Raw genomic sequence first — 576,716 nt, 5'->3', positions numbered from 1 at the left:
TGGAATGCCTACTTGAGAATGGAGAAAAATGTGTATGAATGTGAATTTTCTTACTGAGAAACTTAATGACCCAGAGAAGAAGTGATTCACTCAATAAATCAAATAAGGCTGTATTTTCCATAGTTATCACCTGTTATTTCACTCTTCTGGAGGAAAAAGATTAATCTGGTCCTAAGGGGGCTGATATGGATGGAAAGGAAGGATGGAGAGTGTGCAGAACAGCACTGGAGCTAACACTGCATTTATATTGTTCCCATGAAAAAGTAAACAGGAAGAAACCCTGGTCAATAGACTAAAAAAAAAAAAAAAAGATTCTCTGTATCTACTAAAATTATAACTGAATTTTGATGGAGCTAAGTGGTTAATACATTCACTATAAATTCTTAAGTCTCTTTTTTTCATTGTTTTTATGAGCAGATTTTAAATTTTTGTAACAGATATTAACGGTTTAAATAACCAAGTTTTCTGAAATAATTATTATTTGCAGAGTTCATGAGTAGCTAGGTAAGTATTGACTGCTGGAGGTTGGGATTTTGTGGTAAATCAGATAAGTCCCACAGCAGTAAAGCCCTTCCAGCACAAACACTTTTGTGTGTGGATTTTACTTTCCTCTTGCAAATGCTGGTGCACAGTGCTTTGAAATTCACTTTGCACAAATGTGCATGGCAATAAGTTAGTCACTCAAATGCTCATGGAAATCAAACACCCCAAAGGATCTGAGCACAGCCTCAAAGAAGTGCTTTAATAAAATCAGCTGAATATTCAGAGAGACTGTTTTCCCTGAGAAAATAGCTATGCCTTGGACAGAACCTTAATACTGACAATTTTGATAAGCACCTCTGGAACTCTAAAGTGATGTCTTTGCCTGGGGGCAGTCATGAATTCAATCATAGCCAGCTTTTGGAGAGATTTTAGTCCAAATAAAAAAAGGTGATGGAGAATGGCATGGTTTACACAAGGTACAAATATCTCAGATTCTCAGAGCCTGAGTGAACACAATTGCAAAGCCCTTGGAGTCCCTGAGAGCAGGAGCAGAGGCACAGCTGCACAGGGGTCAGGCCAGGAGTTTTCCTTTGGTTCTGATCATATCCTTTGGCATAAAAACCACTTGTGAAGCACTGCTGCTTTGCATTTAGCATGGGGAAATGTGGATTAGCTAAATTTGTGCTGCTGTTCCTGTGCTCACGCCCCTGCTCCAGCTGTGCTCTGCAATCCCTGCATCTCATCACCACAGACACCTCCCAGAAAGTCTCCCTCAAGACTTTTTCCCTAAGAGGAAAAGAGCTCATCACTAAAGAATACATGTTTTATTCCTGATTCCTCTGCTATTTCTTTATATTGAAGGCTTTAAAAAAAGATAAAAATCAGTTTTTGAAAGATTTCCTATACAATTATGAGTTTTGTGATGGTGAAATCTCAGAGTTAGACCTGCAAAAGACATTGGTCCTTGACCAGTCCACGATCCCAAACCTAATTTAGTTTTCAGCAATCAGAGTTTCCACTAAATAACATTCTGTAATGTGACCAAATTGCAGCTAGCAGTGACAAAACCATGAGATTTGCCAGGATTACTCTGGGTGCAAAAAATAATCCTTAAGCTATGCAATGACAGAACATGGAGAGCTATTATTTACCCCACAACGATGCAGTAGATTTTATTTTTTTCTTCATAGATGTCCAGCATTTACAAAATGGTTTATTTGAAACCCAGAAGTAAAGAAAGAATCCAGATAACTTGTAGATGCATATTTGGTCTTTAAATATAAGCACAGCATTGCATTGTGGTTTAGTGGGATTTCCAATTGCAGCTGAAGGTGCCTTTCAAATCCCTGTATAATTAGTAAGTTTGAATTTAGATAAACATGCATTAAAATTTGGAAGTACCATCAACAACTTTCTATTTAAGGTCCAGATATTAAATTAGGGTCTTTTCACTGAAAGTAACCATAAGAGATTTTAATTCTGCTGGTATAATATTTTATTGGGGTCTACTTTGTCATTCAGCATCTAGAAACTTCTTCCAAAACACTGCCATGTTTTCTGGATAGAGCTGAAAGGAATGATAGAAATCTGGAAGTTTTTATTTATATATTTCCTCTGTCACCTTCCATTTGTCCCAGGCAGTTGTGTGGGAATGTGAGGACAAAGCTGTGACCCCTCTCTGCTGAACTTGGCAATTATTTTCTCTGCTTCTGTGAGTTTTTATATAGAAAGCTTGTGGGGAACTCCTGTTGTTCAGCCCATGTGCTGCTGCTCTTTAACATTGCTCTGAAACAGCACTTGCCCAGATCAGTGAAAACAGGGTTAAAATTTAATCAAAGACATTGTGGGTACAATTTGTTCGAAAAACTTCCCAGGTGACGCTCAGGATCATGTCCTTTCACAGGAAAACTCCTCTCCGACGTTTGTTATGCAAACTCATGCTTAACATTGTCAGGAGTGACCAACCAATTTGTTCTGGTACAGAAGGTTTTGCCATTATTTTAATTCATCTGTTGCCGTCTCAACTAAGACCAAATTAATCCCCTTATTAAACAGCAGTTGTGGGGCTGTTGGTGTTTATAGACTGCAATTCATAACTGTGAGTTCATCTGGACTGGATGATCATTTTAAGTCCCTTTCAAATGAAACAGTCTCTTCTGTTCTACATGAATGGAGCACTGTAGATTTCTGTCCTGAGTCATGAAAACACATTCTTGATGTAATTAAACTGCTTTAAAACATGATAAAAAGTCAGTGACTGAAAATTGTACTTGCAATTCAGAGCATTACGTGAGAAATGGGCTTTGAAATAGTGCATCTCAGAAAAAAATGGCAAATGTGTAAATAATCTTTGAACCAGCTCTGGTGGCTCTTTAATTTCATTTCTTAGCACCTTACCCATTTAGATTTGATGGGTTTATTTTGTTTTTTTTTTTTTTTTTTTTTTTTTTTTTTTTCTGAGGTGTGTTAGTCAATATGGTAACTCCTGCAATATTCTTTTTAAACTGTGCTTCTGAGGGTTCTGCCAAGACATATTATGAATTCAATTTAGATTGTCTGGGATTTGTGATTTTTTTTTTTCTTTTAATGTCAGCTATTGAAGTGCCAATAAGGCCTGACAAATGATGTGGGCTAATACACATTTATGGCTAGAAATGGTTTTACTGCTGAGCTATTAATACAGATATCAAAGACAGAGATGAAACAAGAGTAGGTACAATCTGTTTATCAGACAGAGACTAGTCATGGAGGCAGAAACAGTTATGGCTTTGGAAAGACCTTTGGAGGAGCCTTGGACCTTTCCTTTGGAGGAAAGACTACAAAGAACAGGACATAGAAAATATAAGAGTAAGCTTAGCAAAGAAACAGCAGAGATGAGCTGATCTTACCTGGATTTTACACTAAATGCATGTTTATGAATTAGTAGACTTTTATTCTTTAATTCCTACTGAATTCTTTAATTCCTGGCTGAAACTGTCCTAAATTCTCTTAAAAGAGCTAAGCTTTAGAGATCAGCCATGTGCTCAAATCTGCAAAGAGATATAACTGCTCCTAGAAATAAAGTGTTCATCAAGTGTCCTGTAAAATGGTTTTGTGCATTTTCTGTAGTGTTTGGATAGTAAATTTAGACTGTTTCTCTGAGGTGAAATAGTAATTTTTCCTCACCTGTGCTGTGGAAACAAGGAGTGCCATAATTCCGTAGAGTAGATAGAAAAGTTTTGAAGCAATTGTGATCACGAGTCTGTTTCAGCACTTGAAATCTGGTGGAATGGCAGTTAAATGCAGAGCAGAGAGCCCTTCATGCCTGTAAGAAAATGAAAGTATCATGGTGTCATTCTCATTGCATGCTGCATTTACCAGCTGCTCTCCGCTGGTAGAGCTGCAGTAAGGTCACCTTGATTTGTGAGGTTCTGGTGGCTCTTTTGGCTGAATTCTGATATCACAGCAAAGGGTATTTGCCCACGGAGTCCTACCAGTGCAGCTGACCCAGAGCACAGAAAAATTAAGGTCCAAATTCACAAAAATACAATGACCTTCTCCTGAAAGACTTCAGGGTGCTCTGTGCTGAGGTAAAGGCAAATGAGATTATTAGAATGATGTACTCTATAAATAGCTGTAAAGAGACTGCCTGTACCTAACAAATGTAACATTTCAATGTGGTTATATTCCACAGCTAGTTACTAAATTCCCTCATGCAAAATACAAATTAATAAATGGGTCTAAATATCACACTGCACACGTCAGCAGAATTGCTCATGTGCCCTTTAAGCATACTTTGTTTGGAGGTAAAAAACTGACTGTGAAAATTTTAGTCATCACAATTTATAGGTTTAGAATAATACTGGGAGAGCTTTCTTGTCTTTTTGGTTATTATTGCTGAACAAAACTGCTATATATTGGATTTTTTTTCCTAAAATTTAAAGGACAGAAAGGAGCCGAAATGTTAAGACTGATAATAAGAAATTTCTTGTCACTGTCAAAAGCATCAGTATGATTTTAATTATGCATACAAGATGATGATTAAATATAAGAATTGTTATGTATTCAGAGGAAAAATGCAGAAAAATATCATGTCACTTCTTTATGTCACCTGACAGTATTTTCCTTAACTATACAATAATGACTTTCTTATGAGTGTTTTTGGAAAGCAATGCCTCCAGATGACAAAGGTGTCTGTTGAGACAACTAATCTGCTAATAATATAAAGTATCTATCACACACTTATGCCAGAACTGCATGGAGTTGAAATATACAGTTGAGATATTTGAATGATTAGAGAGCTTTCTACAATTAAACAGAAATTCTATTTTTTTATATATATTCTCAGCAGAGGTAAATGACTGTTAATTATAAACTATATTTGTTTCATTTGACATAAGCTGAGAACCATTATCATTTTCAGAAAAGGAACTTTGCCACTCCTTCCCAAATTATCACATTTTAAACCATTATTTCCTTAGAACTGCTTAGGCCCAGTGCATTATTCTTGTTGCCAGCATAACCTTTAAGCCCCTAATTCCCAAATTCATTGGATTATAGCCCATTATCTGTCATCAACAGCTCTCAAACTATCATGGATTCTTATCATGAAACTTTTAATTGAAAATATTCCAACAGGGATAGGATTTGGAGGCCACCTGTGGGATACCCAGTAAGGTGTTGAAAAGGTAATTTGGTAACTCCAGTCGTAAACTAAGAATCTCACAAATAAGAAGCTATTTGGCTAACAATGGGTTTGCTTGTAGCTTTGGGGTATTTCTGAAGTGATATGCTAAACTGACTCTCTAAAGCAATTAAATTCACTTCTGAAAAATATTAAGACTCACTCTCCAGCTGTCACAGAATAACCAGAAGGAAACGAGTACCATGGGAAAACTAAACTCCTGCCTCTCCTGGGCTTCTCTTCAATTATACTTTGGTATGTCACAGGCAAGACACTTATTGACATTTATCAAGTTTTATGCAAATTGATCTGTTTGGGAGTTGTGGAGTTTTTTTTAATAACACTTTGAAAAAGTTCCAATTTATTCATGCAGTTGGATTCCCAGCTCTACCACGTACATCTTGTGCCTCAAATATTTTCTTGGTTTGTGGGTGAATCTGTCAAGCTGCCGTGTGACAGACAACATTTGGTTGAGTTCTTTGTTCTAAATTTGCATCTAAATTCTTGTGTGAAGGAGAGATTAGGCAAGGTGACAGTGTCTGCAGGGAGGGGACATGTCCTGGGGAAGCAGGAGCGTGGTCTGGGGAGCTGTGCCAGGCAGGAGAGAGGGACAGGGTCACTCCCAGGGGATCTGAGGCTAAACTCTGCAGGGAACAGATTTCCAGGCCATGACAGCCTCTGAACAACCTTCCTCGATCAACAGGCATTATTAAGATTTTTGCCACTCTTCAGACAGGTGCACAATAGGCTGGAACTCACCTGGAGGCAGGGATTTATCTTGGCACTTGTTTTTAAGTTGTTTTTCTTTTTTTGCCTGGGGTTGCTTAGCTATTTTGGATGTTCTCTACAAAAAAAAAACCCAAATATTTTAAATTATTTTGTGATGCAGCCTAATTTTTGACTTAAGTGTCTTTTAGTCTTTTTAAGGACAATAGCAAGGCAAAGCTACTCTAGAAGAATGAGTAATTTAGAGTTAATTTTCTGTGAGTTTTTTCTCCTGAACAAATATCTGTCGACACAATTGATAATAAAGGAAAACTGATTAAAAACTGATTTAAGAATTTGTGCTATAACAGTTTCTTAAGTCATTAATATAGAAAAACATGTAAGGCTGAAAATTTTCAGTAATGTCTATTTTTTACACACATTCAGGAGTTTGGTTGGTTTGTCAGGTTTCTTTAACAACTGCAGCTTTCACAGTACTTCATTGAAACGTGTAGTGGTGCTCCTGTTTTGATTCTCTTTGCCTGGATCAATAGAAATTATCAAGTTTCAAAATTTCCAATCAGTGATACCCACACAGAAGTTTAGTTGATCTAGAATACCAGTTTTACTTCTCGTGAAATTGGGCTCAAAAGCTCAGATTTAGTAAGTATCCACTTTACCTACCTGTTTGTTTGATGCTTCTTCTTCTCATGATGCTAAATTATTTCCCTTCAGTTTCCCCTTGCCAGCAGGTACTGTCATACAAGAGGAGCATATTTACAGGAGAATAATAGGTTTTTTGTAAAGATTTTATATACAGGTTATATGTAGATACACGTCTCACAATGAGCTGCTTTTATATGAGATGATATAAACACATTTTAATGCCACTTTTTTTGTCATCTCAGAGGTTGTTAGCTTGGTCATGCTCTGCTCTTTACATAATTCTTTTTTGCCTTTGGTCAAGAGAAAGATGCTCCATCAGAGTTCCCTGTTACACCTGCTTTGCTCCTCCTAATTTGTTTTGCAGTGTTGTGTTTGCAGCTAAACCTGGTGTGAAGAATGAGGAGCTCAGGAAGCTCATTATGCTTCATTTGATTTGAAAATTAAATTTTGCAATTTGAGACTTGTAAACACTTTTGAGAAGCATTGCTTCTTGTAATGGAAAACAGCACATTCCTACAGTGTTGTTAGGAAATAAATTTGTATCATGAATCTTTAATAAGTCATTCGATATGTTGCGCCCTTGGGCTATTGATATACCAGGAATTGTACCTGTATTCTGGGAAAAAAAAATGCGCAATTTGGAAATCTTTTTTCCTTTCCAAGACATGTAACAATCTGAATCTTATTAAGTTGGTAATAAGCCCCAGCTATTTCAGCCTTTTCTTCTTGCACTAAAGCTCCTCAAAGACAGAATGCTTTTTGTCATGTCTGCTTCCCAGCACTAAATCTTGGCACGTTTGTTTCAGCAGAGCTGAAAAGAGAGCACAATTCTATTAAGTGTCACACTTCCCAGTACATAGTGCATATATTTTCAGTGTCCTTTAGGGTTTTTTTGGGTGAGTCAGTTATTGAATCAGACTTTCAGGAGACCAGACAGTGGAGAGGCTCCTGCCCACACACCTTCCAGCTACACATAAAGTATTTATTAGAGGAAGGTTGAGAAGAGAAGAGCAGGTTCTTTTTCCAGAGGTCTAATGTAGAACATAATATGTTATCTGTGGATAACAAGACAATTTGTGCATAACAATACTTGTGCAGAGCATCATGAAAAGACGCCTCTTTCTTTGGAAAAAACCCTGTATTTTATGTGTGTTGACATGCAGCCCCATTCAAGAATGTTTTTAACAATTGGAATCAATAGATATGAGAAAGTCTAATTGTTTCAATACTATACATATATATATATATATATATATATAAAATGAGAGCTGTTATTTTTCCAGAAGGTTTTAGAACTTTTAGACTTGGAAATTAGATGATTAAATTTCAGAAAATGCTTACCTGGAGTTAGAAAATAAACATCTCATGTTTAAATAGCCTCTGGCTAATTTTTCAGAAACCCAGATTCTTTTTCTTACATTTCATTTCACCAAACTATTTCTGACTTTAATTTTTTTTTTTTCAATTAAAAATAGAGATTGCTGCAATATTCTCCTCTGGTCTTTCCTGAGATTAAAATTCCTCAGGTAGAAATTACTCTTAGAATAACCTCAGTATTTTTATTTATTCCATGGACATTTTTCTTCTCAGAAAGAAGCATGAAAACAGATGATATCCTTCCTCTTTACAAGGGCTTCTTAAACTCATAAAAACTCAGAATTTCCTCCCAGCCAAGCAGTACTTAACTCTGGCTTTCCTAGTACAGATTTCTCTTGACCTCTCATCCCCCCCCATCGCTTTCCTCCACGTATGTCTGAGAACACAATGTCTAAAATCTGATTTTAACAGAAATTCTCTGCATGCTGTGTAAATAGTGATCACTTCACATCTCTTGCAACTACAAACTCCTGTTTGTAGATCCCAGGGTGATATTTGCCTTCACCAATGTTGTGACATTGACTCATGCTTTGCCCAGACTCAAACACTGCCTGGACTTTTTTCTGAGGAACTTCCATCTGATCTTTGATCCTTTCTTGTGTATTTGCAAAACTGATTTTCCCTGCTCCGGTAGTTCCTTCATACACTGGAATTTGCTTTTAGAAATGTGTGTGTAGGTGCATGTAAGATTACAAAATTATGGATGTGGAATTAATGCATATTAGCAGTAGCTCTTGATTAAGACTAGTCACAAATATTGCTGGGGAGTTTGTGAGTTTTTGTGTCTTGCCCTTAGCTCAGTTAAATGTCTGAAATGCTCCCAGAAGTCAGACTCTGAAGTTGCAATGTCAGGCTGAATTAAGTAATTAAGGGCAGAAGCAGACCCAAGGCTCCTGCACAAGGAACTTAATTTTGGCTTTAAGCTCCGTGCAAGAAATTGTTGGGTTTTGGTTGGTGTGGGAGGCAGACTGAGTTGGGTCAGCCTGGAGAAGAGAGGGCTCCATGGAGACCTTAGACCCCCTTCCAGGACCTAAAGGGTCTACAAGAGAGATGGAGAGGGACTTTGGGCGAGGATGAACTGAGAGAAGGCAGGCTTAATTAGAGATTGGGAAGGAATTCCTGGCTGGGAGGGTGGGCAGCCCTGGCACAGGGTGCCCAGAGCAGCTGTGGCTGCCCCTGGATGGATCCCTGGCAGTGCCCAAGGCCAGGCTGGATAGGGCTTGGAGCAGCCTGGGATGGTGGGAAGTGTCCCTACCCATGGCAGGGGGTGGGAACAAGGTGATCTTCAAAGTCCTTCAACCCAAACAGTTCAACAATTCAAAGTTTCGGTTTAATTTTGCAACAGGTTCAGTTCACATTAAAAAAAAAAAACAAAAAACACTACTCCATGTGTGCAATCCGGTTTTTGGGTGACCGAGTGAGCAGGGAGCACACACAAGGCACGAGCTGCAAGGAGAGGAGCCCGGGTGGGGAAGATGGGTTGGGCAATGCCAAAGGCTCCGCACAGGAGCTCTGTCTTTGCTAATAAGCTGAAACCTTCCCCTGGCAGCGAATGCTGGTGTTGAGTCACGTTAACTCACGCAGCTATTCACGATGTAAATGGGGGGTTCCCATGGCAACCTGCTGCAGAAAACAGCCATCCTTGCAAGCCCACCAGGCCTGCCTGGTGCTGGAGCCCGTGGTGCTCAGGGTCTGCTCTGGTCCCATGGGGCTGGTGGGACACGTGGGAGGGGACGACAGTGCCCAGACACCCTGCTCTGGGTGCAGCCCCTGAGCATCTCTTCTCTGGGAGGTGGAACCCACAGCCTGCTCTCCCTCTGCATGGAAAACTCCACCCACACGTTTACTTTTTGGAGGATTGTTTTCTTTTGCATTGCAGTTAAGGCACATGATAATTTGTGACAATTAACTGTGACCTTTGGTGTTTTGTAATAAGATAACTCTTAATAGTTGTTATTTTTTTTCAAGTGGGGAACAAACTATTTTGTGATTACATTAATTTCTCCATTGTATTCCTTGCACATGTTTTGTATTGTTAGCCTATCAGTATTTTTTTTTTTTTTTTTAATTTCCCTTTGTCTTTGATGGCAATAACGTAAATCAGTTTTCCTTACTTAGTTTCACTAGTAATTTAATTTTTGGCATTTTTGAGGCAGGCTGAGCAGACTGCATTCATAGTAGAGTATCACAGAAAAGGCTCTGGAATGGTAAAAACCAGAGCAATGTTGTTAAAGCACAAATGCTACATCATTCACACCTTGCTGCTTAGGAGGAGCAGTGTTTATAGAAAGGCTTAATGCTTAGAGCTAGAGTAGCACCAAATAGAAAATACAGCAGGCACCCAAAGCACCTGATGAATTGGTACAGGGCTTACCTTCACGATTCTCATTTTTCTTTCCAGCCTTTGCTCTGGAGACAGAGCGTTCCTGTGGTTTTCACTGAATTTGCTGTACAACCTGGGGCTTGTTTCATTTTCCACCCAGCTGCGAAGTTTTCTTGTTAACTCCGTACAGGTAAACCTGACCTGGTCTGCAGAGTCAATCCTGTGCCTTTCCTGAAATGTGCTCAGCTCTTCAAACCCTCACTGGCCACCCCGGCAGGTTTGAAGTTGTTTCAACAATCCCTTTAAGCATTTTGGTAAAACAGGCCTAGAAAAGCCTTCCTCTGCTGGGGCTGGTTCTTTGAATTTGTCAAGTCTATTTTAGAGTGGATGTATTCTTTGCTTTCTTCTCTGCCCCTCCTCTCCCTCTCCCACAAGAAGGCTGCTTCAGCATCTCACCCCTTTGGGAGTTATAAACCAGTTTCTTGTTTGTAGCCTAAATTTCTTCTTTGCTGTAACGCTGATGTGACAACACTCTCAGAAGCTTTAGCAGCTTTTTTTTTTTTTCCTCTCCCCAGTGGTTGCTATCACTAAAGCATTTGTAAATTACAGTTGTTCAGTCAATAAATTAACTTTATTGTGTATTTAAGCTTATGCTTAAAGTAATTCTAGAGTCCAGAATGCCAACAAATTTTGCCTTGATTTCTCAGCAAAAAATGAGGTTGAGTCCGGAAGCTCTGGTGAAATAAGAGTGTGCTTGGAGCCTCGTGTTTAGGCACATTCTCCTGAGACAGGAGGAGATAAACTGCTTGTTAGAGATCCTGAATAAAACACCACCATTTCTTTCCATCCCTCCTTCTCCACCCCAGAACTATTTACAGCCTTTAGAAAAAATTCAAGACTCCAAACAGAGTCAAGGCAGAGGACTAAATCATGTAAGAAAAATCTCAAGAAGCTGCCTATGGAAAACTGTGACTCCTATGATTAGACACAATAAATGTGACCATCAGGGCTCTCAGTATTGATACAAAATTACAGTTTCTTATTCAGCATTTAATTATCCTTCAAAAGCAAAGCAGTCTCACTGAACAAAAGTTGAGAACATGATTTGAGAGAAAACTCAAAACACATTAACAAAACTTACTATTTTTCTGTTGAATCATGCAAAAAGTTTAATCATTTAATTCTTAATAACATGCTGAATCCTAAAATTCGTAGATCTAAGAAAAATAAATTTTACTTTGCAAATGTCTTCAGCAACTTTAAGAAAACAACCTTATGATTCTAGTCTTAAAAGACCCTGAAAAGTATTTTAGACCCTAAAGTTCAGTGCAGCCTTTAGTAGAAAGTGCCTTGCCTTAGCTGCCATTGCATGCAGTGTTTTTTGAATTTGGGTAGAGGATTGGAATATTGTGATGTGCAGCATGAAGCTGAATGTGGTTAAAGGCTGAATGAGTGACAAATGCCTCTGGAAATGTTTAGAGAGAGCCAACTCTTTCACAAGGACACTTGAAAGAAAACAGCTTTGAAAAGAAAAAAGACAAACTTTAGAACATTCACTTTTTATTGAAAGAAAATGGAGTATGTTTTAAACAGAAAAATTCTTGTTTAGTAAAAGGATCAAATCTTCAAAGAGATGTATTTCTTTATCAGCAAGGCAAGTTCTTATAGATTCATCTAAAACAAGGAAATTTTGTCTGGAAAATGGTCAATCTTTTTCAATCCCTTAAATTCAAAACTCGCCAGATTTCCCTCCATTTTCTATGAGACTTAGTAGATGTTGGACACTGTTAACATTAAAAGCAAAAGGATGAGTTTTTCAGTTCAGGAATCCATTCTTCCTCTGCAGATAAGAAAAGGTTTAGAAGGAATATTTCTCTAGAGCCCCGAAAATATTAAATTCTGAAATATTCAGCTGTATGTACACCAGTTTTCTGAAAGGCTGCATTCTGTAAACAAGCCTATTTTTAAATGAAGCTCAGGCATGTTAGACACAGCTCTGCCAGCTTTAGGTAGGAATCATTCAAATGATGATGGTCACAACTCAATTGCTCTTTTGGCACAGCAGGGAAGGAGCAGGGAGGTGGAGGCTGCGCCTTTGTGGGATTCCCTTCGTGAAGGACAGCAGAGAGATGAAAGCACACTGATGTATTTGCATTAAAAATACATTTACCAAACCATGGGAAAGGAGCAGGTAAAGAATATCTAAGTGCTTTCCCAGCCTGATATTCATATTTCCAACTGAAATCTCCAGCATCTGATTAAATAGCACCACTGATTCCATTAAATACGTGTGTGGAATGAACACACATTTTTAACGCTAGGTTTAAGAAGGAATTTTAATTAGAAAAAAAGCTCACTTTTGAATAGCACAGAAAATTTTATTTTTCTTTCTTTTGTTCTCACGTTTAATTGGACATGGTTTCTATGAAAGTTATTAGCTGTTATGATGTGTGCAAATTTGGAAAAGGAAAATGCATCTTCCCATGAGTAAAGATAACCTATCTAAAAGCATGAGGCTTATTGTAACTTGTGAATGCTCTTCATGAGAAAGAACCCCTTTATAAAGAGTTTATTTATGATATTATTAATAAATTTTACTTACTACTGCTTTTTCACAATAATAAAAATAGCACTGTAATATTACTTATTTACATCAAATGTCACATCACTCAAAGCTGACATTTTCATATGCTACTCATAAATCTGAATTTGCTTTATAATAACAAAAGAAGCATCTGAGGGTGGTTTTTTCCTTACTGAAAAATGTATATAAAATATGTTTCAAACTGTGTGCAACAAACTTTTCCCAGAACTTGAACAGTGCAGTTTAAATGACTGGATTGTTTGAAAATGGGAGTAGGTTTTTGCCAGTTGGTCACTGGGATTTGTCAGTTTTGCCACTGGAATTTGCAGTTAAGTATTGAAGAGAGCATAAGGAGTGAAGCAGGGAGGCAGAGGAGTGTTCAGCGAGGAAAACTAAAAGGGAAAAAACAAAATAGACACAGAAGGCAAATGTTGAAATATATATTCCACCTTTAATTGTATTAACAGCAAGGTTTTGACAGCAATCTTTTAATTTTCCCCCATTAAAAAGTAATGGAATTTATTCTGTACCCTGCTCTATTAGTTATTCATGGGGGTGACTTTAATATGGCTTTAGAAATCAGAAACCTCAGTTCAATATGGAACTCACAGAGCACACTCTGCATCCACCTTGAGTGAAATCCTGACCCAGTGAAATCAATGGCAAAATTCCCATTGACTTCAAAGGGGGTTGGATTTCACACCCAATCTCCTCTTCCTTTTTTCTGCAGCCTCTCTGCTTTTGCTAAATGGGATTGCTTTTCCCAGATGGACCTCTTAATGCTATGCACAATGATCATTTCCACTTTCTTTAATAAAATGCTGCAAGTCTTCTAAGGAAAATTCTGTCTTTTCTTCTTTCTTTCTTTTTAGTACAGTCCTGACGTCCTCCATACTAAGGCCTGACTGCCATCCCCTGATCTCTTAGCAGTGTTTTGTCTCTTTGTATTTTACTCACAATTTAAGAGGGGATGGTTTTCAGAAGTTAAAAATCATTTGGCTCTATATCACAAGAGCACAAGTATTTTATGAGGACTCTGTTCCACAGTGAATATTTATATTTACCCACAATTAATCACACAAACAGCTAAACTGCAATGTGGTTATAATTTCCACCTTCCTCATAACCTCAGTTCTGCTAGGTTTTAATCACATCATCTCCTTAATACTTCTTTAAGAAATTAGAATATTTTATGTTTATACATTTGAAGCAGCTGACCACTTGTGTTATTTTTGGCATTCCACTTGTGTTCTGTTTGGCATTCCATTTAAAAGCTGAACTCCCCATTCCTGATTAAGTTTTTTTCTGTGAAAACCACCACCATATTTGCAGGTAGAACAGACAGAAGGCTCTATTTGCTGTGTTTCTAATGTTTTATCTGACTGTTACACCTCGTCCCTAAATATTGTAAATATCTTTAAGAATTAAGCCTTTCCTTAAAACTAACTACTAAATAAGGCTAAGCCATTTATTAGAAATGTTGGACCAAAGTACAGACATTCTCTTTGCAGTGGTTGCTGAGTGATTATAGCTTTTATCTTCTGTAAATATGATAAAACCTTTTTATAACTTGTTTACATGATGAACTATACTTGTGATTATATATTAATTATAGAGAAAAGAAGCATAGACTAAGCCCTCCAAATGTCTGGAAGTTTTTCTGTGTCCTCTAACACAAGAGATTTCCATGGGTTTGAATTGCTCGCTCCTGCTTGCTCATCCAAGGCTGGTAAATCTAAAACTTTCCCTTTTGAACTGAGCTTTTTTGGCCTCTGAAATGCACATACTAAATAGCTCAAGAGAATATGTGGATAACTCAGCAATTTGAATGCATTTATGGACGACTGATTTTGCCTATAATAGGAGGAGGTGTTGAACCCTGTTATGGGAAACTTGCTGACTGCTCTATGGACACGAAGCTCTGAATCAGCTGCTGACAAGAGTCCCAAATTCATCTCCCTGAAACGCTGCCCTCTGTTAAACCTCCTTGAGAAAAACCAATCTTTTATACCTCTGATAGCAGCAACTTGTTTTCTTTTGGATCTGCTTGGCCCCAAGTCATAGACACACCTAGAACAATGCCTGGAGGTTGGGTAAGGCTTTCTGACAGCATCAGCCTTGTTTTTTCATTTAAAAAATTCTCTTAATTAAACAAAAAAATGCAGATCCCCCGCTAAGTGAAGTACTGTGTACTCCTTCAGCACGACTTTCACCTTTTTTCTTGTTTTTAGATTTAAAATTTACTCAGTTTAAGGGATAGTAGCTATATACCTGCCATAATTGGTCAATAATTGTGATACCACTGTAATAATTTGCTAAGTAATGAGTGGAGCACTTTAAAAGTTGAAAGTAATTGAAAGAATTCATCCATTTCTGCACGTCTGGAAATATCTGCTCCTGTACAATGGGAATTGTTTTGGTGGTAGGAAGAAGTTTTGTGGAACTGCTCAGAATTACTGCAGAACTGCAGCCAATAATAACAGCAGAGAAGGAGTCTAAAATATTCTATTTTAAATATATTATGGTTATAATTTAGAGCAAACTAAAGAGAAATTATGCTCTTGAATATTTACCAGATTTATCTTTGTATGTTTGGTTTGTTGAGGGGTTCTTTAGATAGTTTAAACTATTATCCCAAAACCACAAGTAACTGTGTTAGAAATATAAGATTTTTAAATACCTTCACAATAAATTCCATCAAAGGTTGCTTTCTAATATAATTATGTATGCAGTTTTATTGTTCTGTATTCACTGGTGTCTCTCTTTAAAGTTAAATTATATGGTTTTAGCTATAAGAAGTCACACCAGGAAAAAGTCTTAGGCAAGAACAAAAATGTACAGATTTACAATCTCACAAGGAACTCCCCTAAAGTGTATCTGGCACAATGATGAAAGGTAATGCTTTTGTAGTTCATAAAATTTCAGTATTACACAATAAAAGATCCTAAAATTAGATACAAGAGTTTCTAGGAACTCAGACTAGCTAGGTTTAACTAGAATGCAATTTATTTCTATTATGTGTGGAGGGAAATGTTAAAGAACTTGACCTTCCACTATGTAGCATGAAAGCATTTACAACTCCATTAAACTGAGGATATATGTTTCAAATAGTCTGTGTCTTCCTCTGAGACATTTAATTTTGCCAGCATTTACTTTAGTTGGAAATAAACTGAATTCTATCAGTAAACTGGAAACACAAGTTAATGTGTTAGGATTATGGAACAGCATGTTTTCTGATTTTTGAGAAGGATTGCAGTTAGAAAGTACCATGATAAAAACTGTCCTTATTTACAGATATGTGCTTTCATTTTGAAAATTCATGTTTTTATTTTTGAAGATTTATTACTAATAAATAGAAGTTGGTCACTATTTTATCAGCTTATCAGTGTTCTGAGGTTTGTTTTTTGTTTTTTTTTTCTTTTGTAATAGATGAAATCTGCCATTATGAAGCATTTACCCTTTTAATTTGTTATTAGCTTTTAAGTAGTAAATAAAAAAAGTGCAATTTACATTTATGGCACTGTAAGAATATTGGAGTAAATGAATGAAAAATGCAAGTTCCATGGTAATTTTTTTCTTCTTTTCCTGCAAACATAGTAAAGTATAGGGACAAATAAAGAATTAAACTGTATAATCAAATTCAGTTTAGTTTCAGATACTGGTGCACTGCTGTTAGGTGAGAAAATAGTTTTCCAAAGGACAGGATGGTACAATTTCAAATCAAAGTGCTGTCAGTCACATTTGCTTATGATCTGGTAGGAAAATGGCAGCTGCCACAATATCTGCCAGAAACTCTTTGATGTTTCGAAGGAAATTCTTTTGCCATTAAAAGTTGTATTGATTTCTCAAGCTCACATTAACGTTGCAATTTAAAGTCTGTCATGGTGAGGGAATTATGCACAAACCCAACAATGGCTGGGAGGATTAGCAGAGCCAAGTGGAGAGGAGGAGCCCTTTAATGTGCTCGTGGCCAAGCTCGACAGAGCCCAAGAGCATTTCCCTCTTGGCCACGTCTCTAATCCTCTTCCAGGGCTGACTCCAGTGAAACCCAAGGAGCTCCAAGTCCCTGCCCACAGGGAAGGCATTTTCCATTCCATTGTCTCCACCAGAAAAGAGAGATGAAGAGGAAGTGAGGAATCAGGAGAACAAGGAGGGCAAATTATTTCAAAGGTCAAACAAGAAGAGAATGTCAAGGAACCTCCTGTGAAGCTTTTTGAAGTTAATCAGAGGGTTGGTTTGATATCTGCCAGCACTTCCACTGACATTTAGATGGGCCTTTGGCTTATGTCAAGTGAGTAAGCTCTGGTTTGTTTTATAGCTTTCCATATGTTTGTGTTCTTAACACATTGGGAAGTGTCATTAATGACTCTCTTTGTCTTTCAGCAGTCAGTCAAACCATGTTTTTTTAAAAAAAGGGTTAAAAAGTGACTTCTCACGTACTTAAATGCAGAATCTACATTAGGTTAGATAGCTTAAAAATCTTTGGAAAGATAGTAATGTTTATCCATACCTGGAGTTCAGATTTCTAATGAGCAGTCACATAAGTTACAAAGTAAATTTTAATTTGAAAACATTTGCTTAATACTCTCTTCAATCTGAAAATAAGGTTACTGTGTGGAGAAACTGAGACCCAGTGTGTCAAAATACCAACACTGAATGACTGAGACCCATGAGGTAAGGGCAGCATTTCATGTATTTTAATGAGTTCTTTAGGTCTGAATCTGGAACCTGCTAGGAAAGCTTTAAATTTAGATGATGGATAAATCCTTGTCATGCGGGCAAAAAGGAAGTCAGAGCTCTCAAGCAGAAAACACTGGAGTAAAGCGTGTACTCCATCAGAAAAGCCTGTTTTCCTGACCACCTTTCATTTTCTTATTTTAAAATATCACATCCTCCCTCTGTTTCCAGAAATCTTGGATTTCTCAAAAGACGCACATTTTCTTCTGTTCTATTAGTCTGGTGGTTTTTCATCTTCACCTTCCAAGAGGTGATTTTTAATATCCCAGAAGTATTGTTTCAGGAAAGAAAAAAGAAGAAAAGGCATTCAGAGTTGACCTGGTGAAGGTAACACCTTATTCCTGCTTAAGCTGACCTTTAGGTATTTCTTAGTGTGCTTAGATTTTTGCAATGCTATTTTAGTAAAACCGTTGATGTTTGTTCTTTTTAATTGAGTTTAATTGCCACATAAGTTTCTCAGTTCACGGAGGAAACTGCTCCCATTTATCCATTTCTATTACTCTCTGTGGCCAATTAACACCCGGACTCTGGGGCTGCAGTTAAGCAAGGACATTCTCCAGGGTCATCCCACACATCACAGGGTCTTCTGCCCAAATACAACTTCTGCAAAATCACACATCAACGCTGTTAAGCAAAAGCTAATTATCAATTGTGAGCAATGAGCTGCCTACAGCACGCTGCATGCTGGAGTAGTCATTTAACAAAAGGAAATTATGCAGATTTCCAGTGCTTATGAAAATATGATTTTACCAATGCTGTATGCTCTGAGATCCCCAAGATCTGAGGCTGATGCAAATATGTGAGTGAAAAATGAAGACATTTTCTGAGTGGTTCCTGTAAAGCTCATAGGGCATACATTTCAGTTGATAAAATGATGATTCAACAATGCAGTTACAAATTAGGAGAAAGTTAAACGATTTGCATTTGTGGTTTTTTCCTGTTTTTTCCTTTTCTTTTTTTTTTTTTTTTTTATTTTTGTCAAGGGAGGGCCAATGTTCTTTATTCTATTCTTTGCTCCTCCACTCTGGCTTCTTCTCAGCAACGTTTCCTAAGTGTAAGACAAAACAACATTTAAATCAAGCTTTCTAAGTGGATGATTCTGCAGATTCCTTTGAACTAAGCTTCATATAGCTTTATGCCTCTAATTTTGGAGATCATTTCTCCTGTAAAGAAGTGTTTGTTCAAGCTATGTGCTGTTTCCCATTTACAACATGAAAACTGCCACAAAAACATCAGTGGCTAAATCACAAATTTTCTCATGGGTCCTCTGTGATGAAATCATTAAAACTCCTTCCATCTGTAAAGTCTTTATGCTGACAACATCTGGATGCAAGTACAGAGATACTATTCTTTTGTCCCCTTCAAAGGTCTAACAACAGAGGCTTGCTTTAAACAAAAATTAAATTTACAGCATGAAGCAATTCATTTTCAGCACTGTCCTGAAGGATAGATTTGTCACAGAGCAGACACATGTACTTTTATTAGTTAAAGTGATGTGTATTTGTTGTGGAAGATACTGAAAGTCTCCAAGGTTGAAATTTTTCTTTGTATATCCAGTTAAGTGAAGGAAGGATTTGGTTTTCTCTATTGCAAGTTTCCAGCCTTGAAGAAAGAGCAGAACTATTGCAAATGAGGATAGAACTCACCTTCCTGTTAAAACTCAATCCTATGTAAATCTCATAAGCTAATTTTGAAAAAGTTATATTACTTGATAGTGCAATTACAAATAGCTTCCTAAAAATGGCTTGAAGGAAATTGTAGTTTTTTAATCATTTGAACACAGAAGGAAGTCTGCTGTAGTCACCTGGGGCACCAGGAGAAAAATATCTGCTACAAAGTTTTCTCTTTCTTTTTGGTGTCAGATATCTAATTGTCTATCTAAATTGCAATAAGGACCTCAAAGGGTAGGTTACACTTATTTCCAGTTAATAACATTTGAAGATAAGAGAACATTTTCCCCTCAGTGCTCCACAAAAACAAAACTCAGACTAAAATTGTTCTTTTAAAATTAATGCGGTTAAATGAGATTCTGCAAAGGGTAAAGCTGAGTATTTATGATAATAAATGCAAAAAGAAATCACTTGTCTGTGATTTAATTGGTTCATGAGCCAGTTTCCTCCAAACCATTTGTTACACAGTTATTTTAGCCCTGTGTCCTAAGGAAAGGCTGTTGGTGTGGAGGCATCCTCTGCCTGCTCTCCCCTGCTCCCTTTGGTAAATATTGACTTTTTTGCCAATTTCAACCCCATTTGACAAAGGCACAGAAGTCTCAAAGACAATTAAGTTCCTAGAAGTGTCATGACAAGTGCTGTCCAGGGGATGGGGAAGAGCTCAGGTTAATGCTCTGCTGAGGAACCCCACCTGGCAGGTTCTGGTTCATCCCCTCGTGCCCCTTGCAGAAGAACTGGTGCACAAGCACTGCAGAGGTGCTGCAAATAAAACCAGAGCCCCTGGGGTGGAGATCCAAACAGAAGGGTCGTAGGAAATATGAATGATTAAAGATGGGCAATAACCGGTCTGCTGTGGGCATGGAGAGTGATTTCAGTTGTGTGAGGTCAGGGGGAAAATAGAATCTTTAAAAAGAGCTACCTTAATTCTACCAGTGACTGGAGGTTTGTTAACAATTGGCAGAAAATTGGAGTTGGTGGGTGTAAGAAAATAAAAAAAAACTTGTTATTTTCGGAAGGCAGGACTTAGTAGCAGATTGGATGTAATTTCACAGTGATGATGATAAAACTTCATATCTGAGAAGAAAAATACCAGGAGGCAAAAAGTCTTCAAATATTTGTTTGGATTTAACAGGTTATTTCACCAATTTGTATCCTTACTATTTTCATTTAAGAAAAATATATTTTTTTAACATTCACTTTTTAACCTATTACATTAAAGCAGAAACCCCTTCCCTGTATGAATTGCCAACAATTTCACCAAAGTCTTTATAGTTGGAAGAAACCTCAACATTTTAATGAGAGTGCTATTTGTGACAAAATTAACTTGCAATATGATTAATAAGTTACAAATGTAGAAATTCAAATTAATTGCATCAAAATGAATAAGTTGATAATCCAGGTATATATTTCACTTTTACCAGAAGCAGTGGAATAAATGTTTCTCAGATCAATGAGTATGGAATGGGTGATTACAAGTAAGGGAATGGTAAGTGAAGAATTATTTTAATTCTAGAAAGTCTAATTTAAAAGCAATGGATTTTTAAAAATTCCTCTCAGGTAAAAAAAAAAGTGTAAGGTATTATAGAATGTTATAATTTTGGTCTTTTACATGGCTCCTTTGGTATTCAATTATAGACACCATATGTTTCTTGACTGTTTTTTCTCCCAGGAAGAGAAGTATGGTAGTGATATATATTCATATATATTCATGAAGCAGGCACGTAAAACTACACAAAGTTACAGAGTCCACTGAAACAAACAAGACTTTTCTTAAAATATAAATACCTTCTGCAAAGTATTCACCAAAATGTGTTCATGGAAGATAATTTTTTTTAAGATGCATTTTGAAGGCATATATAAAATATAAAATACCTAAGAAGCCTTACAAGCAGTTGTTCTCTATATTTTTTCCTTTTTTTTTTTGTATTTTAGATATTTATTAGAATTCATAGTTTGGCCTCACCCTGGCAGAATATGAATTAAGCCGCAGCTTACTTATCTGCAATAGGTTTTGCAGATTAATGCAGTCTTGCCTTGTGTTTCCTGTATTCCTTCCTTTCAACTTGTCAGTATTCAGTGCAGGAAGTATAACAGAAAGTTGTGTTTGAAGTTAAAAACAAAGAAAAACAAAACAAAAAAAAAAAAAAGCAAGCCTCTGGCAACTATAAAGAACTAACTGGGATCAAGATTAAAGATAGAAGTGGCAAAAAAAATGCATAAAACTATTGGAAACCTGTAGGCATTGTGAAAGAAAGAACATGAAATGTTTATATAGATAAGGGAGCCCTAATGAAAGAACAGAAATTTGAGCACTACTGAATTTTATCATGCCATTGCCTGGAATAAGAAATGTGGATCAAAAGCCCTGACAGCCCCTCAGAAGCTGGGGAGCCCCAGAGAGCTGTCTCCTGTATTAATCAGCAAACAATACCCTGCAAAGAGGCAAAAAGGAGCAGTGTCACAGCAGCTGGGCCAGATCTGGCAGACTGGATGGAAGTCTTGGAGTGTCCTTGTAGGGATTCAGCTTGGGAAAAGCAGGCAAACTCAGGAAAAATCCTTCAGTGCATAAAAACATAAAAGTATTTGACACTGCAGGCTTGTTGAGCAGAAATTCACTGTGTGTTCTTTAAACAGGCAAGGGAGGTAGCAGCAAAGCAGTGATTGTTTGATGTAAATCAATAACATTGATCCCAATAAAAGCCATATTATGAGGATGTAAACTTATGAGAGGCCGTGAGGTTTCATCTTCAACACTTGCATTGTCTCTTTGGAATAAGAATTCCTTCACATTGTGGGGAAGTCTGTCTGCCACTGGACAAAATGATGGATTTTTAGGAGCTTTGTAAAATTCTAGCACGTGGTGTTTGGATTCAAGAATCTATCAGAAATTGCCCTAAGAACACACTAGAATGCATGTGGCTGTTGTGGAGGGCCAAGACCTACAGTTTAACAATTTCTACAAAAACAAAGGTGGCTGAAAGGCAACTCAGTAATTGAAAATGTAGAAACTGAGTCATTTAACATCAGTTATATTTGTAGCTGAAGAAACATTTCTATTCTAGAGTAATAATGAGACATAGGAATACGTGGGTGTCTGTGAACCCAACAGTAAGGACAAAAATTTGTCTGGGTCACCAAATGGAAAAATACATGGTTTCTTGTATCCAGGATATTAAGAAAAAAACATTATTCTCCAGCTATTTTTTTTGGTATTGCATTACATAAAAGTCTCACAAGTACAGAATTTCTACTCTGGTGTGTTACAGTCTATTTGTTACAGAAAAGTAGATCTACCACCTAGCATATTATTCTGGATTTTGGCAAGATATCCATAAAAATATTTTTCATGTTCAAGGGAAAACATTTAAATGCATATTATGCTTTCAAAACAATTATTAGAATGGCACACATCCTCCCAATGTTTAAATTCTACGTTTCTTTTATAACCTTTTTTTAATGAACTCCAACTAAAAGAGCAGCAGTCCTTACAAGAATTCTTGCTTTAGAATGCTACATTTGCTTTCCTTTGTCTGCATTCTGGACAGACTACTAAAGACATTTTTTTTCCTTAATAAGTCAAATTGAGCTCCTCTAGACTTTGAATTGAAAGAGAAAATATGCTGAAGTGTAATCTTAGCAGTATCCACGGAAACCAGTTGCTTCACTGGAGAATATTCTGTATTCCACTCAATAGCTTTGTGCACTAGAAAAGAAAACTGGTTTGGACTGACTCATTATCCTCAGGAAAGCAAAAACTCCAAGGTTATCGTAAAGGTGTTTGTCATTAAAAACAGTTCAGCCTAATAGTCCCTTCTGTTTACTCTGGATTTCTAATCAGGGTCCTCTGGCCCATCTAGGCTGAACATTTTTACTCTGGGTCTAAACCTACTTCAATCCCAAGGAACTCACTTTGCTGCTGTTTTATGGGTGGGTGTTGTTCAAGGCTCTGATTGTCCCAAAGAATTCACATTTCTGCAGAGCCTCAGTGTTTATTCCTCTTCTGTACGTGGGACAGCAAAGGAAGTGAAAACTGTTCTCCATAAATTGCTTCCCACTCTGAAACACTCAAATGGCTTTTCCAAAACTGGTATTATTGTCCTCCTTTTGCTGTCTGTGTGAGGAAGGACTTGCAGACTATAATGGAGACTTTCTAAAAGTGTGAAATGTGTTGGTGTCATGAGAATGGGAAAGAAGCCGTGTCTGAGGATCCTGAAAGCTCCAGCAGGATTTGCCTGCTGGAGAGGAGAACAGTCTGTGCCCCAGCAGTGTGAGAGAAATGCCTGAGCTGCTGGAGGGGCTGCAAACAATGGCACAGATAAAACTGGCAATCTTAGAATAGGCACAGAAAAAATTCACTGTCAAATTCCTTCCGAATTTTTGGAATTCTCCAGATTTGCCTCACTCTTCCTGATGTCTTTGTGAAATTAAAAGCAAGAAGAAAGCATGCATGCAACTGGGATGATTTTATTTAATGGTGTCTTTTTAGGTCTTTGTGAAAGAGGCAGAAATGAAGAAAAGCATTTAAAATACTGGATAGTTTATAATATTATAAAAATGCCAGCACAGAACACGTAGGAGGACATCAACAGAAATATTATCCTGGCTACTCTGTCAGGAGCATCATCCTCTTCTGGAACCAGATGGAGGTTCTGGCATAAATGGCAAGTGGGTTTCAGGGTTTTGTGTGGGATGAGGTAAAATCAAAAATGAGGAGCTGAGAGATCAAGGTTAATTTTTGGGTGTTTTTAACAAAAGGAAAAAAGTAACAGGAAAAATAATCCAGTGTCATTCCTGCTGCTGAGGCACCACCTGATTCGTATGACCTGATTCAGATTAATGGTGAGTAAAAATGGATGGAATTCAATCCTGTGCTGTTTCATACCTCCAAAATATCGTACTGCTATCAACTTAAAACCTCATCTGTGCATAGTTACGACAGCAAAGTGCATTTCTGTGATTTCACTCCTCAGAATGCCACTGGAATGGAGCCACAGAACCACAGAATGATGAGGTTGGAAGAGACCTCTAAGACCATCAAGTCCAACCTGTGCCCTGACACCTCAACCAGACTGTAGCACCAAGTGCCATGTCCAGTCTTTTTTTACACACATCCAGAGATGGTGATTCCACCACCCCCCTGGGAAGACAATTCCAGTGCTTTATTATTCTTTTGGTGAAGATTTTTTTCCTAATATCCAACTTGAACCTTCCCATGTTTGCAGAGCCTTGCAGTGCCTTGCTGCTCTGCCTTCCTGCTGCAGCCTCTGTGGGCAGCTCTCAGGGGAGCCCAGGACATTTCCAAGTGGGCAGGAGTTCAGCAAGACCAGATTGTACTGTGAAATGGGATTCCACAACTCCTTGACCTAGTCTGTTAGTGAATGTGAGCAAAACTCTTCAGATGCATTTTTAGAGGCTGAATAGGGAATATGCTTGACTAGAGAAATCTTTTTGTTTCCAGAACTTTGACAATGTGAGGTTATACAACTCCCCCCATACTGAGCATCCTTCAAAAAACAGTCACTTTAAAAACCAGAAATATTGACTAAATCTCAATTTCTGTTAAAATAAGTTTTTGCTGCCATCTATAATAAGGACTTATTCAGTATTTTCTAACAGTACTCAGGATATTCTTACAGCACAATTTAGTGCTTAGAGAATTGAAAATTAAAAAAAAAATATATATAACCAAAAAGGATTTCAATTTTTTTAATAGAACAGTCTCATTTTATTAATTGGTTGTATTTTTCAAAAAGGAAATAATTTTGGCATGATTTTCTTTTGATACTTGGTCTACATTCAGTTTCAACAGATCAATGCCTCTATTTCAGGCCACTATTAATGCTCCTACTCTGATGTAGTTTAACTTCCTAAGGTTTCTGATGTGGCCTCATGTGATGTCTATAAAGGATTCCTTTTGAACATTTTTGTGTCCATTCATTTCAAAGAGAAACAGCAGTAGCATTTATTCCATCAATTAGAGGTTAATATTGACTCAAATCAAGAAAGGTGTTTTTTAAAAAATACATCTAACATTTGACTTTTTTTTAAATCGTGTTAGAATTTGCACAACATTCTTCAAGTTGTCATTCCAGTGGCTTTTGTCTTCTCTTTTATTATTAACGAAATACTTTTGATTAATGCTTCTGTGATTTTTATACTGAAACAAAATATTGTTTGATCAGTGTATGAATTAACAAAAAAGGGATATTTCTTATAAGAAATGTACAAAGCACTTAAACTCTCAGTCTATTTCTGTATAGCAATCCAACAATTTAGCCAGAATTCAAAGCTTTGTGTGTCCTGATTGGTGTCTGCAATCAAGTAACTCAATCTATTGACCATGTTAGTCATTATATTCAGTATTTGGGTGCTGAATTCCATTGTCTGGGGCATTCTTACCACTTAGGAAAGTTTTGCCCAGCTAAATAAAGCCTTATAAAAAGCGCAAACCACAGATTCTTTGGGGGGTTTGTGGCAGGATTTGGAGAAAGGAAAGGTTTCACCCCAGAGAACGGTGAGTTTGCACAAAGCAGCACCATGGGTTTTCTATAAAACCTGAAATGCAGTTTGAATGTTAAAAAAAATGTTATTTCAGCACTTTTTCCAATTAGGCAGTGGTTTAATGCCAGCCAAACAGGTATTTCTCTGAGTGTGTGGTAGAAATGTGGTTGTTACAGTCCCATCCTACAGAATGGGACACCTGCAATCACCCAGCTCTTGCTCTGAGGTCTGTGACAACACTTGCTCCTCGTGCCTTTCTTGTCGTGGCATTGAGCCAGCTCGGTATTGGCAAGAGACAGAAACACAAAAGGAATCCATGCAATGCTGCAAAGGGGTGAGTTATGCTTTATTACCTTGCTCCTGACTCCAGGAGTGATGTGTTCTCTCCTTGCAGAGGGCATGTGGAGTTGCAGAAACAAAAAGAATTGTGTATTGGTTGAGGAAAAGCAGCAATAAGAGCTCTGTTGGTTCAGATCCCTGCAGAGCTCAGCTGCAGGTGCTGCTGCTTGCTGGATCAGCCAGCACTGGGTCTCCAGAAAAAGAGCTCAAAATTCACATCAAATTTAAGAATAACTGCAAAGTACTGGAGTGTCGCTATTGGACACGAAATGAGCGCACAGAAGCTTGGTAAGTTCAAAAGAGAAAAAGACCCAGTTTTATTCAAACATCTGGTATTTATAGAATTCTAAAGGTGACCGTGGATTGGAGGATGGAATTACCACCTCTCCAACCACACTGGTCCAAAGATCAATCAATCATTTCTCTTCACCTACAGAGAAATATGTAAACTATTCTATTTATAGATGAAATTGTGTGGGAAATCTGACTCTCAAATATGTAAACATCATCAGAAGGCTAAAGAAGTTTTATAAGAACTTTAAAACGTTGAAAAGAACTATAAAAGAAAACTTAACACTTTTAAAAATCAGGGCAACATTGGAGCTGCTGCACTTGGGGGAGCTCCATGTGCTCAACTCACTCATTTCTAACAATGCATCTTGGACCACTGATGGTTGTGGTCAGACCAGTACAATCTAGAGACACTTTTAGATTTTAAGAACTGGAACAAGAGCTGGTTCCAAGTCTGAATTTAGTTTCTGCAGGGTGTTGTCATGGAAATGCCTTGCTGTGGGCTTGTTTTATAAAATCTGTGCAGCTGATGTGGGGAAACAGTTCCAAGAGCAAGGCTGGAAGCAGCATTCAGACTCTGCGCCTGGGTTTGTGGCCAGGGGGAAGGACAAACACAAGAGGAAACCTGCAGCGACTCTTCTGCTCTCGTGGCCTGTGCTGTCAGTGGACAGATCCCCCAAAAACTGCTCTGGGATGGGATGTGACCTCCTGAGAAATCCTCTTCAGCTGCAGATGCTTCTTCAGCACAGTGGCTTTGGAAAGTGGAGTGCTGGAGTGCCTCTGCAGCTTTTTGCACAGACTGACTTTCATTCCTTTCATTCCCACTGTTCCAGCACGCTACCTGAATGTACCAGTTGATCTGTGACTGTGCAGTGCTGAAGAGCATTTTGTTCTCCAAATTAATAAACTTGGTCTTTAAAAAAAAAAAAAAAAAAAAAAAAAAAAAAAAAAGGAAAAAAAAGCTTAAAATATTTCTGAAACAGACATTAGTGCTGGTAGAAAGAAAATAGTTCCTACTTTTTGCCTGACATTCATTTAATGTGTATTGATTTCAGTGTATTTTTTTTTCTGTTGAGGTATCCCAGATAGTTTTACCTCAGTCTTTTCCTTTGGGATCATGACAGAGGCTTAGCAAAAGCACTGAACTCCCTAAATCTTGGCAATACATATTCTTAGGGCTGCAAGTACAAAGTAATATCCTTCATATGATAGTTTAGGAAAGCAGAAGTTTTTATTACTTCATTTAGCTGAGGTCCATAAAAGAGTATATCTTGCCATAAAACAGGACATGTCATCCTCAAACACTCAGGAAGACGAACTTAACCTTGCAACCTCCAGCCAAAAAGGGTTTGGGGTTTTATTTTGTCTTCTTTTTGGGAGAGTTTAGGTATTTTCTTGAGAAAAATGAGTTTCTCCTCATTGCCACTTGGTTTGTTCAAGGCAAGCTTCTGTCTGATGGTCAGTTGTCTCTGTTGCATTCTTTGCAAGCCTAATGTTTATTTATTTATTTTATTTAGTAATTTATCTGAAAGAACTTGCACAGGTTCAAGTTAATACAAATGCTTTCGATATCAAGGTGAATGGGCACTTAAATGCAGTTTTTAAAAGCTAAACTATCTTTCATGTCACTTAAATTGCCTCACTCAAAGGCAATTTGGGAAAGAGAAACATGCCTTTCCTTGTGCTGCCTTACTTCTGTATTCAGAAATGTTCAGTTTAACTTCAAGTTTCGTTGATGACTTTATGCATGAATGTCTAAGTTACCATTAAAGTTCTGAATTCCCACTCCCAAGGAAGAATTTTTGAACACAATGAAGGACGTGTACTTAAATTATACCCTGAAATATTGAATGAGCCTGAGAGTGAAGCTAAATTTATTTTTTAATGCCATTTCTGCAGACGCACTCTGTTTATCATGAGTCATTTTCTGGTAAGCCCTAAAGTAGGGGTATTATACTTTAATATCATTTTCCGTAACATTAAATTTGCAATGGAGAAAGGCACTAGGTCTGATTCATCATTTCATTTCACTGTTCAGATTTCTTTGACTTCAACAGCATAAATTGGTGTTGGATAAAGGGCAATCTGGTTTCCCTTCTCTTACAATTTTTCTGATTAGCTTTCTATTTTTCATTGCAGATTTTCCTGTGTTCTAATCTGAGTGAAATCATCAATGAACCAGTTTAAAATATTGAGGTTTTTTTTCCATTAAAAAAAAATGCCCCAAGTAATCTGGATTCAATGGGAATTGAATAACTAAAACTGAGGAGCTGCTCCTACAGCTTTAGAAAATATCTTCAAGAAATATGATTTAGTTATAACTTAATTGTGATTCAAGAATCAATAAATGCTTAGATGAGTGAGAGAGAGCTCAAAGAGACACAAGCACAAACAATAAAACCACATTTACTTACTGTTGTCCAATTATTTTCTCAGAGTGCTGGCTATGTTTCCCTTACTGGACTTTGATCTGATTTCTTTGGTGCCTGTGCTTTAATGGAAATGGGGCTTTCCAGATTATCATTTTTAAGCATATTTTGGGTAATTTTTCTAGTGGCCACCCTCTCTATGGATGAAGTTGCCACTATTCAGTGAGAAATGTCAACATTTCAGCCTATCCAAATGCTAACCCTTTTCCTCTCCTATTTGTAATTCATCTCTTCAGCAATAGCTGGTGGCTAAAAAAGTATATAAAGTTACTATTTAGTATACTAAATGTTTGTACTAAATAGCATACTAATACTCTAATTATTTATTAAAATACCATTTTAGATTGCATAAAAAAATGGAGAAGACTGACCCAATCAAACAAAATCCCAACACCCCAATAAATATTTGCTCTCTTGTTATCCCTTGACTCTGGATGGAAATATGTCCAAATTTTTATTCTTCAAGCTTATTTTGATCAACAAGAGCCCTGCTAGACTTGTAGCTCCTCATTTTTGTTGCTTGGTTTCCAGAGTGGAATCCAAACCCAGCTGAGCTTCTGTCAATGCAGGGAAAGATTTCCAAACTCAGAGCAGGAGTTTCTATGTAGAAAACAGGGAGCTGCCTTATCCCAAGGCTGCACTCTCAAATCTTGCCCTTGGGAAACTTAAACACGGTGGATTGAATGTTTTCCCCACTCCGAAGTTCTCCCTGACAACAAAGTGTGGTGTGTAGGGTCATTCCAATTCTTTCCCCTTCGGAGAGGGATGGAAGATTTGGAGAGTATCAAAGAAGGTGAAAAGAACCCCAAAAACCCAGAAGCTGCAGGAGAACCCTCAGTAAGGATTTTATACTTGAGATTTATTTCAGTTCCCTGGTAGGAACAACGGTGCTCTGGCTGAGTGACTTTAATGAGTGGAGAGGCTGCTGCCTCCCAGTCCATCCCACAGCCCCTGGAGTGAGCAGCAGTAACGGGGCAGGAGGCACATCAGGCTGGAGATGGTTATTAAATCTGCACCTCGTCCTGGAGCTGGAGCTCATAAATTATGCACAAGCTCCCCAGCTCATCACAGCTCAATCCTCAAAAAAATAATATGACCAGAGGGTCACGGTAATTCCTGTCTCCCTGTAACTGAGAATCCAAATTATTCTCTGAGTGGAGCATGAACAAAGACTGGTAGAAGTTCAGCTTGAATTCTTATAAGAGCAGTTTCTCACTAGGAATAAGGGCTTTTAAAAACACCGTATTTTTACCTATCGATACCGAAAAAAACATGAATAACAGAAATTAAATGCAGTTGTAAGAATGCAGCTAAAACCCAAAAGTGTTTACAGAAAGAAAAAAAGAACAACTTTTTGGTATCATTCTTGGTCCAGTGACATGAGGAGCAATTCCCACTGTTCTCAGCCATCCTTTCCACCAAAGCAGTGAGAGCTGAGAGCAGCATGAAGAGAGAAGTTCCTGCTGTTATCTGTCATATTTATTCTATCTGGTGCATTTCCATGGAACACCACAATTTCCTGTGGGCTGTCCCAGCTGCAGCACTGTGAAAAACCTGAAAACTGACACTCTAAATGCTGTTTAGGGAGGGACAAGCAGGCTGAAGGAGGGTGGCATTTGCAGTGGAGGAAGATCTGGCAGGGAACTGTGAAAGTGGAAATATTTCCTGTATTGGTAACCAGCAGCATCAGAGAAGATGGTGCAGACCCAGCTCAAGGGCCTTCAAGGCTTTGTGCTGTTTCCTTGTGCTTTGCTGGGTACATTTGAGTGATAGTATCAGATATTTTTCTAAATTTATGGGGTTTTTACAGTTTCTTGTTATTTTTGGCTAAGTACTCTGTTTGAGCTTCTGGGACCTTTTTAAATTTTTTTTTTTAAATTAACATTTTTCGTCACAGACAAAAAATTTCTGCACATGGGTGTGTTCAGATCAGTTAATCGAAGCTGTTCTGTGTACAGATTTTTCTTATGAAGTAATAATGGATTCATTTAGTTGCATACAATAAATAGGAGGTCTTTAAGATACAAAACTGATGGATGCATATTTTTAGTGGTCTGGCAAAGATTCTAAACCAGCTTTGACGCTAGAACAGAAAGAGTCTTAGTGCTTGAGATTACTCATGGATAACTCTCTTCTTCCTTGGAGAAAATGTACATATTTTATAGGTATATTTTAAACTCTAAAAGTGGAATATTCTGAATTCCATATATAAAAATTCTTTACAATAGTAGCCACCATCATTTCTTTGTAAAGATCACAGGTTTTCTGCGTACACACTCTACCAAAGTCTTTTTTAAGCCTTTAAAGGCAGAAACTATTTTTATTTAGAGAGACAACCTAATGGAGCCAGACTGCTTTTCATATGTGGAATGGAATTTTTGGAATTCCAAATTCCAAAAATTTGGAATTATTTGCACTTTGGAAGCAGAAGTGTTTGTTGTAGGACAATATCTGCATCTCACAGCCACCTTTTCTATCAGCTTATGCATCCCACACTGTATTTTTTCCCCTTTCCTCTCATAATAGAAATTTAAGCAGTAATTTTTTTTTTTTTTCTTTTTTTTAAATTGGGAGCAGCCGAAGCCATAAATTGTGCCTGATGAATAGACCACTAATAGAGGTAATATACTGGGGAAAACTAATGCACCAAGGTCAAATGATGTGGATGAAGACGCAAAGAAAAACCAGTATAGATGGAACATAAGGATTCCTCAATCCTATTCCTCCTCTTTGTCTGATGGCTTAAGGATCTCTCTGTCTCATCCATTTGATGCAAGAGCAGGCTGCATTTTTGTGCTGTGGATCTGATCGTGCTGTTTATTATGGGAGCTGTGTTCCAGGGCTGTTGACTGACTGCCCTGGATGGGATGCAGCTCTCCAGGAGCTGTTTGGGCAGGACAGGGCTTCGTGCCAAGCAGTCCCTCAGCAAGCAGAGGAAGCCCTCCCTGGATGCCCGTGCACGATTCCTCAGGCACTGGAACAACACAGAGGCTTGAGAGTCGATTGGGAGCCCAAATATCCATCCTGAGCATGGAATAATGAAATGTATGGCATGGCTGAAATCACCCAGCAGGGCAAATAGTCAAATCCTTACCCCGAGCACAGCCTGGGTATAATTTCCTGAGGTTTGCTCATGGCCCAGCAATGACTTTGTGAGAGGAGCAAAGTGCTGAATTCGATGAATCTTAAGTACCTTAATTTCAATGCAACCTTTGTGTATTTTTTTAATTACTGAATTCAGCCCAGTAATCAATCCTATGATACAGCATGTGTGCCTACCATTTAAAAAGTGAACCAAAGAAGGGGAAAAAAATCAGTATCTTGTGCTTTACTGTCAGAATTGTCCATATTTCTACATATAATCTAAAACCTATGGGTAAAGTAGGCATTTGAGTCGCCACAACTAATTATGTAATATTTTTAATTCATGACTGTTTATTGGAGGAACCTTAAACTGCATTTTTTCTTCTCATTTCAGTAAGTGCTCCATCAGACTCCACCTGAAAACTTGCCTTGGGTTTTCAATGAAACTTCCACATATCACCTGGAGGTGAGCAAACACAAACTCTCTACCCAGTTTCATAGATCCAACATGTGCTCACTAGTTGCTATTTAAGCTAATCCTGCTGTGCTGATGAATTAACAAACCATAGGATTTATGGTTATCCTAATTTCTTCCTCTTAGAAATGTAATTTCCTGCCAATGAATCCATGCTGGTACACCCACTGTTTTTTTTTTTTTTTTTCCCAAGAAGAGGATCACAGCTCTTAACTTTTTAATTAATGACCATGTTTTTCAACAGTCAGGATTTGCATCTGCTTCTTCATTACTTTCATCTATGCAATTTTTATTGAAAATACCTATCCAATCAACAGATTAATACTTCTGATATTCTTGCAGTCATGGAATCTCACTTATTTGAGTGTAGACAATACGACAGTACATTCAGCACTGAACAACAGAATATAAGAACTGATGGTTTTTCCCTCCAGTCACCTTGACTGAGCTTTAAAAATAAAATAAGTGTATTGAGCAAAAATTTTACTAAAGCAGTTTGAGTGTCCATAAGTGATTTTGGACATATTTTTAATTTCCTTTTCTGCCTACAGAGTAATTATGTGGAGATTAATTTTTGTTGCAGTAAAAAATTAGATCTTAAACATTATCTCTTTTAAAATGCCTTTCTAAGTGGGCGGGGAATAGTCTCATGTGTTTGGCTTTCAATTATAATTTACAAGTTTAGGTGATTATGGATAGATTCCTTTCAAGCATGTACTTCCACTGACTTTAAATAACATTTTTCTTTCAAAACCACCCCATTTAATCTATTGATGCAATTTCCTTGTACCTGTGCTCGGCAAAGAAAAACAAACTGACTAAATTTGGCTAAACAGCAGTGAGACTCGTACTAAAATTTAATTCTTGCAATTTTTAGCATGCAGAACACCTGGTTTTGTCCAAAACTTGAGGAAGTAAAGCAGGAGGGACTGAAACACCTCCATAAGTCCTGCAAATGCTCATGGCTGCTTGGCATGCTGCAAGCAGGATGCTCCTGGCAGGGATCCTCAGCAGGTGCTGAACATCTGCACCTTTCAGAAAGTTCCTTGGAGCTGTGGGTGCCCAGAGACAGCTGGAGAATGGAGCTGTGAATCTCTCAGTTTGCACCTATATTTCCCCAGATCTGGAGGTGTTGTGCTTAAAGGGATATTAGAAAAGAAACAAGAGAGACATGAGAATCATGCAAAGTTTTCACTGTTCAGATTTGGGGTCTTAAGTGTGACTATCCTTATGTGATACATGAGGGACTGAACACTGACAGTTTGGTCACCTGCTGATAACATCTTTATGTTTGGATATTTGGGGCTTTTTAATAAACATTTTCAGTGAATTGGCCAGGGAAGTTGATAGCTAAAATATCTCGAAAACTGATTTTTTAAAAAAATTAGTAAATGGGCTCTGATGCAGGATCAGCTAGCAATGATCTTATACCCCAAAATGCTGGAAGTCTGGTTGTATTTCCAGCAGCTTTATGTTTAGTCTGATTTATAAACTTTGTTTTTGAATGGCCATTGTCATGAGGAGAGGTCTTTTCACTCAGAGCTCTTTCCTGATGAGAACATTAAAGAGAAGAGTGAAAATTCTTTTTAGAAGTAACTGTGGTTTTTGAATGTCCATTGTCATGAGGAGAGGTCTTTTCACTCAGAGTTCTTTCCTGATGAGAACATTAAAGAGATGAGTGAAAATTCTTTTTAGAATTAACTGTGGTGCTCCTTAAAAACAAACTTGTTTTTTTTAAAAAGTCTGCAGATGAACAGCATTTCTCCCTTCATTTTATCAGAATACATTCACCTGTTCAATAGCAAATAGAATGTAACAATCTGCTGTATTCAGCTCACAAAGCCCACTCATCAATATCTCCACCGGAAACATAATCTGAAAAGTAATTCACTTATTGGCACATTTAGCACTCCCTGTTTATGCATCACTCTGCCAAGGCTGATTGGAATCAGCCCAGCCAAAGAGTCAAATTTCCTAATTCTAGCAAGCCCCATGCCCAGCTGCCCTGTGCTCAGCAGAGTGCCCTGGCTGAGCCCACGGCCAGGGGATCAATGCAATTATCAGCCCCTGACACATGGCGAGCAGCTTGGAGTGCTCTCACATGAGCTAAATTGAACGGGACACAAATCACTGACTTGTGTCAAGGCAAGCGGGGACAGCACCTGAAATACAGCGAATTTCACCAGGGGCTGACAGGCTCTGAGTGAGGAAAGCAGAGCAGTGTGGGGTTGATGCTGCTCTCCACAAAAACCACCCAGCCCCTGCACAGCAGTGCTTGCTCTGCTGCCCAGGGCACAGTGCAGGGTGATGTGCTTCCTCTGGGTTTTCTTTATTTAGGCAAGTGTTTGCTTACTCGCTTTCATATTGCTTCCAGAGGGTAAATGCCCTTAATTCTGTTTAGTCAGTTTGGTAAAATGGAATTGGGAGTGCTATAACAGCTGCTGGCAATCCATATGGAAAAATAGCAAGGGTTTCAATAGTCCAAATGCTTCCTACACTCTTGCCAGCCTCAGCAATGAAGATAACAGCTTAAAAAGATGGGAAATGCCATTTTCGCTTTTCATTTTAATCCAAACATGGACTGTCATTTTATGAAAAAAAAAAAAAAAAAGTGATAGTGACTTAATTTAATTTGAATACTGGAAATTCAGTACAGCTTGTTAAGTCCACATTTGTAGGTGAAAAGGAAGTGTGGTTCCGTGTGTTTAGGTACATAAAGAGGGACTTGCACCATCTAACTCCAGGAGCTTTGGTCTCTAAACCAGAAATTAATCTTCTTAAGCCTCCAATGAAATTCGTGACAAGAGAGAGAGGAATTTCTCCAGAGGGCACTTCAGAGTAAGAATTTAGCTTAGATGCTTTGCATTGGACCCTCCAGAGAAAACCCAGATTCTCCTTTTAGGCATAAAGTTTGTGAGCAGCTTTCTAACTTGGGCACTTTAGTCAGGGGAATGAAATCCTGTATCTTAATCAAGACAAATATTTTCTTCCTAAAGAATCATTTCTCTGTAAAATACAATTTTTCTGTCTCAAAATAATTCATGGGTATCAGTAATATTTAAAAAAAAGTAATTCTGCAGCTAGAATGACTGTTGGGAACTACAATGTGCTGGCGAGTGGTGGTTGTGCTTTTTATAATTCATATATCTTAATGTTATTTCATTTTCACTATACTTGCAGAAAATATGGATTGAATAGTCTATGAATGTGCAAAAGTTAAATATTTGCAAGAAAGAAATGCAACGATGATAAACAGAGATATGATTTTTCATTAAATGCCTTTGTCACCTTGTTTTAGCAAATATTTGAAACAGTTTTGCGAGCTGCCCTGAGTGATATGGGTTTGTTCAGGTCCAGAGCTGCTGAATTTCATAAGATGTATTATTTAATTTTTGTTAGTTTTCATGTCAATAGGTATTTTAATATAATCCTGCAAGCCATTTGGTTTGACTGACATGCTTTTAATGTAAATTACAGTTTGTTTTGAGATACACTGAAATGGGAGTTGGGAGATGCAGAGCATAGAGGGGAAGATCTTGACAGAAGGTTCAAATAAGTTTGGTTCATGTTTTGAGTAGTTGGAATCAGTGTACTGGGAAGGAGAGAAACTCTGAGTAAAAATCAGAGGTTCATTTCTTATCTTCCAGCCTACCAAGGCCCTCTGACTGCTATCTGCCAGTCCAGTCTTTCAGGAAAAATGGAAAACAACAACAAAAAGCAGCTGCCTGAGGACTCACTTCACCTCTTTTTGATTTTTCTCCCCTTTGCTTCCCTTGTAGTTGTCAAAACCACATTGTTCTTTCCATTATCCCAGGCCTGGGCAGTCTCTTTCCATAGGCCATTTCCTTCTAAATGCCTTTTGGCTTTTACTCAAGTCTCCATCCATCTCTCAAAAGCTTTACAGAGAACAGCTCTGTCAAAAAGCCTGCAGAAACCAGGCAGCTCTCAGGCCTTTCACATACTGACAGCACAAGCAAAAAGTTGGAGAAATGTGAAAAAAGAAAAAAAAAATGGAATTAAATTATTTTTAAGGTCCGTTCTAACCCAAACCATCCTTGGAGTCTATGAAATAAACTTGTGTGAGTGCACAAGGTTCTCACAGACTTGTGGAACTGGGTATTCAGGACAAAATAGCAAATACTCAACAGAAATTTTTATCCAGTCTGTCCTCCAGCTGACAGCAGAAAGATGCCTTAAAACCCCTTTTTTGTTTCCATTTTTTGCTGTGTTTCAAAGGCCTAGGGAAGAAAGCTCCCTCAAACCCTGCAGCCTCCAAGCTAAGCTCTAACTGGACTGGGGGATGCACTCCCCCAGTGCTCCTCTTAAAGGTTAACAGTAATGGCTTTGTTTTAGAAATATTAGATCAGGATTGTAACATTCCTCATTCTTCAGAGCAGAGGAGGTTTTTTTCTGGGTTTAAGCTGCTCTACACAGTTTTACCAGTAAAAAGAAGGGTTAAAATTAGTTTGGATATTGCAGTGTTGCACAGCAGTCACTGGAGCACAATTAACTCTCAGCCCTCTAATCTTTCTACAGCAGATTTTTCTTGCCTCTTTATATATAAGATGTTGTTACCTAAGCATGACTGTATGATTAATTCATTTCAAGGCTTACATCATATTTAAATGGCTTCCAAAGTAACGAGGCAACCGAAGTATCAAGTAGCATCAAATTCATATTCAATATTTATGGGTTGTATCAGATAATTATTATTAAGAGACTTTGTGTTCAAATTCAAATGCTTCCAAAAGTGACTTTAATAAAGCTTATACCACATTAAGTATTGGAAGGATGGGAAATGTATTTGGATAAAATCCAAACAAGAATTAGAAAATACTGATATTCTGATTTATAAAGATCTGAATTTCAGAGTACTTTTACATGTGGGAATCCCACACTAGATATTCCATATAATTACTTCCTCACTGCATGTTTTCTACTCTCTTCCCGAGAAAAAGAAATTGCAAGGCTTGTGCAAAGAATCTCTTTTAAACTGAGTAAAGGAGAAGAGAGACGTGTACAAGCTTAATATTGTCAAGCACAATTTATCTTCCTTTATTTTGGGGTTGATCATTATGGATGAAGATGTCTTCATGTCTGGCACAAAGTTCTGCAGTGAAATATCAACTAAATTATGATGCCTGCATTAGAGACGTTCGAGTCTATTTATAAGTATGCACTGCCTGGGGATTTTTTTCAGCTCGGTGGAGGAGTTTGTCTGTGCCATGCAGAACATGGCAAACCTGGCTAGTAAGTGGCTTGTATATAATTAAACCTTGGATTTATAGAGAGGTCACTGCGCCATAAAGCTCATGGTAACCACACGGCAAAACAACGAAGGTTGAATTCTGCCCTTAATTTTATTTTGTAGCCTCCCCAAAGCCACTCGTGTCTTAAACAGCAGAAAGTTGCTAAGACTTTAAGTACCTGACTTCGGAGTTGTGCAGAGGTATTGTGAGGACAGCGAGAGGAAAAACAATTGGTCCAGGGAGCATTCAGATAAAGCCAGGTCTTATCACTGTACGGAGAAAAACAATTTAACAGCTGTGAGCTTCTCTCCCCTCCAGGATCTGCCTGCTCACTCCAGTCCTGCCCCAGCTGCTGCTCTGCCATCCATTTATTCTCTCCAGCGCCACTTTAAACCCAGGTGAGCGTGGACCAGGAAGCAGCATGTGCTGAGAACACCAACCTCTGCTAGAAAGCGTAGCTGAAAAAGATGTATTAAAGAGAGAAGAGGGAAGGGAGTTCAGGAGCTCAGAGTGCTGGAATGCTCTCGCAGCCCTCCGTTCCCCTCAGATCTTACACAGATGGCAACAGGAAGCAGATAAATGTACAGCTCCTCTCCCAGTGATTTTTCTTTTTAAGAGACTGGTTCACCACTGGCAAAATATCCTTTATTTCCCCCTTAGTATTTTTTTATCTTTAGTCTTATTTATTTTTGCAGCATACTGGCTTGTCACTTATACGAGAGGCATTTGTTTTTCCCATAAAAATCACTCTTTCCAATATGTTAAATCTCTGCTACTTTATTAAGTAAGCTATTTTTAAAGAATTAAATTAAAAACTAAAGTGAAGAGTTATTTGCAGACCCATACTTAAGCGAGTAGCTGCAGCAGGATGAAGCAAATCCATGGATGCTATGAAGCAAGTCCTGCAGCTATGAAGCCATGTGGGGTATCCCATCATTTCACCCAGATGGAAGAGCCTCACTCTGCCCCCAGACTGGGCAAAGTTGTATTGATTTTGTGCCTGCCAAGCCACTGAGGGCTGCTGTGTCTTAATCAACAAAAGGAGCAGGAATCCTGATTTTTTAAAGCTGTTGGAATATTTGCTCCAATATGCATAAAGATATACAATGCTTACAATATTGTAAATGATATAGATTGGAAATAATGAAATTTAACATGTTTTATCCCCTATGTTGCTCTCTAAATAGAGCTCCAGTGTTCAAGGCAGTCACCTGGATGAAAAAGGACACAAGAGAGCAGCAATAAAACAGGAGAAGGAATATAAAACCAGGAAACAGGTAATAAACACAAGTTACTATTTAAAAGGTTCTAAGCAGTTACTAAGGGGAAGAAAAAAATATGATAGCAATATCAATAGTGAGTAAGAAATAGAGTAAGTAAAAAGGAAGGTTTTTCAAAATAAAGAGTGTTTGGGTTAAAAATAGCTCTGTAAGACCAGCGTAAGAAAGAAAAGTCATCCCAGTATTTGAAATCAAGAAGCTCTTTCCAGCCCTGGAGAAATAAAACTGTTGTCAGCTCTAAGTAGGGAGGATGGGGAAGTTACATTTACCAAAAGCACAATCTGTAATCCTCTAGTCTAGGGCACAGGAGTTCTGGAGGCAGAGAAGAGCTGACTGTGTGTCCTGAGTCACAATTAACACCAACATTTAAAAGAAAATAAGGATTGCACAAAAAATCGAGGTTATAAAATTAGTATTAGCTTAGTATTAGCTAAGGTAAAACCCATGACTTGGGAGCTATAGATCAACTGGATTGATATTTGATTCTAAGCAAAATAAAAGAACAATTGAGTTTGGACTTTGAGACAGCTGATTATTACAATGCTGACTCTTATATTCCACGTCTGGTTTTGTGCAGTTTGTAAAGACAAACTTTCTGTATGGTTCCATTATGACAAACTTGCAGGCCTGGTCAGGACAGGCAGCATTTTGGTGTCTGGATTTCTCCACCTTCTTTCTGCCTCTCATTAAAAGGTGTTTTGCAGATTCAGTTTAGAAGTGACTCCCTCATAGCAAACAGTTTGAAGCTTCTAATGGGTGGAAAAGAGAGCCCTGGGATATTACTGAGTACAATAAAAGTGACCCCCAATGTCTGGGAAGAATGATGTCTGGACCCCAATGATTTCAGAAGGCTAATTAATTATTATACTATATTATACTATAAATATATTACACTGACAAGAACTATCACCAAAACCTGATTTTTAACTCACTAAAAACCTGATTTTTAACTCACTGATTTTAACTCACTAAAAACCTGTGGCTCTCTCTTGAGAGTCTTAACACACACATGGATCCAACTGGTCCATGAATCCAAACAGGCATCACCAGAATCCAGCCAAGCAATCACCTTGGGTAAACAATCTCCAGACCACATTCCACACGGCACAAACAGGGAGAGATAAGAATTGTTTTGATTCTCTTTTCTCTCACAGCTTCTCTCAGGAGAAATCCTGAGAAAGCAAAGTCTCTCTCTCTTCAGAGGACATGTGCATGCCACAGCTGAGTGGTTGATATTTGCTGGAGACAGAGAGAGAATATGCAAAGTTTGCAAATGGTGCAATATTTCTGTGTTAGGGACTGATGGGAATGGTGAGAAATGAACAGGGGTGGCTCAGCTGATGGCCTGGGAGAAGAGCTCAACAGCAGACACCCAAGGGAGCCTTTCCTGTGCCAGCCCATCCTTCCTCAGGGGAGAGCTCACAACTCCATTAATCTTCCTCCTTCCTTCACTACATCTGGTCTGGAGAATGACCTGGGGCACTTAATTAAATGCTCACAACTGAATGCTGGTGTGCATTTCAGTGATGTGCATTTCAGAATGAAGGCCACACACTGTGCTAGGGAAGCTGGAGCTCTTGTGCAGAAATGCAATGAATTAAGAAGGGGTTTCATCCTTATTATGAATACATATCAACACTTTAAATTCACTTCAGGGTTAACTGGAAAAACAGAATGAACAATGTAAAAAACAAAAACTTCCTGTAATCAATGCTGTGCTGGATATCAGTGGTCTGCTGGGCTTTTTTCTTCTGTCCTGTTGGAGCTTTTCAGAGGGTTTTCTGAGACTTCAAATTCTTTGAATGATGGAAGTTGCTGTTTGTTAGAGGGCAGTGAAATGACACAGAGAATCACAGAAATATTTGTTCCTGTTTGGTGCCAAGGCTGCAGAACTTGTCTGGAAGTGATCTGTAGTCAGTGAAGGTGCTCCCCTGAGAGCAATCCAGCCTCTACATTTCAAGAAGGAATTAATTATCTCCTGGTAATTAGTGGCACAATAAATTGATATTTTAGAATTAGACTCCCCTTTCTGGTGGCTAAAATTAGGTGAATTGGATGTTACCTGCTGTGGTATAAAATCTTAATAGTGAGGTTTTTTCTATTTGAAATACAATATAACATTTGGATACAGACAGGTGACACACAGGTGTTTTTTTTTGTTTGTTTGTTTGGTTTTTTTTTGTTTGGTTTTTTTTTTTTAATTTAGACTCTCTGCTGTGCTTTTCAGGGATTGCAGAGTTACCACAGCTGTATCATTATATTAGAAATTGCCACATAATTTGGGCCACACAGAGAACATAACCATTAACTGTAGTTATTAAATGGGAGAATGACAATGGGTTTGTTGAGCAGCATTACTCATAAATGCTCCCTTTGTTATCTGGTATCATCCACTGTATTTTTCTCTCAGAATGAATAACAGCTAAGATCAAAACAATTATGCCAAATGTTGAAAGTAATTGTGCAATATCTATACTCAGACACAAGATTTATGATAGATAATAAGAACATGGTCAAAATACAATTACACATACAATTTGTTTTGTTGTACATGGTTTTGTGTGACAAAAAATGCTTTAATTCAAGTTTTCTTTTTTTGTTTTGTTTTCTTGACTTTTTAAAATGTCCACTACTTTGAGGAAAAGCTAAATTAAATTGGATTTATGAATTGCAGTCCACCTTTTAGTGGGAATTATTCCATTCTCATAATAAGTGTAGCATGAAGGCTGATGTTTCTGCTGCGATAGTTTGGAAGATCTAACTCAGGTTTGGCTAATTATTTTCCTTTTTTGTTGCCTTATTTTAAGATATTCATACTGTGGAATCAATCTATCATCAACAGGAAATTTTCCTGCCACAACTGTGGTCTTGTGGGATGGGGTGAGACATTGTAGCAGAGGGAGAATCCTAATTTATGAAGAGTTAAAATTAAAGACTTGGATAATTATTTCCTGTCTTGTCATTATGTATGGAACAATCAGCAAATGAACACTTTAAAATACCATGATTGCCAATTAACTGATGTTAGCACAATTTCTATTTCTAACTAACCTGTACAACTGGATTTCTCATTAAAACCCGGAGAATTTTTGGTTTTTTTTTTTTTTTTTTTTTGGTTTGTTTGTAGTTTTATGTGATCTGATCTGAGGATGCATGCAGAAATCTCTGTTACAGAAGGGATTAAGGGATCTTTTATGATCATAACTTGCTTCCTGTCACTGCTGTTATTTCTGTGAGCTCTTGGGGTCTGATGTAAACCTCTGTGTGAGAAGCATTTAACTCCATCATCACATTATAGGGCAAGTCTCTATGCCTTCCAAAGCATGAGAATTTGGCTGCACCCGCCTAACACTGTTTATTAACCTCTGTTCTGAATTTTTGTGCTGACCCCTCCCTGCCTCATCCTCACAGGGTGGATGAGGATAAACTGGGAGTGTGCAGCTCTGCTTTCCTGCCCAGCAGAAGCGCAGGTTGAGGATGCACCTGAGCTCTCCCGTTCCTTGTCAGCACTCTGCTGCTACCAGAGTTAAAATATCCGCACTCCAATACAAAGAATGAACTTCCTGTTCAAAAAGTAAAAGGAACTGCTGGGAAGGAAGAAGGAACTCTGGGTGTCAGAGGTGCCTTGACGGTGCCAAGCTTCAGTGGAGGATGAGCTGCCTCTATTTTTCCATGCTGAGATGCTCCCAATGCTGTCTGCTCAGACTGACAGGTCTGAAAATGAATGATTTTTCCTCAGTCATGATGGATACCTTTCCCAGACATATTGTAGCATAATGGACAAATAACTTCTCTTAAAGACTTGTCATATAATTTGAAGGGGGAAAAAATTGTGCCTGAGACAGACTTTTCTATCTATATCCTCTGGGAATAATGAGACCTTAGAGCAGAGTCTAAGGCTAAGAGTTGGTTCAAAATACTATGATGTGATGTGCCCTTATCTTCTTTCACAGATAAGACAGGCAGACTGTTTCTTGCACAGAAAATCAAAGAGCAGGCTGTAAAATCACAGGAAATAAAACTCGACAACTGAAATCTTTCCTTTCCTTTGAAAAATATTTCTTCCAGATATTCTCTTTTATTTTCCTCTCCTATTCCTTCGTGACCCCCACTTACCTAAACTGCGGTGACCACAGCTGAATCCTAAATAACTCATCCGAGTGTGGAAAATAGAAACCCCCACATTTAATTTTCAAGTATTTGTTGTTGCTGTTAAGCTGTAACCTTGTGCCTGTGTGAAGCACAGTGGACATGCTGGGACCCTGACAGCAGGCTGGGGGCTGGAAATGAGGGCAGAGACCTCTGAGAGTGTTCCAGGCTGAGGAGAGACCAACTCCAGAGCATCAGGAGGGACAGAGAAAACATGGAGATGAAGGGGCAGTTGCTTTTAGCCGTGCAGATTTGCCAGTTATCCAGCCTAAAACAAATATTTGAGTGGCTTTAGCTAATGCTTCAGGTTTAGATACCATATGTCTGTCCAACACAACCCCTGAGAAACCATTTTCCCCCTGTTTGGTTGGTGTGCCAGTGGGTATTTGGCCAATCCTGAAAGATGTTCAAAAAGCTGTACCAGGCACATCTAAAAGTTCACCCCCAAGTAACCCTTTGAGTCTAGTAGATTCATATAGCAGTGGGTTCCTCACCTTCTCAAGGCATCTTCCTAACCTCAAGAATTAGAGATCCTTGGCTCTATGTACATGACCTGTTGTGTCAAATTTAATTATACAGGGGAAAATCAATCTTTGGTTAAAGATGTTACTCCCTATCACAGTGTATTCAAAAATTAGACCTCGTGGTTCAACCATACTTCTTTAGTTCAGTCTGCATTTGATATTGCCTTTCAATTACCTCAACTACACCCTGATGGCTTTTGAGATGTGTCCACCTTAGCCCAGAGAACATCACCATGTGGTGAAGGAGCAGCACCTTCAGCCAGCTGCTGATTTGATCAACACAGGAGCCCAGGTGGCTGCTGGAGAACTCTGTGTTGGCGTCAAAACCCTTTTTCCTTCCTAAGGGCCATAAAGTCACTGAGGGCACTCAGGAGAGGAGCTGGCTGATGCCTCTCAGGGTTCCAAACTCGACAGGAGTTCGTGGTGGGCTCCAGGAGCTGTTCTGTGTCCCAGAACAGAACAGGATCTTTCCTGGATCTACAGGAAAGGATCGTTCCCATGTGCTGACAGCCCTGCTGTGGGAGGAGGTCGGGGACTCCTCCTGGGAGATGACTGGGATGTGTCCAAAATGCCACAGCCCTTAATTTGGTGTTTTCCACATTTGCTTTTCCGCATTTCCATATTTGCTTAGCAAACAGTTTAGAGAAGGCTGAAGGATAGACATGGAGAAGGAGTGACACATGAGAAAACATCTGAAAAAGACTGGCACCCCTCAAACACCATTAAGTACATCAAATGTGAGTCACAACAAATGCTGCAATCCATTTTAAATCTGCATGGCAATACACACAGGGAGCATTATACTCCAAAGCATGGGGTCACTCTCTGGGCCCATGGTGCCTGTGCATGACAATCTGCCTCTCTGCCTTACAAATTGCCTGGACCTGATTAATTGCTTTTTGTTCATTAACAAGAGAGTCCTGGTTATTTCCAAGTCTCTCAAGGTTTCACATGTATTACTTATTGCTGCAGCCTCCTCTTTTTGAAGGTGTGGAAAGACTGACCTGTGGAGGGTGAAACAGAGGTGTCTGCAGTGCAGTGAAATGTCCAGGCTGACTTCACTTTTTGTCCAGATTGACACAGACATCTGAGCAGAGTTTTTATTTGGCAAGTACATTGGCTTATCCATACGAAAAAGTCAACTAAAATTCCAGAAACGTGTTTCAAAATTTGAAAAGAAACAGGCATAGAGGCCTTTTTTTCTTAAAAAAACCCTGTTATTTTGGAATAACATCTTATCTAAAGCTGGTTAAAACTAAATAGCAGGTTTTAAGGTTAAAGTATATAGCTAAAAACAAAGGTTCATTTGACTCAAAACAACATCTGTTGTTTGTTCGAAGCAAACTAGAAATTGATTGACCCAGAATTGATTAAAAAGCCAGAAACTAATAACATTTTTGTCACAGATCTAGTGAAGTACATCTTAACATTATAAACTGAAATATCTGAGCTCTATGTGAAATCATATTACAAAATCCCTATTGCCATTTATGAGGAAAATTACTGTTTGCAGCCCCTAACCACTTCATATATGTCATTTCTCTGGAGATAATATGATTTTTATTTACTGGAAAAGTGTCTCTGATGAACAGACTGTAATTAATTAAACACATTAGTCTGTTTTGTTTAAAGTATAACTCAGACTTACAGGATGGATCTGTTTCTAATAGAGAAGATGTGAGTGGTCCTTGGCCAGACTACTGTGAAACACAGCAAAACAAAACAGAGAAATCGAAGTAAAACAAAAATTAAGCAAACCAAGAAACAAAGAGATTGGAAAAAAAAACAATAAATTCATGGCTTTTTCTTCCCTCGCTCACTGTTTAGTCAAAATATTCTTTATTTCAAAGAGTTTCTTGCCTGATAGGAAAAAGAAGAATTGTAAGTGGATTATACCCATCATCCTCCAGCCCAGGACCGTGGCTCCCCATGATGTGCAAATCTCTGATACCTGAATTTTCCTGGAGTGTTTCCTACAGTTCACTGGGATGCAAACAGGGCAAGGCCAGAAGTTTCAGGTTTTGCTGCCTAATTCAAGCCCTTAATTTAAAGGCTATTTGAAGAAACTTTCAAGTAAAATAAAATAATAAAGAAATAAATAAAACTTAGCGCTGAGAGTCTTTAGCAAGGGATTCACTGGGAATTAAAGAAACTGAATTTCAGCTCTTACTGTTGCTACTTGAATGACAGTGGAATTAGAGTCCCCAAATTAAATCATTGACCACGACCCTCATTAAAATCAATATTTATGGAAATGAATGCATTCTGGGATCTGAGAAACTGAAGCATTTCTCTGAGCACAGAAAAGCTATGCCTATTTCTATGGCATATACATCAGTGTTTTCATAGCCCCACTGAGGCAAAGCACCTCAATTATACCTCCACTCTCTTACAATGAACTCTTTGTAAATCGCTGAAAAAAACATTTAAATTTTCTTCTTTTTTTTTTTTTTTTTTTTTTCCTAGAAATGGAAAAACCATTCTTACAAATGTAAATGTGAGTACAGCTCTTAAATAAATCTGTTTATGCCACCAATTTTTCTGAGCTTCTATGGCTAAAATGACTTAAGAGAAATGCAAACCAGCTCTGATGGAGGACAAAGAAGCCAACTGACCGTGGTTGCTCTGGTAACAAATTGCCTTTCTCCATGAGTGTGTGCAGGAATGCATGAATATGAGAGGGATATCTCTGTATAGCTCTCAGCATATTTGTCCACATCCATTTACTTGTGCGTCCTTCCCTCTCCCAGATCACTCCACATCCTTCATTACCCGTGGATCTATGTGGGTTTTCTCCCCTTTTAATTTCATTAATCATCCTTGTAAATGGAATGCTTCCCTTGAGTGACATTTTTTTTTTTTTAATGTTAAAATTATATTATATTTGATTTGAAAAGCAACCTAATTAAGGTAGGCTTCCTGTAAGCTATTTAAGTCTCATCTCCCCGTGGAATTGTGGAACATTTAGAAAAATAATGAATTACATCTTATATAATCTTTATTGCTGCTTTTTAGGATGAATAATATATTCAGTTTGGGTTGAAATAACATATCCCTAAGGTACAAGCTGTTTCCACAAATTAGATTGGTCCCTCACATACAAGATTATTAAGCATGAAGAAGAAAGTTATTGGGTTCCCTGTGCCCCCTAGGAATAGTATTTTTCCCATCACATCTGAGCTTTAAATGTAGCCCAATTCAAGACAAATCTGGCAAATAGTTAAAAGAATGGTGCAATTGCTTGGACTTACCTGTTAACCTCTTTATTTAAAATTCTCCTCCTTTATATTTTGAAGACATGATTGATGTGTGCAGCTCAAAGGGGAACACAAAGAACAGGAATACTGCTGTGATTCCCTGTTTCTCTGGGCTCTGGATGTAGTTTTAGTTCTCTTTCTAACTTTACCCATCTTTTAGTTGATTAAAAAATCTCAGTGTGATTTACTCTGATTGTCAAGGAAGGTTTGAGTTATTATTTCCAGACCAAAATGGGATTATACTGCAGTATGAAGTGGAGAGAAACATGTTCAACACAGAGTTGCCATTAAATAATTTATAAGTTGGATAGTTCCTCTGGAAAAGACTTGAATAATGAGTTATGTGATGAATCATGGAAAATGATTTGCAAAGGATGGAACAAAAGGCTTTTTAAAAAATCCTTGCTTAAGATAGTCTCATGGTTCTCACTTGTTCTCTCTATAATTACATTAAATAATCATTTGTTTCTTTTTCCTGAAGGTGGAGGTATATATTTATTCCAAACCACTTTAATAGGTTGAGAAATATAAATACTACAGCTCAGAGCTAAAAAAGCCCCCTCTAATTAATTTTAAAACCACAGCTCTATTCTTGTTTATACTAAGTAACCTAGTAAAATGAAAAGTAGATCGTGCAGTATTTCCTGTCATACCTGTCTATTCTGTTAAAGCATTTTAGTTGAAGTAGTGAAAAGATTATACAGTAATTTTTCAAGTGTGTTGATAACTATATTTAAAAGTCCTACTGAACTGGAACCTTAAAATTAGCTAAATTTGAAACTAAAATCAATATGAAAGTAATCCTTTTTCAACCATTTTTTTTTTTTTTTTTTTTTTTAGAATTCTCTGCCTTTTTTACTATTAAATATATCTTTAGCTTAGTTTCCCAAAGTTATATTAGCCTGCACTCTGCTACTACCTGAACTAAATTCCATCCATCCAATCTGTTCCATGCTAAAAGTAGTTTGTCCCACTCTGGTTTCAACTGGCGTCAAATAAATGGATGTGGAAGATTTCTAGATTATACAAAACCTGAGGCAGAGGCTGGCTAGGACTTTAAAACCTATTTTTATCCAGCCTTGTATCTAGATTAAAAGATATGCCTGGTACGAGCTGGGAAGATCAAGCATATGTGAGATCTTACATTGTTGTTGCCACCTCAGCCAGGAAAAAGAGATTTTAAGTGAGGTAAAGCTACAATTATAATCTCATTAGAATTTTTTGCTTCTTTCCAGATCAATAGTAATAGACACATAAACCTTGACATTTTTTCTCTTCTTTTTCACCTGGAACAAGCTGTGAGAGGAGGTATGAACTTGCTAAACTTTCTTCCAGTAAAAGTTATTCTGATGGATAGAGAGGTAAGAATGGAGGGGGAGGCTGTGGCTCTGCTGAATTCTCCTTTATCTGCAGAACTTCCCACAAAGGTGAAGGCAGAGGAAGGTCAAGCTCCCAGAGCTGCCTGGAGAAAGGCATGGACTTCACTGGCCACTGCTCTGGAGAAGAAAACCTACAGAGTGCCAGCTCTTCAACTGAAATACTACAGGAATGGAAAGGACAGGTTAAAAAAGAAGTAGGAATATGGTTTTGTGGAAAAGAATTTTACATTATCTGGTACATGGATGCTGTGACCTGTATACCAAGGAGCTGTGTTCTTGATGGATAAAAACATCTTAACCCTGTGGCCAGACCCTGCATATTTACCCATTTAATGCAACAATATATTCAACTCTGTTTGTAGCATGGGTGCACACATCAGTATAGAACAACAGGATGATTTATATCTCCCTTCCTTCTGTGCTTGAACATGGATTTGCTTTTGGTTTGGATTTGGTGAGGTGTTTTTTATTTTCCATTTTATTTTATTTTATTTTATTTTATTTTATTTTATTTTATTTTATTTTATTTTATTTTATTTTATTTTATTTTATTTTATTTTATTTTATTTTAATTTTTTAGGAGAAAAGGTGACAGCTTTTTACCAAAACCAAGGGGCTGTTTGAAGAAACACTCAAGGTGTGAAGCAGTGAATCACTCCCAGGAAATTGTTGCTATCCAACCCAGCCACAGACGCAGCTGATTCCAGATATTTAAGGAAGGAGGGCATTGAGGTTGCTGGTGTGGCATGAGCTTGTTTGTTGTGATTTATGTTGTTCCCTCTGGCCCCAGGATCCAAGAAAACCTCTCCTGGAACAGTAGAGTTGCAGTGTCATGAAACCAAGTGTTTCTGCTTGAAGGATGCTCTGAAATGTTTATAACAAGGCTGTTGTGAACTCTAATATATTTATTTATTGTTATGTTTCCAGCCTCTTGTTTGTTTGGTTTTTTTTCATCTTCTGGAAATGTGTGGGCTTTGCTAACAGAAACGTGTCCTTTGAGAGGTGTGTCCCAAAGCCTCTCCTCCATTCCTGTGTGTCTGGGGCTCTTTGGTAGAGCCCTGCAATGCCACTGCTCCTGAAGCTGCTCCCCTCCAGAGGAGGGGCTCTGCTGTGTGGGGTAACTGGGAGAGCTCAGCGTCCAGAGCTGGCATCCTGAATGGGCTCCTGAGCTCTTGGTGTTTTCAGGTTACTATGCATGAGTTTACCTCTCTGTCTGACTGGATTGCCTCTGACAAGAAGGCTCTTGGCATAATATTTCTGGTTTATTTGAATTTCCATGAGTTGGATTTTGCTTCAAGGCAGACTCTTTACAAAGTCATTTTGCTTGGAATTTTCCTAGCTTAGATTATGGGCGGGGAGTTAGGCAAGGTGTCTTTTTACTCCTTGTCGTGGCTCAAAAACTTTGTTTCTTATTTTATTCCTTATTCTTATTTCTTATTTAATTCCTTGAATTTGTAATTCTTTTCCTTTTCCAAACAATTTGTCTGTGGCAGGTCCCTATTTTTCTTTATCACAGCTGTGAATTCAACTTCTCTACTGCCGTGTCTTTGTACTTTGAAACTGCCAGTGGTGTCACCAAAGGTCTGGGAAGGTGGCACTTGCAAAGACAACACCTTGGGTACTGTTTAAGAAACACTATTGTGTGTTGAAATAAACACCATTTATTTGTCAAAGAATACTTAGAAAAGAGAAGGACTGAGGAAATGGAGAACATACAGAGAGAGATGATAAAAATGAATATGTTGGTTCTTGAATGCAAAATCTTTTGAAAATACAGAAAGCAGAATGAGATCCAGAATGGTGATTCTGCACAGCAACTCAGTCTGATTCCTCTGCCAGGGTTCTGGCTGACATTTAAATCAAATCATTTACAGAATCAGATTTGGTCATCATTCAGGAAATGCCAGTAGGAGCATATGACACTTGGGAGAATTGAGCAGGCCAAAGGGTTACCTGCAGTAGTGTTTATTCAAGAAGATGTTCTATGTTATTCTATATTCTATTAAAGCTTTCTGAAGTTTCTCTCTTTCTTTGTGTAATTGAATTAATCCAATGTTGCTGGTACTTCACTTGTGGTCTCCTTTGAAGAGCTGTTAATGGTTTTGCTTTTTAATAGAAGCCTTAAATAGCCAGAGAAACTTGAATTTCATCTTGTGTCTGAAATAGTATATGAATTTTTTCCCAGAAAATCCTATTTCTACTGAGGCCAGTGGAACCTTTCCATGGGCTTAATGGCATTACATTTTTCACCTTTAATCTGTGCAGGTGACAAATAGACCACGGCTTAAACATCATATGACATTCTTCCAAAGTCATCAGAAAGCCTCTGAAACATCATAACCACAATTTCATGCTCTCCATTGTATATTTGCCTTCTAGGAACATGGATTAACACTCACAAAGACTCAGCAGCAGAAGAAATTATCTCTGCCTGTAATGAACATTTGTGATCTGACCCCCTTTCTGCACTGCATTTGTAGAATTTCCCAGGTCCAGTTGCACTGCTCATGTCACAGAGCCAAGACTTGTTTTTCCTTTTGTTAGGAAGCTCCACAAATCAGTATTCTGGTGGTGGGGGGGCGGGGGGAAATATAATTCAGAAATATTTTTCAGTTAATAATATTTTCTTTACCTTAAAGAACACCTCCCTCAAGCTGCTGGCAATGCTTCTGGAGATGCAGCCCAGGCTGGGGTTTGCTTTCTGGATTATTCAGAACAGTTAAGGTAGCACAGTAACTCCTCAGATAGCATCCCCAACCTTTTCCAGTTCCAGCACCCAGGTAATGTTTCCTGGCTTTCCCACCAGCCACGCTGTGTGTTGCTGCTGCACAGAGTATTTTGCATGAAATATAACCTGTGAAGCTCCTCAATAACAATATCTCACCAGGATGAGTAAATGCCAAGGGCTGCTTTTTATTGCAGTCAGTGGGATGCCTGGGCTGATAGGTTGCTTTTCTTCCCTTCTGATGATGTCCATGACTCCAGTAACTTTATATTTTAATGACAGTGCCTAGTGCTTTTCTTTTAGTCAGTAAACACACTGAACAAATTGCACAGAGCAACAAGGGATATATTGGTTAAAAAGTGGAAACACCTCCAGAAATGGCTCAGAATTAAATGACAAAATATTCATCTCTGTGTCTGAACCACTTCAGTGCATTGTTTGTGTGAAAAGATGCATTGCTATTGATAATCTTTTCTGCTTATTTGAGCGTTTTAAATTGAAAAGTGGGCGATGATGTTGAGATCAGTTTGTAAAACCAAACCTCGTGCTGGATGTGCACACCAGGAAAATCTGGCTGCTCTGCAAGGCCCTTTGTGTTGTTTTTGTTATCAAGCAGTGGAACACCGCAAAGCTAACACAGGGGGAGCAATCCTAACCCATAAATAATTGTCTTTGTTATTACAAGGATGGCCACTGGATCAACAGTTGTGCAATAATCTCCTCATTTGGCAATAAACAGCCTCATTTATCATTAGCTTAACAGTTTCAAATAGACTAAATGGAAATATGCAAATTGATGTTATAGCTAAATAAAGAAAGTTTGGCAAAAATCAGTTTGATGCTGGGTGTTCATGTGATGTCTACAACTGTCACATGAGTTATCACTCTGATATGCAGTAATATAACCATAGAAATGATTTCTCTGAGATTTATAGCAAACCTAATCTGTGTTCCTCTTGTAATTCATGGAGAGGAACAATCACATTTGCTCTGCCTGAGAAGAGGGAAAATTTGCATCTGCATTGACTCTGCCTTTTAGAGTTTATTACTCCCTTTCCTGTAGTCTTTGTGTCTGTAATACTAAGCTGCAGGAGGATAACGTTTAGCAAAAAGAAAAAAAAAAAAAAAAAAAAAAAAAAAAAAAAAAAAAAAAAAAAAAAATTGAAATAGCTGTGCTATGTGTTTTCTTTGGAGGGTGTTTCTAGATGAAAGAACATTAGGAAAGGACACACAGGCTTGAAATTTAATGACTATACTTAACTATATTGGAAATAAATATAGATTCCAACCCCAAATCTGTGTAATGCCTATAGTTCCTACATGGCACATTATACAAAGACATAAAAGGCAGTCTGTACTCTTCTTTTATTTTAGAAGCAAATTGTACCATAGAAATTGTATAACAAGCTGCCTAGATGAATGTTCCAGGCTCTCTTTGAGCCTGTAAATAAATGGTGTGTTCCTAGAAGATATGCAAAGCGTGCTGTCACTTTTCCTTACAGAATGTTCTGGGTGGTGCAGGGAAATTTGTTCCTACCAGAATGCTTGAACGCCTGAGACAGAATCAGGGCTTGAAATCTGGTTTGCTCTCTGAGGTTATTTCAAATGCTATCACCTGTAGTCCTCTCATGCTTGAGGTGGAGCTTATGTCTGAAATTTAAATCAAGCTGTGCTTAATGTATGTTCAGATTCTATTTATTTGGTTTCTTCTCCACTTGGTAAAACTCTTGCAAGACCTTGAAGATTTTCTGTCCCCTTGCAGAGAGACAATAATGTACCTTTCTGTCACTTTTAGAGACAGATCAATTGTTAATAAAGTGTTGGATAATTTTAAAGTAGTGGAGGACCAATTTTAGTTTTATTTGCAGATAACTCTAAGTTTGCTATGCTATTAGAAAAGTTTGGTCTGAAATGTGTAACTTCACAGGATCCTGTAATGAAGCTGTTGTTCTTAATTTTTTTTTTTTTTTTTTACTTCTTGTTGAAAAGATGATTGTCGTATTTTATGAGGGCTTTTCTTTATTGTAACTATACTTACTAAACATTGAGATGTAAGAGAAGGAGATTTAAAATTATTTATTTTGTTTAAAGTGGTAAAAAAAGAATAAACTAGTGCTTCTTACACTTAAAATTGAGATATGGCCCCATCACCTCTATGGGAGACAAGACCAGGGACCATCTGTCAGGGCAGATTTTTTCTCTAAGATGCCATACATGAGTTATGGAGAAATAATACCCAAATAGATATTTTATTGATCACTTTGATGCCCAACCTGTCTCTGGGTGGCTGCTGAAATTCCATGCTTGCAGACTCTCCTGTAGACTGTGCTAACTTGAAGATTTAGCTGGTGGGTTTTCGTTTAGAGCAGGTATGACACTGCTTTATCCTTAGCTGGCCATTTATGTGCTGATCATATTTTCAGTTTTATGGCATAGCTGACTGCTCTGTAGCTGCTGGGATATGCCCACAAAACCCAAGCAACACAAAGAACAGTGGTTATTCAATAACATCTATCAGAATCCTCCTGCAAATTGTTCCCACAGCAAAAATTCAACAGCTAAACTTCTCACTAAGGCCACAAAGAGCCAGGTCTAGCCTGGCAGTGGATATTTTTGCTGTGAAGTTCACCTATTCGTCATTACTGTGTTATTTTCATTATTCATTAATGCCAGCCTTGTGCCATTTCCAGAAATCCAGTTTCATAGCCACAACCCTCAGATGGGAACTTCACCCTCAGCCTGCCCCAGTGGAGCTGCAGGAAAGCAGAAGTGGAAGAGCCCACCAGGCTCCAGTGCTAGAGGGGTCAGAGTGGGGCTCTCAGTCACACACACACAGGTTTACATAACACCAAGACATCTTAGAGAGCTTCTAGACACAATTCTGTCTTCTTTTTCAGCTTGCCTTTTGGCTATTTTTTTTGTATTTATGCAAGGGAGACTGAAAATGAATTGTTCTTTTAGTCAGAGCATGCATTTGGAATGTGTCATTCTGCAGGGTGTAAATATCTATAGCTGGAGAGGTACCAACTTCTTAGCAAGTCTTTTACAATGTATGTGAGCACTGAAATCGTGTGAGGTGGTTATAATTAGTCTTTACTGAAAATTGTTGGTGATATTTAATGGGCAAATAGCATTAAAGTGTTGAGAGAAAAGATTTGAAACAGAAACAAATTCCAGCTAGAAAAGAACGATAGAGCTGCAAGGAGCCATTTTTTTCTAAAATCCCTCTAGACATTTATGGAGTCACATTCAGCATCATCAAACTCCCAGCAGCCACAGAAAGAGAGGAAATAATTTATGATGTCCTGGTCACCTGTATGACCTCATGTCACACTGCCATTCCTCCTCACCCACGTGAAGCATTTCAGAGTTGACATCAAAACTGATTTTTTCCACAGGGGTCCAGATTTCACAGCCACTGCTGTCCCAAGGCCAGTTAATCTTTTGGAAATGATCCCTCCTGGAGTACATTAAAATATCCTGAGTGTGAGAGAAACCTGAACTATCTTTGTGTTGCCTGTTCCTGACAGGTTTTCTCTGCAGGGGTCCCAATTTCCAGGATGATCTATCCCTGTGCAGAGCATGGGCTGCCTCCCAGTGCAGGATGTGAGTTCAGGCACACAAATCCTTTCTGCCTCCACTATAGGTGATGTCTTGGTGCCCTTTCAGGAAGGATGCTGAAACCACTGCAAGAAAGGAGCCAGTTGCCTGTTTTATCTGACCTTAATGCTACAAGGACACCTGCTTTGTTCCAGGCTTTTAGAAAGATGAAATACTCAAATACCTGGAAACGCCAATATTTATATTTTTTACTGCAGTTCCTTCTTCTGCTCACCGTATTCAGTTGGTCAATGGCTGTACTTGGTGAACAGGGGCAGACATAAAAAGGGCAAGGTGGCATATCAAAAAAGAGCAGATTCCCTTGGCTTTCTTATGAAAAAAACCCCAAACAAACAAAGGAACAGATACCCTCCCCCCACCCCCCCCACCCCCCAACTACCACAGCATAATTGTGATGGAAAATTATTAAGATAATTTCATTATCTTCATTCATTACATCCCAAAAGTAAGGCAGTGGGAACAGCAAAATCCAAACAGCTTAAAATGAAAATCAGAATGTTATTGCAAATCATGAGACTGTGAAGAGAAAAAATTACTACAGAGGCAATAAACTCTGTTATTGTTTGTGCTGTAAGAGCTGCCTCTAATTTCTTGGGCTAACAAACAATCCCATCTAATTACAGAAACATTCTTCTTGATTAGGGTTGGCTGGTCCTTGCTTGCATCTCGCTGCATTTCATGAAGAGAGGAGCTGGGAGTTCTTGGTTGTGTGACGGTCTTGGACAACTGGTGCTGCCAATTTGCATTTCAAACCCCACAAATCTGAAATGCAGTTCAGCAACCTCTACTTGTACCCTTGCAGGGCCTCAGATATCTTCCTGCACGCCTGTGGGGAAAGTCTTGCAAGGCAAAAAGGATGAAGGACAATTGTGTTTCCCATGAAAATATAACCAAAAGCATCTTCTCTTTAGCTGAAAATCACTCAGAGAGGAAGTCTCAAAACAAGGGTTAGATTAGCATGGAAGGAATGAAGAGCTGTCTCTTTGTTGCATTAAAAATATCTTTTTTTCCCTCACATAAAATAACTGCATTAACAGTTGTTGAGATCTAAACTGTGCTGTTGTGTTAACTTAAACATTATATACCTCATGCTAATGTGATAGTTCATTGAGGAAAAATAGGAAATATATAATGATAAAAGAGTCTTTTGTGACTTATCTTGATTTTCTTTTCCTCATCTAGACGAGTTTTGCCATTAATTAAACCCCAAAGTCTCAGGATTCAGTCATACAAAATGCTTCAGAAATTATCTTGTTCATTCAATAAACATTTTCCTTCTTGCAAGGAATTTCAAACCTGATCTAAGTCCGGACATGTTTAAAGAGTAAGGAATTTTCAAATGATCGGTGATGTTGTTTTGCACAGAAAGGCAGAGATTTTCCTAAAGCTAGCCCTGTTTGAGGGCGACCTGTTAGAAACTTTCCAGCTAGAAGGATTTTTTTCCTTTGTATGAATGTACCATCATCCTTGGATGAAATAAACTCTGATCTTGCTCGAGTTACTCGTTCTGCCTGCCGTGGTAAGAGCAATCACCTCATGGAAAAGCACAGCATTAATATCTGGGTTATTTACCTCCATTTTCAGTTCAGCTCACAAATTCTAGAACAGCTTTAGGTGGGTAACTGTGTCAGTTCCAGATAAAACTGGGCATGTCTCCTCTCCTTGGAAATATTGTGAAAACTGTGCTTTTGGGTTCTGAGTCAAGATGATGGATAATGCTTTTTTTGTTCCTGTTAGAAACATAGCTGATAAAAAAGAATGGGTAAAAGTCCCTCATGCTGCTGAAATACTCCCTTTTGCAGCACACTGGTCTTCTGCTAGACTCAGATTTTATAGTTGCCAATAAGTTTTATTCAATGTGAATACGTGTACCTGCTGTTAGATTTGTATGAAGAGATGCACACGTGCCGTGTTTATTTTTATAAATTGTATTTTTACTTATGCAGGTTGTGTAGTTATACCAGTTTGGAGTCTAATATTTTCTGTGTGCCTCGATGAAATTACATCTTGTTACATGATTATGTTTAAAGTCAGTTTTGTAGTCAGTCTAAGCACTTTCTTCCTACTTTTATAGTAAAGGAAATACTGAAGGGATGTTCTTTAATAAATAACCATCAGTACTTGACTTTGCCAGAGTCTTTCCCCAAGAACAGAACAAATCCCTTAACTGGGGTATCCCTGTACAGGATCCTGGAATCATTAAGGTTGAGAAAAACTTCCAAGATAATTGAATCCAACCATAGTTGGACCATATTTAAACTTCCCAGATTTAGACCAACTTCCAAAACTTCATTCACAGTCACTGGGAAGATGTTTATATATAAAAAAAACCCCTAAACCACAGACACTAAAGCCCCTCAGAAGCACAGAAATTTCCACAATAAGCATGATCCAACATGTGTTTTTAGGAGAAGCCAAATCTTTTGTAATGTAGCTGGTGCAGGTTTCCCTCTGGAAACATTCACCCTCTATGAGAATCTCAGGAGCCTGCACTTCCAAATTTGACATTTTCCAGGTACCATTAAGGTTACAAGTGCCTTTTTCCACGTAATTTTATTTCTTCTTGATGATGTGATCACTTCTGTAGTTTCCTGTTTGTGACAAGCAACAAATATTTACTGCAGAGGGGGATTTTGAGGCTGTGTATGGAAAATTTTGAAGTTTTGGAGCCAGTAAGAATGCCCAGCTTGGAGGGAAGTTTTCCTCTCTTTCTATCAATAGAAGGCAACTCTAAGTGCTGATGAACAGGGGAAATATATAAAATGTAACAAGATAATGATGAGGAAAGGAGTGTGATGAGTAAAACAGACCAAACTAGTAAAAAAATGTGGGTTTGGATATTTTAAGGTATTGGTTTTTCAATAAAAAGTGAAGGATGAGAGACATTCTCCATTCCTGGGTGTGGGGCAGGACAGAATTGAACAGAATCTGTAGCAGGATGGGTGGATTTCAGGTAATGTTCCAGAAATGAAAATCTCCCTGTAGAAGGGAAAACAAGGGCTGGCATGCAGAGAGATTTCATAAAATACAGCCTTGAATAAGTGGGGTTTCTGTCAGATTTGCAGATTTGCTGTAAGTGCCTGTGCCAGGCAGGAAGCTGCTGGTGTGTGGGGATCAGGAGGGAAGTTCTGCTGGGCAGGGAGAGCTCTGTGTAAAACACTCTGAGCTGGGGCTGTGACTGGATTGTCAAACAGGCAAAGCACAGGAAAATCAGTCTGGAGCAGGGAAAGCAGCTCATCAGGACAGCTCCATTTAAAAATGAAAATGGTTGCAGACAAAGCAGCGAGGAGAATGGAATCCAAGGAGAGAGTCAGCTGGAAGCCCATGGGGAAATGTGGCAGAATAATGAACAATGAAAAAGAGAATAAGGAAAGGGGGAAGAAAAATCACAGGAAGACAAAAAGCTTAAGAAAAGAGAGACAATGCAGATACTGAAGACATCATACAGACTGTGGCAAGATACCAGGACAGCCTGTGTCCTGAAAAGCAGCTATCATCTACAGCTGGAAACTGAGGAAAAAAGGGGTTTCAATCTTTATATAATTATACATTAGAATGCTAGTTATGAGAGAGTAGAGTAGAGAATTTTACCCCATTTGTTAGGTAAAAAATAATGCAGTCTGAGTCAAGTTCTTTCTCCCAGTTTGATTATCTTTCCTGAAAACAGATAGAAAATAAATTATTCCTAATATGAATAGACTCAGTGCTGTACTAGATTAACTTACAAGAATCCTCTTGATTCCACAGTATGGGTATTGAGAAGGGATTTTTTTTTTCTTTTCTTGCACTTGGCTCAGAATGCAAAAATCTTAAAATTTAAACACCTTGGTGAATACATTTGGAAAGTTCCTGTGGGAGCTGCCTTTATTCTTTTTTTTTTCCTTTTTCTCCCAAATTAATCAATTAAAAAAAAAAAAAAAAGAAATAAGCACCTAGATAAAGTTCCTTTATCTACCCTGTAGTTATTTGGTGGTTTGGTTTTTTTTGGTTGTTTTGTTTTGTTTTGTTTTGTTCTCAGAGTTTCCTCCTTGGAAAGGCTATGGGGAGTTTATTTTACATAATTTTTATGAGTAACTCAGTCTGCAAAATATATGTAAAGAGCCATCAGCAGGCTGTCATTTTGCATCTGGAGCAAAGCCCCTCATAGTCCCTGAAGTATAAGAGTCCAAATTCATCCTGCTGCAGTTTCATTGGACTGAGGGTTGACGCATTAAACAACTGCACAGAATCTGCCTGAGTCATTTGTTGTGATATTCCTGCAAAAAATATTCAGGATCTTTGCTGGAGGCAGGGATACAGCACCAAAAACTTGGTGCCTGGGAGAGAAAAAGAGAATCAGCTGCTTGAAGTTAGATCTCACTAAAACCCTTGGTTTTGGCCCCCTCCTCTTTCCAAATGCCCAGTGAAACACTCCTCAGATGTTCAGCATACAGAATCAGGGGCGTGATGTCCCGGATTTCTTCTGGAATTTGCTCCAGTTTCTCCTGAGTGGGAGCAGGGTGAGCTGACAGCAGTGATACCACAAAAAGGGAGCATATAGGGATTCATATATCGCTATATGAATCCCAAAAATTGAGCGGTGACGTCACGAAAATTGGTCAATGATATCACAAAAATTGAGCAGTGACATCACCAAAATGGGGCAGTGACGTCACAAAAACTGAGCAGTGACATCACCAAATTTGGGCAGTGATGTCACAAAAATCGAGCAGTGATGTCTCAAAAATTGAGCAGTGATGTCACAAAAACGGGGCAGTGATGTCACAAAAGTGGGGCAGTGATGTCACAAAAGTGGGGCAGTGATGTCACAAAAACGGGGCAGTGATGTCACAAAAACGGGGCAGTGATGTCACAGAAGCAGGGCAGTGAGCCCTGAACAGGTCAATGAACTGCAGGGGATGTTTGGAGCGTTGCAGCTTCCAGGGGAGAAGTGTTGCTGCCTCGGAACCCTGGCAAATCAGCCTCTGCATTTTGAGCAGGTCAGTGCCTGCCATGAGTGCAGCAGGGATTTACAGCCTTCAGATTTTCTCAGAGTTTTTATCCTGCCCCTCTGAAGATCACAAGGCACACCCAGAGGTGCATTGTATCCACAATGAACAGACCACGTATTAACTTGGTGCTTTTATATCCAGTCTTGAACAGAGGGAAAAATGGTGCTTGAGGTCACGGGGATTTCAGTGAGGTGGAATGCCAGTGTCTAGAGAAAGGGAAATATTTTGTTCCCTCAGTCATTAAAAAAAAAAAAAAAAAACCAACCCACTAAAGAAAATGCCTGCGGGCTAAAGTATAATCTTTTCTGTTCAGTTTCAAATGAGAGAAAAATGGGAAATAGCAGGTAACAAAGTGAAAGTTAGACTCTAAACAGTGCACCAAGTTCTTATTTTAATTATAGGTCTATGTTCTCATGAAAGCTGTAGCAAAGGGAGACAGCACAGAGATCTCAGAGCTGTACAGATGGGGTTTGTCATTATCTGTGCCATGGCTGGGTTGTGAGGTCCCTACTACAAAGAGACTTTCACAATGTTTTATTTAAAATGACACATCACAGAATCTTAGAATGCTTTGGAAGGGACTTTAATGATCATTTACTTTCAATCCTCTTTCCTGCTCAAGTTCTTGTCTTACTAATTTGAGTGTTTCAACAATTGGTGATTGTCACCAGATTTTATGCAGGAGAGGAGCTCGGGGAGCAGCAGGAGAGAAGACTGGGTAAAACTGGCTAAAAATGCCTTGACTTCTTCTTAGGCACCACTTGCTAAGTAGCCTTCTTTCTAAAAACACATCATGTTTTGTTTCTTTACTTTTATTTTTCTTTACTTCAGTCTTACATAAGCTTACAAATTCACTCACAAGTGGAAGATAATGGTAATATAATATATATATACACTAATCTGAGAGATCTCTTTAGCTGCACAGCAGCAACTGTTTGGCAAGTTATCAGGGTTAGATCTCTGAAAAGAGAAACAGGAAGATTTTAGCATCTTTGCAAAGATTCCAAACACTGAGGATTTCTTTCTAAACAAGCATAGCAGTGCCAAACTACTATTAAAACATGCATATTTTCATATTAAAACATATTAATATATTAAAACATATATTTTCTAATAGTCAGTCTTTATTTTTTTTTTTTTTTTAATTTTCAGTGATTGTTCCTGGTCCCATTTCATTCTGGTTTTTCATTCTCCTCTAAGTTGCTACTTCCCTTGTTTTCAGCTTGCTCCTCTTGCTTTTGCAGAATCTCTTCCTGAATATTTTCAGTATACATCTGGCTTGAACAGACACTAGAAATGAAAATGTTCATTTTATCCCAGGACAGATATTATTCTCTGTTCATTTGACTTACCACCCCCGGAAGTTTTAAAGCGTTTTGACAATTATTTTAATTCGTCTCTTTAAAAAAAAAAAAAAAAAAAAAAAAAAAAAAAAAAAAAAAAGAAGAAACATTATCTCGCTGTGATTGACAGTGGAAACTTTGCAGTTCATTTCCTAACTGCAGCTAATTAGTCAGTCATTACAGTGTGCTTCAGTTAGATGGCAGAACTCAGTGCTGTTTTCAGAGCTTCCCAGTCATGAGGACAGGACAACAATGCCTCATTTGCCAAGGAATGCGAAATGAAAGCTTTCACTTTGGCATGGTATGTAAAAAAACCCTGGACCTTTACAATCAGCTCCATGTTTTAATGCCGGATCACCCCTGAAACTGCTCTCAAGCTGTGCTTTGACCACAGCAGGGAAGCGTTTGATTAACTACCAACAAGAAAGAATGCGCTGAACAATGAGACATCAAAGGCAGCAGCTTCCCGACAGCAGTTATTGAGCAGTGATTAATGAGTGACACAAATGAAGAATGTATCACCTCCAGTATATTTAAGAAGGCTAATAAGTATCATGAGGTGAAGTTCAAAAGAGTCATTAATTGGTAAAAATGAAGAGCAGCAACTTTAAAATACGTTGAAAATTTCACATTTGCTCTGGTTTAAAGATCAGCCATATAGGGTGACATAGCTAATATTCACATTGTAACTTCCTTTTTTAATGGAAAGATCTTCTTAGATTAGTTTAATTGTGGGGGAAGATTTATGTGGATTTCAATAAGCATTGCAATTTGAAACTCTTTCATGCTATAATAATAAACAGTCCGTATTTAATGCTCTTAGTTTTCATGGTAGCTAATTGCTGCTGAATTTTCAATGGCAATACTGAAGAACACAAGGAAGAGCAGAAATATTACAAACATCAGTGATCTGAAATAAGATGAGAGGCAAGTGAGCATTATTAGCAATTCAGAAATGTTTTTATGCCTTCGGTTTACATCACTTAAAGCTAATGGCTCAAGTAACACATTTCATTGCAATCAGGTGCAATGTTCAGACCAGAGCTGGTCTTTTAGTTTGCTTATACTTCTCTCAAGCACTCAGAATCCCACTCAGACTGCTTGAAGTGTGATGATGGCTTTGTGATGAGGTCAGAAACTCAAAACTGTGGGAGAAGTTTGTTTACTAAGAGAAGAGAGGGCTCCAAGGAGACCTTGGAGCATCATCTGGAGCATTAAGGGGCTCCAAGAGAGCTGGAGAGGGAATTGGGACAGAGGTGTGGAGAGATAGCAGAAGGGGCTGGCAGCAGATGGGTTAGATGGGATATTGGGAAGAAATCCTTCCCTGTGAGGGTGGCAGGGTGCCCAGAGAAGCTGTGGCTGCCCCTGGATCCCTGGAAGTGTCCAAGGCCAGGCTGGACAGAGCTTGGAGCAATTTGGGCTAGTGAAGGATGTCCCTGCCCATGGCAGGGGGTTGGGATAAAATAATCTTTAAGGTCACTTCTAACCCGGGCCACTCTCTGATTCAGTGCTCTGCCATAAATAAAAATGTGCTCTCCACGTGGCTTCCCCCTTGATTGCCAATTGTGCCTTCTCCATCCAGCTGGAGGGAGCCCAGGCCAGAGCCAGATTGCCTCACCCACCAGCGAGCTCCTGGTGGAGCTCACTGCTCTGAGCTGGGTACACAAGTTTCCTTTCCCAGGGAGGAAGAGCTGCTCACACACTGGGATCAAAGGCTGTGGAACCCACCCAAGCAATAACAAGAGGCACAGAGGTTCCACTGTGCCCTCAGCAGTTCCTTGGAGCTGAACAAGTCGCCCAGGCACAGCTGGAGTGAAGCACTGCTCTCACAAAAGGAGGCCCTGGAAACCCTCTGCTCCCCTTTGCAGCAGAACAAAAATGAGGGCAGTCCCTGGGATTAGAAGAGATCAGATCCAGCTCCCTCCTCTGCCTACAGGGATTGTTAAATCTCTCAGAAGAGTCCTAATTAGTGTGCTATGAGGTATTCTATGGAAGAATGCTCTTGGTTGCTCCTGATGTTATTGCACTTGGCATTAAATAATTAAATCTTTGCTGGAGAAAGGATGTAAGGGAAAGGCAGGGGGATGGGGGTAGAGAGGGAGAGAGAATGCACCAACGTGACTTTTAAACAACATGTGTGAGAAATTCAGACTTGTATTCTCCTTCCTATAAATACAACCCCACTTCACACCTCACACTCATTTAAGGAAGGAACATGTATCTCCCTATCTCAATAGCCTTCAATCTACTAGTCAATTAAATTTTCTTTTAATTCAATGTTAGGAGATCTTGGGGAGACTCAGAGGCTCTGTTGGGGCACATGCTGGTAGCACTTCTCTCCTGCAGGGAGGGTCAGACCCCTTCACTGAGCAGAAATGCATTTGTGTCCCTGAGCAGTTGGGCTTGGAGATAAATCCTTTCAGCAAGGTTGCTGAGGAGAGCAAGGCGTGGAGGAGGCGCAGATTTATGGGTGTGATCTTGGTGCCTCTGAAGTGAAAGTTTAGCCTGTGATAAGGCAGATGGATGGCTGCAGTGTTTAATTTGGTCAGGAAGCTGTGCCACAAGTTTGTGTGAGAGCCCCTCAGTCTCTGCTGAGAGGTCACTGTGCTGCTTTGTTATTTTGGGACATGGCATCAGATGGAAAAGGGCTGCTCTGTTTAATGTCAGTTCTGGTGGTGACTGAGTAGCCCATACAGTTCTACTGACACAGCTGCTAAAACCCTTAAATTGTACAGTTCAGGGGCAGGGGAGAGGCTCTGCTGTGAGGGAGATTTTTTGTGATTTTTAAAGCTGGGTAGAAATATATTTGTGTGTGTTTGTCTACATATGCACATACTAAAAAGGTGTGCTTGGGAAATTATTTCTGTGGTGACATTTTTTTAATTGTATCTGTGGTCTTTGCAGCTGATAGCCTAAGTATATAAGGTTTTCAGGAACTGCATATTGAGGCAGTGATGACCATGTTCATTAATTGTTATTTCTGGGCTTTTTGTAATGCTTTAATAAGACAAAATTATACCTGAAGTTAATAATTTTCTGTGTGAGACTTGAATATATAATCTAGTAATGGGAAGTTCTCTTGTATCATTCCAAGATAGCAAACTCCTACGTTTATCAAAAGTTCTGGGGCTAGAAAAGAGAGATCTCTTCTTGAGACTTCCAGCATTGCCTCAGTCAGGCTAAAAGCCATGTTTCACTGCTTTTAAACCTAGAAAAAGGCAATTATAATTAGTAATGTTTGCTAAAGGCTTTCAAAGGCTGTCACAGTCTGAGGATGCTTCAGGGGTCAGGGAGGGCAAGGTCAGAGTTTCCAGCATTATGATCCCATTAGTGCAGAGCACTTAAATTAATCTGTGCTGTGTTAAGACTGAGTTAACCCCAGAGCTCAGAAACGGAGCTAAGAGTGCAACAGGCAGAACTTAAGAGCTGCTGCATCCTCGGGGAATGCCTCCCTGGAATCAGGGCTTTGAAGAGAACTCGCTGTAAGCACTTCTGTTTGTGCTGTTCATGGCTAGATATCCAAAAAACCAAATATGTTCTCTCCTACTAAACGACCTGGCTTGGGTCTCTCTGGAAATCAAAGTCCCTGAATCTTGCTGGACTTGCAAAGATTTATGTTTGAACATAATAATGCTCTTGATTTGGTGTACACTCTTCAACCCTGATTACCCAAAGAAGGATTAATTTCAGTAACGATGGAAATGATATCTTGATATAATTGTATTTTTTTTTTATTCCTCTGACTCAAAGGCACATTGTAAGTGCAAAATAGAAATTTAGTATTTTGATACAAAGTGACTACTGCAAAGGAAAGTTATTAAACTTCCATTTATCTGAATTCTGGCAAAACCTTTGGTGCCTTGTGGTGATATTCTTTGTCTGCAGCTGTGCTGTAGAGACCAGATGGCAAAGTTTTACACTTTTGCATGCTCTTTAACTGAGATGCTGCATGAAATTAGGCTACAGTTACATTATGAAGAGTAGGAAGCTTCCAAACTTGAAGAAAAAATTAGTTTAAATGCTCTGTCTCTAGAGGGTTATGATGAACCTTTCCAGTCTCAGTACTGCAAACTGTCTTTACTTTGAGACATTTGTAGTGTGGCAAAAAGGGTTTGTTTAGATGCAGTTGGCATTTGTCACTCTGTGGTCACTGCAGGATTGACTGCCTTTGGGATTTGCAGGTTGTGACTCTTGAGAAGGCTTGCACCCCATGCTCACCAGAATGTTCCTCCCCCTCTGCTTCTTTCTGATTATTCATTGTCCTTTTTAATTGAACAGCAGGATCTTTACGTCATCCATCATTCTTATCTCTTACATCATACCTTGATCAGTGACAGTAAAAAATAGGGGAAAAGACCTTACAAGGGAATTTAGTAAACAAAGTCAAGATCAAAAATATTTCCTCCTTACTGTTTACTCCACAAATTAAACCACTGAGCTCAGTTAATAAGCCAGCCAGATATGTGAAGCTCTGTTGCACCGAGTTGTGTTATGATCAGGAGATGATGAGGCTACAGCAGATTTTCGATGCCTGGCAGTGGCTGGGTGAGCCGTGGGATGCTGCGTCAATCCCTGGCCCTGCTCTCTGCTCCCTTCCTGTGTGTGGGGCTCTGTGGGCAGCAGGCTGGGGGGGAAATGATGCCTCAGATTTTAACTTTTCTATTTTTCAGATTCTCTGCTGCTTTACTGTTTGGGTCTGGGCTCCATATTATGGGATGGTGAGCTCTCTGCACAGAGCAGGGAGACAAAACAATTCCTGCTCCAGCTGGGCACCAAGGACAAATGATCCAAATCTCAGGCCCAGGAGCACAAACAGCGTGGGCTGGAGAGAGAAAAACAAGCAGGATGGGAGTGCATGGGCTAAAGCTGGAATGGGACAATCAACTGCAAGGTGCAAATGGAGTAGAGCTGATCCCAGTGAGAGCCCCCGGGAGCGCTCGTGCATTTTGGGACCATTTTGGTTCATCTTGGGTGCAGCCCTGGCTGGGCTCTGGTGCTGCCCAAGGTGGATCCATGGAGAAGATCCTTTAATAAATCCCTGATTTATTCTTTAGCTCTGTCCAGCCTCTGCTCTAGGTCAGCCTGCTCAAGGCATCAGGCTGGAGGTGTAAATCTGCCAAACTCTGTCTCAGCCCTCTTGGCTCTGCGGTTTTGGACTCTGCCGTGATCTAAGCACCTTCTCCTCTCAAGGATCTCCAAACTTCTTTCTGCTTATTTCAAGAGTTTATTACTCTTTGACTGATTTTCTTTCTATTACTTTTTTCTATTGCTACTTATTTCTGGAAGCTCTTTCAAAAGTGTAGGGATTTCACCTCAGTTAAAAGAGGCTGGGGCTTGCACAAAGGTGTCTGTCTCTTCTCACCTAAATATGATTTATAATCTAGGTATATAAACATAAGGGCACCACATGAAGGTGAAATTAAGCTTAATATTGTATGAAAATTATCACTTTGTCTTCATTTTATCCATTTATCCTACATAAGGAGTTTCATGACAACTTTTGAGACAGACAATTCTCAATGAAAGCTCTAGGTGTTTGCTGGAGAAATAATGAGACATAAATCACTTCTCTTCCTTCTGCAACCATTTCTTTGCAGCTGAAAGTTCAAGAATCTGCTTTTCCTACTTGTGTGACAAGTTGCACCAGCTGAAGCTGGGATTTGTTGACAAAATCTGTAAGGAAACAGATTTTGCTCAGGACAAAAGACATCAACTATTGAATCTTGTTTCCCATCCCATTGTGTTTCTGAGCTCTGTGGTTCTGTCACAGCGCAGGATTTCTGGTTTTGGCAAAAGAAGCACATTCTTCATTTTATTGCTGGCTATAATTCCCTCTGTTATCAGTACAGGACATCATTTTCTTGTCTGTTCTGCTGCTCTCTGGTGCTTCCACATCCACATTTCTATTCACACTTCATCCACATCCATCTTCGTACTTCTGTCACGAACCTTTCAGAGGGCATTTCAGCAATGAGCAAATTAAATTGCATTAACATATTAGCATTGTTAAATGCATTATATACCAGCCCTGAGATACCACCAGAGTTATAGAAATTGCCCTCCAGGACACAGTAGCAACAAACTGAGCTGGATATGTACCTCTCCCTAACCAGACTGGGGTAGTTTTGCTTCTCCTTTCCTTCTGCTGTTGCCATTTTCCCTTTGAACATTAAAATCCCAGCTGTATTTTTTTTTTTTTTTTGTTTTTCATATCTTTGTGATGAGGACTTTTGGAGTGCATGGACACTTTTGGAAAAATGCATTTATCTAAGTGGTATTTAAAAGGTAGTGCATGAGTTCAGCCTCCTTCATTGCTACTTCATTTACCCATGACATTCCCAAGCTTGCTGCAGTATCTGTGAGGAAGGAAGCAAACTTAATTGCAAAGTCAATGTTAAATGAATTAATAAGTCATGCACACTTTGCACAAGTATCTTCTTCCATGAACTTGAATTGTCACGTTAACTCAGTTTTCTCCTAAAGGGCTTTGAGAGTGATAATCTTATTTTCTCATCTAGTTTCACATGTAACAGAAATGAGGAACTACTGGCCTTGAGCATAAAATCCTTCAAATGCATAATGGTATTTTAGGAGTCTCAAAATATAGTGGGCTCGATGTTTTCTTTTAAAAAATACACTCGAAATGAATACCTGAAAAATATGCTGCATAATGAAATGAGATATGAAGTGATTGCCTTGAGAATAACTTACAAAGATGATTTTTGCCTTTCAACTCCTGCTCTATACTGAGTATTTCTCTCACATATTAGTTTCCAAGTGGATTTCATTCCCAGTAAATAATGAGTCTTTGAAATAGCTAGAAGTCAAGGAACTTCTTCTCCCAGGAATAAAGAGCACTTTTTTACTCAATCCCCTCCACCCTGCAGCCTTATTCTGGGGGCAAGCTGCAGCTCCAGTGGATAACCCACTCGAATTTGAATGGGCAATCAGTCGTGAGCCTGTCTGAATGCCCAAGGGGGAGGATATGCTCCTTCCTTAGAGGAAGAAGAGACAACCAAATAGAAAACAAATCCCAGTTTTTCATTTTGCATGGCTGTGATAATAACAGAAGTGGAGTGTCTGGTTCTGCTGGCTGGGTGCTCGGTCAGGGGCACAGCCACAGCCACAGAAATTTGTGCAGCACACTCAGGGGTGTCTCCTGCTGCTCTCCTCACCCCTGGGGAGGCACTTGGGGTGATGTCAGGGCTCAGGAGGAGCAGATGTGAACGTTTCCTGAGGAGGTCTGGGAGTGAGAGGGCCCTGATGGCTGTGCAAATAGCACTGTGAGTGCAAAGGGGTGCACAGGTAGGGAGGGAGGAGTTGTCCTGCCACACAGGTTTCTCTTCCAGCAGTGTTTGTCTGTCTCAGTGCAATTTATTGCTATTGTGACACCCTGGAAACTCAGAAAAGTCATTGTGTAAGGGCAACAAATCCAGTCTGAGCATCAGCTCTGCTGGAAACAAAGCTGGCTCTCATCAGGAAATGTGTGAGCTGATATTTTCATTCTGAGAGAGATTAAAACACTGGGTAGAGTGTCCACAAGGATGTTTGATAGCACAGTACAGAAATAAATGTGTGTTCAAAATCCAGATCAGATCTTATGGCCTTGGGTGTGTCTAAATTTGTATTTGTGGCTGGAAGGAGATGGTGATCACAAGATCAGTGAGACTTTCCATGCACTGTACACAGCAAATTCTTCACAACACCTTTTTCTCATGTTACATGCTGAATAAGCCGCTACAGGAAAAAAATTCTAAAAGTATTTGTAGATTCTCTATCAGCAATAACTGGGAAAAAAACCCAAAAACCAAACAAATAAAAAAACAAGCAAAAAAAAAAAAAAAAAAAAACAGCAAAGCTGATTTTAGGGGTTTTTTAAATGTGCTGTGAGAACACTGAAAAGTAAGCTTGGATTTTGTCTCGTGGAGGGAGTCTCCTGTTTCTGCCCTTCTGGCCAGCAAGCTGAAATGCTGGGTTGAAAGAGATTCCTTTCCTGGTGGTTTCCTCTGGGTGTAACAAGCAGGATGGTTGTGCAGCTCTCTTTTGTGGTGAGGAACACATCTCTGTGTTAATGGTGGAGGAAAATGATTCTCCAAGTTTCCGTGGGTCAGCCTTAGCTTTCCTTTTTTTAATTTATTTTGACATTTATATAATAATGCTGTTTATGTGCAGAATACTTACCAAGGCCAAAGACTTGCCTATAAAGACCCAGGATCCCTTTTCAGATATGGATATTTTAGATGCTATGCTATTCAATCTAACTGGGATTCTGTTGCTTTAAAATAAATAAATAATTGAGTCTACTGCCCTTGTATCTGTCTCTTCCAGCCTTTTCCTGGTAATAAAGAGCACTATAAATGATAGCTGAATCTGGAAATTAGACAAGACTTCCCTTTTTTTTTTTTTTTTTTTTTTTTTTTTTTTTTTTTTTTTGGTTTTTTTTTTTTTTTTTTTTTTTTACTGTAATACATTTTGTCTGTTTACTGGCTTGAGGTCACTTCCCCCTGTGAGACTTATCTTTTTAATGGCAGTCATTTTTAACATGCACAATTTTTCTGTAAGCATGACATTCACTATCTCTATAATAACAATCATTTGGCTTATGATTTAAACCATTACAGCACTGTACCATGCTGTGAGACTCAAATGCTGCCTTCACTTTTACATTGTTTATTTTCCTATCAGCATGTTGACAGTTCATAACTCTTGGCTACTTCCACACTGACTGCAATTTCTGTAAAGCTTTAGTGGAAATAAAGAACTGCATCAGACAATTGTTTTTTTTGATTACTTGCCCAAGCATGCTGTAAACTTGATATCAAGGTGCTGAACTGGACAGTCACTCTATAACATGGCACAAATTTGCTGGGAAATAGGAACAGCATCACTCTTTAAAATGTAAGTGAAGTGCAATAGACAAAGATCAATTAAAGCATTTTTACAATCTAAAGTCAAGCTGGGATGTATTAAGTACTAAATTAATAGACAGATTTATTACCTGGCTAATTTTGTTTCCTTGCTCCACCCTTCTTCTCTCCCTCATTTGAGGGGCACTCCTTTTCTTGGAAGTTTAGTCATGATGGTCTGTGCGAGTGAAGAAAATTTGTTTTACAGGTGACGGTTTTGTTTGAATTAGTAGAATTTGTTTTGATTATCTAAAGGGTCTATAGAGATCTTTTCCCCCTGCAGTCATTTCACACATTTTTTCTGCTTTTCAGTTTTCTGAAGGAATCTCTGTGGCCAGCCCAGCCAGCAGGAGCAGGAGAGGGCATTGCTGGTAAACCTCATCTGAGGGCAAACAGGCTCTGGAAACTTAGCACAAGGTTCTAAGTTCAATATGAACAAATGACTGGGGTTTCGTTTTTAAAGTGGTTTTCATCTCAGATACACAGAGTTTTTTACAGTTGTTTCCCAAGTTGTGCCTCTGCCACAAGATTCTCAGAAACATTTTGAGTCCTGTCGTCTTTCAAAGAAAATATTTAAAGAACTTTTCACGTGGAAAGGAATTGTTTTTGCAAAGTATCCAACCTGAGGTGTACATACATTTAACTTGGTCAATGTTCTTTGATGCAGACAGTTTCTGATCTGCACATTTTTATCTTAATGAGCCTTCCCTTTAAAATAAACAGTAATATTCTGGTCTTCTATACAGTGTAGGTCCTGGTATTGACCAAAAATATACAGTAAAGCCAAAAAATTTCAATGCACTCATTTTATTGTGCTCTTATTTCTTTTCTCGATTAGAGTTTGTTTCTTTTGTAGCAACAGTTTTGTTATTAAAATGAAAAATGGAACGAGAGAGAACTTTGTGTCTTAAAGATGATTGAAGCTGCCTGTCATAGGCAGTGCAGAGGCAGAATTTGGTTTGTGCAAAGATAAATTTGTTTAATAAAATCCCATTTTCCAGGCTTTAATACTAATGAGCTGGAGAGCTTCTAGTAAGATACTCCTAATGACTTATGAGCATGTTTCACTGCACGTGTTGTTACCTGGCTGTTACCTGTACGGTGTCACCTGGGTGTGCAATTAAACTTCAGATTGGCCTCGCTTATGTTAAAGCTTCAGGAATTTTGTGATTATTCCCTTTCCAAGAAGACATTTGCAGTGTGTCTAGTTGTAGATAAAAAAGCTTGACCTTGTGTTTTGAGCATTTAGTTTAGAGGCTTGCCATCTGGAGAAGTTAGAGATATTTCAAAATGGTTTTTAATAAATCTGATGTCAGAAAAGGCAAAATTTCAGAGCGAGTGACTGCAGTTATAGTCCAGTTTTTACATATGGCAAGTATTTCATAAGGAACACACACACAGATATTTTTTGGAGAGGATTGCAGGGGCAGCATGTGGGGATTTCATTTGAGTCAACTTTTTTAGGTATTCTTTTTTTTTTTTTTTGTGAAATGACCTCTTGAGGACACAGTGCCTGCAGATGAAAATGTTGGTTTATCCCCAATTTCTTATCTTCCTTGTAAGTGTTTAGTGAATTCATACAACATAAATCGATGATGTGTTTGGAGCAATATTTTATGCCATTTTACACTCTCCATCATGTTGGTGTGGAAACAGCCTACTTCCCATTTTTCTTGAATTCTAGCATCTGAATTCACATTCTTGTAAAAGTAAACTGATAGGAGGAGGGTGGGGCAGAACTTAATTTTGAAATATTCTTCTTCCACTTGAGATTTGCCTCCATTTTTCATCTTGAAATTCAAATTGTTGGGCAGAGAATAATTTGTGTTAATGCAGCTGTTACTCAGTTTGAGAGATCTCTCACGGGAAGAAAGTGCTCTGAGCTGGGGAACAAAGGGTGGCAAATGTCATTCTGCACATCAAGTTTTCCAACACTACCCCTGAAGCAGACAGTACATTAACCTAAAAAAAAAAAAAAAAAAGAAGAAAAAAATAAAAAAAAAAGCATTTGAACCAGTACAGTGTCAATATGTTATAAATGTCTCCTAAACCTCTTGTCATTTAGGATAAGGACATCAATAATAGTCATTGTCAACCTTCATTAAACTCAGATCATGCATTTTTTTGTCCCTCAGGATGTTTTTCATTGATATTTTCCCCGGAAAGAGAAAAGACCCTACATCAAGTTAGTGTATAAAGCTTGATTCCTTTCCTCAGGGCTCTTAGTATAAGAGAAACAAATTATTTTAATTACTCTTTTTCTGTTTTGATTTCTTTTATTATTTGTTTGTTCAGTTGGTTTTTCTTCTGAGTTCCTCTCGGGTGCTTAACCTGTTCCTACATGCAGAAGGTCCCTTGCTTATTAATCCACACAAAAAAAGTCCAAGAAGAAGGGAATCTTCCACTTGCAAACACATAAAAAAGGGATATGTTGAGATATCCCTTTTCTCTGGGGATTTGTCTCAATGTTGTTGCTGATATTCTTTAGTTCACACGTGTCTGGAGTTTGGCTTTTATGTCCTTGTTAGCTCTTGCAGGTGGAGTTACCAGCACCACCTGAGTTTTTTGGGATTCTTTTGGAAAAGGCAACAAGAAAGATAAAAATTCCTGGCTACAGTTTGAATTTGAGGTCTTTGCCAACAGAGGAGGTCGGTGGCAGGTGGTTTTGAGCATGGATGTTGGTATTCAGAAATCAGTATCTAAAACCTATTTGTCTTTTTCTAAAGAAGAGAAGGAAATTGTTTTCTATATAATGACCTATTTTATCAGACCTTGCTAGAGACTTTGCTAGAAGTAGATAAATATTCTCACTGGGGAAAAAAGTAACAAAAAACCCAAGAAAAACAAAACCAAAACAAACAAAAGCCTCATCAGAAAAACCCTTTGATCCTATTTTTGTGTGCCAGGCAAATAATTTGGTGAGTAGAAAGATGCCTCTGCTTAATTCAGGAGCTGGGGTACACAAAATAGTCCTGTAAAAATATGGGGTACACAAAATAGTCCTGCAAATTAATTAAGATGGAGTTTCCCATCTTAATTAATTTCTTTGCTTGTTTCTGGGTTTTTATGGTTTTGGATTTCAGAGTTTTGGGGTTTTTTTTTTTGATGAATTTTGACCAACCAATCCCACTCGAAGTTTCATTAGCGCAGTGTTTGCAGAGCTGGGGAAATTTCTTTCTCTGGTGCCACTTTTAAGAGACTCTTCAGGTGGCGAATGTACTCATCATCCTTCTTTTGTCAGTGCAACGGGACTTCATTAGAGTGTGCAAGCACTTGAAAGGGCAGAGCCTGCTGAGGGAGAGACCCGTGCAGCTTGCGAGGGAAGCTGTCCTGGAGTGTCATTATCAGCTGTCAATGCAATCCTACCTCAGGCCATTCCCACAACATCTCTAATTCTGTTCCCCTCTGACCCCTTTCGTGCTGGAAAATGGTAGAATTGTGCAGTTATGTCTTTGAAAAGTGGTGGAGAGGCTGGCACAATGGATTCCTTATAATATCGTGGAGCATATCGAGCCAGACCCACGGGGATTTTCAAAGGGGTGGAATTACGCTGATCATCCTACGGGGCAGTTCAGTCTTATCTTCAATCTTGCAAATAAAACGTGGGCGTGCTTTCTTTGTCATTAAAACCACTCCATAAAACGATGCATGGAATGATTGTGAAAGTGCTGGCCTGGAAATACACTGTATTTTTCAAAACAGCTGAAATGCAGTGATTCTCTGTGAGCCTTTCTAACACCAGGGCACCCTCTGACCCAAATCTTCCAAAGGGACTGAGCTTTGTGAAACAACTTAAGGCTCTCTGGTATCACAACAGTGTAACACTCTAAGAGTTTCTTGTGTGTGTGAGGAGATTGCAGAGACAATATCGCTCTCCAATACAAATAACAGAAAGCTGATGTTTTTCTCCTAGAGTGGACTGGAATTGCTGGATGTGACACAGCCCTTCCCCATCCCCAGCATGGACACGACCTCCCTGAGTTACCTGAGCCATGTTTTGGTGGCAATGCAGCCACTCTGGCACCTGGGCACACCTAGAAGCTGCTGCAGGGAAGGGATGGAGCCAGAGGTGCCTGGGAGGAGGGAGGGCACTGCAGGATCCTGCTGAGTGTAACTTTAGGGATGACAGACAAGCCCGTGAACCTTGAATTTATATGCAGGTAAGCATTTCTCTTCCTCACCTCACTTTCATACCTTGCTAAATCCAGATTTAGGGCTTGATTTTTTTTCTTATGGCATACTTGTGAGGACATGTCATTTAGAACATCTTGAATCTATTCACTTCTTTTTGCTCTGCCTACGCCAATTTAAAGCTGTAGTTACTGGGAGAAAGCACAGGGATCTGGAAGCAAAATTATGTTCACCTCTTGGCTTTCTGTTGTAAGCATAATATTCAGAGTGTTTTTTGCCATATTAATGTGTAGCTCATAATTGTTAATATTGCCAGTGATTTACTGATGAGCCTCTTAACTTTAAGCAATGCTGTGACTCAATCCCTTTCCCTGTAGCATTAAGAACTAATTTGACATTTGCTACAGGCAAAGCTGCAAGATGACTCAGATTGTCAAATGTCCTTTGTCCTCACAAATGCAAAATCCTCCAGCCAAGTTTCAAATGCAATTCCATTTTATTCTAATTTATTGTTCATTTCTCTTCTTGACACAGCAACTCCCTAACGAGTCCCTACATCATTACTTAAATGCTTGCTCACAAAGGACTCTTGTCAATCACTGGCACAGGACATCAGGCAGAAAGGATTTCTGATCAAACACACTCTGAGAGATCTGCCACAACAATGGGGAAAAGCTGAATCAAACTGGGGGAAGGGGAGGGCTAAACAAGACTTGATTTGTATCAAGCAGATGGGATTATTTTAAATGGGCCTAAGACTCTGAAAATCGAGTGGAATGAATTCGTTTCTCCGCAATTCTTAGAATGCATATTTTTTTAAGCATTGATTATAAGGCAAGTGGTGGATAAAATACTAATACCAATGAGCAAAAATGAACCATCAGACCATTCAGGCCTTCCTGGGCCTGCAAAGAGCCTTGGACTCAGCCTGAAAATTACTAAAGATAAAATGAGGGGTGATTCCTCTGAGGGTGAATCACTCCTGGGCCATCTTTAGTAAAAGTAATGAGAGCATTTTAAATACTCATTTTTTTCCTCATGCATCCTTTTGAGTCATGAACTTGATTTTATTTGTTTTAAAATACCCACAAGAAGAGAACATCTGTGGTTCAGTTTTACAAAGATTATGTTTGCTTTTAATTTATTCTAAAATATAATTGTTCTTTACACAATGTATCAAAGCCTCCATCAGTTCAAGAGGTAAATGGCACAAAGGAATTGATCAATTTTAAATTCAAAATACTAAAATAGATTTTTCATGTTGTGTACCTCAATGAAAGTAATTAGATTTTTTTTTTCCCTAATCTGAGAGGAATTTAACAACAGTGTATAGCCTTGAACTTCCCCTGATCTCTACACTGTAGCTGCATACAAATCAAGAACACACTTCACTTACAAGAGTTTATGTCCTTGTCAGCTCAGAATTCTGGTCACTCAGGGCTGTCACACTGCAGGTGAGCTTTGCACATCTCCCTGGATTTCTTCATCAGCCCTGGTGGGGCAGGGAATGGGAGTGGCAGGAAAACAGCCGTGGTTGTGGTTCTCTGCCAGCCCTTCTTCTCCCCAAATCTTTAAAACAATGACATCTTTCTCACAAATGGGAAACGTTGCACTCCCTGAGGAGCCCCTGGAATGCTGAGGGTGTCTCAGGGGGCTGGGCAGCAGGAGCAGCTGCTGGGTTTCAGCTGAACAGGATTCTCACTCCGGGCACTGAGTCAGGAGACCAAAAGGAAGAACAATGGATGGTGATTTAACACAGCAATAACTCCCATGCATAGAGACAATGAAATATGGACAGTGTTATTTTGCCACTAACTTTAATGTGCCTCGCTCTGAAATCACCTTTTAAGTTATTTCAGTATAATTCCTTGTGCTGTGTTTTAATAAGAAAACCAAAAACCACCATCACAGCCACTGTCTGAAGCTGCAATATTGCCATGGCCCATCATTTGGCTTTATGCATAAATTCATAGTTATATTGGTGATGATTATATCATCATCATCATCATCCTCCTATTCTGAGGTGAAGAGACTTCACAAAGTGAATTCTTACTGAGCTTGAAGAGAGCTGTGGCCTCAAGTCCTGGACTCAGTGACAACATCTGGATTACCCTTCTTTCTACAGTATGACAACTGAAGTTGTTTAACCCAGGGGCCCGAGGGCTGCTCCATGTTGACACAGAAGCAGAGTCACAAAAAGATCTAAACCCTTCCAGTAACTGCAGAATAAAAGACCTGGCAAAAGGGTTAACTGTGTTAAGAAACATGACTCTGAGAAAATGGCCAGACTGAAATGCAGCTGTTACCATCAAACACCACATGTGCTGCTTGTAGAATAAATGGGTTTACTTAGCACATATTCCTCACCTCTTTGGAACTAAGAAAAAACAGCAAATCTGTTAAAACCCAACTCTTCTCCTGTCTTGTTTCCAGGTGCTATTAAAAAAAAAATAAAAAAAAACAACAAAACACATTCCCTAAACTGATTGACTTTCGTCAAGAGCTCCCTCAATGTCACAGAAATAGATTTCATTGGTGTTGACAGCCCGGCTTGATGCTAAACTTGTATTGAAACCCTATCAACAGGAAAAAGGCTGCTGAGTTGAACATAATGGTCATATTAGGGTTTTTTGCAGCGCCTGTCTCTGTGGTGGATGTGATTTCCTCTATTTTGACCCCAAGAAGCTTTTACAGCAGCTCATTTAAAGTTCATGTCTCCAAAAGGAAAACAGTGGAAACACAAAAAGTGAAATGATCAACAGCACTTTTATTTCGAGTAGCCCTCCCACCGGCCGTGAGCTCTGCGGGGAGCAGAGATGGGAAATCAGAGTTGCCCTTAAAACAGAGGAAATGTCTTTTCTAACATAATATACATGAAACTCCCCAGAAACTCTCCCTCTCTGTAAACGACTCAGGGATAGGAGGTGCAGACTCTAACGATGCGGAGAGTGCTTCTAAATGCCTGCCCTCCTCAAGCTTCCCCTGCTGCTGTTGTCTGTCGTTGTGCACTGAGCATTTCGTGGCCTCCTGAGGGGCTGTGAATAATGCATCCATCAGCAACTTTCACATCCTCTGAGACCATTCCCATTTTCTAAAGCAGCTTGGTTCAGGGCTGTAATTGAAGCCATGCACCGAACTGGTATTTTTATATTGGCCACTCTGAAAGTCTGATCCCAGCTCTTCCATGTGCTGTCATCTTCTTTTTCTACCCAGTCTTTAAAAAAAAAAAAAAAAAAAAAAAAAAAGCCCTGGGAAACAGTCCAACATCTCAGCTGAAGCCATGACCATTCCCTACCCTGGTGCTCTCCTGTTTGTGGTCAATCAGCAATCTCTAATCCATGCAAACCTGGGGAAGGAAATGAGCTGTCTGCCTCATGCACTTGGAGAATTTCCTGGACAAAACTGAAGCATGGCTGCTGTCGCCCTGATTTTTAAAGATTATTTAAAGCCTCTGAGTTTACGTTCTTGTAGCAAACTTTCTCACACAACTTTCTGCAGATAACTTACTGCTTTTGCATTCCTTCATAGAAGAGGATAAATTTGATGGGCTGATGGTTTGTCCAGTGTCATTGGAGAGGTGGCACTTTCACCCTCCAATCCACTGTCAGCTTTGGAAAGCTATGAATGTTGGAGTCAGAAATAAACTGCCCCTTTTTTCCCTTCACAAGAGCAGAGGCGTGCGTCGTGTTCTCTTGTGTCCTACAGTGACAGGCTACAGCCCTTTCTTCTGTTCTCTTTTCCCCAAAGTCTGGTCAAGGGTAAGTTCCCAGGCAATAAATCTCTCTTTGCACAGCCTCTCTGTGCTTCTGTTTCCCTTGGTGGTGGCATCCCCTCAGTGTGGGGTAAGGACAGGTATCCTAGAACATCCTGGGTTGGAAGGGATCCACAAGGATCATCAAAGTCCAACTCCTGGACAGAAAGTCCAAGAGTTGCCCATTGAATACAATTCCATGGTCAGAAAGGAACACTGGAAACACAAGTGTTTCACAGTTCCACCTTTGACTCCCACTCCCCTTAAACAATCCTGGTCTGGAAAGGGAAGGACAAACCCAAAATTCTGCAAAACTGTGGCAACGTGGAAAAGTTCACAATTTATTGGTGTCAGCTGGGTAATGTTTATTCCTGGAGTTTGCTCTCATTTTTGCCAGAGAAGCAGAACTAAGTTACACATTTGTCCTCAGCTATGACTTTTTGAAAGTGTGGCTCAGGCGTGGTAGGAAACTTGTGTTTAATATTCCACTTTGGTGATGATGTGTGCAAATCTGTTCCCCTAACACCTTCCTAGATTTTTTTTTTACACTCTTTTTTCCTCCCAGTTTGTGCAGATGTAATCTTGTCAAGTGGGATGTGGTTCAAATAGTGTGGAGAAATACAGTTAATTGTTGAGAAATACTTTTTAAATGCTTTAATTTGTTACAAATAAGTTGAATTATAAACAGCAAAATTAAGCTTGGTGCTAATTTCTCTTGTGTTCCTCCCAGTTGGCAAAAATAGAAAATGGCTAGTCAGCTTTCCCATTGTTTACATAGTTTTGAGTTTTTAATTAACATAATCTGCTTATTGCAATGTAGCTGTTAATTGCAGCCAGTTGAAGGAGAGGGGTACAAATTGCTGTTTATGTAGTAGAAGAAGGAGCCAAATAATTAGGGAAACTGTTTCCCATATAGGAAATGACAATATTTTCTTTCTTTACACGGAAACATAAATAAATCTGTGACCAACTGTTTAGACACCATTTAAAAAGCACTGTAGCACGGCGAAGAACTTCAATACATTCAAATTGGTTCATTTCTCCATCAACTTGCCTGAACACATTTTTCTTTTTAATGAAAATGAAGCTCCTGTTAAAAAGAACTCTGTGCTCAGTTTTGGGGATTTGGGCAGGGGGGTCTGTGAATTCTCTCTGGTCAGCCCCAAGACTGCTCTGCAACACCAGCTCTGGACTTTAAATACCTGAGACTAGCTTGAGTTTTTATGAGTGTCAGGGTCTGTGAGTGTTCCAAGACTATTTTAGTGTCTTCATTATTGGCATTTAAAATTATGACTGTTTAGGCACTGAGTATTTCTATTTATTTTCCTCAAAAATGATGGGGTTTTAGCAAGGAAGAAAATAAATCAATGGTTTTGGCAAATATTCATATGATATGCGTGTCTCTAAGCATGCTTAATTACTGTATGTGACTCTGCAGGGGAATCTTAGGCAAAGAACCATTAATTTTGACTTTTTCTGCAAACCTAAGCAACAGAACCAAACCTAATTACAGAGCTGAGTTTTGTCCCAGCCATATAATCCACTGTGCGAGTTTTACTCTTCTCCACACTTGCACTGCAGCCAGATATGGCAAAGGTTATTAAGTATTCTAATCTCATAAAATAAAAAGGAACAAAAAAGGGATGCTGTTAAGATGACTTGGTTCTCTTTAAACACAGCAAGCTTTGCTTTATGCTAGAATGAACAATGATTAAGAAGGTTCGACTGCATTATTAGAAATCTTTAATTGCAAAATGAGGAGCAGCTATGTATTTTGTGAAATGTAATCGAAATCACTCGCAGGAGCAAATTAAATATATTCATGAGCAAAAGTTCCAAATATTTTATCTGTTGACCTTTGCCACGCACTGTAAAATTAGTGCTGTTGCATAACTTTAAAAACAACAGTGCTGCAATGTGAGGACCCACTTAAATCTGATGTAGTTTGGAATTTTGGATGCCACCCTTGACTGACAATGCTGACAGCTGAGTGGAGGCATCCTTGTGGCTCAAAGATTGCCCTTATGACCACAATAACACTAATTTCTGATATTAATAGCAGGGACAATGGTTATTGATCTGTTCCAAATTACACACTTCTTTTCTAGGCTTGGCACCTGAGTCAGGGAAATGGGTGATGCATTGATGGCAGGATAAAATGGCTCCTTGGAAGTAAAATTTATATTTTGAACCTTCCAAATCATTGTTGCCATGATAATTCATTTTACTTTGTGACAGAACACTGGGGTCTGCAGTGAGATTTAACTCAGGCTGATGCTACTGCAGAATGTCCTGATGAATTGTGTGCAGTAGTTCAGCAGAGGATAATAGATCCTGAAAAAAAAAAAAAAAAAACAATCTAAAATGACCACTAATGCTGTTTTTCAGGAGAAACAGCTCTCTTATTTACAGGATGTGAAGAGGGGTGATGGAGAGTTTTTAGACAGAAAGTGAAACAACTCTTGAAGCATCCTAATGCCCTCAGAATCCCACCTTGCCCCCCTCTGCCTGGTTCTTTATGATTCCAATCTCTTTTGAGTGAAAATGCTACAATGAAATATATTATCCCTTTTATTGTAAGGAGAGAGATAGAACACTTACTGAGCAATTTAAGAGGTGCAAGTGAACCTAATCACTCCTGAAATCAAAAGAAGTAAAGAGAAGATTCTTTTTCCCCTTCTTTTGCCTGGTAATGAATGTGAATACTGAGTTTTGGACTCCTTTCACCATTCTGTCTCAACAAATGAGCACAGGCAGGGAATAGATCTTCACATTGCTGCACTGCTCCCAGCTCAGAGCTGCCACTCCTTCATCCTCTGCTCCATTTCTCTGGGGTGTCACCAACTTTTTAAGTGGGATTGCAAGAGTGGTTATCAATTGGTGCACTCCTCAGAATGGTTCTTCTGTAACTATGCTGATGGAAAAGTAAACGTGAGGAGAATTGTGCTTTATGCGGGTCAATATTCCTGACATGCAACAGAATTCCTTCAGTTTTGTCTCATTTTTTTCATAAGTGGGTCGTTCAGCCTTTTGCACAACAAATTCTTGGGATCACGACTGCTCTTCTGCCCCCGGGGTAATTTGTAGCTTAAGTATCAGCTGGCTAGAGAGAGGGGAATTTAAGCAGGTCAAAACTGCTCCTAAATCAACATGCTTGAATGCCTTATTTAAGTGAAGATAAGGAACACACGGGATTTTTGCTGAAACCTGAACCAGGCATGGACTTTGTCAGCCCTGTTGGTGCTGGAACCCTCCTGGCTGGTACTCACGGGCAGAAGATTTTAACAAAGATTGTGAAAAGCTACAAATATCTTCTTCAGCTGGAGCTTGTTCCTGTGCAAGGCTTTTTGTTTCCAGTGGCTGCGTGGTGAGTGAGTGACAGCCACCAGCAGCCCCCTCACAGGTGACAGGAGGTGACGAGGGGCTGCATCACTCTGCTCAGTTTGTTGTGGAAACTGCTATAAACCACAGCACCGACAGTTTGGAGCAGATTAAGCACTTTTATAGAAAACTATGAGACCTTTTGGCAGCTTGCAGGTGAGAAGGAAGCTATCTGCATGTGCACAATACACTCTATTTGATTAATTCAAATTGCTAAGGAATCAGCATAGGGTTTTTTTATATCCCGAATCAAGGGAGTGATTGAGATTCTGTTAATAAGATTTTCTCAAAAACTCGAGGGATAAAGGAAATTGTTGCTTGATGCAGTGGCATCTTTTCAATTCAGTTGGATTCTGATGATGAATAGGAGCATCCAGAAACACTTCTTTTGTTTTATTTTCACTTTTAGCATGTCTTGGTAATAAACAAGCCCTGTGAATAAATATACCTGCTAAAACAGTGAAAAGGGCCCCGTGGCACTGAGAATGTTCCTCCCCTTGCAGTGCAGCAGCTGGAAAATTATGATCCAGCCACAGTGACACAGTTCCCCCCCATGGAGCACTTTTGCAGCAAGACATGTTAAAAGCAGGAATAAGATAAAATGTTATTTTAGGGCCATTGATCTTGTGTTACCTAAAAGGAGTGAATACAGGTGGCAGAGCTGACAGAGTGCTGAGCTACCCCAGCCCATGCAAAGCTCAGTACAGAACAGTGGAAAACAGCCTCATCAGATCTTTGCCCAAATTATGTGAGGGAGGGAGAGCAGCTGACCATAAGAACTTTTTAGGACTATAAAAACTGTCAGGTTCCCTAAAAAAGCAAAGTTTGGATGACAACTGTGAGACCATTTTCTATGAAAATAGGAATTTCTCTTAAAATTTCAAGAATTGCTTTCAAGCATCAAGTGTCCCTGCCAGGTAATATCATGGAGTTTTATTACCTGGTTTAAAGTCCCAGTAGAGAGGTTCTGGAACAGAAATGCTCACACACAATTATCTATGGGGACTCCAGCAGTGCTGCTCATCCCAGTCTTGTGACAGACCTGCCTGGATGACACAAACCCTAAGCACATCTGCAGGGCCACTCTGTTTCTATACTACTCAGTGCTAATAATAATAATAACAATAACAATGGATTCTTTCCCTCTGCAGTCTGTGTCAATCATTCTTTTTTCCCTTTACCCTTTGTTTTTGAAGTCCTTCCTGCCACGGGTGTTTTTCTGCAGAGGCACAGCAAGTCAGTCCAACTCATCCCTCACCACCAAATCAGGGGTAAGTCCGTTAGAATCAGCAGTCCTTCTGTTTTGAATAAAGTTTTTAAATATTTAGTCTGAAGCTTGAGCACAGCACTTGTGCCACATTCAGTGCTGACAGTCAGACTGAGAAGTAGAGCAATCCACTGACGGAAATAATTTGGAAGTAAACAGACAAATTCTGTCTGGTTGGATTTCTTTTGTTTTCCTCCCCATGAATCATTCAGGAACCGACTGAACATTCTCTGAACACACCTTACTTTCTCTCAGACAGGCAAGATTCTCTTTCTGCCTCCTGCTCAGATGCCTTGGTGCCATTTGGAGTGATTTTGATGAAAAAGTGGAAACTCTTGGCTCACTCAGCTCTCCTCCCCTCTCCTCTACAGCTGAGCTTGCAAAGGGGATTCTCTGTGGCTGCCAGTGATTTTGAGTTGCTTATCAAGAGACTGGTCTAATCTAATCTAAAAGCTCTCCAGTGACAGGGAGTTTATATCACCGCTGTCTGGGAAGAACTGGTGCTCAAAACCCATATTTGGTTGTTTTATTTACATCTGCCTGGCAGCTCTCTGAAGGAAGCATGTTTGGATGGAATTTTTCAGCCATTTTCAGGTCCAAAATGAGACTTCAGACAAAGGAAAATGCAATTTTTGGGGTGATGAACATGTCATGAGGAAATGAGCTTTCTTTACTTGTTCCTGTCCCTAGTATTAAATCTCAGATAGAAAATGAAGAAGGTTCCAACCAAAGACTGATCTGAGGTGAAACCCAGTGTGAGACCTCAAAATATTCAGAATAAATCAAGCTTGTCCATGGCCATGGGGTAGGAATATCTGTACAACTTTCAGCTTGAGTAAAAGATGACTTTTATATTAACTCCAGCAATCCAAGTTTTCCATTTATGATTTCCATGTGTTTTTCAGATGCTGTGATTGTGGTTAGTTTTAAGGGTTGAGTTTTCTTTCTCTTTCCATAATAATCCATGCTTTCTGGTCAATGAGATTAAGCAAATTGACACTAAATAAAAAACTAATTAAATAATGTGATTATAAATTGTTTATCCTCAAGGAATAGATTATAAAAAAGTGGAAATAAATGGTGTCAAGATGCAGTCTGAATAATAATAATAATAATAATAATAATAATAATAATAATAATAATAATAAATTCTTGCAGATTTTGGCTGCCAGTAGCCAGCTACCAGCTGAGTCAAGATTCACCCTCATCTCCTGCCCATTGCCTTTGAGCAGCAGTTATGGATTAAGTCTGACAGAGTGAAAATAAATGGGAAAGTGTAGCTGAAGCCAAGCATTTATCAATCCTGGTTGTACTCTTTGCAAGGCAAGCCTGATACAATTTAATAAGATAACAAAAAGCTTAACCGTGTCTTCAGGATGTCAAAATATGGATTTATGCCCTGTATCCATGCTACTGCTCTTAACTTGATGAATTTTAAGCTGTTTCAGGTTTTGGGTTTAGCATCCATAAGTCAATAGGTGCAATGGGAATTATTTTTAGGTACTAAGGTGAGTACCTGTGTATGCATATGGCAGGGGTAGTCAAAGCTGCCAGGGATCATAAAATGGGGGGAAGAACCAGAGAAGGCATTGGCATAACAGTTCTGCTCCCTCATTATAGATCATGCTGTGCTTTACATTCTCCAAAAGCTTTGTTTCGAGCAGTTTAGGGATCAAACCTGTGAGTGCAGGAAGAGAGACCCACAATAAACTGAAAGAACATTTCCTTACCTTTTCTTGTTGTCCTTTTGGAACTGGACATGCAATCATGGCCCCTCTTTTCTCTGCTCCTCATTGCATTTAAAATGAGCAAGCAGGATGCCATCATCAGCAAGGTTATTTTTTTATCCCTCATTTAATATCTTCACTGGTTACCAAACCTTTGACTCCAGTGACATTCCACTGTGTGGGTTTGGTGACTTTTTGTTCAAGAACCCTGAGAATTTTCACAGCACAGAACATATGGGCCTGTCTGCTGCCTGCAGCATTTCTCTCCAATGAGAGAAAATTAAACAATTGCAGGTGGGTTTTGTGCCTGTGTGTAATAAATACTATCAAGATATCAATCACTGGTTAAGGTAACCTTTTGGACTACACAGAAAGAATCCCTGTAGTCTCTCAATGACTATTTATCATTCTTTTTGAGAGTGATTTTGATCCAAATCGATTCTTTTCTTGTGCTGCTCTATTTTTATGCCCTAGTCCATCTTTAATATACACCATGGCACTATCTGTTCTTGAGCGTGCAAGGACTTTGATGAATGTACTCCAGCCACCACTGTTTTTTCATACCAGCTATCCATTGATTCTCATAATATCAACTTTCACCACTGGCACCATTTGTTAGGATTCCTCTGGTTCGTTTTAAAGGCTGTCTGTGTGGTGCACAAACAATTCAGTTCTTTCTCAGCAGTTCTTTTTGGGGCTCTCTGTGGCTTCTTTGATCAATCCCATCTGCCCTGCTCAGGAGGGACGTGCCCCAGTTACTCCAGCCCTTCGGTGAGGTAGGGCAGGACTGGCCCCACAGCTCTGCCAGGTCAGCCCTTGATACTGAGCACAGAGAGGTGCAGGAAGCAGGTGACATTCCTGAGCCCAATTTCCAGAGCAGGAGGGGATGTTTGACACAGAGAAGCCGGTCAGTTCTCTTTGTCAGAGAGGAAAGGGATGGGTTTGCCTTGATCTATTTTGGAGACGATCAAAGAACAGATTAAAGGGCCCCAGAGCTCTGCTCAGCCATGCTGCATCTGTGTGCTGGATAACAATGCTGCCAGGCCTCCTCCTCCCCTCCTCCTGCCTCCACCTCCACCCAAACCAGCTCCTTTCTTTCCTTGGGATGCTTCCCCACATCCACATGTTTTCATAACCCTCCACCTAAGAGCTAATGGAATTTATCTGCTAGCAAGTGGGTTTAGGCGGGGGGTTAAATGAAATAGAATTTCCACCACGTGCCAGGGCTGCTTTTTTAGGCTGGGGGTTACATGAAATAGGTGCAGAATTTCCACCACGTGCCAGGGCTGCTTACCTGCTCCACATCCACTCCCAGGGAAGGAAGGAGCCCAAGGAATTCTCAGTGCAGCAAAACCAGCTGTGATTGTGCAGCACAGCTTTTCCTGTGGAGGATAAACTACTGCATCTTATGCAGCAATGAGCATTTTCCTGTTTGGAGAGCATCTGGGAAAATACCTTGGAAGCTGCATTAGAAGGAATAGCCTTAAAGTGAGGTGGCCCACAGCAGCCATAGCTTTAAATTGTTTAAGAATGAGGCAGCTGAGCAGGTGGAACATGCAGGAACTGCACTTTCCACTCAGTTCCTCTGTTCTTTGGTTGATTTACAGCCTTCTTGGCTTGCTAGCCCCTGATTAAAATTGTTAGAGTATGATTTTCCAGTGCTGTTTTGGGTAATAAATTGTCTGTTATAAACCAACTTTTTTCACCACCAGCCATTGTGGTGAGTGCTCCTCTGGAGTTTGATGTATGAGGCACCAGGCTGTATTTCAAAAATCTATTTTAATCCACTGAAATGAAAATTTTAGTATTGTTAAATGCAATTTTTACTAACTTAGAGAAATATTACTAATTATTAAGGAGTTAGGTCAAGTCTTTCCACTTTAGTAAAAGTGCCAATAGATCTTAGTGGTGTGAGAGCTGATAATCATCTTTTCTTTATTATATTTATGCAGATTCTAGATGCATTTGTCATTTAATCAAAATATCTGTTTTTGAAAACAAGAAAAGGAATGTCATAATATATTAATTCAGTTGCATTGTAGTGAGAAAAAGAATTAAAACTGATGAGATCTACAAATTTTTAAGTTTAGCGCTCTTTCCCTTTGCATTCATTGTTCAATGGGTTAAAAATGCTTTTCTCCAAAGCAGGAGCTGATCTTGTTTTCACTCTTGGTGAAGAGATGTCTCCAAAAGAAGCTTGTAAAAGTTGTAAGGAGAGCAAAGCTGACCAAAGGTCGAGGACAGTAAGTAGTGAAAAATGGCATTTCTGCAGAAGAAAAGAGAAACCTGGGCAAACCAAGATGCTGGACCTGCTCAGGACAGTTTGGTTCTGAATAACAAGCATTAATTACATTAATTAAGTCTTTTTTTTTTTTTTCTTTTTTTCTGAATGGAGCTCTTTATGGATGACATCCTTAGAAGGAAGCAAACAAAAACATGTTCTATGAACAGGATTTTCCTTCCTCTTTTCAAGCTCATTAAAGGAGCCAAATCCTTCCAATTCAGTTTGGACTGACCTTGATGTGCTTCATTTTTAGTTTAAAAAAGCCCTAACTTTGGTTCACAGGGACTGTGGGCTAAACATTAAGGTGAGCATGAAGAGAGTCCAGTTTTAAAGAATAATGAGCTAATTACATCCAGTTCTGTCTCCAATTATTGCTTTAAACCCATTTTTCTCAACGGCGTGCAGTGCTTTCTATCCTGCCTGAAATTCTTTTTTTCTTTCTGCACAAGGGTAGAAAAGGCAAAAGCGGCTGAGGTCACCTGATCCCTTAATGAAAAATGGATATGGTCAAAGTTCCACCCTGCTGCTGGAAATGTGACAAAACCTTTTGGCAGGGAACAGGAAGGCAGGGAGCAGGCAGGCCCAGGGGACAGGCACGAGCTGCTGGGGCTCTGGTGACACGTGGGCACTTGTAGGACACGTAGGGACCACATCCTCTTGTTACCTGCAGGAAATGGAGCTTGCACCGAGCTCTCAGGTCACAGCTCAGAAAGCTGCAAGCACCTCAGAGAGCCAAGAAAGGCCCTGGAAGGAGAAGAGGGTTTGATGGAGGGTGCTGCAATGCCACTCCAGCGCTGTGGGTTCTGTCCTGTCCAGGCAGAGAGGGGGTGAATGCAGAGACCCGAGGAATTCAGAGGAATTCACAACATTGCAGCCGGGGAATGAGGAGCTGGAATGAGGAGCTGGAGCTGCAGAGGGTGGAGCAAGGAGCATTGTGAGGGGATCAAATGTGCCACGGGATAATTACCTGAGCAGCTCTCAGGTGAACAGAAAGCACTGTTCCCTTCTTGGGAAGTCAGATAATTTAAAGGACACCCGTGAGAAAAGCCCTGGTAACAAGAGGCTGCCACTTGGACTTTTGTTGTTTGAACAATATTAAGGCTGAGCTAGCACCTCATCATTTCACTGAGCAGTGGCCTATTGTAAGTCACAGATTACAGCTCAGAGAAGAAAAGAAATACAAATAGTAGGATTTATAGAAAGCAAATAGTCATTTTGTCTATTAAGGGAGAGTCAAACCCAGTGCAAGGGAAGGGTGAAATCAATATGCTGTAACTCATAAATGTAAAGGCACTATAGAAGAAATATGAGATGATTTGAAGGTGAACTCACTACAATAATCACTTTATTTTTAACACAGTAAGTAGTCTAGTGGTTTCAGTAGCAAAGATGAGAAGTTTATAAAATGTAATAAAACTCTCTTTTTCTTGGGTCACATCACAATTTTTTTTGGAAAGAAACACTGTCGGCTGTGTATCAGATCCTTCACTGTTCTGGATTTCTCTTCCTGTGTGTCTTCCAGGGAGAACCAGAATATTAATACAGCCTTCTTCATTTGATTAATCATTAAAAGAATAACTCTGATTTCTTTTGTTCCCTTCACAGGAACAAATTTAGATTTGAACCTTCATTCTCATGATTAACAATTTCAAAGGCATGGTCTGTCTGATTATTTAATTTTTTACCCTGAAATGCAGACTCAACAACAACATTATGCACACTGAGGAACTTCAGATTTACTTCAGTCTGGTCCCTGGGATTAAATTCCCATTTACAGCTGGTGGTCCATCATGTGAAGTAAAGCACAATAAGTGGGGAAAATATGTAGGGTTCTTAAGATTAAAGTACTTAAAATAATAATGATTTTGAGACAAGGTAATCCAAGTATTGAAATAAAGATCTTGAGATCTTAAGCTACTCATATTCATTGAATTTCATGCTTATTCTTTATTTCAGGTTATCTGCTGTTTATTCCTTTGTGAAACTGACAGGTCTGAATAATCTGCTTTTAAAGGTAACATTCTAAATTATGATATCATATGTATATTTGTTTTAAGCTATTGCAAAATATACTTAAAAAACTGTAGCTTCTTTGTCTTGCCTTTGAATGCCTTTCATTTCTTGGTCACAAAGAGGGAGTGAGAAGCAGGTAAGAAAAATGTGTTTATTTCTCCCTGAAGAAGACTGAAGGGAAAACCCTGAAATGGCCTTGTGTGTAGAAAGGACCTTTAGACTGTGAAGAGCAGCACAAGACAAAGAATGAATCTCTTGGTCCCTAAGTGCAGTGAAAAGCTGAACAAGCTGAGAGCAGAAACTAATCCATGGTGGCACTTGATGTATCAGCAGTTCATGTGAAATGACGAGTTGGAGGAAAGGCCACGAAGGCATGTGAGAGGTCACCTGGGAAGTGACAGAAATGGGAGGAAAAAATAAAAATAAGGAGAAAGAAAAAAAAAAAAAAAAAAAAAAAAGGAAAGATACAAAGAGAGGAACAGAGAAATGTTCCTTGCAGGAATGTTTCAGATGTCTGTCTGTCTGCGAACCAAGTCTGGACTTGTGAAATCTGCAGAAAGACGTTGCAGATGTGAGAAGAAGGGCAAAGCTGGTGGGTGAACACAGAGCTGGGAGGCCCCAGCCTCTGCTCTCCAGGTGAGAGACCTCAGCAAGGACAATCCTCCTGGAGGCACCTCGCTCATGGTCCTCTCTTGGACAGTAACAAGCTGAACATTCCTCCGGGAGAGAAGCAGAATCCCAGAGACAGAATATTCTGATTTGGAAGGGACCCGCAAGGGTCACCCCGCCCAGGGGGAGGGAAGGGATGGCAAAAGTGACCACAGAAATGCCTTGTGGAGATGCTGGGACATCTGGGGACAGGAGGGGCTGGCTAAGAGCTCCCAGCTAAGCCAGGCTGCTGGTGGATAGCTTTTGCCACCTTCAGCTGCTCACAAGAAAGACTGCAGCTTGAATAGAAAGTCAATAGCTCTTTGTCCCTTATCCCTTTACCAGATCATCTCAGAGGAAAGTGCTGCTCTGTAATTCCGTGAAGAATTGCCCAGGAAAATCAAGGAATGCTAAAATTAGCAAAGGTAATGTTTCTGAAAGCTAATGGAGGGAGGAAAAACAATCCCAAGAGCAAGGCAGAGCTTTTCACACGCACTGTAAAGCAAAGGGACAGAGATGCACATTTCCCATCCTTGTAGGTCACTCCTCAGTGCTCCATCCTGATATGAAGAGATCCCTCAATAGTTAACTCAGCCAAGGGAGATTTCAGATCAATCCTCCTCACTCCAGCCATGCCTCCCTCCAAATCAATAGTGGCTGATGAATACTCTGTCAAGCCCACGGCACAGCCACAATGGAAATCCTGCTCTTTTCCAAAGTGCCTTTGCAAGCCCCTTGGATAAGGGGTGCTGCTCTGCTGAATCTCAGCAGTGAAGCTGAATTCCTGATGATGCTGCCGTTCTGCAGAGGCAGCACTGCACTGCTAACCTGCACCTTTCTGCCCGTGGAGGCTTTAGTGAGAGCTTTTCTCTTTCACTGCAGAATGAATTCAAACACACGAGCTATGTAGCTCTCATCTTTAATAAAGTCTGGGTTTTTTTTTTATTTAGACTCTGCTTGCACAACAGCTCCTAAGTTGTTTTTTCAAAATAATGCTCTGATAATTGGATATTTTCTCTAAATGCAAAGTTCTGTAAGCAGTGCAAGCTATCTGAATTCAAACTGAGTTTTTCTGCAAAAACTAGGAAAAATTTAAAAGTTGGAAAGATCAGATGGTTCACATTCATAAATCAAATCCCTTAATTGCACTGAAGTACTAAAAGAAGAAACACTTTTGTTAACTCGAAAGTTAGGATACACTTTTTTGGGAATTTAACCCTTTTTGATGTACACATTCCCAGTAAATCTGTGCCTGATTCTAATCTACAGTAGCATTGTCCATAATTAAAAATATTTTACAAGATGCTCTTTCAAAAATCCCCAGTAATTAATAATAAATATCTCTTTTGAACCACACGTGAATCTACAATAATTAATACAACTGAAGTTACAAGCACAGCACTCCAGCCTAGGCAAACAGACTTGGCAGTTCTAAGTACAGATTTATATCTGGAAGGATGCATTCTCCTTGAAGATGTTTGTGCAACCTACTTATCAGAAAAAAAAGAGATTTCCTGGAGATTTCCTTTAATTAGCTGGAACAAGTCATTAGTAAAGCAAGCAACTAAAACCATAAGCATATAAGCTAGCATGGTTTATTAAAAAGCAATAATTAAAAATATATCCTAAAATTCAAGAAAGGTGTGACCAGGTTCAGTAAGAGCTCTTTCTGTGGACAACAATGAGAGTGTAGGAAGAGAAAATTTAGCAGTCTGCCTGGAAAGATAATGAGAGGAGAGGAACTACATGATCCATGCTAATGTGGTGTATGTCCCTCCCCTTCCCAGTTCCTGAAAGCCTCCATTTATTCCTGTGGCAATTAGGAGTCATCATCACTGTCAATTATATTTTTGCACTGAGTGACTGCAAGGTCACTTCCAAAAAATTCTGAATCACATAAACCCGAAGTGTGGAATGCAGTGATTTTCCTGTGAGTGTTCTCTGGAGCAGCCACAGCCCCTACCCATGATGAAAATTGTGTGTCTCTTACCCATAATGAGAATTGGGTGTCCCTTCCCCAAATGACAATAGGGTGTCCCTTCCTTTACCCATAATGAGAATTGTGTGTCCCTTCTCTTACTTACAATGAGAATTGGGTGTCTCTTCCCCACAATGAGAATTGGGTGTCTCTTACCCATAATGAGAATTGGGTGTCCCTTCCTTTATCTATAATAAGAATTTTGTGTCCCTTCCCTTCCCCACAATGAGAATTGGGTGTCTCTTCCCCATAATGAGAATTGTGTGTCCCTTTCCCTTCCACACAATGAGAATTGGGTGTCTCTTACCCATAATGAGAATTGGGTGTCCCTTCCTTTATCTATAATAACAATTTTGTGTCCCTTCCCTTCCCCACAACGAGAATTGTGTGTCCCTTTCCCTTCCCCACAATGAGAATTCGGTGTCTCTTCCCCATAATGAGAATTGGGTGTCCCTTCCTTTATCTATAATGAGAATTTTGTGTCCCTTCCCTTCCCCACAATGAGAATTGGGTGTCTCTTCCCCACAACGAGAATTGTGTGTCCCTTCCCTTCCCCACAACGAGAATTGTGTGTCCCTTCCCTTCCCCACAATGAGAATTGGGTGTCTCTTCCCCATAATGAGAATTGGGTGTCCCTTCTTTTATCTATAATGAGAATTTTGTGTCCATTCTCTTCCCCATAATGAGAATTGTGTGTCCCTTCCCTTCCCCACAATGAGAATTGGGTGTCCCTTCCTTTACCCATAATGAGAATTTTGTGTTCCTTCCCTTCCCCACAACGAGAATTGGGTGTCTCTTCCCCACAATGAGAATTGGGTGTCTCTTACCCATAATGAGAATTGGGTGTCCCTTCCTTTACCCACAATGAGAATCGTGTGTCCCTTCCCTTGCCCATAATGAGAATTTGTGCCTCATTCCTCTCTCCCCAGGCTGAAAGGCACCCCTGCAGTTCTGCGCTGTGCATATTGACTCAAATGAAGCTTTGTGTAATAAGATTTAAATTGTAATGACTCATTATGTCAACCCTTTTTTCTGCTGTTATTTTACACAGTAAGTGTGCAGCGAGTGCAGGGTCCTACTGCAGAAAATCCCAGCAAGCTGGCAGTGGGTAAGTACTAAAAAAAACACTGTAGAAACTTCTCCCAAAACCTCAGCATGACCAGAGGTCCAAAAGGATGATTTGTCTGAGTGGCCTTTTTACAGCCATTTTCACCTGTTCCAGATTTTCTCCTGAATCCATCATATTTACATCCAGATCCTCACTGACTTTTAGTGGGACCAGATTGTCTTTATATGAGCCTGAGGTGGATGGCTTCAAAGTATTATTTTTCAAGATTGTTTAAACATTCAGCCATGCACACTCACACAGAGAGCTGTTTTCTAATAATCCTTTTATCAGCCTCAAGCTGAAACAACTTTCTTTCTTGCAAGGATCTGTTATTGAGAGTTTCTTATTAGTAACTAGATGCTGACATTGATTTCATTAAAAAATAAGCACAGACCCCAAGAGCTTTTGATTTATTTTTTTTAATTGCATAACATGTAGAGTATAAACACAAACTGCTTTGCTCAGAACTGTACCTCTTTAATTGCCTGAATTAAAAGGATTTCTGGATCAGCAGTTTCTCTCATTTTTGGTACATATTGGTGGCATGTTACCAAGGTACCTCTGAAACTGCTAAATCTGGCTGGGGCCAGAAGTGATGTGGAAAAATTATTTTTGTGTGCTCTGTAAAGAGTGTTCAAAACCACTGTTTTACAGTACCAGAGTAATGGCTATTCTGTGCAAGATCAGCTGTAGATAAATATCTTTTCTTCTTTCAGTGAAGTAAAGCAATAACTGTGTCTTGAGATACCATTTTGTGTCCAGTGACTCTAATAGACAAATTTTGTTGATTTGCACCAAAAGGTGAACTGATTCTAAGCCCAGAGTGTGGCTCTTTTGTCAGCTTTATAAAGACAAATGTTAACAAAACTCTCCAAACACACCAAACACTCTTCTCTGTATGATTCCACACCAGTCTCCAGAGAACAATTCTCTGGCTGGTTTCTAAATTCTGGTGCTCCCTGTTTAAATATCCACAGAAAGTACAAGCAGGCTTCTCTCCTACCCATTTCTCATCTGGGAATTTAATAGCAGCAGTTAAGTGACTTAATACTATAAGAAAGTAGGTTGGGGAAGTGGGAGGAGGATGAAAAATTGACAAAGGAATGGGAAAGAGAGCTGAAGCTTAAAAGCTTCTTGTAGGACATCACTGTAGCTCTTCTGACTCTTTATTTGCACTCTTGCTTCTCTTAAGAATCCAAATATTTACAAGGCTGTAATTGAAAGCCAGAGAAGTGGTAAATATCACTAATACCTGGTGTCCTTCTCCCTGTTCTCCCCTAATGCCTATTTCCTAGGAAATTCTGTCAGTGAACAAACCCACATCAGTGGCTCCTTATTTCCCCAGCTCCTCCTTGGATGTACCTTTCTCATCCTCACAGAAAGCTTTTGTATTTCAGGATTGATTGGCTTATCTTTTTATTGGCTAGCAGCTCTTCCTGCTCTCGTTAGCACATGAAAGTCTAATTGTGCTGGGCAGCTCTGTCCTGGCAAGCAACTTTGAAATCATATGTGAAATGGAACTAGACATCATTAATTCTATTTTTTAGGTAAGTTCTTCTCATGTGAATGATGTGTTTTGCTCCTTGCCTAAAAGGACTCTGTATTTTTTTTAATATACTGTGATATCAATTAAGGTATATAAAAAGTATTCTTACAACTAATTAGAAATCAGTGAGAAAATCCATGTGAAATTTATAGACATTAATATGGAAGAAACAAGCAATCAATTTATGTTCAATCCAATGAGTCAGTATGCAACTTTTTTTCCTCTATTTATTTTTATATCAGTGTCTCAATTCAGGAGCAGGTAGGGAATATATCCATATGTTTTATTTCTTTTGTAAAATTAGCTTAAAGGAAAAGAAGAAAACCACCAAAACATAGGATTGAAGACTTGCCATTTTTTTTTTTCCTGAGAGGATCATAAATTATTTAAAGTTTCTTCATCTTCAGAATGCCCAGATGAATGCTCTGAGATATTCAAAGACTAGAACCTAAAAAATTATACAGGTGATTCAATAATTCTTGGCAACAACTAAAATAAAAATCATGTTTTATTTTTTATATTTTAAGTATGAGGGATTTATTTTTCTCTCTTAATTTTCCTCTGTATGAACAAATAATTTAAGACATATCAGTGTTGAATATAACCATAGCTGAAATACAAATGTATGGGATCATTCCATTTTTAGTTTCCTTAGAAATAGCTTTTTTTTCTTTTTCCACTTGGTCCTTTATACTTGAAAAAGCAATATTCCTCATGTGAACACTGCTAATTAAGTCAGGCATTCATATTTTTTTCTATTACTACTTTTCTTGGTGCTTATTTAGGAACTTTGTTTGCAAAGTTGAATACTCAAGGTTCCTTTTCAACACTTGTATTGATTTTCTTTTGTCTTTCAACAAACAGGCAGCAATCTGTACTTAACATGGAAAAAATAACAAGCAGGCAGTGCTCAAATAGCAAAATCAACATTTTTATTTGTCTTGTAATGAATAGTGTGAGCAAGCCAAGACCCCAACAGAAAAGCAGAGGCCTTTATTTCTCGAGTAGCAATGATATCATCAATAGGTGGGGGAAGAGGGTCCTTAAAAATAAGAAATAAATTCAAATGGAAGCACTTTAGGATTTTCAGTATGCATTAACTACTTGAGTTCAGGTAGCTGTCCCAAAATTGGCTGCAGACATGTTAATCCAGCAGGGTGAGGAGAATTAATCTCGATTCTAAATGACCATTGTCCCTTCAGGGCAGAGCGTGGAGCTGTGAATGTGCACCCCAGCCCTGGGTGTGCCCTGGCAGGGGCACAGGTGGCATTTCACCCATCACACAGAGTTTTGTGTGTCCCCCGGGGGCACAGGTGGCATTTCACCCATCACACAGAGTTTTGTGTGTCCCCCGGGGGTACAGATGTCATTTCACCCATCACCCAGAGTTTTGTGTGTCCCCTGGGGGTACAGGTGGCATTTCACCCATCACCCAGAGTTTTGTGTGTCCCCCGGGGGCACAGGTGGCATTTCACCCATCACACAGAGTTTTGTGTGTCCCCCGGGGGCACAGGTGGCATTTCACCCATCACACAGAGTTTTGTGTGTCCCCAGGGGCACAGGTGATGTTTCACCCATCGCACAGAGTTGTGTGTCCCCCAGAGGTACAGATGGCATTTCACCATCTGTGAAATGCCCAGAGCTGTGTGTGCCCCCCAGGGGCACAGATGGTATTTCACCCATCACACAGAAGTTTTTGTGTTCCCCAAGGGCACAGATGGCTTTTCACCCATCACACAGAGGTGTGTGTGTGCCCCCCAGGGGTACAGATGGCATTTCACCCATCACACAGAATTTTTTGTGTCCCCCAGGGGCACAGATGGCATTTCACCTATCACCCAGAGCTGTGTGTGTGTGCCCCCAGGGGTACAGATGACATTTTACCCATCACCCAGGGTTTTGTGTGTGCCCTTGGGGAGTTCAGGGGGTCTCAGACCCTCCTGCAAAGTCCTGTGAACTGAGTCCAGAGCTGCTGGTGTGTGGGGATGGACAGGAAGGTACCAGAAGAGAGGGTGAGGAGATGATGGGAGAGAGTTTTTTAGCCTGGAGAGGAGGAAGCTCAGGCCTGACCTTGTCACTGTCCACAGCTCCCAGGCTCTGATTCCAGGCAACAAGTGACAGCAGGGGAGGACATGGCCTCAGTCTGAGCCAGGGGAGGTTCAGGCTGAACATTTAGGGAATTTCTTCACAGAAAGGGCTGTCAAACATTGGGAAAAGCTGTCTGGGCAGGTGGTGAAGTCATCACCCCTGGAGGTGTTTGAGGAAAGCCTGGACGTGGCATTTAGTGCCAAAGTCTGGGTGACAACGTGGTGTTGGGTCAAAGATTGGGCCTGATGACCTCAGAGGTCTTTTCCCACCTAATTGATTCTGTCAAAGCCTTCCAAGGTGTGATGAGCTCTGGGGACTGCCTGGCTGAACCTGCAAAAATGGGTAAAGCACCACGTCTGCTGAATCTGTCCGAAGGCAGCAGCGCTCAGCAGCATTAAAAATGGAGCACAGCCAAGGAGGTGGTGCTGCTTTATTCAAACACAGGGACCAGTACCCCACACACCCCTGAGCCTCTGCCACACTCACCCAGAAGCTGCTGGTGTCACTGTGGCTGTCCACGTGGCTGGAGAGAGCTTTTGGGGGAGTGCGTGGATGTGTAGTTATCTGTAATTAATAAGAAAGACTGTATTGTATTAGCAATGCCAGCTTAATAAATAATAAAGCCTCGTAAATATTAGTTGTGATCTGTGTCTCCCCCACCTTCATCCTCTCCCAGGGAAAAGGGTATTTACAGTACTTCAGCAGGTTTTTCTCCTTGGGAAAGATGAAGGATGAGCCCCTCAATGGGTTCTGCAGAAAATCCCCCTCTCACTGGGGGAACTTCATTTCCTGACCATGCCCATCCATTATCTCCCACCAGCAATAAACACCTAGGATTTGGTTTTAGTAAGAGCTTTATGAGCCTTCCCTTCATGTTAAGACTAAAAGGGTCATTCTTTTGTGTTTATACAGTGAAAAGGATTCGGATTTTGTTTAGTTTTTTGGGTTTTTTTTCCTTTTAAATCTTAGCCTGACTCGGAAGGAAGGCTGGATCATCACTGGATATAATGCATTACCATTAACTTCATGAAGCAATTTCTCTTTTATAATTTTGCTAGTCCAGGCATTCTAGCTTTTAGTTTAATTGAGTTTGTTGATAAATCTCTCATGACATGCTTTCTATATATGTTCTTCCTATAAAAAATTTATTTCTATGGAATAAAATTCATTCCATGAATAGGATCAGAACAAGGTTTGTATTGTTTAATCACGTATTCAATTGGTTTCTAACAAGAAGTAGCAATGACTTAGATTGGCCCTCTGTTCATTTATGACTTTCACATTAGCATTTACAAAACAGGCAATGAGAAAAAAAACATATGTTAAAATCACAGAGTCCAACGAATGTTTTCATTAAATATTACCAACTACATTCCCTGTTGAAATGGAATATTCTTATTCAATCAATGAGTCCAGTAAATAAACACACAATTGCCTGCGGTGACTTTTGCATCAGATTTTCAGTTCCCACACGTGTCCCCAAGAAGGAAAGAGCAGGGCATTGTGTTGGGGATGTGTTGAGTTTCATCAGGTGTCTCTACACACACACATCACTTTGATGTGAGCAGATGTGGCAGAGGGTAACACACTACCCTGTGCTGCTGCACTGTCAGTCCCTGCACCAGGAAGATGGGAAAATGCAGGAAAAAAACAGAGTAACAGCTAATTGTCTGCCAGGGAGTCAAATAAATGGAGTTCACATGCTCCTTCATGGCAAGAAAAAAAAAAAAAAAAATCAACCTTCTCACTATCATGAGAATAATAATTATTTGCCATTCTTTTTGTTTTGGCAGCAAGCAATTATCACCTTCTACAGGACTGAGGCAGACAGAGACTCCAGCATACAGTAGAAAGGAAATAGAGACTACAGGTGTTAACTGCGTTTAAAATGTTTTATTCCTACATACACTTTTATGGATTTCAAAAGTGGGATCAATTTTCCCTTCCTGAATTCTGATTAAGATTTATTTATTTATTTATTTATTTATTTTCAAATGAGAATGCTACTGGCTTCCTTTGGTATATTTCTTGATAATATGACTGCTTTGGTTATTGCAGTGGTACCTTTCATGTCTCTGACCACAATATAAGATGTTTCATTTACTTAAAGCTTTCTTGATGTTATCGAACTGAGAAAATTTACTTCAGTAGCCCTAGAAGCAATTCCAGGAATAAGACTTGATCCTCCACTCAATTATCTGTCCACATTCCATCAAACATCTGCAGCCAGGCTAAACAAAATGTAAGGACAGCCAGGCCTTAGAGCAGCCAGGAAATGTTATCTTGGATTTGACTTTTTTCCTCCTAATATAACAAGAATTAATGCCAGCAAGTCTCTTGGCTGTATGGAAGCCAGGCTCACCTCCATGATTGCCAAGCTGTTTTACAAACTCAATTATCAGTCATTTTAATTTCACTATATTTCACCAAAAATGCAGAGGAGGACTCACATCTCAGCAGAGGATGCAATCCCGGTGTGGTCATGCAGAACAGCTTTGTCCTTAAAAGTTATTAGAGCCAGTCAGTGGGAGAAGGGAAATAAAATTAGGCTGTCTTAATTCAAAGCTCTATTTTATTTTCATTGTCGTTTGGCTTTTTGTAATCGTCAGCCTTATCAAACCATCACACTTGGATTATCTCTTTCACTTGATTTTGCAAACATGGAAGAGTTTACCTTTGGAAGTTTTTAACTAGTGAGTTCCTCAAGTTTTTCATGTAGATTTTTCCACCTTTTTTTGACATCAAATAATTTGGAAAAAGATATAGAAATTTAGAAAAAAAAAATTACAGATTTACCATAATTTTAATGTTATAAATAAGGTAGCATAAAATATTAAAATTTGAATGAAAGAAGACATTATAAAAGTGGTGCTCGATATTTATGCCAATTTCTAAGACATTTTTAGCATAGCCTGAAACCAGAATGGCAGATTATCTTCTGGCAGGAGCAGCTCAGCCAGGTGTGCCCAGGTGTACCTGTGAGCACAGAAATGCACCTGTGAGTACAGAAATGTACCTGTGAGCATAGAAATGTACCTGTGAGCACAGAAATGTACCTGTGAGTACAGAAATGCAGCTGTGAGCACAGAAATGCACCTGGAGCACAGAAATGCAGCTGTGAGCATAGAAATGCACCTGGAGCACAGAAATGCACCTGTGAGCACAGAAATGCACCTGTGAGTACAGAAATGTACCTCTGAGTACAGAAATGCACCTGTGAGCACAGAAATGTACCTGGAGCACAGAAATGCACCTGGAGCACAGAAATGCACATGTGAGCATAGAAATGCACCTGTGAGCACAGAAATGTACCTATGAGCACAGAAATGTACCTGGAGCACAGAAATGCACATGTGAGCATAGAAATGCACCTGTGAGCACAGAAATGCACCTGTGAGCACAGAAATGTACCTGTGAGCACAGAAATGTACCTGTGAGCATAGAAATGCACCTGTGAGCACAGAAATGTACCTGAAGCACAGAAATGTACCTGTGAGCACAGAAATGCAGCTGTGAGCACAGAAATGCACCTGAAGCACAGAAATGCACCTGTGAGTACAGAAATGTACCTGTGAGCACAGAAATGTACCTGGAGCACAGAAATGCACCTGTGAGCACAGAAATGTACCTGGAGCACAGAAATGCACCTGTGAGCACAGAAATGCACCTGGAGCACAGAAATGCACCTGTGAGCACAGAAATGCAGCTGTGGGCACAGAAATGTACCTGTGAGCACAGAAATGCACCTGGAGCACAGAAATGTACCTGTGAGCACAGAAATGCACCTGGAGCACAGAAATGCATGTGGCAGCACGAGAGGCAGGGCAGAGGCATGCCTGGATAAGTGGAAATGCAGTGAATAACCTGATTAAAGTGCATCAGATCCTTCCAGCAAATGACACAGGTCCGTGTCAGTTACAGGAAAAATCCCTCTGTGCCTTTCATGAAGCTCTCCCACTGAGAATTCAAGGACAAAATGAAGAGGGGTGGTTGGTTGGGGTGGTTTTTGCCTTCAGGCATGAAGAAAATCCAGGCTGCCTGAGAGTTCTGCCCGTGGTTTGGTGCATGATCAACTCCAACAGCCCAATCCCTCTTTGGGGGGCATAATAACCTAAAATAAAAGCCCACATTAAGCAAAAGGGTTCACACATTTGTTGGTTTAGTGAAGATATGGAGGGGGTGTGGGGGAAAGAAAAGCAGGCAGGATGATCTAAGCAACATGAACAAATCTAGTACAAGGAAAAATAATGTGAGAGGATTTAAAAGAGGAAAAATTTAAAAGAGGAAAAAAATTAAAAGAGGAAAAAAATCACTGAAATGAAACAGCTCTTGATGTTTCTTCATCAATACAGAAATCTGTGTGGTTATTCAGAAATATTATTAAGGAAAAAGTGACCCTAATAATGCTATTTCTTCCTAGCAGAAGGAATTTGTGACATGCTTTGTTCCATTCTCCCCAAACATAAATCCCCTTTCTGGATAAAAAGAGCAAAACTTGTAACATTGCAATAGCTCTGGGATTTTCTTTTTTTTTTTAATGTTTTTAAACATAAGAGTCCATCCATGGGAGCTTCTTTTCCCTTTTTTTCAGCAGCTTTACAATGGCTTGATTTTGTTTCTGAAGAGGAACTTATCCAGGCCTCGAGACAAAGATGCTCAAAGCCATGTTTTTGATCATTTAAACATCAATACCACTGGCTACACAGAAACTATTCCGAATCCTTTCACAGGCTTGGCAGGAAGCAAAGATAAATATTTTTCACAGCAGTGCTATCCATTAAGACTCTTGCCTCCCAAAGGCAAACTCATGTTTTGGACTTGTCCTGTCCCAAAGAGATGTGGCTCCTGTCAGCCTCAAAAAGAAGCCAGGAATGTCTCCTGTGATCTCAGCTATGTGAGTGTGGATTGATATTCTCAATGTAAAAATGGGATGAAGCTTCATGGGGGGAGGGAATACCTCATTTTTTTCTCCCTACATGTAAGGTCCTGGTCTTGCTTGCTTGTTCCAGCCCTTTACCCATGGTAAACTATTAGTCAGTCTGGGACAAAGTTATTAACTGACCCTATTTAATGTCTGGGTGAGTAACAGGCAAGTCTGTGAAGGTGCAAGGCCAATTCCAATCAGAAATGTTCCAGGGACTCCTTCTTTAAGTGAAATATCTCTGCATTTAATGAACAAACCCAAGAACTTCAGCAAGTATGGTAGGTAACAGTCCTCTAAAGAGAGAATTTTCCTTGCTCCTTGATTTCACCTAACAAAGACAGACAAACCAGAACAGGAACATTCCATGCAGTGTTTGTTTCTCTTGTGTAAGTGGTTTGAATTCCTCCATTTCTAAAATCAGGAGAAAATGGAAAATCAGCAGAAAAATGGAGCAAGCTCTGCAAATTTATTATCCAGTGTTTCCTGCTTGTCCAGGGAATGTTGCTGGACACCCACCATTGTTTCCTCCCTTAATTTAATAACAGTCATGGCACCTCCAGGGGCACCAGGTAGCAGAAGCTTAATGAAAGCTCCTCTGAAGAATTTCAGTCCCATATTGTCTCCTGACACATCCAAACAGCCTTAAAACCCAACTGGAGCTCGTCCTGGTCTTTCGAGTTAAAAAGCAAGTAGCTATTGGTATTTATTAATAAGTAAATAAATACTTAAAAAAATTATCTCGTCTACATGTATATGCATATATATTATGCAAATACTACCATTTAAAAAATACATTAACACATTAAGTGCCCAAAGTGTCACTGTAGTACCAGGAGCATTAGATTTAATTAGGTAGCAAAAATAGAAACTGGAGTCTGGTTAATAACTTCTAAAGCTGATCATAATTGGCTTATTAGTTGGAGATCAAGCAAAAAAATACATTTCAGACATCAGTTTAAGTGAAGACTGAATAAATTATTCAAAATATCTTTGAGAATCAAATAATTAGACAAATAATATGTAAAATCAATAAAGTGTGACAATCAACAAATGACAAATGGATGAACAATGGAACAATATTATTCTTCTACTTCTACTTAGCTACTGAGAGTTCCTGTGTGTCCATCAGATTAATTGTTTATTCCAGTTATTACTTTCATTCAAATGTATGAGAAAGCAAAGCATTGATTTACTGCTGTCACGGGGTACTTAGTGCAGCAGTTTAAACAAAGCATGGCTCTCTCCATATATAATTCATGTTTATTAGAAATGTAAAGGAGAAGGAAAATGCTACAGGAGCTTGTGTATGCTCAGCCATCTAAATTTCTGTTGCTTTCTGAATGTAATAAATACAATGTTTACCTGCAGAAATAACCAAAGAGAAATTTCCTGCACCGAATAGGTAATTTCCAGAGGGAGAGACAATGTTATTAAAGGCATTCTCGAAACACTGATTGCTTCATTTGGTATTTAAAAACTGTCTGGATTTGCTGCTTTCTTCTTAATATGATTTACACATTTGCCTCCCGAATCTTCAAATGGATCTAAAATGTGTCCTGGGTTATTTTTTTGCTGGGATAGCACTGGTGTGGAGAATGCTGATTTTTGCAGTCTCCCCCTCTCAGAACCCTGCTCCTCCCTTACTGAGCTGTTGAAATTCCAAGAGTGCTCGGACATAAAAAGGGTGTTCAGGCCCTGTCACTCTCACAGCCCCGGCTGCAAGGCTGAGTTATATTTTGGTTTTAGGCTGGTAATATATCAGTGCTTATGTCAGATCCTCTTTAGAATTTTGGACTTGTGGTTTGCTCCGTTTCACTAGCTGGTGGTTTTTTTTTTTTTTTTCCATTCACACCACAATATAGCAGTGAGCTCTCTCCTTCCAGCAGTCTGTGATGCCTTCACTGGGTGCTCCACGCCACTCTCTTAGCCTAATAAAAAGTAGAAAATCACTTGGGTTTGTTCTTCAATTACTTATTCACCATGCAACTCTGAAAAGTGAAGTTCTAGGTATGTGATTCTAATTAGAATACTATTCCAGTTACTAACTTGGAATCAGAATCCTGCTGTGCAGGATTCTAATATGAAATATACCCAAAGAAAGCAACAGAGGACAATGCAGAGTCCCTTTTTTTTAGCGACTTCAGCAAAATAATAGACCCAGGACTCCAAGCTAGTCAGACATTGAATATCAGAGTGAAGGAGAGCGGGAAAGTCCCTTGAAGGCATAATAATGATAGTGCTTGTTAAGGTCACCATTTTCATTTCAAACTACAGCAACAGCCATTTAAAAAATAACTTTACAACCAAGAACTTGGAAATAACACAGTTCTGCAGTGTATTTACAGATGTCTGCAGAAAGAAAATCAACTCCTAAAGTAAATAATTTCAACTACCTAAAACACAAAACTTCATTTAGGCCATAGAGAATAACTGACCAGAAATCCCAAATATTTTGGATAACAGAAAGGATCAATCATCATCCATCCACCATTGTATATAGGATGTGTGCTTTCAAAGAAATTGTTGCTGTGTTAATTCTTGTCTGTTTCTCTGCCTGCAAGGTCTTGAAAAAAATAATAAATCTGATCTTGAAATAAATAAGGTTTGAACTTCTCTTATGCTTTATTATAATTTTTAGCAGCTTAGGCTTGGTAAGACTCTTAGCATTTTAAATCTTAAAATACTGTCTTTAAGTAAGCATGTCTTTGCTGACCTGTCACCTTTAAGTTATTTGCAGGGAACTTTGATTAAGTAGCATTAACTAAGTCTACTCCTTAAATGATTTGAAAAATGTAACTTTAAATAGGTCATTAAAAAAAAAAAAAGAAAAGAACTTTCGAGCCACTTTCCCTGAGTCTCTCCCCTATGGATTGTCTTAATAGGTAAAGCACTGTCTGCATTTGCTGGAGGTTGCAGCCTTTACTGACAACAAAGTCAGTGTGTTCAGCAGACAGATTCCTACAGAGACCTCGGGCCTTTCATGTGGGACCTCTGTCTCCTGGAAATGATATTGTATTTTACACAAAAAAAGCACCTTCCTCACTCCAGCTGTTACAACCCCTGAAAAATGTTGAGTTCCGCAGAACACACAACTCTGCAATCCTGTTTAATCAGTGGCTGAGGCAGCCCTCCCCAGCTGTGGATTGTGCTGGAAGGTTTTACATTACTTTTATCATTCTTGCTTGCCTCTAAGAACATCCTGTTACATGAAAAGATTGTTTGTGAATCATGGAAAATATTTATTTTTTCTGTATGACCAACCTGAAGCTCCATTTCTGTGTTTTCCCCTTGTGGCTGGGGTGAATAGCTAGTTCTAATAATTACAGTGATAATATTTTTCAAGAGTTTGTGTTTCCCAAAACTCTGTGACAATTTGCAAACACAGAGCATATTCCTTACACCCACCACGTAAAATAAATTTGCAAACTTGGCCTGGTCAGCCTGTAAAGGACATCAGTGCATCTGCTTTGAATGCTCTTTTCCAGCATGGTAGGACAAGCTTAGGAGCAGAGTAGCATCTTTGTGCTTTCACATTCTCATTTTTAACAGTGGAATGGATAAAAAAATCTCTCACACCTTTTTTTTTTTTTTTTTTTTTTTTTTTTTCTCAAGTTACTTTCCATAGTCAGTCACCACTGGCAGACTACAGTCGCTGCTAAGGTGAGCAGATATTCATGGAGGCTTTTAAAACAGTGCCTGAAATCAGGTCCCTGCTCTGTCAATCTGGTGACCTGGAACTGAAAGACTTTTGTGACATTTTTAAGTCCCTCAGTCCCAGGATCTCCTGAGAAACCCCTGGTAGCAAGGGAAGTCTGGGTGAAATGCAGTTTCATTAGCAAATACATTTCTGTTACCTTTGAGAACTGCATATCCAGCTGAAATTCAGTTTACAGGGCTGGTATATCACAGGCACTCTGTTAGGTCATGCATTGGGAAGTAACCTACAGCAACAACAAAGCCACTGGACATATTTACCTACCAATAAAACACCCTTCCCCCTGGAATACTTTCAGCTGACCTTTCTGGTCTCGTTAGCTGGAAAAGGGGATGTTACTGAGATTGTTTTAGATGCAATCATTGCTTGAACATGACATTTGGGACTCGTGTGAAGGTGAGACACAGCAAGGCACCTTTTTCCCCATCAGTGAGCAGTGCCTCACATTTCTTCCCATGCTCCTCATCCTCAGCTGTTCCCAAACACATCTTGTACCCAAGAACCTCTCCAGAGGTTGCAGCACATTTTCAGGCTGTGGGAATTTTGAGCTGTTAAGACGACTAGCACAGCACTAATAAAATCTAAACACTTATAGTCAAATCTTATTCCTGATGCTGCTAAATGGGAACTTACAGCTTAACATAATAGGCAATTTAGCATACAAATGTGCCCCATAAAAGCAAGGATGTTGGCAGTGCAAAACTATAAATGTTAACCTTTGGGCAAGCTGTTACAAATGTGCTACAGGCTCTTGCAATTTTAATGAACTTGTTTGCACACATGAGGTTTATGTTGTACTAAACACTGTGACACACACACCGAGGAACACCTTCCAAAATTCAGATGTGTGGGAGCTCAGCATGTCCCACTCATCTGCCATCAGAGGTTTACAGCAGCAGGAAAGGAAAATGGCCTTTTTGCCCTCAGAAGTGTGATGGAGAAACAATGCATAACTCTCCTGACAGTGCTAGAGAATATAGGAAATATTTTATAAGTACAAGTGTTTGCAGTCAAGACTTACATTCTGGACAAGCACAAATGCTAATGAATGTGATTTTCCTGAGTCGTGGTTTCATTATTTTTCAGTAAGTTCCTGGAAAGGCACACGTTGTTGAAAATGTGAGAAATCCATAGCAATTTCAGCCCTAAACCAAGGCTAATAGTTATCTTATGAACTAGTAGGCACCTGTGACCTTTCCTTGTAAGCAATTTGGGTTTGATGAATCAATGTCTAAGCATCCTCACAATCAAATAATCCTGCAGAGCAACCAAATTAAGTTGCTCCATTTCAGGGAAGCACTTGGGAAAAAAAGGACACATTTTCAAGCAGCTTTGCTAGTCCTGAACATTGACAATGCAGCCTTGGTGGTGGGCCTGTTTTCAGTCCAAGTCTCTCACGTTTTTTGGCATTGGAAGGCCACTTCATTCCAAAAGAGAATTATTCAGAGATGCTCTTTCAAGCAAAATGTGTGAAAGATGAATCATTAAAAATAAAAAAGAGATGATGTCTCAGTCTTATCTGACTCCACTGCCAAATTTTCTTCACCTTTCACCCTATGACTGCTGCAGCAAAATATGGAGATTTCAGTTTGCATTCACAGAGTTTAACAACGTCTACTGGAACATTCATAGCCAAGAACCTTCTCACTTCCTTCAAGTAAAGAAAAAAAGAACTCAAAGAAATCTCTTTTTAATTGGCTGTGAAGTTCTTTTAGCTTGGTTAATAGCCTTGACTGCCAACAAAGCATGGAACTGGATTGTAAAGAGAATTCATACAGAGACCAGAAAGTACTTACCAGGAATTTCTCACCTCACTAACAACTCATTTGCTCCCCTATTGTTAATAGAAGTATCTGTATACACAGGTACAATCTGAGACTCCTTAGGATGTAAGGCAAGAAGAAAATGCAGATTTTCATAGCAACTTGCATTATTATAAAACCTAAAAAAATTATACCTATACATTCAATGGAAAGTTAAAACATGAAAGAGAGTAAAAGACGGAGTTGAAAATAAAGGGAGATTTCATTTTCAAACATACAGGCAGTGAAAAAAATTTCTCTAATGTTATCCTTCCATATGCAGTGTAGTGTACTAAATTGGGATCCAAAATATCAAAATATTCCACTTCATTGTTACTTACATACAAGCTCAGAACCAGAGTTTCATGTACAGTGTAATCTGAAAATCAGAGGTTCATTAATTAAAAAAATTAATCTTCACTCATAGAAAACTATTTCATACTAGAGTGATTAAATTGAATTAATGGAATTAATATTATTGTACCCTACTATGTAAGAATAGCACTTAACACACTCAGGTCTAAAAGACCACGTTAGGTTGGATTAGAAGAACAGGACTTTACCTGCATGGTTGGTTGCTTTTGCTGCTCTGTATTATGTCATCCTACATGCTGTAAAATATGTCCTCGACATTAATTTTCTGTAGAAAACAACCAGGAAAACTATTTGCATAACTGTAAAAACAAAACCCCTTCGAGTCATTAGTATTGAAAAATATTCTTGTGCATTTAAGCTTGGCCTGAGAAATGTACAGTTCAGTGCTTTCCAGGTCCAATTCCTGAGCTCAACTTAATCAAGTCTAATGGTGCAAAGGTGATTATCTGTCTTCTGCTAAGTTCAAGAATGTAATAGAACTGGTTACATTAGGAAGACAATTTATTATCTGTACAATGGCAGAAAAAGGTAAAGAAAAGGTAATTTATGGGGGAGCTTTCTGTGCTTAATGTATTAGTTGCAGCAGAGGTTAAAACTTTCATCTTCTTATACCTAAACTTGGAGAAATGAGAAATACGAGACAGAACACGTGTGATAACATAGAAATTACACTTCTTTATTTATTCAGCAGATGGAGATTCGTTCTTTTGGTGTTATTCCAGTAATATTTTGCTTTATGGTACGAAGAGTTACCCTGAAGTACAGGAGGAAATTCCTTGGGGTTGCATTTTCTTTTTCAGGTTGTTGCCTTTTATGATCCCTTGGGAAAAACTGCTCAGCGGGATTGTGGCTCCACTTATGGCAAACGACAGAATCAGGACAGGGATGTATTTCAACTGCTCTTATTAGTCTGGGGGAAGAGAGTCAGGGCCAGTAGGATTTGGGGATAACAGGGAGCACACAGACCTGGGATGAATGGCACAAGAAGCACGACTTCTTCAAGCCTTACTGCCTCTACCTTTTCTGAGAACGATCAGTAAGTCAAACAAAACAAACAAGAGGGGTATTTTTCAGACAGGCGTTTTCTGAAAATATCCCAGTGCTAACAAGAAAAGCACACTTTTCCCTTTGCTGGTTTAGGGAGGCCAGCACTTCCTTGCCATATTGCACCTGCCTCACACGTCAGGGAAGGGTGAAGCTGAAATGCAGCAGCCCATCCTTGCCTCGCATTATAAAGTAAAATTTATGGGTTTGTCTCTTTTCTCCCCATGTGCCAAAGTGCATTCCTGTCTTTGGCCCTGTAGTGGTTTTGGTTTGCTAATTTGAGATTTTATTGATTTTGAGATTTCTTGGTTAATGTACTAATGAGTGTGGAGGGTTTAGTGCTGGTTAATTACTAGTTTGTTGTGAAGGTAGGATTAGGAGAAAGGTAAAGTAGGCTGAAAACTTTAAAAGGGTATAAAGAAAAAATTATTAACAGCAACTAAAAGAAAGAGTAATAAGAACAAAACCTTCAGAATACTACTTCTCTCTCTACAACCTCTTATTTTTCACTGATAATGTAAAGAAACAAAATCTAAATGCTCAGTTAGTTTACTACTTATAGAATTGTCTTTTTTTTTTTAGTTTACTTAGGGAGAGAAGTCTTTTTTGTTAATGTTATGGAAACTTATTTACAAGGAAAAAATAGTTCTCTTGTGAATAGTATTCTTCTGCCTGGCCTGACCCCAGCCACTCTCACCCTTCTGAAATTCATGAAAATTATGAGGAGTCCCAGGGAGATTGAGGATGATTCTAGACTGAGCTTGATTGATCTGTCACTCAGGTTTTTAAATTCATTACATTTGCTTGTTTATCTACACAGACATTTTCTCAATTTTGTTTCCTAATTTAGCAGAAAAAAATTGGTAAATTCTTAAAAATGCAAGGTGCTTGTCAACGGTGAGAATTCTCCACATTCACCCCAAACATCTCCATTCCAAATGTAGCTATTTTTGTTTGCTATTAAAGCAGATTGTGTGTTTGGACACCCAAATCCAGCAGCTCTTTGACAATATGATTTTTCTATTCCATTAGAATATTATCTCTTTTGTGTCAAAACGCATCAATGACAAAATTAAGAGAAAAAAATAAATCAGTGCTCAGTAAAAATGTGTGATTTCATATTGAAGTGCAGGAAAAAAGTCCATGGAGTGGACTATGCTTTAAATGACATTAAACTTGTGATGCCATTTCCTGAATATTACACAACATTCAGCAACACAGCCACTTCTGCAGTGGAAAATGAAGTTTCCACAGCATCCAGCACCTCACTCCACTCAAGATGCATCACCTTTCAAGCCAGAAACGTCACCTGATCGAATTAGGTCCATTAAGAATTGAATCTCATGCATGGTTTATTAAATCACTTGATGAAATCAACTTGTGATTACAGAATAATGCACTGACATCCTTGCCTGGATTGCTTGCATCTTTCAGGAAGCCTGACTGTGGGTGGTTTCCTTACTGGAACTTTGGAATTAAGAATCTGTGGTTCTCAATGGTACTGACATAGCTGTGTAAGATTGGATTCACCTACATATATTCAGGAATACTGGTTTAAAAAAAAAGAAATTATTTTGCCCTGCATACCTGTTTTACTGCCAAACATCCCTCAGTGACTCTTTTTCTAACATAACTCCATTTTTTTTGCCCCCAAAGTTCTGATAATCACTTGCAGAGCTTCCCTATCTACAGTTTGGCACCATTCAATCAAACACATTCATTTTGCTCATGCAAAAACCTCGGTGAGATTGGGCTTATCAGAAAAAGGCTTTCTGAATGTGCTTGGCTTCACTTTTATGGTCCCATTTCAAGACTCGTGTCTGTGTCCAGATATCCCAGAGCAGTGATAAATAGAGCCAGGGGTTGTTTATTACAAACATTTGCTATCTGGAATGTGCTGCCATCTCATTACAACCTGTTTCAGCTTCTGCATGGACAGGTCTCTTATTTACACTCGACTTTATTCATGGAGGGAACACTGATATTTGAGGCAGGAGAAAGCAGAGTGAAAGGACTCCATTTGTAATACTGTTCAAATAATCCCTTTTCACTACTTTTAACATCAGAAATTGATATCTCGGTATCAAAAATTTTAATAATTCTTATTTGAAGATCCTCAGGTAAAGATGTTAATGGTGAAAGTCTGGAACTAAGATAAAAATTCATGATAGGCTGTGTCATCTGAGCTTCTGGGAGCTGTCAGCCTACCAGCACATGCAGACAGTGAGAAGTATGGATTGCTTTTGATTCAGACTCCCAAAGCAAATTTGAGGGCACTACAATACCATAAGGACTGCTGGACTCAGAAATTTTGGATTAAAAGGCATAATGTATCTGTTATTCTGCCCTGTTCTCCATAATATCATTTGTGATATAAATGAACATGACAATTTTTACCTATATAGATCTATAGAGCCTCAGTGGAATACTCCCAGGAAGATAATCAGGACATTTCTGTAAGCAACTCTTATTTTAGCTGTGCTCTCAGTGAGCTCTGTGAAGAACTAATTTTACTATCATATATAAAAAGCAATGAAACGATACTTAATTTCTGGGATTCCTTAAATAGATAAAGAAATTACTCTAAAAATAAAGTAAGAGCAAAATTCAGACCTGAAGTGCACCAGCTTGGTTCTCTGCTGCATTTGTAAAAGCACAGCCAGCAGCTCAGGAGAAGGAATTATTCTCTTTTACCTGGCATTTATTGGACCACACTTTGCCTGGTTTTGGACACTTAGTACCTTGCCAAACTTTTTTTTTTTGAGGGATCACTAGTGAGTTTTTCACAGGGAAGACGAAGCCAGATATTTCTAAGAGATTCCCAACAAGGCTCATGGCAATGGGCATAAGTTGGAGCAGAAGAAAGGTGTTATTAAAGCTAAGCAGATGTTTCTTCATGCTGAAGGTGGTCAAATATTGGAGCAAGGGCCCAGAGAGGCTGTGAAATCTCCATTCCTGGAGACCTTCATTGCTCAAAGGCAGAAAATGCTGAGCAACCTCACCAAAGTAAGCCTAGTTTTTAAGGGGGTAGAAAAGATGTTCAAAGGTCCTTTCTAACCTGCAACAGTCATCGTTCCTGTGGCCCTAGGATTGTGCATCTGCAGATAATTTGGTTGCTTTTATCCCCAGCCTCTCTATTGTCACCGGTTACAGATTTTCCCAGTGTTGTTGGTTTGGGTTTTTTTCAAGGGGCTGTGGTGCTGACTTTTCTAAGAAAACCACCCTTAGCATCTGGTTTTCAAAACAAGAATCTAAAGACAGAAACATTCTTCACAAGACACCAGCTGACTGATATTATTCCATGTTACAGATTTCCAAGGAGGGTAATTCATGGCAAACATAACATTTTGCCCATACTTCTTATGAGCCATTTCTTCAAGATCCAAATAAATGCTGTCAGAACACGGAATAAACTGTTCTTCCAGAATGTGAGAAGTGCAATCTGTTCACATTACACTATCCTACTCTCCAAGGAGGAGAAAGGATTTGCTTCAGTAAAAAAGACACTCTGTTATACAGCTTTTTCTTTTCTAGTCTCATATCTTATGTTTCAATGGGTAAACTCTGCAAGTCAGATTTATACTCAAGTCTAAAGTTATGTTTTGTTGCAGTAAAATCAGAGGAAGCAATGACAGATTGATCTATGGAAGAACAGGTGGGAACTGAGCAGACCTTATTAATCTTTTTCTCTACTTGGTGGTACTCAAGGGCCTTTAATACACAGAGAGAACTTTATCTGTGCCATGTGAAGTTAACCTTGAATAGGACTTGGATTTCTAGGAGTCAAATTACATTTTTTTCTGAGTTAGTAACTTGCACTTTTTCGATAAGTCTGAGATTTTGGTAGCATCCTTTTGTCCTCTGTGTTCTCTGCCCAGCTGGGCATTTTTAATAATTTAGTGTGGATTCCCTTCTGGGACAGCTCTTCCCATGTTTTACATCTTCCACTTCCCATGGTGGAACAGAGGCCTCTGGAACTAAACTTTCAGGCACCTCATTGCACTCTCTAAGGTATTTTAGCAATTTTATAGTGCATGACAAAGAACTTCATCTTCCTGTTGAAGCAACTTTGTTTCCATTTAAGGCATAAAAATTAATTGGGCTGAATATAGGCTACTTTAAGCATGTCACTGAAATCTTATGGCTAAAAAAATGGAGGGTGCTGTGTTCCTCCAGCATTTTGAACAACTGCTCTGTGGGTTTCTGTGGAAGGTTTGGAGTAAAGTACAAACAGAGACTGGTGTTCCTCTGCTGGATCTCTTCAGCTGCCCATCCAAGAGACCTGAGTATGAAGCTAAACTGAAAATGGGGTCAGAAACTACAAAATTCCCATTACAGGTATGGTATAACCACCAACCATCTTTATGCATCACTCTGTCCAGGAGAGGAAATGCTCCTCCAGAGGTAGCACTAGTTTGTTTGTATACCACATCTGCTTTTCTAATTGCATGAAAATGCTCAAGAGCAGAACAGAAATTGAAGACCTGTGAAGTCACTGATTGTTGTTGTTGTCTTTTCGACAGAGTTTTGAAAAAAAAAAAAAAAAAAACCACACCTACTGCCTTTAATGCCATTAAAAGAATTTAACAGGTTAATGCAATAAAATTTAATCATATTGATTTGAGTGTGTCTGTGGCTGTTGCATTTACATGATGAAAGTGCTGTAAGGCTCATTATCTTAAACAAACTCCTAATTTTCTACTCATGGTTGCTGAAAGTGTTGTTCCAGAATCAGCAGCACCAAAATGAGCATTTCAGTCACTCCTGCATGGTTACAGGGCTTCAGGTTCAAAGCTCTGATCTTCGTGCCGTGGCTGCAAAGGAATCACATTTTTGTATTCATAAATTTTGGATTCACAAAATCCCTGCAGATAATATCAGGCCACAGGTTTTGTCCTGTGCTTTGCAGGGTGTCAGGGCTGAGACAGGTCAGGCTCTGCCCAAGCTTTTCATGAACTGCCCAGAGGTTTGATTTTAATTTTGTTTCGCTGCAACAGCACCCAGATTTCTTAACTGTGGTGTCTAAAACACATCAGGGATTTCTGTGTTCTCTGTGGAAACAGTTCAGCCCAGCTCCAGGTCTGCCTTTCTCTAGCTGAACATCTGAATACACATTTTATTTCCTAACTACAGAAATGAGGATGGGATTTTTAAACCAACCAACTGGAGAAGGAGTGGGTTATCCTGAACTCTTTTTATTTTTTTGGCAAGACAAGGAGAAATGTTCCAATAAAAAAATACAAACCTGATTCTCCTGTGCATGCAAGCCTATCAAAGCAGAAGTCTGACTTTTAATAGATGAGAAAGCAGATTTCCTGCTCTCAGGTTCCATTGGTGCAGCTCCCACACCGGGGTGCTGCACTGTAACAATTGTGGTCAATCACTCAGCTGTGTGAAATTGTCCTGAATATCTGACAAAACAAACTCAGCATCTCCAGCCACCTCTAAGAGCTCAGGAATGGCTCTGTGCTCTGCACCCCTGCTGCAGCCCAGGAGTCTCTCCCAATATTGTGTCTTTGCAAGGTGAGGGGCACTGATTTGTTTTTCCAGCTGCCCTCACCCATGAATGGCCCTTCCCCTGAGACCTGAGTGCTGGTGAATATTAGTGGAGCTGGTGTCATTTCGTTTGTTGTGTCAGAAGGTGGACACATTATTATCTTTGGTGACAGTGGCCAAGTTAAATTTAGTCCATGCAACGTTTTTCAACCTCTCTGGGAGGACTGTTAGCCTAAACAAAAATGTGTCTTTTTTAAAAAGAAAATTGCAATTTTAGCTCGGTCACTTCTTATTTTTATGCTGAATTATTTCCTTTTAAAATTAATGCCATTAAGCAACTATTGCACACATAAGACACACAAATACCACAGGAGACAAAGTTACTTGCTGATAAAAAGAAAAAAGAAAAAGGAAATGGGTGTGTTCATCTGTCAATCAATAAAATAAACAGATATCATAAAACTTAAAGAGAATAATCTTTTTTTACTGTTGTCTGAACTGCACTTGATTTTGTTCTTCACAGTTAAACAATCATATAACAATCGATTGTATAAAATTACTAGAACCATGGCAGGCAAAAGCAGTCTCAAGACCCCAACAATTTAATTTCAGACAGCAGCCAAATATCCTTATGCTGTTATCAAAATCATTAATATGCTGCATGAACACACGAACAACAAAAATTCCTCATTTATTCTCCTTGCATATCAGCAGGATTAATGTCAAATACTCTCCAGCTTCCTGAAGAAAAGGTTTCTTGTTTTTCATGTGACAAATGAGAAACAAATCTCAGCCTGAACTTTTTCATCAGCTGATTATTTTACATTGTGATTTGTATTTTCTTGACAGGCCCGAGTTCCAGGTGGACCAAAGGTAACACCAGTCACCCATCCGTGCTGGCAGGGAGGCAGCAGAGGAATACAAAACTGCACAAAATGCTAATTCTCATTATTCTGCAAAACTCAGCTGCTCCATTCTGTGCCCTTTGAGTTCCAGTTGTGACCTGATTCCATTAAAATAAAACCAGGATATGTGTTAAAAGGTTTTCTGGTGCTCTTTAGGATATTTCTTTTCTGGTGCAGAGACCTGTGGAAATAACCACTCTTGTTTTCACCATCGAGTCCATGGGTGCACATTTTCAGGGGCTGTGTGGTAGAGCACCCACACCTCAGAGGAGCCACTGGTGCCTCTGTTTGCTCTCCCTGCAGAGGATAAAATCAGCTCTCCCTCTCCAGTCTCCAGAAACCTGCAGAGGCACTATTAGCACCATTCTCTCACCTCACTTTGGGGTTTATATTCATGCCCAGAATCTCCAATTTTGCAGAATGGCCTGGACCTAACCCTGGCACGAGCTAAAAAATAAAACCTAGAAGCAATAAATTGTGATACAAATTCAGATCATTAGCCCAGAATCAAACCCACCATTTATTGCTGTGTAAGAGCTTCCCTTTGCCAGATCTGAAAACACAGCCAGGAAAACCAAAAAAAGAGCCACTGTATATCAAGCTAAAGACCAAATCCTTCACTCTTAGTGCCCTACAAACTGTACTCCACAAGAATATTTTTATGCAGAAAGGATCCCTATCTAGAGTAAAGGAAATCAATTATTTATGCAGAGGTTTTTTTCAGGTAATTTTGCTGTTCTTCAGAGATCAGACCAGAATGGTAAAGAGGAATAATTTTAAGCTGAGGAGTCTTAAGACTTCTCTGCTACGAATTCCCAACTTTATTCATTTTCTCTTGCAAGCAATAGAATTTTGCTTTGAAATAAATTCCCCTCTACTGTCATCTTCCTTCTTTGGGGAGCGTTTAAGGCAGTTTTAAGTCACATTCTGCATATTCACTAGGAGGAAAAAAGCTATATGTGAATTTACCAGTGCTGAGCCTAACACCTCGAAAATGAAAGAAAGCTTGTCTACCAACCATTGCCTGAGACAAGGCTGCAGATTTCAATTCAGCTCCACCAGATAAACTGCTGTTTACAAGCTGGGTGCAATATTTGGAATATTTAGAGCAGCTACAGCAGTCTGGAACAGAAGTGGAAGTTTATTCTCTTCTGATTCAACAGCAAATCTCATCCCACAGGTCCAAGCCCCAGGCTGACACATGGTAAATTTTTCATGGCTAAATATGTCAGAGGTGACCTTCACACTAAGGAATCTAAAGAACTCCACCTGGTGATAATGGACATATTGGCTTAGGTGCAAATGGTGAAGTGTTCATGACCTTTGATAAAAACGTCCCAGACAAATGTTCCCTCTTGAGGAGCATGGGACAAGACCTGCCTGACTGCTCAGGACTTTCTCTGCCCCAAATCAGTGCAGTGATGTGGTGCCCACACCTTCTGAGTAATCTCAGCTGGTTTTTAATCAGCCACCATCCAGTACTGCAGACTGGCTGCTCCCCAGGCAGCCCTGTGTGATTTTACACTTCGACTCTATTCATTATACAGTGATTTTGGATTCTAATCTCTCCCCAGAGCAGCAGTACTGACAGACTCGTGCAGTCACCTACGCTGTCTTTCCCAGTGTGAAGAGCCTTGTTTTCTTCTAATTGTTTTTTTTTTTTTTTTCTTGAAGTTATTTAGTGTTTCTGGAAATGCTTCACCTTTGGCAGAGATACAGAGATTTTGGGTTTTTCAAACCACCAGTACTGTAGTGGATGATCTCAATTCTTTTCCTCCTCACCAATCTGAAAAAGGCTTCCTACAGCCATTCCAGTGCTGGTTTGCCCAAGTGTGAAAATCCAGTGGAGAGCCAAGTCTGTATCCTACACTTTTATTTATATTTACTGCGTTTTGTGCACATTTAGAGGTAATTTCCTGCAAAAAGAAGTACCAAAAGAGGAGTGGTAGGAGGAGGACTTCAAAGGCATTCATGGTATCTTCTCCCACAGGAAGTCACTTGATTTATCAGACAAACTACCCAAAATAGATTGCACTTGGAAGCATTTATTGTTTCTACTGTACGATATACTGACTATATTGGTCTGCAATTAAATAAATTAAATATTGGCCCTGTTAAATTCGCAAGCTGAAACAGATCAGTTACATTTGCTAAACACGAGAGTCTCTATGACAACTAATTGGATTGTATCTGGAATTTATTGACTTGTAATTAGGATGTATTGGTTTGTGTGCAGCAAACAGTTCACACCACGTGAGGCATCTGCTGTGATCAGGGATCAGCACATCGAGAGCAGATGGGGCTCCATGGAGAGCATATTGGGATTTGTGTACATTATAATGCATTGTAGCAGTTTACATGCTCAAATGTACACATGAAGTTACAGAACTCTATTAAATAAACCTCCTTTTTATATCCTCCAGCAACAGATCCTGTCTGCTTCGAGAAGTAGTCAAGCTATTAGAAATGTTTGTTTATGATTTTGGTTAGTCTGTTCTCATGGTGTGTCCAAATGAAGGAACTGCATCCTCCTGGCTGTTACTGAAATGAAGATTCTCAATATGAATTTAACATGATCACATTGTGCCTTTGACATCTGTATTTACCCCTGGTGGAACCTCCAAGACAATCTGGTGCTTGAGAGTCACCTGGAGGAGTTGGGAAGGTGCAGGTGTGACACGGTGGAGAATTGAGGTCACTGCCTTCAAAATGGAGGTTTTCATTTTTATCATATTTTTTCATATCATGTTTTTATCAGGACAGTAACAACATTGGCAGTTCTATAGTAAAACGAGAGAGAAATCTGAGATTCTCTAAGAACAAAACTAAGATGCTTTTAAATTTTTTCCTGTATGTTTAGAAGCAGCACCAGTCAGCTTTGGACTATTTCCACTCTCAAAACTGTTAAAAATCCCTCTGAATAAAGTGGTCCTCAGTACTGACAGATCAATTTTTAAAAGTGTATTGATCAGTACACAGTATGTACAGGATTATTATTAGTGAAACAATTAGGTTTTACTTTATGCTACTCTCTATATAATTATGTAGGTAAGGTTTAGTTGATTACTTCTGAAAAAAAAAAAAAAAGATTTATTTGAGTACAGAGGTTATATGAGGCTGATTTCAATTAAATACTCAGTGCCCTCAAATTTTATGGGAAGCACCTGATGCCCTGTTAAAATAAAACAAATTGATTGAGACTATATATATGTACTGTAACAAGTTCTTAATGAGGAACTGCATGCTCATCAGTGGTGCTTGGGAATCTGTGTTTTATTGCTGTCTCTGGTCTTTATGGACTGCTCTGTTTCCCCTTTGGTCTTATTCTGAAAATTTGCAATTCATTAGCAAAAAAAAACCCTGTAAACACCTTCATGCCTTCTCCTTGGATGGGCAAACCTCCTCCCTTCTTGGTGTTTGCCATCACTTTTCCCAGAAACTAGCTAAATTCTCAGAAATAGCTCACATCTTAATATCCAAGGAATGGCTACATGTAAGACTCCAGATCTGGCAGAAAAGCAGTTTCATCTCACCTACAATGCCTTGAAGAGTTCAGAGCATTTTAAAAACTATTCTCTGCATAATTTGGTCTCATTTTTCACACAAGTCTATCGAAGTGGAATTACCTACATGTTTCCAGAAGCAAAAAAGGGGGCAGATATTAATGTCAGCCCTTCAGTTTCTCCCTGCTGAGTAGAGGGGAGATGAGAAGTCAAAGGCATTTTTGGTTTGTGTGAATCTGTTTGCAAAGCCCTGGATCTTTGCAGAGTTGGTGATTCCAGGACGGGAGCATCTCACTGATATCACAGAGATGTTCAGGATGGAACTGGGCAAACTGAGCTGGAATGGTTCAGCTGGGGCCATCCCTGACAAGTCAGCTGGTGAAGATCAAGGGCAGTGGGCAGCAGAGGAGGATGTCCTGCAGCACTGGGTTGTTCTCAGGGCTGCAGTTGAGACAGTTCACAAGGAAACAGGAAAATGAAGCTGTGGAGTTCATATTGAGATATTGAAATTAAACAGAACAGAGATGGAAGGGCTCAGCTAGTTCATCCTGCTGACAATTCTGTAATGTTCCTCTGAGGATTAGCATATTGTTCAGCATGGTGTTAAATATTCCCTGCTAGGAGCTGCATTTTTTTTTTTTCCCTTGAGAGATCATTTAAGCTAGAACAGGTCTTAGTACCAGGAAATAGCCTTGTCTGTAGCCTAAATATTCATATTTCTTAATTTTATCCTATTATGTCTACTGAGACCATGACACACACTGCTCTGTCAAATACCATCTATCTTGTTTAACTCCTTCAGCTACTGAAGGCTGCTCCAGTGACTGCCACAGATTGCTTAGTCAGAAATCATTCCTGTTAAAGAGCTCTTTCCACACTGCACCCCTGGTTCCATGACCGAATTATCCTGCTGCCATTGCCATCTATTATCATCACTTCAACACCTCACGTGCTATAAACAAAGCAGACTATCTGAAATTCATCACTGAAATAGCAACAGTGGGACAACAAACTCCAGTGTGAGTTATTTTCTGTCAACTGTCATTTGCTTTAGGAGTTCTCATCAGTCTGCCACAATAAAGCATGAAATAGAAGACATACGTTCCTCTGAAAACATCCCCAAAGGTTCAAACTCAGAGATTCCTACTGTGCCAAATATCAGGCAGTCTGCCAAGAAGCTCAATTAAAATCTTTGACTAAATGAAGTAGCTCACAATCAAAGCATACAAATGAAAAAGAGCCCCCTCCAAAAGAATGGCTTTCCTGGAGGTGTAGCAAAGCCTTTCCTTGGCTGCTCAAAATAAGTCTCAAATTATAGTGATGTTATTTGACTTCAGGAAGGCACAGATGTGTTAAGTATTTCATTGGGAATACAGTGTGGTTAGTTGGACAAGCATAAAACATACATAATTAATTTCACTCTTACTGTGCCTCTGCTCTTTAACATGATATTTGTTACCGTAGCAAAAGCAGCTTACGAAGCACCCTGTTTAACTGACAACAGTGAAGGGAATTGTTAAATAAAAAGAAAAAAAGAAAAATCTGGTTTCGTTCCACTCTCAGAAATGCAGACTGGATGTCTGCATTTAGGGTTTTAAAGCAGACACAAGAAGAATGGCAGGTTCCTGCAGAGAAATATGTCACTGGTGATAAACAGCCCCAAAGTCAGTGGAGCAGATAATGCATTGCAGGTCAGAAACTACACCCCTGACAATATTGCACACGCAGGTAATACACCAAATGTCACTTCTGAAGGGGGCAATGCTTTCCCTACTGCTACATCCTCGACAAATTGTACTACATAGCTGAGTTACTTGCTGACATGGAAGGAGTTTTAGGTAACAGAAAATGCAAGGAGAGCCTGAACAAGATAGACCACAGGATCAAAAACATCCAGTAAAATTAACAGCCCAGCTCTCATCAGCAATATAAACCAAACAGCAAATCATCTTAGATTATAATATAACTTATAAAATGTAATTGTTCTTTATAGCTCTGTATTAAAAGATTAAGCCCTCTAGACAGAAAGGCATCAGACCTTAATAAGGTTAAAAATAGCTTGCTTGTTTGTTTTTAGTCTTGACACATTTTATCCTTTATGTGCAGGATTTTTAACAGCACATTTCGCTTTAATGGATGCAGTGGAATTATCTGTGTTGCTCATAATTCTTAGTTACACTCATCTTGACTTATACCTTTCCAGAGCTGACATTAACTCATTCATTCTTACCAGGCTGGAAATGAAAGGAGGAGACAGGAGACCCTGCCTAAAATCATCCTGGCATTGCTACAGCATTCCTGTATTTCCCTCACGTGCTCAGTCTCCCAGGCCATTCTTCCTCCTCACCACCCTCCTGAATTATTGAGGAAGACCAGACTCAAGTCCTAGAAAGCTGAAAAACACTGATTGAAAAGGGCCCTAATTAAGTTTGTCACCTGGACCAGGCTTTCCCACAGCTGGGTGAACACACCAGAAGTCACGACCTGAATGCACAAGCCCCCACACACATGGCTGGGGTGGATGCAGAAGCCTCCAGCCCGGAGCAGGGTGGGGTGGAGAGAAGCCCTGCCAATTAAACAGACCCCCTAAAGTCCCAGAGCAGCCTAAGGAAGCAATTTTAAAGAATTTCCTTTTGTTGAACACACCATGCAGCTTCCAGATTAGCTACCCAGGAAACTGCTGCATTCAGCGGACCGTTTTCGAGCAGAATTATGTTAAATTGAAGAAATATTTTCAGTAGTGGAGGAAGGTTTTCTATAATGAGTCCCTTCTTGATGAGCTTTTTCCTTTCAGGTCTGGAGCCAAGGAAAAACCTGGAATATTTTTTGAATCATCACTTGTCTTAGCCAGCAGGAAACTCTACTGGTGACTTACCGGTCCAGGCTTGTGCTCAAAGTTCTAAAGATCAGAAAACCTGATGGAGACAGCAGCTTGGGAAATCATCTAGTGCAGCACAATAGGGCACAGTTAGCACTTCACTTTCCTGTGCCATAATCAAACAAGTATGAGCTCTTGGTTTCTCAGTGAAGAAGGGTAAAAAAAAAATTAGGTAGATTTTGTTAAAAATTCACACTGTCATCCATGGACAGTTTGAGTGCTGACAGGAGTGAATCAAATCAGACTGGAACCCAGCAATCCACTGTATTTGGTGAGTTTCTAAATCCTTATCCCACAAACCCAACACATGAATGATACCCAACACAAGGCCTAAACACCCACTTTTACCTACAAAGCCCTCAGGAGGCAGATCTGTGCTGGGGCTCAGCAGTCATTAGTGCAGGGCAGTTTTTTGTGCATTCCCCTTTAATTTTTAAAGAAATCTGCTTCATTTTAATGCCACCATTTATGGTTAAGAGTTCTTCCATATGGGCAGAACAACTTACTGCAACACCTTGCTCATAAACTTCCATTACTGAAAAAAGAAACCCTCACATTCCTTAAGTTACTGAAAACTCGAAAGCCTGGCATGTCACATTCAAATATAAAATCCATGATGTGACAACACCAGATCAAAGTGGCAAACTGTAAATATGACAGCTGTCTGTAACAGTGCTTTTGTCAAGTGCTGAACTGATGCTTCATGGATATGTTGATGCAGGGCCAGGTAAAAAAATCACTCTCCCTGACAGACAATGTCTCTAAATAGTTCACTGTTGAAATCCAGCTCTGCCTTAACTTACAGCTGATGTCAACCTTTAGCAAAGATCTGAAATATTGTTTTTTCTGCTCTTAAAAACAGACATTATAAATTAACAGTTAAATAGAAATAGTGTGAAATTCTTCAAATGGGAATGTTTCTCTCGGCAAATTTTGAAAGGAAAATTTCAGAGCAGGCCCATACTAGAGTGTCAGAATAGTCAAGAGTCCAGAGACAACTGGCCCTCCCAAAGGTGTGATCATGCAGTGGTTCCTAGCAGAGTATTCCAAAACAGCTGGATGGATTTCTCCATCCTTTTTATCATAGCCATGGACTGCTACCAGCTGATCCCTGAAGTGAAGGAATCTTGAATCCTGATCTATTTCCTAGCTTCCAACAGAATATTTACAAGGTGGGCAACAGCACTTTCTGTATGTCTGCCAAAGATTCTAACTGTGAAAATGTGTGTGTGACCACAAACCGTGGGCTGGTTTGGTGTGAGCCAACAGAGAGGAGCCCAGCTCCACTCTGCACTGCCCTCCCTTTGTGCTTTGGAGGGTAAATATCTGCCACTGCCTGCTCGGGGGCTCTAAACACATCACAGAGTCCAAAGGATCCCGTTAGGACAGGAAGAATTGCAAAGCAGATGACAAAACTAAACCCACATCATCTTAAAGGAAGATTTGTGCCCTTTTCAAAGGAAAATGGAGCTCTCAGTTTAACACCAAGCCTGCAAGCTGAGAACCACTCGTCACCCTGATGATAAAGCTGTCTCACATTGTGATGCCATGCTATTAAAAAACCCAGAAACTTTCCCATCAAAATTGTTAATTTACTGAAAAAAAGCAGCAAAATTTACTGAAAAAAAAAAAAAAAAGGAAAAATAATTTCCTGAAAAAAATCACTGCCCTGACTAATCACTTCTAGCTCCATTTCAGGTGAAGTCAGTTGGTATTTTCTCTTACACAGCTTCCAGAATGACCTTGCACCTTTTCTGGTTTTCCAGGTCCTTCCCAGGCATCAGGGCATTATTTAGACAGAGGAGGCACCCAGCAGTCTGAGCTGTTTGTACCTCGATGTGCAGCCTGTGAAATGCTTTTCTTTGTTCACACACAGACCAGGTGATTGCTTTGATAGCAACAGTTCATACTGCTACAAAGAAAAAACGTAAGAGGATGAGAAAGATTTGAAACATTCCTGAGTGAAATCTGAAGGGTTTTAGCAGGATAACGACTTCTTTTTCTCACGGAGGGGAGCCTGGTAAGGAATCCTCGCAGTAAGAGATTTGTCATGTATCAGGAAAGGGAATGAAAGAGCCGGCTTTTACCTCCGGAAAAACTTAAAAACCTCTTCTGTCTATAACCCCCGTTGATATTTTCCTACCAAAACATTGATTTGTGTTCTTTTTTCCCACACAGTTTGAGGCGCAGACTCACTGAAACAGCCCAGGACTCTGCACGTGGACCTTATGTCTGGAACTACACCATCATTTTTAAATTTTTTATATGTTTCTCGAGCAAAACCTCTATTTCCTTCTCAGAGAAATGAGATATCAGGCATGCATCTCCCTGAGCTGTGGATGCAGCTGACCTTTTCCAGGTTCTTCGCTGGCATTAATCCTTTGTTTCCCAGAATCCCAAACTTTTGGGCAGTCTCTGAACAGAAACTTTGCACAGACTTGGCAAATGGGTTTGGAAAAACAAATAGTTCTCACTTAAAAAAAATACAACAAAGGTATCAAGATGAAAAATTTCTGATCTTATTTCTTTGACCTGCTGTGCTATCTAGAAAAATTCCCTGTGTTAGGAAAGATGAGCTGGAGGTGAATGAATTATGGAGTGAGGATTCTCCCTTTTTCCTTTTTTAAGTTTTGTATTTCTGGTCTCCTCCACTCTTCTCTGAATATCTGGAAGGACTCTCCTTTTAAAAAAGCAAGACCCTACTGCTACAGAAGTCTGAAAAGATTCTTCAGGTGTCCAAAATCAGATGCCCAGGAGTGTAATTTTTCATTAAGCTACAAGCTGCCATTCCTAAAAGGAGAGCAGTGTGCTGATAGCAAAATGTTCTCCTAAAATTTCCTAATCATTTTGAGCTTGTAAAAAGCTGTGTCTAAAAAAAAAAAAAAAAAAAAAAAAAAAAAAAAAAAAGCAAAAAAAGCACAGAACTGTTTTACACTAAGATATGATCTCAAAATTTGCTCCATTTTTTTTACTAGCAAATCTAAGTGGGAAATTACCAAGAAGTCATGACCCTATAAATCTCTATTTTTGTTCCCTGATGCAATTTAATTAAATTGGTATAAACAATATAAATAATAGATATTAACAAAAATATAAATAATAGGTAGGTGCATGTTGGTCATGCAAGTCATTGGAATGGTTGGAATTTCCAGGGAATGTGCAGGCACTCCAATATTGTGTGGAGCAAAGCCTGTGGAAAGGAAGTATGGGAATAGCAGGCACTCAGAATCAAGAACACTATGTGCTTTCTGAAGGTCATTTGGCTTCTTCTCTCCATTATTAAGTTTAATAATTTATACTCTTTAAGCTATTTCTGCTTTCTTTTTATATCTCTTGCTTAAACAATGAGATTTAGGTCTTTGTTTAGGCTTTCTGACCATAAAACCATGCCTGATCTCCACGGTCCTCCTATTTTCCACCTGACTTTAATGCATTCAAACTTTTCTGCTCATTATTCTGACCATGGAAGGAAGTATAGCAGCTTGAATTCATGCAGCCTGGCTTCTGGTTTTGGTGGTTTTTGGGGTTTTTTTGGAGGGAATGAAGAGAGAAAAATCCTCTGCTGTGGGGAGAAAAAGGTGTTTATGCTTTTTTATTCTCTGGAAATCCTGTAAGTGAACGATTAGAAAGCCATGCTTCCATTTATTTTGGTCCCTAGACTAAAGTAATTTAGGCTTACTAAAATAAAAGAGCACTGAAAAGTGTATAGCCTCCATATAACTGTTAAAATGTGTAGACACACTAACTCATGGATTTAGTGTGCCTTTAACAGAGTTAAATCTGATAGAAAACAGCTTTTCTGCCAGATCTGTAGCACTTACTAAACCACAGCCTCAATGGCAATGGATTATAAATCTGAATTTATTGCAAGTGAAGTGAAGCAGATCCTGGCCTTGACCTCCAGTTGCTTCTGTGGGGTTGTTACTGCACCTGGTCTAAATATTGGGGAATTTCCTCACTTGGAGCAGTGTGGCTGTGCCCGAGGGGCAGAGCAGCGAGCCTGGAGCAGGACAAGGCTCTGGGGCTGTCCCCTGGCTGCTGCACTGCAGGGATGCAGCTCTGGTTCATATTTCCAGGGCATTTCTGTGCTCCTGTCCTGGGTGGGAGGCTGGGGAAGTGCCTGGATGCCATGAAAAACTCCCTGCTTCCCCAGAGGGAGCACGGACACTCTCAGGATGTGCAGATAAAGCCCTGCAGGATGACATCTCTAAAGTTTTTTAAAACAGGGCTTTCATCTCTAAGTGCACATCCCAGCAATTTTATTACATGTGCAGATACAATAAAAATAGAGGCTGGTCAATGTAGCCACAGCCCAACTTCAGTGGTCAGCTCCTGTAGGTGACGTTAATGTACATTCTTTAGGTCACAGATGACACAGGAATTGAGAGCACGCTAGCCAAAGTGGCAGTGGCCTTTTTAGCTAAGAAATAAGACTTTTCTTTCTCCTAAATTAAGGAATTTGTTGAAGGCATGGTCCAGAATGCATTTCCTCACCCTGTTTCTTCCCAGCTTCTGGGTTTTTGTCTCTATTCATCTTCCCAAGCGACTGTAAAAACTTCCATGTGTAGGCTGACAGTTAAATCAGAATTGGGGAACAGGCAGAGCAGGATGAAATACATCCATTCAATACAACTATTATATTTTCTTATTCTTAAGTCTCGCTCATCTTTCTATACATTTTTTTCTTGCACAAAATAAAACAGAATATTCAATCTCCTGGTGATTTTTTTTTTTTTCACAGCAAAGTGCATTTGACACCAGCAGCAAAATTCACAGGTTAAAATTTGTTAATACCTGACAATACAGTCAAATAAAGGAATAGCAAAGTGCATTGCTAGAGCAGGGTGGACAAGAAATCCTTTGAGAGCAAGATAAAGCAACATTCTGATTCTTTGTGCTTCTCAAAGCCTGGCTACATCACTTTTGGTATTCTTAGGACAGTTAAATCTTTCCAGGCACGCAGCTTGCCGTGCCATACAGGCTCTAAAGCTGGCTCCTAAACTCCTTTGGTGCTCCACAGACTTTAGACTACAGTGAACTCTTCAACTAGATGAGATTATTGACATAATCATTGTGCTATAACACAAACATTTTATTTTCTGTAATGCTGAAATGCTCCTCACCTTAAATGTTCCATGCTATTTGCCCAGCTAGTACTCCCTACCAGCAATTTATATCTCCACGCCATACCTCCATTTATGTTCCTACTGGTTCCAAAGACATCCTGACACCAGCATCTTCCACCAATCCTTTTTGTGTTCCCCCCAAGAAGAGTTTTTATCCAGAACCTCATAACACTGAACTTTGAAGATTTAGTGCAGCTCTGAGATATATTCAAGGTACAACTCCTCCTGTGTTCTCTGTAAGGAAATATTCCACCGTGCCTGGCTAACCCACAGTCTGATTTGGGACTAGATTATCCCTGCTAAATTCACAGGGCTACTCAGTATTCAGCATTGCTCCAGGAGCAGAATTTCACACAGAATGAAGCCATTTTACTTGATTAGGGAACATCAACATTCAGATTCTCAGCTTGTCAGCAATTCTGTCCCACCAGCCAGTCCGTGTGCAGCTGAGCTCAGAGGCAGGACAGGAGTCTGAGCAGGAGGAGGGAGCAGCTCCCTGCTCTGTCAGTCTGAGAGTTTTTCCTTATCTGAGAGAAACTGAAAGATGGAGAGGAGGAAAAGCCACAGCAGAGCAGGAGGGGCACACACTGCAAAGAGGAGCTGCTGCTTTCCACAAGACCACCACAAACAGCAGCAGATCCTCCAGTGCTGCAGCCACGCTGGGATCAGACATCACCAAACACTCTGCAACAACTGGCAGAGGTAAATTTTGGAACCCACAGCCCACACAGACAGCTGATAGCACCTTGTAGGAGAGAGATGGTCCTGGTGACTTCCTGAGCTTTTCCAGACCAATTTCTCTATCATTATATCACAGGTTTCTTATATATTTTTGGCATTAAATGCCAAAAAAAAGAGATAGTATTGGAAAATAAATTTATTTTTAGTCATCAGGTATTTTTTTCTTTTTCACTTCTCCCTTCATACTTGTCTCCAGAGAAAGAATTCAACCATTTTAAATAAATAAACAAGGGACCTGACTTCAGTTATGTTTTATGGCTTCAAATTCCACAGATAGTCTTCAGCACAGTCCCTGGAATAACACTGCTAAACACTTCAGTGATTTTGACAGCTTCCCAGCTATCACTTGCTATTGCTTTCACAACTGAAAATCAAAGTTGTTACCCATAAAATATGAATGATAAACACAAATTGTAGCCTCCCACATGTTCTAGGCTTTCATGGCTTTCTCAGACAGCACAGTGCACCAGGGAGGGTCAAATTGCTGCTGTGGCATTCATCCCTGGACAGCCAAAGCTGCACTGCTGAGCAGCACAGGGATGCTGTCCTGGGAGAAGATGCAAGGAGCTGATGCCTGGAGAGGCTGCCTGGAGCAAAGGCTGGGCAGAGATAACAGAATAAAGTAGGGATTTATTAAAAGGATTTCACAAGATACACCTTAGGCAGTGCAAGAATTCAGCCAGGGCTACACCCTGGGTCAGGAGTTTTCACACTTTGATAAGCTTTGGTCCATTTCCACGTTGGGGTTCATTGTCCAATCCCAGCTCCAGGTGCTGCAGTCCCACCCTCCCAGTTTCCTCTCCTCCATTCCCTGCTGTTGGCACTTTTTGGGGCTGGAGCTGCAGCGCTGTCCATGGTTCTGTGGCTGGAAAAGGATTGTTCTGTGTGCCTGAGCTGTGAGGAGAGCTGCTGACACTCTGTGTGGAGTTCAGAGTTATTCACCAATGCAGTGCAGAGCCTGGAAAATATGGAAGCTGAAACTGAAGGCATCAGAGCAGGCAGAGAAAGACTCAGGAGAAAGAGGCAAAGGCTCCTGATCATCTCCTCTGCAGAGTGAGGAGTGGTCTCTGCTGGCAGGAGTGGGGCTGGGCAGGGCTCAGAGCTAATGCAGAGAGGGATGCAACAGTTCCTGACATTCGAGGGGAAGCTCAGCTCACAGGAATGCTGCTGGGTCTCTCCCTACTTCATTGAGAGAGAAACCTGAAATATTGATTTCCAAATTTTAAATGGAAGAAAAACGGCCTGTTTTATTTTAATAGGCACCAAGCATAATGGATTATAAAATAATCCTTGACTTAATGCAAGACCTTTAAAAGGCAGAAAATTGGAATACAAGACATGTTTCAGACCTTTCCTAAAACTCTAACAATTTATTAGTTTGTTTTTTTTTTACTTTCAAATTCAGACAATTTCTTGTTTTACTTCTGCTGTAACACAGAATATTTCCCTTTCTTAACCACTTGATGACATACTCGTCCTGTGGACTTCCTTAAAAGACATCAGTGGCTTTCTTGAGTAGGAGAGGTGAGGGAGGTGGTGTGGCAGAAACCAAGAGGTTTAGTAGAAAAATATTTTAGCAACACAGAATGTTTGTTTAGAATAGAATTTTCCACACACACCAATCCCTCACAGAAATCTCTATAGATGTAGATAAGAGTGCAGCCTCGCAGACAGATTTTTTTACCCATTTCTGCAAGTACTTACACAGGTTCATATAGATACATATATTTATAAACATATATATTTAACTGGGGCCGTAGTTACACGGGTTTATGTAGAAAAAAGAAAAGCATATGCTATTACTTGTACTGCTAAGAGAACGTATTTCAAATTAATTCTGCTCCAAGACCCCTCTGGGAAGGGAAGGTGCAACGTGAGGCAGAATCCTGAAGGATTGGTGGATGCTCTTGTTACCTTCCTAACACAGGACAAGTTTAGAAATCATTTTGCTGCTGCTGGAACTTTGGGCTCAGCTGCTGTGTGGCACTGAGGGCTGAGCTGGTACACCTAAGGGCCATTCCTGGCAGCACAAAGGAGATGTGACATTCAGTCCTGCATTGGCCACTGGCAGTGAGAAAAGTCAATAGGAATTCCAAAATATGATTAAAGAATCAGGAAAATGTATTGCTGTACTCAAGCCTATATAATTGTACCTCTCTCAGTGTAAGATTCCATCTTTGGAATTTAGTTGTTTTTGCATTTTCTCTCTCTTTTTTTTAATATTTTTGGTGGCTTTGACAAAACTCAACCACTTCCAAGGAGACCCAAATAACTGAACCATGGGTTGATACCAAGAGCTGCTACAGCAATATCCCAAATTTCTCCATTTCAGCCCCCCCTCATGCCATGCTTAAGCTCATTTAATACCTTCCAGCCCATTGTTTTGCTCATCAGTGATGTGCAGAGCTGCAGAGTGGCATTAAAGGAGATGACTGCAACTGCTGGCACAGTGAAATACCAGACTCCAGTCAGTGAAAACACTGACATGCCTGATTTTCTCCTGTATTCCAAAGCACATTTATACAACGTTACCCCCCCATTCTTCAACTAATCCAAAAATTAAAACTTCCTTCACCTATTCTGTTTGCTGTTGGGGGATTTAATATTATGATGACAATACAAGATGTACAATGAAACACCTTTAAGCATGCAAACACATTTTTGTAAAGCAAATTCTTTAATCTTTCCAAGGCTCCAGATGGCAGGACCAATTTTTCAATTTTTTTTTTTTTTTTTTTTTAAGACTGTAGGGAAGCTACTGTACAAGTCTGCTAGTTTACTGCAGTTTTTAACATCTTCTGTAGAACTGTTGGAAGAGCAAAGGCTTTCCTGACAGGAGTAAAATTCATACGAAGGAAGAGCAGAAATAAAAGGGAACAGTTCAGAAGTTCAGATTAATTTGCTGGTTGAGGCTCTTAGTACCAGACACATTTATATGAATTTCATTCAGCTGTCATGGTGTTATTCTCACAATTTTTTTTCTCTCATTAATTTTATTGCCTTTCATTTTATTATTTATTGTATAAAGAATATATCTGAGAGTTACTAAATTCCTATTAAAGCCATTAAAGTTCAGAGACATCAATAAATGCCTTTTATTTGTCAGAAAACTCTTAATGAAATCTCAAAACTGATGGGTGCAAAAAAAAATCTCAAATTTACTAATCTGACTTTTTTTTTTTTCTTTAAGAGGCAAATACAGATTGATTTTTTTTTATCTTTGCCTGCACCTGAAATTACTGACTCTGCAGTGAGAAAGCAAATTAAAAAAAAGGAAAAAGAAAGGAAGCAGGTATTGCTAGTGAATAATCTGAATTAAGATGGAAAGGCATCGAACACATTCATGAAATGCTTTTAAAGCAAAAGTAGTCTTTTCAAACTGGCCACTGCTCGGAGGACAGGAGAGGAATTGGTGGTGTGGGAAACTCTGCAGCAGCCCCAGAGCAGGCAGCCAAGAGCCACGGCACAAATGGTGAGAGAGTCCTCCCAGCTCTTGGCTCCCACCCTGCTCCGAGCCCTTCGGAGGAGCGCTGCTGGCACTGCTGCTCTGCATTCCAGGGGAAATCAGGGGCTTTTGCTTCTGGAGAAGAAACTCGGCAGGAGTCGGGAGACGACGAGAACACACAACCTCTAATTTGGAAAGGAAAATCTGATTTAGCACCAACATGGAACTGCCAAAGCCTCGCCTGCAGGCCAAGCTCCCCAAGTGTTTTGATCAGTGTTTTGTGGGAAATGAACGCAGTCTGGGAGGGGGGAATGGACTGGCAGCAGGATGGTGCTGAACACTTTGATAGGCTCAGGGACATTAGATGTGAAACGAGACTGCAGTTATTTATTTGGAACACAGAGACTGGCACACACGTGTTTGCACACATTCAAAGCACAAGGATAAAGTGACATTTAGAGAAGTTTGAAGAGTGTTGAATGATTCCTACCAATCTGGAGCCAGTGTTGGCCACTGGGGCCTGCAAGCTCTATCAAACGAGGCTCCCTGCCTTTCAACAGATGAGGTCTTAGGACTGTGACTAAAAGACAAAACCATCAGAGTTTTGCACAAATAAGCTACAAAGAGATCAAGAAATGACCCAAAAAATAATCACCTGAGCTTCGCAGAGTTTTAGCATTACTTAACCCACCTGTAATCTTCAGTCTCTCTTCCTAACCCCTGCTTAATCCTTGGGCCTAATCCTTGACTATTCCCCTTTTAATGCACAAATACTGAAACCTCACATATATCACCAGCATTCCCTTCACTGAGAAGATCAGTAACAAGCTGTTCCTGAGCTCTTCACACCTTCACAGCAATCCCAAAGGCATGCCCAGCAAAAAGCATCAGGATCACCCATGCAGTCTATCGTTCATCAGTCAGCCAATCCCTCCTGCTAGCAAGAAGGCATTCCTAAGTAAAATTTCCCCAACTGGCTACTTTGTTTTGTGTCAAACCCAATATTAAACGGTTATTTCTGTCTAGGTACGTGAGTCTGGGAAGCAGAGTTTATTGTTAACCAAAATAGCATACAGCTCTATGGCTGGGGAGCTTTTTTGGGCATGTTCTCACAAGAGATATGGACAGTATGTTAGAAAGATTCAGTGCATTACAGCAAATAAATAGCTGTAAAGTAAGCAGTTTTTATTCCAAGTTCATTTAATCTTTAAATAAAGCAAAGTTGAATAAATATAGGCTTTTTTTTTTCCTGTCTTCAAAGAAGAATCTCTTTATGAAGAAAATCCTGAATTGGCATTTTTGCTTCAATTGGAACTTAGAGCAGGAAAGCAAATCTTTTGTGGCTTTAATCTGAAACATTAGGGCTTGAAGTCTGAACAACTGTTTACTATTCCCCTATCTGATAGAACTTCAGAACCCCAGGGAAACTAATTTAAAAGGAAGACCTGAGATCAAGATAAGCTTCAGCAAATCTAAAACCAGCCATCCAAAATGAAAGTGAGAGTTTCAGTTTCCTTGATAAATCGCTGTCTGAACAGCAGTGTTATAATTAATAAACAATAAGGAAGGGAGGGCTACGATAACCACTTCAAATCCCTCAACTCATAACTCACCAGACATGAAGAAATCTGCTTTCAGGGTCATTTTGTGTTGTATGCTACCTTGGAAAGACAAGAAAAGTGTGCCCAAAGAATTTAAGGGAAAATGAGGGAAAAAAAGGCAGTGAAAGTTGCTAAATTGAGCTTTGATCTCTTTGACTAACTCTAACTAATTGTCAAGGTGTTTGGGGGTAAATTTTATTCTTCTTAGTCAATCCATTATCACTTAGACTGTGGGGAAGTTGGAGTTACAAAGCCCCGATTCAGCAGAATATTTAAGTCTCTAATTAAATCTTTCCCTATTCAGCAAAGTACCTGACATTATATAGACTATTGTAAAGGAAAAAAAAAAAAGAAAAAATGACCTTTTAGGGAAATCAAATTAAATAGCAAAGGGGAAATAAGCATATTTTACTATATTCAAACATGCTTCTATTTCCTTAAAGATCTTAAAAATGTTTTAGCCTTCCCTAAAGCTTGTTGGACAGGGTAAGGAACCCATTAAAAATGAAGTGCTGATAAAGCTTTGGGAGTTTGAACACAGTAAGTCAACCACAGAAGAGTTTAAGAAACAACAAGCACAAAGCAGAAAACCCTTTAAAAATCTATAATGCCAATACAGATACTCCAAGAGAAGCATTCAAGAGAAACCAAATTCTTTATAGACAGTCTCTGTGTCAGGAAGAGAGGCAATTCTTACTCCAGAATCCTCCAAAAAAAAAAAAAAAAAAGCATTCAGAAAAGCCCCCAAAACTGTCTGAAGCGGAAATAACTATAGAGGAGATTCTGGGACATTTTTACATTATGAACAACATCAAATGGCAATACTCATACTCATCTATGACTTTTAATGAAAGTCAAATAGAAAAATCACTCACAGCAGTGAACAACCATTGACTTAAAATCACTAAGCACGGGGAAGGGACAAATACAATACCAAATTTCAGGGCACCAGGATAGATGTAGATAAACAACTTGTCTGGAAGTCAGACTTCTATAGAAACTGTAAGGAAAAACAAATTAACAGATATCTGGACAGAAATAATGTACTTTGAGAGAGTTTACCTGCCTTCTCTTACAGGAAGCTGCACTTTACAAACACAAAAATTCTCCCCAAAGGTCACGTCTGTGCAGTTAAAGTGCTCCAGTTAATAAAGGTTTGTATGTATTTCTAAAAGGCTTTCAACCAATTTCTCCATCGAGGCTTTGCTGAGAAGGAACTGAGAAGCTGTGGCATGAGAGGGAATGTCAGGGATTAATGAGGGCTTGAGAGGTGGGCACAAACTGTGGGAATGCCTGCTGTGCCCTGCTGAAGGAAGGAGGTCAGCAGTGGCATTCTGCAGGGGGTGCTGGGGCTGCTGAGCACTCGCAGCCTGGAAAGGGCTGAGCTGGCAGCTGGTGGCAGCTCAGCAACAGAAAGTCACCTGGAGGAGTGAGGACAAAAAGCAGCTGTGAAGAGCTGCAGGAGTTTGAGTTAGAGCAGCTCCACTCAATGACAAAGCCACAATATGTTGGCTAAGCACAGCGATCCTAATTTCATATATTAAAAAAAAAGAAAACCAGGCTCTGAGGTGACTGTTTTAATTCAGGACCAAGACATTGGGGTGTTACAAATAGTGAAAATACCAGCTCATCATCAGCCTGAGAGTCAACTCAGATGTGAATAACTTTATAACAAGATAAAGCACCACAAGCAAACCATGATTCATGGACATCTTGTTATTGCACCCAGTTCAGATCTTTTCACCTCAAAGAATAGCCTAGACCTGAAAAGGTTCCAAGGAGGGCCACAAGAATGATCAGAGCTGGGAAAAGGCTTCCTCTGAGAAATGATCAAGCGAGGGAAGGCTGCTGTGCATCCTTTGGATACAGCAGAGACCTGTGAATGGCACAGAGGAGGTGGCTTTGCATCAGTTTGCCATCTTCTCTTCTTTGTCTACCAAACTTGTCACTAAATTCACTACCTTTCTACAACAGATACCTCTATTGTGTTTCTTTTTTTTTACAATGTACAGAGATATTCTGGGGACTGGCACAAAGTGGAGAGAGAATTTCTGTATATTGCAGAGCCTGATAGCAGACTGATGAAAAAGACACATTATGCAGCCACTTGTATTTTCCTTTAGTAACACTCCCACTGAAGAAAAGCTGGAAGAGAAAGGGATTAAATAAGTAAAAATGCCCTAAAATTTTTAGAAACACCTCCACAGTGAGTGGGTAGCTCCTTCTGTGAGACTACTATTTACCCTATTTCAGGCTCTTTGCTCAGACATACATTGTATTAAATTAATCTTAGGGAAAATACAACATCCCAGAAGACTCATACTGATCTAAGTCTTTTTTTCTTTCCAAAGCTCCTCCACCCATCTTTTTTCTTTGGCAAAGATCTTTCTTACATGAATTTGAGATTTTATGTCAATGGAAGCGTTGCAGAAGCTCATAACAGGAAATTTACAGTTTATGATAAATCTGCTCCTAGATTTCATATTGTCTATTTACTGTTGCATCAGAAACAAAGCAGAATTGCAGTGATACCACCCCAAGCTGATCTCTGTTCTCTTGCTTTCCCAGGACATAACCTAAACAGCCCCTCTCCCCGAGCCCTCATATTCACAATGTGAATTTTGAGCCCTGAACACCGATAATAACAAAAAAAACCCCTCAGTAAATTAGAAAAATTAACATTACCAAATTTATAATGTCAAATTAAGATTGGTTTGGGGGTCTTGGTTGGGGATTTTTTTCCTGCCAGGAATATTGAGAAATTCTTACAAGAAAATATTTCCTCTTCAGTAAGGGGAATCATGAGCAGGCAAAACATGCAGAAAGAAAGAGGGAAATGCCAAGCAGGATATTCAAATTTCACACAGCCTATTTCTGTTAATACTTTTATTCAAATCTACTGCACGTGTACTAATGAAGAGATGTATTATAGGCTTACCCATAGGATTCATAAAATCCCAGAATAATTCAGGTTGGAAGGGACCTCTGGAGCTCCTGCAGCAGAGCAGGGCTCAGCAGAGCCCTCAGTCTGGCCAAAGAGAGATTCCCCAGCCCTGTGACACCTTGTTCCAGGGTCTGACCACTCACATGGTAAAACACTCCTGTATCCAACTGGAATATCCTTGGGTTTGCTGTCTGCTGTGGCTCAGATTTTCCCCTCTGCATTTCCTAAAAGACTCTGGTTCTCTCTGCTCTAGATCTTCCCATCCCACAGCTGTGGACAGCAATAAAAATCACCCCTTTTTTTTTGCCCTTCCAAAGGCCAGACAAACTGATTTCTTTGACTCTCCTAAAGATAGAATAAAGTAAAAGATAGTAAAAGAACACCCAATAACCAGAATTAAGTGCCATTCTTTCGGGGAGATCCCTCAATTTATACAGACTCAGATCCTTAACACAGCTTTGTGATAGAAGCACACTTCAGCCCATCTTGTGAGGGGCAGAACAAAGTTAAAATCAGAAAAAGGAAAGAGAAAAAAAGTTGCGTATCTTGTTGCTTCGAGTAAATTTGTGCCTGGCAGGAAGCTCCAGGCCCTGCCTCCCACACCAGCCCAGCTGGGCTCTCCCACCCTTCCTGGGCAGCCCCATCACCCACCCTGCAGTGGGCACCACTCTCCTGTCAGGGCACAGCTCCCACAGCACCAGGGATCCAGCTGCCCCTGCAGCCCCTTCCATTTAAGCCCCACTCAGGAGTCACCCAATGACCACAGCCTGGGGGCTGCAGAACCTTTTGGAAGCTCCCAGAAGCAGCTGAAAGCATCAGCCTTGTTCTCAGGAAAGCAAACACAGTGACAACACAGAACCAGAAGCAAATGAGTGACTGAATGAACAATTTCTGCTCAGCTATAAATGAAAACTAATTCAGAGGGAGGGGCAGGAGATGCTGGAACAGGAGCTGAATGAGGCAACCCCCAAGCAGCCCAATCAAACCTTAACTCTGCCAAAGATGGTGGGATGGGCAGATGGACCCAGGTGTTCCTTCCAAGCAGCTAAACAATCCTTCTCTGCCTTACACCAGTGCAAGCACACAGATTCAGCAGTGCCACGTTCATTGGCATCCAGACCTTTGGTCCACAACCTGAGGGATGGGATGGCTCTGAACAAGGACCAGCAGGGAGGTTGTAGTGGCTACAGGCCACAAGTCTGACTCACCCAGGCCAGGTACAACTTGAGGCACTAAGAAAATGCTGAAGTGGGTACAGCACCTCCTCCTGCATCTCTCAGGATCCAACCATTTGTAGCTGCAGCAGTTGCTGAGCTGACATCGTGGCTATATTTAACAAAAACCAGGGGATTTCTCTGAGGATTTGCTGTGTGTCCCCTTGAACCCATTAAGCTCTAAGCAGTGACAGCAGCTGTAGGCAGGAATGCCAGACATGAACTGCAGCCTTCTGAAGAGACACCTTTTTTGCCATGCTCTGAACTCTTTGCTAGTTTTGTTCTAGCTCTTTGATGGGCAATTAATTCCTCTTCACCTGTCAGACACCACTCATCATTTTCTAATATACTTCTAATCACTCCACTTTTGAGTTTATTGCCACTTTGCCATTACAGAGTGACAGGACCCAAAGAACCTGTGGCTGCAGGGTGGATGTAGGTCCTGAGTTGATTTAAGCTTGGCTGGAAAAAACCCGTGCTGCAGCTAAGTCTGCTCACGAGGCAAGATCCCAGTTTTTTAGCTCTTCTGAAAGTCCCAAGACAGCTGTTCCTCCTCTGGTCACTCAGGGAGATGGGTGATGCTGCTTGTTCCTGAAAAATGAGCTGCATTGTCTGGTGTCACTGGATTTTGAGTGTGGAACATCTCCTGCTGCTGATGTGACAGATGTTGAGCAGGATGGAGGACAGCGTCCGTTCACGTGGGACCTGGCATATGAGAGCTCTCAGAATTAAAAATAGCTGCCCACCTCAGACCTGGGAGATACAGCAGGAAAGAAATGAGTGAGGACAGGATAATGTCACCCTAATGATTCGTGCCATGTTGTACAGCTGGGCCAATTAGATTTTATGACTGACTGATAAGACAGGAAAGTGTGATTTTTTTCCCCCAGCATTGTCAATGCTTTTTGTTCTCTATATCATACTTAAACCATTTCTTACAAATTATTTTTATTACTTATTTTTATCACTATTTCTTACAAATTATTTTATTAGGCTTTGAATTCCTCCCAAATTACACAATCAGGATAGACCAAACTCATCCTGAAAAGGGGTTCTGTGCCAGGCAGCCCTTCCTTCATCCAGCCAGAGCTCCTTCTGTGCAGCTGCCAAATTCAGCCTATACCAGAGATTACATCCACACTTGCCAGACACTGATCTCAAAATCAAAGCACACCAAGAGAGCAGAGCACTGTCAAAAAATTGTAATTTTATCCAGAGGTGCTCTTGTATGAAAAATGCACTACAGATAAAGAAATTGCTTGGTTTAATATTCACCCTGGATATTCTGACAGGAAAAAGGTGGTGTGAAGGATACTAACAGCAGGGCAAGGCATACTCAAACTACTGAGGACAGGAGGAAAGGTGGTTAATCTTCAAAGTAATCATTCATTTTACTAACTAATACTAAATGCACTTTCTTTTTGATGGTAGAGAGAGATCTATTAAATAAAACATATAAAATTAATTAAGATATATTTTCAATGCTGTAAGAGAAACCCTATGCATTTAGTACATAATTCAAGGTCCACTGAAGGCTGATGAAAATCTTTTGGTCAGCTTCACTGGATATTGGTTCTGATAGCTCAGGTCCTGAAAATTCCAGCACCCAGCAAAACATATGAATAGGGATTCCAGATTTAAAAGGGATAATCTGTATTTCACTCCAAATTATACTCAGAAAACAATCTGGATAAAGAATGTTCCTAACCTTTTATCTGCAGCATTCTGCCAACCCAATCATTCATCTCCCTGCCATGTTTGAAACAAGGAAATGTTTTGTCAGACAGCTCTCAAGCAGCAGCAGAGGTTTTATCACAGGCTTGAAATGGAAAGTGATACTGCTGTTAAAACCCAGTCCTGCTAACATAAATCTCCTGACATTATTGAGGCTGCCCTTCCAGTGCATTCCAGCATGTTTTAGTAGATTTATGATGAATACATGTAGATGGAGAAACAAATGAGATTGAATAGAAAATGTGACAAATACATTCTCTCTGCCTCTGCATGGACCTGCTCACTCTGTATTGACAAAGAGCTTGTCTCTATGTATATAAATACACAGATAGGGCATCACTTATGTAGTACATACCTTAAAACAACTTGTAAGGGAATCTGTGAAGGCATGTAAACATGATCAAAGTTGAGTAGAAAAATGCAATAACACTTAAATGACTCTCTTACTTTTCTATAAATCTGATAGAGCTCAGTGTGCACTTAATGTTCCTAGATTAATGCTAAATTCTGAAGGAAATTGGCATATTCTCCAGGCAGAAGTTGCTTTTCTTCAAGATTATTGCAGATTTTTGCAATGTTTTTGAATCACAACCAGAAAAATATCTTTATTCCAGAGACTTGTCGCATAGAGTTAATGGGAATATTGGTATTTGGGGACATTTTGTTCCTCTAGGACAGAACAACAGGGGTTTGTAAATCCCGCAGCTCCAGACTGTGGCTCTTCTCTAAGGAAAATGCTATCTGAGATGAAAATATTCTCTTGCTTTTTACTCTTTTTGTCACAAAATAAAAAAACACATTTGGTTTCAACAGATGGCCACTGAATTCCATGAAAAAAACCTCCATTGATTTCAACAGGAATTGGACCAGGTTTGAGGTCTCAAATTTGCTACTTGATCTGAGCATTAATTTGGAATCTCTGGTATAGGATCACGGGTCGAGGAACGCCTGCCAAATCTCAAATTCCCAAATGGCATCTGCAGTTCCAAATCCTGTTCAGAAGTGCAATGCTTCCACGTTCTTGATGTTGTTTAAATTAAACATAGCTGAGTGGTTTATTAAGTAGCACAGAGGTTACAAGGATATTAGAATATAGAAAATATCAGCATTGGTTTCAGGCTCACATAAAGGCTGCTCCAAATTATTCCAGCAGCTCTGCAGCCCCTGTCAATGAGGACAGGCACTCTGTGTCTGAAGCAACATACTGGGTTTTTTTTAGATTTTGAGATGTTATTTGTCTGTCTTGAAGATATCTTTCTCCCCTCCTACCTGTCTTCTCCCTGAGAAAATTTTGTTTATAGCGAAATATTGGGAAATCAGGAATTTACTGAATGGGCAAACTGACCTGAGAAGGGAGACTTGATTATCCCAAAGATTCGAGACTGGATCACTGAACCAGTGAGGAATAGAATCACAAACTCTAATTCTGTGCTTTACTTCCTTGTGAAGAATATCATTGCTTTTACCAATCTGTAATTGGTCCTGGGCAGGTCTATTTGAATCCAGGAGAATCCATTCAATAAAAACATCTAAAGGAAAGGGCAACCTGAACATGACCCAGAACTTGGGAGCCTTCTGTTGGCAAGGACAAGATTTTGCAGATGCATTGAGAAATGTGGCACAACTACTTTTAATTTTTTTTTTTCTTTCCCCAAAGAAAGCTGCTGGGGAATGCAAATATCTGTGAGGGATATGGCATAAACAGCACACTGTGGCAAAGAGGGTGCTGTAGTGAAAAATTCCTGAAGCAGCGCCAGAAACTTCATTGACATGAATGGATTGTAATAGGGAGGAAGGAAATTCTGGCTGCAGGAGCTGTTTTTAATTAATTGCCTGAGATCTCGTTCCTGCCTTGCCCTTGATGCTGTCACTCACTGGCTGGAAGTGCTGCCAGATCAGCAGTGCTGCCTTTCTCCCAACAAGTGGTGGCATTTCCCCTGTTCTTTGCACAGCTGTTCAGCGAGTGCCAACCTGCAGCTCCCAGTAAGAGAGGCACAATTCTGCTGCTCAGGGACAGAGCCTTACCTGCTTCCTTTGAAACATGGAACACCTGCCCCAACAAACTGTTCTCAGCAACAGAAACAGTCCTTTAGGAGGCTGCTTAAGGGTAACAAAGTGCCAAAACCTACCCTGGATCCTTTTGCCTTTGCCAAGTGGGCAAAATATTTAAAGTGATTAAAAAGAAGACTAAAAATCCCATTTCCTGTTATGAAAATGGAGGAGGTAATACGACTGGAAATTCTTTTTGTTATGTTGCGAATATTCTATTCACAATATTCAATTTGAGTACAAGTTGCACTATTTGAGGTTCTTTGAATAATTCAGGTGCATTCATTTACTCTTGATTAGTGGATCAGCTCCTTCAAAAGGCAAGTATTTATTTTATTTTATGACATGTAGCATTAATAATGTATTACCTTTCTCACAAGCTGCTTTTAAAGAAAGCAATGAAAATTTGCAAGGAGACAAGAGTTGTGAATAGATATTAAAGAACCATGGAGTCACTTAAGGTGTCATTTTGGAAATTGTTCCAGCTGCTGTTTCTCAGGGAGTCAAAACACAATCTAGGTAATGCAGAAGAGTGAATAACCTGGGCTGAACAGATGATGCAATGACAGAGAATTACAGCACTGCTTTCTGAGCAATAAATGACAGTGAGGCACTCGTATTCCCTGCCTTCTCAGGGATGAGAATCTCTTTGGAGAAAATCTTCAACCATTCTTATGCAGGAGTACAAGGATTATCAAATACTGTTGGGAAAGTGCAGTGGGAAAAGGCCAAATAAAATTACTGGCACAAGTAGCAATGTTAGTTATGGCAAATGAAAAATAAATCACATCTGCAAAGTCTGAGGACTTGAAAGCTTGCATTCAAAGGAGAGGAAAGCTCTGGTAGGGACAGCTGGACATTGTAACTTGACTATAAAAGTTATCATGCTAACATAAATTTTAATGCTAATTTCATTCCATCACAGAATTCAACTCCTAGGACTTCATGGTAGCTTTAGAAACCAGGATGTGCTTTGTTGACAGTTTCCCTATTGACTGCATTTCCTTCAGCACTCAACTTAACTGGTTTCTCTTAATTTCGCTTGTTGATAATTATATTAAAATTAGAAAGGCTCAATTACTTTTTCTATCCTAATTACTCTAGAATGCAAGCTCCCTTAAATAGAAATTGAGAGCTACATCTGTTTCCATTTTTGCTAAAATCATTTTATTTGCTGCTGAAATTGTGGTGGTTGCATGGAAAGGCCAGGAAGGAACAAATTGCACAGTATTCAAAGATATTGCCAAGAATTTATGATATTCTCCATATTTTTTTTGCCTCTGCTGCTTAAGGACAGAAATGTAGGATGGAACACTGGTTTGTACAAATCACCTTTGTCAGTGTTATTTCAATACGTATCATTTCCCACAGTAATAATACAACTATAAATTAACACTTTTCAGGAGTAAAATGCAATTTTACTGCACAATTTTCTGCAATAAACACACAGTTTCCTTTTTTTAAATTTTAATTTAAAAAAAAAACAAGGTTACAATAACCTTGATTAATTCAGCTCTTTTATTAAACAATATGTTAAAATCTACTTATGTAAAATTTCTTAGACTTATGCTGAACAACCAAAGCCTCTCTAGAGGGTCAGCATTCAATTGATAATTTAATTTTAAACCCTTTATGGTAACTGAAAGTTATGGAATCAATAGTCCCAAATTCAGCCTGTTTAAATCAGTGTTCACAAACTGAACAAAAATTCCTGTGCAGAATAATCTGTGAGCATTTAGTTATTACAGCTGCCACAGACTCCACTTAAGAAAATGCCAAATCAAGTTATAAAATCTGCATGAAATACAATATGAATATGGAACATTATCAAGTACCTGCACTTCCAGGTAAGAAGTGTAATGTAGCTATATAAAAAAAATAATTTTCCTACTCTGGATATGAACTTTCTGCACTAAAATCACAAGAAGAAGTTCCTTGAATTTATATCTGTTTTTATGATATTTTCATGTTACACCTGGTCTGTGAAAGTAACTATGGCTGAGCAAATAAAGGTTTGGGGAAAATTCCTTCAGAAGGTCAATAACTCACAGGAAGAAAATTTTGGGGTAGTTAAAGAGGTTTATGATGCAAAGAATAAAGTTGAGGGAAAATGATTTAGAGATATGAAAAAAACACAGAGTGCACATTTACTTTACTGTGCATATTTATGCCCAGCTGAGCTGAGAACCAGCTAAAGGCAACTCTGACATTATTTCCTTCATACCAACACCCACACTTTTACTGCCTGTACATATTTCCCATCTTAAACTTATACCTCAGGTCTTTTATCCTTGAAGAATTGGCTACTAAAGATGTTTTTCAGGCTAAAATCCTCATTGCATCTGCCACAAGCTCCCTACCACTGGTATTACTACAGCTGGAGTTACTTTAATTAAGTTTTTGCCAACTGCAGCCAAATATGACCTTATCTGATAGGTGTTCCTGGCAATCTCATGAGCTGAGATCCTTTCTGGGAAGCAGAAATTTGCCAAATCTGGCAGCAAGTCCTAATTTCAGTGCCACGTGCTGCAGCATGTGAGACAGATACGTTGGATAAGGCAGCTGCTATTGAGCTACAGCTTTTGGCAGCTCATTCCTGGTCATGTGGAGAACATGCAGTGCTGACACAGTCCAGAAAATAATGAATCAATAATTAGTAAAGAAATTGTTAAAACTTAATGGTGCAGACTTTGCCCAAGAAAACCTGGGGAACTCCAGTGAGAAGGAGTTTGGGGTGTGCCCAGCAGGAGCTGCTAGATATGGAAACCATTTGATGGAAAACTAGATTTTAGTACTTTTTCTGTTCAAAATGGCAGTGGCAGAGCTGTGCTGCTGTACAATGTGGATGATGGCATTCCAAGAGATTCCCAAGCAAAGGAGGTTTGGTGACACCACCTGGGTCAGTCCAGCACGAGTTCCTTGCTGGAGGGCTCTTCCTCTGCCCGGGTGACAAACGATGCTGTGGGAAAGCAATTTCATTGAGATAACACTTTTCTTGCCTTCTAGCAGCCACAGGTAGCTCAAATTTAAGCAGTTAGCAAACTCATAAAAATACATTTTCCCACTTCAGAAGAGCTTTCTTTTTTGTCATGAAGAGACAAGGCTATTTAACAATTTCCCTGCATTACGGCAACACTTCTGGCAGATTTCTTTCTCCCTGTTGATGTTTCCCCTGCACAAAAGAGAAAGATTATTTAATGTTTTGTCTGGTTCCTATGGGGTACAGGTGCACATGCCTAAGCACAGCTGGCTTTCCCACAGACTTGCCACAGAGCAGAGAGGGATGTGCCAGCACAGCATCGAGCAAGGGGGCGAGGAAAGGGAAGTTGTCTCTGTTAGGGCTGGGATTGAAAGTGCCTGAGATGCTATTTCGTGTTTGGACTTAGATGTTTATTATTTCTTATCTATATTGTAGTCTTACAAGCTGTGAGTTTCACAGTATTTTACCATTAAGCTACAAAATGGCTCCCTATCTATTTTTATAAGGTCTTTTAAGGAAAAAATATTTAATTAAGAAATGACACAAGTTATTTTTACTTTTAACTTAATGTCTTGTAATGTGGACTTTTCTGTCTAATTATACAATACTACTCAAACTTATGAAGAAGGTGAAGAAGAAGGACTAGCTACTATTTTAAAACTTTTATCTTAGCTTTATATATATATTTCTATATCCTAAAACCTTTAAGTTTTCTATTATGCAATATTACACATTTCTATTCAAACTGCACACCATAATCTTAGCTCTATCATTCCATTTTGGAAGTTTTCTCTATGGCTTCAGGTTAATTGCAGTGTTTCCTTGAGGGTCTGTGCCTAAAACCACAGAAAGTCAAAAAATCTCAGTGTCTAGGGTTCTAACAGGAGGTGGCAACCCAGCAACTGCACTCAGCTTCTTAAACAGATCCTATCCTTGGCTATTGTGTCTAATTAAAAGTACACAGATTTTTTTTCTCCCAATATGTAATAGGCAAATGTGTAATTTTTTTTTTTTTTTGTTTGTATTCAGCCTGCTGGGTAGATTTCCTTTCATTGTAATTAGATTCAGGTACTCACATCAGCTGTTCTACATAGAGTAAACATTAAGATTCCTGAATTTTCATTACATCTCTTATATTCAACGAATCATTTATATGCAAATGTACTCAAATTTTACAGCATAAATCTTCAATATTAGTGTTTTTGTAGTCCTTTCTTTGAATTTTAGTGGCATATTTTGAGGGAATTTCAGACAAGCACTGCCAAAACAGTAATAGGCTTCAATAACTGCCTTTTGTAGACTGAAGTGACAGCTTTGAGGTTGGAAAATTTTATCTTTTCTTTAATATTCAGTAGTTTTACACTGACAAGAAACACATTTTTGAGTCAATAGGCTGAAATCTGATAAAAAGCATTTAAAAACCCAAGTAGATTGATTGTGTGCAATCATTGCAGGAGAGTGACTCCAGCTAACAAAAAGGCTCAATCTTCCCCTGCCTCACGGTGACAATTTTGCTTTATAGGGAAGGAGCTGTGCAGCACATTATCTGCAGCACATAAGCTGCAAATGGGACCCTTTAGATTTTTTTTTTTTTCCTACATTTAAAACGCTTGTTTAGAATTTCACAGACTTGTTTTCTTTGCAGATTTCCCCAGCATCGTTTTTACGAGTCAGCTCAGACATTTTTTACTTTTCAGATGTCAAGGCCTTGCATTACATTTCCTACATTACCAGGCAGGCATGGTGCTAAATGTCTCTGCTGCAATTAAAACAAACAAACATCAGCTTGGATCTGCCAAGACAGGAACTCTGGCTCTGTGCACGCCTCCATAGGATGATGAATATTTTTAGATTATGTGTAGTAACTAGCATGATACCCAATGCTGACATTTGTCTCTCATTCAGAGATAAACTTTGAAAACAATGATAATTACATTTGGAGTGTCTATACCTATATGTGGACTGATTATGTATATTTCTTTTTCTCATCAGATTTCAGTTTTTAAACCATTCTGCTCTCTCCAGTTTCAAATCACTTCAAAGCATTTGCTTTTGCACAGTAACAGCAAGAGTCCCTTTATATTTTCTAGAAATGAGCCTCTAAGATTTCCTGGGGAAAGAGCCTTTTTTAAATAGGCCTCAAAGTATTCCAAGTAGGTCTCCTTTGTCATTACAGATCTTGATTATATTGATTTTAACAGATATTTCTATGCAAACCAAAAGTTTTACATATCTATAAAATGCTAATGAATAAAATTAGCATTTCACTGGAGACAGCCCAGTGTATCTCAGTGTACCTGTTAGCTGGAAAAATTGTTCATTTTTTGGCTTTCCTGTGTCTTTTTCCCCAAAAATATTCAAAGTATTCACCTTTCCTCCCACCTACTCACCCCTCTTATAATCACTTCATTTTTCAGACTGATTTTAACTTCCCTCTGTACACAGAAGCTTAATCTACACAGCAGAGAAGAAAAACTGCACATCCTTTACAGAACAGCTGAAATTTGGAAAGTTTAGACAAGCTTCTGGGTACAGCCTTTTATCATCTCTGGTAACTAAACAACAACTCAAGCTAAGCACAGGTTAAAAGCAATTTCTCTTAGTTTAATCTCTTTATGTTAATCAACTCTTTTACTACATGCATAACAGCTGCAGTGGCAATGAATAACTTCATTTCAGTGCCTTATAAAATGTCCTTTTTTCCTTTGCACATCCTCCTCATCTGCTCTAGAACACATCACAGCTGGTGGCTTACAGCTGTGGGTTAAAATCTAGCACAGAGCTCCAGGGCACCCCATTCATCTGTCTCTTGGATGGATGTGCTCAGTAAATTCCCTTTTCATAAACACAGACTTAATCCTGCTGGAGAAAAGGAGTGAGAAGAGGTAGCACCAATTCCATAGTGAAAAGCAGAATGCACGGACCCACAGATTCTGATTTCTGCTCTGAATTAAATAGGAACACCTACCTGTGACATCCTAAACACATCTACTTTAGCTCTAAGCATTCGATTAGCACCAACAGAAGACATCTAAATAATGAAAATAATAAAACTAAAAGTGGAAATACATTATTAGTGCCACTGTAGTTATCAGACAGGCCATGTTTTCTTACTGGAATAGGAATGCAAGGACCAGGACACAAAGGATACATCTTGGAGAAAGACTTATTTGGAAGTTGAACCTACAAGTACCTTAAAATACAACTTTCATGGCCACTCAAGGGAGGAGAGCTGTTTTCTGGCTGTTGCAGGAAGCACCTTCTTGTTCCTTTCCTCTTCTGCTTGGCACATGGCACTTCTGAGGAGCAGACTCAGGGCTGCTCCAGCTGCAGCCCAGCCCTAAGGCCACACCTGGAAAAACCTGGGGAAAAGACAAAAATGCTAAAATATCATATGGGCAGCACATCTCCAAAACTGTCTGCTGCTGGGAAACAAATGTTCTATTTTAAAGAAATCTGTGTGCACACTCCAGCAAGCCCTTACTTCAGCCCAAATTACCTACTAGGAGTTGAAGCCCTTCCTACAGGTTTTTGAACACTTTGGTGAAAATATTGCATTTTGTAGGGCTGGCCAGCAAATGCCCAGGATTCAGGAATTTCCATCTTACCAGAGCAGGGCTCCAGGTGCTCCCTGCAGGGAGGAAAACAGAACGATGGGAGCACAATTCTGCAATTCCCCTGCAGCTCTGCAGTGACACCACTGACAAAATTCTGCACTTCAGGCGCTGCACATTGCTCTGTTCTTGTTTGGCCAGATCTCTGAAATTCCACACTTTCCTTGCCTCCCGAGGTGGCCCTGCAAAATATTGCCAACTTCATCCAAACCAGGGAAACCCTTCAGCTCCATAAATTTTCATCCATTTTCTTAATTTAGAGGTTGAATGTATTATCTAGCTTAGCAACTGATGTGTCAGCAGTTATTGGCTGTAAGGAGATATACTCGTGCACACTCCTGATGCCAAAATAAATAATATTTTCCTGCTTGAAAGGGTCCTGCAGACATAAAAGCCATAACTGCATCAAAGAATAAGATATTACTGCCTTAGTGTCAGGCCAACAAGAGCTGCTCTTTAAATATGGACTAAAATAAGATACAAAAATGCATAAAATGTTGTTTCATTAGTTCCTCGTTTGATGGTTATTTCTTTATATCACATTCATGGTGAGGGGATAATCCCTTTAGCTCAACAACAACTCATTAACCATGTTCTCTCAATTAGAAATAGCTTATTTTCTAACAAAGCAAACACCATAAACTCTCCTGCCTCCAGCTCATAATGATTTTCTATAAGTAAATGTATCAGAGGCATAGTACAAAGGGGGAGCTTGGTACAAAGAGAAATGGCACAGAAATGGAAGATATTTCTGAGCATATAAAGCTCAATTGCTGTACACATTGTGTGAATATTTTTATTGCTTACCGGAAGCCTTCTACTCAGGTGCATGAAGCAACTGCAAATAAAGTTAAATTTTCTTGACTTTCTGACAGTTTAGGGCATCCCAGTAAAAGGAAATTTGGAAAGCTCCCACTTGAAAATGGGAGAAAAGTGTAGCTGGGGGAATACTTTTAAAGAACTAATGTTTCAGAAACCCAAAGAAAACAGTGCAAAGGAGAAAACTGCTTTTGTGGATCTAGTTTATTAATAAGCATTGTAATTAACAAGACAACATGCTGTACAGAAACCTGAAATAGAACTACTGCAAATTGACTGGACTTTAAATGCTGCTGGACTGTGGTACATGGTGTCCAGCTGCATTATTTGTAGAGTGTGGTTAGGGCTGTTTCAATACACAGACATACACTGCTCACTCTCAGATCCTGTAGTATGCCACAGAGCAGGGAGATTTCCCAGAAATACAAACTCAAATATTTACAAGAAATCGTCAATCTCGTTCTTCACTAGGGATAACATAAGTTATACACAATTTTCCTATGTATACCAAACAAAATCTTTGCCTTCAACTTTACTTTGTGTCTGCACAAACCAATTCCTTCCCGTTTATTTACCCGGATAATCAGGGTAGTAAACTGCAGTGTGATCATTTAATTGCTTAGCACTGATTACGGGTCGATATTCAACCTGCAAAAGGAAAACATGAGAAACCAAATAAAGCCGAGCTTAAATTTTCCAACTTTAAAACCTCAGCTTGACTCCAACAACCTTGAGCCAACCAACCATTACCAGTGGAAATATTTAGGCTGGGCCGTGCTGGGAGCAGGGGGATAGCGGTGGCTTTGGGCTCCCCTTGGATTACAGCTTGTTCAGGGTACAACAGAGCCAAATTTCCCTTCTCTGATGAAAATCCTGAGCAGATCTGGGGTCAGGATCTGCTCAGCACCACAGGACTGATGCTGTGTCGAGCTGCCATTCATAAACCCCAGGTCCTATTAGCACGGGCTCGTTGCCATGCTAATTAGCTAAATGACCAGCTCCCACCCGCCAGAGCAGGTGCTCTGCAGGCTCTGCCTGGCCAGGCACACATGCTTAATTATTCTTTAGAATTAAGTTACACTTCAGAACGCAGCACAGCTCAGGAAAACAAAGAAACAGCATCTTTTACTTCAAACAGTTTGACTCAATTCTTTCTTTAAACAGTTTTTGTTTGTTTGTTTTTCATTTTAGCGTTGGCTGCTTTACAGTGTGGAAATAATCCTTTTTGCAATACTCAGGAGTGCAACAAGCATGAGTTTGGAGGGGGAATAATCCATACTCGACTGTGTGACACATCACCTTGAAGGCAAAGGTTTTTCCTTTATTGTTACACCGTATGGAACAAATCTAATCATGTAACTAGCATTTTACTGTATATTGTATATAGAATTGTTTTCTCCACAAATTCACACAAGTAAGATAAAATAAGTTAAATGACTAAAAAAAGGAAAAAAAAATACACAAAAATATACAGTCTATGTACTAGATAAATTATTTATATATATGGCAAGATGTGTGACGAGTCTCTAGTAATATTGTTCCTCTGGATACTGACATGCTACTCAGAAAAATGTTGCTTCAAATGTGTATTTTGTAATTTAGAGATATAATATATAAAAATGAGGGAACAATTTATCTCCTGATAGAATGTGTATTTACAAGTAATTGTTCTGTATCTTGTTGATTTAATTTTAGAATACCAAACACATTTCCATGGATATAATGTTTAATACTTACAATCAGACTCATTTTTATAATGCTTTGTGTTTAAATTTTTTTTATTATTGTTTGGTTTGGGTGTTTTGTTGGGTTTTTGTTTGTTTGCTTTCAAGGGAAGGGGGATGGTTAAGTGCTTCTCTACCTTAGGGAAAAAAAAAACCTAAAGTAACCCCATAATATTTAAATTAAGTGAAGTTTTTTGGTTTTTTTTTTCCCTACCAATGAAGAAAACCCCACTAATTCTGGGTCCTTCACCTTTTCCAATAAAAATTTCTACAGTTTTCCTAAATTTGTAGAAATTAATTCTTTGCCAGGAAATTTCAGTTACAATTTTCAACCCCAAAAGAACTGTTGCAGGTGAAAAAGCAAAAACAAAAAAAGGAAAAAAAAAAAAGAGAGTTTTCCAATGGAGCTGCCAATTCCGTAAACATTTGGTATAACAGCATCTGCAATAAAAACTAAATACCTCTGCTTATGCTAGGAGGAATTACTGCCAGCTTTTTTCTAAATTTACACAATTAGTATGTTTGGTAAATCTGTGTAAACTACAGATAAGCTCATTTTTTGCATATCCCTGAAAATAACTGCCGAATTCTCTCCTCCTGATGTCTCCAAAGCAAACAACAAAGGGCTTTGTATACATTAGGTATGAATTAATTTGTCAATTTTTTAATTGTCCCAGAATTGGAAATGAGATGTGTCAGTACCCAAAGGATTGTGATTTTCTTTTCCAGGATTTACATGCAACTGGAAGCCAGTGTGCCACATCTTTTCTAAACGTTATTGAAAACTACTTTAAAAAAAAAAAAAAAAGAAGAAAGCAAAAGAAATACACCATTAGATAATCTGATGTCCATTAATTAAACCCTATCAGTAGGTTAAAAGTGAAGCTATTTTTTTTTATTTTTATTTTGCACATAAAATCTAAATGTGTTTGACTAGATTTACAGTGGGGACAGCGATATATAAAGCTACTTATACCTGCTGGGCACATAAGAGAAGCTCTTTTAGCATTCATTGGAAACCCTCAACAACTTGAACTTCTGTAAATTTTACAAGCAGATAATATTACAGCATTTTTACACACAGTTTTGTTTATAAATTACAGGTTTAAGTTACATTATGAAGCCTACATAGAGTTCTACCCATAGGAAATATTCACACACTGTTTTTCCCCTCCATACAGCTTCGATTGTCTCACTTAATGTAGCAATAAAACAAAAAAGTTATGCATTTTCTTAAAGGAAAAATTTCTTGGTATGTACATACTGCAAATGATGAAATGGCTAAGGACCAACAAAGTACTAGAAGGAAATACTAGAGAAAATATGGTTTTTTCAACTAAGAAAGGAATCTCCTTTTCATCCACTGTGGAATTTACCAAGAGAATATATTCTCCAGTACACAGAACATTAAAAAAAAAATCCTTCCTCTTTAAAGAGAATCACCTTGAGAGTTTTTCAAATAATATGATTGGGGGTTCTTTATATTTATCCAACTTCCATTACCTAGGTCCTTCTTTCTTTGCTGAGCACTATCAGTCATTCTCTAACAACTAATCCACAATGACAAGTACTTCTTAATCTAACAGGTTTGTGATGAAGTAACTAATATGATAGTTAAACTTTTACTGGATACTTACAATAGGTGAATATAGCTGTAAAAAAAAAGCCGTACACATCACTATTAAATATTCTTTAAAACACTGGTAGCTTGCTGCCACAACATCACATCAGCCAAAAAAAATACCCCACTCCCTACTGTTTTCAGCAGTGCCCAGGGAATTTTCAACTAACAGGAACAGTAGCCAAGCAAGCTCTGCAAAATGGAAAAAAGAAAAAAAAAAAAAAAGAGAGAGAGGAATAGACTTATGGCTTAAAAAAAACATAATTGGAATAATATTGTTCCTTGAATTATTATAGAAAGTAAAATCTTGGAAATTAAAAAAAGTTGTTTGCTATTTGTTTCCATTTTTGATCTTGGATATCCTCTCATTGTCACATTTATTTCACACAGAAAAGCCTAGCTGAAAGCTTTCTATTTCATCTATTGCATTCTTTCAGATAATAAGTACCTGTACATTGAGCCAATAGAAATTAAAATAAAAATCAGTTGTCATGTACATTCCTCTTCTTAATTACAGAAAAGATAAATTTTGGTGGGAAGATATACCATCCTTCTGAAGAATTAGATTTTAGGATCTTATTAATTCTATTATGTCAAGCAATCAAATGAGAAATTGCTCACTTGATCTCTAATGCTAAGCAAATGGAAGTTGAAATCTTTGAATATGCTATAAATTATAACAACAAAGAAAAATTTGAGTAAGCTATTTTTTTAGACTGCAATATTCCCCAAACTGTACTAAGGAATTGCCTTCAAAGGGAGAAAGAACTGCTGGCAGATATTTGCACTACATGGCCCATGTAAGAAAATGAACAGGATTTTGTTCTTCTTCCATTGTTTCTGGGTTGTGGGTTCTCTTCCCCATTTTCTGGATTTTACCAAGAACTACAGTGAACACCTTTCAACCAGGTCCTAAGGATTTAGATTTTCTGCTTCAGCTTTAGGATTCTATATACACAAATATTCACAAGCCTAACGAGTTTGTACGCGCCCGAGGAGCGGCGCTAGGCCGTGACTATACACAGTCACACTTAAAGCCTGGAATTCGGGATTTGTCAGATTTGCATCTACAGCTGGTGCTCGTGTATAAACGTGCCGCTGCCGCCAGCCCCCGGCGCCGGGTGGGACGCGGCGAAGTTTGCCAGGGGGATGACCTTGACGGGATCCTCGCCGGCGCAATGTCTTTCGCAGGTGTTGTAGAACTGGGGCCTGGGCCCTCCCTGGCCTTTGTCACTGTCGTCCTTTGGCAGGGGCCTCCCGAGAGTGTGACGTCCCTCGGGTCTGGCTCCTCGGCCCCAGCCTTGCTGGAAGCCAAACGATGGCAAGGAGGTGTTGGGCTGCTGGAACTGCGTCAGGGCCGGCGGCATCCAGCAGTTGTCGGAGTGGCCGAGGATGAGGCACTCCTGCGTGCAGTTCTCAGAGGCTTCAGCCAGAGCTTTCTGCAGGTTCACTTCGATAGCTGGGAGGGTGGAAAAACACAGGACACTGTCAGGGGTGTGAGGACAGACGCCCAGAGGGAATCAAGGTCAACAAAGCAATCCCCGTCCTAGAATGATGGCCACATTTTGGGAGGAAAAGGCCTCCTCAACAAAGCAATCCCCATCCTAGAATGATGGCCACATTTTGGGAGTAAAAGGCCTCCTCAACAAAGCAATCCCCATCCGACAATGATGGCCACATTTTGGGAGGAAAAGGCCTCCTCAACAAAGCAATCCCCATCCTACAATGATGGCCACATTTTGGGAGGAAAAGGCCTCCTCAACAAAGCAATCCCCATCCAAGAATGATGGCCACATTTTGGGAGGAAAAGGCCTCCTCAACAAAGCAATCCCCATCCTACAATGATGGACACATTTTGGGAGTGAAAAGGCCTCCTCAACAAAGCAATCCCCATTCTAGAATGATGGACACATTTTAGGAGGAAAAGGCCTCCTCAGCAAAGCAATCCCCATCCGACAATGATGGCCACATTTTGGGAGGGAAAAGCCTCCAGGTGTAGAGCTTCAGTGCAGATTCAGATGTTGGGGCCCACAGTGTTGTCACAGTTCACACCATCATTAAATGTTTATAAAAAACCCTTATACACTCGATTTTCTAGAATCATACAACTGCTCAGATTGGAAAGCAATTCTAAGACCAGTGAGTTAAACCATTAACCCAGCACCACCCCATTCACCACTAAGAAAACCTCCAAGTGCCACATCCACACGCTTTTTGAACTGCCAGGATGGTGAATCCACCACCTCCCTGAGCAGCCCCTTCCAATGCTTGCTGACCTCTTCAGTGAAGAAATTTTTTCCTAATGTCCAGTCTAAACCTCCTCTGGCACAACTTGACCATGTCCTCTGGACCAGTCACTCACCTAAAACAATATTTTCACTCCTTGCAATTTTAATTTCTGTAATAAAGCTAAAATATTTATAAAAAATTAATGGCATTACTCTAGATATTTGCATAGAACTAGTTGAAAGAAAAGAACTTTGGTTTTTCTAATATTCCTTTAAAACTGGATTTTTTGTTGTTTTCCTTTGCTTAAGGCAAAAACCCCTAAATTGGGCACTAGCCAAAGATGGTCCATTGGCCTCAAGGATGCACTCAAGAGTTATAAGAATGAAAGAGCATAACAGCTATTTTAAAAAGAATTGATTTCTCCATGCATTCGATACTGGTCACCTTGACAAATCAAAGAGAAGTAGCAAAAGCAGATGTAACCTCTATATTTTGCTAGTAATCAAACCAGATTTCTTCAGTAGATGCAAGGTTTGTGCCCTTGAAAAAGGATTACAGAAATTTTAATTTGTTCAAAGGCAAAGTATACTACTAAATCTGAAAGATGTTCATTTGTAATACATAAATATTCTTGATCTGTTGCATTTAAATTGGGGCTTTACCATGGTAGGCAAATTAAAAATGAATGGAACTAAATTTCTACACATGCTTCCTCAAAATAGTTGTAATATTGCAAGTGTTAATTTTATATTCTCTTCATGTGTACATGGTTAAACACATCAGAAGTGCAGAAGAAGATCTGATTGGATATTTCCTTGTGTTTTCTTCACAAAACTTCCCAATTAAAGATACATGCATATTTTTAATACCTGTCTTAATGAAAATAGCATTTAAAATGGGATTCTGGCTCCTAAGCACTGGAGAAGGAATGCCACTAAAATTACTTATAGCAGTGAGAGTGCTGAGTAGGAGCCTCCCACCCTCTGAGCTTTATGTTTAAACAGATGCTGCATTTCTGTTTTAACAAATATTTTGCATGTTGAAATCTTTGTAAAGCTGCAGAGCACAAACACTTGTTTCTATGTTACATCTCAATACAAAGGAATTAAGTTTTTCCTTCAGGCATTGAAATACATAATGTTGCTGTCCAAACCAGGATACATTTTTTTTTAAATCTACCATGTTTAAGAAGACAGCTGGTTGCTTGTTATATCATGAATGCTCTGTTCTTTATTATTTCTCCTTCAGGATGCTGTACGTGTCAGTTAGAGGAGTGATTGTTTATAAATGTTATTTTGGTGTATTGCTGGCATTTCAACATGTCCTCAGTCTTTTTGCCTAAGTATTTTTCAGTTTAATCCTGACAAAGCTTTGGTACCTTGCTGTTGCAATACTAATCCAGTTTTGATGGGCAGCTGGTGACATAAATATGGAAATAATTCAGTAGAGGCAATAGTTACTGCAAAAAAAAAAAAGTTTCTAGTGGTAGATTAGTCTAATCTTTCTGTGTCCTACTATCTGCTATTAGAGACATAAATTTAAGTATATACAAGTCTTTTAAGCTCTTTAATTATCCAGGTTTGCTTCTATTCTCATGAAGGCAATCCACTGAAACCAGGTACAACCTTGACAGAATGTGGAGTTATCCCCATTTTGTAGAGAAATGGATCTTTTTTGCATTAATTAGAAAAAACCCTTAAAATGCTATTCAGTTAAAATGTGAAACACATTTATTGGGAAATAATACTTATTTGTTTTGAGCTCTTCACAGCAAGTGGTTAACAAGAGCTCTACTGTACCATTTTTCTCAAACTACAATGAGAGATTACACAAAGCTAAAGTAGCAAAAGGAAGCATTTGACAATAAAATTTTAACATTTAATATTGGCCAAGGCAATTGTGGAAGAAAAAAGGTCACATGTAAAACAGTCTCCCCGCCATTTCAAAGATCAGGACAGTAATTTTGTGCCACGTGTTGCCAGACTACCTGGAGACTTGGAACGTGTTATCATGTTAAGAATAAGAGTATTGTTAAAGTTACAGTCTTGCTTATTCTATTAAGAAAGAGATATTTTAATCTGAGTTTTAGTTTTATCAAAAAAAACAAAAAAAAAAACAAAAAAAAAACAAACAAAAAAAAAAAAAAAACAAAAAAAAAAAAAAAAAAAAAAAAACAAAAAAAAAAAAACCAAAAAAAACCAAAAACACAAGAATGAAAACCCCAAAGCTTTATAATTATCCTGGACACAATCCTAAAATATGAATACAAATTATTTTAGTTTAAAGTTGGGGGTCTTTTTATACAAAAGTCTGATAATGCAGAATTGTTTAGAAGAAACATCTTTGTAGAAGTCATAATCTCTCTTTCAATCTCATTTCAATACTGTTGTCAGAGTATGCTTTTCATCAGTGCTTATGGTTAATACCATGTAAAATATACAGTTTTTCTTAACTTTGAAAAACCCTTTTCTAAGTCAAACAAACAAACAAATTTCCTCACCCACTAAGCAAAGACTCTTGGAAAATAACTCAAGCTAGAACAAACTGAAGGAAATTTTCTGCATTAATATTCTCCCAGCATTACTTTTTTTTTTTTTTTTTTTGCCTGCTCTTCCAGGCCATGAACTAGATTTCCTTTTTGTGAAACTCATTCTGTATTTTCCTTACATATCATTCCAGCCACACTTGTGGGAGATGTGAAGCTCAGTGTTCAAGTGGTTCTGTATCAGAGGCTCTGCAAATTGACCACGGCACCTTCTGGCTGCTACTCTCTAAGATTCCTGCTATTTTGTTTCTTTGCAAGTCATTTTAAATGTGGGTGACAATCAAATATTCTGAAAGTTTCCCTCTCATTCCAAAGTAGTAGTGCAGGTGATTATTCTGCGTAGTGTGATAAGTAATCAGGGGAAGGAAACACCTCTGACACCTGCCTCTACCCATCAAGGAAGAGAAAGTTCCAGCTGTCTCTGAATATTTTCAGAAGAAATGATGGCTCTTGCAAGTGAAATTCAGTGTCTGGTACCATCTTCTCACACATGACATGACAGGTTTATAAATGGAAATAGGAGTTTGCATATTCCCCACATATTATGAATAAAGAGTGTATTCCATTGAACTCTTAGCAGTCTTACTAATTTCTTATTTCACTGAGTTATAAACCCTCAATTTTAGATATTTTTTCCATACTACAGGGAGACTCTTCAAACATGACATAAAATAATACAAAAGAGAAATTTTAATTCATATAATAGATCACACTCATGCACATGTGAGTTTACCACTTTGATTTGAACTCCAGGTTGTTTTAGGAATGCTTTTTTTTTTTTTTAATCGTCTGCAGAACTAAAAACATTTTTAAAGAAAGTGTCTGCCAGCTCTTAAGAAATGTTTAGATCAGAACTGCCAAATATAACTAAAAGCACAACAGTTAAAATACTTTCTGCATTGATCCACAGTCTCATCATTTATAGCTCAAAACAGTTCTCAAGAATATTTACATTCACTCAAGAAAATGTGCAATTTCAACCTTGTCAGATAGCTATCCTTCAATAAAAACAGATACAAAAAATACCTAAAAAAGGGTATGTTTGTTTGTTTTGACCAGAGACTTCCTATGGTTATAAAGTCTGAGTGGGACTTTAGAAGTACTAAGTAAAAATGTTGATTCTCCCTTTGCTCTTTGGAGACGAAAACCAAAGATCTTGACAGTGCTACTCTCCTTCTCAGTCTACAAAATGTGGCACAATACTTTGGCATTTCCAGCTTAATAACATGTTCCAGTTTTAAGACTGGAATTTTCTCATGGAAAATTCGCAAAGCAAGACAGGTTGTTGGTATGAGTATGTTACCAGCAGTCTCAGAATGTTGAAAAAGTTACAATTATGGAATCATTTTGGTTGGAAAAGACCTGTAAGATCATTGAAGCACATAGCTGGTGTATAGACAACACACTTTCTTTTCTAACCTTTCCCTCCAGCCTTAAAAGAGACATGTACTACTGAAAGAACATCGAGAGAGATTGTTCTTTCCTCACTCTGCCATGGAAGTCATTGCTTGCAGTACAGAATCACAGAGATTAGGCTGGAAAGGACTTTTGGTCTAATCCTCTGCTCATATCTGGATATACTGGTTGAAAAAGAAGGGAGTAGCTCTTCCAAAAGGCCAGACTTTCCAAATTGTACATATCCCTTAAAAGAAAAAAATCCAAATGCATGAGCTGAAAGGAAGATGTGCTTCTCTAAGGGTTGGGCAATCCAGAACATGAGCTCCTGGAGAAGCCTTAAAAGATCTCCAATTTCACTTACATGTGTAGCAATGATAAAAAGATATTTGTAAATGCATTCATTAGCAAAGTACTCAGATTCATTAGAAGTTCAGAAACCACCAGACTGTACTATACCAATGCAAGTTTAGGGGCATAGAAACAGTACAAGGAAAATTTCCAAACCAATTTAAAAAGAAAAAAAAAAAAAGGAGAAAAACCTTAAACCACAGAATACAGAGTGCTTGAATCTTAAAGCCATGTAGCTGAAGTCTTAATGAAAAGCCAGTTTTGAATCTGACACATTTTGGATGCAAACCATCCAGTGTTACATTTAGAGCACTCTTGTTTCATAATAAAGCAAGCAACAATTAGCAGGCAATTAAGCAAATTGCCCATAATTATGCCATTGCTGAGCTATTTTTCATATTTTCACAACACAGCACATATATGAATACATGGCTTGCAGTGCCAACACTGTTCTGTCAGCATCCAGAAGTGCCTCTCGTTTACTGGAGCGTTTCGTGTTAAGCAGCTCCCAGTGCACCTCCAGCGCTCTCGGCTCAGCAGGAACCCACCAGAGTGATGGAAATGACAACCCCAACTCCTCCTCTCAGCCACAAGTTCCTAAGGACTAGGTCAGGCCCCCACATCACGTTGTGCCCATGTGTATTTTGCTAAATGTGGTACTAAATCTAAGCAGGAATTCAAGTGTAATGTGGGGAAATTATCGTCCGGAATTACCCTGGTGACCAAAAGTGGCCACTTGAGTAACATCATTTAGAGGTCTCCACCATATGAGGAGAACAGAAATGTCATTAACAATAAAAAAGGGAGGGGGGAATAGTAGTTAGTGTAAACTGGGTTACTTTAATAAGGTCAGGAGGAAGACGCTTGGATGTAGAAAACCTAAATGAGTGCTGCTATAATATACTCTAGCTTTTTGGTTTAATAATAAAATGCCTTTGGGAGGAGCTCCTTATGAATATTTTATTTCCTGTATATGTCTCAGTAAATTAAAAACCTAAAAGAGTTACTTAAATTCTAGCCTTGGAACCTTTTTGTTCAAAGAACAAGTAGGACACACCACTCTCTAATTTTCAGCTGCGTGTACAGAGCTTGCTTTGCTTGTGAGAAATCAGAGGAAGATTGATCCTCCAGATGTTCTGACTGAGGAATCAACAGGCATGAGGGAAATCACATCTACCTGTGCTACCTAGGCTTGCCAGATTGTGCTGGGCAGCTTGCAAGAATCAGCTCTGCTTCCATTCCAGTGAACACAGTTTATATCCGAACAGCCGTGGTTTTAATTTGAATTTAATCAGAAAAAAATACTTCTCATGAAATCCAAGCGATAGGATGAGGTTTGAGGATTTTGCACCTGAATTCAACAAGTCAAGCAAACATTATTAAAGATGGCCAAAGAAAGTTGGTGAAGGAGAGGGGAAATGGAGGAAGTGTCAGGGCAAGAGAGTCAGCCTCTGGTAATTCCTGTCTTGCTAACTACTCTTGGGAAGTGAATCTTTCCCTCACAAACAATAGCCCCCAAATAAAGCACATTAATCTTTCATTTGCTTACCTCATTGTTATTCTGACTAGAACCTCAATCTTACCCAAGATATGGTCTAAAGGCAATGCTCCTGTGAAAAGTTCAGCTTCAAAAATTATTGTTTTCCACAGAAAGAGATTTCACACAAAAAGAAGAAAAAAAAAAAAAAAAAAACCACAACAAAACCAAGCCCCCAGACCTCCTGCAAACTCTTTTTTTTCAGCTTAATGAACATGGCTGTGACAGAATACATGGCAGCGACCCTTATTGCTCTAACAGTTCAATTGAATTCATCTTTTATGTCCATGTTTTGCTGATATTTATGGAAAAAAAATGGTCATTTGCAAAGGCTGCATGTTTCCTGGCCTATAAAGTGTATATTGAGTTTTCAATGAGAATTTTAACTATAACTAGTAAAGTAAAATGACCATCTAAAATGGATAACCTAAAATCTAATATATTGATTACAATACTGGCTAATACAATGTGCTTTATTTAATATTTAATTAACTGCTTCCCATTTGTACTGAACCTTCTTAATTATTAATACATGGTTCATTATTTAACATGGAATATAAATTCAAATTCAAATCAATTAAACAAGGTGAAACTACACAGTGAGAAATGGTTTATCCTCCAGCAATAACCTTCGACCTGGAAACATAGTAAAGAGTGAAATTAGCATTTTTTTCCCCCCATACCTGCAAAGATTATGCATTTTAAGTGATACATATTAATCTCTGCTACTGATGTAAAATTCCTGTAATAAACACAGCATCCTGCAAAAATATGCTGAATAAAAAAGAGCTTCAGCTGTCAATTTTCAGAGGAACCATTTACACAGATTATTTTATATATATATATATATAAGTTTTTGAGATTTAAGTTTCAAATAAAATTATGTGTGTCCATGAAGGAAAGGCAGCTTATTGATTTTACTGAAATTCACCAAATATCCCAAAAGAGTGAAGATTCATAAACAGAACTAAGAATCACCATGCAATCTACATAAATTCACTTTGGTGTGGAAATAGAAAAAAAAATATTTCCTAAGCTTAGGCTGTGTAATAAAAAAAAATCAGATACATCAATCAAAAATTCTGATACATCAGAACAAAGACCTGGGCTTGGAGATGGGGTGAGTGTCAGGAAGAGATGAGGGAAGAGAGTTTCGGGGTAGGACAGGGTCAGTAGCACCAACCCTTGATAAAGGACCCACATGAACATCTCAGTATTCCTTTATCCCAGCTAATCCCAGATTGCAGCACTTGTGCCAAGGAGCTGGGGGCTCAGCAGAGCTCAGGGGCTGGGTGAGGAGGATGGGGATGAGCAGAAATTCCTGCTCAGTTCTGTTCACACACAGCAGCTCCTTCAAGGGAAAAACCCCTCAAATGTCTGTGCTTGCAGCCTCTGTGCACTTCAGACTCTGGGTGTATCTCCATGCCAAATGGGGCTCTGCCTTCCTTTTTATTGGCAATTTTTATTGGCAATTTTTATTGGTTTTACAGTAAAAAAATAAACAAAAGTTTGATGGAAAGTAGAATGCTAAAAAAAATCTTTTAAATGAAGTAATTGAACAACTGTGGGCAATTGGTCACAGTTCAGACACTTAAATGAAACATTCATTTTCAAGAGGGAGTCATAAAATGCCCAAATGCTCAGTGAGCTACTAAACAAATATCTCCTGTGGTAACTTAAGAGATAGCCAGTAAAAGTTGTTCTGAATTCTGTTTTCATCAGATATACACAAACATAAATTTAAAGTCAAAGACCACTAGAGCAGCAACCAAAACAAGCCTACAACAGTCTAAAAATATTCTGTATCTTTTGTGGTGACTCCAATTGTAATTCAAGGGAAAAAAAACAAACAAACTATATTACTTTATTAGAATATTAGCAATTTTTTTTCCATTATGGATACCCTGGCTATTTATTTTCAAATACTTCTAAACATTTTGACAATAATTACCTATGTTGATATCTATGTAACACATTATCCTTTTTTTGAGTGCTGATAGCTATTACAATTTAGTGGGCTATCAACAATATTAATTCATTCTAACTGAATATATAAATAAAGCTTGCTGAGGGGTTTTTAACAAAACAATTTTCCCATCAAGAACGTAGTTCCAAAATTCAAATGCTTTGTGACTGTGTTGATTCACATTACATTTAGGGGTATAAATTGTGGTAACTGGTAGCTCCCATTTTCTCAATTAAATTAATTTTTGTTTATTCCTTAAAATATGAGGATCCTTCATATTATGAAGAAATGGCATTATTGAATGGAAATGTTCTCATTTCTCCAAAGCTGTCCCTCAGATTTTGCATTCCACAATAAGTATCAGTTCAGGTTCTGATTCTGGGAAACAGCACTGCTTATATTCCATGGCATCTGCAACATGGCCTAACAATAATCACAGCTATTCCCCTTTTCTGAATTCCCTGCAACGCCCTTGCCACTACTGCAGGAGAATAAACCTTATGCACCACCTCAAAACTTTAAAACCCCTAATTATGAGTGATTAGGATAAATATTTCAGGGTAAGAGGCCATGGTTTTTAATTCCCCTAAAGCAGCATGCTGGCTCTGTTGTGTTTTTTAGATCCCTTCATGACAACCAACAACCTTGAGGAAGGACAGGCTGGAGGAGGAACACTCCAATGTTCCCCCTTCCCAAGAGGACACTCTTGTCCATATGGCTGCAGCTCAGGAGGGTTTTCCTCTTGGAGAAGCCTCTCAAGCACATCCTCCTTGATGGCTACACAGCAGCTTCCATCCAATTTTTCACAGCAGTTTTCTGTCAAGACCACTTTGTCAATCTGCCACCGACAACCCTCAGTGGACCTACGGAGCTACTCATCCCTTTGACAAAGGCTCCAAAAAGTGTGAACACATGGAAAGGGCCATGTTTGATTAACAACCTTGTGATTGCTCTAAAAATGAAGTTTGAAAGGTAATAATTACATTTGTAATTACTTAGGTCTAAATCTCTTATGTTTCCTACTCCTTGTATTTCTGGGCAGCTGGAGCAATGACTCATTAATAATAATAAAGTCATTTAACCCTGCAGGCACATTACAAGGAGAAAGATGTCATTTGTCACCAACACAAATAGAACAATCACTGAAGGATACAGCAAGACCACTATTTCATATTTATTGCAAATGATAAAAGGGACATTTTGCACTCATTCTCACCATGACATCCCAATCTGCTTTTTAATTATCAGCAAACATAAGGGGACAGCATACAACATATGAGGGCCTGCTAATAATTCATTGTCCTGCGGTGACATTTCCATAATCACTTTAAATCTACCCTATACATATGTACTAGTTAAAGCTTTCAGCTCTTGAAATCATACCCCCTAGTAAGGAATGAATTATCCTCTGCAGATTGAGCACACAGAAATAGCCCTTCTGCAGAGTTTGAGGGTCGGAGAGCTGACATGTGCCTTGCTATTACTTTAAGTGATAAGGTTTGGCATTCTGTGGCACTTATGGTCGAGCACAGTGTGACTTAAAAAATAAATGCAATTGCATTTTTAGGCCGGGAACTTTGCAGTTGTAAATCTCACTGGCAATAGTTTAGACAAGGACTTCTGCAAGTCACTTAATTTTCCAATGCTTTTCAGTGTTGTTGTGTTCTTTGCTTCCTCAAGAACTCTGCAAGAAGTACTCTGTCTTAGATAACACAAATACCCTTTTATATGGGGAACTCAGTTACTCAGAATTTACTGGATTTTTAAAAAGTATTACTGATAATACTCCCTGTCTATGAAATAAACTTCTAAGGAAAAAAGTATTCTTTCCCTAAATGATTCTATTCAGAGACATGAAACTTTGAGGAAAAATTCATGCAGAGAAATTTCTTCTGTGGCATTACTATGAAAGCAAATTAAAGGAAGTTTCAGGTAAATAATCTGAGTTTCAACTCCATTAAGCTAGAGCTTAAATTTCTTCCTTGCTTTGCTTATTCTTCAGTAATTATCGAACCATCAGGCATGTATGAGGACCAGAGAACAAACTTAACAATATGAAGTTATAAACTGCTACTGTGTGGGTTAGAGAGGAGGTAAGCAAACCTCCTAAATCTGTCTGTATTTTCCCCAGGTACTACAAAAATTTATAGAAAGACATGCTTTCAAAAAACTTAAATAAGTAGTGTTAAGAAATAAGACACATCAGAAAAGAGTCAAGTGCACAAAGTAAAATTCATATTTTCACTGTTAAGATAGTGACAACACAGAAAAGCTTGTATGTAGAATGAAATGTTTTGTCAAATTGAAAAATGGAAATAATATGAACACTACAATTTTCACATCAATTTGAGGTAAAATGTTTTGAATTACAGTCATTTTAATCTTGTTTTATAAAGAAAATGACTTCAAATGGGTGATAATTTAAAACAGCATAATCCAAACTTCATTGTGCTCCAGTCAGGCATTGGAGTGTGGCTCTGAGTGATTTGGAGCAATCTTTGCACATTAGCTCAGAGCCTCATTCCGAGCAGGCACTTGAACAAGAAAAAGGATTCCTGAAATCTACAGCTTCCATCATTTACCTGAGAGTCCAAAATCACAGACTGAGAAGGCTCCAACTTCCTAATTGGGCCTTTACAGGCATTGCTGGCACCACCAGAAATTTGGGCAGCATCCTGATGAGGCAATACTGTCACAGTCACCAGCTCTTGAGCATTCCCTTGTTACCAGGTGCTCCACTGAAGCTTTGCTCTGTGACTGGAAGTTCCTCATCTCAATCAGATGAGCCTTCTCCAACTATTACATTTTTTAGCATATAGATCTATGACAAATACATATTATACATACATATATAAAAATATATATCATATATAAAATATATAAAAAATATATATTATATATATATTCTTCAAACTAATTTTCAATTAAAATATAAAAATACTGGAATTTTAGCTAGAAGGATTACTAAATGTGTAAGTTTTTTGTTTTTAAACAGATGAGTCTATCAGCCCCTGGACAACTGACAAGTGATGGGAATAATTTAGGCCAGATCAACACTCGACACAATTCTTTACAGAACATTTTCTCGTAGCATGGATAATTTTAAGAAGACATTGTTAGGAAACAGTGATAGCTGTGATTATTCTGGAAGATTTTAGTGTCAGTAAGATCAGCCAAGAGAATGGAATCTGAGCAGCTGCTGACAGCATCTTGTCAGCCCTTTGCAGCAGCTGTCAGGAAAGGTTCTGTGGCTGCAACCATCAGCACTACGATGCTAGAAAACAGGGTAGTGGTTACTATTATTATTATTATTATTATTATTATTATTATTATTATTAATTAGTTGGAGCATAACAAATATAAAACTGTGGGGGTATTAAGTTAAACTTCACAAGGTATCCAATTGTTCATGAAATTAAACGTCATTACTTCAAAGATGGAAGTGTTTTAAAATGGAAATAAACACATTGGTTGACCTTTAAATTATGCTTTCATAAACTCAATTATATAAACACCTTCTTATAATCACACACTGCCTATGTGTGTCTGTGTAAGGATTCTGGGAGAGATATAAATTTATTGACCTTCAAATTTCGGAGAGGAGGTGTCAAGTTTTGACTCAGCTCTCCTTATATTCATATTTTTATATATTGAACCATAGCTGTCTTTGCAAAAAATGTAATGTTCAGTCCTGTTTGATAAGCTTTGGCATGAGTATGCCAATGCTAATAAAAGCCTTAACATATATTATTTAACAAGGTTAAAAACTAGCAATCAGACTTGTCAGAGAACTTGTCACCTCCTTTAGTACATGAGCCTCAATCAGCCATTTCTCTACTGCATAGGACAGAGGCTCCCTCAGGTTCAGATTTAAGAAAAATCAGTTCTCACAAAGTCACTAAAGCTCAGCATCCAGCATCCAGCTCTTCTGAAAGTCTAAGTTTCAAACCAGTTTTGAAATCCTGGCCAGGGCAGACACACATTGAAGGTAACCAAGTAAATCCCAGCAGTTGTTGCTGGGAGTGAAAGTTCTTGAACTAACCTAATCCCAAATTCATAAGACAAACCCACAAAATCCCATCATTTATGTTTATTTTTTTTTCTTAAGTTCTACAGAAAGGATATTTTAAGTCTGGGCTAAGTGCTGCTCTGGCAGATGCAATATAGAAAGCTGTCACCAATTTTGGCACAGATTTCTTTTTGAGAGGGCCCAAACCTGAATTCCTGAAGCTGATTTCCTTGAGCTTCAGCAAACTGCATTTCACAACCACCTTTCCTACAGTTCCTGTGGATGGCAGGAGGAGTTTGAGCTCAGTCTGTGCTCCAAAGGGCTGCTTTAAATCTTTCTAAGTTTTTTAATTAACCATAGGATATAAAAGGACTTAAATGAAAAGCTACCAGTCAATTGCTGACTAAGTGTTCACCAGCCTGTTATTGAACCTATTTCATCTATTTATTCCTTAATTCACCCATAGTCTAGAGATGTCATTAATATGCTCAAAGTTAATTTATTATCCTCTATTGCTTCTATTCAAGCCCATGTTAACAGAATAAATTCATCACAAATGATCAGACTTGAAAAGGCAGATTTAGATTCTGACAGAGAATAATTTATTATGGCTGGGAAAAAGCCTCCCACCGACTGGGCTGTTGGAATGCTGGGAGATGAAACAGGAATGATGGCAGAAGTTCTGCAGAAAAGGACATGAAACTCTTGGGGGGAAAACAAACAAGCAATAAACCCCTGACTCCAGCTCCCCAAATAGGGATGTTTCTGACGATATTTTTCTCATTTTCCCACTCACAGGTCCTTTCTCTTACCCCTTTCTCTTACCTTTCTCTTACCCTCTGTGCTGTCCTGAGGCAGAATTAATCATTAGGGCTCTGCTGGCCCTGGTTTGCACACCCACAGCTGGGGACAGAGGGGCACAGGGAGTGCCAGGGACACTCAGAGCTCTGCAGAAATGGTCCTGGGGCTCTGGGGCCACAGGCTGCTCATCAGCACACCCAGGGCCTCGCTGAGTGCTGCACAGTGCAACACTGATTTGTTTAACTTGCTGTCTGCTGTCATTATCCCCATGAGAGCTGTAGGCGTGGGGAGATCTACTCCTCTGTTACACCACACTTGCTATGTATCTGTACATCACCTGAATTACAGAAGCAACTGGATATAACAGCATTTATAACGTGTTTTGGGTGCTGTTACAATAGGAAAAATCAAACACATTTTGTAGCTATAGGTCCATTATCCAGGGGAATTGGAAAGCAGCGAGATGCTGTTGTGAATGTGGCACCACTGTGATTGTAACAGGGGCTTGGAGATTTATTGTAAAGCCCAGAAACACTTGAAATGAGCAATTGATAACGGCATCATAGTCAACATTTTAACTATTATTATTCCAGCCAGTTATTGTTTTGTCCCCAGGTTCAGCACAGGGAGAATTCCCTCCTCCACTGGAGTGTGGAGTGGACATGCCCCTTCTCTATCACACTGTGACTCCATTTATCCATCCCTTCATGGACTTGTCTCCTAATTCTGTACACACCAGAGCCCTTTCCCTGCTCCTGCTCTTGTTACACTGAGTAAATATGTAGCTTCAGGACTTGAGTAACCAAATTTCTCCAGGGAAAAAGAGGGAAAAAAAAAAAAAACAAAACAGTGAGAAGTCCAGACCTGTCCAGGAAATAAAAAACTCACTCAGCTCTGCCTAGATATTTTACAGAGGATCGTATATACTGATATAATAATAAATATCAGTGCCCAAGTGTTTGTAAATATGTAGGCTCATCTGGATGGCTCCTTCAGAACATCCCAGCTCCCTTTCCCCCCTTTCTTCTATCATATTCCAGAACCCAATTGAAATGTGCTTCCAAATGTGCTGCTATCAATATCTGGGTTTTTTTCTGATCCAAATACTTATTTGTTCTATGAATGCCTTGAATCTAAGGCCTTCGGTGAGGTGAATATGGCAAGTGTCTGATCAGTACCTGCTGTCCCAGTGAAGAACCTCTGTGCTGAAAGGGATCCAACATTTCCCAGGGAAGCACTGGAGAGTTACAAAGTGCCAACTCTGCAGCATTCATTCAGCTCCCTTGTGGAAATGTGTTTTGATGCAAACTTTAATTAAATTATCATATACTATTTTTCTCATAGGACCCTTGGGCCCAATTCAGAGAGTAAATAGTTATTCAATATTTCTCTTTATCTACTCTAATCAGCATGTGGCCATACACCTTTTTAATTAATACTTTCAAAGCCTCCTGTTGAATGCAGATTTATTCATTTCCTCATGTACTCTGTTGTTTTCACAGCACAATCAAAAGCTTCATGAACATGAATATACCCCACCTGCATTATTTGCTTTATTGAGGCCATTTGCATCTGGGAAACTGAGGAATTAAAAAATTGACCAAAAATTATGCAGCCTCCATTATTCCATTATTTCTGGGTGCCCAACTTGAGATAGCTCAAACCAGATTTTTACATTCTTGAGCACTGGATATTATATATTAATGATATGATATGATATGATATGATATGATATGATATGACATGATATGATATGATATGATATTTTCAAACCATACTTATTGGAGAAGGGGATGATGTCCTTGGCATTCAAAGAAACCCAAATGACAAAACATTTTAGCAAATATTCAGTTTTCCCCCTCCACCAAAGACCTGTGTTGCCCATTTCAAAATGTACAACAAAATATAGGAATACTAAAGAGCTGTCTCTCATTTTCCTTACTAAATCTAACCAAATAGAACATAAAAAAGACATGAATACACTTAAAATGGTCTTCTCATGATGAAGAGCTCATTATTTTAATAAACCACTAAGAATCAGAGAATTTTATGTGCTTTGATGATTTCTTACGGTGCCGAAACTTTCCAAAAGATCTATCTTAAAATTTAGCACTAACTGTAACGCAATAAAATGTAACGATTTCATAAAATTTTACGTGGTAAACCAATTCTAGAAATTCCTCAAAGTGCTTCTCGGAATCAAACTTTAATTCATTTTTAAAATGGACTGGACTGTAGTTACAACTGTTCCCACTGTAAAATCTCATTATTTTTATGTAAGTTAAAATAGACTGGCCCTTATGCAATGAGACATGTGCACCTCCACCAGTGTTTCTCAGCACTGTGCTGTTATTACCCCTGGCTGATGAGTGGTTGTCAGACTTTCCGTGCTGACCCCCCAGGAGAACACTGCATTGGATCTGAGGCCGTGGAGAAGGATTCCAAAATTGACAGAACTGGGATTGTGGGTGTGGAGTTTGAATAGAAGTGTGTGATACCACATGGTAGAAAAATTAGAGTTTAAGGTTTTAGATATAAATAGATAGTAATAGATATAAAGGAAGATGGAGGTTTTAGAGTGGAGGCTGGTCCTTCTTCTTCTCTTTCTTCTTCTTCTTCTCCTCCTCCTCCTTCTCCTCCTCCTTCTCCTTCTCCTCCTCCTTCTCCTTCTCCTTCTCCTTCTCCTTCTCCTTCTCCTTCTCCTTCTCCTTCTCCTTCTCCTTCTCCTTCTCCTTCTCCTTCTCCTTCTCCTTCTCCTTCTCCTTCTCCTCCTCCTCCTCCTCCTTCTCCTTCTCCTTCTCCTTCTTCTTCACCTTCTTCTCCATGGGTTTGGGTGGTTTTGTGTAATTGGATAAAAAGTCCCCATTGTGGGCCACGGGTGGTTGGTTATTGGGTTAAAAGTAAAAATAATTGAGGTGTAATTTCTTAATTGGACAGTTTATCCTTAAAAGGCCTTGTAGAGAGAGAGAGATGGGGCTCCATTTTTAGTTTGTTAGTGAAGAGCTGTAGATCTCAGGGTTTGTGAGACTGTGACAGAAACAAGAACTAACAAACAACTGAGTCCCAACAAGAAATTTCATCTCACAATTTAGTCCTGACCTTGGCAGAAAAGAAGTAAAGAATCTGCAGAATGGGACACGTGCAGAAGAAAGCAGGAAATACTTTTGAGAGCAGCAAGTCTGTCCAACACCATCATCATCTGTGGAAAAGTGACTTTACAAAAGGTTATCATGAAGATGGCAGAAAGCTCAGAATTCCCTGGGCTCCACAGCAACAGGGAGCTCAGGGCAGTCACTTAAACCCAGTAATATTTTATATTCTGATGATTCACACAGTGCTGATTCTATCAGGATTAGTGATTTTGGATTTGCAAAACAACTTCGAGGAGAAAATGGACTACGTCTAACTCCCTGCTACATTGCAAACTTCGTGGCACCAGAGGTATTTCAAACTGCTCTGTGTTTTCTCTGTGCTGTTTTTGGTGCATCAAATGCTAAAACTTTTCAGCAATGCTTGGAAAAAAACCTTAAGTCATGTAATAAAAACCTCCTGGCTCATAATGCAACTGGAACCAACATCACCATTTAGCAACAAGGAGAGCAGGACACAAATCTGCTGTTGAACTGGAATTTTTGGGTACTTTAAAGTTGTACAATTGTTTAAAACTCTCATAAGTATATTCATCTAGAAAATAGCTTTCATAATTTGTAAATTACAAACAAATGTACTTGCACCTCCTAAATGATGACTTTTCAAATGTCTTTGCCACGTTACTCAAATTTCCCTGGACGAGCTCGCACCCCTTTTCACAAGGCAGACCTTTCAGAGGAACTAAGAAGCACATGAAAATGGATTAGAGCTTGGCATTTCATGAGAGTAGAGATTAGATCAATATAATTGTGTAGCAGAGTGTGTAAATGGGCTTGAGGGCAGCTCCAAAGCAGGAGGAGAAGAAGAAATGTCCAACTCCCAACAAAAGAGCTTTGCACTTGGCCCCTGTACTTGTGACAACGTGAAGAATAAGAGCTCTGAAGTGAATGGTCATATTCTCATCTTCCAGAGAAAAAAGGGGGGAAAAAAGCAGATATTAATATCTAGCCTTTCATGAAAGAGAAAAGGGAAGAGGGGAAAGCAAGGTGCACTCCAAAGGAGTTCTGGTCCATCAGGTTTTAATGCCAGGCTTTTCATTATGAGGTTCCATCTTCACAAGTAACAAGGGGCTGGCCACCCCAGAAGGCAGCTCAGCAAACTGCATTTTTCTAATTTGGACTCCAAGTACCCACTAGAAAGGCCATTTGTCCAAAGATTTTTAGGTACAGTTACTTCAGAAGCTCCACAGCTCACAGTGAGCATCCTGAATGCAGGCTTCTCTCTCCAGCACAAAAAAAAACCCCAAAAAACTGTTACAAAATGTTCTTAACTAAAACACAACTAAAGTTGGAGCTCATACGATTTGCTGGTCCTGCCAACCTGCCTGAAAAGGTAATTAAAAGGTGCCAAAAAATGAAAATAAGTATTAAATAAAGATTGGCCAGAGCACACAGATTAAAGCACATATTCAAATCAAAGCTGGTAATTGCTGCATTCATAGGGTGTTACAAGAAACTCTCAAAAAAGAACATAAATATCTGATAGAGCTTAAGAGTACAAGTGACTGTGAAATGATGCATTAAAGGAAAATAAGCTGTTCTAGCAATTACCTTTCAGTCCATCCCCCGGCTCTGCACGATACCAGAATGTGACAATCCTATACTGCTCACTCTGGACTCAGTGCTTTCTCCTCTGACTTATATGGCAAATTCTCTCACTCACCAGACACGCATTGTTCATCATAGATATTTTTTTTTTCTGACTTATTTTATGCACAGTTTATCATATTGCCAAAAAATGGATGAAGGAAAACAATTGGCTCTCTGAAGGGGCAGCACGGAAAAAATTGGTATAAATTCAGATTTTTAAATAGCTGTGATACTTTGAATGGAGTGTGGGAGCTCTCAAGAATATGTTACTCCTTGTAAAATATTGGTCCAGGATTCTTTATCTTCTGAAGAATAATGGTGTTTTTTATTTTTTCATTTTAGTCACTGTTTTAGCTTGTCCATCAAAAAGAAATAAAGACAGGAGTAAAAAAGCCACAGGGCACCTAAAATGGCATGAGGCAAAAAGTTTCAACCTCCTTTAAGCAAAGACTTGGTCTTCATATTTTCTCCACTTCATAACAAAGCTGGATAATACATGGGGAAATGTTCATTACATTCTCAAAAGACAAGCTTTTATGAACCTGATAATACTAAAATATTACCTTGCCAAATGGTTCACCATGACCATATAGCAGCCCATTAAATGCATTACAGTGACTTGTTATTTCCATGCTAAATGATCAATATAAAATTACTGAACATGTTCTATGGCTGGTGAAATAAATCTGCTCAGAGCACACTCTTGATTTCCAGTCAGCCAAATCTGGCTGCCATCTGATATATGAGACCAAAACCAAGAATCATCATTATATTTCTAGATAAATAAATAAATAAATGTATATATATATAAAACAATTCAAACTACCCATGCTTTTCTAAAATTGGGTCAAAATCTCAAGTCCTGAAACATATTTTAGTTCTGCTTCTGTACATGAATCCCAGTGACAGCTCCTGCCAATCATTGGGTGGATTTTCTGTCCTGAAGCTTGGTGGAAAAGCCACAAATTATGCTGGGGAGAAAAAAAATAGGAAGAAATTAAAATATGCCTTGAAATCAATGTTTTTAGTATGGCATGTGGGTTGCTTTCTTTTTGTACAGAAAAATGAGATGATTAACAAAAAGTTGTCTTATTTATGTTAATTATCAATTTGTCATAATTTCGAGAAGACCAGTAAGGATTTCTGGAGAGGTGCTGACAAGATGGAAGAAGAATGGATAAAGGAATAAAAATAAACCCATGGGAAGTGATTGGGATATTTCCTTAGCTACAATTTACTGATATTTTTGTGAAAAATAAAAGGAAAATCTTTTTGCAATATGCAAAAGAATAATTTTTGAGTATTTAGGAGTCTACTTAAAGGTAAGACTTTTCAGACTACTTTTTGATAAACCCATCAGCACTGCTAAAGCACCATTTTAATTTCATTTTTACTTCTAAGGAAGACAAAATGTCATTTCACAAGGTGATTGATTACAGAGTACAAACAGATTTCAGGTCACAAAATCTACTTGTCTAATTCACTGATTGTTTCTTCTTCTTTGCCTTTTTTCCCTGCTGCCTCTGCCCTCCTCTCCCTCTCCCAAACCAGTGCAGAGCTGGGCCCTTCTGTTTAGTCAGCAGCCAATTACAACTTCTCAGGCGCAGTTTTTCATCCCAAGGCAATTTGGTAATCTTGCACTGATTAATTAAACCCGGGTCTCCAAACAAACTGCTCAAACTCCTGCATGCAGAGCTTGCATATCTAATCCAGATAACGGGATAAGCAACGTGGCTGTCAAAGTTCACCAAGAAATGAAAACAAGAGCCCTGTGTTCATTCTCCTTTGTGGAGTTTCTAAACAAAGACCAAGTTGTACTTCTAGGTAGAAAATCTAATCTGCATTTAAATAGAACTTCTCCAAATAATAAACAAAAGCCTGAAGCAACAGTTTTACAGCAAGTCTTGCTGCTAGTGCACAGTCTAATCCTTCTATCTCTGTCTGTAATCCCTTCTACCCTTGTATATTAATTTCCTTGCCAGTTTATCAAGGCATCTTGGCAGAGTTCACATGAACAGCAGTCACTCTGCACTGCCTCAACTTTCTTCAAAGCTGAGCCTAAAGCTGCTCAAACTTTGGGTGGTCAGCAGCTCAAGGAAACTCAGATTTATCCAAACAAAGGGAAGTTATTAACCCCGAGAGAGAGAAGAGGGATGGACAGTGGCAGCACAGAACTCCCCAGAAGAGATGTTTAGGTTTAAAACACGAGGATACTAAATGCTGGAGATTAATTTTTAAAATCTTCTGGCACAGAGAAGTTTTCAGATGTTACCTTGCTACTCAATATTTTATTCTTATGTTTGAAGGCAACAGATCTGGTACTACCTGAAGCACCCACCTCTCCTCCTGCTTCCCCTCAAAAGAACTATTTACATATTACAGTGCAGAAATTTAAAGATACCCCCACCCCCCCCAAAAAAAAAAAAAAGCAGGCTCTGTTCTAAATTTAAAAATTATGAAGGAACCCATTATTAAATGAAAAGATACCTCAGAGGAAAAGACAGAAGGATAGAATTAGCATTCTAGATGAGATTTGCCAGATTCTCAGATATAAAGAAAGTTAGTACCAGATGAGCAATAACTAATTTAATTCAGGCAGCTCTGCTTTAATACAGGTCACTGCTAATTAGACAAATACCCAGTCTACCTGATTCCCACTTCACTCCTAATGTTGACAGACCATCAGCACATCAGCCTTTAAAATATTTTCTCACTGTAAACCCAACAAATTTGACCTCTAACTCTATTGCATTATTAGATGTTGTTCTAAGCTGACTTGCTCTCTAAAGGGCCAAGGGGACCCGGCTGCCTTTGAACCAACACAGTTTGCAGTCACAGGGATCATCTTGTTTACAGGACTCAACAATATAGATTTTTGGGTTTTTCCCTGAAAAGAGTTATAACTCACAATTTGTGAAAGCCTTTTTTTTTTTTTTTTTGATTTCAAGAAAGAGAGATAAGTTAGGAGTCAGTTTTCCTCCAGACTGTAGCACTTATTCACATTCAAGGAAGAAAAACAACAATATTAAGGATTCTGTACAAGAACTTGATAAGCTCCTTTGGTAAGCAGAAAAAAAAAAAAAAATCCCAAACCAATTACTCTCTCAGGGAAATATTCTCTTTATGAATTAAAGCTATGTGCCAATAAGTATTTCTTATTAAGTAGAAGACTCTTGCTCTTCAGGGCAGGAGATGGACACTGCATAAATTGAGTGTTAAACTGAATGAGAAAATAGTTGTAGGCAGAGAAGAAATTGAATAAAAGGGAAAAAAAACCAACCAATCTTTCCACTTCACAACTAAAGATAGCAAGTTAAAATTAGAAAAGGCTATACAGTAATCTTTTATTATTGATGGATTAATAATATATTTATTAGAGACAAAATAAACTTTGCATCATTATAATGCCATAGGGACAATAAAGTGAGCACCCAGAGGACTTTCAGAAAATGAAATCCAAAGATCAAGCATGATGTCACACTTAGAGAACATTTGCTAGAGCTGCATTCACCTCTGCCTTCATGATTTTTGCATCTTCAGGACTCCTGTTTTGAGGCTTTTTATCTCAATCTTCACAGGTAGAAGCCTCTTTTCAAAATGAAAGTCTTGCCAGATGATCAGAAAACAGATCCTGATCAAATAGCGTGAAAAAAAAAAAAAAAAAGGAAAACTACTAACTAGAACTGAGAATCAGCAACTCAGAAAAATTAGAAAATTGTGAGTACAAAAGCCTTTGGCCTACATATAAAAATATTTTAAGCCCTCCACTTTATAATCTCTTAGAAAACAAGTTTACCCATATAATAGCAAAGTTTCCTGTTGGTATTTTGTCATTTTTACTGGGAAAAAAAAAAAAAAAACACACAAAAAAAAAATCACAAAAAAATCACACCAGTTTCTCCTTAATGAATTACACAATACAAATAAAGGCACTCCTAAAGTCAATTAGAAGTCAAAAGTAAATAAGAGTTGAACAGAAGTAATTAAACTGTGCAGCAGGAACAATTAATCCATGAGAGTTCACAGCAAAGGTAAGGTGCTGATCTGGCATGTACAGTGGAGAATAGACCAAAAAAACTCCCTAATTAGCTGGAATTAAGTGGTCACCTCCCTTAATTGGAAGGAAGAACGAATGCAAACTTCAAGAGGAAAAGTTGGTGTTTAGGGCAAGGAGGAGGCTCCCTGCTGCCTCTGGCTCTGTGCAGCCCCTGGCCCTGGGTTTGGATTTCATCTTTCCCTGCTGGCAAGTCCCAGGCTGGCACATCCCAGGCTGGCAAATCCCAGGGTGGCACATCCCAGGCTGGCACATCCCAGGCTGGCACATCCCAGGCTGGCACATCCCAGGCTGGCCCAGCCTCCTCCTTCCAGCAGGGAATGAATGTCAGGGCTGGGGGCACTTCCAGCTGCCTCCACTCAGCCCAGAAAGGGCAAAGCTGAGGATGAAGAGCTGGCTCTGCCCATCCTCCTCCAGGAAATGAGCACTGACTCCTTCCCAAAACCACTCAGGTGAAGCCACACGGACAGGATGGAAATCAAAAGTGTGATTTGTAACTGCTGGGCGAGCGGCCACACCAATAAAATGGGTATTCTGTGAATTTTTGAGGAGAGCTATTAGCAATCTTCATTTATCCCTCGTGCAATCCAGTTTTACCTGGAATGGCTGTGAGAGTGTCCAGGGCAGGGCTGTTAAAGCAGCACCCCAGGACCATGCCCAAGCCATTCCATCTCCACATCAGCATTTTTTTTTTTTTTTTTTGGCATGGAGAATCACAACTTTGGCCTCACTCCAAAAAGAAAAAAGATTCGATTTCTAAGGAACACAGTTTAAAATGTACCACTCACCTTTGATCGCTTTTTTAAAAATTCAGTTTCTTGTGAACATAAATCACCTTTCCTGACAATCTTCCTGGTACACATGTGGTGCCATGGCAACTATCACAGCCTCCAAACCCTGTGCCTGTGAAACACACAACTGGATGATGAAAGGATTGCTATCTGTAAATCCACAGATCTGCAATCACCCCTTGGCCATGGCTAAACAGTGTAAATAATTGTAGTATGGATTTTTTATAGAGAGAATTCCAGCAATAATGACAGAAATTCAAATATTGCTTTTCCAGTTCCGCTGTATCAAGATATCCAGCATTACAAGTCTCTTAAGAAACTGAGTAATTAATTACATTGCATTCACTGTGGTGAGTAACTGCCAGGAAGCAGAGCTAAAACTTGGATTCTGTTTTAATTTATTTTATTTATGGGCACGAGTGAGGCTTTCAGGTAACTTAATACAAAATAAATTGTACTGTGAATGCTAAAAAAAAAGTAGATTTAAAACAGAGGTAGATTTAAGTAGAACATATACTTAAAACTAAAGAATTGCTTGAAAACAAAACCACAAGGCCAAGGGAAGAGGAGAGCAGGATTATCCAACCCCTGATAGCCCACAGGATGAACCACCTGCTAAAAAATCTCTTCATAGTAACTTCTCAGACTCATCTCACATCTTTTTAAAACCATCTGAACCCCCCAGAAAAACATAAAGATTCTGCAATTAATAGAAGCTTATTTTTAAAATGTACTTCTGGTTTAAGTCAGGTGAGAGGAAACACAGAGCAAGTTCTGCTGAGAACTATTCTTGTTTTGCCTGAATTTGCTTTTTTCCCCTCCATCCAAACTAATTTAAAATTGTTCAGAACAATGGGATTTCCTCAGCCTTCTTACCATGGGCAGGGATTTTTCTCTGGGTTACAGGATTGCAGAAGCATTATTCAGATAATAAAAAAGAAGGCCAGAGATTTGTAAACAACGGCAAAACAGCTTAACCATTTGATCCACACTTTTCTAATGGTCATCATTATAGAGCTTATTTTGATATTATATGCCATTCTTCCAGAAATATCCAGAAAAAAGCACAGTTCAGCTAACCTTGAAATATTTTTCTTTCCCATTTGAACAAAACTTAGGAGTTTCTGAACATTTCTATGCTTTGTATTCCATAGGGCTGCACATTTCCTGAGCAGCTGAAGCCCTGAAGGAGAATCCTTTGGCCATATATATTCCTTTATAAATCCCCAGCTGATGCAGTTGACAATACTCCACTGAACTCCTGACTCTCATCTACAAAGCTCAGCAGAGAACTCATCGCCAGTGCCAGGCTGTTATGAACACCAAAGGGTATTTCCATTTGATTAAGGCTCCTCCTTTATTCTCCAGATTTGAACAGAGAGAGCAGGAGTAGCTTTTTCTTCTTTTTCTCCTCAATATTGCAGTTTTTTGTTTTCAGCGCAAGCTACTGGCATAAAATATTTAACTAGAAATGGGAATCTATAGATTACATATGGAATAAATTGAATGACATAAAATTAATTCTCAAAGGGCTGGTAAACTTTCTTCTGAGCTCTCCAAAAGCACAGATCTGCTATGTATTTAGACACCACTGTGAATGGTGCTTTCAAAAACCAGAGGAATCCCCTAAACTTATCTTTTTCTGTTTGAAATTTTTAAATTTTTTTGCACGTGTTACAGTTTACTTGTTTCACTCAGCTCATATAAAGCCCAGACACAGCTTGCAAATGCACATGTACAGTAAATCCACTGTGCATTCACCTGCAAGCCAGGGGCAATTAACAAGAAATAACTAAGGTAGCAGTTATTTTGTTATTGCAGGGCCAGACTCATGGAAATTATCAAGAACTTGATTAATGCTTTTGCTATCCTGTGCATGAGAACTGCCATTCATTAAAATACAATCAGCAGGAACACATAGGCACATGGCAGATGCAGGATGATGGGAGGTTTGAGATGAGCCCTGAGCTCTGCCAGGCAGAGCTGCTGTGCCCTGGCACTCCTGCTCCTGCCCAGATCTGCCCCTGTGGCACGGCAGGAGCAGAGAGCAGCAGCCCAGGGAGCTGGGAGCACACAAACAGGAGAGCATCCCTCCCCAGGAGCTCCTGGCACGGCAGGGATGGCTCCTGAGATGCCTTTTGGGTTGCTTTCTTTTTGTACAGAAAAATGAGATGATTAACAAAGAGTTGTCTTATTTATGTTAATTATCAATTTGTCATAATTTCGAGAAGACCAGTAAGGATTTCTGGAGAGGTGCTGACAAGATGGAAGAAGAATGGATAAAGGAATAAAAATAAACCCATGGGAAGTGATTGGGATATTTCCTTAGCTACAATTTACTGATATTTTTGTGAAAAATAAAAGGAAAATATTTTTGCAATATGCAAAAGAATAATTTTTGAGTATTTAGGAGTCTACTTAAAGGTAAGACTTTTCAGACTACTTTTCATAAGCCCATCAGCTACCTAAAAACAGGGGCCAGACAGAACTAAGGGAATAATTACTGAAGGACCTTCAGGAACATTTGGGGCAGACAAAGCCCCCCAGAAGCTGCACCCAAAAATGGACCATGGGTGACAGGTTTGCACACTTTTATAAGCTTGGCCCATTTGCATATTGGGGGTTAATGTTCCAATTACAGCTTCAGGTAATGAAGTCATTTACCCCAAGTTTGCTCTCCCCACCTCACTTTTGTTTCCATCTCTCTGGCCTGAGGCAGTGAGGTGTCCTTGATTGCCAGGCCTGGAGAGGAATTGTTGTGTCTGCCCAAAATGGGAAATGTTTTCATTCAATAACACCTTATTGTTTATTAAAAAGCATTTGGCTATGTCAGAGTTTGCCAAATGTAATAATTAGGTGTCATGCCCCCATCAAAATGTAAGCAATATGACAGCCATTAATGGAGAAAGAATTGAAGGCTAAGTAAAAAAAATAATTAATCAATGGGACAGCCAGAGATTCAACAGAGGAATCCCAATGTCTGCTCTAAATACACTTCTGCTGGAATTTGTCTAAGGTCTCAGATCACTTGTAGATGAGACTTTTGGTTTTCTGAATTGTAGATTGTGGACATTTGGAAAAGATCTGAGTTAGTGCTAATTAATCCTACAGCACGAACAGCAAATCCCCGTGTTTGGCCTGAACTTTAAGACACTCGCTGCCATCTCCTTTCAGACATGACATTATGAGAACCCCTCACAAATTAGCTTACATAACAGAAAATAAAACTGAGTTTACCCTTTAGAAAGACAGAGTTCACGGTCTTCAGGTGCTGAAAGGAGAAATTGGAGCTGAGAAGAGGCCAAATTGCTTTAACATTTAACCAATTTGGATGGCACAGGCTGAAGTCTACGGTCACAATGAACTAAGTGAAATATAAAGGAAACTTAATTCTCCCATTTTGTTCTACTGAAAAATGGGTTTCTGGTAAAGCACAGTTAATCACAGTGAGGAAATGACATGTCCTAGTCATGGCACAATTGTGACAGCACCGCTGCTGCTAATTTATGAACTCTGTGACCATTTGTGATTCTCTTCTTTGTACTGAATCAAAGGTTGAAGGCCAGAGTACTCCAGGTTTGTATGTGATTTTGCTTTGACAGGCACCTCATGCAGAATATCTTTATAAAATGAAGATATCTATTATACTTATCATTTTGTAAGTTTGGGATCAAAAACGTTAGGATAATTGAACTTTGTATTATTGCATGGCTAAAATTTGGTGGGCAACCCTCTTTTTTTTCCCTTTTTTGTTTCAAAAGTTTAAAAGAAGTGCCCTTCCTAGCAAAAAGCACACCAAGAAATACCACTTAGATGACAAAGAATCATTTTTGATTGATCCAGGACACACTTTGCCTTAATAATGTTTTTCTTTTACTTTCTTTTACTTTACTTCACTAAGCAGGAAGCTGCTTAGTGAAGAAAGGAAAGGCACACTTGAACAAAAAAGTTTCTTGCAAAGTTATTTCACACAGATGAATCTGTGTAATGAAGACTTTTTTGCTACTTCATGTACTGGCTAATGACAAAAAGACATCCCAGCTTTTAAATCCAATTGCACTTTAGCTGACCTACAGCTCTGTTCATACAGAGGTAGATGGGAAGAGGTAACAATTCCCACCTGAGCCAAAATTTCAAGACAGTTATAAATTTCAAAGTGTTTTTTTTTCTGCAGGCTGAGTAATATTTCTATGAAAGTGAGCAATAAATGCATTTCTGCTGATCTCTGCATTTCATTCTGATGAAAAGAAGAATACACACGATTTGAGAATTCTCTGGTCTGGGAGCCACTGGATTCAAAAGGCTAAATTCCATAGTTACTGAGCAGGTGAAGTTCACCATTCAGTAACTCATGTTCCAAGCAGAACCACCCCATTGTCTGCTGGAAAAAAAAAACAAAACCCACCCCTCAACCTGCTGATATAAAAATCACTCCAACAGAAAAGGTGTAGCAATGATCACATAAAAATACCTCTGGCCTATAGCTAACATGCTGTGACTTAGATGGTGACTTAAAAAGGAAGAGGAAGAACAATTGTGTTTGTTGAAGATGTAACATAATTCTGAAGAAATTGAAATTGTTGCCTCTGTATGTGGTAGGCTTAAACAATATTTAAGTGGCTGTTATTCCACTTTGGAAATTTGTTCTGCTGTGTGTTCTGTTGAATTAGATCAAGAATAAATTTGGATGAAGATAAAGTGCCAGCTCCATCAGTGAGAGTGGAACAGAGATCACACTTGAGTCAGAGGAATAAAAGGAATGATTAAATTAGGCCTGCGTGCTTTTTGTGAGATGTACGGCTGGAGGCTCTTTTATGTGAAATGACTTCAAAGCTACCTTGTAAGAGTACATTAAAAATAAAATAACACCCAGAAAATATATGAGAGGGCAGAATTTTAACGCTGAAAGTTTCTGCTTTTCTTGGTAAATTACAGATAACACTCATCAGCAGTACTTAAGCCACTTCTCCTCCACGAGCTCGACAGTGGCAGCCAGGAGTGTTGTGACAGTCCAGCTTCTCTAAGTGGCACAGAGACAGCCTAGAAACAGCCAAGTGACAGGAAGACTGCCTAAAAGGCACAATGATTGTAGGGACAAATCCCTACATGCAGCAGCCCCCTACCACCCACACTATAATAAAGATAACCCTTCAATGCAGAGAAGACACCACTCTGTACTTTCTAATCTCTGCTGCTGACTTTACAGACTGATATCTGTACATTTAAATGCTCCAGTGCCTCCTGTTGCTGCATCCAAGCTGGTATTACACGTGGGCATTGCTGGGAGAGAAGGTGCTCTGTCCTTATTAAAGGACACATCTGATGTGCAAGACTTGTTTTTATCCTGTCTGATTTTATCATGATGGCTGCAAACTCAGGAAGCAAAAAAAAGGTTAGGTTTGAGATTTGTGATGGGAGCCCTTGCTGAGATTTTTCAGTCAAGATGCTACATCTTAAACAGACATTTAATATTGATTTCATGCCAGACCATTTGCTACACACCGTATCTGTGGTATCTTAGATGTTTCATATCTTGATGTCTCAAATCTCTTCTCTCTTCACAACTTGCTCTTTACAGAGCTATGGCCTATTCAAGGATGGATCTGGAGCAGCTCTGGGTGAGAGGAGCCACCTTCCCTGCTCCCACCTCAGTGGGATGGAGCACTGCAAGCCCCTCTTCCCTTCCACCCTCCTGTGCCAGCCTCCCCTCCGCCGTGCCCCTGGGGCTCCTTGGCTCTGCGTCCCTCTGATGGGAGAGGAAGGTGCCTGAGAGAGGAAAGGGGACAGGGGCACCCCCAGATCTGCCAGGGGGACTGGGAGCCATGACTCTGATGCCTTAGGATCTTAACTTTTCTATTTTTCATGTAGATCCTGTAGCTCTTTAGTGAATAACTCCATGTGCAGTGTGAGCTGCTGCTGTCCCATTCTGGGCAGACACAACAATTCCTCTCCAGGCTTGGCAGTCAAGGACACCTCACTGCCTCTGGCCCCAGAGATGGAAACAAAAGTGAGTTGAGGGAACAAACTAACTTCATTACCTGAAGCTGTAATTGGAAGATTAACCCCCAAAATGCAAATGGACCAAATTTTTAAGAGTGTGCAAACCTGTGACCCATAATCCATTTTTGGGTGCAGCCCCTGGGGGGCTTTTTCTGCCCCAAATGTATGTGAAGGTCCTTCAATAAATAGAAATGCTTTTTATTCCCTTAACTCTCCCTGGCCTCTGTTTTTATGTAGCCCCAAAAGGCGTCACCTCCTCTGTGCAGGAGGCCCAGAGACACCTGAGCTGAGCCTCTGGGCTGGGTTGGCACCAGGTACCTGTGGGGGAAGGTTCTGACAGGACCACAGCCACCACGGCCAGCTGAGCCTGTGGAAAACTGGGATTTACTGACAGATTGATAAATTATTGCTCACCACCATCAGCAGCTACCAGAGACAAAGTTCAGCCTTCCAGACTGAGAGCTTTGCTGTGGATAACAGTTGGGAAACCCTTATATTTCATTCTGACTTCTGCTGAAAGAGTGAAATAGAGATTTTGCTGGGTCAACAAATGCATAATACCATGCCTGTCCAGATCCCCCTTTTTTTTTGGCAGATGCTAAAATCTGCTGATATACAGACAATTTTAAATTCATTAATTCTATAAAATGATATACATTATTTACTGACTTATAGTTTTTAGGAAAAAAGTTATTTCAAGATCCATTATTTATACCTTCTCCAGTGTTTCACTCAGCTATATATATATAGCATGTATAAGTAAAAGTGGGTACAGTTGGACTTATACAGGTAAATTTTTAGGAATTACAAAGCCTTGGTTATGGGTAAGACATTTTCAACAGCTCCTGCATAATAAGTATGTTTTACTGACAAATGCACAGTCAGAGTGTTTATAAATGAAATTGCAGTATCAACTAACACAGTGACAGCTTCATTATTAACATGACATTTTGGAGTCTATTTAGAATTCAAGTTCAGTTGAAATTAATAAAATATTTCATGTACTTACAAAGTGGTCCAAACTACCCTATCACGGCTACATTTAAAACTTTTGATGGACAATAAGTTGCAATGTCTCTTCAGGAAAAGAAAAGAAAAAAAAAAGAAAAAAAAAATAAAGTAATCTCTGTGTGCAATTACTTTGCACAGATTTGCTACTTCATCTAAAAATGAAAGGTGAAGGGTGGTTAAAGCACAAGCAGCCTGAATTTTTTACAGTGACAATTCTGAATTTTCAGTGTCTGAGGCAATTCAAACTGAAAAGCAATTTTACTCCTACATTTACTCTCAAAAGGTATTTTACAATAGTAACTTTCAATTTGTAAGCCAATCTGAGCCCATTATTGCTTATAGGGCACGACAGCATTTTTGTTAACCCTTCAGTGCCGTGAAGAATTGGTGACTTTTAGCACCCTGGATCTGAGGGGGGATGGCAGCATTGACCAATTCTGGAGAACCAGAGATGTGGGAACAGCACCTGCCTGGAGTTGGTGGCTCCAGGAGTCCCTTAGTGAATATTTTGCAGCGAAAGGGACAGCAGGAAAAATGGAGAGTTTGTTTTCCCCTCTTCTGTGCCTTGGGTGCTGACATCAACTTGGGCAAGAGCTTCGTGAACCCAGGATGGAAAAATATTTCCGTGCACTGAGAGGAAATCTGGACCACTCCCTGCCAATCCCAACTTTGCCTTTGTTCCTTCCCAGTAGGAGAAAAACATAAGAAACTCTTTATTATTCTACATTTTTTCTCATCTGAATTCCATTTGTTAAAGACTGCACCTTTTTGGTCAGTCTTTTTGTGAATTTTTTCTCCCACCTCCCGATCTCCTGCATATAACAACCTCTGTGCAAGACACCACATTTACAGAAATTAGACTGCTGAACTCCTCCTAGATCTTCTAGATTTTTTGGGTACTTATGTAAATCTGCACACTACATAAATACAGGAAATACACCCCAAAATTAAGTTATTTACTCTTGAACTGTAATAAAACAAATTAAGCACCTGCTATACTTTTAGGTCATCATTACTTATAATTTATTACCAACTATGGACTGGAGGGGAGCAGAGAGCAAAGAGCTAGAAGGGGAGGACTTACAAAACAATTCCATTTGTCACTATTTTTTAAATTCCATGAACTTGAAGGCAATTTCCAAAAGAATTTTCTCCCTTACAAGTTAAATCCTTTTTCTCCTCCTTCTGTTCCAGTGCTGTTAACAAAAAGCAGCTCATAAATCAAACTTTAATCAAGCTGAAAATCCCAGTTTTATTTCTTCACTTCCCTAGGGGGTCAGAGCATTTTGCAGAATCTTTTATTTTCTGAACTTCTCCTCTTCAGAACTTCTGTTTGCTGCTTGCTTTCTCTCCTAATAAAATTATTTTCATTTAGGATTACCACGCTCCTCTCCTTCCTGACATTGCACTTGCTTCTTCAGCCTCCTGTGATTGAAAGTATTTAAAGCCCTGCAACTTAATTGGAAGAAATATGATTGTAAGGGATTAGCAACCCCTCAATTCACTATACAGAATTATGTTTACACAGCCAAGGACAGATTAATCTGCTATTTCTCTAATTTTTTTTCTGGTGTTTTCCTGGCTTTAGACTTCAAATCTTTATAAACTAAGGCCACATTCAAGCAGGACAACTGGTGGAAGCTCAGGACATTGTCACTGCCAGCTCACACTGTGAATGGGGATTGCGCTGAATTCACTTCCAATGCTATTTATTATGTACTATTCTTATTTATTTTCAATTCCATGCTCTCTATTTGAGGAAGTAACAGCCTGCTGTAAAGTTTAACTGTCGCAGCTGATTTAACGAATCTTGAAACGACTCCTGGATTATTTATCTTGGAATGAAAAGCGACTTTTTCCTTTTAATCTGCAGTTAACAAAACATTGATTTGGAACAAATAGGCACTGATTTAAAATTTGGACTAGATCATAAACTTTTTAACCCCCATTATTTGTTACCAGTTAAAAATATAGTTTAAAATGTTAGACTGGAGGCACTGCAGTCTCTTTGAGGTTTATTTAGGAGTAGAGCAGGGGCAAGAATGAAGAAAACCAGCAAGCTGCCTTTGGATAGCCCGATAAGAGCAACTCAACCAGAGTAAGCAAATGAAAGGAACATTTCCTATGAGACTGCCTTATGAGATTTCCAGAAAGACTAAGATTGTCTTTAAGGTGATAAGCCAAGTTTTATGCTGCAGTTTAGTGAATCACTTCCCAAGAATGAATAGAATTATGCCTTTGGCATTTAGTACAAATCAATGTTGAAGGACAAGAAAGGCCCCCAGCTAACCCTTATAAAAATCTGCCTCTTTTACTTCATTCTATTGCCCTACTTGTTTTCTTTTATGACATGATGGAGAGAGCTCTGAGCTGCAAGAGGTGAATAAAAGAGAAAACTTCTTCAAACAGTGAAACTTCCCAATTCAATCTGTAGTAAACCCAGGCATTCCAGATACAGAATTTAATTTCTTTTAAACTTACTTCACTGCTCAACAAAAAAGATAAAAGTCCTAGAAGAGAGTAAAGAGACAGTTTTACACAGGAGGCACCTTCCTTATTTCTTTTAAACAAGGAGCTATTTTCCTCCAAAATAAAAGTTCTGAGTAAAGCAATCAAACTGATATATCTGCAAAACCTCCCCTGAATCAAAGTACCATTCCAAGTAGATATTTTAATAGCACAGACTCCCCAACACAAAGCTCAGCACTGGATTTCCTGTCATGTGGAAGTGGAGGTGTCTGGGCTTTTGGAATGGAATGCTTTAAATGCTCTAACTGTATGGAACATGGACATGAATATCAAAGCAGAATATAAGGAATCCATGTAAATTAGTGCTAAAATCTACTGAAGGACTGCTTGGCCTCTGCTCAGGGTTGTAGCAGTGGTGTATTGAAGGCTCCCTGTTCTATTCTGCTTCTAAAGGTCTGAAGTGTCTTCTGTGCTTCACTGATTGTGATGAACGGTTTCAGATTGTTTGGATTTTGCTGATTACTGCTTTTCTATTGACAGTGCATATTTGGGAGGAATTTGAGCTACACTAACAGTAATAAACGTTGATTGTCAAGAAACCTTTCCATGTGCTAGGCCTTTGAAGTCAAGATCATCTTGCTTGCATAAGACAAGCAGAAACCCACAGCAAGGTCCCAGTCTCCAGAAGCTGATGTACCACAAGGTTCTGCTGCCTGAAACATTTCTTCTGGACTACAAAAGTCACTGTAATCAATTTGGATGAAGTCTTTACACTTGATTTAAGTAGGCTAAATTGCTTGGTTCAATCAGTAACATAAACAAGAAAAAAAACAATACAAAACCCGCCCTGAACTCATTACTCATGCATTTTCATTTTTTTTTACTTTTTGTCTCATTCTTCAAATAGACAGTCGGTACAGTAACTTCAAGTGTGACAAATAAGGGATTAATTCTTTGAGGAGCTGCTATTAATTCAGCATTGAATGTCACGAGTTTACACTTCTCCAGAAGTTTTAGCTGCTTTATAAAATTTTGTTATACCCTTAGCAGGCCTTTGGATAAAATTAATTCTCAGAGTAATTATCCACATTAAGGAGCTGACTACCTCTGCTGGAAATGGAAATGCTGAACACCTCAGTGGGTGCTGAATTTTCGGTGTTCTCTCCAGATCTGGAGCTGTGTGAACGAGGCTGCACAGCTCAGAGAGGATTCAATGAGCTGTGCAGACACTGCACTCCATCACTCACAAGTGCAGGTGGGAGAATAGGGATTTGCATGGATGTGCTGCTGCTTTGGAGGAATGGGGGACTCCTTCAGCGTGTCCTTCACACAGCAGATGGTTCGTGAAATCTCTTTCATGGCTGGGGAGCTTCGTAGAGGCTTGTGAAGATTTGTTGCCCACTGCTTTAGCCACAGAATGAAGATATATACCCACACCAAAAGCACCCAAAAAAAATCAATTGTAATAGCAACGGCTCATAGAATAATCCGAGTTTGTCTGAAATTAAAGGAATACTTGGTTTCAGTTAAATAATGAGGTTTGCTGTGACATTAAGAAATTTTGCACTCAAATAACAAAACTGTGTCCATAGTCCTCTAAAACCTCGTTTTCTCATGGTAAAAGAAAACATAAAATATAACAACATGTATTTACAATCTTAAGGAGCATTTCAAACACAGGTTGCCCCAATTCCTTATAAGCTGCACTATGTATAAACAATTGGAATATCTGTTAGTACAGAAAGGTGAAACCAAAGTTTCTCAGCTGAGATCAAATCCTTGTAAATCCTCGGACCTCTCTGACATTTACTAATGTATTTTCTCATGTGCCATCAATCAGTTTGTAACTTTAAGCCATTTTTTTCTCTGTTATTATTGTACCAGAGTGGAACCTTGAGGCAACACTGTTTTAAATTGTTTACTTCTTCTTACCCTGGCTTTAGTTTCTTATCAAGTTTCTAATCCAAAGCAATAATTTAGCTGACAATTCACGACAACTCCTTTTCTATTAATCTGTCAGAGACTTTAATCTTTTAATATTCCAAGGAATTATTTGAAAAAGGTGCAATGTATCTGTTATTCAATCAACAAACAAGAAATGCTAAAGAAGCAGGATGGGAAAATATCCTATTACAGAGGCCATGCGGGCATAATTTGGCTTTTTTAGAATTCTTTTCTAAAGGAATTTTAGAAGGTTTTAGATTTTTTGAAACATTTTGCCAACATGTTTTGGCATTTTGAAATGACAATTTCCAGAATTCTGTAAAAACCTGATGCTGCAGCTGCTGCCTTCTTCCTTCCACCATTTATTTAGATGCAAACATCTTTTGTTAACAGCTTGCTTGTGTTCGTCTGCTCCTTCAGAATTCAGAGATCTGTAAAGTCTGTGCTTAAAGATTTTTTACCCTCCTCTGACATGCTCTGGCACCTCCATTTTTGGCTCAGATTCTAATGGCAGTGGAATAATGCAAGTAAATAATCAATTTTTTCACCACCACATGATTCTCAACTCTGCTTTCTGCTCCCCAGTATTCTGTCAGAGTTGCTGATTGCTTTACAGTTTTCATATTTCTGGTTAATCCAGTCCAGGATGTCTTTTCCACTGGTTTCTGGTACTCTCTCTTGTTGTTTCACTCTTTCTTACTTGGCTTGTACAAATTTGTATTGACTTCAATAGGTGAAATTTCCATTTTCTCATGGAAAGAAACTTATTTCAGACCTTTGAACCAAAAAAAAAAAAAAAAAAAAAAAAAAAAAAAAAAAAAAAAAAAAATATATATATATAAAAAATCCAATGCTCCCTTTTTATACCTTCTGATATTCCTCTTTTGCCAAGAGGGCAGGTTGAAGTAAAACAAGCACATTTTTCACCCCTATCTAATAATGAAAATATTATGTACACAGGACATTTAATAAAATACAGTGAGATCTGAGTCTTTGCAGTAATTCATAGCTTGAACCTTCCACATGGAGTGGCTTGCCAAGACTCACAAAGGGAAAGCTGAAGGCAGTAGATGGTTTTTCACATTTGATTCATTGTCTGGCCCTCCCCAAGCCCTTTGAAAAGGCTCCAAAATGAGTTTCTACACAGCTAAACTACAGCTGCAACTGACTGGAAAATAGAGGGAAAGGTGAATGCCCAGCTAATGGTCATAAGGAGGTAGAGGAACAAAGCTGGCAGCCCCACTGGCTTCTAAAGTCACTCACTTAGAATTTCAGCCCATCACTGGGGTGTTTCTGTTGATGCCTTTGCAGGGTACTGGTCAAATAAGGACTTGTTCTTTACAATATTATAAATGTTTTAGAAAAAATGCAATACCCTTCAAGGTCCTTGAAGTCTTAGCATGAGTTAGCATGCTGGCCATAGTAAATAATTCAAATTTGACTGCATCAATTATGTTATCCAGCTAAGGCCTTTAAAGTGGGTATCAATAGCCTGTTATTACACATATAAATACAGATAAACGTATTAATCATGCAAGAATTCTGCTGAAGAAGTTCCTCTCCTGAGAACATAAAACATTTTGAAAGAGGATTTTTATCTACTGGTCCTTCCATCACTACATAATATCAGCTACTTCTCAATCACAGAGTCTAAATCATCTTGAATAAACTCACAAACTATTTCCATAAGTAAAAACTTCTTCTCCATATCCTGCCCCACACAATGGCAATGATCATCAGATTCAGCTATTAAATAAGCAACATTCTGATACCACACTTCTGTAAAAGTTTACTTTGAATTAAAATACTACAGAACCAGACAGTGACATACAAAAGCTTGAATTTGTCATTACTTTGTCTGACAAGGAAAAAAAAAAATCTGAAACAATATTTTAAATGTTTTAAATATATATGTAAATATAGTTTGTCTCTCACTCGTGACTTTTCTTCTCCTTGACCCTATTTTCCCAGAGAAGAGCTAGGATTTCTTTTTTAACTCTTTTAGCTTTTACCATGCAAGCTTTCTAAGAGCTACATTCAGGAAATTGGGTTTGTGCATCATGGCAGGTCTGGCATGTGAGGAAATCTGCTACATGCTGGATTTTTCCCCCCCCATTCCTGTCCAAAAATACACAGCACAATTTCCATCCCATCATTTCAGCTAAGAAGAAAATCTGACAATTTATTACAGTCCTCCTGTGCCAGATAATAGTCCAATTGATGGTATGTGACAGAGCAGCTTAACTTCAAGAGCCAGAGCTTCTTCATATAACTGCTGTCACTTTTGCTTTTCTCAACTTCACCTCAGCAACTGATTTTTCCTTGCTGCTGTTTTAATTTTGATATGTCTTGTTTCCTCAGGAGGTTGCCAAGAAAGTGAATAAAAAATAGGCTGATGCAAAATATTCTGCATAAGGCACCCCATCTCCCCTCTAATGCATCCACAAAGAGAGATCTGATGTAGACAAACAAAAGTTTAAAGTGTAAAATTTTTTTTTTTTCACTTGAAAAAGTGCCAACCTGCCTGCACATCTCCACTGAAAAACTGTTAATCAGTCCAGATCAAGGTCAGCCTGCTACTGCACCTAAATTTGCCCATGCATGACTCTGCAGCCACAACCAAGCATTTGCAACAAAGAAATTTATCAGTGTAAACAAGGTGGAAATGATCAACAGAAGACCCAGAAGTTTGGAAACTTTTGGAGAGGATTAGTACAAGGCAAGCACTCCATTTCTGCACACTCTGTCCTGTCAGTTCACGATGTTAGAAATGTGCCCCACTGTTTAATGTACCTAGAGCACGGATACATCCCAATGCCAGATGGATAAATCCCCATGCCAAAAGACCCTGAGCACTGTGGGGCTGGCAGTGGCCAAGCAGGAGTTTTTACTGGCCCAGCCTGCCCTGAGTGGGAGCTCAGGAACTCTGTGAAGCAGCAGAGGAGAATTGGAAACACCCTGGAAATGACTGCTCTGTTCCTTTCCTGTTCTTGTGGAATTCTCCACACACAGTGATTTCAACGCATGGTCACCAAGACCCAAGGGTTTTCCCTCTGGTGAAAATTCTCCTTTTGGGATGCCCGCCTCAACTGTGAAAGAAATCAGTGAGAGCAGTGCAATTATGAGTAATGCAGTCTTTTAAATTTACCCATTTGTAAAATAAATAGTGGCAACAGTAGAAATTAATTGTGGAACACCAAGCAATCCTTTTCCTATCAAGACTGTAGTTAACTGGAGATTCTGAAGATGTTGAATTACTAAATCTGCATTATGAGTTAATGCACATGCTTAGGTTTTTATAATGTTAAAGATATTTACCTTCATAAGGACCCAATAAGTAACACGTAGTAGAACTGAACTTATACATCAAATATTGGAGTATCTTAGATACAAATAAAACAAAAGTTTATTAACTTCTTTTAAGATTATACATAAACTCCTTTTGAGATACTAAAAATAAGATTTTTTTTTTAATAGTTGCTTGCTCTAAATATTGTAGAGAATTTTTTTTACAGATTTATTTAAGGAACCTTTAAAGCAGAAAAAAAATAGAATCCTTCACTGATGCTTGCTTTTCCCTCTGAAATACTAGAACAGCCTTCATGTTTGAATCTCATGCTACTGAATAATTTTGAAATCTGTTATTACATTCAAGCTTTTAATGACAAAGCACTTTTGAAGTGATCCATGGACCATGCCATGTTCCCTGCATATTTGAAAGAAGAAACAAGAGCACTTCTTTGCAATACTTAAAAGTTTTTTTTTTTTTTTTTGAACAAAATAGAGGATTTTTCTTGTAGAATTATGTACTTCTTATAATGCTCCCTAGCTTCAAGGCTCCTCAACCCCATTTAAACAATCAAACTGTGATTTGCTAATGGGAACACAAAATAAAACCACAATCTGACTGTGCTTCAGAGATAGTGCTGGCATCTCCCCTTCCACTCCTGTCTCTGCTCTGCCACTCCAAAACAATGGTTTGGGGTAGCTGCTAGGCCAGACAGAGCCAGGCAATGCTCAGCACCTATTCAGACACTGGAAAAGAAAAGGTGAAAGCTGTGCATTCTAATTCTGTGTCTTTTATAACCACCCTTGGTCAAAGGGGGGGTTTAAATTATGTATTTATACACAACTTAAGCAACATGGGAATAAAGCTTCACTGTTAAACATACATAAGTGGGGATCATAATTCAATAGAGCCCTCATTAAATTAATGCATAATTTAATACAGCACAGAGATCAACAACAAAATTCAAAAGCACCGGTATTTTTATTGAATCTGAGCCCCTGAGTGTTTGGGAAGTAATATAAAATTAAAAGCTTTTTAACCTTAGCTCCTCTAGTAGTCACAATTATTTCACTGTTAGCCTGAGAATTCAATCCAAAGATCTACTGAAAGTCAGTGGAAGTGTTTTGTTGAATTAAATAAAGAGAAAAGCACGAAACTTCCTGGATCAATTAAGTCACATTGCAATTTGAATAAGGTTGAACCAGAGAAGAGTAGCTAATTCTGTCAGCAGGGCTTGCTCTTGGATCTTGCTCTGAGTTTCCTGTCCATTTACAAAATCCCTCTTGGACTGGAGACAAAAGATCTCCCACAGATGAAATCTGGGACTACTCCACGAGCAAACATGGCAGAGGATGCATCAGGCATCACTCCTCCCAGCTCAGCCTTCAAAATGGGCTTTCAGAACCACCCTCAAACACCATCTGCATGTTCCACACACCCTACTGTCCTGCTATAAAAATACATTTACATTTCTCCCTGAATCTCTGGGAAACAGTTACCAAATACCCACAGAAAATGAATGTTTTGGAAGTACATTGGGTGAGTTGTGTCTCCTTGGGGCAGCGGGCCTCAAAGTATCCCAAAGGACTCCTCGGCTACTCAGGAATGGAACAGCTTTGTGTTTCCTGCCTAGAGCCCTTAAAACCCCTGGTTAAAACAAAAAAAAAAAGGTTCCCAAGTCTTGATTAAGGTTCTCTAATGAGACCTGAATAAGTCCCATGTGAAGCAAAGCAGGAAGGATTAGGGATGCTGCACTCACAGGGTTGGAGACTGGGGATGTGAGCATTTAGGGGACAACTGCCCAGGAAAGCCCAGCTCTGGGGGCCTTGTGGGCTGCACAGCCCTACAAACTGGAGCTCAGAGGCACGTGGCTGTATTCTGCACTGAACAGGCACAAGATCACCCCCACATCTGGGTTAAAACAAAGAAATAACTTTGAAATAATAGCAAAAAAAACACAAACCCCCTCAGTGGAGGCATAGCCACTGATACACAACAAGACCAGGGCTCAGTGGAATCTCTCATATGCAGCCAAGTGAACCAAGAATCAGCTTTTTCTACTCAGTTCTTAAAATGTGAACCACTGATTTAATCATTCTCCTCGACCCCATAAAAATCTTCTCTTGTCATCAATAATTGGAAGAGATACTTTTAGTAGGGCTATAGATACTGACACACCAGGGTGTTCTAATATCAATGGCTGTTTTAAAAATGAGTTTCTGGTTCAGCATCTGTTGATGGAGAATGTGTCCAAATATCTGTAGGTCTTCCTGCAGCCCTCTGGTTTCAAGGTCAGCTGTTCTTCTCTGCCGAGTCCTGATCCACAATAACTCCGATCTAAACTTAACACTTCCCAAAAATACAAAGTGTTTTTAATGAATTCAAGCGACCCCATACTCCTCTAAGAGGTGATTTTTTGGGTTAAATTTTTCAAGTCAGCATTAAATAAACTAAATTTATACTGGAGGAGCTGTTTAAGCTTCAACTTCCAAACCCTGAGCCAGGATGGCCACAGTTAGGAACCATTAACTCCCATATTGAATCACAGGGCTCCAAGGACTGGGGACTTCACACGCCATATGTGCTGTGAAGGTGTCCTAAAAGAAGGGATTATGGAGTGCTTTGAGTAAAAAAGGAGTGAAAAAGAGAGTGTGCAAGTATGCACTGTCAGGATTTCCTCCAGTTAATCAAAATAAAATCTCTCACTTCTAGATCAGACAACACGATCCTATTGTTTCACTACTAAGCTATGGTGCTCTTCTTCAAGTATCCACTAATTCAAGAAAGTATTTTTCACCAAAATTACTAACCCAGTTTCCACCACTTGTCAAAGGTTTGCTGAGCTTCACTAACAATAATAGCAACTTTTTTGAATAGATGCAAAATGCTGGCACTTGGGGAATAACTTCAGACATCTCCTTATTCCTCCCTCAAACCTCCTCCAGCCAAAATAAGGGCACGCTTTGCTGACTCTGTGCAAGAGGGGAATAAAAAAGGTCCAAACTTTAATAGGTTATAAAATAAAGCATTGTAGATTTTCTGATAACCTCTTAATTACAGCAGCACAGGTTCCTCCAGCAGAGCTGAAGGCTCCTTAGCATTCCCTTGACTATCGCTGCTCCTGAGTGGGCGATAATTTGTCACTAAACGTTCACTGCTGCCTAAAGCTTGACGGGAAATCTCAACACATCACAGCACCCTGTCAGATCCTGGAGCAGCCCTCCATCTCCCAAGGCAGCCAGATGATCCAAAATCTTCAAGACGACACATGTTCATCCCAGAACTCCTTGTCTGGGAGTGTCAAGAGGAATGGCCAGCACAGATCAAAGCAGTCATCCATCTAATCCCAAATCCTGTCTTGAACAGTGACGATTTAAGTAAAGAACCCAAAACTCTTCATTCAGGAGACAAATCTACCCTGTGAAAAGTGTACTTTTTACTACAAGTGCCAAAAGACTGTTTATGCAAGGAAGCATAAGATCTGTAATCCTTTCAATACTCTGACATAATTTAAATATTAATCATTTCAAGTAGAGTGTTATTTTATTCTTATTAATGTTCAGATCAGGATACCATATGGCAATGACTGATGCAGATTAATCATTAGTCCCAGGAGAAAAACAAGCTCTCTGTGCTGATTTTGAACTGGCCAGTTTTCCATTTCTCTGCTCTTCCTCCTTGAAGAGTTTAGAAAATACCCTCCCCACATCTTCCATGATGCCATACCACAGCTTTACCACATCACCTCTCAAAACACAAACCTTCCCCTTCCATTAGGAGACTTCAATGCACTAAAATAAAGACTGGGCTAGGATGCTGAAAAATGAACTGGGGATTGTTTTCTTGGGATGTGGAATAGGTTAAGAGAGTCAGCAGTTTTGCAGTTGAGGGAGATAAGGTGAAAACAAGGCAGGCAGGAGGGAGGAGAGCAAACCACCAGGTCCTACAAATGGGAACTACACCTGTCCTACACCTGGCATCCCCTCCAATTTATTTGTACCTTCTCCATGACCTCACCACTTGTTCCTTTCAGTCTGCCCCTATCAGAAATTTCACCTTTAGAATTGTCCAGAGGGATGCTGAAACACTCAAATGCAGCATTAATGGGGAACACATAAGTGCAAATATATGGATGAACAAATTAGGCCTGAAATGTTTTTGTGAGAGTTGTACTGTAAAATAAACTTAGAAAAGGTGAAAAGAAATGCAGGCAACTGACAGGGTTTTGGGGGATTTTTTGCTTGTTTGGTTGGTTCTAGTTTTGATTTTTTTAATGGGAGGAAGTTATATGATTGAAAGAAAAAACAATTTCTAGTCACATTCTTGATTATCTACCTGTTTTGGGGTTTTTTTGTGCAAGCCCTTTGGCATTACAAGCAATGCTCCATTTTTGCACATGATACATCTTGGCTATTATTAATAATATATAATCCAGCTAGACTTGCAAATTTTTTTTTTTTTGTTTATTATACCTGCTGAGGCAAGTTTGACAGACTAAAATATTTTCACTTAAATGATTCCTTGATTTTCCAGAATGTAGCAGGTCAACATAGGCCAAAACTCACATTCATATTTTAAACTGGCCTTCCTAAACTAGGAAAGATATTTAATTAAAACACCAAATCTCACTTTATTCAAGATAACTCGTAAACACCCATTAGGAAGTTTATTCCTGAACCACTGTTAGTGTGGGATTTGCTTCTTGGCTACTGTATGGCTCATTAAATTCCTGTTTTTCTTCTTGCTGGTGACAGGTGAGTTGGGCCATGCTGTAATTAAGGACAGTGTTAACAGCTGTACCAAAGACATATTTCAGTGAAGCTCAGTCGTGCTAAAACACCTGAATTAAAGTGTTCCATGAACTCAGTGGCTGCTATTCTTCAATATATGGGACAAAATAAACATCCACCAGCAGCAATATTACTGCAGCACAGGTACTGGATAGATAGGAGTCATTCAGCCAACAAATACCGGCCATTCTAGATTTTAAATAGGAAAATGATCATTCTTTAGCATGGAGATTTACTCTTGAAACAGTGCCTTGGACCTGCAGAAATTTGTTCTCTAAATGGAGCCCTACAGATGACAAAGTGAATAATTCTAAATATAGTTGTCAAACATCCATAATAAAATGATTCTCTTTCTGCAGGAACATAAGAGAATGTCTGTGTACGTGGATTATCAGAGGAGGGGCTACCCATTGGGAAAATATAGAGATGACAATCCTAAAATACAACAGAAAGGGCCAAAAACCCAAATCTGGGGAAAAAAGATTAATTACAATCTCAATGTACCTATTATATGCAGAGGAATGGCCAAAAGGGAAAACAAGGAACTTAAAAGTACTAACACAGGTCAGAAGGTTCTCATTAGAAATCGTTCATGAAATGGTCAGTGTTAGCATTTTGTCTTAATGAAATAAAAAATGAAATAAATCAAATCTGCAGAGATGCTTAGGGGTGAAAGTTTGCAATCAGTCTTCATAACATTTGTCAATTAAGTTTGTAATAGATAAGAACAAAATGCATTGAATACAGCTGCTCTCAGGCAGTGTTTTCCAGCTACAACGACCCACCCAGAGTAAATCCTGCTACTTTACCCTCTTCTCCTTTACAGTGTGACATATTGCTGTATTCTGTAAATCATCTGAATAAAGAAAGCACACATTACTATAGTTTTGCTCTGCAAAAGTCACTGCAGAAAACAAAATCTGACTACAGATCATGTCAGTTTTTGCTTTGCAGACAAAAGTGATAGGTGCATTGCCTGTACAAGGATCATGACAACCACATCAAATAAACTTCATTTTTCATGGAGTAAACTGACAGTGACATTTCATATGGGGAACAGGGGACAGATTTTCAAACCTATGGAAATCTTTGACAGCTTGGATACATAGACAGGCTGGGGTACCGCAGACATGTCTGAGAAGAATAGAATCAAACTTTTTCATAGACAACAGAAAAGGTTTTAGAATTTACATATTTATAGGCTTGTTCGCTTACTCTACAGCAAAGGGTATAATCATTATATTTTCTCAAATCAGTCAGTAATTCACATTCATTATATCTTCTACTCTGCTTTGAAAAGGAATGTTGACTACCCTAGAAGTTCAGGTGAAAGATTACTCATGTTTTGCCTTTAGAACTTCAAATAATAAATCCAATTAATTAAGGACAATCGCCTTTAATTGAATAACAGTTAATTTTCAGTTTTGTGGGGCAAAGAGAAGAGAGCTTTATAAAATCTGTAAAGGCAATTTCTGCAAGTTGATATCAGTTTCTTTACCTCAGTCCCTGGAAAGTAATTGGAATACACTGAACAAAGAGAAAGTTTAGATTTCCATTGCACTGTGTGGAAGCCAAATTACTTCAGAATCCTAAATATCCTAAATGCAAATTAATGCAAATAGTGCTGTTTTCCTATGGCCCAACATTATTTGGGTGGTGTAAAGCAAACAAAAAAAGAAAATCAGCTTTTAATGGAAATGGAATTTGGAAGAGAAACAGCAACAGCAGCTTATGGATTTCAGAACTTCCTATATGTTATGCTTTATTAAGATTTTGAAAATTTTAATTTAAAAGAATTCTAGTTCTTCTGTTTTCAAAGATAAACTCTCTCCTGCACAAGGATTTGTGGCTGTCTTGTTTGTTCACAACCCAAGTGAAACAGCACGACACTTCCCAAGGCATGAACAGCCCCCGTTTATCTGAATAGAATGTTAACATCCAAATGCAATTTTCACAGATTAAATATTAATAGGTGAATGGATAGTTTGCTCAAAACAAAAATTAGCTACTACTTTATTATATAAAACTGCTAATTCAGGATACAACACAGCCAGTGTCTCCAGGAGTTTGTAGCAGAAGATGGTGTAAGCTGTGATTATAAGCAATGACTGTGGTTGTTTATAAGAGAATAATATCATTAAAATAAACATGCTGAACGTTGAGAAAGATTCCACAAAATAACTCTACGCAGTTTGAGTTTAGCCCATTGCATGTGACAACCCATTATCTTACAGTACCTCAGTCCTATAATTATGTTAATTCTTGCAACCATAATGTCAATCAATATGGTAGATCACATTCTATGTGGCATTCCAATATTTTATAAGATTTGCTTACACACAGACCCAGACTTCAAGGTAGGAGAAATAATTCTTTAAGATTAAATATATATATATAAGACTTGAATTTATTCCGTCATTGTTCCAAAATTATCAATAATGAAATGGAAATTATTTCCCTACTCCATGCAGGGAATTCCACTTTAGACACTTGGACTCTTCTCGTGAATCAGAAAATGAAAATGTTCCCAGCCCATACTCCTAGGCACACTGCAATATTTTATTGTATTTGCTTGTTCATGTCATTTTTTTTTTCCCAAGGAAGGCAATTCAGATATAGTTTGAATTATTCAGAGAAACAAGTCAGAAAGGCAACACTTGGTATAGTGCATAAAAACATGACTATTATAGTTCCACCAAAAAAAAAAAAAAAAAAAAAAAGCAATGCTTGAATTACTTGTTCAACTCTTCTGTGATGATTTTCTCTTCCACACAGAGAGAAGAAACCTAAAAGCCATCACTTTCCTTGTAAAGACATGGAGGTGGATGGCAAAGGAGATGACATAGACTACGTTTACCCACAGTTTTGAATGATCTACCAGAATGATAATTGATTTTGTAGGTAAAGGACATGTGGTGGAACCAGCCCATCTGAACCTTAACAGAAAGTATTTGACATGTGTAGGAAATAACAAGAGTTCATCTGCAGAAAGTGGAAGTAAAAGAATTGTAAAAAGAGCTAAAAAGTTGCTTAAATATTACAAAACAAACATTGCAAAGGGAAAAAATGAACAGGGGGGCAGGAGGCTTCTCCCCCAGTGTTAATGGCTTCCATAAAAAAGCAGGTGCTGGTGGGGTCTTCTGGTGGGAGGAAACTGAGAGCCATCAGCTCAAAGGGCACTGGAACATCACACATGAAGAATGAGATGACCTTGAGAAGGATGGCAAAATGAAATTTAACACTATTAAAATTTAAGTGTACTAATAACAGGAAATGGTAGCCCAGGGGGCAGTTCATGGGAAAAGTTACAAGATGAAAATATCTTTGGAATACTAATTAACAGGATGACTGCATCCCAAAATTCTTCCACCCTAGCATCTTCCATTTACTCCCACATACTTCTTTTTAATGCCTCCATTTCCCCACCTCTTTTTCAAAGTATCCCCTTCTTCTTACAGTATATAGATTTATAGAATTACAGAGGGGTTTCTGACTGGAGAGAATGGGTCTCTACAGAACTACCCCAGCTGCTCCTCTCTCTAAACATTCCCACTTAACGTGATGATGAAAGAGATAAATGCACTTTCCTGTTCTGTACAGGCATTTTTGGAATTTTTCTGTAGATATCGGGAGGGATTCATGCTCTAATTCAATACATGAGGGTCTTACCTGGAGGGTTTACATGATTCTTGTAAACAGCAATAAAAAAAAATGAAGTTAGATAGGCATGGGTGTAGAAAATTTCTAAAGCTGGTTGGTGAAAAGTGAACTCTGCAACAAGCAGACTAAAGGATGCCTGCTCCTCTGCCTAACAAAATGAATTCCAAAATAAATTGATTTTTTTTTCTTAGATGAACCAGAAGAATAAAAATTAGCAAATTAAAAGAATAATGTTGGTACAAAACAAATGCCATGAATAAATTGGCACAGAAATTAGAAAACTTAAGAACCATTAAAGGAATTTGATAGCTCCAAGCAGTCATAAGAATAATTTTTAAGACAGAGCCTGACATAAAAGATATTATGTGATATGGGTGCCAGAAACAGAGGCTGATTTTGTTTACACAGAAGAGTTCAGTGCTCATAACTCTGAATTTGGCAAACTGCTTGTGTCTAAAATACGTGACACACTTTAATCACAGGGATCTTTCTTGGTATATAGAAGAATAGTCACATAAGACATTTACTTTAAAATATTTATATATTCAGGCAGGCTTTAGCTGGAAAAAAAAAAAACATTAGATCCTTACATCAATAATTTTACATAAAAAGCCATTTGTGAGCTGCTATTGTTTTATGAAAGAAAATATGGCTATTGTATATAAATACACATATATATATATGTGTGCAGGTTTTTGCACAAAACTGCATTTGAAAAATGTGGATACTTGGAAAATAACCACAGACATTCTTTGGTCTTATTCTGGACCCAGTTTTGCAACCAACAAAACTATTTGTTGTTCTAACTATGAACAACAAAACTTCAGTGAGCTATTAGTTGGTCTATTAATTGCACTGACTTCTTCCAGGAGTGGAGGGGCCAGTTGTACTATTCCTACAAATTGAAAATTGCCTCTTCCAACAGAATATAACTTCTATCCCATCATATTTTTCTAACTGACAAAGTTTTAGTTTTTGAGAATTTAATTCCTGGTTTTTCAGATTAAAAGTAACACAAGTGATTTTGATTTCTCTTCTACAATAGAGAAAGACACCTTTTTCTTCTGCACTAGAAAAAGATGAGGGGGAAACCCTCATGTATATTTTTGGCCAACGATTATTTTAAAGGTGTTTTACACCCACACTCTCTCTGTTTCTTATTAGCATTAGAAAGTGAAATTCTTAGAATTAGAAATTCTTTCTCTCCAAAGGAGAGGTACTGCAGATTTCAAAACACCTTCAGTCTCTGAGGCAATTTTCACTTATATAATCAGAATATAATCCAATATCTACAAAAACTGTGTTGCAATATTGGGAGGTTTGACTCATATTTATGGAAATGGCAGTGTTGTAACCCAGATCTCTGTAAAACCCTTAATGATTTACATCTGCTCCAACCTCACTGTAAAACAGACAGACACAGCAAAAAGAAGTGGGGTTGAGGATGTGAGTAAAAGCTATGAAATAGGCAGCAGGTATTTAAAGTCACAAAAGCAGTTTTAGAAGCAGGAACGATCTCTCAGAGGTGCTCCCCAAGTCTCCTTGGACAAAAATCCTCAGGGCACCACAAAATGAGTGTGGAAGGTCTCACACTTCAGAGCCTTCTGAAATCACCCAAATGAATTGCTTTGGTGTTTTTAAAGCCTCACTTGAACTGATTCCAAGTCCCAGAGAAGTGACCCGACCCTCATTTAATGAACCCAAAACCCCATTTTCCCTTTCCCCCTGCTCAGCCTGTAGGATCACAGCTGTGACCCCAGGTGGGTGCAGTGGGGGGACACTGCTCTCACAAATTCACAGCCCCTGCTCCAAGGACAGGGACTCTAAACCCTTCTGCTCCCTCCTATCAGCCTTTGCTGGTTGTTCATAGGAGGATGGAAGGGCTGGGGTTGGAGCCCAGGAGCTCCTGGCAAAGCCTTCTCCCCATGCAGGAGCCTCCCCACAGTGTGTCCTACAGGGTTTGTTTTGTTTGTGCTCTGAGAAGTTACATGGAGAGTTGTCAGGGCTTTTCTGAGTCTTTGATTTGTTGTTTCTAGAAGGATGTATTCATTCTTAACCCTTCTATACAAAGAATTGGTGGCTGGCTTTGTTGTTGTGTAAGTATTGGAGGGCGTCTCCAAACTGTCCAATTGATTCTTAATTAGACAGTTTATCCTTAAAAAACCTTGTAAAGAGAGAGATACAACTCCACTTTTGGTTTATTAAAGTACTGTAGAACTCACAGTTTGTAAAACTGTTAGATGAGAACTGATAAACATCTGAGTCCAAAATCTCACATATTTAATCCCAGCCTTAACAAAAAATCCCAAAATCTCCACAGTGCTCCCTCAGTTGCGTCCCCCTTTTCCCCCAGCTCAGGAAGGGGAGTGAGGCAAAACCAGCCAGAGCTTCAGGGGTAGCTGGAAGTTCTCCAGAGAGGAGCAGGAAGGAGGACACGGGGCTGCCATCCATGTCCCACACAGCGAGTCCCCACTGTGCTCCTGCACTCAGGGCCTGGGGTGTGGGGTTTATTTTATCCCCAGGGTAAAAACAAAGCCTCTCGGGAATGCTGAAAGAAGATGTGATGTGTGGTGCAACCAATACATATGGCCCTGAGATTTAAGATTGCTGTTTGTTTTGCAAAGAGGCTCCTCGTGTGAGTGCATTAATTCCAAGAGCGGCTCTCACAGCGCTGCAGGATCAAACTAGCAAGAGACAAAAAAATTTAAGTTAAATATGTATGGTCCCAGAAAGAAGATATTTTAAACAAAGATTAGTTTTTGAGAAAATGCCTTCATGCTGTTCACGTATAGTTCAAGCCTTCCCTTATTATATAAAAATAAAAAAAAATGTTTATTTCTTTGGATGGCTTGTCGGTATGTGTCAGTTTGGAATGTTTATGATAAAATGTCAACACTAAGCTGCAGTATATCAGGCCCCTTGTGTTTTAGCCCATTTAGTGCTTATGGTTCTATCTCAGTAACTCTGTACATAAAAAAATGCATAATGTTTTTTCCATTTGATAAGTCTACACTTAAGGGATCCTGGTATATTGAAACAGTTATGCATGCCCTGCAGGTTACTTATTTCTTTTTTCCCCCTCCTATTTCCAGATCCTCATTTATTTTTGTTTTTAACAGAATTTAAAATTAAGGTTTTTTAGCGCAGATAAAACAGCCAAGTGCTCACTGATGCTTTTAGGAAAATCCCTCTTTTGAATGCAAAAGCTGTTGCAGTTCCAGCAGATCACACAGGAAAGTCTAACAAGCTTCTGGAGAAGCACTGAGCTTTTTTTTTTATTATTATTATTCCAGTCAGTCAACTGACAACAGCTACAACCCGGTTAGAAATCCTTTAAACTGCACTTCAGAAATCACCATCACAATTGCTACTAATTGGCAGTTTTGCTGGCAGGCTCAGGAAAAGAAAAGCAGCAGAGACTGAAGGGGCCATGGGGAGAGGGAGCCCCTCCTGCCTGTCAGGAATCCTCTTCCAGAGCAGGGCTGAGGATTCCTGAGGCAGAAGGGTTCTGGAGGAAAAAAAAAACCATCTCATGCTCCATCCATATCTGTGGGTATGGAGCAGCATCCCCCTGGGCACAGGCAGGCCAAAGGATGTCACAGAGCCTAAGAATCATTTTGGAAAGATTGCTAAAATATATATTTTAAATGGTTACTCTTGAACCTTGCAGTTGCAGGTAGTCTTTTAATACTTTTCTAGCTGACTATAGAAAGGAGAACAATTCAGGCAGAATGAAAGCAAGCCATGAGCTGCAAAAATCTGAGCTGGGAGAGGATTAAACCCCAGAATCATTTGTTTAAAATTTTAGAAGCCTTTGTCTGAGTCTCAGTGAAACACTTAAATCTGTGTGCCGTGCTTTGATTGCAATCCATGACCAGCCCCCAAGCCCAGCCTTCCTGGGTGCAAACCCATTTCACACAGCTCATGTGCACCACACTCTTCACTGAAAATGCAAAACTGATTTCCACAAACTGCTAATCCCAAGACTTTTTTTTCAATCGTTTTTGATTCCTAGTGGTATGTTAGCACCACAGAAACAGCATCCAGATTTTGTTGGGAGCTTTCTGCGAGCCATTTCTCTTGAGAAGGACCAGGCCTTAACTGGTGTTCAGGCAAAAGCATTTCCACGTGAGTGAAATCTGCAGAAAGGATGTAAATTGCCCAAGCCATTGCCCTATTGACTGTGTGATATAATGGCTTTCCCACTGGGTGGCAATTAAAGGATTGTGGCATTCCTTTCTTGAAAAGCTCTGCTGCAAGACAGCCAGACACAGAGATGTTGGTTTGCCCTTTGCCTGGAAGTCCCATCCCAGCTGGACACACACAATATTGCCCCGTAACTATGGGATTGCTGAGACTGTTGGGCTGCCTGGGCAGGTAAAGTGCAGAAATCAAATCAACCTGCCCACCAAGCTCAAGGAGCACCAAATAAACTATTGCACTTATTTCCCATATTAATGGGCAAATCACATTTTCCCTGTTCGAGAAGGTTTTGTCCCTGCTGAAAGCTTCTCAATGCCAGATGTGCAATAGCTGGAGGATATTCCTGCAGCAAGACTAAGACCTGGGCCCACTGCTCAGAATTCCTCACCATTTTCCCTAAAGATGGCTTAATGAGATTAAAGTCTGCAAAGTTCACCTTCTGGTGAACAGGTGGAGAACTGCAGCTCAAACTCCCCCTCAGTTCCTGCCTGTGAGCCATGGAAAAAGCCATCCTGAGGATCCAGAAAGCAGCTGGATTTGTCAGAGCGCTGACCCTGAGCTGTGTCACTGCACAGGAAAGGAAAATTCTGCACTTGCACGTCCCTCTCAGCACCAGGACAGCAGCACGGGATTTGGATGGTTCCCTGGATCCATCTTACCTGGATGAAAATCCAAACTGCTTCACAATGGGGATAATAATCAGTGAAAGGGAAGTTCAGGTACCAAAGGCAGTACTTCACTACTAAAAAAAAATATTAAACCAGACAAAACCAAAATTTACTGTTAATGTAGATGTCAGAAGGGTTAAAACCAAAAAAAGCAGTATCAAAACCTCACAACCAACCTAAAACCTCTTGGCATTTCTGGATAATTATGTAAAAATTGAACTCTTCTGGTTATTAAAGGTTAATATGTTCTTGTCAATATAGAATATATTTTGGGTAAATATTGTGAGGTATAATAGTTTTGCACTAGTGTAAACCAGCAAAACTATTGTTTTTTTAATATATTGGGGAAAAAAAAATTAAACTACTTCTTTTTTCCTTACAAGGGAAGCAGTTGCTGGCAGCAATAAATACGTTTTCTACTTACTGATTTATTTATTGTTCTGTCAAGCTAAGAATATTTGAAGTATTTCCGCCCTAAATTTATTCAACTTATCAAAAATCATGTATGGAATGGGAAGTGTCAGAATAAAATTAGCAAGATTTTCTTTTAGTGCAAGTCATAACAAACAGAGCTTTGTATTTGGCACAATATAATTCCTGCTTTAAAATCAAAATTTAACCTTTAAATTAACATCAGAAAGAAAAAGTGGAATCCTGTTTTTCTGGAGAGGAATTTAGAAACAATATGTTGTTATGCATATAATCTTAATTAATGGAAGTGACTGCACAACCGTGATTATGAGACCCACATTTGATTGATACCTGATATTCAAGTGAAAAATGAATAATTCTGTGTTTTTGGAAAAGGAAGTGCTATAATTTTTTTGCTCAGCATGTTAGTCAACAGCAGTAAGGACGTGCAATATGAGAATTAACACCCACAAGCTTTTTGTTTAAATAAATCTCTACACTTTCAACTGCCAAGTGAAAAAGAGGAAATGAATTAATTACAAAATCTTAACAGAAATTTTCACCAAATTGAGCTCCTAAGGAAAGGCGACTTTTATCAGTCTTTTAGTTTGCTAGCAAAGACTTCTGCAAGTAAAATAGTAAAGCTGATAGATACTTAACAGAGGCAGGTGATTAAATCAGAGCAGTGTCCCTCTCTGGGAGCTATCAGTGATCTCCAGCACACCCGATTTTCATAAATGCCAGGTTACAAAATACTGGTTTTTCTATCAACTGGAATAAAAAGTAGTCCTAAATGCAGATTTAATTTTAGTTGCAGTTGCTGATGGCTCGTGCTGGGGAGAGTTACAGAACCTCTCACAGATTTCCCAGGTTCCTGCCACACAGCCATGCCAGGTGAGCAAGAAACAAACATTGCTTGATATGGTTAAAACCTTTTATTGTAGCAAATGACTGAAATCAGCTGAAGTTCAGATCATGTCATATCATCAGGATGGACTCCAACCTGTCCAGGCAGCAGCCCTGGTGCCAGATGGATTTGGCAATAGTTTATAGAGCAGTAATACAAATTAGGATGGAGAAATCTGACCCTGAAATCTTTCAGTCTCCGTGATTTGGTCTCCATTCTCCTCCTCCAGTTAAGCCAGCAGTGGAATGTTTGGGGATGGATAATTTTTGTTTTCTCTGGGAAATGCTGTGTCCTCAACTCTGCCCTTGTTTCACAGGTACAAGAACATTGGACTGACTTGCACTTGCACTGACTCCATTTCAGCTGTGGGTGAAGCCATGAATTACTGCTCATCAGCATCCCATGGTTTGAGTGATATCCTTCAGTTTAAGGCCCACACCCAGGATAACACAGAAGTGGAGAGCTCACTAGGATAACGTATCTTTCAGCTGGCAGAGTAACCCCATTTTTTGGAAATGAAGATGCTCTTACAGACATTTCAAGCTGCATTTTAAGAAGGACAACACTGAACTTGAGTTGTATGCCTAATTTGCAGTGCAAAGATAAGAAATCAACTGCTTGTTCTTGACTCATATTTTCAATGAGCTTGTTATTTGCTCTGCTCAGTGTTTATGCAAGAAAAATTGCTCATTGAAAAGTAAAGTAGAAAAGAACAAAGAAAAAACATTTTTAGCTTAATTTTAATTTGTGCATGCTGGGCAAACAGCATGAATTTTTCCCGTAAAAATTATGTTGAAATTGGAGCCATTGAGCTTGGGAGTGTTCAATCTCAGTTTTGCTTGTTTAACCAGTTCTTGATTTCTGAGCAAGTGAATCTAATGCACTGTGCTTGGGGATGTTTCTTACTGTATTTCATTACAGCTGCTGAGAATTTAAAGCAATTAGCTTTTCATGTTTTCCCTGTTTCTTTTTGTGTAAGTGTTCCCTACCATGGGACTGCTCTTATTATCTCGTATGTTAAAGCTCATCAAATTTGTATCCTTGTTTGCCAGGCAAAAATTAGCTGTGAACTATAGGAGCTGCTCTGGAGTTCTGCTCTGCACACGCTGCCTGATTTCTGCAATATGCTGCTGCTCAGGGATCAGCTCCTGGGCTCCTGCTTCGCCTTAGGGCGCAAGCAGATGTTCTCACTTTTGGTAACTTCACATGAATTTGGACACCAAACTCTGCGTCCTTGCTCTTGTCAAAGTTGTTTGAAGGAGCTTCCACACTCCAGAGCAGGACGTCGGTTCTAACTAGCGAGTTACACCTCTGCAATGGTACAATATTCATTTTATTTTGCACTAATGGAGTGACATTCCAACTTTGGATCAAGCTATTCTCTGTCCCAGCTCTCCCCATATTTTGTGATGTCTTTTGATAACAATTCAGAGGTAAGCTTACACAAAAGTTGCATGCAACTCTCAGAAACTGAGAGGGGCATTTAATTATTTTAAAACATTCTCCTGAATTTTTTAGCACCATTCACAGTCCTGTCTGTGGCACACTGTGCACTTGGCATCATAGAACATAAACAGAATATCTTCATCTCTGGATAGCAACAAGATAGCCTGCACAGTCAGATATATTTCACAGAGATAAATCTTGACAGACACTTTAGTAGTTCCCAGCATTGGTGGTGATGAGCAGTAAGCTTGTACTTGAATGTCATTTTTGTTTTCTGCCACTTTCTGGATACACAAACATACGTAGGCAATAAAACTAGCAGTTGATGAAAATGTAGTAGGAATAGTTCTAGTTGTAGGAATTTCCTATTTGACTCATGTTAAAGACATGAGAAGAGAAGCCTGAAAAATCTTTTCAGAATTCAAACCTCAGTTTCTACCCTGTTCAATTTTTATTCCATCTGCACCAGTTAACAACGAGCCAGGTAACTCTTTTTTTTTTTGTTACAGAGGGTTTTTCTGTAGAAATGAGCTGCCTCTCCTTTAATCAGAATGTGCACTAGACAAATGAAGCTGTGTAAGTACTTCAAGCCTGCTGAATGCCAAAGGAATTTAATCTTTCTGCCATCTGAGCAGAATACCTGTCACCAGTCCTGGGCTGGTTTTCCTGGAATTGGGAGTGTGTGGGGATGGGACCTTTTGGCCCTGCAGAGGCTGCCTCAGGCCTGGTGCCACCCTGCTGATGGAGGCACAGCTCTCATAACCAGGACAGTGCAGCCACCTCAGCTCCTGTCAGTGTTCTGCCAGTGATTTTTAGGAGATGGACTTCATTCTTCACACTCTTGAAGATTCAAACACCCCTCTTGAAAAAGTTAAGTACAGTCATCCTTTACATTTTATTTCACACATTCCACTGCTTCGAGTTTGAGGGTGGGCTTAGGGTCCTTTTCTTAAGACTGCCATAAGGTTAAAACTTTAGAACTTTTTTTATTTTTTCTTTGGTGGAATACAGTGAGCACTTTACATCTAAACCTCTGTTCTGCGTTTTGACAGTAAGCTTGAATCTGGTAATCTAACAGAGGCAAAAAGCAGTCTCAGCAGACATGCTCCAACCTTGTGTTCAACCATATTAAGAATTAATATTTAGTCTTGCCATACAACCCAGCTTTAATAAAGCCACCTAAATCCTCTTGGTTGCTGCTTTGACAGGGCAGCATCAATCGCAGCGCTCGACTTTTGTATTTGCTAATTCAATAGGCAGCCAGACAAGGCTTTCAGAGCTGCCTTTATGGGATAATGAGGCTTTTTACATAGCTTCAGTTTTTGCCATGTTGACAGAAAAAGAAAAAAAAAAAAAAAAAAAGCATTTTTGAGAAGGATGAATTTTAAAAATATTTTCAGAATAAATGCTTCCTGCATATTAAATGTTTCTGATAGGACCAGCTGTTTCAAATTTCTTTCAAACTATTTAGTGTATCCTCAGGAAACGTGGACTTGGGATGTGCCTCCTTTTTGTATCTTCATTGGCCATTTTTGACAGAGGAGAGGCCTTAAAGTATCATCAGTTTAGGGTGAAGACTAAGATTTCTATCAGGCTTCTTGTGTCTCATTTTCTTGCATTTGATACGACTCTCACATCTCTAAGACAATACTGCTACTTTTTGGCAGTTCCAATTACATTTTAATATTGGAAAAGCATGAACCTCCATATTTAGCTGAAGGTTTGTGCATCTGAGTGGAAATGTAGGAGATGGCTTGGTGCTGATCTTGCTAAACACACCACAGCCCCAAAGAATTTCACTACCTTGCCCTGCCTTTAATTAATAATTAGTGTGATTGTGTAAGTAGATCTGGTCATTTTTTTTTTTTTTTCCCAAAATGCATTGAAAGTCTGGATTTCTTTCAGATCCAGACTCAAAGGGTCAAGGGCAAAATTCACACTGATCTGACAATGCCAAGATTTTATTTATGATTAGGGAAGATAATTTTCCAAATTTAATACTTTCAAGTAAGTTTGTTTTTTTCCTCACCCTCAAGGGTCTACTCTGCGGCTTCTTCTTTAGTTTCTTTGGAAGTTTTAGTACTGTTCTGTCTTTTTTTTTTTTTTTTTTTCACTTATGGAGTTCTGCTCACTTCTTTTTCAGTGCATGCTTAGTTATGTTTGGATCTTGATTGGGAATTTTGACCTCTGAAGTATTTCAGCTTTAAAAATACCGGTAGTGATCAAAATAGTTCTGATTTGAAACTCATTAACATTTAATATTTAAAATCAAGAGTCTTTCAAGCCTGGCCTCAATCAGCAGTTCAAGGGCTATGGTAAAACTGTAGATTTTGTTGAATCTGTCCCTTAAATGAGAGCAAATACACCAGTGCTTGCATTTTGTCCTGAATGCTGCAGCAAAGTTCTGCCAGGGTTATTTGACACTGGAGTACAGAATTTATGCAAATAATGCACAAAATAAGCCATGTTACTGGGATTTGCTTAATTAGCTGTTCTGACTTAATCAGAAATACTCACAAACAGGTAACACTGTCTCAGCAACACCACCTTTTGGTGCCTGAGTGCTTTTCTAGCAATCTGTGCTTTTAACACGCTGCATGAACATCAGAGCAGCTTCAGGTCCCGCTGGTATCCTCCAGGGAAGTTCAGACCCAGCGTCCCTAAACTCTGCAGACTTCAGCTGTTTTGCTCACAAGGATGGTGCCTTGGTTCCCCTCTGACTCTGTACCTTGACACTTGGCACCTACTAAATATTGTTATACATAGTTTTTTGATGAAACATCACTTCAGAGGCTTTACCTTTCTGACATTTCTGCAAACAGTTGATGTTTGGAACTGCACAGAACATCATTTATTAGGGAAAAGAACATGAAACACAAAACAAAGAGGAGTTAGGGACTCTAAAACTGCAATGGAAATTGAGAGAGTAAGAACCTAGAGCCTCCTGTCTCATTCTTGATTTTTTTTTCCTTACCCTGCTGACAGAGACCTTGTCTCTGTAACCTGATAATTTAGTTGTTTCAAGCTCTGCATCTTTTGACATTTACTAAGGTCCTCAATTGATTTATCTCAGTTAAGTACATTCATACATTGACAGTTCTTAATCATTTTTTTTCTTAGCTGCCCAGTCATGGCTGTACAGCCCAATCTCTCTCAATCTTCCAAGAAAGGAATTACCACAAATCACAGCCCTTAGGTAAGAAACTCCAAAACTTAGTGAGCAAAAACTGATTCACTTGTTACATTTTTTTTCATTTTTGAGGTTTTCCTTGCTTCTTGCCCAGTTTTGGAACCAACCTGAAGAGCCCCCTGAACAAATTTGCTATATAATAAAATTCAGCAGTGCTACTAGCTCATTTTATGAGGTTAACTTGTGGAAAAACTTCCATAAACAGAATAATTTGACACTTTGCTCTTTAAGAGCCACCCTGCTTCTTGCTCCAGCCAGGACTGATGGAGCTGAAGCTGTCAGGGAGTTTGTCTCCTCTAATACCCAGGTGAATGTAGATGCCTGCTCACATTAAAACACATTTCTCATGCAACACAGAGTTGTTCAAAATGTGAGTTTGTCCCCTGCTGCTGCTGCTGAGCCATCCCTTCACTTCACACACTTTCGCCCAGGGCCATGCTGGTTTCTATTCATAAAAGCTTCACATCAGGGTCCCACTGCTGCCTAATTGCGGCTGGGAACTCGAAAAAGCAGCACTGTGGCTTTTTCTAATGGCTTGTGCTTGGAAATTCCCATGCATAATATCCTGTGGCAGGATTTCAGATTCCTGTCACACACCAAAACTCGAGTCAGCCATTCCAGCTGTAATTGTGTTAACAGCAAATTGCCTGTTGCTGCCTTCTTTCTGCCCAGTAACCATTTGTAAAGCTATCATAGGGTTTACAAAGTAGAGGCATAACCATATTTTCACTAAGTATTGCTATATTTTTCCCTGCCCTGGAAGCACAGTATGGATTGCCTTCCTCAGCCTCCTAATTGAGGGAGTGAGTGACTCCTGCACTCAGCACCACTGCAGGTCACAGACAGTGGTGGCTTTACAGTCTTGGGAAAGCTCCCTAGCTCTGAATTCCTGTCATGACAGCAGACTTAGACAATTATCAGCATTTTTAACTCCATCACCGGGAGGTTTGTGACTTAGTCACAAAAACAATCAGGCAGCGCTGAGCCCTGACCTGAGAGCTCCAACTGGCAGAGCTCTTAATGCCGGGCTGTGAACTTGAGGGAAGTCAGCAAAGCATCTCTCACACCGTGCTGTGGGACAAAGAAACAATCAGCGTGGACTCTGTCATCACCATCACACCTTATCCCGGCAGAGCTGTTCCCAAAGAGGGCTTTGACGAGGTGAAGCACCGCTGTGACTGCTGCTTATTTAATGCAGCGTTGCTGCCTTATCTACACACACCTCCAAGCACCATGAGGCTTCCATTGTCCTTGCATTACACACAATCATTAAAGAAATCGAAAACCAGACTATTCAAATACAAACATTGCACCTTGAACTTTGCTACTCAAGTGCTGGATGCACAAAATGACCGAAAAAAGCATAACATTGCTTTATGCCAGTCTAATAGTGGCTTAAAAGACAGCAAACATGAAGTAAGGAATGGTGATAACATAAATTATCAAAAATATTTTACATTTTCTGTATTGTATTATCAACTCAGTGTCTGGTTAAACTAAATGAATTAATGCTAAGAGCTACAAGGTTTTTTAATATCACTAAGTGGAAGCTGTACCAGAATTGTCCCTTTTAAATGAGGTTAATATCATAAAACCCCTCATATTATAGGTAGACTTATTAGAGAATTTTACATTAAAAATTATTTAAAGTTTAAAATGTAGAGGACAATCAGACTTAGAACTGATTTTTGTGTAATCCTAAAAGAACTCCTAAAAGTGCATGTGACAACAGAAGGCAAATTTTTCATGTGCTGGAAAGCTTCTACTTAAAGATCTTATTTGTCTTCTGTCTCCAGCAACCTTTTACTTATGGCCTACAAGCTTTAGACATGTGATGTATAGCAGGAAAATCTAATACAATTAACATGCAGATATAATTCACTGAGATAAAAATTCTTGATAGATCTGGAGCACTTGAAGGTTATCTTGCTACACAATCACACATTAGAAATGCTAAACTGAATTTTTTTTTTTTTTTTAAGTTATAGTTTGCATTGTTCTTCTGTATTTGACTAGAAAATGTGCTTGTTCTCAGATTTCAATAGGGAAAAAGGACTGCTTGTAATGTTAAGATTCACGTGTGACCCTCCTGATTCCTCTCTTTTAAAGTGAATGTGGGATAGAAAATAAGTTTTCCTGATCAGCTGGTTGATAGGTACTATGAGAAACTCTACAGTGATTGTCCCTGGGATCTGTAAATGAACATACCCAGACTGCAGTAAGGATATGATAAAACATTGTTAATCACACAGATGGAGCTGGCATTACAGGGAAAGGTAGAAGGAAAAAAAGTAAAGCAACCAGAGCTGCTCATTTAAATCTCCAGTTGGCAGATTTATTGAATTTACAGCATTGCTCACTTGTATGCTTATTTCCAGATTTCAGTGGCTGACCCTGGGTGTGTGTCTGTGTCCATCCTACACCACATCCACCCGGAGTGTGAACTGCCTTTAATTGATCAAGTCCAGAACCTCTCCCACTGCAAACATGTGTTTCTAAAAGAGGACCTTATTGTTGAAATAAATCCCTTCCCTTGCTGCATTTTACCTGCTGAACTCAATATGCATTCAGTCATTTCAAAGGAAGTACTTCTCCACCAAAATACAGGGTTAAGTGGGACCAATCAATATAAAATATACAGCAGGGATAGGAAGAAAAGATCAGGTCAGATACTTTGAGAGATATAAAATGTCACAGTTAATTTTTCACTCATCTAGACTGAAAAGGAACTGCTGAATTATCTATGAAAGTGAACTAACTTTGATACTTTGACATAAATGCTGCATAACATTATCCAGAAGAGCAGAGCCACTCCATTATTCCATTATTTACGCACCCACATGCAATATCCACTATCATAGAAATAGATATAGATGATATAGATGTAGATATTTATATATACAGAATCACTGAGCCTTCCTAATGATAATATTGCAGGACAGTGTTCATTTGGGGAAATAGAGAGGAAAATGTGTCCAGTGGAAGCAAAGGCTCTGTGTACAAAATGCTGCCTGGCCCTCTCTGCCAGGCCACCTATGCAAAGCTCCCACAAGTCATGCAAAACTATTTCTGTGCCCAAAGTCTGGCCCACTGCAAAGCAAATCATTGTTTTCTACAATGCTAACTTAATCAGCCAAAAGAAATGAAATGAACTTCTGCCATCAGCACTTCCTCTGAACTTTATTCTGCCGACTCAGTTGCCAAATTGTTTTCCCAATCTTTAGCTATTCCAGTGACTGGTCTTTGAAAAGCAAACAGCCCCAACTTGTTGCAACTCCTTTGAAAGATTATCTTTGGGTTTTGTTCCTCTCAAGTATTCACCTTCAGGCTTCTTGAAGGCAAAGAAAAATAATTCTTAGCCCATGGTAACTCTCACACGGAACCTGCAAACACTTTGGCAAATTCTCAGCCCACCAACTTTAAATCAGACATGTCCAACATCTCACAATGCAAAAAACCTGAATATTGCCTACCATTGATCATGATCTGACAATGCTTTGCCATCTTAGACCCTGCACCAGGATATTTCTCCTTTGTTTTTACTGAGACTTCTCTTGGTGGTAACTATGGTGACAGTGATGTCGATGAGGAGCAAATCAAAATGTATCAGATAAGAGAGAGCCCCAGCAATGTACAGAGATTGTGTGGCTCATGGTGTGTTCATTTGCATTTAATAATTAATTAATCACATTAGGATTTCACATATAGATATACAAAAATGCTGGGACCTAACTGGCAGCCGCCAAGTTTCTGCAGCCTTGAAAATGAATTCAGGATTGAATTGCACACACACATATACAAAAAAAAAAAAAAAAAAAAGCATCAGTCATACTAAGCACCCATCTGGAAATTAAATGTCAAAGATAAATGCAAGAGAGGGGGAAAAATCAAATGAGAAAAGTCAGTGTGCTTTCAGGAAGACACAGTCTGTTCTGAACAAAATTACCAAAGAAATGAGATATTTGCTGAATACCAAACACTTGCTCTGATTTTTTTTTTTCATATGATGACCACCTAAGTGTCTATAAAATATAATCTTTTTGTAAACTCTCAAAAAGAAAACTCTGTGACGTCTGTCAGGAGAATTCAACTCAAGAAAAAAATCCCTACACTTCCATTTTACATCTTACAGATTGTAATAGATAAGGAAAATCTTAATCATTATATCTGGATATGAATATGTGCCTTTCCTTCTGTTTCTTGAGTGGATTTCTGCCCTCCATGCACATCTTGTAAGCAGCTGTCATTAGATAGCTGATTAAAAGGGCCACACACTGAAAAATGCAAACTTCTGTGTGGTTTTCCAAAATGCAGCAGATTACCAGATTTATATGTGAAAAACTAGCAAGCCCACAGAAAACAGATCTGAAGAAATGGCTAAGTAGAACCAAAACTCCAGTTCCTTTTGAGGAAAAGTAAGGGCTGCTCTCTATAATTTATTCCAATGGCTTCCTTCAAACTTTTTTACACCTGCATCACTACTCCAGAATTATCTGTGTGCAGATATTCAAACTTCTGTGGGAAGCAACCAGCAGGGCCAGTACCTGAGCACTGAGGAGGCTGAGAGAGCAGCTCTGGAGGGTCCTGACAGCCCCAGGAGTTCCCAGCTGCTCCTCCCGGGAGCTGTGGCACACACAAACAACAGCAGGAACAGCTGGTGGCTCCAGGGGCTCACACACCCACTAAAGGAAGTGCCCGTGTGCATCTGCAGGGCCTAAAAGCTGAACTCAAGGCATCCTTGCAGTGAGATTTATCAGAGTTGTTATTATTATTATTATTATTATTATTAATTTTATATATTTTTTTTTAATTCCATCACCTGCCGGTGCTTTGGTGCCCTGAGATCCCTTCCTCACGGAGCTGATGTGAGAAATGGAAGTGTGCCTAAAAATCAGCTCTCCCAGGCACGTTCTGTGGCACAGCATGCACACACACATAATCTTTGTTTGATGGAGTTTATCACTTGTTAGGTCACTTCTCATTTGTCTCTAATGGGAAGCTGTAAAATCTTGAAAAATTCACATCAAATTCAAGTTGGGGACCTTAATCCCAGGTTGTGCTGGGTGCAGGGGTCAAGCCCACTTTTGTCAGTTCTTAGATCAGAAGTGGAGGAGCACAAGCACAAAGTAATGAGAAATAAATGGATATGGAGCCATCCCCTAAACAATTGTTTACTCCTGAACTCTTGATTTCATTATGCACGGGCTCATGACAGGACGAAGGGGCTGCTGTAATAACTTTCATGATCCCTTCCCACATCTGCAAGTCTAAACAAGGTGAAGGTGTCATTGAAGGTGTCACACAGCAGCATCAGGGTTTAGTGCACTGCCTAACCTGAACACTCTCTTATTTATTTTACATGAGAATTAATGGCTGATTCAGACTTTGTATGCCAGACTTGAACTTTTTGCTTCCCACATTCCTTTAATCTGCACAAAATCCCAGTATTTGACCCTTTGGTGCCTTATTGATTTGCCCCCCTGCATGGAGCTGTCACACCTCCTTTTGTTTCACACCTGAGAGAAAATTACTGCAAGACTCAATGCAGTCATTTTTGATTTCTTGGAGGTACCTGAGAATCAAATGCAGATCAAATGTTTTGATCCAGCACAGCACTTTTATTCCACAGAGAAGAAAAGCATCCTTACAAATGCACTTGGTGAAAAAGATTGGTAATTTTGTTAAATTATTGGGCAAAAAACCAACCCCAAACCAACAAAATTAAATATGTCTGACCTGATTTTGAAAAAGAGTAGGAAACATAAGAGTATGCAATTTCCCTGAAACTTTAGGAAAGCACTTATAGATCTCAGGGTACAAAGGTGAAGTTCAGATTGTTCTTACTTTTAGTGACAATATAAGAAAGAAAATAAATTTTCTACCTAATTAGCAGGAAATTTCCTGAGATAGCCATTAGGGGAAAAGGCCTATGAAAGCAGTACCATAATCAATTAGCAGGGATGCATTCTTAATTAAGTTCAAGCATTGGGAATGGTATATGCTACAATGCTACTATTGAATTAATAATTTGTAAATAAGACTGGGGGTAGAAACTGCAGTGTACAATTCTTATGAAGAATCCACTCAAAAAGCAATTATATATTATATTTACTTTAAATTTGGCATTTTGTGACCTTTAACCTAAACTAATTAAACTCAATAATAAGATTAGAAAACACAGTGTCTGTCCAGTACAGAAGAACTTAAAAAATTATCTTTGCTTCAGAAGTGACCAGACAAAATCATTAACATGAGAGCATCACTAGAATGAAATATTAATTCAATTTCTGCTGAAGAAATGAAAGCAATTTTTAAATTATTTTGCCCACATACAGGGAAGGAGTAGAAATATAAACATGTTTATTCTGCTGCTTCTTTAAGCACACAATTCCAGCATTCCCTGACACCCCTGTGATGGGTCTACCTTCACCACAAGTACCCTTTTATTAAAAAACATTACTGGGAATGACATTTCATTAAAGTTTCACCACTCTCAAAACCCTTCTGCAGGAAAACACAATTTCTAATCTAAGAACCAGATTCTTTCTAGGGCTCTTTCCTACAGGTACAAGAGAGCAGCCAAGAGCAAGGGGTGACCTATTCCACTCCTCCAGACATTGGCTTCAGCAGGATTTTGCTGGACATCCCCTGCTCTGGCACCTGCACAAAGCTCTTCACATCCCCTGCCCTTTCCAGCTTGTAGGGATGTCAGTGGCACACAAAAGAACTTCATACTTTTCTCATTCTGCTGGGGAGAAGAACAAGGTTTCTCTTGGCTTTCCTATATAAATAAAGATCAAGAATAAAATATTTACTTACAAGGAGAGTTGTGCTGCTTTTCCAGTGGCATTTCAATTTTCAGGCTAGGTGACCTTCAGAGGCTCTCTCCAGCCTCTGTGTTTCTGTGGTTCCAGTATTTTATTTGCAATGTTTCCTCCAACTGGGGGGAAGTTTAGCATGCGGGCCATAAACTGTGATACCCTGATGTGAGAGAGGAGCTGTGGAAAGTGGTGCTCTCTGCTTGGCGTGTAAGCAGAAATGAAATCATAAAAAGAATTTTCTACAACTCTGACTGGTTTTTACTCATGTCATCTTGGAGAAGAGGGAAAATGAAATTTTAATGTTAGATTTGTAGCTATTATCACATATCCAATGACAGATATGTAGATGAGTTTTCATATTCTGAGGGCTGTTCAAGGAAGCCATTTGTCCATACCACTTGCCTTTACTGGCACATCCTAAAATCAAAGGCTGGCTCGAGCCTTAGGGTTTATTTATACCGTAGTAGAGCTGAAATTACTAAATAATCATACATTAATGTCCGGAGAGTCGTTATTTAGCCAAATCAAAGGATGAAAAATAAGATTCCCCGACTCTGCAATACCTTTGGCTGTCAGGATCACAGAGTGATGGTGTGATAAACATAGCAGGGAGCCACTGTCAGCTGTAACCACAACTTGGGCCCACACCTCACCTCTCCTTGGCTCATCCTGAGACTCCACATTTGCTAGGTGAGAACTTCCCAGCATTGTTTCCTCTGTCTCTGCGAGGAAAAGCTCTTAAAATATGTATTGGTCTCCAGCTCTGTGAGCAAGACACAGCTCTGAAGCATTTTCTGCATACAAATTCCTAGCTGTCATCACATTTTGGCATAAAGCTGTTTGGGTGCCTGCGTGTCCCAGCTCGAGCTGGGGTGTGGGTGACATGCAAACATCCTGTGTAAACACCATAAATCTGATGTGTCCAACTGCAGCTTTGCTTTGCATGCACAAAGTGTGGGAAATGTGACTCACCCTGGAAATCTGAGGCTGGGCTGGGAATCTTGGTGATTCCTTCCAGCCCTGAGCAGGGACAACAGGAACATGGACTATAAATAGCAGCAGATATAATTTTCATTATTAATCTTGTATTCCTTCATGTTAATCATGAATTAAGTGGGGGAAGAAAGAGACTACCCTGAGGCACCTGTAACTTCTGGCTCAACATTATAGTTTAGCTAGCAGTGCATACAAGAGTGTGCATTTTCTGGAAAAAGAACATAATTATCAATCCACTTATTTTTGGAAGCAGAGGCACCTTCAGCAGTAAATACTAACCACTAGCTACAGCTCATTGCTGAATGCCTTACGGGGGATGAAGGAACAAGCAGATCCCAGGCTGGATGCTTTTGGCAAGATCCTGCTGCTTCCTTCACTCAGCCCATGAGGAGGCAGATTGGCAATTTGACAGGATTAGAACCTAATTTTATTTCATCTTTTAGTCACCCATTCATTCATTAGTATCTGAGCAGCTGAAGAATGTGAAAAGTTACCAAAATAGCCAAAATAAGTGGAGTATTTTTGATTAATTTCAGCCTCAGAGCCATTGCTTTTCAGGATATTCTGCATTCAGAAATGTGTGCAATAGAGGTCCTCACCAGTGAAGAAATGCATACTTACATGTTAATTTTGAAGTCACTCATTCATATTCATGAAAAATTGCATATACAATATTGGATGCACCCTAGCCAAAGGCATCTATCCTCAGAATATGCCTTGTTAACTTTCCAAGGAAATGGGACCTGAAGATATTACCAGAGATGAAGCATCCGGTGACGGAGCCATTTTTCGAAATGCCTTTGATTGAACTGCATCGCTACAGCAGGTATGCAAGAGTGCACGCTGAATGCATTTTCAAAGTGACCCTGTCAAGCTCAGAGTGACTGTATCTTCTCCCCCTGAACTTTTGATCAAATGCTCATGATTACATGCTGATTTTGTCAGAAACTCCATCCAGGCATGAACGGTGTGCCTGCTGCAGCAAGGTCGTCATAGCACAAGTTTCCATCCCGCAAAACAACCTACCATTAAGAGCTCATTTTTACCAATTGATTGCCATAGCTCCTGTGGAATGCATCTGGGGATGTTTTCTTTTTTACACACAGTTTAGCAGATGCTCTGGTTCCCAGTGAATTCTAAGAACCCACGACAAAGTGCAAAGCAACATTCCCTGTGCACAGCCTGGGGTGTGAAATTATCCAGGCAGCACATCCAGCACTGGGACAGGGAGAGCTCCCATGCCCTGGTGGGGCTCAGTTTCTCACACTTCTAGCACTCCAACTATCCACGTTATCACTGCATTTATCCTCTCAAAATACTGAATTGGGACAAACCAACCCCCGTAGATTTTTGCCTCCTCTGCACATTGGTTTGTTGGAATGTAGATACATGCTATTAGGAGGGCATCCTATTCAAAGCTGCTATTCCCTGTTAAATCTTCTTTTCAGATTGTTTTTCTAACTCTTTTCTTTTTTTTTTTAGACTAGGAGAAATGAGACAATTTAATTGTATTAAATAGACCTATGACAGTAGAGAGATATTTTTGAGACATCCCATATTTTGCTTAGATTGTTCCTTCTTAGAATCTTAACTGCTTATTCTTACTCCACTTGAACACTTTAGTTTCTGTTTCCTCTCTCTTTGGAAAAAAAGAATGAAAGAAATAAAACCAGACTTCTGTATTATTCTAGTAGTGCTTCAAATTCATCAACAGAAACTGCAAGAACAACTGGTCACTGCTTGCAAAATTTGCAGCAACATCTAAATCAGAATACATTAACTCTGAATGGATTTTAAGATGTTCCTCATAAAAATGTCAATAAATTTATTTCCTGGAAGAGGTTTGGTTTGGTTTTTCATTGGCTTTTTTTCCCCCAAGTCTGTAAGTCCTCCCCTTCTGTTTCCTCACCACACTGCCCTAATCTATTACCTTATTCACTGCATTTTATAAAAGTGCAATTACCAAAGTGTAACTGTTTCATACAGATATCAAGAAGTAGATAATGTACTTTTCACAGAACACACCATAGTCTAGAACTGTTTACAGCCAGCAGTAACAGCAAGAGGGGATGACAAATAGTTAATTTCTCCATCTGAAGAACCACACCACCACCACCATAAGCTTTTATGATCTCCAGCAGAAACTTGGCTTTACCTACTGAAGTACAGAAGAAAACTGTTACTTGCATTATTTCCTAACTGCATGGTCCAGACTTTTTTTGTCCTTAATGTGTCAAAACTACTGGCAGCTTCTATTGATTGCTGAAAGCCAGAATTTGCCCTTGAACCATCCACCTCTAAGCTCTGTCACAGAGCTCTTGAGCTGCATTCCCTAGTTCTTCCCTTTAAGTCATAAGACCTCGTATGAGAGATTATGCAGAGCCCTTGAATTAAAAAAAAAAAAGAAGAAAAAAGGTACTGAAAGGAAACAATTTGTCATCACATTTTCTATAAACTGCACTTTTCATCCTCTTTTACTGTTTGTTTCTTGTTTCTTTTCCTGAACTGAACATAATTCTGGCAGTCCTTTTTTGTCTGCAGTCTAAATAAGTCCTTTCTCCTTGAGACTTAGGCAGTTTTACCTGGCAGAGCGTTAGGGGGTAAATGCTTTTAATGAGGCTCCTTCACCTGTGCAGTATTTGAACTTTCTCCCCAGGGAGGAAAGTGGTGCACCCCACAGGCAGTATTTTGATTTACTATTGAGCCTCTTTTGCATAACAGGCCACAGAATACAGAAAGAGCAAAGTCCTTATGCTGTTACTGAGATTTAATGCTGCTTTTATGAAGAGTTCTAGTGCTATTTCAGGAGGGAGGTACAAAGGGTTTGTTAAAAATAGAAACAAAAATCATTAGGTAGCAAAGGCAGTGGCACAATGCTTTGATCATCTCACGGAATCCCTCACGTCCTGAAGGGGCTGTGGATAAAGCACCTGGTGACACTGTAAGAATTGCTGCAGTTTGGGAAGTGTTCAGTGTTTAGCTGTGCAAAGTGAGTAAACTCCTGACAGATGAGTTTCCTCTAGACAGCTTTTATGAAATGCTTAAGACACCAGTTCTGCCTGAGCCACTGAGACGTGGAAATATTTAATAAATACTCAGCTTTCTTTAAAGTCTCCATCCTCGGCGCCTCAGTCTTCTCAGAGGAAAATACTTGCTCACAATTATTTACCTCAGAACTTCACAATCCTGTCACCACATACAGCATAATCACATTTCCTTGTACCCCAATTTCACTGCACCCCATAAGCTGAGGGATAACTTTTGTGTGTATTCTGATTATCACAGGCTGACAGACCCATGTTATAAAGACATCTGTCAGCACAGGCCAGACTTGACACGAGCATGAATCCTTGCACAGCAGCTGAGTGGAAGGCCTGTTACTGAGTTAAAATCCATTTTATGTAACATAAGTGTTTGATGTACTAAAATATCACATGGCTGACAACATCACTGATGGAACCAAGCACAGTGTGTTAAAATAGCTGCTCCCTCAGCTCTGCCTGTGTCTGGTAGCCCTGCCAAGGACTCTTCCTGCCACTCCTTGGCCACCTCCAGCACGGATCCAGTGACAAAGCTGAGCGCTGCTGCCCTGCCAGCCCGACTCTGCGCTTTCCTCAGCCTTGACTGTCCAAGGGAAAAGCAGCTGAGCTTTAAATCTCCAGTGCCCCTGGCTCATCGCAGGCTGAGAGTAACACAGAGCTCTGTTTTCAATCTGAGTTCACTCCTAGCACAACATGCCAGTTGGGTGTGTAGACTGTTCCAAGAGTTGTTCTCTTTTAATCCCTTGGCCGGAGTTTCTCCTACCTCTGTTCCTTCAGATGGTCTGTGTGATCCTTTAGCTCCATTTCCTGCCTCAGGTGTAGCTGTTCCTTACAACAGGTGTACCTGACTCAGCTTTACACGGAATTTTTTGGCTTATAGTAAATATAATCACACTGAAAAAAAAAAAAATAGGAAAATTTCATTCAGAATTTGTCTGAATGAAAATCATCAAAACTGCTTCCTGGCAATGACAGGACTCACAGACCTTCCCTGTCAGGCTTCAGAACAGAACATCCTCTTGTCCACATTTCTCCTATTACCAGCACAGCCTTTCTCACAACATCACACAAGACCTGAAGAACACTTTTAGGAGAAGCTTCCAGCACTTTCCTTCCATGCTGGATTTGAGTTACAAGAGTCACAAATCTGCCAGAACTACAATCATGTAAGAAAGTTTTATAACAACCAGAGTTTCAGGCAAAGTTAATGAGGAACAGCACTATCATACAGGCTCACAAAATAGATATGAAACTATTTTCCATCTTGTAATAATTTTTTAATGCAGGACTTGATAGAATAATTTCCTCATGCCATTATCAGAATAATAGGGCAAACATGTCAGAATAAAAATAAATTGTTTGATAACACAGAATTGTAACAACAACAAAAAAAAAAAGTGTAACTCTCTTTTTTTCTTTTTAACTTAACATTTTCTCTTTTTCTGTGACAATTGTTAAATACTCAAAAATTGCCACTTTGTGTAGGTACTGAATCTAGAACATTGCCAAAGCACAGCAGGTTTTTGCATATTCACATAAGCTCAAGAACAAATTTCTTCTGGTCACATTTTCCCAGTGCTATTTTTTTTTTTTTTTTTGGCTGATTCTTGCCCATAAAAAAGTTTCAAATTAAAGAGACACTTGTTTGACACATTGTCTGCAATAGTGCCTCTGAACACAGTGATTTGCTCTGTATTGACTTAAAGTGCAATTTATTCAATGAAAAGACTCTAAGGAAAACTAGGATGCTTCAGGAATAGCATGAAGTATTGACCTAATCCAAACTTGCTTAGACAAACTGGCAATATCTAAATTGAAATAGCACGTCTGGAGGCAAGAAGAAAAAAACCTGGTGCCTCTACAATTTACATATCCTCCCGAGTAGCAGCATAAAATAAAGCCCGAGCTGCTGTTGCAGCACAAACCTTCTGGCTGTGTGTAAATCTGCAAAAATCCAGGCAGCACATCCTGGGCTGGCACAGCCTTCATTCAGACAGAGGATTTACAGCAGCTCCGGGAATGCCAGCTCTGCTGGGGTTTTTCTGGAAAGGTCTGGAAGCGCAGGGTGTGTAACCCTGCTCCCTTCCAGCACTGAGCCCAGGATGCTCTGAAATCCCCGGGGCCAGGCTTGGGCTCAGGGGCAAACCCCCAGAGGCACTAAAGGACCCCCAGAGTGAAAGGCACTTTACAAATGTGCTTTCCAAGTGATTGCTGAATTCCTGCCCAGCAAACCCCACCCGCAGATCCCTCTGTGCTCTGTGAAGGCTGCACGTCCTTTTTTCAACACACCCTTTCCACCGTAAGACACTGAAAATCTATTTGCCACCCGTACAAGTTCTCTGTTATGCCCCAAAACCAGTTCCACTCAGATTTCTTCAGTGAATAGTTTTGAAGCAACAAAATGTAAAAAAAAAAAAAAGTCTGCTTAGTGTGACTGCACTTGTAACAAAACAGTTTTTTCTTCATTGTTCTTGTTATTCTTCTAGATCACTGCAAAGTTTTTTTGGGGGGGCTTTTCTACTTTCATTTCTAATTGAGTATTAGAAGGTAATTGGTTTGTTTCTATTAAAAGCTAAAAAAAAAGTAAATTATTTACTATTTTCTACCTAAGATCACATGGAAAACACAGTATTTGAGATTGCAGATTCATGAGTTTAATCTCAGACTCTGAGTAAGATATTATTGAATCATATATGAACAACAATAATCAAGATTGCAGACATTATTATTTTATGTTTAAGGGCATTTTCATTGAAAACTTGAGTACTGTAATTCAATAATCCTACACTTTGGAGTGAGCTTTATGGGTACAGATTTATGAATATGCATTGCAGAGCTGTTTTTCTTTTTCTAACTTTATATAAAAAGTCTCATATGCTAATTCCCCCTGCAGAGAATCTCTGATGAGCCCTGAATTTACTTCTAAGTTTTACTCTCATTTATTACAGACTAATGTCAGAACACTTTTTCTCAACGCTCAAGAACAAAGTTTACTGTGCTCAAAGGCCAAATCATGTGGAAAAGTCCAAACAAAACCCAGAGTATTTCAAATATGCAATGGCATAATGATCCAGCATCTGTTTTTCCTGTAAATAGCATTCATTTTAATAATATTTTCACACTAATATCTGGTGCAAAGTTAGTCAGTCTTTCTTATTCTGGGTAATTCTGCTTACAAAACCCCCATGCTACATCTTCTACTCACGATGGTAATTTTAACTAAAACTATTAAAGGCTAGGTCAAATTTCCAGCTGGATTTTCAGGAGACGCCTCTTCCAAACCCTTATCCCGAAGCTGAACATTTTGAAAGTGTGGCCACCAAATCTCCCTGTGCATTGGCAGATCCTCCAGCAGGTCCTGGCACCGATGAGCTGCACATTGCACATGTGCTTCACTGGGATCCACAGGACTGCAGAGTGCTGCTGCCATTAAAACAAATTAATCTCCTCCCCAGCTGAGGGTTCAGCACCATCTCACCCCTCCCGTGGTGTGGAGTGGTGCAGGAGCACCTTGCTTGCCCAGGGAGATGCTGCTGTCTCCAGATTGTCTGATATCCCAGGGCAGCTTTGCAAAGATGCACTCTGGGCTTCAGTGAACAATTCCCAAAGGTGTTGTTGGAAAATATGCACAGACCCCACACAGTTTTGGATATCTTGGATTTCTGCTTATTGGCCTCGATATAAGCGAATATTTGGTTTTTTTTGTTTTGTTTTGTTTTTTTTTTTTTTAAGAAGTCGCTGAAAAGTGCAACGTAATTGCTTGGAATCACTTCCAGTAGAATACAGTGCAAGATGTAAAAATGTATTTTATTTTTCTCTCCCATTTTTGGGAGGACATCATGTGGTGAAACATCATTGGTATTATAAGGAGATCATGTAAGTACTGGATAAAACCCTCAGAGTGCCCCCAGGTAGGTGTGATTTTTACCCTACACCTATCCCTAATTTACAATACTCTATGGGTTCCTTACTACTTGGAAATTAGATACTTTTAGATAATGTTCTGAAGTTGTTGATGCTAACACCATGCTTAATCTTAACCACTTTAGTTCCAGAAAGTATTTTGGTTGATGTTCTCAAATTTCCTTTCTCACCTCAACTTTATTACCTTCTTTGGATGAAGCAATAAAATTTTCTTATTTATGTTATTACAAAAATAGTAGCCCTAATTACCAAATAAAAATATTCATAAAGAAAAAAACAAACAAACAAAAACAACAACAAAAAAAACCAAACACAGGCAAATGGAAGACAGATGCAGGTTCATTCCATAGTGGGATGAAATAAAGCACAAGAAATTACAAGATCTCAAAAAAACCCCCAAGCATGGCTGACTTTTAAGGCATCCGATGGTGATGGCTCAGGTAAGATGGGAATGGCTTCAAACTGAAAATGTGTGATTAACAGTTTGGTAACAAGAGTTTGAGCTGAGCTCAGGAGTGGGGTAAGATTGAGAGAAAGAGAGCTCCAGACAACCTTAATTAGAATATTGAATAAACCAACAGAAATGATAGAACAGAAGCAGAGTTTTCAGGAGTTTGGTGATTTTAAAGGTTGAGAGGCTTAAGGCTTAATCATGTTTTTATTGTCAAGGGAAATGAAAGATAAAAACAGGGCAAGACATATAAGGAAATGTGATGGGACAGGCAGAACAGGGAGATGAGGAAGTAGATGAGAAACTTTTGTAATGAAGGATCTTTGTGATGGAGAAAGGATGTCAAACCAACAGGAAGGCACAGATAAACACCTCATTTTGTCAGGTTTTTTTCCCAGAAGAAAGCGACAGGATATTATGCAGTGATATAAAAATAAATGGAAGCAAGGGAAGAATAAGAAGGAAAAACAGATTTGAGAGAATTTTAAAACAAGTCCAAAATTGTTGGGTTTCCACATGCAGGAAAAAGCTGATGGCAGTGTTGAATAAGAGATCTGCAGAAAAGAAGAAACAACAGCCTGCCTGAAAAGAAGAAGAGCGCTCAATAAAATAGGAAAGAAAAGCTCTTTTGGTGCAGAGAAGATTTGTAGTAGGGCTGTAGATTAAATGAAAATGAGAACAAGGAAATAAACAGCTCAAAAGAAATTGGCCATTAGCCTGTAAACTGGAGTATCCAGAGTAAGTGCAGGATTATTAGGCAGGATTATTATATTGTTATGCAAGGAGGAAAACAAGGAACCACGTGGAAATCTGCTGCTAATGGGAAGAGCTGATTGAGGAGCAAATGCTGGAGCTGAGTTGGAGCAAGAAGGGGCAGAGAAGCTGCTGGCAATCCCCCTCTGGGTAAGGGACACTGTGTGAAGAGACACGTGCTGGAAAAACCCCAAAAAGCTCTGATCCAGAACCTGAGCATGAAGCCAGAAGTGTGTAAGGGCTTCCTCTGTGCTGTGCTCAACAGGCACTCATTTGGATCACGTCAGTACTGTGGAATGGCCTGGCATTGGCATCACAAGTTACCCATCCCCAAACCTTCCTGGAAGGATGGAAATCCCAAGCAATTTACAGCACAGGCCCTGCTCTCATTTCCATCACAGCCCACTCCCCTTGCAAGGAGGATTAGGGGAGCCAGGGGCCTCACCCAAAGGACAGAAGTATCTAGAAAAGGAGGAGACAGCTCTTCCTCACTGTTTTCAAAATAAACACACTGCTTATAAACACTGTTTTTAAACAAAACACTCCTCACTGCTTTTGAAATAAACACTCACTGTTTTTAAAATGAACACAGACATAAGCAAACCCCCGCAATGGGATAGATCTGAACGTGTGCTAAGGAGTGTGACTCCAGGGGTGATGCTGTGACATAGGCAGCACAACATACACATGAAAGAAGTCACATGAAAGAATTCATACATTAAAGGATTCGTTTGTATGAATACAAATGCTTGGAAGTCTAGAAAAAAGTAAGATTGTTGATCTTTGGGATAATGCTTGCAGTCTTTTGTCCTGCCCATGTGAAAATAGGAGTGTTTGGGGCATTTTCTCCTTCCTGAGACAAGTAAAAAGAATCCTGTAGTACTCCTCAGAAAATGTGTCTGGCCAGACAAGGAGAGTAACATATCCCAGAAGAAAGAAGCATCTTCAAGGAAGTTGTTCCCTGCTCTAATTCTGGAGAGAGAGGCCAGAAACTCTTCTGGCCCTCTGCATGACTGCATTAGAGACAGGCTGCTCACAGGAATTTACCAACATGAAGATACTCAAGAAGGTTAATTGGAATTAACTAAAATGTATGAACTTTGAAGTGGATTAATTACATTATCCTAAGTCCTTGTGTAGCTATTCTTATTTAAAATTAAAATGATCTTAATGTAGTTTATGTTATTTCGCTCCTAAACGAATGATAAAATGAATTAAGATAATTTCAGAGCTCATTTGCATTAATTTTCCTGTGTAAATGTGTGTAAACAAGCACTGAGATCCTAAAACTTAAAACCTCATTGAGTTTCATTAAGCTTATCAATAATGCATCAGAGCTGTGAGAGTGGATTCCAGACACAGCTCTTAGTGATGACACCACAATACCCAGAACCACTGAGACCAGAAATCTACCAGCTCTGAAAAGTTTCCAGATCCTTTAGAAACAGAAATTCCTTCAGCAGAAAAAACCTCTTTATGCAATTGCATCAAAAAGTGGGTCAGAGTAAACAGCAAGTGACATAAACATCCTGCTTCACACATATTTCATCTTTGAAATAACAGCACCCTAAAAACAGGAGAAATTTGTGAAATCCTTCACCAACCCCAATGTTTGCTGGGATCATGATGCCTCTTTTGAAGGCCAATGAGCACAAAACCCATGACAAAACGTTGAATCAATCAAACAAATTTCCCAGCAGTCCTGCTGGGTGAAGGCTGTTTGTTGAGATTATTCAGCAAATGGGTGATGAAAAAGGAGTTCTAATAAAACCTAAAGGTGTAACTCTAAATAAAATGCTAGAAACAAGTCTGCAGCCAGTGTCATGGCCAGTTTCTCTCATGATTGGCAAAAAAAGCACAATTGCCTAACAGCTGTAATAAAGAGAGCTCTAAGTAGTACTTGTAAAGATATTTTTTTTTTCAGTGAAAATTTATTGCTGGTCTGTATCAAAACTGAGAAATGCAGCAAAAATATTTTCACATGAGAGAATTCTTGGAATGTTTGTTGTGTGACAAAATATTCCAGTGAAAACAACAAGAGTTCATAATGATCCAACAGATAAATTAAATTTTGCTTAGTGAATAACACCAGGAAAGAAGCAGTGCCCTGAGTGCCCAGAATCACTGTGCAATAATTAGGAGGCTTTTCACCAACAAAATAATTACAAATTGCATTTTATCTGCCTAGTGGCTGAATCTTACTAATTATGGATACATAAATTGACAGAGATGAGTTGCTTATTTAGTATGACTGTTAGACTGATTTAAAAAATAAAATTATTTTTTTTAAATATAAAGCTTTTGCTGTACTAATTTTTCCTGTGGAGAAGTTGGGACAAATGTGCTTTAAAGATGTTCTTTCAGAATGGAATTCTCATTTTTATCCTGTGCAAGGACAAAATTTCCTGAATCCTTTTATAAAGGAAGGATATAAAATACTGTAATGATATAGATGAGGCAAATAACAGGAATCAGGAGGGGCAATTTCTGTTTCTAAATCTTAAACCTCTATCTTGTGTGACCTCAGGGATCTAAACAGTTTCAGTTTCTCCAGTTTTCAGCTTGTTTATAAATTTTTATGATACAAAAACCTAAAATAGATTTAAGAACATAAAATTCAGCTGAGTAAGTATTTTATTATTGCTAGGCTAGTTAGAACAAATATTTTGAAAGCTGCTCTGCTTAGCATAGCACTCATTTGCTCTCAAAAAAAATGGGAGAGTGCCTGTAAAGTAGTTGTTCTTACTGAAGAATGAACTCATAAAAAACAGTGGATTAAAGAGTTGGATTAAAACAGTTGTAAAAAGACCCAGAATGTAAAAGTAAACAGTTGTAAAAAGACCAAAATGTAAAATTTTCCTTTAGTTCTTCCTGCTCTTTCTGCTCTATTTCAAATCTTTTAGCCACACATGACTTGCGCTCCAATTTTGAACAACCACTCTCATTTTAGCCTGCTGCTCTGGCAGAGTATCTGCTGCTTTTCCCCCATAATCAGAGAATAAAAAACAACAGGTTTTTTTGTTATTGTTTTATTAAAACAATTTTGTTATTGCTTTATTAAAACAACAGTCCAGCTTGCTGCTGGTCTGACTGCAGTTCTAACCCTGGCTCGTGCTGTGGAGCAGGAAGGTCACAGGTAGCTTTGAACTGACACTCATCCTTTGTGTGCAAACACATCCTCTTTCATGTCCTCACCCTGCCTGTTTCACACTACCCAATGTGAATTCTTTTGACACGTCTTAAAATATTTTAAAGCGAACTTATTTAAAAATTGGAAAAGTCAACTCATTAAATAACGTATTTGTAGTAAGAACCTTTTATCTTCCACTGAAGGCAATAACAAGAGTCTCTCTGAAAATTTTTAATAGACAACAAACAGCCTCTTTGAGTTTAGAGCTTTCTGAAGTGACTGATCCTGACTTTCTCAAAAAGGTATTTTCCATATGCACTAGATATATGCAAACACTGAAAAAAAAAGGGAAAACATTTTGAATTGCATTTACTAGAAGTTATAACACTTTGCATCCTTAGATTTAGAAATTAGAAATGTGGAAAGCACTTCTTGAAAGTCACGTGGCTTTCCTATTATTTCCTTTATTTTGATGGTTTATTTAAAAATTAATTTCAGTTTTGGACAAACTGTTCAGTGACTGTGAGCCAGCAGGGGCTCTGCTAAAGATGTGGTGTAATCTTCACACTCCAGTGATGCAGCTGAGAGACAGCTCTGTCACCAGGCACAGAGCTCAATTCCATGCTGGATGAGAATTCTGACTGAAATCTACCTTTTTTTTTTTTTTTTTTTTTGCAAACTTTATTCCCAGTAAGATTCACCCAAAACTCACTGATACTGATATTTCTCAGCAGTAATTCCACACTGTTCTGTGTGTAACTGCATGCACACAGAACAGTGCAAGGAACTGAGACTCCACTGTGCAAGCAGCAAAAACCAATCCCTAACCTGCAGCTCTATAATTCAACAAGCTGAGTTAGGAGCAATACAGGGAGAGAAAATTCTTGCAGGATAACTAAATCTCAGTTCTTTCTTTCTTTCTTTCAGTCCTTTCCACTTAGGGGAAAAGCAACATGAGTTGAAGTTCTTATCTGATGCTCCTAGTTCTGAACTGCTCATCCAGGAATACAAATTACAGCTCCAGGTCGATCCTGTAAATTATATCACTGTAATGCTCCTCACACCCCACCAGCCCCAAACTTTTTGAAGCTATGGTATGCAGAAGAAGAGGAGCATTTTAAATACACTCAGCTCCAGTTCAGTAGAGAAAGAAAAAGAAGAAGTAGTTTTTGTAAGCCTTTGGTTTCTATATCACACTGAAACAAATTCTAGAAGAGCAGAGATTTTTGCCCTTTTAAAAATGAGTATTTTGATGATTACCTCATGGAATATTTAGAGGAACAGGAGGATATTTCCATCAAGGCTTTTAAAAATCCTGAATGCAATTTGTCTTTCTTTTTCTGAGGGTTGAGAATCTCACCTGCAATGGCTGCAGGAACACCCCTGGATGTGCCACTCTTCATTCCAGGGCAGTCCCTGAGCACTGCATCAGCTTTCACAGCGAGCTGACTGCCCAGACTTTTATTCAGCACATGTCCTGTCTGCACTCTTCCTTGCTTGGGTCATACACAATTTACTCTCTTATGCATTCTCATCTCATTCCTGCTTTCCTATTTAAATGCAGTTTTATTTATTGTGGTGCAAAAAGAAAACACCCTGAGTCCAAGGTGATTGCTGAGAGAAGCTGAGTGGTTTTGTCATTCCTGCCCACAGAGTGTCATTCTCTGCATGCTTCTACCCAAAAGGTAGGGAAGATATGGGTTGGATATTAGGAAAAAAAATTCACCGAAAGAATAATAAAGTACTGGAATTGTCTTCCCAGTGAGGTGGTGGAATCACCATCTCTGGATGTGTTTAAAAAAAGACTGGACATGGCACTTGGTGCTGCAGTCTGGTTGAGGTGTTGGGGCATGGGTTGGACTTGATGATCTTAGAGGTCTCTTCCAACCTCATCATTCTGTGATTCTGTGATTCTGTGAATACTGGCACAGTGGGACATTGCTGGGGGTTTCTCCAGGTTTTTATTTAAAAGTGCTTTCAAAGTCAGAATATTCAGAGTTGGAAGGGATCCACAAGGACGATAAAGCCCAAATTTAAGTGAATGACCCTTATGTGGATTGCCCCCACAGCCCTTGTGTTACTAACACCATGCTCCAAACAACTGTAGAGACATCAGCAGCTCTAATAAATCCAGGAAACAAAGAGCTAGAGTTATTAATACACACTGCAACAGAGCATGCTGCCAGAATGGATTTTAATTGCTACTGTTGCCACTTCTGATTCTTTTTATTTATTGTGAGTCTAAAAAAAAATACTTTAAAATTATGAATTATGGCATGCAGAGTTTCTGACATGCTGTAGAAAAATTCAAGTTCGACCAAGCCTAGGCAATCCTGTGTGAATTCATCCATTCCCTTACACACTCATTTCAGACAAAACACTGTTAAGACTGAAAAAATCCAGTAGTTAAGGTGACTCTGTGTCTTGTGTTTGAAGCCTGAGGTCTCTGCATGTGTGCAGCTTGATACAGTTTTTCACTATAAAAGCCTGGATGCAGAGTTTTTATTTAACACACAGTGAATTTTGGTTGGTGTGTCTTCATTAGTGTGTGAGTTGTTCAATTTTTACTGCATGCTTCCAACTCAGCTGTCAGGACAGACCTGTTCACCTCTTCATGGGAGAATTATTCATCTCTTTATCATCACTGTAAATTCCTCACTGGGCCATCTGACTCTTCTCTGATAATAATGAATCTACTTTCACCGAGGCTTTTGAGGAGAAGCACGTGATGGACAAGAACTAAAGGAATTAAGGTGGAAAGAAATTAAACTTGAGAGTTCTCACAAATGTCTGATGAGCAGTCTGGGCAATGAGGACCCAGCGGTTCAGAGCAGCTCACAGCACTTCCAACAAAGCTTGTCAGAAAAATTGTGCAGGAAAGTTCTAGTTTGGAAAGTATTGATTTAACAGAAATTGGAATACACTGTGAAATACACTGTTTCACTGATGTAATTAGACCTGGTCTGGGTGTCGTGTTTAATTAAAGAAATAACGGAAAATAAAATTGCAACCTGCTATCTATCCACCCTTATAAAAGATGACTTAAATCATCTTTATACCCAAATGCTATTAATCCTACTTGAGAAGTGTCCAGTCTGCACCTTCCTCCACTGATGGTGCAAAACTGCTAACACAACACTGCAGTCTGTGTCTGTGCACCAGGAAAATCTCCACCTTGTTAAAATACTCAGCAAGCAAGAAGCACGTAAATAAATCCAAGGCTTTGCTAAACAAAAAGAAAAGTAAGTGCAGAATTGGTAATCAAATATTATTAGAACAATGAAAAGAATTGTGATCAGGGTGTATTCCTGCTATCTGCTTGGCACAAAGTATTTCCCACTTAAGCTGTTAAGAGAAAAGGTGTGGAAGAGCACAGCCACACCAAGCAGGCTTTAGGCTCACCAGAAGAGAGGCCAGGCTTTCTATCAGTTTTGGCTTTCTCATACTTCACTTTTGCATTTCCCCATGCGTGGCAGACATTCTGCTTATATCTCAAAAATCATTTCTATTTTTCTCCCTTCAGGGAAGAATTGCAGATATCTGTCAGGAAGGGAGCTAGAGAACCTGAGTCCCCCTGTGCTCACAGTGGGCCACGAGCAGGGCTTGCTGCAGATGCTCCACCCAGTTATCAGAAGGTATGGGGCAGCACAGTCCTCTTCTGGAACCAGAATCATTTCCCATTAAGCTGCCTAATGACCCTGGGATATTGGTGAGCCCTAACCATTTCTTAATAATGGATATTATGACTCATCCATCCATCCTGCCTTACTTCTCAATGCACCATTGAAAAGATAGGAAACCATTTTACCAACACACCCTAATATATCATAGCAATTTAACTTCTAATAGATTTTATTATTGCTTTTAATTCTTTTTTCTTTCAAGGATATTGATTTTGAGAGTACACTATTCTTGCAATTAGGTACAACTGTTTTTTTTCAGTATGTAATCATTTTTGCTTTGTAACTTTTGCAGGAGACAAACTGCCTTAATACAACCCCTGATCCCTGTGAGTCATGTAGGGATGTTAAAATAACGAGGACATAAATATGATACACAAGTTAGTGAATACAAAACAACAGTCTACACTAAAGAAATGATTTTATTGTCTGACTTGTCAACACACTAAAACCCGAAACTGCTACACATGCAACACTTGGAAAGCAGGCAAACCAGCCTGAGGGGTCAGCTGGGTGACACAAAATGCTCCTTTTCAAAGTTCTCTACCAAGAACTGCACCAGGAACCTCCAGTGCAGCCTCAGACACCCATTCCCCAGCAAACACACCCTCCAGCCTCTGCACAAGCGTTCTACAGAGAACACATTTCATGGTCTGCTTCTCTGTGCAGATTTACATAAAGCCAGCAAGCTGCCCCAGTGAGGAGCTGGTGCTCTCCAAGAGCAGGAGCCTGTTTGTTCTATCAATAGGACTTGTTTGAGCAGAGCACTGGGAGCTGCTTCTCCTCTATTAACAATTTTGTTACTGTTCTGCACATATTAAGCAGCTTCCCTAGTGATGCAGAAACGAGGCATTAAACCATAGCAAGAAACATCATTCCAGTATTATCACAAAAATTATATTTACTATTCACAGCATTGACATTTACTTCAGAGAAATAAAGTGTTAAAAATCACAAGGAATTTTGTCAGCACCTTTTTGCTCAATTAATGCTGATTGCTATACGTATAACCCATTTTAAACTTCTGCTTTATTTTCCTAATCTATGTCACCCAGTCATAGCTCTTTTATTTTTGGTGCATTCAGAGCAAGAAATTGACATTTCCTTTAGATATCACCAGGGTGGTACCAGTTCTCTGTTCTGTGATCTACATGAAAACATGGTCTTTATTGTAATGGGGAGCTTGATTTTAGTACACAGAGAATTTCCCCCTTGGTGCCCTTCAAACTCTAACTTGCAATTATCAATACCAAATTCCTGCCAGAGAATGTAAAAAATTAAGACAGCTGCTGGTTAGAGCCCCAGAAAAGATAAGAGTCTTCTCTCATGATTCCATCAAAATTAAGCAGGACTTAAATGGCACAAAGATGTCAGGCACAATCTGGGGACCAAGCCTGTAGCCAGAACTGCCTCCAAACCTTTTGCAAGTAATAGTAGAAATTACCATAAAAACTTTCCTGTTTTTAAGTGATCGTGGTGGTTTTGCTGTCTATAATTATCTCAGTCACAAAGAGCGATTCAAACCAACACAAACACCTTTGGAGCAATGCAGAAATGCAGAAATTACTGTGCTCCAAATCCCTAGGAGCTGTCACTGTTCCTGCCTTAAAAACCAGTAAGGACAAATTCAGGAATTGGCCATTTGGTTTCTCTTTTCAGTCACAGAAACACAGTGACATAATTTTTCTGCATGTGCATCTTTTTTTACTTTATGTGAAAAAAGAGCTTGTGGTGCATGCAGCTTTTCAGGACCCCCTTTTCAGGACCTTCTTTCCTCAAGAAAAAAGAGCAAAAACCAGCTCCTGCACCAACACGGGTAACTGAAATATTTAAAACCATAAATCTGTCTGAGACCATTATTGATTTTACTGTGCGTGGAGCAGCTGAAGCATTAGACAGCAGCCATTCCTTGCCATAAACACTCCAAGGTTTCTCTGTACCTCCAGCAAACCCAGAACTCTGCTGTTAATGTAGCAGATTATTCACTTTGGAACCCTGGAGGTGTCCTTGATGCTTCCCCCTCTGCAGCTCAGCCCCAATGACAACCAGAAGGGCAAGGCCACCAGGACTTATTACCATGTAATGCCATGTTAAGCACACACCTGAATACTCATCTTGCTGGGGACTTACCTCTGTAATTGCAGCTGCAAATCTGTCACATCTGGAAGCCTCTGGAACTTTTTCTATGTAGCCTTATTAGATGGGAGAGGGTCCAGCCAGCTCAGTGGCACTGTGCTCATGAAAAGCAGCCCCAAACAACTTAACTGACCGTGTCACCCATTTCACACTTATGGCTATCCTAATTCTAATTTAATAGGAAACCAAAAAAAAAAAACAAAAAAAAAACCCAAAACAACCCATTCAAAGGTGCAATGGCCTTTTTTTATATCACACACTGCACTGGGATTAGAAAATGATTGTTATTCCTCTTTTAAAGTAAGCAGATTATCATGCTGCTAATTATTCTCAAAGGAATAGAAAAGATGAGAAAATAATCTAAAACTTTTCCTGATGGAACTTAACTCATGGCTAGGCTTAATAGGCTCATTATAATTACCAACAACTTTTGCTTTGCTATTTCCTGAAAGAATTGTGGCTAACAATAAGGGTAACACTTGGAGCCGACTTTCCACACACAAAAGTTCTGTTGGCTGCCTATACTATTGCACAAATAAAGATGGTGCAACCTCTCTGTAGTATTCTAGAAAGAAAGATCTTTAAAAAAAAAAAAAAAAAATCATAGACTTAATGGTAGTTTGTCCCACTGAGGGAATTCTTTGCAGCTGGTGCTTTAGCAGCACAAAGCTTTGCATCTGCTATGCTGCCATCTAAAGGGTTTGGAAAAAGGGAGGAGAATTAGATTTTCCATGTGCTCTGTGAGAATTATGAATTGGCATTTGGCTATCCAAATTGTAGGTTTTAATTAGAATGGCACTCAAAACCTGAGGGATGTTGACTCAATGTGTTGGACAGGATCACCACCAGCAGCTAAGTACAACTTGGACTTTGAGAGATTTCCTTACATGGGAATGTCAGGAGTCAAATTATTTATGGAGTGCAGGACAATTTACAGCTCAGAAAAATTAACACAGAGAGCAGAGAGCTGTGCAAACAAGACCTTCAAACCCTGCTCTTTGACTGAGCAAGCAGCCAAATCAAAGTCCTCTTTAGTCATCCTCCTTAGGCTACCTCTACATTGACTTCAAAAGCAACTGGAACCTGATAATACAAATTAATGAAGTACAAGATCATACTCACCAGGTGTGTTTTCCCAAGAACTCTACAATGCCAATTAAAAAGCTTAATTAACAACATTGTATTTTTTGGTAGTTTATCACAGTTTTCTGTTTATTCATCCTAACTTATTTCTGTGTTGATACTACATTTTGTAAGTAAATAACCGAAAGTTAAAGGTTTAGAGCCTATTAATATTTTAATGCCACAAAAAGAACATTGGCATTTTTGTGGTTTGTTCATCTAAAATATTATTCAATAATGGATCACAAAACAAAAAGAATAAATGGTTAGAGAAGTGTGGGTTTTTTTTGGTTTTTGTCCATGTAGTTTGTTTTAGAATTTATTCTGTGTCCTGTAAAGTACTCCTAAAACATTATCATTCTGATGTTCACTTCTTGCCTACAAAAAAATAGGTTTTTCCCTAAATTCTTGGTTTGTTAGATTGTCCGGTCTACTTTCAAAAAAAAAAAAAAAAAAAACAAAGGAAGATGTACTAACTTCTAAAGCCATATAATTCATATGGAAAGAAAGCAATTAAATCAGAGCCTGGAACCAGACAATAATATTTGCAATTGATCCCAATTTCAAGATGAGAGCCACCACTCATGGCAGCATTGATGGCAATGGCTTATGGCTGGAGCACCAGCAATAAACACGAATAAAAACTAAAATGAAATAAAATGAAACAGATAAAGTGAAGTAAAATGAAACAGATATAAGTAAATAAAAGAGCTTTTGTTTAAGGATGAAATATGAACTAAAGCAAAAGAAGGAATGTTAAATGAGGTGGAAAGTGCCTATTATCAGATCATTTAAGCTGTTCGTGCAGCTCTGGAGTCACCAGAGTCATTTCAGTTGTTTCACTCCCAGCAGTGAGAGCACTCTGATTACAGAATGGGAATTCAGTTAAGGCCAAGTTCTGTCCAGCATCTTCCTTCTGCATGACAAAAGCTCTTTGCTCAATTCTCCTCTGCCTGTGTTTCCAGTTTTAAAGTTGAATATGATCACAACCCAGACAAAAAGCTTTGTGAGATAAACTGAATAATGGTGATGAATGCTTGGATAATGTAGGGAAATAGGCTGAGAAGAAAACTGACCAAGCCTTTTGTTGGATAAAATTTCTTTAACAATTGAATCACTGCACTATTAGAAGAAAACACACCAACATGGCATAACAAATATTTCCACCTTCCTAAAATTCACTAGCTCTGTGGCCTGAAATTTATTTGTCTTTAAGAGATAGAAATTAAATATATCCATCTAGAAATAGTGGAAAAATGCACTTAAAATTCAGATTTTAATTCAAAGAGCAGAGGTTTTCCCAGCCCTTGTGGACAGGACATGGAGCAGCAAATTCAGGAAATGATGATGGTATTTTAACACTTGTTACTTGGCCTGCAGCAGCCACCACAGAAAATCCCGAAAGCTCTTTCCCCACACATTCCAGAGCCAAGACTGGGTGCTGACCCACAACTGCTTGAGGTCAGACCCCAAAGCTCATCAGCTGCTTTCAGACTGTCAATTCTGCTCAGCCAAATCCCTGAGAATGAAAAGATTTCATCAGGAACATCGTAGCTAGTCCAGTGCTAAAACCACTCTGTATTAACAGCAAAATATGCCAAAATTCACAATGATTATTTCATTCATACGTGGCTTCTATTCTGCAGCACAAGGGAACTTTAAAGTACGCTGAAAGAATATCTTTGATTTCTCTGTCATATTCTCGGAAAAAGGACTGGTTGAGAGGTTTGTGTATGGAGGACAACGAAATAAAAAATAGTCAAGGGAATTTTGTACTTGAAGAGAAATCGTGGATGGCTTTAGTCCACATTTCTACTGCCACAGCAGGAACTGCCCAGCTCCTTCCTCAAGAGTGAGCAGAACCAGTGAAAGCAACCAGAAACAAAGTTTAATTTCTGCTTTCTGCTGCAGCCACAGACACTGCCAGGCACGGGGCTGGGTCCCTGCTGTGTGGCCTCTCTGAGAACAGACAATTTGTTCTAAACAAAAATCACCCTTGATCTTTTCCACTGGATTTGGAAGAGCTTTGGTATTTTTTAGCTGGCATTGTATTTACTCAAATTATGAAAAATGACAGCCATTTCATTGATTGAACACAACTGTTTGTGAAAACCAAAGTAGCCTGAAAAGATTGAGGACTTTGACATTTAAAGAAAAAAATCATTTACCCCAAATAATTTCTAAATTTATCTTCATTACGCTTTTTGATTTAAAATTTTAATTTGAAAATGGTACAGCAAAATATGTGATTTTATCAGAAATTAGTGTTTTGATTTAACTTTCCAGAGGGAAAAAAAACTGTCTTTTTTTAAGCATCTTTTAGAATTTTTATTCATTATGAGCTATTTGAACACCTCAGATAATTTTTTTGGCAGGTTTTAACTGAAATAGAAAAATACGAGTTGATTTGGCAGATGAACAGCTCCTCAGAGTAGCTGACAGCAGATGAATAAGGACTGATGCATGTTTCAGTTTGTATTATTAATTGAAAAGTAGGACTTCCAGGAGTTCTCAATACTGGGTTTGGTGAGGATAATTTTAAATGGATGATTAATATATTAAAAAGTATCAAACACGTAATAAATAGAAGTAGCATTTCAATACTTGTCTGCCATCAGCTCAGAGTAATAAAAAAAATAAAATACTTTAGAACAAGAGTCAATTTGCAAATTAAACTTCCTTAAACACAGCCAAGTTGCAAAGAATCACCTTCTCTTCTGCAAAATCCAAGTAAAACCTTGGTGAGTGGAAGCTCTGATTGCAAAGGCCAAATGACTCCTTCCAGACAGCCACGTGCACCCCCATTGTGCAAGCACACATTTTATCCATTTAAACCCACATTTAGAGCTCTTTTCCCACTGCAAATCCAGTGTTTATTTCACTGCATAAGAAGCAAGCCAACACTGGAGATTACCACACATCAGGAAAGCTGCAAGGAATCCAAAGTCAACAGAGCTCATTTGCCCAGGTTTTAGGAACATTCTACTTCGTGGCCAGCTGCTTTGTTCCTGCATTATTTTGTTTTGGAGGAATTCTCTCCTGTCTGTTGCAGGCTTTTAAAATAAATCAGATATGCAAGACAAAAGTTGGATAGATTTACCCTAAAAACTGGGTCAAAAGATAATTCTTTTAAGATTTTTTTTTTTTTGAGACCCTATAAAAGCACAATGTGTTAAGCAGGGCAAGGGGAAACACAGAGTGCCTTATTTTGTGTTAAATAAACTAAGCTGGTAGAGCAGCAACACTCTGCAATTATTTATTGGGTGAAAAACATTGCCTGGTTGCAAAAAGAATGTACTTTAAATGTTGTGAAGTTTGTCAGAGGGAAGAAAACAGCCAAACTCGAGGATATGATATCTCTGTTTATGTGAAGCTGATCACACTGGTCTTAAAAATTTATTTCACGTGGAAGATGGATCCCATATGAAGTCCATACCTTCCAATTAAATAGTATAAAAAGATCAGTCTGCATTCCCCTAAAAACACACTAAAAATTGCATCAAGGAATACGACTTGGATATGCTGGTCAGAAACTGAGAAAGGCTCATTTCAAACTTTTTGGTAGATTCACAGCTATTTATATTAAAAGATGACTCCAAGGCATGAGCAAATAAGGAAACTCCAGCACATTTCTACCACACCAGCTGTAAGCAGATGGGAGAGAATTAATTATCAAAAGGAGTTAAGTATAAGATAGATTTTTGTTCCTGCAAAGGAACATCACATAAATTACCAGGGCAACATGAGAAGATTTCTAGGCTAACATGAAGTTAAAATAGTGCACTGTGTGGATAAAACCAGGCTGCCTCAGAGTTGCAAATGGTATTTTTCCAAGGTTTATGAGTAATCAGTGGAAGGATGTCGGTGAGTTCTGCTTGTCTCCAATTTCATCTCAGCCTCTATGGATCAGTGCACCTGAGCCTGTGTCTCCCTTGGGAACTTATTATGCAGTAAATAAGGCTGTAAATTTGCAGGGGCCTCTGCACTTGCTGCTCTTGTGGACACTGTTAATGTGCCGTAAGAACCCTCTGCAAAGTTCACTCTCCTTTTTCAAAAGTGAGCAGCGCTGGGCACAGAGGAGCCCCGTGAGGAATTGGGATGGATCACTGAAGGAAATGTAATTTCCCATCTCCATTTATTCCAGAAAGAACAGAGCTGCACCTCTGTGTGCCTGAGCACTGGGAAGTCACTCCTGACCCACTCTCAGGTTTCCTGTACCTGGATCCTCCTCCAGCACTGCTGCCAGCACCATGGCTAGCCCTCACTTTACTGCAGACATCACAGCTCTGCCTCCTTGTTAGAGGGTCAAACCAATAAAAAGGCAAATCAAGCCATAAATCACAGGAACAACTGCAAAATAGAAACTCCTGCCCTCGGAGCTGTGTTAGGCACTGTGCTCTGTGGCTCAGAAAAGGCTGTGCACAAACTGCAGTGCCACACCTGGCACATGATCTGAGCAAGAACAGCAAGGTTGATAAATGCACAGGTGGTTCAAGAGGCAAAGCATGGAAGGGAAAGTTCTACTGGAAACTGTTCCATGGAAACTCTTCCCATGTGCGCCAAAGGAGCTCCAGTTTGGACACCAAGAACAATTTCCTCATGGAAAGGGCTGTCAGGCACTGGAGGGGCTGCCCAGGGTGGAATCCCCATCCCTGGAGCTGTTCAAGCCATCCCTGGATGCTGGGCTCCATCCTCTTGCCAGTCTGACAAGGTGGGGATTGGTCACAGGTTGGACTCGATGGTCTTGGAGGCCTTTTCCCACCTTAATGATTGCGAGATTCTGTGATTCTATATTCCATGACTATAAACTCATGGAATCACAGAAGAGTTTGGGTGGGAAGGGACCTTCAAAGGCCATCTGGTCCAAGCCCCTGCAATCCCCAGGGACATCCTCCACCAGGCTGAGCTGTCAGAGCCCCACCCAGCCTGGCCTTGAACATTTTCAGGGATCCATCCATCCATCCATCCATCCATCCATCCATTCATCCATCCATCACCTCTCTGGGCAATCTGTGCTGATGTTTGACCACCACCATTGTAAAAAACATCTTCCTTACATCTAATCAAAACCAGCCCTCTTTTAGCTTAAAACCACACAGCAGTCTTTGCTAAACTCTGTAAGTTCCAGTGGTGCTTGGAGCCTTCAGCAAAAGATTTTATTTCTTTTCCAGCAGCAAGTTGAACATCTGCAAATGTTATACCTTAGAAGACTTCTGTGGTCTTTTCTCAAAGCAAAAGCTCAAGCTGCAAACCCAAAGATGATATTTAATAAAGTTAATTAAATTGGTTAAAAATTAAAATCAATTTTCTAAAGCTAATATCTGCTTTTCTTCTGTTTCACTGAATAGAAAAGAAAATTTTTCTCGGTGCCCCTATCAGAACTTTCTCAGGTACAGCATTTTATAGACCATAACAGCCTGGATAAGTCTTTGAATTTTGCATTTCTTGCTCTTCTACAATTTCTTTTGTTAAAGCATCAGCTTGCAAATGCATTATGAAATTCCATTTTCTGTGAAGAGGAAAGAAAAAAAAAAATCAGCAGCAAGAGTTCCAGAACCAACAGTACTTCTATCATTTATGGCTGCAGAGAAAAGAAAAAAAAGAAAAGAAAAAAAACAACAAAAAAAAAAAAAAACAGAAAAGATTACAAGATTCATATGACCAAATGGAAATTTTTCCAAAGACGACCATCCTCAAAATACAATATAATACAAAAAAGAAATCCTCCTGATTCTTTCTAGAGTGCCCTTCACTAAAGCTGAGCACACGAGAATGACAATGCTGACGGCACATTCTTCCTCCACATCCATTGCAAGTGACCAAGTTGTGGAATCAGAGCCAGGAATCATTTTTACATTAATGCCTAGAAAAGTAGAATTTTCCAGACTGTTAATTCTAAGGATTCAAGCTTATAGAGCAAAATAAAGAGCACAGAAATGGAAAAACCCCAAAGCAGTACCACGTTAGCACCACTCGATCCCTAGGACTTTATGACTTCCAATAGTGACACTCGACCTTAAATTAAAGGACTTTTTTTCAATATTTCAGGGTGCTGCATCAGGCTGAAAACAGAAAATGATAAGCCTCTGCACAGTGAAATAGGTACACACACATCTACATGAGCTGAATTATTTGAGGATAATTCAACTCATCACATTATTTGTAGCATTCCTTAAAGCAGGATATGAATATATTCAGCTGAAGGCTTTCCAATACAATTCGCAAGGAGTTATGAGGATTGGATGTATTTTTCCTTTTGTAATATACACTCCATCACTTCTCCAGAGCTATTGCCGTTTCTGTAATGAATATTTCTGATTATTTATTGCAGAGTAAGGGTCAGGGAGCATTAGAAATTGAACTACTGTGGAAGAGAGCTGCATCCCACGATCCAGTGCTAGCAGGCAAACTCTGAGATTTCCTTTCCTGTGCTGTTTGTGACATCAGTCCTGACCTGTCTGTAAATGGGAGAGGTAAATATCTCTGCCTCCAGCACTGTCCAAGGTCCCTGACCACCAAATATCAGGAAGCTGAACGTGACTGTGTCCAGCTACTCCGTCTGCTTTAAACCTCGATCCATAACATCACATCAAGCCTTCCATATTCCAGAAAATAGAATTGTGAATTTAAGCTCTGAAATCACTCAGAATTACTCATTATTATTCCCAATACATTGAGAAATCCAGATTTGCAGTGGTCCCAGTATTCTTTCCAGTCTAAACACTGACTGGAGAACTTCTAAATCTTTTGATTAAAAATCTCTTGGCAAAAGTTGGAATTGATGCAAACTGCTCCCTGTCCTACTCATTTTGATACTTCCATAGCAAGGAAAGGTTCTGTGTGCGTGGATGTTTGGATGATAAACAGTTTTCCTGAGCATCATGCTTTGAAATTATTTGAATATTTCAAAATTAGTGAATGCGTTCTTATATATCTGCAAAAATCATAATTAATGCTACAAGCATAGTACACAAGGAAAAGATGAGGCTCAGAGGATGGGAATCTTTAGAGATTTATCAGACTTATCAGATCTTGTGTGTTACAAAGTATTAGGAACTAAATCCATAAAAGGCATGGGTTTTGCCCTGAGCGGTTTTAATGGGTTAAAAGACATCTCAGAGACAAAAGCAATTAGTGACTAAATTCAGGAATTGGTAATACCATCTTGATATGGAGCTGAAGATGCCAGGGGGTTCAATTTGAATCTTTTTGATGTTCTGAATTTTAGTTAATGATAAATCCCTTTCTGCAGGAGTTCTGCATCTCGCTGTACTCAGACAGCAAAATTCTGTCCTCTCCAAACATCCCCCACCCCTCCATTCTAAGCATTATGCAGAGCTGCTAAGATTCTGAAGGATAATTTAAAAAATGTTAATAATAAATTAGACAGAAAATTATATCAATACTATGTTTAGGTCCAGAGAATGGGCAGCCATAGAAAAATATTTGTAAATATTTGCCTGTGAATATCTATTTAAGCTATTGAGAAGAAGTTTTGGAATGCAATTTTGTGCTAAAATCTTGTCTCATCATAGGTTAAGCCTACCCAGGTAGCCTTATTAGATTATAAAAAGCAGGCAGTTCTACTGAACAGAAGATAAACAGTGTAATATTTGTTCTTGTACTTTCCCATATTCCCTGAAAATTGATGGCATTCTTAATGGTATTTTAAAAATAGAAATGTATATATGTGTGCATGTAATATGTATTTTTAGATTCAAAACCCTTTCTCTTAAAATATTTAATTATTAAGAAAAAGTGGTGTAGAACCATTTTTTTATTTTGGGAGCCAGCAAAGCTGTTGTTACAGCCAACCTCCTGAAATCAGCAGTTCCAGCAAGTTGGCAATTTACTATTAAAATATAATTTTAATAATTTATCAATTAAATCACAATGTGAGGGGAGTAAAATGCAATAAATGTAAGTCACCAGAGAAAGCAGGAACTCCATTCACCTCTCCTTGAATATGAAGATGTGTGTCCTGTCTCTCAAACTGCCCTGCAAATGGTGATCCAGTGAGAATCTGAAGAATCTTCTGTACAGGAATCTTCTTAATAGGAAGATTCCTATTAAGAAATCAATTCAGGGAAGGAATCCACAAGGCCCAATCTCTTGCACGACTTCCTTGAGGAATTTTTTTCCAAAACACCTGGGCAGCAGCAGCAGCGAGCACAACTCTGGGAAGTTTGCCCTTGCAGAAGAACCTAAACACTGATAATTCTCTGTATGCTCCCTAATTATGTGAATTTACCTAAGCAAGCTGCTAAACCAGGAGCTCAGAATGAGGGATGGGGGGAACAGCAAATATTTGTGAAGAGCACATGTCTGAAGACCTCAGAAAGAGTTTGAAGAGACAAAATTTTGTTTTGCTCAAGGAAAACACCAGCACCAGTCTCAGCCAAGCTTTTAAAATTGTCACTGCATACTGAAAGGCAAATAGCAGTTTTGCTTCTGTGTGTAAAAACCAAAATACAACAGAGTAAAAGGCAACTTCATGTACTTCAGGATGTTGTAGCAGCCTCCAGGGACTACAGTGAACAGCTTCTTTGTAAAAAGGTTAGTGCCTGCAGTGATTACATCCTCTAGTGCTGGTATAGGCACCTTTGAATATTCAATGATTTTTTGTCTATTGGGCCATTCCTTGCAAACAAATTATTTATGAGTTATGACTGCAAGTGGATTAGGAAATGCCGTGCAGGACCTTGCTCTGCATGGATTGTGCAGGTACATCCACCAATGCCTTTCCACAGCACTGTCTTTAATGTTCAGATATACAAATATAATTCACCAAGCTATCATTTTTTTGTTAACTGCACTTTGCAGACAGTGCAGAGCAGTTTGATGTCTCTCCAGGTGGATAATAGCATGAATAATTCATTAAGCTCACCGGAGTTAATGTTGTTGTACTCAAGGTTAAGTATTCCCCCATCTCCATATAAGGAATTACTTGATTGCTTACCTTAAAAATGAACTTTCTTAAGAACCCCATTGTATAAATAATAGGATATGTCTGACTGCCATGATTTGTAAGCTGCTCCATCAAGGCACCAGCAAATAACCATATACTCAACAAGCTTACATTTTTTTTTTCAGATGTGCTACAACTCTTTATAACAAACACACCTGTTTAGTAAAAATATCCTGTCTATGAGGAAATTTTTACTCCTTCCTTTGAGAATGATGAAGGTGATTTTGTTTATTAAGGACTATACTAAAAATAGAAAGCAAAATCAAGGGACTATGTCCAGGTTGGCCATGAGCTTAATAAAGATTAATCAAACTACCAAGAGAAAAGCAATGTGCTATTCAGTCAACATCCCAAATAAGCTGTAGCATTCGGATTATCCTTGGACAAACTGGGGGCAGGGGGACCCCCTACTAAAGGAGGCCATGGAATCAAGCCAAGCTCTTTGGCTGGTGGTGGAATTAATTAAAAGCAGCAGCCAGGCAGCTCCCCATGTTGAGCTGCAGCTCAGCAAACGACTCCACGTGTCCTCTACCTGCGAGTCCTTCTGCAGGGCAAGATCAGAAACTGCCAAGCAGAAAATATTTCCTGACATGAGCAGCCTTCACCTCTCACTCATAACTTGCTGATCAGACTCCTGTTGAAGCCAGGCAGAAACAAGGGCTGGGCTGAGCCTCTCTGAAGGGCCTCAGCATCCAAAAGAGGCACCGTGGGCTCTCCAAGGGAAAATGCACTGCAGATCACCTGGAGAACGACCCTTCCACAGGACACTGGGAGAAATCACTCCAGTGCTCATGGACAGAGACACCTCACACCTGCAGAGTCCTCAGAAACTCCCAGGCACATGGTAAAAGATCATTTATGTTTGTGTTTAATTCCCTGGTTGGCTACAGAGGCTTGTTCACGAAGAGATGATGAAACTCCTGCTGCAAGAGGAGGCTTGGTGCCTACACTGCAGCATGCTCCCCCCCAGAGCAGTGAGGTGACAGAACTCGATTGTTGCAATGCATTTGCAGGGTTAGACCAGAGTGTGCACCAGCCAGACTGCTTCTGAGTTTGTTATCAAAGCCTCAGGAATTCATCAAGGCTATTGGAACATAAAATTAGCTAAATTAAGAAAGAAGACGCCGAGAAAGTGAATACCAAGACCACAAGAGATGGATAACAGAGGACTGTGAAACACCTGGATTGTAACCAATCACATACTCCAAGAAATGCAGGCAGAAAATGAGTGAACAAGACAAAGGCAATAAACAAGAAGTGTGTACTTAGTAGTTTGTAAAATCCATAAATATGTGTGTAATGTAAACAGTCAATGGCTCTGCCTTATCAGATTGGTCAGTTGTACAGGAGTCCTGGATTTCCCACAATACTTGGCATCACCTCTCAGTGTTTTTCTCTTCATAATGCACATGGAAACTAATGCAGAGTCTCTTTCAGCTTCACTGCATTCTGCCAGTACATTTTGAGGGCAGACTCAAAGTACTGCTGTTTTGGTTTCTGCCACCACGGCGGCCCTGCCTGTTTAGCTGACTTCCAGCTCTCTTATTTCTTGCTTCAGCAAATGATAACAAATTATTAATTTGTCTGCAGATGGCATTTACTGCAGAAAGCAGAAAGCTACACCAAAGAAAATGGTAAGTACAATAGCTTAAACATGTCTAAGTGCCAGCTACCAGGCACTGTCATCATAAAACAAATTAGCGAGGTTTGTGTTCTGCTGATGAAATAATAGCCTGTGCTGTGAAAACTGTACTCACAGACCAGCCCTGTGCTCCAAAGGAAGCCTCACTTAACAAACCCAGGGAGCTGAAACACAACCAATCACCAATTATCCATTATTCACATTTAACAAAGAGGAAATTTCTTGTGGGGAATTGCAGACTGAAGGTATGATTTCCTAACATTAGCAAAGGCACAGGACACATGTCTAACTGTGAATTTCACAGCATTCAGATGAAAAACAAAAGTTATGTAAGAAATTGTTATTATGGAAGAAAGACAACGGCTTCTCTGAAAACTGTTTAACCAACAAAGTCAAGAACTCTTCAAGGTGTGCATGCACAGATTCCTTTTTCTTTCTGACAAAACAAGCATGCAGCCTGAATATGACAGAAAGTTTGGAAAACTTGAAATTACAGATAGCAGGTTATCAATTCCAGCAGGCAGACTTAAAAAGATCAGGTTACACATATTTCATCTTGAATCACAAAGTAATAACCACGGATTAATTTAAGTCCTTGTGTATGTACCCAACACATCAACAGTTGCACAGACACAAAACCCATTAGAAGAGACAACAGGTTTGCATCTTCACTTCCATTCAGGGACCTTACCTAGAATTTCTTACAGCTAAAACTAATTACCCAAGCTGAATGACTGACAGCATTTCCTCAAGTGACATGAATAAATATCTGTGATGCCTACATCATTTCTGGAGCATTTTAATTACAAGTGGAAGGAGAGAGGGTCCAGCATCACACACTCATCTCTGGAGAAAACCTCATGGAGCCTTCACAAGCAGCAGGGTTCTTAATGCTGCAATAATCCCACACCAAAACCAAACCAAGCAAATTGAGATTTACAGGACAGTGGCTGTGGATGCCTGGCAAGCCACGGAGCTCTGAGCTCCAATTCCCCCTGCTCAGATTGCACAGCAGATGATTTTGCCCTGCTGGCAACGTGGCTCTGTCCATCCAGCATTTGCTGTTGGACTCCAACTTCAGCCCAGCACTATTGCCAAACCCCAGGAAATGTTCTCCATGGCTTTTTCCAGAAACTTTCCAAATCATTGCAGTTGAGTGGGCTTGATTACTTTTTACTGACTGTTCATGAAATGCATTTTTCCACATATAAGTCTTATATATGCAACTTTCTCTTAAAATTATTTTAGTCTCAGATGTTGGTGACAGCATACAGCAATCACACCAGGAAGTTTATCAAGGCAGAGATGCTGTTGCTGGATTAATGTTTCAGAATAATGACAATAAGTGATGCCAAACAACAGATTGGCAAAATGAAAAATGTCAGCATAGCTTTGAAAAATACATGTGAAGAATTATTTCTTCATTCATTTCTATTCTTACGACTACTCCTTGCTTTTACTTATGTTCTACTCTTGGAATTTCATGTTCAATCTTACTTCAAATCTCCATCTCTTTCATAATTTCATTTGCAAATGCAATTATTGAGTGCACACTGGCAGAAAGGTGGGGGTTTTATTAATAAATTAATTCTTGCTTCTAAATAAAATGTCCCTTTAAAAAGTATTTGCTTTTCATAGCTTCTATGAAGATTTCACCTCTTAAATATGTCAACAACAGAAATTTAATAAAGCTCCTTACAAGTCAATAACTTTTTCTTATATTATATTGATGTAAGCATCATTCAAAGTTGGCCAGTTAGGAAATTATATAATTAAATGTAACATTTATGATGAACACTTAAAAATATGAACACGAAGGCAAGATTTGAGAAAAATATCCATCTTGAACTCTCAAATTAATTTCTGAAAATCCCTGTCATTCCCACAGCTTGACAACCCTCCAATAAATAACTAGCTGACAATTCTCCCTTGATGCCACACCACTTTTATACTTTAGTTTTATCAGATTTTGACTTGGCATTATCAGCTTTGATTATATTTTATGATATTTTATGAGTGTCTCATAAACCCAAATGAAAATGTATTAAACTCTTTCCAACTTCCTGAGCAAAATTTCCTCAGCACCAAGGACAGAGCAACAACACGATTGTTTTCTCCCCTCACCCATCTTGAAAAAGAGTATTTTCCAGTACAATTTTCCAGTGTTATTTTCCAGTACAAAAAGCCCACACATCTCTCTGTATTACAGGAAGACACGTGGCTGAATTATTATAATAATTTATATTAAATTTATAATAAAGTAAAAAAAAAACAGCACTGAATTTCACAAAATGGGGAAAGCTTTCATTTATCCTCCCATCACATCCTTCTTTGCAGCTATGGATCAGATTTGAAGGATGTGGGCTAAATAAAGTCCTCAGAGATGCTGACAGGATGTCATCCTGCTCATTTTTGTAGTCTGGTTTATTTTCTGGAAAGAATAAATAATTTTGTGCTTCCTTGCCTAATCTGTCTGCAAACCATTTCATTGTCAAATTATGCAGGATTTATGAATATTTCTGATATGACAAGAGCACACATTCTTTCCTTACTGCTTTTTACCTGTCTGGAAGGCCTGCCACAGCTTTGCCAGGATTTCAGGCACTGTTCTTCAATTAGCATGCTGCTCCATTTATCATTTAACATTTGTTAAACAATTGCTGCTGTTTCTCTATTAGCTCAGACAATTATCAGATAATATATATTTCCTTTTAGTATTCTGAACGTGGAAATGTCTCATTTTATCAATACCTCTCATATCTATCAGCGCTTTAATATTCCCTTTAATATAGATTATTCTCCACTTCTAATAACCATCTTGTAGTCTGTGCAGAGACAGGGTTAAATTTCCAATTCTCCCCAGATCAATAGTTATTCAACCAGTTTCATCCTGAAATAGTTTTATCTCTGGTTTTTAATACCTTCCCTCATTTGGTTTACAAGTATTTCCTAATCTCTGAGGAAAAACAAAACTGTCAGTCAAAAAAACCCTCCAATAATTTGTTTCCTAAAAACTTCTTATATTTTCAGAGGTAACAAATGAAAATGCAAAAAAGCATAAAGAATAGAAAAAAATCCCTTTCAGCTGCACATGAGGGACATCCATATGGGACCTACTGCACTGGCTACACCATCCAGATGAATGAAGGGAATATCTGCAATGATGATGTGTTATTCATAAGCACATAATTTAGAATATTCTGCAGAGGTGCTGTGAAAGATTTTCTCATTGAGGGTCTCTAATCTTAGTCTCCCCTTTTCCTTCTAATTCCATGGATCTCACAGAAGCTCAAGGGGTGGCTTGGGAAATCATCCTTTGTCGTGGCCATTTGTGCTTTTTTGGGGTTTTTCAAAGTCAGACAACTCCGAGCTCGTGTTTGCCAAAAGCACCAGAGCTGGGATTGTCACCGAGCTGCTGCTGCTGCTGGGGGAAACATCTCTGATCCATCATCTGCAGCCAGCCTGGCTGCTGAGTGCTCTGCAAAGATATCCACCACCAAACACTTTTAAAGTCTTGATTTAATTAAATAACTATTTATTTAAATATTAATTAATATAGTCTTTGAGATAATGCAGCTCTGTGAAATAGTTATTCTTCAGGACAACTCAACCTCCACGTGTTCCTTAAAGTATATGTACATAAACTTAAGTGTGGCTAGAGAAACAGATTTAAGTTTAATGCATTAAGTTGAAAGATTTTGAGAAGGTATTATACATTAGTAAGTTGAATAAAGGGCAGCTAGAAGAGATGAAAAGGCTTTGGTTTTCTTTTCTGTAATATGTCTGCTGTTCTCTGGCAGACAAGCACCTTGATCAAGGATATTTCATCAAGGGTAACAAGAGTGTTAAGATTTGTTACAGAGAAAAACTAAACTCAATAGGTCCACACTGAAATGTCCTGCACTGGGCTGGTAAGACAGCAACTGAGTTTATAAATTAGAGAAAAATTTTACATAACACCAAAACTTAAATTTAAACCTGATATTTTAATCTTAATGTTGTTCCTGGTATTAGTATTAGAGTGTTGTTGCATTTTTAACAATTTTTTTTATTTAAACCAGCAAAAAAAAAGCTTGGTTTTTATGGCTTGACACTTTCTAATTCATGATATTTCCATTCTGTGCAAGTCCACAGGACAAATTAAACATTAGTGGGGTTCAAAGATTTATCCTCAACATGAGCTTTCTAATTTTTTCATCAGTTGCTGAACTTGTTTGTGCTATGCAGAAAGTGTAACTCTGCATGATCAGAGTGGCAAAGGAACAAGATATATGCATGAACTATATATAATGGATGTTTACAATATTCTTCTTTTCAGCTCTTCTATCTCGAGAGCAGCACAGTCTCAAGTGAAAACGAGTGTCTTACAAGTGAAGTACTGAGATTCCATTTATTATTAAGCAACTTCTGCTCCAGCTTTTCAATCCTTTTATCAGACAAGTTTCATTGTTGCAATGCTTGATTGTTATTTTATGGCCAGACTTAAAAATAGCACAATTGAAATTTTTTGTCTTGTATTTTTAAATACAGCTGCACGAGTGAGATTCTTTCCAGCTGAAATTATTTATATGGTGGCAGAGGTGGTTGGCCAGCATGATCAAAACCAAGGGGTGATGGATCCTGCCCTCTCAGCCCCACGCAGGAAAAAATATCTTCATCCCATGTAATGAGGTGAGATTTGGGGTTGAGGTCAGGAAAGGGAGAATCCCCAGCCAGGTGTTTTCTCCCCTGTTTGGAAAGGAGTCATGCAAAAATCTCTGCTCCTGATCAATTTTTCATCATCACAGAGTGTGGGCAGGGATGGCAGGATCAGCACTCCACATGGGACAGAGCCCAGCCACTCTGGGTGAGCAAACTCATTTATTAGGGAGAGAAAAGAGATTCCTGTGAAACAGAGATTCCAGATTGCTCATGAAAAAAAATTGCGTCACTTTTTGCCTTCCTTGTTGGAAGGGCTTGACAAGAACTAAAGAATCTGTTCCCTGAATGATGGAGGTTATGAGTGTGCTGCAAAAAACAGAGCTTTCGTAAGAGAAAAGTCTCAAATGTTTTATCATAAAAAGATATTATCTTGCTTACAGTTCTCTTCTGGGCTCTCCTTTCTCTCAACAAAAATGAACAGAAATTATAAAAGGAATAATCTGAAGAAAACTTGATCCAGTTCTTAGAAATTAAGCCCCAAATCAACAATTTGATTGATGAAATACTATTGGAAATCATCCCAGATCTAGAATGGTCACAGAGTTGCCAACATCTGGGGTCCTTAACAGTATCTGGTACAATCAGAGGAAAAACTTTTAGCATCGTTTCTGCTCTGCAGCCTTTTTCTGCCATAATAGTTCAGGCAGAGACAATATTATGAGTACATTCTACCTGTTTTAACCAGATTTAATGCAAAACAGTGTGCTATTCTATTAACAGAAATCACATGTGTTCAGCTTTTGAGCTGCATTTCCACCTCCCAATTCAGCAGAATTTTTCACAGTAAATATTTTAATGGTTCTTACACAAAGCAGGGGGGAAAATAACAGAATTATAGAAAGGTTTGGAGGACCTTAAAGATCAGAATAACAGAATAATAGAAAGGTTTGAAGGGACCTTAAAAATCATTGACTTCCACTCCTCTGCAATGATCAGGGACACCTTCCACTGTCCCAGATTGCTCCAAGCCCCAATGTCCAACCTGGCCTTGGGCATTTCCAGGGATCCAGGGGCAGCCACAGCTGCCCTGGGAACCCTGTGCCAGGGCCTCAGCACCCTTTTATCCTCAGATAAAAAGTTACAGGACAACTTAGTTTTACAAAAAGAATTTATATCTATACTAACCAGAACGTGCTATGAAACTAAGCATTAAATATTTCATTGACTTTTTTTGCCACAAATAAGGGAGAAGCAACATATCAGCTTCAGCATATACACAGGTCAAAGTGCACTAATTACCAGGGAGAGAACTTTCAGGCAGTTCTGAGGATGCCCAGAAAGGCAGAGGCTGCAGGGTGATGCCACCCCAGACACACTCAGAGCATCCAGAGCCACCCCAGAGCTCCTGCAGCTGCTGTGGGCACTGATCTGGGCACGGCTGCTGCCAAGCCACAGCACAGTGGACACTGTGCAGCCTCTACAGGCTGACTTTTCAGATAACTTCCTGAATATTCACTCCATGCATTATGCAGAATGCTATAATTATGTTTTTATAGCTGCTGGATCGGCATGGCTAAGAGTTTCTGCAAGATTGCTTTTCCATTTGTACGCAGGAAAATATTGTCGCAACTAGACTGTTAAAAATTGTTCAATTAAAAAGATCTAGCAAAGAAAAAATGTTGGCCGAACATATAAACAGGCATTACATTTCAGTATAATAGAGGTTGTTTAGAGAATTTATTGAAAAAAACGTTAAGGAATTAGGATTTCAGGTCAGTAAAAATGAAAAGTATATAACTACACCAAAACATTTATAACCTTCTTTTCTGACTGGATTTTAATAATAATTTCAAAGGAGTTCATGACTAACATTCCTGCAAACAGCACCCATTTGTGTTTACCCCTTTTTATGGCTGTTTATACTGGGAAAATTAAATCTCACAAAAGAAGCTGCCAACGTGCCTCTGGTGTTTGCTCTGGCAGATATTATCTGTAGACAAAGCTCTGCTTATCTCCAGGTCTCCTCTGCTCTTGTGATTGCAATCTCATCTCCCTTGTCCTTGGGATCTCATGTCTGCCACCTTCAGCTTGTTAAATATTCAGTGGGAAGTTTATGGACTTTCCCATAACCTTGATTAAAAGCCTGTGGGGAACCTGAATGCTGAAAAATAGCCCCTTGCTTGAAAAAAAGAAACTTGAGCACACTGTGCTGATTTCTGTTTCGCTAATGGTATTTATAATCAGCAGTCACTGGCACAGAGCTGAGGCCAGAGGAGAAAATGATGAATCAAACTTACTTGGTTAATAATTTTTGTACTACCAGTACCTAATTTCACTAAGTGGAATTTTTGGGAGCAATGCTGAGAGGGAGTGGAAAGTAAAAAAAAATTAAAAAAAAAAATTAAAAATAAAAATAATTCAAAGAAAACAGAGAAATATTCCTTATAGACCTGCAGTTTTTTATCTTTGACCCCTCTGAAAAGGAACCCTGTTGCTACTGTGAAGATGGGAGTTTCTGTGGGTTCAGGTTCCTCCATCCCCAAAGAATTGCTGCAGTCCTGCTCCCTGCCTGGAGCCTCCCAGAGCCTTGGATGTGTCTCCACACCTCAAACCCTGCAGGCATTCTTTCTGGCTCCACCACTTTTTCCAGGGAGGCATGACAGGAAAACAAGCAGACAAGCAAATTGCCCAGGTGCTCCTCAGTATTTTTTTTTTTGTCAGAGTTATTAACACTCAGAACCAGCTGAAAAGCAGCTCAGGGTGCTCAAGGAAATATCTGAGTCACCGTTGAGAATCTTTAAAGTTTTTAGATAGGACAGGAGGCTCCCACCCCCTCAATCATTTACTTTGTCATTCTCTCTTTTTCTGTTCTTGGTCTTTGTTCCTCTTTCAATAATGGACAGAGATCTTTTACTTTATAATTGTCAGGGTGATTAAAAACCCATCAGGTAATTTTGTGCTTAACTATTATATCCTTCCTGCTTTAGGCTTCAAAATAATTTGTTCTGAGTGATAGACCTATTTCTGATCAAGACACACTAAATGGAAAATGTCAAATTTTATTGTGCCTTTACAAATATATCAGTACAAGATGCAGTAATTTTCTTCATCAGCATTTGGAAATTATCTCAATATGGGAGGAAAAGAGCATAAAAGACAAGCAATGTCAAGAATTAAAACTGTGTTTAAGCCTTAAGTAGAGCTGCTGGAGGGGATCCTATATTGCCAAACACAATCCTCAATCACAAATCAAATGAGTTGCCAGATGACACTCAGAGGGTTTCGTGAAGACAGATGACTGCATCACATCCCAAGTGAACTGGGACAAAAAACATTCAAACCAGCCTTGCACAATAAATCAGATATAACATCATGCTTAACATTTCAATGTCTTTTTTTTTTTCCCATAAAAAAACATCAGTCAGTGCTTTACTGTTAATTCTTCCTCAAATGTAAAATAACAGGAGGATGAGTAAGATACAAATTCTAACTGTCCCAAGGCTCTTATTTCCAAGGAAATAAGAGAAATATTGCTAGCCCCAGGAAAACCTCCCTCTTCATCATATTTGATTACCATAGATCACAATCCTTGAAGAAATTATAATGAAAATGAAAACATATGTTTCTTTCATTATTACTGTCTTTTACTTAACTGTCCTTGAACTGAAGTGACTTTATGTGCAGTTCTGTTTGCTATATACAATTCCAAAGATGTATATACAGATTATATTAAACTATAATCATGCCTGCTTCTCTGAGTGGATTCCCCATGTGCTGCATTGATTGGGATCCCTGAATAAGATGCAAACCACTGGAGAGGTTTAAACAGCTATATTCTTTCTAAAGTACTCTTTAATTAATGTTGTCTAGAGCACTAATTATGAAAGCTTGTAAAGCCTAAAGCCTGGAAACACTTATGCACCTACTTAACTGTGCTCATTCAGGGTAGACCCACTGAATTCCCTGGAAGTGCTCAGAGTAGGTAATTTAAGCACAGAAGGCACAGAGGCTGCTGCAGGTTAAAAGCTGAGCCCAGCTTTGCAGGGCTGTGTCCAGGCTGGGCTCGACAGCATTTTGCCCTCTGATGGTGCCAATTTCGAGGCTGCCTTCCAGGGGCAGGCCTGGCTTTGCCCAGCAAAGCTCCCTGAGAGTGTCTTGGGGAAAATGTTGAATGAAGCAAAACAGAGCCATCAGTCAGTGGGAGATGAGATGTATGCATCTGCAGATACATATGTTGAGATGCAAAAGTAATTTGTTCACATTATGAAGGCAGATAAATATGCAGAGATGTGCATATATGCAAGTAGATCTCATCCACAGTGGAAAGTACTGACATTAGAATAAAAGCCAAATTACTGTTACTGTCAATGGAAAACTCCTAAATCTTTTTAAAATAGACTACTCCTATTTCTAATTCTTTGCCTTTAGCATTATAAACCATTTTCATTTTGCTATACAGATTCCTGTCTGTTTAACTAACAGCTACAAACAGGAAAAAAAAAAAAAAAAAAAAAAAAAGTTTTAACTGGATTACCAAACCTGGCATTTCTAAGTGGAAATAGAGGTTTTTGTTCAGGTCACTGTTCCTACACACACCCCACAAATGCCATGGTCCTACAGCCCAGGCCAGCAGAGAGGTTACCACATCCTCCAGGCAGAGAAGGATGACAGGAATTACACCACACATCCAAATCCTCAGATCTAATTCTGCCTTCATTTATACACTTATTTATCCCTAAAGACCTCAGGAAGGGTGCACTTGCTGACAGGACTGAAAACTCATTTCATGAGGAGTGATTTCCTTGGGACAGCCTCACCTGGTGCTGCCAGGTGTGGGAAAGAATTGTTTGCACTATTTGAGGGCCACTGAGCCTTTCCCCATCTCACACAAAAATGGTGCAGATTTGCAGTCCATTTCTGTAGCTGCTTTATGAAATGCAGTAGCAACTGGGGAACTAAGAGAATACAAATGAGACATTATCATTTGATCTGCAGCATTTCCTTAAAATTCCAGATCTTGCTACAGGAGCTCTCATGCATGCTGAACACCATCATCATTAGATAATTACTCATTATAAATGAGCACAGGCTAAAGCCAGACATGCTGTTCAGCTTTCCAAGCACATACAAGTTTCAATGTTAAAATGAAAATATAATATAATTCAAAACTTTTTTTTTTCCCCTCATCAAAGGTGCTGAATTTACATACAGGTAGTTTGTTATCCTGGTGACTGGGGAAAATGGGTCTCTGTAGTCCTCAGCCACTGGCAGAATCTCAATGTTAAAGTTTATTTCAAACTTAGATTTGAAACAAATTCCTTCTTTTCTGTTATACTTTAAAGCTATAGGGATGGTTGTATATTAAGAATGGTCTTTTATCTAGTTCTGTCACTGCTGAAAATCCAGGTACTTTCTTCAACCACCCAAAATGCCTTCATGCCCAAATTATTTGCATTTATTCACAGAAGATGTCATTTCTGAAGATCTATCACCTTATTTATTGCACTTCATAGTGAAATTTGGGCATGGCTGTGCCTACTACAGTGATGCCCAGAGTCTCCTAATTTATGTCTTGGCTTTATAATTGCAAACAACAATTGTAATGATTTATAGATTGATAGTTCTAGCCCAAAGTTGGACGAGGAAAATGTCAACAGGCAGAGCAGGACTAACCAAAATCCCTCTGACACCAGGGGCTCACTCAGAGGTACACAGAGTTTTAGACAAGATCCTGGGTGGCAACAAGGGCCCTGCTCAGAGGTAGAGCTAAATTGGCTTTGTTTTGGGAAAAGAATATTACAAACTCATCATTCTGCTGCTGAATATGTGACCAAGCTGAAGCATATGAAAGGAAAATGAGGAGAAAATCTGTGCTGCCTGAGTGAACTGCTCTGTCCACAGGTTCAGAGCTCTTTTTTTTTCCCTCCTCAGCCATTCTTCTGTCTGCTCTATTTAATCAAGGCTGCAAATTGCCTTGTTCACTCAGGGTTGCTTGTAATTTTTTTCCAAACAAAGCAGTGCAATCAATGCAACATTACTGGTGCAGTTTATATATCTTACACATGAAACCAGAATTATTTTCACATCAAATAAACCGGCCCTTCTAGCTCAAGATTCTCAAACAGTAATTTACAAACACATTTTACAACTTCTTCTGGTGTGAGCAGAAGTTACATAAATTACTGACAGAAGGGGAGGAAAAAGGCAAGATCCTCAAGGACTCCAGAGAAAGATGTCTTATTCCCACAAAACACGAAAGAAAAGTGGCATCTCACTTTTCAGCTGAACTTCTCTTCTGGAATGGGAATATTTTTGGAATGGAACTAAACACTGGGCTTTATCTTACTGGTCTTACATTTTTCTCTTTCGGAGCAGAATCTTAACAGAAGCTCAGAGAAAACACTTAACATTCAAACATGTTCCAGAAATACCACCAATACTAGAGTAAAAAAAAACCCACATTTGTCTTCAGAGGGATTTCTGTTGAGAGAAAAAGCTGGTTTATTTTTCTCTATTTGTTACCATGGACATCTGAATAAAGATAGTATATTTTTCCTGGAACCATCTTCTACTGCTGTAGGAAAAAAAAAAAAAAAAGTTGCCATCTGCCTTAAAGTATGTCCTTCTTCTAGCAAGAAGCTACACATGCCACAAAGACCATGATGATTTCAATCAGGTACATTTGGAGCAAATACCTGAGAAAGATCTTGTCTCTGCAGAAATATTTTAACAATGGAAAACAAATATAGTTTAATTATATATATACATACACACACACACACATATATATATATACACTGACATCAGATTTAAAAACCTTTTTATGATATATCTTGAACATCTTGATATAGTCACAGCTTCAGTTTGGCAGGATATTTTTTGGGTTTCTTTCCTTTTTCTCTAATCTCTTTCTTCCTTTCTACCAGCTCAGATTGAATGAGAAATGCTATCTTTAACCTTGAGATCCCTGTTCTTGTTGGTTTGTATCATAATCTTATTATTTAGTTGCTATTTAACACCTCACCTCAGCATGCAAAGTGCTTATGGATTAGAGAATATTTCCTTGGGGGTAGGGGATGGAGTGACTGTGAATTAGAAATGCAGCTGCCTGGCTGTGCCAGTCTCACAGGAAAAAGAAAAAAAATAAACAAACCAAACCAAACCAAATCAAAACAAAAAAAAAGCCTCTCTGTGACTTTCTGTTTACTCTTCTGTGCTTATTTGCAAATTGTGCATTACAGGTCAGAGACTGTCGAGTGCAGAGCATCAGAGCCAGTTTCTCCCAGTGACTCTAAATAGTAGGGTGCAGTTACAGTTTGAAGGGAAATATCAATTTTTAAAGCATAAATGCAGCACAGTTTTGTTCCATGCATTCCAGAGCCTCATCCAGGTTGCAATTGAGAAGATCTCCTGCATTCCAGCTGTGCAGGGCTGGTTCCTGAGCTCACAGAGTGGATGAGCTGTGACACAGCTGCTGATCCTTTGGCTAAGAACCCGGGATCTTTCCTGACATCCAGTCTGTCCCAGCCAAATTTCCTGGAGAGCTGCTCATTCAGGGATGCAGGGGGCACCTCAGGGCAGTGACAATCACAGGCACTTGCTGCAGGGGAGGGTTTGTGTCTCTGAGCTGAGCAAGGGCCATGGGCAGAGGCTCTGAGGAGCCTTTCCGTGTTTGAGGGTTTGTCTCCAGCACAGCCCGCGCTGCGCCGGGCGCTCTGCAATCGCAGCTCCTCACCCACTGCCCTCCACAGCACAGCAGCTTCCACTGCAGGGCTGGAGCTGCCACGATGTCCACATCGTCACAATCCACTGAAATGACTGGAAAGTTAAAGGCTGGCAATGCAGCCACAAAGTCCAAGAGAGTTAAGATATCTCGGAGCACGGAAAAGAAGAAAATGTCTCCTGCCCAGGACACAGGATCTCACCCTGGCACCTCCCCTGGGAAAAACACCTGCAAACACCCACAATCACCTAGAAACACCTACAAACACCCAGAATCACCTAAAAACACCTACAAACACCCACAATCACCTAGAAACACCTACAAACACCCAGAATCACCTAAAAACACCTACAAACACCCACAGTCACCTAAAAAACACCTACAAACTCCCACAATCACCTAAAAACACCTACAAACACCCACAATCATCTAAAAACACCTACAAACACCTACAAACACTTACAAATACCTACAAACACCCAGAATCACCTAAAAACACCTACAAACACCCAGAATCACCTAAAAAAACCTACAAGCACCTACAAACACCTAAAAACACCTACAAACACCCACAATCACCTAAAAAACACCTACAAACACCCACAATCACCTAAAAATGCCTACAAATACCCACAATCACCTAAAAACACCTACAAACACCTACAAACACCTGGCAGCAAGAGCATTAAACAGCAGTGTTGCTGAGTGTCCCTGAAACATCCTCAGGGAACACGAGGATGATGGTGCTTTAAACAATGCACTGAAACTACAGCATGGAGCCACAAAGAAATCTGTTGTGAGGGAAGTGAGAGCTCTGTCAGAGTTAAAAATTTCATTTTCCATGGTCATGAAACGAGGCTGAACCAGCCCCTTCATTTCAGGCTTGTTAACCTTCTGTCTTGATGAAAATTAACAGCTACAGTTTCTTCTAAATAAATTCAGTGAATTTTACTGGATAAAGCGTTCCTCTATTCCTGTCAAAGAGTTGTGCAGCACAGCTGTTTTTTAACAAATCCCTATTTTTACTTGCTGACATTTGATTATCATTATGTATATGAGGTTCTTCAGCCTGCAAAGCACGTTTTAACAAGAAATATTAATGCCCCCCACATTTACCACATTTTATCCCCATTCAGCAAGAATAGGTGTTATACAAAAGAGAAAACATCTGCTTCCTTGTATTATGATTTCTCCTGAACTCTTTAGATTGGAGACACAAAGTTGATAGCAGAGGTTAGAGATGAATGCATGAAGCAGAACCGTGGTTTTTTTTTGTATTTGTATTCCAAAGGGAAAACAAATCCTAAAATTCAGCATTATAAAAAGCCTAATGAAAGAATTATGAAAGAGCTTTTTATTAGGACATCTTAAGTGGCTAAATTATTATATCTTAAGTTTTGTAATCCTTATCATGATTCACTCCTAACACAGGCACTAGAATAAGCGCAGGGCATCTTCTTCTTTTCCGTGCTCTGAGATATCTTAACTCTCTTGGACTTTGTGGCTGCATTGCCAGACTTTAACTTTCCAGTCATTTCAGTGGATTATGACGATGTGGACATCGTGGCAGCTCCAGCCCTGCAGTGGAAGCTGCTGTGCTGTGGAGGGCAGTGGGTGAGGAGCTGCGATTGCAGAGCGCCCGGCGCAGCGCGGGCTGTGCTGGAGACAAACCCTCAAACATGGAAAGGCTCCTCAGAGCCTCTGCCCATGGCCCTTGCTCAGCTCAGAGACACAAACCCTCCCCTGCAGCAAGACACAGCAAGTCAGGCTCTTGTTAGAGACACAGCTCCAGCTCCACCGAGGGCTCTCACTGGGGACATTGAGCAGGTCAGTGTTGGTGCTGAAGCCCTGCTGTGATCTTCCCTCGCTGCTTTCTGCTGCTGTGCCAGCTCCAGGGTGACAGGGACAACAACTTCTCGGAAGCTGGGATGAGGATGTGGCAATCTGCTGCTGTCTGACACAAATTAAGAGCCAGGAGTTGTGCAATGATGCACATGAACTCCTTCCACAGAACTCCTTCCACAGAAATAGCCCCAAATGTATCAGAAATCAGATGATTTCAGGGGGAGGAAAGCAAACAAGAAAGTATTCTCTTTGTCTAGCTCCAGAGTAATTCACAGTATTGCACTTTTAAAATATTTCTGTAGCTTCGCAGATGCGAAATAAAAAAAATAAAATCAAATAAAATGTAGGAGGAAGCACCTCATCCTTTTTCCAATAGTTAATGTCTTTTAATTATGAATCCTTTAATGGAAAACTGGATAATTCAATATCCAAGCAGATGATTTAACTGTTTATATGCTTTTAGACATGCAAATCATGATGTAATAATCTAAACTCCTAATTCTCATATGACCCTACATACAGACACAGCAAAAGCTTTTCCATCCACAGGACAGAGCAACACAAGGTAAAGGACCTGCTTCATTTACAGATGGACCCTTTTTGCACAATACTGTGAATACATTCCAGGTTAGGGCAATCAGGGGGCTGATGGAGAAAGATTCCTGTGATCTTCACAAAAAAGAGAAATAAGGAGCTAATTTTAGAGACAGAAGGATGAGAGGTCGGCCCTAGTAGAATCTGTAATCGGTGATATTTGACCCTCAGTAAAAAAAAATGAGAATGTGTATAAAGAAAAGCTTTAATATCGGGTCTAATGAGATAAAAATAATTTTTGCCTTTATAGTTTTCAAAGTGCTTTCTCTCACTACTCCTATTTCCTTTTATTGCCACTGTTTTTCTTTATATGTACTACAACTAAGGAGGAGAGGCAAAGGTTGTCTTTCTATTTCTAAATAGTTCTTTGGTGTGTGATTAGTGTGTGACATGAATAAAGCCTTTCTTGGTAGAGAAAGGTTTGCTTTCTTTTAAAGTAGTAGATGAGGGCCAGACTTTATAATAATATCTCACCCTATAGAGGACACATCTTCTGGGACACTGGGTTTGGAACATCAGTCAGATAAAAGAACACTATTGGAATAGCTTGGTTGTTCATGCTGGTGCTTCACACACACAGGGTTATTTTGAATTGGAGGAACTGAAGTCCAGCAGACCATACAGCCATGCCCTTTACCTGGAAATAGCATTTTGGATGGATCAATTGCTGCTTCCTACTATTATTTTATTATTGTTACTATAATTATAAGGACAGAACTTCAATTTGATGCTCCAAGGCTTTAGGCAGAGCTTTAGGCACTGCAAGGACAAGGATCACAACAGAGCTGTTTGGCAGCAAGGCATGGCAGGAGCGGAGATGATTCCAAAGCACGGAGCAGGAAAAGCTGAGGCTGCTGTGAAGTCCTGCTCCACCTCCCTCCCCCACCCTGTTATCCCATCCTAGCCAAGCTATTCGAGATGCACCAGTGCTGTTCTCCATGGCTGAAGTGACACAAAAGCATTTGCAAACCACAGCCCCCAGGTTGGTGTTGCTGCCCTCACAGATGCAGGGGAGCATTTGCCAGGCACCTTATACAGATGGTTAAACAAACTTGTGACCATAGGAGCCTCCCTGTCCCAGCTGATCTGGCAGCAAAGTCACCCTGAATTTCCCCAGGGTGGTGCTGACCCACCAGAGCACTGCCCAGCAGTTCCAGCTCCTCCCCTCAGCCACTCACAGCTCCTGTCTGCCCACCCCATTCACAGCAGCATCAGCAGTGGAGTGGACCTTGGGCAATCAGAAATCCCTGAGCTAACTGGTTTGTACAGGTGAAATGAAAACAAGGCCTGATTTGCATGTAGAAGCACTGCTAGCAGAGCATATGTTTGTGGTACAGATCTGCTCCACTTCTATTCCACAAGTATTTGTGATGGTTTTACTGCAATTGCGCTGGGAGCAGAAAATCAGCGTAACAGCCACAATGTGCTCAGAGCCCACAAATACAGAGCAAAATTCTCTCTGTAATCCAGGGATTTTACCATCTTATTCCAACTGAAACATGGAAATGGATGTGTACAAACAACCGAGGCAGCACGAGGCCAGGCTGAGAATTTTGAAGTGGATACACCAGACTGGAGCTTCTGGAGCTGCTGACTTCAGCAACACGCAGAGTTAACTCTGCAGACATTTAACAACAATTAGAATGTCACTTGAATTAATCAGAGCACTACTGAATCACACAGCACTAGGAATAAAGCAAAACCCCTGCAAAATCCTGCCACTAACTAGGAAGCAACAACATTATTTATGGGTATTGAACACAAAGGTGAGGATCTCAACCTCTGGTGTAACATAAATCCAAAAGTATAATCATAAATATTTTGCCCAGGTCTCTTCATGATCAACCCAGACAAATATATTTTATTTTTCAGAATGAATACATCACATCAGTGACCAGTAGGGTTCCAGAAAAGTGCCAGTGGCTGGGCCAGCAGCAGGCACAGGGACACCAGCCCCGTGTTCCCCTGATGAGGAGCCTGCACAAGGGGTTGGGGCAAAGTCAAGGTTTGGACAGTAACCAGAAAATAAAAACATCCCAATGCCAATCATACAACCTCAAAAGAAGGCAGAATCAGCAGCTAATTAACAATATGCTGCTTTTCCAGATGGATAAAAGTTATCTGAAGAGTAAATGTAAAAATATCCCCCCTATTCAGGAATATGTGGATACAAATGACTTTTTGGAACAATTCTAGTTGTTCCTAATGTATGCTTCAAGACTGGATCAGTCCTATTTCCCTACCAAAAGTCCAGTTAGAAGGAAAGCATCAAATTAAAGAATGACCACATCTCTACACAAACAAGAACAGCAATGACTGGATTTATTGAGTTGATCAGCTTTGAGTCAGCAAATGCTGTGACTTGAAATGCACCATCAGTTGGGAATCTGCTTTGTTCAACAAATACAATTTTTCTATTTAATTTCTAAGACAGACTGGTAGCTGCAGACAGTTCTTTAAATATATTTTGTGATATATTTTTCATTAATCACAGTGGAAATCAAGTAATAAATTATGATGCTTCAAATCAAATTTTAATCATTAAATTTTTCACATGGCTTAAATTATATAAAAGAGACAATTCCCCCCCCCCCATATTTCTGTTTTTAAAACAGGAACTCAATGCTAAAAAAATCTTAATATTTGATATTGCTAAAAGCTCCTCTTGCAGAGACTGATTAGCTTGATTTGGTAAAAAAAGAGAAATTGCATCATCTGTTTTTCTGCTCTTAGAAGAAGAAAGAAGAGAAAGTTTGAGACAAAGTAGAGAGTAGACAGAGCTGAAAGGAGTTTGGAAAACTGGAGGGAAGGAATTTGTTCCCTCTCCTCCTCTGGCCCATCAGCCTGCTCACCATAGCAATTTATTTTTAAACTTTCATAAACAGAACAGGATTATCCATTAACATGTCAGCTTAAGTGATAACATAAATATATATCACAGAACATCTGCCACTAAATCACTGTTTATAGATGTCAGATCTCATTTATTATTAAAAATACCCCCACCAAAACAAATGTTTTAAAGCCTTATTATTCCATGAGAAGTGACTGATTTCTCAACTGTAAGGTGGAGCTATTTTTTCTAATCACTTTAGAAAGAGTAACTTCTACTATAAACCCCAGTCAAGAATTACATTAAGTTGCATTCACAAATATGTTAGCATTGCCTGAGTTACTTCATCCCACTATGCAGTCTAGAAACTCCAGCATATTATCCCCATTGATTTTCCTCATCAATCTCCATTGATTTTGCATGAAAGAATATGGTGCATCTCAGAAAACTTGCTTTTATCTTCCTTTTCTTCAAAGAGTAGAAAAGGTAGATCAAGGTTTTATATTCTGATATCAGCAAGAAAATATCTAAAATTTATTTTAAAAAGAATTTATAAAGAGTTCTCCTTATACACAGAAAGTATAAAATTTTTCAATTCAGTGTCTGTGTTTATAGTGCCGTGTTTGACTGAGAGGCCGAGTGGCACAATCTTTTTGCTTTTGCTTTTTTTAATTTAATTTGCTTTGTCCATCTTCCCCTCTTTGTGTCAGCTGCTTTAATAACTCTTAAGTCAGGCACCAAGGGATCAAATTACCAAATCATGGAATTATCTCTGAATATGCAATCTGTATCCTCTCAGGTAGAAGTGAAAATCTGCTTGCAAAAGCCACTCATCTGTATCATTGCAAATTGACCTCTCCAGTCTGCCCTTTTACCCCCTCTCCAGTCAGGAGCAAATCCAGAACACCATCATGCTTTGTTTTATAGGAGTTTCTGTTGGCTTGCTTCACTCTCCAGAACTGAAATTATTTTTATAACTCTATAATTAAAATTATTTTTACAAAAAAAAAAAAAACAAAAAAAACTCATAAACTACAACTATCATTTACTCTTATAACTAAAATTGTTTTTAGAAACAAAGAGCTGAAACATCTGGAAAATCCACACAGCTTGACGCCTTGCGGCATTCCGTGCCATGCAGACAGGAACTGCACCCCTAGGGGAGACACACCTGAAAACAGGAGTGGAGAGCACATCCTGGTGGGCATCTCTGCCAGATCCCCCATGCTCTGAACCCCACAGCCCCTCAGAGATGGCTCTGGAGGCTCCCAGACCTCCAGAGATTCATGGTGCTCTCGGCCAGGTCACCGCTCGGGCTGCCACTTCACAGAGTGCTACAGAGCCATTACATTCTCCCACCTACGTGCAAGCTAATTTGATTAAAGGTAGAAGATCAATCAAACTCTATTGCCTCAGAAAGATTAATTACCTCAGCACTTTCCGACTTAATTATTAGTGTTCAGCCATGGGGTTAGAAAAGCCCAGGACAGCAGAAGTTAAAGGGCCCAATGGGCAGATGTAGGAGACTGGGATGTATTTTAGCCTGAGATTTCTTGTCTTTAACTAATGACAGCTTCTTTCTATTTTATTCAAGCTAAGCCTAAGTGTGTTTATAACTCAGCAACAACCAAACTAAAATATTGCTCTTACATTTCGACCTTTCTGTGGAAATAAAAAGTACAGAAGATGGGAAGGAAAAAAAATGAAAACATAGTTTAAAAAAAAAAAAAAAAAAATTATGTGCCGACAGTCCAGTTTTTGGACAGGGAACAAGAAACTTAAGACTTTGTAGATTTACTTTTTCTTATGCCCCAGCATGATGTCTGAAATCCAGCTGCCAGAGCATCTTATTGATGATGTTTAAAGAGTATATTTCAGCAACCGCAGAGTTTCTGATTATCAGACAAGTCAGCATGGCAGAAAATGCAGGCATTTTTCCCAGGGAGAATGAGCTCCCTGTCTGCAGCTCTGTGCTGACTCTTTCTTCTCCAGCAGGCAGAGTTACAGGAGCCCCCAGGCTGTCCCTGAGCTGCTGGCAGGGCTGGGGCCAGCGGGGCCAGCTCCTGTCACACCCGTGGCCTGTGCTGGCATGGCCATGCTCCTGGCCTGCTGGTGACCAGCCCTGTGTCCAGCTGGGGCTGGAGCTGGAGCCCAGAGCACAACTGAGGCTCAGCAAACACGTTCAGCCCTGGATTTCACATTCCCAGCCTTGAAGAGTCACCTCTTGCGTGCCACGCTGGATTCGCTGCTCTCACGCGCAGAGAATTAATTTGCCTTCTCTCTCACAAATGTATCGAGCTCCTTTTTACAGCCAGGTTGAATTCTCATGCCCTGCTTCTCTACTTCCTCACTGGTCTCATCTGCAGCCCCCAGATTTCCAGCCTTGGCTGGTTTGAAGGCAGCACCAGCCCATTCCCTGTGAACCAGCCCAGTGCTGTGTTTTCCCTTCCACTCTGTGCCGTGGAGTGAGAGCAGCCCCAGGCCCCAGCCAGCCTTTACCTGGCAGTTTGAACGAGCCAATATTAATTCCTTTCCCTGTATATGGGCATCTTATTCCCCTGTTATTAATAATATTTCTTTATGCCTGTTTCTCATGCAAATTCACCTTTCTTTAATGTGGGAAGCCAACCCTATTCAAAACAGGCCTGTTATGGTGTCAGCAATCCCCTGGGGTTTTTTCTTTTCTTCTTTTTTTCCCTCTGCTAGGAGTAACCCAGGATTTTTTCACAGTCACATTAGGTATTGGTGATTTATAGTTTATCTTTGTAATACTCAGTTGGTTTTTTTCTCTATGTCATTTTCAGCTGGTGATTTATATACTAGTTACATACAGCAACTCCTATGAGAATGACTCTCAACTATTAGATTTCATCCCACTGCTATTACTTCAAATCCTTAGCAAAATCCAATTCTCGTGTCATGCACACCTCCTCCTCTATTGTCAGTGATGCTTGGCTTTGAGCTACTAGAATATTTCATTGACATGTTCCTGCTTTTTAATGCCAAACTCCTTAATGAAGATAATTATGGAGACTTTTCCATTCTTATATTATTCTACGTCTTTTCTTTCTTAATTACTAATGCTCCACCCTAATATCATAATAACAGTTATTAGTCCTTAAATATATATATAGATTAACTGTACATGTATTCCCCAATGTTGAAAATACATATCATGGAGGTGAGATAATGGAGCTAATCTCATCCTACTCTTGGGAAACCCATGATACTGTTTCTTGCATTACAGTCATATATATATCTCAGTTTCTTCTTTGTAAATGCTTTCCAGTAGTGGAGCTTGACCAGAGATTTTTTTTTTTTTTTTTGTTGACACTTTGTGTGTCAGAATTACAGAAAAATAAGGAAAAACACTATTGGTTTTGATATCCTGGGAGGAAGATTATCTCCTCTCCTCCACATGAATGCATTGAACCTGCTCTGACTTTTAGTGCCATTATCATCATTCTTCATCAGCCTGCCTTTGTGCTCGTCAAAATCATCCTTATCAAAAATTAAGTCAAGGTGAAAGTGTTCTTTTAATTTTGAGGAAGAAATATATGCTGTCTTTAATCATGAACCGATGTCTTGCTTGCTGCAAACCTTCCTCTTATGTGGTTAAACACCACAGATTGCAGTCTTAATTCTTCCTAGGACTGATTCTCTGCACTCTGATGATCACTTAAAGCCAGCAGAGCTTTGTCCCAGCTGCTCATTTAGCCATGTGCTGTCCACAAGTTGTGCCTCGTGGAACGAATGGAACTGGGGAATCCATGGATTTAGAATTTACCTTTCCCCGTCCCCAGGGGTTGAACCCACAGGAATTCTTCAATCCAGTCCACCCAAACAGCTCTCCAACAGTGTAAAGGTATGACTGGGAGACAAAAATAAGCAGCCAGACACCTCTGGGAACACCAGCTTGGCATGGACACAAACTTATGGTGTCTACTGATTCCCCTTTAGCTCTACACTTGCTGCTTTTCAATGCAACTCTCTTGGCTTATTAGTCACTAATTCATGTTAAATATTCTTCATGGAAACCCCCTCTCCTTAATACACCAGTTTCCTCCTGTTTGAAACCCTGAAATCTCAGTGTGATTTGCCTCATTAACTTTAATTTTCAGCTAGCTTTGTTTAGATTTCCATTTTCTTCATACAAAATGATTGCTATTATTTAATTGCAGATTACTTTCAGGTTTTCTGGCTTCCCCTCCACACTCCCTGTCCCCAAGCTGCAATCATTCCTCTTGCTCTGCCCAATTCCTTGGCTGAACTAGTCATATTCTATTATTCCTCCAAACAAAAGTAAAATAATTTTATTGTCTAGAGGAAAGAAAACAGATTCGATAAGGCTATAAAAACAGATGAAGCATGAAAATTTGTCATTAATATCTTACACATGTATTAAATAACCCAACAGAACTGATGTTTACATGTACCTTTCAACCCCTTTAATCAACATCACTGCTCACAGCCACTGAGAGGGCACCACTGGGACAGAATTTGCCAGGGAAGTCCAGACACAGAGAATTTGTTGGTCTTTGTCTGTGCTTGAAGTGCGTTTTGTATTTAAACAGAGGGGAAAAAGAGGGCAGAAAAGGATGGTTTGGTGAAAATCCTTAGCATAGGGAGATATTGGAGCATCCTTATTTGAGCAACTTCTAAAGAGAAAATATCTGAATACCATGTCCAAGAGAGCTGTTACTTAAGGATAAGGTTCCCTACAGACCTACATACTTTTTTATATTGCTGTTTACTTAGTGTGACAGTTTATTGGCATCTCTTCCTTATGATGCATCTACCACACTGAACTTGATGTTTTTCTAAGGAGGGAACTAAAGTAAGAGAAGACAAATCATTTTAAATAGCCTATTTCTAATTTTAATTAGCACAGTCAATTAATTTTAAAGGTTTACATATAAATTTCTCACCACTATAACCTTACAGTTATTTTTTTTCCCCTCCTTGCTTTAGTCCTGTATCAGATGTGAATTTGTAAAGCTTCCTCTCACTAATATTTCTCAGGGTTGTTTTTTTGTTTTTTTTTTTCTTTATTTTATTTTGTTAGGCTCATCTTTTTCACTGTTTTGCAATAAACACTTAGCTATTGCTAGTAAATGGAAAGCTTCCAAAATGCAACAATTTCCAGTATTAGAGAAACAAATAACACCAAAGGACTGTAGTCAGGAAAAGCAAGAAGAAGAAAACACTTTTGAACATGGCCATGAGTGATGGCACAGCTGTCACCAGCTTTCATAGGGCACTTGGTTGGTTCTGGACATTCCTGACATCATTTCACCCCAAATCTCTCTCCTTGGGAGGCAAAGCTGAACTAAATCCCCACCAGGTGACAAATCAGACAATGTTTCAGATTAAGACAGGTCAGATATTAAAGATGTTGGGAGGGAATGAAGGCCATTCAGAGGCTTGTTCTGCTGTATGAACTCAGATTATCTGACTGGATTTTCCTGTCTCTTTTCACATTAACAACATTTTAGTCCGTGAAGGAAGACAAGAAATGCTTTGAATTCATCAAGTCACTCCAAACTGGAATAAAGAAAAAACACCAACCAAAAATCCAGCAGAAGATTGTAGAGGAAACCATCAATTCAGAGCTATTTTTACTGTTTCAGTGTTGGCTAAATGTGTCCTGCATGCAGAAGTGAACCACATGAACCTCAGGCTCATCAGATATTTTGGGTTGCTGTCATCTGTACCAAGTCACTTTGCAGCAGCACACTGGACACAAATATGCTGTGGGTCTTCCCCCTTTTCACCCAGATGTGGGAGAGCACACAACATCTACCTAAATCTGCTTTTTTGTTCCTGCCACTAGATGCTGCCATTAATATAAGCATAGAACACTAAAAAGGGCCACAAAATAAGATTTCCCTGCTGTAGCCTTCGTGCTACTTCAATTAAACTGTTTCAATAAGATACAAGTTGGAAAGGAAGAGAAATCTTCACATAAAATAAACTCTAATTAAACTGTGACTTCAAGTTTAAAACTGAACTGTCAGGTAATTAGACAGGTGATTAAACTTTCTTCAGCCTCACTCTTGGAAGGACATCTGATGCCTGCTTAGCCTGCTCACAGGGATGTATGTCAGTGACATTCAGATGTCAGAGCTGAGTTACTTTTAGAGCCACATTCTACAAGAGTCATGGTGCACGTTTATTCTGAAATGAAAAAGCCTGGGCACAAAAAGCATGGGTAAATCCCAAACCTGAGCCTCTTTGCAAATGGCAGGACAGGATGCACATGCCTGTTCTGAGAAGTCCTCTGCACCAGCTCCTGTGCCATGCTCTCTGCAGGAAAGGCCCTGGATGCTGATTTCATGTACATCATTCTCACTCCAGTGAAGTATAAATATCAGTTACAAGCAACAAGAAAGAGCTGGAAAGAAAGTTCAGACCACAGGTATGCAAAGCAAAAGCAACAAATAATATATACGTTGGTATTTTCTTCCTTTGGGGGTGTATTTGTAGCCCTTTAGAGCTTAACTATGTGAAGAACCCAGTTTGACTGCCTAGAATATTGTTAAGGGTATATTACGGCCTCAAATGCATAAACACAAAAGCAAATGGTGATTGTTTCGAACACAAAATCAAAAACCTCTGATGGTTCTTGTCAGCTATCAATTTGGAAAACATAATATTCTGGCATTATTTAAGTAAACATATCACCTTATGTGTATTATGTGTAAACATATCACCACAAATTTTAAAGTTAAACTTAGGTAATAGTTTACAAATTAAAGCAAAAGAAGACACACCTCACATGTGCAAAAAGCCCCTGAGGCTCCAGTCCCGGGCAGCAAAGGCAGAGGCAGAGGTGATTTCCAAGAGCCAGGCTGAATGTGGCACAGCCAGCTTGGAATGGGAGGGAATGCTCTCTGCTGGATGCTGGATTTGCCACTGCAGAGTGTAACTACCTGCTACAGCTATTTCAAGTGCACAGCACTCACTAATTCATTCCTCCTGATACACTAAAGCAGCTGAAATCCACCTTTTGGGCCAAGTTTTGCCCAGAACAGATGTATTTTCAAATCACTTATTAAGCCGCTAACAAGGCCTTAGAGGCTTAGAGACATTCAGGTGTCTCTTTATCAATGGCACGGTTCAGTTTAATCCAGATAAGGAGCCTCTGGACAATTAACAGCTGACTAAAGTTCAGTGGAGTCTCCAACTGGCTATCACACCACAGCACAGCACAGAGAGCAGAGCCAGTGCCCACAGCTCCCGATCCTGTTGATTTTGCCTCCCTGTTTCTGACATCACAAGAAGGCAGTGGCAATGGCAGAAGACGACAGACCCTTCTGAGATTATTACTACGTGCCATTGCTGCTTTTAAAGGGCAAATCAAGAAACCCTTATTTCTGGAAACTGCAGTCTTTTCACAGAGCTGCTCATCACCCACGAGTTCCCTGCTAAACTACAGCGCACAGTAGAGTCGGAGAGGGAAACGTTAAAAAATGTGAATTCCCTCAGCACAGTATTTATGACCATTAGGGCAGCAGCGTTAACCTCCTCACAAAGCTCCTCTGTGCACAGCACACCAGGTCCATAAAAACACCAGCTCATCCATAAACCCTTAACAGCTCCAAGTGTTTTACTCCCAACCGCCCGACCTCCCACTTTTAGAAACAGAACGCTTCTTCAGCCGCGCGAAAACCAACGCTCGCTTTTTATAATACCCGGAGGAACAAAAAGGCCCGTGACTGATTGATTGATTGATAGATTGATTGCAATGAGTGGATGGGTGAGATGAGCAGAGCTCTGCACTTACTGGACTCGGGGTCGGAGTTGCCGTCTCCCTCCGTGCGGCTGTTGGGGGACGCCTGCTCGTAGAACTCGTCCTGGGGGAAGCCCAGGGGCAGCGGGTGGGACGTGCTGGCCCCGCTCGTGGGCTCGTGGTCTCCGAGCCCGCTGTCACTGCAGCTTTCCTGGGAGCCATCTGGCAGGTGGAAGGTGACGCGGCGCTGGGGCTACAAGGAAGGAACAGAATGACAACGGTTTCCACCACGGAATCGGTAATTGCTCAATGCAGCCAATTTAGGAAATGTATTATTTTGGTTATCGGCTGAGGACGCGCTACCCGGAGTTGTGCACAATTTCAGGCTTTCATGAGCTGCTTTCAAACACGCTGCACCTGACAGCACTGCTTGCTGCTGCTGTTTTTTTTTTTTTTTTAAATGTAAGCCCTGATGCAAAATGAAAGATGCCTCAAACTAAAGAGATTCTGTCAGACTTCACAAGTCTTTGGATACCTTTTGAATATTGACTTGGAGGTTTCAATCACTTTTTGAGGCTCAATTTATTTCACTGCTGAGTTTTCTAGTTCTCAAAAAAACATTTTCTTTCCCATTAAAAGCTGTTCCACACTTTTGGGCCTAAAAAAATGTGACACATTTATAATGCCATTGGATTCTTCTGAGGCAGAGAAAGAACAAACAACAACAAGTCTTATGTACTGAAAGCAATTTTAATAGATTTTGCACAGGCGTTAAGCTAATGAATGAAAAGTAGATTCCCCTGCTCTTCTTCAGACATTTCATTACAACTCCTTTGATTTTCATTACACCACAGACCTGTACCTTAACTGTAAAAGGCTGGAAGCTGGGAACCAGGGAACTGAGGATGGAAAGCATCTCAGCCCAGACGTGGAAGGAAGGGCCACAGAAACAAAGAATCAGGCACAGGACAGAGTTTTCATTACCTAAGTGACCCTGCATGATTTAGGAACTGAATAACTGAAATGAAAATCTCTGCCAGTATTAAAAGAAAATATGAACAAAAAAATAACCAGCTCTCCTGCTCATTTTGATGTGTCTGATATACATGATTTGGAAACTTGAAACGGGAAGATTCAAAAAAATAACCAAAAACAAACTGCTTCAAGTATTCTTAGGTTGTTGTTACTCAAAATTCCATTTGAAAGGCAATGCAAAATTTTCTGGATGCAGAACTGCTGGGATTAGCAAAATTGAAGACCAAACTTTTGATGCAATTATGCAAAAAAAGTATGTAGTGTATATAACAGAGCAGATGTTGTCAGGGGTCCCTAGATATTTGGTTCCTATAGGGTGGCGGTGTTGAAAACATTCAATTACATTGAGTTTTTGCTAATTACATTGAGTTTTCAGCTCCTCCACTTTGGCAAGTCTCTTTTTGCCACAGTGACATTATTACACATGCCCACAGACAGCTGCTCTGCAGCGTGTGCAGCCAAGAACACGGCAGCACCAACCTCACCTGTGCAATCCCTGACAGATGAGAGTGACAGCACTTCCTAACAGCTACCAGGAAGACACTCAGGGCTTTCCCAGAAAACCTGTTTTAGTGCCTCACCACTGCTAATGGAGAGCTTCTCTCCTAATGTTGAACCTGCCTCTTTCTTGTTACAAAATAAATCACTTCTTCAGTCCCATCCATCATGGTCTGCTTATTCCCACTCATCTTTCTGGCATTTGGCACTTTATTCTGCTTCGGAATAAACAGACCTTATTATTTCAATCTGTCGGGTGCTCCTGCTCTCTCTGGCTGCTCCCCCTGTGCAGGAGCTTTGCCCAAAACCCTGCACCCAGCTCCAGCCAAGGTCCTGACAGCACTCAGCAGGATCGTTTCACATCTCCTACAGGCTCCTTTGCCATGGCAGCACAACACATTTGTGTCCTTGCCAACCATCATAATGCCCAGGTCCTCTTTATTGATCTCCTCCTTGTTCCCTTTTTGGTTATTGCCATCGATTGCTGCAGCCTAAGAGTGGCACTTTGCATTCATTGTTCCTGCCATTCTCTTTTTCCAGATGATTTCATCCGTTGCCTTCCAGTCCTGCTTTCCTGTTTATCAAATTTGCAGATTTTAGGCTCTCCCTCATTTGGCAGATCTTTGAGCAATATTGGAACAGATCAAGCCAAGATATTACAGCTCTGAAGAGCTGAACAGAGAATAGCTCCCAGTTCATGGGATGGAAATGGGAATGGACAACCCCTCTGTGACTGCTGGGACAGCCTGACAGCCCACTGGGAAAAGGTTCAGGTGGTGAAAGGGTCACAGCTAACACCCCCAAATGCCCCCATTGTACTTTTGGGGTCACCAGAAGAATTGTTCATTGAACTCCACAGCTGGCTGCCTGCAGCTGCCCCAGGGCTCTCTGCAGGTCTGGCTGGGACAGTGCTCCTGCTCCTCCTGCTGCCTTTTCCCACCACAGCTGGGTGAAAATGCATGGAGTGTCTCTGCACAGCCCAAAAACCCAGATGGCTCAACAGAAATTACCGATGTGTCCTCTTCCACTCCACTCCAGCTGCCTCTCAGAGCCCTATCCACACCAGCAGTGCCAATCAATTCTCTCCTCAAAGCCCAAATAAGTGAAGTTTTGTCGAGTTGATCCAGTGGAAATCATTCCTGCAATGTTTCTCATTCACTCCCTGCATTCAAAACTGCACCCAGCCTGCAGAGATGTACAGCTAAGACATGTGGAAAGGGAATGTGCTGTTTCTTTCATCTGAAATGAGTTTGGTATTCACAGTATGAAAAAAATCCACCTCCATTGCACGAGCTGTTTGTAAAAGCTGTATTTACTGAGGTTTGCACTGCCTTTGTGTTGTGTTATATCCTCTCCTCTCCAAGCTACCTGTGAATTTTAAGTATTCTTAAAACATTTTTAGCCCAAGTTTTAGCATTAGATACCAATACTAGCTTTTGAAAATGACTGGGAGCACAGTGGTTGTTGCTCTGTACAACTGGTTACTACTTTGTGCATCTGGGGTTCACTAAGTGTAAACAAAGGAATATTTCTTTTCAGGGTTCATTGTCAAAATACAGCAGAGGTTTTGAACCAGCTGACAGTAGAGGAGACCAGAAAGTCACCAACCATTTTTTAACTGCCTAGCCCAGTGAGAAAAAAACAAATCCCATACCCCAAGTAAAATTAAAAAAGTTACTAACTAACCCTCACGTTCAGTTAAAAATGGTAAATATTTAGCTGCTTAAATTGAGATGCTCTTAGTCAGAAAGATCAGACCCATATGATTTAAAATCAACTGGCATCAGCTAAAGGCTCATGATTTTAAATTTGATTGTGTCCCTGAGTGTGTCACACCTGATAACACTGATGACAGAGCATTTTCAGAAAAATTTATCAAGATGACAAAACCTCAGCTATTCTTCTACATGGCAGTGCTGCCATTTTCTTAATTCATGCAGGCGTCAGACAACGATCTGGAACAAGTAATTCTAATAAAATTTTGCCAAAAGCCGGGACTTATCTTCTGTCACAATTATTTTGGAAATTTCCTCCTTGAGGCATTTAAATTTCAATTTATAAGATTACAAAATATCCTCAGTCTCCAGCTGCTTTTCTATTTATCTCCGAAGGGAGCCAGCACCGATAGTAATAGAATAACAAGGATTATGGTTTGTTTTATTTAGCTGGATGACAGTTGGTATACTTTTTCAAAAAGAGAGAAATGCAAGCAAACCTATTATGTATTCTTAGAGGATTCTGATGTAGGAACTTGTAATACAGACAATTAAACTGATAGGGGACAATGAAGTGAAAATTTAAGGAAAAAAAACCATGCAGCAGTCTAGAGGTTCTCTGCCACATTTAAAAAATATTAAATTACTCTCCATTGGTATGAGAAAAACATTTTGCTTGCAGAGATGGCACAGACCAGACACAAATGCTGTCAGAGGTCTCATATGGCATTCACTGCCTTTGGTAAAAGCTGAGTGTGTCTGGAGGGATCAAATTATCTCAGAAAACCGCAAACCTTTTACTCTCATTATTGAAATTTATATGAAGACTGATCAAAGCCCCAAACTATTCTGTGTTCAATCTTTCACTACAATAATTAGACTGTGGCAGTGGGAATAATAAAAGATGAGTCTAAGTAAATAGCTTTGGATACACTGAAGGGATGATTTCTGGTATTATACACCAGGGGTTAGCCAATTTATAAGCAAAAAGGAAAAAAAAGGTAATAGAAAAAGCAGCAGATATCAACTGAGGAACATTAAACTATTAACCTTATTATCTTCATTCATTGAAGCAAATTAATATCCATTTAAAAGGAGATCATAAAGGAAAAAACATTACTTTTTAATTTATGCTGAATTAATTATATTATTTAGATGATAATTCTGATTTAAAACAGACCTTATTTAGGAGATGCTGTGAGACAGCACAAAAGAACAGGACTACTTGAACATTTCTCTCCACTATTAGCAGCCAGTAAATAAAGGAGTAGTCAAATAACTTTTTAATTTTCTCAGTCGCTTGTTTACTTCAAATGTTAGGAGGATATGAAATACCTTAAATAACCAGAAAACAACTTTCTTCAAGGATAAGCAGTAAAGAAGATCCCTAATCAGACTAGAATTTCCAGCTCCTATCTGTTTATCCTCAACTCTCACCTTTTGTTCCAAAACAGCAATTTTTGTTGCACAGGCTTTCATTGAGACAAACAGGACCCAGCAACTATCAGAGCAAAATTCTCAGAATAACATTAAAACAAACAGCCTGAGAGGATCCAACCATAAACCCAGTGGGAAATATGCCTTTGTGTTGAAACTCAACAGAGACAAGCCAGTATTTTCATTTTTCCTTTCCCCATGCGTCGAGCACAACAAATACAGCTCAAAGAGTTTCTCTTAACTCTTTTATAAGTCTATATTTCCCATAAGTTTTGCAGCCTGGCACATTAAATCTAAGATTTTATTACATTATTTTGATGGCTTTGTCATAGGCAAAATATATAACACGGATCATTATAATTTTTCACTCAAATTAAACTTCTCCATTTTTGCCAGCAGGGATCTGTATTTCTCTTGGACTATCTACAAAGATGCCAAATTGCTCACCACTATCACACACAAATAGAAACACTTCATTAACAACACATCATTCTTCCATTCACCTTTTCTAATTTAGCAGTGACCTTTTATGATTTATTTAATGGGTCCTGCAGTGATCTTGCATAGGAGTGGGTTTGGTTTTTTGGGTTTGGAGTGTGGGGTTTTTTGTTTGGTTGGTTTTTTTCCCAAAAAGAAAAATGAAGGGCTCATCTTCTGTGGGAAGGAGAGAGGCATTGTGCAAAGTGACAATACCCAGCTGATTTCACAAGTCCAATCCTAGTGGGTATTAAAATCAGTTTTTCCCCACCTCACATAAAAAAGCATCACCCCCAGCTGCCAACACCAATAACCTGAATTATCATCTCACACAGATGAAACTTGGTGAGCAAGCCCTTCTTTTCATTGAACAAGTTCAGATGTTCCAGACACTGCCCCAAATTTATTGGATGCTTCCCTTTCAGCTCCTGACTGTCTATTTGTTTGTCAAGTCAAAGACCTGCTATTTTCCCAATTTACCATATTTACCCTTTTGAACATTGGCAAGACTTTGCATTTTCAGCTCTTTAAAACTTCCAAGAGAAATCCAATAGAATCCTTTTGACATTCGTGTTATAAATTTTGCTAGTCCTCCTAATTTAATCTCATTAACATTAGTAATTGGTATTTTACACCCTCACTAATTACTGAAGGAAAATTCAGTATCTGAATGCCTTCTAAAGAGATTTTATAAATACTTTTGCTTTTTCTCACTGTGATTAAAAATCTTACTATTCCAAAGTAGTATAAGAGAAGTAAATAGTTTTAGGCTTTTGTTTTCATTGATTTAAATAACTCCTCCCACTTTGTTAATTTATTTAGATGCCAGAAGCATAACCTATTAATTTCAAAAAGGCAAATAAAAGCTGAGTTGGCTGCCCAGACAAATAGAAATTCAACGTGGGTGATTATCTTAGACAGATTTGTACATTTTCAATGAAAGTATTACTACCTCCACAGAAAACCAGCAGAACAGATGGTGCCCCTACACCTGCTCAAACGAAAATGACTTCAAATTGTCAGATCTTATGGCTGGATTCACGCACACAAAGAGTTCTCTCAAGTGATGAGAAATAATCTTGCAGGACTATCTTGTACCTCCAGCACTCACTTACTCGGGTGCCTTTCAGGACTCACACGTTCAGGTCCCTGCAGGCTCCTCTTGCAGGCAGGTAAAACTGCAGCGAGCTGATAAGGGAAATGTCAGATATTGCAGCTCTTGGCCATTGCAAGGGAGTTCTGTGAAACCCTTCCCATGCAGGCAGGAAAAGGAAGGGGTTTGTAAACAACACTTTTCTTTAAGAAGGAAATTTTCCGTTTTTTACTGAAGTAACCACGGGCTAAGCCAACACTCCCATCGTCCTCTCACAGCACTGAGGTCATGGAACAAACCCATTCCCCAAGTCATTGCTGAACAAACCCATTATGAACCTGGAACTTCACAAGTTTCTGATTAACAGCTTCAAAGGGTATTTATTTCCAGACGCTAATCCTCGTTGTACCAGAGTATCTCTCATAAGACTTTCCCCAGCAACATTTAGCAATTAAATTGTATTTTCTGAGCTTCTCGAAATAACAACAAAGAAATAAAAAGCAAATAAAAGTGAAAATAATATTTAAAGCATGTCAAACATTTTATTTAGCTTTTGAAAGGCAGTTATTGCATGCTAGATGTCGAAATGATAGCTGAAAGCATGCTTTTTAAAGTTTAATTCATCTAAGCCTTCAATTTGACATGTGATTAAATAAAAATTACACATGAAAGTTGCACTATGGCTGTGCTGTTGCTAAGTTTGAAAAAGAGGAAAATCTCAATTCTGATTTTTTTCTTTAATACATTCTTCAATTTCCATCATCTTTGATGTTATCGTCTTGAATGATTGACATCTGATAGGCAAGGCCATTCTATAGTTAAAAGAACATTGTAATAAACAATAACACAGAACCACTTCAGCAATATTTGGCATCACTTCTGACTGCTTCCCCAACAGCATGAACCTCTTCCAGCAGAACTATTGATTGGGTTTTATCAGATTTGTGAATTCTTTGTGTTAATATCGAAATGGAGGAGAATTTCCACTTTCATAAACGTACATGGGACTCTAGCTCAAATTTGGTTGTGCTAATTATTCATTTCAGTCGTGGCTCAGATAAATAAATTTCATGTTTCTTCATGAGCAAGGTATGGATTCATGGAATAATAAATGTTCCAGTGAATTACTCACAAACCTCCAGTGAAGTCCTTTTGTATCATAGTCAAGGCTAAGCCTTAAATGCAACCCTGAGGAGGTCATTAGGGCTAGAGAGACCTGGAAGAAACCTCAGGGACCTGATCCTATTTCCCTTTGCGACTTTTTTTTCCTGTTCAGTTTTTCCTGTAAAGGTCAAATCTTTCTGAAGCAACACTGGTGTGTGTAACCCCAGGAGCTGAACAAGTGTTCACTTGAAGTGGCCTGGTAATGTGCTTTCATCATTTTTGAGGCAGGAAATGGAGCTGTTCTTATTAATGCTTCCCAGAAAAAGGGATTTAGATCTAATTTTGGCTTGCAAGTGTGCCGAAGTCAGAAGCAAAATAAATTTGTGCAACAATTGTTCTTAACTTCTCCAGTTCAAGTAGTAGTGCAACACTTCAGCTGCATTTCACTCTATAACATAAAATATTTCCTCCCAGTGTGGATGATTATAAAACAGTTCATGTAGTGCAGACAAGCAGTAACTTTATGTTTGATTTGCACTCATGTAGCTGTTGAATTGAACTCATTTTATTATAGTTTAAAAAAATTAAAAAAAAAAAATAAAAGAAGCCTTTTAAAATGAGTAACAAGACAGCTCCTTGGCATGTCACTATCTCACTCCATTTGTTATGACAGCACACCTTTATTATAACAGCATTTTATTTGTTACAGCAGGAAATCTATAACGTTTGATATCAAGCGTTTGATTAGCTAGAATGGGAATTGATGAGAGATAAAATGCAAGGATAAAATGAATGTATTTCATTTTATCAGCAGCTGTCAAAAAAAGCACCTTGCTCTTTCTGGAGAAGGGAAAGAATGGACAAAAAGTTTCCCCTTGCCCAAAATGGACTCTGAGGAAACTCAAGACCTTCTTAGAGAGCAGTGAAAGCATTCTCGTTTCTGCTCTCTGTATCAGAGAGTTATCCTTGCAACTGTTATCCTTGTGGCCTTGAGAAAATCTCTTTTAACCACCTTGATTGCCCATCCTTAATTTTAAATTTACAGTGTGCTGGCCACCAAGGTCACCTCTCTGAGTGCATTCTCAAGGCAGCAATACTAACTGCACCTCTAGGTGAACTGGGTAAGGAAGAAGCAAGAGTTTACCTGCTGGCATGTATAAAATAAAGCTCTAGGCCAGAATTTGCAAGCAGTGATGCAGTTCATGCTGCATTTGATTTGCACAAAGTGAATTCCAGCATCTTAGGATGGACACTTTTATCAGCAGGACACTCTCCAGTGGACTCCAGTGGTCCAGGAAAATTTCTCTGGATCAAGAAAACTTTCACTAAAAGTTTTGTCCTGAAAGTCCCATTCCAATTGTGAAATAAAAGTTTTGCTCTCAATAAGAGAAGTCATTCCACATACTGAAATAAAGGAACTTTTCACGAGTTCCCTTTGCATTCTTTCAATCTTCTCTTATTGTAAATAGGAAAGATTCTGGGTGATAAATGCTATGGTGAACAATACTTTGGTTTTGTTTTAAACATCTGAAAGATCTATTTTTCTCTCCAAGTTGTTTTAAGAAAAAAGATTGTGGTTTATTTGATTAAAGTCAGAAATCTCCATTTGCTTCACTATTTTCACAGCTTATATTACCAGGGTGATAATGAATAAGATTTAGCTGTTATTTACAGTAGAATACATGAAATATTCAAAGTTACTAGAGTCTAACTACATGCTAATAATGCATTCTTAAATGGATGTCTGAAATATCTATTTGCAAATGGGAAGAATTTTGCAAATTGAAGTGCTGCATTGTATCACTGAGATCATCCCTCGCTCCTCCAGAGCGATGCCTCTGCAATTGCCCTTTCAGATAATCAGAATATATAACTGTCTTTCAGAATTCACCACTTGTGTCATTTCAGCAAAGCAAAATATAAAGCCATTAGCCTTCCCTTGTTCCTTAAATCTTCCCGGCTTATTTCCATATTCAGTGCAGCCATTCTTTAGCAGTGTTAAGATTACTCACTCATCTTGGAGCAAAACACAGCAGTACAAATTGCTGAGGAAATGCAGCACACGTTAATCTGCAGGAAGGAAGGATTGCAGTTCTGGGTGAGGGAAAAGGAGAGGATCCAGCTGAAGGCTGGGGAAGGTTTTTTTTCTGCTCACAGCCAGCCCAGAGCTGATGTTCCAGCTGAGCAGGGCACAGCTGCCCTTGTCCCATGTCACCACCCACACGTGGGACTCCTGCTCTGGAGCTTCAGTGAGAGCTCAGCTCTGAGCAAGGTCACTTCTGGACTGGCCTCTGCCACCAGGACCTGGCTCTGCAAAGCCCAGACCTGGACCTGGGCAGCACCCCTGGCAAACAGGGCAAGGGGAAAGGTGTGAGCTGCAGCCACACACAGGAACCAGAAACCCAGGCAGAACTTCACTTGGTAACTGCAGCAGCAAGAGAAAGGTGCTAATGCAAAAGTACTCAAAGCACCAAGAGGAAATAGCAGAGAAGTCCTAAAAGTGAGGGTTGGGCATCACTGGAGGGCAGCTCCTCCTCATGGGGCTGCTGACTGTGCAGCCCAGACACCCAGAGCCTCTGTCACAGTGCTGAGCAGAGCAGTGCTCTGCTTAAAAACAGCTTGGTCCCAAGCCACTTACTGCATAAACCCCAAAACTGCAGTGTTGTGTGCTCACAAGTAGCACAATCCTCAGTCTGAGTCCCTGCGTCTTTGGAAAGTTCTCGAGTGCCCCAAGGAGCTAAGAAACCCGAGGGGCTGGCAGGGAAGGGCAAGAGCACAGCTAATGCTGCTCCTGCAGCTCCCTGGGTGCTCTCAGAGCTACCTCTGATCCTCACCTGCCACACACAAGATTAACACCTCTACAATCGTTACTTCAGGATTATTCAAACTTCATGTACAGCTCACTTAAGTCAGAGGTAAATATTATTCTCCATACAAGCCGCATTAAACTTGCAACCCATAAATCTGAAGTGCTTTTGCAAGGCTGACACCAAGGTCAGGATCAGGAAAGGGAACTGCTTGCTCTGCTTGATCCAGAAAGGCAGAAATCCCTTGTAACACGCAGCCATGGAGGAGCAAATGCAAGGCTTTAGGTCTGCTCTGTGTTCCTACAGCTCAGGGGCAGGCAAATTGCTGTAGATATTTGAGAACCAGGGAGGATTTTGGAATAAAGCAGCAGGAAAAGTGTTTGTGAGGAAAGGCAATAACATTAATGTGGGCAAAGCTGGCATAAGTCATGTGGGTAACAGGGGGACACTGTGGGCATGGGCACCTTCCTCACACAGCCACAGACTCGCACTCCTGCATCAATTACACTGCCCAAAACCCATACTGAGTGCCCTGGTTGCTCACCCTGAAATCATCATTGTGCAGAAATTTTCCTGAGTAAAGAACTCCATTTCATTCTTCTCTTTAAGGTATTTCTTATTTTTGTTGGCATACAGCATCTGGGCTTTGCACACAACAAAATGCACCTCACACATTTTTCAGGCAAGAACATGTAAATACAAACTTGCAGCAATAAGCTTGTGCTCTTTCTCCTACTGTTTTTAATTAATTTGACCTTTGGGCCTATTTTTGTCAATTCAGAAGGCAAATTGCAATCAGAAAAAAAGCTATGGTGCAAATATTCCATTCTGCAAGTCACTTGCTAAACAAGTAAGCAATAGAGGAAAATCTATAGCAAGCAATTAGCATTATGCTTTCCAATTATTTTCTTTACTTCACAAAACTCATTAATAACTTTTAGTAGGTAAAATTGCAGCTAGGAACCCTCCTACACCTCAAGTGTATTATATTCTACCTTTGCCCAATAGAAATTCTTTTGATGTACTGGAAATCTTATTAATAGATTCACCAGAAAACAAGTATGTAAAGCTGGCAGAGGCAATTGCAAGAGGTAAAATGAATGTAAATGACAGATGAAAGAAAACTTCCATGCCATTCAGATCAATACAAACAAAAGTGCTGCAGCAGCCACAGCAGAGAGATGAAGGGAATTCATCAAACTTGTGTTTCAGATTATTTGTCCTGTTCTAAATGCACCCTCTCTGTTTCGGAGCTGTGTTACCCAATTAATACTACATTAAGATTCACTCCTGCAGGGGCTTTTTCCTTCTGGTGCTGAAGAGAAGTTTGTCAGTGCACTCAGATCTGGGGGGAATGTAGAGGCAGCTTCTTGCTTCTAAAGATTGTCATTTGGAAAGCCTGTAATTGCAGCACTCAATAATTTCCCAAATACTTAAGCCAGAATTAATTATCCCTGCTATTATTGCAGGAGTATGGATCTTATGCTGGGTATGATGAAGGGAATGTGTGATAGAACATTTTATTGTGCTCAGAGCATGCAGTGGGTGTGCAAGGCACTTAAAGCATCAGAAGCAACAAGCTCCTCTACTTCAATTATATCTCAGTATGCTCTCCAGACATCTGCAGAATCAGCTTTGCTCATTTTGTGCTCTTTGTTGTTGCCTTATCAAACACGTTCAGGACCTTTCTTTACACCAGAGACTAATCATAATTTTTTTAAGAATCCTATTTTGTTTAAAATCATATTGGTTCTTAGTGAAAAGTTAGAGGAAAGCAAATGCTTATTGTTAAACATCTTGTGTTTGAACAGTTTGAAATGCGTTTTCGTTAGGAGTCAGAAATCAAGGCACGTGATGGACTTCAGCAACTCCCTTTAATGGAGTGCATTCTACAGTTCTTTGGCAGTTTTATATGATGTTGAGGAATCAAAAATACTGGTAGCTACTGTTATAGCTAATCGCCCAGGATTTTTAAAAAATCTCTTTATTCAGAAGTGAGGGAATGCCTGAGGTGAGCCAGGAAGGGGAGGAAGAGCTGCACAATTGGTTATAGGTGATTCAGCTGCAGAAATACAAATTGTAATCTATAAGACGTTTAGACATTTTGAGATCCATAACAAAGTAAACACACAACCATGGTATTTGCAATGGGGAAATCAAAACCACAAGGAGATGAAGCTCCAAACTCAGACTTTTGCACAGAACATAAACTAAAGGAACTTTGATCTCTTTCTTGTGCATTGAAAAGAAGAAAAAACAACTTTTCTTTTTTTTTTTTTTTTTTTTTTTTTTTGATAAAAAACAACCACCCCCTCTCTGAAAACCCATTGCCTGCCTGCAAGTCCGTGGAGTAATATTAAACTCTTGAAGTAGGCTCGTTGTTTGAAAGAATGTTGGCAGCATTGCTTTGGTTTCAAAGCAGTTCTTGGAGAAACCAGAAGCAAAAGTGCAGCCTGGAGCACACCAGCTGCCTCTTCCCAGAAGTTCAAAAGACTTGGGCTGTGTTGCTGTAGATAGCTGACACACAGACAGGGATGGCTTTGCTGGAGAAATGTCCTGTCACATCTCAAATGAACACAGCCCAAATCAGCACAGATTTCAGTCCGTGCTTGTGTGGCACAAAGGGGACCCAGAGCAGCACTTGGTCCCCCTCACCTCCATCCCTGGAATTGCCTCTGGGGCTCAGGACCAGCACGTGTCCATTTGTTCCATAAGAGAAATAATGGCTAAAGCTGAGAGTCTCTGATGGAATATATCAGGCAGCTGTGGCTGTGATTTCCCTAGCTGGGAGGGAATAATTTCCTCGTTTGTTCTGCGCCCTTGTGCTGGCCCTCTGTAACCCAGCCAACACATTCCCTCTCTGCCTCGTTTACATCCCTGCCTCAAAAGAAATTCTCCATTTTTCCCCCACAGTTAAAGACTGTAAATCCACTCTTGGTAGTGGCTACAGTCCAATTCCCAGCTGACTCCCCCAGGACTCACAGAAGAAAGAGAAGACAAACAGCAGCTACCAAAGAGGGCTCTCCAGCTCCAATCAATAATTTGCATGTCTCTACAGGAGCACATTGCCCTATCAGCATAACTGTGCGAAGTTCCTTATCAGTGATGTACTCTCACACTTTCCAGGTAGACATTAAGCATTTTCACATCCTGTGGGTTTTGCATGGCAGTAAATTTCCTTCTCCCAGCAACCCAAATGTACAACAACTGCCCCAGACTGACAACAGGTGTTAGAAATGTGAAAAACAGCCTATAGCATAATAGTATTTGCACATATACATCATTCTTTACTTGAAAGGGCTTTAGAAATATGAATTCCATTTCAGAAGAAAAGAATAGAAAAGACAGTTGTTAAAACAACTGCAACAAACCAAAGCACAAATGGCTATGCCCTCTTGACTCTCATGACTGAGGCTGTCACTGGCAGAATCCAAAAATGAAATTGAGAGTCCTGGGCAGAAGGGACACTCTTAGGCAAGTTGCAATCACATCTCACACCCTCCATCTAGCATGCTTTCCCTGAGAAAAAGCTATTCTCTCTCAAGATATACCAAAGTAAATGATTTACATTTCAATAAACTATCACAGACTACCCCAAACTGGGAGTGATGCTTGTGCATCTTACAAAGATAATGCACAGAAATGCAACATCACTTAAAACAATATCAACCCTGGAAGAAAGTGACTCAATAAAATGTTTTCAGAGTAATTTGGCCAATACCAGCAGGTACCCACTGAGGGGTAATGGAGCCTGTTTCAACGGAGCCAGATGGATTAAAAACCTCTATGAGAACATCATCCAACACTAAAGCTCTGTGAGCTACATGATAGAACAATAATGATCTTATCTGCTCTAACCAGACTGAAAACCTGGTGACTGCAGAAGATGTGTTCTGCAGTCTATTCCATCTGTGAGGAACAGACATCTTCATTAATGGAAATCTTCAAATCAGAGCTGAGAAACCCGTGGCTGAGGAAGGGATGCCTTGACAAGCAAAGTTCCTGCTGAAATGCTCTGCAGGTTCATGAAGCTGAAGATTGAGCCATAACAATTATCTGCTATCCCCTGTAAATGTGTCTTTTTCCTGCTCTGCAGCTGCACTGACAGCAGTGCTCCCACCAGAGTTTGCCCCTCATTCCACTGAGTTTTGGGAGAGCCTGAAATCTGTCCTGTCCAACAACTTATCAGCTCTGCAACAGAGTGCAGGACTTACATTAGAAGCATGGATGCTCCTGTCAGCAAATCAATCTTGAATCTGCTCAGACTTTTAAAATGTTCCAAAGCAGCACCACCATACCCCAACAGGTACCTTATCTGCATATAGGACACTTGAACCACACCTTTCCCCCAGCCCTGCCTCCTCCAAACAGCTGCTGGGTGAAATGAGTGATAAAAGCTCCAGTAAAATCCAGATTCATAATCTAAAACATGGTAACAGCAACCGGTTTGAAGATACAAAAAAAAAAACAGGGCTACAGCTTGACTCCTGATAAGCTGCCACTGGCAAAACCAGATCAGGGAAAAAGGGGAGATTATTTAAATTTTAAAGTTTCCTTTCACAAAGAAAACATTAGTAGAGAAGTAGTCAGTGATTTCCCTGTATCAGTCTTGCAATTCAGCATTGACACAACTTGTATCAAACCATCCAAACAAAGAGCACTCTACAGAAAATGACCAAAGCATTTTCCAAAAGACTCTAACCAAAGAGTGCTTCCTCACAAAGCTTTGTGACATTAAAAGAATGCTGAAATGTTTTACTGCCATTTATTTCACACCCAAGCAGAGCAGCAGGGCTGTGCCCAGCCCCAGGCCCATCCCAATTTTTTTTCCCAGTGAGTTTCTGCAGTAGCAGAGGCAGGAGGGAAGGGAGCTGCTCACAGCGAGGGCAGAGGAGCTGCCTGGGGCAGGTATCAATAGGACACGGAGGGAAGAGCCTAATGGGGGACCAAACAGAAAAGCCCACATTTCCAGCACCAGCCTGGAGGAAATCAAACAACAACACAGGCAAATCAATGCAAATCAAAATCAGCCACCAGGCATCACATCCTCCCAGAAAGGTTGATTTTGTCCGAGCTTGCATCCCTGACTCTGCTACAGCTCCAGACACAAACGCTCCCTCATGAGCAGCTGAAGCATTAAAAATAGCCACTCTGAGTGAGGGAACAGCAAATTTACCTCAGCAGATTCTGTGTTTAGCTTGAGTTATTGCACAGGTAACCAAACATTCTGCCTAATCTTTAACACCAACCTGTGCAAAACCATCTATAAGCCCTTCCTCTTCCCATAGCAACAAGCCAAGAGTCCTCAGTGCCTCGTGGATAAGAGGATGGTGGCAAAGAATTAATTCCCCTCCCAGTGCTTGCAAGAAGCTGCTGTGGAGTCCCACTGCTGGGGATGATTTTCTCAACAGGCTCCTGAAAACCACATTAGCTCTCACACCAGCCTTTCTTCAATTATGTCATGTTCTTTTTCATCTCGCCACAAGCAGCACATGGATTAACCAAGTTCTCCAGCCATTTTAAAGCCTTTAAAGAACCAAAAGTAATCCCCCCAAGAGGGCAAACTGAATAAAACTAAACAAAACAAAAAAGAAAAACCAACCCAAAACAAAACAAAACAAAAAAAACTTCAACCAAACTCCTTTTTAGTTTCCTTATTTGTTTGTTCTGGGATAACTTCTGGGAATATTTAGTGATATCGTAATTAAGTCCAAAACAGGAAGCAGAATAAATCAGGCTAATCCCAGACAGCTGAAAATGTTGTGCCCTCAGACTTTTACTGTTTTGTTCATTCAAAATAATTATATCATTAGATAGTTTGACTTCTAAACTATTTTAAGAAGACTCTTGATAATACCCATAAAAAGAACAAGCTAATTTGGTTTTCTCATAGGTTCAGTAAATGAAAAATACTGAAACTTAATGTGATTTTGGACATATTTTCCATTGCAGTTGGTAGAGATCTCAAACATTAATGCAAACAAGCAAACAGATTTTTCCTTCTTTTATATATTTAAGGGAAATTTGCAAAACGCTAAGCTGATTAAAAATAACACAATAAAACTGAAAAGGTCAAATTCTGCTGTTAATGCTGGCTGATCATCACCTCCAGGCTGTTCCTGCCCCACAGGACAAGACAGAGACACCCAGACAGGGACAATGAGCATTCACCTCCCTCCTCTGGCCTCCTTCAAGGGGTGCCCCTGAACTGGGAGGCACCAACTGAAATATCTGCGGCACCCATTGCTTGCCAAGGCAGTCTAAGGTCGATTTTCTCCCTCTCGGGCCTGTTTTGGAGCTCAGAAATCCAGCACAGCCCCTGCCACGTGCTGCCCAAGCTCCCACCTGCCCTCCAAGGGAGCGTGTTTGCAGAAAAAGCTGAAAGCCAGATCAATTTGGAGAAGTGAGAGAGGGGCAGACAATTAACTCCAGCCATGGGAAGTTGCACAGTCAATGTCTCCTCGGTGCAAGCTGACATCTGACAACAGGTTCCCACTGAGATGCCCCCACCAAAGGCAGAAAGTTCAATTTTTGCAATTTATAGTTTAAAGTGTAATGATTTGTGTTATCTCAGCCAGCTCAAAACTTGAGCCAAACAATCAATGACACTTTTCCCATCCAGGAAAATAAAGCATTGGGCATCCAGGGTGGCTTGGGGTGGGTGGTTGTTTCTTTGCTTTGTTTGTGGGTTGGTTTGTTTGGTTGATTGGTTTTTAAGTTCAGCAGAATGGAAATTCAGGAGCCCCCCATGGGTCACACAGGAGCCCCCAGGTTCCTGTGTTTACAACACCTGGGTTACCCCTGGATGTATTTTTAAGTTGCTCCATCCAAGCCAAGCGTATTCCCTGGATTTTCCCAGGAGCAGAAAGGGTGTGAAGGAAGGTGAGTGCACACCAAGGATGACTGTAGCAGGAACAACTAAATACCTAAACCATGCGTGGGTATTCACCTCTGAGCAATCAGATGATTTTTGTTAAGGAGAAAAATAATGAAAAAAAAGAGATCTAGACATGAGGATGGGGCACAACAGAACCTCAATTTATACCCAGAAACTGTTTATGTTCAAAGAGACATTTATCCCCCCTGATTAGGTGACACTGGTCCATGCCTATGAATAAAATATCTGTTAGACATTCTATTTTTCAGATGTATTTATACTGTGTTTACACTTTTGACATGCCTATATAATTTGTCTGTCAGAACCACAAAGCTTGGAGCAGACTAAATCTGCCTGTGTGGAGGGAATTGCAGTAGGCTTTACCGTAAGAAATGAAAATTTAAGGATTAGTTGTGCAATATCTTCCTGCATTATTATAAAAAGTCCTACTTTAAAAAAATTATCATATAGCAAAATTTCTTTATTTCAAAGCTTTTAAAGAAGAAATGAAGGAAAGAATGAGATACTTCTTAATCAAAGAGTTGGGAAAAAAAAACAACTCAGAAGTTGCCCAAAGTAGTTTAGCTGCTTTTCACTCCTCAGCTATGCAAAGGTTGCTCACACTCTGATCCAGTCCTAAAATCAATGTGATGACCAGTATATTGGCCAGCCATGCATCTTAATAAATGAATCTTCATTAAGCAATCTCCTAACTCCTTCAAGAGCTGGTCTGGCACTTGCAAATGCTAACCAGAAGTCAGCAGTAATTCCATAAATAATAATTTGTGACTGAACTGCAACCTCTCCTTTGCATTCATTATTCACTGCAGACTGTGACTCAAATCAGCCCATTGTGAGCAAAAGACATCTTATTCCAGAGAGAGTTTAAATAGACAATTTGCCTTGGTACGGCCTCAGAAACCAGACTCCAAAGTTAAGCAGAAATCTTCAGGGCCTGACCTTTGGCAAAGCACACGAGCGACAAACAGGGGACAAAGCCAGCTGGTGTCACATCTCCACGGCCACAGCAGGAGCTCAGAAATATCACCTGCTGATTCTCAGGAGCTACAGCTAACTCAGTAAGAAAAAACAGGAATATTTCAGGGACAGGCTGGCAGGTTAGCTCCAAAAAGGTCTATTATTCACTTGGGTCTAAGGCTGCAATCGCGGGCGGATTTTGTCCCCATCTCTGCTCGCATGTGTTCCTCATTATTGCTTCAAATCTTACTTTTACAGAATCATTGATCCATTCTAACCCATCAGATTTCTAGAGAGCTTGGAAAATCACATGAAAGCCTACAACTTTTGAAAAAAAAAAAAAGAAGGAAAATACTTCAGAAATATAGGGAGAATTATTATCGTCTCACTTCTCCCTTTTTTTTTTTTTTTTTTTTTTTTTTTTTTTTTTTTTTTCTCCAGTAAAAACAAATAACCACAATCACCACAAAAACCAAGGGACAGAACTGGACACAGTGCTCCAGGTGTGGCCTCAGCAGGGCAGAGTACAGGGGGAGGATCTTCCCCATGAGCTGCTGGCCACACTCCTCCTAATGCATCCCAGGACCCCCTCGTCCTGCCTGGCCCCAAGGACACAGAGCCCAGCAGAACATTTCCAAACACGAAAATCTAAACAGAGAGGCCTGTGGCAGCACACAGTTTATGAAATGGGATACTGTGATTATTTAAACTGTGCTTAAAACGATCAAATCAGCATTCCATTTATTTCCTTAGACTTGGGGGACGAGTCCACTTAACAGACTCTGGGATGTTTAGCCTTTGGCACAGAGGGGAACGCTTTCAAGCTTCTGAAAAGACGAAATCTATTATATAGACACGGTGATCAAATTACATGTTTTGGTGGTGAAGCACATATGAGAGACTGCCCAGAGACTGAGACTCATCAGGAAAACATTCCTGTATGCAATTTGATTAGCAATCAAGGAAGAGATAGAAAAAATGGGTGCAGAAAATCACAGGAGGAAAGAGCGCTATTACACTTAATACCTGGAATTACTTACAAATGCTCATTGCAAATTACTCAGAGTCCAGACTTCCCTCTCTGTGTGCTCTGTGCTCAACACCCTCACCACACACAGGCCTGGTGGCTCTGCCCAAAACTGAACATTGAGGATGCAGAGAAAGCACACAAATACACATTTCATCCCTGTGGTTCATTAGTAAGAAGAATTAACCATTATTTTCAGCATTCAGATATCTCACTGCTGGGCACCTTCCAGGACCCATCCCCAGGTAAGGAAAATGAGCACAGCAAAGGGCATGAGAAAAACCAGAGTTGGAGCTGCAGGTACCAGCCTGGGGATGAAGGACTGGTGGTGTAACAAGGGGAAGTTTGCAAAAAGCTAAATGTGAAAAAGACAGCTCAGGGTTTCAGCTTACTGTGGTGAAAGAGAAAAGAGAGAGGTTTACTCTGTGAAATGCTTGCAGGGAATAAAACTGCTGCTAACTCCCATTTTTCCTTTGCTATGCAGCCTAGGAAGTCTATAAATCTGGAAGTCTTCTTGCCTTTACTATTTCCCACACAGGGCAGAAGCTCTGGGCTAAGCTCAGCTCAGAGCTCAGGTGTTGCCAGGCTTTGCTGGACGTGCCCTGCTGGGCTGGGCTGTGTTTGCTCTGCTTGTTTGTCTGCTTGGAACACTCTCAGAAATGCATGACTGTTTGTGAGCTTCTGGTTCAGGGAAATAGCTACTGTTTTATAGAGACACATAAAAGTACACGAAGCTAATAACCAGCAGCACAGGCAGACATTCTGGGGAAGATGAGCTGGCTCTGACTGCAGATGAAGTGCAGCACAGGGGAGGAGAGCAGGCAGGGCATGACCCGAGGTGGAGGCCCTGAAATAGCAGGCACAGGGTGATATTGGAGGGACCAGAGGCACAAACCCCATCCCTTTAGAGGTGAATGCACCCCTGGGAGCTTTAGGGTTAACAAGGAGAAAGAAGAACCAGTATCCAACATCATTGCATATAATAAATTTGGGCCCAAGAAGTCATAGGAAGAGCAAGGTGGGGGATATTTAACAAGCAGGTAAAGAGAGCCCTGGCTATAGTGCAGGGTGGGGAAGAAGAAACCATCAGCATCACATTTCTGTGAAGGGATTTGAATGCTCCTCATTGAAGTATTCTCACTTCCCTCCAGAATGAAACCACTGAGCAGTGAGAGAGTGTAAAAGCAACAGAACAGCTGAGAGAGGGGCAGATAAAAGAAAGCTGGCATTTATTAATTTTAACTGCATATAATTGGAATTATAAGTGTAAGCATCATTATAACTGGGTTAATAAAAAATTATTTAGACCACTAAGACCTTAGTTAGACTAACAAAATTCCTTTGTTTTCACAGCAAGAGGATTTTGACTGCAAAATGCTGGAGGATTCAAGCAACCACCTCTGTAATTTGGATGCAACAAACCAGTACCAGTGGCAGTGTACAAGAGCATGTTTGTGGAAGCAATTGGGAAAGATGCTTACTCACTTGAGTGACTATGAAAACTGTCACATTAAACCTCTGCCCCCACCCTACATCAGCTCTCTTTCAGAAAGTGGAATGGAGAAACTAAATTGGAGTAACTGGAAAAGAACAATATTGATCTCATTCCTTACAGAGTTAATTAATGTTGTTCCTTCTTCCTAAATATCTGGGTTTAGTATGTTTCCCAGATTAACTAAATTATGTTATTTAAGATGATTTAGAATGCATTTAGAAATACCTGTTTACCTTCAGAAGGAAAACAAAATTGGCATAGAATAGCAAGAAAACTTCAGCACCTCACTACAATGAATACTCTATAGCCATGTAAACACTATTTAAAAAAAAAGGAAAAAAAAAAGAATTAGCTGTGCTGATGCTCATATAAATATAATTAAATTTAATTAGTACAATAGGACCTTTGCCCCTGGTGAATTCTTCATCTCTCATTCTCAAAGGTGTGCTCCTACCATCTCTCTGAGAAACACAACCGCTGCCTCAAAGCCAATTCTGCAGCAAAATTTGTGTAGTTCACTGCTCAAAGCCCCTCCCAAATTTTCACAAGCAGCAATGAGAGTAAGGGAAGACGAGAAGCAGCCATGTACTCTCGATGAAAATAAGATCTGAATTCTTAACAGGTATCTCAAAAGACTGGACAATTTTCCTTCTCAAAATCTTTATGAATACTAATTTTGCTAGCTGATAGTCAGAACCTGTAGCAAACAGTTCACTCAAGTTATAATCACCCCTCCATGTGCTGCAGGCTGCTGCAAACCCAGTGTCTTGAAATCTAGCACCCAGCCAAAAAAATATAATTAGCTGTGATAAAAAGTGAGTTAAGCCCTTAATCAATACCCTTTCAAGCTGTCAGGACAGAGTGCAGCAAAAAGAGCTGGTGAAACTAATGAGCTGGAGCTCCAGCACCGAAGGAGTTCCATCACCAGAGCATTGTCAGAGTCAAGGGGGAATCATCCCAACCTTTGCAGCTCCAAGTGGGACCGGAGCAGAGCAATCCTGAGTGCACCCCTTTGTTTCTGCAGTCAGTCCATGGGCTGTGGTGTCTGGGGTTTTCATTATTCACCTTCTCCACCGCTTAAAACCAATGCGAAAAAAGGTTGAAAACCTACTTGAAAACTTAATTTGCTCTGTGAACAGTGGCAATGTTTGCAGAAAAGCAGCAGGAGGCTGCAGAGAGGATGACGGGGTGTCGGATAAGGAAGAACAAAAATGTGCTTCTCTCCCAGTCAATACCCTCCCGCCACGTTTGCCACTCCAGCTCAGCAGGGCTCACACCTTCCTTGCAGCACTGAAAAATGGATTGGGATGTGACAGACAACTGTGCATGAGACAGCTCCTAACTTTCAGCATGTGTTGATGCCCAGCACAAGACAGTTATCTTCCCAAATCCACAAACTTTCTTACAGCGACCATTTAGAAACAGCATGGAGAGATTATTTCTGAGCAAAAGTAAGATATGAAAAAGTAAGAAGAAAATACATGTCACTGGACCTGTCATAGGCTATAATGAAAGGGTGATAGAAAGCTGAAATGTAGAAATATAATTAGACATCCATTCTTGACTTATTATTCCTTTTAACAGCATCACAAACAATGTAGCATCATCAGAGACACAACTTTTCTGACATTGTGGCCACCTTCTCAGGACTCACCAGGACAGCTGTCTCCACATATGGCCATTCTATTTTTTTTTTTTTTTTCTTTTAGTAAATTACCTTTATAAGAGGAAGTGAAACTCAATCCCCATAAATTTTTCCATAAATACCAGGACTGAAATACAAAAAAAAAAGGATAACATCCCATCATGCCAGGACAGCACCCTAAAATGAACCAAATGCCTGGGGGAAATTCAGTAATACTGTGAATGAAACATCTGCATCTCTTTAGTAACATTATATGAACATGAGTCTGAGTAACATCAAATCAAATCAGGATCAGCCTGGCAAGGAACCATCACTGTGCCATCACTTCCTTTATTCCTTCACTCAGTGGCAAACCGGAGTGCCAGCATTTTGGACAAGGAATTTTATTTATCTCTGTGCAAAGAGAATTAAGGATTCTGGATACAAATCTAATTCTGGCATGAGGTCTTTGCCTCTTTGCAGGTAAATTTTGCCTGGCAGTACAAAACTTGGAGCATTTAACTCAGCGGGCAGCCAGGCAGTGCTGGTAATGAGGAAAGCTGGACATCCGAGCCAGTTACAAGCTGCCATCAGAGTGCAGGAAATACTGCACAGGTAATTCAGGAGAGGAAATTCACAGCGATGAAAGCTTTCAGATGAGCAGAAAGGGAGGTGAAATTTGTCAAGTGGATCTGTTCGTTAAGCCTGGCCCTGCCAGGTGTAGTCTGGAATGTTCTCCCCTCAATTCATGCCCAAGCACGGCCGTCCGCCCTCGCGGCTGCTCACCGCGCCTTGCTGCGCTTTTCAGCCCTTTGGTGTCTGCCTAATTTCACATTATTTATTGTTTGTGTGGGAGTGGTGCCAAAGTAACAAACTGCCTTTTGGGAAATGGTCTGACACGTGTGAAAGATGCCTGCAGGATCTGTCCTGCAGAAGGGCTCAGTTCCAAACTTCCCCTCTCATCACCCCCGCAGAGGATCGGCTCCGGTGCCTCTAAAGGAATCACACAGAAGTCAGCCCACATCGTGCTACTAAAGCACACTGAACTCAAAGGGGACACATTTTGGGAGGGTAAAGCATTCTGAAAGTATTTATGCAAAACCTAAACCACACATATGCTCTGTTTCTGCAGGACCTGATCCAAAAGTTTAAAGACCTCAGCCAGTTCTGACAACAGGGACAGAATCCAACACAAACACAGTCCTAGGGATTGCTCGTGACAAGTCAGGGATCCTCCTTTCTTGCCAGAGCAGTAGTCTGATTCCTTTTCTTAAATTATGGCAGCAAATACTCTGAAGTGTTCTGGAGCAGAGAAACTACACTTTTTTTTGGTTTTTTTTTTAGCTACTTGGTATACAGTATAAGAAAGGAACAAAATTAGCTTGGAACATTCAGTTCTGCCTCAACATAATTGCCAGAATCTATGGAATGTTATTTTGAAAGAAAGTTTTAGGTAATAGACAATTTTTATTAAAAATTAAATGCATGAGATGGAGAAATTTATTACTATTATTTTCTTTATTATATGTTACTGTGAGGGGTTTTAAATGCCTAAATTTAATGCTCCCTTAGAAGCAATTTACTTCCTGGAATTATTTCCAAAGACTTCATCAGAATGTTCCTTCCTGAAGAGAAATCAGTGTTATCCTCACTGAACCTGAAGCACAGCAAGAAGAGGTGACTTAAAATGCCAGAGCCTGAACCAAAGCAGAAATCTTCCAGAGATCTCTACAAACCCAACTCCTTAACACAGCCTCAGATATACAGTAAAATCTTTCTGAAAATAATGCTATTTATGAATTCTGAAGTGTGATGTGGTAATGAAGAGGAATGTCTTTCCTCTTCTCATCAGTAATGGGGTTTGTCTAAGAGAAAAAGATGCTCTTGTTACTGTTCTCATTAGACACATTCTGAGGAAGGTGGTCACGTCTGGCCAAAATGTCCTGCAGTTCTTTCAGTCCTAAAATTTATAAACAGATCCAGGAAACCTATTTTTTTTTTTTTTTTTATTAAAATGTGATAACTATATTTTCTGCCCAAATATAGACAACGGAAGACATAATTCAATCCATGCTGAATGTCATTCAAAAAACCCTGAGAATAATGGAGCCTCCCCTATAAGAAAGGCAATCCTAAGACTAAGAAATCAAAAGACCACCAATTTACTTTTCAGTTTTTAGCTGAGCAGACTCCCAGTGCAGTTACAACTCGCTGGAGCTCGTTAGTATCCCTGTTCAACAGGAAATTAATTTGAACCATGACAACAGCACCTATAATGGCAATTTCAGTCTAAGGGAAGTGTTGAATCCTGAGCAGACAATGCTCAGCACGAGGGGCATCAAATGTATTCAGTGCATAACCTCACACAAAGAGTCAGATAATTTTGCTTGGATGAGAAACGAACACTGGAAAACAATACTGGATCTCCATTGTAGCTGAATTTAAAAGCACAATCAGAGCACTGGGAACATTCATTTTTTCAATGATTCGAGTCCCTTCTGGTCATGGACCATCAGATTCTGCATGGGCATTACAGCCACAGCCACAGAACAGTTTTTCCACAAGCCACTGCACAAAGAGGCCACTGGATGCATCCTAATGGCCAATAACCAACTCTGCTGCTGCAATTAAAAAGAAAAAAAAAAAAAAAACCTAAAATAGTGTCTAAAAATGTCAATCTGTGGTGTATTGGAGGAAAATAGAGAAGAGATCACAGACATCAAGGCAAAAAGGGAATCCTGCCTCATGTTACACAGAAGCACCACAAGCTCTCACTTTGGAGTGATGCTGATATGGACGGGTGGAACCCGGCTTTCCAAACCACAAGCTTTTGAAAAGTCAGACGAGTATCTGATCAGGAAACAAGTTATCTGGACTGAATTCATGGCTGCTTCTTCAGTAATTAATGACTCATTAGACATTAAGTCGCATGGAAATGTTTGGCAATGCCAATCACCAGGCCAGTGATGATATGAATAAATTTGCACATGTGAAAGCCTCAGGGATATTGTGAAATGAGGGCAGGAGGACAAACAGAATCAACACTGGCTACAGAAAGGGAAACCTTTTCCCAGTAAAACAAAGAAACAAGAGAGGGAGACACAAGCCTCTACTGCAGGCAGTAAGGGTGGACAGGTTATGGTCATGGATATAGAGCCAACTTTCTTACAATTAATTTTCTTTTCTTGGTCATTCTTGTCAGTGCTCTGCCCTGATAAATTCTGACTTTGCTAGCTACCTGAATGTTAGAAAATCAAAAATACCACGCCAAATGCAATCCAAATTATTCCTGTGTCCAGTATCAGCTGAAGAGTGCACTCAAGGATAGCATTTTAACATTACTTACAAGTTAGCTAACTGAGCTAACAGCATTTATAGGTAAAAGCAAATGTACAAAAATCCTACTAAATTACACCCATCCGAGGTCAATGATGCTTGAACTGTCTGAAATCTGAAATTTTCACAGGCGCTGTGGAAAACTACTGCTGGTTTGTTTAAATACTTGGAATGTCAGCATTTCCTGGCCCATCCAAATGACAGCTGTAGGGGAAGCAGTGGATTTATGTCTGCAGTCCCAGGGGAGTGGCAGTGATAAGGGCACACACACAGCAGTAAATTTCCTCTGGACCTTAAGTATCCAGCTGACTCATCACAGTCTATTCTCTCTTACTGCAGGGGGAAAATCCACCATGAAGTGTCCAAAGCAGAGGAATACACGGGATTTGCCTAAAAAAGCCAACAGCACTCCTGAGGCACGGGGCTGTCTCCAGGCTCACACAAGACAGGAACAGTAGAGAGGGGACATTTTTAAGCCAATCAATGTAAGAATTTCAGTCTGGGAGCTGAATATTCAGCTTTCAGATACGCCCTAAATTGGTATTAGCTGAAGACTGACTGCTGTGGTTATGTGTATATACATATAATAATACACGTATAAACTATCAATGGAGACTGTTTAATGTGACTTTCACAATATTGGTAACTCTGATGTCTAAGTCTTTTCTTTTAATGACTGAGGAATGAGATAACCACAATAACCACAGTGGCTCTGAATGCAAATAAAACCTGATATCCCACTAGTCTGAGATATTCCCACATTCCGACACACATTGGCAAAAATAAACAGAATCTTATGGGGGGGGTCCAGGTGAAAAAATAAACAGTTTAGGGTGGTTTATTAACATATTTTTTTGCTTCTCTGCAAATCCACAAACAAATCTGGTGGATATAGTTTGGAAAAGGTGAGCTATTATGAAAGAGCAAATTAAATTAAGAGAAAAATAGCATTTCTTGCCCTAGGCATGAAACAGTGCCCTTGAATTATGTGTTACAATCAATTCCTAAGCTTACACTATAGATAACATCTTTCAGTGATGTCTCATCAAGCAAATTAAATCTGACCAGTGAAATACTGTAAGCTAGTTGGAATTGATGAAAATATTAATGCACTTGCTTTACTGAGCCCCCACTGTCCAAAGTATTAACTCCTTTAGAGACCAATCACTGCTCTAAACTCTGACCCACAGACAACAGAATTTAACAAAGTCTGTGGGGATTTACACTTAAGACAGAATAGAATTCTGCATTAATCAAGTGCTCTAATTAAAATTTGGAGCAGTAGAAAGTGGCTTCTCCTTATTAGACAACAGTATTTAGGGAAAAGAAAAGAATCCCAGCACAGATATGAGCCAGCTTCAGGCAGAGTGAAAACTTAATGGGCAGCTGCTGTTGGGCATCCCATAATTCTGTCAGGTAGCCTGCAGAAAATGTATATAAACCTACAGGAGTCAACTTCAAAAGTTTTATTTGAACATAGTTTTTAGGTAGAAATGAGCTTTGTTTAAGAATGAAACCCTTGCTATTGATGTCCCTGCACCAGACTTTAAGTTTTAATGAAAGAGCATTCAACAGATTGCAAATCAGAACAGAGAATCACAGAGTGGTTTGGGTTGGAAAGGACTTTACAGATCATTTATTTCCAATCCTCTGCCATGGCAGGGACACCTTCCACTGTCCCAGGCTGCTCCAAGCCCCATCCAGCCTGGCCTGGGGCACTGCCAGGGATCCAGGGGCAGCCACAGCTGCTCTGGGCACCTGTGCCAGGGCCTCCCACCCTCTGAGTAAAGTGTTTTTTCCTGATGTCTAATCTAAATATCAGAGATTCAAGCCCAATCCCAGGATTTAAAATGTTTACCTTGCTTTATTTTCAGAATGAGGTGTTTAAAGCTACAGTCCCACATACATTTTTAGAAAACCCACCTGTCCTGGTGAGGCAGATGGGATCAGCAAGTGACTGACACAAAGAAAAATTAGGTCAGAACTTACGAACCTAAATCTTGTGATTTAATTTGTACACCTAATTTAATGCACCTGCTTTTGTATACTCTGGTTTTCACTTCCTTAGAAGTCAGAGTTCCCACTGATAAATCACAGAAATATCACTGCTGTTCACCAATTTGGGATGGCTTAATGGAGTACAAAGATGGGTTTTAAACTAAGCTGTGCTTTTCCTGGGACTTGCCTGTTGTGTCTCTGCCTTGCAAAGACAGAAGAGCATTAACATCTACCTGCAGAATAGGATAAGCCATATTTATATTACCCAAAGAATAACTTGACAAATAAAATGTTTGCAATTAATTTTTAATTTCAGTGATTCCAAACTAAACAAGTCATAGAAGCCCATGCTTCCGCCTGATTGCAAAAAAAAAAAAAAAAAAAAAAAAAAAAAAGGATAACAATTAATCTACAGCCTGTTTTTATAGGCATGAAACACTTTGACACTCTTTAATACTGATAATGGGATTTCTTTAAAAGAAAAAGAAAGAAGTAATCCAAACTGCACCTCGCCTCCAGGTAAAGTTAAAGCAGTTCTATGCATAAAGTAAATTAAACTCTGGTGCATCAAAGATGCACAGAAAGAGCAGTTTGATTTCTGCTTTGCTTTGCTATTCAGATTATCTCCCAGGGACTATTTCCCCCATGGATCAAAGGGTGGCTGTTTGCTGGGAGCACTGACATGGAGGAATCTCTCTGGATGTTTTTACAGCCCAGAGAGCCCCGTGCAGGCTCTGCCAGGCCAGAGCATGGCACACTGCCACAGCGTGCTCCAGATGCATCATCCCACCTTCAGCCACAAAAACCTGCAGAACTCTCCGTGGTGCTGGGCCGGGATGTTGGAGAAGGGCAGCAGAACCAGCGGGGCTTTGGTTGGGCTCAAGAGTGTCTGAGATTTGGGCTGTCCTGAGAACTGAGCAGAGAACCACAAGGACAGGCTGGGTCTGCACAGATGTTGGGTTTGCACAGATGTTGGGTCCCACATCTCAGCACTGGGGGTCTTGGGCAGAAACCCCTGGCTATTCCTCAAGGCAAAGCCCCCCTCCCCATCACTGGGCAGGCACAATCTGTTCCAGTTCCCCTGTGTGAATAACAAACAGGATCACACCCCCCCACTGCTCTGGGCTGAGCAGAGCACCAATTGTTTGTGCTGCAGCTCCCTCTATCACAGGCGTGCCCCAGTCCCCTCCCTGCAGAACTCCATCTGACAGAGGAATGCAAACCCATCTGACTGCAGAGCAGAGCCATTCCTCTGGCCAGAGGGAGCTGGCAGTGCCCCAGAACACGGAGCAAACAAGCAGCCTGGCATTTGCTGGTGCAGTGCTGGAGGTGAGCAGAGAGATCCCCCAGTCGAGCAGGCAGTCAGGGAGAGCTGCTCCCTCTGCTAACTGCTCCTCATGTGCTCAGGAGTGCTAACAGGGGGGAAAATAACAAACCTGGGGGCTCCAGCCTCCCTGGCTGAAGGGAGCTTTTCAAGCAGCACTGAAGCTGTTGTGTGCCATGCTGAAACACAGGTTGACATTTTAAAAAGCCTCAATCCCAAATTCAGCACTGCATCTGTTTACAAGCACAGAGCAGATGCCCAGGCCCTCACCTAAATGCAGATTAATAGCACATGCAGCTGCTGGAAAATATGAACACAAAGGGCAGAGAGAGTGAAGAGAGAAAAGAATGATTTGTGAGGCCTGTGCTTTGTTCATGAGGCTGGATTGGCTGTGAGACAGGCTGGTTTTCCTGTCAGTGATCATGCAAAATTAACTCCCGTTCCTGCATTTTAACATCCAAACCTTATTTTGTCTCCCTGGATATGTATTTTCAGACATAATTTTGGAGAAAACGTTGTACTATCTGCATTTGAACACAATTATTCGAATGCTGAATGAGAAAGTGACTCTGTTACATGGTACCAAGTAAAAAAGGTTGGAAAAACGACTACAATGTGCTTTGAACTTTCAGTACCAGGCTTGTGATGCTGCTCTTTACATTAAAAGCCCCAGCAATAATCAGACTTTGCATTGCTCTCCCTAAAAATGAGAAATTAAATCCTAAAGACATCAGATACTCAGGGAAGCTAAACCTGCATTGCAATTCCATCTGACCTGGAGAAGCCAAAGAAGTTTATTATGAGATTCATCTGAGATCCACCCTAGCAGGTTTCAAAGCACAACGCACTGGAAGGACTCAAAGTGAGACGCATTTATGACCTGACCTGTACAAACATGTCAAGAAGTGACACTTTGTCTGCAGTCACTCACAGCAAAACACAGAAAAAAGCTTTCGAAGATCAGTAGTTAGGGGAGAATCACAAAACTGCATTTCAAAACAGCTTCATTTTTACCAAGTCAAATTATTCCTTCTGTAAATCAAGTTTCTGAAAGCATTTTGTGCAAACAAAATAGGTTAAAATGAAGGTATATGTCAATTAAGCTAAAATACTTGTTTGGTTTTCTAACTTTAAAAAAAAAGTTAATTTATACAATAAATCCTAAACACACTTCCACAACAAAAAGAGAAAACTTCTACCTCTTCTATTTCAGAGTTCTCAAAAGTTTAAAAGAACCCAATTTTTAAAACATTTATTCCATCTTGATATATCCCTCTGGGAAAAACTTGATACAAAGATACCAAATTTATTCCCTGAAATTTCCACATCATAGAACTTGATCATATACAATATATTCACCGTAGGTCCAGCATTCCCAAACCATCAAATCTGCAAACCTCCAAGGCACAGGCAGGAGTTGCTCAGCAATTTGGGAACACTCAGGGCCTCATGGATTTCCTATAAAAGCACAGGTTCCTGCCCAGCACACCCAGAGCTGCTCCACTCATTGATATTGGTTGTTTTTTTCCTGAAACGCTATCAGGGGCTGCCATATGTCAGATAATTATTCAGAGAGAAATAAATCTGGAAATCATGGAAAAAAGGGGGCACAGAATAATTGAAGGCTGTTTGTAAAACACACCATGACATGGCATGACCTGGAAACACAAAACCCAGTTATTGGCATTAGCTGATTTTCATTTTCCGTGGCTGAATAATTTTCTTCTTATACAAAACGTCCTGTCCTGATGCTAACTTTTGGTTAGGCAGAAATTTAAACAAAGCAAAGATAAACACTCCTTCCCTATCTTTGGCTAAATTGTGGACCTGGATCAGAGTTGGCTACAAAGGAGAAATGCTCAAATGAGAAGTTGGCCAGAGAAGCTGGTGGCTGCCCCATCCCTGAGTGTGTCCCAGGCCAGGCTGGGTCCCCTGAGCCACCTGGGACAGTGGGAAGTGTCCCCACCCACGGCAGGGGGCTGGAATGAGAGGTCCCTTCAAGGTCCCTTCCAACCCCAACCATGATTCTTTATTAAATTGTGTTTTCTCAAAACCCCCGAGAGCGCTACAGAGGGACTGAGACATTCCAGCTCCAACTTGTGCCATCCCCACATCAGACACTGCCACTTCTTCCAGCAAATTCCCTGCAGTTGCTGAATTCTGGGAAAAATAGCAGATGGTTCAAAGGAACGTTCACTTCATGTGAAAAATGAACTTTTTGATAAATATTGCTAATATCTAGCATAGGGTTGATAGATAATCTCATTAACTCCAGTCAGACAGATTGGCAATAAAACCTTCCATGCTGCAGTCAGAAAAATGCAAAAGTGTCTTCATTTTTTCCCTGCCATTAAAAAATCTGAGGAAAACAAGAGAAAAGAATCTGCAAGATAAAGGTTAAAGCCAATCTTGTAGGAGCCAAGATAATTTTAGGTTCTGAATTGCTGGAGTATCTGATTAGGCATTATTATTTCCTACAGTCTGGAGAACAATGGACCTATGATCACTGTAAATAAATATTTTGCTCTGCATGGTGGTTAAAAGCTGGAAATCAACTGCCAGGCTTGCTTTTCCCCTCTGAATTGTGCAATGTTGTGTATGGGTTCAAAGCTCCTCACAATCAAAGGCAGAAACACGGAGATGACTGCCAAGTCCCTGTGCCTGTTACTAAGCAAATATTTTATGACAAAACAGAAAATAATCAAGGCGGTTGTAGGGAAGAAGGAAACATGTTTAATAACACGGTGAAAGGATGGGATGGAAAGCGTGTCAGAAAAGTCCCACGCCTACAGACACTTGGGATTCTGAATGGAAGCCTCTACAAGATTATCTGGCATTAAGCAAAAAGCCAGGCACGTTTGGGTTCTTTTGTGCAGCTGATGGGATAAAGAGGCACAGGGTGAGGGTGGGGAGATGCTGGAGCCACAGCTCAGCCTGGCTCTGTGTGATTTTTATTGATGCTAAAATTAAATAGATCTGTCAATCAAAATGTAGCACACATTTCCCATTTCCATTGGAAATTCATAAGATTTTGGTATTTCTCTCAAAGAGCAATGACAGCTCTCCTCATCTCCTCTGCTTCCCAGCATGGAGAAAGTCATGGGCCATTTTCACTTTTCTACCCCCTACATGAAATAAAGGATGAAAAAAAGGCTAGAAAGAATGTTTGGACATGAACTTTGGGGCCCAAATGGAAGTGTATCAAAAGATTTCTGAATTTAAACAAAACAAATTTTTCAGTGTGTCATGAGCCTTAGGAAAAAAAAATGTAAATAATTCAAAATTACATGGATTTTAAATACTCAATTATATAGAATATTTTAAAGTTTTCAATTTCCAAACACTACACTAACAGCAAGAGCATCCATCCATGACAGAGGCAGAATTAGAAAAAAAATCAAAGCCAAAAAAAAACCCCAAAAAACTAATGGTAATATTCACCAATCCAAGCTTTTCCTTTCAATTTTTAAACAAAAATCTTGGGCATGAGATGGATATAATCTCATTCAAGAATAGCTTTTACAATCCATCACATGCTTGCTTGTCACAGGTAAATTTTCAGGTAAGACAAATAGAATTTAACTAGAACTAAATTTTCTCATGGGCTAAATGTTTAGCATACTTAAAGCTGAAAAGTAACAGAGCAGACCTGATACTATGAGAAAAGCACAAAATTCCAAAGTTGAATTCACTGGAAGGAAGATGACAAGGAGAGGGTCCAATCTTTCCAACATTTCCCAGCTTGACAGACTGGGATGCAAAATGATTTGGGAGTTGAAAAGCACTCAGTTAATTATGCTGAGAGTAATAAATATCTTTTTTTTGGTTGTTTAAATGCTGTCTGAGCTTTTAATGGATATAAAATTATGAATGTTGCTATTGTTTGCTTTCCCTTTATTTCAATATTCTGAAGCGTTTCTGGAGGAAATCTCCAAGCTGTAAGCAAACCTTTAATGGACATGTTAATACAAATTATACAGATGGGCAAGCTAAGGATTTATTAGGAACTCCAACTGATAAATTTCCTTTGAAGTGCTCAGATTCAGCACATCCCCACTACAAACCCAGAGGTGAAGTGATAAATTTTGTAAGTTGAAAACAGAGACACACTAAGCTCGCAGTTATTTGAATAGTTGCTCAAGGGGTTCAGGGCAGAAATTGATGAGTTTATGAAAGAAAGTTCTTGTCCTGGGGGATCTCAGGGGATCGAGCCACACTCCAGCTGCTGCAGCTGGGACACACCTTGGCCCGTGCCACGTGGGCAGTGACCAGCAGAGCTGCCCAGAGCCATCCTTCTCCCTCAAACTCAACTGCTTCTTTTCAACACAAACCATATCTGCTTTCCGTTGCTGTCATGGCTTTGACTCCACTATTATTTTGATTTCTCCTTGAGGTTCAGAATCAGATGCTTTGTGGGTTGTAAATAGCAAACATGAAAGAATAATTATTAATGCAATTATCAAACTTATCACGAATGTCAAGAAAACAACAACTCTTCAATAAAACCTACTTTAGGAGATTAAAGCTTTCCAAGAGACCCAGAGACATTTACATGTTTTGATCTGGAAAGGAATGTAAAATCCCACTAATGACAGCAAATCACACCAGGTATGAACAACTCCTATCAGGGAAGCAAAATTCCAGAGTGACAAAGAGAAGGAACTCCAAGAATCTGGGACAAAACACTGAAAGGTGCCTGTCTCTATAAAATTGACTTTGCTGCTGTGACCTGTGCTCCGCAGACATGACCATCTCTCTTTTTGGCTCACGGGGACCATGGGTTGATTTATGTCCTCTCTTTCTGTAAAAACCCCTCCAAGGGCTTATGAGAATGCATGAAAAATCAGGCCAAGTACTGGTCTGAGTATGAAAAATGAAATCCAAGTGCAGAAGGTGGAGGGAAAGGACTAAAAGGAGAATCAATCCCGAAAAGTAAAGGAACATAAAATAACCGTAGGCAGAAGGATGAGCAAGCAGTGACATGGAGGGACCACAGAAAAGCAGAAGAAATAGGAGGAAATTAAGGGGAAGGCACAGGTGAAGAAAAATTGAAGAGAGCAACAGAACATAAACTAATTACTTATGTTTATTTTTCCTAGGATCTTACCTGCCAAAACATTGCCTCCACTTGCTTTATTCTATCAGACTCCAGAAGACATGTAATTAAATCCCTGCTTGACTAAATAACCCAAACTTCCTTCTTTTCAAATGGTTATTGGTTTGCCAACATATCTAATATTAACAAAGACGTTGACTGATTGAAGCGTTTGGCCAGGTCATTATTCCTGATATTACAGTGTTTTAAAAACTGCATCTAGAGTATAAAAAACTATTTACGAGCAATTAATGTCATATTTCACATTAAATATAGTATTAAATTAAACTGCATGAATATGCAATGAAATATAATTTGCCCATCAGTTCAGAAATTCCGTAATAGGTAATTTCTGTGAAAGAGTTATTTCAATCATTACTTATTAAATAATATTCACCAATTATTGCCAGAAATAACATCGAAGTCTTAGCTGTTAAAAAGTGTATCTTTCTTTGAAGAATATTCCTTATGTAGAAGGGCACGGTGTGGAAAGTTGTGGTTAATTAAAAAACCCCTGCACCTGCACACAGACATAAAAAAACCCACTTGTCTGCTAAAATGAGTTTAGTTTCTGGTAATATCAAAACTTCATTTGAACATATTAATCTGTAGGTGGTTCAGTTTTGCCAGTTTTACACCGGGCCCCCATTTACACAACCATTCAAATGCACATTCACACCTTTAACCTCAAGGTGGATTGCACTTAAATCCTTTTTATTTTAAGGTGGGGAAAAGTACCAGCTCAGAACAGAAACTCCACAGAGTAATGAAGTAAAAGCTGTTGCTCTTATTACTCTCATTAAACTATCATGACTGCCCACAATAATTTTTTCCCCATTTTCATATAGCCTGTAACGTTTAAAAACAAGAACTGAATCTTTCTTATTTTATTGGTGAAGAAAAGCTTTCAAGCAATGTGTTTTTGAAATAAATCATTTAGGTAAACAAATACCTGCTGGAAGTAGATTCGTAAGACAGAGGAGGAGATGGAACAAAATAAAAGGCAGTACAGAAATAAAGTTGCTCCTTCTACAGAGCTCAAAGGACTGATGAAGTCAAACCTGCTGTAGGTAATGTTTTCATTTCCCATTCCTCCCTTTGTGGCACTCCTGATAACTTTGATCAATGATTTTCTTGCTCCTCAGCCAGGAAGGAAAGAGGACTTGCAAAAATCACCCTCAGCAAAGCCCATGAAATATTTTAATGCAGTAAGTTGAGTCTGAGCTCCTCTGTTCCTTCATGACTGCAGATACCTGGTACAAGGATTAGCGTGTCAGGAATGCAGAGGGGCTGATTTTGGGGGAGAAAAGGAAATGGGCAGCTGTGGAGAATCATGGTGCAATGATAGAAGAATCCCATCAGAAAATGACTTAGGATTCTGTTATCACAAGGTTTAAGTAGTGTAAACTTTGAGGTGTAAGATAAAGTATGGATGTTTTGCTGCAACATGAATCTCCATCTGGGCTGTTCACTGACATTAAACAGACATTTCTATTTTACAGGAGACTATGACTGCCTGATAAGAGAGACATGACCTTTCCTTTTCCTCTCTCTTTCCTCAACAAAAATGGTCTACTTCAAAATGTCATGGAAGTATAAGAACTTAATCTCAAATCTGTCACAGGACCAATAGATTCATTGCCAACGCAGATTTTTTGGTTTGTTTTTTTTTTATTCTTGCCCATTCTTAACGTGTGGTAAGCAGCAACTCAGGCTTTGCTTTCCTAACCAACAATCAAAATAAATTCAACCATCCATGACAATCCCTCCCTCACATGCGTGCAATAAACTATTTGCTTTGAAGAACTATGTGAGATCATGTTTTGGATGAGATTATTTAATCTGTAAAATACCCTTTTTTTTTTTTTTTTACTTTAGAACACATCAAAAAGCAGCAAATACTTCTCATGAGTGGTCCTGAAACCCTTCAAAATTAGCAGAACTGCTAATTTAAACCCTGTAAGTAGGTGGGGCTGGAAGGTCTGAAAAGTCACTGTCCACTCACCATCTCTCAATGACAACCAGTCTTTTACTGAGGTCTTATTTATAGAGCAAAATTTAATGAATTACACCTGAATTCTCCAAGTGAATAGTCTAGAAAGATACATCCACTTTTTTCATGATTTTAAAATACCTTTTTTCTTAGTATAGAAATAATTTAAATTCATTTTACAAAGCAAGTGAACATATAAAGGGCGCATAAAGAAGAGATAATTAATTTGATTTTCCAGTCAGCTTTTCTTTCTGCCAATGGTACTATTAGGGCAAGCAGAATTCTTTACTTCCATTTCCCAGTAAGTCTTGATTAAAATATAGCTACAATACACGTCTTTTAATTGACTTTGGGTGATGTAGAAATGTGGCATTATTACAGAAATTAGCTGTTCAAGAGAGATCAATGGATTATCTAAAATGTTAGGGGCACGAGTTACAGTGAAGACTCAATCTCACAATGAGCTTGATGTCCTCTGCTTCAACCCAGGTGGCCTTGGCTTCCATTGACTTGAAAAAAAGGTTGAAACAATTCAGTACTTTGTCAAATTGCATCTCTAATGCACGCAACCCAACCCAGACCCGTGAGGTAGCAGTGAGTTCAAGGGCACAGCTGTGGAAGTTGATGCCATTATGGCACCTTTTTAGCACCATTTTACTCAGTACCTTGCAAAATCTTGCTTAATTACTAAATGTAAGTGCTTCAGTAAAGTCAGAAGAAGTCAAAAAGAATATCACGTCATTTTCGACATAACTTAATAGTGTTAGAAATTCTGCTGGAATTTAGTTTCAGAAAACAAAAAACCCTTCACAGCTCAGGCTTGGCATCAAACCTGTTAAAAACTGCTCTGACTTACAAGAGCATGCAGTGACAGGACAAGGGGGGATGGCTTCAAACTGAAAGTCAGCAGGTTTAGATCAGATATCAAGAAGAATTTCTTTATTTTGAGGGTGGGGAGGCCCTGGCAGAGGTTGCCCAGAGCAGCTGTGGCTGCCCCTGGATCCCTGGCAGTGCCCACGGCCAGGTTGGACAGGGTTTGGAGAAACCTGGGACAGTGGAAGGTGTCCCTGCCATGGCAGGGGTGGAATGAGATGAGTTTTAAGGTCCCTTCCAGCCCAAATCATTCTGTGATTCTGTGATTTTAGTGGGAGGGAAACACAAAATCATCCAAAAGCCTTTAAGAGAAGAGCTCTGCCCCTCAGTACAGGCTGCAATCCAGGAGGGCCCAGCACTGAGGGCTGAGTGTGCTGCAGCACAGTACAAATTAACAGCTGGTATTTAGCAGGCTGTGAATGATTTGCATGCATTTCTGAAGCCTCCTGACAAAATACTGAGTAGGCTGCAGCATGGGTGAAGTTTTGGACATGCAGCATTGCAAGGGAACTGCAGAGTACATGGGGAAACACACGGGGAAGCATTATGAGGCACTAAAACATTGTTATGCAGTGCAAAGCATCCAACTTTTTAAAAAGCCCAGCTTTATTTATGTGCCATCCTGCAAATTCAATTACAGGATTGAAAATTAGCTACAGGTTTTCTGCTTAAAAGTGCTTGTACTCATTTTAGTGTAGATTTCTTTCTGTCTCTATGCCTAAATTATTCCATTAAGCACAGGAACATGGTGACAATGTTCTGCAGCTGCAAATTCTGCTCGGTGCTCTCCTAATGTGGGCTGGTCAAATTAATCCAGCACGTAACTCATCTCCTCTGAAACATCAGTATTTCATTTACCATAAACTTTATAGGAAAAAGCCCGAGAGAGAAGAGGCAGCTCTCTACAGAAAGGTGCCTGTAAGGGTTCAGCAGGCAGGGTTCAGCTACAATTGGACCATGCAAGAGCATCAGCATTGCCTGGAAAGAGTCTGAAGAAACACCTAGGGGCATTATCTCTGAATAGTGTCACATATTTCCATTTAAAAGTTCAAAACCAGCATTTTTCACCCGTTTCTTCTTTCTCCTTCATGGTGTGCATTGAAAACTGTTACAATTTCACCTCAACAGCAATGTAAAATTAGCAAGAGAGGAATTTTACAATTGCATTACTTGAAAAATCCACATTGGAACGACAAAATAAGGCAAACACTGAGGTGGATGAAATGTCTATTTTCTATAACTTGCAAGTAGACATTCAGAGCTAAGAATCATCATATTTTGGGAAACCTATGGTACATTTTTATGAGTTAACAACATCTCAGGCTCTGTTAACAACATCTCAAACTCATTTTCCTCAACCAGATTTATCCACTTTCTCTGGTCTAACTCTTTGTGCCATCCCAGAACAGATTTTACTGCAAAGACTTATGAGACAAAAAATAAAAGCCCCCAGACAACAACAACAAGATAAACGTGCTAACAGAGCTGTCATTGTATGTATTATAAACTAAGCTTTTAATGGGATTATTCTTTGGAAAATTTGTTAAAGAATTGAAGTTTGTAGTACAGCAAGCTTAGAGAAAAAAATAATGAATTCACAGATGTTCACCTTAATGAACAACAGATTGAGAATATATTATTAAATTCAAAAGGAAAAGTTTGCATATGTTGTCAAAATTAGGTTTTGATCCTTACAAGCATTGTGCTAATGTGAATAATCAATTAATAATTGATTAAAGACTTCCTCCAAATGGATCACTTTGGAACATTTCATTATTTATTTAATGTCTCCTGAGAACTCAACAGATCAATGTGTGAATAGGTTACTCCTGGACACGTTAACGTATAACATCCATCTCTGATAGAAAAGTCCCACTGAGGTGATGAAGAAGTTGTCCCATTGTGAAGGCTGAACACTACCAACCTTCCTGGCACGAGCAAACCCTTCTGAAGGGTTTTCCCACCTGGCCTGTGTTTGGGCTGTGTAGCAGCAGCTCTAGGAATGAGATCTCAGCAGGGGAGGGAGGGTGGATTTGAGCAGCCTTTGAGCTCCTGCAGGAGCCACTTCAAGAGCCAAAGGTGGGAAGGCAGGGAGGGAACCGTGGCAGCTCCCAGCCCTTACACAAACCCCAACCCTGGGAAAAGGCGTCCAGCTCAAAGGATTTTCATTCAGGAAATGAGAACAGTGTCACACACAGAACTGCAGTCTGTGGTTTCTCATTCCAGGAGTGAAAGCTCACTACAGATCTGTTCCTGCAGAGCTGCTCGGCATTGAATGATGATACAACTTGAAATGAAGGCTGGGAGACAACCTCTACCAAAGAAGGGAAGAATTTTATCATTTCCACCACACTACACTGCAGTGTGGACTTTGGGCCAGTCCTTTATGGAATGCCATCTCAAATTAACAGCCACAAACAACGTGGAGCTTAACGAGCTCCCTGTGGATGGTGGGGAGACTGCTGGATCCTGCCTGATGACAGGGAAAAACGCCTTGGACAGGAGAAACTTGTGTCATTTCAGTGGATTGCAAAGCAAGCTGCAATCTGAAAGCTGTGAAAAGTCACAAGAAATCTTGCCTTGAAATATTCTTCCACTACCTACTTCTGTTGGCAGCTACAACATGGAACATTCCTCATTTATTCCTGAGAGTTCAAGTCCCAGACTTGAGCAGGGAGCGTGGAGCAAAGTACAAAGGGAAAAGCAGTGGCTGCTCAGGGTAATTTCCAAGTAGCTGGACACCCTCTGCAATAAAGTAGAAGACAAAATTTCCAGACAAACACCCCCTGCAGTGCTTCAGCACCTTTAACTCACCAGCAGAGGCTCCAATCAAACTGCAGCAAATGGAATGGGGCCAGTCAGGAACGGCTCTCCAGAGCCTCCTGCCCAAACCCTTTCCTGGAGGATGCTCCTCTGCACCCCCCGGCCAGATCACCCAGCAGCCTCTCTGTCAGTGGGGTAAAGGAAGCAGTTTTTGTATTCTTCACCAAATTAAGTCTGTGGAGAGATGTTTCAGGAGTGCCTGCAGCCCTCTGCAGCCTTTGTTGGGCAGGTGAACAACTCCATCATTGCAGCCCAGTGCAGAGCAAATCACAAACCAACATCCAAAGGGTTTAGTCCAATTCCTATTGGACACATGGCTTCGTACAAGCCCTTCTTCTAGCTCCATCTAAATTGGTTTTCTTTTTAATTTTTTGGCAAAAAAAAAAAAAAAAAAAAAAGAAGTGAAATCAATTTCACACACACACTTACAAATAGTATATATTGGGCAGGAACTGAATGTGTCTTCAATGCAAACACAACCTGTCCCTACAGGAATCTTAACAGAATGTAAACAGTATTTTGGGAGAAGTTACCTCACCACTGTTACCTCAATAGCTCTCAAAAGCTGTGAAAGGATGTTTGTGATTTATAGCAAGTTGTAACATAAAGTGAATTTATGACACCATAAAAGCAGCCAAAATCTCCACACAAAATCAACACCATGCTTGCTTACGTAAGTAGCAGAGCTTATTTTCCAAGAAATATGAATTATTTTTTATATCGGTTCTCTTTCACTGAAATTCCAGATTTTTCAAACTTAAATATAAGCCTAAAATATTTCCCAAGTTTACATTAGATGAGCTGTTTTTTTAATGCCAATCATTTGACTTGGAGCTGTTGAGGCTCATCCAGAACATTTCACAAAACCATTCCTCACCTTAAAAAAAAAAAAAAAACAAAAAAAAAAAAAACACAGGTAAAGGAATAATTTAACAAACCTTTCACATCTAAAATAATTTCAAACCCACAAAAAAAAAAAAAAAAGTGCTTTCTTATTCAGATGCAGAATATTCTGAAACCTAGACAAAATAGACAAAGAGAAAATGAAATACTGTACTTTGAGAGACTGATAACAGAGCTTGTAACAAAGCACTCTTTTCCACCTGGCTTTTGTAGACCCCAGAAAATACATTCAGCAAATTCAAATGCAGATGAGCTCAGGATGGAAAATGCCCAGCTACTCCTCAAGATTCAGCCAAAACAGAGGCAGAGAAACCCTTCTCAGCTGCTTGCCTTTGGAAATGCTTCTGAAGAGCTGCAATCCATATGGAAAGTGGTCATCAGAGACATTTGCTTAATAGCTTTATTAATTCTGTTTGTTTATTGAAAGCCCTTATCCAAATTGAATATTAATGTTATTTTCTGCAAGACATCCCAACAAGCCTAATCCTCAGATGTGCAGCAACTAATTAAAAAGTTGTGTGGATGAGAATTGGGTTACCCTTCACTTTGTCAGCAGACTTGCACACTGAAGCATAGATTTCCTGTACTTACTTAGACTGAAAGTGATTTAATTATGAAACAGAGTGCAACTGCAGTGTAAATGCAATTTATCGAAATAAAGGACGCAATTGGAGCCCCAAAAAGTGCAAATTTACGGATAACATAAATATAATATTTTACTGGGGAAGCAAATGTTTTTGGAAATACCATAAAACCAGCAGTGAAATGTTGAAGACCTGCAGTAAAACCACGTGAAAGAAAATTAAAGCTTTACAACAAGAGCAGCTCCTTTTCTACAGAATTGGTCATATTTGCCAGAGATGCTGCTCTCATACACCTACTCCCATTATCTGTCCTCATGTTGAAATTACTTTGAGGCAAAGAATAAGAAGAATAAGGATGATGAGTATTGAACAGTTGAGTCTAGACAATGGGCACGAGCTGGCCTTTGTCTTCTCCTGAGAGACCTTCTGAGATTATGTGATGCTGTACCTTTTTCTTTTTCTTTCTGAGAAATGGATGACTGAAGTCAGCAAATAATTTAGACAAAGCCCTGCTTTCACAAGCCTAGGTAGAAGAATATTCCTCTGATGTTTTATTTTCTTTATAAGAATGGTTCTATTCATTTAATGCATTTAAATACATTAAAAAAAAAAAAAAAAAAAAACTAAAATGAGTGAGTGCTTTCCTTTGCTCTCAAGAACTTCAAAAGAACCAAACTATTATATAAAATCAAATCTGATGATATTTTCTGGTTTAGAATGCTTGGTCCTTTTTTCTTAAACCTGAAGAACAGATGAATTACGACTGTTCATACCACCATTTATATGAATTAGTACTTCTTTGCCACCCACAGTATCATCACTAGGCTCCAGAAATTAATGTAGAGACACAAAGACATGAAAGTGCTTGATGTGTTTGCCAAGACTAAAATTTGTTGCACACTTAACATCCCAGACTAGAAATTCAGTGTGCTTGCAAATACTGTTTTTCTTTTAAAAAATGACTGCTGATATTCATATCCCTGGGAGACAGCTTTCACCTGCTAACAAGGAATTTATTTGAGAAAAAAAAAAAAAACAAAACAAAAAAAAAAAAAAAAACCAGTGCAGAGTAGAAATGGAAGACAAATGCTTTGCTAATAAAAACAACAGCAAAAAAAGAGTTTATTTCTCTTTTTCCCTTTCTCAAGATTAACACAACGTAAACAAGAGAGAGTTTTGAATTTGTAGGGAAATGAGGAGTAGGTTCCCATATTGAACAGACTGTGGGTGAGGCAGCCTGACCTTGCCATTGTCCTGTTGAGTCTCAGGTTTAATAACAGAGGCTGAATCACTGCTGGGGCAGTGGCTTGTGTGCTGCTCAGGGAGGAGTTCACCCACGGCAGCAACCCAGAAATGAGCCATCACTGCAGCAAGATGTTAGTGCAAGGATGTAATTAAAGGTCCTACTAACTGGAAGAAAAATCAAGGTCTTCTTACATGATTAAGCATCTCCTGCCCTGACTTTTAAGACAAAGTGTCCAACCTGTCTGAGCTACAGGCAGGAGTTTGTCTGTGAACTCAAAAGCAGAAGGTTGGAAGGTGAAGCAAACCGACATTTCTTTTGCATTTCCAGCTTTGTGCTCCACGGCACACTTCCTGCTGCATCTCATTCGAATGCAAAGCTCTCATTTTCCTCGACACGACTTCCTCACCCAATGCTTCTGTCAATCCCACCAGGCTTCTCTGATACCATGGATCTTCCACTGCCTGAAAGGATCCTCGGGTATTGCAACACACCAAGGACTGGCCAAGAGGTGTTTAAATTTCACCATCCTCTGTTCCAAAGCAGGCATTGGTTTCCCTCACAGCTGAAAGGCTGATTTGCACAGGCTTTTATAAGGAGTCAGACAATACAGTAAATTAAAGGACAAATAAAACAGATTAAAAGTCAGCTATAAATGTTCCCTTTTAAAACTGAAAAAAAACCTCCCTGTAAGTCTTGTTTCAAGGAGATGTCAAAAACCCCTAACAATCATTTTATGACTCAACTTCTTGCCATGCATGCGGAAGGTTCTTAATGCCACCTGATAATTTGGGTTTTTTCTTTTTTTTTCCTTTTTTCTCCTAAATTGAATAGAACTGAATTGATGAGAGAGTGGGTTTGACTTCTGTGAATCAAAGGTATGATTAAAAATTAAAGCCAAGCTCCATTTTCCACATCTCATGTACATGTGACACACGCAAGCCTTTGTGTGTGCACAGCTCAATGTCAGCTCCATGAAGTCTATTCCCACCTGTGAAAGCCTCACAGCTCCAAGCCCTTGCCACAGATCTGTTCAGGTTTTGGGGAGCACACAGCAGCCTGGCAGGAAATAAAAAAAATAAAAATCCTTTTCAGGCCCTCTGGAGCCGGGTGCCTGCCCGGCTGCACCGTGGGCTGGTGTGCAGTCAGCAAACTGCAACATCACAGATGAGAAATGAGAAATTTTGAGGGCAATTGAGCACAATGAATTTTCACAGTGGATCAACACAAAGTCATTTAGAATGGGTATTTCTGAAGCACTGATACAATGAACACATTTATAGTGCTCAATGGCCCTAAAAAAATCACCTTTTCACCTGTGGCAAAGCTGCTGCTGAGAATGACTTCTCAGATGTTGGATTTTAATGTCTATTTGTGTGCTGTGTGCATAGATATATGTCAGCTCACACACACGCATGCCTTCAATGTGCCAGTCAGCTTTTTGGCATATTATGAAAAAAAAAAAAAAAATCTATTGAAACAAAAGCTTCACGAAGATTTAAAACCCCTCATGCTTTTTGACTCCTACTGGCTGCAAAGTAGCTCCATGGTGAAGGCAAACCTCATGCCAGGAATACAAAAAAATATAAGGCTGGTGGGCTACAGAAATCTGGTTTTCTTACAGAGAAGCAATAACACTCCCTCATCCTCTCCAGTTCTTCTCTCTCCTATAAAATGCTGAATTGAGGAGCTCACTGTGCCCAACGATGGTACAAGGGAGTTACTAAATTGTCTTTCGGCTTCATTCAGTTTTCCTGCTGTAGTTTATAGGAGGGTACACACACTGACTGATAGACTCTTATTTTTCTTTTGTGTTTTTATGCTTAATCTGGGTTGTTAAAAAGATCAGAGCTATACTTTTGCTGTTGAGCTACTTCAGCAGCCCCAGTCACTCTTTTGTCCGTGCTGGGCATTTCAAGTGAGCCTGTGCTTGCATCAAAGCCTTTGGTCCAAGGCTAGTTATTATGTCTGCAGGCATGGCAGCTAACAACAGGCAACTCCATTCCAATTTATTCTGCAGTGTCTCCATGCTTCCCTTCCCAGGGATGAAGCACCTTGAAGCAACCATCTTGTTGCTGTTTCTGTGACCGATGCTGGTTATTTCTGAAATAACAATACATGCTTCAGTAATAACAAGTCATTTCCCCTTCCTCTGACTGACGAATGGATTTGCCACATTCTTCTCTTAGTGCTTTCCAGACCAGTCAAATTAACCTTTTGCCTGTCTAACAGCCCGTTTCAGTGCTCTGTGCCCTCAGCACAAGCTGTCAGAGCAGTTAAGTACAGCAGAGCTGGGAAACTCCAAGCCACCACTTAGAGATTACACAGAATTCTGACACTTGTCTGTTCTGCTCTTTGGAGGAAAGAACTTACAACTATTTTCTTGCTCAGGGGCTGCACACCCATCACAGGAGTTTCCCTTCACAGGTTCACATTGAAGAAGACATTGTAGTGTCAATAAAGCTGTCCTGAGAAGACAGAATAGTTTTATCCTTTATTACTAAACTGTGAGGCTAAGAGTGATCATCTTGTGATCATTTTAACAGCAGGTGACTCCTCCTTCCCTTTCTACCCTTCCCATTTTGGCTTCTCCAGCCATCAGAAGGCTGCTGATATGTCAAGTACTACTGGCATGAATGTGTGACACCAAAAGAAAACATCTGCCAAAAAGGTAAGGCACTTTCTAAATTAGGGAGCTGGAGGAAGGATGCTTACCTTGATAGCTGCAAGCTTCCAATGCCACTCCTCCCTCTATGATATCCATCTCTAGGTTAATATTGCAGATTCACAAAAAATCCTGCTTGTGTCTGGCATCTTTTGAGCAAGTATTGTGCTCCCAATGGTGGGAGCAGTGGCAGAAAATAATACTTTAGTGGCAACTGATTCTCTACAGTTATTTCTGAGTACTGGAATCCAACCCTCTCCCGTTACAGAGCTTTTCTTCCCCTTAGTAGAACCAAGAGCAAAGCACTGAGTAACCCTCCTAAATCTCATTTCAATTCCTCAAGCTGTTGCAGCAGCTGCCAAAGGTGGCTCACTGAGGTGTCTCCTTATCTGCACAAGCCACTTGAAAAAGTCCCCAAAGGCTCTCAGGGCCCCGGGTGTCTTTAGGATATTGATGGGTTCACTCAGGGTGTCCCTGTGCCTCGAATGGCCTGATGGAAATCCTGGGTGCCAGGATGGGAACTGATCTGTGGCAGTGCCAGAGACAGGCAAACACAGGCTGCCAGGGGCAACCACAGCCAGGAATGGGCAAGCAGAACTTCATCTGCACAGCTGTGAGCTTCCTGACTCTGGACAGCTGGAATGCAATAGGAGGGGAGGTGGCTGAGGAATTACAAAGTGCATGGATTAAGGTGCTATCATTGGTAGCAAATGCAGCAGCCATTTCCACTGCCACTAGTTCCCAGGAGGAGAATTTAAGAAAATTTGTTTTTTTTTTTTTTTCAGTTTCTCTGACACAGTTCTGAGATCTGAACAATCTTCATGAGGGGGCTTCTGGGTTTTTTTTTTACTTTGTTTGGTTTTGGCGGGGGGGTGGTGGTTGGTTTTTGGGGTTATTTTTTCTGTTTTGTTTCTTCTCCCTCTCTTCATATATCCTACATCCCCTCACAATGGCAAATATCTGTTGTTTTGTACCAGTTTCTCTGCTTGAACAAACAGTAAAATGAATCCTCAAATAAAAAGCCTTTCCTTTTTCTATCCCCTTAGTTACTTGTGTAGATGATTAATATATTTTTGATAAGGTTGATGAGATGAAAAAAAATTAGAGAGGACGAGAATAATTTTGACTGAAAGCAACCTCTGGAGCTCATCTAGTCCAACCCCCTGCTCACAGTACATCCAGCTAGAAGATGCTGCCCTGAGCCATGTCTAAATTTCTCCAAGGATGGAGATTCCAGAGGATTTCTGGGGAATTTCTTCCAGTGGTAGGTGCTCATAGTGTCTCCATTTTCGCTGCTCTTCTCTGTGGCACCTGCAGACTGTGGTGAGATCTTCCCTTCACTACTTTTTCTCCAAGAGGGACAAACCCAATTCCCAGCATCTCCTCACAGGACATGCACTGTGGCATTCCCATTCTCTGGACAGAGAGACACAATTCTGTCTCTCAGGAGAAGCACAGAGAGAAGAAGAGAAAACAATCTTTATCTCTGCTCCTTTGTTTTCCCCATGTGGAATGTGGTGTGGAGATTGTTCACCTGCAGGGATTGCTGGGCTGGATTCTGGTGAAGGTTGTTTGGGGTCAGTGACAACCCAGGTCCAGCTGTGTTGGACTCTCAGCAGAGTCACGAGTTGGAGTTAGTTAGAGAGGGGAGTGAGAAGTGAGTGTGTAGAATAATGTAGTATCTCTTTAAATAGTATATTAATGTAATATAGTATAGTTTTTATTAAAGCAGTCCTTCAGCCTTCTGATCTGAAGCCAGACATCAGCATTTCTTCCCTGAGCTGGGGTTTGCCACATTTTTGCAATAATGCACCAGCTCATGGTGGCCCCTGCCTAACTTTTTTCAGTAGTCCATGTTTATCTCAGAGCAGGGAGCCCAAGCCCAGACTCCAGGCAGGGGCTCACAAGAGCTTAAGAGTATAACAATAATTTCCTTGCACCTACTGCCTGCACTGCTGCTAATGCAGCATGGGCTGTGTTTGGGTTATTACATGTAAAGTGTTTTACAATTGAAAATCTCTTTCCCATCTAAAGCATCCTCCAAGTTGAGGGAAAAAAAAAAAAAAAAAACAAAACAAAACTCTGCAAGTCCAAAATATATTAAGGTCCCAGAGATCAAGCTTTGGAAATTTGTGTTGTGAAGGTTATTGTGTCAGAGTGTCCTCCCAGGGAGGGCTGACAGAATAAGGAAATATCCGAACCCGACAGAACATACTGTACAACACTTCTCACAGCTCAATCCAATCAGCAGCCAAGGACACAACCTCAATAAATTCTTAATAAGTTTACCAATCCTTATAGTACAGATACTCACAGACCATTAATATCTAGCTGCCAGAATATTGCATCTGCTAGTATATGAACTTTGTAGAGTCAAATTGAATTTATTTTCTATACTCAGCACAATCAGTAGAAGCAACTATTTCAGGTGCTGTCATAAAATCAGAAAAACACAGATTAGTTAACTGTCAACATTTCAACAATCCAGACTGTGCTTATTTTAATATTTCATTATTTTCTAAAACTACGACAGAGATGCTGCTCTGAAACTGGTACCATCCTCTACTTTAAATTACTGCCCTGGTTCTGAAGTTACAGATGCACTTTGTTGCAGTTGCCCAGCCAAAAAAAGGTGAGCTCTGTTAATCCTCTCCCCAAACATTGAGAAACTGGGGCAAAATAGCAGATCCTCTATCATCCCTGACAGGGTAATGAATGTAATCGAGGGGTTGAAGGCATGGCTTGTGCTTCTCTGCAGAAACATCACTTATTCCAAAAAGTGAATCACCAAAGAGAGTGGAGTAGAAATGTGCCTTTGATCACCCTCAGGATGTTCTCTGTACTTCTCAACCACAGCACAAGAAACTCCTTAATTGTCCACTATTGTCTTTTTTCAATTGTTCTGCTGTTTTCCTCTGAAGTGACTGAGTAATTTTTGCAATTGGATTGAAAAACTTGTGTTATCAGATAATGACGACTTGAAATTGCTACAATTTCTGTGGTGTTTATAAAGGTAGTTTATAAGCAAATACAAACATCCATTCCTTGGCTGCTTCAGCACTTATATTTGCCTATAACTTGCTCAAGTGTTTCTGGTTTGATCTCCTTTTTTGTAGCTTTCCTAATAAACTGCTTTAGAGACTGCAATCTATAACTTACTATGGCAAAATTGCATGAATACATTAAATAGAAAATAAAGTTGTACTACATTATAATACATAAGGTTACCTTTCTTCACAGCAAATCCAGTCAAACCACACTGGGCACATAAAACCAGCTGTGACTGTGCTTTCTGTTGCTGACTTGACTCCAATCTCACAATAAAGTTCCAAAAACTTCAGCTACAAGCTGTGGCAGCACAGGGCATTACAGTGGACTGAGGCCCATGGAAAGCAGGTCAATGCCAGGAGACAAAAGCACTGTAACATTGCAGTTAGCAGCTTGTTCTATTTATTGGTTTAGCAGCACTCCTTCCCTCTTTCAGAGCCCAGTCCTGTCCTTCTCCCCAGCTGTTATGGCTTGTGCTGCAGACAGGGGAAATGGGAAAGCTCAGAGAGGAAGCGACTCACAAAGCCCAAACCATTTTTTATACTGCTATAAAACCATAAGACAGCATAAAGGCAGTGCAATGCCAGCTAAACTGGTGTAGCTGACAGGTATATGCACTGAAAATATGCTGGCAATTAGGGGCCTTGGCTAAAAAAAAAGCAAACATACACAACTTTCCTAATGACACTGCTCCTGCCCACACGTTCCTGCCAGCTCCAGGCTCTGGCACCAGCACAGAGCTGGCACGGAGGGAGCCTGTCCTGGAAAGGGATGCTCGGTGCTTTCTCTCCACTCCAGCAGCCCCAGCTGCCAGCACTGACAGAGAACAAATGCCTTTTGCTTCAAGGAGCTGATCTTGAGCTGGAGGCCCAAAGGAGAGGATTAGGAACTCTTGTAGCAAGGGCAGCACGGATGAACGTGAGTCTTTCAAAGGAGCTTTTCATGGGAAAGGTGCCACACATGGGTAAAGTACTCAGGCATCACCTGGCACCTCCTGCTGCTCCTGCCAGGTCTGTCCCAAGGAGCAGGAGCTGTGCTGGCTGGCACAGGACTGATCTGCCCACAGCTGCAGAAACCTGGAGGAGCTGCTGCTTCATGCTCTCCCCAGCATCTGCACACAGAAGCTCTGATGTAGAATATTGAAAGACATTTTCAAAAATTCTTCCATTTTCCTTTTTATTTTTTTTTCTTTTTTAAATAGGCAGGAAGGAGACTGAATGGAGTTTGGAGGCTTCCAAGGGCAGGAAAGCAGGTGATTCAGTCAGGACGTGGGGGCATGCTGTACATTGTGAGGCTGAAGTTCTATTTCCTCCTCCAATTTGTCAAACAGAATGTTATAAAGAGTTACAGAACCAAGAAATGTCAGAAAAATACAGAAAAGCTTTGAAACCTTTTGTGATAAAGCAAAATTAACAAGTATAGTTACAACAGCTGCATGAACAACTGTGTTTCCAAGGCAACAACTCACAATTCTTACAGCTATAAAAAATCCTGGGCACCACGGGGGAGTTGTGAAATTAGGGAGACTCCAGCTAAAATAGAATATAGAAAAATGGACTAAAGCAGGGAAGTGGCAGGAAAGCTGAAATTTTGAAACTCACACTGCTTTTAACAGCTGCAGCCCGAGCACACCTTGGTGCTGGTTTGGAGAAGTCCTGGCCCTCAGGTCTGTCCCACCACTGTCCCTTTGTCCCCCAGGTGCCACACTGCCCACTCACCAGTGCCACAGGAAAACAACCATTAACCTAAAATTGGCAGAGCAATTACTGCCACTTTTCCTGCAGGGTAATGGCACAAACCTGCCTGTGCTATTTGCTGGCCTAAGCAAGTGTCTGCCCTCTCAGCAAAGCAGTGCACTGGGATAAACTAATCCCTCAAAATCACCCCATGGAAAGAAAGCAGAAAGCTCAGTGCTTTGCTTTTAACATTATTGCTGTGCATATGTGACAATAAAACGTTAAACCTTACGATTTAAAAAGCTACTTTTTCTTTTTTTAAACAAGCTCACAAACATAATTAATTCCTGAGAAACAAGAAGATTCACATAAATTTGTAAGCAGCACCTCTTAGGCACACTGGATTATGTGTGGTGTGACTGGGTATGTGTGTGTGTGTGCAAATCAAAGAGATAAAAGCAAACTTCTGGAGTTAAAAGCACATAATTACACACCATGCATGGGCACTTGGTAAGGACTGCTAATTTAAAAAGCCCACAGGCATACATCTTTCCTCCAAAGCACTGGAGTTTGCAGTGCGAGGCTTAGGAAGGTACAACACCAAGTTATGGAACTGAACATATATTTCATTAGTAGCACTGGTAATTGGTTCCCAGATGGAAATTTCCTGGGCAGGTGAACAGGCCCTGAGCAGCTTCACCCCTGGGAAGAAGGAGTCTCCTCTTTGCAGTGGTGTGAGTGCAGGGCAGCGGGGCTGGGATGGTTATTTTGCATTCAAGGGGAAACAGAAATGCAATTTACTCACAGCTCTTGCCCAGCCACTGGCCATGCTTCCCTGCCAGTGGATCAGCTCTGCATTTGTCCCTCCACAGAATCCCTAAGGCTGCAAAAGCCCTCCAAGTTAACCCAGCACCAGTGCTCACACTGAACCACGTTCCCAGGTGCCACAGCCACTCATTTTCTGAGCACTTCCATGGATGGTGATTCCCCCACGTCCTTGGGCCTGCTCCAATGCTTAATCACCCTTCCAGTGAAGAATCTTTTCCTGATATCTGATTTTAACCTCCCCTGGCATAACTTAAGGACATTTTATCTCATCTGGTCCCTTGTTACCTAGGACAAGAGTTCGACCCCCACCTCACTACAAACTCTTCAATTCTTCTCATCTAAATTCAAGATCCCAGCTCTCTCATGCCTTACTGATAAACGAAGGATTAGAGATCTCTGATTTTCATGATTTGCACTTTTTGCACAGAGTGAAATGCCCAGTTGAATCCCTACACCCCCTCCCCTTCACACCTGTGGCTCGACAGACACCTCACACATCAGTGTGATCCTGGAGCACATTTCTCCTGTCTTAGTGACATTTCCTGCATAGTGCTGATCAAAGAATAAGTGACAGACTGTATATCCTGATCCTATTTCCTTCTTTCATCAAATGAGTATAAATAAAGGATAACTACAAACATCTCACAGACATTCCTGGAGAATTTTTAGATCAAGATCATTGGGGTTTTTCCTTTGATATTTACACGAATAAAACCAGATTTTGACTGGGAGGGAACAGTCTCCAAAGACAGCTTTAGACTCACTAATGTGGGCTGTGGTCTCTTCCAAAGCTGTTCTCTGTTCACATCCATTTCCACTTTAGCAGTGATATCTGAGCCACAGGGGCAGATTCAGGAGTTGTGGCAGTGGCAGAGCTCAGGCCAGTGCTTCCTGCCTGCTCCAGACTCATATTTTGATGCTTAGGAGCCTTCAGGGCTACATTCACTGCTGTGTATATTATATAGACTGACCCTAGAACACAGGACAATGTATGTGCTCTGCAGAAAACAGCTAATTTTCATGAGCTAATGAAGTGACCAGTGAATTTTATTGCTTTGTGACTTATTAATCACTTATTTCTTTTAAAATATTGAAGGTATTATGTGGTATATCATAGCCCCTAGACATTCAGTGATACCAAAGCCTATGAAGAGAAATATGAATACAGACTTAATGGAATGTGTGAGTTTTTCATGGTCTCTGATGTACCATTTTCTTTCATGTTCTTTCAAAATCAGACCTAACTGTGGTTTGGAGGTTGAGTATCTTCTCCAGCCCTCAATGTGCCCTCAGACACAGTTGGGTCAGCACTGCTGCATTTCCACAGAACCCAGAACTCAGTCTGGTGACAACGTGGCTGAAGCAAAAGATCCCATAGCCCCAGTGGCAGAGGGCTTGGACCCATTCTTGGCAGGGGATATTGTAATTTAAGAAAATACTTAAGAAAATATTGTAATTTAAGAAAGTGGAGTGTGCAGCTCCACTCACCCCCAGCGAGAGCACACTGACTTTTCTGCTGAAGGTGTTGTTAGCAGCTCAATACCAGGGGAAATATCAATAGGCTCTTGGAGAATCAAAGCAACCTGTATATAGCAATGCTTTTGTCTTTGATGATATAGCCAATTGCTCTTTACTTTCTGAAATGCCTCTGTGTCTCCTATAGATTTTCCATACATTATTTTTTCAGCCTCTTCTACCAGGCAACGCAGAGCTTTCTTAGCACTGCAGTCAATAAATGAAAATATAAAAGTCTTTATTTACACTGCCAGACAGGGGCTCTAGCACAGTCCTTGTAGTGCAATACATCACAGCTCTATGGCTTTCCTTAGGGTTTATTCTCTCTCTGACACAACCACAAATGCATCTAAATCAAACCAAACACCTGGAGACTTTCCAGTCATATTTTCCTATCCTGAATGAGTCCCTCTGCCTGTCATACACCCAATCACACAACAGCAAGGAACAGTTTCAAAGCAGTAGGGAGAAAATGAGGCAGCCACACTCCCATTTGTGTGACACAACAATTTGTGCTGACACTGGTTCTTCTGCATGTACAAAGGAGAAAAGAAAGAGCCCATTTTTAATTCCTTGCATCCTTCAAATGGAAGGAACCCAACATTTTCTAAATAAATAAATACAAGTAACAGTATCTACTTGCAAAATTTTTAGGACGGAATAGCCCTGAGCCTTTCCAGCAATGTCTGCACAGATTGACTTAGATTAGATCCTAAATCATTTTCACAATTCAGATGCTTGATATTTTATCTGTTTAATAGGTTCCCCATTTCTTTTCTCTTTACAACTGCAACAGCAATTACAATTGCCATGAATATTGATACACCATAAAAACAAGCCATTTTTGCCTCATACTGCTTTAACATATGCAATAGATATTTAGATACTACTGGTGTTGTTGAAATCAAACACGTTTCACCAACATAAATGATAAGGCTGTGGACAAGAGCTGGCTAAAATTTCAAGCATAAGCCCTCAGCAATAAGGACAGATTCCTTGGGTAAAAAAGACAGATGTACATGAAAAAGAGAGAGAGATTACAGGGAGAAGAAGATGAATATTTGTTCTTTCAGCATCTTAAACCATTCCAAAGCTACTCTTGTACCTGATTTATTTATGAAAAGATTCAGACATACCCACAAGTGGCAAACACCTATGAGATCTCTCACAGATACAGGGGGCACTGCAATGTTTTCAGCCCCACACCAGCTCTGAAGGCATTTCTCATCTGAGGCTGGTAAGGACAACTTGCAGCACAAGGACTGTGAGCCTTTGTTTTTTTTTTTTTTTACTCATTGCATACCTATTCATGTGCAGCTTTTGCTAATTTCTGCTAATAATTAGTGTTCTGAGATACATTAGGGATGAAATCAGTAGGGATGTTTGATTTACGTCTGTTGTTTCAGGGTAATTAATATAGTCTAGCAGGTACACACTCGAAGAGAAAGAAAGAAGGGAATATTAAAAATAAGGAGAAATTAGAGTGAATTTAATGAGCCTGATGTGCCCCTTTGCACTAAAGAAAAGCTGAGTATCTTTTGAATTCCAACTTATGTCGACCAGTAATTTGACATCCCCAGAAGAACATCAAAGTTTGATGCATGCTTCCATATAGAATATTTACAGCAGTATCCCAGGTCATTTTACAAGGGAAATGCACTTTAAAATATAATGTAACTTAATTCAACCTTCTCATTGCTACTGATAAGTCATGCACTTTAATTTATTTATTATGATGGGATATGAAAGCAGAAACCAAGAGCCTGAACACTGATTTGCTCTACCACTCCATGCAAATTAAATGGTTTTTTTTTGGTTTTTGCCCCACCTGTTTTGTTTTTGTCTATGTTGAAAATGTACCTGGTCATATTATGAACATGTGCTGACGATTTTACAGAAAAATATTTAAGTCATTGGAAAAAGAGCAAAACACGAAGAGGGAAGAATATCAGATAAAGGAGACTCACTTATAAACTCAGCAGTAACAAACAAAAAAAGTACTTTAAAAAAACAACCAACACTTACATAAAATCAGAGAAGTCTTAATGGAAGCAGAAAAGGAACGTGTTTGGTTTTTTCTCATTGTGGAGAAAGATGTCTATCCCCATAAAGAAATGTCACTGTCAGTCATGCAGGGTGACATGTAGAGAATGTGTGTCCCCATAAAGCTTTATTGTAAGGTGCATCCATCAGAGGTTGTGGGGTTTTTGAAACTCAAACCCACAGCTCCAAGAGCAGACTGGAACACGGGCAATGCCTGTGCAGCTCAGCAGCCATTAACCTCACAGCTGTACCATTTGTCAAACGTGGAGGAGGATCAATTCCTCTTCCAGAAGCAGCATAATGATATTATCAGGTTTACAGTGTTAAAATAAACACAAGGAAAGCCATAAAAAAAAAAAAAAAACCACAAACAAACAAACAAACAAAAAACCACCAAAACAACCAAAAAAAAAAAAAACAAAACAAACCCACCCCAAACAAAACAAACTCATTTATACCCTCCATACAACAGAATTTTAGAAGCTGTCTCAAGTGACTGATAGCTTTGAGCATCAGGATCCAACCCCCCAGATTATCTTTTATCCCTGTGACCATGGTTGTCCTCTATTACCATGACCTTCCAGCACTGCTTTCATTTAATTATATCTTTTAGATAATGATCATTCCGATGGCTGTCATGAGCAAACACATAAATTTGCTGTAAGCCTTTGTCTACTTTTCTGAAATTTTGCCAGCACTGCACCTCAAAGATTTCAATTTTCTTCCTGTCAGCAGCACTTCTTTCTCATGATTCATATTTTGGCTACTGCAAAAAAAAAAAAAAAAAAAAAAAAAAAAAAGTGCTTTTTACCAGTCATGTCTTGTACAATTCAAGTTTCCAATTGTTTTACTTGGGAATTTTAGAACTCCCTACAAGTGATGTGTTTAACTGACAAGGAGCAGGAACTGGTAAATAGCATAGAGGAGCTGAGGTTGAATCCTAAATAGCTGTATTTAGTGTCTCTCCAGCTGAATGACTGAGATGTTTTGCATCTCATTTTGATTAATGAAATCTAGATTTTTGACATATTCACAGAGAGCCCTATTCTTTGCAATATATTTGCTTCCAATTTGGTGGTTGTGGGAAGACGCTGTTTTCTTTTTACAGCTGAAATCTGTTCAAGGATCTGAAGGAATGCTAAATCACTTTCACTATGCAAGGTCCTCCCTTAGCCCAATTTAATTCTCCTGCTACACAAAGGAAAGGCTGCAAAGTGAACACATTCTTCTCTCATACCCTCCCACAAACCCATTCACTTGCTGTCATGGCAGATATAATTTGTGATATAATAAATACCTTTCTTCTTTTTTTTTTTTTTTGAAAACACACCATCAACATGTCTACACACAGATGAAAGAAGAAAAAATAACATTTCTAAAGAGTCACTGAAGAAATCTCCTGTTGGTCCTGCTATTCCATGTCTCTTCCAACAATTTGATGGGGCAATATCCTGATACATGAACCCACTATTGGCAATGGCTAAAGACAATTTCCTCTCATCAATCTATTGCAGCTTCCAGCCTATAAATCTTGTCACCTTGTGTGACTTCTGGATCAGCTTGTCTTTGATACTTTGACCAAAGTGCAATTACTCTCTCCCTGCTGCATTCCCTCCCGTTTTGGGCTGCTGCTGGTTGAGTATTCCACACAAATTCCACTTTCTTGAGGCATTTCCTGTGTTGGGAGTCCAAGCCATCCCAGGAATAAAGCCAGCCAGAGCTCTTTGCCCCTGCATAGGGGTTGGGAAGTTTCAGAACTACAGCTCAGCTCTGGCTGCCAGTCAATGACAAATGCAATTGCTGAGTATGATTTTTGTAGCTGGGCCCAACAAGGCCAATAAGATTTACATGGTGGTTTAAATTTCCGAATTTGTGCTGAAAATGTGTTTCCATAATCAAAATGAGTTTTTCTGAATGCCTAACAAGGTTTACGTCAGACAGAGTTGTAACATTCATCTTGTAATTGTTTTGCAGACAAGAATAAAAAGTGGAAAAAAGTGCATTGGAACAAAATTCCTGGAAATATACCAAGAACTGCAGCAAAACTGTCATTCATCTTTGCATCTACAAGGAGCAAAAAAAGTAAAGCTTTGAACCTCCTCCAGCCCCTCAAATGAACCTCATTGACAATCTCCCTGCATCCTCCACACAATTCTCTGCAGCTCCAATCTCCACATGAACATTCCCTTGGTTATTTTCATTTCAGCTCTGCCTTGGCTCTGGGACTGCTCCACTGCTCAGCTCAAAGGCTGAGCTTAAGTGTGGGAGGTTCTTTTTCAAAGAATTATGTCTACACCTTCTGCTTAAAAAAAAAAAAAAAAGACCAAAAAAAAAAAATCCCCAGACCAAACCTTATTAGGGCTCTGAATTATCTATAGGTGATGTTCCAAGGAGGCCACCTGTATCTCCTCTCCATCAATCCCATTCTCAATTACAGGCAGCAGTATAATCCAGTTCCTTAACATTTCTCTATAATTTGCATCTTCCAGTTGAAAATATTCCAAGGTCTGTTCTTTCAAGCACATAATTTCAAAGTTATGTTCTTTAGAAAGAAAACAATTTCACATCAGGTCCAAAATCGCTTCTGACAATTTCACCTAGCACATATTTACCTTCCTCTAGCACTAACCCCATTTTTCCCACAACCAAACTGACTCTATTTTGAGACACAACTTCTCCACTGCTGATTCCTTTTCACTCTGTTATTGCCAGTAACATTGCTGTATAATTAAACCCTGCCTTGTGCACCGAGGTCTGGAAGCTCACTGCTAATTGCTGCATTATTAATTGCTAAGTCAACTGGTGGCAACAGGGAGTCCAACTGCTGTCTCTGGAGGGCCAAGAGGATTGTCAGAGAAGGAGCTTTTTTTATCTGTTTTCTCTCTTTCTGGCTGTGTTGTTTTCAAGCAGCTATGGAATACCAAGCCACCCCACGGAACGGGCTGGGTGAGCTCTGAGAGAGCCATGCTCTAATGAGATTGTGTCACCACACTTGCTCAGTAATGACTATTGAAGGCACAGAAGAAGAATGCTACAAGGATAATTATAGTACCTGACAGACCAACAAATTAAGTAGGAGATACCTCCAAATTCACCCAGCCTGTCTCTCGACTGTTGCAATATTTAAAATGCTCCACACAGATCCATGCATGTGCAGCACGACAATTGATTGGCATGAGGTGATTTGTTTTCCTGAGTGATGCCAGTATGATCCTCACCCCCAGTCTTTTATTGATCCTTGGAACAAATATCCTCCTGTACTGGTTTCATTAGACAGGCTCTGTCTTGTTAATTACCGCTCTCTCAAATCTTTTGGTGTTTCATTAAAGTGAACAAATTGAAAGAATTAAATAAACAATCCAAGTCAGCTGCCACTGTCGTAGTGGTCTTTAATTCCCCTGAATACCAATAAAGAAAGTTTCCCTCCCCTTTTTTCTTTAGTATTTCTGACATCGAGTCACAACAAAGTGGTGCAATGCACCATAAGAATTTACTAAATCAAGTTGGAAAATAGTCTGAAAGTCTTGGCTGACTACATCCCAAATCCTTTTGGACTTTAGGGAGGGTTCTTCTACCTCACTGCTGATACAGAGTTTCATCAGCTTCTCTGCAACGGATCAAAAGGAGTTGTTTTCCCCTATTCACAAGAGAGAGAGTGAAGGACTAAACAGCAGAAATAATTTGTATGAAGATTTCCAAAATGAGTCATATTAAATTCATTTGAAAATTGCTTTTGCTGGGAAAAAAAAACAAAACACTTTTGTTCCTTTATAAAGAAAATAGGCATTTTTTTTTTCTCCTGATAGGTAAAATTTGGAAATCTGAATAAAGGGAAAAATAATAAAAAAAAATTATTCTCTACACTGGATATAATTGATTTTGGAAGGCTGTGCAACACTAGAAATTTGAATTAGGGAACATTCTCTATAGTCAGGATAAATAAGACTAATAAAAACTCAAGATTCAAGATGATTAAGAACAGCCAGGGCACTTTTTTATTAATGAATCCTTTATTCTCTGTGTTCTCAAGCTTTTGGAAATGTCTACATCTCCCTGAGCATATTTAGCAGCTTTATCAGTATTAAGGTAATGATTCCCTCACCTCTTTTCTCTCTGCTGTCATCCAGTCTCTTACAGATTTCCTTACAATCTGCAGTGAGCCATTACAAAAATGGAAAGCAGCAGAATTCAGAGGAAGCTTCTATTTTCCCCAATTTTCCTAAACCCAGAAACATCTGAAAATAATTCAGCTGCTACTTAAGCACCTTGCTCTCCTGTTCCATTCACTTCTGTACCAGCTGGCCTTCCCCAGGGCAGAGGCTTTGCTAGAGAAACCCCCAAGCCCCACAGAGCTAAGCTTCAATAAATAATGGACCAGGAGGAGATCTGGCCTGAAGTCCACTTCCTTTTTTCAAGAAAACCACACTCAATGTCATATTTACACTAAAGTGAGAGGCTACAGTCCTAGGATGGAAACCTGGCAGAATTTTGACATTTTAAAGCAGATCCTGACTATCTTGAACCTGCACTTTTGGGTTCAGGGACTTTGGGAAAGGCATTACTTTTCAACAAACATCTGCTCATTTTCAAAAGGATAAAGCACAAACCCAAGAATCACACCAATGAGCAGCTCTGTGAGTTGAGAAATGCAAGAATTAACAGCAATACAAACACACATTTATATGAACTGGGGACCAAAGGGCCACAAAGTGAGGCTGAAACTGCTGATGTGTCACCTTCCCTTCCTCCTCTATCCCCCTTTCACTCTCCTTTCTCTTCAGTTTTCTATCTTCTGCTCATCTTTATCTGAAAGGGACCTATCAGCTATTATGTGGCTGCCTGGTGGTGATGAGACTGCCAAAATGTGACAGCCTTATCTACAGCACAGCCCTGCAAATTGCCAACCATTGATCCAGCAACCTGGGCCAGCTGATCAGTGCAAAGCTGCCTTGATTTCTTTTCTTCTGGGAAAGAAATGAACTTCTCTGCCAGCAGCTGCTATCCTGCCAGTGCTATTCCCCAGCCAAACAAAGGGCCTGAAAATTAGAATTTAGTTAGATGAATTAACAAGGCATCCCTTTCTCCTCACTTGATTTTTTGCTGTATTCTGGGTGTTGCATTGCATCCTGAAATGTGAGGGGAAAACAATACAATTAATTATTGTAATTTCTCTTCAGGCTTCATGTACATAAATGTCTTCCAGGTACATTGCTGAGAGTTACCAGATCCCCATAAACTTATATCCCAGCAGCTCTTCAAAGCATTCTTCCTCTGTTATTACAATCAGATTTCACAACCAAAAAAACTTTAGCTAGTTATGCCCCACTGTGAGGAGGAATAATATTTTACTTAGATTTTTCTCCTGTAATGATGTTCCTTGTGGGATCATTTGAAAAACTCTATTTGCCTCTTGAAAAGGAGAGCAAAAATTATAAAAAGGAAACCTCCTAGCTCTGGTTTTACATCTACATTTTATTGCCTGTGTACAGTCATCTCTCAGCCTATAACAGCTTTACACAAATAATGTGTGTGTGCTTCCACACAGAGCAGGTTAAATATAACAAAGAAAGATCAGGAATATCACTTTCTTGCCTAATTTATTCAAAATGGTTTCTCTCTTTTTAAGTCTCATTTTATATCACCATTTCCTTTGCTAGGTATTTCTCAGTTTAGCTAAACTTCCTGCAGAGCTGTGCTTTCATGGGCTTTGGTTTTACCTCTGCAGACACTTTCAGATCATTTTGTACTTTATTCTGAATTCCTGAAATACTTCCTGGAACTTTTGATGGACTTCTTTAACTACCACACTTAATTACCACACTATATTAAGCCAGAATATTTATCAACCTACAACACAGTGTTGCAAAATCAACAGGGTGCTCATTGGGCCCTTTCTTCTTCTTAAACTGGGGTTTAAGTGCACCAGGAAACCCAGCCCTTCTTTCCAGCTGCAAGAGATTTGTTGCTACTTCACCCGAAATAAAACATTTCACACTGATGGACATCTCCTGGCTCCAGGCAAGGCTAAATCTGTGTAGCCAGCTCCAAAATGTAACATCAGAAAGGAACTCACACCTCTCATTACATCAGAGAAAGATGTAAAATATGCATCGTGGCAGCTGAACTCCCCTGGGAAAGCCGGGTTTGTCACACTTTATAACACTTCTTCCCAGCTGCTCTGGTGCCTCTGCTGAGCTTTGGTGGATGGGATAAATCAGAGGGGACACGGCAGCCAGCAGTGCACGGGCTCCCACTCACTCCATCAGGGCAGCAAATGCACTCTGCCAGCCCTGAAGGATGCTAAAATGCTTTTTTTCCTGAGTCTTCTATGTAGGAATGATTCCTGTCCTTCTGGCAAAAATGTATTTAGTGCAGTTTTTAATTCCTCTTTTAGATGTTACTCATGCCTTCCCCACTTCGAGTTCAAAAAGTTTTTTTTGGAAAAAACCCACAGAAATATTAAGATGCTGTACCAATAAAAAACACTTGAAGAATGAAAAGCCACACAGAAAAAGAATGAATTACAGAAAGATTAGTGCCATAATTACCAAACATAAGCTAATTCCTACTTGTAACACAAGAAAATGCAAGAAAATAACTCCAGTTCCCTTCAGTAAGGAGTAGAAGCTGTAAAATCTACTGCAATTGTAGGAGTTAAATTCCTCATTCTGCTTGAATGCTCGGTGGGAAAAACATCATCCACATCTAAATAAAGCACTTACGAAAGGCTTAACTGCAAGTACATGAGGAGCTGAAATTAGACTACCTAGTTAACCAAACTTCAGTGGACATTTAAGTGCTAACTTTGATTAACATAATTTTACTGATTTCTCATCTTGGTATGTTCTTCTGGATATTGGAGGAGCATCAGTTTATAGTTCCATGGGAATACAGAGCTTGGAATTGCTGCAACACTTTTAATTTCTCATTAGGACTTTATTTACTGACTGCAGATGTGATGGGGTTTAACTGCAGCCTGTGCTGGAGGGTCCCTGAATCACAGTAAATTACAATTACAGACAGTTGTCTTCCACTTTCTTTCCACTACTTCTTGCACTGGCTTCAATCATGCCAAAAAAATTTTAGCCAGCCAGAGAACTCTTACCAAAATAAGTCACTGACTGACTAGAAGCAGTTTGCCAAGGGAAAAACTGGGAACCACTGGCAGAAAGAGAGAAGAGCCACAGAATCCAAGCCAGGATTTCACAAGCTGAAGGTCTAAGAGCCTATTGACAAAAGCAGGCAATCCAAATTAACAGCAAATTACATAAACAGATAAATGTGCAGTTGGGAATCCAAGGCTGTGTTCACCCACTGCCTGCTTACAAAATTTCTGAAAGCCTGGGTCAGGCACTTCCAAAAAAATCATATATCACATACAGCATTCTGTGCTTCTCATTTATCTGGAAAACCTTGCAAAGCTTTATTATGACAATTATTAAAAAAACCCCAAGACAATTAGAAAAATAAATTAAAATAATGGTAAGGCAGCTTCAGACATGAGTGATAATATCAATCTGTTACTTTGACGTAAATAATTAGAAGAATTATTCACTTTGTGCAACTTTTAATGACCTTATACTTAAGAAAAAAAAATGTAGTGAGACAGAGGAAGACAAAGAGCTCACAGAACGTGCAATGGAGATGCAACCTGCCACTTTCTACTTGTTCCAGTGTCACTTCTGTGACCTTGGCTAAGCCTAACTCGTTTTTCACCCTGCACCTGAAGGATGCTCTGATTTTCTGCTGCTCCTTGGTACCTTTATATTCCTCACAATGCAGTCACCCACAAACTGTCTGACAGATCAGCACACTGCACACACACCACAACATGTGGGATGTCTGGAGTGCTTGACAAAGCTGGGAATGATTATTCTCCCACCGTCACACCCAGAGTCCTGAAGCCTGCTTCTCTCCAGAGCCTTGACCCCAAGCAGTTCTGCAGTCAGGAAGGCAGCAGCCCTTAACCTGCACCAGCTCAGATGTCTACTGAGCTTTCCTGGTGTTACAGGACCAGAGAAACAGAAGCAGACAAATAATATTTAAGTCACCTTATTTGCACGTGGACAGAAAAAAAAAAATACAAAAAAAAACCACAACATTTTGGTTCTCTCAAGTTTTCACATTCTATCCCGTTTTAGGTAAATTCCTGATGTGAACTACCTCTCACATAACTCCACAGGTCTTGCTTTACACTCCTCTTGTCTCTGAAGAAAGGAGGAGCCAATTATTACTCTTTTTTATCACCTTTAACCACAATATTATCCTGTCTGCAGTCCCCAGTGACTTTGCAGTGTCCTGTTTCTGCCCTTTTCCCCTCCAGGATTAGCACAGACACACCCTGAATTTTGCACACAAACACCTCCACAGAGGCCTGGTGGCATTGTGAATTCCATCTCAAAAATGACACTATGATGATAAGATTTTTAATTAGTTTAACACTGGCCTTTCTTCCTCTTTGCTCTCATCACATCCACGAGCTCCTAAGGAAGCTCTGGGAGCACAAATAACCACGGAGGCTCTGAGAGGGCTCCCAGCACAGCCCAGTGAGCAAACAGAGCTGCTCTCCAGTACAAGTTTTTGTGAGCAGGACCAAAGCACTCTGAGTGCACTGGGGTCATGAGCCTGCACCTCTCCTGAAGCAGCCAGTGGATCCTTCAGATGAGTGAGGAGAGGGATTGAGGCAGCCAAAAGCAGCACAGGGCTCTGGATGGCAGAGAAATCTGTCCTGCCCACACTGCAGCACCATGCTGCTGAAAAAAATGTTGTTTTTCTTTTCTTTTTCCTTTTCTAGGCTCATGGGAAGGTGAATTGTGGCAGGGATCTGACCTCTGCCAGCTGGTGCTCCCTCATTTCCACTGGAGCCAAAATGCTCTGGGCTGTGGGGCAGTGGCAGAGCCAGCCCTGATTTCACCACCCCACTGCACAGGGCTCTTTGAAGCCATTATTTTGCTGCCTGAAAAACTCTGAAGATTTTCACATTTCAGAGAGATGAATGCACTGCCTGTGCCTAAAACACTCACAGAGTGGTCTCTGCTGAGAAAGGTCTGAGATACACATCTAATTATCTCCCATTCTTACAGATGTCATTTCTAAAAAAAAAAAAAAAAAAAGTTGAATTGGCTTTTTTCAAATTTCCCTTCCCCTTGAAGAGCTGCTGCCATCCCCACTTTAGTTCTCTAGTTGATTAGGATTATTTCTCCCAGCTTTTTTGCATGCCCAACCTCTCACCAAGAGCCAGTGATGTCTGCTCTGATCTATTGATATCACATGGTTTTCATTGTGTTCACTCCCAGTTTTTCCAGGAAGTCTTACCATAAAATGAGGCAATTTTTCACCACTGCCTACTAAGTAGCTTACACTCTGAAGCAGGAGGATCAAGAATCTTCATAAACAATATCTTATGTAATTAATAATTCCATTTACATGCTGTAAATTTCTAATCCTTGTCAAATCTAAGATATTTAATTGATTAGGGTAAATGCCACATTTTCTAACAGACTTTTCACTCTTCCCTTCAGATATCTGAGATATGAACAAAGTGCACTGATGAGAATTGAGCCAGGACCAGTTCTGTGAGAGCAGAACCTGCAAATGCCAATCTTGTCCAGTTCCTTGAGAACAGAAGTCAGCCTGGACAAGGCCCAGCACTGAAAATTGCAAGAGACAGAGTGGATTCCAAGATATCTGGTGTTTGTGTAGTCTCTGTGGCAAAGCTGGTACAAAAATGAGTTCATGCCCTGTTAACAACCACCTCTTCCAGAAATGTTTAGTCATGAACCAGAGAATACCTGATAAAACAGCACCCACTGACTTTTACCACAGCAAAATCTTGTAAATAGCTCATTGTCAAGGAGGAACAACACTGCACAACACACTCACAGACACACGCTGAATTTTCATTGCAATGCCACACTTTTGGTAGAGTTGTGCAAAATCTGCTATTATTCCCAGCACCATTTATTTGTATACAGTGCTCTGGATTGGTCCATTATTTAAATAACACCCAGCTCCAGACTTCCCTCTCCACATTAGACACCTTTCAAATGTTGAGGGAGGAAGAGAAAAGGCAAGAAATAAACAGAGTTTGATTCAACTCAGCTCAGGGGAAATGTGGCATGCATCAATAATGAGGAGGCAAATTAATCTTAAAAATACTACTGGGTTTGACAGTACAATATACACCTAAGATTTATTTTCATCCTTTCCTCTGCAGAATATTGAGCTCTCAGTGTTTCTGCTTACACTTACCCATGTGGTTGCATCTGTTCCCCTCCTGAGTAAACTACAATGATTCTCTTTTAGCTAGAAAATTTCTGCGAGGAATTTTTGTTTGTTCATTTCAGTGAACAATCCCAAAATATTCGTGCATGACAGAAAATCTCCTTTTTTTTTAAGAGACCAGCACCAGGGACTTCCATCAGTGCTGTCTTCTCAGCTGTAACTCAGAATGCCATTTATGACAAATATCCAAATCCCCCTGATATTAGAGGGGGAATCCCTACTGAGGTGAGCCCCAGTTAGACAAGCCTGAAGCAGTGCAGGGATAATTCATGAGAAAGTAAAAATGGCACAGATTCTCAACACCAACAGGTGGGGCAGAGAGAAGGCTGGAGCAGGAATGGAGAACATCTCTAAAACTCCAAGGAGCAGAACTCCAGAGTACACACAGGTATATTCTGTGTCCAAATCAAGCTGCCTCCTTGTACACCCACTAATATTTCAGAAGTACACAATTCAAAACAGACACAAAGCCAGACAACTAGGGAAAAAAAAAAATAATCTAGTTCTGTTATTAAGTTTATTTCACTGAGAAATAGCACTCTGCATTTTAGCAACTACTTTTGCCTTGATACTTAATGGTTTCATAAGTTATCATTAAATAATGGTAATTATTTGCCATAGCAACTATAACAATATGTAATTTATATTTAGTTTTGAGCTGTAGGGATAGGTCCGTTTCATTAAGCACACAGCCAATGTGCAATGAAAATATCTGCACTTTCAATCAAACAAAGGAATGTGTGTGACAACAGGGTGAGATGGTCATTTGTCCTCATCTCCCAAACAACACTAAAGCATCTGTTTTTCTCCAAATCAAAGTGTATTTTATTATTGATTATATTAAAGCAGATGAAAGTGTTTAGCTCAGTAGGGAAATACAAAGTCAGTAATTTAGATGGTTACCATTTAGCTTAAAAACAACAAAACCTCAAGGTAGTTTATAGAGAAATATTTAAAGGCACATGGTTAAAAAAAAAAAAAAAAACTTCTGGGTTTTTCAGACATGCCCACTATGAGGTAGAAAAACTTATTTTAATCCACTAATTTACCCACAAGTGGCAAAATTAGAAAACAAACAGGGGAAAAAAAAAAGCAAACAAACAATGTAAATAAAGTAGTAAATAGTAAATAAAAGTAATATATTTACTAACTTAATTTAATTTTTAGCTAATTTAAATAAATTTACTTTTTGCTTTAGTGAATAAAAGACTGTCCTGGCATTCCAGTGAGATCATTTCCACTTAGCTTCATATATGTCTGATTTTTCTCTCTGTCCCATAGAAGCCTTTTAAGAAGAAGGAAATCTATTTTATGACAAATGGACTGGAAAACCTGATCCAGACAGGCTTTTTTCCTCCAGTTACACAAATGTGAGGCTGTCACTGCTGGTGGGAGGTGCAGGATGCTGCTGGACCCTGGTGCCAGAGCACATCATCTGCACAGAGCATGGCAAACCTGAGACCTTCACAAGAATTCCCTCACAGAAAAGGAACAAAAAGCCTGGAGGACACTCAAAGGGCTCTAGAAAAGGAAATTAAATTCAATTGAAAGGAAAGGAAGTATTAAAGGAAGGTAAAGGATTGGGAGAGGCAGAAAAAATTGATGGAGATGAATAAAGGGGTTGGAAAAAGGGAAAGCAAAAAGCCAAAGAAACCCAGAAACTGAACCCCAGAGATGCACCCAGGAAGGAGAGAGCAGAGTCCTGTGCCCATTTCATGGACTGACAGTGAGAAATTAATCACCAAGTGGAGGACAAGAAGGTGCAACAGATTTACTAAGTGTCTTTGATCAATTACTCTGGCTCTCCATAAATTGTCCCACAGCGCTGCTGAGGACACACTCACTGGCATTGCAGGGGGAAACCAGAGTGCTCCTGGTAAATATTTACTATTTAGCTCCTACTGTGAGCCTGCACATGGGCTCATTTCTTGTGAACACAAGGAAGGAATGACACCTTGCCACCAGTGTACATCTCTGTGATATGAGGAACCTCTCTGGTGTCACATTCTGCAACAGAGGAGAAGCCTTTATACTCACCACTAGTGCTAGAGTGTTTTCAATGATAAAAAAAAAAAACAAGAAAAACAAAAAACAAAACCAAACGAACAAAAAAGAAATCAAAACCACAAACCCAAACTAAAACCAAAACCATCAGAAGACTGGAAAGCAACTTTAAAGTGTTTGTGAGAATGCAAAGTGAAATACGAGATGAATTTCAGCATTTATGAAGCTGTTGTTTACACACCCAGCATCAATCTATCAGTAAACGTACACCAAAAACTCTACTGTGTGTACTCTACCACCTTCTCCAGCTTCATCTCAACCTTGCAGTCCAAGAAAACTTGCTGACATCCAAGAATTGAGCTGGGTATTGCATAACTGTAGGACAACTTCTGTGTTTCACTGGATGGCTTCAATCACTCATCAGTTGGAACCCTTTAAGTCTGATCTTGATAAAAGCTACCTTTGATCTGCAAAATACAACTAACCAAGCTATTAAAGCCATCTGACACATCACAAATCAAGTGATGAGTTATCAAACAGCTCTCAAAAATATCATTGAAAATGAGCATATTTATTAATGTCTTCCAGTGCACTGCTAACAGTTTTAGTTTTGCATATCAATAGTTAACAAGTGTTAATAGCAGCAGCATTTTCTGGAGTCATTAGATCAATCTGAAAGGAAATGCCTTCCTACAGAATCATACATTTCCACTAGACATGGTGGTGTAATGGAGTTAAATTATTTAAATGTAATTACAAACCCAAGCAAGGCACTGAAGCCATGTACCAATATTACAAACTGACGTGGCAACAATATATAATGCATTTCCAGCAGCGTGCTAGGAATGCTAACAACTCTTTTCTTGTCTACTGAGGAGCTTTCAAAGCATTTGGGCCCAGAGAGCTTCCATCTTTTTGATTCCTTTTTGTGCTAGTCCAACACGTTTCTTTTACAAACCCAGCTACAGTGTGCAAACTAAGTGACCAGGTTGGATTTGGAGCAAAAAAAAAACTGAACAAAACCCACACCAACAGAAAGAATAAATTCAACAGCAAAACCTGCTGCAGAGGGAGATGGATGACAGCTGACTGACAGAATCACAGTTTTACACTCCCCAGCTTGGAAATAAGTAAATTACATTTCCCACACAAAAACAGTGCAATTACTTGTGAAGTGAAACTATAATCCTAATTTGACTTCACATCTGGGTTATTATATCTCATTGAGAACCTTTCTCCTTTCACTGCACACGTTAGGACAGGAAAAGCAAGATGGTAAAAAATCACATTTGAAGAGTGGTCAGAAAAAGAGAATGGAAAAGCAAAGAAAACCCAGCAGGGTAAATTTTAGCAGTGAGCAGCTGGTAAGGTAAACTCTGCAAGTAGTAGAAGGCAAAAAAGAAACTCTAATAAAGATGAGCACCAAGTGGAAAACACAGACTAAATAATAAATACTTGGAGCCTGCTGCCTGTATTGTAATCAAATTTCCCTCTGTACTGAGTCTGAGGGATCAAATCAAATACCACACACACATTGGGACATTATTTTACTGCAGCCAAACTGTTTTAGCACCTCCCACTTCTGCTCAAGGGAAGCTTTAGGAACTACTGCAGTCCCACACCAGCTGAAGTCTAGGATTCCTCTTTGGTATTTTCATTTGGCTTTTGGGCCCCCAAATAAGTATTTGAAAATAAATCCCAAAAAACAGTGGCTCCAGTTTCTCCAGTGCTAAAAATCTCAATTTTTAATTTATAACAGCTCCTATTTAATATTTTCCTTAGAGATCTGCTGCTAGAGGGATGTGATTACATGACACTTGGAGATTTAAGAGATTGCAGAAGGATTTAGCATATGAATCTTAATCAAAGCTGTAAAGCAAATGCAGAAAAATCTCCCTAAAATATCCAATGCAAATGTTATGATTTTCAATCCAGTCTTGTGATCCCCAAACAAATGAGGCTGGAAATGTTGGATAAGAAGTCCCTAACTTTGGGGGGAGGTGGGGGGTGGAAATCCAAAACAAAACAAAACAAAACAAAACAGGTAGGATTTATGGATTTATATTTTAAAGACTTCTGACATCAGCAGAGGGAAGATGCTGTATACTGCATGCAGCACAGACCTAACAGAGAGTTCCAAGAGAAATGTCTGAAAAGGGCTCTATCCCATCCCTCCAAGGGAACAAAACAAAACATCCTGCCATTTTTTCTTGTGTGGTTTGCCAGGACAACGTAGCTCCTGGAGGGTGTTTGGCTAAAGCAGAAAGTGCTGCAGAAGTGTCTCTTGGGACACTTTCTGACATTTTCAGGGAAGCAGCTCCTGGTCAGGATCTTCCCTCTCCCTGCAACCCCCTCCTGCCCCGGCTGGGTGGGGAGCAGCAGAACAGAACCAGCAGCCTCTGCTCCCCAAGGTGCCTGATGGTCAGGAATAAGCCCAAGTGCCTTTCCCATGTTGCTTTATAGGTTAACATAGGTTAATAACCCACAGCTTCATGGAGCAGTCCAAAGGAAGCTGGAAAGCAAAGCCCTCCCTTCGTCAGGCTGTGCTGGTTTGATGCCTTCTCTTTCCAATGCCAGCAGATGTCATTGTCTCCTAATCTTTTTTTTTTTTTTTTTTTTTTTTCTTTTTTTTTTTTTTTCCTTATCAGGAGTGATGCATTTAACTCAAAAGCTCTCATTCACAAGCAGAGAGAGTTACAAGTCATCCAGACAAATTAGCTCGAAATGAGGGAAATTGGCTGATTTGCCACTTCAGCTCTTTCCAGAGGATTCCAGCATGTCTGGGAAGTCTGAGCTCACTCTGCAGAGTCTCTGCCTGCACGTAGCACTCTCCTAAAGCTCCCCTCATTTGACTTTCATTCTGTACCTTGTGCCTTCAGGCCCTCCCTGGCATGGGGAAAGCAGCATTCCCGGAGGGGAGCAGCTCCTTTCCGAGCATTCCCAATGATTGGCAGCTCTTGGGCTTTGTAAATATTGCACTGACTTGAAAAGAAGCTGCAAAATAAATGATCAGTGCATGGCAGCCCTTAGCACAGTCTTCCACGAGTGATGGTAATGAAATGAAAGCAATTCAAGCTCAGGGGATGTTGGATTTGGGGGGTTTTAAATCTGTTCTGGGAAGGTAGGGACTCTATCCACTTTGCAGATTCAATTAACAAGAATATGGGGCTGCGTATCTTCTTGTTAGAAGAAGAAAAATGAAATGACAATGAAAATAGTGGTGACAAACAGAGAGAGACACGAAGTTTTCCTTATGAAACAGACAGTAAAAGTGGCATCGTTCACACATTGGGTCCAACTTTGTCCTCCTAATCAGAGTATGGATTTTCACACACCAATTTTTAAACTATTTATACAGGACTCGGCTCACATAGGCAGTGCCTTTGATTTTCTTTTCATCATTAATATGTTCCTATTTCATTTACTGCAAGGGCATCAATGTTTGGTCTATTTCCTCATTTGAAATGTACTTATTATCCTCACTCAGCTCCAAGGACAAAATCCCATTGCTACATTGCTGAGGGTGCTACAACAGAAGGTCGGTCTCAAGCATTTCCCAGTAACAATACAGCTTTGATTGGAAGTCAAAAAGCTGGGAAACCTTGAATGGTGATTTAATACCTGCTTCATATGTAATTTTCTCATATTTAATACGAATGAACCTTCAAACTTCAATCACATTATGGGCTGCTCCTACCAGAAAATCAGCTCTGTAATAAAAAATATTCTCTCCTGCAACTAATGAACGTAGGAGAGGTTTGCTCATTATCACTTTACTCATTGCCATCATTTGAAGGACTTAATTAATACTGTTACATTCTGATGCTTTCCTAGGAGTTCAGAATCCAGCAGTTGTTAATGTTGGCTGCAGCAGGTGGAATTGATATTTTGGAAGTGGTTGTTAAAAAAATCACTCCAGAAAACACCTCCACGGAGCATGGAGAGCAAAACAGAATGCTGTCAGTCTGTGCATGGAACTGGGGGATCTGGAGCCTCCCTTGGGAAATTAATGTTGGCATAATTCGATTCTGAATAAAACTGAACCCCAAAAATCCAAGTTTAGTTTTGTGATTGAAACACTAAAGCAGGAATAAGGAATTCTAGATTTCAGTTCAAAGTTTCTCACTAAATAGATGGGGTTTTGAAACAGGCAAGAGCATTTAAAATCAGAAAATAAGGAGATTTCACAATCACAGCACCATTGCAATACTTCAGTGTGTTCTTCAGCTGTGTGGGGAAGTCATGAAGTCACTGAGCACCTCAAATTGCACGTTTTCCTGTTTCCCATAAAATGGATTGCAAATGCTACAGATGACTTTGGAAAACATAGGAGACATTATAAAATTGTTTACTGAGATCCCTCTTTCACTGTTCTTACAAGCTTCCACACAGAATAGATGTCTTAGATAAACTTAGATAGAAGAGTCTACCAAAAAGCCCAACACAAAATAATAAAAAATTAAGATTGGTAATAATTCCAGCCTATATCCAAATACTGAGTATGGACAAGACTTAATGAAGTTAAATTATTACATTTTCTTTCCATTCTTTGGGATGGCACTTATGGGTTCTTAACTTATTGCAATTACAGTGCGTGCTAGTAATTTTTATCTAATAAATCATCCCATCAATTTGTCTCCAGTGAAGCAGCAGTGCAATATGAATGTTACATGATGAAGTGAATTTTATTTTTCTCCGAGATTTTTTTCAGTTTGAAATTTCCAGTGTAGTCCTTTCAAAAAGTTGTGTCTGATTCCCTCCACCACACAACAGCGACAGGGAAATAGGAACAGCAGAGGAATTGCCCTGTGAAACTTGTTGCCAACACAATGATTTTTAAAATTTCTATTCTGATCCGATCAAGATTTTAGACAAGATTTCTTCTCTCATTGTGAAGGCCTAGGAAGACCACAAATCCTGTCATAGCTCAGGAATTTTTCAGTACTTTTGTCTTTGAGTCTTCCTCAGCTGCTCAGAGGACACCCAAACTGAGAACTAGTCCACAAATGGTGCAAACACCTTTATATCAGAAACCAAACAGAATTAGTGCAATCATTCTTATCTGTACTCCCATTTTATTATTGATGTTTAGAGACAGACTAAAATCTCAAGTCCATGTTAAATTCCTTCACAAAGAGGTGTCTGAGTTGCGCAAAAATATTGAAATTAGTTAAGAATAGTTATAACATTTCCCATGGGATTTCAGCAGTTTACAATTTAGAGAATAAAAACATTTTAGATCCAGTTAAATATGAGGGTCCTTAGCTCTGACACTGTAGTTTTAAAAGCAAAAAAAAGGCAACAACCCCACCTCTCACACTATCTATGGGCCTCGATATTGCACTCCACAAGCTGCCCAAATTGTTTCCAGCAGTTCAATGTCTCTCACAGGGATTTCAAATTAAATGCAAAATACAGTCCCTGAAGTGGAAGGCTACTATTTTATCCAGATAACCACCATGGAGGAGGTCTCTCCTTCCACAGCATTTTGGAGAAATTGCAATGCATTGCTAACATGCAATCCAAAGGAAAAGTATAAAATTGATAGCCTAGAAAACATCCCGTGTAAAATATCAAACTATATTTGTAAAAAGAGAAGAGTTTCCATCTGAAACTATGTCCTATAAACTCCTGGATGAAGGTGAGCCTTCACCTGGAGAGAAACTGTTCTGTCAATAATCTGCTGGTGTTTGCTGCAGTCAGAGGAGCACTGAGAAAGCAGCCCCAGTTTCCTGTCAATACCGCCCTGGGGTTTTTATTCTAACGTTTTATAAGGACAAAAAACATCATTTGAATGTCAAAGCTTTTGATCTGGGAGAAGACTATCAAAGACTCAGGAAGCAAATGCAGGTATAATTATTTTAAAATTTGCTCATGCATGTCAGTGTTGTCATATGTGTGTGTGTCTCCTTTTTCACAAAATGAAAAATGTCTCTAAAATGTCCTACTCATGTCTCAGGGGCTTTTTCCTCTCCCTCATGATCTACATTCTCCAGAATCCTGCAATGTGACTTGATAAGTCCATCAACAAATGGATTATAATGGATAGAAAGGGAAAATAATTTATATTTCATGATATGCTTTAAGGTACTCAACTGAAAGGCCTTTCAGGAAGCCAGTGTTCTTCTTTCTCTAATTTTTATACAAGTAAAAAAAAACCCAAAAAACTTATGGATAGGTTAATTCTATTTTCACTGGAAAGCCAGAACCTTCCCATCAGCAAAGTTGCCAGGAGTTAACTTGCACTCAAAACAGAGAATCGGATTGCAAGCCCCAAACCCTGCACATATCATTACCTCTTGAAATAATTACAAAAACACAGGGAGCGACATGCACAGAGGCCTAAAAATTGAAGAAAATGACCAGCAGCAGGCTTTTCAGGGCTTGCAGCTGGGCTTTCCTTCCCACTCCCAAGAGCCCTGGGATGGGGCAGCAGCTCTCAGGATCCCCCCCAGCTCCCTGCCCTGCACATTCAGGGACATTTCTCTCCCAGGCACAATTAATCCCCAAGAGCTCACGACACACACTGATGTGGGTTTACCACAAAGAAAAACAATTTCCTGCACTGCTCTCTAGCTAAGTGAAGAGTGGACAAGTGGGCAGATTTTATTGGAAATATGGGATAAACCTTGCTGCTCTGGAGTGTTTATTTCAGTGCCTCTGCACAGCCATTCATCACAGCAGCAGAGGTGCTAAAGCCATTGTGTTAGAAAATAATTTGATTCATGGCACTTGATATGGAGTCATCCCAACGTGACAAATCAAGCTTTAGGGACTGCATCAAGAGCTATAAATGGTGAGGAATGTATTGGGAAGCATGGATTCCACCTTGCTGGGCAGTAACAGATGTGCCATGCTAAGGACATGGTGTTTTGGGCAAGGGGGGAGTGTGTTAACTGAGGGACTCCAGGCTTTTGACATCAGTGCATCAATAGACTTCTTCATTTCAGGAGAGGCAGCTAAAGATCATGTCAGAATGAAAATTGAAGAAAGCTATTGGTTATTGGAAGCCACAAGGCACCACATCTTGCTTCAGGTGATTGAGATTTGCCTTGAGCCTTTTCTCCTCTCTCCCTCAGAGAATTCCCTCCACACACCATCATTCAAGTTTAAGCCAGAATCATCTAACTAGCTCAATTATCCCAATTATTTTAAGCACCTACTGCAGTTACAGAAGTTTCACTCCTTACTCTGGGTCACAACTCAATGTACAAACCCAATTTTTTCTCAGGTTCTTCCTCATCCCCTCCTGTTCCTTTCCAGAAGCTCCAAAAGACACTTTTAAAGGAAGACACTCTTTACAGACCTCCTTTGAACCCATTCCTGGAATCACCATGTCTGTCAGTAAGTTCTTATGAGGGAAAATGAAAATATTTCTCTAAGATGCTGGGATTCAGTTGTTCTTGCATACAAAGCTCAGCTGAGTCCATGAATCATTTTCTTGATGGTGAGCATGCACACCATGCCTCGTCCTCAAGAATGGCACTATTTTCTGGATGACCAGACCACTACAACAGACTCAGAGCTAAACACAGGCACTAAACCCATTTCAACACTTAAGCACTCAGTTTAGATTCTAACAGATTCTTTCATACTCTCCCTTCTTTGATCCCAAGTATCCTCTAGCTGCTAACCTTGAAGGTAGCACAGAGATTAAATTCCCAGTGATACACTTAAATAAGTTGCTGTTAGCAATGTGTTATCGTGTGACACTGGAGTCTATGAATCCTTTCTGTTGTCAGTGACAGCTTAGTGATAAACTTCCCTCTCAGCCAGAACACCCCCCTGATGCACCTTATTTTCCCATTTGCTTTTATGTTTAACAAAATGTCACCGAGATACAAATAAATAGGAATATACTGCATCAAATATTCCTCACGGTAGCATTTTCTTAACAGACAATGACACAGACAGATAGATTTGTTTCTGTGGAAAATACAAGCAGATTTCAATGAGCTGCCTTGTTCATCTCCAAGTGTAGACTCCCAGAAAAAACTGCAGACCGAGGGCCCTTCTCTCCCTGTGTTTCCAGCCCTATAATAATGCATATATTCATATTCTAAAAGTGTTTTTTTTTAAAAAAAAAAAAACAAAAAACATTTTGACTGCTTTTCATTTCAAGCAGTTTGCTTTCGTCCTGCTCCTTCTGATCATAAAGGTTAAAGAACTGGGAGTTTTTTCTGAACCTGATATCCAGGACTTCACAAGAAGCATGCAGAAACTCCATTAATTAAGGTAACTGCTGCAGAAAAGTGTGTTATGCTGCCTCAGCATCATGTAGCTGACCCAAAAAAAAAAGCTGTTTGTTAAGCCATCTAAGCTCCATGTAAATTACAGCAAGAAAAGCCTATGTTGGATCACATTTAAGACATAAGTTTAAGAATATTTTTCTTCTCTCTGAAAAGTTTAAGGGAAAAAAAAAAAGTTTATAAACTCTTGGAAGTAAAGAGAAGAATATCAATATTCAGTAGCTCATAGCACACATAGTCAGTACTGTGGGAAGCACTGCAATGAATGGGTGGAACTCCTGGATCTTTTCTGTTAAGAATAATGCTGGGGCTTCTTAAAAAAAAAAAAAGAAAAAAAAAAACCCAAAAATATCATTATTCTCCACCACCAAGAACAAGAAACTTCAACAATCAAGACAAATTAGCTCAGGGTACAATAAATATTTTCTTGGGACAAATCCATGAAGCCCACACAAGAGATTTTTATGTAGCATAAAAGAAATACTCTATGTCCAGAAATTATTTATTTCAACTGGCAATTAAAGTGGGTCAATCATACAATTTATTGCTTACTGTTCCTCAACCCACACAGAGAATTCAAGTGGTCACCTTCATGTTCAACACAGCAACTCAGGCATGCCAGATACCTCCAGTCACACCAGGAAAACTCCCAGGTTCCCAGTGGCTTTAACCAGAAGCCTCCTTTGTGCACCCAGAAAAGTTTGTCCTTTGGGAACAACCCTGAAAAAACAGAGATATTCCTGCCCCACTTCCACATGAATCTTAAGGCTACTTAAGGAAGTCTGCTATGCCTCATTTGTCATGCTGCCCAGCCCCTGAGATCAAAGTGACAGCACACCTTCTCAAAGGTTTTAAGAATATGAGCCTATTAAAGCATGGAAATGTTTAGGTATTATAGAGGGGAGTACAACAGAAAAACTCCTAACTAAATAAAGCAACTTATAAATGAATCATTCAGCAGTATTCATACTCTGATGCCTTTTCCCAGAGACAGCTTTCCCTCTGGAATACCCACAGACACACAATTGCATGAGAAGACAGAGCTTTATAATTTCCAACACCTCTTATTAAAAGCACACATAAAACTAATAAACCTATTTCCTTCGTAATTTTAATATTTCCAGAGCACATTTATATTTTAATCCCCCATCTATTACTGCTGTGAGAGGAGATGAGCAGCAGGAATGTTTTCCAGCTGGAACTCCAGTTACTCCAAAGGCATTCCAATAGCTCAGAACTCTGAAGTTCAACACAGAAGGATCAAACAGCAAATTGAGTCTGGGGCCTCAGAGAAGCCTTGCCCGCCTTCCTGATGCTCCTGCAGATCCACTTCACCTCCTGGATCTCAAAGCCACCCATCTTTTGTGGCCAAAAAACATCTCTGCTGCCCGTCTTTTGTGCTGCTTGTGGCCATCCCACCCTTTCCAAAGCCTTTTTGACACACAGGACTGGAAGGAAGTCTCTGGTTTCCCTGGCCCTGAATTTTTTCCAGTGCCTTTCACTCACAGAGTAGCACTGCAAAGAGCCCCACTGCCCATGCTCTGCTCTGACTGGAAAAAAAGATAAAAACAGCAAGGACACCCTGAACCAGTGTTTAAACACTAGAACTAGAGAAATGCAACTAAACCTGTTTTACTAAAGAAGCAGCATAGCCAGGAACCAAACTCGGTTTTGGTTGCTGGAAGCTCTCAGAATTGTAAGGAATCCTATACATAAAAAAAAAAAAAAAAACCCAAAACCAAAAACCCCAAGCCCCAAAGCAGTCATCTTCTTTTAAGTACATACAGAGAATGCAATAAAAAGGAATAAAATTCCACTTAACACCCAGGAAATAAGTGTATGAATCTTAAACTCGGGCAAAAAAATTTTGGTACCCCTAGAATAACAAGAGATTATTTAACAAAAATAAATGAAGGTATTGAATGGCCTGGAAGGACTGACAAGATTTGTTCATTTGTTTGGCAGCAGTGCCAGAGAGCAGCCAAAAAGGGTGGCTGGAAGAAGAGATGTTCCCTTGGACACAGGTCCCAGCCCCTGAGCAGGGCTGCAAACCTGCTGCTGCTCACCCACGTTTGCCAGAACTCCTCTCACACAGCTGCAAACCTATGAAAGAAAAAAATCCACCAACATCTGATTTTACATTAAAAGCCTAAATATGGGGACAAGACTACTTTTGGCAAGTCCTCTGCCAGCTCTTAAGGCACTGGGACAAACTGACTGAATCCATCATTCTGCTCAGGAAGATTCCAGCTTCCTTGCTGATAAATACTTTGGGTTTGGTTGTTAGGGCTGGGGTAGGCCATGGGTTCATGTGTCTCTGTGGAGAGTGGGAGATGATTTTCTAGGTTATTTTTTATAGCATCCCATTCATTGCCAGTCCACCACACTTCATATTTCATGTTTTGCTGTTCCCCACTCAGTGCTAAGCTTGGGGATGCAACATGACCCTTCCAATTTTCCTGTTACTAAATCTATGAGTGGGTTCAGGCAATTTGTTAGGACAGTGATTATTGGCTCCCCTCTACCACCACCTAAAACCCACAGCACTAAATTAAAACCATTGCAACACCTCTGAAGCTCTGGCACAGCATTTGCCACAGAGAATTGTTCCCTTTGCTATGTAACTGCAATAATCATGTCTCTAGAAATTAAATTGAATGACCTCACAGAGAGAGGAATCATCTGCTTCCTGAACATGTATGTGCAATATTAGCTCTCACCAGGGATGAAATCCCATCCTTTCTGGGATGACTTGTTTCAAAAGCTTCAGCTGGTGAAAGATTTGTGCATTCCAAAGAATTTACAGGAAGGTTATTTTGGGCTGGAAGTGGAGTGAAACATAGAAGCTGTGCAGATACAAGTCAGATGGAGGAGTGAAATTTTTAGTGCCTAGTCAAGGTCTAGAGTTTTCCAAATACAGCAGAAAATGTTTAAACATTAACAGGCAGACATCTGAAACAAATGGTGCTGGGTAAAACCTCCCTTGACTGCAAGTATTTGAACAATTTCCAGATGGGGAACATACTCATCTAATCAGTTTGGAAGTGCAGATTCCAGTCCTGCATAATGCAGGGCCCTCAGCAATCCCTGGGTTTTGTCTTTGGAGTCAGAGTTTGCCTCGAGTCCAACAGGGCTATTTGGGAGGAGAGTGGTGCTCAGTATGAGTAAAGGCAAAATCCAAATGTCTCCATTTCACTGGTCATGACAGAAAAGTTACTTCAACTGCATTAATGTCCATGAGTGGCTGAATTACCACCCTCTCTTTACAAAAAAAAAAAAAAAAATATATATATATATATAATGCAGAGCACACTGTTTTATATGACAATGTAATTGTCATATTGTATTGTAACTTATATGATATGTAATTTATATGACAGAATAAAATTCACCTAAAGGTTTGCTCTTTTCCCTAAGACAAGGGAATATGCAGAGTCAGAATTAAACCAGTGCAGTAACCTAAATAATGTGAAAATGAAAGGTTTTAACAGCATTGGGAACAAGGTGCCTCTTAAAAAGCTGATGTATCTGTCCAGGCTGAAACTTACAGACATAACTGCAGTTTGTCTGTCCTCTTACAGCAGGTAGATGCACATCTACAACACTTCAGCTTTTTGACTTGCCATTTTACAGAAAGGTTTAATGCTGAAATGCCTGCTGGAGCCCAGGCTCAGGGTACCTGCATTTCAGGAAAGCATTGGGGCTGCTACTGTCAATGCAATCACCTCCATGTAAAAAGTGTTCCAGCATTATTCACTACCAAGGGGTGCTGGAGACACCCATCCACTGCAACTGAAATTTCAACTATCTGATGTGTCAGTAGAAACCGATATATAAATGTCTAATTCCATGGGAAAAAAAAAAAAAACAAAACACATTTCAATTATTTGGTGTCAATAATTATTCTAGAAAGTGTCCAAACTACAAAGGGAAATATTGCTATACGATTAATATGTGACACCCAAATCCATAATATACACCTGGATGAGACAGTCTAGCAGCACTTCATCAGGCAGAGAATTTGCATGCTGGAAATTGCCAAGGCAGGCAGGATGTAATGCCTGATGAGAGCTGACAGGCAAGGGATTAACGAGAACAGAGACAAGTAATTCCACCGTAGGTTTTACCTGTAACTGACACAGGTAGAAGCATTTAATGAATTATTCCAAGGAGATGAGGAGAGTGACAGAGTCCTCCACCTGTCTCACATCAGCTCAGGTGCTGTGTGATAGCTCCTGGCACTGGGAGCATCCTGGATAAATCCTGGATGGAATTGCTGCCTCACTCACATAGAGGCAGGAATTAGCTCTAAGCAGGCGAAATGCAAACTGACTTCACAGGGGGATCTCAGTACTGAACAGGGATACAAACCCATCCACCAACAGGACTTTGCATTACATGGTTATACTTCTTTTTCAGGACAATGGAGAGACAATTAAGCAACTTGTTCAGGAGCCCAGAACAATGCCCTGACAAGGAGTCCCAGCACTCTGACTTGCTGGTATTATGCTTTCCATGGAGGATCACCCTCTCATTCCTTTGGCTCTCTGTGTGCTTTATTGAATATTCAGTTTGTGATTCACAGGACTACAGTGGGGTTTAGTTTGCCTCTGGATCAGAGATAAAATTTCTGAATAGAGCTTTGTGGCTTGGAGTGTTTAGTTTTCCTGTAACATCATTACTGAGTTAGCTACACACATCCTAGGACATCAATTCCAGATATCCTGCCAAAGATCAGATGAGATCCAAAGGACTGCATTCATTAGCTGCCAAAAAAATGCTGGGGGGAAGGGATAGAAAATTGCCTACATCTGTGATAGTGGGAAAAAGAAATACCACACAGTTGAATATGAAAATACAAGCAAATATTTACACAAGTTAAAAATGAGTGTGGCAAACCAGATTTTATTTTCAAAACACAAATAAACTTCTGAACGTTAGAGAGACCGGATTTCTGAACAAAGTTTCATATAAGCGCTAAAGGAATATTTTCACTTGATATTTAGGTAACATTTTCATTTGCTTACTTTTGTACTTTGTTCTTGTATCACTCTCCCAGGAAGAATGGAAGGTGCTTTCCTTGATTGTTCCATTGTAGTGCCTGAATATGCTGTATTCTCTACAGATGGAGCTGTACATTAACAGAGCTGAGTTTGTACAAACAGCTCAATCAATGTAACACAGGGATTAATCATCACATGCCTGATTTCCCATAAATGCAGGGGAGAAAAACGGGGGCTTGCAAGGAGATCCTTTTCAGCCCTCACAGGAGTTACTTGTTTTTCAACCTTTTAAGATACTTTGGCCTTCAATGCAGTAGAACATTTAATCTTTTTACTGGTAGTTCCCTGACCTGAGTCTCCTGAAAGCAGCATGAGAGGAGCTGGGGCACTCACCTGCTTCCTGGCACTGACTGCACTGGTGCTCAGCACGTTGCACACACACCCCCCCTTCACTCCAAAGATGTTTTATTTTCCAGCTTCCCTCTCAAAGGCAGCATTTCATTGCTGTGCCTGCCTGTGCTGCTCCTCCAGCAGCTGCAGCCTGCAGGGAGCTGTGCTGCCCCTGCTGCACCAGGAGCTGGGATTACACCAAAGGCTGGGAATTAAAGCAATGTGCATTAAGGTCTTTATCTCCCCGAGAGATGAATTATTCAAATTACACAAATACAGTGGGTTTCCCTTCCATTCTGTGGATCTTTGCAGGGTTAATCTGAAACATGCAACTTCAACAGTAACACAATTCCTGGAACTGGGAATTGGAGCTCAAAAGTGCCAAGGGTCCAGTTCCATTTTCTCTACATTGCTTCTAGCCCATTGTTAACCAATGCAATCTTATATTTTTTAAACATCCTTCTGACTGGCCCTTCACAGAACCTCTAATTCTTCCCACTCTCCCTCACACCCCTTACTTCCCTTTTTTTTGTATGAGCCCAATAAATTTCCCACTTCAGGAGGAGGATGGAACATGTAGTCCTGCTAACCTCTAAAAATCTGCATAGTTAAGCTCTGGCTTCCTATTTTACAAATCATCTTTGGCAATCCCAAGTAGCCACTTAGCAGAATAAAAGCATAACCATTACTTTTATAAATAGAAATGATGTATCCAATCCTTTTTCCTCTATTAAAGTAATTTAACATAATGATGGAGGAAATAAAATTTCCCTTGTTTGGAGCCTTACATGCACTGTGCACTCTGAAAAATTTGCTCCCCTTGGACTATGGAACACAGAAGAGACCTGAAGGATTTGCCCTCTGATGACCACAAACTCAGCTCCAGCCACTTGACTTGAGCCTTATAATTCCACCAGGAAGTTTGGAGTCTGAAAAGCAATGTCTTGTATAGACACAGCAAAGCAACTCAATCCTTTCTGTATTTTATTTGACAAAAACAACAGTATGTGCTTATTTGTGTGTTATTCATTGCTCTTGTTTGTGTGATATTCATTGCTCTCTTCTCCAGCACCCTTGCTCTGAGAAAATTGAAACTTCTATTAATTAAGAAAAGTTCATTAGTTCAACAGATTCATTAACCTTTGTTGGGAAATGTACACTGAGCACCAAATTAATCAGCATTCTGAAATCAAGTCACAATTTATCTATCTCTCTATTATTTTTTTTTAAATATTTTTTGATAGAGATGTACGTAAACCCATCCTACATCATTTTGGGAATTCTTATTTCCTACTTTAATTCCCCAGTGGTCAGCTCTAACATCAAAATACATTTTCTTACCTTATTTAAACAAAAGACTAATTTGAGAAACCATCTGGGACTTCAAACCTGTTTTCAGACATTATTAATTCAGGAGTATTAGGCTGTGCCCTCCTCTGACTCCAGCAGTGCCCACTGAAGAAATGTTCTTTCCACCAAATTATCCCAATTCCCACTGATGAACCCCTCCAGATCTGTGTGGTTCTTAATCACTTTCCACCAAATTAATTCATTTATTTTGAGCTCAGCTTTTGCCTATCAGGTCTTTACCAAACAGCTTCATTTTCCTTGGCAGGGCAGAGCAGACTGAGATGATGCCAGGCCTATTTTGCCCTGGTTCCTCCTGGCTGTGGATAAATCCCAAAATCTGCATTATATTGAGATGTGATGCCTGAGGCTGCCCACCCATCCCTCAAGTCTCTGATTTATATTTGTTTCCAAAGACTCCACCAGATGTTAACAGTCCTGACTGATTTTTTTTTTTTTTTTTTTGCCATTTCAGCTTAGTTCCTTACTCAAAAAGACATGAAGAGCAGGTTATTTTGACTCTATTCAAATCTTGCATTGGTATTTTATTTGATTTTTTTTTCTCCCAGTTCCACAGTTAAGGCCACAGAGCTTATACCAGCGCTTTACAATCTGTCATGAATGTGAAAAGTTGACTCTACTGTAAAACCTTTGTTCTTCATAAAAAATAAGAGCACCAGCCTGTGGACCTGGGCAAGACAAGGCTAATTTAGGATTGATCAAGTCCTTTCAGTGGTAACATCGACACAGGTGCCCTCACAGCAAAGGCCAAGCCCATCATCATTGTATCACATTTGTTTTGGAGCCCATCTCATTACATTCCAACTTCTAGTCACTAATTTTTGGCACAGTTAAACCAAGAATTAACATCTCTGCAGTTCCCTTTATCACTGCATGCTACATTTTAATATAAGAATATTTCAAAGTGGTGTTGCCAGCTGCATGCAGTTTCCAAACAGCACGGAATACATTATTGGTGGGAAAATAAAGTCAGATTGAAAACTGCTCACAAGATGAGTATCAAAGAGTTAGCACTTTAAAATACTTGTTTCACAGAAATCAGCACATTTATATCAGACAAAAGGAGCTTGGGAAATATTTCTCATCTTCAATCACATGTAGCCTACATTGAAATTTCTGCTTCAAATGAGTTTCAGTCTGAAGAGTTTCTATAATCTTTAGCAAGATCCTAATTTCAGAAGAAACACTAACTAATTTTTAACTAAGTGCTAATTATAGCTGCACAAGAAATAATTGACAATTAATTGTATTATTTTTTAAACTGTTGGTATTCAGAAACTATCAAACCTACAAGAATGAGCATCACACTCAATCCAAGCTTTCATTTATCCATTACTGTTTACCAACTTTTTTCCAACATTTTACTAAATCTTGTCTGGAGAAACATTGCTCCACTGGCTTAATTCCATAATCTCACCTATGCCATTAACTACTAGAAACTAACTAGCAGTAGTAAAGCCAGTGAAGACTGCTATAGATAATTTTATTTCTCTTTCTGGCAGCAAAGCAGGAACTTGGTGTGAAGATTTCATAGAAATACATGTTGCTTGTCCCCATCTAAAAGCTGGAAACAATTCATGGAAATGCTACCCAGAAGCTTCAACTACCAATTCCTACTTCACCACATCTGGGAGAAATTCTGATGCAATACAGAGAGATGTATTAATTTAAAATATTGGGAGGCAGGTCACTGTTTTATATTGATTACTGGATTTCTGTCGCAAGGTTTGTCTTTGTCTGCCAAATTTTAATTAGTGTTGAATGTAACGTAGTGCCAACATGGAGCACGACTCAGAGGCAGGATTCTATCAAACCAACCCCTCAGAGACAAAAAACAATGTCCTGACTGCACACACACGGGTTCAAGGTGTGCTCAAGAGAAACCTGGTGCTTCAGAAGAGCAAAAAGAGGAGCTGGCCAAAGTGCAGTCACAAAATCCCCACGCTCCACAGGCTGGAAATGACTCTGCTGTCACAAACTGTGAAATTGGTCACCTCGGCTGGTCACCTCCCCAGGACTAATGACCCCACACTGAAAGTCACCAGTGTGGCCAAGTCTTGCTGTTAACTGAACACACATCTCACATCTCCCTCCTCCTGCCCCTTCTGCTTTTGAATCCGCAGAGCAATCCAGGCAGACTTCATTTTTCCTCCTTAGGGAAGTCAGACTCTATTGCATATGCTCTCTTTTAATAGAAATATTGGATATCATATCCCCAGAGAATCTTGAAATCTTGCAGTTAAATGGAAAGAATACACTTGACCATAGATCTCAGACTGATGGAGATACACTTCATGCAAGTAATATAAATAAAATATTAATTCTGAGGTAATGGGAAAAGTGCCTTCCTAACTTTTCTTTCAATTTTAAAAAGCTTGAGACTTTCTTAGCTCAAGAGGAAAATTCCAGCAAGTTTTGAATTTTCATAAAAGAAGTAAAAGACTTAAAAAAAAAAAAGAAAATAGTTCTTCTCTGGTCCTCAAAGGTATTTAGGCATTTACCTCTCTCCTAAAATTAGCAGTCACGCAATTCTGAAAATGCATCTGAAATATGGATCCTTACCAATTTAAATGAGGACTGTGCACAGCCTCCCCCAACTAGATGTAGAGCTTAAATTTTAAATAATGCAAATACATGAAACATATGAAACTCTAAACCAGCTCGTGTGGATGGCTAGGTACCATCTCCATGAAAATTTTAATTAGTAGTCAGCACTTGGAGGTGTTTTGGGGAGACACATGATTTACATTTGTGCTGTTATAGACCTGAAGCTGACTTCACTGATGTCATGCTCCAAGGTAGAATTGCACCAGGCAGAGTTTAAATCAATAGATTTAAATCCCACATTTGCTGATAAATCACAAGTGCCCCATCAGCCCATCTGCTGGGAGCCAGGCACCAGGGGCTGCAGTGATTTTTCTGCTTGGAACAGCTCCTCAGAATTAATTCACCTTGGCTTCAGGAACCCCCCTCACTTGCACTGCATGTTTACAACACTGGGCATGGGCTTAGGAGGAGGAAAGTTCATCTTCATCCTGCCACAGTCCTGTGCACTTCCCTGACAGAGTCTCCAGCGAAGGGAAAGGGTAAGTGCAGCTTCATCTCCCTGCTTACATTAAGCTAATATTTTATAAAACTGAGTTAATGGCTTGGTATATTCCTCATACAGTCTCTACAGTAAAAAAACAAAACAAAACAAAACAAAATTAAATAAAATCAGCAATGAAAAAGAAAAAAAAACCTATCAAATCAATGGTAAGCCATTTTTAAACCACAGAACTCACCAGTCTGTGCCATGGGATGTGCCCCTCTGGCAGGATCAGAGCCACCCCACACAGCCTCCCTTGACCCCCAGATGTCCCTGCTGGACCTGAGTGGCAAAATAATCTCGACAGCAAAGGAGCTGCCCAGGCTCCATCACCTTCATCTTATGGGAACCCCTGCAATGGACACGGGGAAAGTGAAGGTCAACTAAAATACTCAGAAAAACTCCACTGCTGGAAAGATTCTCACACCTAGCACAGGTCTGGGGCTCCCAGCTGCCACGGCAGTTATGACCAAATAAATAAAACCACTCTGTGTTGTAACAGTCTTCAGGTAAGCAATGACACTAATTGGGCAAGGGAGCTCCCCTCTGATACTTGAATTGCAGCACACATTAAAAAAGAATGCTAATGAGATGCTAATAAGATACTACATTTACCAGGCAATGCCACCTTAGGTACAGAGTAAAAAACACTGCAGAGAGGAACGAGTCACAAACACAATAAGAAAGAGATGCTGAGACATTTTTACCCTTCTACTACTGAAATTATGTCCCCACGCTATTTAAAGAATAACAATGACCATATTTTGCTGAATAGAGGATTGCACAGAGCAGCAAGGAAAAGATGGCAGAGGTTGGCAGTGAAGTCAAAATTTACAATCTGTAACATCACCATGTCTTGACATAAGAATTACTTTTATTGGAAATGTTATATATTCTTCACAGATTGCACCTATATTGCAAAAAAACCTCTAGCAAGCATAAGCCAACTGCCATGTTAGAGCAAAGCACCAGCGGAAAAAGAAAAAAAAAAAAAAGATAAATCAAACATTTCTTGCTAAAAATCCTCATAATAAAACATGGCATGCACAAGGCTGGAGAGCTGATATTCCACACAAGGACACAGAACCTGCTTGCAAATGCACCTTCCACCAAAAATTAAAACTAAAAAATTAAGATTTCCTCCATTGGTATGCAGCCCTAGCTCAAGGTGAACTTGAAATCCTAAATTACAGCAAGTAAAAAGTGTCAACAAAATTTACTGAGAGAGCAAGTTAAATATGCTGAAACAATGAGAAAGGTCCAGAATCCAAAGTTAATCCAAGTGTAGGATGGAGGCATGCAAAAACGTATTCTCCTGCTTGTCTAAACAAAAGCACCATAAAACAAATAATTATTATCCTTCTGCCCTTTGCTGAAGAAGTTTTAGGGACCTGAAGGGTTGGTGTAAATGGGGAAAAAATTCCTCACATCATTCATAAGAAAATCTTCATATCCTAATTGTCTCCCCTTACTTGAAGGATTGCCTTTACTGAACCAAGCTCAAACACCCAAAACTCTTTTTAGGGCACATGTTTTAAGGCAATATATTCTCACAAAAAGAAAGGTAACCCTTATACATTTTTTGATTACCGTAAATCTGTCACAAATTGTATGACACGTCTTTTTCCTAAACTGAGGAGCTTATGACTGGAAGACACAGTGAAAGAGCAATCATAAAGGACATAAAAGAATCCTATGCAAAGGTTTATGAATATTGGCTATTCCTAATATTCATCTCTATAGTAATTTTTACATAACTTCCCTTTATTGCAGTTTCATTTTTACTGCATATTCATTTTATCAATGCCAAGTGAAAATGAATATCCTCAACTGCTGCTAGAGGGACTTCCTTTACCTTCCCCCCCTTCCTTCTTCTTAAAATCCACTTTTTTCTTGCCTTTCCATTTTTGCACAACTTCAGGCTGCAGCAGTTATGTTCTGTAGCCTATTTGGTGCTAATGAATCACAGCCTTTCACGACCTGGGCAAAACAAGGAATTGTAATGACACCTTTTTGCTACACTATATTTATTTGCCAGCAGGATCCCAAATGGCAATTCCTGCCACATCACTGCTGCTGCTGCTCTCAGCCCTTACAAGGAAGGGACAAATACAAAAAATTTCATTATTTATAGTACTCATGGAAGAAAGCACAAAAAGTCTTTTTCATGACCCAAAGAGTGCTGGAAATTGGCTGCCCTGAGAATGCCAGTCTCAAATGCACACCAATAAAAACACACAGGCATTCACTGTGATACACAGCATCCCTCATCAAGGAAATTAATTCTGGAGTAATTTTGATATATGTGGAGCTGCAGGATCCTTATTTGAGGGTGTACTATCATAGTGCTTTATTCTTTATAGAGAATATATAAATATCTGTGTGACTGTGAAAGAAAGTAGGAAGAAAATTGCATTAGGAGAAGAAAGGAAACAGGTACAAAAAAGAGCAAATAAACAGGTTTGTGGCTTTTTTTCATTTATTTCCATGCTCTGATCTTCAATATGATCAGCAAAGAAAGATTTTAAGATTTGTGCAAGTTTTAAGATTTCTGTTTTAAGATTTGTGTAAGTTTCCAATAATGTTATATATTTTTTACACATCTAAATAAATTAAAAGGGAGTATAAATGTACTAAAAATAATCCCACTACTGAGTATTAAACGACTGTAAAGCACAAACTTAATACAAGCCCTTACTAAGAAAAAACAGTATATGCCTGCTCATTTCTAACAAATTGGGATTGAATCAAAACACATTCAGACAAAAATTGTTTCCACACCACAGAAGATGGAAAAGAACATTTGCCCTAGCAAAGACAAAAGTTAGTAGCTCAGTACCAAATATGAAGAAGGTGATTGTTTTCTAGCCCAAAAGTGGGTGCTGGGGTTATTTCCTCCTTCGTGACAAAGTGCTATCAACATTACCAAAGAAGACCAAAATTTGCCATATCTATAAAAAAGCTTCAGATCCAAAATTCTTTTAATTGTCTCCCAACTTTAGCCCATTCAGCTCAATAATCTTCCTGCAGAACAAGGCTTAGCTGAGTTTTTCTACTCGTGGGGAAGGCTGCTTCCTACCCTGGCACCTCCCAGGGCCACAGATGTGAATATTTCAACATGGAACCAACTTCTAAAATCCTGCACAATTTGTGGTTTAGAAGGTTTAATATGAAAACCTTTAAAATGCTGAATTTGTTTTTAGAGGATCCCTTATAATCTTCCATTCAAAACCAGACTTTTGTAGAGAATTACCACAACGGATTTTTATGTTTCTGATAAGTTTCACTTTTCCTGAAAAGAGCTTAAATAAACCTGTGGAAAATGTATACAGCTCCCTAAAATCTCATTTGTACCAGCTTCTTTCTGATGTCAAATTATTATTCCAGTTGCCTTAGTTACATCATTTCAGTACCTCAGACATGGATACCTCTGCCTTATCTCCACAGATAGAACTTAGAAAATTCATTATTTCTCTATGCATGGAGTCTTTATTTTCAGAATGTTGCTCACACATTGGTGGCTTCATTTATTTCTGTACTTAGGGCAGATAAGAGAGCCAGTGAGCACGAAGAATCCCTCTGGAAGATTTATACAAACACTGCTCCCACCAGCTGGAGGCCTGAAACAGCAGCTGAAGATGCATTTGCTGTTCCCAGCCTAGCTGGACACACGGGCTGTTAATGGTGCCACAAAGCTGCTCTTTGGTTACACAAAATCAGGCACAGCACTCTCTCCTCATTTGCCACTTAGCCACACATCTGCTCAAACCTTCTCAACAAGCTGAAGCGCTGTGAGGGAATTGCAACCAGATGTTTTCCCATGCACAAGTTAATGAACACACTGCGCCCTTAATTCCAGCACCTTTTGTTCCAGATGTGGCACCACCCGACAACTGCAACCCCCTTTCACCAGGGACACCTCACTGCAACCCAACCTTCCAGCTTGGAGCAGACTCCACAAGCCAGGTGAAGTTTATTAAAAGTCTCAAGCATTTCTAAATGCCCAGGGAAGCCTGACTTTAAGGCATGGCTTTTAGAGGTAAAGGGTTGGTGGAACAGAGGCTCTTTCCTGCAGCCCCCTGGGACTGGAGGCTGGCTCAGACAAACTCCTTTATCCTCCTCACACTAATTGTGATGCATCTCGAAATGATGAAATGATGATCTATTGTTAGAACAGGCCTTGTCAGCAGCTGGGACACGGTGATTAATAGAAATTTCTCTTTAATTCCTTAGGATGGAGAAGCTAAAGTCACAGTTGAGCCCTGGACCTCAATTATTAGGTGATTAATGAAATTATAATTGCCACGCTTTCGCTCACATACACCACTAGGCTTACTATTAATCATTAGAGGCAAAGCACAAGACAAAGAAAATACTTTACAAGCACTGTGCTACAGACACATGGGAGAGATCTATTTGGGTCAGGAAAATATTTTCTGCACCAAGCTGGAGCAAATGAGTGCCATTACCAACAACTTAACAGTGCTGACAGTTCAAGTGAAGGTTAAGCTGGCTAACAGGAATCATTTTCTGCCTGATAACAGCAGCTACCCCTGATCCAGCACTGCAGACACAGACTTGTTGGCCACCAAGGTGGAAGAAACAGTTTTTAGCATCCCTGCCAGTAAATGGAACAATCAACCCCAACAACAGGATTCCCTTCCAAGTGATAAGGATATTTATTTTAAAATCATGTGATACAGAGATGCTATGACTGCATTGTGTCTGTCTGAGGGCATGGACAGTCTTGGGCCATTGGACCTACCCTCTGACATTGTACCCATTTTCCAAGCCTGATTATTTCCCAAAGACAACTCAAAGCAACCAACAGAGCTCCAGTTTCACAGGAATTGAGTGAGTGATTCTTTTCTCTATAAAATATCCAGTTGAAAAAGAAAAAAAAGAAAAAACAGAACCCAGGAGTTGAGTTAGAGCTGCTTTAGCCCTGTAGCATTAGTGTCAGGAAAGGTCAAAACCAAGATTTTTTTTTTTCCTTCTCAACTGATCAGATTCTATGAAAGAATAATTATTTTTTCACAGATCAAAAAACTATGCAAGGGAAGGAAATTAAATGCAAGTGAAGAAAAAGGCTGAGGTTCTTTTGTCTCATTTGGCTTGAACAGCTCTTGAAAAATTTAAGGGCTCCACAGCCATCACCCCCCATGAGAGCCTGCAAGAGAAGAAGGATTTCCTTGGGGGACACAGAGCTGTGTCCTTAGGCAGAAACTGGGCAGAGGAAGGGACAAGTCTCCATCATCCCCCACCTGCAGCCTCTGCTCTTCAACACCTCAATGCATTTGTGTTCTTGCAGCTACATGGTGTAAAGTAAATGACTATTTACCTTGCAGTGATCTGTATCAGCTGAAAAATCACTGTAATTTAGACCTCATTTGTTTATGTAATAAATGATTTGTTTATACTGAACTCGATGCTTTACTTCAGCTCCTTGAGATTTCATTAAATCACAAAACACTTGTGAGACCATGCTTAGGAAAGGCAGAAACAGCAAATCTGCCACACAGCCCTGAATGTATTAACAAGCAAAGCATGCAACCACTTGGCCGTGTTTACCGGCAGAAAGAAGTGATTTCTGTGATCAGCCACTCTTGAATATGTCTGAAACTCTGATTGCAGGTGCTTTTTTTAGTGCTGATTTAAGCAAACATTGCTCAACTGACATCCTGTGAGTTTTAAACAGCAGGTGGGTGGGGGCAGCAGCGCTGGTGAAGTTGCACAATGCTGAATTCCAGTCTCCGGGGGAAAATAAAAGACCTCACTAATCTTTGATGTAATTTATCTGAGCATATGCCAAAGTGCACTAAATTGTGTAAGGGAGGATAATAAATATCTCCAGTGCATGACAGAGAAGGAATGGAGAGCTGTGGAGTTCTATTGCACTGTTCAATCAGAAGGTTGGGCCAGTTAATGCCTGAGCCCAAGGCTGAGCATCAATCTTGGCAGTGCTGTGACATGGCAGGAACTTACAGAAATAAGCAGTGCTGCCTGCAAACCAGTAAATGTTATTATTTTTATAAATATTACTATTCTCATAATGAAATTGGCTATTAACAGCTTCCAATCAGAAACCAGAGATAGACATAGCTGTGAGTTGGGTTAAAGATTCAGCAGAGAACCAGGGTTGTTACAGATTTCTCTTACTATGAATAAAAAACAAACAAACAAACAAACAAAAACCCAAAGAAAAATCCCAAAACCCCCAAAAAAACACCAAAAAAAAAAAACAAAAAAAACAAAAAAAAAAAAAAAAAAAAAAAAAAAAACCAAAAACAACCAAAAAAAACCCCAAAAAACCCTTACCACCCTTTCTTAATCTAAGAACTATTTACTGGATACGAGGAAGCTTTTAACTTTCTTTACCTGGAGTACTGCTAAAAACAAAAGAGGATTTGCTGGTTTAATTTGGATTTTTTTTCATTTTGACCTCCATAACAGAATACAATCATCTGTTCTTCTTTCCCCCCAGTTCTTGTAACAGTAATTCCACAATAAACTAGTACAACATCTCCCAAATGCTAAGGAAGATTGTAAAGCCATAATAAGATTCTGATAATTCAGTGGTGAGATGACTTTCACTGCACTAATATTTAGTTAATGCAACATCTTAATCAATTACTTTCTAGGGAAGCTCCCAAATTTTCATACTTATTGTCGGTGTTTAATGTTTTAATGAATACCTTACACAAGAATCTCTCAGAGTGGTGCAAATAATCCCATCAAACTTTTCCAGTCATACACAGCATTCCTCATTTCACTTACACACACACAACAATGTTACAGATGTACTGGAGGGAATTCCACAGATGCAATCACTAAAATATAGTTTACTCTTCAGAGTAAACAAGAGAATGGCTTTGCAGAGATTAATCCCAAATGTAAAAATCTGATCCTCTGTATCCTCCTCTCTGGGTTCCTTAGCAAAGTGAGGATTTCCTGAACCATTGGAGGGCTCAGCACAAGAAATGTGAAGTTACTGCTGGGCTCTGTTATTGGTGGCTGCTGGTTCATAGCCCAAATTGTGGGAGGTGCAGGTGGCAAAAAAAAAAAAAAAAAAAAAAAAATCACTTGATAACCAGAGACATCTTTTTCCAGAGAGATGAACTTAGAAAGAAGTCCAAATTCAATAACTTCTTGAATAGATTAACTCTAGCTTTCTAAATAATACAGCACATATTAGAAAGGGTCACATTTATAGTGGCTTTAACAGCCCCAGGAGGGAAACTACAGTGGTTGCTTTTGATCTATTGGCCTATATTAAACAGTGATGTGCTGGAGCATTGGGAAATGTCCTAATTTATTCCTGGAAAATACGTATGCATATTGTCAGATGGAACATTCTTTATGCTGCAGTAGTGTATTTTATGAGAATGATTAAAAAAAGTGAAAGGAGGCAGAGAAGTGTGTCATCCATCCAAAATTGAACAGGCTGGCTGGCTAAATGGCTGAGAAGCAATTTTGATTGAAATTCTTTGCATCAAGATATTCACTTCATTTTCTCCCACAAAATGCTCCCTCCTAAGCTCAGGAGCAAAGTAAAAAAAAAGGTGCATAATAAAAAAATCTGCTAATTCCAGATCACAGGTATTACGAGGGAAAATCAGAGTGCCCAACACTTGTTGAGGTCTGTGCAGTTATTGAAAAGAGCAGAACAGGAGCTGCCACTCCTGAGCCAGCCCTGAGCCCTGCAGGGCTCTTCCTGCAGAGCCTGGGTTTGGGCTGTGATGGTGCCACAACAGCAACGTCATGACACAACCATGGTGTGAGCTTTGCAGGAACTTTAGAGCCTGCTACCTGGGCATGCAGCTCCTAAACTTCCTGAATTTCAGAGTGCTGCCCCTGCACCAGAGCTATTCCACCTGCCCCGTGAGCTCCACGCACATTCCAGCACATTCAGGAGTTTTTTTAACATGTGCCAGTTAAAAAGAAGAAAACAAAAAAACCTGCCTAAAAGAGAAAAGAAATACAGCTCTGCTCTCAAACACTAGATCTGTCAGCCTTTTGCACATTTTTTTTTTCCCCACAAAGCAGAAATAGCAAATAGAGGAATTTTTTTTTTTTTTTTCCTTTGCATTTTCTAAAATTGAATTTTTTCCCTCATATGCTCTCACTGCACCACAGCCTGGCAATACTTTCTGTAAGGGGCAAATGTTGCACATCCATTTCTAATCAGAAGAATTCAATAACAGTCCATCAATTTGCATTTATACTGTCAAATTTTTCTATTTTTTTTTTTTTAGAAGAAATGTGAATACCCGTTGCTAGCCAGAGTAGCTGTGGACATGAATAGCAGCCTAACTGCCTCCTTCTGGAAAAAAACCTCCCCCCTTGGTACCAGCTGAAATCCTAATCAGAGTTCCCTCACAACATAGATATTGTAGGTGTGCTGTGCTAGTCATTGCTGTTATTATAAATGACATTTCAGGAATTGAAAAAATTGTAGCTTGTCAGTTGAGACCTGTAATCGTTTTCCATTCAGGAAAGGGTTTAACAGGGCTGCTGGTAAAAGGAGGAAAAATACATTCCCTTCTTGCTAATCTCAGAAAGACACAAGTGGTCTAAATGAACAATTATCTTAGACATTGAGGGAGATTTCTAATAGCACTGCACTGGAGTGAGAGCTGCTGTGCTCTGATGGGAGTTTGAGAACCCCAGTCAGCCCCAGCTGACCAGGATGCTGCAGCAGCTCCACGGGAGGGGAGCAGGGGTGAGCCCTGCCCTGTCCAAAATGTGCCCAGTGAGCCCTTGGTGACCACGCTGAGGGCTCAGGAGATGCCACCCTTAGGTACCTACCCTAGAGCATGCAGAGGCCACAAGATAAATTTACTCCAGAAACAAAAGCTGTTTAATGTGCTGTGCAAGCCAAGAGTTCCTGTGCCTGGTGCTGTTATTGCAGTCCTAAATGGAAAGTCATTTTAATAGAATCCTTTATGATGCCTTCAAATTGCTCCCTAAAATGGAATAAATGAGAAAGATGCTTTAAACTTTCAGATGTTTAACTCTGTATTTCAAGTATGTATTTCTATTTCTACTATGTGTTTCATATAACATGCTTGTTGCTGTCTGTGGGCACGAAAAAGAGAACTTATGTTCACAATCTAAAGTACAAGCTACATTAGAACTCCTCAAAAAATTTAATAGACTTTCTAGATTATAGCCTATATTAGAAATAAACATCCAGGAATAATTCATGGAACAAGCAGATAACAATGAGATAAGCAGTGAAAAAAAAGAGAAGGAACATGATTAATATTAAGCTGTTGTAGTGGCCTACTGGGGAGAGGGGGAAAAAGAACTAATCACAGACTTGAAACATAATCTTCAAAACAACCCAGAGGAACCTAAACCTCTGTTCCTACCAATATTAATAGCTATCAAATATTATCATTTTGATTATAATTACAATCTCAGCCATTCAAGTTAAGCAGAGCATCCCTTCTCTCCAACCTGCTGCAGCCCCAGCCCCGCTGTCAAAGCCAGTTGAAATCACAGTGCCCACTTAGTCAGAAAATCAGAGCTCCCCTTCCTTCCCACCAAGCACTTCATCCTCTGGTAAGCGTTGCAAAAAGTCTAGAGCACCGTAGGAAGAATGGCTGTGTAATAAAAGTGTAATTGAAATGGCTGCACTGCTGCCTCATTTCATTACTCACACTGGCCTCTGCTTGTTAAATTTTAAGATCTCTTGGGAAACCAGTGCATAATATAACCACACTCCAGAGTGTCAAAACAACCCCTGCTATGATTTATCTCATGCATGACATCAAGGATCTATTTTAAAGTAAAGATTTTACCAGTAAAACAAGTCCTTAAACTTTTCCAGTTCCCTGAATTTAAAGAACGTAGACTAAAAATTGTGGACAAATTTAAGGAATTTCTAGAGTTCCAGTTGTCTTTGCCTGCCTGAAATGTTTTGAGTCTCCTTACTCTTTTGCATCTCCAAAGTCATTATAAGAAGAAAATCTAATCTGGTTTTCTTGAACAACAATTAGTATTAGAAAACAAAATTTCATCAAGTAGGCAACTAACAGAAGAAAAACAAAGAAACAAACACAAAATCCAATTATAAGCTTAGAAATTCTTTGTTTTAAAGTAATTTTAAAGTTCCATTCAACACGCAGGGATTGTAAATCCTTGTGGGTGACACACACCAACATTTCAGGGAGGGATATCTGGATCCAGCACAGCCCTGCTGCCACGGGCTGCTCTCTTGGGCCTTTGTGCCACTTGGTGCTTTGAATTTGCCTTTTGAACTACAGCTTTACTAACAAGATCTGAAATGAATGGGCTCTGACAGGTAAAAAAAGGTGCATTTCTGCACCTCCTTGCAAACTTCACCAGCAACTGCAATTAAATTGGAAAACCTTTACAACCACAACTACCATTTGAAAAATTCCTTCTGCCTCATGCAGGTAAGGTCACCACTGAATATTCTGCATTGTTTGTTTCCAAGGAAAACCAGATGCACAACAGCAGTGCCATTTTCTCATCTGGCCTTAATTTGTCCATAAAATCTGCCACAGCCATGGCATGTTACCTGTAGGAAACACACCATAAAATTAATTTTGTCTGGCTTAATTAGCAGTTTTATATTTAGCTCCTTCCAGTGCACAGAGGAGCCTTGACTCCTCTACAGCCATGCCTAGGAGTCACTAATAGGCCATATAACACAAATATAACTTTTTGCTCTCTGTTCCAGTAGCTCACTTCTGCTATGGAAGATTGATCGTTTCCAGCGGGCTTTTATTTAGAGTCAATTTCTTCTTTGTGTCAGGAAACTGTGGCCAACTCTGAGGTAAACACCCTGCCAGAAGGACTTTCAGAAGAATACTGAAGCAATGATTTGAGCAAGTACTTTTTACACCCACCTGCCCCTGCCTTGTAAAAGCTGACCCAAGGACCAGACCAGCCTTAGAAGGGACCCAGAGCAGAATCCCCTGGGGACCCCAGAGCTGCTGTCTTGTTCAGCACAATCCTGCCACCAGAGCCACTGCCAAAGGCTCAGGTGGGCCACGAGACCCCAGCACTGCACCTCAGAGCAAAAACAGCAGAGGACACAAATTACACGAGAGATGAAACCATCTTTTTGAAAAACTCACCAGCAGTCAGGGTTAGACACCGTCGCATTACGACATGAAATAACTTACGTGCTCACACTAAGATCAAAAGAGTAAAAGGAAGGGACTTTTATTTTTGACCTCGCAAAATATGGAATTCTAACAGTGACAGAGGATTGGAGGAAGAAATTGCCACCTCTCCAACTACACTGGTCAAACCAACAGTCCACCAGTTCTCTCCTCCCACAAAGAAGAATACAAAACAATCATTATTTACATGAACATGTGTGAGAACTCCAGTAGAAATATGTAAACATCAGAAGGCACAGAAGACTTGTAAAAGAACTTTAAAACTTTTAAAAGAACAGGGTGACAAGGCAGGCCAGGTTTTTGCTCTTTGTTTTCCTGTTTCTCCCTGGGAGATCCAGTGAGTGAAGCCTTTGAGTGATGCCCCTCACCCAGCACCCCTGGGTTTATTCCAGCTTTGGCTGGTGTAAGTGCATTTCCTAGGCATTGACAAGAGGACACGGGGCTGTCACAGTTAAATTTGGTCACCAGCTCCTTTTCACTCACTGAGTAAATGCTGATCACCAGTCCTCAGCCCTTGGGAAGAGGCAGAAGCACCAAATAACCCAGTCAGATCAACAGCAAGGGATTGAACAGCAAGGCCATTGAAGCCCTGGGTCTCCATGCTGTTAACACAACCTGCTCTCCCTCTTTTCTATATAAATTTAAACAATTTAAACCTTACAGTCTAACACATATTGGGGAAGTAGAAATCAATGGAACTTTTTTTATTTCAAGAAAGCAATTCTAAGGAGTCTGAAGCATTGTCTCCTTAGGACTTCAGTTTGCATTTTCATGCAATTGTGTGGCAAATTCTTTGGCTGAAGAAGAAAAAAAATATGGAGGGGGAAGCTGTGTGGCCTTTCTGTGCACTATTCCCTACAGAATGGAATTAATCAGTTACCTGACTTCCACTTTGCCTTAACATTATTGCTTGTTATTTAACTAAAAAAAAAAAAAAAATCAGATTTTTATTGTTATAGAACCTCAACCCATTCTGAACTCTGCAGTTCTGTCAGGGGCATCGACTATAATGATCCAGATCTCAAGGTCAGAAATATAAAGAACTGAGTAAACCAGTAATTTCACACTGTGTAACAGTCTCTGAGAATACTGGCCCCTGACACACCACTCCATGAAGAAAAACAACGAACTTTCATTTTTGATTTAAAGAGTCTAAGTTTACTCAAAGGTGTTTTGCTATCCCCCAAAGTTTTAGAGCAGTATAACCAGCCTTTACAACTTGTCAACATTTAATAGCCTACACCCCAATGATTGATTTTCTTCAATTGGCTTTTTTTTCCCCCTCTCCAACCCATGTATTTAGCTTTTAGGAGCAGCAGGTTGACAAGGCATCTATCATGGCTAAACAGACTAATTCAGAAGCATTTATTTTCTGCAGCCCTTTTTGTTTGGTCTTCTGCTGCGTTCTTTGTTCTGTATGTTGCCACTTACCAACACAGGTTTGCCCTGCTTCTGCTACAGCATCACACAAAAAGCTGTTCTGTGCTCTTCATTCTGCACTCCCTCCTCCCATCCTGACTGCCACCTTCCCTTCCAAGGGAGTTTGGTTTATTTGGAGAAGGAAGATCACTGAGTAAGGACCTGGGAAAGTGTTTTGGTAGATATTAAAACACATTTAAGATATACCAGGCTCACCCCATTCAAAAATATCATCTCAAGACAATACAAAAGTGGAACAGGAATCTTCCTGTCCAAAAATTTGGCAAGTTTAACAGCTACCTATTTAAGCTGTCCAATAATTCTGATATCTGAGTGCAAGTGATATGCACTATGTTAAATGCACAATGTCACACACATCCTGAGGTTTCTAAAGCAAAGAGATATCAATGGAAAAAAAAAAAGGTAGAAATGTCTGTTAAGGTTTTTCAGTGAAAACTTATCCCTGAAGACCTGAAGTGTGGTTCCAAGAGGGCTGAATTAATTCAGCAAAACATATAGCATGGGTTACCTACAGTCCCTTAGACTAATATAGATGTGTCAGGGCCTCACAAATCTGAGGATGAACTTAAAACTAGAAAGAAATAATTCTGGGGTCTAATCTGAGCTTCATCTCTCTCAGATTGTGGAGACATGGAACAGAGAGTTAGAGCCTGCATAGGAACAGCACAGAAGAGGCAGGAGGAGGGAAATCCTCCAACAGCAATCTTTATTCCTCAGCAAAAGAGCACTAGACAATGTTTTTAAGATGTTTCTTAACAGCTAAGCCCCACCTCCTCTCTAGGAAGACAATTAAGAACTGTGTTTCATCTCGCTGCTGTTTGGTGAGGGCAGGAGTGATACACAAATGACTTGAGAAGCTGCTGAGTTAAATCATGCCTGTTTGCAAAAACCAAAATCTGCCAGAGTAAAGCAACACTAATGGATTTGTAGCCGACGGAATAAATACCATTTGCAAGTAAACTAATATTTGAGGAATATGTGAGGAAAAGCTTTTTTACATAAAGGAAAAAGACTCCTTCAATTACTGCCCATCTTGCATCTCCCTCAGGAATTTCCCAGCTCCTTCTATCAGCTCTCTCTGGCATGTGCCTTTATTTCTTACAAATATTGTTTTATCTTCTAACTGAAGGCCAAAAATCCTTGTTTTTCCCCCTCAGTCAGGATGAGTGCCACAAAAACACTTGATAGAGAAGTTGCCTGCACAGAGTGCTGGGCACGGCTGGCTTATTTCACAATGGCCAGTAAGAGAGATTCATTCCTTCCAAGGGGAAAACAGCATTTTTCCATTAAGTGAACTCTTGTATAATACAGCAGCATATCTCTGCTTCTTAGAGTCTCCACAACTCTTGCTATCCTTGTTTCCAACTGAGTTGTTTACTTTCTCTCAAATCCTCAGCTTGGCAGAGCTTGTGAACAGCCTGCCACGCTGCTGAGCACAGTGCCACAAATATGAAAGGAAGAAGCAATTCTGAAGGAAGCACATCTGAAAGGAGGAAGATAAAATAGTGATGGCACGATTATTTTTATTTTATCAAGTTGCTGTAAAACTGCCAAGCCCAGAAGCCGAGCGTTTTAGCTGTGTTCTGAAAAGAGAGAGCCAGAAAGCTCTTCCCTCTCTCACTGCTTCTCCTCAGAAAAAAAAAAAGTTCAGATGTTTCCAAGTCACAACACTTGTAAATCCTGAAATAGAAAGAATGAAACAGATCATAAAGCATCCTCACTTTCACTTAAATAGACAGAGATCTGTGTGTTAGGCACACGTGTGAAAGCAGTTAAAGAAAAAAACAATTGGAATCGAAAAGAACCAAGAGCCTTGTTCTCACTGAGACCTGAGTGCCTCATGCACCCCCTCCCAGGCAGGCTGCTCAACAGGGAAACCAAATCAGCACACATAAAACATCAGAACCCACTGTGGATGGCAAAGATTCCATGGATCTTGGACTTGTGAGCACAGAGATCTTCTGCAACCTAACTGATTCTGTGAACTGATCCTTAAAATAAAACTTGGGAAGGAGAAAATTTTAACATGTACGTGACAGAGGATCACTGTAAAAATCAGGTTTTCTTATAGGGAAATAACTATAGGAATTCAGAGAGTAAAATATAAGTATGAACTATTACTAGATAACCCAGTACTAAAAATGTCCCCACAGTGCAAATACTTTGGTAAAAAGTAATTAATTAATCTGATAATAGCAGCTCAGATTAGGATATTGCCCTGAAAAATCTTTAACTTAAAACAAGCACCTAGAACTAATCTTGTCCATGGCAATGACTGACTGTGGCACAGGAAGTTTCCACAAATGGTGACAACCTGAGTATTTACATGAGTCTTTGCTGAAGAGTGTAGAGGAATTTAGAATAAAATCTTGAGGGAGAACAGCAGCACAAAGAGAGGGCATGACAAATAAAACAAAGTGCAATTTCTGCCTCGGCTGGTAGTTTACACCATCTGTACTGCAGATGTATAGTGAAATTCAGGGCATTACAAAGTACTGTGAAAATTTATGGATTTCAAAACAAAGCAGTAGAATATGCATCTTTTCAGGGATGATGAATTCTACTACAAACACCAACCACTGTCAGACTGTTTGCAACATTAATTCTTTTCTGAGTCTGAGAAACTTCTAGTATCTGTTAGAAAAACAGCACCGTGCACAACAATTAATTGTGGTATTTGGGAGAGCATAAAGGCATTTCAAAACAAAGCCAAAATGTAAGGTTTTATTGATCATTTCCCAAACTACCGATGCTGATCTGCAGCACCAATACCTACTGTCTGGAGCCTGGCATCCTTTTCTAATGGCATTTTCCCTCATTTAGCTTAATAAACTCAATTGGAACCAGTTTGTAAAATTCCAGCAAAAACCAGTTTGTATTCATAACGGCATGGAAGAAGGAGCCCTCCAAATGAAGAAGTTCATCCATAGAAAGGATGATACACACCGAAAAACTCCCTTCTTCAAGGCAGAGTTTCCAGCGGGCTTTTATTTAGAGTCAAAAACCAAAAACATTTCATTTCCCAAGAAAAGACAAATACTGTATTATAGAAATCTATTTTCAGCATATTTTGAGTTAGCATACAGATTCTACTGTTCATCTGTGTCCTTCAGTTCCAAGCAGGTGAATGGAAGCTGGAAACACCATTTCAGTGGCAATGGAGTCCAGGCCACCATCTTTTTGAGACTCCCTGTAATTTGTCTCTTACTGTGGCACAAACTTGTGCTGTTGGACAGCGACAGGGGCAGGCTCAGTCAGAGGGATAGAAATGGCTGGAACTCCTATGGCCTGAAAATCAACAACTGCTCCTGCTTCGCAGAAATATGAAATGGGGCAACACGAAGGAAAAAAGAGATCTAGAGGAAGACCTCATTTGCTGAGCTAATTATGAGAGGGCACACCTGTGTCCCTGCACATCTCACAGACACATGGATGCAGATCAGGGAACACAGGCAGGGGAGCCTTGTGGCCAGGCTGGACTCACATTCCCAGCTCAGCATCTCAATCTGCAATCAAAACCTGTCAGAACAGGAAAAGTCTCCACAGCACAATTTATTCTTCACTACGTCTCTGTTTTGAAATCCCTTCTAAGTGAAGAAAAGCAATAAAATCTTAGCAAGAAGCCCAGTGCAGCTTTGCTGCTCAGTGAACTCATGAGGCATGGCCTGAGGAGTAAGAAATGTCCATTTTAAAGGGCAGTGATACCCTAAATTAAAAGGACTCAACAAGGGCACCCTGAGGGGCACAGCAGCACCTGCACCCTCCGAGAGGGTCCCTGTCTCCTTGCAGGAACTAAAACCCACTGCAAATGTTGACTCTGATAATCTCCCCTCATTATTTATTGGATTCTTTCTCAAAGGCAGATGGAGAGAGCAGTGGTGTTAATATCATTTGGGATTGAATGATTCCAAAATACCCATTACCTTATAGGCACTGGGGCACCAAGTTGGAGTGTATCTGCTTTATATGCAACAATTTTCAGCCAAAAAATTAATCAGACCATAAAATATCCTTCAAGAAAAACAATGATTTTGCAGATGAGGAGTTGCCTCAAAGGGTGAGCAATCTGGCAACCCAGAGCCACCATCTCCACTACAGACACAAAACAATAATCATATAACTTAATGGACTGGTGAAATCCCACATTTCAGTTAACTAAATTCAGGCAAAATCTCTTTTCAACACTGAAGATGTGTGAGAGAGAGTTTGGGTGTGCATTGGGAGCCTTAATGGCATTTATGAATAATTTGTCCCCTGACACTGGGTTTCAGTCTCCACCCTTTGTGAACAATAGTAAAATATTCAGTGTTACAGAATCACAACTGGACTGAACCTCTGCAGGTGAAAAGCTCACAGTGCACTTAGTGCCTCCTTCTGTCTTTGCCTGGGACAAGACTTTATGGCTCTGTTTGCTGTCCAGAACAAAGCATTTATGTCACTAATTCATCAGGAATTAAGACAATGTCCTTACTAAACACTGGAAAAGTTTACACTTAAAAAAAAAAGCCAACCAACCGAACAAAAACACCACCATCAGAAAAAGATAATTACAAGTTTCCTAAAAACAGTGTGGGAAAGAAAATGTCAGGAGATGAACTAAGGGTTAAAAACCCAAAACTTCCAAAAGCTTTCCCTCAAACACTCTCCATGCAAGATCCACGTGGAAGCCAATACCATTTTTAAGATTTAAAGCACAGCACCGGAGAGATTTTATTATGTTCATGTTTTCCAAAGGCTTTTCAAGCTGCTCTTCTCCCTCCCAGATGCATAAATCCCTTCTCTGGTGGAGCAGTGGAGAGGATGGTTTGTTCCTGGGCACAGCTCCTGCCTCCCTGTGCAGAGCTGCCAGGTGGACACTGGAAAAGGGACACCTCAATCACTCACAGCTCCTTTGTGTTCCCAATATGAAGATTTATGCAAGTTGAGCATGGCTCACAGCAAGTTACAGTCCAATGGCACATAATGGTTTTGATACTCAGAGCTTTCTCCTAAATAACAGGGATGTCCCTGCTCCCTCGCCAAAAGGGGGTGAAGGAGAAGGAAAAGCCATTCTGAGCATCCCCATGGATAACTGAGCACCTCACAGATGCCATCTCCATCTTGTGAATGCAGGCCCCTTGTGATTTACTCAGACTCTGAGAGGCCTTTGTGCATCTCCAAAGATGAAGGAGTAGCTGTCTACCTGCCCTTTTTAAACAATGTCACTGGATGTTTCACTGCTGAGTGCCCATCTCCTCCAACTCAGCGTGAGGAAAAGGAGGATAAATGCCCTGGCTGCTCTGAGCAGCACACAGCTCCTCCCTGCAGCCCCAGCCCAAGGCACGCTGACAGCTTTTTGGGGTTACCTGTCTGCATGCACACTGGGCTGGGGGTCCAGGTGATGCTCTACAGCTGAGCTCCCTGCTCCTCCTACCAATCCTGTCCTCTCTGCACCTCTGTTCGAACCTGCAATAGCAACACTGACACGTCAGAAGCAAGAGGAAAGAAGAGATTTAACAGTGTGAGCCAAAGGAATTAGGCAGACAACATCGCTGTCATGGTGGACAAAAAAGGAAAAGATATTCTACAAGGCAAATGTCTTAGAAACTATTTAAATATTTCAAGGAGGACCTGAAGCCTTTGCTAGAGGCTGATTTCCCCTTGAGCAGTTTGGATGTTTGGGCTGTGGGAGCACAGGGAGCTGTGTGACAGGGCTGAGCACAGGAGATGCAGCCCCAGAGCCCCAGCTCCCCTCTGGACTGAGCTGCATGGGAACTGTCTGGGGAGGCCTCCCTGCTTTTAATTAACTCATGAGAGAACTCTATATTGGCTCAAATTGAGAGGTTTTTTATCATGGAATCACAACCCAGTCTGGAAAACAGACAGCTAAACTTAAATGAAATGGGAATTATATTCTGCTTTTGTAATAGTCTCCCCTGCTGAAATCAATAGCAAATCCAGTGCTCACAGCTCTGAGAGCCTGCTTCTTTTTGTCCTTATTTTCTCTGAGTGACTTTTCAGCTACACCAGAGACTAACCTCCACTGCCATGCACTATGGCAAAACAGGATCTTGAAAAAATATTTTATATGTACTAAAGACTGTCTGAAATCCTGCTAGGTTAATACAAACAGAGTTCTGCCTGCTGGCCAGGTAACCTCAGCAACCCTGCTCCGCTGCGGAGTGAGTCTTGATTTAATTAGAATTAAGATTTTTATTTGCAAACATCTTGTAATTACCTTTTTTATTTTACAGTCGAATACTCCCAGTGGCCTACTACAGGCTGATATACTGGTTTATTTGTGGCAAGTTGGTGGTGTTCTATTCCACATTAACTGGAACCAGGGGAAACTATCAATAGACAAGAGATTGTTAATGCCCCTTTCCACTCCATAAACTGCCTTTTCAGAGTCACCTTCCAGAACTGCGCCCTGATTTCTGGATACATTATTTGTTCAGGATGTCAGGAATAATCAGGGTGTTTTCTTTTCTCTTAAGTTTCTCAATAAAATGTTATTTCATTCCTGCAGATACTCAAAACACGCCAAGACAACTGTCTGCTTCCAGCTGGCTTCAAGCTTGGGAGGCCTCCCTCTGAAGAGATAAGGTATCAGGTTTTAGGAGTGGAGTGCTCAAAAACAGTTCAGAAATTTATGTAGGCAATTCTGATTGCTTTTAGAATACCCACACCTTCTACTCTGATCTGGTCTTTTATTACTGGGTTGTTTTTTTTTTTTTTTTTCATTTTTACCAAGTCTTTTGTGTTAGCACTCAGGATTGCAATTTAAGTTCCATTACATAAGAAATATATTCAAAGAATATTTGAATTTACTAAGGCACCAAAAAAAATGGGAATATTTTGAGCACACAGATTCTAAATATTGAATATAACCTGGGCGTGAATAGACTGTATAAATCTGTTTAGGTAGCTAGTTTCTATTGAAGACAGCAAACCAGGAAAAAAAAGCTTTGTTTTCATTCTGACTTTGACTGGTTTTGAGTCCTAAAGGCTCAAGCTGTGACCTAAGCAAGCAGAGCACACCGGGACTCCATGAACAATAATTTTATACCCATGAACTGTGGGAACAAAATATGCACTGAATTCTTATTAATTGCTTCTCTTCAAATATTTAACCACAGTTGCTAATATTTATTCTTAATTTTAAACACTCTTTTTATAATTAAAAAAAAAAAAAAAAACAACAAACAACCTATTTTAATTTTGAATATTTTTAAAGCCAAGATCAAACCACAGGCCATATTGCAATATATCTCACTTGTCAATAAAATGAGTGCCTAAATAAGTACCTTCAAGCATATTTATCAGAAGCAGAGTAGCAAATGTGGTTGGGTTGTATTTATTATTGGCAGCTTTTTGCCTGTGAGCAGGAGCTGAGGGGAACAAGGTGAATTGCCAGCTCCCCTAATAAGACATCTCTGTCAGAGGGTGCTTGGAGACTTTTCTGTCCAGAAATGCTCAGGGGAAAGCCTGGCTGCAGATTAGGGCTCAAAAGCAATGAAAAGAACAAGAAGTGCTGCACATGGCTGTGCCTGCATCACTGGGCATTTGGAGGGAACCAGAATTACAGGACTTGATTTACTTTACAAAAACTGATTAGTAAAACCCCCTGTGGATTTCTTAACTATACTGTGGAGGGATATAAGATTAGTGTAGCAATCCCCATCATCAAACGTATTTACTGCTAAAATATTGGATTAGTGATGTTGTATCCACTGTTCTAAGATTATAAAGTGATTCTTTAAAATTGAGCAAAAAAAACCCTACACTCTATCATTTGTAAATAGATTTGAGTCTGAGTAGTTTTGCCTTTCCAGAAAAAGTAATTTTGCTAAAAAAAACAAATAAAAAATAAAAACAGACTGTGCTCTACACACAAAGAGAAAATAAAACTATAGATTCAGAAGAATCCTCTCCTGCTTTTGAGATACAAATGGTTGTACTTGACCTGGATCTTGTTGCTCCTGCTTGTGATGCTCAGTGCTGTGGAATGCCCCACCTTTACAGCAGGTGGTAATAAAGCCTTGTTGGTGTGAGATGTGGTTTATTTGAACACACATCATTTATTTGAAATCATTGTCCTCAGACACTCACCCCTCCCAGAGAACTCTGAGGAGAGGGTCATCATTGTCTCAGTTTCCACTGACAGTGAACAGTGAAGAAGGAAGAGCATGAGGAGAGGGGATAAATTAACATGTTCATTAAAGTAATTATGTTACATTTGGGCCAGGAAGATTAATGCAGCTCTATCCTGGCTTTTTAGCCATTATCTTCAGTGACTAAAAAAGCACCTGGAGTTCTTACAATTAATAAACAAATAAAAAGCTACAGCTCTATCATCACCTTCTCACATTTTATCCCCTTGAACACCTCGAGGAACCACTTGTATGAAGTATTTCAGAGAGACATATAATAGACAGTGATGTAGGAGTCACCAAAAAGAAATTAAATCAGAAATATTCTGCAGCTGAAGAGTGGGAGTTTTGTTGTACCTGTCATGCTGGCAAACCTCACTATTTGCCACTGCTGCAGTTTAAACTTAAGCATTGTTCCTTTTTTTTCAAGTAAGAAAATGGTAAATCCCTGTTGTCTCTTTCTTTCTAGATTCATCTTTTCCAGTAATGATAGGTTTTAAGGTTGGAGAAGAGAAAACCCAGAGGTTTTAGGATTGGAGAAGACATGGTGATTCCACCATCTCCCTGGGCAGCCTAATTCCCGTGTTTTCAGTGAAGAAGTTTTTCTTTTTTGCCATCTCATCTAAACCTTGGCAAACCTTTAGGCCATTTCCTCTCATCCTGTCAGTTCTTTCCTGAGACCAATCCCACCTTGCCAAAGTCTGGAAGAAACAATTTCTTTCTGATTCAGAACCATGGTGACCAATACTATTTCATGTCACTGCCACACAAAATTCAGCACCAGCAACCTCAAAAATTTAAACAATCACAGATTACTGTGATTTGAAATTGTCCTGTTTATAATGGACTGTAAATTTAGAGGCTATAAATACATAATCTTAACCGCAGTAGCTCTGAACAGCCTTGACAGGGTTTATCAGCTAAATGTTTAATCAGGCAAAGCAGCAAAAAAACACAACCACAGGAATACACGGTATTTAGCATTTAAATAAAGCTTGTAAACCAATGACAAGTCTATTTGGGCAACTACTCCCACACATGTTCCTTATCTGCAAAGGTCTTGTCCCAAATTTATTGGAACAAATCTCTCGTACTTTATTTTCCAGGCAGTAACATCAGTTTCCATTCACTGAGTTCACAGAAAAAAGATGCAGAAAACTACAAGTTAAAAGGCACGGCCATGAAGAAAGAATTCCCACAATGTCGATGTCATACTGCTCTGTGAACTTAATCAACCACAGCCAAAAAACCCCAAAAAAACACAACTGTGAAACCAAGAACAAAACCCCCAGCATACAAAAGGAGAAATGAGCCTGACAAAGCACTACAGCTCTTCTTTTCTTGTCTAATTGCAGAGCTGTTTCAAAATTCCCAGCAAAACCTGGCTGCTTCCAAGATCCAACCTTAAGCAAATAAGGCAAGTGGGAGCCATGGCAGCACAAATCCCAAATCCTTGTTTCCCCAGCCTGTAACCTCTGTGTGAAATTGCCCTGCTGCTAATGGGTACCAGCTTCTCCCCTGCTGCTAGCAGGGGCCAGATGTGGTTCTTTCTGCCTCACTGCCCTTTGGCCCTGCACACAAACCCTGCTCTGGGCCACTCCATTCTCTCTCTGCTGGCAGAACTCATCCCACAGCAGCCCAAGCACATTAAATGATTTTTTTATTGTTATTATTGAGTAGATACAAGTAGCGAGTCTCTCCCTTGGATGTGGTGTGGGGGACTCAAAACATTTTCATGGAAGTCACACCTTTTTCTACAGAGAAATTGGCTTTGCTCGTGGTTCATTCCAGCAGCTTTTAAATACATTTCTCCTCCTTTTAGAGTTGGGAACCATTTGCTTTATGAGCACCATTTGGATCATTTGCCTGTTGCTCATAAAATAGACAAAGCTTTTATCCATGCCATGAATTTTTACTCACTTTATACAAAATACCTAAGGAGGGATTTGCAGTGGCCAGAATTACATCCATGAAAGAATTATCAACTAATTTAATTTTCTGCTACAATAATGGTTCCAGCAGTTTTTGATTATGTTGATTACATTTCTTCTCTCCAAGAAACAAAAAAACATATTAGTGTTAGCTTCTTTGTGTATATTTGTTTTAGAAAACAGACTATCTTTTTAAATATAAAACAAATAGGAATGACAAAAATATTTTATTAATTTTAATCTTTGTGGTTATTAAGTAAAGCTGTGGCAAATGCAGCTTTCTGAAGCAATCAAACAACATGGTGATGGTCCATATGGCCAGCAAGAACAAGGATTCCCATCCACACTAGGACAGTGCAACAGAATATTTCTTTGACAGGACTGCTGGCAACAAGTCACAGAAACTACCAAGGAAAAGTGGCTGCAAAATTCACCTCTGTCACCCACGTTCATGCACCAGTGCCCACTAAATGACAATCACAGGATCAAGCTGCTTCAACAGTTCCTCTCTCAACTCAGAAGCCAAAATCCTCCCAAAGAATCCAAACCCAGCCCCAGCTCCAAGCTCCTGGTGAGGAAATGCTGTAGGAGAGGAACAGGAGGAGCCCATCAACGCTCCATCAGCTGTACAGGGACTGCTGGAACCAGACACTTCCCCAAAGCTTGTTCCTGCACATGAAGGGTTAACTTCTGCTGGTAACTGAGGAGCACAGCAAGCCCCCTCAGGACTGCACATAAACATTATTGATTGCAGCCTCGGATCGATGAGGCTTAACTGCTGTGATTAGCAGCTGCCTGGATGAGGATTTGGGAGGTTTGGCCATGCACGCACTGCCCCGGGAGCCTTTACTGGGGAAAGAGGGGAAATCTGTGCTTTGGAGAGCAGCAGCTGAGGGACTGCCCTGCAGCACAAGGCCTGCAGATTTACAGATGGGTATCTCCTCTCTGCTTGCACAAACAGCACCTATCTGGCACTGCAGGGAAGGGTTTCTCCATGGAGAATTTCTATATTTTAGCCAGCTCTATAGACTGTCCCGTGGAAGCCTGCACAGCCAGCATTGCACCTGCTAAAGGGAAATGCACTCAGGCATGAACAGAGCTCTGAGGGCTTGTTCATTGCTACCTCTCAATTCCTACACCAGATTTACCACAAGCTTTGGGAGTAGAGGCCTCTAGAACAAACCTAACTTCCAGGATTTCTGCTTCTTTCGTTCCCTCGCATCACCTCTGAAGCCACATACTCCACGTGCAGTACACTGACACACAGGGAATAAACAGCAAAAATGGCTCTGAAATTCTGCACATAAAACATTTATAATAAACAATTTTTTCAAGTAATTGCAAAGGCCAAAGCGTTCAAACCCATTCTGTGTTAAGAAAGATTGCATGTTAATATCCATGTTTCTTTATTGCTTTTTGCATGATTAATTATTGTTTTATTCTTGGTTAAGTCCTCATGAAGCAAAAGGCTGATCTCTCAAACCTCCTTCCCAAAATAACAAACATCCACCACTTCACTTCTACACCAGATGCTCACAGTTAATTGACACACCAATAAAACCATCAAACTTTGTTTTGTCAAGTTCTGCAAAATTGTTTTAAGCACAAGCTGAAGGCAAGATAACGCTGGCACTTCTCCCTTAAAAAGAACTTAACTGAAAGGGGACCCCAATAGTCTGGCTAGCCAAAAACCAAAATAAATCATCTTGACATGTGACAGAAGAACCACAGATCAACTTGTTGCAACATTTCTTTGCAGATTACTTCCATGAATACTTACATAAACCACCAGTACAGAAAATAAGTGATTAGAAAAATTGTTCCAGCCTACCTGTGGCTGAGTCCAGGACTCCAAGGTCGTTTCTTTCAAAGGAGTTTGTGGCCTTCCCACTTCTTTCGTGTGCTTTTGGGAGAGAAAAAAATGTGTCAATGATATGTTCAGTCAGCATTCAGCATTAATATGCCTTGAGGGAATCAAACAGTCAGGTACAAATTCCATACAATAATGTATCAATGCATCACTGCACACATTTGGTGTAGGCTGTAACTTTTTTTTCCCCCCCAGCTAAGTAACTTTATAGAGTTGTTGTATCTTTCTAGGTGTGGGGGTACACACCTTCATCTGTGCATACAGATAAAAAATTCAGCCAAAAATATGAAATTTGCCACCAGAGTAAGGTTCAGCAGCCGAAATTCAGAGGGAACTCAACTCTGGGTTCTCTGCTGTTTCCTGCCCATGTTGTGTTATGCTCACTGTAACTTAAATAGATGAATCAAAATAGGCATTTATGGGAAACACTTTTAAAGGCTGCATTATTTGGATGTGGAGCCATGTTTTCAGATGACAGCCCTTGTCTTTCCTTAATCTTCAGAGCTGGAGCCAGGAGACAGAGCAGTTAAAGGTTTTCTGTCTCCTTGACTTCCCACTACTTGGAATGTTTTAAGAACAACCACCCCAAATCAAAAGTCCATCTAATCAAATAGATTAAAGTGGTCTTCAAAGATTCTGATCCTTCACACTTTCTTTTTTTACAATACCAAAACATCCTGCAATTATTTATTAACATCTAATTAATCTACTGCAATAATAAATGTATAAGATTTTGGTCACTGGGACTGAGCATTGAACAGGATGTTGGCACCTTTTAATTTTCTCTACATGTGCTTCCAGTGAGGGAATTTTACACACTGTTGTAAAGGATACAAGTCCCATATTTTCTTTCTCCCTAAATTTTTGTTCTGTCATAAAACAGAAACGATGGCATTCACAAGACTAAAAAAAAAAAAAAGATCCTCTGCTGAAATACTTTTAAGTATCATCAGGATTTTCCTCCTCCTGAAATACATCTCTAATGCACTACCCTTTGACCATACCCAATACAAATATCACATTTTCCACATCTCACATCAGAGTGCTCCTAATGCCCATGGAGACTGCAAAGACTGACAAAGAAAAGGAGAGAGATGCCATTGGGTTTTTTGTCTTTTACAACAAACTATGGCTGCTTAAAAGGAAGCATTGTTTTTTAAATACAGAATTTGTGGGCAACTTCAGTTTGCATGGAGCATTCACAGGGCTTCTTTCAAAAAGCCACCTTATTAAATGGCAATTGTGTTTTGGCAGGTTGGATTGCCTGTAATAATAGATTACAAGCAATAATTTTTACCATATTTTGTTATTTTATATTTTGGGGTAGCAATGGAAAATGATTCATTCTTGAAATAGAACAATAAGTGCATTTCAAAACCAAAAAGAAATAACCACAGATTTAGTGAATGCTAAACAGAGTTAAAATGAATGCATCTGGAAGTGGAAGGTTGTGTTTTTCATGTGTTCAAAAGAAAATGTAACTACCTTATAATCTTGCTTTAATCATCAGCCATCAAAGGGACCCAAACACACAATGAAAATTATTAAACATATCAATTGTGATGCTAAAGATACCATAATAATGCAACATGGGCCAGCCTGCCAGGAACTGATGTTAAAAATCACATTATTTCTTGAGAAATAATTCTTCGTAACATTTCATACTAGTTTTTCATACATTTGTCCACTCAGAGAGCAAAGAGAAAAATGAATAAACAAGTGATTATGCAAGGGAAACAGATGTAAAAGTACATTTAGGTGAAACAGCACTTAAAGTGTTTGAGTAACACTGGAAACCATGTTCTAAATCTTAGACATGGCTTAATGAGAACTCAAAGGACTTAATGCTGAATTTTATTTAGACTGGTCCCATATAGGTCCTGAAGTCCCCCCTGCCCTGCACCTAAAGAGACCCTCTCACCCCACTCTGCAGATAAAATATCAGGAAACAGGGACAGCACACAGGAAGAGTGAAAACAGTGCAGATTCCAGGGAAACTGCTGCTCCTGGAGGGAAGGAGGGCAAAACCAAGCAGCAGCTCCTTTATCCCTGCAGGCTGTCCTCATACGGGAATCGCCTTTGTGGCTCTCACTCCAATTTTCCAGTGCTGTTTCAGAACCAGCCCGGGTTTGCCATGGAGAACACGGGAGGGGAATTGTGTGATCACTCTGCACGTGGACAAACACGTCCCAGGGGCTGTGAGCCCACAGGGGACAGCTGGCACCCACCCAGTGCCTGCACCAGTGACAGGAGGCAAATCCTCTGCAGCTCCAGCCCAGCAGCTGCCCCTCTCCAGGTGTGATACCTGCTCTGAAGTACCTGCTACAACAGCAGCTACACCTGGAGTACCGAGCTCCTTACTCACCCCTGGCTGAGATACACACACCTTGTGCATGGATCACACCAGCAGCACTCAGCCACAAGTTCTCTTTCCTCTGGTATAAAGAAGGATGAGAAACAATCCTCACAGGAGCTTCTTCCTTCCAACACAGATAAAGAAGCTCTTACTAAAACTGGGAAGCTTCTGGAAGCCTTTATCCCCTTGTTTTGCTTGGAGCATCTTGCTACAACCTTCTGCAGCTTCCCCAGTTCCCCTGAAGAAACAATAGACCGTGCCCACAGTCTCCTGTTTATGTTCCCTGCGCTTCCCCAGTTCCACACGTGGAAGAGAACTGTGCTCGTGATGAGATCAAAGATGGAATTGGATTGGATCAAGGATGGAAGATTTCAACCTGGACACGATGCTGTGGTTCCAGCAGTGCCGTTAGAGCTCCCCCAGCCCTTGCACACACACTGATTACAGTTTCTCTAGCAGGCAAGCCTGCCTGATGGAATAAATGAGGTTCTTTCCATGCTGGAAGAGCCACCTGTACTTCTGTAAGAGCCAGCTGCTGTTCCCCGAGCACGGGGTGTACCTGGACAGCTGCTCCTGCTCCTGCCACCCACCCAGCTCCTCCTGAGAGCTCCCCCTCTGCTGCAGCTCAGGGAGCCACGTTCTGCCCTGCAGCACTACCTGGCACTCGGTGCCACTGCTGTGGTACGGGCACTGAGCAAGGCAAAACCAGACAGGGAACCACACAAAACCTTGCTGGCTGTAAAGGTTTCCTTTATCTCAGAATTATTGCCTTTTGTCCGCTAGGAAATGCAATAATTCCAACTGCTCCCCAGGCCTGTCTACCTACACAAACCTCAATTTTCAGGTATTTTCAATGGGAACAAAGTTTTGGTTTGCTGTGCCATCATACAGCCAGACCCATCACCTGACCACCTAGAAATTACCTTGAGCAGTGGTGTTAGCAATCAATAAAGTCCAGCATAACCAGGACATAAAAAGACTCTTCACAAAACATTTTGCTGATATTTGGATTTTTTGTCTGGTTGTAATGACAAAAGAAAGTTTTAATATTTAATCAAAGCAGTTATTAAATATTTTTTAAGGGGAAAATGAAATTCATCATGAATATTTTCTGTTGTTTATTAGGAGCAATAAGTTAACAAACATATAATTACTTATGACAACTTGACAGGTAATATCCAGGCTTCCAAAACCTACCAGAGAAAATGAACTCTAAAACAGATTTTAAAGGTTATGAAAGTGTTTTATGTCAGATATCATTTTTGTCTTTAATGGAATGATGGATCTGGGTGTTTCAGAGTGATCCTCACTCTGAAACATGAGGGGGAATCTTTGGTGTATCTGAGATAGAATAAAACCTAATCAGTTTGAGTTAATACAAAATACTGGATTGATTCAGCTGGATATATGCTACCTCCATGCCGTCCTGCTTCTCTATCTACAAGTTTCTGCTTTTCTTCAAAGCAAATCTTGAGATAAAAAGGAAAAATAAAAAGTTTCAACACAACAACTCCAGTTTACCTATTCTGATTTCTGGAAAAGCCCTAGAATTATCTAGGCAGATACTACCACCAGTAATTCTAATGGACATTGATTACTGTGAGTAGTAACAGCAGACTGAAATTCCAAGATAATACCATGTCTTTTTCTCTGGTGCCTTAGGAAACTGCTATGACAGCATTAAAATTTTCTGACTCCAAGTGTCCCACTCCTGCACTTTACAGCAAAGGAAAAAAAAAAAATTGGATGAAACAAGCTTTCAAGCTGAAAACTTCTATGGCTCAAAGTGAAATTTAGGAAACAAACAGCAAAAGACATTTGCTAAGTTGTATATCAGCTATCTTACATTATCATGATATAGCTGGGATTGCAAATGTTTATCTGTTTGGGGCAACTTCTATCTGCCGAAATCTACATTTTTAGACAGAAAGTGCACTCTCACTACTTTCCTGCCGCAGATTTTAATCAGGAAATCAGGTACACTGATTTTACTGTCCAGGCAGAATGTCTTTGCACTGAGACAGAGGAACCCTGTCAGCTGGGGAGGAGATTATCAACAATGCCTCCCCCTTGCCTCTAAGTTGATTTCAGGTAATTGGATTCCTGCAGTCCTGTCCTTCAGCCTCCCAAGATCCTTCACAAGAAAGGCGAACAGAAGGGTTAATTTTAGTGACAACAGTATAAGTTTATGCAACGGATTGCTAAAACAATTATTCTATTCTGAGTTTCCAAGGTTCATATATTTGTATCTAAAGCAAGCCACAGGACAGCTGAAATGGAGATGCTCTTAAGGATTCCTGTAGGAAGATTTCTGCTTTGTGTTCAAGAAACAAAGTTCTGCCTTTTGCCAGAGGACAGAAATACAAATAAATATAGAGATAAGAAACCCTTTCTGGAGAGATCAGTGAGGAGCCCACAAAATCTGGAGCCCTGAAATGTAACTTAGGAGCTTTCCAGCGTAAGCAGCAACCTGGAATCACCACTGACAACTTCCACTCTGTTTTGTTTTGCTGTACCAGCTGCAGCTCCATCTCTGGAAGTACCAAAATGCCCTGTGACGTGGCTCTGCACCCTCCCAGCAATTCCTTGGTCTCAAAAGCCACAATTTCACCCAGCAAGTCTCTAATGGAGCTGCCAACAGGCAGCTTTTACTTTGCAAGTATTTCTTGAGAGATGCAATAAATCACCCAGAGCACATCCAGCGTTAGGACATGATTCCCAGAGGTGCAGCACACCCACAGCTGTTCTGCTGTTCCTGCAGGGAAATCAGCCCTTGGCTCCCTTATTTCCCTCCTTTGTTCTAACAAATCTCTGGGCAAAGCTGGTGCAGGGCAGGAGGCAGGGGGATGGAAGATAAAGGCAGGGTGTGGGGTGTAGCACACCAGCAATGCTCAGAGGTTTAACAAAGCCTGACATGAGATTTGCCAGATGGTTCTGTACCGGATTGTAAAACTTTAAACTAATCTTCATTTAAGAGTTTTAAGGGCTGTATCCTTCTTATAAAGCCTCTTGCTCTTTTGCCTGGTTGATTCTGGTAAATTATAGATCAGACTTTAGAAAACTGCTTCCATGAACAGCGGCTCCTTAAATCTCAGCTAAACTGAGCAAGAAGATTACATGTTATTATGATGTAGCACAGCAGGATTTTTGTACAGCAAACATAATGATGTAGAGAAGGATAAAACTATCATTCTACACAAGGAGGTCATCCACAGAAGAACAATGCTCTCTGTACAGCAGCCAAATCCATCCCTACATGGTGAATCTTCACTGGGAAAATGCTTTCTCTTAATGGTTCTGTAAAGAAACCCAACCATAAGCAAAAAACCTGAATCTGCACTTCAGGATTCAACCATCAAGCATTGTACCACAAAGGAGATGTCATTAGGGAGAAATTATTCTAAATACTACTAGGAAAAGTATCTATTTCGGGGGCAATTTTAGGGTAAATGCATCTTGTTGGTTTTATGCAAGGAGAAAGGATTTTCTGTGAATCCCAAGGGATATGTTAGATAGTGTACGTAGCATTAAATATTAAAATGCTCACTAATCTTATGAGCAGGTATATATACTTTTAATTGTAAATCAAATCCAGTTCACATGGAAAAGCACAAAGCAGAGTCACTACACTCGTGTAGAAATTCTTTCCACCTGATATTTGTATTTTCCATCTTACTCAGTATCTTCACAACTAAAATTCTAGTAGAGAGAACTGCAGATTTCAGACACCACATGATGATAAAGTTGAAGTGGGAACAACAGAGAATAAATCCAGGTGTTCAGTAACCAGCAGCAGCAAAACTGCAAAAAATCAAGAGACTGAGACCACCAAGACTGCAAGTTGATACACGAGTTTGATACTAAAATTGTGGTTTATCAATTTTTTTGAACAGGTGATGCAAATGCTTAAGTCTATTCAGCTCTGAGGCAGCATCCTATTGCATTTGCTCTAATTTCCTTTTCCTCTACATGATTCTGATTGCAGTGTAGAAATGTCAAATGACCTCCTTCTTCTCTCTCTCTTTTTTTTTTTTTTTTTAATTGAAACATTGTTTTCTGCACATGAAAGCTTTTGACTTAAAAGCAAGCAGGTGTGATATTCACAGCCGTGGTCCTTTCAAAATGTCATGCACAAGAATTATACAGATTTATCCTAAAGTTTCCTGTAAGAATAGCAGCATTTTGAAATGCCTAAGAAAAATGCCTGTGAGAATATACCGGTGAAGACTGTTGCACAACTGATTTTATTACATTTAAATTACAATCAGAAACTGTGTTATCTTTCTGTTTTATCTTGCATGTTATTGCTTATAAACTTAAGCAAGTTTCCCAGATTTTAAATATGATAAAGAAATTCCTAATCAATGCACAGTTAAATGTTTTCTGATATAAGAACAGAGGATTTACCACAAATTCAGATAATCCTAAAGGAGAAAAAAAAACCCCTTCAAATTTCACAAACACGGAGCTTTTTTAGTTCATATACATAAAAATCTTAGTGGTAATAGCTGATAAAATATGCTTACACTATATGTTCTGGCTTGAAAGTATTTACATATATAAAACTAATGTGACATTAGATGCTAAGGTATTCTTACTTCAAGTGAAAGGAGGGAAAAAACACAATATCAAACAGCTTGTTTTACTTGCCTGAGCTCTACTTAGCTTTTAAAGAAGGAATATAAATGTACACAAATCCGTTTTGTGACTCGGATATAAAGCATTGTGTTAAAAATGTAGTACATGGTAGCAAAACTATGAGATTTTATATTCCTGCATATTTCCTCCAGAGTTGTTAAAATTCACATTTCTTGTTATATCCTGTCGTAAAAATAGTTTCTCTTTCTGCAGGTTATTCAGGAAAAACAGAGGAGCCCCTGCCCGGATTCACCTTGTCCAAATGTGGGGCTTTTTTTAGGGCTTGTCATCTTCTTTCTCTATGGCATGACTAAGTTATACTTTACAGAAATCCAGCTTCTTATAAAGAACATTTGCAATTTAAATTGCTTTTTCTCTCTGAACATTAAGTCTGAATTGGATAAAGTTGTTAAAAGCTAAGGCTTCCTAGTTTTTTTACTAATCAAGCCAACCAAAATTACATTATCAGAGTCAGCCAGGAGTAGCGAGGACCTGGTTGCTGGAGAAAGGCCTGAAAGGGAATCTCACACACTGATTACAGCCAGGGGAGAATGGCTGACCAACCTCTACACTTTAAGCTTTGAAGTGTGGCAGAACTAAGGAAAATGTGCCACCTTAAATTAGATTTTTCCAGAAAGTTGATAAATAGGCTTACTCATAAAGAGCAGCAAGACTAATCTGCAATTCTCCTGACATTAGACAACATGATCTATAGAAGCCTTGTTGGATCATCAGTTCCTTTCATTTGATGTCATCCTATTTATATTCCTTATCCCCAGCTGTGACTATTCGTCTTATAAAGTATGTTAGATTTTTCTAGTACATATTGGAGCTCTGAGTATATGAAGAAAAATAAAAAGTCAGTTGTTCTTCAGGTGGCAGGAGTGTGTCCAGGACAGGCACTCCGACCATAAATAATCCCTCAAGAGATAAAGAAATATGTTGGGAAATGCTTTTATTGCTCCTTATCATGACTTTGAGTAAATTATTCAGCCTCTATCCTAAGCTGTGGTACAGAATTCAGACTGGATGTGACCTGTGAAGGAGGGAGGAGCAGGGGGAGGCAGGTGGGAGTCCCCGGGGGCCAGAGAGGGTGAGAGTGGCTCCAGCTGCCCCAAGACTCATCTGTGCAAGGAGGCTCCATTGCCCACTTAAGCCAAGAATGTTTGTGGGCTGGAGCAGCACAGCTTGGGAAAAATTTATAGGTATTTTGATACTTTGCAGGTGGTCAGGATAGAGCCCGAAATCTCCATACTTTTCTAGTAAAATCCATAAAAATTTGTATTGCACCAGCAAGAAACTGGTGCCTGTCAGCCTCACTGCTGCTTCTTCCCTTGCCTTGGACAGCTCTGCACATCAGCCTCCCATCAAGAAGGGAAATACAAATATTCCCTTTTTCTTAATGGGAAAGTGCCATCACAGATGCCCACAAAGCCCCATCACGTTTCCCCCAACTCTCCTGTGTTGTGCCAAACCCATCCTCACTCTTTGTTAGAAATCCCTTCTGAAGTTACAGGAAAGATTCTACCTTGATGTCACAGGTTTTGTCGTAGTTTGTTGTCAAGAGAATAGTCATTCTATTTCAAGAGGAATCATAAATTTATAACCATTGTTTTTTTCAGCTAAACATAACAAATAATAACATTACAAAATTATTTCTCTGGCTGACCTATATAATGTGTCTGCTGTGCTGCCTTTCTGGAAGGAGGGAACGTAAAATTCATCAGAAGCTGCACTAAATTAAGAGATCTTGGAAGCCCTGACAGACTGAGGCCAAGGTCCACCAGTGCCACAATTTCCCTGGCTCGTGAGTGCCTCCCTAAGCATGGCAGATTTGTGTCCTTGGGGCATGAAGGCAGGACAGGAGTGCAAATCAGGCAGGCGCAGCAGCATTCTCAGTTTGAGGCTCTGTTCTTTGGAGGGTTTATAAGCCCACCCAGGGATATTCAGGGCAGTTCCTGTAACACAGATGTGTTATCATTATATTCCAGATATCATTATAAGGCTCCTTGGCCCAGATATTGGGTTGGATTTAAATGTTAAATATTAAATTTAAATGTTAAATATTTTATACAAGAACTACCTCTGTGATCTTGTCCCTGCTCTGACCAGAGCTTTGCTCAGAGCAGGGTCAGGCAGCAGAGGCAGAAGTCACCTGCTCCTCGTGGTGGCCAGCACTGAGTGTCCCCCACAGCAGATGAAGCCATACATTGAATTTAGAAAACCAAAGCTCACTTTAAATCCCCTCTTGTTTATTCTGCAGAAAATAATGCATCCTAATGGATTAAGGAAAACAATGTCAATATTGTCACTGCTGTCTTTTACGCAGAGCTCTCATACATGTTAAGGAAAATGGCAATTTGTTTATTAGGGGCAGTTGCTTCCATTCTTACAGATGATAAGTTCCAGGAATAATTTGAGCTTTTAGAAATAGTTCATGAGATAAAAATCATTAAGGCATCATTCTGATGCAAGGTGAAGGGTTTGCCTGTCTCATATGAGGGATCTGAAAATAAACATTGGGAACATTTGAGAGCAAAAACCAGAGAATGTGGCCATCACTGGCTTTCCAAACTGCTTACACTGAATTCTTACTTTTCTTAGATTAAGCACACATTCAGTGCAATAACATATGGCAGTGAAATCAGACATAGTAACTGCTTTTATTACGTGAAATACTTTTATAAAAGTGTGCTACTCTGTCCAAATGCAACAGACTGGGAATAATTCCACTTATAAAGATTGTTATGCAAGTCTTGTATTATCTTCTCTAATACCTATGATGTATGTATTCCATAAAAAAAACATTCTGTCATCTCTAGACTACTGCATTAAATCTACTCGTGTAAGTTCTTCAGGAATTTTCCTTAAGGAACATGAAACACTTCCACCATTTACGTGGCACTGACCCTTAAACCTTATCAGATTATGCTCTTTTTTATTATTCCAGCTCCTACATCTCATGAATTACTCACTGAACTGAAAGATCTGAACTTGCATCAAGTGACTTTTCTAGCAACAACACTGGTTCAAGGATCAATGAAGAAAAAAAAAAAAAAAACAGCAAACAAAAAACAAACCAAAACCCCAAAGCATCAAACTCCATAAAATAACCCAAAATATCCTAGTCTGTACTCTTTATTTTTACAGACTATTTGATCTTTTAAATTTAAGTACCACTTTGTATTTTGTGTGAATTGAAACATTATCACCGAGAGAAATCAAACAAAACATATTGAAACAACCTAAGTAAGGATTTGTCCCACAATCCTTTAAGTATTCTCCTCATTTCTGCTACAATGTAAATAAAGATAAAGCACCTTTATTACAAAGATGTAAAGATGTTATGATATATCTCCACATATATAAAAGCCTCAGCATTCAAAGGTAAAAATAATATTTTTCCTTTCTTTAGTCTTGCAGGCTTATCTCAAAGGGAGCAGTTGGAAAGAAAGAGGAGGCCATGTAACACGTGTTGACTGAACCAAATGGAATTTTCCAGGCAGTGCAGACAGGCTGGCTGTGCTCTCTGGAGCTGAGAGCTGCTCAGTATGAGTGAAGTGGAACTCAAAATCCGACCATCATGAACTTTTCATGTCCTTCACAATCCCCGTGTCCGACTCTGATGCAGCAGTGGCACAAATAACCCTCAGCAAGGTCCCCATTGGCCAGCCCAAGGAACCTGTGCTGGCAACAGCCTACAACTGACAGCACACCTCGTTTCCTGAGCAAACAAGGAGTTGGAATAAAAAAGGAAAATGAGGAGAAGGAAAATGTCACTGCTGCTCAGTCAGTGGGTGCTCAGAGACACTGCTGATTAATGTATTAGCTGAAGAGCCCAAAAAGACAAACCTTTTGAATCGGGGAATGAAAAGACATTTGTTCTCCTTTGTAGACAAACACTGATTATACCAGGGAAATTTAACCACTGCAAATATAAAAATCACAGCTAAAATAATTAATAAAAGTGGTAAATGACATGACAAAGGAAATGACATGAAAGAGCTCCCTCAAAACCACCTGCTTATGACACACAGTAAAATGAGCACGTGTCACACGACTGATGCGACACAAAAGATCAACAACGGTGGAGGAAGACTTCTGGAAAGCTGGAGATCAAATGAAAAATGCAAAACTATTTTCTGTGTTAAATATGTATGATAAACATCAACAGACCCAATCCTGCCTTGTCCTGGATCCTGAGAGTGAGAAATTTTACATAACCTTGCATCTCTCCTTTGTGGGAATTCTTAAGGAAATATTTTATATCAGTGAATTTTTCGTTTCTTTTTAAACAATTTTAGCAAGGCCAAAAGCAGTAAATAGAAGATAGGAAAGTTTCATGTTATATTTCTATTCCTAACACTCAATGAACCACATTACAAATTCAATTGTCTCTCTCCTTGTACCCAACTCACGACACAGAGAATACAGACTCATCTTTCCTAGACAAAATACCAATAATACAGAATTCATCTTTCAACTTCTATTCAGATTATGTCTATAAATATGACATTATATAAATATAATAATATATCATTATTAAAAAAATCAGACAAAACTACTGTGAAAGTAATTTTTCTACTTCTCTATTTACACATTTTTCCTAGATTTACCTCTAACTTTAAAGAAATTGCCTACTGTAGAGATTTCATTGATATTCACTTTAGGGAAACTAGTTGATTTCAGCAAAATTTAGTGTGGAAGAATCTTATCATAAAAGATTAAAATGGCTCTAAAGGAAGTTACACTGCTGAAGTAAAGCCTTAAAGAGTTATCTCCTTACAAAAGTTGAGTCTGATATCTCAGCCAGAAATCAGACCAGCTTTAACAAATGGTAACGTTTCCCTCCCAGAAACACATTTAATTTGATTTTTCCTCTCCCTTACTTTCTCAGTCCTTATCACTCTATCTCTAATTTATAAAACCTCTTCAAGAAATTTTCTGCCAACAACTGGCTTCTTTAATTTACCTCTACCATAAATTCCCAACCACCAGAGTAGATTCTTTGCTGCTTTAGATCTGCATTTAATTCCACATCCCTTCCCTTCATTTCACAAATGCCCACCTTTATCTACATCATTTTACTTTGGGGTATCCTTTAACTTAGTCCTCCATAGCCAGAAGTCCTCTCAGACCCTCCCACAAACTTCTGGCTTCAGTAAATTGATTTGCTGTCTCCTCTAACTATCCTCCACAACAAATCAATCCTTTGACTCTTGCAACTTTTCTGAAGCCTCACCTCTTGCCTGCAAGAGGAAAGCTGTAATCACCCTTTATTTGCATTTCTCTGTGGCATTGAAGAAGGATTGATTTAGGATTAAGCATTTGCCATCACAGCTGGGTTCAGACAGAGACAATTGACCCCTCAGCCCTCCCAGTCTCGCTGCCATCACTTCCCATCAGAGCTGGAGCATGGTTGGAACACTGAGACTTTGCTGTCACACACAGAGAATTCCTGAAACACTCTCACACAGACCAACACCCACCACAGTGAGCATTTCTCTGAGGAAATGCCTTTCCATCTCACACTTTGGGAAAACTTCTTTCAATTTGCTCCATTTGCCTCACTATTAGAGTGCAACTGAAAAAAAATCGTTTTAAAAAACCCACCTAGGACTTGATCTCAACTGACTAATGACTAGAATCAGTCATGCAAAAATACAGTTAAAAAGCTCTATTTTTTAAGGGAGTAGCTTCTGGAACTCAACTATCCAGAGTATAATTAAGACTGAGCTGCTCAGACTTCTTGGAGCAAGTCCATAACTTCATATAAGGTGGTTTTGTATTCTGGAAAGATCACCACATCATCTGGTAAATCAGAAAGACAGGAAGACAATGGATACAAATACAGTAAATGTATCTCTCCTACAGAAATATCAGAATAAATGGTGTTGTGCATCTTAGAACATAATGAAAAGCAGAGGATCCATTACTGACACCCAGGTGTATTTGTAGGTCCAGTAAGTTGTACAGCGACTGCTCACAAAATTCTAGTTGAAGAAGTGGGGAGATTAAATTAAATTATTATGTTGTTCTTTTCAGGATTAATCTTCTGCACTGTTGGTTGGAATGCTGAGCACATCAGGGATTTCACAACATGGCATTAAAGAGTAACAATATGCAGAGCTATAATAATTAAGACAAAACAGACATGATCTCCAGAGAGCAGTGCAGAACCTTATTTTCCAGCACCTTTAAGCTATTCAGGGCTGTGGGAGTGAGATCTTTATAAGTGATAATTCCACCCTATGGCACTTCCAACACATTTGTCATAAACAACTCACATTTGCCCGTGTTAGTTCTCGTGTACTTTACAGTTTTAGCAACACAGCGTTCCTTGTTTGTGCAGATTTGCATTTGTCCACACTCTTTGGATGTGAGCTGGCAAAGCCTGGCTCATCTCCAGGGCCAAGCAGCCCTGAACAGCACCAGGGCTCCTGCTGACAAGGGAGCTGTGCCAAGATGTCACCGTGTGTGTGCCCCAGTGACTGAATTTCACGAACTCTGAGGACATGGCCCTGTGGGCAGGGCACAGCACAGCCCCCGTGGTTCTCATCACAGCCCACGTCAGGCTTGGGACCACAGCACCAGCAGAACCTGTGGAATCACTGAATCATTCAACAGTTGCTATTCCAGAGAGTTACACAGGGTGGAAAACTCTGTTTCAGCAATCATACAAGTAGTTAAAGGAGGAATCCACTAGGTAGGAGCAGGAGATGTGTTGTCCTGTACTTACAGAGTGTGTGATGGTCAGAACTTTCAACTCCACATGTTAAATAAATAAAATTAGTTTGACTCTCAGAGAACTCAACTACAAGTTTCATGAGAGGAAAGCTCTAAGTTGCAAGAGTTTTAACATGAAGGTTTTTTTTTAAGGAAAGTATTTCAGAGAATTTAAAAGAAAGACAAAATTAAATGTGCCGGGGTTCTAAGGTCAGCTCCCTAATGCACAGCACACATTCACTAGTGCAAAATGCTTTTACAGTTTCCTGAGGCTCAACGTGCTCTTTGCTGCTTTTATATGTCAACAGGTTCATCCTACCGTGCCCTCGAGGAGCATTCGTAAATCACCCCCTTCATTATCAGCCAGAGCTGTGCGAATAAACCTGGAGAAGTTAAGCACAAACACCCAGTCCCTGGCACAGCACACAGTCCTGAGCTTGAAATGTGAATTCCTGAGACTGGCACAGAGGGCAAGCTTGGCTCAGAGATCATCTCACTGAGACAAAAACACCTGTGCTGACCTTAGTGTTAAAAGTTACTGCCAGGTTCTCCATCAGAATCATTAACAGCTCCATAACTCAGAGCAAGCAGGCCTTGCAGGGCTGCAGCAAAAGACCCAACCCTGGAGCATGTCCCGCTGGCTGCCCTCCACAGCTGCTCCACACAGATCCAGGGAAAACCACAATTCAGGGATTTATAATCTACCAACCAGTCCCTGCTGCTGGGGATAAATCCAAACTGACCACACGCTTTCAGGGATTCTTCCAAAGCTGCAATCTCTCCTCTTTCCTACCACGTAGGACTTTGTGAGAGAGCAGACTCAGCTCTAGGTCATGGTCATTATTGTCATTTCCAGATGAGGTGTGAGAGAGCAGACTCAGCTCTAGGTCATGGTCATTATTGTCATTTCCAGACGAGGTGTGAGAGAGCAGACTCAGCTCTAGGTCATGGTCATTATTGTCATTTCCAGACGAGGTGTGAGAGAGCAGACTCAGCTCTAGGTCATGGTCATTATTGTCATTTCCAGATGAGGTATCTCCAGCACAGCAGATCCATGGCTGCATCCATTCCTCCCTCTCCAACCCTGCTTCCCCAGGCTGGAGCTCTGCTGCCATTCACAGCTTACACATACACTCACAGACACGTTCAGGTTTCTCTCGTGCCAATGTGACTGTTCAGTTGAAGTCACCAGCCCATGAAAAAAGGGTCATGTGTGAGGAAAAATATCTTCTGGAACCTGATTTTTAAACCCTTTTCATTAAGGCTGTATAAAGGGGGCTTTCTTTGTGAGATTCCTCATTTTAAAACAATGCTCTAAAATCCCACACCTGTAAATATCCTTTTTTTTCCCCTCCTTTTTTTTTTTTTTTTTTTTTTTTCAGAAACCCCAGAATACATGCCCATTTGTATGGAACTTGCACTGTGGTATTTGGCAGCATGACAACCACATTTTATACAAGTTGTCACCAGGGGACTTGTTCTGGCCAGAATAAATTTGCTCACCACAAACGGGTATGTGCAGGAATGTCCCACCAGCAGGAAATGGTTTTGTCTATACTCGGTGACAACTGTGGTCACAAAGTAAGAATACTTCCAGCTTCACTGAAATTCTTTGAAATCCCCTAGCCTGCTGTTCTGTTTGTGTTGGAATAAACCCAAACCTCTCAGCCCAGATCTACTTTCCCAAGGAACTCTCAAAGCTCATCTTTTGTGCCCAATATCTTTATGAAACACAAAACACCCAGCGATACCTGTGGTGCTGTTTATTTATATTATGTCAGATGGCACTGGGTGCCAGCACACCATAAAATATTGATATTTTTTAAAAGACTATGGTTTATTTTTTCCCCTTCAGAGTATCATACAGCCTGCATATCAATCTATGAGTATTTTATCAATCTTTATAGTTTTAGTGCATGAATAAAACCTTGTCATAATAAAACCTTGTAAATTAATAAATTACTGGTAATTAACATCTATCCCTATCCCTCTTTTTTACTCTGTAATTATATATATATATGCAGCAGCTTAGGTAATGAAGAGTGCAGTATCTCAAAGTTAATAAGTAAAGGAACATACTGAAGTGCTTAATTATACAAAAACAATCTCATTTATTTTAATTATGCAACTATTGCAAATTTCAGCATCTCAAAGTATATAGCTCTGAAAGTTTTTTGGTGTTTTGTTTTTTGGCTTTTTTTTTTAAAATTGAGCAACCTTCTCCAGTCTCTGAAAAGTTTTAAATGCCATAGGTACAACATAATTGCAGAACTACAAAGATGCTTTATGACTGACATGACACTAATAGTCCTTGTGGGTGTATCTTTATTTTAAGAATGAAAACTGTTTTCTGGTTTTTGTCAGAGATCGCTTGTTGTGGGTTACTTATTTTAAAAATATGTCCAAGTATTTTTCTCACAGCTTCTCTTACTCTTTTTGAAGCTGAAGAACTTGTTCAGCACTCCAGATAAAGGACAGCAAGAAGGCCTTCTATTGAACTCCAATGATTAAATTACTAAACTAAACCTTCTTGCAGTGAGAGCTGAAGTTCAGATGTTTATTTCATTTCTCTCACTCTCCCATCCTTTTAGTTATCTATTACCAGCTATCTGGATTACCACCATCAATAAAAATTGGTTTGTGCCATTAGGCAGGGGTCAGCATCTTGAAGAGACTCTGCATCTAATTATATAGATTTGCAATTACAGCTGTGTAAAACACTTAACATCCACATGTTAGAGCTATAACTTAGAGCCTGTACTGAAATAATTACACTGGTGAATGCCAGTGCATGCTGTGCTCCCCGGAGATAAGCAGGGTGGGATCCACTCACAGTTACTGCCTGACACCTGAGGGGACATGCCAGCCCAAATCTGAGAATGGCACCGTTCAACAGGGCATTAATGCCTGGGGGGTAAAGCAGGGTCCCACTCACAGCTCCTCACCCCTTCCTTCCCACAAGGGATCCAGCCAGGAATTCCCTGGAGCTCCTCTCACCCTCACTGCCTCCCTACAGCCCCTTTCAGGGCAGAAGATGCAGTGCCACGTTTCACCTCCCTTGTGTCACAGCCACTGAGGAGAGGAGAAGTCACAGCACAGCTGGATCACAAAGCAACCATCTCCTGAGTTCTCAGATCAGATAACCAGTGAGAAACTTCCAAAACCCTCCCAGTAAGAACAACACTAAGCAATTACGGAACTAATACAATATTTTTACTCTGAAGTCTTTCAAGAACACCTGGAAACTTTCAGAAAGCACTTCTGGTGCCTGCCAGGATAAATGGCTCCAGTAAATACATTTTAGAAGCTGAAAGAGAAAGATCTGGATTTCTCTTTTGCCTGGAAAGCTTTGTCTTATGTCCTCTTCCCCCTCCCTGCTGATGCCTCCAAAGCACAAAGACTCCAGAGACTCAGATCTGTGCAAGCCAGACTAGGTTTGGTTTCCTTGCATGTCTGCCTTTATGTGAAATATCATTTTTATCTTTGCTGTTTGTTTTTTTTTGTTTGTTTGTTTGTTTTGTTTTGTTTTGTTATTTTTTTTTTGTTTTTGTTTTTTGGTTTTTTTTTTTTTTGTGTTTTTTTTTGTTGTTGTTGTTGGTTTTTTTTTTTGTTGTTTTTTTTTTGTTTGTTTTTTTTTTGTTTGTTTGTTGTTTTTTTTTTTTGGTATTTTTTTGTTTTTTTTTTTTGGTTTTATTGGTTTTTTTAACATGCTTTAGCCACTGAGCTAATTCATCCTTATAGACAAATAGTGTTCACCTTAACTTTCAACACAAAATGCTCTGTTTGGAAAAATTGCAGAAAGCTCAAATTAGGACAGTATACACCCATGTGCATCACCATTTTAATTTAAATAGGCTGTTAAGTAGAAGAAGGCAGCAATCTTTTCACTTCATTTCTCCCAACAGATGCTAATAAGAGAAAGATATGAGCATTTTAAACTTGAGAGGTCAACAGGTTCTCTAAAGGCAAAGTAGAGCCATTTCCATTACTGTTTGTATTCAAGTACCACTGTGGGAAAAGGCAAGTGCTACCTCACACATGATATATCCATCACATTATGCCTGTTACCACAAGCATTAGCCTCACTCTGACTTTTGTTATTTCTTGAAAGAAAAGAATGATCTCAAACCTCTCAGTAAGTTCTGTGCATTTGAGCTTTACTTATGTACACACTCTCCTGAACTGGATGCTCAGCCAGAGTGAAAGATGCCATCTGAAATGTTAACTGAAATATTAACTGTCCAATCCTAAACCAGATCAGTTCTGTCTATCTACCTACTGATTTTTTTTTTATTATGTGGCTTGGATTATTGCTTTTTGTTGTTAGTTTTTTTAGGATTAAATATGCTTGACAATATTTTATAGCTCTTTCAAATGCAACTAAGTAATTAATTCTTCAAAGCACAAAGACTACAGAGATATCAATTAATCAAATCATTCTCACCCTACATAAGCATTATTATCCTGTTTGTTTTTATCTTTGGTTTTGGAAAAAAAAATCAAAAGATTAAGTGAATTTTTCAAAGTGGTAGGATAAGAAATTCATAGAAACAGACTAAACACCTCATAACACCAAAACATTTAATCTAGCACACCAGAAATGTTCTAGATGGAAGATACCCTAACCCTCCTGCACAATATCATGTGCATGGTTTATTTCAGACATCAATATTTCAACAAGTGTTGATTTAACCCTCTTAAATAGACACAGCCAGATACTGCAAGGGAGCAGTAAGGTGCAACCCTGGTGTTCGTGTCCAGGAATTACTTTAGTCAGCCAGGAATTTCCAGAGCAGATGCTTTAGAATTTGTGTCTTTGACTAAATTCCTGAAGAGACATATCTGAGAACACTTGCAGTAATAAGGCAAATTCAGACTGTAGAAAGTTACAGTCACAACTGTTACATGAATTTTTTATGCCAGTTCTAGAGACAACACAGACTACAGCAAATGGTAAATGCTTATGCTATAACTCCACTTCTGTATCTCTAACTTGTGCCACAGATCTTGCAAATTGCAAATACACATATTTAACAATAGCAACTCTACTCATTTGACACAGAGAACTTTTCAGCCCATTAAAGATCACCCAATTCCACCAAAGCAGTAAGAAGGCAGACAAAAACTTCATCCACTCAAAGTACAAGACATGAACTGCAGTAGAAAGAAAGAGGCAAATGGGATGGAGCTGAGGAAATCTCAGGAGTTACTCATCTTGGAAGTATCAATCCAATCAGAAAAAAAAGTAGTTAAAATATCTTAAAAAAAATCACTCTAAATTAAAAATTTACAAAGTCTCTGATATATTTATGAAGAGATATTTAAACTTAGAAGAATATTTTCCACTCTGTTGAAGACCTCTTGCATAGCATACACAGTTTCATAATGGCCAACTTCTATTTTAAAGATGTTTTTTTATCAGTAAGTTAACAAAGCTTCCAAGACATTGACAGTTTTTGTGGGCTACTTTTTAAATTTGATTTTTCAACAGGAGGCCTCCCAAATTACCAATCTCATAATAATTTGTCATGACAGCACAAGGAAAAAAAAAAAAAAAATTTGCTGGTGTCTACAGCTGCTTCTTTTGCTAAGAACCGAGAAGTGCAAGAGCCACAGTTCATTAATGCCCCTGCTGCTGCAGTGATTGTGGAACGTGCTCTCCCTCTAATGGAGCAGGTGACCCCTTTGTGTCCGTGACTCCTCACAACCTGCACGTACTTTACACCAGGCACAGCTCCCAGGCTCCAATTGAGCTTGAAAGTTAATGTTCCTGTAAATCACCAACTGCCAAACTGCACCATTTACCTTGGGACTCTTTGCTGAAAGTTAGCACGGAGGGATTCACCAATCTTGGTTTCTTTATAGGATTTTCCTAGTTTTTTTAATAGCTCTTGCCTAAAGTGCCTTAAAATGAAAATTAAAAAAAGAAAAAAAAAAAAAAAAAAAAAAAAAAAAAAAAAAAAAAAAAAAAAAAAGAAAGGCACACCCTTAACAGTCTACTATGGAATAACTAACTGAAATTCTGAGAGAATAACTGTCTGGACATGAGAGGAGGCAAGCACTGCTCTGAAACAACCCAGCTAAAGACAGACATTGATTGTCCAAAATCCACACTGAGACCAGGTCATTTGTGTCTCTTAAGTTGTTAAGTTTCACTGAGCAGAGTATTTGAAATTAACTGGACTGGAAGAGACAAAGTTTAAACCACAGCATGAACACAGAGAAGGCTCAAACCCCAGAAAAGCCTGGAGCCTGTGCAGTGGTCTGCAGCTGGAGCACAGGGGAATGGTTGGTGCCAACACAAGTGGCTTTGCCCTGTTATCTTCTTCAGTTTGGTCCCAGCTGACCAAAACCACTCTTCACTGAAGCACAGGCATCCCCCTGAATCCTTAATTTTATTGTACCTGAGAACAAACCCAGTTTGATACTCCCAAACCATTTCATAAATGTAAAGGAGCACAGGAATTACAGAAAATTTGATCTGAACTAAAATGCACACATCCCTTTCAGCATCCTACTGGCAAATCCACTTTCCAAGTACTCAGTAAGGCTACACAAAATCGTCAAGAGACAGCTTGCTTTATCCTGTCCAATATCTCCCAACAGTTTTTGCAATTTTAGATCAGTTAAAATCATTTGGTTGCTGTTTTGTAATTAGTGGTTTTAGTTAAGCAACCCCAGAGAGAGAACAAGGAGACAAAGCAGTCTCAGGCTGGGTGCATTTGATAAACAGCATGTTGACAGGATGCCATGTAAGAAGAGCCAGTCCAGACCACAGGGGGTCTAAATACTTGCTGATAGTTAAGAGAAAAGAAAAATCTGCCTCACATCAATTTCAGTAGGAAAATAAATTTTTACTAAAATGAGCTCCTTGAATTATCCACTTTGCTGTCTTCTTTAAATTAGTGAAGGACCCCTTTGGCACTACAAAGCTATAAAAATCCCTTCAGCAATGATCATTGGCATTGGCACTTCATCCTCAGGCTTATTATGGGTCATTTTTCTACTAGATGGCAAGATTATTGTAATGTTTTAGGCCAGCAAGGATTAGTAAAAACAACACATAAATAATGCAGCGTGCAGCTGAAATCAGGCTGTTTGAGGGAAGGGAAGGTAGGTTTGTTAAGTGACAGGGAAGTGATTACTTTAATGTTCATAATAATAAGACCTGCCAAGAGAATAAGGAATAGAGTCATCACTTCACTACCAGTGGTGGCATTGCTTGGTTGTCATTCAGCAAATGAATTGCCTCTTTTGTCAGGTAAGAATTCCTTTCAGCAGAGATGCTGAAGGCAATGGGGCCTGGCCAAGAAGATCCTCTGATCCTTAAAGGCTTCTGCTGTTTGCTGAAGCTCCTTTTCGGGTCTGTTTATCGTTTATTGGGTTCTGGCTTTTCAGAGCAAGGGATAGAAGTAAGGCAGAAAGCATCACCCAGCAAGCTGCCAGCCTGTCTATAATAACCTAAAGCACATATCCATTTCTTCTTTGAGCATTTAATCATTCCTGAAAGACCTACTTATCAAGCTGAATTACTTTAGGCATCTTCTTATAAATCACAAGGAGAAAGTTTTTGTTTTTTTTTTTCAGAAATGCAGGTTCTATTACAATGAGTGAAAATATCAGCAAACAAACACCTACCACTCCACTCTAACTTTCTGCATTGCCTGATTTATGAATAAAATTCTTGCTGAGCAATATTAGCCCAAAATAAGCAATTAATAATTAACATATCACCTCTTTAATCCTTAACTCCAGCCGCCCACCAGTTCTGGGGAAAACTGCTTCTATCTTCATGAATTTTTTCTCCCCTCTTTGTAGCACCCACTGAAACATTTTCTGATCTCAGTCTGGAATGATCAATCTCAAAAAAATCATTCACATTGATCAGGATTTACTATTTTGCATTATCAGGGTGTACATCAAATTACCAGCCTGCAGAGAGGAATTAGACCAGACCAAAGAGTTTGGACCTACAAAAACCAAAGCACTTGTATCAGAGTTGCTAATATTAATTTGTGACTCTTCTTTAAAAAAAAAAAGTATAGTTCATGTTTTGTTTCCCTATGAAAAAAGATTTAGCTTTAAAACACAATTTTCAGTGTCTCTGAGGTAGCCTACACAGTCAGGTAGTTAGGAGAATTAAATTTAGGTTATTTAGGAAACATTCATTTATTTTCTGTGAAATACTCCCTACAGAATTTTATCATAAGAACTTGATTCAGCAGCCACTTGTGAGTATTTTCAAAATAAGCTTTTTATGGCCTGGTGCTGATAAGGTGTATCCCAAACAAGGCCAACATGATAACACACACAGGCTCCCTAAGGGATGTCACTGCTAGCTGGGCAAAAACACCCTCAGTTTTTAATAAATCACCCACAAACTCCAACAGAATATTACAGAAGTTACCAGGACCTTCCCAACAAATAAAACACCAGCAGCAGCTCCCAGCACAAGGCAGATCAGTTTCAGGAGCATGGGAATGTTTAACTTAGCTCAAAATCTCCTAAATCAACGACTGAGCTCCATAACTATTAATGAGGGCTTTTGTTTCCAAACATTCATGCTGGGTTTTTAACATCTCCACCGTTACTTTACACTTGACAGCACTTCCTTACTGAACTCACTTCACATTTGAAGCCATTTCCAGACACAATTTGATCAGATTGGCTTCAAACCAAGGAGAAAACAGAATTTGTCAGTGGACACAACAGGCCCTAATTTAGGTACCCTTTAAATTAATGAGGTAGAGATCTATTCCACTTTCTTGGATGGCTCTGAAGAACATGAGATGCTTTCAGTAGGAGGGTGTCTAGAAATCTCTTGCCTTTGAGAAGAATATTTTTCACACACCAAAACACAGTTCCTCTCCATTTTCACACACCTTTTTGGACTATGATTTAATAGTGATGTTAGAAAAAAACAAGTAAATTTTGTTGTTTAGTATTGTCACTCAAGCTTTCCTCCAGTGTCCCCTATCAGATGTGCAGTTTGAAAGCCAACCAAGCCTTTTATTTGTCAGTTGTTCACCAGCAAGACAGCCAAAAACACCAGTTCAGGGGTATTTGGTATTTTAAGACAGGAGGGTGACAAATTGGTTGTGATGAAATTACAGAAACTGGCATGACTGAAGTGGTCTGTAAGAGGAACACTGATTAACCTCCTAAATAGATACTGATTGTGATCAAACAAAGTGCTAAAAACAGTTTCTCAGAAGGTTTCTCAGAAACCTCTTCTTAAACAATGGAGCTGCATTAAAGTCTTCTAAATCATTTACAAGAGCCAAACATGTATTTATTCTGGTCAGTAAGGTATCTGTTACTCATATTAAAGCTCCCAGAAATAACAGTGATGAGTACACACAAATAGAAGCCAGAAAGGTGTTTGAAAGCCCAGCAAGAAAACATCAGGTATAGTATAAAAAAGTAGTATAAAAACTCTGGCCCACTTAGGGCAGAGTTCCTCAGTCCCTTCTGCTTGGGAAATGTTCAGTTCCCACATCAGTGATTGTGGGATTTAAGCTGGAGTTATTGATATCAAAATCCCATCCCTCCTGGGCTCCAAGCCTGGTGCAGGGGCTGTCAGGGCTGAGTCCCTGAGCACACCCAGCCCAGGGGTCCCTGGGTGCCCCAGGAGCTCCCAGACCTGCTCTCCACACAGCTCCCAACAGCAACTGAAATATCATCCCACAGTGTCACCCAATGTACAGCTCATTCTCAGTGCACACATATTTACCATGGACCCAAACAAATGAAAACTGTCCCTGAACAAAAAAAAAAAACAAAAAAACCCCAAAAAAACCAAAACAAACTCAGCAAGGACAACAGCAGGCTTGAATTGGAACCTATTTTATCAACAACAGCAAAATTATAAAAATATTTAAAGTGTTCTGGTCCTCTAATTAGGCAGTGCATGTTTAGATTGATAAATAATTGCAAGACTGAAGAGAACTGTGATGGTTTTATCTTAGGCAAGTAAGCAATCTGAACCAAGGGAGGAAAAAATAGAAAAATAACCCAACAATAATAAAACCTAAACAGAAATTGTGTCGTTAGTTTTCTCCAAGTTGGCTGAGACATTTTGAGCATTCAAAGCATTCATGAAGTGTTCATGAAGCGTAACAGAAGCTACATAAGCAAACAAAAATCTGCTATAACATTTAACAACCTTAGGAGAATAAAAAAAAAAAAAAAAGAAAATCAGTTGTTCTGCTTGAAAACCTCCAGGTACAATATTTGAAAAAGCCAAAGAGCAGTACAAACAAAAGTAAATAGTTTCTTGTAGTCCTGCAAAAAAGGTGAAGATATATCATTGTGTTCTTAATAAGTGTTGAAGAAGAAAATCTCTCAGTTTAATTTGTTAAAAAATGGGTTTTGGTGGACAACATTTACCAGCTGTGCCTGTGGGATTTTATTTGTCCCTTTTTCCTCATCACGGGGCTCATGGTCAATGAGCACTTCCCTCAATAACCTGCACAGAGAGGTCACTGGTGGCTTCCTCACTTTTGGACATTGCTGACTTCTCCTGGTTGCAAACACCTTGCAAATAGATTCACTGATCCACTCCATCTCCAAAAGAAATGTGCTTGATGAAGGTTTCAGAAATTAATCTTGACAACAGTTAAGTTTGAAGGAAAAAAAACACCCTCCCAAATCTCACCAACAGAAGGAAGATTCATAAAGAATTTGTTTTCACCAAGAATATTAGGGATTTTAAAACTACAGAAGTTGGAAAAGAAGAAAGGAACAAAGTAGAACAAAACAGATTCTACACTGACCACAGGGGCTGTGGTGCTAAAACAAACAACCTCTCTCCCACCTTCCACAGAGCTGGTCCCCTGGAAAGTTCTGATTCAGGATCTTGCTTTATTCAGGTTTAAAAACCTAGTGCCCCATTTCTGGCTTAAACAGCCTCCCTCCTACTCAGAAAATCACTGTACTGACAGATAATGAAACACAGCCTCTGCAGAACTATGGCCCTTCCCTGAGAGCACTCACTCCACCTCAATAGTGCAGGAACTCAGGACGCCCAACATTCCACCCCTGGCACTCTGTCACACTGCCTGGAAACTGATAAACGAAGCACTGAAAGGAGCTCTAGAGTTTGCCCCATCTTCTGAGATTATTAAATTGGCAATTTAGTAGATGCCTTTAGCACTCAACACCAATGGAGAATTCTGCTGATGAAATGAAGTAGAGAACACAACGACCCTTGAAAAGAGGGGATTTAAGGGACATTTGCAACCTGCTTTGGATCTTTTGTATTTCTGACCCAGAAATTAAGTTCCCAAAATAATATATACAATGACTGAGGACTGTTTGGTGCTGGGAGCCCAAGGCCAGGGAAACACATTCACCATGCAGCATGGAGAACAGGCACAGTGAAACTGAGGCTTTGCTTATTTATGGTGAGTGCAAAAGCACAAAAATCACAGGAAAAAAAAACCCACATCACAAAATAAGTATATAGTTGGACATTCTCTCAAAAAATTGTGCAGAGAAATGTGTCAGGAAACATGAGTACCCTGGAAAACTCAACTGGCTACACCTTGAGGTATCCCAAGGTATCCCTGCCAGATGCAGGCTGCACAGCCACTCCCAGTGCTTCCCAGGGAAGGTCTGGAAGACACTAAACCAGGGGCAATATTCAGGTGTAGGCAGCTGGCAACTGCTTTTGTGTGAGCTCCTGCCACATTTCCAGTGGTGTCCCTATGGCAGGTGGGGATGGAGATCTTGTCTGGGGACAGAGCTCAGGATAGGAGATGGAGCCCAGCCCTGCTGGGGCTTTGTGCCTGCTGAAGGAGGAGGTGTCATTTTGTATTAAACATGAGTGACTGCAGCAAGGGCAAAATAAAAATACATTTGCTCAAGAAAGTAGGATTTGTCATAACAAAGGGATTTTTCAAGCCATTAAAACCAGAAACCTCCTGACCTTCCAGTCAACTACAGACGGGGGACATTCTGTTTCTGAACTATGCAAATGGCAATACAAAAGCCAGGAATTTCTTATTATCCTTTTCCATATGCATAAACCACACATTCCCACTTTAAAATTACATTACACTGTGGCCTTCTAACTCTGAGTGACTGTTGCTAGCTAAGTTTCATCATTTAATATGTAGCACCTGCATTTGGCATAATAAAATTAAGCATTCCCTTGGAAATCAGATAGCTGGAATGTTTCTGTTTCTTTTTCAGACAAGGAGAAGACTTACCTCCACATTAGTACCTTTGATGTTGACTTTTCATCAGTAATAGAGAACTTGGTTTAAAAATTAAAAACCCAAACATCAAAATGCATTAAAAAGCTGTTAGAACTGTGCAGTGAAGTAACAGAACAAAGCCACCAGTTTCGAAAGCTGCTTCTGCTCTTTAGGATCTGATTAAAAAACCCAACTTGTTTGGGAAGGAAAGCAAAGTAATCTCCAGGAACTTTCTGCCAGTATAGCTCAAGCTGGCTATTATCAAAGAAACAAATGCCTGGATTCAGACACAAGCTCAGCTCCTTTAGCTCTAATTAAAGCTTCCTTCAGAAGGCTATCCTATGCTAGGTGCCAATTAAAGGGAAAACTCCCTTGTTTAGAGCTATCCAAATATTTCCAAGCCTTGGGTGGGCTGCCTGGTACTGCCCTGCAGCACAGGGAAGGGAGAGGGGTTGTTGTGGAATGCCCGGAGAAACATCAAGGGCTCTGTCAAACCAAGCCTCACAAAGCTTGCCCTGAAATGGAATATCTTCAGAAACTCATTCCAAGCTTGAGCACCTACCCAGGAAAAGGATTTAGGCAAATTGAGGGATGCTCATAGGTACTTTTTCAGCTCTCCTTAGGCCAGCACCTCTGACCAATCATTCTGAATGCTGTTAAGTACAGTGTACATGTATGGGAAACAAATCCTTTCTTTCACCTTCTTTCTCTCTGCCAAAATACACAAATGCCAGCTGTGATCATGACATGAGTGGTACTTTTAAAACTGTTACATTGCCAGGAGAGATGAGAGCTGCAATAAAGAAAAAGGAACTGGCAAGAAAGACCAGAGAGATTTGAGCCACCTCTTGAGCAGGCTTAGCACCAAGGTGAGTCCTTAGACATGCAGAGAAATCAGCATTTGTGTTAAAATTGTTGGGCTTGGACAAACTCCCTTCCTACTTCATTCTACTGGCAACTGACTCCTGAAGAAAAACAACTAAAAAAAAAAAAAAAAAAAAACAAACCCACAGTGCTTAAGGAAGTGAACCACACAATAAAGCAGCCACAAATCCAGTGGGGAAAATGCAGAGTGACACTTGAGATAGGAGAGATGCACAGAAAATGCTCAGAAAGAATGGGGGCAAAAAACCCCAAAGGCTTTGCTAACCCAGTGAGCATTTCAAACACAGTTGCAGAGTGCCCTGTTTAAGGTACTGAGAGCATTTAACAAGCTCATTCCGAGCTCCCTGCAGTGAAGAAATGAATGACAGCAAAAACACAGCAGCTCCAGCAGGACAAAGTGAAAGAGCAGGAAAATAGACAGTGTTTGTCCTTCTGCAAGACATCAACAGAGCCTGCAGACTTTTAGGGTCTCACTGAGGTTCAGACACAGCACAAACCAGGCTCTCCTTGCCCTTCCCACCCAAACAGGGTTATTGCCCTCCTAGTGACAGGGTTATTAATCTGTAAATGCTTTTTGCAATCACCAGGGACACTCCTCGCCCTGCCAGCCTGGAGGGGACAGAGGCAGGAAGGGATGAGAAGGAGAATTTGCAATACTTGAATTCTCTTTGCTTTCCTCTGCCCTGGCAGCTCCAGGTGCCACTCCCTCTCCTGTGAGGACCTCCCTCCTCCACCACACATCCCTGATGTTCCTGGGTTGCTTTTCACCCTCGACAGTTTTATACCAACAAAGTGATTTTATGATCCCAGCACAGTTATGAATCACTTCACACGTTTCTGGGGTGAAACACAAACTGTTTAACATGGCAGAGCAAGTTACATAATTGTTCACAAAATGGAATCAAGGAGGCTGTATCTAATTAAAAGTACATGGGGAATCCACTGTAAGCAGAAGGTGTTGCAATTAGCTTGTTTCAATGCAAATGCACCCAGTAATGAGAACAGAAAAGGAAAAGTACTTGCCCCTTCCCTTCAGGACACTCAGGTGAGGATGGAAACACTTCTGATGATACTACACAAGGAAACACAAAAAAATCCAAACTAAAAACCAACCTGTCAAAACTCATACTACAGAAGTCTCAGATGTCTGACTTTTAAATGGGAAAACTCAATCCAAAATTTAACATTAGCACATTACTGCATTAAATGAATGTGTGCCAGGCTCTTCTGAGTATGGCAAGCTAAGAAGCAGCTGCAAAATGCCAAACTAAGAAATAATCACAAAACAATAAAAACTTTGCTTAAAACACATTATATTATTTATAGATTATTTGCTTCACATCCTTGAAATAGCATGAATGTGGTTAAATAAGCAGAAACTCACCATTAAAGTTATACTCTGAGTTTTGTTATTTTGTAGTACAGAAGTGCAACTTACGGGGTTTTTCCCACGTTACCTAGATATAATCACATGGAATTTAATCAATTTTCAGTCAAAAAAAAATGCTGTTACACTACAGCTTATCAGCCTCACAAGTGCAAAGAGATGTTTAGCAAGGGCCCAGCCTTCCTGACTCAGTACTTGACCTGTTTTCTTCTCGTGGACCTGGCAGGACCTTTGGGAGGTCTCCTGAGACCAGCTCTGCCCCTGCAGCATCAGTGAAGAACTGACTTTTAGGTTTTAGCTCCTTGCTCAAACAACATGGAAGGATAAATACAAGATCTAAATATAGGATCTAAAAATCCCCAACAACAACAAAACAAATATAGTTGTGGATAAATCAGGCTCAAGAGAATCTGCTGAGTGATTCCAGCAGCTTAATATGAGCATAGAAAAATCCCCACCAAGTTTAAACACACATTCCCAGAGAAATCCTGCCTCGTGTGAAGCTGTGTTTCTTCACTCACTCTTTATCTGAAATATCACAACTTACATTTATCAAGCCACAGCCTAACCTTATCAATGTTTAATTTGTGTTTGATTTGAGTGGTTTTTATATACATGTCATCTCCTGCAATGTGACTGAAGCACACAGAGACAAATCTAGGAGGAAATGAAGGAAGATTTATCCAAAAGTTCAAATCACACTGGCTTGCCAACTTGCAAAGACTGGCGGAGGAGAAAGTTAAAAACTAAGCAAATAAATGTACTTACACTTACAAAAATCTATTTATATTATCTATAATCCATTTAATTAGAGAGCAAATCCCTCTCCCATACACCTCTACTCCAGCACAAGCACAACTTTGCTGTGATAAGGGATTAACCCAGAAGGAAGGATAAGAAATATCTCCAACACGACAAATCATGTTCTTAGGAGTTCTCCAAGTGCCTGTCAGGAAACCCTGAGGGTGATTTCATGCATCTCCACTGAAGCTTTTCTTGCTATGCCTACAGCTGTGGTGAACCTTACATGAAGCTCGTGGGACAGGCTACAGACCTGTCTGGCCTGGGATGTGCTCTTTAAGATGATGAAATAAATATTTAGGAATATTTAAGAAAATCAGAAAAAATAATCTTGAAATTCTGTTATCGAGCCTGCTGACAGCTGGACACAGCAGCTCTGTTTGAATCCCAGCAGTGTGTTTCCAGCATGCCAGGAAGACCAAAGCTGATCAATGCTCCAGTGTTTCTATGGAATGAATCTCCAATCTTTGGACTCTTGGGTTTTTGTTCTTTTTTTTTTTTCCTTTTTTTGTTTAAAGGTCAGGTAAAAGTTTAGAAGCCAAGTCTGCATTGCAAACACGCAACCAGAGCAGGGAAGACTGTTTGAGGCTATACAGGTCTGAAAGGAAGTCCAACTTAATTTGCAATAATCTACTTGACAAAACAAGACAAAGTAAGAAGAGGAAGAAGGGAGATTTGCATGTCTTTTGTGCTTATATCAAACACTCTAAAGAACAGAACATCACACTGAGGTTAATTGGAAAAAAGGAAATTATTCTAAAAATTTCAAATCAATGAGAAAAAAAAACAACTTCTATCTATTTAAATTAAGCCCTCCAGACCAGATGAAAGCAACAGATGAAAAGCACATTATTTGATAAGGTCACTTATTTGCAAGACAGGTGATCACTATTCATTAAAAAGGAAAGGGAAAACAAGAAAAAAGGGTAGAGAAGAAAGAGTTGTGTAATTCACTAGCACAGAAGCAGTGACAGCTTTAACCAGCTTTTATGGAAATGTTTCCTCTGCCTTTCCCTCAGCAACAAATGAAACAATCTGGTAACCAACTCTAATGAACAAAACAAGCAAACCAAACCTTTGACAACTTCTCTGCAGACCCTGACCTGCTGCAGGTCAAGGAAATTCCAGCAGTTTCTCCTCTAGATGATCTCCTATTTAATGAACAGCTGTCTTTGAAAAGCCCAGAATTTGCCAACAATTGCCATGCCTTGGATTCTGAAGTGCTCCAGCCTAATCTTAAAATGTTTCTACACAAATCAGCAGTGCTGCTAGAATTCCTAATTCCCTTCATCACTCCTTGCAGGCCAGCAGTGCTGGGTGCATTCATCCTCTCACTGCAGCTTTGGGCCATTTCTCACCAATTAACCTCAAACTGGCCAGACACTGCGGGGTGAACTGAGCACTTTTGTTCTGTCTCCTCCTTAGACAAACCTTCCAGACTTGCTAGGGAAGGGGAAAAGTCCACTTGGATCAGTGAAATGCATTAGTGCAGGAGCAGTCTGGGAAAAGGATTGCCAAGCATAAAGAAGAGGAGGGGAGAAAAAAAAAAAAAAAAAAAAAAAAGAAGAAAAAAAGTTGAATAAAGAGCTGAGATCTGGCAAGATTTCCCTGCTATTTGAAACTCATTTAAGAAATGTTTAAAGCAAGTACCTACTTTTACATTTCCATGATGAGAAACTTAGCATGTTATGCTGAAATGGACAGGAAATTCCATCAACTAAAACATTTAAAACATGAGGTTCTGAAAACAAGAAATAACAACAAAAAAACATCTTTTCCATGATCCTTAACAGAAAAAAAAATGGTATAAATCAGAAAAAGAAAATTAAAATCCATCTGTTATGGATATATTAGCACAAATCTGGTTCCATAGATGCTGAGTCAATAGATTAAAACAAAACCAGTTAAGAACTACAAGTTCTGTAGTGGAGGATTTAATCCTTCAAGATTTTAATGGTCCTCAAAACCATTCCTCATTTAAAGAAATACCCATAAAAGGCAACCGAAGCAACCGACCTTTTCATTAGGAAGAATTCCTTGTTTTCCCACGGCCCCAAAAAGATGAATTCTCTCTCTCATGCCAACACAGGAGAGCCTTTAAACTACAAGAAAGATTAGCATCACTCTCCTGAGATAGACAGCCTCATCACAACCAATTTGTCACAATGATAGTCTAATTAAATGCATTATTCTTCTGCAGCAAAGAAGTGAACACTTGACGTGTTTGAGTTAGACATACAAGTCTTCCCCTCTTCTCCAGTCCATACCTTTCTGTGTAATGGCAGCCCCACAGGGAACACTCTGGGCCTTCATTTACAGTGAAATCAGTAAATGCAAGTGTCTTTTTTTTTTTTTTTTTTTAACATTTTCTGTAATGGTTGGATGAATAAAGCCCATGTGTTCACAAGGATCATGCTTCAGGGTAAACACTGAAGTTAGCTCTGGCTGGTCCCTTCAATCAAAACATTTTTGTTACTCTACATCAAGCAAAATGAAAGCACCAGTGCCTCAAGGAGAATGTAGAATAAAGACCTGAGATGTCACATTGAGCTGGAAGGTAGGAGCAGCTAGCTGGCTATTGTCTTTAGTAAATACAAGGTCAAATGGCCCATTTTTCCTCAAAATTATGAGAGAGACAGTGCTTTTCCCTAATACCATTTTAATACCTAAATCAGGCAGGAAATCAGGGATATTTTGTCTGTTTTTCTGGGAGAATTTAGTTGCAAGTTGGTGAAACTTGTGTGTGATTTCCTTGCAAACCAACAGAAAATATGGAAGAGCTCTTCTACAGGAAATCCCAAATCCAAGAGAAGATGAGGAGCTCATCTCCCAGAACTGGTCAATATTTTTAAAAAACAGTCATCACGCATTTGGCTACTGCTCACACAACAATCACACGAACAACAGAGAAGCAGCAACCCAACTTCATTTGAACTTCTGCTTACACCAAGCTTTTCAATTCTTGCGCTCACTTCGTCAGACTTGTTCGATTTTATGTAACAAAAGATTACAAGATCCTGTGTGCTTTAGTGCACCAGCAAACCTGTGCCAGCTTAGAGAGACTGCTAATGAAAAATAGATCAACTAGGCATAAAAGTATTCCAGGTATTCATTAGATGAGCCGTCCTCACACAACATCAAACAGCAAAGACTTCTGCAGGTAGAACCCCAAAACTCCATCAACAGTAACAAATCAATAAATGTTTTCTTGACAGCTTTATCCCTCGGAGGTGCTGCATGGCTTTTCCCTTAAAGCCCAGGAAGAAATCAAGCCTGCAGGTAAATGAAAATCCCCATTGTGACCGCCCCATTTGTAACTGTAGGAATCACTTAGCTGTTTATTGCTTTGGGTTCAGAGTGCTCAGCATCTGCTGGATGGAGCTCTATTACTCCAGAGCAGCTGAGATCCTTCAACATTACAGGCTTAACCAGTTTGAAAGGAAATATAACATGCCAAGTAATGAGGGAGAGGTAAAAGAAAAAAAAAGAAACATTTTTCTATTTTCAGCCTGGCTCCTAAACTCTATATACAGGCCCAAATCTGCTCAAGCTATATGCTCATTTGCCAACACAAACACTGAAAATTAAAAAAATAGAAATCACATTTTGGAGTCTGGGCTAAAACACAAAGGAAAATGCCACCAGCCAACCATGCTTTTCTTAGAGTCTATAGAAATGTCCATGGCTGTAAGTGAATTATTCCTCAGCATACTGTATTTGTGCCATCTGCCTGCCAAGCCAGTGCCCCATCAGCATTTAACTCATTATTGTGTCAGTTCCAGGAGAAATAAAGAGCCTTTCTTACTTGGTCTAAGCCAGATCCCATTCTCTAGCAATTTAAAGACTCAGACTTTTCACTCCAAACATGGGTACAGCCTTTTACTACAGACACAACATCAAAAAGAACAAGCACCTCTGTGTTTCCTGATCGTCCTTGCATATGCCATAAAAAGTACACCATGGCTTCTAAGGAAAAGCTTCCATGCACTAACTCATGATCTTTAAGAAATATTTTGAAATAAATACATTCTACAGTGCCTCCTGCTTTAGAGGGGCAAAACCTCAATAAATCAGATGTGTGAGGAGCTTAACCTAGGTTAATGGCTCAGGAAAACTAACCAGCATGAATTCCTGGGTAGAACTGGGAGCTGGAGTGTAAAATCACGGCCAGATCAGAAGGGAGGTGGCAGAGCAGTGGGCATCTCCATAACCCAATCACCACAAGTTATAAAACATCTCTATTTCCCATGATGGGACTGCATGCCTTGCCTTACGTGGCATCACTCACTGGTTTATACATGTAGGGTTTTGAGTGGCTTCACAAGGAGAAAAATGCAAATGATCACTGTTTTCCCTGAGCATCCCTCCAGCAGCATCAGAATTCCTGTGCATTTTCTGTATCTGCTCACCAGAGATTTGTGCAGATTTAGATGGAGGCAGTGAATGATCCGTGTTAATCACAGCGCTGGCTGCTCCTGGGCCCCACAAACATTTTTACAGTCAGCACACTCTAACCCACTGCAGAGCACTGCAATACCTAAATAATGATTAAATATTGCTGATATTCAATATGCATTAAAACTAAAAGCATTGCCATACCTTTGCATTTTTTCTTGTTTGCTGATTCTTGCTTTAGGTTACAGTGAAAAAGGTAATTTTCAGCTACATTCTTCTCTGTCACTCTAGATTTAACTTCATTTATCACTGTAGCACTTCATGAACAGAAATGCTGAAATGCTGACAATTTTGAATTTAGTGTTTTAATTAACTTCATTTATTTTTATTTAAATTGTTACCTCTTATATTTATTTAAAACTTTATTTAAGACTTTCTGGAGCCAATGTTAGCCTGCAGGGAAGCCTAATTAAAAACAAAATCCAACAAAAAGCCCAACCCCTAAAAAAACCAAAACAACCCCCAAAGTCTGAGCTATATCAGGACAGAAACATGAAACTTTCTCCTCCTTGCAAATTCTGATTAATTCCTCACCACATCAGGTAACTTGAATGTAGGTTTTCTAAATTCCATGCTGGCTTGTTTCAGCCACTATTTCTCTGTTTCCAAGTAATTATTTGATTCTATTAGAAATTAATGAAAAAAGAGGAATGGCACAGTGTTTTCCTTAATTCTTAATTATGAATTTCCAATGGTTCCCCGTGACTATAGAGATCAACACCTGGATGTGGCACCCAGATTTTAACTGACCTGGTGGTGTCCAGTCAAAGGTTGGGCTCAATCTCAGAGGAATTTTCCAACCTTAATGATTCTATTCCAAGGATTCCATGGCACACACCTTACATTGTGAAAGACCAAAGAGCTTTAAGAAGTGGTGTCGTGTCATGAAATTGATTTCAGGTGTCACACCTGGGCTGGTGCAGCAGCTCTGCAGCAATTCTGTCCATGGAGAAAATTCTGTGCAACAGCCATGACATCCAGTGTGAGCAGGGGTGCAAGCACAGCTCACACAAGCTCAACCTCTGAGGAATAAGGTGTAAAAAAGGTTTTAGCTCGATAGAATGCACCTGAATTGGGTTGGGCCACTTTCTGTTCATGCAGATTTACTGGAGGTCTGTCTTTCCGTGTCCCAAAAGCTGCAGAACTCAAGTTCTCCAACTCTCCCAAGAGCCACTGATGCTGGCTGTCAGTGGTAAATAAAATTATTGGCTAACAGAGCTGCTTAAACCCAGGCCAGAACACACTGAGGGATATTTTAGGGGGTTCATTTGCTCTCTCTCTACTAGAAAAAGAAGTATTCTTTAGTGTGCACAGCATTATTCCCTCAATTAAAAACATTCTTGTCTGCAGCAGACATGCCACATTAAGAAAGGTTAAAGCCAAAAGGACCCCATTTTGTTCGATTACAGCAGCATTAATTGATGTGTTTAATCAAAGAGATGCTTCTTGGCAATAGCACAAAGCTTCTCTTCTCCAGGGATGGTCCCAACCTCGCTGGCAGACTGGAGGATTTTCAATAAACACAAAACAATAGCAGGAAGTGCAGGCTAATGTCTGAGCCCTGGGTTTGTGCAATTCCTTCTGAGAGTGGAAATTCCTGCAGCTCCTCTTTTTCCCTTTCATATCCTATTCATCTTCATAGCAGGAGACAAACCAGTAAGAGCTATATTGACAGTAATTACAAAATCACAAATGTGCTAGAAGCTCACCAATAGGACAGAAATAAAATTTATTTACATGGTTATGTTAAAATCAGAGTTTCAAATATTGTTCACAATCTAATGCCTGTCCTAAATGAGAAGAAAAAAGAAAAAAAAAGAGATGAACACAAGAACAAGTTTTGGCCAAATCTCACCCTTTGCTTTCATTTCCTCTTACAGAAAGCTTATGTCTTGAGTTATTTCTGCCAAGTACTTTTTGCAAATTGAAGTTTGTGTACTTGCAATGGCTATTTCTAAACTAATCCATCATTCACCAGCAAATAAATGAAGAGTGATGATAAATAAAAAGATTCCTTATGCAATATGAGCACACATCACCATTTTTATTAGTGGCTTCTAATAAATCTCTTTTTAAAACTATGTGCTCACCAGAGGGGAAAAAAAACCTAACCAAAACAAAACAAACCCCTAAACACTTCATGGTCTTTGGCAGTGACTCACCAACCATAATTGCTAAAATCTGAACTTCCTGCTCCTCCAATTCATGTAAGCTTAAATGGACTAAAGTATTTGGGGAATTAGATATAAATAAATCTGAGAGTATTTCTGAAGAGAATGGTAGAATGCAGAGCAAAGCATTTCATTACAAATAAGAAGTGAAGTTGATGGAGCAACAATTCCCATCATTATCTGGTGAATTTCCCAGGATGCTTACTGCAGTCACACTGAAAAAGCAGCTACGGATATTCTAATTACACAAACTTTTGGAGGCTGAAGTTCCTAGAAGGGACTGAAATTTTCAGACCATACATTTCTTAAAAAAAGAAATTCTGGTTCCTGAGCCATAAATAGAATTTTACATTGATGAAATAGCCAATAACAACTCAGCAGAGCAGATCAGCACAAACCAGCCAACTCTATTAAAAAACCATCTCGGGATGCCAGTCCAGTACATTCTCCATGTGACCCCAAATAACTCCCTCACAGTTGCTAGGTACTCATATTTCTTTTATATTTTTTTAATTTTTTTTTTTTTTTCTGGCAAGCTCTCTGCTCTTTCAGTTTCCTTTCAAGCTTCAAATCTCCCTCTCTTTCACAAGTGTGTAAATTCCTCCTTGGAAATTGCACATGTCTCCATGCCAGGGGCCACCTAGGAAATACTCCCACACATTCCTCATCTTTTCCAGCATTATTTCTGGAAGGACAGATGGACTCACAGGTATCCTATCCTGGAGTGGGCCCTCTAGCAGGGGGCAGAACTGAGGGATTTTTCTTTTTTAGAAATATCCATATGATCATATTAGATGCAACTCCAAGAGCCGTCTTCAGGCAGCAAATATATAGAGAGATAAATTTAGATTGCTGTGTGCTCAGAAGACCTCGATACAGAGCAGTTTAAATGCAGCCACTAAGAAGAACTTCTCTTTAAAAGTCTCTCTCATGCTAGGCTACTTCCTTCAAGAAATGGATTAGAATTTTAGAATAAAAATATCTGATATTTTATCCCTTACAGCAAGGTGTTTCTTTAATTAGGCATCATCATTTTTTAGGAAAAGAGCTACAATATCCATTCCAGCAATATCCAACGTTTCCAACAATGTAAAACATAAGCAGCAGAAACAAAAAAAAGCAATTTTTTCCATTAGCAACAGTATTGCAGCATTGCCCAACTCCTTTATCTGACACACAACACACAATTAGGTTCCATCTGAGATGAGAAATGTTCTCATTACATAAAATTTCATACTGTTATCACATAACTTCAGACTTCACAGCAGCAATTTTATGCCCTGTGAACATGTAATTTTGATCCTAAAATAATGCAAAAAACTTTCCTCAGGAGATCCTGCCTTGGACTAAACAATCTCCCTCGCAGCTCTAACTGTGGCATGATTCTGTGACTTCCCTCCCAGCACACACAACACTTCAGAGAGCTGCATGTGGCTCGAAGTATCTTTCCTTTCTAACTTTTTTTTTTTGGATGAAATCTCTCTGGCACCCACTCCATAACTGACCTAAGGATGACTCCTGCAGCTGCTGAGACAAACCACAGCTCTGGTAAGAACAGAATGGTGTCTCTTTTTGAAGAGGGAGGGACGTGGGTTTGCACCCTTTGGCTGTCACCCTGCTTTGGAACTTGTCAGGCTGAGAATTCCAGCCCCTTCAAAAGCTCTGATCTCCAGAGAACTTTTGCAACAGCTCCTAGAGGAGTTCCCCAGCTCCAGCAATGCCCCAGGCAGAGTTCTTCCACCTAGCACAGCTTTCTGGATCCCAAATTAGCACACCAATTCTGCTGGAGCTTGGCTCCTCCCCATCCCATATGGATTGGAAAGGATGGGGAGAGAGGGAAGGGCTGCCACTGCTGCTGGTTCCATATGGCCCAGCTGGCCCAAGCTGGCTCTGAATTTGGCTGTTTTATGGGAATCCCTTGCCAGAATTTCCCTTTTCAGAAGCTCAGTGTGCATCAGCACTCGCACACAGCTGCCAACGTGGTTTCCAAGCAAAGCTCTACCAAACTCCTCAGCTGCTAATGGGGACTCATGCTTTGGAGCTAATTGTCTGCTGCTTTCCAGCCTTGCTCTGCTCTAATTATAAAACTTCCATGCTTTGTGTGAGCTGTAGAATTCCTTCCAGAACTTCAGTGACTTGTACCAGAGCCAGAGCACTCGAAGGAGGATGCAGTAACCAGAACAGCCCCAAATACTGAAGAGCTTCGCTTCCCCATGTTTCCTATACTGGAGACAGTCCTTGGGATTCAGCATAATTTCACCCCAAAATATTCAGGCAAGCCTGACAATAGTATATGCTGTGCTACTGGGCATTTAACTTCTTTTTTTTAAAAAAAACCTACACTTTTTAAATTTTTAATACCTCAAGGATTACAAAAGCACAAAGAAAACAGCTAAAGCTGTTTATAGAGTCACTATCAACTCCTAAGATGAAGTTACTCAGGGTATTAGAAATTAGCCTTTTTAGCCACTTAAACACAAGTTTCAGGAGTTACAATCCCACCAAATATGAATGCTTATTTGCTTATTCATTCAAATATGAATACTTTAACAGTACACTGAATAATTTGCCAACATGAGTCAAATACAGAGTTTCAATCCTTTACTTCTAGAGGCACTAAAACAGATTAAAAACTGAAAATAAGGCCAATGGGCCTACCTACAGTGTAGCATTTAGCTAAGAGAAAATACTTGAGATGTCATGGACAAAACTTAAAAATCACCATAATTGCAGCAAGAGGGAACTGTCCAAACAATGAGACTTTTAGAACTTGATTCAGTCTGATAGGAGTCCACCAGCAGATGTACACTCGAGCAAACTGATGCAGGTTTGGAAAAATCCACAGGAAGCCACTTCCAAATATTTTTCCATCACAGTACTTGCTAGATAAAGTGGATTTGGTTGTGCCACTAACAAGTTCCAGCTCTTGCAGAAGCTCTCCTGCCAAAGCAGCTGTTCTGAGTCCAGGGGTGGGAAACACAAGGAGTGCTCCACTGTGCTGAGAAATCCCGAGGGAGTTCAGCATCCCCAGCTCTGATGAGACAAATGAGGCAGGGTCAGTGTCCAGGTCAGAGAGAAGCACCAATTTACACCAATTTAGCCTTTCAATACAAGCCTTGCTCCTTGTTTCTCTCATGGTTTAAAGAGAGATGAAAGTGGTGGGTCAATGATCTCACTGTGAAAGTTCCAAGGCTTAGGAGAGACAGTCACAGCACAGGAGCAGAGGAATAAGACAGTGACTGATGAAGATACAATTAATTCTCTACCCGTTACCCAAAATTCATTCTTTCAACAGGAAGCAAATCATCTTTTCCTCAAGTATTTCATTAAGCCTCTGGGCCAAGGCACACACAATATTGCTACTTTGAGTTACAGACACTGATGAAGAAATTTCCTGTTCTCACAGTATTTTTATTTTTCTTCCACTGTCCATTATTAATCATCCCTCTTCTGATTGCCTCTTTCATAAGGAGCAAACTTTCAGACAGGGCAAGCTCCTACATCCCAACATCTTGGTTTCTGGTTTTTGATACCAATTCCAGCATGTCAAGGCTGCTTTTGCAATGCTTATTTAAATTTGTGCCACCAATGACTGAATGACTCACAGTTATTTAATTTCTCTTTACTACAAGCCTTGTCCTTCACCCTACTAAAGAATAAAATTCTATGTTGAATTTCATTTGCTTTGAAAAACATATATTAAGTGTACAGAGGGAGGAGCCCTGATTTAAGGGCAGAATTTTGAAGGCACCATGGTTTTTAGCAGGACTCTGGGCACAGCATCACTGCTCACTGTGGGGTCTAAATTTCAGATGTACCTCTGAGCTGAACCCACAAACTGAAAAGGGACACAGAACAAGTATACAGAAGGTCTGGCAATGAAAATTATCAGCAGTCCTACAGGAAGAGTTTTAAAGAAAAAAACAAGTTACACACTGCACTAGGAAAATTTAGGCTTGCTTTGTTATCAGGAATCAATGTTATTTTTCAGTGAGACACTTTCTGTATCTGCAATGCAAGCCTGAAATTATCTTTATCAGCAAGTTACCACATGAATCACAGCGAAGATTATTTATTGAGGACCACTAGAGCAGCAGGAATTATTTCAGATCACCAGGCTGGCTGAATGCACACACCATGGGTAAAACAACTCATTTATAGCCAGACACTTGCACAGGAATTTCCATGCACGGAGCAGAGTTCAGGAAAGCAAACAGATGCTGCTGCTCTCCAGCTGGACATCTGGATCCCTGCAGACAAGGAATGACCTCTGGTACCTAAAGGAAATAAATCCAGCTTTGCTACCAGGGCTTCTGCTGGTGGAGTTATCACCAGAATGACTCTGAACTGATATTGGGAACTGAAATCATTATTCCTCTTACAGTACCTGGGTTTGATTCTTGTTTCCCTACTGGAATACAAATTACTCACTTCAGAGGACTCTCCTAACTCCTTGGTGAAAGTCAGAACATTCTGGATTTAATTGGGGTTTTGTTAAATTAATAAATGTGGTGCATCCTGAATGAATCCATCTCCAATAAATGTTAGAGAAACCTTACAAAACATTTTCCTTGATATGCAAGTAACTTATGGGGGATTGATTAACTTCTAAATTGTTTAGAAATCATCTTTACAAGTATTTTCATTACTTAGTGGGGAGTAGAATTTTGACACTTTTGGCAACAGAAGACTTTATCAGTGATTTGTGGTCATTAGAATTAAAGAAAGTTTTACTAAGAGACTTGAGGCAAAGCGAAAACTTAAATATTTGTTTATGCTAAAAAAAGATGTCACACACAAAAATTTAGGCCAGGTCTTTTAAATTCCAGTCCAGAAGTAACTGCTCTTGTCAAAAATGTACAAAAAAAAAAAAAAGGTTTAGTTTGTTATTTTACTAAGGTCAAAGCAAATGCTCATTCTACTTAAAGTACTCAAATTATGTGAATGCCGAACTAATCAGTTATGAAGAAGATTCACTTTTTAAAAAGAAATAATGATGTAACGGGCATATTCAGGAAAAAAACAATCACGTCTGTAAGAACAAAAAAGGAGATAAAGATAGGAGAAAACTCATCCAGTGGGAATGCAGCACTAATCAGGCCTCAGAAAATAAAAAACACTGAAAATGTCCTTTTGCATAAGTTTGGTGAGAACTATAAATAAATACGGCCCAAGTGATGAAGAGTAAAAGCTTTGGAAGAGATACTCAAATTTAATTTGTGTGGCTTTGATGAGAAATTTATCAGCAGAGAAGGTATTAATTCCATTCCACTCTAGAGGCATTTGTTCCTAAACTGCCAGATAAAGGTGGAATTCAGATACAAATATGGTTTTGATGGTTTATTTTTTATTGGTATTTCTCTCTGAAAAATATCCTTGTGTGCTGGGGGAAGGCAGCTGACTCCAGAAGTTTGATCAAAGAGATAATTAAAAGGAAATTAATCTTTAAAGTGTTTCAAAGCCAGCTCGGATAGTTTGCATATTTGTGCTGTGGAACATCCCACAGCCCAAAGCTGTGGGGATTGACCTCTCTCCAAACTGGGTTTGGAGGGGGAAGGTGACAGCCCTGGGCTTGCCAGGGCCAAGCTGGCCATTGGCACACAGAGGGGAAGCCTTGCTCTAGCTCGTGTTTTCCACTTTAACAGGAGCAGCTTTGTCCCAGTTTCCAATCAATTCTCTGCTCAATCACCGCTAATGAAGCTCCAAACGCCCCATTCCTGTGGGAGGGTGATCAGAGCTGGAGCTGCTCTCAGGTGATTGTGCACCCACACAGCTGTACCTGCATGGCCACAATCAGAATTCTGTGATTGAGCCCCTCTTTAAAATGCACGATTTTCATTCACTTTGATTATTTCAAATCTTCAATCAAATTAGCTGCACACGTGAGCTTGCTCCATTTTTGGTAGCCCACAGCTGAAGGATGAATTGGGGGATCTATTCATTCTCTTACTCTTATAAAACGACAGAAATTCATTCTCTTACTTTTCTAAAGAGGCAGAAATAGGGCCAGAACCAGGTGTTCCACCCCAGCTCTCCCACTTTGGGTCCATTTTTCACCAGCACGTGTCACCCTTTTATAAATGGCAATGCAGCAGTTCTGCATGCAAGGCAAGTGAAGTGAGGAAATATTTCCTCTGGCCACTTTTGAAGACATTATGACATTCAGACTTTGTAGTCTGCTAAAAGAAGGACAGATACAATGTCCTGTAGTGATTCCAGTAGGAAGGAGCTTCTGCATAATGTCAACTATAAACTATAAACTAATAGGAAAAAACCCTCAAAACTTCATAAGTAAAGATGCACAAAATGGAATTAGACCTGAAATTAGTTTAATAATCAGTTGATTAAAAATAATAATTTCAAACACTTGCAGTTTTAGAATTATTTAAAATAAAGGTACTAAGAATAGTTTGGTTATGATATACCCTGACTGAAAATTTTTATATGATTTACTCTTTAAAAGTACATAGGGAAAGTAAAGATCTTTCAGAAGATATTAACCTTCCTAAAATAAGTTTTATGGAACGGGTTACTTGAGGTCTCAAGTAAACAAATAACAAAAATATGATTCTTCAGCAAGTTCTTTTGAGCTCCAAATCAATCAACACTTGGCAGCATTTCTCAGCTGTTCCTATGAAAAGCCATGTACAGATTGCAGAAGCATCAGTTGCTCTGATAAATCTCACTATGCTAATGAGGTTGATTATTTTCTCTCTACAGATGAGAGGAATATTGGCATATAGGCAGTAAACTGTTATTAGCACATTCCCAATAACTGTTTTTATTTTCTGTCTCATCGGCCCGAGCTCATCTATAAATCTCACAGGATTTATGGACAAAAGGAAATCAACACCTCCCCTTGCTAAGTGCCCCTCTGAAATCTGTTGAGATGGATCTAGATTCTATATAGATTAAAGATTCCATAAGGATTTGGCTCTTCTTCCTTCTGACTTTGTATTTGCACCTTCAGATAGAGTGAAACCTGCAATTAATCTATTAAAACAATACAACATATGTTGTTGTGGCCATCTAAATACATCCATAGATTAAAAAAAAAAAAAACAAACAACAAAAAAAAACCACCTAAATAAATGGGTTGATAACCACATAGTCTACAGGGAAGTCTGGGAATCCTGAGTTTTGTACATAACAAAACTCTGGTTTGGCAAGAACAAAAAGCTATGTACAAAAAAGGTTTAGGCAATTATTTAATTATATCTAGACCTCCCCATTTGTGCTCTCCATGCTCATTTATCCACACACAGTTTAGAAGTGTGCCAAGAATGAAGCAGGGAAATGCAGGTGGCCAACAGGTCAAGCTCAATGACATCTACTACAATGGAATTGCTTTTAGCCTCACTATAAATCAAACAGGGAAAGTAGCTAAACAAATTGTATCTGCAAAGCTGAAATAGCTCAACAGGAAGACAACAGAGCAGTGATTTAATCTTTCACCCCAAATAACTGAATTACATGAATTGGTGCTATTATCCTATATCATAATACACTTTAGGACATGCAGGGCAATGAACATTAGGCAGAAGCAGGAACTCCATGATATTACAATATATGATGCTGGAGAGTGCAAAGTAGAGGAGCAAGGCTGGAACAAATGAAACTTGGGGACAGAATATTTCAATGTCAGAGAAATAAGTAAGAGGCAGCATCCCAGAGAAATAAAAGAGAATGCTGTAGGCAAATTCAGTCACTATTTCACCATTTGACAAAGAAAATTAAAAGCTCCATGGGTTAGAATGGAAATTTAACTCCTGAAAGTCTGGACAACGAGGATCATTATTTGTGCAAACAGTAATTACAGAACCATTCAGACATGTACATTCAAATTCCTCTACCATAATGAGCCAATTAAACCATAGCAGCAAAGTTTCTCCAGAGCCCACACTGAGGTGGGCTTGCTCAGTGCAGAACTGCCTCTGCCTGCTGGAGAATTCATGCCACAAACTGTGGGAGGGGTCCCCGCTCTCCCTTGGGAGGCAGCTTCGGTATAGAGAAGTTCTCAACCACTTGTTGCTCCTCTCCCCAGTTGAACTGCCCATCAAAGTTTAACACATTCCCCAGTTCTGGAAAGTTCCCCTGTTCTGTTACCCCCATTGGACCCTGTTGGAATGCCACTCCTCTCCTGTATCCCGATTGGTTCATTGTATGTCACCCCATCCCTTCTCCTCCCCTCTACCCTCTACCCATTGGTTGATCTGTACCCTAGCCACTCCTATCCCCTGCCCTTATATGCTATTGTTCTGGGCTCCTGGAGTCAGTTCCCTCCAAGAGCGTTTGTGTTCTCTGCCTCCTCTTCCCGCTCCTTTGCTTATCCAGCAATAAAACCTCTCGGATCTTACTGCTCTGGAGACGTCTCGTCAATCTCTGGTGGAGTTATCCGGGTGTCACCTACCCCTCCCTGCGGACCGGTCAGCCGCGGATCACTCCCCGGACTGGCTGGGAACCCAGGGAGCTCCCGGAGCGGACTTTTTATTACAGTTGGCGCTCGAACAGGGACCTGAACCCTGGACCCTTGCTGGAATGGAGATATAACCCAGCACACACTGGGGGAGAAAGCCTCCAGCTTGCACTGTAAGGCCACCAGGTAAAGGGGTCCCAAAATCCCCCAGAGCATGGGGACAGCTCACAGCAACTCCCCCCATAGTGATCCATCAGGAGCATCCTTAGCTCTCCCAGACTCCTGCTCCTGGCACTCCCTCCCACAGCAGGCACCCCTTTTATCACAGCCCTTTCATCACAGCTGCCCCTCCTGCCTGGGAACCACCTCCAGCCCACCCCACACCTCACATCAGCAACGCTCCCCCCCCAGCTGAAGTTCACAAATAATCAGCACCTCAAGTTTTTCTGATCAGAGAGATGAAATATTGGGGGTCAGTCACCTACAGTGACATGTCAGTGATGGATTCCTCTGGGTGATCCAGGATAGCAGAACGGTGAGATCAGATTTACACAGGAAGAGAAGGGAAGATCCACGGGACCTCAGGGACTTCAAACCCCCTTTTTAGGACTCAGATAAATCGCCAAACTGCAGCTGAAGCTCTAGGCTAAGGACAGTGAAGACTAATGGCTCTGTTCTCATGGCTGCTCTGGACAAATCTTAGATCCCAAAAGGGCATTATTTGTTTTTCTATTTGCTCTGGAGTGCAGGCTAAAAGAAGTCGTTTCCACAGTTACATTTTTCCTCACGGTTTTGTGTTTTGCTGTTGGCCAAGGTGACATCGTGACTTTACCCATGCTCTAAAGGAGTTTTAACTTCATCAAGAATTACAGACACTGGCTTGTCTCACAGAGCCACGAAAGAGGTTTTGTACCCAAAAATCAGCATCTCACTTCTGGGGTGCCTGAACAGGAGAATGGAAGGTATTTAACAGCCAGAAGATATGTAGGATCTCATGGGGGAAAGGACCAAACTGGGAAGCAAACAACAATTAAGACACTCAATTCCCTGATCTAATACAACATAAGTTCTTCTGTCAAATATATACAGACGTGTAGTTTCTTCTAAATCCTGGCAATATTATTTTATACAAAAGCTTTAACTTTGTGCAAGTGACAGCTGGTACTATATTTTAGAACATATTTTTATTTATACCCCAGTTCCACTTATCTATGAGATACTCATCTTGTTTATTTATCAAAAATAGCTTCAGCATCACCAGTGTGCAGGAAAAGGACCCAAAAGCTGGGGTTTTACTGCCTGGCCTACCCTAGGATCCCTATACTCCTGCAGCTCTAGATATTCAAGCATACCTGAAACAGCCAAGCTGTGTCTGCCACAGCATGGTAAGGAGGGATTCAAAACTGTCAGAGATGCTGAACAATTAAAGCTTTAGCAGTTAGTCTTGGAAAGGGTTCTTTTTGATGTTCCTTGCCTGTCTTATAGGCAAATTACCTTTGATAATCTGGATGCCTGGCTCAGAACATTATAAAATCAAAGTTAGTTCCCAATACATCAAACTTTAATTTAGACAGAAATGCCTCCCTCAGAGCTGAAATGCTCTTAGTACATGGGCAGCCTTAATCTTGCATGTTCCCCTGATTCAAAATAATATTTCATCCTTACCCTGTGCAGAGAGTTAAAAATAAATGCTGACAATTATAATTATGTACAAGTGAAGATAAAAGCAGACTCCATCAGACTCTGTTACACTAGAAACATTCCACCCATTTGGGCCAGTTTGCTTTCTGCAGCTGGAAAGGTGAATGGAGGGAAAGGTGAAAAGTTAACATGAAAAAGATGTTCAAGAACAAGCTGTAAAGCTTTTGAAAGATTTCACCTGTGGGTTCTCATAAAGTAAAGGAAATGTGCTTCTAAACCAGGCTTTTATTGTTTTTTCTCTGAGGAAGATGCGGGAGAAGTTTTATTAACATTGAAACACAGCCTATACGTGTTATATTATGTGTTATATTATAACCTAATAAGTGTTATTAACATTGAAACACAGCCTATATGTGTTATATATATTATGTGTTATATTACAACCTAATAAGTTTTATTAACATTGAAACACAGCCTAATTGTGCTACAGCAGCAATACACACGCCATACTGTGCATATACAATTATCTCTAATGTATATATACCCTTATGGAGAGAGAGGAAAAGGCAATTGCAGGCAGAGCTGGCAATGGAAGAGAAGAAGTCTGAGATCCATACTGAAACCTGGACACTGAAGTAGAAATAGATACCTGTGCAGCCAGGAGGATGCTGCTTCAAAATATTGTCTTGTCTTTGGTAAAGAGCTTTCCATGCTGGGTTTTTAACTTTTGGTTTAAAAGAAGCAGAAATCCCTCAGCCTCTTACCATGGGAAGGTGAAGGGACTCGCTAGAGCCTGGCTGTTTATGCTAATGAGAGAGTAACTCAATTTACTTGAGTACTGATCAATGCTAAACAATCAGAAAAGTTCATGTATTATGTATTTCAGAAGAACCTGTGCTTTTTAGTGGAATGTCACGAGGTTAAACTACTGGTAGACACCGTTTCCCTTGAGCCCAATTTCTGCTACAGCGCTTCCTACCCACATAATGAAGAAACAACAGCAAAATAAAGCATTGTTTGGAACACATAATGAACTGCTCTCATAAACTTCAGCCTTCAAAAGTCATTCTATTTTACAGTTTGATGCAGCAGACAATTCTCAGGCCTCCATTTGCTGGCTGCAGGGGCAATGTGCACTGCTTTTTACCCTGTCTCAGGAATTATTGATAGAACTATTGTCATGGCTCGCACCGCTAGCACCGGTGCATTAGCAGCTGGGAGAGTTGGTTACAGACTTCCTGGCAGGTGCACTGTAAAATCTTCCTCTGCTCATCATCCTGAACAGTTACTGTAGGAAATGTCCCAAATAAATAACTTTCAAGTTATCTGTTCTTCCTGTCATTGGCTGTTTTCTGTGGTTTATTTGATTCTCTTACACGAAATTGCACTACAAATTCCAAATACTTGTTTTTAGTTCACAGCAATTCGTGGGAAAGCTTTGTTTGATTTTTAAATCAAGTCAGAGCATTTTGAATTCATAACTAAAAGACAAAATACTCCTGCATTCCTTGCAGCATTCTGCTGATGGGCACCTGTAAGGGCTGTTATTCTCAGACAATAACTCAAATATTACTATTCAGTAACAAAAATGATACTTAAATTCAACCAGCGAAAACAGTAATGATTTATTTCTTTTCTGCTAGCATGTACATGGAGGACCTCATACCTCTTGAAGCTACAGGACTGCTATTTGTTATACTTCAAAGCCTTTTTTCTTCGTTTTTGACCTGGAATCATTCACAAATACAATTTGGAGTAAGTTGCTGAAAGTTTAATGGAATCATCATTCCTGGAAATAATAAAAATTAGCTGGAAAAGGCTCTGAGTACACCAAGGTTTGTCAAGCTTTGTCTTGGTTTTGGGCAAGAAGACATTCAGACATCTTCCATGTCCTAGGTCATTCCACAGTTCTTTCATAATTAGCAAAATCACTGACACTCCTCACACCCAGTCCTACACTGCACGAAGCAAAAATGAATGGAAAACAGGTGAAGCTGTGGAGCAGCTCTGATGGGGATGTGGCTCAGAGAATTCACTCAGGAATTTACACATGCTGACAATGGCTTTTAGAACTGAGAGAGCTGGAGAAGGGATGATACCATGGAACACTTATTGAAATGTTCAGAGGCAATAATGCCACTATTTATACATCAACATATATTGCAAAGGTTACTTAACATCTCCTTAGATTAGTATGTTGTTCAGAATGAAATTAAAATTTATGACTGGAATTTTGAATAATTTATGGGTATCACAGACTAGGGTACTTGAGAGTTTCTATTCAGTGGAATGAATACACACATCTAGATCAAATACATAATATATAGATATGGAATTAATTGCACACAGAAAGAAAGGCAACGAAGAGAGGCTGATATAAAAAGGAGAAGTGGGTGCATGTTTTTCTGAACAGAGACAGAAAGCACTGCAAGAAATGGGTCACAGAGAAGGGAGACCAAAGTGATCACAAGGTACATCCTCAGAAGTCTATTCAGAAGTCTACAAGAATGGAAAACCCAACGAGGCACTAAAGGGCAGGAGAAGGGTTCTGTCCTGACAGAGATCCTGAGTGCTGACAGCCAGCCAAGATCTGCCTCCAGTCACTGCAACACAGCCAGAGCCTTTCTGCCACTCTCTGTCCCTTAAACTGCAGTTGGAAGTCCCTATTTTAACTAATTTGGTAGAATGCAGGATTACTCATTATCTTTAGAGATCATTAATTAAAAGCAGTGGTAGAACGCATTGTGACGTTGGTGTCACAGTCACAGGGTCAGCTTTCAAGGTAAATTTTATCTCACACAAAGAAAAGACAATTTTTAAAAGTCAATTTTCAAGATAAAGTGCAAAAGCCTTTGGGACAACCAGTATCATCTGCTATGCACTTTAACATTACCATAGCCTTTAGGTGTTTTAGGAATGTAGTTACACATTTTTACTAATAAGCATTAGCTTATATTTACTGCAACTGCATTCCTGATTGTGTTTATCAGTAGTGATCTGTGTTGGGAAGTCACAAACCCAGCATAATTACAAATGATTGGTAAAAGATGGTATTTGTGCTCACATAGAGCAGACCCAGGGAAAAAAAATTGATTTATAGGATGGCAGTCTCAATAATCTTCATAATAATTAAACTCTTATACTAGTGGGCAATCAGAAGGATTGAATCTCCCTTCAGGATTTGCTTCCACAGCCCTTGATATTGCTGTTAACCATCCCCTCCACCATTCTCTTTTAACAATTTACATTCTAAAACCCCAAATAAAATAAACCCTTAAAATAAAATTTTAAGGTTCAGGATTGCTATTTAAATCAAAGCTTAAATATGCACACACTGGATTTTCTCTTCTTTCAAGTGAGTCCTTTTGAAAAAAAAAAAAACAAACATTCCTTTATTTCCTCAAGATGAGGTTAATGCATTTCCAAGGAGACACTACTTTTGCAGATGGCTTGAATTAGAGAAGTGCTACAGTTATCATTATGCAGCTATTCAAACAGAAAATTTTAGAACTTGGTGAAAAGGAGAAAAGTAACATCACATAAAACTCTGTCCAGACTCAAAGCAGGAAAAAGAGAACATGTAAAAGTCAAAATGCTGAAAGTTATCAAGCAGAATAATGCTTGAAAATTTGAAAATTAAAAGTATGTCTGACATTAAGATATGAAATTCATACATCCAAGGTAGAGAAGAAAAGCACATTGATTGGATAATTTACATAGAAAAAGGAATCTGAAGTCTGAACAACAGGCAGGATAGAAATAATGCTGTGTGAAATTTAAGATCTAGAGGTGCAAAAAAAAAAGTCAAATTTACTTTTTTTTTATTACTTTTTTCATTTGTCTTTTTTTTTTTCCTGCAGTTTACACTGTGCTGGGGATGGATCCCTGTGTACAATTAAATGTACAGACACCTCAAAGCACACTAAGTGTGAGGGTTTGATTTCCAAGCATTTATGGATGAAACCATAAGTCATCATGAAAATTAGAAGATAAAAAATGCCACTGAGGCAGCCAAAAACTACAGAAATCTGATTTATCTCCTGTTAAATTTTATTGTGAGAAATAACTTCATGAAGTCATGCACTAATTTGTGTCCTCAGGGGACCTTGGCTCTAATTCTTCTCTGGGACTTACCCAGTAGTGAAAAACTGCTTAAAAATCTTCATTAAGGCAAATAAATTGACAATGTCACAAAAGCAGTTGACAGCAATTGACAGAAGGAAAAATTCAGAACTGGAAAAAAAGATGACAGGTCAGAAATTAGATTAATTTACAGATTGAGAAAACACACTTTCACAAGTCTTCCAAAAGTTTTTAATTTCAATATTTTATCAGAGCAATTTACTTTAATGCATTATCTTTTTCTTTAGGCGGCAGACAAATGGAAAAAAATAAAAAGCAATTTAAGTATAAAATCACAGACTCACAGCATCATTGATAATGGAGAGATCCAAAGGGAGCAGAGTTAGGTCAAACCTCATCTGTTTTAAAAATCACAGCAATGTGCAAATGAGTCCAATAAAATGGCCTATTTTTAATATAATGATGTGTTGTCTGCAGAATATGATAATACAGGATAGACCTGAAACTAATCTCAGAATACTTCATTTACTGATTCTCCTGCAAAAAGTAACTGCAACAATTAGCAGTTTAATACATTTTCATTCATAGGCAGTGAAGAGAGGTCTTGTTCATATTTGATAAGAGCATAAAGCAGACCTGAGGCAATGTAATTAACCAGTTATACTTATTATTAGATTCAAGTTGTCTTTTCAGTCACAACTGCTATTTGTAACTTGCCACCTGAAATAAGTTTATCTGCTGTCACCACATTGCTGTAGTTCAGGATGCTGAGTTTATTGCGTGGTTTTGTAGAAATGCATCAAAACAAATAAATAATCATACAAAGACTCCCTGTTCTCAGGTTTCCTCCTCCAGAATCCTCAGACACAAAGAAAACTGACTGTGGATGTAGGAACAGACACGCTCTAGTCTGGACACAAACATGACACTTCCATAAGTGGCTAAAAATGTATTTTCTATAATTCTTTGTGGGATTAGTCTTTGGAAAAATGGCTGGAAAAAAATCAAAACGTGGAGTTGCTCTAACCTTTTAATATAGATCTTCTGTTCCAGAAGAGAAGGGGAAAAAAATCATCAATATCTTAATTACTATTTTGGAGCCTTTCTCATATGTATTTTACTCAACAGGCGTGACAAGGCAATCATTTAAATGCAACCCTAAAGCCAACAAAAGTAAAGACTCAAAGCACACAGATTGATGCTTCTTTCTGAGAATATGCAGAACAATATTCTGTTTATATTTACCCAATTTTTGGAAGTCAAAATAGAATACTCCTCCTATGAGTTCTGAGAATCAGTGGTGAAGGTGATGAGAGAAAAAGTGATTTGTCTTGACCTTTCTAAATGGCTTTCTGCATGTTTTGTTTTGTTGTTGGTTATTTTGTTAGGTTTGGAGTTTGTCTGAGTTTTTTCTGTTAAGTTTCAAAGGAATTAGAACTAAAAATAGAAAAGGAATGATGCTGTAAATACTAAGAACTGACACATTTCTCCCTGCATCATTTTTGCTCTTTTTTTTTGTTTTGTTTTGTTTTTTTTTAATATATTTGGAAGCTGAGCTATACAAGATTTGATAGTTTAGTTGCTTTGTTTGTTGTATGATATCGATTCCAGGCTTCCTACACCAATGCAAACAAATTTGCACCGCAATTAGCTGTCATAAATCAGTTTATTTCCTGGGGCTGCCTGGCAGACACCTGCTACACCAAGGAGTGAAGGAACTGAGGTGCAATTGCAAGCCATTAACTTGGGGAGGGACAGGAGAGGAAAATAAAGCAATGCTATAACCTTAACCTTCCACTGTCTTTGGGTTTCTTTTCCACGCTGAACACAGCCTGGCTCTGATTTTTAAGCAGACCATTTTCCTGTTACAGAGATCAATCCAAAAAGCAGGAAGGAGACAATAAAACAAATAGAACCTCAAAAGGCCCTGCAGGAAAACTTAGAGATTTACACTTCCAGCAAACATTGTGATTAGAGTGGGATGCAACAAACATGGCTTTAATGATTGAAATTAGCCATTCCTGATCATTTTGATAGCTAATTAAAGGAGAAAAAGCAGAGATGAGTGCAAATTCTAACCATAACAAAGAGCAAATGTCAATCATGAGATTTGGTGGCCAAAGCTGCCTGATCTACCTCTGAAAGTAGGACAAGGCAAGGCCAGCTGCTTTTAAATCTCAGGTAATTATCTTAAGACCTTCTTCTTCCCCTTCCCCCTTCCTTTCTCTTCCCTTGAGCTAGAACAATAAAAACTTTTAAATGCATATGCAAATAAATAATTTAACTAAATCACTTTGATCACTAGAAACTGTTAGTTAACATTAGAATGTTTCAGCTGAGAGAGATTCAGAGAGATTAATTTGTCTTCCACTGAGCACAACAGCTATTCAAAATCCTCTAAAGACCAGGCTGTGTTGTAATGAAGCATATTTACAGCTTTCTTTATATTTTATTTAGCAAGTAAATACTCTGGCATTTTCAAACTGAAGGGATCTGATTTGTTTTCATGGGACACATCTTTCCAAACAGCAGCATGTGCAGACAACACTGTTTAAAATGTGCTCTGCTCACGAGCCAAAAGCCACGGGGGAAATCCTTGCCGTGGGTCTCCAGATTTTTATATCGTATTTTAGTGTTCATGGATATTAAATTTCCTACCCAACCATACCCTCAGATTTGGAAGAACATCACAATACCTTGCTGACTGCAGCTATTAGTACCTTTTTGCTTTCCAGAGACCCATGCAAGCTAAAATTGTTCGCTAGAGGACATTTCTTCCACACCTCAACACCACAGCACTAAATGGCCTATAAAATTACCAGAGGGCTACACACCATTACTCTTTAAATATCCTGGAGTAGAACTTTAATGAAAGCTGAATATTTATGTGGATTCCAGTATCCTAATTTGCAGATGACACCCTTTGGTGGGCAGTTTGATGTTGAGCAGGACGCTGCACTTTAAAGTAAATTGAAGATTACACTTGATAAAAAAAGAAATTGAAAATAAAATTCACCCATGCACCTTCCAAAAGACACATTACTGTTTCACATGGCTACAAGAAGAGCTGCAAGAGAGAAACCACACGTGCCCTATCAGGCAAGGATTCCATCCTAAAGGCCTCTCTCTTCCTGTACCCAGCTGAATTCCTTTGGCTGCCTTCCCAACAAAACCCTCCTGGAACTTTGTCCTCTTCAGGTTTCTTTAGTCAGAGAAGCCCATTTGGAAATGGACCCTATTAGCTGTTAGCACTATTCTCCATTTTGTGTTCTTCAAGGAGCAGAGCAGATTTAACATCTTTCTCGCCCCAAAATTGTTCATATATCCCAAATATGTTTATATTTAATTGCTGCAGGAAACAGTAAGGAAAAGTAGCCAAATAAATGCAATATATAAATTATTTTATTCTTTCTTCGAGATACAAATCTCATTTTCCCCAACGTGATCTTCTCTCTCTCTGCTGGCCCTGAGAGAAATTCTGCTTTTAAGATCCTCTCTCTCACTCATGATAATCAGACATCTGCAGGTGGGCACATTCTGCAAGAATCAATAGTGAAAATTGTTTGTATGCACTGAACTTTTATTTTTCAATCATGTCTTTAGACAACCTCCAAATAAGCTTATATGTTCTGCCATTTCTGTTCACTGAAAATAGAGATAATAAATCACTTTCAAGTGACAGTAGCTTTGGAATTTACATCTCTTCAAGGAATATTGTAATGGCATCAAAAAGCCTTCTGTGGAGATGCACACTTTCATGTCCTTAAAGACATGGAGTATCATCAAATCTGAAAGTCTAAACCTCCCAAAACACAGCACAAGAAGGTATCAATGGGTTTGAGTTAATTATAGACACTCACACCATCCCAAAACTCTAATCTTACTTTAAACTCTCTTTCTGAATTTCATATCCAGATGAATTTTCAGTGCAAATTCTCTCTTTTTTTTTTTTTTTTAACAGTGGGCTTAATTATGTGATATTTAGATTATTAGTGTGTAAGTGCAGAATTAGACATTCTATAAATATTTACCAGAAACAGCTTTTTAAACTTCCTTGTGGAGATCTGTGTATGCAGCCGAATGCCTGCATTATGAGGGATGAAGAAATTTAGCACAATTCTGGAACATCTTCTATGAAGCAGGCTTAAAAATTACTTTTTTCATGATAATAACATCATGGGCCAACCAGAAGGTGCTTCACCACTGCCAGCAGTCAAGAGCTAAGAGAAATAACAATATTTTACGAACTCCCAGCTTTCTATTTCAGTCTTAAAGAAACCAGCAAATTTTTATTCCCCCAGGCCATAATTAGTAGTAAGTGGAAGAAGCTCATGAATTGAAGATACAACAATTGTGATTTTCATAATTAAGGATGAAATTTTAAACGTGGCTCAGATTGAAAGGAAGAAGAATATGAAGGTTAGACTAAAAAGATTACAGACCTTAAGATTTTGTAATCCTTAAGGATGTTGTATTGAAACTCTGCCATTCACTTTAGGGGATAAACTCCACATTTTAAGAGCAATAATAGTTAAAAAATAAAAGGTGGAAGAAGTCAGTCTGAAAAGTTTCTTTTCTCCCATATTTCCAGTCAGCACCTGCAGCAAGTCTGCTTTTGTATACAGGATGTCATCAGAGCTATCATTATTTGGAAGATTGCTTAAAAAGACTGACATCTCAAAACTGAGGGATATAAATCGTGCTCCTAATGTGCTCTGAAGGAAAGAAAATCCCCAACATGCACATCTTTATTCCCAGGAGATCAGCAGCATTGCAGCTCTGCTTTTCCTCAGCTGATCAGGGAACAGCAAGACAAAGTGTGGCTGTAAACGTTGGTGACAGCAGCAGGATTTTCATGGATCAAAGTTCCAAACCCAGAGTGCCAAATTCCTTCTTGGCTCAGACTGGAGACAGTTTTACTGGGATCAACATGAGCACTTTGTGCTGCCTAAAGGTTTGGCCAGAAGAGTGGGAGCAATTTCCTGGCTGAATTCTGTCAGGGTGCTCTTACCTTGTAGCACTGGTGCTGATCCCAATCCCTGAGCACCAGCAGGAAAACCAGAGCTGGCTGATGGCAACATTTTCCTAAACAGCACTTTTTTGTTAAAATTGTAAGACATATATTTAATTATCAGAATAAATTGTTAAGGAAAGCAAAATTACTGCTAAATATCCCTGGAAAATATAATTTCCAAGAGACATTTTATTCCCATGAAATCCATGATTAATCTTTGCTTTATTATTTTGCTACATAGCTATTAATTTTATTACTTTAGAGCAGGACGATTTCTAATAGACTTGATTTAAAATGCCATTCAGCTGTGCACTAATAATAAATACTGGTATTGCCACAGCTGTCAAACGCAAGCATGAAATTAAAAAGGAAATATTCTTGGAGGTTTTTGACAAATACTAGTGTTGAAGGTGTATTATTAGCTAATAAGTTTCAAATAAGGAACTCTATTTCTCATTCACTCATTAAAATGTGCTTTTTTCACATATATTATCCAATTAGTAGCAGACAAATTGTTTTGTTGTTATCACAATTGCTCAATAGTTTGAAAAGATATAATAAATATAATGGCCACAATCATTTTTTGAAGCACTAGAAGCCAAAATGAAAACAAACAAAAACTTGCCAATGTGCATTTGCTGAATAGCACTGTAATGGAATTAACTAAAAATGTAATAATAATATTTTTGGCTATGTTGCATACTTGAAAGATCAAATAGCTTTATGCTTTAATAAATAAGAAATACACTGAAAAACATTTTTGACTGTATATCCTGAGCTGGAAACTCAGAGACAGCAGAAGAGTAACCCTGGTGTGGCTTTGATAAACAACAGCTGAAGAGTTTCAGTGGACAAAAGTCCAAATGCTCCTCCTCTTAAAAAAAGAGAAAAAAAAAAAGCAGTAAGAAGCTAATAAAATATATCAAGATTAATTTATGTTGGAAAAATATAAGTAGATGAAATTGGATGAATCCCCTTTCTCAAAAGACCCAACTTTGATCCTTAAAATCTTTCAGTAAGTTTAAATTAACTACAAGTAATTGCCATTCACCACTGCAGCCTTTTCTTCACCCTCGAAACCTCACTTAAGGCTTTGATCTCATTTGTGCCCAGCTAATTTCATTTTGCTTAAATATTAGAGACAGCTTTGATAAAGTGGTTCCTGTGCTTCTCCATTTCACAGGTTTGACTTCAACAGCACCACTCAGAACAGCCTCTAAGAGCCACATTTGCCAAGTGGAACCTATAGGTCTCTTTATCTGTGAGGATATTATTTTGCTGAGAAATATGAAGGTTTCCTGATCATTTTATTAGATCTGTAATTACCCAGAGGCAAGCCAATTATGTCAGAATAAAAGGACAAATTGCCTTGACTGATGTTAAAGAGCTCCAACCAGAAAGTCTTTGCTGTCACGCTGACTGGACAGCAAAACTTTCCCTTGGTGCTTTTATGGCCCTGTACTTCACCAAGTATGAAGGAACCTCTGGGGAAGAGGCTGTTAAAATGCAATTAGATATTTGTTCATTCACTCTGCTGTCCAGCCTCTGCCCAAAGCAACAGCAGAGGTCTAAGGCAGAGAGAATCAAAAGCTGACAGAGACAGTCGGGTGCTCTCCAAGCTGGAAACTTGCGTGGGCTGTGGGGACAATGTCAGCTGAGGAAAGGGCAGCCACACCTCAGAGTGATCCTGTCATTGCTCATTTTGGCACTGCTGCTGGGAAGTCAAATGCAGGGATCACAAGCTGGAGGCAGGATAAAAGGATGCTGTAATCCTGGTACTCTCATGGAGGCAAAACTTGATTCTGGCAGAAGATTTCATAGAACAAGGGCTGTGAAAATATGCAAGTCAGGTAAAATAAAATGATACGATTCAAAAATAAAATACTTGCACTGCGAGTCTGTGTATGCACCTTTCAGGAGTCCATTTAAGTGTCTCTTTTTATTTCAGAGCTACAACTGACAATACTTTAATAAATCAAATAAACTGGGCTCCATTCCATCAGCCAGTGGCTGTGACAGTAATTTTCCTTCTCAAGAGAGACTTCCAGGACAAACAGAACTCCTAACTTCTAAAAGAAATGAAGAACAAGATTACACATTATTGAATTCAATTACTAAAGTCCAGTTAAGTTCAGGAAGCATAAGCACATCTCCTAAGGAAAAAAAGACAAAGGCTACAAGTTTGAAATAGAAATTATATTTGTGTACTTCTTTTTTAACTCTCTTATAAATATAACTGAGAAAGGAAGACTTTCTTCTGGAGAACACACATCATTTCCATTGTATCATTCAGGGATGATGAAGTATCAGCAGTGAAATTAAGGGTAAACACAAGCTAAAAAATCTGGTCCAGTGTCTTTGCAATAAAGAAATTATTCCAAAAGTAAGACAAAGTTCTAAATTCACTACATCTAGATCATACCATCACAAAAGTAAATAGATTAATAAATAAAATTTGCATATGTAAAGTAGTAGATATGCTGACACATGAAATAGGGATGGTATTTTTAAAAAATGCCAATCTCTGGAGGTCGTTAATAAACATCTCCTAGCCAGAAGTGGATCTGAACTGTGTGCTGCATTTCTCTTTTTTAAGGGGATCAAGTCTGCTGTAAACTATTAAGAGCATTGTACTTTTTGCAAGTCTCAAACTCACAAAACTGAGAGGAAGCAGGGATACCCTGTGAAAATACCATTTCCCCACAGAGAAAGAAAAAAGTCTGAATATAATTGGAGATGAACCTTGATAATTTCACCAATTGCAACTGTACCTAAAAATTCTACTCTGCTGAGCACTGCACAGGAGTTTATATGGTTTTATAAGAGATTTTGTTAATAGAATGTTCAGCAAACAACTTTCAACCTCTCACCTTGGCTACAATCAGACATTTTTCCAGAAAAATCTTTTGGAAGACTATGCATGAAAAGAATAGTGTTTCCAGCACCCCTTCAAAAATTCTTGAAAGATGGAATATGTCTGGAAAGTTGTGTCTGAAGGTCCTCCTGGAAATACCAACCTTGTCTTCACTTTTTTCCTGTTTGACTGTGATATCAGATACTTGAGCACTGAGAAATGTTTTTTCTCTCTGTACAGTGCTCATGTCATAGAGATGTCAGTGTGAGCAAGGAATAAACCACTCAATAACTTTGTGGTCTGAGCCTTTCAGCAGAATGAATCATATGAAGAATCCCAATATTACTGCCATTAAAGAACATTGTAAAAGATATTCTTTCTTTCCTCAAACAAATGAAAAAAAAAAAAAAAAACCAAAAAACAAAGTCCTTCCTTTTCACTGTACAAACACATATCTATATCAGATTCTTCTAATTTGGATTTGGATTCAGTTTGTTCTTTAATTGCAGTGGCCCAGATTGTAAATCTGTTCTATGTGAGATTGCAAGTTTATTTCTATATCATATATATAATCCAAATACTGTAAGTGCTGAAAAAATTAGCCTTTTTTTGTTCAGTCAGCTTGTGAAGTATCATCAGCTACACCCATCTGACAATCCTCTAGTGAAGGGAAAAAGGCAAATAGTAATCAGAGACAGATGATATTATAATCTCATGCTGGATGCTTGACTGGCATGAAAAGAAACATCTTCCAAGTACTTGTGGAAGTTGTAATGATGAAAATATGAAAAATCATGAAAAATACTCAGAATTAAAAACCATTTGACATTGCATAAACTGCACTGAAGTGCTGCTTTGCAAAGTGCAAACAGGGATGTTCAGCCTCTGTGTGTTCCCAGCATATGCAAATTCAGCTCAGTGGGAAAGTCAAACCTTGGTGTTATAGTAATGGATATCCTTAAATATCTAGAAAATATTTAAGGTAAGAGGATCTTTTTCTGTCACACTAAATTCAGATAAATGCTATCTGTCCATCAAGAAGATTGAGCAATACTAAAATCTGCTAAAACTCCAGAATGTTTAACTTCTTTGAAAATCTGTTGAGGGAGCTATACAGGAGAGAATACAGAGAAAACATTCCAGGGCCTGGAAATTCTGGGTGTGTAGAGCACATCTCACACTGCAGCAAGCCATTCTGATGCAGAACACAAGTGAAAGGTAAATTTGAAACTGATTAGTCTCATTAGGAAAGCATCAGCTTGGCAGGCAAATTAATCACCTGCACTGTGTGAGCATTCCAGGAGCCCAGGGCAGGCACAGGATACCCCACCAGACCAAACCATCTCCTGGGAACTGGACAAAGACCTGGAATTGTGGTTTTTCAAGGCCACCACTGCACAGGCAACACATTCACATCATGAGGGAAGGGCTAAAGTGCAGAGAGTAACCAGCTGGCATTCTGAAATGGGGGGTTTGCTAGCAGCCAGTGGTGCCAGGGAAGGGGGAGGTTGCAGGCTCATTGTACCACAAGGTGGGAAAAGCCCTTCAGAGACTGCAGCTGTCTTCAGGGCTTTCTTCCAGCCAGGAGAGGTGCACACATCCAGTCTCTTGCTCAAACCCAGTCTTTAAATTCCTCCACATCTCCCTGTGCCACATCTCGTGAGGGATGTTTTCATACCCATATTTACTGTGATTGAATAAAGGATCTCAGCTCCCTAGTTTTACTCCTTACATGTGATTAACAAGCATGTAAAACTCTAATTTCAGTGGCACTTTCAGAGGATGTATCTAAATCCAAACTGGCAAAAGACTTTTTTTTTTTTTCCCTGAACTCTGAAGTGGGTTCCTTGCTCACCCACCCCACACACATTTACCCACCTGCTGCTATCACCAGGGTCTCACTGCTATCTGCTTCCCTTTCAATATTGAGTTCCTTTAAACCAGGCTAAATTGGGAACTATTTGATGTCTCCTGAACAAGCTATTTCTAACAGGACCCTCATCCAGAAAGAAGCCTTGCCACCTGGGAAACTCTGTCAAAGGCAGCAGACATCAAAGGGAGAGAGAGCTCTGCTGCCATTCTCTGCTCAGCTCAGCAAGAAGCATTCCCCCACCCTGGCTTTCCCTTCCTAAAGCTCTGGCTATTCCAGCATCAGCAATCCACTGCAAAAGCCAGTGCAGAAGGTTTTCCTGCACTCTGCTCTTCCCTTTGGAAAGCTGAGAGCCCCCAGGCTCTGCTGGAGAAAACCAACCAGGCTCTGGCACGCAGCAGCTGCCCCAGCAATGGTCACAATCTCACCACGGAGGTTTTTTGCACAGTTTTCTCTTCTGCAATTCTTTGGCACACGTGTGAGTATTTTCCCACTTGTTACTGTCCAACACGTGGGGATCTAAGCACTGCTGTGGGCAGCAAGGAATTTTTAACTGCATTTCAAGCTGCAAATGGATATTGAGGGGAGCATGTGCAGCCCAGGCAGCTGAAATAAATGCAGGTATCACGTTCCCTCCTGCTGGTCAGCAGGTGCACTGGGCACATTTCTGTGTGCTCTCCTTACCACTCCTCCACCCTGCTTTCAGACACTCCATAGGATATCTTGGCATCTCTCTGATTACACCTCCCTGCTGCTTGCAGCCTCACCAGTCTGGATTATCACCATTATCTGAAGCAGCAATGGCCTCTCCTAATCCTGTCAAGAAGTCTGTACAAACTCCTGGTAATCTTGGAGCACAAATCTTGCAGCAGTTTGGGGCTGACACGAGCAAAACCCACGACTTTAACAAAGAACATCGAACAAGCCCAAGTGTTCCTAAGAAGCTGCAGGAAGAACATGAGATAAGGAGGCAGGCATCAGTGTACAGGACAGATAAAGTGATTAAAGGAAGGGTAGTCAGCAGTAAGAGCAGTAATATTTTTTTTTTTTTTCATTCAGAAGTAATTCCAGGTGTTCTCTGAGATTTCTTGCCATGACAAACCTCAAAGTGCTCCTTAAAATTCCCATTTGGTTATTTATCAGTTTAACTGACAAAAGGCATACAAAAAATTCTTTAAAAAAAAAAAAAAAAAAAAAAAAGACTGTATAAGTCCCAGAGCATGAAATAGCAGGTATTTCTTCCACTGTAGTATTTGAAATATCACATTCTGTAAAGTTCTGATGGCTGCAAAGAGGATTTCAATGGTTAAAGGGTACAGCTACCCCTTCTTTTGTAATAATCCTGTGTGTGCATCTGTAGAACAACAGAATGTCATTCCTTTGAGTAAAACAACCGAAATATTCTTTGCTATCTAATTGAAATGGTTTCTGCATATGCAAGAGAAACATAAACCCGAGTTTTTCTTCTGGAACAAATGTTCAACCTGTCAAGAACAGCACTTGATGTCAGGATTGTGAAGTGTGGATGAAATGACAGACCAACAGAGGGAATCTGATAAGGGATTAATGAGATGTGCTCCGTGCAGTCAGAAAAGCACTCCAAATAAGAACGAAGGAAATGGGGAGAAAAAAGAGAGAAAAATAAAAGGGGAGAGAAAGGAGCTGCTTTCTGAGGCTTCTGTGGTGATCCTGTGGTAGAGGAGGGATGCAGAATGTTATTGAGAAATTTCAGAAAGTCTGTGAATCAAGAATTCACAATGGAGTGAAATGGACACACCTTGAGCAGGTGAATTTACCTCTGCAGAGTTCATCGGTACAACCTTTGTTTTGCAATATTTGGGGCACTTTGTGTATTTATTTGGCCTGACACCATCCATGCATCCCCCTTTCCACACTTACAGCACATCCAAATGTGCAACCAACTGCATCAAGGGCCAGAAGCAGAGTTTGCAGCACCTAAAGCTTGGCAAAAGCTGGGTTGTCATTTTTTGGAGATTACCCTGTTCCTCTGAAGGAAACAAACTGGCCCAGGGCAGAGCCCCCACCAAGCACAACCAACTGCAGAGGAGCACCAGAAATGCAAGTCACAGAACGAGGGTGAGCAGAGCCGAGGATTTCTGCCCATGTAACAGGGCTGCAGTGCAGATCTAAAGCATAATTCAGTGTATTGCTGGGTCTTTACCAGCACAGAAACCCAGCAGATCTTCAGCCACATTTCACTGATGAGGAACAGTCACAGGAATCATCAACATCAGCCAAAGATATTTCAAAGATGTTTTAAGAGGCAGTTAACAGGTGTCACACATAAACCCCCACTTCACTTTTGACCCAAAGCACAGCTCAAACCAGTTTAACCCAGGGCAGAACGTGCCCTGTCGCAGTTAGGATAAATCCCAAAATGCCAATCTTGTGCTTTGAATATTATACATTGTGTCTATGAAGATGCTGAGACACAATGGAATAATATAAGTTTATCCTGAATTTATAGATATAAAAAAACAAAATTAAAGAAAAAATCTCCCTATTTTAATGAAAAAATCTATTTAATTTACATTTAGGCTAAGTTTTATTTTTTATGAAGAAAATTGAAAGAATTATGATAAAATTGTCTAAGCTAGAATAACTCATTTGGTTTTTTAAGACATTTAATATGAGAATATGAGGTCTTTTTCGTTTGGGCGATGTCAACCACAAATTTTTTGTCACTTCTAAAGAATTACTTCAGTATTTATCAACTCAGCCTAAATGTGAAAGTGAAAAGGGATTATTTACCACACATACTATAGAGCACCAAGAATTCATAGAGAAAATAGAGTCTGGTGTGAGGTTCAACAGTATAAACAGTACTAGACTGTGAAAATACAGGGATTAAAGAATTAGAAACAAGAGTGATCATATTTGGAAGTCCTTACCTCTTCCAGCTTTTTTAGATGTTTTTTAACAAGTTTTCCTGATCAAGAGTCTTAATTTGTAAACAAATACCAGTTCTGTTCTATGAATTATCAAAAAAATGCTTTTACAGAGGCACAGTGAAGGGAACTGAAATATTGTTCAAGTACAAGAAATAAAATACACTCCCACAGTGAGACTCCTGGTAGATTCTTATTTGTTGCCATTGTTTTTCTTTCACATAAAAAAGACCTTGGCTGTAAACTTAAATTTTAAAAAAGGAAAGAAATAGCACATTTGCTGCTGTCTTGCATTTCGTACTGGTTTATTTATGGATTTTTTTTTTTTTTTTTACCTCATAAGTTTAATGGAATTTTTACTGTGACTTTATAGCTGTGTGATTTATAATACATCAAACAAGTCAAATCAATCAGTAAAGGCTTAAAAATCAGCACAGGTTCAGATGGCTCCTTTAAAACAAATCATTACAGCTGTTAGAACTCAAACATACATAACAAGGGTTGACCACTAATGTGAGTTATTTTAAAATCTCATTTTCTTGGTAAGAAATGCTGCCCTTTGTATATAACTTTTTAACGATCCAATGAAACCATCTGCAGGAATACAGCACAAAACACAGCTCTGCTGTATATGTCTGCCAAGCAGCTCCTTAAATACTCTTTACCATTCTTTAAAGGAAACCTACCCCTGTTCTCATTGATATGGAAAGTAAAATCTCTTTAGATACTCTATACTGTTATTTAAATATCTTTAAATAACATAAGTATTTTTTAAAGGAACATATCCACATTCTCATTGCTGTGGAAAGTTAAATCAGCTTTTTAATTGGCACATCTCTTCCACTGAGCTTAAGAAATAGTTATTCCCATTATGCTCCAAATATAACCACAATAGGGAAGGTTCTTTCACCTTAAAGATAAGGAAATCTTGGCAGAAGGAGAGGTTTATGCACACTATAGAGGGGAGAGCAGTTGAAACAAGAAGAAAAAAGCATCAGATAATTTTCTGCCTTCAGGGTACAACTACAGGAGTTTGTGACCACAAGTTGCACACAAGAACTGAGTTGTGCTGTATCCACTTGGTATCAGGAACAACAGACCTATGAATGTTAATTTCTGTTCGTTATAATAAATTAAACTTTTTCTTGAGCTAGAACTACGCTTTGATTGTTACCAATTTAATGTAATCACCCAATAAGAACTGTCCATTTGAGTAACCTCCACAATCATGAATATTTTATGGTTGTCCTTGGAAAAGACCCAGCCAAGGTCACCTTGAGAACTAACAGCACTGGATGATAAACAGCAAAAAGATCAATTTCCAGTTCCTCCAGTACAACAGATTCACTTAGCAACCCATTAAAAAAAAGAAATAACATTTCCTCCAAAAGATTCCTCCCTTCACCCCAAGCAAACATGAATTTGTAGCATCCAGAACTCCATGAAGCTTGTTACAAAATCACAGTATTTCCTCACCTTTTTGGTTTTGCCTTCAGTCCAAGGGATTTGTAGATCTGGTGGTTAATCTTTTTCCCCAGTTATCTGAATAATTTGAGAACTACACCATCACCTGGACATGGTAACTCGGAATTTTAGGCCAGAGATGTATTTTGTTGTGCTTGGGCTTGATCAGTGTTCAGTGGTGGTCCCCATAGCTACAGCAGAACAGGGCATGTACATAAAATTATTTTTCATTATTCCTTTCTGGGAAGTTTTCACTATATAATTACAAGTGCTAGTCAATGTGCCAAGCTATGATGGAAACAAAGTAAATAGACTGAAGGAAGGATTAGCAGCTAGTTATATGAATGCAAATGAACTCTTTCATTTACTCCTCTATTTATTTTTTTTTAAGGAAAAAAAAAAAAAAGAAAGAAAGAAAAAAAAAAATATGCCCCCTGCCCTACAAACCAAAAAATCCTCTGTAATTCAAAGTATATTGATCAAGTTTTTTCTTTGCTTTTTTCCTCCCTTTTCCATGAAATAATTTAATGAAGCTGAGGGGATTACTGCAGTGACTTTTAAGAGCTTTGAAAACAACAGGTTCTCTCACACTGCTCACTAAACACTAGTTTAGTGCTAAAATCTGCTAAAATCATGTTATTTAGAAAGTCACATTTCTCTCTAAATGACAAATCTCCTGTAATTCTTGCTCATCAGAGGCGTAGGACACACATTCTGCAGTGTGTTCCTTCTGGAGTCATTGACATTCCTGATGCCTCCTCTCACCCCTGATAACCGTGATAAGGCCCTGCCATTTTCACTGTGGCTTTTAACTTTCCATTTCTAGATAATGCAACTTTTCTGAGTCCCTTTGTTAAGGCATGAAAGCTTTTAATGCTGGGAGTCCGTTATCATGGCGAGCATGCACGCCAACTGAAAAATAAGCAGAGAAATTTAAGAGAAGGTTTATTAATAGTTTGGTTTAGCACATTTTCCCCAAATGCTGTTTATTTCTGTTGCTTTTAAGACTGAACAATAAAAGAAAAAGAAGAAAGAAGAACTGAAATTCTGAAAAAACCTGGGGTTGTAGTGAGGGGGGATTGGTCTCAGCTCTCGGGTGACAAGTGGCAGGATCAGAGAAAATGAACTCAGGTTGTGCCAGGGGATGTCTAGACTGGATTTTAGGAAAAGGATGGTGATCACTGGAAGGGTGATCAACCATTGGAACAGGATACCCAGGGAAGTGGTGGAGTCACCATCCCTGGAAGCATTCCAGAAACATGTGGATGTGGCACTTGGAGATTGGGTTTAGGGATGAGCACAGGGGTGCTGGGTCAGTGGTTGTACTCACTGATCCTAGAGGGCTTTTCCAACCTCAAAAATTCCATTATAAACTCTAAATCCACTCAGCTCATTTTCCTAAGAGGTGTTTTTTAATTTCTAACAAGTGGGGTGAAGTCAAAAAGTGAGTTAAATGGTGGCTTATAATTAAGAGATTAAGCACTCAATTAACCAAGACACAAAATATTTAAGATGAAAAGAACTTTCCTTAAGAAACGGTGTCTACTCTTTTCTGCTCTGTACTTTTTTTTATTCTTGAAACACTCCTCACTAAAATAAAAGCATGAGGAATCATTTGTTATGCTGAGGATCCTCCGGACAGGTGTGCAATCAGGCAGAGTGAATTTTACACCACGTGAGGCTTTGGCCATGGAATGCTATTTAACTCAGAACTGAAGACTTTCTTCCTGTGTTGGATGTGATAACGTAGCAGAGAATCCAAAGAGAAAGAAAAATTAGTAACATTTTGTGTCATTGGAACCAAGGTATTCTGCTGGAAAGACCTAAAGAGTGTCTAATGGACAGAGAAAATTAAGAAAGTCTTTTTCAGGCTATTTAAAATCTCTTTCAGACCCATGCATACACACTGGAAAATCCTACAATTCTCTTAGGAAGATGATTCTTGTGAAGTCATCAGAGGCAGTTTTGCATAAGGCATCCCCCTCTTCAGTCTCTGAAATCCATTCCTTGCCTTCTGGTTTCATTCCTTTAGCTCATTCTCACCACTTTTCCTCATGGCAATCTACAACACAAATTACGAGTACTTATCAAGTTTGCCAGCGAAAATCTACTTGGAAAGAGGCAACATTTGGACTTCAACTTGCCATCTTATAGTGTAATTATTTTCACATTTAGTGTCTGAAGGAATGTCAGGAATTTATCTTTCCTTCTTCATAGACACAGTCCTGTGATTCCTATTTAGGATGCTATCTCAAAGATTTTCAAAATCCTGACTGAACACGTCAAAACCCTTGGGAAGCAGGGCTTGGTGCCTCAAATATTTGTCGTGGTGCCTCAAATCTTTGTCGTGGTGCCTCAAATCTTTGTCTTGGCTATCTCCTGAACTCGTGAGAGCCACCCCACCATGAGCTTGCACTTGTTCGTGCATTCACCTCAGGATGGAGACAAAGCTGGGGGAGCACAGGACAGGAGTGCTGCTGCTGCTGGGGGATAAATGGCTTTGCTGCTGCTGCTGCTGGAGGGGGGATAAATGGCCTTGCCTGGCCATGCCTGAGCCACAGCCACTGCCTGGGAGGCAGCTGGCAGGGAGCTGCGAGCAGCCACTGCCAGCTCGTGTCATCTCAGCTGCAGTCTGCACCCTGCCCGTGTCTGAGAGCCCTGCAAAAAGGAGCATGGGCAGGAAAAAATCAGCTTAATTGCCTTGGGGTTGCAGACAGCTGTAGATCCCATGGACCTGACTGATGCTTAGATAAATATTTCATATTCTCTCACTGGGGAGACAAGGAAATGCATTTCTTTTCTTCTCAGTTACAACTTGTTTTATACTAAGTCTGCAGGCTTCTGGGTCTGTCTTGCTTTGTTTTCTCCTAGAGGACACAGGACTCTGGTGCCCTGATCTAAAGAGGATTTACAGGTAGTGAGGGTAATGTTACAACAACAGCACAACTCTCCTGGTCTCACATTTCCTTCTTTCAGGTCCGAATGCATAATAAAAGATGTTTTATGGTTCTGATCAAAAGCTCAGAGAGTTCCATGCTAAAATCCAGTGACTGCAGGTGAGCTTGACATTTCAAGAATATCTCATGTTATATTTGTCTTTCTGTGTTAGATTAAAGGACCAGAAATACATGTATTAGGAAAATTGGGCCAGAACTGATATTTAAAATAAAATATATTTATCTTTGTAACATTTTAAATTCAAGCCTTTAAATTATTCATGCCCACCAGAAAACCATCCCAATTCAGCACCTGCAGTCTCTGTTTTACTGGTGACAGAGAAAGAAAATACCCTTTCTTGTGAAATATTCAGCTACTTCAGATGCCTAATAGAAATGCAGGTATATTATCTCCATGTTACTTATCTTGAAAGGAGGATGATGTTGAGACAATAAACTGTTTAAAAATAAATCCCTTTCTGACAATCCACAAAACAATGGGGAATGTATTCATCTCCATTTGCCTTCCTTACTGGCAGTAAAAACTAATAGACAACATAGTCATCAGAATGATTTTGTAACAATTCCACAGAGGTTTAGCTAATTCTTTTCAAGTCCATTTTATTAGTCAGGAAAAAAAAATAAGTCAAATCCTGATTTAATAAGTGGTGGATTTGAATAAATTACTCTAGTTCTGTGCTCATTGAACTTTAAACAAATTGTTCCACAATCCATTGCCAAGCAACTCGAACATATCCTTAGGAAGTTCAACAACATACTTTGATTAAATTGGTAGGGTGAACAAACAGTTTACTGGGAACTTCAGGCTCATAAAATGAAGGTTTACCAAAGTGGAGTTTTCCTCATTAATTCTATCAATCACCTATGAATAGACGCTTATGCTTAATAAATTGATAGAATCACATTCAATCTGAAACCATTTGGATTTCTGATAATGTGTTTGCCCAGGATGCTGATGGCATTTTCATACTGTTGAAATATTGCAAACCTGTCTTTAGCTTGAGACAGCTACAAGAATTAAACTCACCTTTCTTATAAACACATATGTCCTGAAAAGCTGTTACTATAATAGCTAAGAGAGACTGGTATCTAAAAAATTACATTTGGGGACAGAAAAACAACCATAGCTTCTGCCTAGAATTGTATTATCATGTCTTAGGTTTATTATCTTGGGTCTTTGACCCACTGGAACATGAAAAAGAGAAATGACTGCATTCTGAGAGTGTCTTCATCAGTCAGGATAACAAAATTACCAATAATTCTAGGTATTGAAAACAAGGGCTTAGATATTACTATTTTTAAGAGGAAATTTGAGGAAACTCTCACTGTATTATGTATTTGGAACAACCATTCTAACTCTCTAGAGAGAAATGAGTTTAGGAGCACTTCAGCTCTACACGTATGAAATGTTTACATTTCAGTTTTCGCATTTTGGCTCACAGTTTGGGTAGTACAAGAAGTTTACCCCAGTACAGAAGTTTAACATCCCCATTTTCTACTGTTTTCTGTTATAATCTTTACTATTCCTTCAACTCAGTGTCTGGGTTTGAGTGCCAGGCTTGAGATGGAGGACAACAGGAAACAACAATCCTTCAGCGCTTCACAGTTACAGAATCCCACATCCAGGAGCAACATAAAAATTACACTTGCATCAGTTCTCTTAAGTCTGGATTTTAAAAAGCTAAACAGTTAAAGCCATTCCACATTACTTTTGGTAACCACAGGATCACAGAGGGGTAAAAAGTTCAAGCTCAATCCAGCAGACCCACTCCATTCTACGAAAATAGCCAATTTAGGGCTATTATGAGAAAATAACTTTCATTAAGCTTTCATCATTTGCAGTCTACTACAGACCATCTCAGCTTTCTAAAATGTCAACATCTAAAAGTATCATCATTCTTCATTATGCTGGAGGGGGAAAAAAAATAGATCAAATGGAATGGAAGAACTATCACTTTCAGATAAGCAGAGAACTCCGAGCGTAATTCCACAGTGAAAATGAGGAGCTAATGCTTTAGCACTTACATGGACTCTAACCATTTATAATAATAGAAGCAAGAAGATACTTGCATAAAGAAGTGTCTATATTTGATTGCATCTCTCTCCTGCCATCACTCACGGGAGCCTTGACAGGCTGTCATCTTGCTCTGGTCAAGGACCAGGTCATCATTTCTCACCCTTAATGCAATGCTTAGGAAAGAGTTTTGAACTCACTGCATGACAAACAGAGCCAGTTTGAAGTGTTGTTGGACTCTGATTTACAACTGGAGATTGTTAAACCTGCAAGTTCCATAAAAGATCCCTACTGCAGGCTCAGTGTTCATATAATAGTCACTGAATGGCTGAAAACTGCAATGAAATGTATTAATAAAAGTCAAAAATCAGTGATTGTTTTACATTGTGTGGGATAAATCACAGTAGTTAAGCTGTTGATTCACAAGATGTGAATGCTAAATGAAAGGACAAAGAGGAGAGGAAGGGAGGGGAGAGGAACAAACTATTTTGAACAGAAACCACACTGAAGTGATTCCTGCTCAGGGCTCAGTCCTTCCCCTCAGCTTTCTGCAGTCACTGACCAGTGAAATCACCTGTAAGAACAGACTAAGAAAACCCAGTCTTCCTGAAACCTTTAAAATCAGTTCAACCAACTTTGCACAATGCAGAGGAATTTAGAAAGAAGTCCATCCCCACTGATTTACAAAAGTTTTAAGATCTTACCTCCAAGTACTTAATACCTAACGTTTCCCTGAATAGGGAGAATGACAATGGACAGAAACTGAGTTTTCATTAGCTTTCAAACCATCAAAATCTCTCCAAAGTTCTTCTAGCATTCAGAATTTGGGTTTACACAACACTTAAGTCCATCCACTGAGAGTTACACAAAGGCAGGGTGTTTGGTGGTTACATTGTGTGATACACCTCAGCTTCAGAAGTATTCTGCTGCAGTACAGTTCCCTGGAAAATAGAGCCTTTTGGAGAATTTTCCACAAGAAATCCTCTAGTAAGCTTTAATGCTATTTGATGCAAGAAGACTTATTTAGGGTATTAAAGATCTGTCTGTTGGAAAGATAACTTCAAATTTCAAACTTTAAGCATTCCTCCAACTAAGTAATGCCTCTATTTAAGAAAACCTCAAGATTATGCCAATTCTATGACTATTTTGTAAAGCTGAAGGAAAGGTTTAAATATTCACTCAAGTGCCAATCACAAATCCAGGCTGATCCACCCAGGAAATGCATTTCCTAAACCAGTTTCCCTTCAGTTATCCTGGAGATGTAGCTCTCAGCCCAGGGGTTCAGCTGCTTGGGATCCCAGGCTTAGCTTGGATGCAGCCTGGCCAGGTGACCTTGGCTCAGGTTTCTGAGGAAATTGAGGAGTTTTTAGGAAGAAAGTGGGATAAAAAAGCTGGTGTCAAGAAAAGAAGAGAAAAGCAGAGTGAGATGGTAATTACTGCAGACTCCAGGGTAGAAGAGGAAAAGCACTGACACAGAAAGGTGTAAAATCTGAAGGGAAGGGGGAAAGGGGGGCAAAGGGGTATCAAACTCCAGAGATGGCAGCTCAGTCCCCATGTGCTTCACTTTGTCCCAACAGCAGAGGTGGCCCTTCCCTACCCAGCTGCTGGCTGGCCAGGAAAGCCTCACCACTTAGACCAAGGACATTTTTGAGATTCATCAAAGTCTTCTGGAAAAAAAAAAAAAAAAAATGTTACTTACAGGTAAAAATGTGGAAACTGAAGACAATTCTCAGCAATCTGCTCTATAAAATTCAGAATAAGAAGAAGCTTTCTCAGAGTACTTTATATTTTAGCTTGATTAGGCTAAAGAGCATCTTCAAAAGTTTTTCCAATAGGGAATGACTTGCACACTGAAGAGGAAGCTGGGTTTCCATACTGAGTGGCCAAAGAAGAACATCACAGAATGACCTTTTATTACTGGGATCTGAACACAGAGCTTTATTAATTATATCTACATTTTAATTGAATGCTTTCTGGACCTATTTGGAAACAAATATATAGGAAAATACTTTCAGGGTGCTTTACCTCTTTGGGCTTCAGATCTCCCTATCTCATCAGTCAGATTCAATTTAGGGACACTGTGAATCCTGGATGGGAAGCTCACATTTGCTCACATAACTTTATTTTCATTTTATATTATTTTAAGATGTTATTCTGCCACTATCAATCCATCTTATGGAACAATCCATCTTACCTACATCAGAGGGAGTTTTCTTGACAAATAAATGCTAACTATTATTTTTGCTATGCACTGGGTTTACAGGAATACTCAAACTCTTGGCCTCTAATCTGAATTGTCATCCTCCATGGAAGGTTTTATCTTGAAGCATTAAACACTAAGAGTGCAAGACAGTAATGTTTCACTTCAGCTGCCTGCTCCTCTCTGCTGGTTAGATGAGCAATCAGCAGTGCTGCAAACACATTCCTGTTCTAGCATTCTGGAGGGGAAAATGGCCATTTCTCAGCCAGGGTAAAGCATATGCATTTGTTTAGCTTTTTGTCTGTTAACAAAGAGCATTAATTATAAAATCTCTCACCAGTTCATTTAATCAAATGCAATCTGGTCTCTGATCACTTGAACACATAATCAGCCTCACCCTTCTGCCTGCTTGAGAATTATTGATTTTGTCTCTCAAGCCCAGTAGAGGTCCAGGTGATGCAAATAATAATTACCAGAGCTAATGTGATTATTGCATGTGAACTGATTACTATAATTAGGATGTGTTTGTTTGTATTAAAAGGAAAAGTAAATTGCCTTGCAGGTTTTAAGGAAAAAAACAGTAACAACAAATCTGTAGTTGCAATTATACAATCCTGTGATAAATTATGGCAAGAAATCTACTGTCTGCACAAAGTTAAAATATTCTATTCTAAGGAGTTATATTCAGTAACACTGTCAGGAATAAAATATTCAAGAAAGAGAAGAAAATGTTCTATATACATCTCCCCCACAAATGATATTGAATGAGAGATCTTTCTAAATTACTGACATAAATAATTTTCCTCTTCCATTCCAACAGATATTATTTCTTAAATCACTCCTTCTGTATACTCTGTTTTAATGTCTTGGATAAAGCCAAAGCCTCTTCAATTGTGTTACACCTTGCTATTCAGAGAGAGCCATGGGATATTTTTAGATGTTACTACTGAAGGATCAGCACCAAGAATCTGAATGATGAAGTTTTACACAACATATTACACTAAGAATGGAATGGGACATAAAAGAGATTTGCTTGAGACACACTCCCACACATGCCCAGAGGCTAAACCCGTGTCCCATGAGCATTTTATACACAGGGTTTTATAATCCTGTGCAATTTATCAAACAACAAACTCAGCAGAGAACTGTGAAAAATGGCAATAGGAAAAGAGATTTCATTACAGTCTGCATTGCTCATTTTGGAGGCAGGAACACTCCCACAGCCAGGGTGCTGAAAAGTGCCCTCAATCACCAATGATTTGACTTGGCAAAATGACCGATGGCTCCACTGGGCTGAAAAATGTGCTCAAGCCTTGGATGTATTCTCTAACGTGCCTCAGCTTTACTCAGCCCAGCCAATTCTGGCACACAGGAAGAAATCGTGCTGTTGGATTAAGCTGTTCAAGAGATTTCAAACAAGAGAGAATGGAAGTGAGGGGGACAGCAAAAGAGAGAAGGCTCAGGCAGTGCTGGAGCCTGATCTGCAAAGTGATGACAAGGCTGCTTCCTTTCTCCCACCATGTCTTTATCTCCTAAGATTATAAGTTAGCTGGAGAATGGCCTTTCTTTTGCTTGCTTTGCATGTCTATAGTGTCTGATATAATTAAACACTTATTCAAAGCTTCTCAATGCTTCTGCAATACTGATAATATGCAATCATAAATAAATTATAATGAATTAAAAAAAAAAAAAAAAACATCAAAATTGGAATTGAAAATTAGGTTTTTTGGTGTTCTTTTTCCAACTGTGCCATTAACTGTGTTTTCAAGTACAGCAACAAGAGCTAGAGGATACGACTGTGTACCAAAACAAGTGGAGCCGTTCCGGTCCTTGAATTTTTAATGGTCATTTCTATAAGTGATTAGCAGGAAACATTAGGAAAAAAAAACAATGAAATATTAACATACTTCTAATATTATTAGAGAATCACCAAATGTTTCCAAATAACTGAAGATATTGACTGAATAATATAGCAAGGACATAAATCTCCTGGGAGCTTGGACTTTTTGTTTGACTTCACAGCCTAAGTTCTACTTTTAGAGGACAGAGCACTTCAACCAAAGACTTTTTTTCCCCCCACAGAAAACTTGTATTTAATGTCTGGAAACTTTTCTACTTTCTCTATTGTCAGAGAAGGGGAAGAAGGGTGAAAATATGTCTAAGAGGAAAGCAGCCTAAAAAGTATGAATACTTTTACTCAAGTTTTGATGCTGTTCTCCACCCTCAGTACAGGCACAGAACATTGCAACTCCTGTAGAGAGTGGAGAGGTTGTTCTTGAAGAAAATTGCTCTTAATCTGCTCACTCATGGCTGTGAAGTTTCACTGTAGCTTTGGATAAAGTTATATTATTGTTTCCATTATAGTCTTACATTTCTAAATCAATATACAAGAAAGAATAAGCATTTCCTCCTCTTCTGTCTTGTCTAGCTATTCCTCTGTACAACAGACAAGACGTATGATCTTACAGGAAAACATATTTTATTTAAATGGGAAGGTGATTAACCTAAAGGAGGAAGGGAAACATGCAGACAATAAAGAAAAATATCCAGGTAACAACTGCAAATTTTCTGGGGAAGATATTACCATTTTCTAAGAATCTTTTTGTTGCATGTCTGTTTAATACAGTTGATAGCAGAGAGCAGGGACTAAAGCAGAAAGCTTGTTCTTATTTTATAAACTAAATGTTGGAAAATAAAGTGTACATATTAAAATCTAACACTGTACTCCAAAGGGAATTACAAGCACATGCCATAGCCCTCTTGTCAAAGGAATATAAGCAAAACTAATTAGCTGAACGATGTTTTCATTGTAAATTTTGTCAGGAAGTCATTAAAGCTGTTTTCACAATAATACATTCAGATCTATGGAAAACTCAGCTCTCCCAGCTCATTACCATTGCAGTTGACAGGGCTGCATGTTTGGGATATTCATTACATTTAATGAATACAGGGATCTCCAGCACTGATTTACACATCCTACCCTGCAAGGGATCCCTTCCCTTTCCAGTGGCAATGTTCATCTACATTCTTCAGCTCCACAGGGGAAAAGCAGCAGTCACTGCAATTGCAAATACATGTCCAGATAACAGAAAGAAAAGATTGTTTTGATGCTTGGCTCTATTTTATCTTATTTATATTTGCAGAAGCATCTAAAGCACACACCTGGCCACAGCCCAACTCAGAAGCTTATCTAAGAAACTGTAGAGAAGGTAAATCATAAGAAAGACAATATAATATTTTAATTAAAAATTCAGCTGCATTTCTTGATACATAAGAAACAGGTTCTGAATCAGGCTATGTACATTCACCTTAATTAACAGCAACCTGACCCAGCCAGGGCTGTGTTCCTTCATCTGATTCAAGCACAAGCATGACCTCAGCAGGTTTAGTCCATCAGGAAAAGGCACCGTGCCATGGGTTTACTCTGCTGAAAACCTGGACAGTGTTCTTGCTCAATCACAACCTTATCTGTCTGTCTGTTTCAATTCTCCTACAGCCTTCAGTGGTATTTTAGCTGCTAGGCTGTGGTGGGCTGCTCTTACCAGTGCCCACACCAGAGCACACAAATTAGAGGCAGCGATGCCTGGAGAGGCTGCCAGGAGCAGAGGCTGGGCAGAGTTAAAGGAATAAAGCAGGGATTTATTAAAAGGCCTTCACAGGATACACCTTGGGCAGCACAAGAGCCTGGTCAAGGCAACACCCAAGATGGACCCTGAGTCACAAGTTTTCACCTTTTTATAAATTTTGGCCCATTTCCATATTGGAAATTTTGTGTTAATTGTCCAATTCCAGCTCCAGGTGCTGCAGTCCCACTCTCCCAGTTTCCTCTCCTCCATTCCCTGCTGTTTGCACGTTTTGGGGCTGGAGCTGCAGCGCTGTCCTTGGTTCTGGGGCTGGAAAAGGATTGCTCTGTGTGCCTGAGCTGTGAGGAGAGCTGCTGGCACTCTGTGTGGAGTTCAGAGTTATTCACTAATGCTGCACAGAATCTGGAAAATATGAAAGTTAAACTTAAGGCATCAGCAGCAGTCAGTGTCCTGGACAGCTCCCACCTCTGAACAGGACTTGCTGCCTTCAAAGGGAACTGCAGCATGGGGATACAAATTTTCTAAATGGCATGGCTGTTCAGCAAAAACTAAAAAAAAAAAAAAAAAAAAAAAATCACCTTGAGTGTTTTGTAGTTGTTTACATTATATTGAGGGTTAGCTGAATTCAGACTTAGGACAGCTTCAGACTCTCATAGAAGGGGTCAACGTTCTAAGAAAAAAGTAATTTTGAAATTACTGAAATGCTGTGGGGACAGAAGAAAAAACTTATAGTGGCAATCCTAGCTATGAAAAGATCACTTCATAAATATTTCTTCTTAGTAGCTTATAGTAGAAGCCTATAAATTAGAAGAAAACCAAAACCAAACATAAGTCCATTTTTCTCTCAATTCCCTCCTTAAACAGAATACTGCCTTGGAGAATGAAATAATAAGTGATATACATAACTTTATAATCCTCTAACTGTGATCCATATCCCTCCCTCTGGTCAGATACTTAAATAAAATGTGAAAAAGAATCACTTTTTAAAGAAGATGCATTTTTCCCAGCTGCCACATACCTCCAAAGTTGATTTTGCAGAAGTAATGAACGAGCTCCTTAGGGCTACCCATTTATTTACATAAAACAGTCACGTCTCACAGCCTTTGTGAAGGAGGTCTCCTAAAAGTTCCTTTCCCAAGATAATATTCACTGAGCAATGGTGATTTAGTGATTGTTAACATTCTACAGACAAGCTTATATTTCTTTCTCTCTCTAAAAGGCCTGAATTTCTTCCACAGGTGGGGCAAAACTCAATTCTTTCTTTTATTGTCATAAACCCAGCACCGTCCCTGCTCTCTATTTCAGCCCCTGCAGCCACCCAGCACAGGGATAAGTTCTGTTTGTTACAGCCCTTCAGCTGAAGGAAATCCCAGAGGCATTTCCCAACCATGTTCTTCTTTCATCTATTTGTTTGCAACGTTTTCGTTCATATTTATACAATCTTTTTCCCCCCTCATTGAAATTTAACATATATAAGACATTCATCCACTAAATACAAATAGGTTTTGGACCTGAACAAAGTTGTTTAAAAGAAGTCAGGATCAAAAACCTTCAAATGTATTTGAATTTATTTACTCTACCTAGAAACCCACTCAACTAAATGCTCTTTTTTGTATATTTTAAAAGCAAAGCTCAGAAAAGTCTTAGTCTATGTTTATTTCAGGATTACTGGGTTAACATGTTAGAAACTTCTTAAAAATGTTTAAGGTCCCTACCAGCAGAGAATGTACTATCATTACAAGAACTTCTGAAATTTATGCTTGCAACTGTGTTTAAAAGAATAATAAAATGCAAATGGGCACTAACATACTAAATATAATGGGTTTGAACTTCCTGGATCACTTCTAGATTCTTTTCTTCATCTGTTTTTTCCCATCATAGTTTTAAATCCTCTTTAGTTTATTTCCAGATTAAATATTTTTATAAAAATGTCACCATCTGCAACTCTCATCTCCAGAAAGGAAGCTAAATATGTTTGTAAAAGCAGGATTACTTCTGAGGATTTGGAAAGGAATTGAATACATAGAAAATTAGGGAGAGCCATACCTGTCCCAGGGGAAAAAAAAATTATTTCATATTCTTGTTTGTTGAACTCAAACCTATTTTTAACTGGGGAGATTAAAAACTGATTTTCAGCACCATGGGAACTGCAGGATGCAAAAAAGTAAAAGGAAAACCAGGAGCACTTTATATCTGGTTTTGCTCTGTAGGGAATTACTTATAGGCACCAGGGTGACTGAGTATGAAAGTCAAAATGAATTATGGAAAGAAGGGGACATATAACAAACACTAAAATAAAAGTACTGTGCATTGTATTTGTACACACTTGGGATGTAAATTCCCTGTTTAGGGTTCTGGTTTCCAGTTATTGACATTTTGTTTCTCTGTACAGTGGCAGCTCAGGAAACCTGTCAGGTTGATTGGACTGGGCTGCCAAGAGCTGCAAACTGTGGCTTTATTTTAAACCATTTTACAAGGGGAAGCTGACAACAAGCAGATGGCAAAAATGGCTGCACTGCTCTTGGCTAGGGAGGCTTGGAAGAGAAGAATGGGCACAGAAATATGGGAGAGAGCACAGGAGAGGCTTTCCCTGATGCAAACTAACTCAGAAAGGACAAGCTGTTGTGAAACTGCACCCAGTGACCAGGAACTCATCCAGCCCAGGAGAAAGTGCCCCTTAGGCCTGCAGGGGCTCTGTAGCCACAAAGAATCTCCACTTGTTACACCAAAATCACCTTCTTTGTGCAGCTCAGCTTGGACCACGAGTGATTCCCTTTGCTAATTGGTTTGGCAGCTTCCCTAACAAAAGGAAAAATTGCTTTACAAATTAAAGGTCCAACGAGGAGATATCATCCAGGTCTGACATACCCAGATTACTGCAAGATCCACAGGCAGTTTTTTTCATTAAAATCTACCAGATTTCTTTTTTTTTTTTTTTTTTTTTTTTTTTTTCAAATGTTCTAAAATAATTTACAAGCTCATGTATGATATTGTGTAGGTCAAAAAGTCTGAGCCACTGGTTTAAGGAATACAGTGGAATTTACATTAGCACTTGAACCATATTAATACCTTCTGTTTCTCCGCTACAACAAACCAAAATATCCTAGAAATAATTCAGGTGATTGATTTCTAAATTTATCAAATGAAATCTTAGAACAGCAGAGAACATGACAAAAGTCACTCATAAGGATAATGCATCCAGTTTTTAAGACAAATTACTCAAAGTTAGGTAATTTGCTTTAGAGAAGAGAGAGATGTATTATCACTGGGACAAAGCTCTCATTTTATGGTCATCTGTACAAAATATTCACTGCCTCAACTTCAGTGAACGTTTTATCTTCTAGACTAAATTCATTATCTTTAGAAATGACCAGTCCTCTTGGTCTGACCTCCTGTTCTTTTCCTTTAAAGCCCTGCTCACCTGGGGGAGAAGCGAGAGCTGAGTGACTTTAGTCCAACTGCTCCCTTTCAATCTCCTTTTTCTTCTCCCAGAGCTTTTTTCCAGACTGTCTCCTTTAAAAGCAGAAGTTACATGTCCTTCCCAACTTCACAAATGTCCAAGAACAACCGAGTGAGTTGGTCTAATTGAATTACTTTGTTTTCTCTGTATGTTTTTTTTTTTTTTTTTTCTGTAAGTATGTTAAGTTGCAAGCCTTTGTTTTGCTATTATAACCTCAGGCTACAGTAAATGAATTCTCTGCTACCTTTGAAGGGAGAGATGAAGTGAAATTCCCCAAGTGCAAAATCAAGCAGAGAAGAAAGCCTCTTCTGGTTTGCTTGAAATATACATCTTGTCCTGCTTTTCTTTTAATGTTTTCTTTTATGATAAGAATCAGTGAAGGGCAGGTAAAGGGTTTGTTGTTTTTTTTTTTTTGCCTTCCTCTCCTACAACCACCAGTTTATTACAAAAACATATTGACTGCAAACCATTGTAACTCCCATTAATCCACTTGTTTACGCCAGATCAATCCACTTATTTGTGTGTCAGATCAGACAAAAGTCGGGTTTCTTCTTTGACTTCCCACACTCTGCTAACATTTTAACACATTTTTGAGCATCCTTATGTAGCAAGAGCCTCCTGTGGTTAGTTTGTTGATTCTGGGTTCTTTTTTCTTCAGCTGTGCAGTCTGGCTGGCACTGGGTTGAAACTAATGAAGAATGATTTGGAAATTGCCAGTGTGTCATTATTTAAGACAATCACTTAAGACCAAACCAGATCTCTGCTCTCAGTCACTCATTTTGCAGCTCAAAACTGCTCCAACCACTTAGGCAGCTTTGACACGTGGAAACATTTGCAAATGCCCACAGGCATCCAGAGAGTTCCTCCCCAGATCAAACTAAATTTCAGGCAACAAAACAGCTCTTTTTTAATAGCAGCCACTCTCTAATCAATCCTAAACACCCCCACACCATCAGAGCTCCCTCCACAGCCCATCTGGAAAAAATAAGAACATATATTCCTTTAGGTTATAATAAGAGTTCTGATAACTTCCATGCTAAGAGGTGAAGTTCACTAATTAAGGAAGTGAATGTTTCAATGCTTCAAAACTCAGGACCAGATTTTTCGTTCTAATTTTTTTTTTTTTTTTTTAACAGGAAGAATACTTTTGTGCTTTTGCTCAGAAAACAATGTTTTACACTTGAAAATCTCTGTGTAAGAATCCTGAAACACCTGAAACAAGCAATGTTTGAAGCCATAGCAGAAGCCTTTAAGAATATGTGGGCTGCTGTGAGATGAATCTGAACAATTTGAAAACAACTGAGAGTCTGAGTGGATCATAGACAATGACCTGGGAAATGTTTTAACTTTATAAAATATGAAGTTTTTCCCATCCTGGGAGAATGGCACAGTGGTGCTGTGCTAATGAAGGCAATTAGAAGGCATAAACAAAAACAGTGACCATCAATTGGAGGAAAAATAAAAATTCCAAATATATATAAATGAGTGGAGTCACACAGTGTTAAACTCTGCAGACTACGCATCGGAAGAGCTACAAACCATTATCTACCGCAAGCAATAACTTGTGATTTTCCAATCTTTGCAGTAATAAAGACCTTTATATTTTCTATGAATCAGATGTGAGAGCTTTGATTTACTCTACCTAGAAGCCCACTCAGCTAAATGTTCTTTTTTGCATATTTTAAAAGCAATGCTCAGAAAATTCTTGTTCCATTTTGAGCTCAGTATCTGACATTATATTCAAAAACGTGGAAAACAATGATGTTAGTTATTATATAAACAATTATATTCACAAGAGTCAGCCTTCCTATCATTTTAGAGTTTTTTGAAGGAAATCATTATCTCTGAAAGTTGTCTCAGGGCAATGCAGAGGGGACTGAAAGGCTGAAGGTTGACTCTTGCCCACCTTGAAATGCGTGTTGTGAATTTCCCATCAGCTTGGCTGCTGGTACAAGCAAGATGTTGCTGTTTGTAGGTGAAGAGAGAAGAGTTTTAACTGAGAATTGTTAATTAAAAACAAACAACTAACTGCAAATAGTAACTTACTATTGATTTAAATGTGAATATAATTGTTCATATAATAGTTCAGATGAAGATAAGCTCTAAAATATGATTGTGTTCAATAATACACTGGTCTAAAGCAATAAACCTATTACATATTTATTGATTATTGATACTTTCTCTCACTGTACAAAGCAGACATTCTTCCTAAATGAACATTTTCATTATTCAGTGTCCAAAAACATGTATTAAATAAATGTAACTGCAAGAAGTAGTCTACAGTTTGGCTGTTATTTGTGGATTGACACAAAGTCATCAAAATTCCTGCAAAGAGTCTATTTATTTATAGAAATGTCAAGAGCTTTCTAAAAACTGTAGTCAAGCAAAATTACTATTGCAAATTACATTAATTAGAGTTATATCAAGCTATATTAGCCAGTATAATTTATTTTTGTATTAGAAAGCTTTAAATGGGTGCACCCACACTAATTAAAAATGTACAGAAATCCTTTTTTATCGCCAGGCTGCCTGTCTTGTTTACATTAGATATTAGGGGGAAATTCTTCCCTGGGAGGGAGGTGAGGCCCTGGCACAGGTGCCCAGAGCAGCTGGGGCTGCCCCTGGATCCCTGGCAGTGCCCAAGGCCAGGCTGGATGGGGCTTGGAGCACTCTGGGACAGTGGGAGGTGTCCCTGCCCATGGCAGGGGGTGGAAAGGAAAGATCTGTAAGGTCCCTTCCAACCCAAACCATCCTGTGAGATTCTATGATTTGTTCTGAGAAAGAAGAGAGAAGATAGACATGCATTTTATAGGAAGCAGCACCCAAGTATTCCTAGGACTTGAAATATTCAGATAAAAGCAGTCTGCAGTGTACAAAGTAGATGCTGGAAATCCTCTGTGGTTCTTATTCCCTAATTTCCTGCTCTCTCAGACAAGCATGCTTTTCAGCTGTTCTGTTTATAGAATGTGTTGGTTTTTTTTTTTTTTTTTTTTCATTTTCCATATGTAGATTTATTTGGGAAAGAGTCTAGTGTTGACACAAAGCAACGTTCTTGCATGTTTCATAAACTTCAGGATAAAAAGCAATTATCATTTATATTTCAGCTTTTCTCATTAGTCAGTGTTGAGTGCAACCACACACACACATGCAGAATCTCAGAAGTACAAAGATTTGTGTACTTTCACAAATCAGTTTTCACCCCATCTCATTAGTGCACACTGTGATTTGTTTCTGTATATGTTGATTATGAAGAAAGGGTTTATTTGTATTTTGTTTTCATTCAGATTTTTAGCTCTGTACCAGGACTGTGACAGAACACCCCAAAAGCACAGTTCAGAAGATAAACACGATTTGTATTTGTTTTTATGGTGATGTAAAAACACTTCAAGGTGGACAAATGCTGAAATGCCTTCTGCCAAAATCAACAACCTTCAAACTTAGCAAATTGTGCCTGTGTGTTTGATCAGCTTGTGGGAAGGAAGAGTGATTATAAATAAAGAAAGAAAAAAGATTTTTCCCCGCTTCTGAATATTGTGGAAGACTTCTACAGATTAATTACATGGTGTGCTTTCAATTGATCACTGTCTGTAAATTCAGATCTCAATGTAGGAATCTATTTTTGGAGCCTGGGAACATTTGATCACAGATACCTGGGGTTTTCCTCTCCAGAACAAATAATATATATTTGCATGAGGATATATTTGCAATAAAGTATCATTGAGAAGAATGAAGCCCCAAACAGGACAAGCAAAACACATCAAGCAAACTAAACCCCAAAGTTTCCTTGATCAGATGTTGGCTTGTAAAAAGTGTAAGAACTCCCTCAGAAAGCCAGACCCTGCTGGCTAAATTACTGCAAGAGCAGCAGGGCTGCATTACAGATTGCAAAACTCAAGCCTCATTACTTTGAAGTGTTCAATCCATCCTGTTTCAAGAAGTTTTAATCATTTTCTTGTTTAGTCCTGCTGACAGGGATGGATGTGAGGACACCCCCGTGTATGCATAGCCCACAGACCTCAGCCTCCACCTTTTTCTCTGAAATACAGAAGTTGTTTAAATTAATGGATTGTCACCAGTGGTCACCTTTCTGGTCCCAAAAGAATGAAGAGCTGGGAAAAAATAGAAAAATCCATTTGACCATCCATCCATGAAGGGAGAGGTTAATACTGGTCTGTTCAAGGTAAATAAGTTATGGATATCTAACCACAGATTAATAAAAATTTGAGGTGATTTCCTCAGAACAATTACTGTTTTTCATTACCCTCCATATATCAAGTTCAGCTATATTTAGTAGAGAAACCAGGACCACTGTCTGCAATTCTTGCAAAGCTGGAGATGTGTCAATTCCATGCAGGAAAAACTCAGCTTAGCCACCACAACAGAAACTTTCCAAATATATCTTAAAAATTATATTAATAATCAGATGCTTGGATTCTATTTTCATTTTCTTAGGATCCACCTTGTCTAGGATGGCAAAAATGTTTTCATCTCAGAAATGGACACTGATGAAACCACAAAGACTTCCTCTCCCATGCCTGAGGAAAAGCCATCCTGACAGATATTGGTACTCTGAGTACAACTGCTGCCCTGCTGCTTTAACCTGCTTGCAACAGGACTGCTGCACAGAATCCATGGAAAAGAGCTGCTGCACTTGGCTGCCTGCCAGATGGGTTTGTTTTTTTGTTTTTTTTTTTTTTTCCAGGTGGTTTCGGTGTGAGTTTTCTGATCCTCCCTCCCAAAGTGTCAGTGAGAGCCAATCCAGCAGACAAACAGGCAGGACACAAACCACAGATGGATCCTCCTGCTCCTACCTGGAGAGTGAGGAACATTATCCTGCCTACAGATACCTCCAAAAACACCTCCAAAAGTCAGGGAAACTCTCTGCAGGAGTGTCACCCTCTCTCTGCTGCCATGCCTCCACAAGTCAGTGACTGCAGCAAAGAAGCAGGTGTGTAACTCATTAAATCCTCTCAAATTGCCATTAAATCCTCTTCATAGATCACAGAGCTCTTTGCAATCCTGGCTCACACGTGTCCCACTAACAACATTGATCTGATGTTGGGATCCTTGATTGTGCTATTGACATTCTGATTCCAAATCTGAGATGTGAGTACTTCAGAGCAAGAACAAATCTGGATATTTCGCACCTCAAGTCAGATATTTGACAAGCATGTCAAATGACATCCAAACATCCACCCCAGATCCATCTCGGTGTCAGGTATTATCAATCTAAATATTAAAGATACCTTGACTCCTTGACCACAGACTGTAGCTGTAATTTTCTGGCAGTTAAGCATGAAACACCTTCTAAAGCACTTATAGATATTTCAATACTGCTTGTAAGCCTGGCTCCACTCATCAAAAAATATGCAAGGGACTTAAAAAAAAAAACAAAACAAAAAAAAACCCAAAACAAAACAAAGCAAAAAAAAAAAAAAAAAAAAAAACAAAAAAACCCAAACAAACAAACAAAAAAAAACCACCAAAAACAAACCAGAAACAAGAGACAGCACAATCAAAGGTAAGGAAGGTTTTGTGTAGTAGGGACAGAGAACAAACAACTCTTCTCCTGTCAGAAGAGTTGACTTTGAGTGTATGACGTGACTCATTTACACTGAGTGGCACAGAGGAGGCAAAGATTGATGATTCTTCACTGTGTTTTCCTGTACTGGAAGAAGAGTAGAAGAACTTATGCGAGGCATCAAGGAAAACTAGCAAGAAAGAAGTAAAAAAACAAAAAAAGTTACTTTTTCAGACACCCTGCAGTTAAACCAGGGAATTCATTGGTGCAGAGGGCTCACACGAAGCTGGTAAAATTTGTAAAGGTAAAATATAATATCTGTATCTAAAAGAATCAAAGGTACAGCAAACACACAGACGATCATAGGCTGTCAATAATTCCTTCTACCTTTCCACTTTCTGACTTCTCTAAAAAAGAAGGTGCTGGTCTAGGAAAGAAAACATGAGAAAAGCCAAACAAGTTCAGACTGGAAGTTTATAACTTCTAGTTTGCTGTGCTTGGAATACACCAGCTAGAGCTGATTTACAGCTTCCTTTTCCCACTATTAATCAGTCTAGTTTTCAGACCCAAACAGTTGGTGACAAATATGTGCTGGGGGTGTGCGGGGTGGGGGGTGAGAAACACTGAGTTATTCCAAGAACCATGACTTTTTACATGCCATAACTAATGGTGGTTAACAAAATCACTTCAATGAAGAGGCAGCTCATTAACAAGGTTCTGTTTTTCTAGCTTAATTGTATACCATGCTACAGTAGCTTTTTTTTTTTTTTTTAATATATTATTATAGAGTAAAAGAATCAAGAATTTCCTTCTCTCGATCCACTGCCTATCATTCTACAGGGGTGTTGGGACTTCTTTGTCCTCTGCCTACAACAATTCCTCATTTAGCTACACTCCAAAGAAAATGAAGTGTCATTACATGTTTTCTATCTACAAGGAAATTTATAGGTGCTAAATTTACATTATCACATAGTCATATCCAAAATGCTGTTTTGGGAGCGAGGACAACATTTTATTCTCCACTCGAGGATGTTTCCCTGATTTAAAGCATTGAGTAAATGATGTATTCTCTTGTTCAGACACAGGTAAAACAACCATGCCACAGGCAATCAGTTTTGGAAAACAAATGGTTGAAGGAGGCAGCTCCTTTCATGAGAGAGCATCTTCAGATATAAAACATTATTTCAGAGACAATCACTTATTGAAAATAGCAGCTATTCCAAAAGCTTGGGATGGCAAGCCTTGGCACACAGTTAAAAGGACAGAGTGATTCTGTGTGAGAGCAGCAGCACACGGAGCTGCTGTTGAAATCCTGGATGCTGAGAATTTTAAACTTTCTGTGCTGAAAGGCACAGACCCACGAGAGAACACTGCATTTGACCTGAGGCTGTGGAGAAGGCTTCCAAAATTGATTAACAGCACTGGGATTACAAGTGTGTAGTTGGTTAGACGTCTGTAATATCACAGGGTGGAACACTTAGAGTTTGGGGTTTTAGAATATAGAAATAAATATGAAGCAAGATGGAGGTTTTAGGGCAGAGGCAGGTTGTTCTTCTTTACCTTCTTCCTTCTTCTCCATGGGTTTGGGTGATATTTTGTAAATGGACAAAAAAGTTTGCACGGGCTTTGGGTGTATTGGGTTAAAAGGGAAAATAATCCAGGTGTCATTTCTTAATTGGATTGTTTAATTTTAAAAGACCTTGTAACAAAAGATAGTTGGCCATTTTGTGCCTTGCTAATGAGAGACTGCAGAACTCATGGCTCTGAGGCTGTAGCACTGATCAGAAATAACAAACACCTGAGTCTGAACACGGAATGACGTCTCAAGTGCCTTCAATCCCGACCTCGACAGAGGCAGAAAAAACAAGCAGAGAGCCCACAGGCTGCCATGGACAGGGAGCTTGGGATGGGTAAAGGCAGAAAAGAGACATGAATTGGAACATCCAATAAAAATGCACCTGGGGGTTGTCTCCACTGCCTACCAAGCTTCCCCTGCAGCTTTTAATATAGATGTGTCAGTCCTCCTGAGCTAAAACTGCCCTAAAGTCCAAATCCGGGAGAAGTTTAGAGCAAATCTACCAAAAAAACTTGTGTGCATTCTTCAGCGTGGCATTTGCTCATGTGGTGGATACCTTGTGGCAAAAAAAGCCCCTTTTTCTTTAAACTTTTCTTTTTTTCTTTCTCCCCTTCAGTTAAACAAACCATTGGAAGTGAGTGAATGAAGAGCCAAATGGCAAAGCAGATTGGGTTTTTATCACCAAATGGTGCTCCAAACACAAACTAATTAGGAGATAAAATGGGCCAACAAAGTAAGCAATTAATGGCTGTGGATCACAGAGTGGGAGAGACAACAGTTCTGCGGGACTGCAGTGAGAGACGTTTGACATTTAGATCTTTAGAAATCTATTCTTCTCCAGTGAGGAAGAAAATGAACACAGGAGGGGATGGCATCTTCAAACTGAAGATTCCAAGTTTGGATTCCAAGTTTATAATGAGTCAAAAGCCCTTTGATGTATTGATACCAGCTCTTAGAAAAGAGTTAACCCCTGTCCTACAGATTACTGTGCTGATCTCTGACACTCAGCACTTACTCATTTACCACAACATTTGGGTCCGAGCCTTCAATATCTCCTATATAATTCAAAATTGATATATTAAAAAAAAACCAAAAAAACAAAAAAACAAAAAACCCAAAACCAAATTATTTGTGGAATGGATTTAACTTCAGGAGTTGAGACAAAGCAGTGGAATATGAACATTTTAGCAGGAAGGACCCAAAACATAGATTTATCAGCCATTTCCTGGTTTTCCATCTTTCTCAAAATACAGAACAAGTCACATCTCAGACTGAATTATCCCCACACATGCTCCCATTCAGGCTCACAAAAGAGAGGCACAGAAAGGCATGAGAGACCACAAGACTCCAAAGCTATTTCATCTGCAGCATTCTCTCAGGGTACTTTCTGAATATTACTTACTCCCATAATGGTGCCAACTGGATTTTAAAAGGATAATACCTAAACCAAATAATCAATTAAATTTGCAGTTAATAATTTTTAACACCAATAATCCAGCCCTAGCTGTTGAAATAAGTCTCCTCTAGAGTGGCACTCTTAAGAAAAAGCAAATCTCACAGTGGCATGATCACATGCATTCATAATTCAGGTTACGTTAAAAGTGACAGAGATGATTTAGGGAGAGCAAAAACTCCCAACACTCCTGAAAAATTTTATTTCCCTCGAGTGTCAGCCCTCATCCTGCATTCTCAGGGACAAATTACCATCACTCTATCCATTAATGCAGACACTGGAGCACAGCCTGCCAGCACACAATTCACAGCAGCTCTCTGCAGGCATTTGCAGCGTGACAAACTGGGTTTTACTGGGCTTCTGTATCTTGATTAACTCATGGCCTGATACATGAGCACGCTACCAAACATCAGCAGTAGCAGACAGGTGGGCTTTACAAAACCCAGCGAGTCACACACTGCTCCAGTTTGTGCTTTTTGGCTGCTCAGAATATCCAGGGCTGGGTCACTGGGATTCAGACTGCACGTGTGCCCACGTGCTGTTCCTTCAGGGAAATCCTAAACTCTGCTTCCAGAGCTCATGTGAATATTCTATGTGATTCCCTCAATAAATATTATTTAAAAGCTCTGCCAGCTTTGCAAAGCGCTTCCTGGCTGTTAAACCCTGCTAAATGCTTCGCCCCAGTGAATGAGGGTGATAATTATTTAAGTGATTAACATGGTAAAGTTAACTTTGAAGGCATTTCCTAATAAAACTAAGTACCCTCATGACAGTTTTTTTCAGCATTCCCCATTTCGTTTAAAAGATTTGTAATTAATATACTTCCCCAGGATTCTACACAAAATGTCACTTAAGAAAGACACGGAATTTCTTACATTACAGAGACCTCAAAACTACTGATATGAGTTTGGGTTTGTTTTTTTTTTTTTTTTTTTTTTTTTTTGCAATTGACAAGTCTGTCCTTTCATTCAACACCCGCAAACCCTGATAAGATACTATTTCATGTCTGAGTGTACTTGAAATCCTGTGACTCCTACTGATTACTGTAGTAAGTGTATTGAACAATTATAAAAATTCTTCAATATCTCCATTGCTACCTCAGGGGAAAAATGCAAACAAGAGAAAGACTCTCATTCAAAACACCTTTGAATATTACAAGAACAGCAGCTACCCCAGAGCAGGGTTCTGATGGAGAGAAGACTCCTTTGTCTCTGATAAATTGAGTGGCACCTGGTTCACATTTTATGACAGGATCAGGGGGTCCCATCCCTGGGAGTGAGCAGAGCTCAGACTCCCTCAGCTGTCACAGGTGACAAAGCTCCTTTCACTGGTCCATAGGCTGAAAAGCTGAAAGACTGATCTAAAATAATGATAGTTTCTTTGGGGATTCTTCTTCCTCAAGGCTGGTCTCTTGGATCACTATACAGTATTTAATATAGCATTCATATATATATATATATGTATAAATTAAATATAATATTAAACCTGATGCAAACTTACTTCTTTTTCCCCTTGAAAAATAAGATTTCTCTGCAAACGTGTGCTTACTTTCAGGTTTCATCCAAAACCGATGTCATATGAGCAAAGATATCTTCCCATAGTTGAGAAATGAAATGAAATCTTCAAGGTTAAAGTAAAAGCTTTCTTAGCAAGTAATAATCCAAGTGAGTTATTCATGGACGTTATATAAATGTTCTACACAAAAGGAAAAACAAGACTTACAGGAAAGTGCAATGAAAGAAACCATTTATCAAAGTTCTTGAGTTTTGTGATCCAAGGAAATTTAATTTTCTTTTGATTAAGTAGTGGAATTTTCATGCAAGGCAAAAAATTAAGTAAGAAAGGGTAAGAACAAGCAAGCATAGCTATCCTGAGAATTTGTAGGAAAAGTAACCAAATTATAATAAGAATTAAAAATAATAATTATTTTTAAAAGAAAAATCAGCATTCAACAAAGTCACCAATATCCACTAATAAAAAAGTGACTAAAAAGAAATGGCAAAGCAGCTTCCTGCCAGATTGTCACAGAAAAAAAATGTGACTTAATTTAACTCAGAGCTCAGTTATTTTGATTCTTTTTCTAGCAAAGGCTTTGCATGCGTTATTTTCATCATGTGCACATTATTGTATGGCCCAACAGCAGATTTCACATGAAATTTCTTCTGTTATCATCCCCTACCAATCCTATCTTCATTTTTCATTTACAAGGAGGAAAATTGGTCCAAATTTTTGCACATTCAAACTGTACATCAAGCCAGGAATCCACAATGTCCCTCAGTTTTAAAGGACAGATAAAAAACCTTTCAATTCCCAGTTTGCAGACCAAATCCAAATGGAATTGTTGAAGGCTGGGTGTTGAATTATTCCCAGTTTTTACAGAGATGGAACAACTGAGAGGTGTTTTAAAAGGTTTTATTCCATTATCAGTCCCAATGAAGGGTGAGGCACAGGAGATGTAAAACTCATCTCCATTCCATCATAGGCCAGCCCATTTCCTGGTTACAACACCTCAGAAATGGTTTCCAGCCTGTTAGCTTTTGCCACACAGTGCTGCCAATCCTCCTAACACCAATCACCTCTATTTTTACCCCACTTGGTCCTGCTACAATGCATCTTTCACAGTTCTAACTCTCCAAAATATCTGATCTTTTTGCAAAACTATATTTTGAAACTTGTTTCTAGCTCAGCCTCTCTCTCAACCATGTCATCTCTATTCCATGGCCTTCCTAAGCCAGCACAGCTCATCTCAGAGTTTGCACACAGATGTACAGGCCGTGTGAGCTTTCTGTCAGGTTTGGGGAATTCTTTGCAAATCCATTTCTCACATCTCCCCCTGGGTTCCTCTTGGAGTTGCCCTTTGTTGGGAAAATGATGTGGAAGATCAAATGACCCAGTGTGGGCAGGGCCCCCACACTGCTGGACCCCCAGTTTCTGCACTATCTTTATTCTCCTGCTGTGATGATTTTTTGTACTTGTTAAAGATCAAAGAACCAGAAGAAAGAACCTGAGAACTACCAACAGTTTGACAGAATTATCATTCCTGACAGAAATGAACGAGTTTTTCAAGATTGTGAACCAATGCTGGTTTGCAGCTTCATCCTCAAGACCTAAAACCAGACTGAAAGTCTGAAAATTATAGTCTAATTTCCACTAAGTCATAAAGCTCTTTCTTCATATTACCTTGTGGGACTTGAAAAGATTTACTCCTCAAGGATTATAAAATGAAATTGAAATTAATCACAATTTGTAAAATAAAACATCATATATTAGTTTCCTTTGCCATCTGCCTAGGTTTTTTTTTTCTTCAGCCAAACTGCCAATGATTAATTTTCTTTGGGGGAGCGTAACTTGAAAATGATAATTCCAGCAGCAGAGTGGGAATACACCCAGTGCACACTGCAGCCATAAATCAGAGCAGTGACAGAGTGCACATGCACTGGGAAGAGCAGAAGGGATTTTCATTTCATTCTTTTATTTAAATAACCTCAATAGCTGCAATGGAAAGAGTGATACAAAGGCTTGGCAAAAGACAAATGTAGTTTTTGGTACCTTGCTGACAGTTTTGCCACATTCATTCCTTAACTGATTTTCCTACAGTTTCTGAATACTTACCCTCAAATCAGTGCTCTGAAGGTATTTCCAAAGAGATATTTTGTTCCTGTGGATGCCCCCCAACAGAAAAACCACAGAGATGTAAGTTAAGGTCCTTGCTGGACTTATTTCTAAACAGAGGATAGGGGTGGGTTTAAAAGTGAATCAACACTACATTTGCAAGGAAGAAATAAAAAGTCCCCACGTGTTAATCTGAGAAGGAAACTGCCCCAGTGGTTTAGGCACAGCCACAGCCACTGCAGGAACCAGGCACCCAAATCAGTGTCAGATTCCAGCTGCACTGACAAAATGCATCAGCAATCAAGGTAATTGCACAAACTCCTCCAGAAAGGTGTGAATTATGCAGGCACTAATCTGAACTGTCTACTTCTAACATCAGGAAAACAAACAAACAAAAAAAAAACCTCAAGGAACTTTCACACAGAAAGCATCAGCCAGAGCTTTGTGCCCTCACACATTAAATCAGATTAGTAGGACATCAATACTAAATGAAGATAAACGATGAAACAGCAACAGATTATTAGAGGTAATTTTTAAACCTCTCTAAAGTGTGCATCAACATGAAGAGCTATTCACTAAAGTGACTGAAGCATAGAAAACAATGCCCAGCACAAGCAGACCTCCCTCTCTCCACTGCTCTGCATCAGGGAAATTGCTGAACTGCCATCCTGCAAAGCATGAACCAGCCCCAGAGCAGCCAGGGATGGCAAATTCTGCACCCTGGTGCCGTGGAGCTCCGTCCTGCCACACAGCGACTGCAAGGAGAAAAGTGGAAATCCATTTCCACAGCTGTGTCTGTAATTGTGCAAAAACGAGAGGGTTCCAGTGCAAACCCAAGTTTCTGAGATCAAATGTATTCAGCAACAGCAAAGAACCCAGGCCAGAACACCCCCCTTGACTTCCAAATCCTCTACAGTGCATTAAATAATCCAATATTTAAACTTTGCAATTCTTACTTTTTAAAAATTACAAAATCTATTCTTAGTTCTCAATCCAGCCATGAATAGACTTCTATTAAGTTGTTTGGGGCACTTGAACTTCTTTGATTTATCTGGCTTTGCAATAAAAAAAAAAAAAAAAAAAAAAAAAAAAAAAAAAAAAAAAAAAAAGATGGGTAAAGCAAACAGCTTTGATCTTTATTTTACAAGTAAGGAGCTTAAAAAAATCATAATAATTTAATCCAAGATGATGGCACAAAATAAAACAGAAATCATATCTAAATCATATCTAGTCTACTGCTTCATCATATCCTACAGCATTGCAGAGATAAAAATCTAAGTTTGCATTAAAAAAAAGGAAAAGAAAAAAAAAAAACCACTACAGACATTGCAACTACAAGGTCTTATTTAATACCCCTTCCTATTAAAAAAATAACACTCAGTAGCATAAATGTTATTATTAATGACCTTATCTATTAGTCTTCTAAGGAAACTAAAGAAAAAACATCACATATCTTTTACTGTGTAAAATATGAAGAAATTCTGCTTCCTCCCTTTTTGCTATTTCTGCTCCTGTCTTTTTCACTTGCATGCTTTGTCTTTATTTGCATCTTTATTTGCATTTGTTTTGTGTACTATCAACTGTGGCCTGCTGAAGAGCACAACACGTTGCCAGGATGGCCTTTGGGATCAGGGAGGGCACAGAATGAGGGAAAGAAAGAGAGTGCTGATGGGGAAAAGCAGCTGAGTTTTCATTCTTTTATTAAAAGTCTGGAGTCCATCAATCCCAGAACAACTATCAGCTGTTCTTGAAATTTTATGAATTTTAACAAAAAAATTTAGGAGCCCAGTCTAGTCTTCTGTTTACTCAGAAACACAGGACACTGCAAATTGCCTGCAACCTCCAGAAGGGCTGAAGGTACCTGTCCAATCTACATTTGAACATTATATATTATACCATCATCAAAATGAAGAGATGAGAAGTTAGCAAGAAGAAAAATAATATTTGTTTTCTTGAAATAGGCAAGGAACAAAGAGCAGAGGAGTCCACGGGTCAAATTCTCCTCAGATAACCTTTCTGTTTTTCCTAAAGTATTTGCAAATCCTGACAAGACCACAATTTAATTTAATTCAGTGAAATGAGAGAAAGGTCATATTTGCATGAGAAAATAGTTAGGTAAGATGAGCCATCAGAAGAAATAAACCAGTACATTTGCACCCAAAACCTCCAGGTAGGACAGGAAATGGAGTTTTTCCTTTTCAAGCCATTACCATAAACAACAGTTAAAGATACTTCAAATACAATTATTTGTGTCCTATGTGTTCGAAGTTCATGTTAGGAACAAGGTTGTGCTTTCCTACACAATAAACAATGTTTGTTTTATTTTTCCATCTTCCTTTTAGAGGCCTTTGGAAAACAATGCAAACCAAAATTACTAAAAATTCTGTAAGAAGCCTCTTTGCCAACATCTCATACAAACTGCATTAATCAATCTTTGGTGATTTCACATCAAGCTTATAGCAAATTCACTTTGCACATTTAACAAATCCCTCCATGACCATATTAATATCAGTACTTATTCACTGATCCAGTGGACAAATTATGCTTTACCCTGGACACATCCATGGCCCTAATTGCACAGGAAAATTAGGCTGCAAGTGATCAAATCTCGCCAATTATTTATTTAATTTACTTGTTAACAATAAGAAAATCCTCTCATAGTAATGAGAGAAATTCTGCCACAGAAATATTCCTCTCGCCATTCAAAGGAATAAGGAAAAGAAAAGCAAACCCCATAGAGTGTGATAGATATTAAAGTTATTTCTGTGATCCTCTTATCTCTTGGCTTGCAGATGGATGGACCATTTAACAAAAACCATCAGTCTCCCTCCTATTAAAGGCACAAAGAATGACCAAGTTCTTAACAAGAGAACAGCTACAATACCTCACTAGTGCTCTGATCATCCCATGTGTTGTTTCCAGCTGCAGCCTTACAAAATGCCTCCCTTTTATCAAAATGGGCTCTCTGCTTCTTGAATGTATTTCTTCATTAATTAATTTGCTGAAGTTTAGTTACTTGTTAACATTCGTAAAGCTATGACAATATTAGCATAATTTGCATCTCTACTGCTGAATGATCTTCATTCTTAAACTCTTAAAAGTTTCTAACTATGTATCACAAACATCTGAGAAGACCACCTGCTTTGGAAATCTTGTAATTTGGATATATTCCAGAGAGAGCCAAACTCTGACAAGATTCCCACTACTAAGGGAAGGCTTTTGCAAAGCTTGATACAGAATCTGAATTGTTTTATGGAGTGTAACATGTAGTCCCAGGTTTCATGGCAATATCCCGGACTATGTTTCTGTCAGCATCTTAGATTTTAACTATTTATTTTCTCCTTGTTTTTCAAACTGGCACCAACTCTTTGTAAAAAGCAAAATGCTCATTAGCTTAAATTAATTCCCAATGAGTAGAGCTCACATAATTCCCTGTAACTAATTCTTGTTCTGCCTGCAGCTGCACCACTAATCTGCCCATTGCTTCTGCACCTTGACATCTCTTCTAACTCAACCGTGCCATGACTTCTCACATCTCCCTCTCCTCTGCAGCCTCTCCTGTTGATTCACCTCATTATATTCCCCACGATGTTTCACTCTTCTGTTTTGTCTTTTACTCCCAGCCTTATTAAGACTCCAATCTGTCGCTCTCTCTTTCTCCCCTCCATGCACCATATATTTATTTGCACACACACTTCAGTGCCACCAGCTCTGAGTGCTTTTGATGTTTAGCATCACATGTTCATTTGGGATGACACACAAATTCCTATTGGCTTTTGGCTCCTGGAAGTTTTTTCATCTCTGTCCCAGTGGTGAAATGAAAATAGAGATCTGAGAATTTTCAATGCTTTTATTTGACTGTTTTCTTCACATTTGGAGTTTTGGACAGAATATGCATTTTTAATTATGCATCACACAAAAACACTCCTGCAATTGATAGATATTCCAAAATATCATTTCCCTCTCTTCTGAGTCTCTGCACTTCATTAATTTACAACTTGCTGAGCTGCATCTGCTAGAAATGTTTCAAATACTGGAATTCTGTACCAAATCACTGACAGCTACAGGAACAAGAGACATTATTTCAGTTCTAGCAACCCACTCATTTTCCTAGTCCAACAGACATGCTTGTTCACCAGGTCTCTATGATACCTTGGGTTGTTGAATCATTTTTTGCTAAACAATATACTTCTGCAATACTTTCCCAAGGTACAGAAAGAGAGGAAGAAAGAGATTTAAATGGTCATAACTAAGCTTAGAAAGGAGACAGCTTAGACTGACTGGTCTTGCTTTTGGAATTGCAGACACCAGAAACGCCGTGAGTTTGAACTCACACTCTGGGGAGGTGATGTAATTGGTCAAGTAATGCACAAAAGAAGTCCAACTACTTCCACTAACATATACTGAAGATACAATAGTTATAAAGTGCCAGACTCACAAACCCAGGAGTCATATTAGCATTCCAGGGAAGAGCTGCACTGTGTTATATTTAGTTCCAAGAAAATGATGCAACTTTTAAGGAGAGGAAAGAGTGTCACATTACAGAGAGCTAAATATACCCCCAGAGCCATTACAAAGAATTAGTCTCACTGTGAAAGCACTCTGTGGAAGACACGACACTCACAATGAAGAATTTCAGAGTACTCATTCTGCATTATTTTCTGTGAATGCTAAAGATTATTCAAAAGAGAAAGGTCACATTGATGACCATTCTTTTCACATCATAAGAGGAAGATAAATGTGTGAGTAGCATTAGGCCACTGGGTCACTGTGACTCACCAAAAAAAAAATAAGTGGAATAAAACAGAATCTTTTCAACACTAGATCAAGAAATTAAATAATGGGAAAAGTCAGTAAAACATTTGAAATTCTATAAGCTGTGGCTATTCAGTGGCAAACCACTGCTTAGGACAATTAAAGATATTTCAGTTTCTTAACAATTTGGGTCAAAATTCAATATTTTTACTGCATCTCTCAGCTCAGGATGCCCACCGGGTTTCTGTGTCATGGAGTCAGAGGACATTAAAACACAAAGATTGCACATGAAAGTCAGTTCAAGTGTCCCTGCACACTGAAGGAGCCGTGGTGACTCGTGGCATTTCTGATTAACTGACAGCACTGGGTGACCCTGAATGCTGAGAGCCCCAAACCCTGTGACACATTGCAAATGAATTCCTGCAAAACCTCTGAGCTGCCTAGCTGGGACTTCCTTCACTCCTACTCATTGTGAGCAGCTGGAAGTTGACTTAACAACCCAACCAAGCACACAAATCCACCCAAAGCACACACAGCAGTTATCAGACATGAATGGGGCCTCTTCTTAAAATGCTAGGCATTCTCTAGAGATGCTGTCAAATGTTTTTTTGTGGGTTTTTTGTGGGGTTTTTTGGGGTTTTTTTGGGTTTTTTGTTTTTTTTTTTTTTTTGTTTGCTTATTTTTCTGTTTGTTTGTTTTTTGGTTTTGGGTGGTTTTTTTTTTGTTTTGTTTTGGTTTGGGTTTTTTTGGGTTTTTTTTGTTTTTTTTTCTTTTTTTTGTTTGTTTGTTTGTTTGTTTGTTTGTTTTTCCCAATTTTGGGATTAAAAAAAATCATATTTTGGAGCATCTCTAAGGATGTAAAGAATTATTCTTTTCAGACATGATTGATAGAGCAGGGATGCCAGCACTGAGAGCCCAGGGCACCCAGCATTCAGGGCTTATCCACAGCACAGACAGTCGGGAAATTCAGCCTGGTGGGAACCTGAGAGGCACAAACACAGAAAATGCAAAGGGAAAAACAGCCTAAATAATTTGTTACCCCCTGCATTTTATGAACAGGAGTCAGTCCTGGAATGAAGGTAGAAAAAAAATCTCAGTTCTGGTTTCAAGGAGCCCTCTGGGCTGACTCTGGGGCACTGGGGGTGAGCACGGCACACAAGGCACCACACTGGGAAGCACCTGGGTGTCAGTCTGAGACAGCCAAAAGTTTGCTTAAGGTGAGGTATCCAAAGGCCTCCAAAAGTGAGAACTGGCAATTCCAGTGTTATTACAGCTTATATTTAATTACATGAGTGGCACATAAATTCTTCTTATCATTATATACAAGTTGCTTTGACTATTTTCCAGTTGTGTTCCTCTTTTGTTGCCTTTGAGTATTTCAACAAGCTCTGCACTCTCGGGCTAATCATCAGTTTATCCTTTTGGCATTCCAAGTTTCTGTCTCTCCCTGCTTTCTGATTACTGTCTGGCCAGTTAATTTCTACAGCTTTTCTTCTGGCACTAATCAGGAATTAGGAGCTGCCATCAGCTTTGCTAGATACAGATTCCTACCCCTGGCTGGAAAGGATTTGCAAAACAGGCAATTCTTGGCCTTTTCTGATTATCCACAGACAAGCTCATAATCCAGTCGCTCGTATTTAGGAAGTCAAGCAGTGAAATAAACAATGTTGATTATAATCTGCTGCCTTTCCCCCCCCCCCTTAAATCAAGAAATAAAGCAAAAAACTTAGCATTCTAATCCTGAGACATCTGCCTTGCAGTTGGTCTTTTGGGTTTTAATCCTACAGGAGAATGGGTTTTGGTGAAAATGAAAAGAAGGGGCAAGAATCCATTTAAAAAAAGCTCTTTTTAGGTGATACATTTAAAATGGCCAGCATGTTTTGTCTAACAGCTTCTTTTGTGGCAACTAAATAAAGACATTTCACTCAAGTTTACTACAACTAAGATAGTGATTAAAGAGATTTTGATTAAAGAGAGTTTTAAATAGGTGTATTCCCAGGAGAGTGATTGATAAGATATTTAAATACTTACTTTTCTTGCAAAGCTGTAATATTGTCTATATTCTATTTGAATAATTTGAAGGAAAAAGTGGAATAAAACTTTTTTAAAAAGGTAAAAGATACTGGACTGTTATGTCCAGTATCCTGTGTCCAAGTTGATACACACAAAAAAAAAAAATCAAATTTTATCAAATTTTATCAAATTGTACTACTCATTGTTTATAGCAATGTGCCTTTAAAATAACAGCATAAATATATAATGATAAATTATAATAATCCCTCAGTTTCAAAGGTGAAAGGTCATTCTTTCATTTCAGGAATCTCAGAAGCAAATGGATAAGCAAAATGTCCAAGATTGAGGAAAATCTCAGAAAATCACAATGAGGATTTAGCAAGCATCAAATGTGTAGGCACCAAAGCATGTGAGGAAGAGTCAAATATCAAATACTTCTGAATGGAGTGTCAGGTGGGAACAGTTTATTTATAGGTGCTGTGACCGTAAGAAAATCAAGCCAATAGAAAGAAAACACTTTTGAAAACCCTCTGTAACACTGCCATGATTAGGTATCACTAATAAGATGGCTGAAAAATCATTAGACACACACAAATAAACATGTTTATTTGAAAGAAACCATTCTTTTTGAAGCCCTAAATGCCAATGACTTTAGCAATATTGCTTGTGGGGTGGACCCCAAGCTGATGCCTTAAAGACTCAGCCATGAGATGAAACCAGAAGCCACAGAAACAAAGTGCAGATGGACTCTTGTGGGTAAACAGAGAACACAACCTGGAAAAAAACCATGCTTCGGGGCACAATAAAAGCAATGACAAAGCCAAGGTTGCACGTGTGGCTAAACTGTGTTAATGAAGCCATTATTTATGCCAGCAGGAAGCTGTATCCTAGAGAGGATTGCAAAAAGAAAAATTCTCCTGTGAGAGAAACTTCTCATCTGGAAGGACAGTGAGGAATAGTGGAAGCTGTTGTGACACTGACTGGCTGGTGTGTAGGGTCACACACTCAATTCCTCATGAAACAACCACAGAACACAGGTAGCCTGGTATTTAAATCTTGGGTGCAAGCCTGAAATAAAAAAAAAAAAAATAAAAACCCAGAAAACTACTCTAGTTCAGGTGTTGCCTTACTGCACATTGATATGAAAAGCTCCAGCAGCCTGCATTGCTGCAAATGCAAGACTTTGCTTGTTTTAGAGGCAAAGTATCAGCTGTGTTCGGGTTTGTGCTCCACTCTTGGTGGTGTCCCATCCCTAAAGGTTGAGAATTTGGATGCAAGACAGCAAAAGCCAGAAGCAGTCAGAGCTTGGGAAAAAAACCATCAGCAGGGAAATTCTGACTATTGTATTTCAGTTCTCTGTCTACAAGAGATATATGAGACACGGGATGTGGAACTGTGAACCACCAGCACCGTGGTGGACTTTATACTCTTCATGGTCAGAAACTTTATCTGGGGGAGACAGAAAAGGAAATAAGGACAGGACAAAGATGGAAATGGAGGGAGTAGCAGAGGATAGACAAGGAGATGAAATTCTGTTGGATAACAAAACACAGAAATGATCAGAGAACCAAGAGGAAAAGGAGTGGGTGACCCAGCGAGAGAAGTCTTGACACTGCTGCAGAGGTTTTGAAGTTGTATTTTTAAATTTGTAAAATAACAGCTGTAACTGCAGGTACTTAGTGAAGAGAAGTAGCTCAGCAGTGGCAGAATTTCAGTCAGTTTTGCATTTTAGTTTATCAACTATTTTTTATTAACATTTTTAACTGAAAGGTTATTTACCAGGATGGTTCCTTGCTGTTTGAACAGAACCTGCATTATGGTTAGGTCATGTGATGTGAATTTTTATAGAACAAACATTGAAACTAGTAGCCCAGATGATTTTTGCAATTGCTCCCTTTCTTACACCTGGCACTTTAAAAAATTAACTGTATTAATAATGACACATATCTATCAATTTCTATCAGTGTTAGCAAATTGCCTGCATATGAATAGACATGCACCACCAAGGCTGAGCAAGAGCTGTCCTAAAATAAGTGCAATTTAAATCAGAACATTAATTCAAACTTCACGCATACAGCACAGCCATGCAACTTGACTAACTGATGAAAAAGAAAAATGCATCTAGTAACCTGAAAGAGAATGAGACTGGCCTATATTAAGTAAAATGATAGCCTGAAAAGTTTTACTGACAATCATAAATGCTTCAACAAAGGAGTACGGACTGTTCCCAGAACTACAAGTGGTTTTAAAATGATGATCACTGATAACTGACAGGAAGGGAGAGAAAGCAGTAGAGAAATAAAAAGATAACAAGAAATATTTGAAATCACTGCTCGTATTTCCCTTTGTTCCCATGTGCTCCCAGCCCACAGAGGGTGAATGTGATGCTGAACCTGAATGCATTGCTCTCTGTTTGGCCTCTGCTATGCCCTCATTATTGCAGGAAGCTTCTCCTCACAGCAGAATACCAATGCTTTTCCACTCACCTCTCAAGGTATGATTCTTCCCTTCCTTAACCTGTTTTTACACCAAGAAACCCCTCTTGATTTCAGTAGAAGTCCTTTTGATTTTTAGCAGCATCGACACCACCTTTCCTAGGTTTGCATACCAAAAGAAAATATCAATTTTAAGTGGACTTCTGTCATCAACACAGTGCATTAAATATACTGCTGGGTAAATTGGGAAAATATGTGTCTGGATTATTTAGTGTATCAGACTTGGCTGGAGTTCTAGAGAAAATGCCTCAAGTACAACACAGTGCATCCCTATTTTATGCACCATTGTACAGAACATCTACAAATTGCCCTGGAACTCACATACTGCCATAGGGCTAACTGACATTATTCCTGGGCTGTGGTCACTCCTAATGCTCTGCTAATCGTTCTGTGCTCTATCATGCTCTGGAGAAAAATCTGTATGTTCCCAAAAAGCCAAAGAAGTCCCCCTAATGAAATTAAGTGAAAGGAATATAATGTATTTTTGTCAACGTGAGTCCCTTAAGCTAAACTTTGGAGGGTGAACCACATGCATTATTCAATAGAAAAGCTTTAATTAGTGTTTCTTTAAAATTACTCCGAGAAAGGACTACAAGAATCAAAATAGTCCATCAAGATTGTTGAAAGGGTAGCTAAGTAAATCTACAGAAAGCTGGCATTGCAGCACTGATGCACTTCAAATCTTCCTGAAAGCAAAGGAGAGACAAGTGACAGCAAATCAAGTTCATTTCACAGAGCATTCAGGTTCTTTCAAATGGAATGCATGACAGTAATTTTAAACAAGGCCAGGTACTCATTTCTTTCCCAGACTATTTGTAATATTATTACCTGATTCTAAGAATCCTGAATGTAAAATATAAAGTGGATTTTAAACAGCAGTAACTCAAAGCCTGGACAGGGAAAATGATTAGTTTATTTCAAATAGGCTTGTGCCAAAAAAAGAAAAAAAAAAAGATGCAAATATCTCACATTTGCAGATATTGATTTCCAACCAGCCTGGTGTGAGACTATAATTGCTTTAACAGACCATTGTCTAAAGCTTGTAAACTTGAACCAACCTACATCCTTCTTTTCCTAGAAGATCCAAAAGCCTATTGATTGCGACGTCGTCTTTGAATTGAGATAATCTTCTGAAGATTTCAAACTTAATTTGTTGATTGCCTCTAAGTGACATGGGTTCAGCACTGTCATCAGATGAGTCAAACTGTCCTTGGCAGCTGTGACACTTTAAGTAGTGGGGCTTGCACTGGCAGATTGGCTGGGGATGCTCTCATTATCCTCAGCGCTGTGTGGAGCTTGGACCACTCCACTCTGACCGAGGGACTTTTCATCTGCTTCTGAGCACTGGATTGCCGTGCACCCTACTGAGTTTCAAAGCAATTTTCTCTTTTGTGTTTCCTAATTGCACGCTTTTTATTTCCTATCAGGCTCCTTGTGGAGCTCCTTTGTGCTGCAGCCAGCAGTGACACCCTGGACATGATTCCCAGACTCACTGTCACCCCTAAGGACGGATCCAGCGCTGCCCAGTGCCCAGCCTCACTCCCAGCTGCTAATTATTGTTCTCCATCTCATGCTCCACGGAGAAAACTAATTATCATACAAAGGAAAATAAAAGTATTGTCTTATAGATATTCTCAGTTCAGTCAGGGAGAAAAGGAGAGAGATTCTACCAGGCTAAGCCTGGGAAAAAGTCCGAGAGGAATGTAAACAATTATTATCTCTCCTTCTGTTCATATTGTTTATGGATGTGTTCTGCCACCGTGTGCTACTCATAGTGCACCAGTGGTGTGAGATGTTTTTACTCTAGGACCAATGGAGTTGGTCCTCACGATGTTCTCTATAAAGGAATGATGCACTTGTTAATAAAGAGCTCGTTCTTGCCTTCTGACGATGGAGTCTCATTATTCCCATCCTGCTCAACGGCGACACTGTCTGATCTGGGCTTAGGGCCTCACCACACGCCCCAGTGCAGGATGCACAGCTCAGGCTGGGCTGCTCAGTGCCGGGGGCACCAGCCACAGGGCTCATTCTTCCTCCTGCCAGCTGAACTCTCCACAAGAGCCCCAAGCTCGGAGTTAATTATTATTAATATTAATATAATCTGGGCTATTACCAAGGTTCAGCAAGCCACGATTGTGCACTTTGTTCAAGTATTTGAGCTCTGCAGGTGACACACACAGCAAACCACTGAATTATTCAATGTCTGTGTGTGTGATGGCCCCCTCTGACCTTTCACTTGTCTGTAATGTTGCTGGCTTTTTAATCCTTAAACACTGTATATCCTGTGAGTTCTCAGAAGACTTCATCTTACATTACACTGACAAAAAAGCTGCTCCTTGTAGAAGTTTTCATTTAGTTTCTAACAAAATATTTTTGCACTTTTTGGAGCATGACAGACGCTGACAAGAAAGTGCCTTCATGGAAACTGAAAGAACATACTTCTTGTTATCCATTTTGCTCTTTTAGAAGATCCCAAATGCCATCGGTCTTTCTTAAATATAAAATAAAATAGCAACGCTGCAACTGTGCAGTTTATCATTCCTAAAGCTTTTTCAAAATAAGTGTCTAATCACAATGGGTCCTGTTCAGCACTCTTTATTCATGACTTCCATCAAAGTCACACTTCCATGGGAACTTAGCCTGAGGAAGGAATGCAGGGTAAGCCAAGGTGATTTCTGCAATCCATTACTGGGAAAATACAAGGAAACCTTTTTTTTTTTTTTTTTTTTTTTTTTTTGTCTTCACAGTTGAAGTTTTAAATGTAGAGTCTGCTGAAGCATTTTGTTCTTGAGGAAATTCTTCTGACAAGAACAAAGCATTAAATAGTCTGAGAGAGACTGAGGCAGTGTACTTGTGCTGAGGGAGAAATTCTGCAGTTAAATTACATTTAAAATGTAGTTCCACTGTTCTAAAAAGTGGTAGAAATACATATAATTGTGCCATACTACAGCCTATAACTCAGTCTTGTTATGTCAGTGCTTACAGGTAAGGAAACTTATTCTGTATGAGAAACATAATACACTACATGTTTGACTGAAAATGTTCTTTATTTCTATTAACAAAAGCTTCTCTCTGATTCACCTTCTCTATTACTCCTGTGGGTGGCCGTGTCATTCCCATTTTTTTATGCATCTAACTTAAATCAATTGCAAGGTGTGTTTTCCACCTTTAGATATGAAACCACACTGCACTATCTTCATTTCTGGCCATGAAGAAAGCTTGCAGGGGGGATTCTGACTCCTGCTTTGGAACAAACAGCACCAGAAAAGCATTTTGAATCTTCTTCATGTTGTGAATTGAGCTCCATTCATTGTCTGAGCAGTGGCAATAGGCAGTGATAACAGGAAAGCAAATTTACAACAGAATATAGAGTGTCAATATCTTTGAATATATTGATTTATGGCCACAAAAAAATTCTTTCTCCTTTTCTTTCTCGACCGCTGGATGACATGCACATTACACTTGTATGCTTAATTAGGGATGTCATTACAATTATTATAGGAAAATGTGTTCACAAAATTCAGACAGCTGAACAAAATGCAAGCTAAAACTGGCACAGGCACTTTTTTCAAAGCCAGAAAATAAATGGTTAATTCCTTTGCCCAGTCAAAATTTGGTTGAGTGACCCACTTGGACAGAAAAAAACAGCAGTTTTCTAGTTTTAGTAGGATCATTAAAACACCATTAGTTTACTTTTAACCTTAGTACAGAATACTAAGGTTAATACAGTCACTTCATTTATTATTTTCCTGCCATCAGGGGCTAAATTCCAAAGGATATTTTCTAGGCTACAGCTATCATGACCAAGCATGTTACTCATTTCTGAATGTAGCTAAACCCCAGTGGTACCATTTGGTTTTGTTGACATCATGCCAAGTTAGATCTGTTTCCATAACTTATATTTCTGCAGGATTTTGGAACTTTACAGATGATTTTTGTGGAAGCAAATATATATAACAGAATATATTTCCTCATAAAAAAGACAATAATAGATGATGTTAGCTGTCATGACTAATCTTAAAATACTGTATGCACATTAACAAAGCCTCAAAAGTCCACGGGAATTTGGGCAAGGACCACTGGTCCAGTTCCAGCCATGCACTTTGCACCGCATACCCCAAACCAGCATCCTCACAACTGAGGGCATCAGACACAGAGCACAGATTTTGGAGAACCTGGGCTGGCAAGGAATTGATGAGGTGTCCTAACCCAGCAAACCCTTTTGCAAGTTCCCAAAGGCTCCACTGCACTGCCCACTCAGAGACAGGTCCAGTAAACTTGATCTGCTGTCACTTGTCTCTCCTTTGCTCTCAGGAAGATTTGAAGTGCATCAGTGCTGCAATGCCAGCTTTCTGTAGATTTACTTAGCCACCCTTTCAACAATCTTGACGGACTATTTTGATTCTTGTAGTCCTTTCTCGGAGTAATTTTAAAGAAACACTAATTAAAGCTTGACTGTTCAATAATGCATGTGCTTCACCCTCCAAAATTTAGCTGAAGGACCAGCCCCTGAGCAGCTGCAGTGCACATCAGCCCAATCTGCATGGGAGCCATGCAGGGCCAGAGGGGGATTCACTCATTCTGTGCAGCAGAACTGTTCTCTTCCTTGCAAAAAAACCCAAAAAGTGATCTAGAGATTTCTCACTTGAGTGGCTGAGATATATTTTCCTGGCTTGGCAGAATACAAGGCCACGTCTAGGAGATGTTCCCATGTTGCCTTGATTTTTAAAAGTGTTAAGTTTTCTCTTAAAAGCTTTAAAGTTCTCATAAAACTTCTTTAACCTGCTAATAACATTTACATATTTGAGAATCAAATCCCATACAATTTGATTTGATTTGAGAATCAAATCCCATACAATGTCATGCATAAATAGAATAATTTACATATTTCTCTGTAGGTAGAGAGAAATAATTAATTTTTAGACCAGTGTGGTTAGAAAAGTAGTAATTCCATCCTCCAATCCACAGTCATCTTTAAAATTCTATAAATACCAAATGTTTGAATAAAACTTACTCTTTTTTAAACTTACCAAACTTCTCTGTACTCATTTTGTGTCCAATAGCAACATTCCCACTTTTGTAATCACCGTGTGATGTCACTACACTGCCACTCACTTTGAATTAAAAGAACAGCTCAGCTGTGTTAATTTATTCTGCTGGATCATTTTGGGCCATCATTCCAATCATGCACTCCCCATGTTCTGCTGAATGCAGTGAAAGAAACTTGCAGGAAGCATCGTACAAGAAGATCAGATTTGATTTTTTCATCTGCCTTTAGGAATGGCTGCAGGTGTTACAGCCTGTTCAGTGCTATGCAAAAAAAATGGTGATGCTTTTACACTTATTTTTTTCCTAACTTAAGCATGTTTTAAGATATGGAATAACAACAAAACTCCTTACATATGAGAGTAAAGAATATAAAAGACAGGAAACTCCAGCACTTTAAGATATCTGCCAGAATGCCAAACCATTTTTCACTTTGCCCACAACACGAGGCTTTGGGTCTGCTTCAAGCAGAGGAAGCAGAGTCTCTCTGGTGTCAAAATGCAATGTTTTCTGGGATGGTCTTGTATTTCTGGAGCTCATGGCTGTAGGGTCACAACCAGCTTTCTGTCATGCTTTAGCATCTCTCAGAAATTAGTGTGACCTCACTGAGATGTGACTTTAAAAGATCTCTCTGGTATTCTTGATTTTGCGTGACTATTTGTACATAAATTCACAGGAAATTACTTTTATACCTTTATTTTTAATTAAGGTTTTTAATTCTGGCTGTAGCTACAGTTTTCCTAGATTTTAAAACCTCAAACTGAATTGCACTGATGCTACTCATGCTACCAGAAAAGAAGAAGATAAACCTCATGGAATAAAAACAAAGACAAAGATAAATCTATCCAGTTGCCACGGTGTACATCTTATAAATACATGGATGGAATCTATTCATCATCTTTATTTTATAAGCAGGCAGAGAGAACCAGAACTTAGAGAGCATCACTCAGGGAGAATGAACCCTATAGATTTATCTTAATTATGAAAATATGACAGACACTATCTGACAATAAGTGCAAGTAAGACTGCAAATGAAAGTGATGGACTTCTCAGAATGAAGAATTAGACTTTTATCTGGCATCTTCCAGAGCCGAGTGGCCATGTCACTGCTTCACAGGCATTTCTGTTATCTCTAAGAGTATGAAATCTTTAGAGAGCAGGAAGGCAAAAAGATAAAATTCTGTTATTTTTCTGTTGCTATTTCATTCTAAATGATAATTCAAAAAATACCAGCCCTAAAAATTTGGGGGGGGATTTTTATTTTAAATATTTAGTTGGGTTTCAGTGTGATTTATGAGATTTCAGAATTCTGTCCTTTTTTTTTCTTTAATAGAATTTATCCTAAATTCTTCAAAACTTAAAATCAAAACTCATCCTTGCTTTCCTTGTCATATGGAGATTTTTTTCTCACTCTGTTCACCAAAGAGGCTCCAGCTGCCTCTGCCTGGTGCAGAGAGCCATTATATGACAAATAACTCATAAACTTTTCTTCCCAGGGAGATAAAGTCTGTTTTGAATGTCTGTACCAGGAAACACCCTACACAAGGATATCTTGTCCATTCTCCAGTTGCCATATCTTCTTCCAAGTCAAACCAAAACAGAGATCCTCAGTGAAATCCTTCTAATGGGAGCACTATTTGCAATTCTCAGCTCAGGAGTTCCTTTTTAGGGTGAATCAGGACATCCCTAATCCAGTCCTAGATCCTTTCTGGCTTCTGTTCTTGGCTTCCCTCTAATTTATGGGCTCCATCTGCTGTGAAATTTCTCCACTATTTAACACCAACACACAGAGATTCCTATACAGCACAAACTGAGCTCTCTGGAGTGGTTCATTATATTCATTTTGCTAAAAGGGCAATTGTTCTTAGACTGTGAATTGTTGAAGGATAATTAAAGAAAATTGTTTCAACTTAATAAAATCTTTTTGCTGGCCACCTAAGAGTACTCAGTTTTGTGAAGTGATATAGTTCCTTTAAATAATGGATAACAAGGTTAATAGTTCCTAATATGTGGAACAAGTGGTCAATAATTCACAATAGTAATTACTCTGATTTTTTTTTTCAAAAAGCTTGCCGTGTCCTTGTTATGGGAATGTAGCTAATAGAGACTGAAGACTACTAGGCCCCATTTTTTGTTCTAGATGTAGTCAAAAATAATACAGATTTCCAAATGGGGAGTTTCTATGTCCTCTGAAATAGAAAAATCTATGACTGTGTTTATCTGACTGCAGGGATTCCAAACAGACTGCCATTAGGTTCTACTGTGAATAGCTTGGTAAACTTTCCCAATAAAAATTTCTTCGTTTTCCACTGAATTTTGGGATGACACTCAACAAATTGTGCTACAAGTGAATGTTGTTCTATATTTATCTGCAAAATTGCAGATAAACAGAACAACTGGTCAATAAAAGTTTGTGTGAAGCAACTTCTTCAGGAAGGCAACACAGGAGTTCTCTTTAAATACAGATCAAGAGTTATCATATCACAGCTCTCTCCTAATTCACTGATTCTGAATCTTGATTTCACATTTTCCAGTATATAAAACAGGCACTGTCTTGGGTGAGTCCTTGCTCCTTCTGTTTGCTTGAACAACATCTCATTTCACTTAAATTGAAGATTTCCCATAAAACTTCCATTGGTTCCCACCTGCCCTTTTTCAGGATGACTGCTGAGGATGACCAGCACACTTCAGCAACACATTAATCACGTGTCTTTATTGTTCAGAAATCTATACATTATAACTTCTGCTTCTGAAATGGAAGAATTGCCTTCCACTGCTTCACAGTAATCTCCCTCTCGTGAAAAGTGTTCAGATCATCATTCCTGAGCTGACAACTCCTGCCCTCTCCAATTGGCAAGGTAACGTTGCCATTACACCTCACTTTGATCAAACCACTGTCCTACCAACCAGGCTGGTCTTGTTTCAACTCAGATTCATCCAGTCCTGGCTTAACCTGGTGAGAGAACCCCCAGTGAACAGATGTGAGCAGCAGTGGATCAGCAAAGAGAAGTCTTGATTTTAATGGCCCTAAACACAGGCCGTCGTCAGTTCTAAATATTTAAACATTTTTTTCTTCTGTAGACATCTGTAGACAACTGGTGAAATAAACATGTGTACACACACATCTCTCTGATTAATCAAACCCAAAGTAACTTCTGCTTCAAATTTGAGAATTAAACTACAGTTTAATTTGACATAATGCTCAGTTTAGCTTAATGCAACACTTCATTATACAGACACACAGAATTACCTGACTTGATGTAATGTCATAAAAGGTATAATTCTCAGTGTAACCTGCACTGGTTTGGCATGTGGCTGAAAAGATGGATCTCTAACCTGTACAGAACACTGAAAAATTAAGTAATTTGAGAATAAATCAATATGGCATTAGATAAAGGAGTGGCAGTAATGGAGTTATCTGTAACCCCAGCCATTTCAATGACACGTGCATTCTCAGTTCAACTCCATGTTTCATACTGGCTGCCTTCTTAATGATGACCTGGAATGACAACCAGGATGAATGGAGTTTTGGAGAGCTGAATGCACTGAGCCTGCTGTGCTTCCCCAGAAGTCAGTGTTAGCTCCAGCAGGGAGCAGAGCTTGTCTGGGTGGTCGGAAAAGCCCATCTTAGGCGTGTGCAGAAGTTGGAATTTCTGAAAAACAGGAATGACCTCCTACTCTCCCAGTGGCACTCAGCAGCTCAACTCCTGAGCAAGTGCAGTTGCCTCTGATTCCACTGTAAAACAGGAGCACTCCTTCACTATGATAATCAACTGCCAGTGCTTTGATTCAGTAGAAGGAGGTAATAGAGGGAGCTAAAAGCAGATAATGACCCTCGATCATCATAAGGGTCATTAACTCCAGCAATTTACTAAAATACTTCACTTTTTGGTTGTTGTTCAGCACTTGAGATCATGCAAAGATCCTTGGCTGCATATAAAGCTCCAAATGAATCATATCCTAGAGAGCAATAGCAACCTTCTGCCACTGAACAGAAAAATAAAATGGGTCAAAGCACAGTGAGGGAGCAACGATTCTAAAATTTCGACCTATGGAATTTCACAGGTAAAATTAATACAGCAAGAAAAGATGGGAGAAAGCAGTAGCAGAATATCACACTGATTTCAAGGCATGGGAAGAAGCACACACACAACAAAATAATCTAGAGAAGGGCACTCCAGGGAAAAGACCTATCCCCACAAGTATCCAATAATGAAAGAAAACTGGACATAATGAAAATGAACCTCCATTAATATGATTTCCCAAAAGGTCTTTCCTTTTTTTGTATTAAATTTCAACTCACACATCAAAGTGAGTGAGAACCCAACTGATTGGTTTGCTGCTACAGAACTGCAGATTTGCTTCTGATTGAGGAAAATTGTGTGGGACTGAATTGCATTTTTAAAGGTTAGCAGGACACCTTATGCTCTGATATTGTTTGTTCTCATTTCATAGGGCTTTTTCTCTTGAGGTTTCATCTCCTTGTAGTTTGCTTCGAGTGCAAAGCTGTGAATAAATAAAATGCAATACCATGTACAGTATTGCAGAGAGGTCTTCATAGAAAATCATTTCACTTCTTCATTATACTTTTATCTTGCTCTCTTTTTTCCTACAATATCAGCATGCTAGTTCTCCAAACTAGAAGAAAGCAAATTAGATGAAGCACAAGATTATTGCTGTAACTTTGGTTTTCCATTAAAATAGCTACAAGATGTAGCCTTGAAGAAATCAGCCAAATAAGAAATAATAATAGAAACTCTTTTTTTATGGCTCACCAACATGAAGCCATCAAAAGTAATTTTTTTTTTTGTCAAATTATCTTAATAGAAAGTGGATTAAAACATGGGTTGTGTTGAGGTTGGATTTCTCTACTCCTCCAATTTTGCATGGGAGTATCAGAACTATTCAAGTTTGAAACCTCTCTAGTCTGAAATTTTTATCACAGAGTAAGAGCAGCTTTGCCTCCCTAAAACACAAACCCTAACAGGACAGGAGCTGTCCTTATGCTGAAAATGTAGTTCAGGTGTCTAGCTAGGCTTTGACATAGATCTGGACATCACAATAAATGTATTAATTAATATCACAGGGGATAGCAGTAGATGAGATTTGGGATGTCTGTCTCCAGCAACAGTAAAGACCAATAGACTATTGGAGAAAAAGAAAAAAAAAAAAAAAAAAAGCTGTAGAACTGTATTACAGTGGAGTTTAATTTCAGTTTTCCCACAAGATAAGGCTCTCTTCACCCCTCACAGTGCTCCTTCCAAAGGAAGAATACATTAAAAACTGCCCAATACATGACAAAATTTCTGGACTTCAGCAAAAGTTATGCAAAGAAACAAGTTTCTTCTGCTTCAAATATTTCAGTGACATTTTAGGAGAGTCTGGATTTAATTTGGATGAAATCCTCCCCCTCAAAGTGCCCACTTCCCATCTTCCCATCACCCTACTTCCAACTTCTGCTCCTACACTCCTGCATAAAGATGCAGCTGTGCTGCTCAGTCTTCCAAAAGTTTCAGGGAAGGGGAAATTGGCAACTGACTGCAATATTTTCCATTTATAACCCATCTCAGATGGGTTGATGACAAATTATCATTCTTAGTCTAGTTTTTCCAAAAGCAGCCCTGGTGGCCTAATCCAAGAGGATCAGGAAGTCTTTAAAAGCATGAACTCAGTTTAGGCTTTGCAATAGTAGCTATATGGTAAAATATCCAGTGTTTTCTGAAAGAAGCTCTCTGTGGACTGCTTGTCCCAAAATGTTTTGCTGCAGGTGATGGATCAGAGAGCAGGGACACAGCTCAGGGTGACACTGACTCTGCCTGCTGGCCCACGACATGAATTTTAGCTGGGGAGGCCACAGGGACTGCCCCAGGTGTCCCCGACAGACCCCACTGTCACTGCCACACTGCCAGCACAGCACACAGGGGATGGCATTTCCCCCAAGGGTGTGGGAGAGGTTTTACAGCGACTTCTGTGAGCCAGAGAGAGGTTTGAGAAGAGGATCCATGTTCACCCCTGAAAGAATTTCCTACCAAGGTCGTTGACACAGAAACCAAGAAAGAAAGAAGGAGAAATAAGAGAAAGCTGAACTGCCTGTTCCAATGAGCACTTTGCTTGTTTCTCATGACCAATAAGTGTAAACTTATGAGCTTTGTAAGAATGTATAAAAAACATGCATGCTAGGATAAAAACACTTTGAAGCCTTCTGAAGATGGAGCGTGTTGCTTTGTATTGTCTCCATCTCAACTACGACACAAAGGTTGGCTGCATCACAGGAAACAAAATCCTGTGTGTTAGCAAGGGTGAACTTTGCAAAAAAAAAGCAAGTGCTGACACCACCCACTGCCTGAGGACAACATTTCTCACTTTCTCCTGATTCATGGTTTTCATTCTGCTGGAATGAACCAGGATCCACTGCAGTTTGTCTGAGGCATGTGCCTCCTCACTGAACCCCCCCACAACCCCTTTCCTCGTGTTTATACTGGTTATAACTGGCATGCCAAATAAACAAGGCAATGGATGCACTTGGGTCTTTGTCAGCTTATGGCAAAGAGTAAAGCAGGTGAATCAAACTGGTGAAAATGCAGATACAAAAAGGCTTTTATGATGAGAAATTAATGGTAAGAAATATGATCATTTTAACACAGCATATCAATTTTATATCAATTTATTCTAGAGAAATAAGGGGAAATTTATCAGAGGGTTTAATCTTTCTCTACACAGTAAAATTTACTAATATTTCAAACAACTTTGAACAACATACAGGGAACAAGCACCCTAACAGTAGAGTCAATGGAGGTGAAAATATCTGAGTACAATACTTTCACTTACTTTGAAAACTCCTCTTGGTGTTATCTATCTTTTAATTGCCTCAACTTTCTAACCAAGAGCAATCTGCCTACAGGACTGAAGGTCACGGCTTCAAAATGTTCTCATCTTTGTGAGCCCTGGTTTTTAAAATTATTTTTGTATTAGATTTCAGAAACCATCTTACTCAGCCTCAGCTATCTAAAAGCCAAGTGTTCACATAGTTACCTCCCACAGTACCTAGAGGAAAGAGAGTTAGAGTGACTCACTGCAGCTTGTGTGAGCTACAGCAGTGATTCTCTCTGTGTGGCTCTCTGTCTTCACCTCCTACAGAAGAAATGAATTCCAACCTAAGTCCTTCATTAAAAAAAAATATATATATATAGTTCTGTTACCTTTATAGTCATTCAATATGGAAACTATTATCACTTGGAAGAAATCACTCTGAATGTCTGTCTTCCACATCCAGAATTCCATCAGCCCAAGTGAATGGTAGGGCTGCAGGTGCTCTGCTTGTCCTCTCTGCCCTGCTCTGACAGGAGATATCCAGGCCTGACACATCTTCCCTCACCCCCTCTGTCAGCATTTCTGCTCTAAACGTGCAAAAGACAATACAAGGAACCCAAAGATAGTTACAAGGAAAACAGCACCTCAACACTTCTCAGCAAAAAACTCACAAAATGCTGGTGTGAGAGGGATCTGGTGACCGCTGTTTTGGTGAGATCTCACCAACACCTGGATGTGGCTCCATAAACCCCGTGGGCTACAGCCAATGCACTTCTGCCTCTCCTTGAGAAAACCCCAATCAGCCTCAACCACACACCAAACAGCAAGGTGACAAAATCCAGTTTTCTTTATTGTTTACATGGTAAGGAAGGGGTTTTCCATCCCCACCTATCTGTTTTTGCATATCCTCCCAAAATATTATGACCATATGTCCCATGGATTCACCTTTCCTTCTCACTCTCCTGGTTACAGCTGCTGTGGAGCTGACCCATGAGGTTTTGAAGTTGTCATTTCTCTCTGTAATTCAAGTTATTGGTTGATCCAGCTGTAAAGATTTAAGCTGGATCAACCAGCCTCTCCTTTTCAAAAAACAAAATTGCTATTAAGCCTTTCTGACCTTTTATCTTTTTCTTCCAATCTCAGGCCACAGGATGGCTAAAGGAAAAACAATTACAGAAAAGAAAATCCATACAAAGCTTACAACCACACACGAGTCCTGGAACACAAACAGTGTAAGCCAATCTTCCACAGCCCCTGTTGAAGATTATGATACAGTCACTTGAGAATTCGCATCACAAAACATTTCTTTTTGATCAGAAGTGGAACATCCCTGTTCCAGCTCCTCATTCTTCTCCCTAAATAACAGCCTAAACATAAAGCAATTAAAAAAATAGCAGCAGACTAATAATCCTATCCTATTTAAACCAAACAAAAAACCAACCAGTCATTGACCCATCATATAAAATTAACACATGGCAACTTTTGCTTCATTGTACCAAATCTGATTTTGTCCCTCATGGAACCCAGTACTTCTGAGATGTATAAATTAAAAGTGACTAGTCAGACACTTTCTTTTCCAGAAATAATTTTAAAACAAACAACAAACAAAATTAGTCCCACTGAAATGAGTTCAAATGCAACAGAATTCATTTGGAATGACAACTTATACAGATTTACCCATAAGGTTGTGACATCCACTGGTAAATTATAATTTATTAATAGAGCACTCTGTATTTGAATATGAAATAAATGAGTCTAATTTTTAATTTATTTTTTTTAGATCAGATGAGAAGCAATTGAATTCAAGGTTCATATTTCAGCACAGAGTGTTCTAAACTAAATACCTCCATTAAATGCAGATCTACATTCATGACTTGCAGTCTTTAAACCTGTCTGGTGTAAAATAAAGATTAAGTGGCATTTTTCATCAGGACTTGATCTTGATAAAAAAGTCCTTTTTGCAGATATATTTGATATTCATTATGTTTCTGTAACAGCCTCTGCATCTCCAGTGTTATCAAACCTCAGCAGAATCTTTTCATCTTAATAATACAAAAGTAGACTTTGTGTTCTCAACCCTGTTCTCCTCAGATTATCAATATAAAAGCTTTGATTGACACGGGGAGAGGCAAACCAGTTGTGATTAAATCTGAGCTTTTCTTTGGGCTGGTTTCACAAGGAGAGAAGGTTCTCTGTCTGCTATGACACAGCAGGCTTTGTCTGGCCATTCTCGTTTTTGCAGACCCTTGGACTGCTGTTCTCAGGAAAGGGTGCAGGGAGTGTTCAGGTGAGTTCCCCATTTGTGGCTTTGATGAATTCCTGCAGTTGATCAAGCAGACAGCTTGTGTCTCTCACTCATTTTCAAAGGAGACAACACTAAATGAGTTATTCAGCCTCACAGAAGAAAATTGATATCTTTGATATTACACAAACACATGAGATTTCATCAAACCAGCAGTTGACTTCTACTCTTTTTAATTTTATTTCCATGTGATGTCCACTCGAATTATATATGATTTTGGGAAGGTAATTCATCAGTTCCTAAAAAAAATTCCCATAGTATTTCAAATTCTTTTTTTTTTCTTTTTTTTTTTTTTTTTTTTTTGTTAAAGAAAAGGTTGTCAATAGATTTGGGAGCTCAGTCATTTAACCCTGAGTTTTATCATTTTCATTTTCTTTTTAGCATTTTAGATACAGGGAAATAATTTATTAATGCAGCTTTACATTGCATTTAAATAGAAAATGTAACAGAATGTATCATGTGAGTATTGTCAGGCATTTTACTTTTGTAGTTCTGAGGGGGGAAAATAATATTATTTCATCAGAAATTTTCAACAGTAATTTCAGAGTTTCAATAAAAATAAATAAGGAAAAATAGCATATTAAAAAGAATGTTAATTTCATTAAGTAACAGGAAATGTCTGAAAAACATTGAGTTATAAACAGCTATTCTACTGCGGAGGCATAAAAATGATCTACAGTCACAAAAAAAGAAAATGCATCAATGTGAATTATATCCGGCAAATAAACATTAAAAATATTTGGTTTGCTCTGCTTTAAATTTTTCCTATTTAAATATAAATTAAATGTATCTAATATAATTTTAAACTTTCATGCTTTTGCCCTCTTTTAAAACATAGATATGCTTATTCCTAAAGGGGCTGCAGATGACACAGGGAACAGTTCTAACACAGAACACAGTTGCTTACTTTGAAGTATTCTCCACATTGCCATGGAGGAAGAACAAACCCTTGGAACTTTTGATGTGTAAAAAATGGATTGTGCATGAAGATTCTGTCTGTGGGACATGGACAGATTTCACTCAAGCAGTGAATGCCTTTAGAAAATAAAACTCCAAAGAGGCTTTGTTTCTTTCATGACAAAATTTCAGATTCTCTCATCTATCTCAAGAAAAATTATGTTCTTCACGAGTAAGATTAGTGCAGTTCATTGTGTGAAATTCCACAGTTATCATATCCTCATGTGAATTTAATAAAGCTCAGCCTTAGCAGCTCTTGAACAGCAGCCAAGCATTTGATTTGTTCTATTTCATTTTATTCATTTAAATGCATCTTGCTCCCATCTGGAATAATAAAAACAGTTCAAGGAGTTATTGAGTTAAAAAGGGGCAATGAAATAATGGAATATCCCCTTCCAAACCCTCTCTCCTAACTCTGGCTGTTTGATATCCATTTCAGAACTCATGTTGCCATCTCCTAATTCCTCAAAGGCAGCCTGTAAGAGGATTGTCAGGACAGATGTTGGAGCCCTCACACAACTGAGCACAGGCTGTCTTAGCCCTGCTCAGTGTTTCAAAGCCAAACTACTGTAACTAATAAATCATGCTTGGGAGCTGAAAGCAGATAATTGTATATCTTGTATACAGGAAGCATCAAAAGCCTTTTTTTGCCTCCAATTACATTTTCCTGGTCTAATTGTTCCTGACAGAATTATTCCTGTCTGCTTTTAATATCCAGTGTTCGAGATAAGTTTCTGAAGGGGTTTGATGTGCTCATTGTGAGTGAAACAATCAAGATTGTGTCAACTTCTCAGGGCTTTCACTATAGCTAGAGGAAATTCAAATATAAATTCCCAACATATCTATAAAATAAAGATGAAAACAAACATTGGTGAGCCATACAAGTGAGCAGCAAACAGTGCACCTGGGCGTTCACCCCAAAAATGCACACAAATAGCTAAACTATTTACAGTTATCAGTAATTTGAATCCATTGGATATTTATACATGTGGATTCATAAAGACATCTAAGATTCTGATTTCCACTCAAAAACCTCTAAATTCTTGAGGATCCTATTGAGGACTCTGTAGATCCCATTCTAATATTTTCTTGAGGAAAGTATTGGAAATCAACTGAACAAGACCCAGAGAAAACTGATCTGAAAGAAGCTGGTTTCGAGTCCCATGATTGGAGTAGGTGACTTTCACAGATCCCTTGGAACCTGAATTATTCTATAATTCTATGATCTTTAAGAATTCTGATGTAAGAAATAGATACATATTGTGTGACCCACCAACATATCCTAAATGGTTCTAATATATTGCCCAAGGTTTATACACTTGGCACTAATTACTTTGGTTATTATCACAGTGCTGTGATATCAAATGTCAAATTGACACAACACCAAGTGCAAGACCTTACAAATGTCTGGATTCTTACACAACCCCCCCACCTTAGTTTCAATATATTAATAGTTTCAATTATATTAATATAAATAGTTTCAATCATATTAATATAAACATAGGAAAACATAGCATTAAGAAAATCTTAAACCACCCATTAAAGACAAGAAAACAAGAATCTCACCGTGTTAGACCAGATATATATTATTTTTCAGCATGGAAGAAAAAAGACAGTATTTGATGGACAGGACATGAAGTAACTCGGGTTAAAATTTGGCCAGAGAGATAATGCATAGAACTGGTTTTACGATAAACCTGATGAAGAAAGGGAATGAATCAGGGAAGATCCTTTAGCAGGGACTGATTTACAGCTTTGGCCATGTGAGTTTTTTAAAATACATTCATCAAATCCTCCAGCCGCTTGTTTGCAAAATCAGTAGGCTTGATGATTCCCCCATGTGTAAGCAAACACCAATCTGTTTATCCATGTTTTTTCAAATTAGTCACAATGTCATTTTGCTAGATTAAAAATCTACTTCAGGCTGTTGAAAAATCCATTCAGCCTCATGCTTCTAAACAGCAGGAAATGGCTTTGAACACTGGCTTATAAAAAGAAAAGTTTTAGGAAATTATATTTTTTTGTTTGTGTATATATCTATATAGGTGTATAACCTTCTACAATGTGTAAACTAAGAGTTAAAAAGGTAAGCATTCAGTGTATCTAATGAGACACTTCTGAAAAGTATTAGAGATCTGTATTTAGATAGAGTCACTGCTATCTGAAGGAGGAAAACCAAGATTTTCTTACAGGATTTTTGGTAAATCCCTTGTTCCCACTCAGGTGCAGAAAATATTGCGGATCAAGGTGACTCAGCACGGGCTGTGAGCAGTGAATGCAGCAGTGCTGATCACTGCTGCTAAGAACAACAACAATAATAATAATAAAAATAACAATATCTCCCACACCTTTCCAAGTGGCAGTGGCTCTTAGCCAGAGCTCTCGCTGAGTTCTGAGTTCAACACGAGTTAGGAGAAACACTTCTTGTACAATTGCAGTTGTTTGGGCTTCTAACTTTGAAATCAATAGCAATCAAAATCCCAGCAGGCTGGAGAAGTTGTTGCTTCCCTTCTGCAAGGCTTGAGAACATAATCCAATGTTTTCCTCCCCTCTTGAAGTTTTGTTTACAAATAGACTTATTTAAACAGAAAAGCCCTTTTCCACCTTCAGTTTGATTCTTTGGTGTGTTGGCTACAGACAGCTTCATGTTCAACACCTCCAAAAACAGAGATTTTGGAAAAGAGAAGAAATACTAGGAAATACTTGGGCTTTCATAGGGCATAATTTAAAATATCTGTACCTATGAGCTTAGGTAGTTGTCATAACTGGGCACTAGCAAGCAAAACACTTGCTTTTACATTTATTTTCGTGTATTTCAAGAAATAAAATGCAACAAAGCTAGAAGGCAGTTGATTGTTATACAAAAACTGTAATTTTACGTCAGATAAGTTTAAATTAAAAAAAAAAAAATCAATTTTTTGTACCATCTTCAGGAATTAAAATAGTTTCTTCTAGTTAAATAGCAAAGGAAACTGTACCATATAATTTTCCAAGGCTGAGTTACTTTTCTTCTTCACTTCCAGCTCCAATCACTTGCTTTTTCAAAGGGAAGGAAACAATTTTTAGCAATTTACAAAAACCATTTAAGAGTACAATAAAGACACCTTACCTTTCAATCCCAATAAATCCCTGATCTGAATCACTTTTCAGCCCAGACGTGAACACACAACCACATGTTCAGATCCCTTCAGAATTAGCAGCAGAATTCTGCTGCTTTTATCCATAATGAGTCAAGACGAATGCAATTAACAAAATATGTGACTTAAATGTGACTTAAAACTGCATCTGCAAAGATCTCTGATGTGGCACTTAGGATTTTGATTCAGTTTCTCACCACAATAATAATTATGGACTGAAAAGATCTTCCTTTCCCCTCATCCCTTCCCATCCTAACTCCTGCACGTTGGCCATGACTTGGCTGTGCAGACACTGGCCAAGTCTGGTTGTCAGAAAATCACAAAATTCTGAGTAATTTCCAATTACTCAAATGCCCTAAACATTCCAAGGGAAGGAGTTTCCAAATTCCAGTCACCCCTTTGAAGTTCATTTGCTTGTCTGAAACACACGTGCCCAAGTGTCTGGAAAAGACCAGAATTTGTCCAGTGTTGGTTTCTTTCTCATGCAAGAGAGGGAGAGAAAAACCAGCAGCACATGGATGGTTTAGATCCAGACCTAGGAAAAGTATTTTTGTGTGGGAAAACCTATGATTGGAGAGTTTCATATCACAGCCCAGGAGAAAACAGAGAACGGGAGCAGAGGGCGCCTCATCCATCCAACAGCCACGGAACTTCTCTCAGGAAAGGATGAAAACAGTGCTGAGAACAACAGGCCAAAATTCAGCTCATGATTCTCAGCTGGAATTCAGAGATGAGAAATCAAACCTCGTACCTCTGACATCATCATTCAGCTTTTATTGGATATAAGTGATTTCAGCTTGAATGAACACCTTCCTTGGAAATGAGAACACGAATGAAACCTATTTAAAAGATTGCAAAAAGTCAATAATGCCCCTGAAAAATTCCTGACATCACACTTAATATCCATCTCTATGCATATAAATAACAGAATTTGATTTACATGTGTCTATTTATGAAATAAGCAGAAGCTCACAATTTGAAGAAAATACAAATGTGCCATTTTGCTACATTTTCAGTGGTAAAATTTAAGAATATGAGTCTATTTAGTAGAAAAAACTGTATTTTAGAATACAGAGAACAGTATAGGAATAAGTAAAATAACCTAACGAAAGAATCATAGCACTAAAACTCAAAACTGCACTTTTCATATTTGTATCCTAACCTCCAAATCACCAAGAGTCATTTTCTCACATATTGAGAACCCAGTACATTCTCAGAAGGGAAGACAAATCTTCCCAAAAATCAAATAATGTGGCAGATTGAAATCCTTAGAGCCTGGCTATCTTTCACAGCAAGAGATATTGGGATGGGCACATCTCTGCAGTTTCAGTCTGTGCAATATTTACTGCCTAGAACCTTTGTTAATTGAAAGTGTGATAAATGTGTATAGACACCCTCGTGCTCCCTATATAACAGGCAAACAAAATACAGAGACAGATATAAACACCTTCAGTGCATGGAAACATCCTTGGAAAACGTGTAACTCTCGGAATTCCTGCTTAGATTTCTTTGAAAACATTGTAGACAGAAGAAATGTGCTGCTAAAGAGTTTGAGGTTTTCAAAATGGAATATTCCTTCATATATTTCTTCTTGTAAAGCTGACATGTGGTTAAGTTATTTAATAATCATAGCTCCTAAACTGTGAAAAATACCAGTCTCTGTAGAGGCTTGTGGTGGGCATGCATTGAGCAAACAGACCAGAGGTGTATTTAAAAGCAGTGCTTCTCCAGAAGGTACACAATATAATATATATAACAAATATAATTGTCAAACCAAATTTATTTTAGAAAGAGATAAATAAGACATAAAAGGAACAGTGCTCAGTAATTCAATATGAAAGCAAAAATATATATTCAAATCATTTGTTAAAAAGATTTTACAAATAATACGTAAGACCAGGATACACCATAAATATATGTTTTATGGTAAAATGGGAAATCACCAGAGAACTGGAACAAAAAAACCCTGCAGCATTACAGTTTATGTTAAAAATATAATTCTATTTACATCACAAACCAGTTTTGTTCCTGACAGCCCCCTACTGCTCTTCAGAACTGAACTCAGAAGGATTTAAATCCCCCAAAGTTCCTGCAGTGCCTCTCTTGCTCTCAGGAGTGTTTGAGGTCGGGTGGGAGGGAGCTTTGGTAGACACACAAATCCAGAAGAATTCCAGAATAATTGGCAGCACAGCACTGGCTGCAACCAGCTCATCTGAGAGCCAGCCCTAGCTGCTGTGCTGGAGGGCTGCAAGCAGCTGTGGGATCACTCACACCTAAAAGTGGCAATAAATAAAGAAGTTTTCTCTTTGTTCAGCCCCACATTGCACTGGAACTGACCCAAAGCTCTGGGGCTTTCCCTACAGACACGGCCTGGCTGCTCTGGAGATGAGGCAATGAGCACCAGAGAAAAGGGGGAATTCCTTGAGAAGTTTATACTGAGGTGACTGTAATAATTGCAGTCTGAAGTATGATAAATATATTGATATTCCAAAGAAAATATAATGAGCTGTCAAGTTCAAAAGTAACATTTGGTCAACTCAGTGATTTTTGCTCATAATTCACTCTGACTTCTAAGCAGTCAAAAAAAAAAAAAAATTCTGCAGGTGAAAATATTTGGGAAACAGAGTTGGTTTTGAAACACATATATCTAGCTTTGACTGAGGATACTAATACTATTTAAATCAAAAATAATAGAATTTTTTGACTGGCCTTCATCACAAAAAAAGCGTAGAAATTGATATCCAGCACACACACATATTTGGTCAATAACCATTAGGCTTTCATGTACCCATTCAACCATCAGGAGGAAATGAACTCCAAGCAAGTTTTATTCCAGTCTATGAAAAAACAACTTTCTAAAAAGTGATATTTAGATGCAAGAAAACAAAAATTGAAACAGACAAAACAAATGAAACTGAGCCACTTAAGAGGTTTCTGGCTTTCCCTAAGGGCATTTGGAAGGTTCTCATGTTTGGCTGGGCTGACTCATGAGAGAACCAGAGGAGGGAGATTACTGATTGGGACCAGTAATTAAACCATGTGGTGTACCTTTTATTTCATTTATGTAACTTTTAGACATTTTAAAATCATCCAAGATGCTTTCAGAATTATTTATTGGTAGACTGGAATGATAGGACCAGTGTAATACCAGGAAAATGTTAGAGCTTCAGTTAAGTTAAAAGCAAAGGAACTCAAAATGAAGATTATTCTTCTCTGAAAGCACTTGACTGGTGCCATTTAAGTAGGTACAAGAAAGGGACTTAGCAAAGGTTCTCTTCATGCTCAGTGTAAGAAAGTAGGCACTTCTAGAAGGTATGCAGTCCTAAAATCAAAATAACCTGCCACAGCCTAGCTATGCTTTGTCACCAACAGAGAAAAAAAAAAAAACTGAAGGCAACTACATGTTCACTTGAGATGACTAAATTTCATTACTTAAAAAAAAAAAAAAACAAAACAAAACCCACAAAACCAAAAAAAGAATCCAAAAAAACGTTTGAATGTAAGCATTGAAATTATTTGGTGCTTCTCTTAATCAAACATTAAGTTTATGTATAGGGGTTTTCTTAAAAGGGAAATCCAACCTAATTCTTGTAAGAAGAGAAATCCAAAGACTCAAAGTAAAAAAACAGAAGCTCAAAGCCTGTGCAATCATCCTGTCTGCCTGACAAAGCACTCTGAATGGGGCCCAAGGGCTGTCACTCCAGCACTGAATTTCCCCATCACCCACCTAGGAAACACCTCCACAAACAACTGCAGCAGCAGCCAGCAGGAGCAGCGTGTGGGACCCCAAACAGCACTTCTGGGAGAAAGCCCAGAATGAATTTTAAACTGCCTGAGCTGTGGCACTGAGTCCATAAATGTCACTGCATGTCTGACCACTGGGAGTGTTGGGGGATTTTAGTTTGAAGCATAAATGCTGCAAGGCTGCTAAAAATAGGAAGAGCAAAACTGTCTGACAGGTACATGAACTTCTTCCCAAGAAAATGATCCCATCGTGGGAAATGAAAAGCTCTCTGTAACAGTCATAGCTATAATTATGCGATACAATATGCTGAATTACAATACGTACTTCATTATTAATAGAATTTATTTTACAGATCAAATAGCCAAATACACATTGTTTTTTTTTTTTTTTAAAGAGCCAGATAGCAAATGTGGAGCAAACTATAGGCAACAGTCATGGTAGACATTCTGCAGTCCAAGAACTGAGGCAACGTGATTATTAAGTACAAGCCTATAAATATCTTTACATCAAACATACAGTAATGTGTAAGGACTCCATGTTGTAGTCTAATTCATGAATCATTAATAACTTTTTTCTTTAAAAGAAAGTTCTATATACTGTATACATCCCAGTTAAAAGCAGTGTCTGTATTTCATTTTATTCTAGCAAACTAATATTACATGTCTTCATATAAGTGCAGAAAACAGGGTTCTTTATACTCCTTTGCTTCCTAAGAGATTTTGCATTGCATATGAAATTCTAATATTATAGATGATACATATTAAGCATTACTCCCTAAAATGTGAGGCAATATACAAGAACTTGCAACCAACCTTCAAACAAAGCTATGATACTCAAGTTTTATTTTGTAAATGAGCCGTGGTGGATAACAAATGATAATATAAAAAACTTTAGTTAAAAAAAAAAAAAAAAAGAAAAAGAAACAACAAACAAAAAAAGCCAACCAAACAAACAACAGCAAAAAAAAAAAAAAAAACTGTCTAGAATAATAACTGGGGAAGAAAAAGAAACAACAGTAGGCCATTGACCCCCATGTGCTGGCTAACAGTGAAAAAATTATGTCTACTATTTCCTATTTTATTACACTGAAAACCAAGCCACTGGATTTGTGACTCTCTCTTTTTAAATAAACACACTTCAAAAAGTTAAATGTTTGGCACCTGTTAAATAGACATTATCTAGACTTCAGCAAGCAAAATTAAAATTAAATTTTCTTTTTAAAAGTTATGCGAGTGCTTTCCAGTTATTTAAAAGGTGACCATTTATTACAAAATGTTGTGGATAAGAAAGCGGGAAGTACTAGTTTTTCACTACTACTATTGTGCCTGAAAAATGAGAAAGCAGTGACTTGATAATTTCTATTTATGATCCATAGCAGCAATATCATCATTAAAAATATTATGGATACATATAAATAACACTTAACTCTTAACATGTATAATGGTGCTATAAGTGACAACAACTCAGTTGTTCTTCTTTTAAATGCAGGGAGTATAAAGAACTTTACATTCTCTTTTTAACATATGAATAAAATTTATTGCTCCCTTTTAATATATTCATAGAAACAAAATTCCTAATTGTTTCAACTAAAATAAATAAGGAGAAAAAAAAAAAAATCCGGGACAAGGAGATGATTACAAGCAAAATAAATTTACCATAATCACCGACTGTGAAGAAGGATGGGTCACATTACTTTGTTTTCTTAGCAAAACTACGTTATAGAGCACTATAGCACAACGTACTAAAATTTCTTTGTCTTTTCCTTTTAAAAAAAAATCCTTGCCCTTGATACCTTTCAGTAGGGCAGCTTGAACAGTTCATGGTCACTTCCAAACCCCTCTGGAGATGAGACGATAAATTTCTTCGGCAACCAGAGACAGGACAAAGGGCTTTCTCGTGCTATTTCCTTGTTTCCATGTTTGCTGGCTTAACATCATTGAGTACACGTACGACTTCAGTACATAACATCAGCTGCGATGGCCTTCAGAGCTGGCAAACAGAGAAACAGCATGAGAAAAGCCCTTTCCTGCAGCATTTTCACCATAAATTGTCACGCTCGCTTCCAAATTTCTACCAGAGCTCAAGCACTGCGCGGTCTGAGATGTTCTAAGTAACCAACTATTCCTGGTGTGTCTGTGCTCCCAGCTCAGGCCAGGATCTCTACACACAGAGCACAAATGCTGCAGCAGAAGGAGCCACAGGAATAGCTTCTATGGATATTATTCTAAGTTTCTTACTCCTTTTTCTTTGCTTTATCCACTCAAACCCAAAGTGCTGGTGCAAGATTAGAGCTGTCAGAAGGCTGCTGCACTACCTAGAACAGGGTCTACAGGGGTTTTGTGGACTTCATGCAAAAGCATTGCCCCTAAAAGCATAAAATATTTTTTATTTGAAGAATTATTTTGCATCTTTAATCTAAATTTATCATCAACGGGATTTAGTCCTAAAGATTCACAGAAATTAAGCCATTCTGATCAATTATTTGACAGAAAAGAAAGCACTGTCAATACCATAGTCCCCAAGACATCAGCCACTCACTGGTCAGGAAATTGCTATCAACTGCAGATTATTGAGTGCAATACCTTCTGGGAGAAAACAGGGAAATAAACAAGTGTGAAAATTAAACCAGAGTTAAGTCAGACTTCACTATTAGCAATGGCTTATAGTTAAGTAAGACATTTGAAATAGCACAGTTGGGTCACAAGGAGAAAAGACCAAACTTTTCAGTTATCCCGCTGAAAAAATGATGTGAAATGCACTTAAATGTTTGAAAAATCACATTGTTTCCACCCCAAGGCAAGTGGCTGTTGGAGAGGGAGCTGTGTGTCATTCTAGCTTGCACAAAAATCACTCAGTTATTAATGCTGGAACCTCATTTACCAACTTCAGTATAAACTCAGTCAATGAGCTCTTTCTGGGGAAAAAAAATTAACAAGTGCCTTTGTTTGCTCTGAATTAAGTTTGTTTTTTTTTTTTTTTGTCATATTCAAAATCTTTCATTATTTCCTCACACAAAACACAAATTTCTTTTTCACTCCTTTTCATGCTTTATTTTTGCCTTCTACTATGAGGCAAAGGGGACACTTTCCAAATACCTTCCTCCATGCTTTTCCAGTGAAAAATATTAAAAGAAATCACTGAAGACTTTCTACCAGTGTTGCACAGAGGACAAGCATTTTCTTGACCAGCTTTACATCAGTAGTGATGCAATTTAAATAATTGCTCGTTAACTTCTGACTCGCACACTTTGTCTCATATTCCAATTAGAAATCTCTTCTCTAAATTCAAATTTCTTTTTTTTTTTGGGGGGTGAAATGTATGTACATGGCAGCAGATCAGAACCACAAGCAAAATTACCAGTCAGAAAATTAAGGTAAAATAACAAGAATACTTAGAATCACAGTAATCCATTTTGAAATGGCCTTTAGGAAGGGCTTATACCAACACTTATTTAGCTAAAATTTAGGAGAAAATGTTCTTTGAGTGTAATTTACTCTGTATCTGTCAATACAGAACACCAATACTATGTCTATTTTACACCTCAGAGCATCAGCCCTGCCTACTGATGGTTACAGGATTCTAAATTAAACTCACTGTTATTACACAAAACAAAAAAATCCTGCAGCTAAAGACTGACAGAACAGGTGAGTTTCAGAGCTGTTCTTTTCAATATTCCTTCCACTCACATCCTGAGCACAGTGTTCTCATAGTGTAATGACATTTCACCACATTTTAAATCAGAAACCCAAATATCCCCTAACTGTAAGCAGGTCTAAGCAGGCAGGGATAGAATCACAGATGGAGGCAGTGGGGGCCCAAAATGCAATATATTTGAAACGAGGGCCACTTCCCATTCAGGTTTCTGTGAAGGGTGTAATGTCTTTCTCCATCAGCTCCTAACAAACCAGCAGAGATCACTGGGACATCTGAAATTCCTAAGTGTGGATAAGTTCACAGATGAGAGAATCCGGCCAGCTGAACACCACTAATGAAGATTTGCATCAGCCAACACGACAGAAATCCATCTCCATGCCTGCTCCCTCCCTCAGCAGCTCCCCCAACATGGTGCAGGCAGTGCAGCTGAACTCACTGATGGACCAGAGACCCGTGGGGTGAAGGGAGAAGCCCCCAAAAAGGCAGAAAATCCCAGATGCAGAGCACATTGCACCTTCCAGCTCCTCCAGTGGCAGAGGTGCTGCCTCAATGGGCACTAAAGTTCCTCAAGTTGGAAAAATCTTATTCTGGAGTTAAAGATGGCAACCCAAAAGACCACAGGATCTGAGTGACCAGGTGTAAATTTGCCAAGATTTCCCCTGTCCCTGTGGAATGCATTCTACTGTTTCCAAACAAAAGGAGCATCTGAAGCAGCATTCAGCAAGAAGGAGAATGCACAGCAAGTTCAGATAAGTCTTTGCAGCTTTACCTTCTTTGAGTCAAGCTGCCACAGATAACACTGTGCTCTATAATTGTGCGTGTTTTGACTAGACAGGCTGATACCTAGACAGGCATTTGAAATGTCTGAATGTTGTTTTAAAGTGCATGAGCAAAGATTTCAGATTATGAAATCGTGTTACATGAAAATGAGACTGAAGCAAACTCCTCTCCCTTCTTCTCATCATTCCCATGCAAATGCAAAGAGAATTAGAAGATTTGTGTCAGTGTGGAACACTTCACACAGTTTGCTCCCACTGAGGTGAACATCAAAAATAACTGAGCTTTTACAAAGCTTGCAGACAAGTAAACTTTAAGGATGCTCTTATGTTTCTGCACCAAAGAAAATTTCTGCAAGGCCCACGACTGCCAAAACAATGGAAATCTGATGACATGGAAAGTCAGTTTTATTTTTATAACACTCCAGATATCCTAGTTTGAAAAGCCTTATTATGAATAAGCCCCTTCACAATTTATCACTTGGTAAAACTCCTTTCAAAGAATTATCTCTACTTCATCCCCCAAAAGAGCATACTACTCTGAGGGTCTATTGTCCCTGGTAGTGATTAACTCCTCCTGGTAACTTCAGAGTAGCATCATGCCTCTGCCCCTTGCCCTCTCTCACATAAAAATAGAGAAAATTTGACCTCTCTTTTAGGGGACATTACATTAAGAACATATTTTCCCTTTTCAGTTTCCTGAAGTTTACGATTCAAAGTGTCCTCAGCTGCTTCAGGAGTCTCCAATTGCTTCCCCATAAAAATTTCAGCTGTGGCACTGCTGTATTTATTTGCCCACATGACCACTAAAGAGATATTTTTGGGGGTTTTTAGTAGAAAAACCTTTCTATCTTTGCTTACATGCTTTTGAATACAACTGCTATAATGACTTTCTGTCATTTTATAGATCACTTAGACAAATTTAGCAGTAAAGCAAAGGCATAATTTCCTTTCTTTAAAGACTTGAATCAATACCATTCAGACAGACACAAAATTTAGAGCATCCAAAGAAAACATATCTTTTTAGCTGTAACACAATATTATTTCAAATATCTGAGTAGAAAGTCTTGCATGGAGTAACCTAACAAGAATTGAGATGTGCAGCCTACAATAATATCAGTCCCCAATACAAACTGAAGAGACACTTCACAGTGAGCAGAACCTTCTCTAGGCTCCTTCAGAACTTTTGGCTTGTAAAATAGCTGCACTATGGTAAAAGTGATAAATTATGATATTCTCCCCTCACATCAGGCATCTTATTTTCCCTTTTCAAATTAGCACATCTCTCCCTTGTTAACTGAACTGACTCGTCCTACGGTTTTCTGCAAATTCAGAGAGTGCCTGACACAAAATCATCCGGAACCACAAGGATCCTGGAGGTGTTTGAGGCTGAAGGGTGGTGGGACAACAGCTGGAGACACTGTTCCCTCAGGGTTTTTTTTTTGTTTGTTTTTTTTTTTGTTTGTTTGTTTGTTTTTGGTTGGTTGGTTTTTTTGTTTTTTTTTTGTTTTGTTTTGTTTTGTTTTTTTTTGTTTTGTTTTGTTTTTTTTTTGTTTTTTTTTTTTTTTTGTTTGTTTGTTTTTTTTTTTTTTTTTTTTTTTTGCTGGCTAACAGAGTAGCCTGTCCTGAGACACCTTCCAGAGTCCCACAGGAGATAAAACTACCCAGACTCCAAATACAGAGCCAGGGTAGGAGTGACTTCTAAAAGATATGTTGAGTTTTACGAAATTCTTTACTTGTTTTTACTTACCAAGAAATACAATTTTCATTTAGTCACAGTTGAACACACACAAAGGATTTCCTCTAATGGCCCAACTGATGTAAATAATGCACTAATGAAATTACATAAATTTTTAAAAAATATGAATTCATGTGTTAAAGGTGAATGCTGGTTCCAAATTAGTGTAAAGGGCCATTGTGGTGATTAGTTACCCTTCCTCCAAACAAAATGTTCACTTTCATGCAGAAAAAATATCCCTGAAAGAAGGATAGCTGCAATTTTAACAAAATCAGTACAAATGGTAACAATAATCTCTTTTTTTATCTATTCACCATATCATCCTAACAATGTTAGGTGCAGCTCTATGAAGATAAGCTGGTATCAGCTAGTGAGCATTAAAAAACCCCACAGCTCTATTCTGCTTTTCCAGATAGGAACCCCCTGTCACAGACCTTTAAGGCACAGATAAAAGGAAATGCTCTTTCCCCCAACCAACTTCTGCAGAAGAGAATTGCTTCCCATGCCACTTTCTAGGTTTTCACTGCCACAGAAGGGGCTTTGAGAGTCACGAGCTTGCTTTCTTTGTTAGCAGCATTACTGCACGACAAAGTGGGTTTCAGCAGACAATGGCAGAACCTTTTTGACTCACAGGAGCTGCACCAGAACTCCATTGGAAAAAAATCACTTAGATCAGGCCCAGAGAAATGCTGAAAACAGCACTGCCCTCTGCTCAGAGTTCTGGGAGTTCAAACAGATGAACAAACTGGCAAGAGGCTTTTCTGATATGTAATTTAACTCAACACACCTAAATACATTTCTAAAAAAATGTTATGCACAGTGATATAGATTACCATACAAATTTGTGTTGGTAAAGGAACGAAATACAATAAAATAAACAACATATCCTGAAATTTCCAAAGATATGATGACTGCTCTACAATAAATAAACAACATATCCTGAAATTTTCAAAGATATGATGACTGCTCTGAACGAGAAGCTTTTTTTATGCACGTTGTTATCATTACAGTTGTAACCAAACAAAGTTCCCAGAAAAAAATTCAGCTGGAGGTAGAAATTTACCAGATTTAGTCATGCTGAGGATTTGTTCCCGAGCAATATATTAAATTAAACATATTATCAAGTTAAAATATATTATGAATAATAAAATAAACACTCCTGAAGTAAGTGTTACTTTAGTGATTAATTCCTTGACCAACTGAAGCTTAGCTAAAAAACTATCCCCACTGAAAACTTTGTGATACTTGGGAAGAAAGAGAGGCAAATAGAAAAATAGAAAAGTTTTATTAAACTGTTCAACATATGGATAAATATTAGATTCTATTTCCAGTGACTTAAAGCTTTTCTGTAGGGTCTTCAAGAATACAGGGTACTTGAGTTCTCAATTTATTTTTAATTTTAGGCTGAGGATTCTTTAGATATTTCCTTTGTTGTACTGCATTTCTAAGAATCTAATACCTGGTTTATCAGGCAGAGCAGCAAATAAGTGAGCTCAATTATGCTGATGCTTCTAATTTTTCCCCTAACTTTGCCTGCCAGCTGTCATTCCACCAGACTTAAGGCTCCTTCCAGTCTGAAAATGCCTGAAACTCTCCAAGGAAAATCCTCGCCTGCTCCTGAGAGACCTTGAAGCAAAGCTACGCCCAAATGAAGGCTGCAATTCCGGACTCCATTAATATTAAGAACCACTTATGAGCTCCTGTAAAGCTTTATTGCTTTCCACCTAGATTGTCTGGATCCTCGAGCACACCAGGCTGGAGAGGACAGTCCCACTCTGAGCCTTCCCAGCTGCTCGAGGTCCCGCGGTGAGGTGGGAAGTGCCATGCTGCCATCTGCAGTCAGGACACCACCACGGGGATCTCTGCCTGCTCCATCTCCTCACAGACAACGCTCTTTTCCCTTCTCATTTTCTGCCTTACCGCTCAGCAAGCTGGAATTGTTTGTTTTGCAACGCCTCGATCGAATACGGACTCTCAAAGCTTTACTGCTTGCAGGAGAACTTATCTTGCAGCACTTCAAACTGGAGTTACAGGATTGGCAAAGTAAGGAGGGAAGGAGGAAGAAAGCACCTTAAAATTCCATTACCTGTCTGGTGTGTATGGGGCCTGGGGTCTTGAAGCCTCCTTGACAGCTGCATTCAGAAACACTGTAAGGGTCCGAGCTGCTGGATGAGCACTTGGAAAGTGAGTCACAGCCCACCACAAAGGTGTTATCTAGAGGCAATTCCTGAATGACATGGTGCTTCTTGGGGGGTACAGGAGTCTCAGGTTTAATTTGAAAGGTAGGCTGTGGAGAAGCAGACTTGTAGTGCTTTGCTAAGTCTGGGCTATCAGGTTTAAATGTGGTTGGTGTGGTGGCCCAGTTATACTTTCCCATAGTCTGTTCTTCTAGCTCTACAGGAATGTCTAAAGTGCCATTTATGTGCTCATGGCCAGGATCATCGGGCTTAGATTCTTCAATAGTCACAAAGTTGAGGAGGAGACTCTTTGGAGAGCGCTTCTTCTTCTTCTTCTTTTTCTTGATCTGCCTATTCTCTTGGTTGGGGGAAACCCATTCACCACTCTGCTTATTTTTTTGGACAACCTTGTGCCTGGGCGTCTGGCGGCACCGGACTAAAGCGGTAACAAAAATTACCAGAATAACTGTCATGGTGCCTGCAATAATGGCAATGATGATCTTGACATAATCATTGGTCTGTGGGGTTATCTCACCATCCCCAATGTTCTGGCCAACTGGAGTTTCCATATTCCTACGCACCAGCTCTTGCACGTAGGAGCTGTTGGTGACTGTCTCGTTCACAAACAAGTGCACCAGAGCTATCGTGTAAAGAGACTCCGGCTGTCCCAGGTCATTCACCTTGATCACCAGTCTGTGCAAGCCATGATCTGATGTAATTACCTTCTCTTTCAAAGTGATATTGCCTGTTAATTGGTCAATGGTAAACAAGCCCCTGGAGTTCCCACCTATGATGCTATAGCGGAGCTCTGCGTTCATTCCCGTGTCATTATCAACTGCAAAGACTTTAGTGACTACAGACCCCGGGCTGGCTGACGTTGGGACCAACTCATAGGAGTAATTAGATGAGGGAATAACAAAAACGGGCCTGTTATCATTTACATCAACAACATTGATGGTCACTTTGGCAGTTGAGGAACGCTGCAGTCTTCCTCCATCCACTGCTTTCACCTGGAAAGTGTATGACCCCTGCTGCTCCCTATCAAAGGTAATATTAGGCCTTATTACACCAGTAAGTGGATCTATAATGAAATTATCTCTACCATTTAAGATAGAGAGAGTGACTGCAGCGTTGTCTCCCGCGTCAGCATCCGTAACTGTGATAAGCCCCACCGTGCCATACATGGGCAGGTTTTCTGGCACATAGAAATTATATTCATTATGTGTGAAAGCAGGGCTGTTATCATTCTGGTCCAGCACTGACACCGTCACGGTAGCATTGGTCTGCAAAGGTGGCATCCCATTATCCTTAGCCAGCACAGTGAAAGAGTACCTGTCTTGCTTTTCTCTGTCCAGCTTTCTCACTGCTGTCAGGATGCCTGTGCGGCGGTCCAGGTTGAAAATTGGGGGCGCATCGGAACCCAGGATGTAGCTGATCTCGGCATTCCGCCCGCTGTCAGCATCTGTAGCACTGATCTTGGTTAGCTGAGTACCAGGAGCGTTGTTTTCAGGGATGGAAAGGCCTATGATAGGCTGTGTGAAAACTGGGGCGTTGTCGTTTTCATCCTTAATTTTGATCAGGAGCATTGCAGACTGGTTTAAGGGAGGCTTCCCTGAATCTGAAGCCACTATTTTGATGGCATATTCCCGTGTAGCTTCATAGTCTAGAAAGGTGGCTGTCTCCAGGAGAAACTGATTATCAAACACTGGTTTTAGCCTGAAAGGGACATCATGATCTGTAAAACAGGTAACTTTCCCATTCTGATCAGCGTCCTTGTCCATCACTGTTATCAAAGCAATTTTTGTATTAAGGGGGGCCTTCTCAGACAAAAGCACTGTCCCGTTCACCGGGTTGATGATGTACCTGGTGTCTATGGATGGGACATTGTCATTGATATCTGTGACATTCACAGTCACCGTTGCTCTTGACGGAGTGGAGCTGCCATCGCTGGCCAGAACAGTCAGTTTGTGCACAGGAGATTCCTCCCTGTCCAGCGGCTCCCTGATGGTGATGAGGCCAGTGGTGTTATCGATGGCAAAGAGCCTTTTGGCCAGGCTGGAGATCTGGTTGCTGAAATAGAAGTGGATTTGTGCATTGGAGCCCAGGTCTGCGTCGGTGGCGTGGAGCTGAGACACAGAGGTGCCCACGGGGGCATTTTCGGGCACGCTGACCTCGACGTCGTTCTCCTTGAAGACCGGGCGGTTGTCGTTGACATCGGTCACCGTCACCTGCAGGATGGCAGTGCTGGACCTCGGGGGGCTCCCACCATCTTCAACCTTGATTTTCATCACATAGGTGTCCTTCTGCTCCCTATCCAGGATCTGCTGGACAATCAGTTGAGGCCACTTATCTCCCTCAGGTGTCTCAGTTATGTCAAGACCAAATACATTTTGACCCTACGAGACACAGAAAGAACACACTTTAGCTTGACAGTGTATTTGAAAAGAAAAAATATCACATTATTTTTCTGAAATTGTCATGGAATACATATTTATGCATATACTCTATACAGGAATATACATTTTTATATTTATGTTTATTTTTCCATATCTAGTTTTGCGTTAAGCTCCAGAGCCTTGAGAAAGCTTCAGAGCAAGCATGGCAATAAACAGATACTCTAGAAAAAGGGGAAATGTGAGAGTGATGGGGATTTTTTCATCCAGATTCTCTATTTCTAAAGAAAAGTTATTAAATTCCTGGACTGATGTAATTCAGTTTCTCTGTTGTATGAGTGAGTGTGGAAATGAGGAATGAAGACAAAGTTCAGTCACTGGAGAACCTATTCCAATATTCAATTTCAAGGAAACCAACAGAGATAAAGGGATTATTTCTCTGTTTGTGGAGCAACATGATCTGAAACAATTAGCATTAAAAAAGGCAAACCAAAACAAAAAAACACCCAAACAAATAATAAAATAAAATAAAAAAAAAAAAAATACCATCACTGATAAAGTGCTTAAGTGCTTACTACATCATTTAGATGTCAGATGATACAGACAAAACTAGGTCCTAACAGTTCATCAGAAATTTATTTAAAAACTCATTGAAACTATTCCTGCATTCATCAATATATATTTTATATTTGTAGCAAAATTACAATCCCAGTGAAAAAAAAAAAATCTATTTTCATTTCAAAAAATATCACAGAACTGTGAGATCAATTTGAAAATTATCAATATTTTCCTGGGGTTTGTTGAACATCTCTGGAACTGCACCAGAATGCTACATATATTGCACAAACACAGCTTTCTTAAAAAACAGTAGTGCTGACAAATCTGCTAAAATAAATATTGGAATCTAGAACTAAATTCCCTCTCTCTTCTGCTGTCTCTTCAGACAAGCAGGAATGAAGAGCAGTGTAATTATCCTCTTCTCTCATATCTCACCACGCAGAGGAATGATGTAAAGGCAATTTTCCAGCCACATCTTCCATAAGGGCAGGGCTAGAGTGCAGATGGCTAATGCTGAATGTGGGGTGACCAGAAAAAAGAAGACATAAATAAAATTGTGGACTAACCAGTAGTTTATTTTTATGTGTAATATTTGTAATAATGAACAACTGTTCTTTCTCTGCTTATTTGTCTCCTCTTTCACCCCCACTCAGGTATCTGCCATAGAATCATGGATGGTTTGGGGTGGAAGGGACCTTAAAGATCCTCTCATTTCCACTGGACCAGGTCCACTTGTGCTCTGAACTGGTTTGAGACACTCCAGAACAGAGCAAAAGAAAACATTCCCAGTCTTCAAGGTTCCTTATTTCTCATTAGCTGCAAAAGATTTGTGTCCCCCGTATCTTGTACCCACCACTAAGTGAATACATTTATAGCTTCTACACACTTCTGAGCGAGGCTGAACTCTCTGATTTGTTTCTCAAAGCCAGATTTTGACTCTACATAAGCCATCTTTTATTTCATGGCACAGAACTATTCATCCACGCATGCAAAAATCACTCTGCCACTTGCACAGCATTTGTGGCAACATTAAGTTGCAACTGGGGACAGTATAAAGTAAACTGGAACACATTTTGAAGTAATAAAACAAATACAGATTTGGCTTCTTTAGCAGAAGGCACGAAAATATAAGCCCTGCAAATTGTTTCTAAATCAAGATATACATTTTGAACCAATTAGGGTAAATTTTAGAATGGTAATTCTATGCTGATAGGAAGCAGAGCGTGAGTTTCCTCTTCATATTCAATCTGGCTAGCAGTTATTTGCAATAAATTTCATAATTACTAAGAAATTATAAATTATATATTCTATGCTTCAACGTAGATTCCAGAGGAAAGAAAATAGCAGAAGCCAGAGTAAAAGCAACCTGTCAGCTCTCTTTACCTCTTTATTTGTACACAAGCTGACAGATGGGCACTGATTATTCTGTCATTAGATCCCACAGCTACAAGAACTTGGTACAGACTTTGAATTCACGTGGCTGCACGTCTGTGTGCCCATCTCTGCTCTTCTCATCCAGAATGGGAGAGGGGCTTTTCATCATAGCAGATGAGTTTGATATAAAATGTGGTGCTTTAGCTCCCCATTATTAGCTGTGAATGACTAGAGAACAGAAAGGAATGCAAAGATCTCTTCCAAGTTCATTATTAACACTTGAATTATTTTCTGTGGAAAGAAATATTATCCATGTCTATTTCTTCCTATTCATTACAGGCTTAGACATCTTTTTAAACCACAGAAAAACCATTACAGAGAAGAAGACTTTCTCTTAACTCTAACAAGAGTAACTATTTCAAGTTGTTGAAACAAGAATATTTCACGTTGTTTAATAGATAAGGTTAGGTGTGATATGCTGCAAATTAACAAACACATTTTCTAGGAACAGATAGTTCTCACATTCTAAATACTCCAAAAAAATTGGTGAAACATTCAAGAAATACATTTTTAAGATTATAAATATCTAATTCTCTCCATTATGAGCAAAGAAATTGAGAACTAAAATGAGAAACATGAACAAAAACCTTCAGGATTAATTTCTTGATGTTGAAGTAAATAGCTCCATCATCATTATAATTTCAGTGAAGTTAAAATTTCCTTTAGGGTCAGATTTCTACTGGGACTGAACTGCACCTCAGTCACCACATCATCCCAGTGATCTGAAGGATTTGTTTACACTGGGAAGGGCAAGAATCCATTGGAAAAGCACAGTAGATAATTAACAGTTATAGAAATCCTTTGCCCATTAAAACAACTGGTAGAAATAATCTGCTCCATTGATATCTCTACCCTTACAGAAGAAAGGGAGTGAGAAGTACGAGAGATTGTTTAAATTTAAAAATACAATTTAAGCACTAACTATTGGAGGCAAACCAATGTTATGCCCATCTCAGAGCCTGGATTAGCTTAAAGAGGTTCTGACCCTGCTCACAAGATCCCTTATCAGGGCAATAAGGAGCTCTGTTACCTTATCCAATTCTCATTACAGCCTTTTCCATGGACTTACACACACATTCTCTCAAATAATGAAACTTTCTTGCTGAACACTCCCTACTGTGTATATTTACCTGGTCATTTGTAATGGATCCAAATGTCCTTTTCGGAGCTGTTTTGGGCTGTCATGTGAATAAAAAATTAGAGAGTATTTTAAAAATTGCAACATTTAGGTGGTTTCATAAATACATAATCAATGACACACGGACACAGAGTGTGGTAAGCTAGAACAGCCCCTAAGTGCTACAGACAGGACTGGATGTGACAAAGTGCACCAGAAGTCTACACAGAGATATTGCATTTCATAGCATTTCACCACAGGATTTTGTTAAATCTGTGGGGTACTGACTGCCTGGACACTGTTGGGAAGAATGGGAAAATAGATCAGCTTCTGGTTAATGCTGATAACAGAGGCACAGTCCACTGTGTTCAAAACATCCTATGGACCTGCACTTGCAGAGCAGTAAATTGGCAGAAAGCAGGAATCTCTCAAAGAAGTGGGAAGGGAAAGAATATTGTGCTAAATAATGCTACAAACCCAACTGCTTGTAATACAAAGTACTCAGATTGAGAGAGGCTACCAGTGATTATTCCTTAAAACATACTAATTATGTAATTGTGTGTAACAAGTCTCCTTTGTTAGCTGACAAAGGGTAGATCAACGCTGTCCCCAGTCTTCGCTCAAAAGAGGATTCTGAACCTCCAGAGAAAGCCTCAGGAGCAAAGACAGCTCATTGTTTTGTGGCTACATCTTCACCCTACACTTATCACAAATACTTCAGACACTGTAAATGACAAACACATCACGAGATGTCCTTGGTTCAGCTGAAACTCAAACAGAAGTCAAGAGCCATGCTCAGCTCAGGCTTTTACCAATATTCTACGGGAACTGATCTCAATTGGCTATTGCAATAATCTAGAAGTACACATTTATTGCACGTTAACAATCGTCTTAAAAAAAAAAAAAAAGGAAGAAAAAGAAAAATATTAAAAGGTTGGTTTCTCATTAGAAAGTAAATCAGTAATTAATTAATTAAGTAATTACTTAAATAAAAACTTTTGGCTGAAATGTAGTTTTGAGTCCAAAGGACTCTGAAATCTTTTCCAAAAGTCCAGAAAATAATGCACGCTTGCAAAATGCTGGTTATTTTGCATGGAACAACACAGAAAATCTCTGCAGATCTTCTGCAGAACTACAAGATGGGTCCCAGACACTTTTTCCTTGCCTGTTTTTGCCAAGACATATGGAAGTGCTCTGTGACTGTGCTGTCTGTCAGCAGAGAAGAGAGCACAGCAGCACAACTCCAGTTCTGGATGCAGGAGAACAGACCACACAGCTACACAGTGGACAACTTCTTCTATAAAAGCTGAAAACTAAACTCGCAGTTTTCTTTCCAAGGTGATACTTTGGCTGTGAAATTGTGAATTCCAAAGCCAAGTTAACGTCTTAAACACTAAATATTCCACGTGGTAGGCAATAATGGATCTGTGTGTCTGTAATGGGTGCATATGAATGCACTCAGATCCAAACTAGCCTAAGTGGTGTAGCTCTAATAAAGGTCCCAAGTCTGCTATTACTCACCCAGTGTGCAATTTGCTGTCCATGCATTCTAGAAAATTACCATTTTTTGGACAGCTGTCCTGCTTAAAGACTCCACAGTCACTCTCATGACATCCCACAGCTTACAACCCAAAGTTACTGGAAATAAGTGTCATTAGTAGCAGCAGTTACCTTATTAACTGAGTGGCAGAACTTCAAAGGAGAAAAATAACATTACAAAGGTAAGAATTTTTTATAATGCAGACCTCAGCAGATGCAGAGTTGCTTACAGATTTGAAACATTCTCTTTGTCAAAGCAATGCAGCCTTTTAATTTGTAGGCCAAGATTTTTAAGGCTTTTGTTCAATTTATGGTTTTCTGTCAGTGTCATGCACTGTTTTCATTGGTTTCCTTTGAAGCAAGAAAAAAGTTTAGCTTGGAATAAACTGAACTTTCAGGTTCAGAACCACAGTAAAAATAGGATTTGTAAGCATCCAATTATGCACAAACCTAAAGTGCATTTTCTGCATTCGGAATCCTAATTAGCTCCATTCCTACATAAGACTTGAGGAGCTCATACTATGAGCAATGTCTACACCATAACTTGCTACTTTTCCTCCTCCTATATAAGAGCTCCTACAAATGGAAAACACTGCCAGAATGTCTCTCCATTTACACAACCACACACAAAACTGCTCTTGTCCCTTGAAACAAGAGCAAGCACAGCGCTGTGGATGGGATCAGTAGAACACAAGGGTAAGAATGAACCACTTTATGCTGGAAAGGAACAGCAAAAAGTATAACGTGGAATGAAGAAGAGGACAACCAATGTATTTAACACTGATTTTCTGAAAAAGAAAAGAAAAGAAAAGAAAAGGCTAGGAAGCTTACCCAAAAATGAAATTACTTCCTTAGAAATATACATTTTATTTTTATTATTACAAAACTTAAAGAGTCCTAATAATTTGCTGGAGTCTCCTTAAACTGTTCAGATGACTTGGTCCCTTCTTTGAGGACTCTTTTTCAATCTTGTCATGTTCTAATCATTGTCTACTTTATTTTCTAAGATAGGTAGATCTAAAATTTTTTCATCCTACTCAATTCTTGGCATTCAACTGTCAGAAACTGTTTATTAGATCATATTTCTCCATTGAGGAGAAACAATTAGGGACAGTCAATACTATGTTCTTGATTTATTTACTTTTTTTGCTGCCCTATTTTCTTAAGTCTACACTGTGAGCCTGAAACTCCCTAACTTCAAAGTGTTAATATTTTTCATCACAAGTTTTACAAGGCAGAGCTGAAAATTGGTAACCTTGTGAACTTCACATTTTGAAGACTGCAGCAGGTTTCATGAATAAAAAGAGAGTTCTCTTTCTATAGCACATCTTTGAAATGTTGTTTCAAGTTGAGTTGTTTGTGGGTTCTTAATTAAATCTAATTTATCTTTTCAATCATGGATGACAAAACAAAAAACAAAAACAAAACAAAAAACCAACAAAGAAAACCAAAACCTAAAAAACCCCCAGAAACCTGAATCTTTTATTTTAATAGAAATTCACTTCATCCTCCTCTACAAGCTAGGGTGGCAATAATGGCAAACCCACATTGCTGCATTAACAGGACACCAAATTCCCAAGAAACTCCTTTCAAGGAACTGGGCCATCACTTGAGTGGTCTTTCACAATGCACAGCAAACATACAATTATATATTTCAGAAAAATATGCAGCTGCACCACAAAACTGTGAGGAATTTCTGTTCACAATACTTCTGCTGTATAAATAGCTGTAGACTAACTAAAGATGGGAAATTGAAGTACAGAGACACTTTTACCAATTGTCCAAAGTTTGTAGCTGGTCTGAAAAAGTCAGCCACTTCTGAGTTACTAATCATGTTTAAAATTAAACTTCAGCATTTTAAACTTTAGAAACTAACCATTAGAATGCAACTTTAGGAGCTAAACTTTAGAATTGAAAACTTCAAGCGAAATTCTTTCATTTAGAGACACTTTGACCAAAATAAGAGAGGTCAACAGCTGCAGGTAACAACCAGGGAGGAAACCTCCCCTCTTAATCTCCTCCATTACAGTTGTTCAGAAATATTCACAGACATCCTACTGAACAAAAAGCTACATTTTCAACACCCTGAGCATATTCAGATTAAGGTATTAAACATGTTTGAGCTTTGCTCTGAATTCCCATGGTAAAGCTCCAGACACCTGACGTTTCTGCCTTTGGATTCACTCCCTATAGATATATAATGAAGGAAAAAAAAATAGGATTTATATCAGGCAACAATACAGCCAACAAGTGCATTTGATATTTGCATTATACAAGGTGACAGTTACATATTTGCTCTATTTCCTAGCTGAGAACAGGCACAGAACCGAGGATGTGTGAGGAAGAGAAATAAATGAGTACAAGGCTCCAGTGCAGCGCTGTGCCTGTGGAGGGAAGCACTAACAATCCTGTTCAGCTGCTCAGAACAGCTCCTAAATCACAACCTCATTGTGCCTCGACAGCCAAAGGCTCTGTCTGAGCTCCCAGTGGCACATTTGGAGCTCGGGGTGAGCCCTGCCAGGTGTTGGTGAGGGGTGAACCCGCTGTGCCCTCCCTCTCACAGCCTGCTGGTGAGCACATCAGCTCTGCCAGGCAGGAGGGGATTAAACCTGACAGCCACTTGTGCAGCAGGAAATACAAACATCCCAGACAGTTCTGAAAATTCCTCTCATCAGGGGCTGTGCAGCATCCCCAGCTTGCAGTGATTCCAGTGGGGACTGGGGGTAATGGGTGTGTGCGGATTCAGTTTGTGGCAAATGGGAATAACAAAATATAAAATAGACTGGAATCCTTCTGCTTTGCTGCAAAGCATCTGCAAATCAACATTCATTAAATTAATGTATAGTTATTATCTCAGTCCCTCCTATACATACATGCACACACAAATTCAGTGTGTATGATATTGTTAAATGCATGGCATCTTCATTTAGAACAATCCATATTCTAACCTCTGATGCTGCAGCTTTTCCAACAAGTTTTTTAGCAAGATTGTCTTCTTTGACCTAACACCCTTCTAAAGCTCAAGTTCAGCTGGGAACAAAATCACTGTATCTTCCCTTTATGCTTACATTTCTAGGAAAAATTGCTGACAAATCTTCCATCTGAACAGCAGGAGCATCTCACACACACACGTGGAACCTCCCACACTTCCAGAAACACAAGGAAATTCCTTCATGTGCAGGGACAGCACTTTAATGTCCATGTGTCACTGCTTTATGAATGTTGATTAAAAAAATCCACAGCCTTAACGGAGAAAATTCACAATCAATGCAAAAATATAACAGGGTGAGAAAAAAAACTCTAGCAGAAAAGAGTTTATATCCTCCACTTGGAACAGATTTCCCCCAGCTTCCACAAGCAGGCTTTAGGAATTCCAGACCTGTCACAACCACTGCAGAAATGACCTGATCACAATCCTCTCTCAAGGCCTCCACTCTGCAGGGTTTTGTAAAAATCAAAATAAGAAAGAGTGCGTGCGTGTGACATTTAACTGCCACAGGATCAGTTTTGCTTTGGAAAAAAATAAAGCTATACTTTTTCAAGGAATGAAAACTTATCCTTTTTTTATTACTCTCAGAAAATAACAGTGAGACTCCCATATTAAACTGTAAGAGTATGTGATGTATGCAGGATGCCACTTCACTGCACATGGGAAGATAATAAATAATACTGCAATTTCAGAGGAATAAATGGGAGATGGCTGCTGAGAAGACAGTGACACTACTAAAAATAGCTCTAGAAAATTCTGAAACTCAGTAAATAGAAGTATTTGGGGATAAACCAAAAATTTTCTGGTGCTGGATTTCTCAGGAACTTGACTTCTTCCTCCTCCAGTGTTACTGACTCCTATTTATCTGACTCACAAGAACAAGAGCAAGATGAAAAAGGAGAAAGATTTCCTTACTGTAAGGCAGCAACTTGAGTCTGAAAATCAATTTTGAGAAGAAATCTCTTGCTACCTGTGTGTATTGAAAGTTCTAGCAAATAAATTGTCCTGACTTTCCAGTTAATGAGTTATATTCTGAGAAAATGCTTCCCTGTGAGTTTGGGATCAAAAAATCTTAGAAGTGTATTTGATTTATACTTCAATATATAGTTTTACTCAAGAATATATTCCTTTCTAAAAACAAAAATAAAACTCCAATTTCACTCTAATTGAATGCACTTGAGCTATTTCTCGGTCTTAAAATCAGAGGTGAAATTGATGTAACTGATTTGTAAGAAAGAAAATAAATTTAAGAATATTAGAATGGCACGTTTACAATGGAAACACCAAACACTCATAATTTCATTCCAGTTTTTCTGCTCAGTCTTTGTTCACTGTTTGTATTCCCTAATAGCAGTTTAGTCACGAATATACAATAAAAATTATAACTAATGGACAGGGATTTTTTCCTCCAAAAGGGGGAAAAAAAATCAAAGAAAACCATGAGACCCTAGAACACAATAAGCCAATATTTAAGCAGGAAGAACACCAGCTTCAGAAAGTCCATCTCCTGTTGCAGAGATCTAGATTAGTCTCACCTGGTAATGTGAGTCCTCCAATAAATTATAAACTGAGACAAACCCTCCCACTGCTCATGGGGACAAAGCAGAGAGTGGTGAATGTTAGGAGTAAGGGGAGTGATGGGATGTGTGTCCTCAGCAAGGTTAATGCCAGAATAAATAACACAGCTCAGGAGTTATTTAGCAAGGCAACTGCCCTCTCACGAAGTGTGCTATTACAGAAAAAGCAAATTAAACAAAGGTTGGTGAAGCCATTTCTCCCCAGCAGTGACTCCTATAACCCAAGTCAAAGGGAAAACCCAAGCTTTCCCAGGTCTGGGTGCACACACAAAGTACTTTTTTGAGGTTAATTTAATCAGTGTTCTAAAGCAGATGTTCCCAAACAACAGCTCACACATTGTTTGTGATGCAATAAAGCTCCATAACAGGCACACACAGAAATTGGACCTGAGGCCTCTTCCTCAGCCAAAACCATGAACAGCTCTGGGGTGCTGCCACCATTCCAGGCAGGAAGGTGTCAGGGTGGCAAAGCAGAGCTGAGAACTTCCCCAGACCCCTCCCAGCTCCCACTCTGACCATAACCCCTGGTCAAACCCCCAGCACGGTGCCCAGAGCACCCATCCTGCCTGGAAAGCAAAGACAGCACCTCCCAGCCACACACAGGAGAGGAACAGGGATGGGACAGAGCATCCTCTGGGAATGAGAACATGCTCTCAATAATTCAGTGTGAAGCTCAGCTTTTGAAAAATGTGATGTAAACAAGCGAGTCCACCAAAGCCAACCCATTAATACTAATATTTCATCCTGAAATGAAATTTTATTATAACTTATGTCCATCACCTGGGAAAATGACCATTAGCATGGAATATAAAGCATAGCTCAAACAATTTAACTTAAACTGTCTTGAAACCATTTTCGACTTAGACACAAAGACTTTGTATATACCTTGATTTGTACACTTAATTATTTTCTATTTCTTTATCTTAGAGGGTTTAGCATATTGTTAGGATTCCTGTATGTTAAGGTATTAAGCTAAGAACAATAATTCAATGTATTATGTCGATGAAGCAGTCAGCTAAACAAACAGTGGATTCTGAATTCAAAGATTTAGTATGGCTTGTTACTATTTTTAAAACATGCCTAGGATGTTCTACCAAATACTACATGTGTCATTATTCATCAGGTTCACAGATACTGAAAGAACACAAAACAAGTACTCTCCAAGACAGGATTGAGTCAATTTGCTCACAGAAAGCTGCAGGACTGCTCTCTACAATAAAACAAGTTTCAGTTGTCATGTGGATTCAAAATAGAGCACTATCTTCAAATCCTAAGGTGATGCTATAAAACGAAATTTTTTATGCTTCCTACCTACAGAGTCAAAGCTCTGCTTCCACACTCAATTAACTTTACTGGTAACATAAGAAGAGGCCTACTGTGGTTATATGTGGAAGCACCCATTGTGAAATGTAAAATTAAGTGAAATCTGTTTTGAAATCCAGCATTATGGCTCTTAACAAAACAGCAAACCAGAACTAAATTACTGAAAGTGACTGTGACAGCTGAAGCCATGGAGCTTCCAAGAGGGCTCAGCATTATTAAAGATTTTCCTTATTATGCTCTTAGGCACAATCTGATTAGTTCCAACAGCTGCCCAGCAGGAAAAGCCAAGCCATCATGCCACAGGAACACTCAAAGTAAAGCACCTTGAGCTTCAGTGATGCCAGATCCAGGTAGCACACAGCACTGCAGCATCAACTCTGCCCTCCTGATTTTCAGTGGTGTCAGTATTTCAAATCAAATCATGGCAGAAGCTCCTGATCAGCGTCATGTAAGCTACTAAAACCTGTCCTGATGGATGGACTTGTTCCACAAGAGATACACCAAGAAAAGAAAAAAATACTTAAAAGGGGAGGAAAATCCACTGTGCAGAAATGTTACTCAAGTCTTTGTTAGAGGCAATGAGTAACAAAAAAGGAATTTTCTTTGCTACCTTGCTTGTGAAATTCAGTAGCCTGAAGCACATGCTCTGCTGTGACAAATGTGCCATTGAACTTTAAAACAATATTCAAAATAGATTCTGAAAGACTTCGTTCCTGTTTGCAGGAACTCTTGCAGCATTATCTGAATATTACAAGACTGCTGAGACCGATATTTTTGCCACTTCTTCCAGTGCCCTGGATGTTAAAATAGGATTTTAAGAGCCACAGACACAGCACTGACTGTGAAAGGTTCCAGAGATTTTCAGCCAGCTGGAACCCTGAATCATACACTCCATCATCAAATAATTTTGAAGTTGTTATGAAAGTTAATCAATAAAAACCACACGAGGTTTTAATTCCACAAAGGTAAATTCACTTCTGAAGAAGGCTTGACTGTTCTGCCAGTTCCTGAACATAGGCAAACTTAGGAGAAAACCATATTTCTAGTCTTGCAAAGTTTTCTGCCACTGGGAGCAGAACAAGTTCTGGTTGTATCTCTTGTCTTTACTTCCCACCTTAGCTCAAGCATATGCACATTTTAAATAGAAACCAAATTAATTTTATTTCTGCTTAATGTAATACAATGGCCATGGATATTAGTGAAAAATGACTTTGCACAGTTTCTAAGCTCCTCCATGAGCCCAGAAAACTGTATACTTTTTAAAGTTAAATAATAAAGTTGGAGTGTTTTATCACTGCATCCAAAATGCTGTTTTCATGGTATAATAATGCCACCAGTGGACTGATGTAAACAGAAATTAAAACAAGTGATCATCACAAAATGTAGTGTCTAAAACTTTGCCAATATTCTAAACACTCAAATTTTAAAATCTAGAATTTTTACAAAATAGATGCTAAAGACCACTGCAACTACACATATGGGAAAAAAGCCCCAGCAGATAAGAATATTAGAATCACCACTGCTGGGCAAGAAATCTGTGAGCCACAAACTGGCATGAGCTCAGGAAGAGCTCGGGAAGATATTCTGATGATTCCCAAGGATCTGACATCAAATGTTAAGTGACAGATCCAAGGTCAGAGGAAAACTCAATTTCATCCTGCCAGGCCACACTTGGGTCAGCCCAGAAATCAGTTCCTCCTCCTCTTGCCCTCGTGAGGAAGCTGCAGACTTTGGAAACAGAGACAAGCAAAGACTGAGAAGAGCAAAGTCCAGCTCAGATGATAAATTAAGGTGTCTGGCAAAGGTCACAACGTCTTCACATAATGCACTTCAAAAGCCAGACAATAAAAATCTCAGAGGCAGATATTAAAACAGATATTAAAACACACACACACACACACTAACAGGTTTTTCTCTTTAGCTTTGCCAAAGGTCCACTTAGACACTGAACTTCATTGCCAAGCTCTGGATGATGCTGGCAGTTGAAGGTTTGAATTATTTAAATGAAAGTTTCTTATGAGTGAGGGGCTGGACTACCTCAGAATTTAAAAATCAGCATTAATGTAGAATCTTACAAAGAAGCAGGCAATGTGGAAACTTCCAGGAACTCATTTGAGTTCTGATATTGTACAAGCACAGTAAGTATCTTGGATATTCATTATGGACAAATACTTCAGTTATGTAAAACAATAAAAATGTGAAGCCATCTGTTGTAAAACAGTAAAAGGTGATAGGAAAGCTCTATCAGTGTTCTATTTTAGGCTCTGTTTTTAAGACTGACTTTCAAATTATGGTATTCTCAACAGTTCTTGGCTTTCCCAACAAAAACCAGTTCACAAAAAAGTCATGTGTAAGTGCCAGAGTACTATTTTTGATATCAGATGGGAAAGAGGATGAGGAACAAAATAGAAGTTACTCCTTTGTTTATACCTTTAAATCTGCTGCAATAAATGATCTTGAAAAACCCCTAATGGAAATGAGGATGAAAATTATATGGCTGGGGTTAGGTAAAAAAGGAAAATGTATTCTCCCAGTGAAAAAGCCATATAATATCCCAGTCTGAAAAGCACAGAGGAATATCCTGACTCAAAAGAAAAAGAAGAGGAAAAAAGCCCAGAAAACGTCAATTTGCTTGGAAAAGCAGAGGAAAAAAAACTACAATTATTCGACTTTGGAACATCAGCAATAACCAAAGCAAGAACACATCACATTAATAGAGCCAGCAATTACAGCACAATGAGAGAAAAATGTATTTCAATACTGAGAGCTGATGACTCAGAATTCATTGCTTTTAGCAATGTTTCTTTTTGTTTCTTCAGAATTGTCTGAAACAGTCTTTGCTACATGTCCCAGCTTCAAAAGCTCCACGGGACTTAAGTGTTCAGACCAATTATGTTTCTGGGTTAGAGAATATAAATTATTTTGCAATACACCTTTCTTTCAGAAATAAAAATAACTGTACTAATGCAGTCAAGTGCCATGAACTGTACCTGATACTTGATTTAAATATATTCCTTGGTAGCTCTTTCTTCTTAAATGGAAGTGCTCCATACAGTGTATTTGGGGAAAAACTAGCTAGGGTATTTAAATCTTTATTACTAAAATCCAATATTAGAAAGCCTAGAGTAAATATAAAATCAAGAACATATTATTATTATAAAAGCTACTTTAATGTTTTAATTGTGTATTTTATGACAACTTAAATCAGGAAAAACTGGAACTATTTCTACTTTCAAAACAGATCCTAAAAATTGGAAATTTTCAAATCTTCATCCCCCCTAGATGGGATGAAAAGTGAGTCTTAGGTGAATTGGACAAAAGAAAAATCTTTTGCAAGTAATTTTTCTATTTTGAAAATAGAATATTTTGACAACCTCATAAGTACACATGAAAAAAAAAGACAGCTATTCCTTTAAAAACTTGGAATTTTTAATGATCAGAATAATATTAGGATCTGCTGAAAATTTAATTCAATGTTTCTCATGACAGCCATCCAAAATACAAGTAAGCCATGCATTGATGCCTCCATTACAATAGGTAAAGGAAGCAGAGAAAAGTAATCCTTGTAAAGTATTCTGAAACAAGAATTACAGTGGATCCAAAGAACTTTTACAGTACATACATTAACCATTAGCTGATACTCTTGAAGAACTTGTGATAATTGTTTTAATTTGGTGGAAAAAATAATGGTCTTTAAAATGTTTCTTGCCTGGATGGTGACATCTATTGCTGACTTAACTCCAAAAATTACCAAAAAAAGTTGAAATGCTGTTGGACACAAGATGACCAGTGTATCGAGCAGATACACCAACATAATTTATAAATAAATGGTCTGAAATTCAGACACCTGTGTCAGGTCATTCTTTAAAGATAAAATAAGGGCCAAAGACAGGCATCTCTATTCACAGATAAACAAGCTGAATATGTAAAAATAATGCCCCAACACCATGGCAATACTGCTATGGCATTTGAGGAAGGCTCCTACCTCTTTCTTTTGTGATGTACAAAAGTATGACAGCTTTAAAATATGGTAGATATGGTAGACAGTAGGAAAAATTAAGGATGTAGCACAATCTGTCCTGACAGCACTTTCACTACCTTTTGTAACTTTACGTGGCACTGCAGGTTTGCAGTTCCAGTATCAGTCATCTATGCAAACCAGAGTATAATTTCATTTAGAAGGGGTATTTAGTGCTTTTACTGGGGTTGTCAGTCGAGAGCAGGATAGATCATGTAATTAGCAATTTCTTATAAATTTAAATAATTGTTTCCTCGATGGCTGTTGGGAAAATGCTCCTTTCTCTGTGCTGCCACACATGGAATGCCTAAACAAATGCTGAGCCCTGCGTGCTCAGAAAGCATCCCCACATCTGAGCTAAAACTGATCTGTCTGGACATCAGCAAAAGATGATGTTCAGCTGAGACAGATGAAGTGGAGCTCTGCGTTTGACAGCTCGGCGCCTCGCAGCCCGAGTCTATCATCCTCTCCACTCTGAAACATGCTAAGTTATACATTATTGTTCCATGACAGCTCGTGTGAAAATCAGAGCCTGGGATGCAGAAAGAGACACCAACTTGTCCCTCACCCTAACTCACTGAACTTGCTGTGCCTGAAGCAAGACTTTCTCCTCCAGTCCTCAGTGAATCCCCAAAGGGACGTCAGGCTAAGGGGAGCTGACAGTTTTACAGCAATAGTGCCATAAACCACCCTAAAGGAGCCTTGTATCAACCAACAAGAGGCAATTACCTTGACTCCTGACTCACTACCACCAGTCAGGAGCAGACTTTTATCTCCTCACTGACACCAAGTCACAGCTGTAGGAATGCAAATCAGTTTTCCCTCTTAAAGCTCAGACCCAGTGTCTTTTTTCAAAATAATGTTCACACAGATGACCACTTGTCTGTCCAGATCTCTCTAGAAAAGTTACCACTGAGCAGTATTTTTATTCTAGCACAAAATCTTCTTGAAAGAATCATAAACTCTGGTATTTTGGATTGCAAGAAAAGTGAGCAAATGGGGTGGAGGATTTGGAAGAAGGTGGATTTTCAGCTACAGCTGAAAATAATATTTTATTTTTAAGCTACAGCTAAAAATAAATATTTCATAAAATAATGAAAACAGACTTATTTTGTAAAGGTGATGTAAAAACTTCAGATGATAATTAAGCACATCTCAGGGGAAAAGCATGCAGGGGGAACCATCCACGTGAAAAAAAACTGAAGATGTGTTAACTTTAACCAAAACACTGAACTTCTACCAGCAAATGAAAAAAGGAAAGATGTTTTGGGTCTGACCTATTCCCCCACTGTGGACTCAGGACAAAAGTACTCAGCACCACTCAAAAGACAGCCTGTCTGTCCCAAAAAAAAAAGCCTCTCTTTTAAAGGGCAGCTAAAAATTACCTTACAAAGACAACATGTCCAGCTCTCCCTATTTATTAAATTACCAGCAATGGAGAGTGACCTTAGAGCTTGACTGGAGCTCAACTCCAAAGCAAAAAAAAACTTCCGAAACCTATTTTTGAGTTCCCTAAATCCATTAACTTCCCTTTCTATGCTGGCACACAAAATGGGAAAGAAGAAACAGTACTGACCCCCAAAAGTCTGTAGTTTAATCCTCCTGAGAGATCCCAGTGAGGGTGGGAGTCAGCCTGGGCTGCAAATTGTGCTGAGGAGTCACAGAGGGGTGGGGTGGGCAGGGACCTCTGGAGATCCTCTGGTCCAACCCCTCTGCCAAAGCAACTGCACATCATCACACCCAGGTGGGGGTTGACTTTTTCCAGAGGATTGTGAAGGAAGAAAAACAAACCATCCCCTCTCCAAGCAGAAACTTAAAATTTTAGTCGAAGCTACATGACAGCGAGAAGGAAAAGAAACCCAAAATAATTAAAAAAAAAAAAAAAAAAAAAAAACAATTCTCAAATGCTTTTTCAACATGCATCTTATTTTCACCTTGTCTGTAAGCACTGTCAGATCCAGGGTCTGGTTTTACATAATTTCTCAGTTTTAGGCACCTCAGTACTATTGCTACCTGTAGCATCAATATGAGTGTAATTTCATTTTTGTGGCAATTAGTCTTGAAATATCACTGAACAACTAATGTTTCCTGGATGAGAAGAGAGAAGTCATGAAAAGATCTTGTTCTTGTCTGTGAGGAAGTCAAGAGGTCTCCTATCTGAATCACATATTTTCCTGAGTATATATAAGTCTGTAAAACAAAAATTCTCAGAATCTTGAATAGCCATCATCCTGTCAGCCATATTTCCCTTACACAATTGCTAGAAAGGGTTGCCAATAAAAAAAGAAATCAGAAAGTGCAAGAATATTTTGCTGTTAGAGGGTTACAATAAATTCACAAATATTTTTTGATTCATAGAAAAAGAAAAATTAAGTTGAAATTCCTTATTTGCATTAACGTTTAACTATAATATTCAGTCAGACCTGGCGATATCAATAAATATCTGTTTACAAGCAGAAAAAAAGCTCTGTGTTGGCAGATTTTTCACAGACTGCAGATGTTGGTGATAACCACCCCAGGCTGCCTGTGACCTAGTGGAAGGGCCAGTAAAGCACTGCCCTGTCCTGTCGTGCTGCTGAAGCCCTCCCAGAGAATCACCCACATTCGTTTAATCCACGTTAATTCCAGCGTGACGAGCCACGGGACGTGGTGGGAGAGTGCAAGGGAGGGGGGCTGCTTTGGCTCCCACTGGGTGGAATGACAGCACAGAAAAGGACAGGAATGAGAGGTCCAGGCAGCTCGTGTCTGAGACACTGAGCTTGATCTGGTGAGCACCTGTGATGAGAAAATCAAAGTTTGTGTCACTGCGCAATGAGTTTGCAGGGACGTCAGCCCTTCTGTCTTGTTTTTCCTCTGGGCACTGAACCCCACAGGTGCAGCATTAAAAACAAACAGACCAGAGGAAGGTTGCTGGCCTCCTCCACTGTTACAGCTTTTGACTTTCACATTTGTATCCCTGCTTACCACAGGATTATCAACTGAGATTTCATTAATATGACTTTCTGATAGACGTTTAACTACAAATCTAGTCCCAGTCTATAATTCCAACTGCCTTCCTAGATTTATTTCTACATAAAACACATCTTCCACTCTTGATCTTGACAGTGATATGAGTTACTTGACCCAAGACTGCTGCGTGGCGCAGAAATAACCAGTTGCAAACATGAAATATGATGCTTGAAGTATGATGAAGAACTGTGATTTCCATCTTCCATGGGTCGTGGAATTGACAAACTGTATCAGAAAGAGGGGATATCTTCTATTGAGAGGCATCACCAAGATGATCTAGAGCAGCGAGATGAAACTCTCCTCGTCAGAGGCAAGGCTGAGCAGGAATCTATTTTGTCAGACTACAGAGGTATGAACTGACAGCTACAAAGAGATTATCATATTATTCTAGAAGGGATGCACCAGCTGCTTCTGATAGGTAAATACAGCAACATTACTGTAACAGGTAAGAGTAATGGAACAGCAACACCAATCTAATTTCCCCCAGACTGCAAAGGATTAAAGGAAGAACATATTAGCACGCAGGATCAGCTCACAGAAGAAAATGTTCCTGTTGCACCTCTGCAACTTCTAGTGTACATGGTATACCTAGCTGACAAGAAATGCTAAGCAATCAATTAATTAAAATATTATTTAAAACGTGCACTTGTGAGAGTCCTTTTCTATTCAAAGCCTGTTCTGAACCAGCTGGCCTTTATAACATCTAAGAGAACAAAGAAATGCTTCACACTAAAATCTTTGCAGTCAAAGCAGAGGCCTGTGACACCTATAAATGTGAAGTGTATTAATAGGTAATACTAAATATCAGCTTGCCTTGAGCTCAGATGTAAGCATGCTGGAACAATGTAATCAACAACAGCAAGCAGGTATTTATGGCACCGTGGTGGCACTGCCCAACACAATGCACATTTTATTTCAGTCTGTAAACAATGGGACTGCCCTGAAGAGGTGAACAAAGCCCTGCAGGCTGGGCTGCCCCCTGGCTTAAAGCAGAACATTGGGATTTGTAGCTTCATCCCCACTCAGAAATCACTGTTTATTAAGGTTTCAATGCACAATTTGCTCTTGCATCCCACTGTTTTCACAAACCACTTCTATTTATGAATGCCCAGCTCTTTTTTCCCTATCATTTCCCATTTATACTTACAGTAGTTATCTCAGCTGAGACAAAAATGGTTGGGTTTCCAACTGGCCATTTATTTCTTGTCTTAGCTGCACCTACCAGCTCCCACCATCAGTGCTACGCCATCCTCTTCCCCAATCCAGCTATTTCTCATTCTAAATGAATTTTCTTCTATTGTTAAATAATATCTGAGTTCTCCCTCCTCCCCTCGTTCACAGCAAACATTGTTTATCATGTGAAACCTTAATGTCACTCCCTCTATGGTCACCTTGGGGCATCTCAGCAGAGAAACACCATCTTTTATAATGCCAGGCACAGCAGCTTTGGGAACAGCGAGAAGCTCTGCGTGACTGTCTCCTCTTTTCTATTAACAGTAAAACTGTTGCCTTTTTAGAGTTCATGTGTTTCAAACAGGGTCAAGAAAATCAGAGCCACAGAAAGTTCTGAGGATGAGGTACCATGAATCAGTCACATAGAAAGAAGTTATTTTCAATTCAGGTACGCCTTGATAAAATGCAGGCAGGCAAAAAATGAGTGTTAATCAGTGTGGTAATTAAAGCACTGTCTTGTTTTAAATAAATCAAATCCTGCTTTACAAAGCTTCCACTGAATCCAAAATACAAGAATATATTTCTTTACAAAGTTTTGTTTTCTGCTGTTTTAAGGGGTTTTAATAAGAGGAGAATAATTAAAAAAAAAAAAAAAAAAAGAAGAAGAAGAAAAGGAGAAAAAAAAAGAAAAAGTGCTTATAATTTAAAGACCTTATAATTTCTTATCTAGTTTGCAAAGAAAATCAAATACAAAAATTAACTTTTCCATACCCATGAGAGGGGCAGTAAGGTAAGTGTAAAAAAAGTGAAAGTGAGGAAATGTTGTAACACATGACTGTTACCTTCCCAAAAACTACAGAGGCAGGGACACCTCCCACTGTCCCAGGCTGCTCCAAGCCCCTTCCAGCCTGGCCCTGGGCACTGCCAGGGATCCAGGGGCCTCTCTGGGCACCTGTGCCAGGGCCTGCCCACCCTCACAGGGAAGGATTTCTTCCCAATATCCAATTTAAACCGATTTTCTGTCAGAACAAAGCCTTTCCCCCTTGTCTTGTCTCTCCAGGCTGTGTCCAAAGTCCCTCTTGCAGCCCCTCCAGGTACTGAAAGGCCTCAATGAAGTCACTCTGGAGCCTTCTTTTCTCCAGGCTGAAGAATCCCAATTTTTTCAGCTTTTCCTCATAGGAAAGGTGCTTAATCCCACTAATTATCTTCCTGGACCTCCCTTGCTGTAGGAAATACTGGCCGTATTTCCTGCCTGCTCGCCAGAATCTTTTATTTCTACTGTTTGTTTTTTTGTTAAATCCATTTTATGATTGATATTAACATTCTGCAAATTACCAGTAGAATAACATCTGGAAATACTATTCCAAATGGTGTCTGGCTGTCAGAAACTTCCTTTTGGTTTTTACAGATCATTTTCAAGGTATGTGAAATTGCTGGCTCATTTAAAGGCAGTCGATCCATAATTCAAAAAATACCTGACCAACAGGCATTCAAGAGAAAAATGCAATTAATTCTTTCAGAAGATCTGCCTATAGGGCTGTGATTTCACAAATTATTTTGTTTGCAGCACATGCAGCACAAGACTTCAGAACTTCCAGTCCATACCAGTGTGTGTTCAACCTCACTACCTTCCTTTCCATTGTGTGGCAAAAGCAGTTTTCTCAGAGACACTTGAATAAACATGTAACTCATCCTTTTTTATTCTTTTTTTTTTCCCTAATTAAAAATGAAATAATTTGATGTTTAAGTCATTTGCACATTTCTTGGTGAAAGCCCTCTCAGGCAGACCCTCTCGTGTTGCCCTGCATCTCCAGCCAAGCCCTGTGCCCTGCCCTGCCTCGGGCAGAGCTGCAGGTTGGATTTCAGACGAGCTCCCACTCGTGTGACACAAATGTGCTCCCACTCTGCTGGTCTGGTACATTCTCCCTCTGAATGCACAGGCCAAAAATAAGCTCACAAAACAAGATTGTTATTGTGGTGATCTGGACTGTTGCTCATCAGGCCCAGGAACTCCTGATTCTGCCATTTTCTACAGTTTTCCTTTTCCTACAATAACAGCACTTTTCTGTCAGATAACTCACATTTCTCTATTCAGACTGGGTATTATTTTGCCCCATTTTGTGTGTAACCCTGGCTTTTTCATTATTTTCTACTCCTACTGTTATTTATTTAATATGCTGTTATCCATTCCCCAAAATCTCATTGAATATGCCACATAAAGAACACTCTGCCCTACTGGGTGCTTCTGCTTAGCCAGCTAAAAAACCCCAAACAAAACCCACACACGTAGATACACCTGCTCTCCTATAACCTAGGAAAGGTTTTAAAGAGCTTACAGCAAAGATTTCAAACATTACAGTGAGTTCTTGGAAAGTTTTAAGTTCCTTGAGAGCAGACAGATAGGTGTGGGATCTTTTTTTTTATACATATATTTTTTGCTAGCTAGCCAGAAATGCCCAGTGGGATGCAGTTTCCTGAAAGAGATTTTTATGTCTTTGTCACTCCTTAGCACCCACACTGCCACAATTACTTCCAAGCAATTTAAAAGAGCTAAAAAAAGGCAGAGCTTTATTTTTTTATTAAATTGCTAGTAAGTACTGGTATCAGTGAATATCAGCTATCCAGCCAGTCAAGCAATATATTGGATAATATAAGCTATATTCTTCTGGCAGTAAGGGGGCTCAGATTGCTGGCTGAGAAGCCAAACCACAAAATAGTTCCCTATTCCAAATCAAAGGAACTGAGAGCAATTTCAGCTTCCCCCCAACATTTCAGGGTAAGTTTCTTTCCTGTTCTTAAGTTTGTTTCAGTAACTCAAACAAAAGTGATCATTTATTTAGCAATCACACACTCTTGTTTATATAAACATCACACATGTTTATATTATTCTTCTGTTCCCTAATCCCAGTTCCCCTGTTAGTTGCTAGAAAGAATAAAAGAAGCAAGAATTTGAAATATCTGCTTTTGCAAGGTCACTGGCACATTTGGAGCTGCTCCTGCCCAGACATTACAAAGCTGCTCTGACAAACAGACTCCTTCCCTCTGGAAAAGCTCATCAATACACAGATGAGCATCACATCAACTTCCGGGCCAAGTTCTACTGCTCAAGTCCACCAGTTGTGCAAGAGAGGCATAAATAAAGGATGTCTCCATAAAAATGGGAGGCATAAACCCAGCACAGAACACTTCTGCACTTGGCACTGTCGTGTCAGGGGCAATAAGGACACGTTTTTAATGGTCCAGGAAGACTGTCAGCCAAAGTGTCCAAACACTCTGAATGCTGGTGCAGAGCTCACCGAGACGGGGAGGTTTCCTCACACTGTTACACAGTTACACATGCACATAAACAGCTTCCCACAGGGCGAGGGTGAGACGCACCAGAATGCACTCAGGGCTACGGATTCACACTCTCACACGGACCTGCACCGCACCACAACTGCAGTTCACAGCTTTGGCTTTCTGTGGCTGCGTGCAGCACACAGCTTTGGCTTTCTGACGGGTTGTTGAGGACTGGCAACACTTGTGGGAGGACAGCAACACAGACAGCAACAGAGAAGGATGAAAGAAACGCACCTTGAGGAGCTCATAATGCTGGATTCCGTTCACCCCGATGTCCGGGTCGATGGCAGACGGGACAGAGTAGCGGGAATTAATGGCTGTGTTCTCAGGGATAGAGATGTTAATAACTGTCGAGGGGAAAAGGGGGGCGTTGTCATTTATATCCTCGATCAGGAACCTGATCTTGACCAGTCTGAACACCTCGTCGGGCAGCACAGCCACCTCCACCTCGTAGAAGCAGCGGTTCTCGCTGAGGATGCCGGCGCACAGCTTCTCGCGGTCGATGCGGTTGGCAGCCGTGAAGATCTCCCCGGTGTTCTCCTCCACCCTCACCAGGGGCACGTCCCCGGTCTTGTACACGAGCTTGAACTGCAGCGGGGAGGACAGGGGCACGTCAGGGTCCAGCGTTAGGTTGAGATCCTTGAGCAGATTGCCAATGAGGACATTTTCAGGCAGTTCTTCCCGCACGGTGTAATTCTTCTCCTGTGCGCCAGATTGGAACACGATGCAGGCCAACAGGACTGCCAAGAGGTAGGTTCCAGACAGCAAGTCCATCTCCAGAATGACTAATGAGTATTCGTGTAGAACGCCAGGAGGAGCTGGGAAAAGGGAAAGGAAAATCCTTTAAAAGTCACAGAATATTGTGTTCCCAAAGCGATAAGAGCTAAAGGAGCTCCTTTCCTGCTACCACAATGTGAACTGTTTGAAAGCCTCATTAGTGAAGTCACATTTGACTCCATCCTTCCTAAATATGCATAAAATTTCTTGCACAACTTTTTACTTGAAACTCTTAACTGAATACTGAGGTAAGAATTTTAGGGCTGGATCATATTGAATGAAGAAATAAGTACAGGAATCCCCTATTTCCAGCATGAGATTTTCCTTTGCTCCTTAGGAAAATGTCTTCCTTTGATCTCTCTGCCACATTGTCCTCATTTTTTTCTATTTCCCAAGAAAAAAGTAGGCAAGAAGTTTGCAAGCAACCATCTGCTGAGAACCAGATCTTTTTATACCTCTTGCCTAGATATGGGAATAGAAGAATGCTTGTCTTAATTCGCCCCCTAAGTTTTGGACTGACAAAATTATGTAATGTTTGTTAACAACAACAAAGAAATCTGGATATTTTAAATTCAGGAACTTAAACTGGCAAGAAAATGTTATTATCCAAATGGAGTCTGGTAAACTTCAGCCAACAATGTGTGGAAATCTGTCTAGTGAATTGCAAGAAATTTCGTACAATTTTAAGTTTGGTGATGCCTGTTCATAGTACTCTGGAACACCACCACCTTTAAAAGGAGATACAAACCTGTTGTAAAAATCTGTACTTTCCAAGCTGGTTTCTGAATAACAATATGTTCTTGCCTTGAGGCTCTTAACAACCATGAGAAAAATGGAAGTGGAATAGGAGGACTTACAGGTACACACAGATATCTGTGTAGCTGCATGCAGCCTTCAGCCAAGAATTTTTAAAAGATAAATCACTCTCTTGAACTCCATGTAGAGAATATTTGCCTAATCTTCCCATAATTCTGCCATTCCAGAATTTAGGATCTGCTAGGATAGCATTTCTCTAAGGTAAATGTTCAAGAGTTCCATGTAAAGTGATTTTTCTTGTAAATGAAACCTTAGGTTAGCATCTGTTTCAAATATACCTGTGCCAACACATCTACATTCTTTTTACTGTGCAGGTAAAAGTGTAATTCTGTTTCCTGTCTCTTCTCATTTTATTCTCCCTGTCATAGCACAGATTGATTTACTTCTGCAGATCAAGTTGCAGTGGTTGAAGAAATCCCTGGCGCCAGTAATTGCCTCCACCTGTTAGTTACTGCCTCTCAGCAATGCCACTTGCAGGGAAATTTAGACCAAAGCTTTGATTTTGCAGTGAAACAGGTCAGGAACAATTAATATTGCTATTCCATTTAAACACTGCAAACTGCTTTGGGTTGGAAGGCAGTGACAGACACGGAACATTCCAACTCCATCTGCATTTGGATCCCCACGTCAGCATTTTCGGGCTTCATGACTGAACCAAAGGAGAAAACAATACCATTTTTGTGATTATACATGAAATAAAAATGCTGCAAGTCTCCACTTAGGGAAAAAGGCTTTGCTCCCTGAGTAATTCAGTGAAGCTGGAGGGGATTGCTGACAAGGGGATGGCATTTCAGGAATTCCCTGATTGATCACTGGACTTCAGGGATTCACAACACCCAAAGCAGCACCAGCCAGGTGCCCAGAGTGAAGCAATGGACCAACAGGTTTTTATAAATCATAATATCACATTCAAAATATGCAAATAAGGAAGTCATCAGCAGCTCCTGATCATCATTATGGTACCACCAAGGTAGCAGTGTGAGCCCAGTGAATGACTTGGTGATAGTGTGCAAGTGGATTCGTTTGGCTGCTATAATTTGATTTATTAACTTTGATTTATTAACTGGTTATTATTTGCTTTATTAACTTATTATATAATATAAAAATATAATGTATAATATCTATATTTTATATTATATAATATAAATGTATTATGCAGATCTATTATTGATATATAATAAATAATATAAATATATTTATAACTTATTGTTTGATTTATTAACTGCATCTCTTTAAATGCAGCTCCAGCAATTGTCATCAAACGGAAGCAATTTCCCACATACATTCAACATGCAGAGAGCTTTTATTTCAGGAAAGCACACCTTTGCATCCATTATTACTGAAATAAATGTATTTACATTGTTTCCTATGGAAAACACAAATAAAAATGGATATGTTACAGTAAAAGGTTTATATTTAAATGCTGCCCTAAAGAAAAAAAAGAAAAATCAGAATGGTTGCATGTTTTGTGCATGCCAGAAGGAACTATTTTGCCACTTCCTCCTCTCTGTTAGAAATTAAAATGAAAAATAACACAACAGGGTTATAATACCCTTCAAATCCTGATGTTTATAGAACAATATTTTAAATTTACATTTCTGAGGGGAGGAAATGAAAAAAAACCCAACACCAACCATAAATATAAACCAAATTCTAGCCTCAATCCCAAATTCTTCTATGGCAATACCGATGCAAGTATTGCTGATAAATGATAATGATGTAAAAATATTGTATAAACAGGTATATAAATCATCCAAATAAATGCATTAAGGAATTTGTTTCTAAAACAATATGAGAATGAGTACATAAATGCAACAATCTAAAGAGTTCATCAACAATATTCCTGAATCAGTTCTGAAAGTTGAGATCATGCCAGGAGATACTTTATATTCAAAGTAAATGATAAGCCTTTAACCCCAGTTTCATCTGCAGTGAAGTTCCCAGGGATTATAAAATAACAACAGCAGGACTCAAAGAGTTTTTGTAAGGAAGACTGCAGGGTGGAACTTGGCATTGCATTCTTATGCACACTCTTACTCACTTTAAACCAAGTTTGAACTGCTCTATTGACATTCTTCTTGTGTCATAGTAAAGAAAATACTTCAAAGCATGAAAAAACAGCACAGCACACTTATTAACCATGTTAGATAAATGCTAGCATGAATTTTGTGGTGACTTTTGCTGTCACAGATTTTTCTGAGTGACTAAAGGGTACAGACATGTAATAGACAGGGTTAGTTTAGCAGGAAAAAACAACCAACAATTATTTACAATGCTTGAACTTCTTTACAATACACTATTTTCTTATTTTTTTTTTTCTTTCAAAATAAGTCTAGTAACAGTTTTGAAGCTCTGTTCCAGAGCTGTAGGCCTTTAAGGAGAAAAAATCCCAACGTGACACAAGTTTGCTGCTTGGATATAGAATAGAATATCTTGTGTTGTGAGGAAAGTGTTGCTCTCCCAGAATCCTATTTATAAAGTCATAGCTGTACGTTGCCTGTCATTTGTGCCATAGCTCTGATAGGGATACTATGGCAACAGCAGTGCACAGAACAGGAGCAAGAGGCACTTTCCAGGCATTTCTGAAATCAGGGTGTTCCAGCCTGGAACACTGAGGGAACACAGAAGTACAGAAGGCTGAACAGGGCAGCCCAAGTCTAAAGGACCTTTCGCGGGTTCCAGCACTCGCTCACGCTTTTGAGGAGGTTAAAAAAAAAAAATTAAGAACAAATCAAATTGTTTAACAGAAGGTAACGTGAAGCTTGCCAAACCATTTTCCCAGCTTTCAAGAGAATGCATTGCTGTCTGTGCTGCTGACTTCCCAACTAGGAAGGCAAATGGCCCAGATGGACAAGATGGAGGGGAGGAGGGGCAAAAGAAGTTTAAAATTGCTTTTCTTCATCTGGCTGTCTGTGCACTCAAATGTACCTGCTATTTTGTCCAATACACCAAATATTAATGGTGTCATTTAAATATTAGCACTGTTCATTATTCTCTTCATTTAGCAGCTGTCAAATCATACCTTGAAACGTAGACAGAATATAAAAGCTGTAACTACACAATGGAGCAGGATATGAAGGTAGAAACTAAATCTGTTCCTCATATACAAGGCTCCATCTGGTCCCACCTGAGCCTTTACCTTATTACAGAACTTGTCATTTCTTCCTTAAGAGGATGTCAGAAAAATTGGAAAGGGGTTAGAAGAGTTCAGGTGTCCACTTCAGATTAGAAACACAACACCATTTCTTGATACTTGGATTCAGATTTGAATTAGAGTAGAACAAACACGCTGTGGTGATGTTTTGTAACTGCCATATCAAGTTCAAAGAAAAAGGTATCATATTTATAAAAATTAGGAATATTAAAGTCCAAAGCTACATCAATATCCAATTATTAAAATCATAGTAGAGAAGAAATCCTGAAAATATCACTCCCATTCTTATCTTTATATTCCTGAACCTATTTTAATTACTTGGACAAATTTAGCTAGCACACCACACTTTTTCAATATCATATCCTTTTCATTTGCTGCTAATCCACCGTGGGCTCCTTAAACAGGAATATTTAAATCCCTGTATTAAAATGGTGTTTCTCAGAGCAAAAGATCCCCATGACACAGCTCCATCTGCCACTCAAGACCACGATTATTACATTATTTCACTGATGAGACAGATATTTGCAATTCTTCCACGTCGCTGGGGCTCCCTCCAAAGTGCCCACTGATAATTAGGCACAGGCTTTGAATCCTTGGACCACGCTGATGTGGATTTCAGCTTTATCCCAAAGTGAGAACGTTTTGATGCTGTAAGTGGTTTAGGTTTTGGTTGTTGGGTTGGGGTGTTTTTGGTTGCCATAAACAAACCAAGACCTGGCTGCACACAGCAAGGTCTCCCCTTTGCCACCACGGCTCAGGTGCCATTTAAGGAACTGGCTGGGTTTGATGGGACTGGCTTTTAAAAAGGTACAGAATTACAGGTATTTCACAGGTTTTGATGGCAATAAGAAACACCACAAAGCTGCTGCCTGACAGAAACCCCCCTCATTTTTTTGAGGCACAAATGCCACCAACTAGCCTAAACTCACTGTCACTCTCCATAGTGTTTCAAACATAAATTATTTGCAGCCATTAATATTTACCCACAGAATCCACTCCCTGCACGGGATATTTTATTATCATACTCAAAGAAAAAGACCTACCTCAAAGAGAAACAGACAATTTGTTATATTATCAGGACTTTCAAATTCATTCCCTCATATGATTTTACTCTAAATCCACTGAGGGACTGATTCATTCTTTGATCTATTTTTTATGAGCGTGATGGTATTGACTTCAATGAGGTTTCTTTAATTTGATTTTTCTTCAGTGATGAACAAAATGAATCTGGAAATTCTTCTCACCAGGAGAAAACATCACCCCACACCCATTTAAGTCAACAAAAGAATTAAGTAAGTGAGAGGCACAGTTTGCTTACAGTTGTGTGCTCTCCTGATTCTATTTAGAGTATTTTTAGTTATTTTTATTATTTTTCCAACACAAAGAGTAAGAAATGTTCTTCACTTGAGGAAATAAAAACTGAATGACCAAAACACAGGTTCTTCAAGCCACATGAAGAAGCAGCCAAGGTGTGTAAAACAAGTAACTGATAAATTCTTAGATAGAATTCTTTATTCCTGATAGTAATCGGCAGCTAATAGGAAGAGTGTTGATTAAAACTTGTATCAAAATGCTGGAAACAGTGAGCAGAATTACAAATACCCAACAAGCAGTGAGTATGCTGAACAAATTAAACTCAATCACATTGATATATGGCATAAGGAGTAATTTATTTTAATTGTTGCAAATTAATCCCTTTAAAGCTGAAGTCCCTTTTAAACTAGAAGAGTAAGTGCAGTCCACATATGGGAAAATGCATCTAGCAGCCACCCAGAAAATACTTTAAAAATATCCTGTAAATTATTTCAGAGACCTGTGAGAATATGCAGTGTCAATTTATTTATATACCAGTGACACTAGGAAATGGTCCTGCTTTTAGCAGTGGAACATTTTCACATTGGAGCTGCATAAAAGCTAAAGGTTGAGAACAGAAATCTTGGGGAAAAAGCTGAAGATCTCTCTAATGGCTATTTTCTTTTTCTTAGAAAGAAATAATGGGATGCCTGAACAAATAGAAAAAGAAAAAAAAAAAAGAGTAAAAAACACCTAAAAATCAAACCAAACCCAACACCAAACCCCCTACAAAGCTGCAGACAATAACAACTCCAAAGTGAACACTACTTTACTCTGCAAACTCAAATACATATTTGCTATAACTCAATGTCTGACTTCTAAAAACATTACAAACAATCAAGTTGTTAATGGTATGATTCATAATGTCATTTCCTTTGCATTTTATTTGTGTGTTTGTACTACATGAATACATTTTACCAATCAAGTGGAAATTGCTCTGGTTTTGGTACTTGAAAATCTGTTCATGCCTCAAATCTGAAAATTGAATCTCTGCTAAAACAAACCAAAGGAAAATCATCTAGGAGCCAGTGGTGAGAGAATATGGGGCTACAACAAGAAACCATGTGACACCACGCGTGTGGCTGTTGGATGCACTCCAAAGTAAAACACATTTTTATTTGTTATAAAATGGAATTCAATCTGATTTCAGTCATTTGTGTCAAATCCTTTGGAATGGCAATTGTCAAGATCACCTGTTTCATACATAATGCATTTTGCTTCACTGCCTCGCTGCCAGTTAGTAATTTTCATTTCTCACTGGTAAAATCCACATTTCAGAGTGTGGACTGAGCAGTTCCAGTGGCTGTGAATCAGGGCAGGGATGCTGTTCTATTGTCAATTATGTGCTATATTGTCCTGCTTATTCCAAACACAGTTCTGCCAAGAGCCCAGGTGCACACATGCCATGAATTCCAGAGGAGCAGGGATCAGTCACCCTCTTCCAACCCCTCCAGTTCCACACAGAGATCTGAGGAAACCACAGTAATTTACTTCGTATTTTACAATTTGTGAGAGCAGAGAGCACTGTTCCCAAAATTTCTAAAAACAAACAAAAAAAACTTAAATATATTGCTATTTTTTTTTAAAGACATTACTTAAAAGGAAAAAAAATCTATTTATATTCTGTAATTCTTGTAAAGTCAGGGTATCTGGAATTTTGCACTAGTTGCACCCAATTCCTGAAGGAGAAAATAGTTCTTCTGGGTGCCAAAATACATCTATTGGACTCCAAAAGGATAAACTCTGCTATTTTCATCAGTTTCTCTTTGCCTTAGAAGAAAATTTAAAAAAAAAAAAAAAAAAAAAAAAAAAGAAAAAGAAAGAAAATCAAGTTTTTTATCCAGTAGCAGCATAGCTGCTCATTTTTATATGGGATTTGTTCTTCTTAAAGATATCTTGAATGCAAATTGGAATCAAACTATAAGGTTCTAGTCAAGAGTTTAAAACATCAAATACATCATAAATTGCATATTCTATACCTTACATCCATCTCACCAATTAACAGTCTGCCCAAAGTGGTCACGTGCAACATATGGATACCATACAGGAGAAAACATCTTTATAAATCATTAACTCAACTCTGGAAGCTCCCAGAGTGCCCCAACTTGAGAACTAATTGCTCATCTTGGAAGGAATTTTCTCATCATTTATGGATGGCCCCGAGCAGGGAAGCCATCACCACATTTTTTAGCAAACTGACCCTATCTAAACACACCACATGAATAAAACATGGCAGTGTGGAAAAAAAAAAAAAATACAACTCCAAAGAGAAGGTGATTGGAGAGGAAGGCTTTTCCAAGGACAGAACAATATCAGAGTTTGGGTTTTGTCTCAGTTTTTGGTTATATCAGGGTACAAACCAAAAGCAGATGATGCCAAATGCCTCTCCCCTTCTTGCCCTGGGGCAGGGTGGTTCTTCCCCTGTCATGGTCAGGGGATTCTCACTCCCTCCATGACCCTCAGGCAGCTCCTAGGAAAAACATTTCTTTTTTGTTCCGTGAACACAAAGACAAATCATCATCTTTAGCCATGGAAACCTTGTGATGGGAATTGCTGCCTGCCAGTGGCAGCTTCTCAGCTGGTGGCCTGATAAGAAAATGACAATAAATACTTCTTTAAATAACAAAAACACTTCTTTAATTTTATCATTTAGTCACAAAAATGTAAAGTCTTTTCCTGCGTTATCTCAAAAACCAAAATGACACCGGAACATTCCACTGTTCTGGTGAAACACCTTCCATCCTGACAGATCCCCAAACTGCTGCAGAGATGGCAAACACATGGATTGCTTCTCAAAGCAAATTCTGTGCACAGAGAATTCTACCCTGAAGTGATTCTGGAAAAGGGGATTGAAAATTCAATCATCCCATGGAGACAATGGAGCAGAGCTGTTTTGATTTAGGAGAAAGCAGCTACCTAAAACCAGTCAAACTACTTGTACAAAAAGTACTCAGCAAGAAGAGTCACAAAACTGGATAAAAACAGAATTATAAGGGTACTTTAGAATGTGTTACAACAAATTGATGTGCAGGGACCAATTCTTTAAATTTTGTTTTACCTGTATAGTAAATATGGTTTAAGAAGTGGAGGTTCTGATCAACAATTAAATTGATTCAAAGCCCACTGAAACCACTGGTGTCTTCTCCAGGTTTTACAAAGTTTGCAGAACTATAGTTCTGGAAATAAAATTCTTTCACTTAAGCAAAAAGTTAAGTTGCCTACACACCTCAACAACGGGCCTTTATTAACTATTTGCATAGACTGTTATGTGTCAGCATTAAATGCTTGATTTTAGATTGTATTACAAAGGTCAGGCCACGCTCTTGAAGCCTGTCATGGTAAAGCTGTTGCTTAACAAGCCCAGAAAAATCTGATTCTTAACATTTTGCCCAGAGCCATAAAGTTCATAAAGACACTGCAGCTCCTTCACAGACTTTAATCAAATAACAGGAAATGTGTTTTTTGCATTTCTTTCCTGCCTCCTCACTGAATCCTGCCAACAATTAAACTTCTGCAAGGTGGACAAAACATTTCTGGCTGGAAATCTGCATTTCCATTGACTTGGTGTGGCCAACTCACTACCAATGACCTCCAGACACAAGTGATGTGCAGAGACTCAGGCATGTAATGGAGAACAGAGAAGTTTGGAATGTTTGGGATGCAATTTCCCATCCATTCTCCTTCTTCTGACACAGAATAAACAGGATAAACAGCTTCAAAAGGTATGGCTAATAATGAGAGCAGTGTGCATGTGTGTACCAGAGTCCTGGAGGTCACCATGCTCATGGAGAAGCTTTTAAGAGCCCTAATAAAGCACATTTTCCCACCCAATATCATGGGGCCTTGATGCATTCTGTCATTACTGGTACACTACACAGAACATTTTTTTAAGAAAATCACATTTCAGTTCTTGAAAGAAGAAATTGCATGAGGAGAAATGTAAAGGAGTAGTGTGAACAATGATTAATGTTTCAAATAGATATATATCCTTCTTCCTCTCTTTTGTGTAAAAGTCATGTTCCTACTCCACAAACCCAAGTGAAAAAACTAATTTTGCTATAAATGGAGTGACTTCTCCACTTGACAGCAGCTTATGATTTAGCTGTAAGACAGAAAAGGGTACAAAAAATACCACAAAACACAAACCAGTTTATTAGCTGAAATAATTACAACACGGAGAATTTTTGAATAACATGAGGTTGTACAAAATCCTGTATAATTTTTAAGTTTTATCGTGCTTCATATTTTGGTTACTTTGCTTGTTTTAGGAAACCAAAAATGACCAAAGATATTTTGGTTCTTTCTGGAAATTAAACATTTGTATTAGGGTTGTAATAGAAATGTCATGCAAACACAACTGATAGACTGTTCCTTTACATCAGCTAATTATGCCTCCAAATCCAAGACCTGCCAAGAAAATTGGTGTTTTCCTTTCTATGCAGAGGTTGTTTTGAATCTCTTAAACAAGATCAACACAAGTGACACAAGGACATAATTATATGTTGTCTCACAAGATGGAAGAACAACAGTGACAAGATTAACTGCTCCATCAATTACTGCTATGAGGAGCAGAAATATTGATTTGTGATTAAATGAGTAGAGAAAATAATAACATTTCAAATCTTCAATGCCTGATAATGTGTCTGTCAGAAGTCCTACTGACTTCCAGTCAAATAAAAGCTCAGAACTTACAAAAGTCACATCCTGTGTAGAAAAGAAAGTTTGGTGTTCTGTTACTAAGATCTGTTAGGATCCCAGTTGTGTGGAATATAAGATATCTATTAAATGCACCACAGAAAAATTCCCTAAGGCAAAGTTCCATTCAGGTATAGAAACTGGCAGTATTAAAGTGTTGTGATGCTGAAAAGCAGACACAATTCCTACTGCAACTCCAAAGTGCTGGTCCCCTGTACACTGTAAAGTATTATAAGATATATTGATTTTTTCAAATATACCAGTACATAAAGAGTATCTTAAAGCTTGCAGATCTATTTTCCTAATAAAATTCTGCTGTGTTTTATGTGATGCAGTACATCACACCTATTTTCTGATATCCAGGCATGATGAATTCCTATAGGCAGTCTGACATCTCACAGTGATATTCCTCTATGCATCAGTAATTTGTTCCCTGCTTCTCCTACAAGCTTCAGTGACAGGAATTTGTGTGTGTGTGTGTGAGTGTGTATGTGCCACATATCACAGATTTTTTGTCTCTTTTTGGCAGAGTTTGAGGAGGCACTTTATTTCTCAGTGCAGTGCGGATGGATGCTGCACTGCTTTAAATGGAGAATCGTTCTCTGTAACCTGAGGGATCCTGCCAAGTCTGCTTTCTTTGAAATCAATTCAAGAGATTCATGCTCAGACTTGGCTGCAGTAAGGAGGAATACACTTTTTTGATCAAATCACAAAACAACAACTTCTTATAGCTCCTCTTCTATTGGGATGCAATGTTTTCTTGGAGGGAAAAAAAAAACAATTTAGACATTTTCTTGGAATACACCATATTCTGCCATATATTTGCTGGTGGGTTCTACTCTTACTCAGAATAAAGGACACAAATATCAGGTTGAAACTTCTTTCCTGTCCTAGAAAAATATGACCAATTACCTGAATCAATTGTTTTAATTGGTATGATTTCAGGAGAAAACAAAACCTGTAATTACACAAGCCACACAACGCCCTTTCCTGTACAATTAGAAATCACTGCAATGGAGCTGTCTCTTGTTTGTTCATTTATTTGGTGTAGAACAGAGACATTAGGGGAATTCAGCTGAAAAATGTGTGCAAGACAAATTTCCAAGCAGGTGACCACAACAGAGTTGTGTAGAATGCAGATTATGCTCATCCCTGGGTTCAGCCACATCCTTTTCACTGGTCTCTGCAGAACAGCAGAAATTAATCACTAATATTCTAGAATTCTACCAATGGTAGATAAAATGATGTTTCCAATCCCAGCCATCTCATAAGTCTTGCATTTGACCTGAAATAAAGAAGCTCAACAATCATATTGAAATCATTCTGTGGTTAATCACTTTAGCCATTCAATTCAACAGCAAAACTGTTTTAATGAAGGCTTGCTATTGAAATTATTATTTCATTACACTTTAAATACATAAAACATACTTTTTTTAAGTTCAATATCCAAAGCTCAAGCTGAGTGATCACCACACATCTACTGACACTAACAAGAGTCACAGAACAACAAATGAAAACCTCAAACTTGATGAAAAACACAGTTTAAGGTGGTTTGTACCAGCACAGGACTCAGGTGGCAACACTGAGAGACCACAGGTCTTGTCCAGCCTTCCATCTCTCCAAACCACACCAAAACAACAAAAACCAGCGAGGTTTTGCTTTGCTTGCTGCTCTTAATTCTGCTTTTCTGTAGATCAGATTGAGTACAACTAACTCCTGGAGCACCAGAGTTATATTTGCCCTTTAGAAACTATAAATACTGATTTTCTGTATTTGTGGGCACAACACACCAAACCATCAGGGTGCTGAAACAAATGCTGTACTATATTGCACTTGTCAGCTTTTACCTTCCCTCAAAGGAACTAAGAGCTTATGATTTAGAGAATATACAGGTCAGCATCCCATCTTTAGTGGGAAACTTTGATCTTTTGTCTAAATATTGTCTGCAAGACAAGAACAAAATCATTGTGTGCTGAGTTTTGGGTAGGTTACAGCACCTGCAGACTTCCACGTGTTTGGAACTTGGCATTGGCGAGTTTAAATGCCTCAGCCTCTATTAGAAACTAAAGATGCATTTTTATTTACTCATTTTTCAGGCACTGCTTCTGCAAATTGTCTGCAGAAGGCTTCATTACGATGTTTTAGCAAGCAGGCCACCTAGTGCCTGACAATAACAAGTACTCTGCAACGACCTGAAGTGCTCACAAGGAGTAACACCACTTACTCACCTGGACAGCAAAATCATGTTACCAAGCTAAACCTCTGCAAAAATAACAGAAAAGTCCCCCTTGCCCCCAGGCAGAATTGTGACAGTTTCCTTTAAACAATTTTAAATGTGGAAAAGATCTTTGTGGAACACATCTTTGTCATGTTAAGTAAATTATATTTATTTTCTCTAAGAATTCATTTTGTAGGTAATCTAGCTGCTTATAAGACTTCAATTATTGCAGCCTCATGCTGAAAAAGATAAATGCCAGTCTCTTTCTGAAAAGCTTCTTCCCCTAAAGGGTGGTGGGCACTGCCCAGGCTCCCCAGGGAATGGTCATGGCACCAGGTTCCCAGAGCTCCAGGAGCCTTTGGACACTGCTGCCAGGGATGCACAGGCTGGGATTGCTGGATGTGCAGGGCCAGGAACTCAATAATCCTTGTGGGTGCCTTCCCACTCAGCTTATTCTGTGATTCTATGACTTCCCATTATTCTCCAACACATGTAATTTCTAATGTAATATAACAAAATTAAGAATAATGTCATATTTTAATAGCATGAATGGCACATGTGGCAGTACTGTTGCAAGAGCCATTTCCTCCTAATTCATTTGGTATTTTAGAATCCAATTCAGTGTCTTTTAAGATTGTTGGCTAAGTTTCTATAAACATCAAGAGATATAGTGCCTATTAAGCTTTCTGTTTCATCTTGGCGATATACTGCTCCTCTCTATACTGGAATGAAAATTCAATAATCTCAAGAAGCAGGCAATAGTCCCTCAAAGTAAAAAAGACTGCTTCTTTCTTTACTGAAACTTAAATTACCCTCAGTGCTTTCCTCAGAATAGTGAGATTTTTAAGCCCATGGAAAGGCTGTGCCCAAAGGTATCAGAAGATACTGGAAATATTTTTTTTTATTCAGATTCTACAGACTAATTTTCAAATATCCTCATTTGACATGTGCCCATGAAAATAAGTCAGATCACAAATAGTTTAGTCAGAATCAGTGGTTTGGTCCTCCTGAAATTCAGTAGCATTTGGACTCCCCCAGCACTGGGAAATGTGTATCCAATGCTGCATATCTCATCCAGTGCTCTGAAAGCCAAAGTTAAATATTTTTTTGAAAAACCTATTTACTCTGGGAAGCATAATACTCTGAATCTCCTGGTTCAATTTATGAACTTATTTAGGATTTATGTGTCTACAGATATGTGTGTATACATGCAGTGCTTATATGGAAAAGGAATAACGAAAAGCATTCCGTGGAATAAACTTCTTTTGAGCATTAAAGCAAAATTTAATAGAACAGCCCACTATTTACAAAACTGCTCAAGGTAATAGAGATTTTCTTTCCCCAAGATACTGAACTCTGTAGGCAACTGTGACCACAAAACTGCCCAAAACTCTCCAACACAATTTACACTGCACTGCACTTCTACTGATGAGATTTACTTTGATGGGCATTTATATTTACAAAACAAACACCCAAACAAAAATCCAGGCCAAGGTGTTGCATCTGCCTAGAACAGGAATTAGATTCTGAATGTGTTTCAAAGAAAATAATCTTCTCCTCTGTGATAAATTAATGCTCCCACATGCCAAATTTCAATTTGAATATGTAGATTCCCAACAATAAAATTCCCCTGTGGCATTTTGTGCGCTGTTTTGGAGTTTCACAGGGAGAAGGTCTTATCCTTTCTGAAATTATAGTTTTGCTACTCATCTCTTGATATCTACTAGTCAGGTATTAGAAGGACACCCATCCAGTCCCCTTTGATAGCTTCTCCTTTTGGGATCTGAAAGGCATCACACCTCCTTAAACATTAATAAACAAACCAGAACAAGTTGAGCAAATATTTAATCCCTGCCCCAAAGAATCTGGTGACTGTGTGGCAGAGTCAGGAGTGCCTGGGATAATTTAAAAGACAGTACATGAACAAGACCATGACGTGACCAGGAATCTCTCCCATGGTGGATTTTAGTTGGATATGAATGTTATATATGAAATCAGTATTTATCAAAACAACCCAATCCAATGCCAAGATGCTGGAGTGAGAGAGCATTCCCACAAGGGCCATGGGTAAATTGGTCTCTCATGGGGACATCATAATATAAGGATTACAGGGATTAATTTTCAGGTTCGTTGGAGCTGCTGAAGCAGACAGAAATTTCACTTTTCCCAGTCTTGAAGAATCAATTATGAAGCAGGATGCAAAAAGTGGAAATGTTGGCTGGAAGAATGGCTGCACCACCAATGCTGCTTGTCCTTTCCTGCCTAGCAGTTTTCCTTCTCTGGGAATGACAACTGTAAATGAACTTAATCTAAGTACATGTTAGAGGACCTGTGCCTGGTTGTTGTCATCAGTGTGTAACATCCCCTGGGTGACAGGTTCTCTCTCTCTGCTGAGTGCTCATGCATATTGACAAGGACGCTGCCTGCCAAAAACGACAACACAGAGCAGCGTTTCTTCAGCTGTATCTGGCCTTCGAGGCTGCTGCACTCTGCCACAGGACAGTCTGCTCACCCAGACTCCTCTGTAGTTCCTACACCAGCTGCATTCTTCCACATCCTTAAGATCCAGGATCCTTCCCTGGAAAACTCATTTTTTTCCCCAACACAACTGAAAGGATTTAAAGGGAGCGAAGCCGTGCATAACAGGGCATGTCCTATTACCAGACTAATCTATAAGGCTCTGTCTTTATTCTCTCTATCCCCAGCATAAGTCCAGAGTAGAAATAGAAACAAAAGGGTTTGGTTTCCTCCTGGACTCCAGTAATCTGGGGGGACAATGGAATTAACTGCTGGAATTCCAGCACTGGCATCTGCTGCAAGGCTGAGCAGCACAGGCTGCGGCGAGCCAGGGGGAAATGGCAGAGCATCTGTGGAGCCCATCGAGTCCTGCAGCAAAACTGCCATTATTTGCAAAGTGTTTAATCATTTATAATTCTTCTATTTGAGGAAATGGCCAATAGTATTAGCCATGCAAGCCTCTGTGGGCTAATGTAATTAGTCTTACGCATTTTAAGACCAGATAGAATGGTATTAGAAAGAATGGAGGACTATTTTAATTGGATGATGGCAAAATCCCTCTAAGCACTATGGCTGTCTCCTGTGCTCAAAATCCTCTAAAAAGTTCATAGATTCCAATTGTTTTCTGCAGCAACAGTATTTCTATCTAAATTATATTAAATGTGTCAGCTCATTTCCAGAGCAAAAATGATAAAAGCACATTCAACTTTGGCAAAGCTGATCACTTTAAAGAAAAATATAAGATAATTAAAAGCTTTTACAACTGACAATACAACACTGCAGCTTCAAAATTCTTCCCTAATTACAGCTGCTAACTTTTAATAGCAACTGTAACAGTGAGTCAGATTTGACATTACAATAGCATCCCAACCTCTTATTTGGGAGAAAGGCTCTTGAGGAAAATACAATTACAAGGTGAGCACAGCCAGCCAAGACCATTGCAAGTTTTGAAAAGCCAGTGATTGCTTTCATTTTTAGTCTTGTTGAGAAACCTGGATTAGCTCCCCTTTGTTTGAATGCAGTCCTTTCAAAAGGTCGACTGTAACCAAGTGGAGATGATTCCCAAAAAAACATTCAGGGGCCTTAAAGGGAATGGGCACTGCTCCTTGAAAAGACCTTCTTCTACAGGTAATTTCTGAGCCAAGTGCAGGGCTCACATAAATAGCTTTATGCCGTTCTTGTAAAGTATTTGTATGACAGGATAAAAGAAGGGCGCTCTGGAGCACACTGCACTTCTGGGTTCTGTATTAATTAACCTTTTCTTAGTTTGATATTAATGTGTTAGAAAGGCAGACAAATTCTGAAACTGATACAGCTGAAAGACAGTGGATGTTTCTGCCCTCCAAGAACACACTGTCTCCATTTTCTTCAAGAGGGATTAAAAGGGGGATGAAAACTAGAGCCAGTTAGGCTTTTCCTGAGCTGTACAACAGGAGCTCCTGGTCTCCCAGTCAGCCTCAGTAATCTCACCTTTAAATTTGTGCAACTGGCATTTCTTTCTACAAAAGGAGGATACAAAAGCAGAAAGGGCTGAATTCCTTATCAGACTGAGAAAATTCCCATAGTGGACATTTTATCCAGAACCTGGGAGGTACTTCTAGTTCTGTGCTTTATAATTTACCCACAGGTTTAAAATCTTACGCTCCACATTTCTATACTGGTATGTATGGAGAGATATGAACTATGATATTAAACCTAAGTGCTTTTTGAAACCAAATCATGGTCAGTGATTTCCACCCATCACTGAGAATTTGCTGTATGAAGAAGTAGTTCCCTCAGTTTGTACTGGTCATGCAGTGCACAGAGAAATTGCAAAATATTTTATAAAAAGGAAAACACACAAAATTTAATCAGTGGTTGACTGCCCCGAAAAGAATGACAAGAACATTCTGAGATCAATACAGTATTAGAATAAAAACTGAATCAAATTCTTTTCCCAGATAGTCAGCGGTTTAGGTTTGTCAAATTAATGGGCAATTCTTTGTAGACTTCATGGCTTATCCTGTCAGTTCCTCGCATTAAGCAAAATTACTCTTAAATAATTCTTTCCAAGGAAATCTTCTGGCTTAAAGCTAATGCCAACATTCAGGTATGGAAGATTAATTTCTGTAGAGTTTGACCTGTGAAACCTCCGAGCAGAAGGAAGGGGAGAGGAACATAATGCTGGGGTTTTCAATCTCCAAGGGATCTCCTGCTGTGTGCTACTGCATAATTCCCTCCAGAGTGATACACTGCTATTTTGAGGTGTTTTTTTCAGCCCTCACCTGGTTTTAAAAGTAATTGAAGAGGAACAGTTCATCCCATTTAAAGTATCCCAAGAGTAGAAGTTAGTGGGAAAGAACTTCTAAGAGCAAATGAGGAAGGATCTAAAAGAAAAATACCCAAGGGATCGTATCTCAGAGACAAATTCATTTTTTTTTAAATTACAGGTGCTCATAATTACTTGTAAGGGAGAAAACTAATTATGGCAGTCTTCAGGGAGCTTAAACATGGTAAATACTGAGAGAAAGCAGCCTGGGCTTTTGAAAGTTATTTGTGTACGTTGCTTACACTTCCAGTCCTTGGTGGCCTGCAAGCATCCCTCTTTCTTTTTTTTTTTTTTTTCTTTTTTATTTATGTTAAATAATGAGAAATAAATCAAAGTTCTTTCTGTATTTCCTGCTTTTAAAAGTTTTAAAAGGCTTCCCTTTTATACTCAGAGAATATTCCCATGTTCACCAAGGGAACACATGAAATCTCATGTATATCAACAATATATTTAAGCCTTGGTGAAAAAATGTAATCTATTTTTCTTGTCATATGAGCAAATGTGTTCTTGCACTGAGACAAAGAATAAACACTTAAATATTTTATAAGTTATTAAGCAAAATTGTCGTTGTGCCACCATGCATTCTATAATAACAGATTATAGATGTGTTAAATGGCTTAAAAGATCAAATTAAAACATTTAGAACAACTCAATGTGTTTTGAATGTGCCCTACCTACTACATATTGTGCATTTAGTCATTCTTCGGACTCCAATTACAACCCCAAGGCAAATGTGTACAAGCACCAAGTGACGTGTCCCTCTCTACATCACCTATGCTGGCAAAATAAGGAGCAGAGAAGAAAAAAATCTGGTTTACTGTGCATTACTTAGCTGATTATTACACCATATGTGGATTACTAAGTAAGTTCTAGAATCAAACACATTAAATTAGAATTAATTTTTCATTTTACACAATAAACTATGGCTGTTCAGCACTGTGGTTTGTCATATATGGTCTCCAGTTACATGTCAGACAGGATTCCATGAGCTTTAAAAATCTTCTCTTCCACCAGCTTTAGCAAAGCAGAAAGGATGCAGAAACTGAGTGAAAGACATTAAACATTTTTTTTTCCCATATCACCTCCATTCTTCCAATCATCTTCCTGTGCTAAATACAAAAATATTCTAAAAATATTCTAAAAAAAAATTAAATACCAAAATATTTCAAACCAAGCCAAATTCCATCACAGTATAATCCCAACAAAGCAAATAGCACAGAGATACAATTACTATAAAAGAACAGTTTGCTCATGTATTATATCATTTCGCTCTGTATTGACCTTCCATTGACTTGGACAAGACTTCCTTTTCCCCACTTTGATTGGAGCCAGAGTTGATTTTGACATTGTGAAAGTTTCACTATTACAGAATTTCAGATCTTTTATCAGTCAACAACATTTGCATAGCAAAAAAATCTGTTGTTTAAAAGGCATAAATTGTCTCTAATGTTGTGGCATTGCAAATTTTCCCCCCAAATGCTTTTTTTGATGGCAATGGACAAGAATTCTTGCTGTAGTCACTAGTCATGGACAGCATGTGTGTTATTTACCTTAAAGCACAGACCCTTGGAAGTGAAATTCTGTGAGCAAATTCTTCTTTATCAGCTTTTTACTTGGTGCAGCCAATGAAGTGATCAGTTAGGTGTAATTCTAATATTCTTTTTTGTTTACTTTCCTATCTAGATTCATTTGCCTTTGTAACAAGCAGATTCATTACCCATTCTTCTAGGTCCCAGTGACAGATTCTTAAATGATCACTCAGTAATTAATTAACAAAAAGTACCTACACCTCACTGAATTTGGCAAAATGTCTCTAGTTATATGAGTATGTTAATTAAGAGATTCCCATATATTATATGTTGAGTTATGGCACTCTAGAAGTCTAGTTATAGGTAAAAAACCTAATGATAAATGTGATTATTCAGCTATTAAAAATATTTTCAGCATACTTCTTTTTATTGTGATATTCTCACTTTTGAAAAAAAAATTGTCTCAGCAACCAAGTACAGACCCTGGAATTTCCAAGGACAGACCTCACTTTAGGAAGGGATTTTTTTCAGGTGGCTGGGATCCTGTGTGAGGAACTCTGAAAAGAAAAGGATCTCAAGAGTGCTGGAAGCCCTGCTAGGGCAATCTTCTGCCAGCACAACATTCCATGCCCAGGAAAATCAGCAGAAATACCAGGAGGCCTTGGCTTCACAGGGAGCTCATGGCTGAGCTCATCCACACACAGGACATGAAAGAGAGGAAAGACAAAGAAACCAAACTTTGCCTCAGTCTCTTCGAGAAAGGTCTTTGAGTCTAAAGGCAAGGTTCAAGGAGGGAAGGAACTACCAAGATGGAAACATCCCAGGAGGGAAAAGCTGGGCTCTTACAGAGGTGCACAGTGGCAGAACAAGGGACAGCTCAAAAAACTGAAATGAGGAAGGTTCTGACTGCATATTATGGCCAAAAGCCATCAGCTGGGATAATGAAGCCTTGGAGCAGGTTGTGTGCAGGTTATGACCTAACTGGACAGAGCCTAAAGCCATCAGATCTGAATTCACTCCTGACATTGCTCTGAGCACACAGAGATCCGGAGTAGAAACTCCCGAGGTTCCTTCCTCTGTGAATTATTCCATGATTCCATAAAAATTTAATCACAAGGACAAGATACAGGTGTAAGTATGAGCTTGATTTGTGGAACGCAGTACTTGCACTTCTTTAATCCTGTGCCAGGGCAAAGGCAGGAGAAAACCTTCACAGCAATCACATTTGTGTCAGGTCAAAAAGTCTCTGTCAGTTTTTTTAGTATGAGCCAAAGATTACCAAAGACAAAAACTTGATGAGCATTTGCATAATTGAAAAGGCAAAAATTGCTCCTCAGAACTACTTTAAGTAATTCTTTTGCAGCACCAGGCTTATTGGGCATGTTTTACCTTCCTGCTAATGAAAATTATTTGAACCATGAAAAGAGGTTCACCTTTAATCACAAATACAGTTTCATGGGAAGAAAAAAAAATAAGAAAGAAACTATTCTGCATACATTATAGATTCACTAAACTTGTCAGCACCCTTTTAAAACTGGAAAAATTCCTAGAAAATTGGGGAGGGGGAAGTTTCTCACATGATGTAAATAGCACTTAATTCCATAGTGTATGGATCTCTGCAATTTGACAAAATTATTGTACAAAGCAATTGTAACAAAGTAGAATAAGGATCTTGCCTTTAAAGATGGAATTAAGCATGGATCAGACACAAGTATGGTTTTCAAAAAAAGCCCCCAGATCTTGAGCAATGTTCTAAGCAGATGTAAATTCAGATTTATTTTTAAAGTTGTACTTGTGCACCATCATGAATGGTTTATAAAGTTTCCCTTGATAAATGTATTAGGACCCCACAATCTCCAATAAATATGTATGTAATTTAGTTTGTTAATAGAATAAATATCTTAAGTAACATTAATGGGTATACATTTTAAAATCTAAATATAATTCCAAAAAACCAAAAAAAAAATCCCTAATTTCAACCTTATAGCTGCAAACTCTTTGAACTGATGGGATATATAAAGGATGCCTTATCTCTAGTCAGAAAATTCCTAATGCTACAGAATGTAAAAAGGAGGCAGAAAATACATTTCCCCCCATATTTTTCAGAAATTATAGCCAGTAGGCGGTCGTGCTTTAACTTTAAAAAACAGGCCAGAACTTTACGACTTTCTGCCTTTACCTTCCAGCAAGGTTTATTTTTGGTTCCTCTCCAACAGAAAAATGGACTCTGAGATTCTCTTCAGGTTTAAAATAATTAGTAAACCCTTGGAATACTCATTATAAATAGATCAAAGCTTCAACCCAACTTCAATACAAAGGCAAGGCTTTTAGATCAAACTTGAACTACCACCCATCCCACACACGTCCTGCTGATATCTTACTTCGGGTTCTGTTAAATTATTAACACCAAAATACTGAATGATTCACTATTTAAAGCAAAATGTAAGAATCTTCATTTATACAACTTTTATACCAATTACATTTTCTCTTTTCTTCTTTCCTTTTTAATCTGGGCTGCTTTTTCTTTTGCTGGAAAATTGATGGCTTAATCCTTCATTTATAGGTTAAAAAAAAAACCCAAAACACTAAAAGTAATTAGGAAGTCAAGAAAATACAAGCAGGAGGTATTAGGCATTAAATTAAAAGGTAAAAATAAAGATATTTGGAATGATGAAATTCTCCTGCTCTGCCAATAATTCTAGAATTCTTGATTCCACACTCCTAGGTGTCCAGTTGCCAGGGCAAATCAGAATTATGGAAATCAGGAATATGAATGTGCACAGCAGTAACAGACAAGAAAATCTCTAGATGTTACTGCCATCCACAATATCCACTTGAACCTGAACAATAATATTATATATGTGCATATATGTATGTAAAATAATATAAAAGAAGCTACTCTGGGAATCTGAATTCTGGAAAGAACGATATGTTTTTTTCTAAATCAGAAAATTCTCTTCCATGCAGAGCCTGTGGTTAGAATGGAAAACAGTCAATAACTGCTGTGTGTAAAATACTTGGCCAAACCATTTCCAACATACATCAATGCTGAATATAGCACAAAGAACACAAAAGGAGCAAAATCTTTGGATCTCTGTGCCTATAAAATTTAAGAAAAATAGATTTTGTCAGAATCATGATAATCAACAAAAATGAGCTACAGTTTATAAAAGCACTAGGGAAAAAGGAGTTTATAAATCAGCTGGCAACTGAAATTGATGGCACATTCCTTCATGATCTCTGCCACAAACACTCCAGCCTTCACACAGGTGCTCTGTGCCTCGTGCTTGGTTTGGGCTCAGCACTGACAAACCAGAGCAACCCCTTCGACTGCAAAGTTGCACAAGTTCATAAAGAAAATGCCCTTCCACAAGGCATTTGTATACATCAGAACCTGGGATCACTCTGCATAAAGATGAACAGACTGCAAGTGGCTCATCCCTCATCAACAAAAGTGCTATGCTGAAGCACTGGTGCTACCTGAATTCACACTTTTATATGAATTTCTGGGATTTATTGCATAGATTTCAGGCAATTTATGACTTTTGTGTTGCCAGTATAAAAGTACCAAAGAAATCAAACCCCTGCTTTGCCAATATTTCCCTTGGACTTGGAGATACCTATAGGTAGAAAGGACAGATTTTGCCCTGAAATGCAATATAATCTTTCGATTTTTTTTTCCACTTAGAAATAATATAAAGAGAAGACCATGAAGAACAATGAAGATTCTTCTAATTCTCCCAGATAAAAAATGCAGCCATTCATGCTCCAGCACTGTAATCCTGATACTGCTTCTCAGAGCTTTTCCCATTTTATTCCTTCTGCACTTGCTTGAATTCACCATATAGATTCAAACAGCTGCACAGTGTATAGAGCACAGTATATCACTGTGTAACAGCTCAAACTAAATCAGCAGATCTTTCTTGGGGCTTTTCATCACTACCAGACTAAGATGCCTCTATTAATTCAAGTTTTCTGGTATAATGTGTCTGGCAAAATGATGTACCAAATGTTTCCCACAAGTTGGAGAGCAGCATTGAAACTTGGAATAATTTATTCTGTGCTGCTTCCCTAGAAACAGAAAATGAAGCAAGGTTCTGGGACATTTTGCAGTTGGATGGGTTGAAGTTGAAATGTATTTTCATTCAAATAAGTGTGGGAAATTTTGCTGCATCACACTCAAAAGACCACATACAAAAAACCTGATAGTTTTAACTTCTTAAATTGAAAAGTAGCCTTAAAAAACAAAGGCTTGCTAGGTAAATTGTTGCAATTTATTTGGGAAGCATTATACTAATTTTAGCTGATACTCATACAATAATCTATTTTACACACACATATATTTACATTACTATTAAATGTTTTTCCTGCAGAAAAACAAAATATAAAAATTATTCGGCAGCTGAAGCAAAAGTCAACCCCAAAAGTATCTCCTCTGAGACATGAATAACTCATGGATTCTTATCCAACTCTGGCTTTCAAACCAGCTTCACACAAAGCTTTTGGTCAATTTAAACACAGAACAGCATAATTGCTCATACCCCCACTAGCATTGACTGACAACTGAAAAGCAAGATACATTATTTCTCATAAAACTTTGGGAATTTAATCATTCTTCCAGAATGGAAGATTTGTAGGTAAATCTTGCTAGTAATCTTAATGGGAATTCCATGCATAAAAATGTACATGAATATCAAATTCTAAGAATACAGATTTTTGGTTTAAAACTTTCTCATTTCCTTTTCTACATGCATGCAAATCAGCCTGGTTAAGCATAAATTGAAAAGGAATTTAGAGAGATTACTTTGGTTAGGCACATAAAAGGATATCCAGGTGATAACACAGAATCAGACCACTCTGTGGAAGGAGGAGCTTCCCAAGGTCTGTTCAAGCAACAAATGTGATTTTTCTTCCCTCTGGTTTGCTTTGTAAGGAATACAAGATCATAACTCAGCTTTGGCTTTCCTGGATTGCACACTGGGAGCCAGTCCCACTGCTTGGAAATGGTCTCCAAACTCCACTTGTAGGACCTCAGTACTCAGCATTCTGTGCTTTTGCTTTCATAATTTCCAAAACAAAGCAATGCCAATTCATGGCAGTCACGCGTTCAAGGAGCAGTTCATTCTGAATTCAGGGCTTCTGGAAGTTAATGTTACACCAAGTAACACTAAAGACAGTTTTCATTTAAGTCACTGCAAGTGCACTGGTGGAAAAAGAGCATAAATGAAAGAATTTATCAAACTTTGAGCACCAAAATATACATTAAGCAACATTACTTCTCCAGGAAAGCTCTCTTCAGGGTGCCAGGCAAGTGGATACACAAATATTTTTATGAACTTTGATTTTTTATTTGCTGTGCTTTGTTTGGTCTCATCATTGCCAGATTCTTGTTGATTTTAGGCCAGGTTTGGAAGTCTGTTACTGACTGGCATATTTCTTCCAGGCAGCAGCAAAAGCAGCACTTCATACAAGCCCTTGTAGACAATTTTAGATAATTTCCTTCCTCTATGCTATTTTAGGAAATATATTTAGGTGGCAGGAGCGAACACTGAAAAAATTAATAAACAGCGAATGAATGTTTGTTATGCAAAAAGAATCCACACCACTGTATTTATCAATTTCAAGTCATAACGGCAATGAAGGTTTCATTGCAGGTATTCCTGGTGATTAATAGCCAGATGGGTTTTGTTGACTACTGCAAGCAGCAGTTCCTTTCAGCCTGTCAATAATCCCTGAAACACTTTATCAGCTCGATCGCTGCTACTGTAATGATATTAATTTTGATTGAATGCCATTTTGTGCCACCCTCTTGAAGGCCTTTAGGTACTGATGTGTGACTTGAGATTCTGGCTTTTCACAGCTTTCCTTATCTGCCATTTAATTTTATCAACTGCTGACTTTTTATGTGTAGGTATGTATCTGTAGATCAGAAAAGGCAATTGGAACCATGAATACAGGCATTACAAAAAAATGTAAGCTCAGATTTAAAAGTGACAACAACACAGGTATTAAAAGAGTGAAGCTAATGCAGGTGCACTGGCAAAGAGCATCACAAACAATGCCAAGTCTCTGTGCATAATTCACATTTCATTGTCTGTGAGAATCACCTAACATGGTATAGCTGTCCTCAAATACATGAGTGTAAAAACCTGCATCCAGGATTTTAACACCAACAGGACAAAGCAACGTATCACTAAGGGAATCAGCTGGAAGTCTGAAGTCTTCAGTAGTTTATCAATTCTTTGCTGGCAGGAGAAATTTTTACATTTATCTACTTGGGAAGGGAAAAATAAAAAATGAAAGTTCTGAGGTGTGTGAGAAAGTTATTTTTTGCAATAAAATGTTATCCCTTTTCCACACTCTTTATAAGATTAAATGGTCTGTAAGTACATTTATGAAAAGGACTATATGGTGGGGTGGCCTACAAATTCTCTTCCAGTCTTCACATACTCATTTCAGAAGTAAGACCAGATGTGATAAACAATTCCATTAGTGAGAACTTTACCAGTGTCTAAGAGTTTCACCAGTCATCTTCAATCTACACCTAACTTAGTGCCCATCCTGGTCTGTGCAGCAGGCAAAGAGTCATGGCCAGGCATGGAAAAGAATTCTCTGAACCTCACCAGCTGCATTTCAGCAAGGTGCCTGCATGTGTTCCCTTTTGAACATTGTATATTTATTGTTGGCATTACATGATAAATACACTGCTCTTCCTTAAATAGTAAATATTTATGGGACAGATAAGAGTCTTGGCTCTAGGATTTGGGAGTCTTGGATATATTTTAACTTTGGCGGCAAATTCTTGATTAAGGTTCTCAAGGCTTTAATGGTCAGATAATGAAGACAATTCAGATGTGGATGTAAGATAAGTAATAATAAGAGTTGGATCCTGTGGTACCTACACCTACAGTACAGTAAGACCCATCAAAGAAACTATCACAAGGGGAAAGCTGAAACTCACGTGTCAGGCATGAAAAAACCTCAAGGCACTGCAGCAGTGTGAGGAAAATACCAAGGATCAGGACACACCATGGTAGAATGAGAGAGTATTGCACAGCTTGCAATGTGGATGTGTTTCTTTCTTTTTTATCCCGGCCCAACATTGTGTGCTACAATCAAACTGTGTTTAACAGCCTTGGAAACACAACAGATAACTAACAGCACTCTGCTTAGCCCCACGCTGGGACTTCCTGGGAAGTTGGTGAATCCTTCCCGTTGGAACAGCCCTGGGCAGGGCCACAGTCCAACCTCCTGCACTGATATGTGTCAGTACCCAATTCACACCAGATTGCTTCAGGTTCTGGCCACTTGGATCTCGCAAACCTCTGGGGACAGAGATTACACAGCGTTTCTGGGCAGCTTGCTCCGCTGCCTTTATGGTGACAGTGGCAAAGGCACATTCCAGAAGTGAACAGAAATGAGGAATGAATGACTTACATTCAAGTCTGGATATTGTTCTGAACAATTTGTTGGGTTTTTCCCCTCTTGGGGGGACAAAGACTCAATTACTCTGTTAAAAACACACATCTCAGACCCACGCGTGCTGGTGAGGAGGAATTGAGAACAGTGATCCCCAAAAAGAATCACCAGTGATTGCACACGCAAGCATTATACTGGTTGTTCAGGTAGAACAACAATCTGTATGCATACTTGATATGCAGACACCTTATAAATAGCTAATAAATGATTAAATGAAATTGCTGTTTTCATAATGAATTAGTACAAGATCTGTTGTACATAATGTTTGGAATATTTAAATGGTTTAACATACTCCAGTTATAAGTACTCCGCAGCTGGCTCTTACAACACAGATTCATCACTTAAGTATTTTTAAACTGTTTATATGTTTCATTACAATATTCCAGAACTTGTATATCTTTTTTTTTTTTTTTTAATCATTTGTAATTGCTGAGGTCAAATCACAGACCAGTTCTCTGAAAAAAAGAAACCAACAATGGTTCCCTTTTTGGGCAGAACGGAACAGAGCAGCAAAGGGGGCTTGATTTGCATCACACTTGAATATAAACTGCAGCAGCTGCTGCATTTGATCAAGATAAAATTTCTTTCCCCAGATCTCATTCTGGGAAGCAAAATGCCCTTTTTTCTAAATCAGCTGTGAAACTGAGCCTGGTTACATAACATACATTCTTCCCAAGTTTCCAACACACTGTCTTTGCCCAAGGGAGACTTGGATCATGTACAAATTTTGTTCTGAATCTCCAGTAATTCTCCCCCAAATTTCCCATGCCAATGTGTTCAGTGCTACACACCAACACTGCAAACACTTGAAGGATAAAGGGAAAAATTTGGCTGCTCCAAGACCATTCTTTTCCATTCCGAGGGATCCTTCCACGCACATCTGTATGATTCAACCTCTGAACATTTGAAAACCTTGCACCAGGCAGCTCTCCTCTTATTCCATGAAAGGGACATTATGGGAGATGGCAATCAACACATATTTTCCATATTTCCTATTGGCTCTATGTTTTGTCCAATCAATCTGTCAGAATGAGCACAGAACACGAGATACCGTGTCTTCTGGAAGTGCATGTCATTTGCTATCTGAATAAACAGGTGAAGAAAAGTGAAACAACCCTGGTGGTGTCAGGTGAGGCAGTATTTCTGTCATCCTCATAATTGCCACACTAATCAGAACAGTGAAACCCTCAAACTAAAGAAAAATAAAAGAATAAACTGGCTCTTAACATCAAACTAAAGGCCTTATCTCTACAGAAAAGCTCTGCAACAATGAAAAAAGCATTGCTGGCAGTCTGAGGCAGTGCCTGCATACAGCAATGGTTTATACAAGTGCAGACAGAGCAATTTCTAATGAAAGTAAAAGCAGAGAGTGAAATGGCCTCTAACCAACTCCATGGACAACACCACGTGTGTGGTACACGCAGCGTTCTCTTACAAGGTGCACTGAACCATGGCAAACGTGCATTATTTTTACAGAGATACAATTTCACACACAAATTGTCATCACTGGTTCCTCAGCCATTACTGGAGTGGGACAAGTTTACTCAGGGCTGAGTTGAGTCTCTGTGAATTTTAAACCTGTCTCACCCTTTCTACAGTTTCATCAAATTTTGCTTGAAAATAAGCTAGAAGGGCTGTGTCTCCCATTCTGCTAAAACCTGCATCTCATTTCCCTTCAGCAAATTTCCACACCACTCACAGGACACCATCTATCTTATAGTCCCTTAACTACTTCTGAAATTATGACATACTGACAAAAATACATGAATAATCATGAGCTGAATATTGAAGAAACTGTACGTTCCTGACATATTAAAAACAAGTCTCTTCTCTTGAATTAGTATGCACTGACTTTACAGAAATTAAATGAAATGGGTTATGTTAGAATAACCTTTCATGAGGACCTTTAACAGGAGGATTCATACACCATAAACCTGCAAACGTGTCAGCCTTTGATCTTGAGGTGTTTCAGTGTCATAGGGTAGGATTTTGTAGAATTTAATCCTCCTAAGGGGAATTCTTACCAAAATAATTTCCCCCTTTGGATCTTATATAGAGAAAAACATTTCTGCATCCCTCATATAACTTTATAATAAAAACATAGTAGTTCTCTGTACTAGAATTCTGTACTCCTGTCCTGTGCTTTGGGTAAAGTGTCTCATTTGTACCAAAACACCAATAAATCCTTTGATTTTGCCATAAGCAGGATGTCAATCAAAGCCAGACTGAATCACAACATCAGCTTCCCCAAAAACTTAGTTCCAAAGGAAAAAAAAACTAATTTGACAGCTTCCATACAGCCTCTGTTCAACATTATTTAATTCTGCACTTCTGCTTTTGCCTCTTAAGCATTCTGCATTAGGAACCATCAATTTCATCTGCACATTTTAGCATTTTCCTTCAGCTCTTGGGTGCTTCTCCGTGAGAATTTAATGTTTCATCTTGGTTTGTGTTCCCTGATAGCTTGGCAAAACGGCTGAGGCTTTTTGATTTCTTTCTCAGTACTTCAGTGTCTTGCCTCAAAGCCTCTCTTTATTGTGAAGCTCCAATGCCACACTTTCTCTGAACACACTCCCTTCACCCTGGCACTTTGCCTTCGTATTGCAGCATATTCATCTCAGCGCTGTGCAGTTCCAGCCATGCACTTCTACAGCCAAGTCATCACATCCATGAAATTTCCTCCAAGACTCTGCTCTGATTCTTTCCCACTGTAAATTCACAAGGCTTAGGGCAGACACAGCTCAGACACTCAACACAGCTCCCAGGTAATGCAATGTATTGTCCTCCATCCCTCCCACCTCTCCAAAATAAATGGGCAAAAATGAATGAGTGAGTGAATGATCGTCAGCTCCTGACACAGAAAGTTAATGCACTGAGGTTTGTCCAGCTTGTTCTCTCTTTGTTATTCTGATACATCCAAAATGCCTGGGAAGAAACCCCCAAGGGAATTTTGTTGCTCCTGGCTGGGTCACCTGTCCAGTGGTACTATCACCAGCACTGCTGGTGTAGTACTCTTGTCACTACTGTCATTATTTGATGCCTGCATGGAGCAATTTCACTCTTCAAACCAAATCATGCAATGTTTTTTCTGTGTTTTCACACAGAGGACACTAACAGGACAATGACATCAGGCTTCATTTCTTTCACAGCACATCCGAGGCTAACGTGTCTCAGTGATCAGTGCTGGAAAGAAATACTCACATAGAATTCCACATTTAGACAGAACAACTCTTCCTGGGTCAGGAAATGATTGTTCCATGAAAAAAATATACTAATAAAGATTAAGTATTCAATTTTTTTCAAAGTTGGACGCTTCACTGAGCATTCATGGAACAGTTAATACATTAGACATTCTCAAAGCAAAGCAAGCATCTCCTAAACACTGAAAATATTTTTTAATTAAATGCACCAAGTTGAATTTTTATATATGTCTGAAAAAGGAGATACTGTAACTTTGAGTGGCATATGCTAGATACAATCCATGTTTTTTATAAGTCAGTGCAGCTCGAAAGACATCAATCAAGATGTGCAGATTTATATAGCTGCAAGAAAGCCTTATACATATATGAAAGTTTACACGAGATACTGTAAATATATTCAGCTCTCTTAACACTGTATTTATTTTTGTAGGAAAAAAAATCTTTTTTTTTTTTTAATTTCAAGATTCCTTCCTATAAATGAGTCTTTAAAAACCAGTGGCAGGCTTGGGTTCAGTTTTTTCCCCTCATCTCAGTGATCCATTTGTTAGTGTTCCATCAGTAAATCAGTGATCAGTGAGACGAAAGAATCATATCAAGTCCCCATCATAAGCTGTCCAACTTTTAAACCTTATTCTTCAGTAAGTGCTGGGCAAGAGAAGGAAAAAAAAATACAACAAGCAATGAACAACATTCTTATTATGGCTCTCATGGTGTCCTGAAAGCAGCGGGGTTTGGAGATAATGGCAACATGCAGCTATTTACAACTTGTTAACCTTAATGCTGGGCTTGGAGAGCCAAACTGTCTGTGCACTAGCTGGCATCCTTCCTAAAATCTTGCAAGTCTTTGTGAAGCAAATAGTTCTAGGAGTGCAAATCATCTTTTGGCATCTCGAGCTTTCCTACCAAGAAATGTTCCTTTTAGGGCACATGTCTGTGGAAAAGTAGGAGTCAGTGGGAGACAAACAGGCACAGAAAGGTGGCAGTGGAAAATGAAAATTGGCAAATTGCTTTCCAGTCATGTAGAGAAATGACAGTCCAAGAGTAAATTCTTTCGAAAAGAAATGTAAAGAACACAAGATGTAACATTGCACCTCTGCTATTTAAGATATACCCAAACACAACGTCAGTACAAAACCCATCACAAGGCTTTTTCATTAACCTCCCACCAACAGGCTGCATCACAAAAATGATTCTGCATGAATGAGTGCATTCCTTTACATTTGGTGATATTTCAGTCTTAAGCGAGAGCAGACCTGAAGTCTTTATTCTTGTCTTGATTTACCTTTCTGGTAAATCACGCTGTTACAAATGCCATCGGTGAAGTCTGCTCAAGAGGATTCTGCACATGTGCCAGGTCAGAGATGGATTTTTATTGGGTCTGCCTCATGAAGAAGCTTGCCCAAAGCCTGAAAGTTTAATGTCCAGCTTAGACCAAGGACATAAATCATGCCTTTTATGGCCACAGCATGTCCATGCATATATGTGTGCCCACATAGGCTTTCAATAGAAAAAGAAAAGAATAAAATGAAATGCATATACACACATCTTGAAAAAACTACTCAGGAGCAGGTAATCTTTACAAAATATTAAGAGAATGCCGCAGAAGCATCAATCCTCTTAGTGTGATGGTGATTTTATTTGGAGCCCTGCTTATTTCCAGTCTGACAATAAGTTCAGATTGGCAGTCGTGTACTAAACTGGTAACATGATGTTGTGAATGGCAGTGTCAGCTGAAATACACCCTGTTCATAATGATGAGGCTGCTGTAAATACAGCAGTTTGTTATGCATATTATTTGCAGAGGGGGTGACCTCTTGGAAAGCTGAGTGACTGTGAAACCACTGTTGTTGTGTTCAGCAGATGTGGTTGGGACACAGTTCACGTTTCCTTATTTTCCAAGTTTTCAGAGCATTTGTGCTTCACTGAGGAGCTACCCCAACCAAACAAAACCAATGCCAGAATTCATCCCAATTGCAACAGAACTGTCTTTCCCATTCTTTTCCTGGAGTTTTCTGAAGAAACAGGAGATATTTGGCTACAAAACATCTTCAGTGGAATCTTAGGTGACCAATTAAAATGTTTCAAGGACCAAATTTTTTGACAAATAAGTTTAGAAATACTTATCTGCCTTATATCTTTTAGTGGTATATTCAAAACTGTTCCCCCTTCACTGCATCTGTAATACTCCAGATAAGAAAAAATGATGAAGCAGTTTCATCACAAATGATGAGTTTTTAACAGCATTGCTGCTGGGTCAATCAAGCTTGAGTGAGTACTCAAGGGTATGAAGTGCCTTGTGGAAAGGCAAATCTTTTAGCAGGCCTCTGCTATCACTTGTATATTTACAAAAAAAGTAACTCATCAGAGGATTGAGTTTTTTGTTGGCTTTCCTTTTTCCTTTTTTTGTTAAATTTATTTATTTAATCTACAAAACTTCTATTAATTTATTTTTATTTCATTTAGGAAATCATAACACAAGACCCTCCAAATTTATTATCTATGCAGGAAGGTGTTTTTCTGGCACTCCACTGCTTTTTGTAATCTAGAAATGAAGGAAACATTTGTCTCAGGCTTCTTCCCTTCAAACTCAGATCACTGTAGTCTTACCTAAAAAAAATTTTCCAAACAGTGAATCTGGTTCTGATTTTGCAAACAGACTTACTTTAATCATACTTTGTATTTCATTGCACAATGCAGCAACACAGATCATTTAGAGAGAAACAGCTTTTTGGTTTGTAAATCATCTTCAGGGCTTCTGTTTCAGGAGAAGTGCGCAGATCACTCACATTCATCTTCCCTTTAATGACTGTTCCCAGTCGAATGTTTACAGCTTTTTTAACCTGTAAATCTGACGACTCTCTCAAGAGATTCATTAAAAACTTGAACAGGATTTTCTTCTCCTACAACAAACAATACTCTGGTAACATTTCTAATAATAAACAAATTCCAAGGGAAATTGAAAATCTGTGATTTCCCTTTGGTTATAGAGCCCATACACGGTATCTGTGATGGTAACTGTACATTTAAATTGCACTCTCTTGCCTAGATATGCTTGAAATGATGGGTATTTGAGATTCTTTTAGGGTAATTCAGATCAGGGAAGGATCAGAACAACTATCTGTGTTTTGACTTTCTGGGTACCATCTTTTATTTGCATAATTTTTACTGCAGTTGCACCAATGCAAAACAAAACAGAAACAGTTCATACATAAGTGCCTCGCCCAGAACATTTAATATAAAGTTTCTACAATGAACACTTGCAGTGTCTTAATTAAGAGAGCATGGATTAGCACTGGAGTGGTGTAAGTAGCTGACTTTATATCCAAAGCTGGCCATGGACAGTTCTGTGTCCTATTCCTGACCATCAGACAAGGAGAAGCTTTTGCTGAATTACCACCAGTTCACTCTGATACACCAGGGCATTTCAGTTCTAAATCTTTATCTCATCAGATAGCCCATCTCTAAATACAAGATGGAAAAAAGTAATTGGTAAATGTTCCCAGTCGGCGGCAAAAATAGAAACCGAAATGATAAAGAGTAACTGAAAACCAGTTCATCCCCTCCTCCACAAAGGGAAAAAATGGCAAAAAATATTTTCTGCTGGAGATGACTAATTATATTGACATTTTTTATATTCAGCACCATCAGGGTTGATTGTCTCAAAGCAAGGCTAAGCCCCATGTTAAAATACATTCTAAAAAGCAGAGTGCACGGTGCAGATCTCTTGCTATGGCTCAGGCTTTTCCTAAAGAATATTTTGCATATTTAGGAGATTCTACAACATAGTGTAGATCAACACTATATTATTAAATTTCCTAGTGATGGAAAAGCAGTCCCTACATAAGGTACCTCCTGGAACTCAGGGAAACTTTGATTTAGCTTCTTGGCCTACCAAAGATTTCCCTGTACGCCATCTGCTCTTTTCATTTGTTTAAAATCCACATCTGCAGGGTTCTGAAAATATCAGGCTGAGAGTGTCTAACGGTACAAATGAAATACAGCCTTTACCACACGTTCATTAAGATAAACAAATAATTAGGATAAGCAGCTTTCATCAATGGAATCTGAAGGAAACAGTCCATAATTGTGGAACAGCTACGCTAAATCTCCAACCAACTGCATGCAGCAGACATTTATTGAAAAATTTAGTAACACCTAAGTATTTTTTAAGGGAAAATGTTCTTTTGCAGACAGCAGAAACAAAATGGCACAGCAAGAGTCAAGGATGGAAAATACTGAATGAGTACTTGCAGTATTCTGCTGAGCTTTCAGTGAAAATTGGCCCAAATAAACCAACACAAACCCACGGAAGTAATTTTTAATCTTAATTTCAGCTAAATTTAGCATAGGCAGTATTATGATCCTTTTAGATGTACCAAAAAAAAATGCCAATGACATCATGTTAGACAGACAGCATGGGAAGTAAGTGAAACTACCAGAAATTAAGCTTTAAAAACAACAAAAATCATTAAATGCTTGTTCACATTCATGCACCTTCTTCATTTCTTCCCAGTGAACAATTTTTGTTTGACTGCCTGTTTTGACAAATAATTCCGTGATAAAACAACTAATACATTAGAACTTCTGTAACCATAAATATCCTTTTCAGAGGATTTTTATGATCCTTGGTTTGATTTGTAGGGATCTTTTATTATATTTAATCAAAGTACTTAAATTTCTGCCCATAAAAACACAGTCTATTCTCAAACTGATTTTATTCTCGTATCCTCACAGTCATACATTGTTAAGTCCCTCTCTAGAAACTGCATTTATTGCATTTTTCTATAGGGAATCTGCCAATCAACCTCCAGTCACTCTTGTAGTCAAGAGCAATAAACCATCAACATGAAGCATCAGCAGAACACTCTTCACAAATACAAACAAAATTACACTCCAGCTAATGTGTCCACCCCAGAAAACCCTCAGGAAAAACTGAATTAACAAGTTTGTCTTACAGCTCTGAATGTCAACTAACTTAGGTTTTGTAGGACTAAGGGAAAAGAATCAGTCTCAGGTTCTCTTGCCCTCAGCTCTGTTAATAAAGCTGAGGCTTCTGCTTTCCAGTTGGCCTTTAAAGAAGAACAAAAACTAACAGCAGGGTTTCCTTGGAAAGAGAAAGGAAACTAAAAAGAATTTTATAGATCAAAAGCAGTGCTTCAACCTGTATTCAGAAGGGCCCTGCACAAAGTGAAGAGATGACTTGTTGAAGTGGCAGCCTTGTCTCTATAACCTCAGCTGAAGGAGGCCTCCGAAATTACACCAAATAGCACATTGTGAGACAGGAATAGCAACCAGTGCTGAGATACAACCCAAAAATAACAGCTCTCCTCTGCTCACTAGTTGGTTTCTCTTCCTGTCCTGCCCCTCTCCTCACCATCACCTGAACAACCAGAACAGCAAGCAGAGAGCAAGCTCCTGAATTTGAGCGAAAAATCTCAGTTGAGACAAGGCAAAAAGCAGTGACCTACATATAGGAGTCAATGTCTTTTTATAGAACCACAGGGAAGTTCAGACTGGAGGACCTCTAGAGAGTCTGTCTAGCCAAACCTGCTTCAAGCTTCTAAGTTACATTAGGCTGCTTAGGGCCTTGGGTCAAGCTTTGAAAATTTCCAAGGATACTTCTGTTTATTAAGTGAACATTTCTGTAGTGCGCAAAAAGGAGAATCCGCTTCAAGTATTTCTTTTGGTTTACTACCAAGATTATCTAATGTGCTTGCAGCACTCCGAATCACTAGGAAACTCAATGAATAGAGTTTTTATATTCAGGAAACATAAAATGGCAAAGGATCTAGTGCAAATTAGCATGTAGAACTCAGCCTAAAATCACAGTGATATCAAGCACAGCAAATGGAAACTCCATTTTGACAGAAATACGGGACTCCAAATAGGGCTCCCATTTCCAGGGTCCTTCACAAAACTGAGTAGGACCTTCAAAAGCTGAGAAAGAAAATGGTTGTTCAAACCCACAACAGATTTGACGTTTCTCCCTCCAAAACTGTTATGGCTGAGGTTGTAAAAACAACATCAGTCAAAGAGTATTAAAAGAAAAGGAAAGGAGGAAGATCTGCCATAAATGTGGCTCACAAAATGATGGCTGTCATCCTAAAACTGGTCATATGGATTACAAAACAGTCTGTTAAAAACATTAATTCCCTCAGCCCTCAGACTAAGAAATATCTGAGCACAACTGACTTTTGTGAGGCTCATCAACAGGTATTTTACTACCATAGTAACACACTGAAGCTGTTTCCAAGAGTATCTTGAAATTTCATCATTTCCACTTCACTTCCCCTTAGAGGTTTCCAAAAGACCTATTTGTAGTGCCACGGTTTTACATAAGTATCATATGTACATGTAGCCACCTACGCAGCAGTTAAAGAGCTGTCCTGACCAAGTTATCCCTTTAATCACTGGAGCATCCCAAATTTTTCAGAAAGCAATTTCAGTTGGTTGATTAGTATCTCCATCAACCAGTGTCTCGCAGTTCAGCAGATCAGCAAAGTGATTTCTGCTTCAGTAATGACTAAATCAAGACACGGATCCAATACTCTGAAGTGACTGGTTTCCAGAACTTAGTTATTCCTGCAGTAGCCACACTACCACCTGCCAGCCTCTTCTAAATCACTTACTCTAAACCTTTTCCCAATGATTCCTTTCAATGCTTTTTTTTTAGCATTTATAATATACAATAGAGCCTAAAAGTACTGTACCTGCCAAAATGAATTACATGTAAGGACCTGAGACTCTCCACATGTGTTGGAGAGGCATGTTGCACAATTTTTGATTCAGACATTACTTTTTAAATCCTCTTTTCTTGTTACGTGCGCTACAACAAAAGTACAAACACTGACATTAAGGGGACTGATAGCAAATGTCATTTTTATGAAGCCAGATAAAGTTTTCAACAAACTTAACAGTTAAATATTCTGGGGTTTTATGTCTTTCCACTGATGTTGAACAATGACCAAAAGCCAAAACCTGCTTATCTTGCTAAGTTAGCAAGAAAAGAAATAGCCAAAGGAAGCAGTTACGGGACAACTGACCCAGTATATGATGCTAAGCAGCCTCAAAGAGCAATAATACTTTGTTAATTAAGATATTGTTTTGTATTTTTAAAGTACCCTACCCAATGATTCCAAAGAGCATTACTCAAACACAGAATTGCAGACAAATTCCATTCATATTGTCAGGAACCTCCTAATGAATGTGAGATGTGGAAGGCAATACAATCACAAAAAGACTGTCCTAGCACCAAAAAAAAAAAAAAAAAATACCAGCACATTTACCTTTTTTCTTCAACCTAATGGATAATACAATGGATTTCAGATTTAACCCACTATTCTACAAGGAATCTATGACTCTATGAATAAAAGTAAATTATTTTCATCATAAATTCAGGTAAATTTCAGCCAGTTCTTTTCCTGTTTATAAACTTCCTTCAGTGTTTTAACTTCTGTCGTTGTCTAAGTTTAGATTAATGGAAAGTAGAGAGAATCTTCTTTTTTTTGTGTATTTCTTGTTTAGTGTGATTGTCCTATATATAACCATGTCTTTCTCCAGTGCTGAGGGTTCCACTGCGTTACCTGGACAGACTGGTTGATACTTAACCATTTGATGAGCCACAAAACACAGAATGTTAAATAAGAAATAATTGGTCCCAAACTCCAAACATCAAAGCACCAACTTTTCAGCTTCAATTAACAAACTTATTTCAAAGGCAGTGGAGTCACATTTAGAAGGTGAGAAATAGCAAGCAGGAGTAAATTCAATCTGCCCTGTTTTCAGGGATGGAAGAAAGCCGGTTTTTTAGTGCTTCCATTAAAACACTCAAAACTCTTTGGAGAGTCGCTGGTGTTCAGGCACCAGGGATGGCTCTCCCTTCTGCACACGAGCTCAGGCTGCTCAGAGCCGCCGATGGCTCAGCACTGACACAGCCAGAAGGGCTCAGGGACTCAGTGCTCACAGGGCTGCCAGTGTTCAACACATCCCACCTCATTCCTCAGCTAGAACACAACAGTTTCTGACCAGAGACACAAGCGAGACATTTCTTTGAAAGCATTAAAGTCTTTGATTTCTGACTTTTTTAAAGTGGTCAACCTTTTTTTTTTTTTTTAATGATATGCCAAGTGTCTTTTTTCTCCCCCTTTCTAGCTTGAAACACCTCAAGTTAATGTTCTGTGAACTGATCTCAAACATACTTTGCATTCTGCTTTAGGGTACTCCCAGTGCAGCTCATGAAAATAGTTTTCTTCCTCTGTGGATAAATCTAAACTGTGCAAGGTACAACCTGATATTTGAATGAACACGTTGTCAAAAAACAAATAACTGTAACTGACGGCCAACTATCCTGTAACAGTTTAAAGAGGGATTTTAAAGGAGTTTCTTGCTAAGAAAGTGTGGTTTATGGTGTTCTCATAGATATATTTAAAGGGCTTATATATGGGTGGGGGAATATGTGAATACCAAAGATCTCATGATAGTTCTACTTTTCTAGTCATCATTATTCCAGATTGATTGCATACAATTAAAATACACTTATTTCCCAGTATCTAAGGACCCTTCTGTAACTTTCACACCTCAGATTTCACTAATGCCATAAACAATTGTACACGTACAAGTGTATGGGTTTTTTTCCTGAAGTTTCTGGTGGAATCACGGAAGATAAAGAAGTAATAACTGCCAATTCAGCTGCCCCTTGGTCAGAGGATGAGGCCTCTGTAACAAACTAGGAGAGCAAAACTCTTGATTTACTTTATATATCACATTTTCTTTAATAAGTCATTAAATTACAGGTCTCCTGATCATGAATTTTAAACAGTGATCTCTGGATGTACACTCAGCTGACAAGCACTGAACTGATCTCCTGGAGGACAGTCCCAATTACCCAAAACTATTTCAAAACCTTTCACTGGAATCCATTCATTCTGGAAAGCCTCAAGTGAAGACAAGGTAGGGAGATGAACAGAAAATGAATTTTACGTATTCTTTTCCCAATTTTCATCCCCAAAATTATTACTGTGTTGCATTGCACTCCTGATTTTGATTTACAACACGTTGCCACGTACATTTTCCAAGGGTCAATTAAATGGCTGACATAGTGAAGCCATTACTCCATTTAATGATAGCTTTAGTTTCATCCTTGTATCCTACATATATTTATAAATTACTGACAGCAACTATAATCTAAACAAACTACTACACTGAGGCCCTAAATCATTTGAGTTCAGAGTTATATATGCATGTTACTGTTCTTTTTAAGTCACCATTTAATGGAATTTCCAACCACTAGAGTTCCTCTGCACTTTTCTTTAGGGAATACTACAGCACTCGCTTTGGCTATTTAACAAGTCTAGGTCTTTCATCATAAACATCCCACAAGTCCTAGGAAAATCTCTTTCCAGTTTGTGAATCCAACCTGCACCTTGACATGGTGCCTCCAGTTGAAGCTAGGCTCCATTTCAGGGAGAAAAATGCCATCACACCCAAGGAAAACCAATGATCCAGGTAACCGTGTGCCTGTCAGGACACAGCTCCACACCTGTCAGGAGACAGGGAGAGACACACTTTTATAACTCCAAGAGCAATCACAGAACCTGCAGACGTGACTAAACATGGGTTTAAATGATTACTTCCATTAGCAGAGACAAAACTCAGTCATGAAACCTCCTTTCTCAGGAGGATTATTTAGAAAAAAGTGACCTAATGAAATCTGAGTTACAAGCTGGAAGGAGACAGTGGCTTTTTTATAACTGTTCCCTTCTCCATTTTATGCAGTTCAGTCATCCCCCAAGCATTTCATACTTTCCTTGGGGTGGGCATGCCTGTGTCTTGTGCCAGGGACTACAGCTGGAAACATGAGTGCATGTGGCTGCAGCGTGCCCACGTGTGAGAGCACGTATCCAGCAGATCATAGATTTCCATACATATACATTTATTTATTTAACAAGATAGCACAGTTGGTTAAATGAAATATGCTGTGCATAAGCATTATGAACTTATACTTGATTTTTCCCCCTTTAGCATGTATTTCCTGCTACTTCAGTAGACAGCATCGAGCATACATAATTACTAATTAAATTCCTACAACAATAATAAAACTATGTCCTTAAGGATGTAACAGATAAACACTGATATGCAAACAGACTACATCACCAGTGACATCTTATTTCTAGACCGGCTTGGAGGAAGAAAATCTTCCCCAAAACAACCATATCACATCAAAGTAGAACACAAGGCAAGATGTTCCCTTGGCAGGAAGACGAAGCAGAAGTTTCTGAGCACAGGGATCTGCCACATTAAACCCACCAGCAATGGCTTTTAAAGACCGTGGGCACCTCTGCTTGTAATTTCACTATTGAATTTGGAAGTCTCCAGTGACTTCAACATTAATCTGTCTCTCTAACAACGCATTTGGCTCTTTGATGATCTGGTTACTTAGGTTCCCTTTGCAACTTAAATTAAGGAAAACAACACCCATTTAAAAAGAGCTTCCTTGAAAAGTTAGTAAAGCATTTGCTGTTAAACTGGCTGAGTTCTGCCACCCCTGCAAGTAAAACTGCTTCACAGCAATGCCTTCAATACCACAGGAACAAGCAGAACTCCTGAAGGACTGGCAGAAGTTAAAGTATGTACGTAATGTAAGGCAAAAAGCAGTTATGGAAGGCTCTGTTCCACTAGAAATTTTTTCACAGATTGCAGGAAGATTTGGCTCAGACCATGTTGGATCAAGAAGGCTAAATCTTGCATAATCTGTGGGAAATCATACATTTTCTAAGAGTGTCAGAAATAATTTCCAACAGGATTTCATCAAACACAATGACAACAGACTTCAAAGGAAAAGAATACTTAATTGTGACACAGTTTCTTACTTACTGTCAAAACTACCATGATTTGATTATGTCCACTAAATCCCACAGTGTTTTTCATCTGTATTTTAATTTTCACGTTAACTTCTCCTGACATCATATTACTCGCCTGTGCATCTGCAAGGAGGATGAGTTTTCAAAGACCCAAGACAGATATGGTCACCGCTACTTCACAAAAGAAAGACAACTGCCACAAATTTCCTCAGCCAACTCTTTGCAGAAAGAGGTAATTGGGACAGAAGAATATTAATCTCCCCAAAGAATTTTTATGTAAATGGCAAACAATACTCATTTATTTCATCCAGTCCAAAGCACTTGGAATACAGGAAGCTGCATCTTGAACCTGCTCCTTGAACATTGGCATTACACAGCATGAGCAACTCTGCTCCCGGATCCACACGTATTTGTAATCCCAGGAAAAGGCTTTGGGGTGCTCTAGACAAAAGGGTTCTGCGTTGTCCCCGCTGGCAGTCAGCTGATGGGAAGCAGGATTACCGGGCTGCCTGTTTCAGGTGGACAACCTGGCAAGTGAGAGTTAGCAGCAGCATTCCCCAAAGGCTTCCAACACCTGGGTCAGACAATCAGCACTATTCAAAAGTGAACGGTTCTCTTTGGCTCGTTGAAAGGAAAACTTCACTGGTTACAATACAAGGCTTGGAGTTTATTGTTCTTGCAACTTAACCCTCCAAAGAATTACCTGGATCACTGCCAAAGGCATTAGTTCTGATGGGGTGTGAAACTGAACTGAGATCTGACTAATTCCTGCCTGGAGCCAGTGCTGTCCTCCTTTAAGAAAAGTCCTATTGACTGTTTAAAAACCGCAGGGTCCCTTAAAATTCAGGTGGAAACATTCACCTGGATCCAAAAGGGCCTTTTGAAAGGTTTGCTGGTTTCTTTTTCTCTTTTAACCTCTCAGTTTTTCATACAGGTGTTGTTTCCTGCTAAGCTTTCTATAAACTCAGCAGTACCAAATGCTATTAAGACTTGATTGTTTAGGATATCTGTTTTTTTTTCTTTTTACTGTATGAATGTTCCAATTTAAGCTTGGAGCCCGTCCTTAAAACCAGCTATTACATTCCTAAGCAAATGGGTGTTTTAATGGAAAGGCTGACATACTCCTAACTGTGGGAGAGTGAATGGCTCCACTATGAGATTACTCAAGTCCACCTAGAATACAAATGCAATACAAGACCACAGGTTCAGATCTTTGATCTCTTTTTTTGCAGAGGCTGTGATGTATAAAGCCAATTCCACTCTGCAGACAGTACTACACTGAATATAAATTATCCTTTAACTATAGTGAGGCTCACATTTAAAGAAATGCTTCAAGAATGAACAATGCAGCCATGAAGTAGAGTTCTTCTGTAGCAAAAATACACACCAAGATCTGCATGGATAGCCATGGTTTCAAAGGACAAAATTTCTTCCACAGCTGTTATTTGATAAAAAATTGAGTAAAATCTGGAGTATTGGACATACAGAAGTACAGTTGGAGAACACTGCTTGCTTTTTCCATTAAAAAAGCAAGCTAGGAATACTTGCTTTATTGCCCAGATTAAGCATCATTCCCCTAAGAGGCATTAAAAAATGATTTTAAAATGTGGAAACCAACAGTCTCTACTGAATATAGCTTGAAATTTAAACATGTCTTTTCCAGATACCTCTTTAGAGGAAGAACCTTCTGCCTACTGAGCTAACACTAAGCTCCCTGGAGTTAAGCCATGAATATTCTAAACCTATCTCTTACAATTCACGAAAAGTTGCCTTTTGCCAAAATAAAATGCTGAAGAGGAATTCAGCATGCTTATACTGCTTTTCTTCATTTTATTATTTAAAATAAGAGTTTCCGTCTCAACCTGATGCCAAAAACACAGCAAGAGAGAGACTGAGTTCTGAAGATGCTACCTGAGATTCTGTACACAAATGGGAAAACAAATTCCTTCTGAGAACATCAGCTATTCAGGGTTGGCTTGCAAATTAGCATTTAACCAACTCTTTTGCAGTTACAGATAGGGGCTGTTGAGGATTCTTACACGAATTTCTCACGTCAGTTTCTTAGGTGGTGCTCAGCCACGGTGCATCCGCGCT

General features: G+C 39.3%; 1 protein-coding gene across 1 annotated transcript; it reads right to left on the bottom strand.

The window, feature by feature from the left end:
- Positions 1-150,835: 150,835 nt before the first annotated feature.
- PCDH11X (protocadherin 11 X-linked) lies at positions 150,836-534,491 on the bottom strand. Its single transcript, XM_053990341.1, has 8 exons — positions 533,952-534,491; positions 514,764-514,811; positions 509,158-511,644; positions 379,358-379,429; positions 378,157-378,195; positions 329,877-329,885; positions 270,419-270,617; positions 150,836-151,386 (listed from the first exon to the last, which is right to left on the bottom strand). The coding sequence occupies exons 1-8, from the start codon at positions 534,489-534,491 to the stop codon at positions 150,995-150,997; spliced, it is 3,786 nt and encodes a 1,261-aa protein (XP_053846316.1). The 3' UTR covers positions 150,836-150,994.
- Between the last annotated feature and the right edge of the window lie 42,225 nt (positions 534,492-576,716).

The sequence above is a fragment of the Vidua macroura genome, chromosome 14 (assembly GCF_024509145.1).
Source record: "Vidua macroura isolate BioBank_ID:100142 chromosome 14, ASM2450914v1, whole genome shotgun sequence".
NCBI lineage: Eukaryota > Metazoa > Chordata > Aves > Passeriformes > Viduidae > Vidua > Vidua macroura.
Note: the sequence above shows the minus strand (reverse complement) of the source record. Positions and strands in the feature narration are given on the sequence as shown.

What these genes read in the sequence shown, in the direction of transcription:
- PCDH11X (XM_053990341.1), bottom strand. Translation starts at nt 534,491, where the DNA reads ATGGACTTGCTGTCTGGAACCTACCTCTTGGCAGTCCTGTTGGCCTGC. An exon ending in GCCCCATACACACCAGACAG is followed by an intron (nt 379,430 to 509,157) that starts GTAATGGAATTT and finishes CTCTCCCAAAAG; the next exon opens with CACACGAAAGAAGTGGGAAG. An exon ending in CAACTCCGACCCCGAGTCCA is followed by an intron (nt 151,387 to 270,418) that starts GTAAGTGCAGAG and finishes CCACCCTCCCAG; the next exon opens with CTATCGAAGTGAACCTGCAG.